Source organism: Crocodylus siamensis, chromosome 5 (genome assembly GCF_052110815.1).
Source record: "Crocodylus siamensis isolate JL-2025a chromosome 5, ASM5211081v1, whole genome shotgun sequence".
In the NCBI taxonomy this organism is placed as follows: Eukaryota; Metazoa; Chordata; order Crocodylia; family Crocodylidae; genus Crocodylus; species Crocodylus siamensis.
The window spans coordinates 14,763,109-15,193,525 of NC_143399.1; the positions used below are offsets into that span (position 1 = coordinate 14,763,109).

The 430,417-nt window shown below is 43.2% G+C and overlaps 3 protein-coding genes across 13 annotated transcripts; 1 reads left to right on the plus strand and 2 right to left on the minus strand.

Moving 5' to 3' along the window:
* Positions 1–52,551: 52,551 nt before the first annotated feature.
* Positions 52,552–92,783, minus strand: TM2D1 (TM2 domain containing 1). 4 transcript variants are annotated; one of them, XM_090047612.1, is made up of 7 exons: positions 92,498–92,779; positions 92,234–92,303; positions 89,382–89,490; positions 81,091–81,182; positions 70,868–70,941; positions 67,784–67,902; positions 52,552–58,021 (listed from the first exon to the last, which is right to left on the minus strand). In XM_090047612.1, exons 1-6 carry the CDS (start codon positions 92,624–92,626, stop codon positions 67,792–67,794), a joined length of 585 nt encoding a protein of 194 aa, XP_089903738.1. In that variant the 5' UTR covers positions 92,627–92,779; the 3' UTR covers positions 52,552–58,021; positions 67,784–67,791. The 4 variants fall into 4 exon arrangements, with proteins under 4 accessions (XP_089903738.1, XP_089903741.1, XP_089903740.1 ...); XM_090047615.1 differs by lacking the exon at positions 52,552–58,021 and adding an exon at positions 61,385–66,106 and having other exon boundaries at positions 92,498–92,783; XM_090047614.1 differs by lacking the exon at positions 52,552–58,021 and adding an exon at positions 66,789–67,142 and having other exon boundaries at positions 92,498–92,783.
* Positions 92,784–97,693: 4,910 nt separating this feature from the next.
* PATJ (PATJ crumbs cell polarity complex component) lies at positions 97,694–335,868 on the plus strand. Of its 5 annotated transcripts, none has more exons than XM_090047198.1 (45): positions 97,694–97,810; positions 112,477–112,532; positions 112,617–112,783; positions 115,362–115,544; positions 117,443–117,582; positions 120,079–120,274; positions 121,810–121,938; positions 124,259–124,471; positions 132,022–132,124; positions 133,604–133,695; positions 135,253–135,394; positions 135,671–135,805; positions 146,536–146,612; positions 151,764–151,820; positions 153,651–153,785; positions 157,217–157,384; positions 160,665–160,796; positions 178,884–179,093; positions 179,669–179,788; positions 183,938–184,318; positions 187,107–187,212; positions 187,835–187,985; positions 188,913–188,984; positions 189,968–190,145; positions 190,991–191,101; positions 195,802–195,879; positions 203,799–203,913; positions 235,532–235,728; positions 250,734–250,825; positions 264,138–264,210; positions 269,034–269,126; positions 274,008–274,082; positions 274,525–274,630; positions 275,442–275,575; positions 299,354–299,437; positions 302,124–302,317; positions 307,297–307,444; positions 309,631–309,717; positions 315,890–316,007; positions 317,539–317,576; positions 318,005–318,127; positions 320,730–320,834; positions 325,522–325,625; positions 327,750–327,873; positions 332,319–335,867. In XM_090047198.1, exons 2-45 carry the CDS (start codon positions 112,511–112,513, stop codon positions 332,463–332,465), a joined length of 5,655 nt encoding a protein of 1,884 aa, XP_089903324.1. In that variant the 5' UTR covers positions 97,694–97,810; positions 112,477–112,510; the 3' UTR covers positions 332,466–335,867. The 5 variants fall into 5 exon arrangements, with proteins under 5 accessions (XP_089903324.1, XP_089903322.1, XP_089903327.1 ...); XM_090047196.1 differs by having other exon boundaries at positions 317,536–317,576; positions 332,319–335,866; XM_090047201.1 differs by lacking the exon at positions 327,750–327,873 and having other exon boundaries at positions 332,319–335,868.
* Positions 335,869–359,622: 23,754 nt separating this feature from the next.
* On the minus strand, positions 359,623–413,552 carry KANK4 (KN motif and ankyrin repeat domains 4). 4 transcript variants are annotated; one of them, XM_090048529.1, is made up of 10 exons: positions 413,347–413,552; positions 389,122–389,206; positions 385,016–387,031; positions 383,836–383,947; positions 381,764–381,994; positions 377,528–377,615; positions 374,827–375,046; positions 371,067–371,209; positions 367,908–368,108; positions 359,623–361,664 (listed from the first exon to the last, which is right to left on the minus strand). In XM_090048529.1, the coding sequence occupies exons 2-10, from the start codon at positions 389,135–389,137 to the stop codon at positions 361,563–361,565; spliced, it is 3,129 nt and encodes a 1,042-aa protein (XP_089904655.1). In that variant the 5' UTR covers positions 389,138–389,206; positions 413,347–413,552; the 3' UTR covers positions 359,623–361,562. The 4 variants fall into 4 exon arrangements, with proteins under 4 accessions (XP_089904655.1, XP_089904653.1, XP_089904656.1 ...); XM_090048527.1 differs by having other exon boundaries at positions 385,016–387,034; XM_090048530.1 differs by lacking the exon at positions 413,347–413,552 and adding an exon at positions 393,795–393,917.
* Between the last annotated feature and the right edge of the window lie 16,865 nt (positions 413,553–430,417).

A 430,417-nucleotide genomic window follows, 5' to 3' on the forward strand; every position in this document is an offset into this window, starting at 1 on the left:
CCCAGTACTCCTAAGCAGCTGCCAGGTCTGGACACAGTCAAGCATGGCTTTGGCTCCAGAACTAATTTTCGTGTATCTCTGTGCACAGAGGAGAGATTTCCATAATGTATTCTGATACTACATCTGTCTGAAACTAAGAAAAGCAATAGAACTTGTTTACAGGAAGATTTATATGATCAGTATCCCATTGAAACATGTACTTTACTTTGCACGGATTAGAAGCCCTTGCATTCTCTCCTTGCTCTGTGACACAGTGTACACGCACACACTCACACACACAGACACACACACCAGTTCCAAAAAAGCACAATACATTGCAGTACAGCACTGAAAAGATCTTGGCTTAAATAGGAACCTGGAAAATCATAAAACCTACTAAACAGTGAAGAACTTCGCTGGAGTCAGGAATATTTTGTCCAAGTTGTTTTGGTTTTTGTTCCATTAAGATCAAACTCACTGACCTCGGCCTGGTTGCACTTTACTCAATAAAGAAAATGACTCCTTTCGAAGCCACGGGGTTTTGAAACGTACACGTTGGGTTTAAGATGCACAAAAAGGCATGCTCTAAGACATATTCCATTTTAGTAAGTTTTCACACACTGCCATCAGATTTTATTCTTGCCAACAGAAGCATAGTCTGACAACCATTCTGCCTGTAAGTACGACAGCCTATATTCAAAAGTAAAAAACACCCCTTTAATAAAGTTGCATTTATAATGCGTTAGCAGATAGTGAAATTTGAAGCAGAATGTTGTTGACAATGTACTTATACTGAATTTCAACATTTGAGACAAACTAGGCTTTTTTTCTAATGCAGACTATGCCAAATTGCTTTTTGTATTGATGATATATAATCTTCAGAAAGTTTCAATCTTCTTTCAGGCTTATTGTTATTACAGTGATATCCTGAAGGGATTACTTATATGTCATGAAACAACAGCCTTTTAAATTCATGTTACGGGCTGATCTAGCTATTTAATCTCTTCCTTAAATGTAAATGTTTCTGATTATATGGAAAGAAAGGGAATGGGAAAGCATTATTAAGGCAGTGGGTTAGCCTAATGTCTTTTATCTGCCAAAGACAAGCCAAGACTGGAAATATTTATTGGTTCAGTACTTCAGCAACATGGTATTAATTGCTTCTGAGTGTTTTGATAGGTAGTTAGCACAAGGGTATTAATGAAAATAGCACCACTTCATTTTAAAATTAACTACTTGGCCATTCAGCAACATGAGCTGATAAATTATGGCAATAAATTTGTGACTGAGATTTATATAATCGTAACTCAAAATCAAGCCTGTAGGCACACTCCGATGAGGCTATATGATAAGTAACACTGCACTGTAGTTATCAAAATGGCTATATTTTTAGGACCGTACTGTATCCTTTTCACCATCTCACTTTCTCTCCTACAGTACAGATAATGGCTCCTCATACAGATTTACAGAGCCAAATATTTTGCAGGCATTTGAAGATAGTAGTTTCCTGGGACAGGCTTACTGTAAAAAAGTTAAAAGGTAGTGAAATCCCATTTGGCCACCGCATGACGTGTAGTAGGTGGAATTTATGTTGGCTCCATTTATCTGGGAAATTTTATTTTTTAGATTTTTTATTTCTTTCCATGATTGCAACATTCACTGTAGAATAAAGGAACATCAGCATAAGGTCACATGTTTGAAAATCAGTGGGAAGCCTCTGATTGAGTTTGGGAATGGGAATGGCCCATATTGGTCACCAGTTCTCGCTACTGCATGCCAGATATAATGGAGTCATTAGACCGAGATGGACGCTCTACATAAGCATAAACATTAGCAGGAATTTTTAGGCTGGACCCCAAATCCATGTTTAGTCAGTTAAGTAACAGATTTTCAAAACAGCACCAGCAACCCCATAGAAATTAATGAGAGTAGCTTGTGGCCATCAGCTTTGAAAATCAGCCCACTGTGAGCTAGGTGTCTACAAAGGCTCTCAGATGTCTATAATTAGGCCTGAAAACATTGGTTATACTTCTTCAAGCTGTGGCCTATCTATAGCAACTTACAACAAACTGGCGCATCTACTTGAGCTATTAATATACTGTCAGCTTATGTCATAGTAGAACACTGCACAGTAAGCTTTCCCTGGGAGAGCATCTACATGTGCGCCTGCTGGGAGCAAATTTGCTCCCAACTGGAACAATTCAGTATAGGACTACTCCGCCCCCTACATCAGCCAGGGGGAGCTCCAGGTTTCCCCAGATGCCAGCCCTGGGCTGGCAAAGGGCACTGGGGTCAAGCCTGGGCTCAGAGGGAAGGAGGGAACTGTCCTGCCTGCAGGGCAGCTGTTTCCCAGCCCCGGCCCCTATTGGCAGATCACGGCACAGGGCTGGAAAAGTGTCCCCTCCCCCACAGCTGTTTCCCAGCCCTGTGCCCTGATCTGGTCTTGGTCATCTGTCTACATGAGCAGTACTGCTCAGCAGTTAATCTACGACCGGCATTTACACCCCTCAAGACTCAAGGCAGTCTTTGGAATATGCCAACCCTTAGCCTTTGCTCATTTTTTTAACTGTGGAAAAATGATAACGCAGCTCTTTTGTTGCAAAGAAGTCAAAAAGGCCACAGCATGTCAGAAATGTCTTTGATGCTCTGGATTCCTATTTGAAAGCTCTGGGTTCATCTTGTGAATCAGGTGTAGGTGTTTGCACGCCTGTCAGTGTTAATATTGAACAGCACCTCCTGGCAACCTTAAAGGGATCTCAAGGCACCCTGAACGATGCAGCACCTTGGTTTGCAATCACTAGAATCGCAAGAACAGCCATGGTGGCAGTTCTCAAATAATTCCTTGGTATTTTTCGTTCCCCTTCCTTATTAGCGTGATGTTTACATGTACACAGGATCTTTGCTTCTTAGCAATCCCTGCTCTCCAGCTGCTCGTTTCCACCCTGCAACCATCACCCTCTGTTACAGTTAGTTGCTATAGAAGTAAATCCTGCCACCCACACCTTTGTTTATATAGAAAGACTTGGATGTAACTGCCCTTAGGTGTTTTCTCTGAGGATGGATTTGGCGGCTTGCACAGGACTTCTGTAGCTTTTGCAGGATTCAGAGCAGGTCAGCACAGCACCACATAGGAGTGTCCAACTTCTAAGCAGCCAGGGGCTGCATGTCCCACAGGCCAAATCAGCGGGGATCACTGGCCTCCAGGCTGCAGGCTACATGGATGCCCCACTCCGTTGCACTGCATGCCTGCAACTCCCCTCCCACCCCCCAGCACCGCTGTATGTGCCTGCTTGAGCACCTCCTTCCACCATGTGGACACTTCCCTCCACTGCTGCGCTGCAAAGCCCCAGCCTCACCTCGAGTGCCCTGTGCTGTGCTGCACTGCTCCCAGAGCCTCTGACTGCTGCTACAGCTGCAGCAAAATGAGGAGTCACAGCTGGCCGGGAGCTGGGAGGACACAGCTTATTTCCCTTCAGGTCACATGCAGCCCGTGGGCCATTCGCCGGACATCCCTAGCAGGGTGCATTCCCACTCAGTGCAATGCTCTGCGCAACTCTCAGGCAAACAAACCAAAGGTAAAGCTTGGTGGGTATGACCCTGCTACAGCTTTTATTAATGGAGCAGAGGCTCATGCTTTAATACCTGGAGGCCCAAGGTATAGTCTTCATGCCCAGCAACCCAGTCACGGATGCAGCGTTTCAAGTACAGGTAATGGTGGGAGTGGGGGTGAGCCAATGAAACTGCAACTGCACAAACTCACCCATGCGGAGGGCAGGCAAGACACCGGCTCTGAGAGCTTCTCCAGTTACAACAGCGGCCCTGGAATAGCTCGACTGTCATTCTCCTTCCTCAGTCCCCCAGTATGACTACATATCCCAGTCGCTGAGTGCTGGGGGCCTGGAATCCCCACCCGGACTGACCGTTTCTGTTGAAGAAAGAAGAAACAAAGCACCCAGGAAACAAAGCCCGAGCCAAGACCATCAAAACACAGCATAAGAAAAACAAGATGACGGAGAATTGTTCACAAAAATTTCCACGAGAAGGCAGCGGCTCTCTGAGCTTCATTAAGGCCTCAAGCTGGAGCCCTAGAGCCTGAAGATGCCTCTCTATACATTTAGCACAGCCTTGGGGTGAACTTGGGATCCTGGTCTCCTGTTACTTAATGGAGCTTTAGCAAACTGCACAGGAGACAAGAAGGGGCCGGGGAGAGGGAGTGACTTCCAGGTTTGCATTCCAGTGAGAGTAAACCATGCACCTCATCATTTTGGATATTGCAAAGCATGCTGCCATGATAAGAAATAGGGGAAGCCTGGGCAACAGCAGAGTTCGAATTACAGGGAAGCTCAAAGGGGCGGGGGGGGCTGAGCCCCCCCATAAGAGACAAGGGCTCCCCCATAAGAAATGAGAGTCCCCCTGGCCCATCCCATGCCTCAAGCAGCACCAACAGCAGCATAACCCAAGAGCAGGAATATAATTCGAACCCTGGGCGACAAGGGAAGAGTACTGTTCCCCTGAACACTACCAGGAGTGACTAGAAATACCGCCTACCAACTATGAAACTATAAGTGGGTGAAGTCAGGTGGTGCCCTAGAAAAAAAAAAGAGAAGACAAGGTAGACCTTATAGACCAAATCAGACAGGTATATGGCCTGGTGCTTAGCAAACTGGGACATCCAGTGAAAAAAAAATCAGCACTCTAGTTTGGGAAAAACTTCATCTAGGTTAGTGCCCCTTAAGGGACTATAATTGACATGGTATACTGTCTGAGTTTGCAGTAAGCCTAAAACATCTGAGAAGTGGGAAGTGCCTCCAGCATTCCCACATTTGCCAGTGTAGTAAAGACTGTAAAGGAACATGGAATAGAAGAGACACAGGGATAAGCTTTTATATAAACATGGTGAGGGAACAGGGGAAGTTGCAATGGTTTAATTTCCCTCAATGAAGGCAGCTTCTAAAAGTCTGGAAGATGTTAAGAATGATTAAGAATAATCAAAGTTCAATGCATTTGTGACAACTTTAAGGGCCATCATTCACACCCGATTGGCCGATCCTATGTTTATTTCCCCCCTGTAAAAGGCCAAAGCAAATCATTGCTCTGGTCCAGTTCAAATCCAAAAACATTCCATCGTTCGGCTTTGCAAACAGAAAATATTTTTCATCTGGCAGCTCCAAAAAATGTTGAATTTTCCAAAGACATCCAGCACGTAGCAACAAATGACAGACCCTCATGAGACTCCAACCATGCTGCATACTTTTTGTAGTTGTTTGCTTTTATTCCAAACACTTAATCTGCTCCCCAGCTTTCTGCTGCCTTGTGATTATATTAAAACTAAGATTCAATATCTAACTCCAACTTCCAGAAATGGCTTCACTGTTAATGCTACAAAATAAATGCACGGTGTCGGCAAGGAAAAGATCTCACTATAGGGCTGTCCTCAGAATTGTATGAATGGAGATGAAGTATGTGGCAAATTATAAAGTATGAATAAGCTAAAAACTCTTTTACAGAATGAGAGAATGATAAACTAGCTATCCGGTATTAAGCCTCAGTTTATTATGGACACGGCGCTGGGCCTGAAGATATTGCCGCTGTCTTATGTTTCTTTTCTGGGGTTCTTTTTTAAATGTAACAAGATTATGGAATAAATATAGATTGTGTGGATTCTGGCTTCTCTTTTCATGATACACCTGTTTTACAGAAGTATTTAGGTAGCTATTATTTGTGGTGTATTGCCATTTATTGCAAGTTGTAAGCTTTTATTTTGTAAAAGTTGTTATGCTGATAATGTTGCAACATTTCTATAGATCCTTTCACCCAGCATTTCTGAATACAAATTATAATACAGATTTTTCTCCCAGGTGCTTTTAACTCAACTCTCACACGCATACAAGTGTGCATGCATGCATACACATGGTAAACACTGCTCTGCTACCAAAGGGAAGTCACTGATCAGATAAAATACAGTACCTGTTAGCTGTGTACAGTAACAGCATTCAACTCTTTAGTACAAGTGATGAATAACTGCTACCATATTCTGATTACATTGAAGCAGAAACATGGCAACCTAGGTTCTTATTCTTTAGAGATGGTTAAAAAAGGGACAGATTTCTACAAAACATTGTGCCTTTATCAACTTCCTAAGTAGGGATCAAAACAGCCACCTCCCTGCTGGGCCCCTCCCCCCAGGCCCCAGGCGAGGCACACCTGGGCCAAAGGTTAGCGTGGAACTAGTTAGGGAGCTTCTGGAACTAGTTAGGGAGCTTCTGGAGGGGCTGGACGTGTTTAAGTCAGCCGGCCCGGACAATCTCCACCCTAGAGTCCTAAAGGAATTGGCCGAGGTCATTGCAGGACCCCTGGCATGGCTCTGCGAGCACTCGTGGTGCTCTGGTGTGGTCCCAGAGGACTGGAAGAGGGCCAGCGTGGTTCCAATCTTCAAAAAGGGGAGGAAGGAGGACCCAGGAAACTATAGGCCAGTCAGTCTTACCTTGATCCTAAGCAAGCTGTTTGAGAAAATTATGCTGGCACACATCCAGGAGGGGCCAGCAGGGGACTGCATGCTTAGGGGCAACCAACACGGGTTCATCAGTGGAAGGTCCTGTCAGACCAACCTGGTGGCCTTCTATGATCAGATCACCAGATCATTAGATACAGGGGTAGCAGTGGACATAGTCTTCCTGGACTTCCGGAAGGCCTTCGACACTGTCTCTCACCCCGTTCTCATTAAGAAACTGGGGGGCTGTGGTGTCGACACCCACACAGTCAAATGGGTCGCCAACTGGCTGGAGGGCCGCACCCAGAGGGTGGTAGTGGATGGGTCCTTCTCAACCTGGAAGGACATGGGCAGTGGGGTTCCTCAGGGCTCAGTCCTCGGGCCCGCACTGTTCAACATCTTCATCAGTGATTTGGATGAGGGGGTAAAAAGCACCCTGTTCAAATGTGCTGATGACACTAAGATGTGGGGGGATGTGGGCACACTAGAAGGAAGCATCAGGCTTCAATCAGCCCTAGACAGGCTACAAGGGTGGGCGGATGTGAATAGGATGGGATTCAACACAGACAAGTGCAAGGTGATGCACCTCGGGAGGAACAAGCAACACCATACCTACCGGTTGGGGAACTCCCCTCTTGTCAGCACGGAGGTGGAAAAGGATCTTGGAGTCATAATTGACCCCAAGATGAACATGGGCCGGCAGTGTGGGGGTGCAGTCAGGAAGGCCAACTGCACCTTGTCATGCATCCACAGATGCATCTCGAGCAGGTCCAAGGAGGTGATCCTCCCCCTCTATGCGGCACTGGTCAGGCCGCAGCTGGAGTACTGTGTCCAGTTCTGGGCGCCGCACTTCAAGAGGGATGTGGACAGCATCGAGAGGGTCCAAAGGAGGGCCACTCGCATGATCAGGGGGCAGCAGGGCAGGCCCTACGAGGAGAGGCTACAGGACCTGAACCTGTTCAGCCTCCACAAGAGAAGGCTGAGGGGGGATCTAGTGGCCTGTTACAAACTAGTCGGGGGGGATCCCCGGGCATTGGGGGAGTCCCTGTTCCCCCGAGCACTACCAGGAGTGACCAGGAATAACGGTCACAAGCTGGCAGAGGGTAGGTTTAGGCTAGATATCAGGAAGCACTACTTCATGGTCAGGGCGGCTAGGATCTGGAACCAACTTCCAAGAGAAGTGGTGCTGGCTCCTACCCTGGGGGTTTTTAAGAGAAGGTTAGAAGCACATCTTGCTGGGGTCGTTTGACCCCAGTATTATTTCGTGCCATGGCAGGGGGTCAGACTAGATGATCTACTCAGGTCCCTTCTGACCCTAGAAACTATGAAACTATGAAACTAGTTAACATGGGGGCAAAGATCCAACTATTAACATAAGAAATGTGGGATTTTCAGTGACCTCAGCACATGCTTAAGTACCTTCCTGAATCAGAGCCATCCTTCTGAAGAAACGTTCATCCTGAATGGTAAAACAATGGACTCTTCTACTCTAACTATCCCAGGGCAGTCTCCCATGCAAGTAATGACCTAGACATATTGTACAGCTGAAGAGCTGATGAGTTGATGAGTTTGTAACATGCAGTCATATGGCAAGTCTAAACTCATTGTCTAGATAAATTTGACAGTATTTTCAAGAGAAGACTTCCTGCTTGACTAACCAGATTGTTACTCCAATTTAAAACTGTTAATTTTAGCACACTTACACTGGCATAAACCTGGAATAGCACTGCAGTGAATCAGGCTCCTAACACATTCTCTGTCATGTGATAATCTGAAGGCTCAATTCTTTGAGGGGAGGCCCATGACGATTATAGGAAACTCGGGGGGGAAAGGAGTTCAGCTCTGAATCACAAGAGCAACCACTTAAGAAGTGCAAACTGGGGGCCTCTGAGGTTGACGAGAGTTAAGAGGACTCCAGACCTTTCAGGATGAATGCATGTAACTTTTAAATCTGTCTCAGGTCTTCTGAACTGGCCCTTAGGTCCTGGTTTTGCAAGGTTCTTCAAGACCCACTTATACTTGCTAGCATTTCAACCAGAGGTGGACATGGTCAAAAGCCCAAATAACAAAAGATACGTGGTTATCCAAAACTCCCAAAGCCAGGTGTAAACTGCCAAAAAGGTGCCAGCCAAATAACCCCATAGAAACCAGAACCCAGAGACCTTTCTAGAAAGAGTTCAGGAGGTATAAATTTCCTGATGTAACTTGCATGAAAAAAATCAGTCTCACATGGGGCATAAAGTCATTCGTGAAAGAGGCCTATAATCTACATCTTTTTGACAAAGAAAGATTAATCTCTCAAGAAATGAATGGCAACTCATTGCCTTGGGCTGTAAAGAAATTGGAAAATGTTCCTATAAATGTGATTCATACCATACAGTACCTGTCCACATATTGCATTATCCAACCCTATTAGAATGAGAGGGACATTGCCAACTACTTTGCTATATAGGGTTTTCTTTCCATCATTTGTTGCTCCCCTCACAGGAGCTTCAAGATACAGTGCATTTTTTCCTCAACTAATTGTGTATTTTTTTCATTTGGCAGCCTTTGTATGTGCTGAATTGATGTTGAAACATATGCTAATGGGCCTCTCTGTTGCTTTACTTCTTCTGCTGCACCAGCTCTAGGAGAAATGCCCCAACCAGGGTAGGATTCTTGCCAGCCCCAGAGCACACCACACTTTAAGCTCTTGCATTCCTCTGAAGAGGAAGGCTAGCACAAGGTGTAGGGATCAAGGATCTTCTTATCCTCTCCCTGCCTCCTTACTCACGAGAGATGAGTAACTCCTGACCTCTTTTGTGCAGCTAGAGTTACAGTCTTAGCAGACTGAGGAAGACAAGAGCCATGAGAAAAAAGAGATCTAAGAGAACAGACTTAACACATGACACATGGTGAACAGGGGAAATCATGAGGCTTTATTGCAGATTTAAAATGCACCCTTGTTACCAACTTACTGGTCACAAGTACACAAGATAGTGACTGCACAGCAGCCTGTTACGATGACACAGTAGTGTTGCATTGCACAAAGCATGGCACAATGCTAGTGCACAGGAGTAACGAGCTACTGAGCAGTAGTAATGAGCTACTGCACAGTCAGCGTCACCAGGAAGCCATGCGGGGACACTACTGCGCAGTAGCTCCGGTCACTGCGCAGTCATCTATACTTGTGTATGCAAGTACTAAATGACTGCATAGTAACAACTGCGCAGTCAGCATCTCATGTAGACACAGCCACAGAGAAAGAAAAACGCACATTAAATTTGTTTTCCTGACTGGGCATCAATTTAAAATGTTGGACCCTTCACTGGAAACAGCAATAATAAATTGTGAATAGTCAACTGATAACTGAGATTATCTTAGTGAAAATTCAATACAATGTAATTCTATTAAAAGTAGTAAATAAGATGTCAGCCTATGGCTTCTTTAAGTGCATGAGAAGCATCTATCCATTTCAGAGCTTCATAGAGGGACTGTTCTGATTATCCACTTGTGCAGTGCTTGGTTTAATAAATCAACAGCAAGATGCAGATTTTAAATCAAATAACTGAGAAGGGAGGATAAATCATAGCTGTCAATGGCTACTTATATTTTACTTATTTGAAGTGGTTAAATTCAAGTAGCAATACTTCTAATGTGTAACAAAACACCACCGGGCTAGGCTGTGAAGTCAGAGTCATGAGCATCTTCCATGTACTTCAGTTCTCTCAGGAGACACAAAAGAAAATGGCTTGAGTTTCAGCGAGAGATATGATATAGTCTAGTGGCACGAAGAGCTACAGAATTCTGTGTAAATAATTCACGGTTTCATTCAATATCGTGTAAGATTTCAGCAGCCTGTGTTGCCAATCCAGTCTTGATAAACTCTAAGAACCTTAGCTACGGTGTACTCTACTGTACATTAAAAAAATATTGGCTTGTGGTGGATTTTGCCCTTTGGCTCTATTAGAAGTAGAAAAAATATGCATTATTTTTAATAGACTGTGCGATCTGTGTAATTCCCCAGCTCGGTAGGTGTATTACTTCTTCGAAAGAGGCTCTTCTTCAAAAACAGTACACTTTGTTATTAGATGAAATATATGCAAGTTTTATATGAAATTCAGCTAAATGTTGCATTCATTTATAAACACAACAAATGTAATAGGGTAGGATAGGTATTTGAATTACTGATTGTTAAATATTTAAGCATAGAGTACCCATCCATCAGTATATGTGAGAAAGCTAGAGACAGATTTATGTTGTTTGAGTTTTTCTGGTTAGCTGGCACTTGGCATTGCTATTAATTATAGCCCAGCACATTATTTTCTACAGAATTTGTTACACGTATTTATAAAAGATGTTCCTATTATACCATTTAAATATTGTTTGTGCAACTGAAACATGTTTTCTATTGGGGATTAATACACTGTTTGATTTAGGGGAAAATTAAATTAGATGGCATAATTCTCAGGAGATGAATGGTTTATTTCCAAAGTGTTTGCACTATTTGGAAACCACAAAATTATTGGTTTGTGTATGAATATCTTGCTCCCAATATTTGCCATAGGCTGTCTGTTGAAAGAAAATATGTGAAGCGTAGAGCCCTTATGAACTGATTGGTGGACTGGCAGGTGGTAGTGTTTTTGGCAAGAAGTCTTGTTTGACTTTTCATCAGTTAAACTTCTACAAAATGCCCAAGAAAGTATAAAAACTCCTTTTTATAGCAGTTATAAAAGTTATGGAGCCCCATAAGGGACCACTATTAGCCCTACGTACAACCCCCAGATGAACCTTTCTGTAAGGGAATACAGGAAGGGGTGTGTGTTATACTGACACATGGAGGCTCTGATAGAAAAATTCACACATTTTATTGTAATTTGTTAATTCTGTTTGGAAATGCCAATATATTTGAACATATGGAGCTCATCACATCAGAATATGAAGTCATCAAAAAGTAAAAGTTTTACCTAGATAGTAAAATACCGTAGCAACACAGATACCTGCATAGATTGCTACACAGCCTGTCTTTGGTTTGATGAATAGGGTCTATGTGCATATAGCACCCATTAATAGTAAAAGGATTTATGCATATACATTCTCCACATGTCAGTGGGATAACAGACATCTAGGTTTGGGACACTGTGCTCTAGTGGACTGACTGCAGGGCTGGGAGGCAGGCCCGGTGAAGTCCCAGTCTTTGCCTCCTGATGACTTATTGTATGGACATAGGGAACTCAGTCTCTCTCTCTTTTGGACGATAAATATACCTGAAACAATGAGGAATAACTGCTATCGATGCAATGTTTTGGCACTGGAAATGCCATTGTTATTGTATGAGAAGACTTGGAAGAGGAATATAGAAAATGTTCTGGAATTCTTGCTCTCTTTTTAAGAGGAGCCATCTGATGTTCTCCTGCCCTATTAGACAATGACCAGGAAATACAGGGCACATCTACACATGGGCATTTACTGCACAGTAACCAAAATTACTGTGCAGTATGGGTGCACGTCTATGTGCACGACCGTACCGTGCTGTAAATATGGTGGCCTACACCGACTTGAGTGTAAATTTGATACCTGCATCATGCATCAAATTTATGCCCAATTTAGTTACTGTGGAGTAACACACATGTAGATGCCTTGCTGCACAGTAGCACTGTATGTGTAGGCTGCCTTAGGACTAACTTTAGTCCCAAGTCAGTTCACACATAGCGTTAATGTGCTTTAATGCCTGCAGATGTAGATGCTGGCCTGTTCCCACTTACCGTACAATAACTTAATGTAAATTTAAGCCGGCGTAAATGCACATATAGACACACCCACAGAGGATAAAGCAAACACAGGCCACAGCAACAGCACAACCTCCTGGGATGTTTAGCCATCAATGAAAACTGATCTTCAACCCTGACCAGGAGATGACCCACTGATCAGATTGGAAGGGTGACTTCTGCTCTGTGCCAGTTTATTCCTGGACTCACTGATGAGACTGCTGACAAAAATTTCCATTAATGCTTATTGGGATGTACATGAGAGGAACTGAGCTGAGACCACAGCCTCATTTCAGATGTGACCTTAAGCAATTATCCTATACTAAAATCTTTTAGTCTCTATGGATATGAGCAGGATTTGAACCAGTAATCTTGAGGTGACATGTTGTATCATTTATTAGTACTCAGCTCTTGAGTCCTGGGATAGTAGTCACTTTTTTTTTAACGTTTTAGAATTACATTCACTTTATCCAAAAAGGTGGAAACAATTGTGCTTAGTAGACTGACATGGAATGCACCTTAGCGGCTGCAAACAATGATCTAATCAGAATGCCTTGCAGATCAGACTTAAATTACCTTACTATTAAAAGCTACTTAGCTTCCACTTCTTAGCCACAGCAAGCTCTAACAAAATGTCTGCAGCCAGTGTCAAATATCAGCTAAAGTTCACAAGGTCACAGATCAATAACTGATCAAAGGACTGTTTCCTTTCCGCAAGCCGTTGCCAGTACAGCAGAGCCAAGTATGATCATGAAAATATATGATTCTTTTTATTCCCAGACTTTATCACTGGCAACAGTAGGATGAATGCCGGCCCTACCTGTACTTAGCTGTGTCTGTTATCATTAGACTGTAACTACATGAGCTACGGGAATGAGTACTAAAGATCTGAGCAAATATATCAGGCGAGGTAAAACATGCCCACACTCATCTGTTGAAAGGTAATGTACTTAGGCTTATTGCAACATAAAGGTTGTGAGTTGTTTCTAGTGAAATTTTGTGGGCCCTTGAATTGCAGGATTTAATAACAGCACCTATCTCCCATACTTTGCCCCCCAGTACAGATTTGACGGGTCAAGTTACTCAGCTCAAGGACCAGTGGTGGCTGAGATTTTAAAATTAGAAGCTTATTCATGTGCCAATGGTAATTTACCCTTTTCTAAGAATTTCCTTGCTTATCTATGTCTATGCACATAGAAGAATATAGCTTTCCTTTTTCCCACTGCTCTTGAACTTGCTCTTTTGCTCTTTAGTGAGCCTTCGCCACTGCCTTCAGAGCATGGGTATTCAGGAAAGGTAAGTATAATGAAAAAGGTTCATGCCTGGAAGAATGCATAAATAACACAGATTCAATAGTAATAATTGAAATGGGGTGGGCGAGTTATTGCAGCCCTGGGACATAAGTAAGTTACATGCCCTTGACTTTTTCAGGTTGTAGTTGTGATTGTTATCCTGTGATTCACTGATCATGAATAATAGCCACATCAGCTCCACTATCATTTCTTGTCCTGCTCTGACAGTATTTCATTCCTTATGAGGGGACCTGCAGTCTTCATTTTCTACTCCTACTCTTTTCACTGTACATGTATATTTTCAGCAAAGGCAAATTCCACGGTCTTCTATCTGATGTTTCCCCACCCCGTAATAAGAGGTCAGCTGTCTCATTAATTATAACCTCTGACTTCGCAATAATATTTTTTTTTCTGAAGCTGCAGAAACCTTAGAAAGAAGCAAGACAGTTACTGGCAAAAGGGACGAGGGTGACACTGTCAGTCATAGCTCAGTGCCTGTCCAGCTGTTGAAACCGAGTCTGAGTCTTCTCCCTCTGTACATAACACCAGCAGGTTTGCATGGTATATCATGTACAAGCTTGTTACAGAACACATTGCAACATGTGTCCCACATTCCTGTGCTTCCAGACAGCACTTCTCATATTTCTTACAACTTCCTGTATTATTTGTTTTTTAAATGATAGTCTAAGTGACTGAGCTGTGATAGCCAAAATGAAATAACTCTTGAAAAATGCACAAACGTGTTATATTATACTTGATAGCAGTGAAAAAAAATAAGGGTTACAATGTTTAAGAGCCTAAAAAAAGTAAATGTGCAAGTTAAGAACTTTATTTTACGACAGCCTGTACTGAAATCACATCTGCAAAATCCCATAGAGATCACAGGAACGAAACACAATCCAAGGTGGGGTGTGTACAACTTGGGCGATAGACTTGGACTTCTAGTGTAAAATTCACTCAAGTCAATGGGAATTTGTTTTATTGTCTTCAGTGGGGAAAGGCTTTCTTCCTTGAGTTTTTCTTTTGTTTTAATAAGCCAAGGGTTGTCAACCAGGAGTACGTGTACCCCTAGGGGTACATGGGATGGCCCAACAGGCATGGGGAATCGGTCCGCCATTCACCACTGTGCACCACTGCTTCACACCCCTGCTATTCACCACTCCGTGCCACTTTCCCGTGCGCCACCGCCTTCACGTCCAGCTGGCTGCCAGCACGCCCCTCCCCTCCCCTGCCATCTGGAAGGGGGTACACTCCAGAAGGGGTACCCACCAGAAGGGGTACACTCCTTAAAAAAGGTTGAAAACCCCTGTAATAAGCTAATCTGTGTCTGTCAAAAAGTTTAATTTAAAAAAAAGCCAGGAAACCTAGCCAGTTTGTTTACTTCACAGCTTTAGCATGCATCCCAGATCAGTCAGGAGAAAGCCTTTGCTTTTGGATACTTAATGACTATGGTACCTGCAAAAATTTCAGCCCAAATTCCACAAGCTGGCTCTTTAGCTGAATTTAGTTTCATGTGGTTCTGCTCTAGCTCTCTCAGAAATGTCTCCCTCAATGTATCTCATAAGGGCAGAGGAGATGGAGAGCAGCTCACACTGGGGAAAGCATGAGCAGAGCTCTCTGGGTTCAACTCTCCGTACTTTCTGCCTGGCTACAAAAAGAGGAGGCTCTGGAACTAGAGGAGGGGTTCCCAATCTTTGGATCCCAGAATTTTTACTCTTGTAACATGGGCTACCACTATGTATAAAAGCAAAGATCAATACCCACCCAGCACTGTAAAGTCTATGCGTATTATTGGGTGCTCTTTTTGTATAAAATTGTTTGACTTCTTTTGGACTCCTGCAAAGATTCTGTGCTAGTAATGGTCACACAGTCAAAGGAAAAAAATGTTGCAATGATTCACTTGGCACTTGAGACAGCCCAAATTCTGTCCTTGGATAGGTATGTGATAGTTCCCTGGATTTCAATAGGAGCTCTGTGCATCCATCCCTGAATAGAGTTTGGCTCCATGTCTATACTTTTCTGCGTATAAACAGACCCTTTTGAAAGACAGATTCCTTAAAAGCACTGGTTTCATCTCCCTTCCCAATCAAGGAGCAGATGGAAGCGATTCTTCCATTTTATTCAGCACTGATGAGGCCTAACCTGGAGTACCATGTCCAGTTTTGGGCCCCACACGTCAAGAAGGACATGGACTGCTTGGAAAAAGTCCAATGCAGAGCAACAAAAATGATTAGAGGCCTCAGAAGCATGGCTTACAAGGAAAAGCTGAAAAAACTAGAGTTGTTAGTCTGGGGAAGAGAAGACTGATGGGGGGATTTGATAAGTCTTCAAATATCTGATTACAGAGAGGATGGAGATGGGCTTTTCTCTGTGGAGGAGGAGCAATGCCTCAAGTTTCAGGAGAGGAAATGTAGGCTGGAGATTAGGAGACACTTTTACACTCTGGCCAAGAGTTGGGACAGGCTACCTGGAGAAACTGTGGAATCTCTATCCTGGGAAGTTTTCAAGAGCAGATTAAACAGTTGGGTGGGATGGTTTAGTCAGCCTTGAGCAGAGGGCTGGACTAGATGACCTTGTGAGGTCCCTTCCACCACTACTTTCCTATGATCCCTGCATCCTTGTTAAGTAACTATTTGATATGTAATAAATACCCAGTACTTCTGGGTGGTGCTGTTTATACACAGATCATGCAGCAGTTTACCAAAAAGACTGGCATACTGATGTGGGAACTAGAGGCCAGAGGCACTTGGCAAAAGTCACCCAGCTCATCACTAACAGAGGTCAGACTAGAACCCAGGTCTTGGTAGCCCTATTTGAGTGTGCACAGCCACTATACCCCACTGACTGCGCTATGGGGAAAGAATTCAGGAAAAGTGAGCTAAAACTAGGTGAAGAAACTGAGGTGAAGAATGTGACAAAGAAAAGACCATTTGGTTTCCACCTGCAAATTCTTGCACTCTAGCTATGGTGTCATTGGAGGGTTAAGGTCCCTGACCTCAGCACACCTAGTATGTTCAGGTTTCTGATATAACTCCTAGGATATCTTCTCCTACATTATTGCACCTGCGATTTCAGTTTAAACAGGATGAAGTTCTGTTCACTTATTTTTTGAGGCTGATAAGATTTTAAGATTAACGATGTGCCTGCCGCTATAAAGGGTTTGAGTTGTTTTGATACACCACTTACCTTGCCTTCAGGATTAGGGTGTTAGCAGAACCATCAGTGAAATTAAAGCCTTGTGTTACTTGACAGGAACTCAGCTACCTTATTATGGATTAGTCTATATAGATAATCTATTTTTCTTATTAACTAGTTGACTCTGCATGATAAGGTTACAGATAATCAGAAGCTGGGAGTACAACAGATTAACATGGAAGGACCTTTGCTCTGAGCCAGCTGCAGTACAGAATTCTGCAATTACATCCGCAACAAATGATCTTCATTCCTGTAGCTCCACATATAACTATTGGAGGAAAAGAAGCTGTGAAACCTTTAGTTCCCATTCACTTCATCCAACCTTAAGCTATTCACCAAGGCCCAGATTCAGCAAAGCACTTGAACCCACATTCAGTATCAAGTCTATAAATAGACTGAAGTCAATGGGAATATTCATAGGCTTAACGTTGAGCACTTGCTGAAGTGCTGTGCTGAATTGGGGCCAGAATAAATTTTCAACAACTAATGAAAGGAAAAAGGGGGGAAAAAAACCTTAAAGGAAACATCTGTGGATAAATAATGTTACCATTTTAGCAACAGCACTAAAACGAGGGAAAAAATCATAGCTTCATCCAAAGTAACTATTAACAACAGAGGCCAATCTTAATCTCACCCCCATGTGACCAGGAATTTCTGATTCAGCTATGGATTTCCTGCTTATGTATGTATTTGTTGAAAGCAGTTGGCTAATTGGAGATCGCAATAGGACATGGTAATGCAATCCATATGCTTTATACTGCAGCATTTAACTTTGTTGGCCCAGAGAAAGGGAAAGAAGCAGTAGGGATGAGAGATGGAGTTTAGATGAAATACACATGTCGACTTCAGACCAAACCTTCTCTGCTAGAAGGGCCCAGAAGCATCCAAAGCTAGAATATGCCAGTTACTGGACATCCTCACCAGCTGAATGACAAGTTTTCATTGTCACCAATCTGCCTGGCAGGTCACACCCAATCACCTACTGACAGCTGAGCCCATCACAGCGTGTGGTGGAGGAAGGTCATAAATACAGAATTAGTGACAGGCCTAGGGCCTTAGAAGTTCATTGATACAGAAGTGAGACATGTGCGCTATGAGAGCTGGTTCTGCTGCCTGTACCACTTTGGACACGGGTGAGCGATAGTCCACTTTTACTTACTAAGGAAGCTCTCGGTTAGAAAAATGTTTGGTCCGCTGCAGTATGTTTTATGGAGAAATGGGGAAACAACATTTGTTACTCCTCGAGGCTGTACCGTCTTTATATCTTATAGTTAGCTGTTTGCTAACTGCTTTAGATTAGGAGCCTGTCTTAAAGACTAAACAGTGACAGAGTTCAGTGAGGTTTGGCAAGTCTTATCACTGGGGGGAACACAGTGCCCTGTGTGACAAGGAATATATATTTTATATATTAGTACCTCCGTCTTCCACTTTGGATACAGGCTGCAGACCTTTGTTTTCACCAGCAATTAAAAGCCAGTCAACTATTAACTTAAGACTGGGATGCTATTGGCTGTGGGCATCTGTAGCAGGGCACTAGGGTGCCTGCTACTGATAGCAGTAAAATGGGCTCAGCTGCCACTCACCAGGGCAGCACAGGTGGGTTGCTAAGACAACCAAGTGGGTCAGCTGACCAGAAGGGGGCAGGACCTGGCCTTTATAAAAAGCAAGGCCGAGGCCAGAGTCAGTTCCCCTCTGGTAGCCTAAGAAGCAAGAGCTCTGCTGGAGCTAGCAGGGCGAGCAGAGCTCCGTGGGCCTAGTAAGGAAGCCGGATGGCTTGAGCAGTGTTGGCGTGGCGATACAGGGTGGAGAGAACCCTGACAGGGATACGGGCGAAGGATAGCCAGGTTGGCTTAGGGTTTATGTTATAGCCAAGGGGCTTTGTGTTTTCTGTTTTGGTTATTGTTACACCAGAGGACCGGGCAAGGCTGTAGGGGTGGAGGAGGCCTCAGGGGAGCTCCCCAGCAGTAGGGGGGTGTTCCTGGTGCTGCAGAAGGTGCTGGGTTTTGGGGTGTCCCGACCCTGGCCCCAGTGTGGGCGGTTATCGGGAGGAGTCCTAGTGGGGCGTAGGACCCGGGAAAGGAGTCTGGGGGCCAGGTAAGGCTGAGGCCGCCTGAGCCCCAATTGGGAGAAGCCCAGTGGGTAGGACCCGAGGAAGGGATCTGGGGCCAGGTAAGGCCGAGGCCGCCTGAGCCCCAATTAAGAGTCCTGGTAGCATGTTACATATTACAGCCATTTCTTTAGAGCTGAGAAATCATCTCTAAAAGATGATCAGAGATGAACATGTCTGTGTGTGTTAAAACATGGGTCTATGTCTATGCCACCTCAACAAAGAACAAAGGAGAAATCTGCATAAGGAATATAAATTGGCCTAAGGACTCTTGTTTGAAAGTTATTCATACTATTCCAAATGTTATTTATACTACGTAGAATATTTTTGTGCATGTTAAATGTTGTTCTGCTAAGATGCTGCCTGCTACTCTGCTTTCAAAAGCTCACTGAGAATGATGAATGCCTACTTGTCATGGTTTTGCAGAATATAGCCCTACAGTTTAAGTGTATAAAGCTTTCTGAAAAATCATGTAAGGCAACTCTGCTCTGTGCCTCAGCCGAATTCAGGGAAGGTGCAAGAAGAAAAGTGTAACAGTGCAGTATTGTCTCAGCCTTTCTTCACCCCGTTATGTTTACAGTAATAAACTACAACAGCAATTCCCAGACTGTATCTGGTTGTGAGACTGACTTCAGTTGTACTTGTAACCAAAAAATATTAGCACAGATGATTTAATTCTTGTTACGTTTACAATCCCACTCTTGTCATGATCTCTCCTTTGTTCTGGTGTAGATGCACCAACATCAAGGAGAAAGAGAAATAAAACGGGATGTTCCACGGAAGTGTTTTTGGAGAAAGAACTGTGTCATGTATTTGGGCTGACTGCCACAATATCTGTTTATACAGCAGTTAGTAAAAATAAGTGCACCCTCTCCAGTTATTTGCTTGCATTTGTATCTCTCGTGCTTGTGTTCACCAGTAATAGAAACTTAACATTGAATGCCATTGTGCCCACCCTACTGTAACAGTGACTATGGTTGTGAGCTATGCTTGCATACTGACCTCCACTTTGAGCAACTATTATGTATGGGGAAGTTGGTCATTTTGAATGTGCAGTAAGATATTTTTCAGCACGTGATTCTAAGGCTCTTTCAGCGTATCTATGTAATGCCTGACTCAGCTTCCATTTACTTATACTCAATCACATCTTCTTCCATGAAACCTGTGGGCTGGATTCTCACCTGGTGTGAATCAGAGTAATTCTACTGAAGTCAGGGGAGCTGTTGTGATTTACATTCGCTGTAGATTTGGCCCAGTGAACCTTGCTGCATTGGAAGGTTTTGCCCAGTATGAGGAAAGACAGTAAAACTAGTCCTCTGTGGTGGAATAGTTACCTTGTAGGCCTGTGTGAAGCAGCTAATATTCACTTTGGATTTGCATTTGGCCGATTTGGGGGACAGTGATTCGATTCGGTGATTCGAATCACTGTCCGGAATCGATTCGGCCACAGGCGAATCTCCAAATTGGCCCCATCCCCCACCCACTCTCAAGGGCTGCCTCACCCACTCTCCCAGCTCTGCCAGGTTCTTTAAAAAAAAATAACAAAAACCCCACTCACCAGTTCCTGCCTGGTGGGGAGCAATTCCTGCTGCCCCATGTCATGTGTGGGGCTCTGCCATGAGCCCCCTGACCCCTGCCCACTCTCCCAGCCCCACCCCATGGCTGCTCCACCCATCCCAGCTTTTTTTAAAAAAAAGCCCTGACTCACCAGCTCCTGCCAGGTGCGGGGGGTGAGTCCCCGCTGCCACCCACTGCCCCGTGCTGCAGGGGGTGCTCAGAGGGGCTGGGGAAGCAGGCAGGGGATGGGGCCTGGCAGGGGTCCCCCCATGGATCCCCTGCCTCACCCTCCACCCCCTACTTACCAGCATGGAGTCTGGGTCCAGCTCCCTGCTGCAGCAAGCAAGGACTGCCTGAATCGCCAAAGCTCTCTGAATCTTTTCTGAATCAATTCAGAGAGCTTCAAATTGATTCAAACCTTTTCATTGGTCTCCTGATTTGGAGATTTGGCCACCGAATCAAACCGAATCTCCTCCGAATTGAATCAGCACCTGAAGCTTCGCACAGTCCTATTAGCTTGTTCAGGAGCTTATCCTGCTCACAGAACAACCGCTGAGCTGCAGTGACAACGTAGCATTAGAGGAGAGAGCAGACATATCTTTAGCATAGATCTAAGAATACATTTGAATCATTTCAATCCATCATGTCAGTGATACAGGAAGCAGAAAGGCTTTGCACAATAGACAGTAACAGCTCTGAAGAAACTGTTAAAGACTATCGGGTCAATAATGCACATTCTAAAAAAATAACTCCCTAAATATATATCTATATGATATATTGTAATTGCTCCAGAAGAACCATTATGGCTTATTAGGTCAATATTCTGCATTTCTAAAGTGCTTTAATTAATACCTATTTACATAAGGTAATTTCAAGAATTTCTATCTGAGCTATGACATCTGGGGGAAAAATATGGGGCCGCTACTTTCATATTACTAAAATGCGGCCTGTTTTCATTCTCTTTGTTAATATATTTTAATTTATAAAAAGCATGTATCAAGACTCTGGGAACCCATTATGTCACTAACAGCAAGAAAATCTCCATATTCATCAAATGGAAGGCCTGTACTTTCTCTTACTTGGGAAAGCAAAGTATACTATTATGTAATGTGCATGAGGGAGTGATGTGCTTAAAGCTTTGCCAACTTGGCCACTGCCACCCCTTGTCTCTTCACTTGCTGTTGTTCTTTCAGAGTCATAAATAAGTTAATGGTGCTATATATTATCATTGCCATTATTTATATAGTGCAGTAAATGCGCAGAGCACTGCACTGTACAGAACACATTAGAAGAAAGGGTGCTGGCCTAAAAAGCTTGTCCTTCACCAATCGATTTAAGTTATCCAATACAGAGTTGACTATACTAGGCTCACATTTTCAAAGGTACTTAAATGCTTCTTTAGGCACTTAAGTCTATCCTGTAAGCATCTCTGCTATGCTTGAAACCATTGCTCAGCTGCTTGCCTGAAATCTGTAGGCCCTTAAGGAATAACTAGGAATAACGGCCATAAGTTGACAGACAGTAGGTTCAGGCTGGACATCAGGAAACCCTACTTCACTGTCAGGGCGGCTAGGATCTGGAACCAACTTCGAAGGGAAGTGGTGCTCACTCCTACCCTCCAAAAGGGGTCTTCAAAAAGAGGCTAGATAATCACCTTGCCGGGGTCTTTTGACTCCAGTACTCTTTCCTGCCCATGGCAGGGGGTCAGACTTGATGATCTGCTCAGGTCCCTTTCAACACTACTTACTATGAAACTAAGTTCTGCTGATGGATACACCCAAAACTGCATAATGTCACTCCATAGCCTGAGAGGTGCTTAGAGCTCTACGTCTAAAGGCCCCAAAGCAACACCCAAGCCCTGAAGTGTGTTCAGGGCTAAGTCGTCTGGGGTTGTAGCCATGACCTTCTTCCTTCAGAAACCTTAGGGGTTAAAGCAGCTAGCAGGGGTGTGAGAGATACAGATTCAACTCTGATCTACAGGGACCCCCATGTTCCAAACCACTAGGCATTTTATTGGCTATTGTGCGTCGGGGAATAAAGGCCCCAAGGTGATGGTGGGCCGAGGGTTCGTATACGGAACAGGTGGGATTAGTGGCGAGGAGTCTGAGCGGTACGTGGAATCGCGCGGTTTAAAAAATAGTTGAATTTTATTTACTTACACTTCTGTAGCGTAGGTAGTAAGTTTGCTTCAGTTACAGTGCTACCAAAACGAACAGCAGAGGGGTCTGTTGGCCCACGGGGTTCCCGAGTGAGCCCTTGCTTCCTACCCCGAAGGATAGGTGTAGCTGCCCACTCGCTAGCCCCAGGGCTGGTCAACAGCTCATTAAAGGGATACGAACAACAAAATTGTAACACGTTGTGACACCAGTCCAAAGTGGAATCAATGTCGGAGTTGATGGAGAACGATGCCGAGGTCAGTGCCGGGTATGATAAGGTAAAGCCGTTATCTCAGTAAGTCGGGTTGATCGAAATCGTGGTCAGGGTCGGTACCAGAATCAGTCCGGTAGCCAAAAGATCACGACAGGAAACGAAGAGGAATCGAATAGCCAAAATCGCAGCGAGGAAGAGACCAGTGGGCTAGAAGCCCTCCTTAGGAGTAGCCCCTGCCACCGCAGCCCCTGCTCTAAAGATCGTTCTCTCCCTGTGAAACAGTCCCTAGCCTCTGCTCACAGGTCGAGCACAGTCTCTCCTCCAAAACACACACACACCACCTCACCTCCCTGGGGGAGGGGGTTTCACAAGCCTTTTATATGAATTTAGTGGCCAATCAGGCTGCTTGCTTCATAGAAATTTCTAGTCGAATTACATCATGCAGTCAGTGAACTGAGCATGTGCGTTAGATCAGATTACCTCATGCTCTGAGTAAACTGAGCATGTGCGTTATGGCAGTCTTGCTTGACAAGCCTTGGGGTCGAGCAGGGGGCGCAGGCTGGGCATGCAGTGGAGTTTTCTGCTTGCTGGGCTTGTCTGCGCCTGTTCAGATCTAACTCTCTGTGTTATCAGCATACATACAAAATTTTGCTCTGACATTGTACAGAAAGGAGCTCTGCCTCTGCCAAATTAGGCACCTTACTACTGAGCAGGGTTAACAACAGAGTATCCTGAGACGAGAGACACTACTCTCTGTATAGTTTAATGTCTAAACCTGTACGCTTCGCTCTTGTTCACGCACCTCTGTGTGCCCTGAGGATCCCACTCTAAGGCAACCTGCTCTTCACAGGCACTGTACAGGGGGGCTGTGCAGTAAGACACCCTGGGGTTGGTTGCTATAATGCCCAAATACCACTGAGGGTCTACACCTGGCTCCTTTGTGGAGCAGTGCAGAACTTTTCAGCACAAAGCCACATGAAACGCAGCTGGAAACGTTAGCTAGTGCTCTCACCTTTGTGTCCTGCTTGCACTCTCATCTTTGTGTGTTTTCTCCTCTCTGGATGTGTACAGAAGTGACACGTGTTGTGCAATGAGGCCACCAAAAGCACTCTGTAGCCATAACATAACAAACATTCAGGACTGCAGAGCACTTAAAAAATGGCAGATTGCATGAAAAATTAACTCTCGTCTTACACAATATCAAATGAAGGCACTCTTGGGCAGAACCCCTTAGTGAACTTGTGTATAGGTTCGCATTGAGGGTTAATTTCAAGCAGTTCCGCCCGCATCCCAGGGGCCTTTTCAGGGCTGAGTCGGTGCTTGAACGTACTAACTATACTGAAGAGGGATTTGGTTAGTACGGGAAGAGACTGTTCCTGCCTTGAGAGCCATGTATTTCAATAACAGTCCTGTTTCTAGGAGCATCAACAGTAGCTGCACATATGAAATGAAAGAACCGAGTAGGGGGCAAATTAACTAGGAAATAACTATTGGTCATTAAATGAAACTGAGGGAAAGAAAATATAGGCTTATATAAGAGGAGGAATGTCTTTATTGAGGTCTATTAAACTCTAATTAGTCTCCCCAAAGGAGTGGTGAAAGCCCCATCGCTAGAGGGATTTGAAATGGTAGACTGTCTCCACTATTAGAACTTACGTATTTATAAAATGCATGCGGCATGTCATGCCTTGAAGAGATTGTGTGAAAGAACCATGAAGCTGAGTTATTGTTGTGCCACAAGTAAAACGGAAACACTATTCTGATTGGACAACTGGCTGAATTTATTAGCTCACTGGGAAGAGGAGAGCAGAGCCAAGTACACGTAAAAATGTGTAGCAACTGCACTTATGTTTTTACACCAAATTATTTTAAGTAAGAGACTTAATCCAGCTGTTAGATTTTAAAAAGAAATAAATGTTTATCGCATAATCACATCCGAAGCCCTCAGTCTCAGTAAATATGGAATGCAAAGCTTCCTCAGCCAGAAGATTGTTGTTATGGCAAGAATATAAATCATCTCAAGAAGCTCTGACAATACAAATAGAGATTTGTTGTATGTAGGATGAACCTTTATTTCAACTACCCTGTCTCGTGCTCGTATGGAAAATAAACAAATATTCCCAGCATGAAGGGCAAGAACAATGTGTTGCCAACTCTCGCCGTTTTATTGCAAGCCTGGTGTATCTGGTACTTTTTCTAAAATCCCCAGCTGCTCGAATTGGATTGTTCTCTGAACCTCTCAGCTTTCATTGTAGAATTAGTAATTTTCTAGCTCTGATGATTGTGGAGAAAAGCTTGGAAACAGGAAGTCTAAATGTGCCAATGTTAAAAGGCAACCCAAAAGAACATGTTGGGTCTTTAAAATCTTGTGAATCTTTAGCAATCTGATGAATGAGACACTGGGCCTCCACTAAGGCCATGATAAGATGTCGCGTGTAGTTGCATTAGTACTACAACTTCCATTGTCAGTGTAGGTGACATCTCCCTCGGGGCTGGAATCTAGACTGATAAACACCTTTGCACCCACACTCTAATCAAAGGGATTGCACTAGAAGTACATCTTAGAAAGAACTGAAGCACACAAGGATTGAGTCTACTTTTGACTGCATTAATTAAAATCAAGAATAATGCCACTGAGTTCACTCGAAACAAGCGTTCTGCACACCCAGCATTCAGTAAGAATCAGTGATGTTATTCATTATAGAGGAGATGGGATTCCTTAGGTACTTTATAGGTCCCCTGTAGGAATGGCTTTTGTCCCAGAGCCAGAAAAAGACTTGAAACAAAGACACAGGGCCAACGCATGCTAATGGATACAGACACTGCAAGCCATTTATTGCAGAAGTCAGTGGAGTTCTGATCAGTGAAGTGAGATCAGCATGTGCTTATTTGTTTGTTATGTTTGCTATTAAGATGCTTAACATTACTGTAAATTAGCATAAGGGGCAAAATGTACTTTAACAATGTTCCCATGTCTGCAACTGATTATGCAGTACTGACAAACCAGCCACTCACAAAAGGGGGTGGAATCACGATCACCAGATTCTTTTTAACTGTGGGGACACTCTTTATTTGCCTGCTGGCTTTGGAACTGGAAATCTATTTAAAAATAAATTAAGCATACATTTACGTTGAATTCAGTGAAAATAATTCAGTGAAAATAAGACATTAGGGCCAGCAACTGCAAGTCCTGGCTTTGTAACATCTCATGGCTCCTACAGGGCACCTTGGGCAGAGAGACATCAAAATAAGTGACCAAATTCTGCCTGGCACTAATCCTTACCCACAAAAGATCCCCAAATGCCTTATTGGCAGATGCTCTGTATGCATGCTGATATTACATCATCTGCTGATGAAATGTAGACCTCTGCAGTGGTGGGTTATGTCCACAAGAGCTGAAGACAATGGTCTTATCCGAGGACTAAGACATAAATGCGAATCCTTCATGTGTTGTCAGATGTTGCTTAGCCCATGAAAAAGGCTTGGCCTTGCACTGTTCTGTGAGTCACCCTTACGTTGGTAAGTCCTATAAGTTTTCCCATATGAATGATGCTTGCCAGAGGACTTCTTTGGGTCGATTCCTTTTGTGTTTCCTCCAGCTGCTAAATGGCACTTCTGCCACGGCAGACACCCTAGCCGTTCTAAATGCATGACTCAAAACTTTTCTTCATCATCATCATCATCATCATCATCATCATCATCATTGAGAGAGAGAGAGAGTTTGCCATTGAACTCCCTGACAAACCTTGGTGCTGTTACAAATGAATAGCTGATATTTTTCCAATGCATTTGCTATTGAAGCCATTTAAACATCTGTCTGTACCAAGAAGGAAGATGGGTAGGCAAGATATTGAAGGATTTAGCCAAGACAAAAGGGTTAAGATCTCTACATTTGTGAAAAATGGCCGTGGAATCTCTCATATCCGGAAGTGGTCAGGCCTTAGTATTAAGCCCTGCCCAAATAGTAAACAGACTTCCTGTTCCTCTTATTCTGATTATCCTTGTACAACAGACACACAGCTTTCCAGAAAATATAGCTGCATTTAGTTTGATCCACAAATATGCTTGAGAAGAATGATTAAGAAATGTTCCCAAGTTATGGCTTCCCCTTTCAAAGGGGTCATGCTGCATAATTTTAGTTCCATTTCCCTGTGTTGCCTCACTCTTTAGAGGGATTGCTATGAAGTAGTTGCTTAAGTGCACATATAATTAAACTTACAAAGTTTATCTTTAATCACAATTTACAATCCTGGAATGAACTGAACATGTTCCTGTTCAAAAACTTGGCATTTGGCATGTTATTTCTAAACAGCCCATGGGTTATATTGGGGGGGAATCAAAGTGCTTACATTATTAAAATTCTAAGCATCCGCTAAGGGTTCAGGCAGGTGTTGTAAAACTTGCAGTACATCAATTTACTTGCTATATTAATTTTAGGCATTTGCCTTGACATGGGAATTGAAGGTGTTACATCTCTCTTAGCTAAAACAGAATGGAAGTGACTCTAAAATATAGGCCCTTTTTGCCTCTTTTAAGATTTATATCAAATGGGTAGCTATTCTCTGAGTTAGAAGGCAGGTGAATGGCAGGTCTGCATTATGAATGCCTGAGGTAACTATAAAAATATAAATTGTATAAGGTTATTGATTTTTTTTTTTTTCTTGAGACCACAAATTAGAAACGGCACTGCTAAAAATCACTGGTCTATCCACAAATTTTAATTAAAACATAAATAAATCATTTTAGTTGCTGCTCTTGCATATAAACAATGAGAGAGATGGCACACTTACAACTACTTGTCAACATTTTGTGACTAATGAGTCACTGTGAAAATACAATCTAAAGCGACTGAATTGAAAACAGATTCTGGAGCTAACTAATATCACATGCAAACCATCCAAAGCTATTATGGCAGAAGGCACTGAAACTACGTATCAGGCTTTTGAGGGGTGGGGGTGGGGGGAGGAATAATTTTGTTAAGTACAGCAGTACTATTTTTTCTTTATTAAATAAAATGAAACACTATAATGAGAGATTACAGCTGCAGCATTTTTGCCACATTATGGAGTAATGTTTTCCTCTGTCCTTGTAGCAAACAATAACCATATGCTGTATTTGTTACCAAATGTTTATTTCATTTCTTCATTAGTATACAACAAGGACTCTGAAAAGAGTTTTTTGTTGTTGTAAGCACTCTAGAGGGGCTTTTAATCAAACCTGCAAGCATCGAAATATTTAATACTGAAGGAATGTTACTGTCAACTATTCACCTGCATTTGCCCAACAGGAAAGAGCTAGACCTATTTTATTTTCCATTTCACCACATATTACTCTGCAACAGTAACGTTCAGTACTTTGTAAAGCACTATACAGGCAATGCTACACTGTCATTATTAGCCTTAGTTTATAGATGGGGAATGTGAAGCACAGAGAGGTGATATGATCTGTTCTAATGCAAATGGAGAGTACCCCATGGATTAAGTGGGCAGACAGTGTACCAGTATAGCTGTGAATTTTCACTAGTCTAACTGGCTAAAGGATGTGCAACTCCCGTACCATTCTGTCAGCAGTAAGTTGGATAAAAGTTTGTGAAACATTATGGATGCTCCCTCAAGGCATTTGCTCCAGATCCCTGAAAAAGAATAGGCGTGAAACAAATGATTCTTACTGTTTTATAAATTCTTCTTATCTGATTTGACATATAAATGCTGAAGATCCTAGGATCTGGAGGAATCTAAAGAATTTCAAAAAAGGATGTAATAGAATTAGAAAAGATGTAGAGAAGGGCAACCAAAATGATCAGGGGCCTGGAGCAGTTACCCTACCATGGGTGATTAAAAAAGCTAGGACTCTTCAGTTTGGAAAGGAGAAAGCTGAACGGAGATATGATAGGGGTCATTAAAACATGAAGGGTATGGACCAGGTGAACAGGGAACTGTTGTTCACCATGTTCCAGAATACTCCAACTAGGAGGAACCTGCTGAAATGAGTAGGTGACAAGTTTAAAACTAACAAGAAAGTTTTAATGCATTTGTAAAATTCATTCCAGAGGAGGTAATGGAGGCAGATTGCAAAGCCAGGTTCAAAAAGGGACTGGGTAAATTAATGAAGGATAGAGCTATTAATGGCTGTTGAACAGAATGGTTGGAGATATTTCCTCTGCCAACTCTAAACCCATAATGATGAAGGCCAGGGAGGGTATTGGATAGGGGATGGATCACTTTAGAGATATCTGGTTCAGTGCTCTCCCTCTAAAGCATCCACTCCTGCAACTGTCAGAGATGGGATACTGGGTTAGATGAGTCATTGGTCTGACCCAGTATGGTTTCAGATGGGTTAGCAACCATTGATCCTTCCAAATCATGGTGTATGCATGAGAGGTCATCCAGATCTTCAACGTCTATGCTTAGGCAGGAGTATGGAGGAGTGGAGGCTGCCCAGACACCCAGTATAGCACTTTTTATATTCTTATTTGGAGATCTTCTGGCAATTATTGGATTTGGTGAGAACCAGTCTTATCTAGTCTTCAAAAGCTGTGCTGCTCAGAGACTTCAGCTGGCTTTGATGAGCTTTGGATTAACAGGTTTTAATAGGAAAATCATGGTTCCATTGAATGCAATAGCAAAGCTACTGCTGAATTTGATAGATCCAGGAGTTAAGTCTTTGGTTTAGAAGCATCCAACTCAAATGCAAACCTAGGTTGCACCCAGAGTTAGGGAGGTTTACATTTGTTACACTCTTACAAGCCAGGTTGTCATGGGGCCAGAAGTGGTAGGAGAAGAAACCTCCAAGGAAATCCAGGTTGGATAGGTTGACTTGGGAACAGTCTTGTCTTCTGAGTTAGTATGAGTCAATGCTTCTGTTTGGTCCAGATCAGTGGTTCCCAAACTGTGGGTTGTGACCCCAAATGGGATTGCAACATCAGCAGATGGGATCATGGGATTGGGGGACTATGGGTTGGGACTGAGGGGCCATCTTGAGGAAATGGGGTCATGCTGAGGAAATGGGACCATAAATGGGGTCACACTGAGGAAAAGTTTGGGAAGCACTGGTGTAGATGCAATAAGACTACGTGGAGATGGCCGCATTTGATTGATAGAGGAATTAGTTGGCTTCTGCATATAACTGCTGTAGTTTGTAAAACAGCTGGTGATCATTTAAGGAGAAGGTGTGATTAAAAAAAATAAAAATGAAGCAATATTCCTGGAACACAAGTGGTGTCTCTGCAGGGGCTTGTGCCATGAACAACAGTCCATGTTTATAGAAATAGTTCAGACTTAAATGGCTCATGGTTTTTTTTTCTCAGACATTTTCATTAGAGGAACAGTTAATAATAGACTTCCCATTTGCACAGAAAGTTGTGTAAGCCTAGTGACATACTATAAGTGTTGCTGTTTGTAGGCTTTCTAATAAAATAGAACATGAGTCTTGGTCTGATTTGGACATCTTATTCTTAGCAGACTCCTGCTAAGGTCCAAGTTCTGTAAGTGGATCTATATAGGTGGACCCCCTGTGTGATCCTGGAGCTTGCAGAATCTTGGGGTAAAATATATAAGAAATAAGGCAATGCATGTCTATACACTGAAGATTGCTACATAAAGTGGGCAAAACTGTGATTTACCCTTAATAAGAAGCTTGTTTGTCATGTAACCTTCTGGGCTAGGGACAGACATTCAAAAAACTTGAGCCTGAATTGATTCAATCTTTGCAGGTTAGTCTAACCTGCTTAGGTTGAACCAGTTTGCAAGTGTACAGACATTCCCTCTGGACTGAGGCTAGAAAGCTGAGTGGCTTCAGGCTAGAAGCTAGGGGGTGCTAAAGCAGCCCTCCCTTCCCTTCTACAGTGCTGAGCTGAGGGGAGGCATGGCCAGGCCCTGGCAGAACACTCTGATTAAGGAGGGTTTTAAACCCCACCCTGCTTACACAGTCCCAGGCTTTTCCCCACTCGCTGCTCAAGTGACGGGAGTGTTGCCAGACCCCAGCCCTGGGCTAGCACTCCGAGGCAAAGGGTGGGGGTGCAGCGCATGCATCTGTGATGATCCTGATCTGTTTCTCCTTCTCTCTGCTTCTTCATACTGTCTGCAACCCTGACAGATGAGGGAGCCATCAGGGAGCTGATAACACAATGTTTAACAGCCCATCAAGAAAACAAAAGCCTTTGTCATTAGTTCAAGCTCTTCTTAAACAGCTTTTTCCAAGGAAGGAATGGAGGGACGTTACCAGCTGACCTGTTGATCAGCTCCAAAAAGCCCTAAGTGGAGCCTGTCCTGTCTGCCTTTGTCATGTCCCAGTGAAACTGGAGACACCTCTCAGCATTAGCTAGCATACCACATGCCAGCGAGGGTCCGTAGGGCTGGGGTCCATGCTGTGGTAGAAGGGAGGGAGGGAAGGAGGGACAGAGGAAGGAGGGGATCCCTGCTTAAGCAGTGAGTGGCAAGGGAAGATGGGGCAGGGGGAAGCCAGGCAGACCCTGCTGTGCCTTCAGTCTCTGCTGGAGCTCTGGCTAGGGAGCAGAAAGGCCCACCCAGCCCAGGTTTAGCAAAGCATCTGGGATGCTGGGGATTCTGGTTTAACTTAAACCAGGAAGGGGTCTGGGACAGACGTTGCATAAACTGGTTCAACCCAAATCAGTTAAGTATGATACTACATTTCAGTCATTTTTAAAACTGGTTTATGTGCGGTGAACTTCTGTTCTGTTCTGTTACAGGTTTAAACTAGTTTCTCATCACTTAAATGGGTTTATGTGTAATGTCTGTCCCTAGCCCAGGTGAGTTTGTTACAGGTCCTCTGGGTGCCCAGTTTCCAGAGGACACAAGTGTGTCACAACCCCAGCCAGAGAGTACTGTCTCAACAGCTACACTGTCATGAGAAACGGATTTAGTTCTTGTGGGCCTTTTTTGTCCCAAGTAGCATCAGTCAGACTGTTGCAGTAGTGCTCTCACAGGAAGAGACCTGAGACCATATTGTGGTCTTTGTTTCCTCCTTACCCTTGCCCATTTTCACCCATCCCATTCCCATGTGTCTGGGAAGAGGAATATTTATGTCTTCTCCCCAGTCTGTACCTTGTGATGCTGCCAGGGAGCAGGGAGGTACCTTACAGTTATTTCCATAATCTTCTTTTTGGGTGCCTACATCAAGTATCTCTTTCTCAGAACCAATCTAAATACAGGAAACATAAAAATGATCTATTCCATTTAATTTACAGATTCACCAAAGTTTAGGGCTGGAAGGAACCTTGTGAGATCATCGGGTCCAGCCTCCCTGCTCTGGCCATGGAAGACTGCTAGGGTCACATAACCTCAGCAAGGTGCGCATCCAACCTCCTTTGAAAGATCTCCAGGGTAGGTGCCTGGGACTCTGTTACAGAGTCTGGTCACACAAACTGTGAAGAAGTTTTTCCTTGTATCAAGTCGGAAACCTTCTTTTTGAAATTTATGAACACTGCTCTTGGTTTTCCCCGGGGCACTTTGGTGAATAGTTGTTCGTCTTGCCCCTGATGCTCACCCTGAGATATTTGTAAGCTGCCACCAAATCCCCCTGATATTGCACACCTGACTGGTTTGACAACGGCACTACCTTTCTCCCTAAACTTCCCTCCTGGCCTTATGATGGGTTCTCCTGGCTGGTAGAAAGGGTGAACACTGGAATTCCAGTCATCTTTACAAGGAACTATCTGTGTCTCTGGTTTTCATAGCCCCAAATGCAGCTACCCATCCCATATGCTGTGACCTGTTTGTCTGGCATATCCCTGTCAGACGAAGCCCAGTAGAAAGATGCCAGAGCTGGTATTGTGCTTATTAACTTGACAGTATATTGATTAATGTATCATAGGAAAACTTCAAGTTAACTCTTTTAGTTAGGTGGCTTGAGTGCAAGATAAAAAATGCAAGCATTCAAAAAGAGTTTGTTCCACACCAATAACGACATTTTCTTAATCTCATTCATTTTATAAAAGACTAGCAAGGAATGTTCTATGATGGGGATTACCAAAACAGCGTTACACATGCTTTACATCTCTGTACCACTGTAGAAGAGCCAAGCTGAGCTATAGATTTGGCTGAAAAATAAGACAAAAATCTTCCTCTCCATTTTAGAATAGCCAGTGATTAGGATGTTCACCTACAATCTGAAAGACCCAAATTCAAGTGCCTTATCTAAACTGGGTACAGATGGGACTTGAACTTTGTACCCTAGATCCCAGGTAAATATCCCAATAACTGCTTCTATCTCTTTCTCTGGTTTCAACCCAAAGCTCCATCCTGGATTTGAGTTTTTCTAGAAAAAAAAAAAAATCAAAATGGGCCTGAAATTTCTATGACGTTTTGCTTGTGATGGGAAAAACAAAACAACAAAGCCCCTATTTTTCTGTACCAGCTTGCACTGCAGACATACAGCTTGAGTTGGATGTTGTTCTGCGGGAGTGCATTAGTCTCTTGCTCACTGTCGTTCTTGGTGTTCAGACTTCCTGGATCTCTGCGTTCTGGGAGGCCAGTGTTGGCAAACAGCCTCCTGGAGACGAGACCAAAAAAAAGACTTAAATTCATATTTAAGTGGCAGAAGGCTAAGAGAAGTTTCTTGTATTTCAGTAGTGCACTACCTGGCCCATTTAACAATCAGCCCAAGTTGGTAGAACTGCCTGGGACAAGGATAGCAAAGCTGTGTGTAAATCGTACACCCCTAGGTTGCTACAAAGAAACGGTCCTTGCGGCACCTATATTTATGCACAAAATACCCAAGTTTTCATGCCAGTATTTATCTGCCCTTTTCTCATAATCCCTTTTTTCACTTGTCTTTTTGCCATGGCCCCCTGTGTTTCTGCTCTGTCTCAACTCCTTTTTTGGTATCAGCCCCCCTGTGTGTGTGTGTGTGTATGTGTGTGTATATATATATGTATATATGTATATATATATATATATATATGTATATATTTTGTGGCACAATATGATCAAGTTAATAATATGCCATAAGTGTTTCCTATATACATTTGGGGGAGGAGGGGAGGAGGAGGCATATTTTGGGTACACACACACACACACACACACACACACACTTGAATATATATAAGAAACATTTATGGCACGCTATTTTGTTTATCACATGCCTCTACGTGTGTGTGTGCGCGCATACGCACACACACATATACACATGCACACACACATCAGGGTCTCTTGTGGAAAGGTGCAGTTTTTAGCTTCTGACCTGTACATTGCCAAGAGGTCTGAGCACCCTGTACTGTCCTTTCAAAATCTACCCCTCCTTGGTACTGGTGTAGGTAGAGGGGCTCCTGATGGCCTTCAATGGGAGTATGACAGGATGCAGCATGCGTGTAGGGAAGCATGAAAATAGTATATCAGTTGAGTCTGCTCTTCCCAGCTCCCACAGATTGATAGGGCCAGAATTACTCCCCCCCCCGCACCTTGCATGGATACTCCTTTGCAATCTGCAGAAGAGCTGGGTGAGTTTAGGGCTACCGAAAAGCCAAGGGCACATCAACTTCCTTTTAATGTCAAGCCTTCAGGCCTATCCCAGCTCCACATGAGCAAGATTAGCGTATTGCCTAATAGACTGACAGATAAGACCTGGAGTTGGTGGGAAGGGGCGACTTGATGGATGTGAGCTAAAAAAAAGGGGAATTAAATAGTATTGGAAGGAGAGTGAGTAGATGATTGTGGGAGTGAATTGACTGGAGGAATTTGAGAGGGGAGAAATGAACTGATGGATTTTGGGAAAGGTGTAATTGAATTAATGGATATCGAAGAGGGAGCAAACTGTATATAAAGTAAGTTCTGGATATGCAGCTTGCATTCAGGATATTGTAGATGGACACTATTTATGAATATCTACTCTCTGTACATGCATTTAATATCCAGCACACATATGCAGAGCATCTACCCAGTAACCTATTGCAGCCCGCTGAAAAACGACTTGTCCAGACTGCTCCTCCCAGTGCCTTTCTTGGTATAATCATATATTGTCACAACTTTATTACATTGCAAAACAATCAGAGCAGGTCAGTCAACATTCCCACCTGTGTATGGAGCAAATTAGAAGCATAGACACAGCCCCTGTGTGATGCTCTGAGGAATCTGTTGATGTGCAAGACTGAAGTCTGGTTGCTCTTGTGACATTGCTGTACTTTTGACTGTCCCAGCATACATGAAGTCAGCCTGATGCCGTTAGGGTTATGCTGTGTACCTCTCTGACCAGGGACCCTGGAGGGTCACGAAATCTCAGTGGTTGCCATTCTAGTGAGAGTGCCTTGGGATAATGCCTGAATCCTAGTCGAACCAGCCTGACCAAGTGTGTCCGTCTGCGAGGGCAGGGGTGCGGTGCAGAGTAATTTCCCCAGGCACTGAAATAAAAGACCAGGCGTTCCCTGTGGCTCGTAAACACTGCCGTACCTGAGAGACTATTGGATTTTAGAGTTGCACGGGATTCTTGGACAGGGGAAAGGAACAGAGCCATCATTTTGTAGCAGAGGGTCTGGGACCAGCTGAGGAAAAAAGGAAACGGATTGCATAGGAGACAGTGAGACAAAGCTGGCCAGAGACTGCAATTCAAATGACAAGCCACAGGAGAGGAGATGTTTAGAGGACTCGGACCTAAGCCTAAAGAAGCTCAAGTGGTAAGGAAACTGAGGCAGGAAATGTCTATATGCCTCTCTTCAGTCTAGGTCTGTGTGTTTCTTGTGCTAGCGAACACAGAGCGATCGGCTTGGAACCCGTACAACGCCGGCGTGCCTGCTTGCTTCAACTGTCGTGTTCCTAAGTGGTGCAATGTAAACTGAGTGCCCACCGCCTGGAAACTCTGGGAAAGCGTGTCCTTCACTTCTGGGGAGCTAGCCGTGGACCTAGCCAGAGAACCGTCTAGGCCATACGGTCTCATTTTGTGATGGGATATCAGACAAAGAGCCCATGCCAGGGAAATGTGCTTAGAGAGGCCAAGGAAACTCCAAATGTGTTGCAAACTATGAAGCCCAAAGGAAGCTTATGAACACATGGGCACAGCATATGAGCCAAAACCACACCAGCCTCATGGTTAGGAAGTTGTACTAGTGCTCTGAATTCCCTGAAAGCGAAGGGATGGGTAAGAAAGATGCTCCAGCTGTTAGGTCACAAATCTGAGATGCAGGAGACCAGTTCAGTTTTCCTGCTGTACCACACACTTCCTCTAGCAAGTAATTTAATTTCTCTATGCTTTAGTTCCCATCTGCAAAATATAGACTTTTTCAGTCTCAGAGCAGTGCAAATAATAGTAAAGATGTGGAAGAGCTCACAGATATACATTCCTAAGACAAGGACATCTTATAGTGCTGTATGTTCCCAGCAGATAACATGAGGCCCATTTTGATCCACTTACAGAAGAGGATACATTAATAGACAATCTCTTGTTTCCCAATCTACCATAATACAATCTTCCACCACGGCTATGGGCACTAGGCACTAGACAATATAAATAATATGACTACCATGAAGTTCTGTATATTTAACTCTGAGGCACAGATCCATCTACTGTTGATGCCTAATTCTCATTTATGCTGTCAGCATGCTGTAACAGGGGGCCTCAATGTAACTGAGAATTGGGTCCAGCTAGTCCTTTGCTGCATAAAGGAGTCTCTTTTTCAAAGAAAGAAAATGCTTATGCATTGTGCATAACTTTAAGATTTCAAGAATGATCATGAAAATGCTGAAGATCCTAACTATAGCACACCCCCACAGAAACAAGATGCATAGCACATGAGAGGGAAGGAGTCTGCTAAAAATAACACATGTGGATGATGTACATAAAATGTCATGAAATATCATCACATAAAACTTGTGGTAGTTCAGGCTGTTGTTGCAATTACAGTTAAAGTATGCCAGATGAACGACAAACAGCATTTGGTACTATCTTCAGTGAAACTTAGGCATTAGGCCAGTTCTTATTTTCAGACTTAGGTCAAAGGCAGTGGTTAGTCAATATATTTGTGATTTGGATCAGATCAGCAGATTCACTTACAAAAAAAAAAGGAATGCAGAATACAAATGAATTTGAAAGAAATAAGGCTTCACAGCTACAAAAAAGCTTGTGGAATGGGGACAGTCATATTTTCTTTGTGACTAGCCAAATTGGAGATGCAGATTTTCCTTAGGCAAATCACGTTTTTGTAATAACAAATTGGCTATGGTTAGAAAACCCTGTGAGTGAATGGTTTAACAAGAGCTTGATAACTGTGTTGATGTACCTTGATGCTTATCAGGCTGCAAACAAGCTTGCCTTGTAGCTGTTTATAAAGACATACCAGCAGAGTCGTGGGCTATATCTGCAGGAGCTTTAATTGCAGGTACTCCTTTGAACGGAAGGGGGAAAAGTCACTGGTCCAAGCTGCAGTTCGTTTGGTCCCACTAAAGAAGGCAGGACAGAGATGCATGTGAGCAAGCAAGAGGAAGAGAGCCACGATTTCAAACGATGATACAGAATTTTAGCTGAGGAGTTGATGTTGGTCAGGGTGGGCAACCTGCAGCAAGTGGCATGGACAGCCTGTGTGTGTGGTGCACTGCAGCCTGGGAGGGGACAGGCAGCACAGTGGCACACAGGGCAGGAGGCAGAGCAGTAGCCAGGCCAGGGGAAAAGAATCAGTGATGGTCAGTAATGGGTAGGACTAATTGGTGGCACACCTGTCCAAAAGGTTGGCTCCCAGGGTTTAAGTTATGAAGACTGCAGTTTTCACTGAGAGTGTTATGATGAGTCACAGAGCAGAAGGAGTAAAGGAAAGCTTACCATCACTCCCATTAGTGGCAATATGGTCCAAAGGGGAAGAGCTGATAACTATTAGATCAGGTCACAGGGAATTATCTGCTTGTGAACATAACCCTCCATGAGACGTCCCAGAGATCAGCTCCTTCCGTAACTCAATGGGCTCAACTTTGACACGGGGTCGGGAGAGAGGAATGCTTGTATCTCAGCATTGCTTCTGCCTTGGAAATAATTGTAGTCTTGCCACTACCTGCTAACCAACAGCAACTTCAGGATAAGAGGCCCTAATGTTTCCCTCCTGCATGGAAGGGAACAGAGTCATATGAAAACCTCACCACTTCATTCGAGTCTCGGGGGCTATGTTATATTTTATCTTCAGGAGTGTGGAGCGGGCAAGAGGAACCGCCTGCAGGAGGTTGGGATTCACAGCTCTTTGGGTTTCTAACCCTGAATTCTCATTTTCCTTCTGTGACTACAAAGCTCTTCTCCCACTGTGGCACCAGAGCAAGAGCAATACTGGGGCTATCACTGGGTGTTGTCTACTCCCTGAGGTTTTTATCTCACTGGGAGGGCATCTTTGTAGGGGGGCTGTCACAGACTATGCAGATGGATCAGGAACATGTTGGAAAACCACATTTCTCTGGTTTTCAGAGGTATGACCATTTTTGTACCACACGAAGACCTAAGGTTGCAAGAAAGGCTAATGCTCCTGCTGGGACTTCAAGCTGGAGCTTCCTGGCTAGAGGGCCTTGCCTCTCCAGTCAGACCGATGGCCGTATTTGGGGTCAGGAAGGAATTTTACCCTGTGGTCAGATCGGTATGGCCTGGGGGGGAGAGCGGGGTTTGCTTTCTTCTGTAGCAGGGGTTGCCGCCCTTTACCTGGCATCTCTTGCAATAGTCTAACAAGCTTTTATAGAAACAGGACACGGGCTGCTGTGGTTCCTCTGCTGGACCTATGGTGGGCTAGGGTGTTATGTCTTGCATTGTGTCAGAGTTGGCAGTAGGTTTATGAAGAGTTTAGATTATGGCTTTGTATAGGATGGTTTGGATAGGGATGACTCTGCCTCAGGCAGGGGGTTGGTCTAGATCAGGGTTTCTCAACCGGTGGAACGTGTCCCACCGGTGGGACATGAAGGTCCTCTAGGTGGGACTTGGGTCATAATGGTGAAACTGGAAGTGCCACGGTGGGACTTCTGTTTTCACTTTTGCACGCTCCAATTGGCCACTGGGGGACACCCCTGCCCGGTCTTCAACTGGCCTCTGTGGGGGGCTCCCCCACACCCGCGCTCATTGACCAATGGGACCAGGACTTTTTGACCTTATGTAGGTGGGACATAAGGTGCAAAAGGTTGCAAACTGCTGGCCTGGATGACCTCTGGAGGCTCCTTCCAGCCTTGCTTCTCTAGGGTTCTGTGAAAGCTGTATATCAAACTGGTCCTCAAAAAGGCAGTTTTTAGTGGCTGGCCTGTGATACATCCAAGGTGGATTGGATTTGTCCCAACTAGTCTCTGATAAAAATGTATTTAGATATTATTTCACAGTTTTGTTTTTCTGATGTATCACAGGATGAATGGTCTGAATACTGAGCTTAACGATTTGTGTGAGGGGCAGTGGTGCTTAGAAATCAATCTGAGCTGAAGTCAAGGGAACAGAATCAGATTCTGAATCCAGATCAAAATGTCACATCTACTACCTCTATAATGAGCAAAATCAAATCCTGGTAGCTGAAGACCCCTGAAATTTGCTGAGTGTGCTCCCATCTCAGTAACTAATTTGCACCTAACATCAAGGGATCTCAAAGCATGTTATATTCATTAATTAAGTCTCAGAAGACCCCTATGGGGTCCTGCATGCAGTACTCTGAGGTTCTTAAGAGCAGAATTATAGGCCATATGAAATTTTCCTAGCTTACTTCCTAGTGTTCTTGTACTATTATAAATTGTGTTGGAGCACTTCTTTTGTTATTTGCATAGATTTAGATTTTGTTTGTTTTACCCAGTGACCTATATAATTCATTTTAATATATACTTAGGAGCTAGGCTGGAATGGGAAGGATGTGTGGAGCAAATGAAGCTTCCCTTGATACAAAAAAAGGTAATTGCTTCTGTATTTATGGAGGGGACAAAAGAGCAGTTGGCTTTCTCTTGCTGATGGTTTCATTTTGGAATTCTACTTACTGCTAGGAAGATTTGCTTGCAATTTGAATAAAGCCATTTTAGGTAATACAAATGAAGCTAGTTCATTAGGCCCATCCTGGAGTGATGAGTGAACTCTTAACTGCCAGTTTTAATAAAATATTAATTTGTAACTGAATTCAACTTTGATGCTTTTGATATTTGTTCTGAACAAAATAACTCCTGCTATAAATCAAAAGATGCATATTATCAAGGGAGACTGGATCCCCAAGACTTAACAAAGTCACTGATAAGTCTATCTAAAGCAAATGATGCTTTATTAACTAAAGTGGTGACCCTCGAAACACCAAGCCCAAAGATAAAGTGAGGGTATGAATATATATGAACACTTTACCCTAGGATAAAAGGTTGGGTGTGGGAAAGGAAGAGAGGGAAGACTTGGCTTGTATTTTCCATGTGCTGTCCATTCTGTGGTATTTTGTCCATGCAGACGCTCTACACTGCAACGGGTGGAAGGTGACCCATAGTAGCTTAGGCATCAGTGGAAGAGGGGAGAATAACCATGGGGTGGGGACGTGCACAAGAGAAGTAAATGCAGAGTAGTAAAGTGCCACCTTTTTAAACCCAGGGTGAACTATATTTTCCATCCACTGGGCCACAACCCTTGCTTATAGGGGAAGATGCACTAAAGATCGAGCTGGCCTACACAATATGGGAGACATCAACAGAAGGATGCACAACAGTCCATAAGTCGCACAGCACTTTGCAGATTTGTCAGAGTACCCTGAGGTTCCTTTGAACAGCTAAATAAGTTATATACAGATCTCATTTTGATTATAAGGTGCTATGTAAACACATCCTTATTATTACGAGCGAAATCCAGAGTGTGCTGAACTCTAGTGGTTCCTTAAGCTTTATTGTGAAATTCTGCAATGTAAAATAGTACTCTTAGTCGTTTTATTTGTCTCATTAAGGCTACTTCAGCTCAGAAAGACCTGAACAGGAACTTACTGCCTTAAAAGGCCCCTCTGCGTCTTTAGTCATGTATTATGTTTTTATTTTGCAAGAAGCTTTCATGAAAAGAATAGAGAGTATTAAATTTGATGCTATCTTAATTACCATATTTTCCCACATACAACATACCCTTGAAAATAATTTGCACCTTGTTTATGAAAAGCAGAATAAAGAAGAAAAGATTTTTCCAGAGCTATGGCTGCATAGAGCAGGGACAGAGCCTAATATTTAGCTGACTCACCTTCCTTTTTCTGCTTAGGCTGTGACATGGGAAACAGACCAGAAGCACCAAGCAGACAGCATATTGCCCCTAGAAAGGCTAGCTTAATTAGTGGAACATCAAGACCATTAAAAAGGACAGATGGAGTAAAGCAGGGTGCTTCTATTCCAGGCAGAAAATCATTCTTCCTTCTTAATATATGTACCCCAATTGGGAGGGGGGAGGAGAGGGCTGATTTTGGGGAAATAGGTATATGTTATATGCAAGAAAAGGTGTATGTTATTATGCAAGAAAATGGTATTTAGGAAAAACAGTTTTTCAAAAAAAAATTGATACGGCTTCTAAATTTGCACGTGTAAATTATGTATAAGGAATTGTTTGCAGGCATGCATCTCGTAGCTGGGATAGGAGATAGCCTCGCTACCTTCTTGGTAAGAAGAAATGCTTGCTCATAAGCAAAATGTTCAGCAATGGCAAGTGCAAATGTTTGCATATGTGGCTTTGTGCAATTAGAACGAGGGCAGGTCTTGAAAACTTGCTAACAAAGCTTCTGCTTAGAAAGGGGGGAAAAAAGAGAGATTTTCTTAGTAAATGTTAAGGAAAATAGTTCTGATTTAGGAAAGTGCAAGTTATGGAATAAAGTCACTGCTGATTCGCACACAATAGAAGTCCAAAGAAATCGCTACGCCTACTCTAGCCCCTTTTGTTTCTGACCGTTCCTGCGGGTGCTTTTGTGCAGATCTGCCTCGTAAAGGACTGTTTAGAGACAATGTTTTTATAAAAGAAAATAGGAAAATTGTTCTCAGCAGGAAGATATGAGGGAGCCCTCGGCTGTCTGTGTTAGGGCTTGGCTTTCTTCTCAGACAAGCCATGAGTACATGACACTTAAATTGCTCTGTGCCTGAGTCTTCCCTTCTGGAAATCATCTTGTGACTGCCTGGGGGAAGAGCAGCATTGCAGGAGGGCAAGGCAGGGACGGACGTTAAGTCAGGAGAAATAAAAAATTTAGTAATTTCCTTGGCTAGGTGATCAAGTCACTCCCATTGTCTCTTTGCACAGCCGCTTCATGTATCAGAAGGGAGGCCTGTCAAATGGTTCCAACTGTGACTTTTTTCCTGTGGCATCTCAGTTGGTTGCATTTAACCTCCCTACCTCCATTACTCCTATTTTATAATATGGATTTAGTGTACTTAGGATCAATTAAATATTATCTGTTGAATCCCTTTAAAAGGCAAGGTGCTAAACATCAACTCTGTGTGACCTTGTGTCTTTATGTTCAAGCCAGTTGAGTTTAGGATCCCGTCACTTTCTCTCTCTCTCTCATTACCTCCATTAACTGCTTTTCTCATGCATGCATAAACAGTGCAATATTACCAAGGAAGCCCCTCAGTGCATCGAGAGGGGCATCCCACATCTACAGGCACTTCACGTGGCCTGTGACCTTCTTGAGACACTTGTGCTAAAAGACCATCCTAGCTCCAGTCAAGCGGAGGCTCTCTCAGCCCTTTCACTCAGAGGGGAAGAGTTGTCTTCACACAGCTCTCTAGCCTTGGAGACCGTGCTCTGCCACACTCGAGCACCAAAGCAACCCGAAGCCCTTGCTCTTGTGTTGTAACGTGATTTGGATGCAGTAGAACCCAGATCGTTTTGTATCTGGGCGGCTCGCAACCCTCTCAATTTGTAGTAAGTCACCAAATAAAAGGACGAGCTGTGCAGCTGTTTGCTAAGGCTTTTTTTGAGCTCAAGGGGTGCTGCTTTTCTGATTACCACGAGTACCTCTGTAGTGCCGTACAACTGTTGGCTGGGACTGTTTAGGACCCTGGCTGGTTTGCAAATCCTCAACTTTGTGGGGGTCACGCAGCCTAACACTGTAGCCTAGCCAAGTTCTACTATACTTTAATTGGAGTCCCCACGTATCTCTCAGTAATGCCATAGTGCCAGTAAGCTCTCTAAGGCAGGGATGGCCTTTATCATTTGTTTATTCAGTTGTCTGGAATAATGAGGGTCTGATCCTATAAGCTGAGCGTATAAATAACACCGATAATAATTAAAGGAAAGGTTACAGTTTCTGAATGATGAGATAACCGTATAGATTCTAATCAAAGAAGTGAATGTTACACTCTCAGGAGCCCCATACGCGGCTTCTGACCATATCAACAATAATACATGTATGTATGTGTCATCCAGAAAGATATCAAAGCGCTGTTTGCTATCAATATGCATAAGGTTCATTTTGTGTGAAAAAATGTAATGAGATATTTAATGACCAGAAAACTAGAAACCAACATGGTAGTTGTATATCTTATGGAAAATATTGTTACTACTACTACTGCTACTACTACTCCCTAGGTCATGCAGTAATATGTTAAAAGTACTTATAGACCAGGCCCTGGCAGTGTGAGGAGTTTTGCAAACCTCCCCAAAAAAGACCAAAGGACCCCCCTCATTCCCCCCTGTGTATAAGACAGGAAACAACAGATTGATAACACCAGCCATACAGATGCAAGAGCCTATGGAAACAATGTTGATTGACATGGTAGGCACAGGTATTGGCACTTGTCATTTTTTGTGGGAAGAGTTGTAAGAATGGATTCAATGAGGCAAGTAGGATGGGAGAAAAAATGTATGCTCATGTTTGGAAAATTTAACAAGTGGATGGTGGAGACTGACATTAGAGATGGGAGTCAGCATCTCCATAGTGAATGAGACCAACCAGGCAGGGTGGGAATAGATTGTGAAAGGTCCCGTAAGTGAAGCCAATGTCTGAAGCACAGGGGAAGGGAGAGCCGGTGGAGGCATGTGCAGTGGTAATGCAGTCAAAAGCACCTAAAAATGATCTTTGCAGCACCATTCTGAGCAGATCGGAGTGGGACGATTGCATTTGGCACCTCACATCACGCTGTGAAGATATAGTAGTTACAGTTTTGACTCTGAAGAAAGAGTGCTTGAATCTTTCTTGAATTCTGACAAGATCCATCCCTTCTTAATCTGTGAGGTGGAATTAAATTAGGACTTTCATGGATGAGAAATTGTCAACGGCACACATTTTGGACCATCATTTGCAAAACAGACTACTGCTTTTTGTTGTTGTTAGTTTGGTCATCCTATTTGTAGTACCCTCCAAAGATCAAACTCCTCTAGGACAGTGGTTCTTGACCTTTTTTGTACCAGGACCCATTTGTAAACATCAGTGGCCAGTGCCCCCTGCCCCCAGGCCGCAGCCCCCCAGTGTGTGGGGCATGGAGAGCCCCAAGCAACCCCTTGCAGACTGGAACTCTTCCAACCTGCAAGGGAAAAGCTACGGTTTCCCATATTTTTCTCTTTTAAAGGTGAATACATTTTTAAAGTTTGTTGATCCATTTTTTAAGTTTGTTCACGACCCTTTCCTATATTCTTGTGACTGATTTTTGGGTCGTGACCCATGGGTTGAGAAACGCTGATCTACGGTGTTTCACATGGAGCTCTCCGAACCACTGTTTTGGTGTGTGTGTGTCTTTTTCCTTTATAAGCAGAAATGCTGTTCAGGCTGAGGTCCTTTTTAATATACGTAGCCTGTTCTGGCATTCAAAGAGTTAATCTGCTGCCATCTAGTGGACTGCAAATAATTTGCAAGATGCTTTCTTAACTGCCCTGTGGAAAGCATCTGATAGTCAGGATAGATAAAATGTTCTTATGCAATGTAATATTCTGTTAAGTTGTCCATGTTACATATTTTAATCAATTTGCTAGGAAATAAAGGTTTTTATCAAGAGAGTGAGCCAGAATTAAATTACTTTTATAACAGATTTCCCCTCCCCCCCAAGATAGTTTTTATTAAATGTAGTAAGTCTGTACTGCTCTTAACAGTTTTCAGAGAGAACAAGGTCTTTTGTACTGCAGTATAGAAAAGTAACATGATTCACTGAATTCTCATTATTTTTCTTGCATTGTATATAGCTTGAGATTTTTTTCCCCCCCCAGTCTCTGAAAGAAGCTAATAGAAGACGAGGAATATTTATTTCCCAAGTTTGCTCGCTCGGTCAGTTCGGTTGTGGAAGCTCTACAAACTTTTATTACGAAAATACTTCTGAGAAGTACAGTCTGTTCTGGAGTTGCTCCACTGCAATGCTTAGCAACCAGATAGCTGAGGACAGTCATGTGAACAATTGCACTGTTTGTTTGCTCCGTGTTGAACTATTTGTCACTGGCCATTTTGTCTGAGAAGCTTTAATATTTAATTAGATCTGGCCAGGCTCTCTGTTGCTGTAGTTTTGCAACCATCTCTGCTCTCCCCAAATGTTGCAGTTTATTTTCCTGCAGTGCAGGGGTAGGCTGTCTGGGGGAGTGAATTGTGTACTGCGGCAGATGTGACTCTTTTTATTTCAATTGATTTTCAGTTAATAACTTTTAACCTCCTGAACCAATGAGTCTGCTGTATGGTTTATGTATCAAGGAGCAGAGCTGCTCTTCAGCAGGATGGAAACTACAGCTGTTGCATGTGTGGAAAGCAAATTGCACCATGGTAACTACTAAAGAACTAATTGGAGACTTGAAAAAATAACTCCTTCTCTACCTGTCTAGAAATACACCACTACCACTGCCAAAGGTTTTTCTGTGTCAGCTGCTAAGGAGATTTGTAACTCACTAAAACTCTCCAGGGAACAGCCGACTTGGACGTTGAGCAACACCCTGTCTATTCGCAGGGCAGTTTATCTAAAGAAGCAAGCAATAACAATGTACAGGTTTATAGCAATACCCACTTGCCTACCTTCTCCTCAGCCAAGGAGTTAAGATGATTTCTTATGTGTGCCCGGAAGCATGCAGGACGCTTGTACACATGACGAGGGTTTAATCCCCAATATTTCATTTTATACCCCCTACACTGAAACAGTGGGTTTTTAATTGAAACCTACTCTTTCAATTTTTCCATCACATTACAGCAAGGGCCTCAAGTTTTTTTTATTTGTTTGGAGCCTACCCACAGCTGAAGGGCCGAGCTGCTGGTGGGCCAAGTGGCTGCAGCCTTCCCTATACAGTGGCAGCAGTCCCTGGGGGTGCCCAGGCAGGCTGCCAGTGGGCTGAGTGCTGCTCCAGCCAGCTTGGGGTCGGGGAAGAGCTGGATCAGCCTGGGAGCTGCCTCTGAGCTGGCACAGCATCCAGCCCACTAGCAGCCTGCCTGGGTGGCCCTGGGGGGTGCCGCTGCCATGGAGCGAAGGACCGGGGCCTCTTACAGGTTGGGGGCTGCTCAGCCTGCCAGCAGCTCGCCCCCCAGCCGTGGTAGAGGTGGGCAGGCTGTGCCAAAAAAAAAAAAGGATCGGGCCCCTCACTGCTTCTGCCTTCAGCAGGGAGCTGCTAAAGGTAGAAGCGGTGAGGGGCCTGATCCTTATTTTTTTGTGGAGCCTGCCCACCCCTCCTGTGGCGGGGGGGGGGAGGGGGGAGGAGCTGATAGCTGCAACGCAACTACATCTGGATGTAGTTTAGTTTGCAACCATGCAAAGTCATTTAACACCCCCAAAACTCTTGAACAGATGACGCCATTAAGCCGCACACATTTTCATCCCGTGTACATGTTAATGGCATCACATGTACAAGCGCCCACAAAGCACAAGTTCAAGGCAGAGACCCTCCAATCTCTCTTGTGGACAGAACGGTCACAATGAAAGTGAGGCCTACAGCTGGACTAGTGACAGTCACAAGATCGTGGGGAAGGCTGAGGTGCATTAATGGATCTACTCTCCCCTAACATCTGAGCAGCTACAAATATCAGTGTTCCCAGCACCTGGGCAGGGCAGGGAAGTGCAACCGTCCCCTTGTTTACAGATGAGGAACAAAGTCAAGTCGGTTTGAATGTGTGTCCAAACCATTGACTCAATCTTCCTCTCCACTGATGCATTGGTTCTGGGGTAAGGGATTAGGGGTATGTAGTGTTTTATTTTGGTTTTAAACAGACCCCTTGAAGGCAACTCCAGAGAAGCAAGGGGAAGAGGATTCTGGAGGGGTTTCAATGGAGAGGGTGGCTCCTTGGCACCCCAGGGTAACCCACTCCTCTCCCTGCAGGCACATGCCGTGGCCCTCCTAGGAAGGGACTGTATTGTGGAAGGAGGTCCCTATCACCCCAGGCCTCAGAAGAAAGAGTTTTGATACTCATGACCCCGTGGTTCACCATCCAAAGCCATTTCAAGTATTTCTGGACAGGAGTTGAATTTTCCTGGGGAGGTTTTAGCAAACCAGCAATGTACGGGCTCTGTGACTGGGAGGGTGGGCGGGGGGGGCTCAGCGAGGCAAGAGGTGCGGGGAATGCATTCAGAGGAGGTTACCAGGGTTGGAGTGACGTCACCTGGGGCTCTTGGGTGACCCAAAGGATGCACGATGGGTAGCCGCAGGAAACGATTCCAAAGCAAGGAGCCAACCTTGCCCCTGCCTGCTGGCCTACCAAAAGCAGGGATGAGGGGCAGCAGTGTCCAAGGCTGCAATATAGGGAGAAGAGGAGTGAAAGGCCACTGATCCCTATGGAAAGTGTGCTCTTGCCTTCTCGAGGCACGGGACGGGACCAGCCCAGCCCTAAGTCCCCACGCAGTAAATCTGTTCCCCTTTGCCTCCACTTCTCCGACCCAGCCATTCAGTCTCCCAACCCTCACCAGACAACTCTGGGGCCCAGAACTACACACCCCTGCTTGGCTGGGATGGTTCAAAAGGCACTGTCCTCTGGTACTGCGAGAATCTCAGGTTTTCGTCAAAGGAAACAAGCTGGTAGCCCTGTGTCCTTCCTGGGAGATACTCTGGTTGTTTCCTAAAGCGTTCTCCTCCTCACCCCGTCCCGCTCTCTTGAGGGCCGCTGGGGCTATGGGGCTATGTCACGGTTTAGGGGTGAAAAGAGGATGTCAGGTGTGTTACAAGAATTAAACCAGAGATGAATTTGGTGTACTTTTTTCTGCTCTGGTGATGTCCTTGCCCTGTCACCCAGCTCAGGTATTTTGTTCCCTTGCTAATTCTTCAGCAAGAATGCTAAGGTAAGCAACTGGTAAGACCACCTATTTCTAAGGAGCCTGTCCTTAACTTGAAGCACTTTTGAGATTTTTTTTTTTCATGCATTCATTTGGGGATAGGCCAATAGAAAAAGGGGAGTTTCTTCAAAATGAGGCTAGTGCTCAGAAATTTAAAGGTTGCTGAGTCACTGTATGACAAGAGAGCATTTGGAGAGCACACGACAGGATCCCCTGCATTAAACTTTCGTTTAGCCCAGAACCAGCAGTATGCCTATGGCACTGGTGGACTCATTGAAGATCTTCATCTCGCTGGTATGGAAGTGAGAAACAGCACAGCTCATAACGGCAGGGGGATGAGGTGTTTTCCACTCCTCAAAGTCAATTTCATAAATAAAAAAGCACTCCAGGGAAACAGCTGTTTGAGATAACTACTATTATTGAGTGCTGGAGGCATTTGGCCTTCAGCCTTCTTCTTTGCTACACATGAGAAGAACTGTTATCTCCCATCCACCATACAGAGCCTGCTTTGTTATTCCCTTTTGACTCAATAGCTTTTAAAGCACAGCCTCATTTTTGCTCACCTAGGAGACAGACCTTGATCAAATTTAATTCAAACCCAGATAAATTATAAAGGCTGGGATATGCAAGAGGCAATGATTTTTAGGGTGATATCTTTTATTGGACCAACTGCATCATTGGGATAGAGTTAGACAAGATATTCTTCAGGCCTGAGGTTGGCCTAGCGAGTTAAGTCACTACCAACCCCTGTAAATTGTGGGTACATGTTTCTTGTTTCCCATGCACTGCTTTAATGTAGGAAATGGCTCATTTGCAAGTTAAAAGTTTAATTAGGAGGGGGGGAAAAAAGGTCACCATAGATCAGATGTGAATTGCAAGTGCTAAAGAAGTTTATTGCAGCAACATATTTATTGAGTCATGTTATAGATCTGCTGCCCATATGCCTAGAATGCTAAACAGCATCACATTGAATTCCTAATATTAACAGAAAGCTTATCTATAATACATGGGTTGTTTTAAAAATATTTGGCACCTACTTTCTATGATAATCAAATGACTTTGCTAAGACCCAGAGTCTTCTTCACTCATCCAGCTAATTGCAGATAATTCTTTCCAGAAAATGTTTCCAGAATGCCACAATTCAGCTTGCCATTTCCATCTCCCTTCCACAACTCTTGTCTCTCTTGCTTTGCACGTACAACATATATTACACCTGCCTCTCAGGTACGTGCTGGTGAAAATAATGTGAGCTGCATCAGGAACACAAACGTGATGACAATTCGTGGCATCTCTGTTTCACTTTACCATATTCTAGATTATTTTTATGGGCATGCCAACTGCAAATGTAAAAGGCTATATAAAAGCTATCTTAAAGTCAATGAGAGCAATGGTAATGTGATTGCAGGAGGTTTAAGCTAGTTCGAAAGATACTGCCAGGCTGGCCCAAGGCGGTATCGCCTGAAGTCAGAAACACTTCAACCTTTGAATGCAGCAATCTGAATCTGACAGCTGTTCAACTCTGAGAGTATTTGTTTTGAGGACCTTTTGGATTCTTTTTCTGTTATAATGAAAAGCTTAGGAAATGTTTCAAGTTGCTACTACAAACCGTGAGCTGCAGAAGGAACAGTAGCATTTTGCATTGCTTAAGATGATGGAAGGTAACAGACTCTACTAGCTGATAATATTCTCTGGGACTCTGCTGCCCTTTGATATTGTACTAGACATGACAGTCCTTCATATGCATTTGTCAGAGACCTGACAAGCTTTTCTCCTGCTTCTCCCTTACTTTAAGATATAATTTGGGGGGATTGCCATCAGTGAGGATTTATATTTATGCTGTTTCTGTAGTTTTGTTATTATCTTCTTTCAGCTGGCTGAAGCCCTTTTGAAAGAAACCAGTACTGTAGAGCAGTGGGACTCAACCTATTTAGCCTCACAAGCCAGGTCCAGCATGTTGGGGTTTAGTGGACAAGGCAGATCCAGTGCACTGGGGTTAGTGCATACTGGCCCAAGTGCACGTCTGGATCCGGCTGTAGTTAAAAGCTACTCCCACGCCCAAGCCAACAGACCTGTGGGGAGACCCATGGACCAGATGACATAGCTCCATGGATCATACTTGGCCCACTAGCCAGAGGCTGAGCACCACAGCTGTAGAGGTCCTAATAGTGGTAAAAATCAGTGTCAGCAGGACGCATTTAGAAAAGCAATAGCATTCATGACACTACTATTAATGCCGCTGCATTGTTGAATCTATTTGTACCAGTGCTAGACAGATCAAGAAAGCAACAAGAGAAAAACCTGAACAACCTGTAGTTTTTGGTGGCTGTTATTAAAACAGGATTGTAACAAGGACAGGTTATGGAGCCAGACTGTCAACCAATGTAAATCACCGTAGCATTGTTCACTTAATGTTTTGCATCTGAAGAGCTAACCATATTCATTGCATTGACTTAACATGAGGCACAGTAATTTTCTTGAAGATAATTAAATACTGTGAGCAACAGGCTGAGGCTAGGAAAGGCTCTTCTGTATTCTTGGGAGCTTAATCTCTTCAGTTTCAGCAATGCAAGATTACTACCTTTAATGCAAAGCCAATACAAGATTTACCACCCTTTAATTTTGGCGGTATGCAGAAGGTAAAGGAATCACAGAACTTGGGAGAAACAAAGAAGGGCTGCAGAAGGTTGTGTTTATTTTCAAAGACTTACTAATGCTCCAGTCTCCCTATATAGAACAATAGCTAGAATGATGTAATGCCAGAGACAAAGGGTGACATGAGGATAAGAGGCTCTTTTATGCTGCTGGGTGTATTCAGCCACTGCTACATCTATATATGGCCTTTCATCACAAATGAGATGATGGATAGACACAGCACCACCAAAAAGCAGAGCCCTGGATTGTGGTGTGATACTTCCCCAGCCCAATAGTGAGAAGATCCAATGACCCTGGTCATGTCCCTATTCTTTTAAAGCATAGTTTCTCAACCTGCGGTATGCAAGACACAGGCAGGGGGTATGTGGGTAACCCAACACACTCTCTCTCACCGTCTTTTCCTTTGTTTCGCCCCTTCCTCCTCTCAAAACTATGGCAAATAATTTGTACTTTCCACACTGCATGGCACTTTAAATTCCCCAATAATAATTTAGTTCAGCCCTCCTAGCTTTGGCCAATGTCACCTCTAGCTCAGGTACATACTCGAGTTGTGCACCTCTGGTGTAAAAGGTGGCAATCCTACCCACACCAGATCAACCATCTGTCGTATCATGGCTCTTCTTCCAACATACGGCACACATTAAGTCTGTAAACATAAAATCCCCTGGAAAATTGAGTGTTGGGGGCACTTATTAAAATTTTAAGAAGTGAGGGGGTACTTGCTATTTAAAAGGTTGAGAAACAGTGTTAAAGCACCAGCTATAACACCTTAAATATTAGTACAGAAGGGATTTTTTTAAAAGATCTCAGCTAAAAAACCTGTAACAAGCTCCCTGGAGCTCAACATAACTACCTTAAAGAGGGGAAGAATTAGGCTCACCACTGCTGAGATTTCAACGTCGGTTCCAAAGCACTCAGCTTAAAGACTTGAATACCCAAACCACAGCCATGACTCCCTGATATGATAAAAGTACATATTTTGGATAAAATACTATTTTTCTAGTTGATTATCTCCATGGAGCCAGTCATACAAGCAAGAAACTTGCTCATCTCCATTAATCTCGAGTCTGTTGGGAAATCATAACAGTTCTGACAAGTATATATCATGTTTGACATCATCCAAAGAAACTTTATATAAAGATGTCAAACTTCCAAACAGAGCAAGAAGTTCACCTGCTGATTTAATTGGCTTATGTTTTGGGGGTTTTTTTAAATCTCTCAATTTTTTTTAAAAAGGGCCCTTAAAAGGTCATTTGGACAAGTAACTTCTGTAGGTCTACCTGTGTAGACTCAGTAATTTTAGCAACACAATCAGTGCAGCTCGTAATGTGATCTGTATAAATGCTGAGACCTATAGCGTATTCATTATTTTAATAGCACTTATTGACGTAAGGTCAGAATTCTTTTTTCCAACTTTTTTTTATTTAGGGAAGAGCCTTATGTCACAATCTCATGCTTCATCTAATTGGATAAGTGTTTCCTTTGTCCTTGAAACAGCAAAGTAGAATGCATACCCAAGAGCTATAGAATGGAAAAGCATCTGCCTTTTCTATTTGGCACGCCTCAATTAAAAACTCACTGCTTCTGCTATAATTTTTTGAATTCTGACCAGAGTACTTCTGCTGAGATTCAAATGGACAGTTTTGAAGGTTAAGCTAGGGGTACTTAAAGAATTTTCTACAAAGTATATTGTTGTCTTGCACATAATAGAATAGGGTTCCTGATCCAGGAAAGTACTTGCGTATATGTTTACAGCATTTAGTGAATAGTCATCTTGAAGTTAATGGAACTACTCAAATATGTGCTTTATTTTAAACTTCAGTACATGTACATGTTTAAGTCCAGTTCTAGCTATGGGCAGAATAAAGCTAATGTTCAATACAAGCATCACCTTCCACCTTAAATGAGGTATCTTGGGTAGATCCCTCAGATTTGCTTTATTTAGAAGCTATTTCATTGTGTCAGAGATGTAATGGGAAGGTTATATGCCCAGCCTTCAGAATGTCAATACATACAAGTGAAATGAAGCAGAACATGGTAAAATACCAAATGATAACATGGCCAAAAAAACCTGTTGAGTTTCTTTTAATCAAATACAAAAACTTTATTATCACACCCATTTTACAGGTACAAGGTAGAGAAATAAAAAGACAAGAATTTCATGAGATTTGGCAACTGTACTCACTACTTTTAGGTGCTCCTGTTCTACTCCAAGAGCTGCACTATGGACTCTAGCTTGCAGTTGTGACCTATTCCCTTTTCCCATTATATCTATTTCTAAGCTCATTCCATAGGTCTAATTTACTTTGGGAATGCATATGTTTATACCCTGGATAATGTTTCCCAGAATACTGCTTGATCAAAATAGGTTAATTTCCTTGCTATTCCCCACTAAACAATTCTTCTTGCATTTATCTCAATCTGCTTTGCAAAAGATTGTGATCTTTGCTCTCAAATACAAACCTTAGCAGTTACTCATGCTGATGATACAAAACTGTGGGGAGAAGTTGACACATCAGAGGGCAGGGCACAATTACAGGCAGACCTGGACAGGTTGGACAAATGGGCAGAAAACAATAGAATCCAATTTAACAAGGAGAAATGCAAAGTGCTGCAACTAGGGAGGAAAAATGTCCAGCACACCTACTGCCTAGGAAATTACCTGCTTGGTAGCATGGATGCGGAAAGGGATTTTGGAGTCCTAGTGGACTCCAAGATAAACATGAGTTGTCAGTGTGACCAAGTCATCAGAAAAGCTAATGGCACTTTATCGTGCATCAGCAGATGCATGACAAACAGAACCAAGGAGGTGATACATCCCCTCTACTGGGCGCTGGTCAGACTACAGTTGGAGTACTGCATCCAATTTTGGGCACCGCACTTCAAGAGGGATGTGGATAACCTGGAGAGGGTCCTGAGAAGGGCCACTCGTATGATTAAGGGCTTGTAGGCCAAGCCCTCCAACAAGAGACTAGGGTACCTGAACCTCTTCAGCCTCCACAAGAGAAGGTTGAGGCAACCTTGTGGCTGCCTATAAATTCATCATGGGATGCAGAAGGGAATAGGTGAGGCTCTACTCACCAAGGCACCCCTGGGGGTCACAAAAAATAATGGCCATAAGCTAGCAGAGAGCAGATTTAGACTGGACATTAGAAGGAACTTCTTCACAGTTAGAGTGGCCAAGGTCTGGAATGGGCTCCCAAGGGAGATGGTGCTCTCCCCTACCCTGGGGGTCTTCAAGAAGAGGTTGGATGGGCATCTGGCTGGGGTCATTTGAACCCAGCACTCTTTCCTGTCTATGCAGGGGGTCAGACTCAATGATCTGTTGAGGTCCCTTCCGACCCTAACATCTATGAAACTCTCGCACCTCCAGTATAGCTTAGTCATCCCTATATCACCTGCAGAATAGCTTACCAGGGTTACAGCTGAAAAGCACTTGGAAACTTCAGTTTGCACAGAGTAGGGCTACACTTTTCACTGCAAAAATGAGACTAATGTACCACAGCTGTTTCTGGATGCAATTTAAGCTGCTGGTTTATACAGAAAATACTGCATTGTTTCTACCTTTGCAGGGGACTGCTCCTGAGCTACCATGTGAAATGAGAGGGAAGTTGGAGCAAGTTATCTGGAACAAGTTATCTATAGTGAAGTTCACTTCCCCAAGCTGGTTCACGAGTCAGCTGATCTTATTGATACGTGGCATAATTTCCCATTTGCACACAGGTTTTTGCCTGATTTGCGGGATTTCTGAATGACACTAAGATCATTCTTTTCTTGTGGCAGTAATTCATAGTTGCTCAATTGATTTTGAGTCAGTATGTTAATTGTTTAAATTTGTCATCATGTAATGATGTGTACTGGTTCAGAATGCTTTTAGATTTTAATACGCAGATCATATATTTCCTCATCACCTATAATTCTCTTCTGCATTGTTTCACTGCATGTCTAAAGTAACCACACTTCAGTAGATACACTTTAAAGAGATTTCTTTATCATTTAACTTTATTACAGTAGGCACAGCCTGGACACTGTTAGAGTGACAAGGACTATTTCCTTAATTACTGTACATTGATAATAGCATTTACTCTGGCAGCTCCAGTGCTATTCAATCAAGTAAGATTCAGTACAAAAAAAGCTGATTTGCCAAAAAAGAGATTAGCATAAGTGCCTACAGTCACATTCTATTTTTGAAGGTAAAGCTACTATATCTTGTGAGCACTTCTTGTGGGATTTTTATGGAAAAAGATAAACTGGATTATTCTCCTCAGAGATTTCAGGAAATTGCATTTAGAGATGATTTTTAAACTAACCATATTTTTAAAGAAGATATAATCAAAAACATGTTAAAATAATTTATAAAAACTGGGTTTCAAAGTGTACAGCAGCAGAAGGAAAGCGTACTTACAGCTTTCTGTGGACATACGTATCTGTTATGGAGCATTCTGCACTGCCCAATTTTGTTTTGCCGCACTTAGTCAATTGACCAAATAGTAACTGAAGCTGCTGCTTTTTAGAATGAAATGCTGTTATTTACAATAGCTCTTGTTCTAGTTAGAAATCCACACTTCAGCACTATATTTATTTGTAAGCATAAGATTAAATAATGGTGAACTGAAATGACTTCAGTTCATATCTTGACTTCAAAAAAGCCTTCGATCTGGTATCCCATGATCACCTCTTGGTGAAACTAGCCAACTGTGGCCTTGGGTCCACCACGATCCGCTGGCTGGGAAATTGGCTCCGTGGTCGGACCCAGAGAGTTGTAATTGATGGCAGTCACTCATCATGGTGTCCTGTGACCAGTGGGGTACTTCAAGGCTCTGTCCTTGGACCCATATTTTTCAACATCTTCATTAATGATGTGGACACTGGAGTCAGGACCGGACTGGCCAAGTTCGCCGATGACACCAAACTTTGGGGCAAAGCATCCACGCCAGGTGAAAGGCGGGTGATCCAGGCTGACCTGGACAAGATCAGCAACTGGGCGGACGAGAACCTGATGGTGTTTAACACCGAAAAATGCAAGGTTCTCCACCTTGGGAAGAAATACCTGCAGCATCCTTATAGGCTCGGCAGTGCTATGCTGGCTAGCACTACAGAAGAAAGAGACTTGGGGGTCATCACTGACCACAAGATGAACATGAGCCTGCAATGCGATGCTGGAGCTAGTAAAGCAACCAAAACACTGGCTTGCATCCATAGATGCTTCTCAGGCAAATCCCAGGACATCATTCTCCCCTTGTACTTGGCCTTGGTGAGGCCACAGCTGGAGTACTGAGTCCAGTTTTGGGCTCCACAATTCAAAAAAGATGTGGAGAAGCTTGAGAGAGTCCAGAGAAGAGCCACGCGCATGATCAGAGGTCAGGAAAACAGATCTTACGACGACAGGCTGAGAGCCATGGGACTCTTTAGCCTGGAAAAGTGTAGGCTCAGGGGTGATCTGATGGCCACCTATAACTTTATCGGGGTGACCACCAGTATCTGGGGGAACGTTTGTTCACCAGAGTGCCCCAAGGGATGACAAAGTCGAACGGTCATAAGCTACTGTGAGACCGTTTCAGGCTGGACATAAGGAAGAATTTCTTTACTGTCTGAGCCCCCAAAGTCTGGAACAGTCTGCCAGCGGAGGTGGTTCAAGCACCTACACTGAACACCTTCAAGAGTAAATTGGATGCTTATCTTTCTGGGATCCTATGACCCCAGCTGACTTCCTGCCCTTTGGGCGGGGGGCTGGACTCGATGATCTTCTGAGGTCCCTTCCAGCCCTAATGCCTATGAAATGTCTATGAAAGCAAATCTTTAAAAAAACTCCAAACCTTAAGAAATGCAGTAAATGGACATTAATCACTAGGCAGGCATAATCAGGTTTTAAGAAGACTTGGCCCTACCGGCACTTTGGCATGTGAATAGCTTTACTCCTGAGAAAAATCCCACTAAAGTTACTTTACTACATGTGCTTACAAGAGCTGGCCTATATTGTGCCGCAGCTAAATGGCCACTGCAGAATTATTTTGCTCTGAAGGGCACTTGAGAATTATGATATTGTTACCTGACGCAAATCATCTTCTTGTATCCCAAAAACATGTAGGTGGCCAAAGATCCATTTTTCAGTCTTCTCACCCTGGCTGCTGTCTATTATGGTGACATCATAAATCACAGACGAGCAGTTATCACCAAAGATGGGCCTGCTAAAACCATGGAGCCAGTATCATCCCATGGGACAAAGCTCATTGGCCGAGTGACACATCTAGCAACCGCAAATCCAGACTCAGAACACTAGTCCATCCCTACTCCTATTTCAGCACTTGCACAATGGGCTTACTTTAAATGAATGCTGCAATAAAAATGCCAAGTAGATAGCGACATATCCATAGATATGCAATTCAGTGTAACAAGGTAATTTAGTTAGCTGCTTGGAACAACTAAAATGTTTCCCCATTTAACTTAATGCACACACAAGCCCCCAAATATAGAGCTAAAGACAAGTTTAACATTCTCCTCAAGCTCATCTTAAACAGGACTGAAAAAGACCTCCAAGAGACATGGTTAATGCAAGATGATTTAACTCTGGAGGTGGGAAGAAAGCAGAACTGGAAAACAGGGTAGATGTCCATGCTGCATTTCACGAAGTAGCAAGAGAGAAGAAATTCTACAAACCTTTCATTCTGAATGTAGAAGAGGGACAGTGATGTAACTGTTCCCAGGGAACAATATTCTTATTTTGTAGAAGGAGGTGAGCCAAGATACTTAAGCTCTAGAGAACCTTTAACACAGGAAGCTATTTATCATAACAAGCTTGGTTGATACTGCCCCCATACTGAACCAATTAGATTAGCCTATTTCGTCATACTTCATAACTTGGGATGATAGGTTTCCAAGCATGGTACAGTGCAGTAATTGAATTTTGATCAAACACACATGGCCCATAACCCAGTATGTGAAACTTTCAGAACAGTTCACAGCTTTTAAATATCCAGTCAACATGTTGCCAAAAGTACAGGATGTACTTGATGCAAGTGGGAGGGGGGAGGAGAGAGGGGGAGACGGAGTCCAAGCCGTAACTTTGTACAGCTGTTAAACAAACATTTTTTTGTTCTTATTCTGTTCCTACTCTAGCTTAAGAGCTAAGGAGGAAGACTGTGAATGTCAAGTAAGCCACTTCTCTCCTCAACTCCCACTTAGCTCCTAACATTTTGAGATTACCAACATGCTTTTAAATTCACAATAGTGTATCAGATACCAGCAAGTGCTCGTTACCATGACATTCACTGCTTTTAATCACGTAACAAAATAACTTGGAAGTGGCACTCATTGTCCTCTTAATACAGCCACAGTGGATGACATGTCATGGAATGGTAGCCCTATAATAAGGACTCCCCCTTTTCCGCAGACAGGTATTGTTTCCCCATGCAGTCCACAGGGTCTAGCAGTCCTGTTCTCTTTGGGCTATAGGACAGTCAGTCAGTTCCTTAGCAGACAGTGGTCTCCCATTACAGGTTTTCAGGACTCTTTCCTCAGTCAACATAGGGGATTTGAAGTGAATTCTATGGAAGGAAAACAGAAAATATTAACAATTTCAATTCCTTGCTTTACATATCCAGTCAGGAGCAAAACGCTTGGCATAAGCCTCCAAAGCCTTCCAAATTTAAACAGCAAAATGGACTTGGTTTGTTAGTTTAAAAAATAACGTCTGATGATGCAAATTAAAGCTGCAATTTGGCCTAAAACTAGCCCAAGCCAGGGTCAAACCCATGCCAGTGTTTAACAGAGCACTATTTCCTCAACCTACTAGTATCAGTAGTACTACATGACCAGAACCTCTTGTTCGGTGTTGCATACTCTGACCTGCAGGACAGCCTGAGCCGCTTCAATTCCCTGCTTCAAACAATTACGTACAACTGAAAAAGGACACCATGTAACTAAAGGAAGGTTTCAACTAGTCCACATACCCCAAAAGGTGGGGACTGCAGTTATGGGCTTCCAAAGAGAATGTGATCTTGTATTTTATTCCAGTACCTCTAACTTCACTCTATGGGTCACCTGCCTTGGAGACTTCTTGCACCTTTTCAGAGCACAGCCGAGTCAAAGAAACAGTTACAGGTTCCAAGGGAACAAATGGTACTTTCCAGATTTAACAAACTCATTTGGGCTTGCTGTTGAGTATATTTAAAAAAATACATCACCATGGAGGAAGATCTACTAAATCCAGAAAGAGGGGATAAGGATTACTGTTGTAATTTGTTTAAGAAAAAAGACTAATATTTGGTTAAGATGAAAAAGACTAATATAAGAGGTTACAGAGAAGATGGGGCAAGAACTTGTCGCGCACGAACTAGGTCCAAGCTTCAGCTCAAGGCAAGGTTAAAAACAGGCCTGTTTATAAGCCTCTTAAAAGCGAGGATTTATATAGCAATTACAGTAATGGAAACTGATCTTTATAATTCTTACAGAGTCTACAAACCTGCTGTGTCATATGTATCTGCAGAGGCTGCTAACTGCAGTGCTCTCTACAAGAAATACAGTCTTGAAAGCCAGCCATTCTAACATATAATGGCCGAATCAACAGTGTGGGCATATCCAAGATCCAGTGAGGCACAAGGGCTAAGGGATCAGAAACCCTTGAAAGAGCTATAAACATTTTTCCTTTTAAGATGGACAGATGTAGTGTAACTATTGTCTTTTAAGAAATTGCGTGGAAAAAATCAGGCTTGCACAGAATGCAGGGAAACTGAATTCAGAAGAAATTTTATCAACTCAGTTCCTTCACTTTGTGACAACCTCAGGTCTAGTTGATAAGTAACAAGAACATCCTGTTCTGGTGTGGAATCACCTACACAGTATGTGTTGTTCAAGAAATAACACGAGTGCTAAGTCTATGCCTACATAGGCCTAGAAATTCAGGTGTGGGGTTTGGCTCCACCTACAGGAAGCAGGAGGCAAAAAAGAGAAATGATGGTCTTCTACTCTAGCTCCTTAACTTTAAACACCTGCAACCAGGCTTGTCTGCAGTCATCTTGCCAAGGCTCCAAGTCTCCTCACCTTATTTATTTAAATACAAAAGGATATCATTAGTAGATGCTAAGTCATCTCTAAGGGTTTTTTTAAATAGTTCTACAAGAGTCCAACTCAACAGCCAAAATTAGAGAACTGGTGGGAGAAGGTCCAAGAGCAGCATAAGTAAGTATTAGCTGTAGCAAATACAAATAAAAGGGTAAAATGTAAGAAAATATTTTAAATGAAAGGTAGCCACCTGCACAGGACACTGGCAGGACTGCACTTGGACTATTATGGACCTTCCAGGTATTCTAATATCTGGCAAAGTTCTCGGACTATTACAGAGGAAAAAAAGGCTGGATTATGTTTTGGAAGAACCAGACAGAAAAGCATAATAAAAACTGGCATAAGACAGGGGCAGAGAGGACTATTTCAGGCTTAAAAAAAAAGCTTCAAGTTGAGCATTTGCTTTGCTGGATCTGGTTCTATAGTATACAGCCATGTCATTAATGACAGTCTTAAGATAACAAAGGTAAGGTTGCACGTGAAACCTTGCCTTTGGCATTTCCCCAACTGGGTGCTTAAAAATGTAACGTTATTGGAAAATGATGTTGAGAACAGTGACAGAAAATGCAGATCAAGTGGCAGGAATGACCACTGATGCAGAAATGGTCTATACACCTAATGAATAATAAAAATTAGAAAATAAAACAAAATCAGAAGAGATGGAACATGTAAAAAGACTGAATACAGAAAACTGGGTGAGCAAATGTAAGCCAATATACTCTGAGGAACAAAGAAAATGGTTGTTGATGGGTTGACAACAGACGTCCTCCAAAAACAACAACAACAACAACAACAAAACCCCTCTAATGGAGCATTTCAAATGCAAAGACCTTCCTGTGGAGCTGAAGAGGTTTATTGGCAGGCCTACAATAATGCATCTTTTGGAAGCTTAATAAAACCAAAGATCTTTAAGGTTTTGTCAGGTACTGAAATCAAGCAGAGGGGATACCTCCATGTATTAAGGGGGAGAGACAAAGAAAAAGCACCGGAAACAAAAAAAAAAAAATGTTGTCAGGGGATATTACTTTTGGTGTTGCTACAATTGAAATGCAAGGAAAATAGGCAGAATTTGTTTTCTAAAATGCTTCTGAAACAGTTTTCCTTAAAAATGTAATATGGGTATAAAATGACGGTGAGACGTACAGGTTGACATGCATAACTAATGTAGCTACCTACTACGTGCACAAGAGAACTCTTAAACACACCACAATGCATTCATATTTTTATATATAAACAATTAAGCTATATACATCTACTCCGTCTTGTACAAGTTAAGATACAGTGTCCCAGTGAGAACCCTTGAGGTTTTTTTATTTTTTATCGTTACGTACTCTAATATTTAAAACAGAGAGCATCAGATAATGGCAGCATTTATGGAAAGTAAATGATCCTGTGGCTAGTGCACTGGACTGGGACCTGGAAGGATCTGGGTTGAGTTCTTTACTGCCACAAACTCCTCTGATATCTTCAGCATATTTGGAAACATTTTTAAGGGTTAGGCCCTAAATACTTTTTAAACACTGACCCTTGCTTGCTATCTCTGCCTAAGTTCCCTATTTTGCAGCTACAAGGGTAATCATATTAATATATCTACAATGGTTCAAACATACACTGATGTGCCAATATAACAGACAAAAAGTATGTTTAGAGAAGGGATCTGGAGCCCAAGAGGGACAATACGGGAATGTGAAAGCGTAAAAGGGGAAAAGTGTGAAGAGGGGAAAAATATCTGAAAAGCTTGTTGGAACAGTGAAGATTGTTTTGTCATCTCATTCTTGGCTGTAACATCAAAACCCCAACTAGGCGAGAGAGCATATGAAATGGGGACAAAAATTATACAATCAATCCACACTTTGTAGCAGATTTATTTAGGGGACAAGGAGCGAGGATTGGAAATACCTGAGGTATAGAGACAAAAAGATTGCTCGTTTACTTTAACTGTCAACACAACGTATACCTATAACAACCAATGCTCTTCTCTGTGAACACTCTCCGTTTGGCGGTGGTGATGCATGTAAAAACATTTTAAAGAAATCAATCACTATCAGATCAAATTTTAATCTAACTTGAGTTTTCACACAAAAAATACTACTTAATCTCTTTGGTTATATCATATCCATAAAATATTTCTCGTTTGCATAGCAGATTTGCAACCTCTAAGTTAAAAAAAAAAATCAGACTAAAGCACAGGATTTAATAATTATGAGACTTTAGAAAAAAAACATAGTTTCTGAGCTCTTATGGGAAAATGCCCAGTTTTGTATATGGACATTTTAGGATACAAATCTGCCATGTACAAAAGAAAGACAAGGTTAGGGGTATGTTTATTAGGTATGTGATTAGATGAATGAAGATTAAACTGACAAGTACTTTTTGGCCTCTTTTGCACTTATGTGAAACAGAAAGTACACTGGACATACCAAGTATTGCAGAACAGCACGGTGTTTTCTTAAAACATATGCAATAAATAAGTAGGAAAACATAAGGAATGAATTTGCCTTATGCATCCAATATACTGGTTACAGCTTGATCAGTTAAAAGTAAGACTGTGTTCCATGGTGTTTTCTGCAAACTTAATTTAGGCTGAAAGGAAACTAAATAGCTTAAATAATACTAATTTTCTATCAGTTTGCGGACACTTCACTAGCACTTCAAGGAAACACTGGTAAAGGAATACTGATGTCATTTTGAAAGTTATATTCAAGAAAACCCTACCTACTTTATTGAACAGTTTAAGAGTTTATGCTAAAGACAAGGTAATGTAGGTTTTAAATTTTAAAAAATCCTAATAGAAAAATTTTAAAGGTGTATAAAAAGTGAAAGGAGTGTTTCAACTGGTTATTTTGGGGGTGCTCAGCCTCCAAGATTGCAGGCCAAATGCAGCCTTCAGAGCCATCACATCTGGCTGTGGGGCTCCCCACAGGTTGGGAAATTTAGTAGCGAGGGAGCAGTGGCCATTTAACATGGCCATCCTCTGCCCATTAAATTCCCAAACCTCAAGCCCCTCACAGCTGATCCACGTTGGGTCATAGCCCCTATGCCCCACCCCTCCCCTCCCCTCCTCAGGGCTGGGCCATATCCCTAACCCCCACCCCCCCGGGGTAGGGGCATACCCCCTCCCCTGCAGGGCAGGGCTGCCCCTGACACTGCTCTGTGCAGCCAGATAGTGCCTGCTGTGTCCACCCCAGGTATGAAATTGGGACCACTGTCTAGATCCAGCCCATAGATGGACCAGGAACTGCTTATCAGGTTCACTAGGGAAAAAGGTTGACCACCACTGGACTAAGTGGTAAGAAGCAGAAGTGCACCGATACATCGGTCCTACATTGGATCGGCACTGATATAGGGAAAAGTATTGGAAATTGACTATTTTTGCCTGACATGGCCAATAATGTGGCTGATAAATGTCCCGTGCATGTGCGCAGCCTGGCAGCTTGGACAGCAGCATTGGCTGGCAAGTCTGTTGTGCGGGAATGGTGGGGAGAGGCATGGGTGGGGGCACAGAGTCAGGCCCCCTGTGGCAAGGGAGTGGGCCAGAGGCAGGCGCTGATCAGCTGGGGCGGGTGCAGAACAGCTGCGAGCAGCTCACCTGGTGGGGGGGGTGTGGTGGGGGCAGCTCCTGCCACTGCACGCACCCTGGAAGAGCATGGGAGGCATATGCCCCAAGATCTGCGTGCAGGGTGGGGCAGGCTGGGACTGGGGGTTGCACCAGGTTCTTCCCAGCAGGGATATTAGATTAGGTTCAGCACTGGGTTTAGCTGCACTCGGAGCATCTGGCAGCAGTTCTGGGATGGGAGCTACAGTGAATTTTGGGGTGGCTGCAGCCCGCGCCTCCTGGAGCCCCCTCCCAATGCCATCGCTACTGCCTGTCCCAAGTGGAGCCCGGCCCAGCCCTCCCACCAGGAAGATCTCTGCATCGTTCCAGACCCAGCCTGCCCTACCCCATGTGCAAATCCAGGGGCACACCCCCGCTTGCCCTACTGCGGTATGTTTAGCATCAGGAGCCCCCTTCCCTGCCCTGTGAATGAGCCACTTGTGGCTCTATCCTGTGCCCACCCCACCCCAGGCTAAGCAGTGCTTGCCCCTGCCCCACTCCCTCCATCACCACAGGGGCCTCAATCTATCCTCCCCCACACTCCTTCCCACCCCAGCACCAGACTTACCCACCTGATGCTGGTCTCCAAGCTGCCCAGCTGCATATTTGAATCAGATAAGTATAAGCTGATACACCTCCTTAAAAATCGGTCATTGGTATCAGCCCCAAAAATGTCTAGCAGTGCACCCCTAGTGAAAAGATACTGTCTATTTAAACATGAACACTATCTCCTGGTGATCCCCAAATATTAACGAAAGTATATACATCTTGGACAGCACAAAATACTTTATCAGGTCTCCATTTTAAAAAAGGACCAAGGATATTATTGAATAGTTTACATAATTTTTACCCTCTAGTAACATAAGTGGTACAAAAAATTCTTACTCCTGACATTCTGTACCATTAAACATAAAGCACCTATGTCTTTTTCAAAGATAATTATAGGGAAGATGGTAAAAAGATGTTTAATTTTAGAATTCATTTCGGAAAAAATGTTTGCTTTGCAAGATTCAAGTCAAGAAAAATATACAGGTTCTAGTCCAATTTCAATGCCCGATGTCACTTTTCACTGTTGAATTCAGGTACTTCATTTATGGTTTGTTTTTTTTAAACAACCCCTTGTCAGCTGCTAATCAGCTGTGCTAAAGAGTGGCCTACATTTTGCAAGCACTACTGAAGATTGTCATTGATCTCTACAGAAAAAGACCTTCATAGTAGCAGGGTTGCAGTACAAAATAAATCAACACAGAATTTGGGCCCATCCTTGTGGTTTTTTTTAAACAAAATGAGAAAAATACAATTTCCAGGTCTTTAAAAAATCCTTATCACTTCATAACTGTTGCAGAGGCCTTGCATCTTGGAAAAGGTGACGCATAATTGACACTTAAGCTACCATGGGTGAAATCCTGGCCCCACTGATGATGTCAAACTTTCAAAATTCAATAGATATAGGCTGTCATCCCAGATGTCTTGTCAACCCCCAAACTCATTTTTATCCCAGTAAAAAATTCTAAATTACACTGACAGACAAAAAACATTGACAGTGCAAATTTTAAGCATCTGTATACCCGAGACGTGGCATAACAAGGCAAACAAAGGCCAGTGATTTTCATAGATGAGGATAGCAAAGAACATGTCCTTAAAGTCTACAGATCCCATCCACTGGGGGCCACCGAATAGTTTCCATCAGTGCAGGCATAGATGGGACCGCAGCCATCAGATGGCTGTTGGCATTCAAAGCCCTAAAATCAACAGTCAATCCCCATTTGGTTTACATACCAGCCACACCAGGTTGTTACACAGGGAAGAAGTTCGAGTGATGGTTCCATCTTCTAGCTGTCGGTTTATAATGTCTTGAATGGATTGCGTTGCCTCGGGGGAGGAAGGGGACAATATTGAGGTCGGTGTACCCCCTTCATGGCTGGCAGGGTGAGCGGGGTCATGGAACATCAGGCTACTGCCATCATCACATCTTTCTGCTCATCTTCCTGAACCGTGGCACATCCAAACTGCCAGGTTTCCTGCTTAAGGATAGATCGCTGCCCCTGAAACACGTTTAGTCCCAGTAGGTTCAGCCCCTCCTGGAGCATGACAGTAGCTGCTGTTACTATGGAGCCGTTAGGCAAGGTGAAAGTGGGCCGGACCAAATGTCCTGGTTGTCTGGCACCTCCAACTCCTACTACCTGGTAGGGAGTTCCCCGTGCCCCTTTCCATTCTGCACAGTCCAAAACACGTAGCTGGGCAACAATGTCTAGCAGCATAATAATTGACTTTTTCCTTCCATTTAGACAAATCTTCATAGGTACTTGAATTAAGGGGCCAATATTATTCTGCGTTACTGGTCCCCGATCCTCTACTGCCCTCATGATGGCCCCTTGCTCGGGGGGGTTGGGTCTCCTACTGCTGGAGGTGGGGAGGGAAGCTCTATCTTCTTCCCTCTCCCGTCCTCGCAGTGTTTGGCCCAGAACCCTTGCAGGACCAGGGTGGGCAGCTCATCAATTTGCCCTTTATTGAACCCTGCTGCCAGTAACTCCCTCCGCATCTGTGCCTGAAGGGTTTTAGATTTTCCATTCCCCACTTTCCTGGACTTGCGGGGCCCTGCTGCGTCATTTTTCTCAGGGGCCACTGCCATGGCCTTGGCAGTTTTTATTAATTTGGGAAGACCCGGCTTCAGCAAGATGGGCAGAAGCTGTACCAACCGCCAGATTGCATTTCTTACTGGATGAGTTACTAACTCTTGTTGCAAGGCCAGCAGAGCTGAAGTGCATTCCGTTGGGGCTCACCGGCAGAACTTCCTCCACATGCCTTCTGTCACTAGCTCTTCATCTAGAGTGTGCCTCCAGTTCCCTGCTTGACTGATTTTAGTTAAGGCTAGTTGATACAGACAGTGGATAGCTTCCTCTAAGTTAGCCCATGCCCGTGGGGGAGGGTTAAGCTCTTCTTCTTCCATGTTACCATAACCCGCAGCAGCCGCCTGTATTGCAGCAGAAAACAGAGTAACAATGTGGTCCTGCCCAACCCACTGACCCAACAGGATTGAGGCGGAGAACCAACTGTGCCATCTCGGTGCGACTTGCAGATACTGCCGAGGCCCCTTCACCATACATTCGAACTAACCAGCCTATTATTTGCTCCCCTGGTTTAGCCTTATGTTGTTTTTGTAATTCTTGGATTTCTGTGCGAGTAAAGGAATGTGTCTCTGTCTGGAGATTGCGCCCTTGTGGCCCTGCACAGGTCACCACTATGGGAAGGTTTGAGCTAACTTGCCTCCTAAATTCTCTTGGGCCAGTGGAGCATAAGGAGGTAGGATCTCACAGGCTTCTTCTGTAAGCCTCACATACTCATCATCTCCTGGCTTAGTTACTGCAATTTCACCATACAGATCCTCACTCTCTGGGTCATCCCACAGCTCAGTTTTTAGAATTAGGCCATAAAGACATGTTGGACCTTTTCAGGGGAAGGTTTGACTGATCGTGCCACTTGCACCTTCTGTTCGAGGGAGGTGATGCCCATGTGACTAGTATCTTTCCCTCCCGACGCTCTAGTATCTTTAGTCAGTCTTGAGCTGCTCTAGCAGCTGCACATGCCATACTACTTTTCTTCCCTTAATTCCCTCAAGCTGGGTCACTTGGTCTTTTAAGGATTGGTTCCCTTGATGGAGTAAAGGCAAATTTATTATAGCTTACACATGCACACAACAGTTAACAGAAAGAAAAATGTGATAAGAAGATAATGCAGTATTAAAGAGCTAATAGTAAATAACAGATAACAACAGATAGATCAATTCTGTCGCAGGCTAGCTGGGCACTGCGAGGGTATTAGCCACTGGGCTGTTCAAAACAACAGACAGACAGACATGGGTTGGCAACTGATCAATAGTCCCTCAATGCCAGGTACGCGTCAAGTGATTCCAGCGAAGTCAGGTGTCCCCGATAGACACTGTCAGAGGGATTACCGGGGAAGGTCCCTTGATCAGGATCCGATCCTCACTCATACTGGGAGTCCAGGGTCTGGGTGTGGAACAGAAATGACTGTTCTGTTCCCTCCTTCCTGTTGGTTACCTGATACACATGCTTTTTATACCTAGTCTTATGCTAATCTGTTGGCTTTAGAGCTACTCACAATGTTACCCTATAGCTGTTACCCTATAGGATTGAAAGGTGTTAAAAAATATCAAAAAAGATTACTACCTACACTCAGGTTTATCCAATAAGCAAATTACAATGCAGCACCTTTAGATTTTAAATTGACATTGCTCCGCCTAAGCCCCAATCCCTTTTAGGTTTCATTTGAATATGATTTCTTGGGATGTGCTTTCCTGGAATGTGTTGGATGTGCCGGGCAGTTGGATCCAGTTTTTATCATCAAAGCTGAACCCTGAGCAGAAACCGTTACGTCAGCTAATCTTGCAGCTACAGCTTTGCCTATTGGCCCAGTCAGTTCCACAAACAGTTAATTTTATCATTTTCGTTAAACTTATGACAGACAAGTTACGTTTGCGGTTTACAAACTTACAAGCTTTATGTTAACTATTATTACCTGTTTAGGCTTAATACCAAATGCCTCTAAGCAGCACATATTTATTGCTTATTAATCCCTCTGGTTCTGGCCGTCACAGTGTGCATATAGAGAGACTGGGAGAGAAACTTACTGCCAGGCTTAGGGATATGTCTGCATTTTTCTGAAGGTTCCATTGGTAATACTCAGCCTGGTAAGCCGTGCTCCATAGTAATCTATAATATAACTAGAGCCATCAGAAGGTCCAACAATCTAGAAAAGAGAAAAGTATTTTCGATATGAATTAAACATAAATACGTTTTTGTGCTACTGTCTTAATGACTGTTAGCTTGTCCATCATAAAATTAGTCATGCTGAATCAGTAAAATATAAAGGGGACTCATCTTAGAGTTATGCCTGCAGATGAACCATTTTAGTAAGCACTTTTTTTTGAAGGAATACTTCCCTAGGATTTCTGCTCAAACAACAAATGGCACCAGGGAACGAGCTGCTAGACTTCAACTGTAGGAGGAACCAGTCAGGATTCAAGTCATAGAAGGTAGTCCTAGAAGATTTTGCTGACAGAAGGTATCTAGACAACTCCATTTCAGTGAAAAGGTAGAGTGGGGATAAGGGAGAGACTGGGAAGATGGTACTAACTTGGAAATGCTACTCTAGTAAGGAATAGGAGGGTTGTTTTCCTGGGACTTCTCTGCTTTTTAAAAAAAAAAGCCAAAAAACTATATGGAAACTGCCCTCAGCCGTGCCTGCAGGTGATGGGAGGAAAGGTTCCTGGTGTAAGGTAGGGATCTGAAAGTATATATATTTTAAGACTAAAATACTACAAAACTATTTGCATGAACATAATATTACATACTTGCACATCCCAAGTTCTATACAACTGTCCCAAAGATTCAAGTTTTTCAACGATCTAGATTGAAGGGTCTCAACTGCAACACTGCTCTGAGACTGGTTCCTTATTGTTCCAAGAATAATAGTGGTACCAAATGATAACTGAATTTCATGTCATGAACCTTTTCAGGAGGGAGGAGGACACCATCTTCCCTTGAACCATAAATGTCTAGAAATAGGAATATTAGTCTACAGGGAGGTGGCATACTCTATTGTATAGGGGGGAAAACTGGGGGTCAAGAGACTATTACAAGAAGTGGTACAATTTAGACAAGCTGTTTCACTTTTCTACGCCTGATGAACTTGGATTCCATGATGCAGGACATTGGATACGAATCGGAATTAAAGTGGAATAGGGCCAGGACTGTCAAGTCCCTTACTGGCTGTCTTCCAGGCATGATGGAAAGCCATTAATTCTACTGCTTTTGTTAAGACTGTTCAGGCATTTTAAAATTTTTGCACCTGCTATTCCCGTTGTCATTTCCCTTCGCTCTTTATTCAGAATAGATCTTCTGCCGAAGAGAAGTTTCCCTGGGTCAGTGGGGGTTAACTTTTTGGGCAGGCATGACACACAGAAGAATGTAAAAATACATGTTCTACAGAATAAAGGCAAGCTATTCGTGTCATAACCATCACTATTAGCAGACTTAGAACAGGCTACGTAACTGGATGAAGATGTATGTCTTTACAGAGTAGCAAAGAAAATTTATGAATTGCACAACAAAAAAAGCTGAAGTCTCTTGTTTGTCCAGGATCAAGAGACAGTAACATCCTTGTTTGCTTCCTTCCTACAGTCCAGGATTTTGTCCTTGAGAGACTGGCAATTTCTTTGCCCTAACAGTTTTTAACAAAATGCAAAACGTTGATGGCCAAGTTAGCAAAATACAAAATTGGAAAAAAAACCAAACAAACACAAAAAGCTGTATTCAAACATTCAGGACATGGATATTATCCCAAAATAGAGGAACTCATCTTTGTGAGGCACAAGCTGTCACTCCAAAATGAAACCATAATTTTTCAGTCACACTTCTTTCCCCCAAGATAAAGTGGCAGCACGCCCTCATCCATGACTCCTCCCACCTTAAATCATGGGGTAAGCTGACAGATGGATCAAGTGTAAACTTAAAAATGGAGAACGGGAATTTTATTAAGTTCAGAATAGTAGATGCAGTACATCATCTGTAAGTGCACCACAATGGAACACACACAAAGCTTGTATGTTATGCCTGACAAGATATTTTAGGAGGGTCAAGAACACTAACTAAGCTGGCTCCCAGACTCAGTTCAAATTGACAGTTGCATTCATAAAGCATTATTTACAAAAGTACAGCTTCTTTTCACTTTGGGGAAATGAAGCAGGAAGCAAAAGTACAGCTGATACAGACACAGAGCAAAGTACCCAGACTAAGATTGTTGAAACATCAAACACTGCTTTGCTCAAAAAACTGCTGGATATTTTAATATATTTTAGTTATAAAATTATGCATGGCATCTGACACTTTCTAGTTTGTGAAGCAAACAAAGTTGGATTACTGAAATTTTACCATATACCTGGAAAATCAGCATCTTCGCTTTCTCCTCTTTTCTGGTTCCCAACACCCTAGTATGTCTACACAAAACAATAGTAACTGGAACCCCTGACTTCTGCAGCACCATTAATCAGCATGTCAGTGACTGATTAACAAAGATAAAATTTTAATTTGTAGCTGTTGGGAGAGAAGTTAAATTTAAAAGTAGCGGAGTGAATTTAGAGCACAGGCTCCACTGTCTTTAAACAGGACTCTGTTCTAAAAGTCATTCAGATACCATCCTAGGCCATCAGGTTCGTCAGTGCAGTCTTTTTGCATGCACTTGCAGATGTTTCCCAAGTGCAGTATTAAGCCAATGACCTTAAATACCAACAGTCATAAAATCCTGGGGTATCTGACACCTCACATGACTAAGCCAAATACTTACATTGGGAAATTAAATTTTGCCTAATGTTCTTCAGCTGGTTGTAAACGTGTTGGTTTTTGTTCCGTGGTTACAAAGTATTGTTTTTGTGGTGAAAAAGCTTCAAACTTATACCTAAAAGGTAGTTGCACTGCAGTAGTTGGAACAAATATCCAGTCCATATTTTTTTTAAACTTCAAATCTGTAAACCTCTACATTCATGTCTTCTTCAATGTAAGATTATAAACATAACTGAGATGTAAGTATATAGATTTTAACGCAAAAAGATTAAGAAAAGTCTTTTTGACTGGTGACTGGCCACCTTTTGGACTAAACTGGACCTTTTCTTATGTAGAAAAGAATGGGTTTTCTCAATTTGAAGGCATCAACTTACCTGCATGGAAATAAGAATGAAATCAATTAGGCTTCCAATTCCACAAAAACCTACAGTGCAAAACTTTAGCAAACCTAAAAAAGAAAAGATTTCATTTCAACCTTGGAAAGTTCTCTATCATTTAGAAGACTTTACAGTTTCTAAACAGTTAGCATTTCCCCGACTCCCACTCCACCCCAAAAAAAGACTTGATTTATCATAACTAAAATTAATTCAAATCTTTAATAATTAGATAGTCTTCGCTTATGCCACCTTTGAAGAAGCTGACTTAATTATATTAGTTAAATTTAGCAGGCATGAATTATTACAATCATCTTAAATTGTTGAGATTTTTTCCTTATGTACTAGTCTGAGTTCACATAAAGAACACAGGAATCTTCATGCAATTAAGCTGCAAGACTTATTAATGTCAAACTTTCTGTTGTTTGAAACCACATTACATATTAATTGCGTTACATGCTGGGTTTGGATACCATTTCTAATCGATACAAAAGTAACCTAGGTGCTCTTTACGTCCTCCTCCTAATTCCTCCCTGCTTCCCTCCAACTAAATTTTTGGATATTTGTCCAAATTCCACTAGGACATGACTAAAGTGACTAACAAACAATTCCTTCATTGAGAGTTTTCCATAGAATATGGGGCAGAAATACATTTTAGATAAAATTTAAGACCAAATGATCTGTTTCAATGCTTTTAAATAAAACAGCTCCAGTTGAAAAGATGACCTAGAAGTTTCAGGCTCCCAAGACACTGGGACATTCAAAGGGAAGTTTACTTAAGAAAAGGGTTGCATAGATGTTTCCTCTCTAACCAGGTCAAGGTAATAGCAGGATATACTGCATAATGCTCTCAACAGGGAGCTTATGTTTATACCTATCCATACAGCACGTGGCATCCTTCTAATGTGATACAAATAAACACTGACAATACACTTCTTTCCATATATTTTACATGGGAAACAACAGAAAAAATGGAGATTTAATAGTAAGTTCATGCCAAGAGAAACAGAAATACCAACTGTAGGATAAGCAATAAGACATGCAGGCTATATTATTTGCAAAAAATATAAAGGTATATAAATATTGTTCCTAATGGCTGATCTGTGAAACTTGTAGCAGCCTGTCATACACAGTTTGACAGCAGCACTGGCTTTGAAGTCACAAACAGCTAATGCAACAAATCTCAGCACCAGGATAAATTCAGAGACAATATTAACATATCACACGCCAACTTCTTTGCTAAATACAAGAGTACCTACTTGTCTCCACATCTAGAAAATTCTCTACACAGATTTTTTATGGCAGATTATTTCACCAGCTCACTAAGTACTAAACACATTTGAGTATTTGAGAGACCCAACAAAAGCCCTTTTACCACACTAACAATATAGTGACCACAGCTGAGATGGTAGCTCTATGTTTGTAAGCATTTTACCTGTGCGACTGGCTGCAGAGCTAATGTGGATTGTACCATTTCAGTTGTGGTACAGGCTGTATAAAACACTGTTACTCAGTCAAAGTTTTGTTTTGGGGGAGTGTAGAGAAAGTTAATGGAAGGAACTGAAATTCAAGAAACTTTGACTAAATAAGTGAAAGAATACAGAGTGAAAAAAATTTTAGTGGTCCTACCCACAGTAAATGGGTTATTTAAATTTAGAGTTAGATTACATTGTGAACCCTGCAAAATAAATCAACTTGTTCACTTGTATTCATTAGTTTGGATGTACCAGTGCTCCCCTTATGAACAGCAGAAGCAAGCAGATGTCTACAAGAGCATTTTTTCACCATGTTTCTGCAAAATTTCTTGATTTCTACTTCTGTCAGGCAATAGATGACCCAAAAATAAATTGCTTACTGACAAGTAAACCATTTTACTGATTTTTTTTTCTCTCTCTTTTTTTATTTTTTTAAAGATAAAAGCTGTTCATAGTTTCATAGATGTTAGGGTCGGAAGGGACCTAAGTAGACCATCAAGTCCGACGCCCTGCCCTGGATAGGAAAGAATACTGGGCTCATGACCCCAGCTAGGTAACTGTCTAGCCTCCTCTTAAAGACCCCCAAGGTAGGAGCCAGCACCACTTCCCTTGGAAGTTGGTTCCAAATCTTAGCTGCCCTGACTGTGAAATAGTGTCTTCTAATGTCCAGCCTGAACCTACTCTCAAACAACTTACGGCCGTTATTCCTTGTTACTCCGGGAGGTGCTCAGGTGTACGGGGTCTCTCCCATTCCCCACTGGTCCCCCCGGTAAGTTTGTAGACGGCCACCAGGTCCCCTCTCAGCCTACTCCTGTGAATAGTGAATAGGTTAAGGTCCAGTAGCCTCTCCTCATAGGGCCTGCCCTGCTGTCCCCGGATTATGCAAGTGGCCCTCCTCTGGATCCTCTCCATGCTGTCCACATCCCTCCTGAAGTGCGGTGCCCAGAACTGGACGCAGTACTCCAGCTGCAGCCTGACCAGTGCCGCATAGAGGGGGAGGAGCACCTCCTTGGCCCAGCTTGTGATCCATCTGTGGATCCATGACAAGGTGCGGTTGACCTTACTAATCGTGTCCTCACATTGGCGGCCCATATTAATTTTGGAATTGATTATGACTCCAAGATCTCTTTCCGCCACTGTGCTTTCAAGAAGGGAGCTCCCCAGCCTGTAGGTATGCTGCTGGTTCTTACTGCCCAAGTGCAGCACCCTGCACTTGTCAGTATTGAATCCCATCCTATTCTCATTCGTCCACCCCTATAACCTTTCCAGGTCCAGCTGTATCCTGTCCCTCCCTTCTAGTGTGCCCACCTCGCCCCAGATCTTGGTGTCATCAGCAAATTTGAACAGGGTGCTTTTCACCCCCTTGTCTAAGTCACTAATAGAGAGATTAAACAGTGTGGGCCCAAGAACCGAGCCCTGGGGGACCCCACTCCCCACATCCCTCCAGGTCGAATATGACCCATCCACCACCACTCTCTGGGTGTGGCCCCTCAGCCAATTTGCAACCCATCTGACTGTAGGCACCAATGCTACAGTCAACTAGCTTTTTAATGAGAATGGGGTGGGAGACAGTGTTGAAGGCCTTCCTGAAGTCCAGAAAGACTACACCCACCGTGACACCTGCATCCAATGATTTTGTCACCTGATCGTAGAAGGCAATCAGGTCGGTCTGACAGGACCTGCCCTTAATGAACCCAAACACAGTAATCTTCAATCTATTCTGAATATCAAAGATGTTTTTGGTAACAATAACAGGAAATCAAAGAATCCAGTTCATTCACTGATCAAACTTGAAATTTTGTACAGAAACAGCTCTAAGTTCCAAAAATATAGAGATCTGAACCTTTATTCATTAAAGCAAAAAACCCCAACCCAGCCTCATAAAAACAAATCCATCTTAAGTAAGGGAAAATATCAGAGTTGGAGTGTGGGCTGTTGCATTGGAGCTCAAAATTTTGAATTAGTGTTCATTTTTAATGCTATATGAAGCATTTGAATGGGATATTTTGGGGATTCTTAGAACTCTGGAAGATTCAAGATACTTGTGGAATAGACATAATGCTATAGTGTCTGACTGTGGTGTTTGTCATAAATTATACCGTTACACCAAAGAAGGGGTAGGGGGGCCAGGGAGAGGAAGGGAAAGGATGTGTGTGCATGTGACTATATGTTATTTTGAACAGCGATCAGCAACCTATGGCCCATGGGCCACATCCAGTCCATGGATGTGGGGGTTCTGGCAGCAGTCACTTCCCCTATGCCAGCAGGGAAAAGTGGCACAGCAGGTAGGTCCTACCACCCAGCCTCCTACCTGCTGACCCAAACTAGGCCCATCTGGTCTGCAGCCTTAAAAGCTGCCAACCACTGTTTCTGAATGTCTTTAAAAGAAAAAAAAAAAAGAGGAAAAGACTGAAATAGCAAATTAGCACACAGTCCTTAACATGAGAAGGAAGGATTACTTATTTGAAGCTGCATGTTAATGTTGTTAGACCAACAAGCTTCCAGAAAAATATGAGCATATGAAAAGGTATCCACAGGTTTAACATTCATAGAAAGTGCCATACTGAGCAGATAAATCAAATACCTTTACTTACAGGCAACCTCCATTTCTAGAGGATGGCTAACTTCCTGAGCAGTAAGGCCTGTATATCCTACATTTTAAAAATCCTCTCTGTGATAACTGTCTCTACTATCCATGTATCAGATTCTTGCCCTCCTGGCCTTAATGGCATTTTGCTGAAAGAAATTCCAGAGCATAACTGTGCATCATATACGTATTTACCAGTTTTAAGTCCGCTGCCTTTCAGTTTCATTGACTGTCCCTTAATCCATGTTTTCAGAGCAGTGGTGCACCAACACCACCATTAGTATGTTTGAAATACTTACTAGGCATGGAACATGTCCCATGTTAAGCATAATTTTTTTCACCTTGCAGAGGGTAACTAAGAGCACTGAGCCTTTAGTGACTCAGAAAAGGCAAGATTATTAATTGGGACTAAAAGTCTGGACTATATGATGTGTCCTTCCTACTACATCATCTTGAGATGGGATGGAGTGTACACTCAGCAAGTCTGCAGATGATGCCAAGCTGGGGGAGGTGGTGGATACAATGGAGGGTAGAGCTACGATTCAGAGAAACCTTGATGAATTAGAGGATTGAACCAAAAGAAATCTCATGAGGTTCAATAACTACAAGGGCAAAGTCCTGCACTTAGAACAGAGCAATTCCACACGCTGGTACAGGCTGACTGGCTAAGCAGCAGCTCTGCAGAAGAGGACCTGGGAGTTACAGTGGACAATCAGCTAAATATGAGGCAACAGGGTAGTCTTGTTGCCAAGAAGGCTAATAGCATACAGAGCTGTATTCATAGGGGCACTGCCAGCAGATCAAGGGAAGTGATTATTCCCCTCTTTTCAACACTACTGAGGCAAAATCTGGAGTACTGTGCCCAGTTTTGGGACCCTCACTACAGAAAGGATATAGACAAATTGGAGAGATTCCAGCGGATGGCAACAAAAGTGGTTCGGGAACTGGGGCACATGACTTTTGAGGAGAGGTGGAGGGAACTGGCCTTATTCAGTCTGGTGAAGAGAAGACAGAGAAGATTTAATAGCATCCCTTAACTACCTGAAGGGTTGTTCCAAAGAGGATGGAGCTGGACTGTTCTCAGTGGAAGCAGACAACAGAACAAGGAGCAACGGTTTCAGGTTGCAGCAAGGGAAGTTTAGGTTAGATATTAGGAAAAGCTTTATCGCTGGGAGGGTAGTAAAGCACTGGAACAGGTTACCCAGAGAGGCTGTGGAATCTCCATCCTTGGAGGTTTTTAAGACCTGCCTAGACATAGCCTTGGCTGGGATGATAATTGGGGCTGGTCCTGCTCTGAGCAGGCTGTTGGACTAGATCTCCTGAGTTTCCTTCCAACCCTTATTTTCTCTGATTCTATCAGGAACTAATAAGTGGTTGTGCAGTCAGTAACTATTTTTTTTTAGACCTAAGTTAGAAGTCTAAATATTGTAGTACTTATGACAATGATTCAGTTTTCAGTAAGTCATGGAAAAAGAGTTTCTGAACTATTAAGGCTTAGGGTGGCTCAAGTTGGTTGGTTATTGTTTGTTTTTTTAAATAGCCAAGTAGATGACTTCCCCATTTCAAACATGGTTCAAACACAAATTGAGACGCCAGTGTGAGAGCGCTTGGTAGTCTCCTCACAGAAAACCTCACAAACTAATATTATTTAGTGCAGTGGGCTCCTCTTGAGAGCAGACAAACCAAGATAAAAATTGCTGAGAAACAAATGGTAAGAAGAGTGGTGCATCAGTGGAGTGGTGTTGGGTGCTTTTTGCAAAGCCTGGCTAAAGTTAGGGCAATTGCTCCTCCACCTTTGAGGATTACATTTACCAAGTGAAAAAGTAGTATTTTAAGTTAAACTTTTACCTACTAACTTAACAACAGGAGACTTATCTTGCAACATCCTATTTTGATAATTTCTTGAAGCAAGAGAAACTGGTTTAAAGTCAAGCCTTTGTACAGTCCAAAGTGCCCTTGTTGAAAAATAGGTATCTGATGACGAGGAGACTACAAGCTCTCTCTCACTGACATCCCAATTTGTGTTTGAACCATGTTTGAAATGGGGAAGTCATCTACTTGTCTATTTAAAAAAAAACAAACAACCAACCAACTTGTGCCAGCCTAAGCCTTAATAGTTCAGAATCTCTTTTTCCATGACTTATTGAAAACTGAATCATTGTCATAAATACAATATTTAGACTTCTAACTTAGGTTTAAAAAATAGTTATTGACTGCACAACCACTTATTAGTTCCTGATAGAATCAGAGAAAATAAGGGTTGGAAGGAAACTCAGGAGATCTAGTATGTAGAAATGATGAATGTGGTAGACTTGCTCCAGCTTTCAAAAAGCAGTGCAAAAATGCCTTTAAGAAACAGTAGGCCAAAACCACATTTATGAAGAAGTAAAAACATTACTCCTTCCTAATGTTAGGTGAGTTGATGAATGAATGTTTTCCACTTTCAAAACATGAACAGGATACACAGGCTGTAAATCAGGGGTGTCAAAGATCTGGCCTGCAGTGTGGCCTCTGTTACGTATCGGACCGGCATGCTGTATGCAACACACATTGACCCAGCTCAGTGCGCTGCATGCAGAGCCCATCTGGCACAGACTTCACACAGCATGGGACCTGGACCCAGTGTACTACACAGTGTGCGAGGCCAGTCTTGGCTACATGCTTTATGATGTACAACCCCTTCACGCTGGATCTAAGTCTGGTCCAGATCAGGCCCAAAAACCAGCCTCGCACACTGGAGCCAGCCCACAGGGCTGAACCAATGCAGGTGCCACATGCAGCATGCCCACCAGACCAGCTTGTACACTGTGCGTGGCACCCGTCCGGAACCAGCCCATGTACCAAGCAAGGGCCAAGGTCAGTGCATGCTACATGCAGTGCACAGGGCTAGAGGCAGCATGTATGCTAAAAGCACAACATGGGGCCAGTCCAAGGCGCACACTGTATGTGGCATCAAACTGGTTCTGCATGCTGGCTCTGGCATGTGAGGTAGGCCTATGGACCTGATCCAGGCCCCAAACCAGTCCATGCTCTTAAAAAAGGGTGATTTCTTTCCACAGTTAAGGAAGCCTGTTGTTTACAAGTCATCTCTTAAAAATAACCTGTGAGGTTTCAGATAGTTCCATTTGTTAGCCATAGTGCAGGTGTGTCAAGCAATAAATTTTTGACAATGAGATACAAAATTAATTTATCCATTTTTCTTTCTGCTTCACTGTTCTCCACCAATTTAAGTGCAAGAAATACAGACGTTAAGCCTTCTGTATGAAAAGCCTTTAACACAAGTGTCTGAAACCTAAAAATATTGCACATTCTTATTCTAAGTCCAACAGATAAAAAGGAAACAACTTGAAGCATTGGTACCATGGAAAATGGACATCTTGAGTTATCAACTGATTCCAAAAAAGGAATCTTAGAGGATTTAATCTTTTTATGCAACAGATGGGAAAATAAGTATGCTAATTATAGAATCTCAGAAAAGAGACCACAGATGTTAACACAGAACTCTCCATAAGGACAGAGAACATTATTAGAAAAACAAGACTTTGCGTTTAAGAGGCAGATGAAGTGGCACTAGTATACTTAGCTTCTCCACCAATTACATCATATTATCTAGAGTTAAACATAAGCGAACAATTCTTTAATATATGAGACAGTAGTTCTAACATAATAGGATGCCTGGATACCTTAGAAACCAAAGTCACCTTCTTCACCCTGTGGATCAAATCCTGAAAATGCTATTTAGCATAGTTATTACCTTGTGTAACTTCATTATAGTCCCGGCTTCAAAAGAATCACCAAAGATAGTGAGCACTGCCCCAGGAAGAACCAGGATTAGATCCCTTGGTACTTATTGTAAAACTTACTTATTTTGTGCTAGAAAAAATTAAGACCTGATCATGTAGATTCACCAATCAACATTTCACTTTCACTATACAAGTGAAGAACAAAAACTTCAAACTGCCTTGAATATTGTAAGAGAAGCTTGAATCAATTGTAAATTAAAAATATAAACTATAAGCTGGGGCATAATAAACTGAAATTACATGAAAGAAACTCTTAAAAGTTAAATTAATCATGACACTAATTTAAGAAAGTCTAGAGTTTTATCCAAAGACAATTATTTAAATTCTTGGTAAAGATAAAAACACAATAAATATTCAGTTGCATATTACAAATCTACACAAAAGAAAATAATTAAGTCAATAATATAGCTTGATAAAAAGCAGTATCTGAAAGTGATTAGAGTTAATATACTAATTAAGAAAATTACATACAAAGAACAGCTAACAAACAGTAGAATCTATCAAGCCTGTTAATTGCAGATTAACAGTTATCATTCAGACATTAAACGCTGTTTTTAAAAAAATTTTAAATAGGTATTTAGATAAGATATTGCTATAGTTACAGATGAACCTCCTTTTGGTATTTGAAGTCAGTTGTCAGGTCCCCCCCACTCAAACCAGGCCCTAGGCTATAATATTCTGGGTTTGAATTGTCCCCATCCACCAGGCTGAACTGGGTTTGGCATCTGTGGTGTTCTTTTTGGGGCTTTGTGACCACTAGTATTCAGACCAAAAGCCATCTTAAAATCAATGCTGTGTTTATTTTAAGAGTAAGAACAAAGGATTTAGCGAAATAAGTATTTTAAAACAGTCTGCATTTATCCGTTACCTAATGACCTGTCCTCTGGGGTGGTGGCTTAAGCATGTTCGAAGTAGTTAAGCAACTCAGCAGGTGCTTTTGTATCGATCTGGCCTCCCCAGATAAGTTTATTTTAAATCAGTCTCTCTTTTCCTACTGCAAGGAAAACCATCCCAAAATTAAACCAATACCTTCACCCAGTAAACATCTCAATAACCACATAGTATTCACTAAATTACAGAACATCACAATTCAGTCAAAAATATCTTCCTACACTGCATATCTTTTAGTTTAAGTATTATATTTTATAAACTATAATGGCAAAATAGTTATTGTACAATGGACTTTATATGGTATACAATTCAACTGTTTACTACAGGAAGTCGGTCAGTTTAGGATCCTATTGGAATGTCTGATTTCACATCTACTTTTTTTTTTTTATATATATATATATATATATATATATATATATATATATATATATATATACACATACATATATACATACATACATACACACACACACACATATACATATATATACATACACACACATATATACACACACACATATATAAAGAGAACATGTAGAATTTTAAAAACTTATTTGAACTATCTGGCCAGAAATCGACAGATATTACCCAAATGAGTGACAAGATTATAATTCAGCGATAGGCTAAACCAGTTCAAATCTTATATTAATATTAAATACAGCTTCTCTTATTAGATCTCAGAGTTTCATAACCATTTGAGGTTCAGAAAAATGAAGCGATTTGCCCAAGGAAATGGTACCAAATCAAATTTGCTGACATGCCCCTCTAGTTAACCACAGTACCTCTTTGTTGCTGCTTGCTTTAGAAGGAGTTATACTCACTTAAAAAGGGGCTGTCCAACTGAGGAACTGAGGGGTTAATAGGCAACCCTTGGACTCCCCTACCCTTATTCCTCTAGCTGTAGTAGCAGCTGGGTCTCAGGGCTCCCCCTTCTTCCCTTGGCTTCTGCTGCATACCCCTGCCCTGGGGGAGAGCACAGTACAAAATGATGTGGAGCAGCCCACAGTGCTGGGGGAGCTAGTAGCTTGGAGCACCCTCATGGTGCAATGCCACGCAGGAGCCCACAGGGAGAGGAAGGGGAGGCAGGGTGCGGTGGAAGGAGCACTCACCCATACAGTGCAACGATGGAGGAGTCTGGGTGTGCAGTCTTGGGGGTCATGGTACATCTTACTGCTGCCCTTGCAGTGTAAGGCCCCTACTGGTGTGGCCTTTAGGACATGTGGTCCCTAGCTGCTTTGAAATTGGAAAGCCCTGACTTAAAATTACAATCTGTTTGACCCTGTGTCCATTTAAATGGCTAACACGCTGACACCAGGAAGCAGATCTATATACTGCTTTGCTTTTGAAGTGAAGTAAAAAATACACTTGTAAGTTTGAATACATTGACAGGCCAGTACTTCAGACATAAGTATATATGTAAATTGCAATTTAAAAATTTAAAAGCAAATCCAGAAAAAACAAGCTTACCTAAAGCAGGATAGCCTAGATAAAATCTGTCTGCTCCCAGCCACCCAAGAAATAAAGACAAAGCAACTGCCACTTTATACGAGTATCCATTTCTGCCAAGAAACAAGAAAGAAAAGCCATAGTTGAAACAAGATATTAATCTGTGTATTTTCTGAGTAATTTAATTAGAAATGATGTACTATTGCCAGTTTCTGTTTATGCAAGATGAAATTTGTGTTGTTTAGTTTAACAATTTTAGTTTACTTCCAAAAGTTAACATAGAAACTTCAACATAGCAATACTATCCATGTACATGTCCACTCCAACACAGAGCCCTTCCTGCCATGAGTACCACCCCACAGCTTGCTGACGGTGGAGGGACGGAGCAGGAAAGGGCCAGGTCCAGGCAACGGGCTCCATTCAGCCCCGCTCCCCGAGTGACCTGGCAGCTGCAGCTTTTTGCTGTGCCAGGAACTGTGGCTGGAGGGAAGGGGGGGGGGGTGAGCCCCCTGCTGCAAGGGCCCTCCCCACAGTTTGCTGGCTTGTGAGGGTCACCCTGAGTCCACACAGGGCTTTCACCTGCCACCCCCTTGGGCCCCAATTCCCAGTGCAGCAAAATGTGAGGCTAAGCTGCTGCTGTAAAGAAACTGGGACAGGGGAAAGAACTCCCCTGCCGCAAGGGCTCTCACAGCTTGCTATCTTTGGGGACGTAGGAGGGGCTGAGCTGGGTCCCTGTGGTGGGGGACCCTTCCCCCCTGCCCAAGCTTCTTGACAGTAGCAGCCAGCAACTGCAGGAGGGGCAGCCTGGACAGGCAATTCCTTGCACTGCAAACGGGGCCAAGTGGAAGGAGCCTCCCCCTCAAGACCCCAGCTAGCAGACTGTAGCAGAGACCCTGCAGTGGGGGGTTCCCTTTCCCCTTGCCCTCTGCCCCTGCCCACTGCTGACCATCACCAGCTGGCGGGGGAGGAGGGATGCAGCACAGTTCTCCTGCAGCCTCCTGGGAGGCATGTGGGAGCACCTCCTGCCTGGTGACCTTGGCCAGTGCAGGCAGGCACTAAGCTCCCTCTGCCGACCAGCACATCTGTTTGGTTGCAACGTGCTCTAACTTACAGCACTTTTAAGTAAAGTATGACTGTGAGAGCACCTTCCGCCAGGGGCTTTCTGTACTTAGCCAGTATTCGCAGTTAGTGCACACAACAGGTCTTTACCCCCTCTTCTGAGGTGGTCAAGAAAGTGCTAATTACTGTTGGGATCTGTGGTATGGACATCCTGATGCTGGCACCTTTCAGGCACTACTGACCTACGCCTAGGGACCTACTGAAATTGTGATTTCATGGATTTTCCAAAACCTGCATTGCCTGCACAATCCAGGGGGAGGAGGAGGGGAGAAGGGGGACAAAAAAAATGTACAGAAAATAAAATGTTAGCTCCCCAGAAGGAGCCAGCAGTCTTAAGGGCGCTGCAGCAGCCCACCAGGGAAGGGGGAGGTTGGGGTGCTGGCAAGATGGCTGCCAACCCCACCTCTTGCTGCTGATTGGCTCTGAGGGCCGTCTGTCATGGGGCCCCACCCACAAAATGGCTGCCAGGCCCTGGGTTCTGCCCCCAAAACTAGAAGTAATCGCCTCAAATTTGGTAGGTCCCTACCTATGCTCAGTGCTAAATCAGTGACCTAATAGCATTTGTAGCCATTTGTCCTTAACAATCCTAAAGCCACTGGTGGATGCACTTGGGAGCAGTTACCCATAGAAAGGAGGAACAGACCAGAGTGAAACTAGAACTGTAAAAGTGTGCACCAATCCACTATTCTGATGTTGACACTTGGCAATGCATCCAATTAGTGAAAATGGCCAAAACAAGCCCTTAGATAACAGCTGAATAAAATGATTTCTCAAAGGCGGCAGACATGTAGGAATCCAAACCCCTGCAATAAAGCATTTCTTATGCCAAACAGAGATTTACAATTTTGCTTATTATCTGGATTTATTGACTTTAAAACCTAATGGCGACATTAAGTGATTAAACTGCGACTGTTACTTCAGTGCTATTCTGTGTATAAATACTATGGAACAAACTGGGCCTTCCTGAGCACAGTGAAAAATAACAAATCATTGTCTTGAAAACAGTTTCCTTTCAGTAGTGAAGAATGCTAATGGTTTCATTTAAAAAGCTAAGATAAAACCTCTAGTTATGTTAATCAATTTGAAGTGTCAACAACCAAACAGACACTAATGCACAAAGGCAATTTCAATATAAAAGTTTGCATGTAGGAACACAAAATTACCTCCATGTTAATACCCATTCCAGATGGGTCCATTGGCCTAATGAATTCGCAGCTTCTATGTAATTTAATATTTTGAAAGAGAGCATAAACCCTTAAGACTACAGGTATATAAGCAGGTAATACCACTAGTACCACATAAGAATGAAATGGGAGGTAAGAGGAGGAGGAATATTTGCTACAAAATGGAAACATGTTAATGCCATAGGAAATGTTACATGTTTCCTTCTTTTAGTCTTACTCATTTCTTCAAGTAAAAAAAATGCAAGACTATAACAGTATTAAGCTGCTCTTCCTAATGGTTTTCTGTAAATATCATATTTACTCAAATCCAAGAGTTTTTCTCCATTCAACACAGGGGGGAAAAGCCCCTTGCCTTGGATTAGTGTGATCTTTTCACAGAAATGGAAAAGTGAAAAATGCCACATAAATATTAAACATCAATACAAACTTAATTTGAGAAAAGGTTATTTCTTAAAAGTTTTTCTCATTTTAAGTTGTATATAATTCTGGTAGACAATGCTTAAGTTCTCTAAAATAACTCAGCAAGGCACTCAAAGAACCACTGAATGATGGGTATGTTTCCTAATATATCACCAAATGGGAGAATACTGTGGTAACAAATTTGAAATGGAATTAGAGAAGGTTACTATATGTCCAGGTTTTCCCTGGACATGCCCTCCTTTTGGATCCTCCGATGTCAGTCCGGGTGGCCTTTTAAAATATGATTAAGTGTCCAGGATTTTGCTCTGCTTAGCATCAATGTTTTTCCTGGCTTGCCCCAACAAGGAGCTGCTTGGGGAGAAGTGGGGGGGGGAGGGTGATGGGAGGCAGTAGCAGCCTTAGGGGAGGGCAAACCGGGCAGCCGCTCGGGGCTCCACACTTTATAAAGTAAAAATTAATTGCAATGAATATTTGTATTAGTAATATTGTATTAAGATACTTTCATTGCAGTTTCATAGGTAGGGCAAAGTGAAATTGAAATTGAAAACGTCCAACTTGCATATAGGTCATCAAAATTAAGCCTCTAAGTAGCCCCAAATGACTCTCTTGCCTAGGGCCCCAACAACCCTAAGGCCACCACTGCTGGAGGCTGAGGGTAGGCAACTGGAGGCAGGAGGTGCCACATGTGTGTGCACACATACCATCTGGCCAGCATGCAGTCAGGCAGGGTGGTGGGAGCAGCCCCAGCAGCTGAATGCAGGTAAGTCTATGGGCAGCAGGGGTTGGAGGGCCAGGGCATGGGGACTGCCAGGGGGGATGGGTGTGTGAGGGGGGCAGGTGCCTGTTGGCGCTGGGGGAAGGTGTCTGGGCACCAAAGCTGCAGCAGGGCAAGGGGGATGGGGGGGAGATGTCTGCCCCTCCAGAGGGGGAAGGGGTCAGGGGGGCCCTTTGGTGGCAGCAACCCAGTGCCCTTGCTTCGGTGGGGCGGCTGGGACAGGAGGAGGCTGCAGGACTGAGGAGGAGGAGCCCGGCAGGTTGGCAGTGAGGGGCACTGGGGGGCAGAATAGACTGCTGGTCAGGAGTGGAGGGCACTGGCAGGGATGGGAGGCTGTCGGTTGGGAATGAGTGGCATTGGCAGGGCTGCGGAGGGGCATATTACTGACCCCCCCAACAAGTGTCCTTTTTTTTGGACACGTGTCCTCTTTTTTGGAACTTAAAATATGGTAACCTTAACTTAGAACCCGTACAAAAGGCCAGTAAAAATTCTGACTATGCATGCATTCATGAGGACTACCTATACACAGACTAACTTATTACATGTTTTTATTACATGTATGAATACGTAAGTATATTAAGCTTAGTTTTTACTTTTTAAAAGGGTAAATAAGTCTGCTAATAGTTTCTCAAGGGAATGATAGCAGAACTTTACTGGTAACCAGTACTGAAATGTACAACAGTTTGCAATGATGCAACTGGAAGCTGTTTATTTTCTTGTAAAGAGACATTGGATTGTAAAGATGGAGCAAGTCTTTTTGAGGTGCCACAGCTTCTCCCTTACCAAGTGAGAGCCAGTTCACAGGGACTGTAAGGCCACATCTGGAGTACTGGGTTCAGTTTTGGGGCCCCCACTACAGAAAGGATGTGAACAAATTGGAGAGTCCAGCGGAGCAGAACAAAATCGGTGAGGGGGCTGGGGAACATGACTTAAGAGGAGAGGCTGAGGGAACTGGGCGTATTTTGTTTGGAGAAGAGAAGACTGAGAGGGGATTTAATACTAGCTTTTACCTACATGGAGGAAGGTTCCAAAGAGGATGGAGCTAAGCCAGTAATGCCAACTGTCACAAAACCATTGCGAGACTCAGGATTTCTAAGCAAAAATAACTCCAACGCTCGATCTTCCAATCAAACCCTCAGATCTCCAGATTTTCCCAGCTAGTAAATCTGTGGAGGGGAATGGGCCAGGAGGTGGAGAAGGGGGAAGACTGAGGCTCCTACTGTAAGGGAGGGAGTGGGGCAGGAGCAGGGGCTGTGGTGAATGTGGCCCCAGTGCTGGGGCAGGTTGTCCAGAGGTGCAGGGGGTACAGCTCCTCACAGCAGCATGCACCTCTAGGGAAGGCATGCAGGCATGTGCTCCTGGCAGGGCAGAGGTGGGCTGCCTGCCAAGGACCTGGGGCTCTGTGCCCTGCTGCTTTTCCCTGGGGAGCTCAGCCATGTGATGCCTGTGTGCTTCCTGCTGCTGGATAGGCAGGGGACACGCTGCACGGCCACCACACCCTGCATCCCCTGCCCACCCAGCAGGCAGCAATGGCATCACAAAGTTGAGCCCCCGGGGCAAAGGCAGGAGGACACAGAGCCCTGACCCCGCAGCAGGTAGCCTGCCTCTGCCCCATGGGGGGCATGTGTCCCCCATGCCTCCCCGGGGTGTGTGTACTGCTGCGGGGAGCTCTCTCCCCCCCCCCCCCCCACTGCACCTCTCGACAACCCGCCCCAGACCTGGGGCCCCATTCATCCCAGCCACTGCTCCTGCCCCACTCCCTCCCTCAGCCTCCCCACCCCCTGGCCCCTTCCTCTCCACTTACCAGCTGGGTGCTGTCTGTGTCTGCTCCTCACTCCCAAGCCACAACCCCCCAGCCCTGCTGCATCTCACTCCTGACCCACATTCTGCCAGGGTGTATGGGCACCCTCCTCCCCCAGGCTCCAAACCCCACATACATGCCCACAGCCCCCCCACACCTTCACAAATAACACCCCCCCCACACACACACTTCAAAAATAGCATCTCATGATTTACATGCCTCTCCTGATTTTTTTAAAAGTTCATCTCATGACTTTTGGCACAGCTGGGCTGGCAATACTGCTAGACTGTTCTCAGTGGTGGCAGATGACAGAACAAGGAGCAACAGTCTCAAGTTGCAGCAAGGGAAGTTTAGGTTAGATTTCAAAAAGAATTTTCTCACTAGGAGGGTAGTAAAACACTGGAACAGGTTACCCAGAGAACTGGTAGAAGCTGCATTTTGGAGGTTTTCAAAACTCAGCTAGACAAAGCTTTGGCTGGGATGATCTAGTTGGGGATGGTCCTGCTTTCACAGATTGTAAGGGGCTGGAAGGGACCTTAAAAGGTCATCGGGTCCAGCCCCCTGTACCAGGCCAGAAAGACAACTGGGGGGTCAGGTGACCCCAGCAAGGTGACTGTCCAGTCTCCTCTTGAAGATCTCCAGGGTAGGTGATTACACCACCTGTGGAGGGAGTTTATCCCACAGTCTGGACACCCTAACTGTGAAGAAGTTAATTCCTAATGCTGAGTCTGAAACAGCCTTCTAAGGAGTTTGTGGCCACTGTGGCTTTGAACAGAAGGTTGGACTAGATGACCTCCAGAGGTCCCTTCCAATCCTAATTTTCTATGATTCTATGACAAATGCATGGTTTTGTTCCTCGAACTTAATCTATAGTCATGAAGCAAATAAAAGTTTAACAAGCAGGCTGCTACATACAATATTAGCCAGAAAAATATAATGAGGTGAAAATAAACCTAGGAATTCTTTGTTACAGTGAGGGAGGAAGGAAGGAAACTTCAGCACATTCAGTTTGATATTTTTCTTGTTCTTGGAAGATGTGGCTGAAAAGCTATACTCTCTAGAGAAAGCAGTGACCAAAATTTGCTTAGCTGGCAGTTAACGCTGGCTATGTTAGCTTTGAGTGTGCTGAGCTTAGACAGTTTGAGATGGTAAGTAAAGAAAAAAAAGACATGAAACTGGTTGAATGATACAGAGCTTGCCGAGGTAAGCAAACTACTGACTACTAAAAGTATTAAGTTAGAGTTAACTGGCTTCCTGATTAGCACAGCAGGTGAGGTTCAGCTAGGATTGCTGGAGCTGTGACTTCACGATTCTATTTTATCTAGACAAGACTTGCAATTTCCCAATAAAGGAGAAAACAGACAGGAATTCCCTTAACTTTACTAGTAGGTTTTTAAGTGCTGCAATTGATTTAATCCACGCTTAATGGTCTGCACTGCCCATGATGTGAATGAAGAACTAAGGCTGGGTCTACTTTGTGAGGCTCTTGCCACTTAAACTAAGGGGGCAGCACTAGGGCAGCAAAACCCTAGATTGAACATTGCTCTGCTTGCAGAACAGCCTCTGTGAACACAGGTGTGCTCACAATGAGATTAAAAAAAGACATCCTACAAGGTACAAACCCATTGTCCCACTTTAATTCTACCTGCAAATTACCAAAATAACCCTCCTTCGCACCTGAAAATGTGTGTGTGGGGGGGGGGGTGACTAATTTGAGTTAACTGCCATTGTATGTATAAATGACTACTCTGTGCCTGTTTTTATGTAAAATCCCAGGAGAAACACACCTGGGGTACACCCAAAGTTTATTTCTAGTCTGAGAGAGCTGCAGATAATGTTGGATACAGGGTATGAGCTTTTCTGCTCCCACCTGACATGCTTCTGCTGAAGGCACTTTCTAATACAGACCAAGTTTCAGCCAATTTAATTTGTTCACATTTAAAAAACACTATTGAGTCCTGTAATAAACGTAACTGTTTTGTAAACATCAGCGCATACAAAAAATAGGAGTGAAAATTGTTCCTCTAAATTCAGGCTAAAAACAGATGACCCTGTACTCCTGAACAAATAATTTTATTTTGGGATCTTGTACATATATACCCTCACTGTCCCACTGTAGGTACCTGTGAAGCATCTGAAATAATACTTTTGTCCCAACATTCCTGGCTAATTCCATTCAATAACTGCCATTCAAGCTGAGTGCTAGGGTGCATGGCTGACAGCCAAGAGGTTGCAAGTTTGAGGCCATGACAGAAGCTAAGGGCAAGGCCTGTCAGATTGCAAGGAATCTGCAAATTCTGCTAAATACCTTCTCACAAAGACTGGAGAAAGGAATGCCATTCAAGCTGCTGTGTAAATAACTGTTTTGATGCAAAACTCAGGACAAACAGCCCTGAATTAAACTACAACAGGGATCATTCATTTTCCATACCTAGGATGCTCTGTCCACACTTATCTGAGTCTAGCAGCAGAAAGCAGCTACACTGACATCACACTGCATGCACAGTCGCCTCCACTGCAGCAGCTGTGCTGCCACAATGTGGAAAAGCAACCAGCTGCTGAAAGGACTGCTGCAGCTGTGGAAGGCAAGATAGTGTCTACACATGCCTTCTGCCAGCTGCCAGGGGGTTCTGCTGCCACACAAGAGCTCTGAGTGGGGAAGCACTCAATTTTTTGTCAACAGACCTTTGCTGACGGTCTCCTGGCACACAGCAACTACTACCAGAACCAAAGACTCACACACAACATCGGGACAGAATACAAGACGTGCAGCTCAAAACCAGCTTTGCTCATAAGATTTATATTTTTACCATTAAGCTATACCAAGTTGTAAGAACATGCTAGTTAATGTGACATTTGTACACAGTGTTTCTGGTGACCAGTTCTTCTAACTTACAGTATTAAATATAAATTCATTTCCCCATTCCCCAGGCAACACACGCTGTACCATTTTAAAAAACTAAGCATGGAAACAGGGACTAATGTATTGCAAAGCACACAATCATTTACTTACACATTACGGCATTCAATAGGCTTGTAAAATCCAACTTCCTTTCCAGTAAAGATTTTTTCTATGCCACTGTGATCCTTACAAGTAATATTTGGTGCTGGAAGACATTGAACTGAGGACAAAAAAATGTATTTAAGCAACAACAGGCCAGGCATTGTAATGTATATTAGCATGTTACAAATGTATAGCTAAGCACACAATCAAGTCAAGTCCTATACACACTAAAATTAAGATAGAGAATATAAAAAAAAAACATAGACGGGTGTGACTAGTCAAGTCTTTTAAATCTGTTATCGATATCAAGTTGTCTTTTTTGTTACGGTAACTATTAAGCCATCAAACTGAGGCCCCACAATTATTATTCCATTGTATTTTTCCGGTTTTTAGGGTTTTGGTTCTACTGAGGGATACCAAACAACCTGAATAATATGTCTCAAAATACACACAATGGTAACACACTCTTAACTGCTCTAGTGTTGTTTATTTGACTAGTGCGTCCTGACACCAGGCAGAGGCACGTTTAGGCTCTTGTTCTCCCACTCACTTTCTCTCTCAAAACACCTTTGGAGAGTAAGCCACAATAATACCAACATCAACCCTTTACTAGGCAACATTTTGTTTTTTTTCTCTTTTAATTCTATATTACATCAGCTAGACAGATACAGGCAAGGAACTATTTCCGTCGCTGATTTTTCAACAGAAATATAGGCACCAGCAGGTAGGTGGTAGAGAAAAAAAAATACACTACACCACATATTTATCCTTTGTTTTTGTTCGTCTTTTAAGACTGTCCACAAATGGCTAGATTTTTTTTTTTTAACACAGTCTGGAATGCCTATCAATAGCAGATTTGTTAGATTCATGCAGCTACTGCTTCAAGAGTTAGTTGAAGTAAAGGTAGATTTCAATATAATTATACCCATTTGAGTTCTGCATGACTGTATAGTGCGAGTGCCCTCCAGTAATGTAGGACAGTTTTTCCAAAATGGCTGTGTGCGCTTGTGCACATGTGTTCGAAATAAAGCACAGAATGTAAAGTGGACTTTTGAGGCACACAGGGAATGTAATCAATAGAAATGTAATAAGATCATAAAAGTCGCAAATTATTATTCAAAGCTCTAGTCCTGCAACTTAAGTGAGAATACCGGTACTCATATGCTTGAAATTAAACGTGTATTTAAGTGTTTGTAGGTTTGGGCCTAAGATGTATTTTACAGCAGTGATTCTCAACCAGGGTGCAGAGAGATCCTTCAAAGGTCAACATAGATGTGAAGAGAGAATCCAGCAATTTTCAACCAGGGTGCTGCAGGGTGCCATAAAATATTAATACAGTTCGGTGTGCAAACATGATTCATAAGACGAACCTAGAATTTCCCAATAGGACTTTATAGTGTTAAAAACATTTTGACTTGTGGTCTTTGAGTTCTTTGCTACAGAAGAATGCTTGCTGGATCTTGATTACAGTATAAAGTTTAATTCCTGGTCAGGGGGTTTTGATAATCCCATTCTTCTGGCTATCTGAGCAACTTATTAAAAAGTAGTACAAGACTGAATATTAGGGTTACAAGGACAGCTACTGTAACCACGTATATTCAGTTTTAACTTTGAATACTCATAGAACATTTTTATATTATCTGCCACATTATTGCTGTCACAGGCTGTTAACGTCACTGTCTGAGAACATCACCCAGGTCTAACACAAGTGAGTTGAAAGACGAAGTTAAGGTTTTACCTTTTGGCAGTTAGGTGAGTAGTGAGGTGAGCGTGTTGAAGTTCAACACAGAAATAACCTAACCTTGCCTGCCTTGGACTTGCAAGAAGTGACCTGCAGAAAGGAAGAAGTCTTCAAAGGCACTCTTCTCTTCCAGTAAACATGCACTAGACATAACAGGGCAGGTGTCACTTATTTTCATCATCGTTATAAAAGGTAAAAGCTGAACCAAAGAAACATGTCTGGATAGGGATGATCCTGCCTCAGGCAGAGGGTTGAAGTAGATCAACAATTTTCAATCTTTTTTGTACCAGGACCCATTTGTAAACAGCAATGGCCAGTCCTGACCCAGCAGCACCATACCTAGACTCCCAGTGGCCCTGGGAGAACTTTTAGCATCCGGCCCCCTTTTGCAGGAGATAATGATGATGGTGATAATATTGTTATTAATAGATAATAATATTATTATTATCACTATCCTATAATAATAGCATCATATTATTATTATTATACGAGAATAAGATGATATTATTATCATTATTATTAGATTATGATAATAATAGTAGTAGTAATAGTAATAATAATCATGTGATGATGATGATGATGATATTGTTATCATCACCACCATTTCTGGGCCCCCTTTCTGTCTGGACCCCCGGCAGCTGCCTAGTTCACCCACACCTGCGTCCAGTCCTGCAACCCAGTCCCCTCTGCACCTGATCCACTGCCCCCACCCCGGCCCCAGGTGTGTGGGGCAGGTGGTGTGCACGTGTGGAGCTCTGCCACCCTGCAAGGGAAAACCCACAATTTCCCTATTTTTTTCTCCTGGAAAGAAAAATACATTTTTAAAGTCTGACAATCCATTTTCAAAGCATATTCACATCTTCTTTCATATACTCTGGCAACGCACAGAGGGGTCACAATCCACAGGCAAAGACGCGCAGTGCTGGGGGACCTCTAGAAGTCCCTTCAACCCCTACATCTCCAGGATCCTCTATAAAAGCAGATCCCGAGAGAGCTCTGATTGACCCGAGGAACCTCGCCTGCCTGTAAAAGCAATGTGTACTCTTGGGGTCTCTGCAACAGTGAAACCAGGGCAGGTACACGACTGCGCAGACGCTCTTGAACCGCTCGCCAGCCTTACCGTAAGCCGTGTGGTTCGTGCAGTTCATGGGCTCCTGCGTGCCACTGTCTATTTTGGGATCTTCGCAGATATATGTGCAAGGCATTAAGGAAAGCCTGGGTTGCTTTTTTTTTGGTTTAGCATCACAGCCCACCACCCCGGCGGCGCCCCCCCCTTCCCTGCCCCTGCCCCTGCCCCTGCCCCTGCCCCTGCCCCTGCCCTGAGGAGGGGCCCTGGGGCCCGAGGAAGGCCGGGGATGATGCCCGCGGGACCAGGCTGCCCAGGATATTGCCCCATCCTCAGCTCGTCGCACTTGGGAGGGGGCGGCTCAGCAGCCCGCGTAGTGACACAAGTCAGCCACAGCAAGCCGAAGAGCCAGCCCGCCGGCCCCCGCCGCCGCTGCCGGGCGGCCATGATGGAAACGCACCGGTCAGCTGACGCTACACTGGGTCAGGATCGAGGCTTTGCCCCTAGCCAAGATGGCCGCCACACCACTATGACCAATGGCGCTGAAGGCGAGTCGGGCGTTTTCTCAAGATGGCTGCCCCCCTGCGCCTAGAAGCCGGGCTGCCCTTAGTAAAGACGGACGCCGTTCTACTACTGGCAGAGCGGCTGCAAGGCTTCGGTGGCAATCCTGGCCCCGCCTGCTCGTCCCGCTGCATTGTGGGAGATGGGGAGGGCGGGGCTGGAGAGGTAGAGGAGGGGCTGGAATAGGAGAGGGTTGGGACGGGGGAGGGGAAAGCCCTTCTCCCTTTAGGATAAAGAGGGGGAAAATGTAGGAGTGTTTTGCCCTTTTTTAGTACATTGCCTTCTGAAATGTGCTTATATGCTCATCACATGCAGAAGATTCACCTGCACTGGGAAAGTGGATCCCCAAAGTGTGGAAAAGACAAGGCAGAAAGGAAAAATGACAAGAAAAAGAAAAACCCAACGCTAATTATGGTGAAAAGTCATTTTTTTAAAGGATTTGAGTAAATCGGTGCCTGCTTTGCAAATTCCTCTAAATCAGTGTTTGCCAGCTTTTCCCAGCCCAAGGCAAGGTTACTTTCATAAAAAATAATTTCCATGGCCTGTTAAGGCATACCCCATCCTCATACCTACTGTAGCTCACTGCCATGGCAAAGATCTGTGGCACACCTGCTCATGTCTGATGGCTCAGCAGTTGCAAAACACTGCTTTAAATCAAACTTGGTTGTCTTGTGGGATGAGGGGTTCATCTGAATCAAAATCCTTATTTTAGCTGGACAAAGAATGTACATTTTAACGCAAGGAGGTCAGGCATTACCCACAAGGTGGACCTTCTTGTTCCTGCAGCCAAGTGTCATGCACAAAGGTGTGACATTCTTTTCAGAACATCAAAGAAATCCTTAGTAGTCTAATTTCTGATCACCATAGCAGACAGACAAATGCATTAACACCAGCCTGGTTTTTCCCGTACAAAGGACTTTTAAAAAGGTGAAGCACACAAACAAATGAGCGAGAGCCTGTCTACATGACAATACACTATTGGCAGAGCGGTGTCGGATAAGGGTGTAAAAGAATCACCCCTTTCACTGACATAGCTCTGCTAGTGCAGACAGCTCTGCTAGCAGCTTCTGCTGTTCAGGGGAGGAGGTGCGACTTGCAGCAGTTAAGGAACTTCTATTAGCGCAGCAGTTCCCAAACTCTGACATTGTGCACCACCAATTTGCAACAATACCTTAAGTATCACCAGCAAATTTTTCAGATCAACCTTCCTTAACTACCAGAAAACTTTGTCATATAAAGTAGCGATATTAAATCTGTTAACTTAATGTGTTCACGGACAGATTGTCTGCATACCACGGTAGTACATGTACCACAGACTGGGTATGCTGTGTTTAAAACAGGGGACCCGTGTTGCCCACCCAAGATACAGCATCGGCAGCGACCCTGCAGTAGAGACTAGGCCTTCAAAATGGTTTCTACAGTGTAATTATGTCCAATCCAGGATGGCAAAAATGCTTTACAGGTTTAACACTTACAAAACTGATTTAAGCTTTTTATAACTACTTGACTGCTAGCGACATTACATTTCTGAAACGACATGTTCCAATTTCCAGGAGGATCAAATCCCAGAAGTTTAGCATTACGTCATCCTGAAGATTCCTAGTAGCTGCCTGTGACTACATTTCCCTAGTCCTGCGGTTTTATAGAAGCTTATTTGTACTGGTTTGGTTTGTTACAATTCTGTTTTCTTACTCACCTGTGCAAAAATACCCACAGTAGATTAGCCCTATATTAACTGTGACCTTGTGATCCTGAACAGAAGTAACTAGAACTGTGATTCTCAACCGAGGTACCATGACATCAGGAGTAGGTCGGGGGGAGCATCAAAATCTAGGGGAGCAACTCTTCAGAAACATACCTCAAGGGCAGATGAGGACCAATGGGCATTAGCTAATAAAGGGTAAATTTAGGCTGGACATAAGAAAAACCTTTTTCTTTGTAAGGGTCACCACAATCTGGAGCACACTCCCAGCAGAGGTGGTGCAGTGGCCATTCTTGGAGGTGTTCAAGAGGCTGGACAAGTGCCTCATTGAGTTCATCTGAGCCCAATTACTTCCTGCCCGCAGCAGGGGACCAGACTTGATGATCTTACAGGTCCCTTCCGGTCCTCCAATTCTATGATTCTATGACCCCCTGGGGTGCCTTGAGATCCATTCAAGGACGCTGTGGGTTGCCACACAATGTTAGCATTGTTAGGTGTGCAAGTATGATTCACAAGATAAAACTAGAGTTTTCACATAGGAATCGATAGTGCTCACAATATTCTGACCTGTTGTCTTTCTGTTCTTGCAACATAAGAATTGTTCTAGTGTTTTTCTGCAGTTAAAAAAAGTGAAAATTAAGATCTGGCATTTTTCAAGGGATGTCTGAAGTCTATGAAGGGGTACCTCGACTCCAAAAAGGTTGAGACCTGTAACATATGTGACTAAATAGTAGCACTGTATGACCTCCCTTGTCCTCTTTCGGGTTTATTTCATGTACATCAAGAGCAAAACTCCAGCTGTTTAAGAGAGTAAATCAGGAATTCTGTTTCACTCGGAGGCTCTGAAAGCTGTTTGGGTGCATAGCCGTTGGTCTCATTTTTCTTTATCCTTTCAGATGAATGTGCCAACTAATATCCCACATCACCCATATCTGACAAGCTAATAATAAAGACATGGGCCTCTGAGAAATGGATGGCTGAAGGGATTGGCACCATGATGTGAAATATTATTCATCCCTGTCATTCTAGTCCAGCTTAGTAATGTCCCCCCGAATGCTGCTCTCTAATGGCCCTTCGGAGGTTCTTGTGAAATAAACTGGAGGTCTACAGCCTAAAGGAGAAAGTGTGCAAGTAAAATTGACAATCCTGTTGGCAGTTGTAAAGGAAAAGCCGAAGGGAGAATACACCTCATAATGCACCTCATATTCCAAGAGTAAGACCGAGGCGCATTAGAATGAAAAGTAACTAACTCAGTTGTGCTCCTGCCCACGCTGCATCTTGGCTGGATAAACAACAGGCCTCAGTATTCACCTCTGTTTAGCTGACTGGCAGTTTTCATAAGCACGACATTAATTCCCAAGCTCAGGCATGGGAGTGGGAAATTAGACACTTGGAACCTGAACCAAGTATCATAAATTGGAAGAGGAGGATATGACATATTTTTATAAGCGTTCAGTACACTTTCCAAAGGTTGAACAAATAAAACAGAAATGTGAGAAAAACAGTTGGAAAAAAAGTGTTGATTCATATTTTTGATGCAGGCATCCATTCTAAAGTCTTCAAAGTCCTCTCTCTCTGCTTGAGAGGATCACATGAGATGCACTACACAATGAACTGGGAAAGCAGAAGCAGCCGACGTAAAACAGGCAGTTTGCTCTCAGGGTATTGACTTGGTATCTGCAACTTAACAATACAACAAAACAGGCTAACATCTACTTTTCAGAAGTGTGGGGAACTGCAGCTCTTGCTGACTTCAACTGGAGTTGTGCATGCTCTGTCCTTCTGAAAACTGGTCACTAAAAAGATGATACAGAAACATCAAGACTTTTGGGGTACATAATTTTTCTTCTCAGCTGCACAGAGAAGGATTATGAAAGCAGAAACTCCCCCACTTCAATAGAGATCAAGTCTTGATAATTTCTGAACCATAAATAACATATCTAGCAGATCTGGGAATCTTGCATTTGGAACAGAATGGAAGTTACCATTGACACTCAGTGGATAGTATTTGTATGCCATGGATACAAATTCCTGGATACAAGTGTTTGTCGGCTACAGATTTAATTAGATGTCAGCATTTTTCAGTTTAAACAGAGTATCGATACTGTCAATACTCCAACAGAAGCCCAGGGAGTTTGTGGGGCACTGCTCACCAATGTGTTTAGAAGCCGTAGTGTCAGGGCTTGCACATTTAAGGCAGGAGAGGACCAGATTTATCCGTGCGGAGATTGTCAAGTTCCAAGCAGCCGTGTGCAGCTCAGCATGGCCATCTCTCATGCTTTCTGGTGTTGTTCTTAAAGTTTATGCCGGGGTTCCTGATGTTTATGTGCCTAAGGGCATATTCAAATTTAAAAGAAAAAGCAGGGGCATAAACATAAATATTAAAGTTTAGACTTTCGGATCCAGGATACGTGTGTGCGCAACGTTCTGTTTGGGGAGGGCGTACTAAGCGCCACTCTATCACAGTGTCAGTCTGAGTGACGCGGTCTCATTCTGGTGGCTGTTGCATACAGCCCGTGAATGTTTCGGAAGCGTTGCTGTTTTGAGTTCAGTCAGCAGCGACAGCATTTTTTGTTGGAATAATGTTTTTACTGATCGTGAAAACGTGCATGGGCACCTGAATAAACCTTGTGGGGTGCCATGGCCCGTTGGGAACCGCTCCCTATGCTTTGGGAATGTGAAAAAATTAGTTCTTGTGTGTGTGTGTGTACATACATGTGCATACATGCATATGTACATGTGTATACATGCATGTGTGCATATATACATATGTGTGTTTGTGTGTATACATGCATGAGTGTGCATCTAAATATATATATGACCCTTATGAAAGCCATATAGGACCCACATACAGCTTATGATCCTTGCTGGTTTGCCTCAGATCTGCGACCACCAATTTCCGACACTTCCTTTAACCCCGCAACAAATCATGTCTTTTTATTGTCGGTTAAAGACTAAACCGGGCGGCCGGAGTCTCGGGGCGCCCGCCGAGAAGCTGCGGCTCCGAGCTGTGCGCGACGCAGAGGCCGGGAGCGCGGGCCCGGGGAGGGCAGGGAGTCCTCCCCCCACGCCGCGCGCTCAGCGTCGCGGCTTCGAGACGAGCCCCGGGCCCGCGGGCGCCGGGCGAAGCGCCGTCCCGTCCCGTCCCGGTGCGCCGGCGGCGGCGCGGCAGGTGGGGCGCGGCCCGGCTCCGGCTCCGACGCCGGCTGCACTTCCGCCCAGGTGCGGCGAGCGGGGCAGCGCCGGGGCCGGGGCCGGGGCCGGGGCCGGGGCCGGGGCCGGGGCCGGGCCGCCACTTCCTGCGGGCTGAGTTTCACCGAAACCGCCTCCCAAGCGCCCACCTCCGGGGCTCGGATCGGCGCCGCCAGGTACCGGGCCCGCAGGGGCAGGGCGGGCTGCCGCTGCTCGGGACGCGGGCACGGGGAGGGGCTGCTTGTGGCAGGCGGAGAAAGTTAGTTTGCGGCTGGAAGAGGGAGGCAGAAAGACCACCGCGCCCTTCTCTGCCCCGCCGCCGCGCTGCCTCCCCAGCCGCTTCCCCGCGCTGGTCCCGCGGGCCGAGGGCCGCACCTGCAGCCACAGCCCCGCGCCTCGCACGGCGGCAGGGAGACGGGCTGAGCCTCCGGTGCAGGGAAGAGGAGAGAGGAAGGGCGCGTGTGTGTGTAGGGGCTGTTTTGTCTTCTGTTGTGGCATGCCAGCTGAGGCTGGGGACTCTTCAGTCTGGACAAGAAGAGACCCAGATAATCCTGTCAAACCCAGGGGAGGACAAGAAATACAGGCAGCCCTCTTGACGTAGTTAGGACACAACTGGTTCTTGAAAACCGCATCTGAAGTCGAAAGGTTGTAACTCAGAACTGATTTTCCTATAAATGGGGGATTGGTTTCAGAGCCAGGGCCCCATACCCTATTTTCACCAAAAATAACCCAGAATGTTGTACTCTATTATAGAGGAGTAATATAACCACATTAATCTATTGTAAATAGCAATCCGATTGCTTTGGAAGGACTTCATTGAGGTGACTTGGCTGGACTTTTTGAAGGGCTTCTGGCTGGACTCTTTGAAGGGGTCTTGGCTGGCGTCTTCACAGGAGTCTTGGCTGCAGTTTTTTCTGGAGTCTTGTCTGCTTTCTTAGAGAAAGTGTCCAAGGAAGTGTGGACAGATGCTTTCCAGGGGGAAGGAAGTGTGGACAGATGCTTTCCAGGGGGATGGGCGCTGCAGCAAACTTGTTTGCTGGCATCGCATTGGATCAAGCATCATAAAGTCGAAACCGATGTCAGAAAGTCGAAGCAGGGTGTCAATTTATACATGTTGTAAGTGCCGTTCGTCGCAATTCAAGACGTCTTAAGTCAAGGACTGCCTGTGATGGGCACAAGCTGCCTGAAGATTGCTTCGGGCTTCATATAAGCACTTCTTCACATAAGTTGAGTGCTGAGGGCTTGCAACAGTCTTCCTCCAGAGTTGGTACAGTCACCTACCCTGGTGATCTTCAGAAAGTGTCTTGACACCCATCTTGCTGGGGTCACTTGATCCCAGTCTTTCCTGCCTGAGTGCAGGGGGACTGGAACCAATGATCTGTAAGGTCCCTTCCAGCTGAAGCTATATCGCTCAATTGTGATGCATGGGGGGTGCACACAGGTTAGCATTGAGATCGGTCGTGCACCCCCTGGAAGCGTCAGCCACGAAACTGGAAGTGCACCCTCTCAGTGATTGGCCTCTCCCCCCCAGGCACCAGTCACCCATGATATCACTGACCTTATCTCCCCACCTAGGGTTTATCTCAACTTGTTACATGAAGGAAAAATGCCTGTTTAGTAGGTTTTTATACTGATGTAATCTCAGTTTAACACCCCTACCCCCACCCCCACCCCTGCAAACAAAACCAAACCCAGCCCTTGTACCCTTGTTGCAGGGAAAACCTAGCCACAGACTTGGGATAGGAACTGTTTTTGTGTTATAGAGTATTAAGTATCGTGTTGCTCTTAAATAATGACCCCAATTAACATCTTTTTAAGGCCACAGCCTTAAATTCCTGAGTCACTGTGGGCTTTCATAGGCTGTGTAAGATGATTCACGATCCTCTCCAATGGCCAGGAGAGGTGCAAGACGGGACAAGGGTATCTTGTGTTCATATAGATATAGCAACTTTCTTCTGAAATATTGCAAAGCAGATCAGAAGATTGCATGTGATGGTCTGATCTACACTAGTTTTATAGCGGGTTAGGTGTGTTGCATGTGAGAAGGTCCCACATCCCCATCTTTTGTATGGCTGATGTAGATGCTATACTGCTACATTTAGGTGGTTGAGCCAGACAGTTGCATCAGGAACAGCAGGGTGTATCGCTGCAATACCTCTTTCATATTTATGCATCTGGCATTGAGTCATGATCTGTTCTGCGTGACCACATCGCACACTGAAGAGTTTTTAAGTTTCCATTTGTGCATCAGGTATCCACATCTCCCATGGTTTGTGCAGGTACAGATTAGAGTTGCCCATGAGTGTCACGGGAGATCAAAGCCAGGGACCTTCTGCATTGGATCTGTCACGAGAAATTTATTTGGGATCTCCTGTGAACCCCATTCGGTTTTCCAAGCTTCGTCAGGTTCAAGTCACACCCCCTTAGTCTGTACAGGTATCCTGACAGGAGCTGAACATCCACCCATTTAACTAATGTCATTTGGGGGCAGTGTAGTTAATTTGGTAGATTCCCGCCCCCCATGCACACACTTTTGCTACATATGCCACATCTCCAGGAAGAGGCTCTTTGAACACAGCTACAGCATTGTCATAGCAACAGGGGCTCTGTAATTTAAGAATTAAAAAAAAAAAAAAAGTGGTGATGCTTCCCACTGCCCAAAGCCCTAGCGTAGCTGCAGCTATACCAGCATAAAAGAACATTAGTCAGGATATTATTATTATTTTGATCTCCCACCTGGTATGAGCTGGAGCTGCAAAAGTATTTTTGTCAATTAGATTACGAAGATTTAGGGATTACCAGAAATACTGGTAAACCTGTACTACTGTAGACCTAGCATCTCCGTCTAGGTGGTGTCTAACAAGTTCCCACAGCTGGAACTAGAGAGCGTCATACTTCGCTATTCTGTAGGCTAAGTGCCTTCCATGCCTTGGGGATTTCCTGCCATCTTCCCGAGCTTGCTGGTGTTTAGTGCAATATTGACTGGTTACATAGTGCTGCCTTGCCTTGTTTCCAGCTGCTAAATTTAATTAAAAGATGCCAAAAAATAATCAACTCCCTTGCTAATATACCATTAAGCAGTTGTTGTTGTCTAAAAGATGATGACTGATTGCACTGGGAGAGGCAGTATCTATGAGGTAAAAGGTGGAAAGATTTGCGAAGCCCTGAACTGGCCACTTTTTGGCTTAAAGAGCAGATACTCCTATAGTATGTGGAATACAAGACCTTTGCATGCCTGGAGATAACAGTAGTAGCCAGGTTTTTTTGGTCATGTGCAGAGGGCCCCTATATGCTAATTACATAACCTTCCTTCCATTTGATTAAGTGCCCCCTTCCCCTCCTTGCTGTGAACTGCCTGTGGACCTTAGTGTTTTTTCTCCATGCCCAGCTTCACATGAACTTTGTAGTGGTTGTTATATATGCCGTGCCCAAAGTGTGCAACTGAATCGACTGCCTTGGTCCAGGAAGCATATAGATCTTCAATGCAGCACGTGCGGTTTCTTTTGACGAGCCCCTGGCCCATTAGATTCCTTTTGCTTTCTAGTTCTTGTCACTGCCATACAATTATGCAAAAACCACTTAGTTTGCACCTGGACCTAAACGATTATAAGCTAAGGGGGAGCTTGGGGGTTGAGCCCCCCCCCACAAGATGAGTGCCCCCCAGTAAGATTTGAAAATCATAACCTGGGGGAGGGGGTCTCCGATTAGGTTGCTCCTTCACTTAGGTGGACTTGTTAATCAATGCACTGGTTTAATTTTTTTTTTTGCAGATCCCGCCACAAGAGTCAGTGTAATTTGAACCCTGTATAGATCAACATTTTTTGAGATGTAGGAATAGGAAGAGTTGTAGGAATAGGAAGGGTTGTCTTATCCCTGGCTTCTGTGTGAAGGTGTGTGGTACAGACTGCAGCATTCCCTCGAGTAATATGCAGCAGTTAACACTAAACCTGCTGTCTGGTGCTTGCTGAAAGGGATATTTTTGTCAAAGGTACTGGTGCAGATCACTATGCTCAGGAAGTGCCTGTGCAGAATAGCCCAGGCCTTTTTAATGATCTCATCTGAAAGTTGTGCAGAGGGTAAACAGTATTTCTTTTTGTTGACTCAGTCTTTCATGCTGCCAACCTAATACCTGGAACACTAAAAATGAGCTTAGTAGCAATGTCAGTCTTGATGCCAAATATCTTACTCTTGGGATTTTTAACTAAATGATTCTTGTTCATACTGCAAGCTACAGGTGCAATGGGTTACGCAGGCTATGATTAAGGCTGCCTGACACTTCCTTTTATAAGATGCTGTTTTCAGGTGCAGAGTGCTGCAGCGTGTTGCTGGTGCCCCCCCTAAATCAGTGCTTGGGGTTGGTGGCCTGCTTGTCATGGCCTTGTTATATTACTGTTATTCAGTCACATGCCCTTTGCCTGCACCCAAGCAGCAAGCAGAAGTCTTTCTGATTCAGATGTATGGGGAGTAAGAGCTGCATCTGTGTGACATGTGGACAGATGAGGTGATGATAATGCAAATAGGGAACGTGTTGGACATGACAGAATGGGTCATGCATGTTGGAGAGGGTAGAAGAGTCTGTGCCCACTGAAGGACAGAGCCTGTATTTCACTATTTCTTTTGCTCTTTGCCAATCCTGTCAAACCCATTGGCAAAATACTTTGTGACTAGAATTAGAGGGAGGATGCAGGTTCATTTTGCTATTCAAAGAACTGTGCGGGGGGGATTCCAGGCCTGGTAGTGACCCAGGTGGGTGTCAAAACAGTGGTACAGGATGGAGTTTTCATTTTTTTTTTTCAGTTTTCTTCTTTAAAAACCTAGAATATTTAATGTGGGTGTGCACTAGTCCTGATAATTAAGGTCACAGCATCAAACACGCTTAGCAGTTTGGAGTAATGTAACACAGATGAACTATAGGAGGGGGTGAGAACTCAAAGGGTAGACTCTAAACCAGGGGTGGGCAAAATGTGGGCAAGATGCGGCTTGCCAGGCCATTCTATCCGGCTTGCGGGGCCCCTAAAAAATTTAGAAAATTCATATTTATGTACCCCTGGCTGCCTGTCATGCAGCCCTCGATTCATTGCCAAAACTCAGTAAGTGGCCCTCCGCCCAAAACAATTGCCCGCCCCACTCTGATTTTGAGGCATACTTCATGATTTTTGGGGGGACGTCTGACATGAGGTTTAAACTTTTGGGGTTGGTAGTACTGCAGAAGAATGAAGCAACAGATGGGTATAGAAACATAAGAATGGAGGTGAGGAAAGAGGAAGACAAGGCTGTGAGTGTGTATGTTTCCCTTCCAGAACAGAACAAGCATTACCATTTTGGGTAAGTCTTCAAAACAACTTTCTTGGCAGGCTTCTCCCACATTAACAATCATTTCTGTTGTCATCACGCTCCTATGCATAGGATTAGCATGTGGATTTGGGGAATGGTTCAGTGAGCATGTATTTGGGCTCCCAATAACTTTACCAACCCAGGAAGGAATTCAAGGGAGCTGTCTTGGTTGGTTTCCCAGGCCCCGCAGGCTAGCCTTTGTTGATGAGGATTGCAGGTAGCTCATGATTTTAGCGGAGGAAAAAATCCTCTATGCAAACTTTCCACTCCCATGAATGATTTATATTTTCAAGGCTCACTTCATAACCAGAAGAACTAGAAGCCTGCTTTAAAACAAATACCTCTTTTCTACTCTCCGCAGAAAACGGGGGAGGGGGGGGATGGAAGAAAAGCTGAGGCTGGTTTGGCTGTATTGTGTAAAAAAATGTTGAGGTATGATGAGAGGTTGCCTTGAATTCCCAAGGATCCCAAAGTGCTTTACAAACTTAAGTTGTTATATAAATTATACATGAGGACCACTTCAGCCGTTGCAAGAGTATAGCGGCCTAAGTAAGAGCTCTTTGGAATAGCAGTCAACAGTATAAGACAGGAAGTAAAAATTTCCTGCCAGATCAGATTTGTTTGCTGGTGTAAATTTATTGGTCTCCAGTGCTGTGTTTTAAGGTGTTTTCAAGTCACACTTTTCCACCGGGACTGTTTTGCAACAGTGCTGATGTTTTCTTTGGAAGGAAATAAGATTTCCATGGATTTTGCCTAGCCTAGAAATATTTAATGAGTTGTATGAGCCTTGTTTCTCTTAGATGGGGAGGGGTTTGGGCTGTAGTAGCAGATGCAGTGGTAGTGCTTCAGTTTGTTTTCTTTCCTTTTGAGTTAGTTCAGATCAGAGTTTAGCAAGGAATCGGGGGACACTTGGGTCATTGGAAGTGCTCTATTTCAAGTGGAAAGTATAACAACAAAACTGTACAGCTCTCAGTCTCCAGCGTGAGAGAATCTTTCGTGGTTTATGGGTCACATGGATTTTGCTTTGAATTTTTGGTTTAAAATGACCTTCCTTATCTGTAAGTTGTCTTAAACTGGGATAAATGTTTGGATGTAGATGGGAACCACGGAAAACCCCTGAGTTCTGCCTGGATTCCATTGGAAACCAGTACTCAAATACATCAACATAGAATCACTGAGTGGGAAGGGACCTAGACAGATCATGGAGTCCGACCCCCTGCCATGGGCAGGAAGGAGCACTGGGGGTGGCAGGGGTCATAAGACCCCATCCAGGTGCCTATCCAGTCTCCTCTTGAAGATCTCCAGGGAAGGTGAGAGCACCACCTCTCTGGGAAGCCTATTCCAGGCTCTGGCCACCCTTACTGTGAAGTAGCTCTTCCTAATATCCAACCTAAACCTATCCTCCCTCAGCTTGTGGCCATTGTTCCTGGTGACTCCAAGGGGGGCCCTGGTGAACAGACTTTCTCCGAGTCTCAGCTGCTGGCCCCTGATAAGGTTGTAGGGAGCCACAAAATCCCCCCTGAATCTCCTCGTGCGGAGACTGAAGAGATTCAGGTCCTTCAGCCTCTCATAGGGCTGGCCGCGGAGGCCCCCAACCATATGAATGGCCTCCTCTGGACCCTCTCCAGGTTCCCCACGTCCTTCCTGAAGTGCGGCGCCCAAAACTGGACGCAGTACTCCAGCTGTGGCCTGACCAGCGCCGCATAGAGGGGGAGCAAGACCTCTCTGGACCTCTTAGTGATGCCCCCGTTGATGCAGGACAGGGTGCGGTTGGCTCTACCTATTGCTTCATCGCATTGGCGACTCATATTCATCCTGGAGTCAATCCTGACTCCAAGATCCCTTTCTGCCTCTCTGCTGCTGAGAGGGGAAGCCCCTAACCTATAACCATAATGCTGGTTCCCTCTCCCCAGGTGCAGCACCTTGCACTTGTCCTTGTTGAACCGCATCCTGTTCAGATCCACCCACTTCTCCAACCTATCCAGGTCTGCCTGGGTGCGGTCCCTGCCTGCCGGTGTATTCACTTTACCCCACAGCTTGGTGTCAGCAGCGAACTTGAACAGGGTGCTCTCCACACCCTCGTCCAGGTCGCTAATGAAGATGTTGAACAGCACCGGCCCCAGGACCGAGCCCTGGGGGACTCCGCTGCGCACACCCTCCCAGGTTGACGTCGACCCATCCACCACCACCCTCAGGTGCGCCCCTGGAGCCAGTTTGCCACCCATGTGACCGTGCATTCGTCAGTGCCACAGCCCCTCAGTTTGCCCACCAGAATTGGGTGGGACACTGTGTTGAAGGCCTTCTGGAAGTCCAAGAAGATGACATCGACTTCCTTCTTCATATCTGAGCTATTTGTTACCTGGTCATACAAAGAGACCAGGTTAGTCAGGCAGGATCGGCCTTGCATGAACCCATGCTGGTTACCCCTCAACATCACTTCCCCTGCAGGCTCTCACAAATGTGGCCCTTGATAATTTTTTCAAAGACCTTCCCCAGGGTAGAAGTGCGGCTGACTGGCCTGTAGTTGCCAGGCTCTTCCTTCCTCCCCTTCTTGAAAATAGGGACCACATTGGCCCTTTTCCAGTCCTCAGGGACTTGGCCCAAGCACCAGGAGTCCTCAAACAGCCGTGCCAATGGCTCTGCAATGACATCAGCCAATTCCCTCAGCACCCGCGGATGAAGGTCATCCGGGCCTGCCGGCTTGGACACATCTAAGCCCTCCAGGTAATCCTTAACTAGGTCTGCACTAACAGTCGGGGGACTTGCATCCTTCCTGGGCCTCTCTACGCTGTCACCCGAGAGCTCCCCATTGTCAACAGTCAGAAACATGGAGGCAAAGAAAGTGTTAAAGAGTTCTGCCTTCTCTCCCGCGTCCATCACCAACTGCCCTGCCCTGCCTTGTAGGGGTCCAATGTTACCCCGAGACTTCTTGCTACCTGTATACTTGAAGAAGGACTTTTTGTTATCCTTAATCCCAGAAGCTAATCTAAGCTCCAGTGCTGCTTTAGCCTCCCTTACCAAATCCCTACAAGCTTGGGTCAGGGAGGTGTACTCCTCCTTTGTCCCTGCCCCCTGCTTCCACTGCCAGTATGCTTTTTTTCTTTGTCCTCAGGCCAGCCTGCATAGCTGCGCTCAGCTATGAAGATTTCTTGGACCCTTTTCCTGCCTTCCTGCACAGAGGAATTGCATCCTGTTGCGTCCCAAGGATAGCCTCCTTTCCTGGACCCCCAGACTAGCTATCCCCTGGGCTCCGAGTGCCTCCCTGACTACTGCCCTGAGCACATCAAAATTGGCTTTCCTAAAGTCAAGCATTTGCGCTGTGCTAGTTCCCCTCCCCACCTTTCTCTGAATAGCAAACTGGATCATTTCATGATCACTGTCCCCTAGCCTCCCTTGTACTAGCACATCCCCCACCAGGTCGTCCCCAGAGGCTAACACCAGATCCAGCATGGCGCTTCCCCTAGTGGGGACGTGTACCTCCTGCACAAGGTGTAGGTCCTGTACACACGTCAGGAACCTTCGTGAGTGGCTAGACCTGGCCGACTGCTCTTCCCAGTTGATGTCAGGGTAATTCATATTACCCATGACCACAACATCCTTTGCATGCATGGCCTTCCCCAGCTGCCTGGAAAATTCCAGATCCAGCTCTTCCTCCTGATGTGGAGGCCTGTAGTAAACCCCTACCACCAGCTTCCTCTCCCCCGCCCTCCTTGAAGTTTGACCCACAGGGTCTCAATTAAGCCTTCCTCTGGTCCCATTTGGAAGGTAGAACTGGTATACTGTTCCCTAACATAGAGCGCAACCTCCCCACCTTTTTTCTCCTTCCTATCTCTTCTAAACAAGCTATAGCCTTCTATGTCTAATGCCCAGTCAAATGTTTTGTCCCACCATGTCTCCACTAGGCCACCCAGGTTGATTTTACTACTTGCAAGCAGGACAGCAAGCTCCTCCTGCTTGTTCCCCATGCTTCTTGCATTAGTGAAGAGACACCTTAATCCCCCCGTGGGAGCCCTGGTCCCTTGGTATATACCTGAGCAGGTCCTACACCTGGTTGAGTTTTTTTTCTTGCTCCTGTGGATCCCCACTCCACAATGAACTTGATTTAAAGCCCGCCAGAGGAGGTCGACTAGACAAACTCTTACCTTTGGGGGAGAGATGGAGACCATCACACCCCATGTTGTATATGAATCTTGTAGGGCTAAAGCAAGGCTTTGTAATACTAAAAGTGAGGCCATTTCATTGTCCTTTCGCCTCCATTTCATAAAAGCGGACACAGCACTTACAAGACGGCTGGGAGGGAAAAGGGGTACTGTGTAAGGGTTACTGATAAGATATGAAACTAGCTGAATCCAGTCAACAAAGGAGTCTCATCAACAGAGAAATCTTGAAGGTGGTACAAGGATTGTTTTTATAAGATAAGATACATCTGGGCAAAAATATATGGGGCATGTAGTCATGAGAGTTAAACTTTGGTGTTCACGCTCACAGTGCCGCTTGATTGGATAGAATAGTGATTTAGTTAATAGATGATTGGGTATTTTTACAAGCACAAGGTAATCATGAACTAACGCTGATGAACTAACAAAGAATAAAATAGTATTATTTCTGGTAGGCGGGGTGCCTCCTCAGAGGCACCCCACTGCAGCGAATAAAGGCTCTGTATCTGACTTTGGATACTTGCTCTGCGTGATCATTGCCCCAGCCTAGAGCAAACTGCACGTGGCTTTAAAAGCATAATTCATAACACCCAGGACGCCCTCTGCTCTGAAGTGCGGGTCATGGTTTAGGAAGCCAAATCTGGTGTGATGACACCAACTCCGGAGGTGCCGGTTCACCTCACGGATGCAGGCGCTCTGCCACTGATGGTGTCCACTAACTGGGAGGAGGGACGAAAAGACCACCTGGGCCACCGACTTTCTAAGCTTGGCCCCCAGAGCCCTGTAGTCATCCATGATCTGGTCTGGACTACTCTGGGCCGCGTCATTGGTTCCCGCATGGATAGGACCATAGGATAGTAGTCAGAAGGCCGGATGAGGTCAGTGATCTTCCCTGTGACGTCCCCAATCTTGGCACCTGGGAGACGGTACACTTCTCACACGTTGGGGTCTGCATGGTGGATGGGTCCCTCGGTTCCTCTGAGGAGGGAGTCCCCTATGACGATGACCCGATGTCTCTTCCTCTGGGTCACTGGATGTTTCTCAGTTGGTATGGATGATGGCTTGCTGGATGAGGGCGTGGCTTCCTCCCGTCCTTCTTCCTCATGCCCAGTCTCCTCCAGCTCTGCCAGGGCCGCATACATGTTCCCCAGTTGGACTGGGATGACAGTTGATGCAGCTATGCACCGCTTGTGACGCTGCCTGGCCCTGGAGGTGACCGTTTTCTATTCGCCTCCTGCAGACTCCTGGGTGGTGACAGCCTGAGGGGACGGGTCCTGCAGAGAGAGAAGGTACCCGTCAAGCTCATCCTCCGCAGCCCGCTCACCTCCGCCTGGAGCTCTCTCACCTGCCCCTCCAGCGCCACAGTCTTGGCACAGGTGGGACAGGTGAGAGAAGCCCCTGCCTCCCTGCCCCCCCCCCCCGCCCCCAGGGACCAAGCCAGGCAGCCCCCACAGGCAGGTGGCCCCATCCGCGTGGAAGTCTCACCGGTCCCCGGGCCAGGAGGCAGCCGTGGGGCAGGAGCCCTGGCTGCACTCCGCGTGACAACTCCTATGCTGTCACCCCCATGTACTTACCTGGAGACTGCTGCTGCTGCTGCCATTGGCTCTTCTGCTGCCTGTGGCCTCTCTCCCGTGCCTCCCTGCGCGACCCCGGTGCAAACTCCGGCGCACCTGTTTGTACTCCCTGTTCGCGCGGCTTCCGCCTGGTGCGACTAAATAGGGTCAGGCGGGGAAAGGGTCCGCTGCCCAATCTCCAACACCTGGCCCCGCTCGCTCCCTTCCCCCGTTGCCGCAGCTGTCTCTTAGCTGCCAATTGCTGCTGCTGCTACCACCGCTGCCTCAAGGGTCGGGGGATACTGGGGACACTGTGTGCTCCCTCCGGCGTCCTCAGCCGACTGCTCTCCTTCCAAAATCAGTGGCCTTTTACCTTCCAGGTTTCATTATGCGTGTTTGACCTGGTTCTAGTGATCATCTATAGGAGAAGAGGGTTTTATCTTTGATATTGACATTTATTTCAAAATCATGTAATTATGTCTGACATAATTACCCAACGTAAGTTACGGTAGTAAAAAGTTGTCTTTGTTCACAGGAGGCTGCAGCACATAAATAGATCTTATTTATTAGTTATATATTGGTCTAAACGAGACAAGCCTGTATAAATCCAAAGTAATACTATGCAAATAAGGGCTTGATCCTATAATGAGACACTACTTGGACTTAATTTTTTGTTATACTACCATCTAGAAGCCTCGGCAATAAGTAGGTCCACATTGCACTAGGCATTGTACATAAATAGGGTAAAAAACGGCCTCTTCTTGAGGAGGTGGTCTAAATAGGTTAGGTAAGGCAAAGTATGGCATGGGGACAGAGGTAGATGTTTGTATAGTAGGTTTGTGGCATGACAGAGAATAGAACTTGGCTCTTCTGGTTCCCAGGCCATTGTCTTATTAACTAGACCAGAGATGTCCACCTTCTGAGTGCCTGGGGCTGCATAGTCCTCGGGCCACAGGACCCCCCTGCATGGTCGGATGTAGAGATTTGAAAAGGGGGTGCACATGACTTGGTGCATCATCACACCTAACACAAATATTTTTCTTCGGTTAAAGAGAAACTAGAAGCTTGACTAATGTGTAGGGATGTACTCAAATTGTGGAGTCTGGGGCCAAATTTTGCAGGCCCATTGGGCTCCAATTTCATGGGCAGATTGCAGCCACCTCCCCTCCCCTATACACGCCCTCTGATCGGCTGGGGTGGCCAGCAGACACATGGGTTGTCACTGTCCCACTTCCTCCTGGCCTGGCCTGGCCTGGCCCTGGCCCCTGCCCAGCCTTGGTCTGTACAGGGGGAAGATAAGCTATCCCTGGCCCCACCTGAGTGCCGGAGAAGGGTTACCGCTGACCCCTTGCCCTGCCCCAGCTCTGCTCCTCCTGGCTCAGCCCTGCTCTCCCCACCCCTCCCTGACCCCATGTGGGAGGGACAGGTTGTCACTGCCCCCCTGCCCCAGCCGGGCCGTGCTGCCCCCCAGCACCCTGCTCTGGCTCCGTTCCCTGTGGCCCTGGCTCCTACTCCCTGCAGTACCCGCATGCTGGGAGAAGCCCAGCTGCACCAGGCTTCAGAGAAAAAATAAAAAACAGGGCTGGACCTGTCCCTGTCTGCCCAGGCTGCAGGACTGAGAGGCTGCATGAGAGCAGCTAGGGGCAGGGGCTGCTGCCCAGGGCGGGAAAAAAGAAACACTTTTTTATTTTTACACAGAGCTCCACTTTTCCCCACTTTTTTGCAGGGCTCCTTTTTTTCAAGGATTTCTCTGATTTTTTCACAGAAAATGCCTGATTTTGCATTTTCCCAAAAAAATGACAAAATCACAATTTCAGTACATCCCTACTAATATGCTAGGGGCCTAATGCTACATTGTTCAGTTTAAGATCAAAGCAAAAACAAATATAATTTTATTGGAAGGTACACTCATGTCTTAGGCTATCTATTACATTTAATAATACACAAATTAGGCAAAAAATAGTCAAAAGTTATGGTTTCATTCATGATGGCTAAATGTATGTCTCTTATTCAGGGTCATAAAACAAAAATCTGGTTTTCTTGAGTGCCTTGATAGTGTTTCCAGTACTTCAGTGTTAGTCATTTCTGTGCCTGAGTTAATATTACCACACCTGAATTAAAGTTTCTAGCTAGAGCTATTAAAAGTCTGCAGGGCTGTGAAACAGAAGAGGACATCACCAGGGATGGTGAACAGCCACACTGAAGAAGGGTAGCTTGAATACCCTTGAAAGACCATTAAAAAGGAGACAAGGTTGTGAAGTGAAGAGAGATTAGCAGCAATCAGGCAGATTGTAATGAGTAATCAGGTAGATTATGATGAGTCATGAAATCCATTGACTCCCTTAGTGCTCCTTGAATAGAAAAGCCACTGCTTCTCCCAAGCAGTTGCTTTTAAAGTTTGGATGGAGCAGGAATGGACCACTGCACCTCCCCTGGATCTGCCCCGTCCCCTGGTGTGGGGGATCTGATCGGGGCTGGAGGAGGGAGGGGGAGCCCAGAGATAGTGGCAGCAGCAGCACAATTTGGGGAGGAGGGGGAAGGGAGCCACGCCTGCAGTTAGGTAGCATGAGTTGCAAGGCTGCAGCTGGCCTGCAGGCCACCAGGGGAAAAGCCCTGAGCTAGACCAGTTTTAGATCTTGATTCTCTAGCGTTTCTCTTGTGGATGAGGCACCACTGATTTCAGAAGCATAACCTGGCATAGCTGCAACTGGCGTAATCAGATTGTAGGGCTGAGCTGCCACTATGAGGAGTCAGCAAGCTCGTCCAGAATCCACGGGGAATAGTAGCTTTCCAGTAACGGCGGTGGAATTTCAACAGTTTTATATATTTGATGGGCCCTTAAACCAAACTGTGGTTTTAGTGGACTACATTTTGGGTTAACACAACTGCCATGTGTTGTTTGGACAAAACTTAGCAAGTTAGGAGGTGGAGTGAGGAGTTATTGCCCATCAGCTGCTCCACAGTAACTGTTCTTCTGCCTGCTCTTACTCCGCATGAATGAGAGCAAAACTGGGGCAAATTAGCCCTGTTTCAGCTCTTGCTTCTTGGGAGGTAAGAGCAGGCAGGGAAACATCATCTGTTCTGCTGTAAGTCCCACCCTTTGTTAACTTGCTTGTTTGCCATTTGTTTACACCCTCAGCCTCCCTGCCAACTTTTAGGTTCTTCATAATAATTTTATTTCATGTTTGAAGGCGTGCTTCTCTCTTCTCCTGGTGTATGGAAGAGCTATAGAAACAATATAAGGCAGCGGTTTTCAACCTTTTTTGGGTCAGTGTAACCCCAGCGGCCAGACACGGAGCAGTGTACCCCTGGTGGCCAGATGTGGCGGGGGTGGGGATCACACAGCCAAAGTGGAGTGGGGGGGGGGCATGGCATGTAGCCGAACATGGGGCCGTGACAGCCCATGTGTCCAAATGGAAGCTGGTCACCATGTGCTGTTGCAAAGATTCAAGGAGATGCATATTAACTTCTGAAGAGCCAACAGCTGGCCACCCCAGTCCTAGGGCCTTCTCAAGTACCCCCAGTTGACAACCCCAGATATAAGGGAAAACAGCCTGACCATAAGAGATAACAGTGAAATGACTATAATGAAAGTCATGTCAAAGGCACAAGTTGAACAAAATGGGGAAAAAATGCTTAAATCAGTTTAAGTTCTGCTTTAACCACAGTGAATTAAAATGAAAGTGAGAGAGCATGCTTTTTCTTAACTGTCCCTTTATTAGCAATTTGTCAAAAGATGTAACTTAGTTGGCACTGGATTTCTTGCTTTATTATATTTTTCTTTTAAACTTCCTCTAGGTTTTCTGTCTAATTCCACGCGTACAATTTCAACATGCCTGAAAATCCTGCAGCAGGTAGGTATTTCAAGAATAATTATTCTGTTAAGTGGCGAGAGACGAAAACAAATTTCTAACCTGTCTTATTTTGGTGGGCATCAGACAAGCAGCAGGTGCTGCAGATCCTGGATCGTCTACAAATGAAATTACGTGAAAAAGGAGACACTTCACAGAGTGAAAAATTGACTATTTTGCATAACACACTCAGGAGCCCCCTCTTTAACCAGATACTGACTCTTCAGCAGTCCATCAAGCAACTGAAGGAACAGGTAAGCTTCAAATGACTGATTTGGTTATGATGTCGAGCTTATTTACCTAAGCTTTTAAAATGTGATATGTAGGCATGTGTCACCGCATATATCATTTATAAACTGGTCTTTGGGTTAGTGACTGCTGTAAAAGGGACAGCAGGGGCTGACAGCCTGTGAGCCACTGGATCCAGCCCATGGATTCTAGGGCTAAGTACAGGCATTCAAAAAGTCTGAGCCTGAATTAGTTCGGTCGTTTTCAGATTAATCTAAACTGCGTAGCTTGAACGTAGAAGCAAGTGAACAGACATTCATGTTTAATTCTGGAAATCCAGCCACATGCCTTCAGTGGCTCAGACTAGGATTTGGAGTGCTAGAGCAGCCTTCCCTTCCCTCTGGCAGTGGAAGGCTGGCGGGAAGCTGGGAGAGAAGGCCTCCAGGCTTTTCCTCCCTCCCTGCCCAAGCTGAGATAGGGGGCATGGCCCGGCCCCAGCAGGCTGCTGAATATGACTGGGGAGGGGTTTAAACCCCCAGTCTGGCCTGTATGGTCCCTAGCTAGGGTTCTGCCTGGAGGAGGAGGGGGGAACCAGCCCCTGCCAGGCTTTTCCCCTACTCACTGATGAAGTGGCAGGGCACTAGCCCCAGGCTGGCAGCCTGAGGTGAAGAGGGAGGGGGTGGGGAAGCCTGGCGGGAGCTGCTGTTAGGAGAGGGAAAGCTGTCAATGGACAGAAGAGAGAGGTGGTGGCGACAGCAGCAGCTGGATCCTGGTACTGGCCCACCTCAGTCCTGAGCCAGGTCATTTTGGCCTGACACCACAAGAAGATTGCTGTCTGCTGGTGTAGAAATAACCAAACTATCTCAGGTATTGGTAAAAGTTCAGAGGCAGAAGCATGGAGCACAAAATAGGCTAATTTATTTTATTTTTCAGTAGAGTCAATTAGCCTTCATTAAGCTCCCTTTTGCTATGGCTAGGCTGCTGCCAGTGTGAGCAGTGTCTGTGCCATCTGGCAGGTAATTGACTGCAGTGTGGACATACCAATTGTATTGAGGCCCTAGAGTGATGAGGGGCTGTGTCACATTCACTTGTACAGCCAATTTGTCATGCAAATAGTTGAACCAGGCCAGAAGACTTAGGGACTCATTTTGTATGCTCTGAGCAGCAGTGATCTCTGTAGGCACACTGTCATTTTTAATTCTGCCTTCAAAACAAAAAATTCTATAGGCATCACTGAAGTAGAAAAATTGTATGTAAATGCCGTAAATGTAAGAACATTGTTTCTGGTAAGTGCATACTGAAATTATTTCTGGGATGTTCCAAACTAGTATTTGATGAATTGATTTTCTTAAGATTCCTTACGAAGTGCACTTCTTGAGCACTCCTGTTTAGGTGAGAATTCTTCTTCCAGCTTAGCTCATCAATATTCATAATTCCCAGCTGAAGTTATCAGCATTTTTAAGTCAACTGGCTTTGCTATAGACTGAAATCCAACCTGTAGCAATGATAGCACGTGCAGTTTGTGGCTTGAGGACCAGATGCAGCCAGGTGCTAAGCATGGACTGTGCACTGGAGACGGCTCAAACAATCTGCGGCTTATTCTGCTTTCCACGTGCTTGAATGGTAATATGCTTTGTTTAAACTCATTGCATAAAGGAAGACTCATGAAATGTGGTAAAAATTTCAAAAGTACCTGGGTGATGTAAGGGTATAAATTATGGATTTTCAATTACTCTATACTAGGGACTTTTGCAAACCTAGCTATCTTAGGGATAGGAGGAGGCAAGATTTGTGACTGCCATAGCTGTGCTTCTTGTGTCCTTGCATTTACAGCAACAGGACTCTTATGGAGCTTTGAATGAGTGCCATCACAAAAGTGCAGTTTTGCCAGAGTAATATACTTACATGGACAAAACTTTCCAAGGGTAGACGTAACCTTTGGTTCCTAAGTGCCAGGGTCAGTCTCAAAATACGACTTGGATGTCTGCATTTTTAATGGAAGTAGATGATTTGACCAAGAGTCTGAACCTAACACCTGCTCCTTCCATGTATGTTACCTTCTGGACTGGAAGGTGAAAATGGGAGAGTAGGAAAAGACAAGAAAGAGGGGTGAAACCAAGAGGAGTAAGTGGGATGAAAATAGGCAGAAAAGTTTGAAAAGGAAAATGCTTTTGCATTTTAAAAACATCTGAAATGTGGTTGGATTGTATTAAAAATAGAAATTCTTAAAAAACTAAAGGGACTGCTCTTGCTACCATACTGTCCCCCCTCCCCCCAACCTTTTTTTTCCCAGATGATGCTGAATTCTCTGCTGTTCTTTTTTTCCTTCCCCCCACCCCCCGGTATCTCTCTCTCTCTCTCTCTCTCTCTTTTAAGGAACATTATGTGAACTCTAAATATATATGTGTACTATTTATCCTTTTATGCAACAGTGAAGTTGAGGCAATCCTGATATGCATTCCAAATTCTAACGTTCTGATTTAAAATGCTAACCTATTTACATGGATGTCTTTGTACTAAATCTTATATCTGGAAATGTTTTTTATGTTTTTATTACTGTTTTGAAGAAGGCATTTGACAAAATCTTTCTGTTTATTTCAACAGCTCAATTACATGCCTTCAGACCGTTCAGTAGACTTTGACTTTACTAGGAAAGGGGTACTAGTGTTTGCCGATAAATCAGTTGCTAATGGAAACTTGTCGAAATCCGCGATACCTAGATTACCTCTTCTAGTTCCAGATTTAGAAGTTAATGAATTTAACGCAATCATCCAGCAGATGGCAAAGGTAAAGCTCATGGCCAATGGACTAAACTTGCTTTTTCATTAGTGTCAAACGGTTGTGTGTATATAATATTACAATAGGTTTACAAATCTAAGTTTCTATAGTATATCTGGGACAGAACAGTCTCAGGAGAGTTGGGACTGATCAAAATCTTCTCTGTAGAAGATTTTGAAAAAATGGAGTTTTAGGTACCCCTCAGGTTTTTCCATCAAACATTCCACAATAGAAAAGAATACATTTTGGTTTCTTAAAACCCCAGTTATTTATTGGTAGTTGAAATGTCATTGTCATGTCCTGCAAACATTTGTTCTGATGAAAAAAAAATTTTTTTGATCTAAAACATTATGAACAAAGACATTTACCAACTTTATAGAAGAAGCTGGGAAATTTCTGTTTATACCTCTCCTATAAATATTATGAACAATGTAGAGCCCTGGGAAAATAAGGCTGGAAGGAACCTCACAGGGTCATCACTGGCCACCTGCTCAAGGCAGGATCATCCCTGACTAAATCATCCCAGCCAAATATCTGTCAAACCTTCTCTTAAACTTCCAAGGACGGAGAGCTCACATTTTTTCTGTTGGACCCTCTATTGGAGGGTCATTTAAAATTTGTCCCTCTCTCCATTGCAATGGTGCAGGGCACGGGGAAAGCAGTGATGAGGAAGAGGTAGTGGGGAGGGAAGTGGAAGGGGGCAGGTAGCCTGACCTGTACCTTGCTCCCTTGCCATTTTGCCTCCCCGGTGCCTACCACCTGTCTTCCTCTTCCCCCAGTGCCTGCCAACCCCTAACAACCTGTCCATCTCTTCCCCTTCCAGCTCTGGCTCTGGCCCTGACCAAGGAGCAGTGGCAGTCGTGATACCAGTTTCAGCCTCAACCCATGGCAGGCAGCAGGTATGGCTCTGGCTCTAGCCCTGGTCCTGGGTCAGGGGTGAAGCTAGAGCCATAGCCGCTGCCTGCCCCAGGCTGATACCTGAATCCAGGACAAGGCTTTTTCCTCCTTATGTTGAATGGGGAAACAACCTCATCTTGGATTTGAATAAATATGGTATGCACTGTATCAGTGCTTCTGTGCAGAGCCCCATTGACTTCGGGTGAATATTATGCAGGTGTAGTGTCCACCCATGTGGAATTGTGCATTTATTCTTGTGCGTTATTTTAAATAATTAAATTACTTAGGCATTTATTTCTATTTTAAGTAACTGTTACTAACTGACTTTTACTGAAGCTGTACTATTTTAAGCATAACTTTTCTCATTAGTGTACCGTTAACCAAGCCAATAAAAGATTTAGGAGTAATGACCACACTTCAGCTTGGCTAAAACTGAAGCAATATTTTCCAACTCTTACAACCCAGTAAATAAGCCCAGAAAATCTGTACAAGAAGTGAAAACTAGAATAATTCAGAAGTAAACTTTTTACTATTAAGTATGAAATTGTGTAGGGTAGAGGAAAACAAATTTATTTCTTTAAAAACGAAAGCATCTGAACATAGAACCAAAAATGCAGTCTTTTTAAAGCAAAAAGCAGTGAAAAGACAAGCAATTTAGTTCAGCTATGCAGTATTTCCAGAAATTCCAAGTATATTGCTCTAGACAGCACTTTATTCATACTTTTCATCCCTTTTGGAATTCATCTCATAATGTGAATGAAGTGTGAAAGCAGCTCTTAAATTCCCCGAGGCTTCAGAACTTCAGGCTGTCTGCATATACTACACTCTGGTATATTAAAAATAATAAATGGTGGAGTTTTTTTTATAGAAATAACATGTTCAGTATTCTGCATTTGTTTAGTTTTAGAAGGAGAATGATAATTCTCTCTGTGTTCATAAATTTAAACAGTCTACTTCCGCAGTTTTGAAAATTAACAATTCACTGGTTTTTGTGTTCGGTTTTTTATTAGGGCCGACAAACAGAGTATATAAATATAGAAAAACCATCTATTGGTGGTCTTGGATTTAGTGTGGTTGCTCTTAAAAATCAAAACTTGGGAGAAGTTGGTATCTTTGTCAAGGAAGTCCAGCCAGGAAGTGTAGCTGACAGGTGAGTGTCTTCATCGTGTTGTTCTACGTTTTTTTTATTTTAAAACATCCCCATCAAAAGTACTATAAAATTATGATTTTGGAGTTTAAACAGACACTAAGTCAAAGATTTTCGGAAGAAACTAAATTTTCAGTGTCTCAATTGTAATTTCTGCAGTATCAGAGACACCTTATATAGGCCTGCCTTTCAGAGCATGTGTGCTCAGGGCTTTTTCAAAGTAACGCCCCTGTAAACTCTTTCTCATTGGAAGCCCCAAAATGAAGGCGTCAAAAATCACTACTCCTTTTACGAAAATCCTGTACGTGGTGAGTAAAAATAAAGACAAAACCATATAGGAACATCAGGAATTTAAAAATCATGCTCTCTGAATTTTTTTTAGCCTTATTAGTATCCATAAAAGAGATTAGGGAGGAAGAAAAGTCCACCTACTTGAACTAAGTGCATTTGGCAATTTACTGTTTTCCATGTGATTTTTTTTTTTTTTTAGGTCTGGATCCTCCTGGCATATGCTTACACACATCTCTTTGCAGAACCAGAAGCTTAGGCAGTTTTTCCTATTCACTTAAGTTGTTTTTTCCCTAATAACAGGAGACAGAGAAACCCTTAAAAAAACCCAGGATTGTAAAATTACAGAGCTGGGTAGGGGCATTTGAGGGCTAATCTAGTACTACTGTGTTTAAAAATCATGTGAATAAATTTCAAGTTGACAATGTTACTTTTAAGTGACATGAGTTGGATATGACAACAGATCATGACAAGGTAGGAAGAGATTTAAATGATGATTGATATTGGGTCACAGGGGACACACCAAGGAACACTTAAGGAAACCCATGCTAAGCTGTTTTGAAATGGAGAGAGCTGTATAAATCTGGACAGGAAGGGGGAATGTTGCATGTTAGGACTTGACTTCATGGAGCAAAGAATGCTGGTGAGGTCTGAATACAGACACCCAAAGCTCAAGTAAAGGCCTTAATGTTGCATACTCCTGAAAAATCAGAAATGTGATGTTTGGGTGTTGGTGTATGTGCACGTGTGATTCATTTTTCTTAGTCTTCTAATTCCAAAACACTTGATGTTTCTTTTGAGGTGGGATCTGCTGAAGATGATTTGGGTTCCTACAAGGTCGAAAAGGCAAAATCTGTCACAGCAGTCCTTGGGTGTAGTAGTCTGAAGGAATAATTCTCTGAGCAAATTAAAGACCTTTCCTTTATTTGCTGTTACAGATCTCAACTCAGCAGGTTAAATACATTCCTTTTGGAGTTGTGCCATCATGCATTAGTAGAAAGTTAGGCCTTCTGTTTCCAAAAGAAGGCCAATTCACTTATTTTTTATGAATTCCCTGCCAGTTAAGGGAGTTGAATGTTGTTATCTGAAATTCAGCATGGCAAATGCTTTTTAAACAGAATGCCATGTGAGTATACCAAGGTGACTTTAAATTTAAAATGACCTGTAATAATTATATTCTATATGTGGAAAATTTACAAATTCTGTTATAATTTCCATGTACAGAATTGTAATTACTACTGGAGGATTCTCTTTATTTTTCCTCTCCACTGCTATGGCGAGGAAAGCAGTGGTGGGGAAGCAGCTGCAGGGGAGCTGACAGTAGGGAGGCAAGCAGTTGGGAGGGCCAGGCAACCTGACCCCTGCCCCTTCTTCCCTGCCTGCTTCCCAGTGCCCGTCTCCTGCCCTTTCCTGTCGCCTCCCCCAAACGCTTGTCCCCCTAACACATCGCCCCACTGTGCAGTCCCCAACCCATGCTGCTGCCTGATCCAAGATCATCTCTGTCACCTGCTTCCAGACTTATGCCACTCCTTGATTTGCAATCCACACTGCTGACCTCAGCCCTGAACTCCATGGCTACTGACTCCAGGCAGCAGCAGCATGGGCTACTCTGACCCCAGCCCTGACCCTGGCTGCAGTCCAGGACAGGCAGGGGTTCTGGCTCTGGCCCAGGGCTCAGCTTAGGTGGAGCCAGAGCCACAGCAGCTGTCTGCCCTTGGTCAATACTTGAGACCAAGACCAGGCTCCCCCCCCCCAGTTGAACTTGGTCTTGGATTCACATCTTAATCTTTAGGCTGAATAATGACATAAAGCTGTGTCAGGCTCTAAGTGTTTGGTACTTAGAGATTATGTCACAGTACTAAAAATAATGAAAAATGCTAGTTTATTCATTATATGATTGGAAAAATTGAACTTTTCTGCTCTTTGGCTCTCCATAATCCATAATGAATTGGTGAACATGTTTTAATTTTCAATAGGAACAGGGTTGCAAAAAATTGATTTGTTTGGGCTGTTAAATAGATTTTGGGATTCTCATTAAAAACTTGTATACTATTGTAGACAATATAATAATTGAATTAATTTAGTTTTGATATCCTTCACAACCTTGCATATCTGCGTGTTTTATATGTTCTCAGTTAGATCACACAATACAGTCATGAGTATACTTATATTGCTTTTTAAAAAATCTTTTTTTTCTTCCTATGAACTAAGGGATCAAAGATTAAAAGAAAATGACCACATACTGGCCATTAATCACACCCCTTTGGATCAGAACATTTCCCATCAGCAGGCGATTGCACTGCTCCAACAGTCTACAGGATCTTTACATCTGGTGGTTGCCAGGGAGCCAGTCCAAAGAAATAGCAGAACCTCTACTGTTTTAAGTGACATAAATCCACCAGAGACTGTGAGTTATAAAAATATCAAAAATCAGATACTGGACTGTTAGAGGGTGTTTTATAGTTGCAGCTATTGATGTTAAAGAATTTAACCTTATGTTTTTTTCCTATCAGGTTATGGATTGCAGAGGGTGTTTCCATTTAAACTAATTGTGTAATAAATATAATGCTTCCATTGCAAAGCTGAATGAATTTATTATAAAGTAGATCTTAGGTTTTATGGGGGAATTGAGGCTTTAGTAGATCAACCTATTTTTTAACCACTGAATTTGTTCAAAGACTGTGTAGGATGCTTTGTCAATTTACCCACTATATACACACTTTTGCTCAACAACTGAAGATGCACTGATTGTGACATACAAAGAAGTTGGCAAAGCCTATCTTATCCAGCCTGAATATGGTGCTCTTCTGAAAGCTTAACACCTCAAAACAAAGTTCTTTTTATGATGAAGATATGCATTTATGTATCATTGAGAAGGAGACCTTTTAAAGATTAGCCAGGGAGCTTTTCATACGAGCTTTCAGGTGTTGCTAGCCTCCTCTGATGAAAAACACTGTAATTTTATTGAGGTGGGAGGCCTTTACCATTCAATGGTATAATCATTTGGGGCCTGATCTTGGATCTATGTTCAAGCATATGGCCCACAGGCTTAATTGATTATATGGTTTGTGATATTGGGACTTTAATTCATTATGCTGATAGGTTTTGATGGAAATCTTAAGAGGAATGCCTTCTCTTTTACTAAGTAATTATTTCTCTCATGATTCTTATGGAACCAGTGAATTTTGAAGGTTTAATGGATAATCAATATTGGTTATTGCTCTGAAAATATTAAGGAATTAAACTTTAACTGCTTTTTTCACTGAAGGATCTGCACTGAACAGACTAACAAAATAAAATCAAAGATATTTCTCTGTAGGGGGTCTTTAAGCAGCTTTTATGATTTTTAACTGGTCTTGGCAAACATTTTTGATGTAATAATAAAGCCTTTATTTGTAGAAGACATACCTGCCTGCTTGCTTCAGTTTGATTTCTACAAGAAACTCTAATAGGAGATCAAAATTATTTGGTCTTGATAGTCTTGTAGAATATAAGGCTACAACTGAAAGTATTTTAGAAACATGGTAGGGTAAAATTTACATTGTGCTTTTAATTCAGAGTACACTGGAGCTCATCAGAGGTGATAAGTGACCTGGCAGAAGTAGGGTATGGAATAAATATTAACCAAAAACTAGATTAATGCTGACTACTCACTATCTTTTTGTAGTTTACAATATTCCTGACTTTTATCAGATTTTAAACGGCTCCATTGTGGTAAAGAAATTGTTTTGGTGTATCCAAAGATGGTGTCCTCTTACGAAACTAAAAAAACTCGATTTTTTCTGTGAAGGTGGGAACTGGTTGACCAAGATTCATTATAGCTGCAGCTGTGGGGGGAAATGGTTCTAAATTAGATTAATAATTCAATTCTGGTAAATGTAAGGTTTGGAAATATTCCCGATTTAAGTGAAATTTAAAATCTCCCTTTTCTATTTATTACAGATTCACTGGGGCTGTGTTGAAGATGTCGAGCTGATTAATGATGGCTCAGGATTAGGTTTTGGAATTGTGGGAGGAAAATCAAATGGTGTAGTTGTAAGGACTATTGTTCCTGGAGGATTAGCAGATCGGGTAATTTGTTGTTTTATGTCGCTCCTTATTCTGTTGTAAAGTAAAACTAACTACTTTTGACAGTCCTTACATCAACTTGATATATCCAAACAAAAGGAGGAAGATAGCATCAAAGACTGAATGCCAATATATATATTATTTGTAAATGAATACATGTTAAAAATATAACGACTGATTTAAAAAAAAAAACAACAACCCTTAAACTGCCTTAGGTTACATCTCCGACATACTTTAGCTTTGATTGCAGTGTAAAACAGTCAGACTAAAAAGTTGCCCAGCATTCTAATTAACATTCAATCCTATTTGAACCATTAGTCATCTATCTTGAACAGCTACTTACAACAGAATTGTAGAGTTATTAGAGAACTTTATATATTTGGCTACATTTAGGAGGAACCAACTTCACAAACTGTTCTCAAATGAATAATTCTTTTTTGTGCAAGATCTCATGCACCTTTGTGTATGCATGTGGATGTTGTGAGTCTCAGCCCATAGATGACTAATAAATATGTTTTGTAAAGATCCTTAGACTCTTGTAAAGATTAGTGCAGAATGAGTGGTACTGCACAAAGTTGAATGGGTAGACCTGCATGGATCAGCTTGCAGTACTGGTGTTTTAATTGGAAAGGCATAAAAGCGAGAGGTGCTGAGCACATCAAAGTCCAGCATAGTCCTTAAGGCTGGGGGCAGAAATTACACATAAACTGGTATAAGTGATTAGAAACTGGTTCAGATCTGTAACGCAACAAAAATTCAGCGCAAATGTACTGCTTTCAAAATGCCCAAAACCTGTTTAATATAAACCTGGATGGATGTAATATCAGACTTAACTAATTTAGGTTAAATTGGTTTATTGAACATCTGACTTGGATCCCCTCCAGATTCAAGTTACCTCAGAGTCTTCCAGCATCCCAGGATGCTCTGCATCACTCCTGCAAACTCCCCCACCCTTGCAGGTTGGGTGGGCTAGCTTTGACTCAAGCTATCTGCTCCAGCTGAGCTTTTGGCATGGGCCACTGCAGACATTGTAGCTGCATTCCTGGAATCAAAAGTCAGTTTGCTTATCAGTTCAATCTATGCAGCTTAGACTAACCTGGGAAGATTGAATCCAGTCAGCCTCATGCTTTTTAACCATCTGTACTTAGCCTAAGTTTGGTTAAGGGCTTGAAGTATTCAATAGGATTTGGACTTAAAAAAACCCAACAGTTGCCAGTGCCCAGTTAGAATAAATGCTGCCCAGGGCCCTAGATGTTCAACAAAGAACTGTTGCATTTTAAAACCTTTGTACAGAAAAAGGCAGTTTATGGGATTTGCTTCAATAAGGAATAAAAGTGACAATTGGCTGTTTCAAGAGCTGGAATGGAAAGTGTCGGCTGTTACTTGAGTACCTCTTCTATGAAACGTTGTATAAATCAGTGCTTTTTCATTTACTGTGAAACACCTGTTTTGCTGCAAGGAACAAAATGTTTTGGTTTCAAATAGCAGATATAAATGTAGATGTTACCAGATCAAGCTCAGTTAAATGGAAGAAAAAATTGAAAATGTATGGAATATTGGGCACATGCATGCTAGCACTGGAAGGCTTTTGAAAATGACCCTTAACTTGTCCAAGAAGTGGCCCCAGAAACAATGTTATGGGCCAGCTCCTCAGCTGGTGTAGAACAGTGAATTTACTTAGTGGAACGATGCTAGAATATGCCAGTTGATGGTTTGAGCCCATGAATGTTTAGCATTACTTTCTCTTGCATTAAGAATGATGACTTAGATCTTGATTTTACTGACTTTTTACAAGAGTAATTATACTCATGTGTGTTGTTCCCTTATGTTCAGTGGAATTACTTGCTTGAGTAAGGACTAGTCATGTGAACGAGAACTGTAAGCCTAACATACAAGTATCATGAGATTGACCAAATAGCACTAAATCTAAATACTATGCTTTCATCCCTAAGCTCCTGTTCTGCTATTTGATCACTTAATTCTCAGAAAATCTCAGACTTCAAGATTATAAAACATTTTTGGTATTTGATTCCCAATAAATAAGATATTTAATCTTTTTTAAAAATAAATGCACTGTTAAAGGCCTATGAGTTTTTAACGGCTTTCTGGAGAATTGTTAAACAGCATTATAAAATACAGTGGCTAATTGTCTTAGCACTTCCTTAAATTAGTTGTTGCAGCGCTGATTGATTTCATGGTATTTTCATGCACTAGTTGCCTCATGAAAACATTTCTATTCCACAGTTGCAATTTTGCAATGTAAAATTTTGTTCCAGTTACTTATAAAATGTTTTAGGGTTTTTGTTTGTTTGTTTGTTTGAAGGATGGGCGACTCAAAACAGGAGATCACATCCTACAGATTGGAGGAACCAATGTACAAGGAATGACCAGTGAACAAGTTGCTCAAGTGTTGAGAAACTGTGGGAATTCTGTAAGGATGGTGGTTGCAAGAGATCCAGTATGTGAAGTTACTGTGACTCCACCAACTCCTGTGAGCTTGCCTGTTGGTGCATTGCCCTCATTTCAGAGCAGAGGTGTAAGTATCTAACGTTTCCTTACAGTTCTTAAACTAAGTTCTGATGTGGGTCATAGCCAGAAACAGAGTGAAGCATTCACAAGTGCTGAAGGGCTCCGGGTAGACTGCAGCGTTCCAACGTTTTGCTGCTCAGTTGGGCTTCTAAGTGTCACATACAAGTATTAAGTGATCGTTACGTTAGCCATCCGCTCTCCCTTCTGTACTTTTTCTTTTCTACAGAATGCTATAAATACCTCTTCTCTTAGGATTGGATTGACCAATGTTGCAGAATTTATTTTAAAGTGAAGGATTTAATTATTAGGACCATAAGCATTGTCAATAAATTTAACTTTTAGATTTCCCCCCCCCCCAGCTTATTAAATTTCTGGTAATCAATCAACTACAAGTGTATTTAAAACCTGATCATTTAATTTTCCCTTGCCTGAAATCCAGCATGCACTATGACCAAAGCAGAGTTATTAAACCCAATGATCTTTTTATGAAACATAAGTGTAATGTCTTGTAGTCTACACTACTGTCTGTGAAAGGAAATGTATCTTAAAAATGTGAAACTTGTTTTAGCAAATTTCATCATGGTCATATCAAAGTCTCTTGTTTTTGAAGTCATTCTCTTCAGTTTTGAGTAATTAAAATCAACAAATGCTACACTTAGTGTACACTAGGTCTTTAAACATAAACAAAGCTGTGCTTGCACGCCATCTGCTACTACTGAGCTTCTTAGCTTGAGGTGTGGAATCTAGTCCGAGTAGCCTTTTCTTTCTTGTCTAGTTCTTAAATAGAACTTGGAATGAGAGAGGAGTTTTGTTAAAACACAAATCGTTGGTTCAGCCTGCCATCCACGTTGCCCCAAGTCTGCTGTCCTGCTGCGAAGGTAGCATGTGGCCATTTGGCTTCTCTTGGGAGGGAACCCCTTACTCCTCCCTGGAGAGCCCCCCGCAGGTTCTCTTCACAAAAGGAGAGCTGAAGAAGTTAATAGACCAGGGGTCAGTAATATTTTCTGGGAGGGAGTCGGAGAGCAGAATGTCTCTGCTTTGATAGGAGCTGGACAGTTATCAGGACCTACTCTCCACCACTTCTCCCTGCCCCTCAGCTGCAGGGTGGTGCAGAGGAAGCTCCCCTCTGCTGGTGCCCGTGCCCCCCCAACTGCACCGTAGCACAGGCAGGTCTCCCCCTCCACCAGAACCCCAGGGCCTGCCTGCAGTGCAGCACAGGTAGAGGTCCTTGCTGCCAAATGCCACCTAAGCCATGGCTCCATGGGCCTCCAAGTTAGTAATTTTAGGCTGCCAACCCCTGTAATAGAGGATCTGAGTGGAGAGCATTGAAGAACGGAGAAAGAGCCTAACATCCAGGTGGGGCAAAACAAAAGTTTTCCCCTTCTCTTGTTTTCTGGCCTGACCCTTGAACTCTACACCCTCAAATCACGGTGATGGAGAGCATGGATTTAAATGCACATTAACTAGCACACTTCAGCTTGATGTCTTGCATAAGCATTCAGCGACAGTTTTTAGAGAATCAGTGCAGCCTTGCAGAACTGCTTTTTGGCTGTATCATATTTTTCAAGACTGTTGTCACGGAGTGGGTGCAGGGGCGGCCGTGATCCCGCTAGCGCCCCCTGCTGTGTCAACTTAGGTGATCCAGCACCCTCATATCCTCGCCCGCCACGTCTTTGATGGTAATTCGTTCAATTAGGGAGGCTGCCTTTATCTCCTAATACACAGCGTAAGTTGAACTGCCCCTGCTCCGTATGGGGTGCCTCAGTGCACCCCCACCTTAAGGGCTAATGCGTGCCTCCAAACCTGCCCTTTAGCACGCCCCAAGCCTTGCAGCTGTACCAGACATTTTCTGGTCATATATTTGCCCCTCCTGGGCTCCTGTTCCCCTCTCGCCCTCTCCTGGGCCTACTCGCCCCACCTGGGCTTCTGTACTGCTCTGCCAAGCTCTTATTGATCTGGCCCCTACCTGGACGTCAGCCCCTCTTCGGGCTTATACTGCGCGCCCGCCCCTCTCCAGGATGCATACTGCGCGCCCGCCCTTCTCTGGGGCTTCGTGCCGGTGGGGGACTAATTGCTCACTCAGGAGCCTCTTGTTCTGCTTGGCCCTCGCTGGAGCCTGTGTCGTGCTGCTCGCGCTTCCCTCGCCCTCTCTGGGACCTATGCCGTGCTTCCCGCGGTCGGGGCTCAGGTGGTCGTAGCCGTGCCTGGCCCCCTGACCTTCCTTTGGGGTCTCACGGCCTACTCGGGCTTTACTCCCGATACTGTCCTGCTGGGCTGGGGTCGGGATCCCCCACTAGCTCCGGGGCTCTTCGCTGCCCCCTTTGGCTCTGGGGCTCTTCGCTGCCACCTTTTTTGCTCCGGGGCTGGGCCAACGCGCCCCCAAACAAAGCTGAGCCCTCACCCTCGCCCTCTCTGGGGCCTATCCCATGCCTCTCACACCCGTTGCCCCCTCTGGGGTCTCGCTCGAGCGTTTCCCGCGCTTGGGGCTCAGGTGGCCGCAGCCGTGCCTGGCCCCTTGACCCTTTCCTGGGTCGCTTGCCCCACTGGGCAAAATACCGCCTTCACGGGCTGGGGTCCGAAACCCCGCACACTGCACCTCTCCGGCGCAAACAGCTGTGCCCCACTGGCACCGCTCACTGTGCCACAACTGGGCACCCGGGACCCCCAGATTATTGGGGAGCTCCCGTGAGGCCTCCTCACACCCCTACAGCCTCACCCGGTCCTCCGGTATTAAACAGTAACCAAACCCAAAGCCAAACGGCTGTAACAAACACAATAAGCCTCCAGGTTTGTAACTCAACTCAACAAATTATATGCCAGCCGGCTATAACCGATCATAAACCACTGAGCTTATAGTACCAACTCCGCTCTCTGCTGGCTCTCTCTCCTACCTCCGTCAGGGTTCCCTTTACCCCTGTATCATTGCAGCCGGTCAGACTGCAACCATCGACCCGAGCTGCTCAGCGCTCCTGCTCCTGCAGCTGTCTGGAGGGAGCTGCTAGCTAGGCTCCGGCCTGGGCTGTTTATAAAGGCCCGGCCTAGCCCTCTTCTAGCCCACTGACCAGCATTAGTTGCCCTGGCAACCCTCACCTGTGTTGCCCTATTAATTGGCAGCTGTCCTTATTACTGTTGCTAGTAGCCAGCACTCTAGTGCTCTGCTACAACTATATTAGCAGAAATAACACAGTCTTAGCTTTGCCTTCTGTAGAATATATTTTCTCACTTTTGTGGTGTTAGGAATTGACCTTGCAAATTGACTTGTTCAGCAGAATAGTTAGTGCCATACATCAGCCTGCAGCGATCCTGAATGCTACAGTTTCTGCAGCTCTCTAAAACGTCCTTCTTTTTGGTGCTATTAGATTTGTACCTTTTTTCTCCACCCCTTTTCAGGGTTCTTCATGTTTTTTATGTGATCCAGAATCATTCATTTGGTTAGTCATGACAGTTATTGAATTTTGCGCTGGAAGAGCCCGAGGGTTTACATGGAAGAAGCATCTTGTCAGGTTGCTGATGGATTATGAGGGACCTTTGCTGAAGCTGAAAGTTGTGGCTAATCTGAATGAATTATGACTAATCTGAATGAATTTATTATGAATTTCATAGCCTGCCTTTTCCTTTACATCTAGCAATCTCCATGAGGAAAAGAACTTCCTCCCCTCTTTCCTTCCCCATAATCTCCTTCTCTGCTTTTGGAAAGGACTTTTAGTAGCTGTGAGTTTTATCATGCCAAGATTAAAAAAAATTTTTTTTGGATTACCTGTCAAACCAGTTAAAATAGATCTCAAATTGTCAGTTAGGACCTGTATTAATTTTATGTTAAAATGCTGTATTTGCTTTAAACTTCCTTGATTCTCTATCTGAATATCCAAAAACAAGCCCCAACCTGTGTGAACACAGTGAAATAGGACAGCAAATACAGTTGTTACTGTACAAAGCTGTGACCCTCCATTTTAGCTCCATTTAGCTGTGCCCTAGCAGCTTGACTGTATTTGGCCCTCCACAGCTGTGTTTTGCAGAAACACCCTCTCAATTCTGCATTTGCTAGTCCATGCAACAAGGGAATATTTTTGCTAAATTCAGATGTACAGGAAACCCTCACTATTTACAGATTTGCAATTCGTGGTTTCAAATATTCATGGTGCGCCATGCCAACCCACGCTCTCTCCCTGCGCAGCGTGATGACACTTTGCTACTGCACTCCGCAAGTAAGTGGTGGTTTGAGAAATGTAAAAAAGAGGCACAGCCTACATAATGTGAATTTGATGGGAGAGTCGGCACTAGCGGACCATAAAGCAGCGCAGGATTATCCCCTACAAGTTTTCAACACAGATGATGCAGTACAGTATTCGCGGATTTCCCCATTTGTGGGGATCTCTAGAACGTATCCCCCGCGAATGGCGAGGGTCTCCTATAGTGTCATTCACTCTGCTAGAGTGCCTCTGAAATGTGCTTCTGAGGCTGCCTTGGAAAGGAAGGCAAGGGAAAAGAAAAAATGGCTTGGTCAGGAGAGAAGGGGCAAGAATCCAATGATGCCTTTTAGGCAAGAGAGATGCTGAGGTGGTGCTGTGGGAAAAGACAGTTGAATTTAGGAGAAGAAAATTGGCTTTGGGGGAGAGAACCATGACCAAAATCAACATACTTAGTAGCTAGGCAACTGCAGGGACTGGGACTGCTTGTTTTTTTTAACCTGGGCTGTTGGGGGTGGTCTCCTCCATCTTAGCAATGTGCTCCATTTTCCTGGTAGCAGTATCAAGTCCCTCTCATGCTTTACTCTTTTTCTTCTCTGAGGATGCATCTATACTGTCCTAATATAGCTCCAGGAAGACTATATTCTACTTACTCCCTGTATACTACCTCCTGAAACAAAAAAGTGTTACTGTCTTGGCATAGCAATGTAACCACAGGGCTTACTGGTGGGTACAGTACTTCATTAAGGTGGCTACACTACTTGCAGTTCCAGGAAATGACATGCACAGAGCAGGCACAGTACCTTAGCAAAGTGCTTCCTGGTATCAGACTGTGCTGATGTGCACAACCTGTAACCATTTATTCCTGGCCTTTCTTTCTTTCTTTTTCTGACTGTCTCCCATTTCTCTTGTTTAAAAAGGGACCAAAAACCAACACATTCTCAGTGGCCCTGACTCCTTTTCTTTTTCTTTTTCTGTTCTGTCCTGTTCTTTTCTTTTCTGTTCTGTTCTTTTTACTCCCTTCTACATAGCTTTAACAGCAACTTTTACAGAGTGGCCTGAAGTGAATTCTGGTATCCTGGACTTTTGATTTTTGCTTTTCAAGGTTGAATAGTTGCATACTGTGGCATAATGAGGATTAGCTGCATATCTATAAATTTCCTCTGGGTATCAGTTCATGTCCCCATACCTTTTTAATTTGTGGCTATTTATATTTATCAAAGATAATAATAAAGAGAATTCAGAGGGTGGAGGATGTGCCACACCTTGTGCTTCTCCCTTCTTTCTTTTTTCCTAGTACTGTCTGTGATGAGGCATCTTCTCTCCAGTTTATAGGTGTGCCTTAAGGGCAGACACGTATCTTATAACCCCAGCCCCATGCCCTTGGTGTTCTAACGAGCAGGGGGAGCTCTGAGGCAAAGCTCAGGCAGGAGGAGGGACCTACGGCCACACCCAGGTGGCAGGAGAAGGCCTGGGGGTGCGAGTGAGACCCTGAGTGAGAGGGGTGAAGATTAGAATGGCCCCATGAGTGTGGGTGAGTGAGAAGGCCCGGTGGGGGAGGGGGCATAATGGCCTGGCGAGGGTCCAGGAGGAAGATAGGCCTGTACTTATAGAATTGGCAATAATAAGGTGAGGGTAGTGGGAGGCACCCAACAGACTGCACCAGGGGTGACTAAGGCATGGCATGGAGAGCTAAGCCCAAAGCCAGGTGAGGCCGGGCGGGATGAGTATGGCCCTGAGAGAGGGTAGTGTAAAAGAGGCTGGGTGAGAGTTGATGGAGAATAGGTTTAGGTTAGAGATCAGAAGGCAATATTTTACAGTTAGGGTGGCCAAAATCTGAAACCAGCTTCCCAGTGTAGTGGTCCTCATCCCTACCTTGGGCAAATTAAAGAGGATTTTGGATGATCACCTGTCTGGGGTCTTGTGAACCCAGCATTCATTCCTGCCTGTGGCAGGGGGTCAGGCTAGATAATCTGTTCAGGTCCCTCCTGACCCTAGCTAGCTACTACTGTGAGAGCCAGCAGAGTAAATGGGACCCTGGTGAGAGAGGGGTGGCATGTAAGTGGCCCTCCAGGGTTGTAGAGAAGAGCTACAACTGTGTGCCCAGTTTGCTCTGTCCATAGGCTGGAGAAGTAACACCCACAGAGTAACATCTGCAAGGCATGGGACCGGTGGAGAGGAGGTTGGAGCAGGTATTAAGGCCCTTGTCAGCAGGGCGAGTAATGGGTAGCCGCCTACATTAGTAATGATGCTCATATTTTTACACCAAGGCATGGCAGGCGAGCGAAGTGGACAGTTACCCCAAGAACAGGGTGGCTGGCAGAGACCTGACAAGGAGGCCACCCTGTTACAATAGGCAACAAAATTCTGGTTTTAAAAAGATTTTCCAGATTCCCTGCCTGCTTCCTAGGTCTTGAATTGTTTCCATTAAATGGAAATCAAAGTAGTTTGGCTTCCGGTTGTCACCAGGTTTGAGATGCATGTTTCAAAGCTTCTGCTGCCCTGTGTTGTCTTCAGTTCATATCAGGATAATAAATTGTATAAAGCTTGTCCTTTGAATGTGATTCAGTATATATGCACATAGGATTAATTTAAGGCACTGTTTCATTATGTTAAACACTTAGTGTAAAAACCTACAACAGCCTTGAGCACCAGATTCAAAATGTGCTATGAGCCACTTATTGTTGGAGTACAGCTTACAAAAACACATGCTTATTTCAGTAGCATCCACAGTGTGTTGGGTGTTTCTTCTAAACACAGAAGTAGCAACCTCTGCTGTGTGTAGCTCACAAATCACATGTATATGATTTTCTTAATTCTAACAGATTAAAAAAGTTTCCACTTAATAGAACCTGGCCTGTCAAGACAGACAGGGACAGGGGAGCCAAATATCTTCTTTGCCTCTGGCATAGTGTCATGATCACATATATCTGAAAGAGTTCTCTGCTTCCTGGGATTGATCAGTCAAGGATGCCAGATCATCACATTGTCAGGGCTACTGTGTGATGGGAACAGAGAAAAGTCTTTATTGTTTCCATGATCTGCCATGAGTATTTTTTTGGCAAGTGTTCTTTTGTTGAGTGGCATTGGAAACTGTGAGAAATATGCCCCCTTGTTTGAAAGACATTGATTTTTCTCCTGGTATCTTCTTGTGATTTAGTATAAATATAGTAGCTGGGAGTTTCAGAAGTGGGTAAGTGGCAACCAAAATCAGTAACTTAAAAAAAAGTAAGCAGCCATCCTTTGCAAATGAGATCCCTTGATGTTATCTGAAATTGGGCAATGAAGAACATTGGATGCTCTAAATGCTACTGAGAAAACTCTTTTCATGTAGACATTCTGTTTTGTAAACTGTATATTTGACTTCTAGGATAATACCACCCTTTTTGACACCTATGATGTGGAGCTTATAAAAAAGAATGGACAAAGCTTGGGTATAACTATTGTTGGGTATGCTGGAGCAGCTGATCTTGGTGAGTTATACTAATAATGAAAGATTGATTTATCAAAACCTGTTTTTTTAAAGGAAAATTGAATAGTATTTTAAAATACTCCTCTGCAACTTCGTACCCCACAAAATGTATGAAATCATAGGATAAATTGTTTGAAGAACGATCTGTTGCTTTTCTCAGTCCTAAGGAGTCCCATGGGTCTAATTTAAAATTTAAAACATTTTTTACAGGATGCTGGATTGCTAATTTTGCAGGTTGGGGTCAGTTAAAGACATGGTCCCTGACTGTCGTATGGTCCGTGTCTGTTGAGGACCTGGCACAAGCTGGGATGTGGATTCTTTAGGTGCCTTCACAAAAAATAAAATACAGTAAAGGCTGTGTTAACTGGCATTTTACTAACCAGAATATTCTATTAACTGGAATTTCCAATATCTCCCAGTACAAATCTTCACTTTAGTAACTGGAATCTTTGCCAAGCCCGTCCAGCATATGCATCAAGTATTTCTATTGTTTACATTGTTTAGTGATGCTGCTGATAGAGTAGCTGCTGGGAGCTCTTCTAGTTAATATCCACATAGGTAGAGGGAGAAATTTGGGGCAGGGAGCTGAGTGCACACACACGCATGTGCGCATGCACCCCCCAGGCAGGAAAGTCTGCGGGGGAAGGTATGGGGGGAGGGGAAAGGGATATGTGCGGGGCAGGGCAGGCTGTCGCTGCAGGCTGGGGCTGGTATAACTCTCAGATAACCAGAATTTTTAGATAACTGGCATCACCCTTACTTATCCCCCTTATGCCAGATAACAACGCTTTTACTGTAACATGTTTAAATTAGTCTCATAAATAAATGCTCAGAATACCCTGTATTGGCTTTGTGTTTTTGATGAAGTCTCCAGCACATAAAATGGAGATGACATACTTTTATGCATGGGCTAGTGTTTGAGCTCTGGTAATGGATCAAAATATCCATGCACAGAGTTCACTTTAAATGTTCAAAAGAAGGAAACCTTTTTGATTTCTGCAACTCCTGTTTGTTAAAAAATTGTCTTTTCACAAGGGATTTCTCTGATTTTTAAATGATTAAATTATTAAAAGATAAGACAAGGATGAGGTTCGGATCCAACAAAGCACTTCAGCACAAGCTTAAGTGCCTTGCCATTTCATAGCCTATATAGTATGGGAGCTGTCTTGTCTCTGAACAGGTTTAAGCATAAATTAAGCAAGTCGGCATCAGAATGCTTGTGCTGTTACTATTTTCTTTAGCTCTGACTCTTGATGTGTAACTTTTTTTGCCCAATTTTGTGATGTGATGTGAAGAGAATGACCATTTGTGAGTAGAATTAGAGGCAAATTCCTTTCATTTGTGGACTCAGTCCTTCAAAGGTACAAGGGTCTTGGGCTCTTAATGTATAGCTGTTTAACAAAAGGACATAATTAATGCTTTAATTTGTTCATTTCTTTGTTTTTTTGTTTGTTTATATGTATGTATGTATTTTTTAAAGCGGATTCCTCTGGGATTTTTGTGAAAAATATAATACCTGGCAGTGCTGCAGATCACAGTGGATGTATACAAGTGCATGACAAAATTGTTGCAGTAAGGAAAAATATTTAATATATTTCTGGTTTTTGGAACTAGCACTATTCTATGTCTGGATTTAAAAAAAAATGAAAAATAGCTTTAATAATTTAAACTTCAGTTCAGAACCCAATTGCATCCAGTTTATAAAACGGAGGAATGTCAGCAATTTATTTTCGTTTTCATAGCTATGTTAATACAAGTTAGTGCTTAAGTTAGCAGCTCTGGTTTGCAGTGGTTAGATTATTAGTTTACTGCAAAATTGAGAACAGAGATTGCAAACAGTAAACTAGGTGGATGTGTGGATTGAAGCATTTCAGAGTGGGATGGGTTAGAAAGCCAAATACTGTCAACACCCACTAAAATCCGTGGAGTTAAAGAAACACTGTATAACTATGTATAAGCTGATAACGTTGCATTGACACTATAGAAATATTCATTCAGAGTTTTAACAAAGCCATGCGTGTATGTAAAAATTAAAATAGTTTGGATAAATGGCAATACTGTATGAACTGAGTAATATCTAATATGCAAACCTAAAACATAAGAAAATAAATAATTTAAAATCTGAAATATTTCTTAACTTGGAGACATTCACTTTCAAAGCGTATAAAATATTTGGGACTAAATGTTCTGCAGACACAATACCTAAATTTTGTCTAACTTTTGTCTTCTCTCCCCATGCATGCACAAGTTGATGCCTGCTTATGCTTGCAGCTACAGTTTTGCAAGTACAGATGCTGATGGATACATGGTCAGAATCTTGTGTGTGTGGAGACATTTGGCTTTGGGGGTGCAAAATAAAATAGTCATTTAAAAGTTAGTGTACTTAAAGTGCACCACATGCACAATATGTGTGTGTGTAAGCTGGGCGGAGATCTGGCAGAAAAGTTGTACTGATGACATCTGAAAGGACTTAGTCTGACGAGTGTATCTAGGAAGTTCCATGAACAGTACATTTCAAACTGCTGTTTGCTTCTAGTAACTATGCTGAGAAAAAATTATTTTATACTAAAAATTAGTACATGGCTGCCTTGTGTGCCCCTCCCCCTCAAGTTCTTTTTTGTATTTTCTTTGAAAATACATTTTGAAGATGGCACTGTATAATTATCCTGATGTAACTGAGGGGCTGGGCACACAAAAACACTGCTGAAAAGTTAATGAGGGTGGAAATTCATAGTGCATCAGCTACTTTGTGGTACCTGCCTTTGTAGTGCTACTTCCTTGTAACAGATGAAAGCTAACCTTTGGTAGTTCACCCCTCCGTCATTAGCCAAGTTTAGCCATCATTGTGAAAGCATGAACATGGGTAGTTCTAATGGAGTGGTTAACAAGCTGTAGAAGCCCACCCTTCCTTACCTTACAGTAGTGCATATAAGTGCCTGTGCCCTGTGTCAGTGCAAGATTTGTGCATGTAGTGATCTGAGGGCTAGCAGTTATAGTTCTTGAAAGATGAGTTTCATTATTTTTTATGTACTACAGTACATGATGGACCTCTCAAAACAAAACATAGGAATCGCATTGAGATTGATTTTTCTCATGTGATTTTTTTTTTTTTTTTTTTTTGTACATTAGGTCGATGGAATTAACATTCAAGATTATACCAACCAACAAGTGGTGGAAGCATTGCGTAATACAGGACAGGTCGTACGCCTTACGTTGCTTCGAAGGAAAACTCCTTCTGCTTCTTCCTTGACGGGAAGGTCTTTAGATGCAGGTAATTCTTTACCCTTCTCTTCCAGTTCTTCGCTATATTTATTTTCTCTTTCAGTTTCTAGTAAGCTATTTCAGCATTTAAAGGTGCTGAGCTTTCTGAGGATGCATTTCACAGCATTGGACTGTTTTGAGACCGGGTGGATAGAAGGAAGGAAAAGAGGAATGCAGTAGAGCAAAGCTCCTGTAGACTGAACAAGGAAGCTGCTGGTGGATGATGATTTTAATATCATAACCTCTGTACCACCCAGCTTACTTGAAGTCTTTTGGATCTTTACAGTGCAACCAAATATGCCAGCCTTAATATTGTCTGGAGCTGTAGAGACTGAAACTAAGTTGGATAGTGATAATGAGGAAGATCAAGAGCAGAAAGATAACTTTGAAAATGAAAAGAAGCAAAGTCTGCATAAAATAGGTAGGTAAAGCACCTTGCAGTGAATCTCCTGCCTAATTACTGGCCTTCTGGAATTTATTTCTATAATCCAATTTTTGTCATGATGGATAGGCAGTCATGGCTTTCTGTTCCTTACACTGTTTTAATTTTCTCTCCAGTCCTTTTCATTTAACTGGCCCCAAATTCTAAAATATGCTTCCATATACTTGTGAATGAATTTCTGTAATAGGAATGAAAGGTTCCAGAATGACAGTCCTGGAGACCTGTGCTTTTTCAATTGCAAAGGGCCTGATCCTGAGTGGAGATGTTGCTTCTCTCAGAATAGGGCTTGGGATAGCCTGTGTGAGCTCTGTCAGCTGTCTTGTCAGTGTACCTCAACCCCTGATCTTGGATGGAACATTTAGTGGGGAGGTTTGAGTCTTGATAGACATTCGGTCCCTAACCCAGTTGCTCCAGACACCAGTTTTGATGATGTGTTTGGGTAGGCAGATACCTGACTCCCATGAATTTGCTGGATACACCTTCTTCATTCTTACAAGTGCATCTGAACAGTTTATATTGCTCAGTACCTTTGTTGCTGTTAGCCTGAGCCAAATTTGAATTAATGATTAAGATTATAATGCTATTTTCAGTTTAATTAAAAAAAAGAGCAAAGAAGGAAATCCATGAGTAGTCACAGGGAAAAGGCATATGAAGACAACATTTAGGGCAGTAGTACTAGGCACAAGATCTAGATACAGGAAGATGTGCATTATTTCAATGAGAAATAAGGCATGCATTTTTAATGGTCTCAGTATATGACTTGGAAGAGAGAGGGCAGATTTTGTATCAACTGAAATATAAAGCACAGTATTCTTTCTATAAGACATGCTTTAATCTGATCGCAAATTAATGGACTTGTCACAGGAATTCCTTGGTGAGTTGTGTACCTGTATTATAGTGAATTCAGACTGACAATTCTTTCTGATCTTACTAGCTATGATTTTATTAAGGATTTTCTAAATCATAGGATTTTCATCCATGAAGTTGTTTCACTGTATTTGGGAAAGTTTAGTCAATTATAAAGACATCTTCTAAATAGAAAAAAAAGACAACTGAGTCATTTAGTTTCATCTTTTCTTCTTCCCAAACCTCTCAGTGAGCCACCCCATTTTCTTTGCTTCTGTGATTTCTTCTTTGTGGCCTCCCATATCTTGATAGAGGAGAAGGTCATGTTAACTGAGACATGAAGTAATCAAGGCATCAAGTTACAGAATGGAAAGACATGGGTAGATTTTTATGGTTCAGGTTTATGAGGAAAAGCAGAAAATCTTAGCTGCAGTGTTTTGTAGGTGGCAGAGAGAGATCAGCCATGAATATGAAGCCTGAGTGATGCTTGGATGTGGGACAACTAATGCAAAGTAAAAGTGGGGAGAGTTTGTGAGGTAAATCTTAAATTGTTAGTATGCTGGTAGCTAATGATAGAAGATGAAAACTGCATAGCCCAACACTGTGTGCAAGTAAAGATTATGTTAGGTAGATCAAATTCAAAGGATGGAGGACTGGAACCGCCACCAAGGAAGATTACTCTGCTTTAGTTTGGACTTGCAGAGAGCAAACCAGGAAAGCCAAGGCTGCGACGGAACTCCAGCTAGCTACAAATATCAAGGAAAATAAAAAGTCCTTTTTTAGATATGTGGGGAGCCGGAGGAAAAGCAAGGGCAACATTGGACCCCTGCTAAACCAGATGGGGCAACTGATGCCCAGGAAAAAATGAACTTGCTAAATGGGTACTTTGCGTCAGTTTTTCACCAGTCCCATGGGACAGCCTTGCCCACTATGGGTCAGGGAGGCCCGGGTGAGGGAGAGTCCTTGCACTCCATCGAAGCTGACCTCATGAAGGAACACCTTGACAGGCTGGATACCTTCAAGTCAGCTGGCCCTGATGGGTTACACCCAAGGGTACTCAGGGAGCTGGTGAGCATCATAACTCAACCCCTGGCATGGATCTATGGGAGCTCTTGGTGCTCTGGTGAAGTGCCTGATGATTGGAAGAAGGCCAATGTTGTGCCTATCTTCAAGAGAGGGAGAAAAGTAGATCCGGCAAACTACAGGCCCATCAGCCTGACCTCTGTCCTGGGAAAGGTCTTGGAAAAAATTATGAAGGAGGCCATCCTTAACAGACTAGCTGAAGGCAGTATCCTGAGGGATACCCAGCATGGGTTTGTTGCGGGTAGGTCTTGCTTGATCAACCTCATTTCCTTTTATGACCAGGTGATGTATCACCTGGACAAGGGGGAAGAGATCAACTTTGTATACCTCGACTTTAAAAGAGCCTTTGATCTGGCATCCCATGATCACCTCTTGGCTAAACTGGTTAACTGAAGCCTTGACATCACCACGATCTGCTGGCTGGGGAACTGGCTCCGCGGTAGGACCCAGAAGGTGGTGGTTGATGGGAGCCAATTGTCTTGGTGCGCTGTGACCAGTGGGGTCCCACGAGGCTCTGTCCTAGGGCCTATACTGTTTAACATCTTCATCAATGATGTGGACATTGGTGTCAGAAGCAGACTGGCCAAGTTCTCTGAGGACACCAAACTCTGGGGCAAAGCATCCACGCCAGAAGATAGGCGGGTGATCCAGGCTGACCTGGACAGGCTCAGCAATGGGCGGACGAGAACCTGATGGTGTTTAACACCGAAAAATGCAAGGTTCTCCACCTTGGGAGGAAAAACCTGCCCCATGCTTATAGGCTTGGTAGTGCTACGCTGGTTAGCACTACAGAAGAAAGGGACTTGGGGTTCATGGTTGACCACAAGATGAACATGAGCCTTCAGTGTGATGCTGCAGCTAGTAAAGTGAGCAAAATGCTGGCTTGCTTCCACAGATGCTTCCCAAGCAGATCCCAGGACATCATTCTCCCGCTGTACTCGGCCTTGGTGAGGCTGCAGCTGGAGTACTGCGTCCAGTTTTGGGCTCCACAATTCAAAAAGGATGTGGAGAAGCTTGAGAGGGTGCAGAGGAGAGCCACACACATGATCAGAGGTCAGGAAAACAGACCTTATGATAAGAGGCTGAGAGCAATGGGGCTCTTTAGCCTGGAAAAGTGCAGGCTCAGGGGTGATCTGATGGCCACCTATAAGTTTATCAGGGGTGTTCACCAGGATCTGGGGGAACGTCTGTTCACCAGAGCCCCCCAAGGGATGACAAGATCAAATGGTCACATGGAATAGACTGCCACTGGACGTGGTTCAAGCACACACTTTGAACGCCTTCAAGACACATTTGGATGCTTGTCTTGCTGGGATCCTATGATCCCTGCTGACTTCCTGCCCGTGGGGTAGGGGGCTGGACTCGATGATCCTCCGGGGTCCCTTCCAGCCCAAATGTCTATGAAATCTATGAAAAACTTTGCATTGAACTGCATGATATGTATTTATAAAGGTGAGATATGTCTACATTGATATTTAGGACTGACCGTGAGGTTGCCCTTAATCAACCTGAACCACCATTTTTTAGCTGTATCCTACTCCATAGCCTGCAGCAGAGGCATCCACATTGTGGGCATTCATTTGCAAGCAAAGTTCTTCTACAGATGGTTTGTAGACTACTTGTCTCTATGGGAAGTAGAGACCAGAAGCAGTTTGCAGAAAGAGGCTCTCCTCCTAAGGTCCCAAAAGTTCTGCCCTTCAGGCCATGAGGCACAGACATAACCCATGAACGTGTGCCCCCGGTGGCAGCGGGGGGCATGGCTGTGCCGGCGGTGGCTGGAGCCCAGGAGCAGGGAGCTCCCGCAGATGCAGCTGGCACTGTTGGCGGCAGCAGGGGGGTGGTGAGAGCTGACCATGGGTCAGCGACCAGCCACAGGCACCACCAGCAGCACCCGTGGTGGCCAGGAGTGATCAGGGACCATCTGTAGGCACCACGAATAATGTCAGGGGCGCCTTTTTGCAAGGGGTGTACCAACACATGTAGGGGGTGCACGTGCACCCGCGTGCACCCCCTACCTGTTGCCCCTGGCACAACCTATCAGGTAGCAAGGGGGTGTAACCCCTCCAACAACCTGTCCCATCACCCTCAACCAGTCCTGAATATTTTTGTCCTGATTTGTGTGTGTTTGAGTAGCATATATAAATGTGATTGCATAATAGCTCAAAATAGTCTTACTCATGTATATTGTGTGGGGAAGTAGGGATGTGTTTGTGGAGGAGTGTGGGGGTTTGTATAGGTATGGTGGGCTGTGTGTTGGGGTGTGAGTGTGTGTGGGGTGGGTTGGGTGTGCATGTGTTGGTGGGCTACCTAAGCGCCAGGTCTGGGGAACTGGCTGGGGGGGACAAGGGGTACATGCAGTAGAGCTCACCTGGTGGTCTGGCCTGTCGCTGCTCTCTGGTGCTCCGCATGGGGCTCACCCCACCTGCTCCCACCTGGGGCAGTCCACCCTGTGCTCTTGCCCTGCAGTCCAGCCTGCAACTGCTCCACCCTCCCACTGGCCTCGGCCCTGGCCAGCACACGCTGCTTCCTGCTGGGGCCACCTTTCACCCACCCAGCCCCCTGCACGTGACTGCTGATCGCACCAGTCAGGCAGAGTGATTGGAAGGTGATCAAAAGCTGGAGCCTCCATGTGCTTGGGCAGGAGCACCCGGTTGCAGTTTCCCCTTTCAAGCTTGTTGCTGCTTCCCTGGGAGCCGTGGGGAGCCCTGCACAATGGAGCTGGGCTGACCATAGTCATTGCTTCTGCCTGGCACAGTTGGAAGGGCTCGGGCATCTCCTGCCGTTTGCTTGCCTCCCCATGCACCGCAGTCCTCCAGTGGGAGTGGGGTTGGCTAAAGCTCATGGCATACGGTCCCAGCTGCAGCAGCATCAGCAGGCAGCACCCTTTCAGTGTTCATGGCCTGCAGCAGGTGGAGCCTGTTGGTGGTGCGTGGCTCTCGACCGAATCCTAGGAGCTGCATGTGCTGGCAGGGAGCGAGGCCCAGCCAGCCCAGCTCCATTGCATGTGGCTTCCAGCTGAGTCCTGGGAGCCACATGTGGTGGCAGGGAGCAGCTCCTGGTACGTGGCCGGGAGCTGCATGCAGTGGTGCCTGGCTGGCTCAATCTCGCTCCCTGCCAACATGCGGTGGCAGCCAGTCAGTAGGGGGCACTTGGGTGCCACCCCACCCGTTTTAAAACGGCATGATCAAGATCATGATTATGCTCGTCCAGTCCACTACATACACATATGCGCAGTAAGGTAGCTATGGAGCAATCTCTTTACCGGCCTAGGGGTGCATGTGCAGTAGAAATACTCAAACTCTTCAAATGGATTGCAATGCACGCTTGTTTAAGTGGGGAGCACCTGTACTGCCGCCCCAGTGTGGCTGGGTATAGGCTGTGTGGAGAGGAGCAGAGTTTCTGGAGCAGCTGCTCTGTGAAGATAGAGCTGCCTGGAGGGGCGCAGGAGGAGACGTGGGGGAGCGAGGCTCTCTCCGAGGCCTGGGATAGCAGACTAGGGAGAAGGAATTCCCAGGAGCTGTCACTGAGCAGAGAGGGGAGCTCGGTGCGACTCTGCTCAGCGGAGCCCAGCCATGGGTGCGCGGACAGCAGGAGTGTGCCGCTGGAGATGGGTACGCTGTGGGAGAAGCAGCTACAGGCAGTGGTTTGAGCCCAGCCATGGACACTGTAGGATGATGCATACATACTACAATACCTAGTCAAAAAATAAAATCTTATGTTGCTGGCACTTATCAGTAGGCCTGTACTAGCAAAGTGGCTAGTATTTGATTCCTCCAGTCCCCCACTTCCCCCAACACCCTATTTACTGGCACGGAATCTGGGTCCAGCTCCCTGTGGCAGTGAGTGGGGACTGCCCGAATCTCCAAAGCTCTCTGGATCTTTTCTGAATCAGCTTGGAGAGCTTTGAATCGATTTGGATCTCTTTATTAATCTCCCAATTTGATTCAGATTTGGAGATTTGGCCGCCGAATTGAGCTAATCTCCTCCAAATCAAATCAGCACCCAAAGCTTCGCACAGCCCTACTGATCAGCATGTAAAAATTTATTTGTTATGCTGCCCTCCTTTGCACTTGCTTTTATTTATGTGGAGCGACTGGCTCGATGTAAAATAATACTGACAAACCAGACCAATAAGAAATTATGAGATCATATGTCAAAAGTCTTGGAAAAAGTATGCTTATGGCAGTTCAGTGAGGATTTCCAGTGCATGTTTCAACTTCGCATAATGGCATAGCAAATCTCAATGGATAAGTCCTACAGCAGCAGGGAAGTCTTCCACTGCCTTCCACTGAAAGGTAAAACATAGTATTTGGCAAAATGTTATAATTTACACACCATAGTTTTGGTAAACATAAAAAATTACATGTTATGTTTTATCACCTTGTTTTCATAAACAAAAACAAATTGAATAAATAAACTAAAATTAAAAAAAAAGATTTGAAACTGGATGATACACTGTGATGCTCCACCCACCTCACGTGTCTCAGAGTTTACCAACCACCAGTGCCGACATGTGCAGCTCCCAGGGCTCACTGGGGAGCTGTGTGCTGCTGGGGGCTCCATCGGCCGCAGGCCATGAGAGCCCCAAAGAGATGCTACCGCTTCCTCTGCTTTCCCCCACCTCCAGTTGCTGCTGCTTCCCCAGCCTTCTCCCCCACTCAGCGCTGCTTCCTTTCCCTGCCCGATGCCCCGAGCACTGCAGCAGGGACAGGAGGACGAGGAGCTACTGGAGGGTGAGGCAGCAGCAGCCTTGCCAGAAAGCTGTGCGAGGGTGAAGGTGGGAGTGCAGTGTGCGTTGCCCTGGGCAGGGCTGGGCAGAGTTTGGCCCCATGCAAAGTGCAGCAGGGGCAGCTGTGGCCAGGCTGGATACAATTAATTGGTGGGCACCCACCTGTGGGCCAGATTCAGTTAGCTGGTGGGCTGGATCTAACCTGTGGGCCGTATTTTGCCCACCCCTGCCTTACACTCCAGCATCCCAAACTGAGGATTTAAACTTGGTTGGGATGATCTAGTTGGGGAAGGTCCTGCTTTGAGCACAGGGTTGGACCAGATGACTTCCTGAGGTCCCTCCCAACTCTCATTTTCTACAATTCTAAGCTGTGTAGGCTCTCTTGCTGTCCAAGACAAAAATATTTGTTGGCTTCAGGCAGTGTTAGGTTTATGGGTACTGGTCCTATCTGGAATTTTACAGGCTAGTAAAATGGGAATGTCTTTAAAATGAAGTAAGGTATCTGCAGCATATAAATGCAGCCAGAAACAAAAACATTTATTTGGTTAAAATTGATTTCCAGATGAAGAAGAGTGTGTTATGTGACAAAGTTATGCAAAAGGTTATTATGCATTTTGCATATGGTAAATGTGTATATTTTTCCTTGCCTAAAACGTACACTAGTTGGTTGCAAACTTTGTTCAGACCAAGCCGTGTATAAAACTTCAGCATTGGACACAATTTAATGGCCAAGTTTAAATTCCAAAAGTAGGTGCTTACTTTGGAAATCCTGAAGAGCACTTAATTATAATGGTGCTAAAGTAAACACTCCTAATTTAAGGCCCTGCATAAACTCTGAAAATGCCCTTAAAAACATTATGTAAAAGGTATGTTTTATAAAATATGGATTACTTCCCTTTAGGTCCAGTTGTGCTAAATTTTTATTAAAGTGTGTTTCCTGAAGAGAGATTATATAGTGATTCTGGCCAGCCAAACCACGTTTAAACAATTCTGTCCTAAAGGAAACATGGTTGAGGATGTAATGTGCATGGGGCCTTAAAACTTTCTGTTTTAAGAGTGGCAATTAGCTTTACAGCTGCATCTGTAAGTTTTTGCAGACGGGGCAGATCTGCTCATTCCTGCCTTTCAGCCATATGTGAAAAGATGCTAGTCAGAAACTAGAGCTGGCTGGAGGAGATCAATAATAGGGAGGTAAAAACCACCAGGAAAACTAAATTACCATGGCAATTAGTTACCATATAGTTGTGTGTCCTTTGCTTTTTTGTGGGGTTTTTTTCTCTTCCTTCCTATCTCTTGATTATTCTTCTGCAAGACAGAAAGGTCCTAAGTTTGAAGATTCCTGGGATTTTGATCAAGAGAGGCATTGTTAACCGGGAAACCAGTATAGCTGAAATATCTGACTAGCAGGTACCGGAAGCTAGGGAAGAAAAGCCCTGTGAAAGGAGAGGATAAGGAGCTGATATTCCGAAGCTGCAGAAGAGTGCTGCTAACATCAACTGTTGCTAGAAAGGAGTTTCGTTTACAAGGCCTCATCCAGTACAGATGGTGTAGTGTGAACGAAAAATCACGTGAAATTAAACTACAAAAAGGACCAAAGAAAAGGAAGCTCTTGGCACTGGTCAAAGAGTAAATACAGGAGGTGATTTAAGTCTCTTCCTTTCTCAGCTGAAATGAGCCAAACCCCAGGTTAGAACCTCAGGAACTTTGCACTTGTTTAATGAAAGCAAAGTTTGCCTCCATCACCTCAAGAGCCTGATCCTAAGCTGTACTGATCATACATAACTCCCAAGGATGCGTTGGTTTTTTTTTTTTTTACTACACAGGCATATGCAGGTGCTAAACATTTCAGTCATCACTTGATAAGAGCGGAAAGGGAGTAGGGACATTAATTGTGTATCTGTGGAAATTGGGGTAGGCTCTTGACTGAAATAGATGCTTATTTGTGCGATGGAGGTTTTGAAGCAGCTGAAAGGTAAGCATGATACAGGACAGTGAAGCAGGACAGCTGGTAACAGAAATCCATGATTAAATTCAAACAAACAAACAAGTCCTTGCCACAAACTCCAAAGGTCATGAATTCAGAGCATTTCAGCATAGCCCTACAAAAACCAATTTGGCATTCTTCTAAAACGTTGTAGTTTTTTGTTTGAAAAAGCTTACCTATTGAGAACATTGCAGCTAGGTACAGACGTTGAAAAAGCCCGAGGTGAACTTGATCCAAATGACGCAGTTTTCTGTAAGCAGCGTAGGGTAGATCAGTAGCAAACAGAACGCACGTGTGTCCTGTGGCGGCGGGGGCAAATTGTAGACAGGGTCTGCCATTTTTAAACCATACGATGTGTGCCGAACTTCAGTTCTCTTACAGGCATAGACCAGTTTTGTGTGTTGAACTTCTGTCCTGTTATGGGTATTAAATCGGTTTCTAATCACTTGTACCAGTAAAAGTGTGATGTCTGTACCTGGCCCGCAGGTTTATTTCTGGATGCTATGGAAGAGAAATAATTATCTGATTAACTTTGGGAGGACTCCTGCTATGGTAGTATTTCCTGAGTCCCGTGCCACGTGAAAGGTACTGCTGAGACGTCACATTGGAATCGGAGCTACGTGGCTATAAGAGGTCTGATTATACAGAGAAATTCTGGTCAGGCAGTTGGGGTAAATCTTGGCTGCTGGTGTGACGGAAAGTGGGGCTCAAAACTGGAAGGAAAAAACGTTAGCTTAGAGACCTAGGCTCTTGGGATATTATGGAGTAATACAGATGAATCCAATCCTTTATTTTTAACTACTGCTATTTGATTCTTCCATTATATTCTGAAATAAAGCGCATCTGAAAACTTCAGGTAATAAAGTAACGTCATGAGGAGTCTACTGCAGTTTTTGTTGATTGTTTGTTTTATAATCCAAAGGAAAAGGTTCCCAGGTATGCTTGCGGGGAAATAGTACTTAATGATTGTTGCTGGGGTTTGGCTCCTAATGCCTCCTGTTACTACAGAAATCTCCCTCTTCTAAGGTATTTTACTTGAAGGTTTCTTAACAAAAACACTTGGCAGGCAAAATGACTTATTTGTAGCTAAAGATCTAAAGGGCTGCTGTTGTGATTTGCACTCAGATATATTGTGAGACGACATGTCAAGGATCCTAAGTGTTCTGTGATTTGTTCAAACTTGTGACAAACTCTTATGGCCATTTTGGATTTATTGCACATTTTTATTTATTTATTTATTTAATTCTTTAGTTGTTTCCCTCGCTAGCTGCTGGAGTTTGACTCTTACTTGCTAAACATTACTTAGGCAAGGAATTTTATATGTGTGTTGAGCTTCTGGAGGAGGTCAAATGCAGGGCAGCCAGTCATTTTATGCTGTCTAGCCCTGTCAAATTGTCTTACATGACTGTAATACTGCCTTGGTTGCATAATAAGAAAGCTGAAAAGATATAAATGTCAAGATAGCCAAGTTCCCACGGAAGACTGGTTTAGAACTGGAGCTTATATTAAAGCTCATGTTACTCACTGGCCTAATTAAACCAGACAAGCCTTTATACCTGCCAAATGTATAAATAAAGTCTATGACTGCATTGTGCTGATGCAGCCCGTTGATAACCATGATGTCTTGTCAGGTGTTTACTTCTCAAAAGGGCTTGGTTTGGGTGGTGGTGGGGGGAAAATTGCGCTGCTCGAAAGTGGAGAATGTTTAAATAGCAACAAATTATAAAGCCATGTGAAATTTGCTTTTCAGCCTGAAAGAATGATTTATTTACAGTATTAAACGGTACAGAACTCACATCTCATCAATGTAACCGTCACCTTGCATGCTTCTCAACTGAATAAATCACACTTCAGCAGTAGCTGACATTTGCATTGTTTTCTTGCAAAAGTCTATTCTCATTTGCACTGCTTGATAGACCCAAGTTAATGCACTTGCCTTCTTTTGATCATTCCCCATACTCTCTCTCTCTCTTTTTTTTTTTTTTTTTTAAGACAGCATTTTATTGAAGTATTTAGAGGTAAATGGACTTGGCAGACAGTAAGTTTAATATTCATTTTTATATTTAGGAAGAATCCCAGACACTTCAGAAAATGAGTTGAAATCCAAGTGGGAAAAACTGTTGGGACCTGATTATGAAGTCGTGGTATGTTATTCTTCAGTAAAGTACACTCATGTATGTTGTTTCTTTAATTTAAAGTGCTGTGAGCTTAACATTACAAGCTGTTTATAGAAATGCTTAATGATTGGAACAGATCAGTTGTGTAGATTTTTCCTCCCAGAACATCAAGGATAAAATACAAGGATGTAATACGTAACAGCTAGTTTTTGTTCAATTTATATAGACACTATCATTTTAAGCATGAGTAGCATTTAAAAGCCCCCGCCCCCCAACAATTTTGCCTTTAAAGTTGCATCCTATCAGTCACTGAAAATATTTGGCATTTTTATGACTGCTTTTTATGATCTGTTTGTTTTACTGTAAAACTTTAAAAAAAAACAGCTCAGGATATTACTAGTGTGTTTCACAACGAATATTACGGTTTTATTAGAAGAATGAAAAAATGGTTATCAAATATATTGGCAAGACAAGGCAGTAATTCAACTTCGGTGTAACTTTATGGTGCCAACTGCTTGTTAGCTTTTTGTTCATATATTACAGAATAGTCAGGCACGAGTTTGTTTATATTTCTAAAGATGAATCAACACAAAGGAAATGCTGGTAGTATTCAGTACTGTTTTTAAGGCAGTGCTAATTGAATAAAACAGACAAACCAGCATCCTTTCTATTTCTTTAAAGACCTGTTTATCCCTGCAATACATGTCCACTTGATTCAGAGAGTTTTTTTTACTGCTTGGCACATATCTGTTGCTAGAGGATTTAAAATAGCATTAAGAAGTAACTTGAGCAGCACCCTCCTTTGCAATCCATTAGTACTTCTTTAAGATATGAAGTCTGTGAAAGATTGAGCTATAATTCAACACAGCTCTGCAGTTGCCCGTCCTAAGAGCTAGGTATCCCCATGCTGGCACAGCCAAAGCTTACTTTTTATTAACACTATCCTATTTGCTGTTGTAGGTATGGGATGTGAAGCTCACTGGGCTGTATTCCAAATTATTCTTTCATTGCAGCCAGTTTGTTTTCATGGGTGAATATTTGGTACATTTAAACAGCAGAAAGCAATGGCCAGAACAGCACTTTTTAAAATGAATGCCCTATGTCCATACAACATCATGCTTTACTAGAACATGCTGTTTGGTATGAGGCTGATAGTACAAACCCCTGACTTCCCTAGGGTGTGTGGACAGAAGTGACATTTATTTTAAATGTTTTAAATGGCTTTGAAACATTTCAGAAGGCTATTGTGTAGACATATGGATGGGATAAAACACTCCCAAGTGTGACAAAAAATGCCTACAGAGAGCAGGTACTATTTTGTACCACTTTGTACCTCCTTATGCCTTGGTAGGTCCATTGATCCTTCAGTATCCCACAGTGCAGTGTTCTTCCCGTGGTCTCCTAGCACTTTGGTTGCTGTCTCCTCCCCCCATTTCCCTGTGTGCTGGCCAGGCCCATTACACTTGCAGATGTTTCAAACGTTACATCTATTTTGACCCGTAGGCGCTGTTTCAATTTGCAGCTCCATTGAATTTAGTGAGATTACTTTTAAAAGTTTGAAAGATGGATCCCTTTTTGATTATGGATTTGGTGACTGATGAAAATATATGAGGAATGGGTTACAGAGCATAGGATTCAGGTTCAGACCCTGCCTGTGTCCTTTTGACAGCTTGCAGTGATAACTCTAAGCCACTACTAGATAAAACCCTTTTGCAAGAGGGTAGAAGACAGCCAGACCTTGCAGACGGCCTCTTGGCTCCTATAAGACATCCTATTATTCAGTTATCTGAATCCTACATCAAGATGCTGTTGAATTATCACAGCAAATGGCTTAGCTTACTTCCAACTGGGACATAAAGTAGATTTCAGCTACTTGGGAGCACAGGGACTGAAGTGGGACAGAGAAAGCACTGCACTGGAAATCTTCAGAAAACCCAAGTTTGGAGAGGATGAAGCTGAGTTTTTTGTTTGATAAATATTGTGTTAAACTGTGATTTTCAAAGGAGGCTAAGGAAAATCCTTACCTGCCTTCAGACATCTATATTCAGTAGGCGAATATCCAAGCAATTTATAATACACGTAGTGCCCCATGCTCATTCCCTAATATACAGAGTGCTGTAGGGTGAAAACATAACAAAACACCATACAAGTGGAAAACAACCTTCATAAAGGTCCTTCCCCCATGGCAGCATAGGGGTTGAGCCAACCGTCAGGGAATGCACTGCAGCCCCCGACTCTTGAAGCAGAGCTGGCTCTCAGTGAGCACTGCCTTGCATGCTCTGCCTCTGCTCTCCCTCTGGTGAGGTGGGAAGAGTGGAGCACTCCAGGATGATGAAACAAGCTCACCCCTCTTGCAGTCTGTAGCATGTGCATAATAAACAGCACTTTATGCTGTTTCTCTCCAGGTTATTTTTGGAGTTCTTCCTCTATACCTCATCAGTCTAGGCCTCTCTTTTCTGCTATTTGGTACTGTGTAAACCAGTACAACCTGTTCCATGGTTGGGTTGTCGGCAATTAAGCCAGTGGCCCCCCCGCCCCGAGCTAGCGTGGGTGAGGAGGGTGTGTAGACACCCAGCAGAACTAAAAATAAGACCTTCCAAAGGGTGCATGAGCTCCCTGTGAGCCAACAGCCATCTGTACCTGGAGAGGAGGTGAGCACTGCCAGGCCACTCTGCTTGAAGAATTATGAATGATGCAAAGCAACTCTAGGAGGGTTGCTACAGCATTTAAGGTGCCCCAACAGTTGCAGTGGCCTTGGGACTGACTTGACTTGACTCCTCTATACCTGCAACACTTCAAAGGGAGTGCATCTCCCTCTGTTTTCTGTTTGAAGGGCTTCAAAGGCGTTTGAAGGGCTTCAAAGGCGTTTGAAGGGCTTCAAATATTATTTCTGTCCACACCCTTGGAAAGAAGTGTTGCCACTATGTATATAAAAATTTAGAATAAAAGCATCTTGTATTAGAGTGACTAATCAATCATGAGCTAAACTAGCCTGTAGTCAAATCAAGGGCCTAATCCTGCAGAGACTTAAACATGTAACTGTACTTCAACAGGACTACTTATGAATATGCAAAAGTTGTTTCAGTACTGATCCAAGTTTGAATATTGCCTATTAGGTAGACACTGATGGCTCAAACCATATTAAAATGTGCTCTGGATGCTTGATAACTTCCATGTGCGTGGTAACTTGAGTAGAAAACATTTCAATTTCTGGCTGGAAATTCATCGTAGAACATGAGTGGGCAATTATTTTGTCTGGAGTGACGCTTGAAGAGTTTTGGTGAGCTGTTGAGGGCTGCAGGGGTAGCCCCATGTCTTGGCGGGTGCCCCACCCCCTGGTTGCCATTTTGGGACCAGGCGTTCCACTTCTAAACCCTGCCTTTGCTACTGAAAGTTCCTCCCCTTGCCGTAGAAGTACTCCTTTTGGAAGGTAGGGTACTGCTATCTTGAAACCGAACAAAAACCCCTAGCTCACATATTAAAAAATAAAACATCTACTGTAACTTATTTTAATTTTATTTTAAAATATTTTTGTCCTGATTTATGCATGCTTGTGTAGTGTATCTGGAGGCAATTGCGTAATAGCTCACAATACAGTCCTACTCATACATTGAGAGTGGGGGGAATATGGGGATGTATGTGAGTGGGTGTATGGTGAGGGGGCACAGGGCATGGATGGTTGTGGGGTATGTGGTTGGAGTGGGGTTGTGAGAGGGTGTGGGGTTATGGTGGGTGGAGTGTGTGCATGTGTGTGTGTGTATGTGTGTGAGAGGGGGGAGGGTCCTCAGAGTCCCTGGAGTGTGTGAGTCCCTGGGTCGCCTGTGGGGGCAACAAGTGAAGCCAGTCCCTCCCAGCCCTGTAGCAAGCAGCTCCCTGCACTCCACCCTAATCTCCAGCTGCAGGTGGTGGTAGCGTGTGGGGCTAGCCCCACTGAGCTCCGTGCGATGAAGCCCGTGGTGCAGGTCATGGGGCTCGGCTAGGGCAGAAGGACAGGGGCTGGCCCAGCTCCATAGCGTGGAGCTCCCTGCCGTTCCCTGTAACCTGCACACAGCAGCAATCAGGGCCAGGCTACCAGCCCTGTTGTGTGTGGCAATCATGGACTGCATGTGAGCCTCGCACAGTGTAGCCAGGCAGACCCTGCATCCAGGCTCCGCACTCTTGCTGCCCCACCCTGAGGTCCCCACTGCCCCCAGGGCACTGGCATAGGCTCCCCACTCCTGCCCACTGCTGCCACTCCCCTGTCACTGCTACTTCCCCCACTGCTTCTTTACTTTCCCTCCACATGCCTGCCCACTCGCCACTGCTGCTCTCCTCCCACCTGCCCCCTGCCACTCCCCCTGCTCACTGCCAATCCCCGCTTGCCCGCCTGCCACTCCGGCTCCAGCCCACCCTAGCCAGGACCACGCGGTTACCAACTGTGTGGCCGAGACTGCGTGGCATGGCATAGAACCAGCCTGGCCTGGCCCAGGCCCTGCCACGTGGGCAAATTGTGGTGGTTTCTGTCCCCGCTTCCTCTTAGCTGGGCCCTGCTGACCGCATGCCACGCCATATTCGGCCTGGCCCCCAGGGGTGGGCTGATCGCGGAGGATTCCTCCTCACCCTCCATCTGATCTTATCTGAGTTTCCCCTCTGACGGAGGGAGGGGAATAGTTGCAGAGTCACCAGGCCAGAAGCCACAGAGACTTCTGGTTAGGGGTTGAGGGCAGCACTGGGCTATTCGGTCCTGCCGCCGCCTTTTCCTGGGTCCTGCTGCTGCTGGCCCCTCAGCATCTTTGATAGGCAGCCATGTGCAGATAATAATTAATTTTTTAAATTATTTTAGGGGCCTGTGAGCTAGATAGAACGGCCTGGTGGTCCAGATCCAGCCTGTGGGCCATATTTTGCCCACCCCTGTCTTACAACCTGTTCCTAATACTACCCTGTATAAACTGTGTTTAAATATGGTAGTTGAACGTGACTAAAACCTATGCATGAGGTTCATGTGCTTGGTAAGATACAAATCTTATTGTTAGGACACTTCTAAATACTAAAACTCTATCTAAGTTGTGATGTGTGCTTAGACTTAGTTTTGTACCAATCGGCATAAGTTTGCCTGAATGATGTTTCATTTTACTGTCCACTATAATGCAGCACTTTCTGCTATTGCTGTTTAAAATTGTTACTATGTACAATTTTTAGGTCGTCAGTGTGGACATGCCAATTACTGATGATGCTGAGCTCCAGAAGTATTCAAAGGTATGGATTCTTAGTTCACTTCTGCCTTGAGATACAATGTCAAAATAAATAGTTTGGCATGATCCAAAACCACAGCTGTGAATACTTGGGATACGACCAGTTTTGTGCTTCTGGCTCATCCCTCACATGTGGCTTATGTTCTAGATGCTGTTTGAATTTCTCAAATTACATTTTATTTTTGAGTTAAGGATTGGGGGGAGAGCCTGGGAAAACAGCAAACAATATGTCCCCAGTGTCCTTAAACTTTGGCTGTCTTGATAAGGTGGGAACAACACGGTTATACAGAATTGAAGCCCATCAGTTCTGAATCTAAGGTTTTTGGCTTTAGTACCTTAGCTGATTGATTGGGGCAGAACTTGAAAAAGAAGTTGTGCATGATGAATGCACCAACCTTTTAGGGGTGTCAGCTGGATGAGTGGAGCTGGGATGATCCATGGACCAAATTGGACCATGCACACTAGGTCCTGTGCTGCTTCCACCTGCCAGGCTCAGACCCTGGGGCCCAGGCCATCCTTCCAGCCCTGCTTGCCAGGATTGGTTCTGGGGCCATATACAGCCTCTGGCCAGCCACGTACACTGGGATCAGGTCCTGTGCTGCCCTGTATGCCTGATCTAGCCTGCCATTATCCCAGCAGACCCATGGGGCGCCCTTGCAGACCAAATGACAGTACCAGAGGCTGGATCTGGCCTGTGGGCTGGGGGGTTGAGCACCCCTGTTTTAGCTGATGCAAAACCCCCTGACTTCATAAAACTCATCAAGTGAAGTTTCAGTCCAGCAAAGGGATCTGCAAGTATGGATTCTTCCTGTACAGCTGGGGAATTTTATTGGCTTCAGTATCGGACCCTAAGTGACATCAGTTTTCTGCAGTAGCTGAAGTTTCAGTGACTGTGCAGCCCAGTACACTGCACAGCTCTGATGCATCCTAGAAGGGATACTGGTATGGCCCACTGTGGCTGTAGAATGAAAAAGAGAAAGCCAGTTATAGACAGGAGGAACAGAACAGTACCTGGCCCTATTGCTACCTGCATGCTCAGAAGCAGTTGGAAAACAAGCAGTACTTGAATAATAAAATACAGGAAAGCTTGGCGAAGTAAGGGAGTTGATACTGTTGCCTCTGTTACCCCCTTTAGTTGTTTCCTTATTTGCATTACTGTTGTCTTGTCTAGATTGCGTCTCCTGGCAAGCTCTCTTTGCACTGAGAAGATTTTTCTAGTGGTAGCAGGTTGACATTTGCAAGTTAGAGATTTACTACAGAGGAATAATGCTGTCCCTTGGGAAACAGCCAGCACAAAATCAGTGGAACTCCACTTGGAAATAAGGATGCAAGTGGTAGAAACTGATGTCAGAATACAGATAGGATGTATTCCCTGTCCCAAAAAGCGTTATAAATGTCCTCAAGGGATGAGGCGCTCATTGCATGATTAGGTTTTATTGGAATCCTGTAAAATAATGATTAGGACATAATCTTCACCTTTTGCTCATATACCTTTAATAAAGAACAGCTCTGGTTTGATCATGATAGACTGTAGATGTTATTTTTTTAATACCTTACTTCTTTTTTCCCCAGTGCAATGATGCAATTGAAAAGACTAGTATGATGCACATTTCTTTCTCCCAAAGGATAGACTATTGCTTTTTCACTACACAGTAAAACTGAATAGAATATGTGTTGGATATAACACTAGGAATGTCAATGTCGGCATGTAGTAATCATAATATACATTTGACTTCATTCGAATTGATTAGCCATTGAACATTAAATGCATTTATGGTGAAACATAAAACTAAATATTTATTGGCAACTTATTCACTGATTATATTTTTGGCAGCTATTGCCTATCCACACTTTAAGATTGGGAGTTGAACTCGATACATTCGATGGACATCATTACATATCATCAGTTGCTTCAGATGGTCCAATTGCTATGCTTGGCCTCCTCCAGCTGGAAGATGAACTTCTAGAGGTAAAATGCGAAGAAAAGGTCTATCTGTTTAGTGTGTTTAATATGATTGTACTACTTTTTATTTTAGCTGATACCATTGCAAATGTGTTACATTAAATCATAGGTGGAGGAAACAGTCCTCTCTCCTTCTGTTCTGCCTTACAAGGGTTGTATAAGACTTATACAGTTGTTTGGGAAATGCTTGATACTAAGGTGATAAAGCAGAGAGAACCTCTGATGGTCGTATTTTATCTGCATTCCCCAAATTAAGAATCTTTTAAACATTTTGGATTTAAGTCTTGCATTTCTGTGGCAGACAGTGTTTTTAGTTCTTTGTGTCCACCTTAGAAAACCCATAACAGCTGGTAACCTTATAGCTGTGGTTTTTGTTGGTCCTTTTCACTCTCTGAGGCTTGGTTGCTGTATATTCAAAGAAAGCTTGTTCACGTGACCAATCACAGTGTGTCAATAGAGTATATACAACGTAGATAGTTGGGCTGCTTTGGTGTGATCAGACTAGGATGGGGACCATTTTACTTTGGGAGGCCAAACATTTTGTTTAAAGTCTGTCTATCCAGCAGAAAACATTGTAACTTAAGTTTCTTCTTTTGAATTCTTGCTCTTTCTTTGTCAAACACTTTTCGAATCAGAATCCATTCTAGTGGAACTTAAAGAACAAGGTCTTATTGACTTCAATAAAAGCAGGATCAGGCCCTTTGCTAGATTAGCTCATTTTTGGCCCAGGGCTCAGATGGCCTGGGTTATGCTTTTCTGTTTACACTTTTAGCACCAAAAATTCATACTTGTGTTGCTAAGGGCTCATGCATTTTCTTTTATTATTGCTTAGGAGAGAAATTCTAGACTCCTAGATGAAAGAGTTAATAAAATGTTGAAAGTGTTATAGTATTTCATAGATTTCTAGGGTTGGAAGGGACCGATTAGATCATCTAGTCCAACCCTCTGGTCTAGGCAGGAAAGAGCACTGGGGTCAAGTAACTCCAGCCAGGTGCTTGTCTAGTCTCCTTTTGAACACCTTCAAGGTAGGGGAAAGCACCACCTCACTTGGAAGCCCACTCCGTATTTCGGCAACTCTCACCATAAAGAATTTCTTCCTGATGTCCAATCTAAATCTATTCTTCTTGAGTTTATGTCCATTATTTCTAGTAATGCTGAGGGGCACACCCTGGTAAATCTCTTAGTTCTTAAACAAAAGGTCAAATACTAAAAGCAATAAACCAAACTATGAGCTAATTGTTCACAAAACTTTGTGGTATAAGTTTGAACAGTTTTGATTGTACAAGTCCAGAAGTATGTCCAGAGCTAGCAAACTTTAAACTTTTTTCCCATCTGTACCTTAAAAAAGTGAAACAAAAATCTGCTGCAGGGCTAAAACTGTATATGTCAAGTTTCAGCCCAGCGCACATCTTTACAGCCAAGTTATAAATCCACTTAAATAGGGGTTTGTAATGAAAAATGTGACAGTCCCTTAACTAAAGCAAATAGTGCTACCCAGGTGCTGATATAACAATTGGAGATGGTTTAGATTTTAAAAGTAATGAGAAAGCAACATTTTTAAATGTATAATGAGATTAAATAAAATTTTAAAATGACTTATTTGATGAATGATAATAGAAATGATAGTACCTTTTTAGTTTCTAATTTTAACTGATTTAACTTCTTGTGTGACCTAATGCTTCCTTGCCACTCACCCAATCAGTTTTGTTCTAAAGCCTCCACTGTGTTCATTCAGTGGAATAGCTAACATGGTCCGATCAATGGATGGGGCATCTGGCACCCTTCCTGCTTTGAGATTGATCTCCAGCAGTTATAAAAGAAGAGAGAGGGAGTCCCCAAGTCTGCTTATGAACATATAGTAGTCCTTCTCCATCAATCAAAGACTGCTGAGAAATGATAGTAACTTCCCACCACACTAGCACTTCAAATGCAATTTAAAAAACCCCCTGTGCAGATATTTCTGTTTAAATTATTAACTAATGGTTGGCCTGATTGTTCAGCAGGCATTACATTTCTGGATTACAGTTTGTAGTCTGTGCTGAAAACACATGGAGTTTGCAGTCTGCCGTTTTAGAGGAAATGACTGCACCTCTCTAGATTTTTCTCCTGAGCTGCTTTGCAATGAGAGGGGTACTAGGTAGTTCCTCAGCAACATGTGCTATTTTTAAACTGCAAAATCATGGATACAGGGAAGAAGATTTGAGAACATGGGGAAAAGTGATGCATGTGTGACAAGGAGGATGTTGATCCTATCTATCCAAGCCAGCCTGAACTTTGTACATAGGGATGGAGATCTAGGAAATAACATGGAGCAGATCCTGACTTCTTTGCTTTTAAGTAGAATGACTCAAAATCTTCCAGTTTTTGTGTTTTTCGGGAAATGTTTCAGAAATTGAGATTTTCTTATGGAAGCATCCGATTCTTTCCTTAGAAAATTTTCAGGTTTTCAGCCAACTCTACTTTTTGTTTTAGTCTGTAATGAGAATTGGAGGGCTCTTTGGCATGGGACCCACACCTCACATGGTGCCCACTTTGCACAAAGTGCTGGCATGCGGCTGGGCACATTCAATCCAGCCTCACAGCCGTTATCTGGCCCATGAGACCAAATTAGTTTAATAAAGTTTAAACAAAGTTTAACACCCATGACGCATGTGATCAAAACCATCACTGAAACTAACTTTAATTGGCACCCTTGGTAATAGACTTGCCAGAGGGACCCTGGATTGAATGAGATATGGAGAGCAAATAACCTTCTGAACAGAACATAGTTCTGACACACAGGTGGGGCAGTGTGTAGAAACTGCAGTTACTTATGGCATTCCTGTTTTGTGGAGGAACAGAGAGCTTCAGTCATGTGAGTTGCCGGACCATCGGTGTGTATGGACCCTGAAAAGCACTCTAAGTAAAACATTCTGACACTAGAATTAATTTCTAAAAGCACTTTCAACTGCAGTCAAGTATTGTAATAATCAGGTTTCTTGTCTGTACCTTAGAAAAGTCTGGCAATAAGTTAGGTAGAAAGAGTGAATAAAAATGGCTATTCCAGTTCAGTAGGTGAGATCAACATACCTAGTACAGGAGGGATTGGGACTAAAAACAGAGAAAATGGTAGTGAACAGGAAATGAGGGAGATGAAACTAAATAGAACAAAAGGCATGTATTTCCATTATGTAGTAATAAAGTCGCCAGAATCAAGGGATAGAATTACGGTCTTACAGTAATTTATGTACATCTTCGAGGGGTACATTAACAAAACCACTCAAGCTTCACTGGAATCCCTAGATGAAATTAGACCTTTATGTACAGTTGAGGAGGACAATTATACCTCCTATTGTAATGGGTCGAAGTAAACAAGAGAATAACTTTTATTGCGGAACCGGATCAATATCCTTTTTAAAGATCTGAATGGTGATGTATATGTTCTCTTTTCTGCCTAGGTAAATGGAGTCCAGCTTTATGGAAAATCCCGCCGCGAGGCAGTTTCTTTTCTTAAAGAAGTGCCTCCTCCATTCACTCTGGTTTGTTGTCGGCGCCTTTTTGATGATGGCAACGAGTCTTTTGTGGATGAGCTCAGCACCATTGAAGTTTCATCTCCAGAACCAAAGGTTGTGATAATGTACTGTGTAGCTTAGTTGCAGAGAAACGCATTTGTTTTCTAAAGACAATGTTGTGGTTTTCCTTTTATTTACCTTAAAGCAAAATTTCTTGAAATACATTGACATGATTATGTAAACCAGCACTTCTCATGTACCTTGGAAATTACTGTGTACTTTTCACCGCTGGTTCATTTGGAAATGTCAAACAAATTTAAAGGCCTGAGAAATAAGGCTGCATGAAGCTTCAGTCGCTGGTTCGATATGGTGGAGATTCAGTGGCCAAATCTCCGAATCTGAATCACATCAGGAGAACCATTAATCTCTGCAAATCGAATTGGAAGCCTCCGATTTTGATTTGGAGAGATTTGATGATTCAGACATTAGACACAGCTTTATATGTTTTTTCTACATACCTCAAGGTACCAGGTGGCTCGTGAACGCTAAGATGCTGGGGCGGATGGAGATCCCACGGGAGCATGGAGGGGTCCCCAGCGCACTCGGCAGCAGACCCGGAAATGGACCAGAAGCACTTCTGGTTCACTTCTGTGTCCACCGGAGAGTATGTGGGAGACCCCCTCCTGCTCCCCAGCTCGGCGACTGGTGCTTCCTGGGTCTGGGGCGACACGCAGGGTCCCCCCCGTGGCTGATTGCCGAACTGGGGTGGGGGGACACAGGGGATGTCTGCCGCATGGTCCTCAGTGGACCTGGAAGTGCACCAGAAGTATTTCTGAGTCCGCTGCTGAGCATGTGGGGGGCCCTCCTGCACACCTGTGGGATGTTCTGTCGGCCGCAGCGTTGCAGCATTCATGAGCCATACCTGGTACCTCGAGGTACATAGAAAAAACATTTAAATCTGTTTAAAGCTGCGTCTATGACCGAATCGCTGATTCTCTAAATCGGAATCGATTCTTCAAATTTGGATTCAGCCGAATTGAATTGGGACAGTAATCTGAATCGAATTACTGTCCCCCCCAAATTGTGCCGAATCCTAATTGAATACGGCCTGCTTCGCACACCCCTTCTGAGAAACCAGCTCAGTCCCAGAGGATTTTACTCTTTACTTGTACGGCATCATTGCCTATAAGTTGCAGCAGGAGCTCATCTTGCTCTTTGCTGAAGCCTGTCAGTGCGGTTGGTGCCATAAAACACTGAAGATAGCACCTAGTTCCCATCCTGTGGTGTTTTCAGTCTTATTAATACAGACACTATAGCTGACACAATGTGCCAGATAATAGGATGTAGCACTGATAGACTGGTTTGCTAGGAAGTGTTGATTTGCTCAGATTGCTTTGTCATGTTCAGTGTTGTCCAGTTGGTCCAGCCTTCTTTTTAAAGCAAAGCACAAGATCATGTGGGAACATTGTGCCACTTAGAGTTGGATAAAAGATGCCATCCAGCTTAGGGTAATAGAAGACCCAGTTTCATTGCCTGAATGAGTGTGTGACTTGGCCTTAATTGGCATGATAGTTCCAGTAGACTGAGTCCTTGAACGGGTTGAAATGGAACATGTTGAGGAGCAGAAATGAAGCAGTACATTTGCATATAAAAAATTGCATTTATACAGTAACAATATTGATTGATTTAGTGACATTTTCTCTGATGCTAACACATGCGTTGTCACTTATGCTTGGTCTAGATTTGAGTGTGTTGCTCTGATCTATTTCAGAGCTGTGACAGCATTTAATTTTTATGATATTTCATGTTTACAACTTTCCTACTTTTACTGTGGTTTACTGAGGTTGGTTACTAGACTCTTCACTGTGCTATACATACAATGTATGTAAATCACAAGATAGCTTGCTGACTGCGTGTCACATTTGTCATTTCTAAGCATAATAGGTGAGCAAGATCTTTGAATTATACTAAATCTTAGCCTCACCCCCATTAGTTGATTACTTCCATCTTGTGGATCAAGGTCATGTAAAACTAGGGAAATAGGAGGATTAGCATTTATTTCTATTGTGAAAGACTTAAAATTCCAAATTTAAAAATTGACTCATAGCATTCTCCCCATTATATAATGCTTGCTTTTTTTTCTCTCTTTTCTGATCTAACTTTTTATTGACAGCCTTCCTGAGAGGATGTTTCAAACTAAAATATGGACATTGTTTTCAACATGAAAACAAAGTGTTTCCATTCACCTTTTATGAAGGGTCCCTGCTATTCCCACCAACAGCATTTTACACCATCGTGTTTACCATTGCGTTTTTCCAAATGTTTTTCACCAAATTAGATCAGTTGTGTACATCTGTCGATGCTGTCCGAGCGAAAAGTTTCCCTTTCCCTCAGAGCTACTTCCATATTATTTCTGTTGCCTACCACAAAGGTCAAACAGCAGTATCTGGAATTAAAACTTAGCTCTGTCTTTGGCCTAATAGTGAGGTTCTTTGCTACCTGAATGCTTGAAAGAACAGCTTTAATTATATGCAGTGGCATGAAGTCCTCAAATTTGCCAATGCCAATTTTCATTTAAATTTTTGAAATATCATTATTCCTGCCAGTAGATCTCTCTTCTTATTTCTTTTTTAAAAAAAGTTCCATTTTCCCCTTCACAGTAGTACATAAATAGAAGAAGAGGAATAAAATTGTAATCTGTTTTGGGTTAGGTAACAAGTGATAACTCTTCAACACTCTTTTTGGAAAAATATGTATGGGAAGCCAGTGTATCAAAGGGGTTTTGTACTTATCAGTCTTCTGGAGTTTTAATATTAAAGCAAAAATATACCATTTGTTTGCATAGCTTTGCAAACTTAATTGCATGCTGAAGTTTTCTTTCTATTTATGTCTAATAACACCAGCACATATTATGATTATAATGAAAATGTTCACAACCTTCCTTCTGTCCTTTCATGGGCTTTCCTCTGTGATGTTTAAAACTTTGTTTTGAGAAATCTTTTTTTCCTTTTAATGCATCTAATGAGGTGGCTGAAGTCTATTAAAGTATGGCAGGTTGGTGACATTATTACAGTTTGTTATATAATAATGTTTTTCAGTATTTGTGTGTACTGTTAAGTCCTAATCTTGTAAGCACGTATGCATGTGCTTAGCTTTGTTATTGTGAGAAACCCAGCTGGGACTGGCAAAGTTCAACGTATACATAAATGAGTTGTTTGCAAAATGGAAATCTTAACTCTGAAGAAAGTTTTTTAATAACATGAAAAATCACATGATAGACAACGGTTCTATTTAGGATAAGTAAATCATTAATAGAAGCAGAAGTGTTGAATAAACAAGTTTTTTAATTAAGAACTGAAAGGATAGCTTTTGAATTGGGTATTTTGTTTTGCAGACGATACCGGAAGTAAACCTTAATCCCGAGGAGGAGGAAGATGGAGAATTAGCATTATGGTCTCCTGATGTGAAAGTCATTGAGCTGGAGAAACACAGTAAAGGCTTAGGATTCAGCATTTTAGATTATCAGGTATACTTTGCTATATTAACAAGTATTGAAAATACCTCGGACCCTATATCCTCTCTTAGTGTTCGTCAGAATTTCCTGAAAATACTCTGAATATAACATTTTGGCAATCTGTTTAACATGTGGACCCAAAATTTTGGAGGAAAAGTAGTTTATTTTGAGGCTGACTCAAGTTGTACTGTAGACTTTCTTTTCATTCTTACTGATAACTGAGTGTAGTAAAGTGTAAACTCTTTAATCGGGCTTCTGATTCTGAGTTTAAAGGCTGGGTATTCTCTTGTTTACTAGGAATTACTTTTCAAGTAACTGAACTACATGGGCATGCTTTCTCATTAATTAAACCTTTTTTGTATTAGTTATTGATTGCTTGATCAGTTCTCTAGCCTCTCTCCTCCCCCCCAGTTTAGTTAAAAATAAATTTATTATAGATCTGCTGTTACTGGTTCTTTAGTGCCCGATCCTGAGCCCACTGCAGTTAACAGAAGGACTCTTGTCCTCTTCAAGAGGCTCTGGTTAGGCTCATAAAATGTAACTCAATTTTCCAAAATATGGATTATCATCTAATTTCAACAGCTATCAACCCTCCCGTGAAGGCAGATGGATTTGGTGTGATACCCAATTTACCTGTGTTAAAAATAAAAATTGGAGATTTATTTGTCTCATAAACGTATAACTGTTAAATTGCTTATGGTCTAAAGAAGGTAAGTACTTTGCTACTTTAAGCTTTTAGGCCAGTGTACCAGAGACTGAGCAAGAATTTCCAATTATTTTCTTTAATACTGAGAAGGAGATGAATCTCGAGACACCAATAATAGCTTGAAGCAAGATTACACTCAAAAATAGCCTCCTTTTTATGTAAAAAAGTTGTGGGAGAGATTACATAGGCTTGATTCTTAAGCTCCTTAGAAATGAAGGACCAAATTCTTTGGTGCAATTGGGTGAAATTCCAAGGGCACAGCTTTGCTAACTTCCTTTACATCAGCAAAGGCTTTGACCTTAAATAAATGTGTAGAAATATCAGAATTTGAGGTCAGGATGGAATGCTTTTAATGTTTTCAGTCAAGATATGTTTTAAACCTTTAGGCATCATAGTTGCAAAGAATTAAGGTTTCTGGATTGCTCTTTGTAATAACATATACAGCTGAACTCTGCCTAAACATTGTGCTTTAATAAAACAAAATGTATTCTCTCATTGTATATACATGTCAAGTGATATAAAATCAATTATATTTTTATATAAGAAGACATGAATCAGGAACAGATTAAAATAAAATACTTGAAGTATTATGCAAAACCATTAATTCCATATTTTACTAGTGTGATTTAAAATTACTGAAAATAGATCTGGTTAGTCATTTTTGCTGACATGTGTTGTGTTGCAGTGCCAGCTTTACTGTAGAGTTGGTAGGACTCTCTACAGAGCTGTAATACAGAGATTTGCTTTTTAATTTCTCATAATTAGAATTAATGAAGGCTTTAATAATGGACTTTTTATTTACTTACTCACAAATGCAAATACATTAGTGATGTTGTGATGCAGCTACATTTAAATACTTTCAAATCAATTTTCAATCAATGGCAAACTGCTTAATCTCATCTCTTTATAATGTCAAGATATTTGTGTAAAAGGAACTGATTTTTTTTTTGTCTATAGGCTTTGCTTTCTTCATCTGTGCTGCTCTTTGTATTGCATGTGGATTGATTATGTATATAAATCTGTAACTGAATGCACAAACCCGTCATTTTCATCTGCATCATCCGGGGGAAAAAGCCTACCCTAGTGCAAAGAACTGCATTAGCTGTTGGGAAACTATCTAAAACTCTTACAGGAGAGGTTTTCAAAAGCACAGACAACAGTTCAGTGCTCTACTCAAAAAGAAAGTCTAACTGAAGGGATCTGAATGCCTAACTGCCATGTCTGCCTTTGAAAATTTACCTCTTGAAACTTAATACTGCTCTAAAAATGTAAGTGCTTAGCCACATGTTCTTAGCTTACTGGAAAGGGTTCAAGCTTAACAGTGGCAAATATATAGCTTACAACACATGAATGCTATTTATAAGCAAAATGTATAAATAGTGTCCATTGTGACATTTAGATGACCAGTAACTTAACTTAAAAATGTGGCAAAGTATGAGATGATTAACAGGTTCTAAAATCTCTTCCTGTGGATGAAATAAATGATAAATACAGATCAATAAATCTAATTTCTCCCAGGTAGAGGGAGGATTGTATGGGGTAGACAAAACTGTGTGAGACAGGTTGCATTTCAAGTTTCTTTAAGCTGTAAACTTATAAGTGGTGGGTATTTTGGGGCAGGGGTTTATGACACTGGTCAGTATCAGATACTTCAGGGGAAGGTCCACAAATGTGCAGTTCTAGAAGGACCTGTTCATATGGTGGAGGGAAATGTTATCCTTCTCTGATTGGTTTGTGTGTATAGTCAGGGGCATGAGAGTTTTCCTCCATTGTAATTGTTATAATCCAATCTGATATAACAAAGGACTAAACATTTGCAGGGATAATGAGAACACCTTTCTTAAAACTGGATTACCCTCCTGGCCTCACAGATAATTTGTGCCTCAGTGTAGGATTTCTAATGCTTCATATTTATTACAAGTCTAGTCATGTTTCTGAAAAAGCAGGACTAATACAAACTCTTGGTAAACTAGGAATTTGAGTACTTAGAGAATTGAGACCTGAGATCATGAAATTATTGCGCTGGAATATTAATTTTTAATGAAATATGTTTCTCTTAATGTTTTATCTGTAAAATAAAAGAGCATATCCCAAATGACTGAAAGGATATTCCCAGAAATGTATAAACATAACTTCAACTAATACATATTGAACAGTTAAACTAATTACAAATTAATTATACTAACACAGAGTAATTGAGACTATAGCTATCTTGTCCCCATATTTGCTCCCTCCCCCCCATTCTTCTGATACCTTAAGCAATTTATATACCTTAAAATAGTGGATTTCTCTGTTTACATGGTAGAAAATGTTACTAAATCTGTGGTGTTATCACAGGAGGTGTGTGACATAGCCTTTTGTTATTTGCCTGTAACGGGTAGGCAACATTTTTTGGCTGGAGTGCCGAAAAACCCATAATGCCTACTTTGGAAGGTGCCACAGTGCTGGCATGCCAGAAAGACAAAATGAAGGCAGGGGGTACAGGGCAGGATGCCCTGCTTGTGCCCCTTGCAACCCACCCAAAGCCCAGGCTCCATGGCTATCAGCAGCTACCCAGAACCTGGACCAGCTGCAGCCAGGAGGTTGCAAACAGCTGCTGCGTCCCTGCTGCAGCCATGGCTGTAGCTGCCTCCCAGACCCGGCCTCTGGGGAAGCAGGAGATACCTTGGGCTCCAGGGAGGCAGCAGATACTGGCAATGCTCCCTGCTGTGCTGCCCTCACACATGCTGCACTCCTGGCCCTGCTGCCCTCCCTTGGGCCCTCCCGAGTGCAGCGTGTGCAACCCAGTGTGGCAGTGCACAGAGGGACTGCACAGGGGAACCGCCTGCTGCTGCAAGCTCCGTGCTGCCTGGGTCACACTTCCCCTGTATGCATGGGAGCACTGTGGGCAGTACACAGGCTTGAGCCCCTTGCTGCTGCCCCCACCTGCAGGGTAAGTGTGGCCAGGGCAGCAGGAAGCTTGGAGTGACAGGCAGTTTTCCGCGCCCCCCGCCCATTGTGCCCTACCACGCTAGGTTTCACACGTTGCTCTGCAGAAGCGGCGGCAAGGGCAGCACAGTGGGGAGCATTGCTGGTGTCTGCTGTCTCCCTGGAGTCCGGGGCTGGGGCCAGGGCTGGGAGGCAGCAGGTGTTTGTAGCCTCCCGGCTGCAGCCGGTACAAGTTCTGGGTAGTTGGTAATAGCCATGGAGCCCGGGCTGCTTGCAGCAGGCCTTCCATCCTCCCAGCCGGCTGCTGGGAGCAGCCCAGGCTCCATGGCTATCAGCAGCTACCACAAACCTGGGCCGGCTACAGCTGGGAGACTGCAAACAACTGCTGCCTCCCTGCCCGGCCCTGGCTGTCTCTCAGCCTTGGACAGCAGGTGCTAGCACTGTGCCCTTTGGGGCCGGTGCCGTGGGCAGCATAGGGCTGGGGCCAGGGCCCACGCCACCAGCAGTGAGGGGCTGAGGCTGTGGGGCCAGGGCCCCTGCTGCAGCCAGGGCCCATGGGCAACAGGGGGCTAGGTTTGGAGCCTGGCCATGGGCAGCATGGGTTGCGGCTGGAGCTGGGGCCAGGGCCCAGTGGCAGCACGGGGCTGGGGCCGGGGCCAGGGCTGGGGCTGGGGTGTCACTAGTGCCGGAATGGGGCTGGCGGCAGCACTGGGCTGAAGCCAGGGCCATGCAGGGGCCATGCAGGGCTGGGACCTGTGGCAATGGTGGTACCAGCTGGTGCTGGGCCCGCGCAGGGCCGGGACCCACTGGCAGCACGTGGCTGGGGCCATCAGCAGCACTGGGATAGGGCTGGGTCCCGCGCAGGTCCACAGCCCCAGCCTCATCCCGATTGTTGCTGACAGTCCCGACCTGGCAGTGGCAATGTGCTGGGGCCCGCAGTGGTGGTGAGGGCTGGGGCCAGGCCTGCCAACAGCTGACACCACTGCCGCTGGCTGTTGGGGCTGTCAGCAGTGCCCAGGCCCCGGCCCCATCCTGATGCTGCCAACAGCCTGGGCCCAGCAGTAGCACTGGGCTGGCGATGGCGATGGCAGTGGTCCGGGCAGCACTTGGATGGGGCCCCAACCCTGGCCTCGGCCCCGGCCTCATCCCAGCACTGCTGATTGCCCCAGCCCAGCAGCAGTGGTGGAGGTGCCGGCCGAGGCCAGGCCCGCTGGCAGTGCCGGGATGGGGCCGGGGCCAGGCCTGCAGTAACGCCGGGATGGGGGCAGGGCCCATGCAGGTCCGCGGCCCCAGCCTCAGCCCCATCCCAGTACTGCTGATGGTCCCCGCCCAGTGCTGGTATTGAGCCGGGGCCTGCAGCAGCAATGGTGCCAGCTGGGGCTGGGCCCGCTGGAAGCATGTGGCTGGGCCCAGGGCCTGCGATGGCAGTGGTGCCAGCTGGGGCCTGCCAACAGCGCGGGGTTGGGGCTGGGGCCCTGGGGGTGGGGGGGTTGGGGCTGGGGCTAGGGTCTCTTACCGGGCCGGGGCTGGGGTCCAGCGGTGGCAAGGGTCAGCAGCAGCACGAGGCTGTTCCCAGGCAGCCACGTGCTGCTCAATCTGGGCACATCTCTTTCTGCCCCTGGGCGGGAAGCGGCCCATGTGCCAATAAAAACCATGCCATGTGCCACGTTGGGCACACGTGCCATCAGTTGCCAACACCTGGCCTATAACTTTGGTTTGGAATTTCAGCTTTGCATCTGCTTTGAACTTCAGAGCTTTGCTATTTCCATTCACCAGATATATTAAGCTTGAAGATTGCACTAGAAAGCCCTAATCTTAATGTTGTAGATAAAGTGCACAAATGCTTCATACATGCTGCAGAAACAGGTGATCCCCTGATGGAGTCCCTCAAATAATGCAGTGTTTTACTAGGTTTTCCTACCAAGGGGCCTCTTTATTGAAAACAACAAAAAATCAAGACCAGAATGGTTAAAATGTTTTTCTTTGTTCTTTTACTGTTACAAGTTCATCACACTGTGGTGAGATCTTGTCAGATGTTCTGTTAGATATCTTCTGTTCAATCTGGTTATTCTGGATGACTCTTTGGATAGAACATGCCTAAGTGGAAAATCCACCAACAGGAGGAAGTGATAGAGATCCTGCAGGCAGCAAGTTTACTCTCTTCAAAGTTAGTAGGCAAGTTAACAGTTGTGATTGTCACTGCTGGTTGACTCTGTAATCTGTAGGTTAGACAACCATTTGTCTGCTGTGGGTTAGGCAAGGATTATTCTTCTGTAAGCAAGGGTCTAAATGACCTCTTAAGGTTCCTTCCAACCCTATTATCTATTTTATATATTTTTTCGGTTCTTTGATGGTTAATTAGTAGTGGAACGTTCAGGTTTATTGGATTCCTGTAGACTTCATCTTGCAACATTAGTTTAATCTAATAATTGGTAGTCAAAAAAGGTGTAGTGAAAAGTTTATTTGATCAGTTCCTAGTTAAATGAATGTACTGTACATCCCTTAGTATTTCCTGTAATTTCTCTTCGGGAAGTTATTCTTTTCTTCATCTCCTAACATTTGTGCAGTGCTGTTGGCACATTAAGCAGTAACTACATTTTGGTGAACTGGGCGGGGGGGTGCCCTAATATGTAGTCAGTAAAGTGTTTTGGGGCTACAGAGGATAGAAGTATACATTGTTCTCTGACAATAGGATGTGAAAATGCAAATCAGAAGTCCAAACCAGCCAGAGAAATAAATGTATGAGGGAAAGCAGGCAGTGCTAATGATGGTAATAACTTTTTCTTTCAAGGAAAAAAAAAGGTAGAGTGGTGCTTCAATACAAGAAAAAAGTGGGGAGGGGGAAGTTACCTAAAAATAATTTTGCTCTTATGTATTATGGAGGGAAGAAAGAAAAGAAAAGCCACGGACGTTTCAAGATGGATAAAATCAAGCAGCATAAAGGTATGTTGTGCCTTGGGTTATGAAATAGTAGCTCTTACCAAGGACCTGATGTGTAGCAGAGAAATTCTGTTCTCAGTCATTGCATTTTATAGAAATGTAGGAAAAACCACAGGTCACTACACTGCAAATTTTATGAGACAGTATTGAACGGAGGATGACTTGAAACATCTGATGAGCTTTTATCAAATTAAACAAAAAGCTGAATGGAGTTTACAAGGAGCTTAATTTACTGCACTTCAAAATATCTGACTTTTGGAGTGACTGCTACTGAATGGGGGAGCGAGGGGATGGAGCAGTGCTGTGCACAGTGAAAGGACGTAATATTGACAGAACAGCAGTTTTACTTTTTTGCGGCACCTATTACCCAAACACAATTTCACGCTACTTCTGTATCTTTTCAGTTATACCTGAAATCCTATTAAAGTTGGGGTTGAATTCATGTAGCTCTGTAGCAGTGTTGAAATACAGGGCTGGAAGTGAACTTAGGAAGCCATTTAGTCCTCTGGGTTCGAGGGAGGATCGAGTGCGTCTAACAGATGTGTTAATCTAACCTGGTCTAAAAATCATCCAGTGACAGGGATTCTGCAACCTCCGTTGGTAACCTGTTTTGGGCTTAACTATCCTTGTAGTTGGCTGATTTTTTTTTTTTTTTTTTCCCCGAATAGCTAACCTAAATCTCCTGAGCTGCCCATTAAGTCAATTATGTCTTGTTCTACCCCTGGTGGATGAGGAGAACAATTGTTCACTGTCCCCTTTATAGCAAAATAACTGTACAATAGTTCACAACAGGAAGTTAACTGAATTGAGCTGGCCTGAATCGAATGGCTTCAAGTATTCCCTTCCTTTGTCTCCAAAATAAATGAAATCCAGATGCAGAAGATTTCCAAAAATAAATGAGTTAAGATAGAGACCTCGAGTATTTTAAAAAGGTGGTATTCATTTATAGGCTATTTGGAGCATTCATCGCTTTGATTTGTACTGGAACATTTTATAACATCTCTTGCTAAACTTTTGTCCTCTTACACCCTTTTGGGTTTAGGGCCACCTTGAGATGAATGTAGTATGGGCAGAGAAGTATATTCATATTCTAGTGAAGCACATTTTCACCTGCTCAAGTGATGGAAACCTGTGGCTTATTGGAAAGGAAAACTGTGCAGCTGTACTAAAAAGCAGTTTTACAATGAGTGTCGGCTTGGTACTGGGAGAACTGATAAAGGCGGCTTTTCTCCCATCTCTACAACCCATCCACATTCATTAACATCAAAGTACTGTAAGCCTCAGTACCAACTGTGATGAAGATCTCATCTCACAGAGGATTTGCTTCTTTCCCTGTATGGGAAAGTTCTGCATCCCTTAAATCATATTAAGCTGCTTCATTTGAAAAATAATTCGTCGTAGTGTGTCCATGAACTGGATTGAATGTAGCTATTGGAAAAATTCTCTCATCGCTCAGCTTAAACACTGCTTTTCAGTCCTGAAAAGTGGGTGAATGGAGAGAGCACATTCCTGGTGGAGTTTCTAGGGTACTCATGACGAGTGACTTCCAAAACCTCAGTACAGCAGTGCTAAAGACATCAGGAAATCAGAAGCCACTTTAATAAGAGATCAAAGAGGCTCTGTATATCAGCATGAGATCCACATAAGATGCACAGAAAAAGCTCCTGGTAGTAAAGAAGCTAAAGAACTGAGATGGGGGAAGTCACTTAAGGACTTGAGTCTGCACTGAGCTTGAGCTTTAGGAATAATAAACCTGACTTCTTACAGAAATAGTTGTTGCATGATCTGTTAAAGCAGTGTGGGGGGGCCAACCTTTTTGGCAAGCATGCCACAAATTAGCCCTATGCCCTCCCTAAGTGCCACTCCAATCCCCTTCTCAGCCTGCTGCTCTGCTTTCTGCTCCCTGCCCCAGGCTCCTGCCAAATCCGTTGCTCTGCTTTCTGCTTTCCGTCCTATCTGCCACTGTGCTACCTACCCCCTCCCTGATTCACAGCAGGACATGCAGAAGCTGCCTGTACTTCTTGTGGCACATGTGCTGCAGGTTGGCCACCCCTGTGTTAGAGAAAGGAGAGGGAGAGAGCAAGCTCACTTGTAATGTGGGATGCCATGTCCTATAAATTGACTCTTGTGTCCAATTTTGTGTTTATTTTGAAACAGACTCTGCATTGTAAGCTGTCTCAACAGTTTTGCAGAAAAGAGAACCTAATTTGCAGAGAACTTTGGGCATTACCCAGTACATAAATTAATCTTATTCACTGGCCATAAAACAAGCAAATAGTAGTAGGATTCAAATTTAGAACCCTGCCCTCCCCCTCTGCTTTGAGTAACTATTACTCTGGTCAATTTGAATTTCTCTTCTTCTGTGAGAGAGAACTTTTATTTTTCCTGTAGAGGAATTCATTAATATTGCAGAGATGTTTTCCACCTTGCAGGACAGGGAGGAAATGTGAAGATTGAGATCAAACTTTTTCTAAACCCTAAGCAAATAAAATTCAATACAATGATAAGCTAATACTGTAGCTGTGAAACTTGGGGAAAACCCCCCCTGTATAATGGATATGACTCAGAGAGAGACTGTACAGTCTTTCTTCGGTCATTTAGGGTATCTTTACACATGCTCCAGAATTAGCAGGGTAGGGTTGGGGAGGGAGTGCTTTAATTAGAGCGGATCCAAGAGCTGCTCTAATTAAAGCACCCTCAACGTCATGTCTGTTCAGCCTCCTGCACTTCAAAATGGTGGCAGGGGTACTTGAACTAGAGCTCATCTAACAACCTTTAGTTAAAGCACCCCCACCCCATTTTGAAGTGCGGGGATGCTGAATACATGTGACATGGCAGCTGCTGTAATGTGCTAATTAGCATGATCCAACAGACTTAGTTAATCAAGTCGCCTCCAACACGTGGTAATTAGCGCATGTCAGAGTGGACATCCAGCATGTGTATAGGTGCCCTTAAAGCCTGTGGAACAATCGTTATGACCTTGAGGGCTGCTTATTGGAGAGACAGGAGATACTGGGTGACCTAGTTTGTTCTAAACCTTCTGTTTTAAAACTATAAACAGTTTGGAAAAGTCCCTCGAAGTTGCCTTATTTATCTGAGCATATCCCTGTTTCTTCATCATCCTCTTAAAAGAAATGCAACTTTTGATCTGACTGAGAATCACAGCTCTGACCATGGCTGATTCTGCATTGACTTCTTTCCCTGCCTGACCTTCACTGCTATCCACATCATTATTTAAACTCTTAAACTACATTCAAGATGCTTGGCAACCTTTTTTTCTGCCTACATCTCTGTTTTCTTAGTTTCTCTTTCCATCCAGGTACCTCTCAGCCTTGTTCCTGGCTCAGGGATGGACAAAATCTAGCTCAGGGGTGGACAAAATGTGGTCAGGGGCCATTCCATATGGCCTGCAGGGCCCCTAAAAATTTAGAAAATTAGTATTTATCTGCCCCGGTTGCCTGTCATGCTGCCCTTGATGGCTTGCCAAAACTCAGTAGGCGGCCCTCCGCCCAAAATAATTGCCCGCCCCGATCTAGCTTCTACCCTCTCTTTTCCTTGCAGAGGTAGGGATTATATCTGGCTGTTTACATTTGCTGACACTCCATCCTAGAATTATTTATCACCCACTTCCTAATCTTGTGTTTCCCTGATATCCAATATATAATGGTAAATGTGAAAGAAAAGGGAGGGGCTTATATCCTCCCACCCTCTTTAAAAAAGGATGAGGCATCATTGCTTATTTTTGATCCATCCTATTCCATGCAATTCAGTGACCCACTTTCTGTTCATAATGCAAGCTCCTTTGGGCAGGGTGCTTTTTTTTCTTAATTTTTGAGGTTTTTCGGTACAATATCTACCATGCTTTTGGATTCTTCAGCAACAAGCATGATGAGATCATGAGGAGGCAGTTTCAGGATGGTGCCAAGGATAGTTTAGGCCAGGCCTTCCTCTTCTGTGGGCTGCTTCTCCTGCCTTGATGCACTTCCCGACGGGATGTTTCTCTTTGGTGACGGGATTGTTCTATGACACCAACATTTTGCTTGAGGGAGGCGAGGTAGTTTTGAGCTTTAAATCTTGGTCCCCTGTACAGACTACTTTCTAACACCGGTTCCGGTCTTCGTGGGTTTTCTTTTTTCTCAGTAAAAACAAACATTGAATTTGCTTCTTTTCTTCAAAGAAAGTGGTAAGAGGGTAAATTATGAACTTGGTCAGAACTAGGCTTGCTTCCTGGAGGCATTGCTGAGAGTGCAACACCCCTCAGACCCAACCAGCTACTGCCTACCATTACTCCTTTTGTGGTTGAACCTCCTCTCAGTAATTATCCTCTCTGCCAACCAGATGGTGGTTTTGGAGTAGATAAATGACTAAAGGCAATGAAGTTTGTTGTGCTTGCAGTAGAAAACAGATTTAATTTCCGATGGAAAGTCAGTGTAGAAAACACATTTTGCCACCTACCCTTACCTTGCAGTTATTTATCTTCCTTGCGTGTGCCCACTTTCTCTATGGATTCCTGTTTCTCTGCTGATGTTTCCCACAACAGAAGTTTTGATTAATGCCAGCTGTGTACTAGAGCTTCTGAAATTCATTGCTTTATTCCCTCAGTGCTGATCAATAAATACCCATTTTATTTCCCAAGTTCTGTTTTCCTCCAGCACCACCAACAAAGTTCAGTCTACGTTCTTGAATGCTCTTCTTTTATGTAGGCTTTCTCTATGTAGGTTTGTATTAGTTTTTTGTATTAGTGGGTAATTTCCCCCAGCTCCCAGAGACAGGCGCTGATTAGTCCACAAATAGTACCCCAGACTTGTTTGGCAAAAGTAAGAGAGGTAAATCACATTTTAAATACCTCGCATTCAAGTCCAGTTGTCTGGAACACCTTCACTTTGCTAGTGATTGACTGTAGCCTGCTCCATGCAAAAGTGGAAATTCAGCTGTTTTCCATGAGTGGCATTTTTTAAAGACAATTTCATATGCGTGAGATTATCCACATCTGTTTGTATGCATTTAATTTTTCCTTAAGTGTTACTGGGAGCAGAGCTATGATCTCTTGGGACTTCAGGCTCAGCTCTGAATTATAGGGTGATACTGGGAAGGTAACAGACCTTCATATTTTTCCTCTGCCTTCCTCTGCTCCAAGTGGAAAGCAATTTACTGCACCTGAAAAGGGCATGCTCACTTCCCTTTCCTCAGCCCTTGCATCCAGCTAGCTTTGCTGGCCTGCATAGTCAGGGAGCTATGTGGAAGGACTACAGGTAACAGTTTGTTACATCCCCCACCATAAGCAGAACTGTTATATGAACAACCCTACGCAGAACTGCACTGAAGATGGCAATGGATATGGGAAGAGAAACTACTTTCTTTCCATGGCCTTAGTGGGGGCAGTCAAAATTAAGCTCTTGGTAAATTATCCATTAGTCCTCACTGTGCTGTTGACTATGATTTGTTCATTCTTTCTTGGGACTTAGTAAGTGTTGTGTTGTTTTGTTTTTTACTACTTAGTGATTAGCTTTTAATGTAAAATTTAAGTTGCAGGAAATGTTAGGTTATTTTCTGTGTGGTGTTCTACATTGTATGAAGAAAGAAAGAGGTTTTAAGTTAGTCACTTTTTGTTAATGCCTCAACATACTGGCAAAAGGGAAAAAAGGTTTTATTGACACTTAGGAGAATGGAGTATATAGCATGTAGAGCCTTTGGAAAATGTCTTGAATATTGAAAACTAATTTCTCAAAACTGAGACTATGGGAAATGATTGACTGTGGGTTATGTTCTGCCGCTTCTGTAAGTTGAAATTTAACACTTACTATTTATCATGCTGCGGTTCAATTATTATTAGTTAAAATTCATACGTCCTCGGTTAACTTTATGCAGTTCGCAGACATGTACGATAACAAACTGAATCTCTTTCATATACAAAGCTATGGTATACAAAGCTACACAATGAAGAGGTAGTTTAAAACCTATACATTAAGCCTGTAAGTGATTTTAGGCCAAATGAAATGAAGTTAGGTTACTCTGACCTCTCAGGTCTAACATGTGCTTGTCTTGGCTCTGTCGTATAAAACCTGCAATATACAAATTGGCACTTGCAAAATTGTTCAGATAACTTAGAATTGGTATGGAAAAAAATGTGTCTTAAACTGTTTCTTTTGGGACCATTTGCCATACTATTCTTGATGTGTGTTTATATAGGAGTGTTTTTGTGGCAGCAGGCAGTTTGCTGCTTGAGAGCTGAAATGTTCAAGGAAGTTGATCCAACCGTAATGCAATCTTAAAAGTGATGCCAAAGCTAATATATTCTGAAACTGTGAGTGAATGTACAGTATATGTCAGTCACCCACAGCAGGTTTTATATATTCTTTTTTTTTTCTACATAGAAACTGGTACTTGCTAGCAGCATTAAATCTATACAATCAGTGTGTTGCATACAACCGACTGCTGCACATCCCCTCTACATAACGTGTTCCACAATCTGGTTGCCAAATAAAATGGGATGCATGTTGCTGTACCAATACACCTCGCTTGTTGAGGGAACTGTTCTTGGTCTGTAGTGCCCTCTGTTGGCTATTACCAAAATTTCAGAGGGTTTGAAATTGTAAAAGCACCAGTCAGGGACCTGAAGAAGGGCACTTTGTGTCCGAAAACTTGTCCGACATCTATACTAACTGTGCAGTTTGTCCAGTAAAAGGTATCACAAAAACAAAAAAACCCTCCCCCTACTTCACCCCCCACAAAAAGTCCCTCATACCTCTCCTGGGTCATCGCAGCTGCAGTGACACTCCAGCCCCTCTGTCAACGAGTATCGCTTGGATTCTCTAGCCTGATGGATTGAGGTTCTGTATACTGAGTGTACTCCAGGAACTTTCTCCTAAATTAACCTGAGAGCTAATTGGCTGAAAACCTTCAGTAAATATGCTACCAATCATTTTTTGACACCTCAACATTGGGTTCTGCTACAGTTATGGGTTGGCAAAACACAGGGTTATGCCATCAGCATAACCTGGAGCACACTCCCAGCAAGGGTGGTGCAGTTGCCATCCCTGGAGGTGTCCAAGATGAGGATGGACAAGCACCTTGTTGAGCCCGTTTGAGCCCAATCACTTCCTGCCCGCAGCAGCGGACCAGACTTGATGATCTTATAGGTCCCTTCCGGTTTTTCTGTTCTATGATTCTAACACGCATGGCTCTGCCGACCTGGTATTCATGAGGCTTGTAACGTTTGAATGGGGCTGGTTTTCTTAAGAGCTTTCTTACAGCTCAGAACCCAGGTTCACAGAGGCAGAAATTGAAGTGGCCCCTTCTTGACTCTTTGCATTGCTAAATGAATCCAGAACGAATGAGGCTGTGAGAATGAAGAGGCAAATCTGACCCTCGTACTCCAGGAAACATTTGTGGTTTTTGTTTGGGGATTAAAGGGGGTACTATGGTTCAATATAATAAAAAATATACTATGTGTTAAATATGAATAAAATGTGACCCCCTGATATCAGTTTAGGCAGGCTTGGAACAAAAGTTGAAAACAAGCTAATTCCTAACTTTGCTATTTTTTTTCTTTCTTATGAGGTATTTGACTGTACAAGTGCATTCACCTTAAACATCTCAAGCCGAAGTCATGCCAGATCCAGATATAAGACAGTGAGCTTGCTATTTGATTTAACTGATTAGCTTCTCCCTTAGGGGAATGTTCTAACCCTAATGTGTTAGGATTATAACTCTTAGCCTATCATCCCTATCTAAACAAGCCTCTTATCTGGGAGTCACCAGCTGAAATCCAGACCAAAAGTCATTATCATCTTGTGGTGTCATATATGAAATGAATCAAGAGCATCAGGATGCATAAAGCCCACCATCATAATTAGCACTCTTTGTCCAGTAGAAGGACAGAGGAGGTGATTCCTACAGTGCCCCAAGACACCTACTCGGAGCAGGATGAGGAAACCTACCATGGCCATTGCCTGATCCTCCTCTGGCTAACTACAAGGCTTCGGCATGCACCACCCATAACCTACCTTTAGCCATATATATGTAAAAATATATATTTTTTTTATTCACAGCCTACTAAGGCACAAATGTGAATTAAAGTGCCTTACTATATGCTATTGGCAAGCATTGTTATTCCTTCTGGATTTGTTTGGCATTTACTTTAGAGTTAACTCATGCATAACAGGGCTTCATTAGTAAATACTGGTTTTTGTTGTTAAAAAAAGTTAGATGCAAACCTAGGATTTTGGACAAAATCTGGCCTTTCACATTTTAAAACATTTATTTTTATTTAAATCTTAAAGTAGTAGTATATCAGGAAACAATGTTGGGGGCAAGCCTTATGGCATTTATGCTGTGATTCATGGTTATTGGTGGCAAACTATTCAGCTTCTCTGCAGGACTTTGGTTTCCAACTGATACATCTCTGTCATTGTGTAGTTTTAGATTTCTCTTCTCTTCCTATACAATAGCTCCCTCTGCTTGAAAACATCAGCGTAATTGTAACATATGGCAGAACAAGACCCTGTTTTGTATTTGCCTGATTGGTGATTTTTATATTATTATTATTATTTCTGTTTTGTTCCCTGCTGTTTCCTGTACTGAATGATACACTTACTTGGTTTGTATAAGGGCAAGTCAGACATCTCAAAATAGTGCTATTAATGCTGTCTTGGAAACACTGTCCTGAGTCAGTGTCAAGTATCCTGTGGGTCTCCTGGCTATTTCCATGGTAACTATGGGACTAATTGTACTTGGAATATTTTTGACTAAATGAAATTTCTTCAAGAAACACAGTTTTATCACAGCAAAATTGTCATGGGTTCAATAAAAACTTAAGTGAAACTCTAATGAGAGACTCTTTCTCTCTAACTTAATGGTTAGGATGCTGGCCAGAGGTGTGGGGCACAAGCGATTAAAGTCTTGTGCAGTCTGAAACTGAGTGATCTTCTAGGAAAGTTTTTTCTTTTGAGTCAAACTTTTCTCTGTGTCCACATCCTAGGCCAGTGCCCCAGTCACCTGGCCCCTCACTCACTCGCACCCAACGATGTGGGCAAACTTGCATCAGTTAAGTGTGGGGGGTTTTTGTTAAAAAAGCAAACACGCAAAACCTGGCAGAGCTGTTCTGTAAATGCAGTGACGACCGTAAAACGGTTCTGATGGTGACAACAATTCTCGCTTCAGGAAACCAGAATATATGCAGTTTTGGATGGCATAAGCTGCGCCTCAAGACCAGGAATGCATGCTGGTGCAATTATACCTACAAAGCCTTTTTAACATAGACGATGATTCGGTGCCTCGCTTCAGAACTGGACATTTCCACACAATTCCTTTTTCACAAAGCCAGCCCCAAGGTTTTGTTTTTGTTTCAAGGCAGAGTGAAAAGAAATGGAGAAACATCAAAGCAAATGTGAAAAGGGGTTTCTGTGTTCTAGTTGGCTGCAATCAGGATTGTTAAATGTGGATCTGTTTTAAACCTGGGTTTTCTAGTTGGGATGGGCCAAGGCTGCAGCGTTTTGTTTACAAGCAGCAGGCGCAATCTCTGCAGGGTCCCCACACACCAAATCTTCAAAAACATATACAGCCTTTCAGTACTCTGAAACCTTTCTAAATTTGCCTTTTCATTATTTTTACAGAGACTGTTGAGCCCCCCTGGGCCCCTTCTCTAGTATCGTAGGTAGTTTATTTGGGGTGTTTTTATTTGGGGCGTCTTTCCATGGTGGGAGTAGTTTGGCATTTAAAACAAGTGAAATCTACCGGTGGTTTTCTACCCTGAAGCTTTTTGCCAGAGCTGCAGTGTGAGTGGAAGTCTCAGGCATGCTGGCAGACTTAAGTGAACAGTGCCTCAGGGCCCGCAGAAGAGACCTGATTACGCGTCCCTTATTCATGCAGGAAAAGACTTGTGTAGGACAAGGGTGGCTAGTATATGGGAAGCATCTGAAATGGGGTCGGAAGTGGAGCGTGGAGGAATTAGTTTAATTTATCTTAGCCCGGTCCTGCTTCAGGCTGGTTCTTAAACTGATTGACTTATCTCTAATTTCTGTCTTTTCCTGACCTTATTACCTTCCTCCCCACTTGCCCCCCTCCATTTTTCATAAAGTTAATTGTTCCTTTTAGAAGCATAGCATGTGCGCAGTTGCATACAAATAAAACAGATTTAGAAGAATGTAGTTTAGCTTGAAGACTTGAAGATTCAGATGTTAGGAAGTGCCATATTTATGATGGCCTGTGCAATCTTTGCTCTACCCCTTTGTGCATCCCTCATGTGCACTGAATTGGATAGAAGTCTGAAGGGAAAAAATACAAGCTTATGCAGCTGGTATATACCTAACATACCTGTAGACATGCACACAAGGACAATTATAGAGCTCTGTGGGTTCTAGAGAGAGAGAGCATGCATCACAATCTTAAAATAAAATTGCTCCTGAATTTGCAATTAGCTTTTATAATAATTAGTATATGACTTTTTTTCTATAGATATTTTGTTACCTTGTAATGATTAAAATCTTGACCACTATATTGGGCTGAGGATGGATTTTTAAATAGTTGGTACATAATACATAAATTCATGGCGAAAAGTATTGAAAAATACTCCTAAATTGGAATAAGCATCTTCCAAATTACTTTAAGTATCATTTACCCTCCAAAATCTGTCTGCCTGTCTCGGTTCCCATCTTTGCAGTTCTACCACAATTTGTTATCGTTACTAGTAATTGTTGCATTTTCCTTTCCTGAGTTGTGGTCTTGCCTCCCCCCCACCTTTTTTTTTACATTGATGGTATGGACAGATGAACAAATTATACTGAATTAAAGGAAGATGAGTGGAAATCACTGTGCATCAGCTGTTTCACAGTAACAGTTTTTGTCCAATTCTGTCCTGTCATAGGATTGTAGCCCTGTGTCATTCAGAATCGAGCTGCCTCAATTTAGCATCTACTTACTTTGGGATAGCAGCAGATACACAAAATAATTACTGTGGAACAGCTGGTACACAGCAATCCCCCTCTTAACTCAGTTAACCCCCCTCTTTATATGTTGTTCTGTCCATATCCGCAAAGCTTTTAGGGAGAAGGGACTTAGTCATTTTAGATGAATGTCCAGGTAAAATAATAGTTCCATACTTTCTGGTACATTAATTTCTACAAATGCACATGACTAATATAAAGAAGGATGTTTTTAAAATACATTTTAATTGACCTGAAAAGCAGAATGTTATTTCTGTAGATTTACATCAGAATTGGGTGGAATGTAGGACTGTGAAAGAGCCAAGAGTCACTGCTGCTTTTCCATCTGCAGCTTGGCTTGGCCTCTCCTTCACTTGAAAGAACTGCTTTGGGAAGGCACAAATCAACCAGCTCAGGATCTGGATTTATTAACCTGTTGGCATGCTACAGAATCCCTTTTCAGGTTGTTAAGGTGGTTTGTCTTAGAGGACAAATCCACTGAACTGTCTGGTGTGTGTGAGCTCCTGAGTGTATGACAGATGACCACTGAAAATAAATAACATACCATATGTGTGCCTTTTTTTCATGTGGTTGTCTTTTCAGGATCCCTTAGATCCAACACGAACTGCCATTGTGATCAGCTCTCTGGTAGCGGGTGGTGTAGCTGAACGTGGGGGTGAATTGCTACCAGGAGACCGCCTGGTTTTTGTAAATGAGAAATATTTGGACAACAGTACGCTAGCAGAGGCAGTAGAAGTGTTGAAATCTGTGCCCCTGGGTATGGTTCGCCTTGGCATCTGCAAACCTTTGATGGTAAGATTGATTTTAACTTGTTCTGTGTAATGCTGATGGTGACATGAATAAATGGAATCTGTGTGCAAAGCAGTTGAACATTTGCTTAAGTCCATCACCGAAGAGTGCACTAAAGTTCAAATGTTGAAGTGGGTGAGACATAGGCGTATGCTTGAAGGTAAGTACAAGGATTCTTTCTGGAATTGAGGTCGTAGAACAACTATGACTGCTCATTTGAGACTGCCGCTCCATTCTTCAGCAGTTTGACTGTATATTCCTGTAAAGTAAAGCAGCACCTGCTAGGATGCAGATAAAGGAGTGGTGAAAGGTGAAAGTAACCAGGTTCTTAAATACAATCTGGCCTTTCTATAAACGTATCATTGTACATATTCTGAGCCAATCCCTTCTTTTCTTGTTTTCTGTATTTTTATGAAGGCCTGTCTTTATCTTTTCAGTTTCTTTTTCCTTCCCTGTCTCCTTGGCCTCTGTGGTTATTTTCTGCCACTTCTCAACACATCCCTACTTTTTATTTTAAGAATCCTTTTTGCTTTCCTTAAAATATTTTAATGCTAATGTAAATTTGATGGCCTTTCTAGGGAGAGAGCAATGAAAAACAGAACACTTGCACTGTGGATCCCAGCACTGTCAAAGGCAGCTATGGCTCTCCAGCACCCATGGATGATTTTCATTCATCAGTAATACTTGAGGCACCACAGGTATTTGGCTGTTGCCCTTCATTCTACTTACTTTTATGTAAGCAGAAATCAAGTTTCTAAAATAATTATTAAAAAAAATGATGCGTCCTTCAGACATGATGGCAATTAGAAGGTTTCCCTCTGCAGTATTGGGGCGGAAATAAGTCTTGGATAAAACATGTTCTGTGGCTAATGTTCTCCCTCTACAATAGACCCTAATGGCTGAGTCTTCTTGTGGGCCAATGCATACATAATACCTGCTTATGTGGTTACTGAACTATCATGCTGTCTCACTTATTATATTAAAATGCTTTGTGTTCCCTTGAATAATGCCTTGAAATACTAGCTCTACTATTAACAGGGAAAGAGGCTAAGAGAGAGAGGGAAGGATGTGGAAGGATGAGGACTTTTTTAAAGTAAAAATAGATTGGTGGTTAAGGCAGTAGCAGAGGAGTCACTGCTCTGTCAGAATTTCTGTACAGCCTTGGGCTAGTCTTCTAATTTTTCCATGCCTCAGTTCTTTTTAAGGAGATGCTCTTCTCCCTGTTTTATATTCTCACATTGGTGTAGTAAGTGCCAATCCATGAATGACTGGAGGAGCTCAGTTATAGTGGTAAAAGGGACCATAAAGTACCTGAAAATGAGAGAGATTGATATTGTGCTGCTTTTGCCTGAAGATTTCAAAATGCCTAACAACCATGAATGAATGAACCTTAGCAACACTGCACTAAGAAACATGGCATTATAAGGATTATTCTTAAAGATTGTGAAGTCAAGGGTAAGGACTGTCACATACAGAATTCTTCAGAGGCAAATTAAATCCTAGATTTCCTGGTTCCTAATCTTGCCTTTAACTACAACCAGATAATAAAGGAAACAGTATAGTGTATACCACTTAAGAGGTGGATATATATACTGTATAAAAAAAATATGGACTGAGTGCTGCAACTAATGGGTCTTGAAATGCAACATGGTGATGCGATTCCATTTATTTGTAGTTGTTGGGTGTAGTAGGGCAGTCGTTGGAGGATCTGATAGACCAGCCTGTTTCTCTGTTTTCCCTTTGGTTAAAATATTATTAGTTAAGCCTCCTAAATAAAAGTATTTCAACTGAAACTGCTGTTGCGTCAGTAGCAAAATAGTCAGTTTGTTTAAAATACTGCTAAGTGTATTTGCTGCATCTTATTTATGATGACTTAATAATAGCTCACAGATGCACTGTAAAATTTCCATACTCTTAATATGCTATATCTTCAAGTTCAAGGAAGGAGTAAAATGTAGTTGGATTTTGTACTGTGTTTTATGAGGCAATATAGTAATGGCAGGAGGTTATTAGCTTTAAAAAAACTCAACATTTTGAACATTATGCTAGTGCACTTTACCAGCATGGTTTCAATATTTCCTATTCCATTCGTAGTCAGTTGCTGCAGTAACTTCTAAGAAAAAAAAATTATATGCAAAAGGTTGAGTTTGTTTGTATATATATATGCATGCATTACTGAGTTTGGTCTGCCACCGTATATAACAATGCAGTTGATGCCTTTCAACAAAGTATAGCGCTCTGCCCAAATCGAACAGTCCATTGGACTAGTGAGGTTAAGGCTGTACCAGTTCCTATAACCAATGAGCACACAAGGTAATTAGTAACTATTAGGGGTGTGCGAAGCAGGCCCTATTTGATTTGGATTCAGATTCGGCCCAAATCAGGGACAGTGTTTTAATTCATTGATTCGGATCACTGTCCCTGATTTGATTTGGCCGAATCTGAGGATTTGATACTGATTAGGAGAATCAACAATTTGGACATAGACACAGCTTTTAATGTTTTTTCTGCGTACCTCAAGGTGTGGCAGGCACGGCTCGTGATCACTGCGATGGTGGTGCGCAAGGAGCGAACCTGGAAGTGGACCAAAAGTACTCCTCCCTTCCCCTCCAGCCCCCCCAGTTCAGGGACCGGGAGACACCAGTCACCGAATTATGGGGTGTGGGGGGATCCCCCGCGTGCTCCCCAGCGGACCCGGAAGTAGACCAGCAGTGCTTCTGGTCCGCTTCTGGGTCTGCTGCCGAGTGCCCTGGGGAGCCCCCTGTGTTTCTGCGGGATACTCCATGTGCGCCAGCAACACAGCACTCATGAGCCCCTGCTACCTAGAGGTATGTAGAAAAGACGGTTAAAGCTGTCTGTATGTCTGAATCTCCGAATCTTTCTGAATCTCTCCGAATCAATTCGGAGGGTTCTGATTCAATTTGGAAAAATTAAAGGGTCCTCTGATTCGATTCGGATTTGGAGTCTCGGCCACCAAATCGGGTCAAATCTCCACTGAATCCAATTGGGAACCAAAGCTTCACACAGTCCTAGTAACTGTCATTATATCTGGCTGCCTGAATGGGACCAGCTACTCATTTATGGCTGAGTTGCCTAGGGTTGCCTTCAGTGCATAACCTGAGCTGGATTCCAATTAGTGCCTTTGGAGCTTCAGCCAGATGTCTTTAGTAGTATTTTGCCACTGTGTCCTGCACAGTGTCCTGTGTCCTGTGCCAATGCCTACAAAAAAAATTCGTCCCTACATGTGCTGTTGACCAGTATTGTCTCATTGTTCCACCATTTATCTGCATGTATTTGTTGTCTTTTGATTAGATTGCTTTGGGATGGGGACTAATGTCTTATGTTATTCCGGTTGTATAGTGCCAGATTCTGTTCTACTTAGAATATGTATCCAAGTGTGATCTATTTCCAGTCTCTTTGAGTTCTTGAAATCCATTAATGCAAAGCATAGCTGGCTCCTCTTGTTGTCTAGGCGTTATGACTTAATCCTGAGGCTAACGTGGTAGATGTGTTAGTGTTTTTTGGGGGGACTTGAGCAGTCTGGAGTTGGATCACATTTAGATGCACGATAGATGTAGAATAGTACCCGCAGTACCTTGTCCGATGGGATCTTGGTTCTACAAGTTTTCTCGGTAATATAATAATACAAAAATTAAATATTCACAATGAATTTGGGAGGAGAAAGGAAGAATAGTGTACCAATTCATTGTTTTTAGCTCAGTGTTTAGGGAAGAGCTGTCTTGAGTACTGTAGGAGAGGCTACACACTGGTGCTCTTACTGAGACAGAGAAAAAGGCAGGGTTTCATTGTGAGCGAGCTTTGCTAGCGGTTGTAGACTCATCTATACAAAACAATTAAAATAGGTGCTGGCAGGCCCCTGCCTTGAGCTCAGTTATTTTTTTAATTAAATGTTTCTCCTTCCTCTCATTTCTGTGATGTCCTTTCATTAAAAATCAACATCCCATCCACCAGAGTCAGTTATGTCTGCCCCACTGAGTCACTGACGTGTACTTTACTGGGTAAGATATGATCGCAGTGTGCGCAGGCATGCCTGAGAACTTTTGAGCTAGCTAGCATGGTTAACAAAGAAGACGGGGGTTGAACAGACTTCTGTATTGGCTTACCAAGCCTGTTGGTGAGGACACCAAATATGTATCCCAGCTCCTGGAGCCTGTGTTGCTGTATGTTTACTGCTCTCATTCCCTGTGTTACCTTCGGTACAGCTGTCCACCCTGCTGCTAACCCTTCCCTTGCATGGCAGATATACTTTAGTGGTTCAGAATCAAGGTAAGAGGTTTGATATGTTTCAGAACTTTGGGATTGATTCATTTTATTAATTGAATGACTGTAAAGAATAAGAGTGACAGAGAGAGTATTTGAGTGCCCTCACTGTTTCATATGGAGGCTTTCTGAATGCATCCCTGTTTGACTGATTTTTACTTTGAAAAGTGTTCATGTTTGGATGGCAGATTAAGTTGAGAGTAGAGCGCTACTTCCATTAGATTTACTTAGATTTTTTTCCTGTAGTTCTTTAAAAATATTGTCTCACGGTTCCCATTCTCCAACTTTAACTCATATTTGCTTTTTGTGCAGATGCAGCAATAGCTGAGCTGCTTCAAATTTCACTTCTTTCTTTAAAAAGAAAAAAACTTCTGTGTCTATTTTCTGTATAAAGCCAATAATTCAGAGCAAGTTTTAGGGGTCTAGTATTGCTTCTTTTAGTAAAGTGTGAAAGCTAGAAGGTACTGTTTTAAAAACCAGAGTGGTAATTTAAATGTGCCTAGCATAAAACAACCCAAAGAGCTAGCAGGATATATGGTGTGAAATCTATATTATGTTTTATGCAGGGTTTTAGAGATGAAACACCCTTTAAAGAAGAAGTTGTTGATGAAGCAGTTCTGGATTTGAGGAGGTCCTTTCAGCTACCTCAGAATGAACCGGACAGTGAGAGAGAGTCCTGGGAAATGCATGAATTTCTGAAGCCTGTAATAGAAGAAATTGGTGAAGAACAGGAAATGTTAGTGGATGATGAGTATGATGAGGACTTGAACATTTTTAGATACAACTCATCATATGTAAAGGAAACAACTCCACCTGTAGAGGAGAATCTCAGCCCTACAGGACAGTGGGTAAAGCTACTTGAGCCAACTGAAATACAAGAATTAAGATCCACACTTACCACAAGTGCTAATCAGACCCCACAGTATCCATATGATGATGAGCAAATGGTAAGAAATGGTATCTTACATCTCAATCATGCCTCAGGGTCAACTTTATATGTACACTGTCCTGCTGAAGTCCAGCTCTGCATTGACACAGGACTTGCTAGCCGATACCAAAGGTGGATCCTGGCTTGATTCTTGTAACCCTGGACAGATCCTGGATTTTGAAAAGGGGGTGCATCAGCACTTAGAAGACCTTTCCCCTCAAAACCCTTCCCAAACAGCTCCCTCTGCCCTTCATGGCCCCTGACTGTGGGGCAGGAGGGGGCAGGGCTGTAATTTCTCCTGTTACCTACTGTCCTCCCTCCCCACAGCATGCCTGTAGTTGGCCTTTTTTGCCCTCCACTCTCAACAAATAGAAACAAGCAGTTGGGAAGAGGGGGTGGGGACAGGGGACTTGCTTCAGGCACCTGCAGTACCCCTGGGGAGACCAACCTTTCTGGATGCACCCATGCCTGTCTTTATGCCCCCCTGATCGTGCCACTGGTTCAGGTTCCCGCAGGTTCCATCATCTGCTGCAATGAAAGAGAGATCGCAGTAACCTGACTTCTTTGCCTCATCTTTGCAACTGCCTCTTCCCTCCAGCCTCTGCACAGCTGGGCTTGCCTTCAACTCTGCGCTTCCTCTTCACTCCCCTTTCTGTGCTGATTTGTCATGGGTTTGAATCCCCTAGGAACAAAGTCATGCAAAAATACTCAGCTTGAGTGAAGGAGCAGGGATCTAAACCAGAAGTAGCTGGCCTGTTGAAACCCAAAAGGCTCTGACCCTGGGGCTAGCAATGCAGTGAGGATGCAGTTTCTCAAACTGCAAATCTTCTGTGAAACTCAAGTATTGATTTGCAGTGCAACTGCTCTTGTTCAAGGTCTGGCTGACTCAGGAGGAGATCACTGCTCAGTGTTGACTTGAACTGGCATGTCAAATTATGCAAAACTAACTTGCTTTTCTCCTTTGACAGGCTAACTTGTTTAATGGATAAGGGCAATTCAATGGACATAATATCCCTGGACTCTATTAAATTTTGATGCAGTCCCACATGCCATTTTCATAAGACAGAGAAATACGGGCTAGATAGAACCATCGTGAGGTGGATATGTAACCGGCTGAATATCTGCAGGCAAAAATTATCTGTTAATGGACTGATATCAAATTGGCAGGAGGTCTCAAGTGGTTCTACTGGGGTCTTCTCCGAGTCATTGTTTTAACATTTGTATTAATAACTTGGGTGCAGGAATACACAAAATAATAATCATATTTGCAGACACAAGACTGTTGCAAACACTTTGAAGGATAGAATAAAAATTGAAAGGAACCTTAATAAGTTGGAGAACTGAATAGTAGGTAACAGATGCTACACAAAAACAGGTGGGGAAAACTGAACGCACAAATACAGAATAGGGATAATTGGCTTGGCAACATCACTAGGGATTGTATGGTGGGTCACATGAGTCAGCAGTGTGTTGTTAGGGAAAAAAGCAAATGCAATTTTGGGTTGCAGTCACAGAAGCACTGTATGCAAAATGATTGTTCCGTTTTATTGGGTGGTGATTATGCCTCAGCTGGAGTACTATGTCCATTTTTTGGCACTGAATATTAAGGAGGATTTAGAGAAATTGCAAAGGATCCAGAGGCAAGTGCTAATGACAACAAAGGACTTGAACAAAAGCCGTAAGAGGAGCTAGATGTATTTAATGTGGTGAAAAAAAAGATGAAAGAGGAAAATAATAGCAGTTTTCAGATATCTGAAAATCAGCCATACATTTCAAGGAAGAGAAAGGCAGAAAAAATACTCTGCTTTAGACAGAGGGCCGGAAAAGAGGCCTTGGGTTTAAACTGCAGCAGAGCAAATTTAGATTCATTTTTGGGAAAAAAAATATGACTGGAAAAGCAGTACGATGGTTAAACCAGCTGCTTAGGAAAGCAATGAAAGTTCACTTGGGGGTTTTCAAGGAGAAGCTGGAAAAGCATCTGTTTGGCCTGGTTTAGGAACATCAAATAAAATCTTGCATTTACACAGGGGACTGATGATAACCCTTGATCCCTTCAAAGCCTGTCATGCTGTGAGTGAAGTGAAGACAAGTCCATAGAGATCTAAATGGTAGTTCTTCTCAGGGCAGTTGCTTTCTCTAGGATGAAGTAGACCAATGGTTCAGGAAATTATGAGGGAAAAGATACAGTGACAGACAAATGATAACATGTAGGGGAAGAGAGGCAGTGAGACAGCATAGGAAACAACACAGCATCCTCAGATTTGCTGAGGTCTTCTTCAAGGATTTTTTTTCTTCCTCTTTCTGGTGCACCAGATAGGAGGAGAAAACTTGGTTTGTCATGCATCTTTTCCCAATACAAGTCCATTTTCAGATGAAGAAATTGAACAAGAGAAGAATTTAATATTGGAGCTAGGAACAGAACCTTGGAGCTTGCCTTTCTTGTGGTCCTGCACTGTCTTTTGCATAAAAAGATGCCAACTTCCCATGAACATCCTATTGGGTCTAAAGTATCTTCATTTCCCATAAATTTACATGAAAAAGAACCTCCCCCGCTTCCCCCATTTTCTGTCTAAATTGCAACCAGGTGGAAAGGCACAAAGTTCAATCTAAATTTTAATTTTTCGCAGATCTTGTTGATGTTATTTCCTAAATGAGCAATTACTGTTTCTTAATTGCCTGAAACAATAAATATGAAGGTAATTGAAAAAATATGTATGTTTGCTATAAAGCCACTGTTACTTAAACACTTTTCTAGGTGTCAAAACCAGGATTTTCTCATTGCAATATTTTTTTTCTCCTCCATGAAGTATGAAGAAAATCTCAGTAGACATTCACTGACTTTTGGAGGCGCAGCAGAAAGCAGCAGTCCAAAAGGCACGTTTGATATTGAAATGACCAAGTCAGTAACAAAAGGTAAACTGGATTTAGATTTGTAAATGTTTTATGCTTCAATCTCACGTTCATGTTTATTCCACACTACAGTTTTTGCATGCATCTTTCCATTGCAGCAATATTCAAATTAACAGTTAGACAGGGTTAGGATGATGATTTAGCATTGTGGACACCAGGGGTAGGCCCCCGCTCCCCCCCCCGGTGACTTCAGCAGGTTCCAAACAGGTGCAAGGGGTTTGTTTTCCAAGTTCTGTCTTCAAGCTTGCAGTGTCTTATTTTGTTTCTAAGCCCTTCTCTCCATTTGTGTCCTATTGTGAAGAGCATTCTACTCCATAAAGTTTACCTAAGCTTCACACAGATTTTGCAGCTCTGAAAAATATTTCCACTGAAAAATATGTTTGTCCAAAACATAGAGCTGGACATAGAGAAAATGATTTGTGTAACAGGAGGGAGGCCCCACTGACATCTAATTTGTCTGCATAAATGATTGTTTTGGGCCTTAGTCACTTGTTGCAGCCTGCATATGGGCCTTGGCAGATTAGAGAGATATACTTCCGAGTATTTTAGTTAGTAGAAAGTATTGTTGGCAAATGGCAACACTACAGAGACACTTACATCAAGATGCTTTACTGTTTGGATACAGGGCTTCATAATGACTCAAAAAGAGCTGGGTTAGTTGAAGAGTTTGAAGCTGCTGACAGGGATGAGCTGAAGGTGGAGAGTTATACTCTTACCAGGAACCAGGAACGTGGGAAAGCTGCCATTGCTGCTCAGCTTAGAGCAGTGTTGTCCAGGTATGGGGGAATTGCATGATTTACAGTTAATTCTTTTAATTCTGTCCTCTTGCTTTGAGTTAGTTAACTGGGAGAGCACAGTGCACTGTGGACTGTGTATACCTGGAATGCATCAAAGCCAAACCTTTGCCCCTGCATAGACCAAACTTTAGAGTAAACTAAACCAAATTTTAGAGTAAACTGAACTTTATAGATGGTCCTGCAGTCGTCAGATGTACTGAACCTTCACCTGCCAGGCTGCAGGACACCAATGGAGCTATATCATGTGAGCTAATGATCCTGCAGTTCTCCTTGGTAAGGGTTTGGCTACTGGATCTGTATTGAGAAAGTTGACTACACGGATGTTAAATCCTTACCTCTAAACTTCTCTTTGAGGTGTTGCAGTGAAAGCTGTTACAGTGCAGAGGGTGATAGCCGTTCAAAAAACTAGAACTCTTGGTTCCAGAGTGATACCTTTTATTAGACCAACTGGGAAATCGCAAGAAAATTGTCCTTTTCTGCAAGCTTTTGGGATCGAAGTCCCAGTGATATCCTGCTTTTGGGGACTGCATTCAATGCTCCCAATAAGCCCCTCCAGTTCCACTGTAGGTAGACTTGTCTTCCATTATTGACTTTCAGTGCAACATCCATATCATTTATAGCATATTCTCAGTAAGTAAAACTTTCTGTATGCCTAAATAGGCATGCAGAATGAGTGATAACACACAATACGAACAGACACACCAATTTAAGCCACTGCATAAAGGCATTTAAATTTGATTTCACGATCTTATTTTGACTTGTACGACAACTTATGATCTTGCATACAAGGGAAAAAACTAGTCTTATGAATGTGTCAGAATGGCTTTTGTAAATGTCTTGTGCTATGACAGTAGTCTGGGGGAGTTGTGATGTGGAACTGGTGGTTTTGTTTGCTCTTTCTATTAGTGAATTACCTGAGCGAGAAGAAGGAGAAGGAGAAGAAACCCCAAATTTCAGTCACTGGGGACCAGCCCGAACGTAGGTTGACATTTTTATATTATTTTTTCCTGCTTTGGGAATATTTGATGCCTGGGGATTTGAAATCATGGGGGGTGGGGGGGTTATTTTCAAGGACTTTTTATTTTAGAATGCTCTAGAATTGTATTAAGGTAGTTAAACTCCAGGCTTCATTAAATATTATGTATTCTTAAAAGATATTTGGTGGAAAAGGATTATATATTTTGTTTATACAGTTGATTTTTAAGGAGCTTTCCAGCTTCCATGTTGCAGATGAGTTGAAAGTTACTATTCATCTGTACTGCTCTCTGATATACAAGTTACTCTGCTAATCTAAACGGGATAATTCTGAACTGGCAGAATTTGGCTAGGTCAATAGTGTGTTGAATTTAATATAATTCCCATCTATTTGCATAATGTTTAAATTGTTGGATTAATACTGTTCTATAGCCGGAATAGCTTTTTTATTTCTGGCATTGAAATAGAATAGAAATTGTGTGAATATTTACACTATGAAAGTTGACTCCCTTCAGTAAACTTATCTGACATTTAATCAGTGAGGTTTCTGTTTCAGAATTGGTTACTTAAGTTTCATTTTACATCTCCACAAATACAATGGCTACCTGCAGTATTTCCTAAGAACCATGTAAAAACCACTGGCTTAAGTATAATCCGTTAATAAAATTTCAGCACAGGTAATTGCCCAATACACATCAGCTTTTGCTATGAAGTAATCACCTTTAGGAGACTTTCATGAGTCCTTTCTGACCTCTGCCTGGTATACTTGAGTAACAGTGGCTCGATGAGAGACTTTTTACTACTGATATGAATTCAGCTAGAGGGTCGTGATGGGTCCAAGTTCTAAATGTGAAAAATAAACATTTCTGAATACATTATTCTAATACATCGGTAAAATACAGAAGTCGAATTTGTCTGTTTGGCATATTAAGTAATCATGTATATTTAAAGCTTTTGAATTATCCGGTGCTGTTTACTTTTTACAGTGTTGAAATCTGTAGAGATCCTCATGTGTCTCTTGGAATCAGTATTGTTGGTGGTCAAACTGTCATAAAGCGTCTAAGGAATGGCGAGGAACTTAAAGGCATCTTTATCAAACAAGTCCTGGAAGACAGTCCAGCCGGAAGAACAAAGGCCCTTAAAACAGGAGATAAAATACTTGAGGTAAAAGCCTATACACCTGTTTTCCTGCTTAAGAGTAGAACATACCTGAAAAGAACTTTCTAGGGAGAAGAGTGGTTTGGCATTGAATACATCAGACTCTGAGGAGTGCAGTCAAATCCTGTTGTTTTTTTTAAGTTCTTGAATATAAATTGCTTGTTTTAACATCCTGTCTTGGCGCAGTTAATTACTGGATATTTAAAGTTAGAATCAAACAAAGAAAATTTCCTTGGCTTACATTATGTCTTCATAAACTGTTTCATTCATTAATAAGTTATTCCTATAACAGTTGCATGATTTCAGCGATTCCCCCATCAGATGAATTTTAGGTTACATGTACAATGGGTACTCTACTACATGTAGAATCCTTCAGGTGTTAATAGTTTCCTTTGGCAGGGAGAGAGGGGATTTCATTTTCATATATGCTACTTTCAGGGGATAGTATGCTGTTTTATGGTTCTCCCCAAAATCTAGAAAACTGGTCATTCATGTATGTGCTCTCTTGCCAGATATAGTCTTGGAAATTACTTCAACATACAAATTAGCTTATGCTTTGGTAAAGTAAAAGATTTTAGTGATACCAGATATTCTCTAACTTTATTTCTGATGCTTGTACATGAAAATATGGTTCTGAGTTAAGATATTAATGTGCTTTTAATGATCAGCACTGAAAATTATACCCTTAATATGCCTGCTTCTTTAAAAAAGTATTAATATTGTGTGCTTCTGTAGAGCAAACGATTTGCTGACTCCTTCTGTTGTGCTAACTTCACTATGTTATGAACTTCACAGTGTATAAATGCATATGTTCTTTTTGGTAATTTATGAAAATGAATTCTGTTTATTAGGTGTCGGGAGTAGATTTACAAAATGCCACGCATGAGGAGGCAGTTGAAGCTATCAAGAATTCTGGGAATCCTGTTGTTTTTGTTGTTCAGAGTTTGTGTAGCACTCCAAGAGTGAGTTATCCTTTTTATTCTTCTCTCAAAACTTAATACCTCGGCAGTGTGTCTTGTTTGAAACCTAGCCAGATTTCTTTCAGCTAGATCTGGCCATGACTGCAGTTCTCTTTGTACGCCCTGTATGTCAGAATTTCCATTCCGTTAATGTAATTACTACTTTGGATTGATTCTGGTCTTGGATACTGTAGTGTAAGTCCAAAGAGCTCTATTGATGAGCAGGACCAGACCACTTGGCGCTTATGCCAATGTTGTGGAATCTGGCCCCTTGTGTTTTATTTCATTTGTACCGATGGTCTAAAGATACTTCCTATTAATCAACTTTTTTAATACTGTGTAATGTAACTTGATTTTAAAATACCATCCTCCATATGAACTGCATCCCAGAAGGCTTAAAATGTAATTATGAGGATCAGTAATAATTATCTGACAGAAAGAAAAAGCTAAGAGATTCAAGCACCACTGCATTTTCCAGGCAGAGACAAGAAACCGCTCAGTCTCCTAGTAAGGAACAACAGCTATTATAATCAGCCCTCTCAGACTGTCATGCAGTGCAACCCATTAACCACAACCTTGAAAGATCTGGCCCCAAAATGTCCACTGTTTTTCCAGGGACTAGAGTCTCTCATGCTGAGTGCTCACAGCTCCCATTGACCATCAGGGAATTATGGACATTCAGGTCATGTTTTCTGTGGTGAGATTCTCAAAAATAGAGGTCATGGTACACATTCAAGAGAATCATGTAAGGGGTTGATGTCTAAATCTTTTAAGGGCTTCCAGCAAGTCAGTGGCCAAGGTTGGACTGGAATCCAGAATGCCTGTCTTCAGTATTGATGACTGATCTTGCAGTTAATTCATGGAAAAAGAAGTTGATGAAAATTGGCTTAGTCAACATTAAGTGCTTCTAATAGCTAGATGTTTACCATCAGCAGTAGTTAAATTGTGGCCTTAGCACTATTTCTGTATCTAACGCAAGGAACACTGCAAAAAAGCTATATGTGCATACCTTGGTGCTTAAACTTCTCTTCGTTGAAACAATACTTACTGCACCAATCATAAATTTCTCTGTTATCTCCTTTGATCAATAATAAAAGACTCAGGTATTGGTTTAGAATAGGAATCATTGTGTTTATGCATTGGGGATTCATCCAAAATGCAGTTTTCAGAATACTTGGAGTGTCATTTCCACAGCTTTTGGTTTTATTAATAATTGCTGTTGCTTGCTCTGGGGTGGTATATATGTGTTTCAAACCAATAACTTGCATAGTATCTGTATTCCCCTCTGAGTCTTAACTATATTGTCACAGTAAAATACCATTCCTATATTTTGAAAAACACAGCATTTTTATGTACCTTACTGGGCACTTCTACATGCCACCCTATGGCAACATAGCAATGTGCTGTTGCTGTACGGCGCGCTGTGGCAACATAGTGATTAAGTGGGTCTACATGGCAGTAATATTACTGTAGTTCCGCGCTTCCCCGTTGTAGCGTACCATTATGGCAATGTAGCAGCAAAATCTAATCATTCACTGCGTGCATGGCACAGTAGGGGCAGTCACTGCACCACGCCTTAGTTAGTGCTTCCTTTTGGAGGGCAGGAAGTACTAAAAGAAAGTACAGTACTAAAACACAGTGCTGTAGCAATGTTGCTGTACAGCGATGTATAGACACACCCACTAACAAAAATGTTCTGAATTATTTTAATTGACAAATATAATATATTAAAGAATTATACATTCTTGCTTATTATGAAACATTCAAAAACACTGATCAACTTTAAGCAATTCAAGAAGCTCAGGCCCTTATTTAATCAGGAGTCAATAAGGTATGTGCGAGTGAATGTTAAAAAAAGTATTGGATAGACTGGTAACACTTAATATTATTGGATTGTGTTTTCAGTTGCTTACAACTTTGTCAGTCCTTATCCATTTGTGTTGAAATTTTCCATTTTGGGGGCCAGGCGTGGATTGAATATTTTGGAAAATGTCATGCAAAATGTCTCAGCCAGTTCCAAGAATTAGACTAGAGGAAATATGCATCCTTTAGCCTATGTTACAATCTCTCAATCTCTCTTTTGAGCAACTTGAACACCTCCACAGAGCAGGGACTTGGCATTTGTCAATGTATCCACCTTGTCATGTATCCACAGGTGCATATCGAGCAGGTCCAAGGAGGTGATCCTCCCCCTCTATGAGGCACTGGTCAGGCCGCAGTTGGAGTACTGTGTCCAGTTCTGGGCGCCGCACTTCAAGAGAGATGTGGACAACATGGAGAGGGTCCAGAGGAGGCCACCCACATGATCATGGGGCAGTAGGGCAGGCCCTATGAGGAGAGGCTACGGGACCTGAACCTGTTCAGCCTCCACAAGAGAAGGCTGAGGGGGGATCTAGTGGCCTGTTTCAAACTAGTCAGAGGGGACCAGCAGGCATTGGGGGAGTCCCTGTTCCCCCGAGCATGACCAGGAATGACCAGGAATAACGGTCACAAGCTGGCAGAGGCTAGATTTAGGCTAGATATCAGGAGGCGCGACTTCATGGTCAGGGCGGCTAGGATCTGGAACCAGTTTCCAAGAGAAGTGGTGCAGGCTCCTACCCTGGCGGTCTTTAAGAGGAGGTTAGAGGAACATCTTGCTGGGGTCATTTGACTCCAGTACTCTTTCCAGTACACCACAGTCTCCGAGTTTTTTAATGAGAACGGGGTGAGGGAGAGTGTCGAAGACCTTCCTAAAGTCCAGAAAGACTATGTCCACCATGACACCTGTGTCTACGGATTTTGTGACCTGGTCATAGAAGCCCACCAGGTTGGTCTGACAAGACATGCCTCTAATGAACCCATGTTGGTTGCCCCTAAGCATAATCTTCCCTGCTGGCCCCTCGTGGACATGTGCCAGGATAATTCTCTCAAAAAGCTTACCTAGGACCGAGGTAAGACTGATTGGCCTGTAGTTACCTGGGTCCTCCTCCTTCCGTTTTTGAAAATGGGAACCACACTGGCCCTTTTCCAGTCCTCTGGCACCTCACCAGAGCACCACGAGTGCTCGTAAAGCCAAGCCAGGGGTCCCACAATGACCTCAGGCAATTCCCTCAGTACTTGAGGGTGGAGATCGTCCAGACCAGCTGATTTGAATACATCCAGTCCCTCCAGAAGTTCCCTAACTAGTTCCTCACTAACCCTTGGCCTAGGTGCGCCTCCCCTGGGATATAAGGGGGGCCTAGAGGGGGGTGGCTGTTCTGGCCCCTGCTCAGGAAAATGGAGGCAGAGAAATCGTTAAATATATTAGCGATGGTCGTCTGGTGTGATGACCAAATTTCGACCCTACCAACTATGAAACTGTGAAAAGAGGCAAGACACAGGTGTCGAGCCCAGACTTTTATGATTTACATCTCAAAGCACTTTATTTTAGGGCATTTATACATGTGCTTTGGGAGTGGGGGAGGTAGGGGGCTTCAGTTACAGCAGCTTTGTGAGCCACTCTAATTAAAGCACCTGGAGCATCACGTGCATCAGTGTCCCCATGCTCAAAAATGGCAGCAGTGGCTCTTGTTGAATCTGTAGTTAAAGTGCCCTTGCCATCATTTTTCAGCACAGGGATGCTGATATGTGTGATAGTGGAGTCTGTTGGAGCACAGTAATTACCACGCTGCAGCAGACTCAAGTAATCGAGTCTGCTCTGATGCTGTAACTGCAGCATGTAAAGCAGCCTCGTTGCACCTGTCTATCTGGTTGCTCGCAATAGTGCAATATAGAGTCGCACCTATACTGCTCGAGGAGATGCAGAAGGGAGGAGGATGGGACATGGACTGGCAATAGGTCATCTTGGATTTTCTGACTTCTTCGATTTTCCCTTCAGTCTGTATCTCATGTTTACATGGCTTGCTCTACTGCACATTCTCATTCATTTCTTTGTTTCACTGAGGCTTTGGGAGCTGGACTGAACTGGCTTTCCTATGGTTTTGGAAAGTGTTAATTTGATGGGATTTATGGCCTTATGAACCTTACTGTTTTAGAAAGGCGGCTTCCTTATTTCCTTGCTTTGTCATTTTGGAATATTGCTGCCACTGTCCTTTTTTCATTTCATCTTGGTTTATGCTTTTCACTAACGAGGCTGCTTTGTTTTTACATCTTAACTAAGAAAATTAACACAAATATATTTATTGCAGCAAAACTACATCTAATACATTCAACTACAACAGTCATTGCTATATAGCGAAAGCTATACATACTGTGTTTGGATGATCTATTTTAAGGCCTCTTGTATAATGCCTCCTTTCAGGCCTTTTGCTTTGTTTGGTTTGATCTCTCTGATGGTTTAGCTGGATGCATTAATTGCTTTCTTTACCCTGCTGACCAGGCTGTCTTCAAAAGTTCACTCTGCGGTCACTCAGAACAGGCTTGGGTGCCTTTAGCTTTAGCCATACATCTGCAGCTTTGCGTAGGCCTCTCGAACAAGGCCAGAGTTGGCAACAGCTCTATGTAATGCAGAGGTTTTGTGTGGGGAAAAAATGGTGCGAGTCCATGTAATTATGGAAGATATCAGAATGCATATGCACATGACTTATGTATTAACATTGAACAGCCAACCTCAATTTTGGCATTTCCTAGCTTTTGAGTGTTTTGCAGACTTCGTATTCTTTTAACGTAGGTCTGTTTATTGTTTTTTCTGATTATAAAACATGAACAACTGTTATGTTTTGCAGATGGTTTCTTCGGTGCAACCTAAGAAAAATAAAGTCCACAAAGACCAGGAACCAGAAGGGGAAAACCAGAATGAAAAGGTATTCTTTCTATTTGGAGTCATGTTATGAATATTACCACCCCCCACACACACACCACTTATTTTTAAAAAAAATTTTTTAGTAAAAGGGGTAAAGTAAAATGTTTACAAAAACACAATGATACATTTTGTAACAAAATTGGATAATACTCACTGAAAGTAATATTTACTGGTTTTATATAGCTCTTTTATAATAAAGATCAGAATTTTTTTATGGAAGCAAATAAGCTGAAGATTGTGAAGATTAGCTGCTCCTTCTTCCAGAGTTGATAGGAAAATTTGGGAAAAAATACTGTTCACCAATTCCAAAATATTCTTTTCTGAAATAACTTGGGTTTGGTGAAGATCCCTTCCTGGATTCTTGGTGGGTGTGGTGCAGAGCTAAGCACTTTGGGAACTTATGGGCTCTATTTTGAGGCTTGCATTGGAACTGCTTTGTAGATTTTCCTGAGGGTCCCAGATAACGAGAGTTCCCTGGAGGAACCGAGGGAAATCAGCAGAGAGGGGCCAAGGAGCTTCGGTTTGCTGGACATTGGAAAAAAGTTTGGTTTCGTTTCAGATTACCTTTGACTCTCCTCTTTGCGGTAGATTTGCCATTAAGTAAAAACACTGGAGAAGTAGTTGTTGTTTCTTTACAGTTGCAAGATTACAAGACAATTCTTTATATTAATGGATTGATTGGTCAGTGCACTAGTTTGAGGTTGCTAGGCAGGGTAAGTCTCTATTCAAACAAAATAGTTGCTGACATGGTCTCACTGTTAAGACTGCTTACAGAGTTTCATCTATTTCCTGACTTTCAATTAAGAGACTTTTAAAAATAAACCCCCCAAATTTTATGCTTGGTTACCTAACTTTCAACACCTGAATAAGGTCCTGATCAAGTGCATGCTGAAATTCAGACAGCTGAATTAATCCCATCTTTATTTGATGTAGCACTTAAACAAGTGCTTAAGTTGCACTGAACTCAGCAGGATGTAGATATCTGAATGGTCTTAGTATTTCGAGTCCAGTCTTACTGATCTGGATTATTTTGCTTTCAGTGGGAGCTGTGGGTGTCCAGCATCTCCGAAAATCACTGATTTGGATACCTAAGCTTTGGCACAAATATCAAACTCGGATGCCTTGTAGTTTTTATTAATGAGCTAAAGAGAGAGGTAGTTTCATAGATTTCATAGACATTAGGGCTAGAAGGGACATCGGAATATCATCGAATCCAGCCCCCCGCCCAAAGGGCAGGAAGTCAGCTGGGGTCATAGGATAAGCATCCAATTTGCTCTTGAAGGTGTTCAGTGTAGGTGCTTGAACCACTTCTGATGGCAGACTGTTCCAGACCTTGGGGCCGTGGACAGTAAAGAAATTCTTCCTTACATCTAGCCTGAATCGGTGCTGCAGCAGTTTATGACCGTTCGACCTCGTCATCCCTTGGGGCGCTCTGGTGAAGAAACGTTCCCCCAGATACCGGTGGTCACCCCGGTAAACTTGTAGGTGGCCATCAGATCACCCCTGAGCCTGTGCTTTTCCAGGCTAAAGAGCCCCATGGCTCTCAGCCTGTCGTTGTAAGGTCTGTTTTCCTGACCTCTGATCATGTGTGTGGCTCTTTTCTGGACTCTCTCAAGCTTCTCCACATCCTTTTTGAATTGTGGAGCCCAAAACTGGACGCGGTACTCCAGCTGCAGCCTCACCAAGGCTGAGTACAAGGGAGTTAGCCATATTAGTTTGAAGTCAGGTAGATGGCAGGGCAAAGTGGCACCATATTTGGTGGGGATCACCCTTTTTGGTGGGAATCACCCTCCCCAAGTGCCACTCTGACCCCCTTCTCCTGCCTGATCTACTGCTCTGCTTGCTGCTTGCTGCCTTATCAGCTACTGTGCTGCCTGTCCCTTCCCTGATGTGCTGCATGCCACGTTCAGAAGCTGCCCATGCCCAGTGCCACAGGTTGGCCACTGCTAGACTAATTAATTCAGAGAGGAGTAAACTTTCATGAGCAACAGCTTGCTTTGTCAGAGGCTATGAAAGAAGCATCTGACAAAGTGAGCTTTCACTCATGAAAGCTTATGTGTGCCTGAATTAGTTCAGGGGTGTCAAAGATCTGGCTCATGGAGCCCTGTGATCCAGACTGTTGGGCAGTCTACCAGAAGTTGGTGGGGGGCGCCAGGAGGCAGGGACCCTGAGGCCTGATGGACTCGGTGATCGGTGGCAGGGACGAAAACAAGGGTGTGCAGATACAGCTGCGCTCACCCTTTGTCTGCTGGGCTCTTGCTGTTGCTCCCAGACCTGCTGCAGCTGTTACCGGCCCTGCAGATCTGGCTCAGGAAGAGCCCTACCATCTGGCTCCAGCCAGGCATGGGTTTGATACTGAGCTGATGTTTAAGTTGCCATTCTGCCCTGCTTTTTATCTGTTTTATTAATATCTTAGAGTAGAAATCTGCTTTGGGGACCTGAGGTAGGGATTGTGGCTTGGTACCCACAGGGCTGTGCAACAGAGTTTAGGATCGTGTTGCTGTATGTGTTGGACTAAAGTGAAATCAATTTAGCTTGGCTTCTTGGGATATGCTGAACCATTTGTGTGTGAACTAACTCAGTACTCTGATGTTGACAGGCATACTCAAAGGCCCTTAGAAAGTGTTTGGCAGACTGCTTTCGAATGATTCAGAATCTGTGGGTTTTCATGTTATCGAGCGAAACGAGGAAGGTATTTATATTAAAGCTTCCCTGGCAGTGAGTAATATTCGTAATAAAGCAGTTACAGTACTCCTTTCTTGGTTGTGTTATCTATTTTTCTAATCTAAAAAGCACATCCACTTGCAGTATGCTGCTTTTAATCTTTAGGACTCCAGTGTGTTGCATTTTATAGCCTCAGAAGGTCAAGGAGTGAGCTTAAGCTTCTTCAAAGCTGGTAAGGTACCCCTTCTATTGGTGTTGTAACTTGCTGGGTGGAATACAGAACAGCGCCAGTGAATAAATATGTAGCCCCTTTTTAGCTTTGAGCATTAATTCACAAAGCAGGCATACTGTGCTTCAGCAGGGCAGCTCTCAGTAAAAAAAAGATGTTGCTATTAGTTGATGATTGCCTTGCATTCCTGTGGGAAATTGCTGGTATTTCTACTCTAGTCTTCAAAGTGTCACAGAAGAGCTAGCTTTGAAAGCAATCATATCAGCTAGAAAAGCTGCTGTTCTTCTGGTGTAATATCTGTTAATTACTAGGGACTTCTTCTGTTACACCTTGGAGCATGTTCTGGTATAATGACATATGTACTAAATAATTTTATTTTTTTTTAAACAGAAGACTCTATGTGACCTGTTTTTAATGGTTGGAGATCTTATGGCAAACTAAATATAAAAGCTTGCGTTATTTTACAACTGTAGCAGCAAAGCTTTTCCTTTGGAAAAAATGGGTCAGTTGAAATGCGTGTGGTCAGGTGCTCTGCAAATGGATGAGGCCAAGAGGTAGCTATGCAGTTTTGTGAATTTCCACCTTAAGTTTCTCTTTTGGGATAGATTCTGTAGCTTCTCTAAGTCAAATCCAAAACCTATTGCTGTCAATGAGAGGGCTTGGGAGAGCAGAGCAAGGAGAGTATTCTGCAGTTTTGGTGACTGTGCATAGTTTCATAGTTCATAGTTTCATAGTAGCTAGAGTCGGAAGGGACCTAGGTAGATCATCTAGTCCGACCCCCTGCCTTGGCAGAAAAGAGCACCAGGGTCAGATGACCCCGGCAAGGTGCTCATCTAACTTCCTTTTAAAAATCCCCAGGCTAGGAGCCTGCACCACTTCCCCTGGAAGCCGGTTCCAGGCCCTAGCCGCCCTGACTGTGAAGTAGCGCCTCCTAATATCTAATCTAAACCTACCCTCCGCCAGCTTGTGACCGTTATTCCTGGTCACTCCTGGCAGCACACGGGGGAACAGGGACTCCCCCAATACCTGCTGATCCCCCCTGACCAGTTTGTAGCAGGCCACAAGGTCCCCCCTTAACCTTCTCTTGTGGAGGCTAAATAGGTTCAGGTCCCGTAGCCTCTCCTCATAAGGCCTGCCCTGCTGACCCCTGATCATACGAGTGGCCCTCCTCTGGACTCTTTCCATATCGTCCACGTCCCTCTTGAAGTGTGGCGCCCAGAACTGGACGCAGTACTCCAGCTGCGGCCTGACCAGTGCCGCATAGAGGGGGAGGATCACCTCCCTGGACCTGCTCGAGATGCATCTGTGGATGCATGACAGGGTACGGTTGGCCTTCTTGACTGCCTCCCCACACTGCCGGCCCATGTTCATCGTGGAGTCAATGACGACTCCAAGATCCTCTTCCGTCTCCGTGCTGGCAAGAGAGGAGTTCCCCAACCTGTAAGTGTGGTGTAGGTTCTTCCTCCCCATGTGCAACACCTTGCAGACGCACACTTTCATAAAAAATCCAGATTACTATGCATTTTTGGCAAGTGGTTGTGGAAACTGCACTCATTTTAGTTGCTTATGATGTTATTCCAAAAGAAATATTTATTTTCCTTTTTAAATTCTTATACTGTATTGGTACTTTTTGATTTAAAAAATGTAATGGCAGCTCACTGGATATTATATCTGTAGAAAGATTTTGATTTTGTGTGTGTGTTCTTCTTTGTAATAACCTCAAGAAGCAAGTAACCCAATACTTTGAACCTTTTTCATTGTTTTAGTTTACTGTGAGGTGTCGTCTGATATTACCTCCTTACATTTCTTTTTAGCAGGTCCCAAACGGTATTTCCAGCCTTTTATGCACTCCTTCCATTGAATCAACAGAGAGACATTTTTAGATTCCTTTTCTTTTGCTTTTCCCTGATCTTACATATTTTAAAATTAAATTCCACCCTAATTCAGCTGTACCAGGTTTGTTGGTCAGAGTAACTTAAAACAATATAGCAAAATACATATTTCAGTGTTTTGTCAAACTCAAGAAAAACTGTCCTCTTGGAAATCTGTTGTGTGGTATGTTTTAGACATGGCCATGAAATGAAACTTGTCTTTAAAAATCAGACTGAAGAAACATTTATAACTTAATAAGAAATACTTGGCACATCAGCACAAACCTTTGAAGTGAGTTCTGCTTGTTCATGAAGCATCCATGGATTTGGTGCATTGACTGTACATTGGAATTAAGTTGAGCTTCCTGCAAAAAGTGCTACCTGTTGCCTTAATTCTCCCAGATGTTGTGTGGTCCAAGGTTCTACTTGGATTTCTGAAGATAAGTTACTAGTGTTCCCAAGCTGAAAACAAATTTCACACCCCTAATTTCCATGTGGTGGGTAGGTGCATGCGTGTGCTTGAAAGACTAGAAAAATAGATGGAACTTAAGTGCACTGAATGGAGTTGCTCACGGTTGTTAGATTTCATGTTTTCCTTTATTTTACCTGATGCCAAATCTTCCTCTGGGGCAAGAATATTGTTTCAGAGAAACGTATACAATTCAGGGGCATATTTAAGGTCTCCATACAAGTAATCTACTTCCTTTGTGTGGTGCAGGGTTGCTGCACTAAGGTTTTTGTCGTGTAAAGGTGCATGGTGTCTTGAGACAATGCAGTTTAGCCACAAGTGCAGGGATCAGTAAGTGGATCTTTATCAGATAGGAGGGTACAGATTGTGTGGGTGTTACTGTAGTCATGAAGGTAGCAGCCAGACGTATGGTTCTGCTGCTTGGTTGTTTCTGTAGAAAAGATTCCCTTCCTGTAGGATGAAAGGAGTAGGAAAGATTCCTCTTGAATGTTTTCAGTTGACATAGCATGTTTTGGTTCAGACCCTACGTGATATTTTTTTTTTTTTAAACAAAAAATCAAATGATGGAGAAGACTTGCACTAGCCTCATGGAGCCCGTAGTGTCATTCCCTCTCCCCTTGCAGCTAAAGTTTTAACTGTCACAGCCACTGCCCATTTGGTGGCAGCTTTTGGCTGAGCAGTGGCTGTGACATTGTTTAAGCTTTAGCTGCAAGGAAAGAGTGAGGGACACCAAGGAGTAGACTGTGTCCCTGCTCCGTGAGGCTTGTCTTTAGCCATGACTCTTTTTTCATTTTGCCCTCTCAAAGCAAGGTATGTATTATTTGGGGGCATGTGGTATGCAAGACAATATAGTATACCTCTCTTTAAAAGGATCCTGATGGGAACAAAGAGAATGACTTGCTTACCTGGACCTTCAACAGGCTTTAAGTGTTGAGTTTTAAATGGGTTCATGACTGGATATCTGAACATGTGTCTACACTATGTCAGCAGCATGTCCTGGCTGGGATAATCCAGAGCATTTCCCAAATGCCTCGCAGTCTCCCAACCTGGCCACTGTTCAGCAGACCAGGGATGGATGTCTCAGGAGCGGCTTGTGGGCAAATGGCCCTGCATGCCACATTTTTAAGTTAGAAACATTCAAATAGGAGCAGATGGGCAAGGGCATGCCTGGGACATGCTGGGAATGCAAAGTAGATGACATCTAAGTTATTTAACAAAATTACAGTGGTACTGATATGTCAGAGACAATTGAAGATGTTTTTGCAAATTCTCCATCTCTAGCTACAGAAATCTGAGCAGCACTTTCTGAATCTTTTGGCTCTGTGTGTGTGTGTGTGTGTGTGTTTGTGTGTACACACGTACCTACACACATTCCTTTTTTGCACACACACATACCTACATACACACACACATACCTACATGCATTCCTTTTTTGCAGGGTGGGGAGGAAGGCTTTTATTTTATTTTGTGAAGGCTTTTGGGAAACAGATGTTGCTGTTTTGAGGGGCTCTTATTTAAGCACCTTTATTGCAAATTGGATGGAATTCATTTGATTTATGCTGTTCTCAGTGGAGCACTTCCCTGTAATAATTTTGAAATGGGCAGGATAATGTTAATTCTAGTATCCTACAATTTTATAGATAGTTTGCATTCCAATTGCTGGCTGGAACTTTTGAATAAAAATTTAGACTTAAAAATATTTGACAAATCTAAGTGCAGATAGATCCTGCTTTCATTGTACACATTGGAAAGTATTATGCCTAATTTAATGTTTGGGCTATAAATGGCATTTCTCAGCTACAGAAGAAATTCATTACTGGCATTCTTGTTGCTCTAATGGCACACTGTACTCACTGTTCGCTTGCTAAAGTGCATCCTGCTATTAGTGGTGTGGTTGTATGGGATGTAATTGAATATAATTTAGTGAAATCATGTAGCTAACTATGGCATGATCCAGTTACTTTGAGCTATAAAAACAGTAGCTTGGATGTACAAGCTTGTGTTTTCATTAGATTCCACAGCCTGCTCTTTATATCTGATATGCGCCGCTACATGTATCCTTATAGGTACTGTCTTTATTTATGTGAGGTAATACCATTTTATTACAAGTTGCAGTTCAAATTAATTTTTTAATCAAACCAACGTTTAGATTAAATATTCCATGCTAAGAGTATGGAAGCCATAAGAGGCTGAGTTCTTATTTTGTGTACCCTAAGTATGTTGTTTTTAAGTTGCACCAGGGAATAATGATGGCAGAGGCACAAAGGATTTGAATCCAAGATAAGGAATAGAATATCATTTTAATGTTTTGTTTTAACCCCTCAGTTCATTGTCAAATGTTTGCTAAGCTGTAGTTAAGTATGCTTACAGTGAAATGCCAATATTTTTGTAGCAAATAGATATGCAGTGAATTTCATACCAGTATTATCTTTTTTTTTTTCAGCCTTCAAACCATTTGTAAAATGTTTCTTTAAAAAAAAAAAATGTAATGGCTGAAGAGGAAATGAACTATGGGGTTTTAAGGAAATGTTTTAAACTAAACAATATGAGCATGGTTAGATATTTTAGCTGAGTGGAAAGATGCAAGTAATTTTGAAGATTGTTAGCACAGCTGAGTGGAAAGATGCAAGTAATTTTGAAGATTGTTAGCACAGTGCATTATATCCTTTTTATTTTTAATCCATCAGAGGAATTGTGGGGCACCACCACCAATGAAATTGCCACCTCCATATAAAGCACCCAAAACATTCCAAGCAGAGGAGGAGGGGGTGGATGAGGACGAGGACGATGCTTTTACAGAGCGTAAGTAGTACCATATTTTACTAAGAAGGATGACTGTGTTTATGGAGAGCGGTTTGTCTGTGTGCCAGTACTAAACAGCAGATACATAGGTTGTTATGAGTACTGTACGCAAGAGGATTGCTATCTCTAGTGTTCTACATTACACTGAATTGGGCTTACTACTTATCGTTGACTGCAATTCCACAGCTGCTTCTCTGAAAAAAATGTTGAAAAGTGCTGGAATTGGTTTTAGATCAGTTGGGCAGACACTGCTTTGTAAGATCTAGGCTGATCCGTGCTTACAGACAAACAGGATACTTCACCCTTGTGATGGCAAGAACTGGGCAAACCACAGCTTGATGGCTATCAATGGAAGAAACCCTGCCCCAAAGAGCTTGTGTTGTCAGACAATGCCCATGGTAAATCGTGGCTAAAAAATCTTTGGTGACAAAGTATTTTGTTAAGTGATTCTCTTTCGTGGAGCACTTTCAATTAAAATGCTGCAGGTGTCTACAGACTTTATATACCATAGTTTATACCTGGCTCTGCATGGAAGTCAGACAGCTGTAGGATGCAGCCTGTGTCTGTTCCACAATGTGCAGGACAAGACAAAATCACACTAACTGCTGGAATATCTGTGAAATTGGTGAAAATTAGTCATTCTGTGGATTTCCTCTCTTCTTGTTCCTCTCTCTCTTGCTAGGGATAGATAATTATAGCATGTGTGTTTGGGGATTTTTTCTTTGTTTTGTTTTTTTAACTTTTGTGGGTTTGTGGTTGTCATGTGTTTGTGTCTTTCCCACAAAATAGGCTGAAGCAGGGAGATGCATTTTATTTATAGCCAGGTTTGTGGTCACATCTAGCTTTTGTGGGTGCAAGTTCCAAAGCTGCGTGTCTGATGAGAGAGCTGTCATTTGTTCTTGTTGATGGTATTTTTGTTGCTGCCAATTGCCAGCGTGCCTACCAATCAGTAGTGGTATCCCCTGGTCACGGAAGTGGAGATGATTTGGGTCAGTTCAATTCAGGAGTGATAGGAATCTTGATCAGCTATTTTCTGGCATAAAGGGGCTGTATATTTCAATGGGTTTCTGGCTTCAAAGGTCAGCTGCTGTCAAATGGAGTTTCTTTAAAGCTCCAGCATCTGGTGTCAAGTACAGTGTTTTATACAAATTTTGTTTAGAAATGTCCATGCTTTAGATCCTCTTCAGTCAGGTTGGAAGCCGCATCTTGACCAACTAAAGAGAAGGTATTTCTGGTTGTGATAGGTATTTGGGTGTCCATTAGTAGGGAGGAGAAACGTGTGTCGTATTTAACTTGTAATTCTCTGGATTTGGGAAAAGTAGATTTTGTATTTTTTTGACCAAACTTTTCAGTCCTCAATCTACCTGATGACCTATCTTGCCAAGGCTGGTGGTGTTGGTTATAAATGACAGCAGAGGAATTTGCTCCAGGTTTACATTGCCTGATGAGGACATGCTTCAACCCAAGCGTTCCATGGCAGCTGGCAGAGTTAGGCCTCTGCCACGTGTTACACTTAAGGCATGTAAGTGTAACTAGTTAATCATGTTTTTTGTTGTAACCCAGCCACATGTTAAAGCAATTAATACATCATAAAACAAGGAATAAATCACAGAGTTATTCCCTAAATTGTGTAATAACTTTGTGGCTTGCTCCCATGACACCATTAATGAATGTGTGGATCACGCATCAGATCCCATCTCGTCTTTACCTGCGTGTCTGGAGGGGCCCTTAATTTTGCATCTTACACAAGGATGCTTCATACCACAGCCATGAAGCAACTCCCAGTGGTCTGAGATCTACTCTATGAAAAGCTAAAGAGTTTTTTTTGGTTAAATCAATCTTGCCTTGTTTGGCTGCAGAGAGCAATTTATGTAATTCTCTTCTCCCCTGTGCAAAGCAGGGGTGGGCAATTATTTTGGGTGGAGGGCCACTTACTGAGTTTTGGCAAGCCATTGAGGGCCACATGACAGGCAGCCAGCGGCAGAAAAATATTAATGTTCTAAATTTTTAGAGGCCCTAATTTTTAGGGCCACATTGTGCCTACCCCTGCTCCAACGCCGAGCTGTCTCTTCTGCCTTAAACCTTGGTCTAGATAACCAGTTACCAAGCCAGTGTTGAATAAATGTGTCTTTGAATTTTATTCCACTTTCTGCTCATCTCCATGTCTTTAATTCTCCACTCCCCCACAGATTTGTTCCAACTGCTCATATGCTCTTGAGATCAAACTAACATGGCCTGCAGGCTGGATCTGGCCTACCAGGCAATACCATCCAGCTCACGGGGCCCCTCTGTAAGACCTCTGTAAACCTTGGCCCTGGGTTGCCTCTTTGCAAACCGGCACCTTCATGCAGGAGGGATGGCTGTGGTTGCTAAGCAAACCCGCCCCCCTTCCCCCACTCCCTCCAGCCTGGTCTGACCTGCCCCAGCCCCAAGCCAGGGGGTGCTAGAAACGAGAAGCCTTGGCTTTTGCCTGGCCACCCCATGGCTGTTCCCAGCCTGCCTGTGAAACTGGAAATGGGGTCTGGGGCCAGAGACTTGTGCTGGGGGAAAGGAGGCGGGAGCTGCATGCTATTGGGCTGGGTTGGGCTGGCCCCACATGCTGCAGGAACTGCACACTATGCGGCCAGGTGGGGCTGGCTCTGCACACTGCCGTCATGTGCAGCGAGGGACTACGGTGGGAGTGTGGGAGCCGCATGCTGCCACCATGTGCAGCTGGGGACTTGGGTGGGAGTGCAGGGACCTGTGGCTATGGAGCTGGGTGGGACTGGCTCTGCACCCTGCCACCACATGTGGCCAGAGACTTGGGCAGGAGTGCTATTGTGCTATATGGGGCTGGCCTTACACGCTGCCATCACCTGCAGTTGGGGTCTGGGGTGGGAGCATGGAGAGACGTGCTCTATGGGGCTGGGCAGAGCTGGCCCCGCTGGCTGCCACCACATGTAGATCCAGGGACTTGCACACTTTGGGGACTCCGAGGACTTGCCACCTAACGCACGTGTTTGTGTGTCCGCGCACGTGCGCGCATGTTCGGTGGCAGGTCCTTGCAGTCCCCAAACCGTGCATGTCCCTGGATCTGCATGTGGTGGCAGCCAGTGGGGCCAGCTCCTCCCCACATGTATTCCCAATCCCTACCAAACCCACAAATATAACCAACCACATGACCCCACAGCCTTCCCCACACACCCCACCCACCATACCCACACCCCACACACACATACCCGCACACGCACACACTCCCCAATCCCCCCCATAATATACAAGAGTAAAGACTGTATTTTGAGCTGTTTTACAGTCACCTCTAAATATACATTAATGCACATACATAAGTAATAAAATAGGTTTTTAAATAAAATTACAGGACGTTATAGCTGATGTTTATTTTTTTTTTGTATACAATTTGGTTTTTTCCAGCTTCAAGATGGCAACCCCCCACCAAAAGGAATACTTTGGGGGGTAAGGGGAGGGACTTCTGGTGGCAAAGGTCAGGGGTTAGGGGTGGGACATTGGATCCCAAGGTGGCAACCAGGGCTGGGGCATAGTGTTGTCAACTCTGACTGAAGCTATTTCAGGAGATTTTTTTCCCCAACATGACGTATTGTTTTTAATTGTACTGCTCAACCCGTTCACAATATCAGTCTCCTGGACTGCTTTCAATAGTCACCAGGAGACCCAGACTAATTCTAGTAGACTCCTGGCCAATCCAAGAGGCTTGGCAAAGTGTGGGGCTATCCTTGCAGCCCTCAACAGCTCACCAAAACTCATTAAGCAGCCCTCTAGCCAAAATAATTGCCCACCCCTGAACTTATTTTGACAACTTTTTTCCCACTTCTTGAATATAGGTATTCAATTTGCTTTTCTTCACAAAATATTCTGTTGTCTCTGATTTCATGGATTTATATCACATTTCTACCACCATACCTGTAGTTGCATGCGTCAGTTCTTTCAGAATCCCAGAGCGGGTTATCTAGTCCCCCTGCCTTGAACACTTTGTGTTGTTTGAGTGGTGTTTTGCTGTGGTGAGTTCATTTCAATTTCCATGTTGTCGGGGGTGATTACACCTCTTGCCTTTCCCTTTGTGTTAGCATCATCCTTATTGACAGCTGAAACAAAGCATTCATTCAGTTTTTGGGATATGTCTAGATTATTTGTAATCTCTACCCCATTCTCATTTCATAGCAGCCCTTTCTCTTCCTTCCTTGCCTTATTTATGTAGCTGAAAAATGTTGGCTGTTGCGAGGTCTAAATCAGCATGAATTTTGGCAATCTCACTTTATCCCTATCCTTCCTGATCTCCAAAATGCAGCTTTCTTTGCCGAACAGTTCTTTATCCCCTTTTCTCTGCCAGCACTCTGCTGATTTCTTCTCAATATATTCATCCTGTTACATCTTGAGCACTTCCCTGCAAGTTTTTCTTTTTGCTTGGGATGCAAGTTCCAGATAGATTTTGCACCTTTGACTTAAAGAAATTCTAAACCTTCTTCTCATTCAAGTCCCTGAACTCTTTGGTCCAGGTGATTTCACTACCTAGTTCCTTCATTTTCCAAATGCTGTCCTTTTGAAATAAAGAATCTTACCTATAGGCCTACTTCGGTTTGCTCTGCTCCATTTAAATTAAAAAATAACCTTGGATAAAGTGATTTACAAATTGCTTTTCTATAGCTTGTCAATAATTACCAAAACCTTACCAAAACCAAATATAGAATATCATTTCTTGTTGGTTCAGTAACTATTTGATAAATATGTCAGCCGGTCTCATTCAGGAGTGTCTAGGGCCCACCCTTACCAGCATTTGTTCTGCAGTCTATATCTAGAAAGTTTTCAGTCCCCAGTAACATTGTGATTATTGATAATATTTCCTTCTCCAGTTATATTACAGCAACATCTAATCTACATCTCACTCTGACAGTTTATAAACTGTTCCTAACCCCAGTTTTCACTTTGACTTAGCTGCTTATAAGACTTCCAATTACTTTCATAAATAATGGTGTAGCTTTAAACCAAAGTACCACAGGACAGGGGTCAGCGATTACCTTGTAGGGTAGAAAAAGTTGAGAAGTAGTAGATTTGAGGGTAAGAAGTAGATGGAGGAGATCAGTGTAGCTGTTCAAAAAAGGAAAGAAAAAAAAAGGGCCTCTCTCTCCATGAGGCCTGGAGGCCCAAATTGTTTGCCCCAGTGACTATTCTCCTCACTTTTTATCACAATATTTAAGCTGGGATCAATTTAGTGTTTCTGCAATCTGCCTCCAGGTTTGCGCAGGACAAGATAGCCCTTGAGTCTGGGGGAAAAAACCTAAAAACCTTTAAAATAGTTTGTTTTAATGACTAATTTTCTAAGTATTTTCTACTGGGAACTATTTTTTTCCGTGGTGGAAGAATAAGTTGCATAGCATTCCCATGCCCTTAAACAGCAGGTTTCAAATAAGAGTTCTTAAAAACAACTCTAAAAAAGGAGTCATTTGCATTAGCAATAAGCCAAGCCAGGCTGTACAATTAGTAGGCACTAGCGTTTCTTTGGTGCTTGACTGCTGGGGTGTGTACTAAGAATTTGCTAATAGCCTCCTTATGCACATCCTGTTGTGGCTTATTACTATAACAAGGGGTTGGGAGTTAGGAAAAAACTGAAATGGACAGGCAGAGTAGTTTGTAAGTGGAATGTTTCTTAAGGTTTTCTGGGAGGAATTAGTAGCTATATAATTTTGCTGAAGTTATTATAATTGAATTACACGCACACTGAGAATGATCACATTTTTTGCTGCTAACAAACACATAACAATCTTTTAAAAAAATTAAAATAAAAAAATGCATAAGTGAGTAGAGTAAATCAGACAAATTAATTTTGCCAAAGACTTAGAATCCTGTTATTTTAACAGTTGCTTTTCAGCAAACCCAATGTCTTTCCCAGCCTTCCTCATTAGGAAAATGAAATTGATCCAATTGATTCATTTTCCATTTAACTCAATGGGTACAAAGATTTGTAACCTGTTTCAGGTACTGGGTTCCATTGTTGGCTCTGCCACAGATTTCTTTGTGACCTTGGGCAAGGTACTTAACTTTTCTGTGCCTTAGTTCCCCATCTGTTAAAAAGAGGATGAGTATTTTCTCTCTTCCATTTGTGCAGTCTCTTTAGAGAATCTGAAAGTCAGTGAAGCATATGAAGGCAGAGGGGGATATCTTTATCTAGCTGCTCACAGAGTTGGTTTATTAGTTATTAAGCATTTGGGGGCAGGGATTGCCTCTGAGTATTTGTTTCTAAAGAAGCAAGTATAAGGGAGGTTTGGTGTGTGCATTAGAATTTCTAGACACTTTTGCAACGCTGATATTAAAGCACATGATGATTTTTTTTCTTTTTATTTAAATCCAACTATATACAGTGCAAAAACGTTTAAGAACAGGCTGTGCATTCAAGTGCGAAGTATTAAACTATAAAAGGAGCCAGAAATACTGTAAATATCATAAATTAATGATGGCACAAAAATATAGGAATCATCAGATTGCTAAATAACTGTAAATGTTTCTGGAAAAAATACCAGCAGTGCTGAGAAGTAGCTTAGCCAGATCCACTGATTGATCTGTATTACTTAAATTCTTAAGCCCCTTTGGGTGAGACTGCCTCATAAAACAAGAGATGGCACAGCAATGCAATTTCATTGCTGCAAGAAGTAGAAGGCTTTGCACAGATCTTAAGGTGAGGAAGCTTCTGTAGTGAAACGCTGGCTTTCCAATAGATGTCACTACAATCAACAGCAAATAGTGATGAGGAGGAGTAGAAAGACAGGGCCGGGCAGAATGTATGAAGCTGTATGAAAATAAAATAGAGAGATGCATATTCTAATATGAATTCAATGTGTTCTGTATTATTACCATGTGTTAATTTTTGCTAAATGTACTAACAAATGTGCTTAGCTTGGTGCTTCTTTACAGATAATGCAGAAAAGGCCAGGATTACACAAATAGAGCTCTGACTTTCATTTTTGAGCTGTATGTTAATCCTTACTTAATGTGTCTCTACATGGTTAATCTTCTTTTTCTGTTCTTATTCTGATTTGTAATTAGCTAAATATATAGGTTTTCAACCGATCCCTATAAAAGGACCAGAGGGCTGATGCTTTGTAATTCAGAGCACTTGGAAGCTCTTATACCACAGGAGGGTAGAGACTCTGATGTCAGTGCCCTTATGTTGTTTTTTGTATTATTATTTTTTTATTTATGTTAATTGTATGCACAAATTTTTTGTAATCTGATGCAATGCTGTAGTACAAAATTATATTTTCAATGAATTACTCATAAACTGGGAATGTTTGTGTCTGGATTTTTACTGTGAACATGTATATAATGCATTGGACAGATGGCTCTGTGTGTTGTGATATGTACTGTATTATAAAGAAAGGTCAGAATGTTAAAAATGAGTGGATCAATGGTAATAACAAAGTAGCTGAGCATTTTTAAATTGTTTAAACTCTTTGAAAAACAGTGTTTGGAATAGAGAATTAATAAGGAGTTCTCAGCATGACTATCTAAATTAGTAAACATATTAGGCTTCAACATTATTTTTTAATTACCAAAATGAGAAATTTAAAATCTCTTCATTGTTTCAGTTCAGCACTTGCATAGCAATAAAATTAATGCTGCTTGTTCAGAGTTGGTAGTAAAATATAAGCAGGAACAAAGTGAAATACAAGTAGCAGTGAAGTTTAAACTCTCTTTATGCTAATAGGGCTTTTTTCTGGCATGTAAAAATGATCCAAGAAGAACACATCTTAATAATGAGAAAATGGTAAAATGACATATTGGTTCAAATCATTTGGGTTAGCAAAAATGCCCTGAACTCCTGTAATTTGCACTAGAAGGATGCACATAAAAGTAATTGTTATTAACTGTTTCTCTTCTGCATTAGTGGATCATTAAACACAATATTAACTGCAGCAGACTTGAAAATAAATAAATGGCTTATGTTTCGGGATAGAGATGTCATTCTAATAGTAGCAGGGTAAGCCAATGCAACAAACAGCAGCCGTAGAGCATCAGTGGGTCATATGTGGGAAACCAGAGATTTGCTTCTCCCTGTCTACTTTTATAGGTAGCTTTCATCTGCTGACAGATGTAACTGGTAGCTTGTGGGTAGCCTGAAATTAGTGTAATTGATTGCATCTCATAATAGAAATAGACTGACAGTTTGCCCTTAAGGAGAGAAAAATCTCAGGAAAATAGGCCCAAGGTCGTCAGAAGAAAGACGAGCACTGAGGCTGTGTATGATGAGGATTTGAGCTGCTTACAGCATTGAATGTTTGTCAGGAATGCAGATATCTTGAGGTACACGCTGGTACAGCAATGGTACAAGGGGGTTTCCCAGGTAAGGATTCAGATATCTGTGTGTATTGTATTTGTTTCAAGCAAGTTATTTTTCAGTGTTTTAGTAATAATTCAGAACTAGTGGAGTGCTAGAGGTAAGAGAATAGTAGCACAAACCATTTTCCTCAGCTTAGAGCATGTACATATGCTGTGGTTAGAATGTTAGATGAATTCAGTATCTTTAAAATATTTTGCCTTATGTTTCATTATAAATCACTGTTGTTGCAATACACTTGAATGCATGATGCCAGCATATAAAATTGTCAAGAGTGTGTCAGTGCTTAAAGTATCAGAATTCCTAACACTAAATTTCTTGTTACATAGAATAATATACTCTTCCATAACTGTTATTGCAGTGTAGAGCCAGATGGTTGGTTTTTCTTCACTTTGCTTGGTAAGAATGTGTTAGGTAAATGTTTTTGGAGCAGAATAAAAAGCTGTTGGAAAAATCTAAACTGAATATTCAGCATTCTCATTGTATAAGGAGGCAGGATGCGAGTAAAGCAACATGGTAGTAAACAAACAAGTGCTATTTGCATTGAAGTGTAATCTAATCTTTAAATATTGCCTTATCTCTTTTGCTGTTAGGTATGCTTGTTTCTTCTGACAAAAGTCAGGTATCCAGAGAATAATATTAAAATATTTGGCATGAAGTATATTTGTTATCTCTGTATTTACAGATTTTAACATTTTAAAACACGGTAAAGATGGCTTGTGTTCTGTGGCATTCCTAACTAGATTTTACTCAGATGTTGCAGATACTTCATTTCTTATAACTTATTTGTGCAGCGAGTAAGGTTTGTTTTGTAAATTTGCATAGAGACATTGCTATGCAAACTTACTCAGAGGCGATGCAAATAGTTGATCATTATTATTCCATCATTGAAGAATACTTAATATCACTGCAGTGTCTTGCAATTAAAAATGTGACAAGATGGGGAAAAGGATACAAATCTTGACACGTATAATAAGGATAACTAATGATCCATAGGAGGTGGTTGGATTCTTATATTGTGAACCCCTGTTTGTTAGATAGCATGTCAACAGTACCCATCACAAATGATACTATTCTGCTGCAAAAAAACCCAACAACCCAAAAAACCAACAACACGGTTCAGTATGTCTGCTCCAGACCAGCAAAGCCTTAATTTTAGAATTGTAGTTAGAATACAAAACAGATTGCTTGCCTAATAACTCTGTCAGTTCTAAAATGCAACTTCCTGGTATGCTTGTTTTAAACAGTAACTCCTAGGAATACAAAGTACAAATATTCCTCTAGCAGAAGGGAAGCAAAAATGTTAGATGTCAATTACTGTTTTGGGTTGTTTTAGCAGACATCAGTTATTACGTTCCCCATAATATGGCACAGTAATTGAGACAGCTGCCCAGCCTAATTTCTTTAACTGTTCTAGAAAGTCAAAATTATTTTTCTTGTGCATCACTAATGATAGTTGTTTCTCTTTTATCTTGCATACTAATTTTTAATGACAAGTCATCAATTTGCTTTCAACTTTTATGGATTCATGTACGATCACTATTAAAATAGCTGACACTTAAAGGATGAATGGGAATTATTAGGTACATATATACTGGAGATGCATAACACAGTGATTAACTCTTTAACTGCCTGGCACTGTGCTATCTAAGGATTAGAAGAAACAGTTGGGAACCAACCGAAGGCTAGGTACTTCTTCGTGTCCTACTCTGAAAACAATGTTGAGCCTCAAAATATTGGTGTAGTGGCTTCAGCAGGGTCACAAAAACTGAAGCCATCCCTTACCTGTGCCAAAAGTAAAGTATGGTTAAGATGTGAAGTCATCAAAACCTTGAACTTTTGGGGACACTAACAAGGAAATAACAATTTTTGTTGTCATTGTGGTGAATTCGAAAGCAATATATATTAACTGCTCCATGGGATGGAATGGGGAAGGTTTGACTATTGTGACTTAAGTGGTTGCATTACTGTTGTGTAGCAAAGCCATGAATTTTGCAATCATCTCAGATCAGCACCAATAACATTTATAATCCCAAAGCCATGTACCATTTGTGTTCTGTAACTGCTACATGTGTTTTAGAACAATATTTTTGTAAAGCTTTGGAGAGCTCTTGAAATCTGTATTGAAAATATTTTTGGTAACCTTCTACCTGTCAGATTGGACACGCTAGTTATCATGCATCCAAGCATACAGTCACGTAAAGCATACATTGCTAAAAATGTCATTGCATTAGGTTGCTGATATCAGGGTCTTCTATAAAAGAAATGAAGCGTAGAATTTCTCTTTCCCTTTGTTGTAGCAGTTGAATGCCAGACCATGAGATTAACATCTAAGGTGAAAGGAGTGTGATCAACTCTTTGCATTTGTTTTATGTTCTTATAATATCTAGAAGAGCAGTGTCCTGGTCTGATCAGAGATCTTAGGCATTATGATAACACAAACCATAATAATGTGTGTATTTAGTTATGCCTCCTTTTATATTGTGCTTGTGAGGAAGAGCAGGATTATAGAAGCCAAGCAGCTCTTGAAAGCATTACATCCAAAGGATTACATCCTAGGATATTAAATCCTAATTCTTTCAGATGATCTAATAGCTGTGTACCCCACTGTAGCCTAGCTACACCTTTAAAAAAAAGTATAGTCTCTGCTCTTATGCTGTAACCATCATGGAGCTGTCTGAATTATTGGAGTTGTAACCTTTTTTTTTTTTAATGCAATACTTCAAGACCATTCAATGTTATCAAGTGTCTTGAGTGAGTGAAAGTAGGGTAGATGTTCCTCCCTGGTCACTTGAATTGCTTCTGCACACCTCTGCCAGGTCATCTTGGACTTAAACTTTTAAATCTGGAAAGTTTCCCTGATTAGTGTAGAGAGAAGCCATATTCTGAATCCACATTGTCCTCTTAAATGTTAGAAACAAAACTTGATTATAAACCAGCTGTAAAGTTTAACTGTATCCTTAACCTCTTCCTCACGTTCTGATAGGTTATCCTAGCATGTGTATTACAAAGCTGGTGGTCAGAGAAAAATACTGTATAATTTAATTATATATCATTAATGCATTTATGTTGGGGGATACAGCAGTTTCATAAAGAGATAAGTCCTGGACTAAAACACAGTGGACTAAGTAGTCTGCATTAGACAAGGAGATGCATGAAGGATCCATGAGATATAATGAGCTTGTTGATGGGGAAGATGGCATGGGTTTTAAACACTTTGAAAAGGGAGAAATCTATAGTGAGCGATTTGGACAATCTTGAAAGGTAGCTGGTGAAAACTGAGAAAGAACTGTGATGGGGGAGAAATGGGATCAGACTGAATTAGCACCAAAAAGGAATGCATATGCAGTGATGAGCTTTGAGATATATGAGAGCCAGAAAGTACCTACAGGAAGATGGAAGTCATTTGATGGTTTGAGGGCTTTCAGGAACGGGATTGTGTAATCATTCCTGGGTGGGGGTGAGAAGATGGTTCATTCTAAATGGCACGTGTAATGGAAGGAAATAGCTCCTGCAGCAAAGAGAAGCATGAACAGGACCATCCCTGACTGTTGACAGGGAAAGGATATGACCAGGAAGTCATGTTCTTAATGGGCCTTATAGGAGCCAGTCAGATGGGCTACGTACAGATCATCAAAAAACCTGAAGCTGAATTGAGACAGCCTTTGCAGGTTAGTCTGAGCTGCAAAGATTGAACCATTAAGCAGATGAACAGATGTTCACTTTTGATTCAGGAAATGCAGCCACGTGCTTGCAGTGGCTCAGGCCAGAAGCCGGTGGGGGAGGAGGGTGCTAGAGCATGGCTCTCTGGCACGTAGCCAGCATTGGCTGTGTGTTCACTTCCTCTTCCTGCTGCTCCCAAGGTCTGTGGGATTTTCAGTCCAAAATCACAGCAGCAGAACTCTGCAGGGTTGCTTATCAGTTCCTCTTCCTGCTTCCAGGTGCCTCTGGGATCTGTAGTCCACAGTCACAGCCAGCACTAAGTAAACAGGGCAGGGCAGCTCCATACTCAGGGGAAGGGAAGTTTAAATCCTCTCCCTGGTCCTAGACCCCAGCAGGGGTCTCCCAGGGGAGGTGAGGGGCAGTGATCCAGCCAGTGAGCCAGCTCTCACTGCTCCAGCTAGGGAGCAGAGGAGTGGGGCCAGCCGTGATCTCTGGAGCAGACGGTACAGCCCAGCTTGTGGCTGGAAAGCATGCTGGTATACTGGGGGACTCTGATTTAACTTGAACTAGAAAGAGATCTGAGACAGAAGTTTCATAAACTGGTTTGACCTGAATTAGTAAAGTCTGCTACTTCATTCAACCGGGTTTATCTTAAACCAATTTCTACCATTTTGAAACTGGTTTGTGTTCATTAAACTTCTGTTCCATTACAGTTTTAAGCCAGTTTCTGATCACTTAAACCAGTGTATGTGTAACTTCTATACCAGGCCAAGATGCACCCCTCTTTGGCTGGCTAGTAGGGCTGTGCAAAGCTTTGGTCACTGATTTAATTTGGAGGAGATTTGGCTGGCTCATAAATGCTGAGATGGTGACGTGGATGGAGCACCTACAGGAGCACAGGGGGTCCCCAGTGTGCTTGGCAGTGGACCTGAAGCACTTCTGGTCCACTTCTGGGTCTGCCACGGAGTGCCTCCAGCTCAGCGACTGGTGCATCCTGAGTCTGGTGGGGAGGGGCACCGAGGTTCCCCCAGCAGCTGGTTGCCAACCTGGAGGATGCGGTGGGGGAGGTCTCCTGCACACCCAGCAGCAGACCCAGAAGTGGACCAGAACTACTTCTGGTCCACTTCCAGGTCCTTTGCTGAGCATGCAGGGAGCCCTCCCATGCTCCTGGGGGACACTCCATCCACCCGACCAACTCAGCATTCATGAGCTGTGCCTGGTAGCTCAAGGTATGTAGAAAAAACATTTAAACCTGTCTCTATGGCCGAATTGCTGATTCTCTGAGTCGGCATCAAATCTTCAGATTCAGATTCGGCCGAATCAAATTGAGACAGTAATCCAAATCAGTGAATTGAATCTCTGTCCCCTGAATTGGGCCGAATCCGAATCGAATATGACCTGCTTCACATACCCCTATTGGCTAGCCTCATGAACTCCTCTCTGGCCAGCTCGCCTCTGTTCTTTACTATCCTACCATCTACCATGTAACATCCTGTCAAGTTTCTTGGACTTTAAACAAGATCTGGTGCATTAGCAGAGGCATGAAGTGAAGTTTTCAGAGTTACCTGTCTTGCACTGTGTTTCAGTTTGATCCAAGGCCCTTTGCTTTTGAAGACTAAATTACCTATCACTTAAAATAAAAAAAATCTCAAAATGACTTTAAAATTGAATATCACCTTAAAAAAAATCAAAATAAGCTGAGTTCCTCAGTCAAATGCAGAGGGAATTATAAAAAGATATGCAATAATATGACAAACCTTTTCTTTTTCTCCAGGAACATTGCTTTGCAGCTTTCTCCAAGGACTCTTTCCTCCTTCAGTCAAGAGTTAAGGAATAGACCTATTTCATGTGGTGATGTTTATTCACTTAGCTATTCCTACTTGGATAAGCCTCTTGAGATGCTGTATTTCTTTTTCCAGGAGGCAGGCAAAAAGAATGCTAAAGAACACTTGACATACTGCATATCTATTCAAACACACCGTCAGTTTGCTGATTTATAATTGTCATCGTCCAGTTACTGAAGGCCCAAAGCTTAATCCATTAATAGCTCTTAACTTAATTAAATGCATTAATGAAGAGAATGTATTCATTATTGACTAACATCTTGTGTGTCCTAATGTTTGTTAAAAGTATTCATCTCCCTTGTTTTGGATAGTTGTTTATCTGCAGATGAATTAAAGCCCTGCTTGTCACTGCCAATGTGAGATGCTGTGAAGGTGCTTGACCTTAGCGCTTGATTTTATTTTTCTCAGTGAGGTTGTAAAATGAGCTTTTCACTACTTGCCCTTTGCAGCAATTTGAAATAAAATAATAAAACCCTCAATATTGAATTTCTCTTGGCAAAACTTTGCCATTTTGTTTAATTAAATCTACTGTATTTTATCATAAAATAAAGGCAGTATAAACTTGATTAACTTGTCACGTAGGCTTTGGAGGTAGCTGATTAAATAAGATGCGTGGACTTCTATTTTGTGAGGGTGGAGAAAGGCTGCTGTTTACCATTTTATAAGTGAAACATGGTACTTTTTTGTGAGGGTGCTTTTTCAGCTATTGTCCACATGTACAGCCTCTTGTTTTCTCTTCTTGCAGGAGAAAAAACTGAAAGGGCTGTGTAGATAATACAGGGCAACAAGTGTGTATCAATATCAAAGGTTGCTCTTATAAATCATCCCTACTGACTAGATTACCGTCTGATAGTTTTAGTGGCAATATGATCTGTCTGGTCCTGTTAGCAAACTTCAGAAAATAGTGCATCCATTTTTTGTCTCTGTCACACTTGACTGTTTAAATATTTTCATGGTTTAGTAGATCCATTGTTTCATCTTGTTAGATTAAGGTAATTTACAGTTAGTGATTTTTTTTTTGTGCATTCGTTTCAGTATACTTCGAAATAGCAGCATTGATCAAAAATGGATTTTCATCTTGCAAGTTAACAGTTTTAATTGCTCAATTTCATTCAGGTCATTTTAACGTGTCATTTCTTTTCAATATACAGTTATTTCTAGAGGATTAGACTGAGCACTTCTGCAGGGCTCTGTAGTGGAGGGGAGCCCTCCATCTTGTCCTCATCATGTGGGGTAGAGAAAGTGTAGTCAGGTTTGATTTGGAGCACACCTGACCTTATGAGCAAGTGGGTGGGAAAAAGGTGGAGAGCATCAGGAAATGATGGCCATGGAGAACTGGTCCTTCGGACAGGCCTTATATGAAGGGAAGTAAAACTTGTTCTCAAGGCTCTTTTCCTGGTAGAGTGCAGCAAAATGCTGTCACTTGCTCTGGACTGAGTCTAGGTGGTTAGTTGCAGAGCAGGATTTTGTGGAGTAATATAGCTGTAGCCTGCTTGTAGTGCAGAGATTGGTTTTGTATGGAAAACCATGTTTGTATTTGTGAGAGCAGATGTCATCTTTTAAATTGAATATCAGAGTTTAGACTTTGGGCTTAGGGGCTAGGGACAGACATTACACACAAACCAGTTGAAGTGATCAGAGACTGGTCTAAACCTGTAACAGAGCAGATGTTCAGTGCACATAAACCAGTTTCAAAATATCCAAAACCAGTCTGAGATGAACCTGGTTGAATGTAGTATCAGATTTGATACTACAGACTTGATGAGACTGCTGCCCTCATCATGGTCGCTCTCCCCTTGCTGCTCCAGCGGCTGGGTGGGGGTGGGGCCAGATGCTGGCCGGCACGGCCTCTTGGAGGAATGGCGGCAGGGAACAGAGTTATTTCCCTGCTCTGCCCCTGTGGTACCAGCCATCACTGCTCACTCTGTGCCTGGGGCAAGCCAGAATAAACCCCTTTCCGCCCCCCCTCCCTCCAGCATCCAGAAGGGGGGAACCTTATTCTGCCATTGCCCCAAGCTGGAAGTGAGCGATGGGCAGGTCCAACTGCGGTCCACTGGGGGCAGTGGGGGTAGAAGGGAGAATAACCCCTGTCCCTGACCCCTCTACCTTGGGGAACATGGTGGCCTGCCACTGCAGCAGTGGAGATGGTGGGGGAGGGAGGGGGAGGTGCTCAGCAGATCTGGCTCCAGTCCCTGCCGCTGGGACAGGGAGGGACAAATTAAACCCCTCTCTGGCCAGTTCAGCCCAAGCTGGACATGCCCCCGTCCAGCACAGCTTCCTTGCAGGCGAGGGCATGCTCTAGCAGCCCCCAGCTCCTGGCCTGAAAAACTGCAGGCATATGCCTGCATTTCCTCAGTCCAGAGGGAATGTCTGTACTGTTAGACTAACCTGCAAAGGTTGAATCAGTTCAGGCTCCAGTTTTTTGATCGTCTGTCCCTAGCCATGGTGTTAGGTGTGCATCACCTTGTGTGTATACTTCCGTATACAAGTAGAACTTGTGAATAATAGTTTGTCTTGGGAAGCTTAGTGAAAAATACTTGCTACTGCTTCCTTTGTGGGGGAGTAAGAAAAAAATATTTCTGAATATTTGTTTTGTGTCAACAGCATGTTTTGCTCTATCTAGGACACAGGCACTCTAAAATAAGTATTTTCTTAAAACCCTAGTACAGAAGTCAAATTATTTAATTAGGAGTTGTTATGTTTTGGAAAGGAAATTTCTAGTATTTCTGGTTATGAATAATAGAGGTACAACCTTGAAAGGGTCAAAACTCAAAAGGCACAGAAAGAGACCTATGATGTTTTTTAATTGCCTGATTTTTCAAATCATCTCATGACATTTTGCTGAGGCTTGGTGGGAGGGCAGGAGGGTGCTAGAATTCACATTTTTTTGACATTAGATTAGCCCAGAGGATTTTACAATATCATAGACAGATGCTTAGAAATACTGGGAAATAAGATATCTGGTGGGCCTTGCAAAAGTAATAGGGGACCAAGAAGGCTTGATTTTAAAAATATAACCTAGAAAACAGTAATAGAATGGATCCTAAAGAAAAAATGGTCTGAACTGAGCTGTTAGTGAGTTTGATCACTGAATCGGCCTCTCTAGAAGCAGGCTAGGGATGAAGACAACAAAATCTGACCCTGAGTGGTCAGTTGAGTTCAGAAATCAGGAGACACACTTGCTTTAAAGTAAAATGTCCATAAAGTCCATTCCCAAGGTTTATGCTCAAGTCTGTAGTGTTCATCGTGATACTAATAGCATCAAATCTTAACACAGCAGAAAACTTCCAGAATGAGAGTCATCAAGAAGTCTGTTTGCTTATTGTTATATCACTAGAGTTCCTGTTTCAGTTAGCTGCATCACCTGTCTTTTCCCCAGGGGGTAACAATGTATTTAAAAACAAAATCAAAATCATACTTTTCTTTAGGTGAGATTTTGTATTCAGATTAAATTAGGGTTAGCATATTTCCCAATCTAAAAAAGAGGACACCTGTCACAGACAGTGGGGAGGGCAGGGGGCAGGGGAAATATGACGGTGGAGAGGGGCAGTGACATGCTGGTGCCTTGCCCCTGCCCATTCTGTTGCCCCTCACTGATAAGCCACCCCACCCACAGCCCTGCAGCTTCCCCTCACTCTGGATCCGCTGACCCTAGCCCTACCAGTGCCCTTCACTCCCAAATAGCAGGACCCTGCGCCCTTATTCCCAACCTGCAGGCCCCTGGCACTGCCAGGGGCCTGCGCACCCAACCTACAGTCACTCAGCCTGTGCCCCGAGCTTCTGATCTGCAGCCCCCTGCTAGCCCTCCTGGTCCCCCTCACTCCAGCCCCTTGCCCCCCAGCCCTGCTGGTGCCTCTCACTCCTGACTCGCAGGCCCCTGGTGCTGCCAGTGGAAACCCAACCCGCAGTCACCCATTGCATCCCTCATGCCCCTCACTCCTGATCTGCAGCCCCCTGCCCCCCTCCCAGCCCTGGCGGTACCCCTCACCCCATACCCACAGCCCCTGCCCCACCCCCAGCCCTGCCTGTGCCCCTCACTCCCAACCTGCAGCTCCTGGCCCCCCAGCCCTGCCGGTGTCCCACATTCTGGATCTGCAGCCTCTGCCCCCCCAGCCCTGTCCCACCCCCGCACACATACACTCACACTCACACTCACACACACTGTCTCTGTCTCTTACCTGGAAGCTTGCCAGAGCCCGCATGGGGAGCACATGACCCCTAACAGCCAACCATGTTGCCCGCTGCTGCCACCCCTAGGCAGCCAGCCCCGGAGAGCAGAAAACTTGGACATTTGCTCTTATTTTAAAAACCCAACCAGACATAGCACAGGGGGCCAAAAAAGGGTGATGTCTGGGAAAACCCAGATGTATGGTAACCCTAATTAAATATACATTTTTCTGTTTAAAAATAAAATTTGAAATTCACAGCCTATGTTAACACCTAAACTTACTATAATAATTTAAATCTGTAATATAGAAGTAAGGTTCAGGAAGGACACCTTTGATGCCAGTGTTTTCTTTTTGTTTTTTAAAAAATGAATTCTCTGTCCCCTGGAAGTCATCTGGAACGAGAGTTTGTTGAAAGTGATAAACCAGCTTTTGACAACCGCACTCTTTTTTTTTTTTTGCCCCCTGCCCTGCCGGCACAGAGAGAATATTTTCTTTGTTTCCATTTATTCACTTGAATTCAGTTCAATGTCTGCTTCATCAAGAGTTGAAAAATCAAGTGGAGGCTGGACAAGTAGGAAAGCATGTTTTCCTCTTCCAGTACATGAATAAAAACTTGCTGGAAAGCCCAAGATATGGTTGTTCTAAAATCTTGAACAACATGCTAAGAAGAAAAGAAAGACTTAGTTAGGTTTAGTGATTACAGTTGATACATTCTCTATTTAATAAACTTGGTTTAAATATCAATTTGTTTCAGTAAACCTTTTTTTCTTGCATATGCAGCATATGCATTTAGATTTAATTAATTAATTAATTAAACAATTTTAAATGCTAGTTTTCTGCATTGTAACTGAATCTAATTTCCATCCAAAAGGAGCTCAACACAAATCACAAGTAAAAAAAAAAAAAAAAATGAATAAGAAATATCATTTGCCATTTTCTAGTAGAATAAAACATAAAAAATTAATGAGTTGAGTAAATGTAAGTTAGAATACATGCTTGCTTAAATATGTATGAAGTGTATTCTGGTTATCAAGATGTAGCTCCAAGCTTTGTGTCAAGTCTTACATTTTGTTATAATGGTAACCATTTTTTGATGGTTGCCAACCAGTGAGAGTAAATCCTTTTTTAGGAAAATAACCAACAAAAAAATTACAAGAACCAAATAAGACTAAATTTAATTAAACCGGGGTTTCTTGGGTGCTGATTTAAGTCACGCTTGATATAAGTGAGTAAATGACGCTCTTAACTAGGAGCTAAATTTAAAATGTGAAATGCGCACTTAAAATTTTACCACATGGGTGGTCAGATTTTGAAATACATTCAGCTCTTAAATTATCCTTTGCCTAGCAACCTAAATATGGACTTAAGAACTAAATTTTAGATATTGTTGTTGGAAAGTCTTGGCCCAGGTTCTTAGTTAAAACAAAAGAAAAATTGTCTTGTATTGGACTTGTGGTATTTTGAGAATAATGCTACATAGTGAGAGGTTAGGAAAAGTCAAAAAGCATATGTTGCTGTTATTCTTTCCATTAGATTTCTAAATTCTGGCCTCTTCTTCAGTTCAAGAAAAATGCATTATATATATCTTCCTCCATAGAGGGAAGATGTTATATTCATGTGTTATGTAGATCTTCCTGCAAAACTATCTTTTCCACAAGACTGTTGGGTTTGATCATGTGCTTTCCTCCTGCACTCCTGATTTTCTTGCAAGTGGTGGCACAGGCAATAGCAGTTAAATCCTTTTGCTTTATCTATTTTAATCTGAGGGAATATGAAGAAAAGGAATCGGAGCAGGGAGGAGGGGAGGGAATATGATTTTCCTTATTCCTTGATGTCTCCTACTAGGCTAACATCTCTGGTTTGGGGATCAGCTGCCAAGTCCCTTCCTTTTGCACTCCTCTCCTGCCACCTTCCTCTTCCATCATGGGTGAGCAAAGAGAGACTGAAAAATGATCCACCTGGGAGGAAGCCGCCTTAGGGTCACTGAAATGGAAACTCTGCCATGGTTGCTCCTCTGCTGTGGACATTTGCTCTTCCCTGGAAAAGGGGCTCAGCGTATAACCACCCTTATTGGGATCTTCACTTTCTTCACCACCCACAGCCCAGACTCCTTAGGAGTTGTCTTTGCAAAGAGTTTTCTTCAGCTCAACTTGACTAATCAAGCTTTTCAGGGTGAAGTCTAAAAGTCTTTCTGAGTTCCTCGTCCAGTTCACTTCTGCGGGTGAAGCTCCAAGATCTTGTGTTTTCATAAATTGGGATTTGAGTCACTTGGCAAAGAGTCCCATACCCACTTGGTCTCTCTGAGGGGTGTTCCTCTCTGGTTCATCTTCATTTATGTATCTTGTGGCAAGGACTGCTGATATTTAGTCCCAAAAAATAAACAATCAGGTTGCAAGCTTAGTTTTCAGCAAATGTAACATTCCCTTTTGAGATACTAACTCCAGTTAAATTCCAAGGTAATCATTCAGTAAACGCTGAACATTATTCTGTGGGTTGTCAAATAAGTTATACTTTGTTACCATTTAAAAGCTGACTGTTGTTTTTTTTAGGTTGTTAATGCTGAACCCATGCAGAAAAGCCAAGCATTATGCCCTCACAGCAGCCATCCTTCTGTTGCACAACCCAACTGTTCTGTCCCACAAATGAACAGTGTTTGATTGCCAATTCAGAGACTACATCTTGGCTCCTGATAGGGCACTGAACAGGTGAGAGCCAGAAAACCCGCAGGTAGCAGGAGGAGCTTGAAATCAAGGTTTCTTCCTCAACTCTGTGTCTGTTCTAAAATCAGTGGGAACAGGCAATTGTGGGAAGAGAGCTGTAGAGAGGCATTTAGTATCAGTGCTCCTGGGGCCTATTGGAGAATTGCCTGTTTCTTAGTATTAGAGCTTGTGTGCTCGCTGTCGCTCTCGCTCTAACTCAAACGCGCACCAAGCCAAACTGATTAAGTAATGTCATGGCTGCCGTGAAACCTTTCGAATGGTAGATGATCAACCACTTATATAATGGTGTCAAGATTGTGGATCCAATTAGTAGCTTGATGAATGTCAGAAATTCTGCTGTTTGAATGACCAAATTGTCAGAGTTGAAATGAAACCACAACGCTGAACGGAGGGGTTTGGTGGTTAACGTGCTGCATACTCAAGTTTGCATGTGCATGCACCCTGGCCTAACTGTGGATCCTACAGATGTACATCTGTACAGATCATCCCTGCACCTTTGTGAGCAGGGCTGCTGCTAGCTTGAATACAAGTGCTCATTAATCCATCTCTTGGAATGTGTGCTTGCTAGTGTTTTCAATTTGCCTGAGAATTTACAGATAGGAATGAATAGGATTATTTTGGAGCATCTTGTACTTTAATGTTGTTCTAGCTTTCTCAAGATTCATTCCAGATACATAAGACTGCCAAATGATCTGGGAATCCTTGAGGCCTATGCTTACATGTAGACAAACGTGTTGTACCACATCACACCCTTCTAAATATACAAACAAGTAGAGTTTTCTTCATCTTATCCCTGGATAGTTTAGGATTGACCTGTGAAGTGAATTTCCTGTAGTTTTGTTCTGTTGTCTTTTAAAAAACTGAAAGTTAGAGCCTAGCTCCCTTGGGAACCTGCTTCATGCTTAAACATAAAAAAAATTTATGTACAGTGACTGCTGCAACGTTAGTTCAAATGCTAATGCTTCCTATATGCTCAACCTTATAGTTTCAGTATTGCTGTTTGTTTTTTCATTTAAGATTTTACCAAAGGAAAAACATCATTAGCACGATTCAGCTATTTCTAATTAATTAATGCCAGCATGATGTCCTCACAAAGAACGAGCCTGTCTTTTTTTCCCCCCTCTTCGTAATCCAACTAAAACCTCTTGTTTTATCGGCAGCTATGCAGCAGGGAAGAAACCTACAGCCAGTCTTTTGGGCCAGAGAATACAGCATTGCAGGATTCTCAGCTGCTCCTGAGGCTCTCTCTAAACTCAGCAGTCAATGCTCTACATGAGCAACTGATTGGTAGATCATAGTACCCAAAGGAGAGGTCACTTCCATTTAACAGCAAGTGCAGTGGTGCTGGTGAATATGCAGTCTGGAAGGCAAATAAGTAGATAGACATATACTTTAAGGAGGAATGTCTCCTGAATGGCACTTCAGCCTACACAGCTTGAAATGAAGGGATGATGCAGTGATACTTTTACAAACTGCGTTATAAAACTAACTGCACTCATCCGAGATGCCAAAATGGGGTGTGCAAAAATTGGAACTATGACCTGCCTTCTCCAGTTGTCTTCTCATCCTTGACTCTTTTTTTAGTGGGTATCACACTGCCATATTTTTATTTTTTTTTTACTTTGGGTATTGTACCTTAAACAGTAGTGGCACTGTCTTAAACATCATCCACTCATGGGCCCCAAATTAAATGTTGTTTGCAGTGGAATTTGGAGACCCTCACTATGACCTACTCTTTACCTTCTTTTATGCTTGGACCAGCAGTGAAATGCTTAGATGGCAACGCTTATTAGCATCAGGCCCCTCAGTTAGCTTTTTGCTGAGGGGCAGAGAAGCAGCTCTTCCCATTTAGAGCATGTGCTTCAGGTTCTTTGGACTTCAGGCAGTCATTGTTATATTTATCTAAATTCCATTTGTATTTAGCAGGGTTAGAGACCAACTTGAAAAAAAATAACAGATGCTGAAGCACGTGACTGTAGTTTTCAGGGAGAGAGAATGTCATACCCCTGGGTTACTCCCTCACCTCAAACCCATATTTCTCTTCTGAAGCCCTATATGTGTTGAAATTGCAGTCAGGAACCATTCTGAAAAGCTGAGCGAATAATTTGTGATAAATAACATACCACATGATTGCAAATCATTTGTTTTGACAAGCTGCCTGAAAACATATCTTGACACTTCTAATACAATTTACTCTACGGCTTCCTGTTTCAAATGCTTACTTCTCAGAATTTACTTAGTCTTATCCTAAATCAGGTGGTGTTGTTTCTGTTCATTGATTGGATTGATGTCACTGCTATAACCAGGTTTATAATGGTTAAGGTCCAGAAAATGCAGTTAAAACTAGCTTATGTGAATACTTGCTGTAATAGAATTCTAATGTTTGAGAGAGGCAATAGCCAAAAAGAGAGCAAGTATCATTGTGACAGGTGAGCTGGAAAATTAAAATAATTTTGCTTTCTGCTGTAGGAAGGCGCTGCAGAAGAGAAGCAGGAATTAGGGCAAGATTTGAAGGAAAGGGGAGGTACCTATCATATGAAACTTAGGAACTGTTTCAAGCATTTTACATGAAAAAGAAAGTGACCCAACAGGGCATCCAGTCCAACCACCAAATACAGAGGCTGGTTTCCAAATCCATCAGTTTCTGGCTTAAGGGCCAGGAGAGGTAGTTAGCCATGTTAGTCTGAAGTCAGGCAGAAGGCAGAGTAGATATGCACCTTTATAGACTAACTAAATCAGTGATTTATAGCATATGTTATCAGATGCTGTGAAGGGACTTCAGGAAGCAGAGCTGCTAGATAGAAAGCAGTGATTGGAATACAGAGGCTAGAGAAGGGGGACGAAAAAGCAGAGCACTGCTGAGAGAGGCAAGGTGGTTGAGGGGGAAAAATGCCTTTCATCTGTGCCGCTCTGTTGAACAAAGTCATTGTTCATCTGGCCCCATGATTCTTCCATGCCTTTCCACCATTGTGCTTCAGTGGGTGGGATGGAGGATGCCCTTAGCCTTGCCTAGCCTATAGCGTGGTGATCAGGGCTATTTCTCTTGGGACTGGGCCACTTTTTTTTGCATTTCATATATATATGAAATGATGCCATAAAGTCTGACCTCCCATATGATTATATATAAAGATTTTCTTTATAATCATAGGTTTAAAAAAAAATTCCTTGCATCTGATAGACTTGTGTTGGGGAAGTGAGTGGCGGTTTTTGGCATACGTTTCAACTAATAGAACTGCTGATGTTCTTAGCATAGATGCCAACTATTAGAAATGTTCTGTGAGTACTGTGTTACTTCACTTTTAAGGTACATAGTTACTTCTGTATTGTATCAGCAAAGAAGAGCCATAACTAAACGATGGTGGAGAGCCCCAGAGGAATCACAAGAGGCATTGCATTTGAGTTACATGCAGTCCTTTGGAGGAATAAACTGTTTTTCCCTTCTCAGTCAGCTAGGGCTTCGTCCTTGGTCTATAAAGTTGCCACGGTCTGTGGGGAAGCTAGTTTGAGCAGCCCTTGTGTTGAGACATGACTACTATGTCCTTTTTCATTTTCCAGGGGTTCTGAATATAGCTAAGTATGCTTTTTTCTTGAATCCCTTACCTTCAGACAAGAAAATGTATGGTTTTGTGATAACAAAAAAAAAAAAATAATAATGAAATTGTCTTTTGTCTATTGATAAGTTCAGTGGGTTTTTAACACAAAGGGCTGCCTTATTTTTGAGGTAAGGTTCTGCTTCCCTGGAGTTGAACATGCAGCTCCTGGAAAGGTTATTAGTATAATATGCTTATTGTTTTAATTGCAAATGAATTTTAAGCCCCAGTTTGTTAAATCATGGCCTTTTAAAGTCACTCATTTAGATTCTTGTAAATTGTAATCACTAAATTAGAAGTGCTGCCCTCAAAGCTCTAGGGTTAGCTTTCAAAGGACTCCCTGGTCTCTCTTTTAATATTTCAAGTGAAATGAAGACGGGAAGTAGTTGTTTGATATGCAAGAGTTGTTCTATATTGTGGATGCTAGCTGCATTCTGATATCTATCAATAGTGATGAAGAACAATGAATGCAACACTGCGGTATTGCTGTTCAAGCAGAGCAGTCTGTAAAAAGGTGATGGTTGTGACAATGGCTGGTACAGTTTACCAGAGCTGGTAGCCAACAGCCATTAAAACAAGCACAGAGCAATAAATAAGGTCTTGGTTCAGTCTCCGAAGAAGAGAATTTGAAATGTAATGTGTCAGCTTCTCACATATGCCCCCTTCTCCTTCATATTCCTTGACATTTTAAATATTCACTATCAAATAAAACTGTTCCATCATTCAGAACTTCTTTTTTATCACCACTGTCTTTCCTGAAAGACTCTGTTTAATATAGGCAAGTGTACCTTTTTCTTTTTCTTCCTTTAAAGCACCCTCCTTTTTTATTGTTTTATTTGAACACAGTTAGTGGGAGGTGTTGGTCCAGCTAGCTCAGGTGTTTCAGCTATGAAGCAGCTCTTTGGACTTGCATGTGGGATGTTCATCTATTTTTTGTAATTCAATGCTTTCAAACAGTCTGTTGGCTTCCTGTGGGGCGGTGATTATTTTTAAACAACAGCACACTATGTATTTATTGAAATAGTACAGCAAAAATACCAGAGTATGCCATCATATTCTGGGTTCTGATTGGCTGGTCATATCTTCCACTATTTATCTCTTATTTCTATTCATGTCATATAATAGGAGTAGTCACTGGAGCAGGACAACATTGTGGCAGCATAGTGGCATATTGTTTGAAAGCAGTTGGAAATGGAAGACAAGGCTTCCTTTTGAATTGTGGCAATTATCTGCTAATAAAAATGGGAAGCACTGCAAGAATGAGCACTAAAGAACTTACTAGTGCTTTAATCCTATTTTATTATATGTACGTGTATTTTTTTTAAGAAACTGTACAGATTTTGCATTATCTGGCTAAATACTGTTTTTAAGATACGTCTGCTGAAGTTTTGATAAATATATTGTTCACTGAGTATGGAAACAACTCTATGTAGTGCCAAAACAAAAAAATACTCAATACCCGATGTATAATGCAATAACAACAGAATTACAATTGCCTTGTATAAAGTATCTGGTAATGAAGGCAAATAATGGAGTTCTTTACAAAAGCAGATGCTAACTGGCTCCCCGATGCTAGGCAAAGAACTGAAAAGTGATACCAGCTGGAGGAAAAAAAGACAGCTGAAAAATACATTACAAAGAAGATGCTGTAGATGCATGTTTGCTTAAGCAGTAAATACTTGTATAAAATAATCCTATGCAATTCTTATTAAGAGGCAAACTGAGAATATCGTTAGAATGTTCTAGGAAATCGGCTGGAAACTCAAAGGATGTTTCTAGGCAGATTGGAAGAGTAACATAATGACAGCACTGGGAATAGTGCATTAGCATTTACACTGCAGTCGTCTACCAGTGGGGACAACCCTTGGAAGACTGTTTTAAGTAATAGTAAGAGGTAGGGCTTGCCATTAAAATCAATAGTTCGTATTATCCAAAGTAGTAATAACGTACTCTGCTGAGCTCAGCATTGCTTTTAAAAAATAAAACAAAAGAATACGTGCGTGTGTGCATGCGCATATGCGCACACATGCGCACGTGTAGACACACAGACGCAAACTGCATCGACTGCAGCAGCACATGATGAATGTACACTCGCCCTGAGCTAGGGAGGGGCATTTAGCACATGAATTGCGCTCTGTATTTCCTCCCAGTTTTTGTAATCTTTCATCATTTTACTCCTCTAGTCTCCTCAGCAGGGACACTGTTTCAAATGATTGCTTCCTAAATGGGCATGGTAATTTCATGAAGAGCACATTCTCTGCAGAGGAGGTTTCTCTGTGTACACAGGCTTTTTGCACAGCAACAGAGGAGAGAAAAGAAATGGTCCCTTTACTGCATCAACTTTTTAACACTTTTTCCTCTTTAACATTGGTCTGTTGACAGTTCCAGTCTTTCTTACCTTGTGAATATGTAATTTTTTAATCAAACAGCTCTAGCAAGGAAGCCTAAGACTCTAAAACAGCCAGTTGACTACTGTCAAGGGATCTCACTGAATTAGGCAGATCAGAGGCTTGACATGGGAGTTCCTATATCCCAGATGAATGCCACCAGAAACGGACTGTTAGGCTGCCTTGGGGTGTTACATGTGCTCCTCGCCTTCCTTTCTGCACCCTGCATCCTAGCTGCGTGCCTTAACTGCTGAACGGTTGACTATTCAGGTTGGGAGCCCTTCCTTCCTTACAAGAACATCAGAAGTCTTGGTTTCAGCCCAGTGAGGAACAGGGACATTTTTGGAATCTAAAGTTTTCATGGGACAGCAAAACCCTCCCCCCCAGATCAGAGTAAAATACAAGGCTGCACATGGAATTGATTGTCCCTAATGCTATACTCTGGATATTGGTTTGATCAAACAGTCATCATGCTTCCTGTAACAGTGCCTCGTCTAATATCAGGCTTGAAAAAGAAAGTTTTGCTGGATCTTCCTGACAAGAAGTGAGTTTTGATGCGGTCCCTAAAGAGATGGTGTACAGTGTTCTCTGCATGTGTGTGTGTGTGCTCTCATTGTCCCTTAGCTGCCACTCTAGGCGACTGATTGGGAGTAGCTTAAGAAGTATGCTTGTAGAGTTCTGTTTTGCTTTTAGCAAATGAAAAGCAGATGTGTTTGGCATACAAAACGAGTAGTAAAATGAACTGTAGCAGAGAGCAGTAACGGGTCAAGAACACCTTTCCAGAGCACTGAGTTTTCCCTTTACCTGGATGACTGGAATCTATGAGAGGCCTCTGGGGGCAGACCTATATTTAAGGGGTGTAGGTTGTAGCCGTGTTGGTCTAAGGACATAAGTAGGAAAGGTTCTTTGGGTGAATCTGATATCTTTCATAGACATTAGGGCTGGAAGGGACCTCGGGAGATCAAATAATTGGAAAACAATTATTAAGCAAGCTTTTGGGTTCAAAAACCCTTCGTCACGCTGAATTGTTTTCCAGCTATTTAAGTTCGTCTAATAAAAGATGTCAGATTCACCCAAAGAACCTTGTCGACCTATATTTAAGATTGTTGTGGCATGTATGCGCCATGTAGCTTCAAGATGAGTCATCAATGTTTCCGCAGTGGGGAACTGATTTAGCTGTGGCAGAGGTAAGGTTTCCCAGCAGAACTGGAACTTGGGGGTAGGAATCAAATTTTGAGTGCTAGACTTCTGCAGTATGAATAAAGCATCCTAGCTTGCATGTGTGCAAGCCACGCTTTCACATGCAGCACTTCTTAAACCCCAGCCATTTGCTTCTGCTTCAGGGCATCTTGCATATTAAAAAGAAAGATTACCAGTTCCCAATGGCGACTAGCAAAGCACATCCCAAGTCACTCATAAATGTACTGCATCAGTTGATATTAAAACTAAAAATATAGCTTGATGCTGTGTTACTGCTCAGTGCAACTATGCAAATCTAGAAGTATGACTTGTAATAAAAAATGTGTTCATATTGTTTATGGTATTTTGGCTTTTATAGAGAAGAGAAGCTTTGTGGAGTTCTGCTATCTTTCTTTTACATTAAGAGCCAAAACCTGACTATTTGATCTGTCCCCCTATTCAAACTGACCTGACAAGCAATCAAATGTTACACAGAGGTTGGGGGTTCACTGGGTGAGCTACAGCTGGCATAACTAGCTCTATTTGTGCATTGATTTGTCTGTTGTGAGATGATGGAAAGTTCAGCATGTGTGCCTGCAGTTCCCAGCTAGCAGAGTAGTCCTGAGAGGGCCACACTGGAGCAGACCTTTTGCTGATTCAGCCCATGCTAGGGTGTCTTTTGACACTTTCAGAAGATCTGGGAAACTGAAAATTGCTGTAGCGCATTTGACTTTTTTCTGAGTCCTCACAGATTGTAGCTCAACCAGACTGGAATCTGATCTGGTCTGTGGGCTGTCTTTTATTCTTCTGTCTGGAAAACGGGTTTTCAGCATTGTAATTCCATAGATGGAGATAATTTATAGAAATCTGAATTGCCAGTTTCTGTTTGTTGGTTGGTTGGTTGTTGTTTTTTTTGGGGGGGGGAGTTAATCTGAGACCAGTACAACGAGATGAAGTGGATTTGTCTGTCCTGTTACCACCTAGTTTTGGTACTGAATCCACAATGAAATTTGGAGTGATGTAGTGGTCACAGGCATGATGAACCTAGATCTTGAAACCTAGTTTGTGTTTTTGAGAGAACCCATATCTAACTGAGCAGGATCCAGTGAATCTGAACAAGAAAGAATGAGTTTCAGAATCTGAGAAGTTATTTGGAGAGGTTACTGTGGAGGAGAGCATGGCTCACCCTGTCAGTGTTGGTAGTCCTGACTAGATGCAACAGAAAAGGCTCACAATGTGCTAGGCTACTAAATTGAAAAAGGTTGGGGGGAAATGCTATAATGTGGGTGCAGAACTGAGTGTAGCACAGCAGGATTTAGAACCCTTTTGCCTCTAGAAACCAGGGCTTTGCTAAGTTTCCCATTTAAACTCAGGTTTTTGAGGCAGGGTTAACACTGAAACCTACAGAACCGTTTAAACATAGTGATAGTCATATGATACCTTTTCCCCCGGTTTCATATTGATGATGATTTGGTCAACCACATATCCAGAGCAGGAGCTGCCCACCAGTTGTCCATATTCAAGTTAAGTTATTTTGACCATTTAGGCATTGAAAAATCCAAACATTTCACCCTTTAGTTCAAATTTACTTCGTAGGCTTGAAGGGAGATTGAGTTGGCTAAAGTCAGCAAGAGTTCAGTGAAGCTTCTTAAGGTCTACAGAGCTAAATACTGAAGTCAGGTCATTAGTGTAATATCCTTTGTGGTCTAGGTGGTGGAGTCAGAGGGAACTTGGACCCGGATGAGTTGGATGGTTCCTTGCTGAACCCAATACACCTGACACTGTGATCTCCTTTTAAGGGCAATCTGCTAAAGAGAACTGGCAGTAGCCAATGCCATCTAACCTCTTCTCTGAGTTTTTAGTTGTCTCTTGTTTTCATATTTACTTAACTACCTGCAGTATCCCAAAGACAGCATTTTTCATGCTTCAAATGCATTACAGAAAATCAGCTGAACAGATCTGAATAATAGATGTAAACAGAAGGAAGCATTTGCTTAACTCCAGGTCTGCCACCTAATAACTGAAGTACTGAGCTATTTTTTCCAAAGTTAACTCCTACTGGTTCTCACCCTCTCTCTCTAGGAAAGCAGACAATGGGTTTAGACAGCTCGGTCACCAGCACTTAACTGACATTTACAGCTCTTTGAAGTTTTGCTAATTTTGTAATGGTGGTTAAAGTGCACTAATTTCAATCTGTAAATATAGGTGGGTAATAATTATGCATTTTTTGTATGATTGGACATGGGGCTAGGGAATGTTTCAGTGAAGCTACTGGAAGCTGAGTGTTAATTGCAGGGATCAAGCTCTTGCAGCTCTATGCTAAATGCTTTTTCAGCTATTTTTATTCACTTTTTTATTTTGTAGTCTCTCACCTGTCTCAGATTTTCCCCCTCCCTGTTGCCTTGGAAACATCCACTAGTAGCAGTTAAATTGTACTCCTAACATACATTTTCCTGTAGTAGAATGGTAATAGCTAATATTGACCTAGCTGCTAGTGCTGACTCAGGGATACAGCTGTACATATAATATCTTTCCTTGCTCCTCTTAATGCATAATGCATCAGTCTTTCACCTTGGGTTGCTTGGTAAAGGTGATATCTAGTCACAGTTAAGTATTTCTATTTGCTTTTTAATGCCTTTCCCTACTGAAATGTTAGATTTGGCTGATATGAGAAACTATCTTTTGAACACTGGATCTAGTTTGGAACCCAATACCGAGGGACAGCAAGGAACATGAAACTTTTGGTGACTGACCTTTATGTGTAGGAACTGGAAATTTGTTTCCTGGAGTGAGAAGACCTGTACATAAATAGAAATGTTTGCTCTCAGCACATTTGTTTATTCAAATCTATCTAGAGATCCCATAACTTTAAAAAACTATAGCATTCTGCACTATCAATGAGAAAGCAGTTGATGCAAAAGAAATAACTGTGTTAATTTAAAGATTTTAAAAAGGGATTTAGTTCAAATGCACCTGTAATGAATATCTGCCTTGGGAATGCCACATGGTAATGTCGTCTCCTGGAGTGTACTATAGCTGTATGCCTGAAACATTAGCACAGAAACAGGAATCATAACTGCAGAAAGATAAGGATTGAAAGTCATCCCTCAAGGCATTACAGTAGGGGTATTTACTTTGAAAGCATTTTCCCTTCTATTTTTCTACAATGCCTAATAATTCAAGTCTGTTTATTTCAGTTTTCTGAATCTGACGAGATGACATCCAGATCTATACCTCTACTGTTGAACTGTTCTTTTTAAAAAAAACCCCTTAGTATTAGAAGGAATGCAATGTATACAAGTATGCTGGGATCTCAGCCATTTAATATAATCAATGTTGTTTCTGAATCCACATGGTATATAAATAATACCTCATTTCAGAAGCAGTATCATAATGCCTGCACAATATGAGGACTCCGGATGGATCATTTACATTAAGGATTGAACCTAGGATATTTATATGTAACAGGCCAGGCATGTTCTATAGCTCAGAGACTATAGCATACTCATCACTTTCTAGATATAGATTATCCATAGGAGGGGGTGGAGGGGAAGAAGAGAATATAATCCTGGATCTCATGGCAAACTTTATTTATGACCTATTCTGGGATTACCCCAGATGTCATAGATTAAATGAGTCAATGATTTTGAGAAGTGATGATGTGTAGCATATCTCTGTGTATTCTTAGATAATTTATTTTGTATCTATTTACCCTTCTGTAGAGAAAATCAGGCAAAGATATGCTGATCTGCCAGGAGAATTGCACATTATCGAGCTTGAAAAAGATAAGAATGGGCTTGGACTCAGCCTTGCTGGTAACAAGGACAGGTCTCGTATGAGCATCTTTGTGGTTGGCATCAATCCCAGTGGCCCAGCAGGGAGAGATGGAAGAATGCATATTGGTGATGAACTTTTAGAGGTAAGTATTCTTTCTGACTGTATAATGGGTTGGTATGGAGAGAGGGGAGCCCAGGATCCTGTGGGTTAGACCTTAAATGAACATTTGGGGCCAGTGCCTAGAATTTTATTAGCTCATGACAAGTGAAGAGAACTGCCCTTTGAGTGGGCAAGTATGTTTCCAAAGAAACAAAAATCACCGACTACTGAAAATTGGGTGTCTGGTCAGGGAGGTCTGTGCTGATAACTCTGTTCATAAACTGTGCTTAGCAAGACACCCCTGAAAGAGGAGGAAGAAATAGAAACTTCCTCTTTATGCTGTTTCCCAGGAAAATGTATGCTTTACACGTAAAATAAGGTCCATTTTGCTTTTCGTGGTTGACAACCATTCCCCCAGTTCTCTGGCTAAAAACAAAATACAGTGCTATGTTGTTGTCCATTTTGATCAGTTATCATTTAAAATTGCCACTTTTTTCCATAGTCATATTGAACACCAGTTATTCCACAAAACAGGAACTTTTACCAAAAATGCACTATTTCATCTCTGCGCTCTCCTCTTCGCCAACACTTTTTTTTCCATTTTGCACCATCCCATTTGATGTTTGACTGCCGAAGAGCAGCATTGATTGCCAAAGTGTTCTGTTCTTCCTGCAGCATTTCCCACATCATGGCTGCTCCACAGGTTTGAAAAATCATTCAACCTTGTGGATTTTTCCCTTGTCGCTGAAGAGTAGGTGTGGGTTGACCTCATGAACTCAGTGAGAGGTCATTTTATACTTTCAACAAGTTTCTGTGGTGCTTGGGTACTAAGTAGTGTATTTTCTAATGTTTCTTAGCCTGAAAAAGAGGACTAACTTCTAGGGAATGTCTTGAGCCCATGGATTATCTAAAGCTAAATTGTATCTCTGTCCCTTATGAAAGTGTAGCAGATAAATTGCCCCTTTCTCTACATTAATGTTGTTTTACTTGCTAAGAATGAAAGATCAGTTGAACTAGATTGGTATATCTTAAGCATGTACCACTTCAAACATAGGGACACAGAAATAGATCAGGTATTTGACTGGTGATATGTGGTGAAGATAACTTTGGGTATAATCAGAATGAATCTTATAGGACCTTTGTTCAATCAGCAAGAGGTAGAGAGATTCCAGTATCTTCCAAATTATTCCCTGAATCACATAATGTCTTTAATCAGTGGTAGGGCTGCCCATGAGGGATGAAAGAAGTCTGGTTAATTTTGTAAATATTTTTTACTTTTAAACTTTCATGTGTGTTTTTTTTCTTTTTTGGGGAAGGACGGGGTGAGGGGAGAATCTGTATGTCAATGACTGCATGTATGAGAGGTTTAAAATACTCAGGGTAGCCCTAATTCTACACCCAATGAAGTCAGAGAGAACTCCCATTTCCTACAGTACAAGAAAGCCATTATTTGCAGTTTCTGAAATGTCACCCTACAAATGAACAAACTGTGTCTACTGAGCAGTAAGTGATTGCCACCTTTCATTTATCTTTAGGATCAAATGAAACATAAGCCACTATTGGCCAAAATTTACGCTCTGAATTACTTGTGTGAAATGATATAGTTGTCTTATTCTAGTTCCGGATGAGCCAATAGTCATTGCACCAATGCATCTTGAATAACAAAAGGAGCCAATCGTGCATTGATCTGTTCGTGTTCATACAGACTCCCAATTATTCAAAGCAGTTGATGAGGCTTAACTTATTGGCCTTTTTTAAAAGACCCCCATGTTGTGTATATGTACTTGAAGTAAACATGCATTGAAATGGCACTAACAGACCATGTTATTAAAAGTTTCAGGAGCATAAAAATTAGAGGTCCTCATGCTATGAGGTGTAAACTGATGACTACCACGCATGGCATGGACCTTCGTAGTTGATATGGTGTGACTTTTGTTGTGCACCACAAAACCCTATGTTTAAAAAAACCAACAACCTTAAGTTTGTAAACTTAAGGACTACAAATTCCAGGAACACAAATTAAAATGGCCTTTGTAACAGCAGTGTAGCTTCCTTGTGTATATGCGTTAGACAGTCTTTAATTAAATGTTCTCTCACTATTTTTTCCTGAAGGATCTCTGTCTCATTCAGTGGGCATAATAGACAGTGCTTAATTAATGAACAGGTTATTCAGTATTTTGTCTTATCCTTATGATGTGTGTGTGGTTTAGGCCTACTTACTACCTGCTGTTCCAAATTTCTTCTGATGATAGAATTTCCTCATGGTGGTACTTATCATTGTCATATCCAAGGGCTTCACAAACATAATTGAGGCATAGACTGTCTGTGATTTCCCACACTGGGTATTTATTTGCAGCAACTCTCTACTTTTAAGTAACTCGTGACCATTATCTCCATTCCATTATACAAAAGTGTACAGGACTAAGGAAGCGCACTTAAAACATGTACATCATCCTTCATCTTGCCTGCCCGTGATAACATCTCAACTGCAAACTTACATGATAAATACAACTTCCTAAATAATTTCAAACTTCTGCAAATAGCCATTTTGTGTCCTTAAAACAAAAATAAAATGAAAACAAAACTGTGAGAGCACAGACAAGATGTAGCATTTTGTGTCTTTTCACTGTCAAGTTCATGGAAATTCAAACTGAAGAAAACAGGGAAGCAGACTTAAGTTGTTTTCCTCCCGTAGCTCTTACTCTTTCTCCTTTGAGCAACGTTGCAGTATTCCCAAAGCACACACTCACTCGTTCACCTTTTGAATTATACTGAGTGGGATCTACCTTCACTTGTCCTGCAGTCACGTATTTGGCTTGCTGTTCTAAAACATCATCATATTTCCCAAATTTTACAACCTTTTAACCTTTAAGCACCAAATGTAATTTAAGGGTGTGGACAGATATAACACTTAAACCTCTATTGTCCAGACTTACAAATCAGTTTAGAATGGTTTAAACTGGTTCTCTGCGAACTAGGTCGTTGTTATGTGCAGACACCCAACTTTCCATGACTAGTGTGGGTTAGTCCTCCAGGCATCCTATACCGCGGTACTCCTCAACCCAACCTTTACAAGGCTACTGGCTCCTCTGATAGCTCTCAACCTCTGTTGCTGGCACTTGATTGCAGAAATCCCTGGCTTGGGCCACTGGGAGCAGTTGCCTGCCACTTTTAAAGAACTGGTCAAATTCTTTCCTTTGGTGGCATTGGGACAGGGTTTTATGTATGCCAGGCTCATTTGGAGTGGAAGGTGGCCTTGGGGATGGGGGTGTGCCTGGGAGACTGGGGGCTTGGGGGGCGCTGCCCAAGGATTCCACTGCCATCAATGGAAGGAAACTGGCCAGCTTTTTTAAAGCAGCAGAGCCCCCAGCTACCAGGCACACAGAAGCAGGCATCCAGGCAGCTTCCCCAACCTGGCTACGCCCTCCACCCTTGCTCCTACCCTACCTGCCTGGTATACAGTTTCCATTAATTGCAGTAAATTAATGAGTGGCTTGGAGGAAAGCGCTTTTTAAAACCACAAAAGCTCTGGAACTTCTGGAGCCCCCAGCTCCTGGGAACCCAGATGCAGGGTCTAGGTAGACCCCCAGCCCTATACACACATCTAGGCACTCCCAGTCAGTGAACTACCACCCAGATTTTAGCAAAGTGCAGGAATGGGTCTTTATTGAACTTGGAGAAGGGGGAGCAGAAAATTACAATTGGACTGCCTCTACTTAAAACTCTTAACTGTGTACACACAGACAATTGTGAGCCAGTTTCCAATCAGTGACTTTATTGAAATGGTTCACATGTTATATCTGTCCACGCCTTAATGCTGTTCTTTTATTTATCTGCCATTAAACCTAGAGACCATACTTGCTTCCCACCTAACTGTTGACAGTCCCAAGACTCTGGGATGCAATACATGCTATAAGCCTGAAATGAGATATAGTGGATTTTGTGAGGTATATCACATTCACCTCCATTATATGATCACATGCAGCTCAGGTAGAATTTGCAACTTTTGCCAGAGGCCCTTCCAGATTGCTTCATATCACAGTCACATGCCTATCAAGCTGCTTTAGCTTACTCCCTCCACCTCTTATTACAACTGTGCTAACACACTGAATGCAGATAGCGTAGAATGGTGCTGCAGCTATTCCCATCGGATATTGCCAGCTTTTAGGGTGGCAGAGTTCAGGTTGTCGGGGTGTGTAAGTTAATGCTTTGATTCCTTGTTTTCCTGTGGTTTGAATTTTACTGATTGGGTGTTCTGAACAGGCATAGGATACCACTGGGCATCTTCAACCCTGCCTTCTCAAAGGGTTTTATTATTGAACTCATTACTCATCTTCCAGCTACTAACTTCTGCCACAAAGGAAGAAGGGATCTATAGAGTAGTCTCCTTTCCTGCAAGTTCCTGATTCATCCCCAGAGTAGATCCAGTCAGTTCACTAAAACAGGGATCCTATGAAGGGGGAAAGGTAATGACATTTTTTCCCCTCAGAGTATCTTTGGACTTGCGTGTCCATGTACATTGTTGAGAAAACATAAATGCCGGTGGAGTGGCTTTATTCCTCTCCTCTTACTGTCCATGAAGGAAAATTATTTAGACAATGTTCTCTTTACATAAGAAAGATCTCTTGTTCTCTTTGCATAAGAAAGATGCCTGAATTACTTGAGTAGAATTATTGTTAGAAAAAGCAATTGGGATTCGACTGTTTGCTGTACTGTTAATTATTGGCTTCCAGATTCTCGAATATTCTTGCCTTCCCTTGTTGTCCTTGGAATGTTATTGATTACTGAAAATGGCCTAGAAGGTTAGATGATTGCTTTTCTTGAGGGCCATGCCATATAGCTACTTCATACTAGAAACCTGCACTCCTTGTGGAAAAGGGTAATTGCTAATTTCCATAGTCAGTACATAGAATGTGAATTTCCCTAAAGTACATCTGGACGGCTGCTCCTGATGACAATAAATTTATTTTTATGCCATGTTGTCATAGTTCAGAAGCCACACGGGCAGCTTTTATGGTATATTGAATTAATATAATTACAATTATATTAATTACTTTAATTACAATTTAATATTAAGAACAAGATGCAAATAAACATGAATTATGCTGCATCAATGCATCAGGTGTATGAGCCACTTGTTAATTTAAACACTTTCTTATAAATGAACCACCCAGTCAAAAGAGTGATGTCAGTTCTGTCTTAACAGCTGTCTTTTCTTTTGTTTTGGATATTCTGTTCTCAGTTTGTTCACTCACTGTACTGTGTGTGTGTGTGTGTGTGTGTGTGTGTGTGTGTGTGTGTGTGTGTGTGTGTGTGTGTGTGTGTGCGCGCACGCGTGTGTGTGTGAAGATCCATACTTAAAGTTAGTCAGGGTTCTGCCAGCAGCAGTAGCCCACTAGGGAGATAATGGTTTCCAGACATGAAAATTGAAGGACCTTAACCAGGACAGAATGTTGTCTTGGTTGGGTGATCCCAAGGGTGTGATTTCCTTTGCCTATAATTCTACATTGACAGGCTGGTCATATTCTCAGTGCCATTTGCTGAAGGAAGTGGTAGAAGAGTAAGGGCTAAGAGTTTAAAAAAAAAAAAAAGGTAATTTCATTAACTTTTTAGGTGTATGCAAGGCAATATGATTTTAATCTAGCGGTTTGCAAAGCGGTTGTTGCAGCAGGTGTATACAGTGTGCACTCTTCTACACTCCATGCCACCCGCAAAACAAAGTATGACACCTCAGTATACAAGATGTGGTTGTAGATATTTTTGCTGTCTCTGGAACTTATGTTCTTTATTCACAAATGTGACAAACACCACAGATGCCACATGCATGATTTAGAAGAATATTCTGACAAAGGATACAATGAGGTGGGAAGACTTCAGTTAAGTTACTTTTCTCTTTCCTTTTCCCATTTTATTTCTTCCTTCATGTATTTTCCTTTATCTTGTGAATCATGGTGCTATGTATTTTGTACAGACCAATTTTTCAAACCTCTGCAAGGAGAGTTTCTGTTCCATTATGAAAGATCTAGCTAATTAGCAAAACATTATACTTCCTTGGTCACACAGGACCTACCACAAATAGATTTGAAGGATAAAGACCACAGAAAGGCATTTCACCATATGACTCAGTGTTTTCTAACTTTAACTTTAGATCCTTTAACAAGTACCAAACTTTTCTTGTATTTAATAATATATATAGATAGATATGGCTATAGATATATATCTATCTGTTGAACATTGCCTATGGCAGAACATGGTCCCTCCTCCAAAGGAATGACAGAACTTGGAAGGGGTTTGGGGTCAGCAGCATTCCCCCTGACCCCAGAACTCAACAAACACAAAACCTTGAAGGGGAGGCACAGGGTAGGGAGCTTTTGACCTGGCACCCTACTTGTAGAGGTCCAGTGTCAAAACCAGAGGGTTCTCCATATAGGAACTGGACAGCTGAGTGATCCTGGACCCAGCATCTGTCTGATAGAGCTGTGGGCCAGGAGGCAGCTGCTGTGCTGTGAGGAAAGGAGAGCCAGTTTGCCGTTTGGGGGGAGATTCAGGTCGGGAGGCATTGCTGCAGTGGGTGTCAAAGATACCCTTGGGCCCCAGGGCCATGATTCCTCCCTCAAGGCCCATGGGGCCAACACTTGGGGTCATGTCAGGCAGCTGACCCAAGTTTGGGGGCTGCCTATCTCTGCCAAGGCTACCTCTCAGGGTAGCCCCAAACCCCGCCTGAAATCACAGTTCCAGGGCAGCCCCAGACCTGCTCCATCCCACCTCAAGGTCAGTCCCCCACAGTAGGAGCTGGGGCCTCTGGGCTCTGCTGCCAGAAGCTGCCCCAGTGACCCTTTGGCCCAGTGGGCTGGTGGGCTGCATTTCCCCGCTGTTTTGAGCACTCCTGCACTGTTCAGGACTGACTTAGAGCTGCTTGAGGGGGCGGGGGGATCAAGACACATGGGGGTAGTGAACTGGGCCTGGAAGAGGTATGGTGTCCCTGTCAGCCCTAATATTAGGTCTCATGCAGCCCAGAACTGCTCCACTTCCCCACTGCTGCTCCCCAGAGTGGGCACCACCAGATGATTTCTAGCCTGCTCAGACCAGGAAGGTTGGAAGGGTTTGGTGGCTCCTACCCACCATCTCCTGTCCTGGCACCCCTTTCCTCCCAGCATCCCACATTCAGGGCACAGTAGGGGAATGTTCTCCCACAGCTGGCATCCTGGGCACCCCCTTGGGTTCCCCTGTGGTACCCCCATTCCTTTTCCCCCCAGGAAAGAGTCCCCAGAGTGGGGCTTGCCATGCTGTATGAGGCTGGGTGCAGTCTGCCCCACCGCTCCTTCCCAGGAGGGCTATATGTTCCCTGCGGGAGCCAATGCTGATACCTGTCAGGGGTGTCATAGGTGGACCCCATGTAGGGTCATTAACTAGGGTTGCCATATTTCCAGTTTCAAAAAAGAGGGCACCAGTTTTGGGAAGAGGAGGGGTATGTGACTGGCAGGGCAGTGATAGGTCTATGCCCTACCTCTGCCCCTCTCTCCCAAGCCACAGCACCCCCAGCCCTGCTGTTGCCCCTCACTCCTGACCCATAGTACCCTGCTCCCCAGATCATGCTGATATCCCTTACTCCCAACCTGTAGCCCCCTGTGCCCTCCAGCCCTGTTGCCCACATAGCCCCCTGCTGCCCCTGAAGAATCCCGCCTCCCCACCCTGCTGCAGATGCACACACACATGCACGCACCTCTGCCTGCATCTGCCGTTGCCTGTGCACAGCGTATGATGCCCCGTGCCCCCTCCCCCAAGCCCCAAGCAGCTCCTTGCTAGGGTAAGCCAGGAAGTGCCGGGAAAGCAGAGGCAGAGAAAAATCCTGGACGTTTCCTAATATTTTGAAAAACCTCCCGGATGGAGATGGGAGGACCCAAAAAGAGAACATGTCTGGGAAAACCTGGGCATATGGTAACCCTACATTAACTCCCTATCCTGCCGTTTCCACTCTCGCAGCTTTACTGTGCTGTGTGGTGTCTCCTCCAAACAGCAGGTGGCTATCTGGAGCCCCCGGTCATGTGGCTCACAAGCCCAGATGTAAGCACCCCCTGGCCTGTCCCTTTCCCTTATATGTCACAATTCGTTCCTCATCCTGGTTTTGTAGCCCCTAGCACCAGGAGTCCACCATGTGTGGCCTGAGCTCAGAGGGTGTAACCTGAGTTTCTTCTCTTCTTCTCTTCATTTTGCCAGTGCCTTGTATGCACATCTCTCATGGTTTTTGCTTCCCCGCCGGTCAGCAGCATGCAGTGGGGCCACCAGGGCCCCTTTGCCAATCAGTGGCCGGGAAGCAAAAAACAGTTTTTGCTTCCCCGGCAATCAGTGGTAAATGACCTGGCCAACAGGGCCCTTCCGCCAGTCAGGGCTGGGTGGGGTAAGCAGTAAAATGAAAAAAATGTAAGGAGCTGCTGCAGGGGGGAATTCCTCTGTGATTTACAGAGATCCCTGCTCATGTACTCTGCAGGTGTTCAGCTTCCTGTCCTGGATCTGCCATGCTGGCCACTGCGTGCTGGCCTTCCACACACAGATGTGGAGCCTGCAGACAAAGGTGGGGGTTGCTTAGCTTTCAGGAGTTGAGGTGGGATGGAGCAGGTCTGGGGCTGCCCTGGAACTGATTTCAGGCGGGGGTTTGGGGCTACCCTGAGAGGTTGTCTGTGGTGTGAAAATCAGAGTCACCAAGCACCCACTGGACTTCATCCATGGATTGGATCAGAGGGGTGGGGAAAAGCACTGTTGGGGTGCTTGCTAGCCTATCCATGTGTGCAACCCAAGAGTCACCCTGGCAGGGAAAGTTGAGCAGCTGAGACAAGGGATCGATCCCATGCAGGAATCTTTCCATTACATGTGTCCCTTTCCTGGACAGGGAGGAAGGTCTGGGGGTTTTTTTTGCAAAGGACTGTTTTTTTGTCTCATTCCTGCTCCACTGTAACTCCAGCAGTTATTGGACGTACCTGTGTGCTATCTTCTGTCCCTGATCTGGGGGCACTCTGTCAAAACTGCTGTTTACCCTTTAGCCTGAGGGGCTCAATAAATGTTAGCGATGCCTTTCCACTGCTCTGTGGGGAGGAGGAGCTGTTTACGCATAAGTGCTTGAGGTATCTGTGCTTAAACTCCGCTCTGCCCTGAAGTACTGAGAGCAAATAGCAAGAATGGGTCAATTGCCTGGCTTTATAATCCCATTAAATAGGAAATGCTATTTAGGGGGGGAGGAGGGGAGGAAGACCTGGTGCCTTGGGTGGGATCCAGGCTTCAGCAGGGGAGGGTGGGGATGCGGGGGGAAGCAGGCGATTCATTCGCCTGAGAGAAGGTGATGACCACAGGGAGTGGCCTGTGGCGGTTTCAGCGTTTCTTTTGCCGCTCTTTGTCCTCCCTTCCCTGCTCTGGGGGCTCCACGTTTTCCCCAGGGCCTATGGGCTGCATGAAACTGGGGCAGACCTTACCATCATGGATTGCATGGCATCTGACTTGTCAGGAGAAGTATAGGGAAGACTGGCTGCGGGTTGTATTAGTGACCGCTGCCCTGCTGTTGAAGAGTTGGTACGGTGCATTGGCATGTGAGAGCACTTGCTCCAGAACAGCCGTGGCCCCTGTGTAGGGAGTGGTGTCCCACAGCCTCCTACTTTTCCAGCGGAGTCCCTGTGGGTGACTTCTCCAGAACAGTCCTGGTCCTATGGATATATGGGAAGTGTCGACTGCCCTGTTCATGGTGAGGAAGTGGGACGACAGATCCATTTAAATAGCATCTTTGGTCTGCAGCCCATCAACAGCTTTGTAGCATCAGGCACGCGGTAATAATGCCTCTTCATCAGTATGGTCTTGGCAAGACACTGTGACCAGTTTCTATTGTGCCCTGCATGCCCATCTGCTGAGTGATGCATTTGAAGACGTCTCTTATTTGATGTCCTATCTGGAGCTGGTGCTAGGTGTCCTTCTCACCCCAGATGGCAGTGAGATCCTGCAGATTCAAATTATCTCCTACTCATCAAAATGGAAATGGAATATTTAAGGCTTTATCCTTTCTCTAGGTGAAAGTAATTTTTGAATGCGTTAGGCAAAACCAGAAAAATTTTTGGTTCAACGTTCAGATCTAACCAAAATCTCAAGCAATCGCTTTGGAGAATGGAAGATGAAGAGAGTTGATATTATGGATTGTAGATACCCAAAACACGAAATACAGTTTTCTTTTATTTTTATTTTATTCCACACAAAAGCCTTTGGATGTAGTAAGAAAGTGGAGTGCTGTTAAAATATTTCAGGCAAGCTTTTTGTTAATTTTCACCCACCTACATATGTGGCTGTTATTCTTATTTTCTTTACAGCTGTATAGAGCTCAGCAGCCTCACCTGATAAGCCTTAGTTGGCTTCATTCACCCTTGAATCTGATGTCGTCTCTCCCTCTTCCCCCAAATCGTAGAATGTTTTAATATTTGTAACTGTGCTTCATGATTACCTAGCCAGGGATGTGATTTTCCCCAACTCAGGCAATTTCTCTAATTCATTACTAGGAGACGAAACAAAGACTGGCTTGAGATGCACCTCATAGACTAAACAGTAAAGTACAAAGACCCTGCTGAAATTCAGGGAAAATTACCCTTGACTTCAGTAAATTCTGGATAAGGCCATAAATCCATAAAAACAAGAAGACCAATTTCAGATTTAAATATTACTACATTTCAACAGCTTGCCTGTGACTGAAGGACTATATGATAAACTTTTAAAAAATTAAAAACACCACCTCTCCCCACCCCACCCCCAAGTTCACTGCACTGTTAGACCACTTCAGAAAGCACACTATGGGGTGTTACTGCTGAGTGCAAACAAGCATGGGTTGCTGACGCAATATGACCCAACGTGAGCCTGATGGGATCTGGTAATGTTTATTATGACATTGTAACCTACAACACTGCAATCCGATGCTGTATCCGTCCAGGGTTACCTTCGAGTGCTCTTTGTGCCCTGATTGTCTGTTTGGTTACATCTGTAGAGCATTTTCTGCAGTTAATGTAACTTCTAAACTGGCCTATATTAATATCTATTTAGACTCTTTTTTCTTTTAAAGAGGAATCTTTCTGTAGTAATACTTGAGCCCTGCATTAAAAGAAAATAATCAATCTTTAATCTGGAAAACCATGAATGACTGGTGCCTCTCAAGACTGGGGGGCACTGTGGTGGTGGGTAGGGGGCCGCCTGCAGCCACCACTGGCAGCAATAGCAGTGAGCGGTGGGTGTGGGCGGGTGGTAACTGCCCACAGAAGCCGGTGGCGGCTTTGGCAGCAGCCAGTCTCGGGGGGCGAGGGGGGCACATGCCCTCCCCATGTTTTCCCTATGCCTCGCCTATGTGGAAAACCAACCCGTTACTTTGGGGTTTGATTCCCACAACATAGAGTAAACAACCTGCTGATTTTTGTGGCTCTGATGTGGTCCCTGATTTAAGTGGTAGTCTTTGGAAATCTAGATGTATACCGTGGTATCCGAGGAGCTGTGGAAAAAAAACAAAACTGAAATTTTCTTTTAAGAAGAGGCTCTGATCTTTAAAAAAAAAAAAAAAAAAAAAAAGAAGAAGAAGAAGAAAAGCAAAGAAAAGTAAAAGTGTAATATGGTCTGTAATGGTAGAATAACTATGCAGGACAACAAAAAAGCTTTAAGGCAATGCATTACTGTAATCAAATTTTCATTTTTCTGTAATTACTTAATTATAACTTATAGCCCAACTCACAGCTAATTACATTTTAGACTATTTGATACATTTGTTGAATAGGATTAATTTAGCCAGTGTAAAGACTATAAATTCTGATCTAAGTAGGCAGCTGTTTAGAAAAATTGATGGCAATTTAACTAAATCTAAACGATTTGAAAAACATGTAATATTCCTAGTGAATAGGTTATTTTTACATTAAGAGAAATAAAGCCAGCAAATATAGTGCAAATTTAGTTTGAATTCTGTATTTTGTCTAAGTGTTCACTTTTTGCCAAATTCCTATCTAGTACTTTTTGATTAAAGAAGTATGCTGTAGCTTACCACCTCCAGAACTATAAACCCTGAAAGCTGACAATGACAAACAGTAGGTTACAGCTTTCAACTTTGGGTAGTGTCCTCAGTGCCTGATCTTTTCACATTCTCACCAAGGCTGTTCCTGGTTCTCTGTCTTGACAGGAGTGTACAGATTGATAGGCCATGTTAGATGAATTGACCTCATTTTGAGCTTTCTAATGAGTATGTGTAACCAGTTTGTTGCCTTTTTTGATGTTCTTGTATTGGTGAACTACTCCTGCGAGGAATTACTGTTGGTGTTAAAAATGTGAATTTTATTTCGAGTGTGAATTTAAGTGTTATGTAACATCAGTTGGGGGGGAAAAAAGGGAAAACGAGAGAGCAGAGTACATATGAAGTATTCAGTTTTTTCAGGATTTTCAGTTTTGGAAAGGCACATACCTGTTAGAGGAGGAAAATGTAAGCCAATCTGATTTAGAAGCATTTATAATGAAAACTTTGGAAGGAAGAGGGAAGAAGACCAGATTGTATTTTATCTAGCACCTTGTTTGAAGCTGGACATCTACAGGATCATATCATCCATCTCCTGGTTGTCAGTACATGATGGGTCCTTGCAGTACATTATCAAGTGCTTTGTCCAGAATAGTTTTAAATGTGCAAAGGAATGGGACTGCCATTGGAGTCTTCCACAGCCTAGTACATCTCCTTGCCCATAAGCTAGACCTAATCTTCATTGCATATTTTTTCTTCCTTAAATTCATTACGGCAGTTTTTGCTATCTTCTCTAATTTCCACAGTATCTGATCAGCTCAGTGCTCTGACACACTTATCCTCTCTGAGTAGGGAAGCAGTACAGAGAGAGCACTGAGGCACAAAGGATGGAAACATATCGCCTGACATCTCATTGGTGCTGCCATTTTTTTCTATGGTGCTGCCATTTTTTTTTCACCCAGTGAAGCAGATCAGCTATGTCATGATGCATCGCAGCACAGCTGATTTGCTTCATTTGGCAGTTTCTGTTTCCAGCCATAGAGACCAAGTCACTTGTTCAAGTCAGTACAGGAAATCTGTAGCAGAACAGGAAATGGCATTGAGATCTTGTGCTCAACACTAGTACCATAAGCACTGTGCCAGCCTGTCTGTAGTTGCATGCCTTCTACCATTACAAAGAATTCCTCTCCATCTCTGAAATACCTGTAGACAGTTTATTATGTTGCTTCAGAGCCCCAGCTGTCACATAACCAAGACCCATCTATTTAGCTCCTGTAATCTTTCTTCATAACTTGGTCTCTCCAGTCCTTTAAATCAGTTTTGTTGTGTTCCTTGGCCTCTGTTTTTTTTAGGGTGCATATATACTTGTGTGCACTAATACTGCTGCAGTCTCACTGGAGTGCATGTATGTCTGAATACTAAACTTGCCTGTTAAATAAATGGGTCAGCAGAATCTTTTAAATATTTCATGAAGAAGAGAAAACATTTCAAGTATTGTCATTATTCTGGCATTTTGTATTAGGTAACATTCCCTTCATCTTGATTACCATGAAAACAGCCAGACAGCTATATTGTCCTCAGTAAAGACGAGGTAGCTAAGTGTGACTCTGCTGGGTAGAAGCATCTTTTTGTGAAACTTGCTTGACTTGTCATATTCCTACAAATAGGAAAGGAATTCAGATGCTTTAGAAAAAATAACTCGACCTGGTAATGGTAATGGCATTTGGGTGGCTTTTGTCAAAGAAAACCTTTAAATAGAAAGTGTTTGTCTCTCGATTTTCAAAGGCTCTTGTCATATTGGGATTTGTAATTGTACAGGATAGCCTTTATGTACATTTGAGCATACTGCGTTTCCTTAGCAAAGGGATACCCTGTTTTCCATAACTACAGAGAAGAGTAAAACTGAGAAAATAAGCAATGTGCCTGTGCCTCTCATTCTGCTGTTTTGTCTTCCTTCAAAAAAATTAAAACAAAGTTGGCCCTTTTCCTGTTCATTTTTGTCATCCTTTCCCATCACTTTTGTCTCTTTCTGCTGGAGAAAGAGATGTGGCTAGCAAGTGCTCTAGGGACTAAGTGTGGCCTTGAGGCACAGTTAAGGAGCAGCTCTCTTCACAAAATTGAACAAAGAATTAAAAGCTGTCATAGGTGCCATGTTTAGATAATTTCTCTTTAGATTGTTCTTTTTTTAGAATGAGCAAAAAATGATCCTTTAAACCATACTCATTATTTTCCTTAAACATATGAGAGGCGAATAAACATTTTCTCTCTCAAATTGACAGTGATGGAAATAGACACTTGTGTAGGGCATACAGACAAAGCTAAGTTAAATCTGAGGCTGTTTTTTCCTTGCACAAAGCAAACCTTAAAGTTAATTGTCAGAGAGCATTACACTATTAATAGAATATCCTTTTTTCTTTGAAAATAGCATAGTGACTAACATGTTGAAAATTTAATTTTTAGTGAGCTTTAAAGCTGCAATTTTGTGGTCTGTCTTGAAGCCATAATGAAAAATAGAGTAGTCTTCAAATTAATTCAGTTTTTTTGTCTTTTCTTTCCATAAAGGAAATAAAAAAGCTAAATTAGCACTAAAGTGTTACTTCTGAATTCAGGGTCACATCTTGTCCTCCTTTTGTGCATGAACTGATGACAGGATAATAGCCTTGACTGTCCAAAACAAAATTGAATTTTGAGAGAGAGAGCACTGAGAGGTTAGCATTGCTTATTTTCTCCTGTGCACTTTTTCATACACTGTCTTAGTACAGCACACTTGTGCCTGAAATAGACTTGCGTGGAATACCAATACATCTCACTGAAAGGATGGTGATAATATAATGCTCAATTCTGATACAGCTAAGGTCCTTGTAACTGATGGGATTTATATTTCATATGCCCCATGCTTTTTTTCTATCACTTAATCATCATTCAGCTGTAGTTTTCTTTGAAGTGCTGGATAACACAGTGTAAGTACCAAACAATGCATATTTATTCTGTTTTAAATTGATTTTTGTATGAACTGGTTGTCTTCATTTTTCTTTAAACAGATAAACAATCAGATATTGTATGGAAGAAGCCATCAGAATGCCTCTGCAATAATTAAGACCTCCCCATCAAAGGTCAAGTTGGTTTTCATTCGGTAAGAACAGTCCTCATCAACTTATTTCATTGTATTTGGGTTTATCCATGAATAGTCTCATTTGTAACGGTGCTGAGCTTCTTTATTTCTCTCAATATAATATTTACAGAGATTACTTGTAGGTAGAAATAGGGAGGCACCTGCACAGAATACAGAATTGCAGTACTGAAGAGACAGTCGTTTGAGGAATGACAAGCAAGTGAGGAGTTGCAAAGCTTCTTGATGGACATGAGAAGGATAGTTTCTAAAAAGGGTTTTGGGATGATAGTAAACTCAATGCTTTTCAGCAGGAAGAGCAGAAAATTGCAATTGTGGACAACGACGTCTTCCTCCTCAGCATATAGTCATTCTGGTTTCCGATTCCATTCAGCCCAATATGAATCTGAAGATTCGATGCTGATTTGGAGAATCAGTGATTCAGCCATAGACACAGCTTTAAATGTTTTTTCTGCATACCTCAAGGTACCAGGCGTGTCTTGTGAGCACTGAGATAGTAGGGTGGATGGAACATCCCACAGGAGCGCAGGAGAGCCGCTGCACACTCGGCAGTGGACCTGGAAGTGGGCACTTCCGGGTCCACCACCAAGCATGTAGGGGACCCCCCCCAGCTACAGGGGGACCCCAGGTGCTCCCCCAGACCTAGGAGGCAACAGTTGCCAAGCTGGGGGAAGGGGGAAGAGTCCCCCACGTGCTCCACGGTAGACCCGGAAGTGGACTGGAATTGCTGTTGGTCCACTTCTGAGTCCGCCTCTGAGCATGCTGAGAACCACCCCCTCCCCCCCACGCTTTTGTGGGATGCTTCATCCTCCCCACCATGTCAGTGTTCACAAGTCACCTGGTACCTTAAGATATGTAGAAAAAACATTTAAAGCTGTGTCTATATCCAAATATCCACATCTTTCTGAACTGATTTCGAGGGTTTTGATTAAATTTGGAGAGACTAAAGGGTCTCCTGATTCAATTTGGATTTGGAGATTCCGCTGCCAAATTGGGCCGAATCTTTGCTGAATCGAATCGGTGACCTAAGCTTCGCACAGCCCTAATGGAAAGCATTAGGGTCTGGGTACTCTACCACTCCCTGGTGGCATTTTAGCAGCACTGCAGTCCTTAAAACGAAGTGGGAAATTATTTTGGGTGGAGGGCCGCTTAATTAGTTTTGGTGAGCTGTCAAGGGCGGTATGGGTAGCCTCTCCCCTTGATGGTTGCCCCACCCTCTTGTTGACATCTTGGGACTCCAAGTCCCACCCCTAACCCCTGACCTTTGCCACTGGAAGTCCCTCTCCTTGCCCCCCTTGGGAGGGGAATGCCTGAAGCTGTGTGCTGGCCAGGCTGTGCCCTTCTGCCCGCAAGAGTGAGAGTGAGGCACAGTAGGTTATGTTTGGGGTACAGGGGTGTACACATGGGTGCCTCATTCCCACCCTCATGGGTAGAAGGGCTGGGCAGGGCACAACTTGTTGGTGGGAGCCACAGGCCAGATGAAAGTGCTTGACAGGCTGGATCTACCCCACGGACCATATTTTGTCTGCCCCTGCCCTAAAAGGTGAGGCTTCTACATAAACCCTTTAGCAGTGCATGTGCAGTCACCTCTGTCCAGAGACCATTGAACCAGTTCCCAATCAGTGACATTCTTGAAATGGCTGTTATGTCTGTCCACACCCTGAGGAGGAAATGTATTGAGACGCCTTCATTTCCTCCACCACAGCTGCAAGGCTAATATACTAGAGCTGCCTTCTTACAACACTGGGGGGAAGGTGTCTGCTTTTATATTTAGAGTAAAGTCTTCCCCTTGCACACAGTTCTGTCCATATGTACTTGAATATTCTAGAGTGATCAACTCAGGACAAATAGATCTGGTCTGCTGTAGCTTGCTTTGTTCACATGTCCTTGCCAGGTAATTTTGAGCTCTTGAAGCCCAGGCATGTTGTATGTAATTTTGCATTCTTAGCTTAATATTCAGCTTATTCATGAGCACTGTAGTAATCTAGATATGAACATACAACATAAGTGTGTACATATGCTCATGTACCTGTATCAGGTACAGTATACACAAATATGATGGAAGAGCTAGACTAGCGCAATGAAGAATGAGTTGCTATACTTGGCAGCGCAGAGTATACAAGAGAGATTAATGATCTTGCCTGCAGCTCCTGTGTTACTTTCTCCAGCTATTGAAAATTAAATGTCATGTACAACAACTCACTCTCCATTACTTAATTGCATGTGGAAAATGTCTGGTGTGAAAGCTCCAGAGGCTAAAGCAGAATATATGAGACAAACCCGGAACTAGATTTAGTTCTGACTGTCAGACCACACCATAGGAGAGTGGATTGCTTGTGCCACATTGCATTGATCAGATACATTTGTCTTTTGAGTTCTGTAATTAAAAATATAGCAAAGCTTATAATGAAGGCAGCTCACTTGCTGCAGAGTCATTTTAGATATGAATATCTGTACCACATGGTTTGGATCACACCTGAGAAATTTCATCTATTAAAGGTAATGTAAATTCTTGCCTAAATCTCCTTTTTTTTCTAGTTCTAGTCATCTGTGATTAAACCCATCGGATTAGGAAGAAGGTGTTTTTTATAAGTAATAGTTTATTTACTATGTGTACTAGATAGGGAAGATTGTAGCCATTGAATTTGCTCCATCAAAGTCTCTTGGGCTGGAAAAAGTGTTGTTGTAAAATGTTGTTTTTCAAGTTGAAAAGGCGTGTGATTTCAGAAGAACATGGGTTTTGTCAGTGCTCCATGCTTTGTACTATTGTATATTGACAAACAACGTATCTGTCCACTTGACCTGAACACCCTTTCAAATATTAATGAAGACAGGTGTTCTCCAGCGGTGAAGTGCTATAAGCAACCAAAGCACCATCTGCTGTGACCGGGGCTGTAATAGAAGGGAAAAATGAATCCTGGACCAAACCTATATCTAGATAGGCAGCTGTCCTGCTAGTAAACCATTTCCTTTCCTCATCAAAAGGAAATGGTTGAAACTTGAAGCCTTCTTAAATGCTAGTTCACACATGAAAATGTAAAAGTTTTTAAACAAAATGTTAGGAGCCCAATGCACTATCAGAGTGGTGCATCTTTCTTTAAAACCCGCCTCTTCAAAAAACAAACTAACCAATCTGCCTCCTTAGAAATAATCCCACAAACCTTTTTTCCAGTTTAGTGCTTACCTTTTCTTATTTAGTCTCTAAATTCTTTGACTGTGTAGCATATCTGATATGATTAGTCAACCCTAAATTGTGACAGGCTGTACAATTTACAAAACTTGTGGGGCTAACAGAGTTTTAAAAGTGCGGGTTTTGATCACTTCCTTTGAAAAATGTATTTAAAACTGTAATATTGAAATGGAAGCATTGAAATACAATGGATCTCTCTGGTGTGATGCTAGCTATAACAACATTGAGTTATAGGAGTAGTGCTAGTTATTGAGTGGTGCTATAGCAACGTTCTTAAACCTTCAAACAGCTTTCCAGTCTGCCTACATAAGGGCTTTTCCAGCTGAAAAAATTAGTGGTGACAGTGTTAGTGATTGTGAACTGTGCTGATGGGTTTGCTGCTTGGATGATTTCAGATATGTACACTCACCTCCAAGGAGCAAGAGGGAATAGAATATCATAACATTTATTATGTTTTGAAAGCTGGGAAGAGTGAGTCGTTAAAAGAGAAGAATTTTACCCATAAAGTTTCTCCTGCAAAGAGTTTCTGGATCTGTCTTTATTAGAGGAGAAAGTTAGGACCAAGGATTAGGAAAGATCCACTAGAATACTGACTTAAAAGCAAATCTCTTACTGGAAGAGCAGATGAAAACATTGCATGATTTCCTGTGGATAGATTCCTGTGATCTGATACTGTATAATATATCTGCATCCCCAGGAGTGATGATCCATAGCAAGGGAATAAATTCAAGTGGAACCAGCTGAAGGAGTGGCTAGTGTTAGACAGCCCTCCAAGCATGAGCCCCAGCTAGTTCTTCCCTTTACTGTGGCCCCAGATTTGATGTAGGCAGTTCTTTCCTGAAGCTGACTTTTTTTTATCTCAGTGGGCTATTTAGTATAACCAGTGCTAAATTGTCTACTGCTTTCTGACTCTTGGAGCCATCTCTGGTAGTGAAGCCATGCTAGCTGCTCAGTTCTCAGTTTGAATCCTTACCTTTCTCTTTGTATCTTAGGGCAGGGCTGTCCAGTTGGTGACTCAAGGGCACGTACCGTTCCCACCCAGTTGCTGTTCCTCCTGTTGCTCTGGGTCTCTGGGCTTTCCTTTCAGCTTTGCCTCCTGTGCCTGCCCCAAGCGGCACAGCACATGGGAGCCCGCAGCTGGTGAGCTGTAGGGGTGCCCTGGTGGAGCAGCTCCCTGAGGGTCTGGTGCAGCAGTGGGGGAAGGGGGGGTTGCAGACCTGGATATATAGCATTTAGCAGCAGCCCATTTTTAAAGTGCTTGAAGGAGTCCAGCATGAAAAACAAATGAAAAGCAGAAAATATAGTTACCAGTTAAAATAAATTCAATTATACAAAATGCAGTAAAAATGGCACTTACTCCTGATGCCCACTTTTATTGTGCCCTGTTGTAAATACTCCCTCTTGTCCGTCTTACCCAGGTAACGTGCTGAAAAAAGAAAACAAGAGTTGTCTTGCCTATCTTCAGTGTTTTTAGCAATCTTGGCTCTTGGCATCTTAGCGGCCTTCCCTTCTCAATGAAGGATGGTGTTTAGTAAAAACCCTTTCTCCCTTTGCAGCAGGAAACAGCAGCAAGGAAAGTTGCTATTACCTATTATCACGGGTAGGGCAGAAGTGCACCATATACGCTTTTGCTAGAGAAAAATACAAGTATCTCTTGTACAAGCCTCACCCACTTCCTCCAATGCATATCACTGAAAGGATGGTGTTAGCTGAAACAATCTGGATGCTGGGGAAATTGTGATGTTGTCAACCTCTTGACTTTCACTGAGAAACTAATCCCAGTTTCAAATTTAAAATGTACTATAAAAATCTTGTTATACCTTCTAACATCCAGATAGTCTTAAAAATTGCCTTCCTACCCTTTCCTGAAATTTTTCATTGATGAAACACACTGCTGCAAATGCGTTGAAGATCATAGAAGTGCTGTTCTTTTAGAAAGTTTCTCACTCCAGTTTATGAACAGCTCTTCCACAGTAAAATTGACAATAGTCTTTTTAAAACGGTTTTCTGGCCAAACCCCAAAGTATAGGCCTTAATGTAGCACTGTTTCCCAGTGGCCTTGTTAGTTAGTTACATAAGCTTGTAATAGTGTATAAAAAGTTCAGAGTTATAATGTTACTGTATTTTTATTTCACATTCAGCACATGTTGCTGCTGCTTGGCTTTTCCTAATAACAAATCGGAAGACATTCAGCTTGTATGCAAAACTTGGAAAAAAAATCACCTGAGCATTGTAAATGGTGCGTGATCTTTCTGGGAAGCAGTGACTCAGTTCGTGCTTCCTCTGGTTTGTTTTAAATAACATTTTACCTGGATGAACATTAGCAACATGGTATTTTCTATCTGGCATGGCAGATAGGGGGTTGTCTTTTTTATTTCCATGTACCAGAGACTGTGATTGATGTTTTGACTGTGATTTTTCAAAGGAGTCCGAGGGAACAAGAACGCAAGCCTCAATGGGAAGTCAGTGGCAGTAAGGTTCCTTTGAAAGTCCCAGCCCGCGTCCTCAGTGCTAACAGTTTGTCAGGCAAACTCTTACATGTCGTTTGACAGTAGTCTTGGGAGAGAAGAGGAAATCTTACTATGATGAGTAGCTAAATATTTAATGGCGCGGGTATGAGTGGGGAAGAATGCTCTGTAGACCTTGATTCTTCAGAATGGTTTGTGCAGGCATCATTGTTTTCGTGCCTGCAGTATAAATTTAATCCTGTTAAGGATTGTAATGAAATTATATAATTAAATGTCATATTTGTATTAATAAATCCGAGTTACTTTGTTGCGAACTGTTGTTTTATGAAGATAACGTTATGATATGGCAAGTTTGACACTTTGTCTATGCTGAATTAACCTTATATAATGCACGGTCAGTGCTTTGGTGTCAGGATAATGAGATCCCAACAAATCAAAAGTGATGTGAGAGCTTGGCATCACTGCTAATTTATTAAGATTCAAACTGCCCTTTATTTTTTAAATTCTATTTTAGTATCATATTACATGATTAACTCTTAGGTCCAAAGTTTTTCTTTCATTGAAAAATGGTGTCTTATCAGGCCTTGAAACATGATGAATGCTTTAAGAATGAAGTGTTAGAGGATGTTACATATTTAAATTTCATCTGTTACAGTCTGACGTCCATCTTCCATACTGTAGTTCTTAAGGCACAGAGTCATTGTTATCTTGATGATGGAATTGGAGATTCACATGGAAGCCCACTTACCTTAGTTTCCATTTCTAAGAGATTTTGCAGAAATTATTTATGGTGATATTCAAAGGAGAGGTTCTTGCACTCTGCCTGCATGGCAGTGGGGTTAGATTGTTCAGCCATGGAGAGCTCACAGTTTTACTTACCACTTAGGTTATTATGACTGAATATTGTTAGCTCTTCACTCCCCTCCAAAAGGCCCAGTGAAAAGCACTAAATACTAAGTACTAGAAGGTCATGAATGTTTAAATGCTTTGTACTTGATTTTGTTTTAAATTACTTTTCTTTACCATTTTTATTGTGTTCTACCAAATCGATTGTATTTTAATTGGGGAATTATATTTTCTGTTTTTAATTTGTTTTTCATGCTGTACTCCTTCAGGCACTTTAAAAATGGGCTGTTGCCAAATGCTATACATCCAGGTCTGCAAGTCTCCCATGACCCCTTTCTCCTTATTCCCTTTTGTTTTAAAAACCTCTGCCTTGCCACCTCCTAGTTGTTATACCTACTTGTGAACAAGTCCATATGTTCAGGAAGCTAGAGTATTCAGTGTCTTTCCAGACTTTTGTGAAGCACTCTGCAGGATGGATTAAATGTTAATTTTAAATAGTTGTCAAAAATCCATTCACAGCTAGTTAAGGATAGACTGGAAAAGGGGGAAGTAAAATAACATTTCCAACATCAACAGAAGCTTTCTCCGTAGTTACCATACCGAGTTGAGGTATAGGAAATCCCGGGCCTTCTGAATTAAACGTTCTCCTGGGGTTCACGCAAAATGTTCTGTGTACCTCTGCAATATTTACTGTTGCTTCTGCTGTTTTCTTCCCAAGGAACTAGAGTAAGAAAATGAAGGTAGGGAAAGGGGAGATCTAGGCTCTACTTTTTATACATTGTGAACATGCCGGCAGACCCAGGATCTGGATTTGTTTGTCAGCAATCTGCGCAACTTCCTCAACCCATTACCAATGACTGAAATCCTTGTGAGGCGATACTTCTCTGGGCAGGAACTATTTAGTTATCTGCCTCTAGATCAGTGAGGATCAACCTTTTCGGTGAGTGGCCACAACTTAAGGCACACACCCCTTCCCAAGTACCAGTCCTATCCCCTTCCTTTGACCAATCCACTACTCTGCTTTCTTCTCCCTGGCCTATCTACCACTGTTACATGCTTCCTCCTGGATCTGCTACGTGCTTCATCAGGGGTGGACAATTATTTGGACGGAGGGCCGCTTACTGAGTTTTGGCAAGCCATCGAGAGCTGCATGACAGGCAGCCAGGGGCAGATGAATATTAATTTTCTAAATTTTTTTAGGAGCCCCATGGGCCAGATAGAATGGCCTGGTGGGCTGCATTTTGCCTACCCCTGTACTACACAGAGACTACCCATGCATGTCACTTGTGGCTCATGGGCTGCAGGTTAACAGTCTCTGCTCTACATCTTAACCTACTTTGAGAGATACCATGAGACTACTTATTAGTTTATTGTTCATAGTTCTTGGTGCCTTTTTTATTCCCAAAAGGGAAAAGCACTTCTATGAAATGGGTCTTTTAGGTGTTCAAGTGAGTAGCATAGTCTAAATGTCCAAAATGCTATCATTTTGCCTAGAATTGCAATTGGGTTTTAACCACTACGGAGTTAAGAGAGATTCCTTGGCTACTTAAGAGGGAACTTGAAAATACCCATAAAGGAAGACAGATCTGAAGGCAAGACCTTAAAAATATGTAAGGTCAGTGGGTAAAAGCCCCTAGCTGAGGCTGGCTCATGTTTTCATGTCCAAAAAGTAACTTTCTAGAAAGCTTTCAAAGTTGCCTGGAAAATTCCTCCAGAATATCACTACAGCATTCTGATAGGGAGAGCCACAGCATCTTCTTCTTGTGCTTATATTCTTTTCCGCTCCCATGTAATACATATTTTACCTGAGCTAATTACAATACTTACTAATAATAGTAATATTATATACAAGGAATCTGTCTGATACAGAAGCAAAACCTAAATCACTGAGGATAAAGGGAGGGGAAGAGGCAATGGTGGAGTGTCTGGGGGGGAAGCCTGGTGAGGCTCCAACTGCATTCAGACTGGTGTGAGGGTCCGAGCTGGGTGTAGGCCGTTCAGGACTTATCAGGTCTCTGCTGCTTCTCTTGTCTTGCCTCCTGCTTCCCTTGATCTTCTACACTAAATGAGGCTCTGATTTTCGCAGTCTTGTGAGTGCAGTACGATACTGGCTTCAACTAGCATAATCAGTCAGTACTCTTATTTCTAACTAAAGTGAAAATGTTAGTTTTGAAATTCAGCCCGGAGAGTAGAAACAATAAACATGTTAATGGGAATCCTTCCACCCAAAAGTGATTCATGCCATGTGGGTCCATCACATCACTGAAATGCAGCCATCTTTAGGATACAAGCTCAAGCTCAAGAATCAGGTAGACAGTTTCCTCACAGTTTTGTACCCAAGTTATTTAGGATAAGTTGGATGTGACTATAGAGCAAAATGATGAGATGGTAACCATTTTTGCATAATGAAAAGAAACTCAGGACAGATGTAACCAAATACACTTAAAGGCAGGGAGGAGATTTATGACTCAGGAACTAACATAACATTCATATGTCTGCTCCTTTACTGGTGAATGGAGTTGAACCTCTGTAACTTTAAGCCTATGTCATTCAGGTTACTGTGATTTTACTTCACTTATACTAGTAGAGGAATGGACATATGAAACAGCTGTGTCAGTTCATGGTGACCCCACAGTAAATCAGTATAGGTATTTCACCTGTCCACACACACTCTTAGTTTTTGAAGTCTTATCTGAAGGACTAGCACCATGTGTAAATTGCATGCAAGTTACTTTGACTTTGAAAAAACAGAAGCCTGTTTTGACCTTGAAAAGATTTGACCATGTGCTTCTAAGGGGTATTTGTACTAGTCTCTACTGCTGGGGTGGGCAAAATATAGCCAGTGGGATAGATCTGGTCTTCCAAATGATTCTGCTTCTCTGAACGAGAATTATATCCTGCCCTCAGCTGCCCTGGCTTTTGGGGCCCCTTGCCCTTCTCCTTTCCTCATGCCAGCGGCAGCAGCCACTCGCCTTCCCTCCCCAGCCTGTCTGCCCTGCTCTGCTCCTCAGTCCCAGTGTATGCTCAGAAGTAAGGGGCTCTGAGTTCCTGGCCAGGCTTTTGCCTGGTGAGACTTGTCTGCACACCCCTCCGACCCTGCACCTGGTGAGTTAAAGCTCAGGTAAGGTTCTCCCCGCTGGCAGAGGAGCGGGTACCGGGAGCCACAGGTTATCTGGGCTGTACTGGGCGCGGGCACTGGTGCAGCACTGTGTTCCCACATGCTGCTTCAGGCTGCACCAGTGTGGCAGCTGGCACGGCTCCTGCCTGATCCCGAGTCCCCAGCACATGGCTGGATTGGGCAGAAGCCACAGCAGCTGCACCCATGTGGCCTGAGCCAGCTCATGGAAACACAGTGCATCGCTGACCTGGCTGCATGCCGGGGACTCGAGGCACAGGAGGGGCCTCAGGGAGAAGGGGGGAACAAAGGTTAGGATCTCCTGACCCTTGTTCTCTCTGCCCAGAGGTGGGCAGTTATTTGGCTGGGGGGCCACTTGGGGAGTTGCGGTGAGCTGTTGCGGGGGGGGTGTTGACCAGCCAGCGACAGCTCACCCAGACTCCTTAAATGGCCCTCCGGCCCAAATAATTACCCGTCTCTGCACTACTGAGTGGTATTAAGGGTGGACACATGGGGCTGTGGCCACCCTGTGGCTTCAGTTCTCCCCTCATTTAAAGTGTCAAACTAACCTCCCACATGTCGCTTCCCTGGCATCAGCTTCAGATGTTACAGCTCTCTCGTGACTCAGGGTGACCCAGTCAGAGGCTGAGCACTGTGCTTAGGAGAAAAATATTCATTGTGTTACATGTGTTGAGGCACCGTGCCATATGTACCCCCTTTCAAAATTGTAGAGCCACTGTTGAGTGGTATTCAATGGCAACAGTGGGGGTAATTATGGGAATACGTGTTAAATGTTCTTCTGCAGCCACTGGAACTTGAAAATGATGGTGCGACTGCTGAGCTGTCGGCTTCAACATCAAAAGCAAACAACTGTTTCTTTTAATTTTAAATAAATTCATGTTTAATCGAGGACATTTCTGGGAGTGAAGAGCAAAGAGAGCATTTATTATTATATCTGTCACTTTAAAATATGTTCCCACTTTGATTCTGCTTTGAAGCAGTCTCCTTTGAAGTGGTATTAATGTGTTTGAATGTGTGCTAGTAGAGGTAGATTACAAGTTGGGATTTTTAAGTTTTTTTTTTGCAACCTTGGTTCTTTTGCTGGGGAATGACTAAAAAAATTATAACATAGAATGAAAATTACAATCTATTCAAAATGACATACAAATTTAAAGCTGGTGATGTGGGAATAAATCCTGGTGTTTGTATATATTTAGTGCATTTATATATGTTGGTAATTAAGAACAGAGCAATTTGTAATGTAGATATTAAAAATAACGTCCAGCTGTCTCTTAGAAGCAAAATAGTTCTCACAAACTAAACATTAAGAACAATTCTTTATTACAATCAAGTTTACTTCTAATTGTGGACTGTTCAGCTTTGTGCTAATTTTTATGCCATTCATGTTTTATGAAGACATTTTCCAATGCTTGAGGGAGATGAGGAAAAACCTGTACAATCAGACAAAATTGCTACAGATCTTAGGCATCTTAGATTTTCTGATGAATCCTCTCAGGTGAGAACTGCAGTGTAATTGGATTGTATCCACTTGAAAACAAAAGGAGGAAGTAATATCCTTGCCTAATATGCTGTACTAGGGAAACGACAGACATTTGGAAGTCGTGAGGTGCAAACGCAGAAAATGCTGTGCATTAGGATTTCTGTCATGCCCTCCTGCATGCCTGATTTTGTAACACTGGTCATTGTCGCAGGGACATTAGCATATTTTCTAACTGCTGCAAAGCTTTGAAGAGGGCCAAAAAGGAGAGGCTGCGAGAGAGTACAAAAGTGAGGGATTATGATCAATCCTAAAACAGTTTCTTTGAACTGCATGGCTGTTCTGTTGAAGATAAAGGAAATGAATTCACCAACCTTTACATGTAGGATTCGTCATTTGAAATGCTTGCAGTTTCATTTGCCATCTTCGGCTGTACTGGGGGGTATTGATTTATAGTGTTGTCTTTTTCAGAGTAACTGCAACATCCTGGTTTTACGAAATTAACCCTTTGAAGGAGAAACAAAAGTGAAACCATATACATATATTTTTTCCCTCCTGACATTTATAGTCTGTTTTTAAATTTATTGCCAGCTGAACAAATCATTTTTTTTCTAGAAAATAAAGGAAAGACAAGCATGTGCTTAAAATGCTGGAACTTGAAATATCTGGGTTCAGTTGCTGACCTGCCCACAGATTCCATATGACCTTGGTCAAGTCACTTAATCCCAGTTCCCCAGAAGATGCTTCCTTAAAGCTCTTTGGAGTGTGGACTATCTCTCTTTATTGAGTTCTTAGCAAAATGGAGGCCTGACTTTTCTTGTAGTCTTTGTGCAGTTTTTATGCACCATTTTATATGGTTCATTCATGCAGTTTTTAAAAAAAATCTTGAGCTTTTTTCTGTAAATCAGATGCTTTTTTTTAACAGTGTTGCATAATATGTTATTTCTTTGACTATGCTCTATAGAGGCCAGAAAGGTGTGTAATTTGACATGTCCAATAGTTTTGAGTATCACTGGAAAAAAACGACCTCCAGAAAGGCAAAATTAATATGTATTGTCATCTGATAAAAATGTTTTTGATAGTTAGAAATTGGCAAAATAATAACTTGCCTGTTTATGAGCAAAAAAGAAAAATATGCTTTAAATTACCATCATTATTTTTGAGATGCTGTTCATCGATATTTAGTATTAATTGCTTCCTTTTACCCTCTTGATATACTTGCTAAGTGTATGTATAAGATTTTCAGAAATGTATGCAACCAAGATATACTGAAAAGAAAAAGGGTTTTTGTGCTTAATGGCAGAAGGAATCTAGTAGTCAAAACAGGAAGTAGGTACAGTCATGAAGCATGCTTTGGGAAGAGAGCACAGTAGACAAGAACAAATGGGTATATTCTTGCCATAAATACATTTAGGCGTCAACCTGGAAGGTAGTTCCTAACCGTGAGTGCAAACAAATCATAGGACTGCTGCTTTATTCTTCATTCCATCCAGGAAGAGCCCCTACCAACTGCAGATGCTTCCTCAGCCTGATGAAGAGCATTTATACTCAAAAGCTTGCTGAGAAGAATTTTTCCAGCTATTTGAATTGATCTAATAAAAGTTATCAGACTTACCCAAAGAACCTTGTCTCTCTTTGTCCTTAGACCAACACAGCTACTACCTATCCCTTTAAGAAATTATAGGAGTCTTCCAATCAGAGTAGCAGGGCAAACCATCCTAATGATATGTAAGATGCAGCTCAGTTTATGAAAAGGATCTTTTGGTGTGTGGTAGCAGAGGGCTGGTCATGATTACCTAAAAGGTCCCATCCAGCCCTGTGTTCCTGTCTGTGATAAAAGTAGCTATTGGGCTCTTTCTTTTAAAGCAATTGAAATAGAGTCTGTTAATAGGAAAAGAAATCTCTATGCAGAATGTCTCTTAGCTATTGTATTGTCATTTCCTGTTTACTATTCCTCCGCTGCTGTCAAATTGTTTAAACCCTGTTTTCATTTCTGTTCAATATCCACATGTTCAAGTGCTGTGATCATAGAGGAACTAGCAAGGAATGCAAGCAGAAGTTACTGTTTATAATATTATATAAGAAATAGGTTTTTGTACCTAAAACCAATAAATAAAACAATGACCACCTTAAAGAAAAGTTTAGGCATGTGCTTTCAGCATAGCGTACTGATTTTTGTCTCTCTTGATGTCTCATAGAAACGAAGATGCACTCAACCAGATGGCTGTTACTCCTTTCCCATTACAATCCAGCTCCCAATCTTCTTTTGAGGTAAGATGCCTTTTAATCGGGGCTTGCTAAATTAGATAGCAGTGTGACCAAACACCTTGTCTAATTAAACTTGAATCATAAAATGCTGTAGGTAGGAACTTGACCAAATGGGTGTTTCGTCTGGGGGTGGGGGGGTGTTCTTTAATGAAACATTTGCCATGGTACTTAGTGACAAGTATCACTCTGATTATTGGCTACAACAAGAAAATAAGTCACTTGACAGTTCTACTGTCTCTTCCCCTGCCTTTCTTTCCTAGAGGGTTGAAATCTCTGTTGGGGGGCTTTATTGCCTGGAACATAACTAGAATCTGGAGTTCCCCTTAGAGTAAAGACCTTGTTTATCTGGGACCTCCATCTTCTCCACCAATATACAACTCTTTCAGAGGTATCAGGAGTGTATCTTCTTACCTGGATTTAGAAAATAAAAGTGAGCCTGCTGCAGTGCCCCCTGAAGGCAATAAAAAGGTTACTGTTTTTATATGCATGGCGGGGCCCCAAATGTAATTGCAGCCCCCTTGTGTTACACGCAGTGCAGACAAATAGCAAGGAGCTGTCTGAGCCCCTGACAGCTTTCACTCTGTAGGTAGACAGATAAATGGTGGAAGGGGAAGCCTGGTAAAATTACTTGCTCATTTGACAGAGCCAGCAATAGATCCCAGTTCTCTTGATTCCTAGTACTATGCCATGCTTATTGGAGAGTCAGACTTATACTTATCTTAGTTCAACTTACTAAATTTTTATAGTACTTTAATAAATGTTTTACCATCAAGTCCTGTGCGTCACATCATACATAGCATGGTTCTTGCCATTGAAAAATAATTGATGTTTTTGCTTGCAAGACGACAAGACTAAAGAGACGTTTTTAGTCTTGTTGTCTTGCAAACAAAAACATCCCATGTGTGACAGTGTTTCCAGTACTATTCTTTATTACTGCTGTAGGCTCATTAGTCTCTTGAGTATTGTGAATCCAATGTTTATACTGCACAGTGTAATCTGTAATGTCGCCACTTCGTTATAAAGTTGATGTCCCTATATGGTAGTATAACTAAGAGAGAGAATACATTTTATTTGTAGTTAAAGTGCATAGCTAGCTCTGCTGCTACTTTTTAATTCAATCTATTTGAGCTAATAAAGCAAAGCATATTTTATGATTCAGCTGAGGCTTGGTCTAGCCTTCAATGGCTAAATTCTGGTACATTTGTGTTTGATATTTCAATAAACATTATTACAGTAATGCAGCATTAGCTCACTCTGTGCAGTGCCAGATGGAACCTCTGGAGGCATGCGTTTTGTCATTTTCAAGATTATAGTAACATTTAAGGCCACTTAGCAGACATTGCTAATGTAGTTCAAGTGTTTTGCTGTACAAAACCCCCCCCCCATATTGTTTGTTTCTGGGTAATGTTTTAATCAAAGCCCTGGGCTTTCTTTGCCTGTTTTGCTAAGGAAAAATATTGATTTTGAAATGGTGCTTCATGCTCTGTTAGGAGCCTTTTAGCTGCTGGAGTCCACATGGGTTATTCTGCAGTTTATGTGGTCTAAGCTTCTAAGCACATTTTAAAGATTTTTGTTGTTGATCTTGTGGCCACCTTCTTGCATGCTCTAGTCCCCTTTCCTTCACACACCAGCGATGGTGAGACAAACAGTACTGTCAACTCTTCCTGATCTCATAGTATTACCTGTCACTCTATCCTCAAAGACTTCTGCTTTTCCCTGTGCAACTGCATCTTTCAAAGTATTATTACAATGAAGACAACTTTCTGTGGGACTTTTATTTATAAATACATATTTGTTGTCATTGGATCTGAGTAATAAAATAGTGCGGTGGTTAATATTAGGGAAGAGTCTTTTCCCTCAAGATCACTGATTCCAATATATTCTGGGTCAGTGGACAGAAGTCATGGCAGTTGTTTGGTGTCTCGTGAGACGTTTTCATGATTGCCAGGTCAAGTATCCACATCACCAAGATCCACCGTTATATGGAGGCCAAAGAATTTAGTTCCATTTCTTGTAGACTTCCTTAGTATGTCATCTTTTATGTGGCAAAGGGAGCTTTTACTACTTATGCTGTTCCTATTTTGTATTTAAACATAGGCCTTTGACCTCCAGGGCTGCCAGGTAACGGTTTCACACCATTTTAAAATATAACAAATGAGACTGTCATGACAAACAATTACACCAAGCTTTATCCCACTTTTTGGTATTAAAGTAATTGTTCACATTCTGAAAATATCAGCCATGTTTTACAAAAAGACACTGAATGCATGTTTAACAATGAATGTTGCTTATAATTTGCATAACAATTGGTATGTTTTGTAAAATGGGCCTGGGTAATTTAACAGTATATCATGATGACAGCATAACTGCAAGGTACAATTACATTAATTCTCTTTAGTTTATTTTCTTATCTTGATTGGAGCAGTTTAATAAGAAAAGGGTTGAACAATAAACTTTCCTGTACCTGTGGTCAGTTTTTATGAACCACAGGGTAGAACAGGGCCATGATAATTGTGTCCCAATACTGTAGCTAGCTGGCAAAACCAAAATAAAATACATTAATCTAAAATAAGCTCTACTGCAAGAAGCTTAATTCATCATAAAACCACCTCTTACATAATAAGTTTTGTTAACAGAGTGAGGTATTGTGTTTGAACACTGAATGGAGTGAATCTTCTAAAGACTGGAGCAGTAGATTACCTCTTGAGGGGGTGATAAGACTATTTGCATAATTTCTATTTTACCTCTAATTGTACAGTGCCTAGCAAGAATTGTGAATAGACTGGTAAATAAGTCTGGTAGTGACGATCCTTACAGGAAATTGGATTTGTTACACAAAGTCATAGTTTCATAGTTGGTCAGGTCAGAAGGGACCTGAGCAGATCCTCAAGTCTGACCCCCTGCCATGGGCAGGAAAGAGTACTGGGGTCAAACAATCCCAGCAAGGTGTTCATCCAGCCTCCTTTTAAAGACCCCCAGGGTAAGAGCCAGCACAATTTCACTTGGAAGTTGGTTCCAAATCCTAGCCGCCCTGACCATGAAGTCGCGCCTCCTGATATCTAGCCTGTATCTACCCTCTGCCAGCTTGTGACCATTATTTCTAGTCACTCCTGGCAGTGCTCGGGGGAACAGGGACTCCCCCAATGCCTGCTGGTCCCCCCTGACTACTTTGTAAACAGTTTGTAAGTCAGTGTTACTGTGCAAGGAAAAATGGCTCTGGATTTAGAGCAATAACTTGAGTTGATTTAAACCACTAACTTCGTCCTCAACCCCCCAAAAAGACTCAAAGTTTATTTACAACAACATTTTCTGGTTCAGGGGCTGGGTAAAAGAAGATAATCAGGGCTATATTAAATGGTTTTAATTTGTTAAAGAATAATGGTAAGGGGCTTTACCCATGGTGCACCATGTCAGGGCAGTAGGGAACTTTGCCCATGCCATATATAAGAGCATTGCTCAGACATGCAGGGCTGAAGTCAGGAAGGCCAAAGCGCAATTGAAGTTGCAGCGAGCAAGGAATGTGAAGGGTAACAAGAAGTGTTTCTACAAGTATGTTGGAGGGCAACAAAAATGGTTTAGGGGCTGGATCACATGACTTACAAGGACAGGTTGAGGGAACCAGGCTTATTTAGTCTACAGAAAAGAAGCCTGAGGGGGTCTTAATAGCAGCCTTCAATTGTCTGAAGTGGGTTTCAAAAGAGGATGGAGCTGGTCTGTTTTCAGTGGTGGCAGATGACAGAACAAGGAGCAATGGGCTCAGCTTGCAGCAAGGGAAGTTTAGGCTAAATAGGAAGACTTTTTCTCACTAGGAGGGTAGTAAACACTGGAGCAGGTTACCCAGAGGTGGTGGACTCTCCATCGTTGTAGGTTTTCAAGATCCAGCCAGACAAAGCTTTAGCTGGGATGATCTAGTTGGGGATGGTCTTGCTTTGAACTGAGGGTTGGACTAGGTCGGTGTTTCCCAGCTAGTGAACTGTGGCACAAAAGTGTGCCGTCAGAAATGAACAGGTGTGCCGTGGAATTTTGCCATGGCGGTGAGCCACAACAGGTATAAGGATGGGGAATGCTTTAACAGGTGTGCCACGGAAAAGTTTTATTAATGTAAGTATGCCTTGGGCTGGAAAAGGTTGGGAAACACTGGACTAGATGACCTCCAGAGGTCCCTTCCAACCCTAATATTTCTATGACTCTATGGGAGGGTGACATGGAGAAGCAGTGGCAACAGCCAAGTCCTGGCACTGGCTTGCCTCAGACCTGAGCCATGTCATCGTGGCCCACTGCTTTAAAAAGCCTGCCGTCTGCTGCTGTATCCGATCAACTTCTCAGCTCTGGCTGCAGTAGAGTTGTTTGTTTCGTAAGCCCTTTTCATTAGGAGACCTGTACAGAAAGAAGAAAACTTTTTTGCTCCTCTTTTGTCTAAGCAAAGGGGATTTGTTGCATACGCCCTAAATGAGCTCATCAGAACAGAATTCTGCAGCACTGTTCAGCGGCAGCACCTTCCCTCCCAGTTCCTGAACTTCACCCTCATTGTTGTCATAGTAATTGTCCCTGGATATCAGTTGCAGTATTCCTAGTGATGCATAAAAAGGGGCAGACCCTGTAATACTTGACACCAGTCTACTGAAGCCCGAGACATATATTAAGTTTTACCTTTGCTTTGATCTTTTCTCTTCAGCAGTGCAGATTTATGGTTGAATATTTTGTTTGTTTCATCCCATCACATAAGACTTACATGAAGTATACATTGCAAATGGTTTAATCTTTTTTTTTCTTGAGCTGTTTAGAGGAAATGTAGTCATGCTAAAACAAAAACCATTCTATGACAGGATCACAGTGGCACTGAACCTGCAAGCAGCGAGGAAGATACCAGCTCGGAAGTTGTCGTAAAAAGCTTGGCTGAAGATAAATGCATCAAAGTAGTAAGTGCTGTTTAAAGAAATGTTTAGCTGCCCACAAAACTGAAAGCTGAGAAGGTGTTAACATGTTCACCAGATTTTCTTTTCCTGCTGGGGGAACTGCAGCTGACTTTTATGGAATAATTCCTAATGAATATAGTTGAGAAGCTGCAATTCCATGTATTTGTTTGGTTTTTTACATATATTTTCCTATCTTTGATCCATAAATTGTTGAGGTAGAATAATTAGATACATCCTGATCACTGGTCTCCCTTCCTGTTTTGTTTTTGCCAAGAGGGTCATGTCTATGTTTGTTAAAAATATGTGACAGATCTTGGAAACAAGCTTGTGTATATAAATCATGTTCATATTTGTATTCATAGCTTCATAGATTTTAAGGCCAAAAGAGCCATTATCATAAACTAGTCTGACCTCTCCTATATAACATAGTATATAGAATTTGTCTCAGTAATTTCTGTGTCAAGTCCATAACTTACAGTTCAGCATGGTACAGTAATAAATACCAGATGTTTCACTGACACATACCGAGGGTTTGTGTTGTTGTTATGTAATGTGTCAGTATTATACACTGTCCGAACCTCCCAAGGCTTGTACCTTGACTTCTCTAACACTGCGTTAGAATTTTAAAACAGAAGTATTAAATATGCTGAGGAGTGACTAACCCAGAGGAGCATCATATTTGCTGAGACAATCTTCCTTTCTCTGCCCCTCCTCTCAACAGCTTACTGTAGTTTCCTCAGGGAGTTTATTAGCTCAGACATGCTGTGTATGCAGTCATCAATTAAAAATATTGTGTTTTTGTTTTGGATTTATTTTCTTCCTGCTTCATAACATTTTTGTGAACCAGCCTTGATTTTTTGGAACTACTTGATGAATATTACAAGTAAACACTTCATGGACTGCCAAGAATCAGAAGTTAGCATGGTGTTTAAGAATTGAAATATCTGTTCTGATTGAGTGATAAAACACTTGTAGGTTGACAATATGCATTTATCTGAGTTATCCAGAACATTGAGTCAACAGTATTAATGGGTTGGAATATAAATTAATTGGAGGCTTAATTCATGGATACCAGCTGTAAATGCATTATTTCAGTTCTTTGCCAGCTCTCTTTGGAGTGCATTAGTTAAGGAGTTGTTCAAGGGATACAGATAATTATGACAAAATATACAATTCTTGATATGAGTGACAGAGACAAGGGACACGAGAGAACCTTGGGCAAAAAGTCAGGAGTGAGGTACAGTAAAAAATGTGGGCAAGAGTTGTATTTGGGCATGGCATTGTACAGCTCTTTGAGTAGGCAAATTTTTAATTCAGAAGAGATGAAAGCGCTGCAAAGATCCCAGACTGGGTTATGAGGAAGCTGTGTCTAGGAAAACAAAAAAGAGAATGTGTCCAGTCATTTGCTGTCTCAAAAAAAAAAAACCAAAAACCTCTCTTAGGAGTAATTCAGCTCTGGTTGTTTCCAGGTTATTTTTCTCCTGGAGCAGCCATTTTTGCTCTGGGAGAAAAATCCTGAAGCAGCTCTCCCAGGAGAAACTGTATGTCTGTCCTTGTTAACACTGCAGTGCAGCACAAGGTAACTATTCTTTGGACAAGAAGATAAATAAAGATTTCTGTTGGTCTCTTGGTGGATGTCTAGGAAAAAGATGCCTCAGTGCCTAGATCATAAAAGTTGTCCCTGTTTGTTGCCCTGCAGTCACATCACTGTTAGTTAGCACTTAACTTCTTCTATGCTCTGAGAAATCCAGAATCACAAAGTCAGTACATACATCTATAATGTGTATGTGTTTATTCTTGTCTGCAAAAATCCCTCTCAAATGAGTACAACTCAAAGCAGCAACCTAACTTTACATGTTCTGGATCATACAAGCATGCAGAGATACTGTTTTTCATTTGAGTTTTGAAGTTGATAGCAGTGATAAACTGATCTCAGCTCATTCTGCATCCATTTATTGATGGTAAATTTGCCAGGCTGGCCCAGGATGTTTTGCGTTTCCAGTTCATTGCTTTCAAAAGTATTAAGTTATATAACTGACATGTCCATGGACCTGTGTGAGTAGAAGGGGAAAAGAAGATTGTTTATATTGCACTTAGTATCATTGAACCTGAGGTCAAATAGCTACAATACTAGCAGGTGGTACCTGAAGTGATCTGATAGAGCACTTTGGTTTGCTAAGGACCTGGCTATCTTGATTTTATGAACATTTGAAGAGTATTTTAAAACCCATTATGTGATTCTTTTAGAACTTGGATCTTGACAGAAATGATGGTTTGTATAAGAACTGAGGATATTCCTTAAACTACTGATGCTCATGATGTCTGCATGTTGCATGGGTATATTACATATTTAGAAAGAGTAAATAACATATTTACTCAGTTCTAAGACAGGGTTTTCCCCCATTTTAACATGGAAAGGGGAAAGCCCCTCATCTTAGAATCAAGTATGAGGGTAGTTAGTTGCGGGGGGGACAGGTGGCTACTGTGGCTTGGGCTTCAGTCCCTACCCAGCAACAGCTGTCTGCTCCTTCCTTGCCCCACTCCTGCAGGCTCAGTCCACAGTGCAGTCTTGGGCACTGAGCATGACCCCAGCCCAGCCCAGTAATAGTCGCACACAGCCTACACAGCTGCTATGGGCATTAGGCTGGGCTGGGGCCATGCTCTGCCCCAGGCAAGAATGGGGATAGAGCCTGCCAGTGCAGAGCAAGGTTAAGGAGGCTGGAGTGTGGAGAGGGGGGTGGAGACTGGGAGAGGGGGAGCAGAGGTAGAGGGGGAAGGAGGAGGCTGAGGCTGCAGGGGGGGCAGGCACAAGCTGGAATTGAGCTGCTTGATCGTCCCATACTACCTGCCCCCCTGTAAGCAGTGGGAGACATGAATTAAAGATGTCTTTAAAAATTTATAAAAATTTATAAATGTATTATAATTTTGCCATGTATAGAATCTAATTATTGGGGGTCATCTTAAATTCAAGATTGTCTTAGATTTGAGTAAATACAGTAAATTTAGGTTTGGTGTTGGGGTGTTATTTGGACTTGCAATATTGATCTGTTTTTATATAGTTTGAAAGATGTGCCCCTGAATCCTTTTACCTTGAAACACTAAAGCTAATAAAAGAATTTAAACAAAGTAAGGCTGGAAGGGACCTCCATAGGTCATCTTGTCTCACACCTGCCTGAGGCAGCGGCATCCCTATAGAAACCATCCTATACAAATCCATTGTCTAACCTCTTAGCAAAACTACACCGTCAAGCTTTACACAAACCCCAAGACATAATGCTCTAACACAGGTAAAGTAGGGGGACCACAGTGGCCAACATCCTACTGATGTAAAGGCTGTTAATACATGTTCAGGAGATTCCAGGAAGAGGGCTACCACTTCCATTACAGAGGAAGGCAATCCCCCCCACAGTCTGTACTATCTGACCCTAGATATGGTGATCCATCTGATCCTGAGCAGAGGGGCAAGACTCTCTAGCCAGGAACCTGTGACTTTAAGTCCCAGCAGGATCATTTTCTCCATACTATGCCTTCTTCCCCATCAAAATCCTCAGGCTTGGCTGCAGCCAACACTCAATTCGTCTGAGGAAGGCTTAGAGAAACCCTGAAGCATGTAGCTGCAGGGGTGGGGAGAAAATTCTTTCCCAGCCCCATGCAGCAACCAGCAGGGCCCAGAAGCATATGAAGTACCCGAAGTAGAACGTAGACACAGCAATACCTCGACCAGTGGCTGTCCAGCCTCTTCTTGGACATCTCCAGTGATGATGAGTCCACATCTTCCCTAGGCAGTCTGTTCCACTGCCTCGCTGTTCTAACAGTGAAGTTTTTCCTGATTTCTGATCTAAACTTACTTTGCTGAAACTTCAAGCCAGTGGTCCCCGTTCTACTCTCTGAGAAAAGGCGTTTTCCTTCTTTACGGCAGCCCATCAAATATTTGAAGACTGCTGCCATTCAGATTTAGAGTTTTGTGAGACTTGAGGAAGCAGGGCCACTTTTTTTCACATTTCGGTACCCAAAATTAGTCACCCATGTCTGAAAACACTGGTTTAAACAGCTTAAAATTGGCTACGTGACAGTGAAGGAGATACATTTTAAGTGTCTGAAAACATTTGAAGAACATATGATCTGGGAAGGAAAGGAATTTTTTTACAGAATCATAGGGAGTTGTAACTCCGAGTATACGCTAAAATTTAGGGGGGAAAAATGTCTAGAAAGAGATGGGAGCATTCTTGTTTGCAGGGCACATAACGAGACTGGATGAAGTTCTATAATTCTTTATTTTGTTTAAATTGCTTTCCTTTTGCCAGTAATTGCCAGTGTGCTTTCCTTTCTTGAGTGGAAGAGGTGGAATAGGTACCTTCTAGTTGTCTCCTCTTTGTAGGCCCTGGTTCATTGAGGTCCCATTGAACTACCAGTTTTGCAAATCAGACCCAGTGGCTTTCTTTAAGTTTCTGTATGCCTTAAAAAAATCAGAAATCGCTGAAATAAAACTTTTGTCATCTAATCCAGTAACCTTTATTCCCAAACACTAGCAATCAGTTCTTGTGGGGAATATGCAGGATGTATGAGAGCAGCAGGCAGATGCAGCATAATCTCCTAAGAGGGACTTGCCTCCTAATAGTCTTGTTTCTTTAAAAACTTATTTAAGAGTATTTGTTTACAATTGTGGATATTCTTGTTAGCTGCATAAATGTCTAATACTTCTATAAATCCTTCTAAATTCTTTGCTTCATCTGGACATGATATTGCATTCTGAAGGCTGTTAAGTGGGAAAGAATATGACCTTATTGAAGCTTTAATTTCTGTTGTTTTGAAGAGATTTTATTAAATGAAGATTGAAGTTGCTGTGACACTCAGTATAGTAAACAATTTCCCCCCTTATTTTAGGATGTCAAAAACAAGGCTGACAAACAGCTGTTGATGGTGGATCAACAGGAGGTAGAAGAACAGCTTCCAGGAAATGTATGTATAGCTCTCTTCTTTTTGATTTACCCTATTGGGGTCCTTCTATTAATGAAGGAAGGAAATATTTTTAGGTTTTATTTTTATACATTCGGTGTTTAAATATAAAAGTACCTTCTCTTCAAACACCTGGAAGCAATCATATGGGACAGTGCTAAGAATATATTCTTCTCTTCTCAAAAACTAAGAATTCGTTTGGTCTGACCTGATGAAGATAAGAGTTCCATCAACACTTTCTGTGCAGGTTTCCCTGGAATCACAGTATTTAATATACCTAATTTATTTATAATGTTTTTAAATTGAATTGTAGCCTTGCCATTTCAGTTAATAGCTTTAATTAATAACTTTAGCATTTGATTAAACATTTTTCAATTAGAAGTAATATGCTGCCTTTGTGTTTTTATTGTCAATAATTGAATAATTTTAATTTCTCCTCAACCAGTTAAAACAATCCAAGACTTCAGTAAAAGTGCCTGTTGGTTTACATGAGATATCTCTGGTGCCAGCGCCTATTTATCTTCCTCCAGAAACGGAGCTCACCAGCCGAAGTAAGAACCCATTATTTCTTTCAGCAAGATAGCTAATATTAATGGCAAACTTACACTGCTAATATAAAAGCAAGTACTGTCAAATTGGGCTAAAGTACCTGAGCGCAGTTGACATTGTTTTATACCTTCTTAGACATGTTTTGCTTAGCTCTGTATTTTGAGTTTTGAAAAGGGCACTGTAATATATTTACTTTTTTTTATATATATATTGATTTCATTTTTTTCTTACTTAGCAAACTTAGGATTCTTTCTACTCTTTACAACCTAGAGAAAAAGCCAGCCTAGCAATAGACTGTTTACATCCTTTTCCTCAATTGCATCAGATCCATTTGGGGGAAAAAAGGTATAACAAATAATTTGTTTTCATTTTTGCCTTTGGAGAGTTTTTGCAGCTTCAAAACAAAAAAATATTTTGACAGCATACATCAACTCTGGGTAGTTTTTAAATGTCATTGTGACAAGATGTTTTACAAAATGCTGAATTTTAATGTAAATTTGGAAGATTCCCTATCTGAATCATTGTGTTGCGGTTATAGCTTCATTTTATCTAAATGTAATGTCCTTTGTCATCATGATCAAAATCACACAAGGCATATCTGACATAATTGTCATATCAGATTGTAGTAGTTTTGAAATGGCTCAGATTTTTAGATGTCTTTAAGGTATTCTTTTAACTTAAGAGTATAAGGACATACAGAGCAAGTTTCAGCCATTTAGTTACTCCAGTGCCATCACCTTAGATCTTTATTTTCCCATGAAATATTTCTGACTACTTTCTTTATTTCTTAACATTTTCCTTTTTTTCTTTCAGGGAACCTGTCTCCTCCATTGCCAGTGGATCCAGCAACATGTCCCATTGTTCCCGGGCAGGAGATGACTATAGAGATATCCAAGGGGCGATCAGGCCTTGGTCTCAGCATTGTGGGAGGAAAAGATACTCCACTTGTGAGTTTGTTCAACTGTTGTTCATTACCTTTATTAAGAAGTAGATAAAATACTGAAAAGATGATTTAAAAATTAGCAGCCCTGTTGATGTAGTAACTTTGCCAAATTATACAATGTTGGAAGCAACATCTAGCTGCTTTCAGAATAAACCTGGTAAATTTGTCTTATACAAAATGAAGCATTTCGTATTACCTTTTAAATTGCATATATTTATATGTTTTTCTAGTTTCTTCCTTTTTGATTAAAGTAGACAATTGGGCACCCCTCTACAGTTTATGCTTTGTCAATTAAAGCTTTTCAACCAGCTTTTCCATCAGGATGACTAGGCCATAAGAGGAATATCAAGGAGGCAGCATGATTCAACATTACTTTCTGTAAATGCCTATATGCTTTTAAAATATTGATGATTTTGTTGTGCACTAGTAGTTTGTTTTTGCTCCATGCCTATTAAAACTGTGCCAGAGACACCCCCAGCTGAACAAAAATCAGCACAGATAATCTTATTAGTGTTGCCTGTGATCCTTTGTTTAGTCTTTCCTTCCAGCCATGCTGCTTAAAAATGTGATTTATCTTCAATGCAACCCTAATTCATGTGGTAATCACCACTGTTAGTGTATGCCGTCAATATGTAAGTTTAGAAGGTTAGCTCCACTAAATCTTTTTTCTTATTTTGTGCTGTGGATAGCTATTGCCAGGTAAATTGCTATATTAGCCCTTCAGTCTTTCTCTCAGAGATGCAATGCAGCAATTTAGTAAAATTTCTATATGCAGCTCTTCTGTCATCAAGTCAGAAGCTTTCAGTATACAATTGTAGTGTGCATCCTTCCATTCAGTCTCACCATTAAAAAGGTTAAAAATGCTCTGTAATCTCTTTACGTATGATTATTCCTGGAAATATGGAATCATTAAACAAGAATGTTCAGTTACTGTCAGCAATAGAAAACTTAAAACAGCTGTGAGGAATTCATCCATTTTAAGCAAAAGAAAAAAAAATTAGAGCAATGGGCCTAAATGAGTGGTTTTGCTTTGCAAAATATAAGCCATATCTTCAATTTAAAATTTCACAGCATGTATCTAGAGAGGTTCAGATTTTTGGTCCCATTGATCTACCTTGTCAAATGTCTGTAGGGTTCAGATAAATGGTTCTGTTTCACATGAAGGTGGGCAAAACTCAGTTAATTTCGTTTGTTCTCAAAATATCACTGTTTTGGTACTGTGAAACCCTGGAATGTTTTAGGTTCAAGTCCGTCTATATCAGAGGCTTTCTCCTTCTTTCATGTAAAAAGAGTATGAAAATTACAAGTAGCATCCCGTTGCACATAATCTGAAATGTAGTTGTGAAGATTTCTTATTGTATACAAAACATTTCACTGGGAAAGCCAAACAAGAAAAACGTAAATGACACTGTGATTTAGCTACAAACCGTGAACTGTATTTCTCTTATTTATTAAAATGTCCAGTGAAGAATTTCTAAAGAAAACAATTGTTGCACTTAACAACTTACTTCCAGTCCTATAGGTGTTCATCTGTACGCAGCAAGTTCTTAAACATGTCTGACTTTCTGGAATTACAAGACCTGGTAAAATAAATTGTAGCTTGTCTTCACGGTACTCATTTTGAGCATTCAAAATCATGTAATACTATTTAGCAATAAATAAGTTGCAGTTAACCACAGTGTGACTTCCTAATTTACTGTATGAAACCCAAGACTTTATTTTTTTCTTAAGTTCTGGACTCACAACCTCCTTTGGTTTCAGTGAGACTTGCATTTAAATAACCAGAAGCAAAGTCTCTCACCTTACAAGCTGAAATTCAAGGCTATATCTTCACATGGCATCATCAGGCTTGTACAACTGATTTCAGCAGAGCTTCTTTACTCCAGCTGTTGACCTGCTCCCCAGTGATGCCATGTTTTGGTTTTTTTTATGAAGGCAAAGTTATGAATGTCTATATTGAAAAATGAATGACATAAAACCAGAAGTGGGAAGAAGGGAAACACCACATGGACTTGCTAGAAAAACCTTTTCTCTAAGATAGAAGATGCAAAGAAAGTGCAAAATACCCACTTGTACTTTACATAGCCCTTGCTGCTTCATCTTTGTCTTTCAACTGAATGAAAGTTACTTTGCCTTTTTTTTAAATATACTCCGTGAATTTACTGCTTATGAGTTACTTGACACTCAAAACCATATAAATCTGCCACCGTTTCAGCCCTAGTCAAATGCCAAGAAATTGTAGTGTCCATGGCCCATTGCTTTTCTTAGCAAGTGAAATAAATTTGAAGACTGTAAACAGCTTCAACATTTTTGCTACAATTCTTTGTTAAAATTAGCTTAAGGGGAGCAGAAGAATGAGAGTACTCTCCTACTTACCAGGCATATAATCAAGGCCTGCTAGCTTGCACTAATGTGATATAATGCTGCAGAAGAAGATAGGAATGAGGTTTTCCTGACCGTGCCACGGAAAGATTCTCTCTAGGGACGGGAAAGCAAGTGGCCAGCTAAGAGCAAAGCTGACACTTCCTTCCAGATTTGTTGTCTGCCCTGTTGAGCTGTTCTCTGTCCTGAAAGCCCCTTCAGTGGTATAGTTTACCTCAGGATAATTGATCATTATAATTTCATATCTTGAGTAATCCAGAGGTCTATTCCCCTTCCCCTTTGCCTCCCCCACTCCAGCCCACTAGGATGTGTTACCAGGAAGAAATGACAGTAGCGCAGAGACCTTGTCCAATATGTTTTCAGATGCACTTACAGCAAAAGGTGCTCTGATTTTTTTCAGTTAACACTATTGATGCACAAAAGCATTGTGCTTTCAGTAGAAATGTCCATGTTAAAGTTACTTTGGAGCTTTTAAGTTCAAAATATATAGCTCTAACTTTACAAATGGTTGATCTAGCAGCCCTGCCAAATATGGGCTCAGTTTTAAAAATGAAATATACTGTGTGACTTTGAAATCATAATCTTTGATAGCTAATCAAAAATCACAAAATAGGGTCACAAAACATGAATTGTAGTTGCAGAAAGGTTAATTTGCTGAGGCGGTCATAAATGAGTATCCTAGCTCCTAAAGATGGTGTTAGCTGGAAAGATGATGTTAATATTAAATTGAAAAACTTGTCTCTCCAGAGAGGCTGAGAGATCTTAGATGGAAACAATGTCATAGTACAGTGATTTTTCAACCTATGGTCTGTGGACCCCTGAAGGTCCTGTGACTGTCTGAGGTCCACTGACTATGTCTAAGGGGTCCACACTTCCATTCAAATGTTTTAGGGGGCCGCAAATGAAAAAAGGTTAAAACAACGATAGCTTTGGGGAGGTCGGGTCTGTCCTTGAAAATCATCAACATTTATACTGGGCCTTTTCTCTCCTGTTGGCACTGCCCCAGCATTTAAGCAGGAGCAGCTACTCCTTTTCATTCTGTGGACTGGTTCTCCTGCTCGTGCCCTCTCAGGGCACGGGCAAATGTATCTGCTTCAAAAGGGGAGGTGGAGCTACTGTTCTGGACAGCACCTGGTACCCCATAACCCTTAATTCTGCACAAGCCTATGGAAATACAATTGTGGGAAGACCACTGCAGCTGTAACTCTGCTTCATCCAGGGTTAAAGCTGGGGCAACTTAATGCATTTGTATTGCTGCGGGCTTATGCGGAAGTAATGGTTAGAGCAGCAGCAGCTTCCCCTTCCCCTTTTTGAAGCCTCTCCAGATGTATGTTTGTCCATGCCCTCAACTCAGCAGAGAGGTGCAATGAACCATCCAGCACGTTACTCTTTTTTAAAGCCAGGGGATGCTGGAACTTAGTTGGTTGAAAAGCAGGGCTCCAAATTAGCATGAAGTTCTTAAATGTTGTTTTAGGTGAAAATGAGGTCAAAACCTTTTCAGTAGCTCATGAACTGCAAATTCCAAGAAGAAAAAAACACCAAAACATGGTGTTTTTGAAACAAAACAAGTTCTCCAAGACCTTTCGGTTGCTGAATGAAATTAAGTGCCACTGCCAGTGCCAATCATAAAACTGGCAAGAATATCCTTTTTCACTTGGTAGTCCCAAGATTGCCACATTTGGCAGAATGTCTCTGGCATATGATATGCACCCCATCCTACCACCCAGGCTTTCAGAGTCCCCAGCCAGCTCTGCAGACTCTGCGTTATACTGGAATGAATGAAAAAGCAACAGACAAATCTCAAAATGGCTGAGATTTATGTCTTTAATCACTCTTCAATTATCCAAAAAAGCAGTTTCTGTATGTAGGGTAATACATTTAATATCTGATCCATGTTTTGTAGCAAACTGATGTGTGTAACTGCAGTGATACACTTGCAGTTTGAAAACTGAAGTTGGAAACATTCATTTTAATCACCATTAGTTCAAGTGCCCACGCTGCCATTTTGAAGCGTGGGGACACTAATACATAAGATGTGGGAGGCTGCTGCAATGCGGTAATTACGGGCTCCATACTGATGTACAGGCACCCTACATGCCTGAAAGATGTCTGGCAGGGGGAACAAGCCACTGAGAAGCAGTTTTTCATAGAAGTGACTGAAAATCACTTTCAGGAACATGCGTCAACTGTAAATTTAAGCAAAAAACTATTCAAAACCAGCAGACCATCTCAGAAGTTGATTTCAGAAGCAGCCCTGCTTTCTAAGTGGTTGAAGTCATTGGCTTTTTTCTTCTGGTCTCATCCACTTTAAAACTTTTGCGCATCTGTTCTAACTTGTGCAACGCATGGCATACTATAAACCTTCACAATTTTAATTTAATAAAAAGAGAGTGAGAGAGTTAATTTTACATATAGTCCTCGTTTTATTATTCCCCTAAAATGAGCATGTATACTTTTTGAAAAATGTTGGTTTGCTTTGGCATGCAATTCATAGAAACATAGCTCTTTCTATCACTCTAACTTAAGTCATATATTTTTACACTAAACATCTTATTACCTTAGTTTTATTATTTCAAAATCAAAGGAGAGCTTGCAAATGTCTATGACTGCAGACTGAAGGAATGTTAATGAATAGTGCCATTGAATTTTCAGGTTGGGGCTTTTCTGATCTTAAAGAGTATAACTGTAAGCACAAATATTATGCAAGCTGAATAAAATTTAAATAAATAAGGACCAGATGTAACTATAGAGGCCTATAAAAAGTAATACAAATATTATCCATTTCCTTAAAATAAATCTATATTTTAATATGAAAAATTATATTCATATTCATGTTATGGATTAATCTTTTTTTTAAAGGAAACTTGGCAAGTGAACACAATCTCATGCAAGGGTTTGTACTTAAATGGGAAACAGATTCTTTTTTGACCTTTTGGAGAGAAGTTTTTCAGTATCATGAAATATAAAACATTTTTACATTAACACAGTAATACACTTCTACATTATATTGCCTGTTTTATTACAGTAGTGTTTGGCTTTGCGTTTTGGATACCTGTTAATATTTTGTGAATGCTAGCAATTGCAGGGTATTTGGGTCCTAGAGAGGAATCTGTACATTCCATGGGACATTAAATGCACTTTTTACATAAGGTAGGCATTTTCTTCAGCAGCTGTTGCTTGAACTGTAGTCTTCTGGGTTAGATTTAGATCAGTGAATTAGAAAACAAATACTTCTATATAGTACAATTTATTTGGTGTAATTTCCTTTGCCTGTAAATATTCAGCAGTTGGCTTTGTTTTAAACATTGGAAAAATCCTTATATTGGGCCAGATTCTGTAGCAACACACTGAATACAACCAGTTGACTTCCACTGTTATCCAGGAACTACCTTTAAAAGTGCAAAGACAATGTTACAAGGCCAGACACAATCTGGTTTTTTTTCCATTGTTGTGATGATTGATAATGAAACAACTAAAGGTATTTTGTACTGCACTGGACAAGCAAATTAGTCTGTAATCCTCCAGTTGTTATGTGAAAACCCCTCTCTTATTCAGCTCTTAACAGCTGCATTTATTGGATATTATACACTTAAAACATATTGCCAATTTGTTTGAAATGTGTTGTTCTGCATTAGACAGACAATGTGGTTAATCAACCAAATCAGAATACAGTTTTTTCCCCAGGAGACGGTGAGTATTACAAAAGATTTCTCACATTATCATGTCTGTAGGTTACTGTTCATAGTTTTCCTTGGGGAAATACTGTAGTTCATATAGAACATTTAACTCATTAGGTATTCTAAACAAGTAACATCTACTTGCAACTAAGTAACGAGATTATATAGAAGGCAAATAAGTGACAAAAACACTATCTTTGAGAGCCTCTGGGAATTAGTTTCTTTTTAAAAACACTTTATGAGTTAAATTTTGAAATGCCGTGCTTAATGCATTACGTCTTTAGTCTAATGTTTTAGGCATTTGTTTTTTTCCAGTTCACTTGCCAAAAAGTTGCCTTTGTTCTACAGTCTTTCTCCTATTGTTTGTATGCAGACAGTCAATGAACAGTGCTAACAATTCAGTGGTATCTGTCAAGAAGCAAGGAGCTAAGATTTTATAAGCCATACGTGTTATACTGATACTATCTTACCTACTTTCTTACTGTTTCCTTTGCCTCTTGGTGGTATCTCAGCAATCTTGGTGGTATCTAACCCATGACCCTTTTCCCTCTCAGCGGTAGGGCAGAAGGAGATGTAGTATTGGACAAATAAGCCTTGCAGAAAAAGGATTGTTCTTTAAAGTGGTCAGAACTTCTTACCTCTGTGGTTGCTACCTTTGACAGTGCCAGTGTGGTAGCTAGGTGTCATGGAGGTTTGTTCTGGTGAGCCCATAATCATATCCGGTGTAAAGACTGGAGCAGCTCAATGGAGATAAGCATGAAGTCAGACTTAACTGATATCCATTCTGAGGGGATTAAGGTTTTGGGGGACAGTGCGTGTAGATACCAAGGAATATGACGTGACATAAGAGTTTCTTTTCGTGAACTCCTGTTTAGGCCTTCTCCCTTGTCTAGACGAAAGCACAGGATATGTCTGGTCTTTATTTTTGTCAGTATGCTACACTGCTTCTCTTGTATGCTGTTCTTATTCAGAGAATCCAAGTTGGTCCCCCCTACCCCCTGCCAGCTTTTTGCTTCCATTCCTGCAGGTAGGAGGCCTTGTATTTCTTCTCCCTGTCTTACTTCTTTCAAACTTCTACCCTGCTCTTGGAGTAATCATGCCTACAGAAATCAGACACCCTCCTCCACCATCTTAATCTGCAAAACACCGGTAAGGGAGGTCACATGAACCAGCTGGGATTGGTATTTTACTTCCAATCTTGGTGGTGGCTGAAACTGAATCTTTTGCAACATCCTGGAACTGTAGTTTTGTGCAGACCCCCAAAATCCATTCTTATCTCCATGCTTCCCAGGTGGATACTTCTTTTGTGTGTGTACAGAGGATGACTATCAGTTATTAACAAAATGCCATTTTAGTTTACTAAGCTTTCCTGACTTTGGTTTTCCTGCCCCAGTGTTTGCAATACTTTCCATGGGGGTTTTTGCCAACTTGAGAGAGAAGCTCTTGTTCTGAAACACTACTTTTACATCTCAGGAATAGGTCTCCAGAAGCAAAGAACCCAAAAACAGAGAGCTAGATCTGTCCCATACAGCATATGCCAGTATGATATACATTTAAGACTGCTAGTGAAACTTTCATTTGTATTTTTTTTCTTCAGTGCAGAATTCACCAGATCGGTGATTTTAATGGCTCAGAAGCTGGTGTTGTCAACTTTCCATGGTTGTGAAATCTCAGCCAAAACAACATGAAGATATTTTGTTTGTTTCCTGTGGATTGCGTGTGGTTTGGACCTCAGACCCCTGGGACTCATGACCATTTTGCTTTCATGAGGGAGCCAGCTGCTTTCAGAGCCCCTCAGACAGACTCAAGAGAGATGTTGCATTTAGAGTGGATGGCTTCTGAGAAGGTCAAACGAGAAAGCTATCAGCTTCCTTGACCTTACTTTCTCAGTAGCCATCTCAGAGTTCACATCTCAGCCATATTGTCTGGCTGGCCCTTGTAATGGGAAGGACAGTGGTCACCAACTATTTGTGAAGTCCTTTTACTCAATGTCACTGTTCTTCTTTATGAAGAGCCCTCTCATTGGCTACTGTTTACATCATGATTTGTTTCCAGTTTCACACGTTTTATTAAACTATTATCTGGAGTCACTGGGAGATTATTGCTTAAATTATTATAATCAGTGGTGAGATGTTTAGGACTACTCATGGTTACTTGTAAGGTTAGGGGGCACAGGCTAATTTTGAAAATTCTGATCTAAAATTCAACTCTTCTATACACAGTTATACACCTAAAGAAACAGGGAGATAGATTTTCAAAGTGCTGGGTTTCCAATAACTCCCATTTAATTCCACTGATTCTTTTTCCTCGTGACATAGCAGAAGAAAATCAAAATAGTTCCATTAAGTAATTTTTTTTTTTTTTTTTTACACAAAGGGGAAGGGACAGTAATTTCCTTACTCACCTTGTCTACAGAATAGCTTTATATAGTTTCTTGATATCCCCCAGAAAGGCTAGGTCTTAAGATTTAAGAGTGAAATGTTTTGCATTTAAAGAATATCTGAAATATGCCTATAGAAATTTGTCCCTTGGAAATGTTCGTGTTGGTCAAGTATCAGCTCATATTTGTCATGATAATGTTTTAATCACTGTCCCGGGACGCAAAGATACTTACTGGCAATTCCTGAGCCAGGAAGGGAGACCACGAGGCGAAACCCGCGTGGCTCGTCAGCCGCTTGTTTATACAGCTGTGGCCGGCCAGTGACGCAAGCGCAGAGTGCCGGCCGGCACGAATAAAAATGGCGGCACACGCCGCGGGAGGCAGGGAGAAGAGGGAGACACTGCTCCCAATGCCCTTGCCGTTCGGACCAGCAAGAACAGCAGAGCACAAGGGGAGAAGCACCCAGACGGGGAAAAGAAGAGTCAGGGACGCCGCGGGAGCATCGCCGCAGAGGCAACTAGCAGGGAGACCAGGGATCGCTCCTGCAGTACTACAGAGGATATCCCCGATGATGGCAGACAGCCTACGGGGAAGCCCCAGAGAGACGTGCCTCCGGAGGACACGCCGCCGCTGGACCGGGAGGTGCTGGGGAATGGGGCTGGAACTGAACGCCTAGGCATGGAGCAGACGGGGCTTCTGTAAGGTGTGTGGGGGGGCAATTAAAGGGGCGGTACGCCCAGTTTGTGTTGAGCCTTTTTCATGTTTTGTGTTATGCTTATCTATTCCCTGAGTTCTAAGGGAGACCAGGGGGCATCAGACCGATAGTAGGTATAGTCTCGGTCGCAGAAGGGAAGCTGGCCCCTATTTCAGTAATAAACCTAGAGCAAGACAACTAACAGCTTGACAGCACCATAAGGAGGTGTGAGACTGGGGTGCAGGAGTGGCGGAGCCCCGAGTGTGACCGCCGGGGAACCCTGGGCCACGGGCATGCACGACAATTGACCCCTAACACTGGTAACATCAAGTCGTGGCAGACAGGAACGAGGTCAAGGAGTCAGGCAGAGAACATTCGCTCGGGCAGTGGCGGGAGCGCCAACAAGGGATAACACCTGCCCCATGGGGAAGAGCAGCCCGAGAACAGCTAGTTACATCCCAGCGGCGACAGAGTGGTGCATTGGCTGGGAAACTGTCAGGGGATTACCTAAAGAAAATGCAGCCGATGGAGATGGCGACGACTGACCTGTCGGGGCAGAACCTCCAGGTTCTGACACGGCTTGCTGGGACCCAGCAGAGGATGCTGGAACGGCAACAAGACTGGATGCAGCAGAGCTCGTCCACTTCACGGATGCCAAAGATGACGTCAGAGGACGATCCCGAGGCTTACATTGAGGCCTTTGAATGACACACGGTTAGCACTGGCCCCGACAGGCAATTATGGGCAAATCAGTTAGGGGCTCTGGTGGTAGGCAGAGCCCAGGCCACGTATAGGGCTCTCACACATGAGGAAGCCCTGGATTATGAGGCTGTCAAGGCAGCCATTCTCTACCGATTAGAGATCAGTCCAGAACATTATCGACGGCTTTTTAGGGCCAAGAAAGGGGCAGAAGAGAGACGGCCGAGACTCCTGCAATGGTTACGAGATCTCTTTGGGAAATGGGTTAGTTTGCCTTCATGTACGGTTGCTATGATAGTCGATAAGGTTATATTAGAACAGTTCTTAATTGACTTGGAGGAAAGGACCCAGAGATGGGTCCATCAGCACTCACCCGCCTCTTGTGATGAAGCATTAAAACTAGCCGAGGCCTTCACAGCTGCGGAGGCATGCTACCCACGCAAGAGTCGTGGGACCACACCTCCAGCACCAGCTGCCAGGGAAGCCGAGCGGTGGAAAACCGGCCCGAAGAATCAAGGCAGAGACATGGTCTGCTATCACTGCGGACGAGGGGGGCATTTTGCACGAGAGTGTCCAGAAAGGGCTGCAGAAAGGTGGTGGCCACGTAGTTCCCCGAGGGGAGGAATAGAACTAGGAAGGGAGCCCGCCCAAGGCGAGCCGATGGATTGCAGTTATGGGGTTGGAGGCGAGGGCCTAGTGTGGCAGCGCCCAGTAGTAAAGGCTTGGATTTGAGGGCCGCCCGGTAAAAGCTGTGTTAGACTCCGGGTGTGCCCAATCGATGGTAAAAGCCAGTCTGGTGAAGGAACATTGGAACCGCTGGGCTGAGCCAGTGAACATTGCGTGTCTCCATGGGGAGTCCCAAACTATGCATCGAGCGTGGCTTCATCTCCGGGTTATGGAATACCAGGGAGACTTATTAGTGGGCTTAGCCCCACGTCTGGCCTGCGACATGCTGTTGGGCTGAGACTGGGCCCCTCTATATGACGTCATGGACAGGGTGCGGGATGTGGAGACCACCCGGAGAGCCCGGAGAACCTGGGAAGGCTGGCTTGGCGACGCCAGAGAGGGGACAACCCTGTGGATGAGACGGAAGAGCCTTTTGTCGATCTACGTGACCTTGCTCGGGCAGCGGCGGGAGCACCGACAAGGGATAACACCTACCCCACGGGGAAGAGCGGCCTGAGAACAGCTAGTCACGTCCCGGCAGCGACAATCAGAGAAATCAAATAATGAATAATCAAAGGGATAAGCATCTAAAATGATGGGGATATATAAATACTACTGAAAGTTGGTTCTATTTTGTATGTATGGAGGTAATATATTTTGGTAATATTTTGTATGTATGGAGGTAATCGGTCATAAAATTGGATGCACCTTCAAGTGATTGTCTGCATAGATTCTGCTGTCAGTGTGCAGGATCTCTTGTATTTGACATTGGACTTCTTTGGCAAGCAGTGTGTGTTGGATCTGTGTCTTCACTATAGGTGTCCTCATGTCCTGGCTACATATGTTATGAATTAGCTGGGAAAGAGCCCAAGTCCTGTTAGAGCTCAGGCAGTGTCCATGTCCTGGTTAGTACATTCCCATACTGTAGATACATGGGGTAATTAAGTGCATCTTGCAACTCGTTTCTCATTGGCCACATCCCCACAAGCATGGACATTTGATTCCCTGGGGACATCTAGCAGTGACACACTTTGTGCTGCCGCCAGTTGTTCCCAAGGAACTCTTGTGCTATGTGCCCTCTGACACATGGCAGGTTACCTTGGGTGGGGTAGGAGAGGCTGGGGCCAGCACTGGGCTGGGGCTAGCGGCCTTACCTGCAGTCCTGGGGGCCTCCTGGGGCTGCAGCAGTAGCGTTCCTCCTGCATGGAGCCTGGCTGGCATCTGGAGCGTGGCTTTGGCCAGCCAGGCTGTTTTTGAGCAGTGCATACTGCCCTCACATGCACTGTTCCACATTTTTTTTTTTTGGGGGGGGGGGGGGGATGTTGTTTTTTGCACAGGTTTTTTTGACCCCAGGATATCCAGGGGCAAAAAAATACCACAAAAAACAACACATGCTGCTCCATTGCAGCGTGGAGAGCAGCTAAATGTGTGATATATGGCACCACAAATGTGACTGCAGTGTCACTTACTGCACAGCTGTGCTTATCTGGATGCACCTAAGCAGGCTGTCAGATTAGATACCAGTTTTGCTAGAGCTGTCTTGAGGGCATTTTTCAAGTAGGAGTCGGTAACTGTTCTTTGACAGGTATTGTCCATACAATCTTTGTGAACTGCCTTCCTTCCCCACTCTTATTGGAGCCCTGATCTTACGAGATTCCCTACTGACAAAGGAGCTGAAAGCAGTTGAGTCCGCACATGGGTCCAACAGGCACCGATAGCCAGAAAGAATCCGTCTCACTCATCTGGCCGTATGCAGTACAGTAGTGGTGGGCAATTATTTCAGCTGGAAGGTCACTAAAAAAGTTTTGGAAGCTGTTGAGGGCTGCACGCACAAAATGAATGGTAAAGATATTTTAACAAATTATAGATAAAAAATATCTATACTAAAATCAAACATTACTATACAATATTTTAATTTTATTTTAAAAAATCATTTTGTGTTGATTTGTTTCTTTGAGTAGTGCATATAGAGGTGATTGCATAATAGCTCAAAATAGTCTCTCTCACAAGGAAATCAAAACCACCCAGCAGGACATTCAGCCAAGGGAGGATGCTCCCCCACCCCCTCCGCTCCCCACCCAGCAGAGCTCTCTTACTACCCAGCCACCCTCCAAATCACAAGGGAGCTCCTGCCTCAGCTCACCCCTGACATGTACCCCAAACCTGCCAGCCCCCCACCCCTTCCCACCCACGTTTGCCTTCCACAAAGCCTGGGGAGGCCCAGCAGCCCCCTCGAGCCTGCCTCAGCTCCCTGTGAGGGCCATGCAGGCTGCACCCACCTACATCCTGGAGGAGCCCCTTCCCCCAGAGGGAGTCCCATCTCCAGGGTGCTGGGGGCAGCCTCACCTGGGTGGATGGGACAGGAGGCAGGGCCAGAGCCGGGGTTGGGACTGGGACTTCACCTTGCCAAGAGGTGCTGGGGAAGCTGTGCCACCTCTGGGCACAGGTGTAATCCAGCCACTGCACGGTCCTAATGCTTGAAGTGACTCCTGTCAACTCTGAGCTGTGGGCAGGTAGGGCACTGCCAGGGCCTGAGTGCGGCTCACTCAGAAACTGCATCACAAAGCCTGGCAGGGCTGCTTCTGTCCAAAGATTCATAGACTGAGAGGCTGGAAGGGAGCTCAGAAGATCATCAGGTCCAGCCCCCCTACGCCAAGCAGGAAAGACAGCTGGGGTCAAGTGACCCCAACAGGGTGATCATCCAGTCTCCTCTTGAAGATCTCCAGGTCCAGCTTCCTCTGCGGCACCAGCAGAGGCTGGAGCTGCCACCCATGCTGCCTGGATAGAGTCAGTTGGTGGGCCAGATACGGCCCACAGGCAGTATTTTGCCCACCCCTGCAGAACAGGAATCTATAAAAATGTATGTTAAGGAATCACTGTTAAGATAGGGTAAGTAAATGTTCTTTTGCTGTAATTTCCCTTTGGCTTCAGGACATTCCCATTATCTTTTATTCTGGATCTAATACCTTGGACCCTTTGAGATTGTAGAAATCAAAAAACATCCTGTTTAACATGGAGCAGTGCTATTTGTGTATCATAGCATATACTCTGGGTCTTTCTGTCACACATGAAAACTATTAAATGGTACTTTACTTCCTGATTTGTGCAGTGTTCCCAGATTAATGTAGCATACGTTGTCAAAATATTCAGTGATTAAAGCAACTGCTTTCTGGCACTTAATTGGTGGGGGAAAAGGACAGTATTTTCTAGCAACTTCATACTTTTATACTATGACTTTAAAGAACCACTCGCTTGATATTTTGGAATCCTTTTTTTTTTTTTTGCACTCATGATATTTGTGATTTTTTGCTAAACTATATAGTGGGTTATTATACTGCTTAAAATAAGAGCAGCAAGAAAATGGTAGTCAATGAATACAAAAAGCAAATGGGGAATGATACTATTAAGGACATGACTTTTCAGTAGACCTTAAAGTTTTTCTCCTTAAATAAAATAACTTAAAGAATTTGAGAAGTATGAAACATCCTCAACTTTCTTTGAAGTCAGTGGGAAATTCAGATGATCATTAGGTCAGAAAATTGTACTATATATACAGTGTTTGTGTTCAGACTCTGGAGTAATATTTTTCTGACTGCATGATTTTAGAAAATGGAGAACAGCGCAGCCAAAAAAATGCTTATATTATGTATTTATATGTATTATGTGTACATGGGCATATATCTACACACTCTCTAAATCTCAGGGCATATATCTACACACTCTCTAAATCTCAGGGCATGTGCACATGAACAAATTACCTTGAGGTTAAAGGAAGTGAGTCCTTATTGTGGGCCAGCTGCTGCATGGGAGCTGCCTTTGGAGTAGCTGTCTCCCCAAAAGAGATTTTAATGGGTTTGCTTTCATTTTTCATGGTGTAAAACTATACACTAACAGACAGTTGCTACAGACCAGCTGATGCACAGAAAAGCCCCTCACTCTTTTATCGCTCAGTAACAAAAATAGACCAAAAGAAAATCATTGTTACAATATCCTGTCTTCTGGTGGCCGGCCTATGGAAGTTGAAAACTCTGAACTCTGTTTCTGCTGACTATAGTTTGACATCCTTCATGGTAGAAGTGTGTTGTGTTTCAGTAGCTATAGATCAAAGCTTTTGTCCCTGAGTCCTAAGATGTGTTATGGCATATATTTATGATACTTTTATCCATTAACAGATCATTACAGATGGACACACAGTTGTTGGAATGAGAGAGTGCGTAAGACATCTGTATAGTATTTTTGGAAAGTCTAAGTTTCTTTTAAAATATTAGCTACAATAGTGATACTAAAAATCCCTAATTAATGTAAGTGCTTTTCACAATTTGACATGGTTGGGCAAAATATTATTAAGTAACATCCTGAGCAGGGAAGCCTGATCAAAGTGCAGGTCAATGAAAATAATACCATTGGATTCAATATGCTTTACACCAAGCTCAGAAATGAGAACAGCGCTTTCTGTTTATCTTAAAACTGTGAGTTACGTAAGTCTCATCTCATGTATTTATACTTATGTGCTATTTTAAAATATTTTAGTCTGCTTGAAGGATCCATTGACTCCAATTGTTTTAGATCTGCTTGACAAGCCTGATGAAAATCATGCCACTAAATTAATAATGAATGCTAGTTAAGAAAAACAAGATTTTGGCAGGTTAGTCTAGACATTTCCTTTATCAGTATAAGTAGTTAACTGACCATGTTCTTTCTTATTGCAGTATGTATTGTGAATGTAGCCCACTCAGGTTTTTAACACATGCAAGTTTAATAGTAAACCAAGCACTTTTTACAAATAATTGACATTGGTGATTCATACTGATAGTGTTTGATGCTTTCTGGACATGCTTCAGAGAATGAAGTTCATCTTGGTATTATATAGCTCTTTAGAAATTTCTGTATACTAAATGTTCATTTGGAAACCTGGTAACTATGACTTGGTTGTACTGTTTTAGGAAGTCATGAATGCTATCTTTGGATAGATGTTCTCTGATCATGTTTTAATTTAACTACATTAAAGGAAACCTAAGGTTGGCAAAATTGAGAAATGTGAAAATTAAGACTATGCAGCCTTAATTGGACCTCCTTTGCATGTACATTACAGTTTTGTTTAATTACATAATCCTCTCTCCCCTTCCATTAAATTCATGTTATTCAAGACCCAGGATAGATGCTGTTCACTTAATGAGGAGCTAATACTTTGTTTTATCCTCCTGGTTCAGTGTGTGGCTTTAGGCATTATTTACTGCGTATTACCCTGCAGCAAAATCAGAGCTTTTAATTTCCCCAAGGGCGCTCCTGTAGTCCTCATCACTGCAGCATCTGAATTCTTCACAAAAATTATTGAATTTATCTTCACAATATCTCTCTGACACAAGATAGTTTATTCCCCCTGCTTTGCAGATGAGTATCTGAGGTACAGAGAGCACAAAGTCAAAGTTGTTCACTGATTTGGAGTGGCTGCTTTGGGATGCATACAGTCTATTACAGTTTCTTTTTGGGGAGAACTTAGCATTATTATATCACTTTATATGTTCAAAGCACAACTTCCATTGTTTTTGGTCACTGTTGCAAGTCCTCAGCACTTCTGCAAACTGGACTTCAGGTGTCTAAGTTAGATAGCTAGAAGATAAGCAAGACAAAATTAATGACAGCTGTGAAAAATGGGGTTTAAGTGACTTAGAATCCAGTTCTGTGGGGCTACAAGCCATTGCTTAGCTGCAAGCATGTCCTTTTACATATTCGATGTCTTCCATTTTGTGGATATAGTAAAAGCAGTCTTTCTGCTTTCATTTTCTGTGCTTGCTGTTTCTAGAAGCTGGGAATGGCAACTAGAGGGGGAAAAATTCATCTTGGTCCCTGCAAACTTCAGTGGGATGCAGAGAGATTCTTTGGACAATATAGCTGTTAGATATAACATCTCTCCAGAGCATGTGCAAAATAAGATTTTTTCAAAAGCCTAGAATTTGACTTTGGGTCGTTTTCTATGAGAACAGCAAAAGTAGCGTTCCTGACATGAAGGCCAGATTTCAAGTTCCTCCTCTGAAGTTGCTTTTGCAAAATGATTTTGCAAACTTTTATTTTAATTTGGACAAAATAGCACATTTTTTCTACCATCATTTTTAGAAATAATGGAACCATATCTGCTGAAGCCTTCCCAAAGAAATCAGCCTGAAACAGACTTCCAACATGGAAAAAGTCTGCATAAATACTTAAATTTTATAAGCACTGAACACTGTGTTTTATAATGGACAGTAGTAGGCAAAGTTAGCTGTACACAGTGCTACCATCTGTCTTGATGAAAGTGTATAGCTGGGTAATAGCTGTACCACATAGGTGTGGTGAAGGTAATATTAACTCCAGAGCAGACCCCTTCAAATTAAATGTTACCACAGCCGCATATTGCCTGTAGCAGGTTAGGAGTTAGCTCAGCACAGTTCCTTATTTTCCTGCGTACCCTTGCCTCACAGGAAACACCATAAATATAAATCACCAAGTCAGCAAAAAAATAACGTAACCCGTAAGGTATTAACTCATGCTCTAGGGACTTTTCCCAGATCCTGAGAAGGTGACTGCAGCTTCGTGCTGCTTCTTCAGTCCCATAGCCGTCCTTCTCTCTTTCTAGAGCAAGTTCCATGTCTCACTGGGGTCTTCTCCCAGAAACTGAAAGAGTCCCTGACTTGTTGTTGCAGCCAATAGCCACGAATCTCTCTTTCTCTGACTCTCACAGTCTTTCACTCTCCATTCCCCTAGCTCTTTTCTCCCCTGGAACTTTTTACTTTCTCGGGGCTAGCCAGTTATCCTTATCAGTTGGACCAGTCCTCCTGGGCAGGCCAGCAATTAGATTTTCACTGCCTGCAGCTGCGTTGTAGCCTTTGCAAGCCAACAGCCTACTACACCCAGCAAGCATGTAGCCTACTACACATCCTCCCCTCCCAGGGGGGAACCCTCTTCCGTTTTTTGTTTTTTTTTCCCCGCCTCCCTTCTTGGGAGAAGGAGTCCAACCTCACTAATTGTAACCCCGGGCAGTAGGGTATTGTTCCCAGTCTCTGTCCATCCTCCCGGTGTTTCCAGCCCAGGTCTTTCAGCTCTACCCACTGAGCCCTTGGCTCTCATTTCTGTCCCTCTTGGACGCTGGGCTGTTTGGCCCCGGTTTCTCCTCTCATGAACACTAGCCTGAGCTTTTCTGGCTTCAGGCCATAGCTATCACCTTCCTGGATCCAGCTGCTCAATCTCACTTTCTCTGGCTTAACCTTAGTTAGCCCTCAAGCAGTACTCCCCCAGGGTACTTACTGCCTCAGAACTATTCACAGCTAAACCTGATGTGCTCTCTGGCACCAAGCAACCTTTTCACCCCCTATTAATCATGGCTAGTCCTCTGGTGTAAAACTTAACGGTAAACACTAGCCCTCTGGCTATATACCAAAATCCCCACTCTGGGTCTCCTACTAGACCATATCTCCCTGGAAGCCCTCATCTCCTTTCTTGCAGTTCCCCAGGGCCACTTGGTCTTAGTCAGTCGGTCAGTCCCTCTGCTGCAGCCTTCTTACCCAACTGCTTTTCTCCTTGCTGCCTTTCCTGTGAGGCAATTCTTTAGTCCCCCACAGGGTTGCCATGGATCAGTCTGAGGATAAGTCTGCCCTTCCTTGTTGAGGTTTCTTCTTGAAGCCATAGAAGCCCTCTTGTTCCCTGTTATAATCCCCACCCCCCTTTTTACAACTCATGGGGGGGGGGGTTGTTTTAGAGTTTCGTGTTCCTCTGGCCCCTCTTACTAACAACATAGACACAGGTTATCAGTTTTACCAGCCTGGAGTCTCCCAGTGACCTGCTTCCATGAGTGTCTCCTCTAATTCGGGACCAGCCTCCCACCTGTACTCTGTATTGCAATAACAGTCCGTCACCTCTCCCCGGGTGCAGGCCTCCAATCTGGAGTCTTCTCTTTTGGAAGATTGAGATGGGTTCCCCACCGGGCCCAGACCCCACTGGAAATTACTTTGGTCCCAAGGCTGTTATGACCCCACACTGGCCACAGCCTGGCAGTCTCCATGTGTAGTCTCTATCCATCGTTACCCACATAGGCCTGCCTTATAATATCAGCCCATCAAACATTGCCACCATGTGAGTGGCTTCACTGGGGTGTTCAGCGCTAGCTGTCCCTGTGCCTTTGGCTCTTCTGTCTTGTACCTTCAACTGACTGCATACCTTACTGTCCCAGCTGTCTGGAATACTTGTTTTAGTTTCTTCCAGACTACCCTGAAGCAGAGCACTGCCAGTCTTCCCACTTGTCTTCCCTGTGAGCAGGATATTTATCTCCTTTTTTTCATGGCTGTAGCAGGTGTTGTTACTGTTTCCTCATCTGGCTTCAGCTCTTTCTCAATAATCTCTGGGGACTTCCCTGGGGGTCTTGACTTTTGTTGTCCTTCACGGTGCGGGTGGGGGTTCTATCTGTAGTCTCTGGCATTGGTTCCTGTTGGGGTCCACCTATTTCCCATAGTGACCCACAGGACCCCTTCTTTGCCTGGCAGCTTCCACACCCCTGTGCTTACCCATTGAGGTTTACTGTCCACTTCTGGAAACTTAGTCTTTCTCGGGGTCTTCTCCCCCTCCCTACCTCCTCATCTCCCTTTCTGGGTCTCTACAACCTGCCTCATGGGTGTGGTAGTTCCTAGATCTGTCTGTCTGTCTTTCTCTGGGTTCACTTTTGGGTTGTGGTCCTCTACCTGGTCAATCTCTGTCCCCTCTGCCTTCCCCCTCCCAGAGGGCTCTGTATCTCTTTTTGTGGCTGTGGCACAGTGGCAGACCTCCCTTGGTCCTCTTCCCACTTTGGCTTCCAGCTGTAGGATTTGCCATTTTATAGCCACCACCTCTGCCTCTCTCTATTCCTGGTGGTGGTGTTCAGCCTCCATCTGCTCTAGGAGCCTTTTGCCTCTCTTTCCAAAAGGCCACGGACTAACTGCTGAGTTTGGTCAATTCCTTTCTCAGCCCTTCTATGTCCTGTATATGCCTACCCTCCAGTTTCCGTTGTAGATTGTCTGCCTGCTCATCTGCAAAGAGCTGTGGCTTTAACAGTTCACACTCCAGCTTCTCTGTGTGATCAACAACCCCACACTTCTTCTGGGAACTCAGCCATTTCTCCAGGATTTCTAATGTCCCTTCCTGCATGCACTGCTGCTGTTCTCTCTGGAACTGCTGCATCTGATCTGTCATGAACTGCTGCTGCTGCTGCTTCAGTCCCTTCAGCAGAGCTCCTGTCTCTCATTCTGCCCACATTCTTCACCACCTGTAGCTGGTTTGGAGTTAGAACAGTTCTTTATTTTCCAAATAAAACAGACAGAGCCAATAAAGGGTTCCCAAAACTTAGGATCTTTTTCCAGATCCTGAGAGGGCAACTCTGGCTCCGTACTGCTTCCTCAGCACTACAGTTTTCCCTCTCTCTTTCTAAAACGAGTTCCCTGTCGTAGTGGAGTCTTGTCCCAGAACCTGAGAGTTCCTGGCTCCATCTTACCCTTAGCCATGAAGCTCTCTCCAGCTCTCATAGTCTTTCACTCTCCCTTCCCTGGGAGCTTTTTACTTCTTCTGGGCCAGCCAGTTATCTTTACCAGCTGCCCCAGTCCTCCTGGCCAGGCCTGCAATTAGATTCTTGCTGCCTTCAGCCGAGCTGTAGCTCCTGCATGCCAGCAGCCTGCTATACCCAGCAAGTATGCGGCCTGTTACATGGCTCCTCATGATTTGGCCATAGACTATCTCTTTATTCCAGTACACGTTTATCTCCACTACTGCAGTCCTTAAAATATAACCTCCAACAGGGAGGAGGGACTGTCTTGCTGTGTGTTTGTATGATGCCTAGTACATTGGGGTCTAAACTTTATTGGGGCGTGAGAATACAACTTAAATAGAAAAAGTATTAACCTGGCCTCAGTTTCACAGTCAGCAAAGATAGCAGATACCAGACCTCCTCTGTTGAGACCTGTTTTGCTGTCTGTGCCCTGTCTTCTTTCTTTTGTTTCTCTGCCTTCCACGTTATGCTGATGTTTGCAGAACTTTCTGCTTTCCCATACTTGTACCTTATTGTGATTGCAGTCTTGAGGCTTTTGTTCATACCTGCTGGGATTCTTGTGCTCATATTATATCATTGCCCAGTAACAGTATGAGAAACTGCATTCAGTACTCTGGAGTTGAAACTTTTTGCCCAGATGGTCTGTTGTGTGCATCTGGTGCATTTCCTCATTTCTGTTGGTGTCATGAGTATAATTTCTGGGCAGAAAAATTTGTCTCACAAGGTTGTTCACAATTTTTCCATCGTAAATCTCATTTTCACAAACCAAAAATATGCAAAACTTCCAAGTGATTGAAATGCTTCTTTTGTGTGATTTCAAAATATGATTTCAAAATGTTAGTTTCAGTTGCAGCTGTCTTTACTGGGTTTTTTAATGGTAATTCATGTTTTGAAGTAAAGGTAATTTTTAAAACAATTTTTTTTTGTCAAAACATGTTATTCCACCAATTTTGAAATGCATGTAAAATAAGAAATTCCTCAGAAGTGACTCTTCCTCCTCAAAACTTCCAGTTTTGATAGTTTGGCATTGTCTGGTGAGTTTTATTGAAGAATTCCTGGCCAGCTCTACAAGTCGGGTGCTGATATGGACTGGAGACTCACAGGACTCGCTGTCCTCACACTGTTTCTTGATGACTACATGCTTTGGCTGCATGCTGAATCCACAGGTGCAAACAGAACTGATTGAAATAAGCAGAGCTGTGCTAGTCTCAAATCTCTCTGGATTCTAGAATCCGCAGCTGCAGTGAACCTGCTGGTGTCTAACTGTACAATTTTAAACTGTAATTAACATTTTGGTTGGTTTCAACACAGGCTGGATTATCAGAGGGGTAGATGAAGGAATGGGAGAAAATTATTCTCATTATTAAAGCAGACTGCTGGGAGGTAGCACAGTCCCGCTGGCCAGTGTCAGAAGTTTTGCGTTCTATTTGTGACTGTTACACTGATCTATTCTGTGGCTTTGGGCAAGTTATCTCACAGCCATTCATCCACTAGTAAAACTGGAAGTCTGATACTGCTCTTACTTTACTAAGTGTTTTGAAACCTTCAAGTATAAAGAACTTTAACAGCAGTAATGCGTAAGGGGACAGGGCTCCTACTACTACGTGGTTTTCAGCCTCCTCTCAGAACGTACTGCTGAGATCTGCGACCTCTTTCAGATTAGAAAATGTTTGTCAGCATTATCCCACTAGTTTTCCTCCAAGATGAAAGGCACATTTGATCATTTTTTTCAGCAGATATAAAACCTGGAAAGAAAAAAAAAGATTAAATCGGAGGTTTTGAGGCAGTGACTGCTGAAATGTAAATGAACATGTTGTCTCTTAGTTCCTAGGGTGGTAGCTGGTTCATTTCCTCAAAACCCTACAGTTGCCATTGGTATTGTTCCTTTCAATCAAAGTATTCTTTTGATTTTTTAATTATCTTGGTAACTTGATTACAGAGCTCAGTGTGCTTTTTCCTTCCTTGATGCAGATTAAAATCTCTTTTGCATCAGGGATACTTGTATCAACTGTAATCCATTTGTGATTAAAACCCTTCAAAGTTTGTTTTTTTTTTTTCCTGGATTAATGGTGTAAGTGTATCAAAGACTAGGGCTTGACAATGACGCTGTGCTTCAGTAACAGCAGAGTGGTTGTAAATTTGAGTCCATATCATCAAAGCAAAGTGTAGTGGGATTGAAACAGAGGAAAGTTCTGAATGGTTGTCTTGATCACAGGATTAGCTTCAGGGCATATGATTTTTCTTTCTGTTCAGGTTATACACCATGTATGCCAATAAAGACTCATGAAGTTAGCTCTTGTCACGTCCCCTTGTGTTAAGTCATGTAGTTACACAGCATCTAAAAACACGTATAAAATACAAACACACTTTAAGTTCTCTCATCTGCACGACCAGTCAGGGTCTTGACTTTTGCTGTTCTCAAGCCTTTTTCTTCAAGGGATTTCATTTGGTTGTGTTTTGGAATGGCAGTGTATTGGAAGTGGAAGGACTTTGGGAAAGATATTGCTTTGGTATACTTGAGTGTCATCTGATATATGCATATCAAACTGTGGTTCGCCACATGTGATTACCAACTACAGACTTTAAATTTCCATTGTAGTGGATGATTCTTTGAGGTTCAGTGTTTGGAAAGGAGAGAAGCACATTTTACACTATGAAGTGGCATGCGTTTCTGAAGACGGGGGCCAGTTGTCAGCAGTAGCATATCTATAAGTGGGCGAGTGGGGCATCAGCCCTAAGTTCCAAATTCGGGGGCGAACCACAGTGGCAGTGCCTGGGGGAGTCTGTACCATGGCGCTGGTGCAGCCAGTGTGCAGTGTGCCTGTGCCATCCTGCCACGGCAGCAACAGTGGGAGAACCCAAGACCTGGCAGATAAGACTCCCCCAACCACCTGGTCTCCAGCGGTTGGAATAATATATCTATCCCCATCTGTCTGTCTGGCTCTCTGCTTCCCCCTCCTCCCTGCACAGGGCATCAAAGGAGCTCACTAGGCCTCTGGTTATCGGTATCAGAAATGCCTTCTGTTGAGCATTCACCTATATGCTTCAGGGGAAAAAATAAAACAATGCAAAAGCAAAATGCTAGGAAAAAGAGAACAGTATGTTCTCTGTAATGCTTTTTCTTTAGAGACATCTACTGCTGGCAATAAGATTATATCACTGAAACCTTCCCTGCAGCTACATCTGCCACTGCCTACATTTTCCAACCTCAGTAATAAACTAATACTTGCCAGTGTTCATTTCTTCTGGCTTTCATTTCTCACAGATTGAACCAGCGCTATTTACCACAAAGCATCAAGTTTGCACTTAACATTGAGCATCTATGCCAAGCCCTTAAAACTATTCATAACTCTGAAGAATCTGGTTTTAAATTATATCGTAAAAAGTAAATGAGATTAATATACTAGTTCACACAGAGTTCATATATTGCTGACGCCAGCATATAAACATGATAGAAGTCGCATAAGAAGTTCTAGGCAAGACTACTCTGAAGTGGTGAATAAAATCTTTTTAACCAAAATATAGATTGTTGATAAAAGGTTATGACAGAAATTTTCTTACACGCAAATATTGAAGACCTATGTCATATTCTTTTTGTCTTCACATCAACTAGCACTTGAAATGCTGTGTCTTCTTAATATATTGGCACTAAATTATGAGCTGCATGCAGTGGGTCAATAGCCATCACTTCTAAGAAATGTTTGCAATGCCGAAGTAATGCAGATATGTAATTCCCACAGGATGCTATAGTTATTCACGAAGTTTATGAAGAAGGCGCAGCAGCTAGAGATGGCCGACTTTGGGCTGGTGATCAAATTCTTGAGGTAAATCTGCAAATTTTATTTAAATGTCTTAATGTTTAATTTAAAGTTGTTTTCTGAAAAAGCCCTTAACTACTTGGAAGATGCCGGTGTGTTATATATCAGTTACCGTATGATCTTGAGGATTATTTTCTCCAAAAAAAGAACAGCAATAAGAAATGCCCAACAAATCATATTTTGTTACAATTGGTGACTGTATTAAATTTGATCAGACAAGATGTGTCTTGAATTACATGATTCAGCTTCCATGTACAGTAATTCATAAGCATGCATCTGGTAAATCTTTTATTTAGAAGTCCCTACTGATACAGTGTTACTTTCTTATGTTCATGTCTTCCTTAATGTTGTTGTAATACCCTTCAGCATTAGTACATCTTGACAATTAGTAATATAAATAATCAAAGGCGTAATATTTTTTTTCTTACACTTCATGCAGTCTTCGTGTCTAGCCTAAAACCTCAGAAACATTTAAGGGGAATGCTGAAAAAAAAAGGAAGCATCTATTTGCCTGTCCTCAAACGTAGGAATCAATCCTTTAAATTTAAAGTGCTCTACATTACAGAAAACAATACAAATAAGTCCATGCTTGAAGAGTCAGTTCAGAATATTCATAGATGGTCTGTGATGGGTAGGTAGTGTGTGATGTAAAACCTTTTTGGCTGTATTTGTTTCTTTAACTAAAGGGATTTGATTAACTAGATGTTAAAAGAAACAAGTTATGGTGAACGTATGAATTTCTTTCTGTAACCTTGTGCAAGAAATAGGCCAACAACAGAACTGTTTTTCTTCCCCCCGCCTCCCTCGGAGATGAATATAAATCCAAGAATAGAATACAGATGGCAAAGAGTTAAGAAAGGGAGGCTGTTGATTGCAAAATTAAGCTAAAGTCAGCCTATGGTGGTTCTAGTGCAGCTGTTTACAGTGCCTCTCTGTCAAATCAGGACAAATTCCCAGCACACCCATTACAGCGCTAGTGCATGGGGTTAGAAAAATAGCGAGGGGTACCTAGGGAGTTGTCTTTACAGCTCTTTCACAGAAAATATTTTTTTAGTATTCAGACTATATATTTTTTTCATTTTAAAACAAGTGTGTATTCACAAAATGAGACCACGAAGCACGTAAAAAAAAAAAATGGACAAGGTTAATGAATTCTATAGCAGCTAATCAGGAAGCTGCAGATCTTTTGATGTCATAATCTTTGTGTGAATTGTTTCTTTTAAAGCTCACCTGGTGAGGCAAATGTACAACAGTGCTGACTTCAGATAAGCCTAATTCAATCTGTTTCATACAGACACATGAAAAGAAAAATACAGTGATGTAGCATATACATAATATATTCATCCTATCTAAAATTCATGCGTTTCAAATAATTGATGACTAAATTGTTTTTATATGGTTAGAAATATCAAGAAATTGTTTTTTTTCTTTTTTTTTAAATTTATTGCATTGTATTTTTGTATTTATAGTTTTATATTATTAAATATTTTCTGATCCCTATGAAATCTTTGGTTTTTGATGTCCGAGCTTTTTTTTTATACAGTTGATGGTAAACTAAGGCACAGAACAGAAGACACATTCAGGCTATAGATGCTAGATTTGGCTATAACTGGAATCTGACCTTTAAGTTGCAAGAGTTTGTTAATACTTCCAAATTTGATCATAACTATTGCAGCCTTGACTTTTGGCCTGATTATTAATAGAATGCTCTCATGCTGCTTTCAGAGAAGTTTAACTGAAAACTCTAGTAGTGGTCTTGTGTGCCATCTATTGGAACAAAATAAAATAATCATCTCATAACAGCCTCTTTTAGCTTCGAGATCATCATTTTTCTGTAAATTTACATTTGAAAATACTGAAATCTGCTAGTAAGAGTTGGAGAAAATTATGCTCACCACAGAAATGGTCCAGTTCCCAGCCAACTTAGGTGGGATATTTTTTGTTTGTCACTGTTGTGATCTTGGAAGGAAATTCAACTTAAGCATTACTTACAACAAAGAAAAAGCTGGAGAAAAGTGTGTACAGAGGATCAGGCATTATTTCCACCTCTAAAATGAAGGATGAGAGTGGTTTTATAGTTCAAAGTGAATGCACTTTAATTGTGGCTACAGTAGGCAAGAGTGAATGCTACAAAATCAGCATTTTGCACAATTGGTAGCATTTTTAATCATGAGGACCCAGGACAGAGCTGCCTCATAAAGAATGCCTCCCCCTCAAGCTGGGGAGAAGGCAGGGCAGCGTGGCACCTTGGACACTAACTTGTTCAGAGAGGCCTAAGCTTAAGGTACCCAGCTTTCAGCTTGACTTCAGACTAACACAGCTAACTACCTCTCTCCACACGTTGACGGGACTGGCACAGAACACTGTGGCAATGTTAACTCTTGCAAATGCCATTGAGATGCTAAGGAAATAATTTAGGCCAAAATTTTCTTATTAGAGCACTTAAAATTGGGTAGTGGATGTTGGTAGGATCTTTTTTAGAGAGGTTAATCAACAAAAAATATAAGTGCTCAGCACAGCTGATAATCAGCCCACTGAAGCATGGTGCTGAAGCACCCAAGTTTGAGAATTTTGGCCTGCCACATAGAAGCATTATAAAGATAAGTATGTTGTTTATGAGGTGCTCAGATTCTGAGGTGACAAAAAGCCAACTATTATGTGCCTTAGAAAACTGATTATTTGGTTATTTCAGGTGAATGGAATGGATTTGAGGAATGCTAGTCATGAAGAAGCTATCACAGCCTTGAGACAGACGCCTCAGAAGGTACAACTGGTTGTTTATAGGGATGAAGCTCAGTATAAGGACGAAGAGAATTTGGAGATTTTCTATATAGATCTACAAAAGAAAACCGGCCGAGGACTAGGCTTAAGCATTGTTGGAAAACGGTAAGATTTGCTCTTTATAGTCAGATCTGCATTTGAGTTGTATTTTTGCCACGTGAACAATTGTAAGCCACTAATTTGAATGTGAAGTAAGAAAGAGTGTCTTAAGCCACAAATGTTGGGATTTGAACTTCTCCAGCATTATGCTGGAGGATTCAGATCTCTGGGTTTCATACACATTCCTCTCTAAAATGAACAGTGTCATGGTGTAACTAAAGTTGTGGTTTCCTTTGGAAAAATGGCGTTTTGCAGCATAACGTAATAATAGGTACCTTGATTTTATGAATCTTATGGTCCTGTCACGGACCACAAAACTAGGAGCCCTACAAGCTCGAGTGATTTTCACAGGCTCCATAGGGTTGCAGGCAAGTCTTAACTTAGCTGACTTGGTTTTCCCATCTTTCATAGACTTTCATAGACGTTAGGGCTGGAAGGGACCTTGGAAAATCGAGTCCAGCCCCCTGCTACAAGGGCAGGAAGTCAGCAGGGATCATAGGATCCCAGCAAGATAAACATCCAGTTGTCTCTTGAAGGCATTCAAAGTAGGTGCTGGAACCACCTCCAGTGACAGTCTATTCCAAACCTTGTGGGCTTGGACAGTAAAGAAGTTCTTCCTTATGTCCAGCCTGAAATGATCATGAAGGAGTTTGTGACCATTTGACTTTGTCATCCATTGGGGTGCTTTGGTAAACAGACGTTCCCCCAGATCCTGGTGAGCACCCCTGATAAACTTATAGGTGGCCATCAGATCACCCCTGAGCCTGTGCTTTTGCAGGCTGAAGAGTCCCATGGCTTTCAGCCTGTCATCATAAGGTTTGTTTTCCTGACCCTTGATCATGCGTGTGGCTCTTCTCTGCACACTCTCAGGCTTCTCCACATCCTTTTTTGAATTGTGGAGCCCAAAACTGGATGCAGTTGTTTTGGTTGTACTTTAAAATAGTACAGCCACCTGGTGCCTGGAGGTCTATTGGAGGATGAATTAGGTAGGCACAAATCTTCAACAGCAGATATTTAAGTGTCTAACTCCCTTCGGTGTTACTGAAACTTAGAAGCTTAGGCACAAAATAGGCACCTAGGCTGCTTGCAGACTGTGGCAGGGGGCCAACTTAGGGCTGAGCCTACCTGTCTCTTTAGGGCAGTCTGCCCAGTCTCATCTACCATGACTTGTTCCAAAAACTGGTGTAAAATTCAGGAGGCTGCCCAATTTACTGCCCCAATGCCAGGGAGCACTGTATACAACTCCAACCTTCCCTCATCATGTCCCATGCATTACAGATGGCATCCAAAACAAGTTCATAGATTCACAGATGCTAGGGTCAGAAGTGACCTCAACAGATCATTCAGTCCAACCCCCAGCCTAAACGGGAAAGTGCTGGGGTTAGATGACCCCAGCCAGATGCCTATCCAGTCTTCTCTTAAAGACCCCCAAGGTAGGGGAGAGCACCACCTCCCTTGGAAGCCCATTCTAAGTTTTGGCCATCCTTACCGTGACGAACTTTTTCCTGGTACCTAGCCTAAATCTACTCTGTCAGTTTGTGACCATTGTTCCATGTTAACCCAAGAGGCACCCTGGTGAACAGCATCTCTGACCCCTTGTTGCATCCCACTAATGAATTTGTAGGCAGCCACAATATCATCTCTCAACCTTCTCTTGTGGGGGCTGAAGAGGTCCCAGTCCCTCAGTCTCTTCTCATAGGGTTTGTCCTGTAAGCCCCTAAGTGGCCTCCTTTGGACCCTCTCGAGTCTATCAACATCTTTCTTGAAGTATGACACCCAGAACTGGATGCAATACTCCAACTGCGGTCTGACCAATGCCGCATAGCAGGGAAGTATCACCTTGTTGGTGGTATTTGTCATGCATCTGCTGATGCATGATAAAGTGTGGTTAGCTTTCTGATGATTTTGTCACACTGACAACTCTTGTTCATCTTGGAGTCCACTATGACTCCAAGATTCCTTTCTGCTTCTGTGCTACTGAGAGGGTCACTTCCCAGCCAGTAGGTGTGCTGGATATTTTTGCATCCTAGGTGCAGCACTGTGTACTTGTCCTTGTTGTACTGCATCTTGTTGTGTACTTCCCACTTTTCTACCCTGTCAGTGTTTGCCTGCAATCGTTCCCTACCCTCTAAAGTGTGCACTTCACCCCACAATTTAGTATTATCCACAAACTTGGACAGAGTACACTTCACACCCACATCCAAGTCGGTGATGAAGATATTGAAGAGTACAGGTCCAAGGACTGAACCCTGCAGTACCCCAGTATCTACATCCTTCCAGGTCGATACCGACCCATCTACTACCACTCTCTAGGTGCAACTGCTAAGCCAATTTGCCACGCACTGTGGCAAATGTAAACATCTATGTCACAGCCTCTTAATTTATTATGAGAATGGGATAAGATACCGTATTAAAGGCCTTGCTAAAATCCAAGAAAACAACATCCACCTCTACTCCTGTGTCTAAGCACTTTGTGATCCTGTCATAAAGCAAAACCAGATTGGTCAGGCATGATCTATCTGCTGCGAATCCATGCTGGTTTCCCTGCTGCATTATTTTTCCTGCTGGACTCCCACAAATGTGATCCTTCATAATCTTTTCAAAGACCTTTCCAAGGATGGAGGTGAGACTGAGTGGCCTATAATTATTCAGATCCTGCTTCCTCCCAGTCTTGAAAATAGGGACCACATTGGCCCTTTTCCAGTCCTCTGGGACCTGACCCAAGTGCCCAAAAGTTCTTAACCTTTGACCCAAATTCAGCCTCACCACATCTGAGGACTTACCAGGGTCTAGGCCTCTGGCCCAACTGTGGCCTCGGGCATCTGTAGGCTTACTTTGGCCTAACTGCCCTCTTCATGGGGCTTCCTACATATGCCCCCTCACTGGGGCCTCCCTCGCTGGGAGCCTCTTGGGTCTTGTACCTCATGGCTTTCAGGTGTCCGTAGATGTGCCTAGCTCCCATGCCTGTCCCTAGGTCTGGGTAACCCACCAGGATGTGGGAGCTGGGGTTTTAAGGCACCCCTCCCTGCCTTTCACTGGGGAGGCAACTGGCCTGGCATTTCTGGGGTGCTCCCCTGCCACAGGTAGCCCCACGAGACCATCCTTCCCCAGCAGGGTGCAGTTTTCAGTCATACCCAGGAGCAGTGCAGGCTTGTTTGCCTTGGTCTTATCCCTACTGGGCTATATGTTGTTTCTGGGCTGCTCTCTCTTCTGGACCTTCTGTTTCAGCCTCCTACAGCTGTCTGTCTCTCACTGGCCCAACTCTCCGAACCCCACATTGGGTGCCTCCCCTCCAGAGTCTGCATTTTAGCCTCCTTCATTTCAACCTACTGTCTCACTGAGCCTTTCTTCCCCTTGACAGTGATGTCCCCCACATTGAGGGGAATTTCAGCCCCCTTAAGCTCTGGCCCCACCTCCAGGCCAGTCAGGGTGCAAGATAGCTCATCATGGCCCTGGCCTGCCCCTCACATTAGGCTTAATTGCCCTTTGGCCTTCCTGCCCTGGCCCTCTTGCATTGACCAGTTGGTTTGTTGGTCTCAGCCCTGCAGCAGCTGACCTCCTTAGACAACAGGGGTCCCCTTTTGGGCCCTACCATACAGCCATCTCACACTAGGCTTGCTCTAGTCACAGAGATCTTAATAACACCACTCTCCTCTCAACTGGACTCACCCCTGCCTGTTCTAAATCAGGGGCTTGCCTAGCCCATATGTAGGCCCGCAAGTTGTGAGCCCCTATTCTGGCCTGGACCTTATTTTCTCTAGGCCCAAGCCTTCTTTGTGGGACTTGGGGCCTCACTGGGCCCCCAGGAACCTCCTGCCATCCCCGTAGTTCCACCTTTACTGCTGAGGTGTTGCGAGCAGTGGCTCAGCCAGGTGGTGTTGTTCTGGCTTCAGCAGCAGACTGAAGGCTGCTAAGCCCTCTCCTCCAATCCCAGGACCCTCCTGGGGTCATCTAACTGCCTCATTAGGGCTAGCCCACACCTGCAGGCTGCCCGTTCTCAAATCTTTAAGTCATGGGCACCCAAAGTGCTCTCCCACACAGGCATTAAAAAACCCAAACAAACATTGCTTTACTTTAAACTCTGTGTGCACCCACGACAAGCCCAGGTCATGGGCAACTGGTGTCACTTTAGTCAGGGGGGGCATGTGTGCCCCCCCCCCAGCAATTAGTCAGTGATTGAGGGGAGTGTGTGTGTCCCTGCCTCCATGGCCAGTCTTGCCAACTGGGGGTGATTCCCCACACGGCCAATTGCGCCAACCAGGAAGCAGCTGTGGCACTCCCAGAAGTGGCCCCGGGGCTTCATCCAGGTGCTCCCACTCCCCAGCCAGTGCTCGCAGGGGGACACCAGTGCTTCTGCCTGCCCCGCTTCACCCCCCATGCTAATTGCCTAAGCAGGGAGCGCAGCTTGTCAGGGGTGCAACAGCACTCTGAGGGGGTGCAAGTGCACCCTCTATGCATCGCCACTGGATGAGGTGCTTTAATGGGGCTTTTTTGCCTCTTAAATCTAATTGCTGATTGAATCTAATTGCTGATTGGTAAAAGTGCCAAAAAACCTCACGGAAGCACCTGGTGTATACAGGCACTGCAGAGCCAGGTCAAAGTAACATGCTACTTCTTCCTGTAAAACATGGTTTGTGGGGGTGGGGCATTTAAATGTCTGCAAGCAGCCCTATATGCCTTTGAGGATCTGGGCCAAAGTGACTGTGGAGCTTTATAAATGGCACTTGTCAGAATGCAGTGCAGTCAGAAATGTTACTTTTGTTGTATAAGTAAAAAGTAGCTTTTTACTAATGTATTTTCAGAATATTTCCTGGTTAAAATGAGTAGCTCGTGAGTAGCTTCCAAAGGTCAAGTGGGTCCAAAATTAGTTTGTTCCTTCTGCTCCCAAGTTTTTTTTTAAATGTCTTTTAAATGCAAGTAATCTGAATTGCACTCACAGAGAATATTGGATTGTATAATTAGCCATATGCTTCTTGCATTGTCAGAAATGGAAGTGGAGTGTTTATCTCTGACATTGTTAAAGGAGGCGCTGCAGACCTTGATGGGAGATTAATTCAAGGAGATCAGATCTTATCTGTTAATGGAGAGGATATGAGAAATGCCTCACAAGAGATTGTTGCTACTATACTCAAGGTGAGTACATAATACATTCTTAGATATTAAATTGCAGTTACTGACATTGTGCAAGGTAATTATCTTGGAGAGCTATTTGTGCACAGACAGGACAACCTGAAACTGATTATGAAGACAGAAATGTGATCTAAAATTACATTGGGAGGTTCATTTAGATATAGCTCTACATGTGTATTTATGTAGTGTGCAGTGGCAAAAATGGAGATACATATATTGTTTAGACATTTATTTCAGAACCCAACCATATATTTCAAGAGTTAGAAAAATGTTATGAAAGTTGAAAGGCATATAACTGAAACTGAGTTGGATTGAAGCTATCCCTAGCAGCCACCAAACTGAAGCATAAACCTGGCTTTCCTTGCGAGTTAGTGCTTTTGACTGAATGATTTGGAACTAGTTCCTGACTAGAAATACCAGGTCAAGAACAGGCCTACTTAAGGAGAGACTGCTACTCCAGAACTATGTGGAAATACTTTCTTAATGGGTTTGCAGGAAAAGGGTGTTGTAGGTGGGGAAAGAATGCAGGTTACTAGCAGGTCCATAAGATCCATAGGGCCCTATACTCTCGATTGAGAATAACCATTACCTACAGCCTCCTACCTCTGTTGTCTACCTCAAACTGTGTTGAAGAGACAGGGCTATGTTCACTGATATTCTCATGAAGAAGTAGAGTATTTATTCAGGGTAGGGACTTGGCCCAAAGTTTCCCCATGTAGAGGTCAGTCTTTAATAGCACGAGACGTTCTTATTAAACAGTGTCTATATGTTTTATGTTCAGATCTGCTCTGTTGAGCAGTATCTTTCCTGCTGACTTGTTTTTCACAGGTCTGGTTTGCTGCTGCTGCCTGTTATTGTATAACTGTGCTGGTTTATTGTGTTGATCCCAATCCCAAAGTGGCAGTATAGAGACACCTGCTCAATGTAGTGGGCTTTGAATTGGGCCCCAAGAACTTGTTATGTGGTTCAAATCAAAACAAAAGAAATAGAAAATTTAAAGTTTTGTGTGTTGAACCTTGATGGTTTCTTCAAGAAGTTACCAAATAGTAGGCCTGTGCGAAGCGGCTAGTATTTGCTTTGGATTTGGATTGGGCCAGTCTGGGGGACAATGATTAGATTTGGTGATTCGAATCACTGTCCCGATTCGATTTGGCTAAATCACCGACTATTCCAGGCCCATCCCCCGCTCACTCTCCCAGCCCAACAATGGCTGCCCTGCCTGCCCCAGCTCCTGGAACTTGGGGAACCCCGCCCCCGCTCTGACTCAACAGGTGCTGCTGGGCAGGGGGGTGATCCCTGCTGTCCCCTACTGCCCCACGCTGCATGGGGGGCTATGTGTGAACTCCCCGACCCCCCCCCCCCCACTCATGCTCCCCCAGCCACACCCTGGGTGCCCCACCCGGACCAGCTCTAACCCTTTAAGGAAAAAAAAAAGAGAAAATCCCCAGACTCACCAATCCTGCTGGCTGTGTGGTGATCCCTGCTGCCATGCGCCACATGGGGGGCTCTGCACAAGCCCCCTCAAGCCGCAAGGCCGCTGCAGGAGCGGTGAGTCTCGGTGCTTTTCTTGGCTTTTTTTTTCTTAAAGGGCCAGAGCTGGCTTGGGCAGGGCACCTGTGGCAGGGCTGGGGGAGCGGGGGGCTCATGCAGAGCACTCCATGCACCGTGGGCCAGTGGGGGCAGCAGGGATCACCCCCCTGCCCGGCAGCACCCGATGAGCACCAGGGCTTGTTTTTAAAGTGCTGGGAGCTGGAGACACAGGAGGAATGGGCAGGGGTGGGGGCTGGGGGTGTGGGGGGCTTGGGGAGACTGGCTGGGATCCCCCCATGGTCCCCTCCCCCAGTCTCCCCTCTCCTGCCCCTAGTACTTACCAGTTCGGAGTCAGCTGCAGCTCCCTGCTGCAGCCACCGGGGACTGCCTGAATCATCAAAGCTCTCCGAATCTTTTCCAAAGATTCAGAGAGCTTTGAATCAATTTGGACCTTTAAATTGGTCCCCTGATTTGATTTGGATTCAGAGATTCGGTCACTGAATTGGGCCAGATCTCCTCTGAATTGAATCGCCACCTAAAGCTTCACAGAGCCTTACCGAACAGATGTGGCATAGATGTTGGAAATCGGGTGTGAATATCAGGGAGAACAGAAATACGATGTCCCAATTTAAATATTGTATATTGTATTTTATTCCAAGTGTGCCCAAGGGCTGGTGCATCTAGAGATTGGAAGACTGAGAGCCGGTTCTTGGATATCATCGCGAAAAACAGCACAAAGCAATCAGGTTAGTGAGGGTTTTTTTCACAGATGATAAAGCTGCTGCAGAGCTGTAAAGGTTGTGGGTAAGGATCCCTCCATCTGAGCAAGCTTACTGGATCAGGGACGTGGACAGGAGTATTTTATCACCGTGATATTCTTTTTTAGGAGATTGAAATAATATGAATTGATCTGTCAGATGCTTAGAACAGGTGCTGTATACTTAATATTGGCTAAGTAGAGAAATGGCTCTTTTCTCAGTATCTTTGGCTGAAACCTATCATAAACCTTTAGTCACTTCCCATCCAATAACCATGTTCAAAAAAACCTTGCAAACCCCAAAACACATTAATGTATTTTTCTGTAGCTATTTTTATAAACCAAATTGACTTAATAGTACTAAAGCATATCTTTGGGTACCCTGTAATAGCACAGCTAAGTGAAAAATATTGCACTCAAAGAAAAAAGAGAGCATTTTACTGCTTCACTTATTTCCCCCAAAAGATGAAAATGGTCAATATTTCAACCAGTGCTCTTTTATGCCAGTTCTAAGATGGCCCTTAAGCTGTTGGTGTCATCAAAACTGATGTTTTGTGCTGAGCCTTGGAGACTGGTTTTGTAGGATGTTGTCCTCCATGAATTGAGATTTAGGTTTCTTCAGTCCCAGTGTCAAAATCCCAATGGCAGAAAAAAGCAGGGCAGCGCACATGGTAGTACCATGCACTGCACAAAACCGGAGCCTGGCTGGCCGGAGCCACACTCTGCCTGCCAGCCAGGCTGTCCATGCACCTGGATCACTGCCCTGGAGCCCCGGGAGGCCCCCAGGACCCCAAGTAAGGCTGCTGTGACTAGCCCAGATGCTATCTCCAGTCTCCCCCACCCCACCCAAGACAACTTGCCTTGAGCCACAGCTCATATGGACGGGCATTTCCTGGAGACAGTAGCAGTGGCCAAAATGTGCTCTGCTTCTATTTGTTCCCTGGGAAGCGCACATGTGCACTCATTTGAATGTGCCCTAAGCATCTTTTCCTTTTTGCTGTTCTTCAGAACTTTAAAAGGATATAGTTAAAAACTAGAAAAAAATACTGATGCAGAATGAGTCAGGGCAAGAGGGCAGGTGCTGGATATTGGGATTGTTGGAGTGGAGGTGGAGAGGAGAGAGGAGTATACAAAATAACAAGACAATTCCATAATCAGTGGGGGGCCAGCCTTTTTCGCAGGCATGCCACAAGCTAGCCCCACCCCGTCTGAGTACCGTTCCAATCCCATTCCCCTGCTTGATCTGCTGCTCTGCTTTCTGCTCCTTCCCTTACCTGCCAATCCTGCCTGCCCCCTTCCCAATTTGCCATATGCCACATTACATAGGTTACCCATGCCACTTGTGGCATGCATGCCACAGGTTGGCCATCCTGCTATAAGTGCAGATTCAGAGAGAATGTGGAAGTAGTGAACCTGCAAGGTGTTGCCCATAAATTTAAAAGGCCAAGTCTCCACTTTAAATAGGGTGGAGTATTGATATGACAGTGGGTTCCATTTTTTACTTTCTCCCCTCCAGATCAAAATAGGGATCTGGGATGGAGAAAGCTGCTGCACTTTATCATTCTCTGGTTGCAGTGTGGATGCACCTTTGAGAGAGGAAAATGAAGCAACAATACTAACTAAATGTAAGGGTGAATAGTAGAGATCTAGGCAGGGGCAACAGGAGCTATTAAAAACATGCTGAAGTACAATGAGAATCAAAAATAAGTTGACGTTTCTTGCTGAAACATGCTCATTTTTGTCAGATCACTGTCTTTTGCATCTGTGTCTAGCATTAGAAATCGTATGCGATTAAGAAAACAATAAATAAAAGAAGGTTCTTGTCATTTCATTTTTCTTGGAATGTCTGAGGCCGCAGTCACTGGACATAGTAGCGCCATTAAAACAAGCATTTGGTTCATAGAAAGGTAATAATGTTGGTAGATTAAAATGTGGCAGACATTGAGAAAAGCAAGTTCAAAACAAGAGTAAACATATTTCTTTTTTGGAAAAGAAAAATCAGCATTAAAGAGAAGGGCAGCAGAGAGATGAAATTACCATATATGTCATGCATGAATGCTGGAGGAGAGAGCCAAAAACAGTATTAGTATGGGATGTTTTTTTAACTTTAGATTGTAAAGGACAGCAGCAATCCAATCTGTTGTTTGTGTAGATGAAATGTCAGTAGGAAGGAAGGAGCCATACCCACTTGGGAACATCTGCTCTAAGCCCCCCACTTTAAAAATAATCATTAAATATCATTGGAGAAACATCTGCACTGTGTGCGGAAGACCAGCAAAAGTACAATAAAAGAAAAGGATACATGTGAGACGGCGCATGCCCAATGAGCAGTGCTATCCTGTCAATTATATGTCAGGTTGTTGTGCCAACAGCTCATGTAAGCAGAGACAGTGCAGGTAGAAAGAGATGTAGAAAAAGTGTGTATCAGTTGCTGAAAAAAATGTTTGAAAGGATGAAAAAACATCAGAAGATCTATCAAGATTTTGTATGTAAAATTGGCTCAAAAAAGCTTTAATCCCTTTTTGTTTGCTAAGAATGTTTTCAAGAACTCAAGGTAAAATTCTTCCAAATAATCTCATTTTCAACAGTGACTCAACAAGCTTGAGAATGTATCCTTCAGTGGATAGGTGTGTACCTAGAAAAAAAAAAGGCAGATAGTTATAGAAATCTCATCAAAAAACAGCACATCAGCTTTGATTATCTGCACCAAAATCTGTAGTATTTTGGAAACTGCTGGACAAGACTGCTCAAAGGTTTGCCCCTCACGTATTTTTGGCCTACTGCATTCCTTTCTAAGTTTTGTAGTATAAGACAGTGACTGCTCATGTTAATTTTAAGCTATGTTCAAATACCCACATTTTCATCAGTGTTGTTACTGACACCGTGAGACTGGGGACAAGGAGGAAACATTTGCCTGAGTCCTGAAAATTGCCAGAGTAGATTCTTGAAATTCAAGACCAAAACTTTAACGGTAGAATTTAAATGTAAACATTTCGGTATCTACAATTTGAAAAGCCTCGATCAATTGCAAATACTTAGAAAACTTAGATAACATTTGAAAACAGGGTTGTTTTCTCCACATGCTTTCCTATATAAATGTGTTTGACTTCAGTGGATCTGTCATTTTATATCTCTGTAACTTTAAGATATACTGTAGATGAATTTTTAAAATTTTTCCATGCCAAACAATTTATACCCCAGTTTTCTAAACATTTAACTTTGCTGACTGTGCAAACAGATCTTAAATTACCCCAAGTCATCTGTTTTCAAAGAAAGAATTTCAGATGCCATAACTTTATAAAATTATCTGGTGATGGATGTGTTTTGTAGATAAATAGAGATTTTGTGACAATCCATTTATAGAAATCCTTCATTTCCCCTGCACGGCACTCTTCACTGCATACAAACATTTGCCTTCCTCTAGTTCACATCTTGGCTCAACCTGAACTATTCCAGAGAAACAGGGCTGGTCTATATGCATTTACTTCTCAGCTTCATTCAGGCTGGTCTGCTGAGTTCTCCAGAGCTCATGGTAACGAGTTCTCCATATACCCAAAGCAGCACTAAACTCAATTCCCCTTGAAATTTTTCAGTATTGTGTGGACTGAAAAATCTATTTGACTAGATAATTTTTTTCAGCGCAGTACATAATAGATTTGGATAGAAATGAATAGTACACTGAATGATTTCTCACTTGCTTTAGCTCCAGTTGTCCGAATAACAAGAGGCCCTTTGTTTCACTTGCTTTTCTAGCCCAACATATGCTTACTATGGAATTTTAGAATATAATATAGTATAACCCACGGACTGGACTCAAGTTAAAAATGTCCCTTCACAGTTTTTCTGCTTCTTTTCATAATCTCCAAAGTCAGCTTTCCAGTATTGACTAGATCATGCCCTCATGTCTCACTTTTAATCCCATTGCCCTCTGCTCTCACTGTCTGATCCTTTAATATAAGGTGTATGTTTAGGAATATGTCTCAGATATCCGGGATGTACCATCAGCTAGAGAGGAACTCCTAGCCAGTAGTGATAGTAGAAGACAAGATCTGAGACCTAACAAAGTATAGAAAATACATTTAAGAACTCTTTCTATCTTTTGTCCTTGGGGTAGCTTTATCTTGGTCCTAGCTAACAAATCCCTCCTGGGGTTGTCAGTTATGAAAGGGCGTTTTGAGTGGGTCTGCAAAGTACCAAAATACCCCCTGCCTCCTCAAATGTGTGACAGATTCCTGTCCCATGCCACTTCTGGACAGGGCCCACCAGACAATTTTGGAGGAGATGATCAAGATTATAGTCATAGAAAATTAGGGTTGGAAAGGAACTTGGGAGGTCATCTAATCTGATTCCCTGCTCAAAGCAGAACCGTCCCCAGCTGTATCAACCCAGCCACAAAAACCATAGATCTTCTGAGATCCCTCTGAATTCTGGGGGTTTGCTGAGGTCACAGGGTCATCTCTCCACAAGCCCTGTGCCTCTGCAGTGACTGTCACTGCCTCCAGGTCCCAGACAGTATGATCCTGTTGCTCCCCCAACTTGGAACTCCTTTCAGTGGATAATTCACAGGCATGGAAAGGGCTCTGTAGGCCAACTAATACATATCCTGGCTGTATTAAATCACCCGTAGCAACCTCACAAGATGTGGATGAACAGTATAACCTCCTTGTCATCATCGGCAATCCCTCATAGTCAACAATAATTGTCTTCCATGATTGCTTTACCTCCAAGATGGTTGACAAGGCCAATCCAAGATCAACAGACTGTTGCAACTTGGGCACTTGTTTTCATGTGGGGTGGGTGGCTCTGGATTTTTTATTCAGTCCGCAGGACACTGTTCCTTCTGTTTCCGCATCTCTGTCTCCTGTTGTTGTTGTGAGGTTTCAAAGTATGAGATCCTTGGAGCAGGCTCTTATTCCATTTGGGGCAGTCTTGAGTGATAGTCTCCTATGAGTTGATGTTACATTTTTTCAAGGTGCCCTTGAGGACATCCTTGACATGCTTTCTCCACCCTCCTCTTACGCATACACCTTGATAGAGCTGAGAGAATAAAACTTGCTTTTGGAGCCTGGTGTCAGACATCTGGATGATGTGTCTGGTCCAGCAAAGTTGATAGATGATCATTACCTTAATGCTTATGGTGTTTGCTTGCAAAAGGATGCTAGTGTTGGTATGGCTATCTTCCCATGGGATTTGAAGGATCTTCTGCAGGCAGCATTGATGGTACTTCTCCAGTGACTTGAGGAGTCTCTTGTACATTGTCCATGTCTCAGCTCTGTACAGTAAAGCGGGGATCACAGCTGCTTGATAAACTATGAGTTTGGTTTCGGATCGTATGTCACAATCTTCAAATCTCCATTGCCTCAGGCATCCGAAGGCTACACTTGCACTTTTGAAGTGATGTGATGTTGCATTGCTTAGTCAATGCCAGCCTTCTGTGAGAGAGAGTTTCCGAAGTACAGGAAATATTCAGTGTTCTCCAGAGTCTCACCATAAACCTGAATTAGTGGAGCTGGGACTGCTCATTAAGAGCTTGTTGATGAAGGACCTTAGTCTTCTGAAAGTTAAGTGTCAGTCCCACTTCCTTGCGTGCCTTGGTGAAGACATTGACAGTTGCCTGAGGTCTGTCTGTAAGTCAGCACTCACTACAGCATCATCAGCGAACTGGAGCTCAGTGATTGAAATTGGGGTGGTCTTGGTTTTGGTTCAGAGTCAGCTGAGACTAAACAGCTTATGATCTGTTCAGTGGTTTACCTCCAGTCTGAGCTAAACTGGTTGACTGAGTTGAAGGCTTTCATGTCATACCACCATCACAAGTGCAAATCCAGAGACACGTAGGACCAGGCCAGGGCGGTAGCTAATCATGCATCCATGTGGCCTGGAGCAGATCTGTATATGGATGGTTCCTACCATAAGGCTCAGAGTACATTTCTTTATTCCTAAAGCAGCACTGCATTTGTGTCCATGTTTAATAACCCTATAGCTTCTGCTTTGACAGTGAATGTGGAATGGATACCAGAGGTTCTAGGATTTTCCAGTTTGAAAGGAAGGAAACTTATCTTTCATTTGCTTTTTTTGACACAGTCGGGCAGTTAGTTCTAAAACAAAAAACCCCTGCAATATAATATCTGGTTTGCCTACAGATTCTGATCTTTTAATTTCAGGTGAACCAGCAGAGCGTATATAGCCACTTTCATCCTGCACTTGCTCCAGTCATCTCCACCTTGCAGAATTTTGTGAGCACCAAGAGGTCGTCATCAGATGCTTCTCAGAGAAATTCAGGTATAGCCTAAAATAGGTCTATCCATCTGGCGGTCCTGGGGCTGCATGTGGCCTGCAAGGTGTTAATTTGCTACCCTGGGCTTTCCACCTAGCTGTCACTATTGCCTCTGTTGTTCTGGCTTCCCTGTCTGGAAGCCAGGCTTCCCGTCTGCTTTCACTTCCTGCTCCTGCCCCAGGGGATGGCAGGGGGCACCACAGCCACAAGTGGCCCAGCCCAGCCCATGGTGTTGGGGGAGCCCGCAACCAGGGAGCTGAAAGTGAGGCCTGGGTGCCACCTGCATGTGTGGTGTAGTGGGTGCAGAGGGGGACATACACATATGCTGGGTGGAGGGGAAGGGGAATATCTGTAGATCATGTGGTGCAGGGGGCATGTGGCTTGCACTGATGCAGCTCACATAACATGCAGCCCCCAGCTACTTTGAAGTTAGACATCTCTGCTGTCAAAATAATGTGTTATTCTGCAAAGACTAACTCTAAACTCCAATATGCTGGCTTTAAAAAAAATCCTATGATAGTTGAATCTGTCTTCCTAATTCATCTCCCATGAGATTTATCCTGATATTCCAAACCCATGAGCAGCTTCCAACAGATGTCATTATTTTTAAAAGTCTGCCAAAGAAGTGCTGCTTCCTTCTCAATATGTAGAGTTCCTGTTCCCCTCCTAGATCTGCATTAGGCAAGAAGCTCTTCTGGGTTAGAGACTGCTTTTCCATAAATTAACCTATTCTCACTTTAATGTTTTCTACCTATGATGTCCTGTACATTTTGATTAACACATACAAAAGTGTATGTGTTAATCAAAATATTTCAGTCTTGAAATAATTAAATCATGAAAGAGACTGAGACTATCCTTCAGTAATGTACTTGAAATTATTGTAATTAAAGTTAATTTTTGCTAGCTACAAGCCTAAACCAAACCTTTACAACCAAACACTTAGACTTTTCGTTTCCATTCCAAATGCTTTCCTCTAAACCGTCTCCATTCTTTCATATAATTGTAATGCTTTTAAATATTGTAGCATCATAATTGCAGTCCACAAAGTATCTATGCCAGTTAGCCTGATTAACTAGATGTCTATTATTTACTAATACAGCACAAATTGGTAAAAAAGGAAATCTATAAAATTTCACCAGACACAAATTAGATGTATATAGTGCCTTTTGTGATGGGGACACTGATTTATGAATAATACACTGATTTGTAATTGAGTGAAACGTACAATAGGTCTGTTTCATTGGCCAACAAAATGCTGCTATTCAGTAGATTATGGTGAGCAACTACTGTGCTACAATGGCCATCACCGTGACATCCATCAAACAGAGTGATTGCATCCACATTTATCACTTGGTACAACAGAAATCCTATCCTTGTCACGTGACCTGTGTTTTCCTGTTTTGGTGTGGGAGGACTCTGTTTCTGCTTAATGATAACTGGCTAGGCAGCAAGAGGCCATTGTCACCTGACAGTGTTATCTCTTAATTATATTATCTCTTAATTACAGCAGCTAATTGTTTGTTTCTTTATTAGTAGGAGCAGATATGGGCCCAAGGACTGTAGAGATAACAAGGGTCAGTGAGTTATTTTCTGTGATTTCAAAAGGCTGGTGTGTCTAATGTTAATTTTGCAGAGTTTGACATGCACAACTGCATTATTATTTAATTGGTGTCTGTACTTTCTGTTTTTATTCATGCCTACATATTGGGACTCTCATATCCATCAGAAATTACTGGATGTATACTTCAGACCTCCCTGGGTATCCATCCATTTCTTCTCCAGGTTTAGGGTCCAATCTTGCAAACACTCAGTGTTCTTCATTCTGAGTGTGTCGTGTAATTATTGTTATACCTCAGCTTGTTGCCTGTTATATTCAGTCACTGAGTAGAGACCTGTGCTTTTGGGGGGGAAAGCCATATGCATTAATTACTGATAGATTCTGCATGAATACAGCTATTGATTGTTACAGTGTGAATAGTCATGATCTCTGTCTTTCTTTTAGGGACCAAATGATGCCCTTGGTATCAGTATAGCAGGAGGGAAGGGGAGCCCTTTAGGAGATACACCAATCTTTATTGCCATGATTCAAGCAAGTGGAGTAGCAGCACGTACACAAAAGCTCAAAGTAAGTAGGAAAAATGTGTCCTCTCAGCACTTGCTGTTTTATTTAGGAAAGGAGCTGGAAAACCCTTCCCAAACATAGGTCACCTTCTGACAGAGATATTGTCTTCTGAACTTCTTTTCTTTCGTTAGTCAAAAATCTTCCTTCCCTTTTATATCTTTCTGTACCTAAAGAGGTTGTGGAATCTCTCTCTCACTGTAATATTTGAAGTGCAGGTTAGACCTGTGGTTCTCAAATGTCTTAAACTCAACATGCTTCCTCAGAAAATGTTAGCTCTTAGTTTTTACTTTTTTTTTTTCACTGAGGGAGAATAGCAGAAAGTTGTTTTTGTTGTAAAGAGACCAAGCCCACAACAGGTCAGAATGATTTTGACATGACAGTTCCTATTTGAAAACTCTATGTTTATGTTGTGAATCACATGTATGCGTTTGCACAGCTATCAGTGCCAATATTGAGAACCACTCCACATCACCCTTAAAAGAATCTTATAGCTCTCTGGTTGAGAATTACTGGATTAAGCAAGCATTTGTCCATCATGGTTTAGATAAGAGATGGTTCTGCATTGAATAGCCAGTTGGACAGGAAGATATCTTGGGGTAGGGACAGACATTCACAAAGCCTGAGCCTAAACTGATTCAATCTTTGCAGATTAATCTAACCTACCTAGGTTGAATCAGTTTGTAACTGTACAGACATTCCCTCTGGACTGAGGAAATGCAGGCACATGCCTGCAGTGGATCAGGCTAGAAGTCAGGGGGCATTAGAGCAGCCCTTCCTTCACTTCTACAGTGCTGAGCTGTGGTGGGGCATGGCCAGGACCCCAGCTCCGGGCTAGCACTCTGAGGCAAGGTGGGGGAGGTGCAGTGCATGCATCTCTTGTTGATACTTAACTTTTCAATCTCCCTCTCCTTGCTTCTTCATACTGTTTGCAAACTGGACAGGTGAGGGAGCCAGCAAGGGGCTGATAACGCAGTGTTTATCAGCCCATCAACAAAACAAAAGCCTCTCTCGTTAGTTCAGGCTCTTTTTAAACAGCTTTTTCGAAAAAAGGAGCTGAGGGACACCAGCTGACTTGTTGATTAGCTCCAAAAAGCCCTAAGTGGACACTGTTCTGTCTGCCTGTTCCAGTGAAATTAGAGACACACACACACCCCAGTATTAGCTAGCATACCACGTTCCTAGGGTCCATGGGGCTGGGGTCTGTTCTGTGGGAGATGAGAGGGAGGGAGGGAGGGGGGAATCCCTGCTTAAGCAGCAAGCGGGGTGGGGCTGGTGCAGGGAGAAGCCAGGCAGATCCAGCTGTGCTTGCAGTCTTTGCAGGAGCTCTAGGTAGGGAACAGAGAGGAGGGACCAGCTCTGGTCTCTGGAGCAGAGAGCACAGCGCAGAGCATCTGAGATGCTGGGGGACTCTGGTTTAACTTAAACCAGGAAGGGGATTGGGACAGACATTGCATAAACTGGTTTGACCTAAATCAGTTAAGTCTGATACTACATTCAACCAGGTTTATCTTAAACTAATTTCAGCCATTTTGAAACCAGTTTATGTACACTGAACTTATGTTCTGTTACAGGTTTAAACAAGTTTCTGATCACTTAAACTGGTTTATGTGTAATGTCTGTTCTTAGCCTTGAGGTCCCTCTTAAACCTCTTTTTCTGAGTGTGATAATCAGAGTGATTACCTATGTGAAAAAAAATCCAGAAGAATTTAAAAGTATTTGCCACTGTCTAATAATAGTTTGATAGATGGAAAGGAAGGCAGTCAGCCACCTTTGACCCACCAGCTCTTCAAGATCAGCAGCAGGTGCTTTATAGACCCCAAGTAGAGCATCTCTTAGAGATTATACACAGTCAGCATGTAACTGCTTTTACATTGAAAATTATCATTTGACATTTTCTGCCTTTAAAGTTTCAAAGCAAAATATTGATTACACTTTTCCTTTTACTATTTTGCTTTGTGTACACACAGTAACAGACAAATTCCAGAAAGCTATTATGTTTTTATATGGATCACCTTAAGATCTACTTAGAAGAAAAATATGTACAGTTTGCATGGGATAGCTTTGGTCCTGATTCCATAGTCAAATCCCCTGGCACAGACTCATATACCCATGCAAAGTCCAAATAATATTTTTTTAAAATTTTCAAGATACAAAGCCTCATCATCTGCATCAATAGTATTTTTTGCAGACTGAAGTAAAAAAAACTTGTGTTTGCTCATCATGAACTAAGCTAAAAAGTACTCGTCTTCCTAAGTGTCTGTCAGTATGTGCCTACACTTAGGAGTATGTGCATACAGACTTGTAAGACTTTTTTCCATGTGGAATGTGAACCAAGTTGCTAATGATATTCTCCCCTCTTGAAAATTTAAGTAGTAGAATCTGCCCCTTCTTTTTCTTTGATTGTCCTGTTATTTTTTTTAAACATGTATTATCATTGCTGCTCTGAAGAACACTGACTGATCAATGGAAATGGAGAACTCTGACAAAAGGCATACTGTAAAAGAGAAGCATGACTGTTCAGTGCCAAGCTGACAAGGAATTTTAAGCATTCTTAATTTTAATTTTCATTAATGCTAGTAATTTTCCATTACTCTTGTACTTTTAGGTTGGAGATCGGATTGTAAGTATTAATGGGCAACCTTTGGATGGGCTGTCTCACGCAGATGCTGTTAATCTACTAAAGAATGCTTACGGGAGCATTATCCTGCAGGTATGATGATAAATTGAACATGCAGCTGCATTAGGGTAGATAAGTGGTGTTCAAAAAAAAAAAAAACCTACCCTAAGCATCACTGGCACAAGACATCACAGCACAGCGGGGTGCTTGCTGATGGGAATTGTGCAGGATGAAAGCAAGAAATTATTATTTTCATTCAGAAATTCTTTATTGCCACCCATACAGGCTGTGAGCATGATTGTATAAAAGCATAACAAGGGGAACAAATGACTTGTTGCTACACATGATAAATCAACAAGGCATTTAGCTTCCAATGCTTTTTTTTTTTTAATCCAAGTTAACTAGAAACATAAAATGACTCCTTTTCGCACACTGCTAGGCTGTGACTGAGCTGGCCAAAGTGTTAATTTCCTTGTTCTTGAAAGGGAGGGAAAATAACTCTAGTCTTGCTTTGTATTTCGCATTCACAAGTACAACAAAAAAGTGCTTGTCATCCAAACTCCAGTTTGTAAATGCTACAGTTGTTAAATGCCAGTTAATCTGGAGGAGCCTGAAGCAGAGGTGGGGAGTGCTCACTAGCTGCAAGGTGGAAAGATGCTGCTAATTATCCCTTATTAATACAGTGACTTCTGGCTTCCTGGGATTTTTTTATGGCATCAGAAAATGGTTGGTTTTTACACAATAAAATGGAAGAAATACACTCCCCAAAGTGGTAAAAATACTGTTGATTTGTTAAATTTCTATAATAATTAGGAACCAAGATTAAAACCTCTCCCCACTGAGGACAGAGATGGTTAGCCAAAAGTTGACTGGATCACAATAGATTTTTTAGGCTTCTTACTTTGCACTATAACATTAATGTGGGTAAGAAAAGAGTAGAAAGAGATGGAATTATCCTAGACTTAGTTTTAGACCAGCTGCCCCTCTCTCATATTTGTTCATGACACAGTGACAAGGTACATGCTGAGCCAGTTTTGTACCTGGTGTATATTTGCACAGCTTCAGTGATGTCAGTGGCCCTACATGGACTTGGAAAGACTGAGGATCTTGAAATTGGTTACGTCATTGCTAACATTCAGGGATATTGCTTTGATATCCATTGTGTAGAAAATGTGAAATGATCTGAGACTAAATGTTGCTGATGTTGAACATAAATTCTATCCTGGTATGTATTTAAAAATGTGTTTCTAATGCTGCCTACTGTCATTAGAAGTGAGCCTTTTGTTTAAATAAATGGTCAGGCACGTAACAGCTGGGGTGTTTTCCTTCCACATTTACCGCTGCCTCGTACTTGAGCACTTGTTTAATTTCTCTTGAATATTTTGTATTTTTATCCATGATAGACTATAATCTGCTTTTCACAGTCAACATAACCTGTTTTAGGAAACTAGAATGTTATATTTTAATATAGTTAAGTGAGTAAAGCATTCATATATATCAGTGAAGACTGTAAGAATGATGAGCAGGATATAACTACATTACATGCTAAGTACTGGCACTTTTTCAATGAGTGGGTTACATTTTTATTAAAACTATGTAAGTGGAAACATTCTATCAGTCTGATAATCATGACTGACATATCATTAAGTAATTGTATTTATTATCAGGTTAGACCACCTCATGGCAAACTGCTCTGAAAGGTCAGATAATTGTGTTCAGTGGTGTGGAAAGGCTTATTATCAGGATGTTCTGGGAAGGATGTTAAAGGAGTTTGCAAATGCTGTTTGCAAATGGGAGATTAGGGTCTCAGGGGAACAATCATCCCTTCCGGCTGTTTTGATGCTTCTGTTTAATTTAATCTTCTTTCTGCAGGTGTAGTAATGAGATAAGGAGAAGCTTTTTACAAGGTTGTTGAACTCCGATATATGTTCTTACTGCCAACTACAGATTTGCGAATATAGATTTATTTTGCCACATTTTATTTAACAAGGAAGTAAGACATATATTGCAACTTTTCCCCCTACTGAAATATTGGGGTAGAATTGTTGACGATAACTTTGACTTTTACTCCCACAGCAGCCTAAGGTTCCACTTAACCCTTAGCCCCAAGTAAGGGTAGCTTGTGAGACTGAAACCTTGACTCTGAAACTTATAAAGAAGATATGGCCTTCTGGTTTATCCTTGATGGTGCTACTGTGAGCCACTGTCTCATAGTTCAGGAGACCCAAATGAGACTCTCACTTGCTTTTTCCTGAGCCCTCAGGTGCCAGCTGAGTCTTGGTGGTAGGATGTTAACTCTTGGAGAGGGAAGAGCAAAATCTTTTCAGCATGGCCTTGGTTAAAAAAGGACACTTGTGAGCTTTGTGTTACGTTTCCTCTGTCCCATGCAGAGAGTAGAAAATGGTTCAGACAGTATCTAGGAAGAAGGGGAGGGTAAGTCATCTTTGCTGGAGAAAAATAATATGAGGGTTGGCACGAATGGGTTGTATTGAGCCCTGTGGCCTTTTATTTCCTTTGAGAAATTAGCCAACGCTCTAAATTAGCCAACACTGAATAATTGCTGCACCATATGTTTCAATTTTCATGTCTTGGGACTCACCTAAAATAAACAAATTCCTACAAGTTTGCCACAGCACCGTTTCATTTTTATTTCTGTTTAAAAACCAGGTTTAATCCGGTCATTTGTAGATTTTTGTATTTTATTAGTCTTTCCCTGTACCACCCCTGGACCATGCACTGCCTTGCGCTGCATGCCTTGGGGTGGAGAAAGTGAAAGTTAGCTGTGGCCAAATGAGGCTTTGCATGGGGATGGAGCTGCTTGGCCTCATCCCGTTATCATCCTGTAACTGCTAACCTCCTCTCACCAGCACTCCTTGTGCTGTAAAGAGAAAAAAAAGCCCTGAAAAGAAGCAGTGGCTAACATTGAGTGGCCACTCTGCACGGTTATTATAGGTGACTTTTTACGTATTTGCTAAACATTCCCAGTAGAAGAACCCAGACCATTCATCACAGTTGTATGGATACAAAAACAATTCCCAAGTGCAGGCTGTCACTTTTTCCTTTATTAATCAAAGTGTGCTTAGATGGAGCAGGAATTTTCTCAGCATGGATGGGCCCGTGTGATTTGTGAAACAAGGAGACAGTATTCAGTAGTACAGGGGTGGGCAAAATATGGCCTGCGGGCCATATCCAGCCCATCAACTGATCCTATCTGCCCTTCCGGCCACTGCCAGGAGCCTGAGGAGGGAGAGCTGCGCCCCATGCCGCTCTGCTCTGGGCCAAGCTGGGGCACATAGTACATGACATGCAGACTCTTCTGAGCGCACACACGCACACACACTCACTCTCTCTCTCTCTCTCTCTTTCTATTGGCGCTGTGGCTGCCAGCAGCTGGGCCCACATGAGACAAGGTGCGATGCAGTGTGCCTAGTAGCTGTCCTGCCTGCCCGCTGGCCACGATGAGCCATTGCCACCCTGGCACTGCTAGGAGGTGAGTCTGTGCCAGACACAGAGAGAGTGGGGCTCAGCCTGGGGCAACCACCCCCAACTTTCCCAGTGTGGCATGGTGGCAGCGGCTCATTGCGGCAGGTGAGTGGGAAGGCTACTCGGTATACTGCATTGCACCTCATCCTGTGCAAGCCCAGCTGCCAGTAGTTGTGGTGCCAGGACTGCACAGTGCCAGTAGGAAGCCAGGTGGGCATGTGGTGGATGCAGAGGGTTGGAGGAGTCTGCATGCTGCAGCAGAACGGAGTGGCGTGCGGTGCAGCCCTCCTGTCCTCATTCTCCCAGCAGTCGCCAGCAGGCTGGATAGGATCAATAGGCATCTTCCCCGCCCCGCCCCTCCGACCTAAACAGCTCACCAAAGCTCATTAAATGGCCCTCCAGCCCAAATAATGGCCCACCCCTGCAGTACTAGATAGCTGTCAAATGACTGCAGGGAGTATACTTTTTAACTAACTTATAAAATACATTGGTGGAGATATGTTTCAACAAGCCCACATGAATTCACTGCCTTGTTGCCTGTCATAATATTGTTAAACTGTACTAATTAGTTCGTAGCAATAGTGAATGATGGCACCAATATAATTCACTGGTTTCTAAACTGGAGGGTATAAAGAATCAGTCTGTTGTCATGAGCAAATGTGATGAGAAATCAAGGAGGTAGAAACATTAAAATGAGGGTCAGATTTGTTACCCTCTAGCCAATAAAAGTCTAGGATTGCAAGGGAGAATGGTGAAGAAAAACTGAGGTTCCCATTGCATGCCATCAGATCAGTCCTTTTGGGAGACTTAGCCCCCAAAGGCAGGACCTAATTTTAGTCCTACAAGTCTCCAGAGCTTTCACTAGAAGCAAAGCAAGGCCTTCTTTGTGGGATACTTGTGTTTTCATAGTAGCTTTCTTGACCCATTTTGTCCTTGTCCCAGCCCTGGGGCACCAGTGGTCTCTCCTCCATGTTCTGTTGTCCTTGCCTCCCTCCACCCCACAGTGTAGGGTCTGTGCAAACGTTAACATTGTCTGAAGTCTCCAGGCAAAATCTACCCTCAGATTTGGATAAATATAGTACTGTCACCTGACTGAAAGGTGGCTGCTATATTCATTTTTCTTTGTGAATCAATTATTTGCATTTGATTCAAGTTTACCATAGGAAGAATTTTTTTTTTTCATCTGTAGTTTTGATTCTTAAAAATACCTTTTTCCCATATGGTAGTTCACATTTGCTGCTTCTGTGTTTTACCAGTGAGGCCTATAACTAATATTTTTTTGCATCTGTATTTTCAGGTTGTAGCAGATACCAATATCAGTGCCATAGCCAGTCAGCTGGAGAGTATGTCTGCTGGATGTAACCTTAACACCCCTTCTGACCACCACTCAGAAGATTCGGAGTAAGTATAGACCAACTGCTTTTGGAGTATCTGTTTGTGGGACATAGATTCTGCTCAAAGGATAGTCAAACACTTCCCTTCCCCTAACCAAGTATAGGATCGTGGGCTGAGTCTCTTCACCTGTCATTTCCTTCTCACTTAATTTACAACTTTACGTGCTCACTGTCATCTTCTTTAGGATAGTAATGGAATCATATTGGTCTTCAATGGGTAACATAAACTGGTAATGATGAGCACAAAATATCGTGGTGTGGTTTTTCCAAGCACTTAATAGATTTCTTAAAAAAACAAAACAAAACACATCTCTTTTTTTTCCCCCAGTTGATGTGTTGTCATGATTCTGGTTTTATCTCACAACTTGCTTACTTGAAATGTACCGTGGTCATTGCAATCCAAAATTACAGTATCTGTCATCTGTAGAATTGAACAAGTAGCTTCAGAAAATTAGCATTTTAAATGAACATTGCAAAACATGCAGCAAAACTTTGTGTTCCTTTGTCCCTGGAATCTTTTCCCTTAACAATGGAAAAGATTATAGAGAGAGGTCTGACCACCTATTTCATGGACATATAGTCATCAGAGGTGAAAGACCTGTATATGTCATGACATGGCATGATATAACCATGCCTAGTCATGCAGTATTGTGCTTTGCCATACCCTTCTTTTTAGTGCTTTCTCTAGTTTTGCTGTAAGTGTTTCAAGTGACTGGATTCTACCACTTTCCTTTGGGGATTATTCTGCAGTGGATCTCACTATACTGGTATTTTTTTTTCTTGATAGATTCATTTATTCTCACCTAATTTAATTTTACCTCCAAAATAATTTCTTTCCATTCCTGGCATTTACTCCTTTCAGATATCTAAAAGCTATGGTGGTTAGTTTGTTGTCATTTCGCCATGCCCTTCATGTATTCAGCTCTTTAATATTTCTTCAGCCCTTCCAAACTCTTCATGTCCCTTTTGACTTTTTGCTATTTGTTTTTCATTTTATTTATTTTACATAATTGAAATCCAGTTTGGGGTCTTTTGAAGCTTTGTAAACACAAAAAAAAGCCTTCTGAGTTCTTAGCTGTTTAGTTTTATCCCTCTTCCTTGAAAGCAGTGTCCTTTAATGCTGTACCTAGTAGTACTTTTGTTGGCTTTTTCTACACTAAAGTTACAAGGACACATAACTTTGAAAGTGTGATAAAGAATTAGATAGATAAGCACAAATGTTAGCTATTTTATTAAAGAAATGGTGACCTGAAAAAATCCATCTATAGATTATGATTTTATATTTTAAGCAGAGATGCCCCAAACTATTCTGCCCAGAGTGGTTATTGCTAGGCACATGCAACTGCCTTCCTTATGTTTAAACTATGATTCTGAAGTAGTACTGACATGTATAACATGCGTGCCCCTAGTTTCTAGGTTTTGTGCTCTGTCCGTGGCATGTTGGGACAGATCCTATTCCAGCTACTAGACTTCTAATTGGCACTTAGGCATCCTGGGAAAACCATTACTTTTATAGTATAACTTCCTTTTATAGTATAACTTAGCCTTAAACCTTAGGTGCAAAAGTGCCCCAACAGAGAATGGCCCATTTACCCTTTTGTATTATTAGTTTCTCATGGTTTTGAATAGGGTGATATACAGTCACACTTGTAAGTCTAAGAGGTGGAATAGGATCTAGCCACTAGATGCCTAATTACTAATTAAATGCCTAAAATAGAGTAGGATGTAATCCATTACCTCTAAAATCATATGATGAAATTCTGGTGCCATGAAATAATACTACAAGTTCACTACCCACATAAACTGGAGATGACAAAGATGAACCTGTGCAACACATGTAGTATCCATAAACTAGTAAAAGTGGGTCTCATCCAGAATCAGGATCTGCTATTGCAGAACAACATACTCTTCCTGAGTTCTAGTAACGTAATTATAGACAGCTGAAGCCAAAGCGACATTGCCTGGGTAGCGGGGTGCACAGAAGTGCATTTCAACATAGGGTCAGAGGTGTGGTTTGTGAAAATATAGAAAACAGTTTACAAGATAAACATCTATTTGAAATTGCTCCTTCTACAGAAAGTCCCCTGTACATCTGTACTGCTCTTCTAAGTGGTATTCATTGTGTTTTCAGAGCACCTCAGCCTAAGATTATTACTTTGGAGAAAGGCTCAGACGGACTGGGTTTTAGTATTGTAGGGGGGTATGGAAGTCCCCATGGAGACCTGCCCATTTATGTCAAGACTATATTTGCCAAGGTATCTTTTTTTTTCTTCCTTCATATATAATCTTTTTTAAGAAAATCCCATTATGTTAGGCATAGATAACAGATCCAGAACAAACACATTTTCCCAAAAGCATGTTGTCTGGGTATATGTGCATTAAGAGTCATTGACTGGACCCAGAGCCTTCGTGTTTCTTGAGGTGGTGCTATTTATACACTTCTGTTTTGTGAGATCTGGGATATACACTAAAACCTATTTCCTAGGGTTTCCTCTCTAGGAAAGCTGGGCCTCATCAAGCCCTCTCTTCCTGCATCAATATTGGAGGTTTGTGAAATACCATAGGCCAGTGGCTGCGTAAATTGTTCTGTATTCTCATGGCACCAAGAACTGCTTCCCCGTGCAAAACAAGAAAAGACTCTGGAACGGGTCCTCAAATTTCAGAGCCCCCTTCAAGTAACCTCTTGTGTAGGCTCTGCAAGAGCATTTTTAGTCGCTCACTTTCTGTGTGATGACTCCAAAATCTATCAGAGACAGCCCAGATGGAGAGTATGCTGTTGTTATCATCTTTTGGCTCAATGCCTGGAGATTAATGTAGCTCTCTGGTCCTAATGCCATCAGTACATTCACAACCTTGGTATCACAGCTGCATGCAGCTGCAGCAATACAGCCTACATATGAGGTCACTGGTTACCTTAAGACTTTAGCCATTGAAGCAGTAAATGTATTATTTTCAGTGGAACACCTTATGGTGTGTTGCTGTGTTTTACATAGCTGTGCCTACAATTTCCTTGAGAAATTGGGAGGAAGAATAGTCCTCCTTTAACATTACGGAGAAAAATAATAACATTTAAAGCTTCCTATTTTGTATAAATATATTCCTTTTTAATGGTCTCTCCCAGTATGAATGGCTGGGGTAGAGTCTTTCCCAACCAGTAGACAAAGACAGAAAACTAGAGACCTGGTTTTCAGGCACATCGTGGCCATATACCATTGAGGCAGCAGCAAGGAGCCTTAGAGTGAGTGTGCCAGGGTGGTGTAGTATCCCCCCATCTCTCAACCTTCAGCTAGGTTTCTCTCCAGGCTGCTATTAAAGGGGAACAAGCCTTTGAGGCCCCAAAGATGCTTTGTGACATTCTGAGCACTTCTACACATGTTCTGGGGGCAGGAATGGAGGTAAGGCAGCACTTTAATTAGAGTGGCTCTCTAATTAAAACGCTACAGTGTCTCGTGTATCAGCATCCCTGAACTTAAAAATGGCGATGGGGGCACTTGAACTAAAGCTCATTTAATGCCATTTTTAAGTGCAGGGATGCTGATATATGAGATGTAGGAGCCTGCCGGAGCACAGTATCTGCCACGCTCTAGCAGACTCGATTAATTAACCAGCCATGCTACAGGCTGAGATTATCTTTATGTAGTACCTTCGTTGAGCAGGTTTGTGTCAGGGCTGACCCCAGAAAGGAAACCAGGTGCAGGATGTCACCCAGCCAAGATTTACTTAAACCTTTAGAAATGAATGCAAGGATGGGTCACATTTAGAAGAGGAATATGGGGAGCGCTGACAAAGACAAAACCTTCCACTCTCTTTCAAAAGGTTATGCCCAGTAAAGCCAGAGGGGATCTAGAAGTCCCCAGCCAAATGACTACCTCTTACACAGTAATGGTGCTTAATTTCTAGAATAAGAGGATAAAGGAAATACAGCCCTGCCACTGCTTTGCAGACTTAACCACTGCCTGAGGAGAGACAGACTCCCAAGGGATGGCACAGCAGAAGTGCTCCCAACATCCCCATGCAGCATGCCTCTGCCAACACCCTTGGCACTGGCCAGCATGGTATCGTAGCCTTGGCTGCAGAAAAAAGAGTTCTGAATCTTAAAATCAGTAACACATTGAATTAATGTTAGTGAACAGGGCAGGGTAATGTTTTATTAAGTAAGGGACACAAAAACAGTCCATAATAAATTGGTCATGATAGTAAGTAAAATGGAGTGGCTGTAAAGACGATGGATGGACGAATGGAAGAGGATGCCAGCACTAGAAGCCCCACCTTTAACAGCAAATGACAGCACTGGAAATGATAATATGTAGGAATTAAGATGTAGCAGAACCTGGGAGCAGGCAGAGAGCTGAGAAAACTATTGGTACCACCAGAGAGCTGTGTGGTAGACTGGGATGTGAGCCTGTTTACTCCTAATGATAGGTTTCCTCCACTCTGGGCATGTCTGCACATTGCCCTATGGCAACATAGTGACATGCTACATTACTGTATGGCACACCATGGCAACATAGCGATCACGCGGGTCTACATGTGATCGCCAGCTACGTTGCTGTAGCAGCGCACTCCCTGGATATAGCACACTGCTATGGTGATGTAGCGGGGAAATCTAAGGGTGAACTGCCCACACAGCGCAGTAATCTCATGCTCTGCGCCATGCTTTAGTATTTCCAGTAGTGCCATAGCAACGTCACGATACGACAACGTGTAGATGCACCCCTTCTCTAACAAATTCTTTCTGCTGCAGCTTTTAATTTTAGTACTTGAAATTGTAGATGTACATTGGAAGCGTTTCCTCTATTCATTATTACAGGAGGTTATAAATATGAAAATGCACACATAGAGAGTAGCAGCATGGTTTTACTTTAAAAATAAATATTACTTAAATAAGAAACATGATGCAAAATTGTTTCAGGGCCTGTGTCTCATAGCCGCAGAGCAGGGAACATGGCCTGCTTTCTTGAAATTACCATGTGCATATACTTGAATAGAATTAGCTTTGGAATTGCCTCTGCAGAGGCAGAACAGAAAGACTCCAGATAAATATATTGACTTGCTGTACGTATTAGACCATCAGTTGAGGAACGGAGGTCCAAGCAGTATGAAGTACAGCTTGTACAAAAACTAGATCCAGACATCCTAGGGCTCAGAACCTGAATGTGTCAGCTCTAATGTGTTGTGTTTTGTGTTTGCTCCCCCTCAATTAATGCTTATATTAAATTACTTCAACATAAAATGTCATAATGTAGCAAAATTCATGTTAAAAATACTCATTGCAGACTATTGTGAGGTATCTTATACCACAGCCTCTTACAGTTCTCTCCTCAATTACACATGTGGAAATCTGAAACATATTGGGAGTTTTAATTAACATTTAGATTTATAAGCATCCATTTGCTTCCCTTTCCCAGTCTCTGCAGGTATTTTGTAACATGTACCCTCTTTACATTCTTGCTTTTCACAGATCTCCAGTTACAGGTCTTTCTCTTTCCCCTAGGCAGTGCTATCTAGATACTGTTGGTTTGGGAAAAACTGTTGGTTTTCCTCCCTAGGAAAGGTGGCCATGTGGAAGTGTCATGGCGTTTGGAGCAGACCTTCTCCAGTAATACATATGGAAGTTCTGTAGTTAAAACAGGCATTAGGAAATGAAAATGTTATTTTAACAGGCATTTTCAAACACATATTTTCAACCTGTCTCTTTTTCTCTGTGTTTCTACATTTTAGTTCTTATGTGTTTAGCTGTCTTTTCTTTACCATTTATTTGGTTGGTGCAACCAGGGGTAGATGCAGGTGGGGGGTGCAATGGTGCCGATACACCTCCTCTTTCAGTTGATGTCACATGAGTAGGAGTTGGGGAGGTCCCTGAAGCAAGTAAGGATTCTTCCCCTCCCCTCTCCTCAGAGGCATGTCCCCACTTCTCCCATCACCGCCCCCACTCACCATTGTTGCTGTCCTCAGCTGTGTCAGGATTTGGAGCTCCAGAGTTACTTCTATCCTGCCACAACAGGTCCTATGGGGAGCCAGGCTCAGCCAGGGACGGTGGCAGTGGTGGCAGCAGGCAGGTTTGTCCTCCCTTCCTGGTCCCCTGGGTGTTTCTTGTCAGCCCAGGAGCAGGCTCAGAGAGAGGGAACCTGCCTGCTGCTGTTGCTGTCCCCTGCTGAGCCTGACCAGCTATGCAGTCCAGGTGGAGCAGGGCAAGAGCAGCTCTGGGGCCTCCTCCCCATAGCCCTAGGGCAGCCAGGGCACACAGGAACAGCAAGAGCAGCAGCACCAGGTTGGGTAGGTGAGTAAGGGGAGGGGAGGGGAAGGGACCAAGAGGTGTAAGGGAAGATTATTACCTGATTGGGGGACTTTAAAAAGTCCCTGCCTGATGCTCCTGCAGGGTAGTCTGCCTGCCCCAGTGGTGGGGTGGAGGTGGTAGGAAGCTAGGAGCAGGGGTACAGCCACCCCTGCAGCAGTCATTACTTCTACACCTCCATTAACAAAATCCTGGATCTACCCCTGGGTATGATGGCAACCCTCTCTATACAAGGGTTTAATGTATAAAGTAGTTTCCTCCATATCATCATTTCTGGTGCTGTCACTTTACATTAAGGCGAGACTTCCGGTGCCATCCTTCTCCTCATCTCATCCATGAGTCTTTTTAACAGAAGGCAGGGCTGACTTTCTGCTGGCCTCTAACATAATGTTTTGTTGTTTGCAGGGAGCAGCTGCAGATGATGGCAGATTGAAGCGTGGCGATCAAATTTTAGCAGTTAATGGAGAAGCTCTGGAAGGTGTTACTCATGAACAAGCTGTAGCTATTCTGAAACGCCAAAAAGGAACTGTAACATTAACAGTGTTATCATGAATCTCATTGAACTTGCAGAGATGAATGCAATTATTTTAGAACATTGGTAGAGCTGCTGTAATAATGTACAGTCCTGAGTGAGATGAAAAGCAAACTTCAGCTAAGATTATCATATTTGTATCCCATTGCCTGAGTGGGTTGTATATATCTATGGTTTCATTTAGTCTTATAAATGAAGCTTACTGCTCAGTAATTTTTTTTCCTATTACTTCTCAGATATCTTGTCACTTCTGTTTTCTCTCAACAAGGTTAACTTAGAAAACTTTAATAAGTACCGTACTTGCAAAAATATCAGTCTACCCCAGACCAATCCCTAGTATAACTGCAGAAGCTGGAATTAACAACCAACACACAAAAGAGAATTTAGAATATTGTTTGATCTCATCTGATGAGCAGAAATAAATGCTAAGTGACTTGTCATCTCGCTCATGATTTACTTATGCTAATTGTCCCTTCAAGTATGCCAGAAAACATTAGCAATGTAATTAAATTACCACTGTTCCAAATGATGAAATATCAAATTCTCCTCTGGGAAATTATTTGTGCTCTGCACAGTAAGTCTGGTAGTCAAATGCTAACTTCTCATAGCTATCTCTCTGGATAGGTCTAGGGAAGTTAGTCAGTGATAATTAAGATGATATGTCAATTTGAAGCCTTTAACTTTGGGGGAAAACTGGAGGAAAACTGTCTTTTTTTCCATCTTTTAGAATCTCTCTCCAAGTTTTTTAATATATTGATGCAAAGTGAGCAACATGTTTTATTCTGTTCTAATTAAATGTTTATAGAACAAGAACTGTTTGGGCTGAGATGTTCTGTCAGTGCAGCTGTAATTGTGCTGGGTTGCAGCACTAGTGTCCATAATTTTAATTGTACAGAGGCCAAAGTTTGACTCAATAATGTGATATTCTAATTCAGCGGGCATAAAAGCTAGTGAGTTATCATCCCCCTGCACTGTGATTCCCAGCAGCACTGAGGACTAAATGAAGGCAGCCTGAACCAATGAACCATTTGCAAGCTTCCAGCAGCCCGCCTGGTGTCAGCTTGTGTGAGAAGGAACCTTTGCTTTATCCTAAAGGACAGTTCTTCATCCAGCAGCCTGTACTTCAAATTGCTAAAGTCTGTTTTTGTACAATGCCACTTAGTGATTTAGCAAGTGAACTGGGCAAGCAGATTAGTGGTAATTCAAGCTGTTGTAGTTTAATTGCTCTAACTGCATGAATACTGATGACATGCAGAAAGCAACTCAGTGTAATATAGATATAATTTATGATGAAGCAGCAAGGAAAATGAATCTGGAAAAAAGAGGGAAACTATTGAAATCAGCCAGTTTTGTGGGAAATAATTTCTCTATGAATGGAATTCTGCTGGCACGCAGCGTTTTAAGTAACACTAGTAAAAGGCTTGTGTTATAAGTATGGTTTAACTGGAACGTGTATTCTTGTGATTGTATAAAGAAAAGTAGAAGGAATAGATAAAGTAAGCAAGATGTGATCAGTTGTCATTGAAAATATTTTCCTTATTTCCTTTAAAATGATATCTAACTATTAGGTAATCACTAAGTGCATTAACCTGTTGGAATATTTTGTGGGTATTCCATAAATAGTGCCTGAAAGAGATCTATGTTTTGAAATGGATTTTCATTGTGCTGGTTGATTTGTTAATGTGAAATGTTAGTGAAATCTTATTTATAAAACGCACAAAAATTTATCCAGCTATACCAATTAGGGGAATTTTTAACAAGTTGTCTTTGATTTCCATAGTATATAAAAGTTAAACATACTTAGATGAATCTTGAAGAGGCATCTTGATAATATATTACTTAAGTTGTAACCTAAATCTAAAGAATATTCTGTCTATCGTCAAAAATCCATTAAATGCGTTCTTTTTAAATAGTGCAACACACAATTAAATTTTACATGGCCATTTTTCATGCTTTTATGCACACACTTGTTGATATAAAAATTTAGAATTTATGGGCTGAGATATTTGCACTTCTCATTGCTCAGATTGGAGATGACATTATTGCTTCATGTAATTTGCACTTTTTCTCTGTGTTAAGTATACTACTGCCAAAAATTGCATTGCATTGCAACTAATTGATAAACCAGTGACCATGTGGAAAAGCAAGTGCTGTATATAAAGGACCAAGTTACATAATCGAATCTGCATTGCGCTTGTCTGGGTCTAGGTGTTCTGGTTTGTTTAAAACTTTATCTGTCTCTGTGCAAGGGCAAAAAGCAATTAAACAAATTGACTGTATGTTTATGTATATCAGTAAAATAAGATGTTTTATGACTTCCAAAGATTCCAATTAAAGTTCAATTACATAAGCGGCTGTTCAGCTTTTTTACTTGAGGAGAATCCACAGTGAGTCCACATATAATTTGATTGTACCATGTCTAATGTTCCCTGTTGTAAGCAGGGCTCATTACCATACTTCCAGTAGGAGCATGAACTGCTCTAAGGAGGGGACTGAACAGAAAGGTAGTGACAGGCAGCCGAGTCCCTTCATCTCCGTAAACAAATTGCTCTTGGAGTGCAGCTGTCAGAGGGACCAGCTTGTGCACATGCCATTAAAACACAATTTTCTGATTCAAACGATACTGGAGTATTAAGCAGTTCGTTCTAGCCAAGGAAATCCCACAAAAGGTCGGGAATACAGGGTTCCAGAATGGGCAGCAGAGAAGGAAGAAACGAGCGAATGGAGATGAGGACTCAAAGGGTCAGAGGTCCAAGGGACCGTTCAGCAGAGGAGCAAGCTACACCACAGAGGAAATCTGCATGGGCTCCCACAGCCACAAGCTGATCGGAGGTCCGCTTAAAGGAGCCTCAGCTGTAGGGTCACAAAATTCAGTTGTCACTGTTGTTTACTTCCATAAAGAAGTGAATAAGCTGTGATCAGCAGGATGCAGTAAATGACAAGCTCAGCGTCCCAACTTGTCAGCTCCGATCTGTTTGCATTTTCTAGGCTATCACCACAAAGAAGAGGGCAGGAGACTCATTAAAAAAAAAAAAGGAAAAGGGAAAAAAAAGAGCCTGTCCCTTGCATTTCTGCCTCCCCATTACAGGCTGTTTCACCTGTAGTTTTACTAGGTCCCAGAGGAGCAAATTATCTTGTGCTCTGTCCCTGCTGACAACGACTAGCCTCTGTGACTAGCCAGCACGGCATGAAAGGATGTTCATGCAGACGCACCATCGTGGCACTGGAGGGTAGTCAGCTTCCAGACAGTAAGTTTAACCTGGAATAATAAGAGGATTGTGTCAAATTAGACTTCTGTTTGAGGAATAGCTGTAATGCCACTAAATTCCTGTAATTAATCAAATGGTGATTACCACCAAGGAAATGTGACATAGAGGGTCTATTGAGGTAATATGATTATGTTGAGATGGAGCAGTTAATGTACCTTTGCCTGAAAGGACTGAAATGAATTAATTTAACATTACACATGTATAAAACATTAGTTTTTACTGTCGTACAGAGAGCATTGATGTATAATTCCATTATCATCTTCCTCCACAGTTTCACACTTCTGTATCCATAATTTAGGTGTATTTACACTGTTTAAAACACTGTCAGAGTCATTGTTTTCCTTCTCAGCTGCAAAGAACATCTTGTTAGTATGGACAATCCTGGGATATCTAGGTTCTTTCCAAAGGAATAAAATTAAACCTTTTGCTGTTCATGTATCTGAAAAAGAAAAGATCTTTTTCATTTTATCCCAGATCTTGTTCTCCCTGCCCCCACTCCCCCACCCCACCCCATACACGCAACTGCTTAAACCAGGTTTGTCCAACATACGGCCCGCAGGCCGCCATGCAGCCTGCCAAGGCATTTTCTGTGGCCCACGGTGCTGCGATGGGAAACGAAAGTAAACACGGTTTACTTTCGTTCCCACCCCTTGTCCCTCCCCCAGCCCCTCAGCAGCTTCCTAAGGGCTGCTGAAGAGCTGGGGAAGGGACAAGGTTCCCACATGCACCGCGTCAGATTGACGTTGCTGGGCTCATCCTGAGGTTCATTTCGTGTCTGTAAAATGCTTGGAGAGCCCCATATAGATGCACTGCATAGAAATGCAAAATATATTTTGACGTATTTGGTTGGCACCTTGGGCTGAGATTTTTTTCAAACCTGAGTCAAAAGGCCAACTTCCATTAAAACAAATGGGATTTAGAGGGCTCCAAATCTTTTATGACAACTTTGTAACATGCCTATTTACCCGGTTTCGCAAATCTCAGCCATAGTTGGGAAGCTCGGCCAAAGAACATAAGAGCATAAAAAGTGCCATGCTTGGTCAGCCCCATGGTCCATCTAACTCAGTATCCTATCCTGAACAATGGCAGAGGTGGATGCTATAGAGGGAGAGTTTTGAACAGGTTAGACCCATTTCATTGTTACTTCCTGCAACTTCATTGGTGTCAAAGGTCATGTGACATCACTTCCTGATGTGATACCACTTCCTGTGACATCTTTGAATATGGCTCGCCGGCCTGCTGGGTGATAAAAAGTTCGTGATCCGGCCCTACATTCAAAAAGGTTGGACACCCCTGGCTTAAACAATACCAATACAGCCGGAGCAATGCTTATATCTGAAGAGTTTATTTCTGTACAGGAATTAGAAATCAGTTTTTCCTGTACGAGGCACCTTCATTGCTGGTGCAATGGTATTTGGATTATGAATTGTACCTTAATATATTTGTTAAAATGCAGCCCCTAATCAAAACAGTTTTGCCAATAAAAATCTCTGTGTAGGTCAGGTTATTTTCCTGTGCTCCTCACATTGGGTAGATAGGGTGGTATTACATTTCCATGTGCACATGCTGTGCAAAGTTCCTACATTACATTTCATATAACCACTGTTTTCTCCCAGTAAAGAAGAAACTCGGGCTCCTTGCATAGCCTCTGCTCACTGCCACAAACTGGAGTTGGAGAACAAGAGCCTCGCGTTTTTGTGGGCTTCTTTTCGCCTAAGGAGCGTTTACTCTCTCCCTCCTTCTTTGCTCCAGGAAAAAGTCATTTTTCAAAACAAGCAAACCTGTCTCTTGATATCTTACCTTTCCTTTATAGCAGTTTGAGAGAGACTGTATAAATGGCGTGGGAGTGTTGGAAGTAGATGAAAGCATGGGAAGACAAAGTCCTGGTGTCCTGAGCACGTGCTGCTGGAGAAATGCCGGTTTGCTTGCTTATTTTATGTGACATTAGATGAGCAGCAAATATTAAAATCCATCTACCAAATGACAGAAATCACAAACCACATGCTCACCTTTCTGCCCACCACATGGAGATGCCTGGGCCTGGCAGGTTTGTTTCCATCAGGAAAATCAAAGAGATGCAATTCTGAGCATCTTCCCTCCTCCCTCCCTCCCTCCCTTGCCCTCCTCTTTTTCCTTGCACAGAGCTGATCACAACTCCCACGGGCAAGCCCTGCTTCTGGATATCTGTCCAAAGGCCAGTACCAGTGCCCAGAAAGAAGCTCTGCTCCAAGAATTCATTCTCACTACAGATACCAAGCAGACAGCAGCTTGCAGCTGTTTGCAATGGCCCATACTTGTTTTCAGAAAAAAAATCACAATACAGCAATTCTTGAAAGACTACACTGCCCACTCACTCGAAATGGCATGTAAAGGTTGTCATAGCACCATCTGGTGGCTTCCACCATTCCAGTCCCGAACAGACCCGCAGCCGTGCACGTTCCAAAGGATGCATGTAAACACCCGTAGCTCGCGGCTTGTGGTCTAGATAGAGACGCCTTAGTGAGCAACCGAGTTTCCCCACAGCCGTTGTTGGTAATGAGGTCTTTGCTTTAGCTAAGCAGGTAACATGAACACTCGCGTACCTGGCTGGTCAAGTCTGATGTGACACCTACCCGGGTGCAGAGCAGGTTCGTATCTATTAGCCATGCTGAAAATTTTGGGACCAGCCACTCCTCTCTCACTGGTCCCACCCAAGGGATGCCTTTACCTTTGGGCGAGTTGTTTCTGATTTATATGGAGGTAACAGGGTCGTGCCCCAAGAGCTGGACCTTTGCAAGGTGAGTGCAGGCCAGTGGAGGGTTATTGTGTGTGGCTCCCCTCCTAGTTAAGCCTGCAGGAAGGAAGAAGCCTTTTGTCAGATCATTGCAATGTTTACAACAGACCGTGGGGCTATTCCCATACACCAATGTGCAGCCAGGCCCTGTGGTTGTAGATCTCTGCCCTCCTGTTGGGAAGGGGCTCTGTGTGATCAAAGCCTGGCTGGCAGGAGAGATGCATCCCCTGCCAGCCAGCAGGAAAACTTCCTGAAACCTTTTTCAAGGCACTATGGGCTGAGCTGAGGGAAGTCCATAGCAGTGGCAGCCAAGAGTATGCCTCAAGACACTAGTGCAAATAACCCCACATGCTGCATCTCCCATACGGGGAGGGTTTGCTGGAGTTTGCTTTCATGTGTCAAATTCCAGTGCTGCCCTCTGGCAATGCCAACTCTGCTTTCCCCTCCGAACCCTCCCATGAGTAGCTGACTTCTCTATGCCATCCTTATAGATCAGGGTCCAATCTGCAGCATGCAAGGGGTTAAGTTGCAGCCTCCATCACTCCTGCTGAAACAGCAGCCAGTCTGGGCTCCCCTCCCTCCTCCAGCTTCCCTGCCTGCTGCCTTCGGGGGGGGGGGGGGGGGGGGTGCAGCACAGCCTGGGAAGTGGAGGGGGCGGTTGGGACCACATGAGCACACGGTGTAGCCATCTGAGTGTGATGCAGTGGGGGGTGCCCACACTGCTTGCCTAACCTGGTGTGTCCCGTCCCTCCCCCACGGTTGCAGCCTGCAAGGAGGGCAGCCCCAGGTCACTTAGAAGTTCAACAGTGCAAATGGAGCAAAACCTGCCCCTGCTGTGGGTGCAGGGCCTCCTGCAGGGTCAAGGGCAGGACTGGGTGAACAGCAAGCAGTTCACATCCTATGTGGCTCCTCCCACCCTCCCCTTAGCAAAGGGCAGGCCAAAAACTGCTGCTGTCTGGCCTTAAGGGAAAACCTTGCTTTTCCCTTCTCTGTGCATTTTCCCAGCAACAGGCCCAGCTCCTATGACTGTGAGCAAGGGCGAAGGATTTGCCCCTTAGTGACCGGCCCATGGAAGTCCAGGTGGCAGAGGCGGGAATCAGAATCCCTGTGTCTTGGCTTTGCCCTCCAATTTTAGGTGCGTCTACCATATTATTCAGAGCATCTTGTACTCGGTGGATTAAGCCATTCCTGTCTTCACATTTCCCGTTTTCATACCACTCTGCGCTAGAGGCCGGGATGGAAGTTCAACCCCCTTCCCGATGGATGCTCACTTACAGCATTGCACAGGTGAGCCCGCACCGTGAAGGAAGAACTAGGCCCCTGTTTCCCCTTCTGAACCACTGGAGACAGGCTAGCAAACAGGGTGGAGCAATGCACTGGTGAGGCATATTCTCAAAAAGCAGCAGACTGCAGTTTCCAAGTGGTTTCCCTTGCATTAGCAGCTGTGATTGGAAAGTTATAGTTCAGATGCTGAGTCTGCAGTACGCAGCAGCAACATGCCAAAGACACTGGCTTTTCTCAACAGGCGCGTCAGACTCCAGACCCGTGTTCACGTTCGGAAATATCCCCCCTGAATAGCGTTCTCTGCCATGACCTTCTCAGTTGCTCCCCACTCCCGCCCTCAGTTCGTCTAGTCAAACTTCTTCTTGATATCACATTGGCCCATTATCTCTGCTGCTTATTGAAAAGCAATTTTATTCTGTGAAGTTTAGTCATGAGATCGAGCCCATGTGAGACGGTTTTATCTGTCTTCCTAGTTACGCATTTTAGTATTGCTGCCAGATAAGCAGAGGAACAGCACATAACTCTCCTGCTCTAAGCCATTTATGTTGTCAGAAGTCAATTATCTCCTTGCAGCTTGGGAAGTGGCAAAAACTGGACAAATTACGATTTTGTGGCCAAATGGACTTTAAATTACTGCTCTTTCTTAAGCAGAAAATGGTTTATTGAGCGAAGTTTTTCCTTCCCTTACAAAAAAGAAAATTAACCTTTTCTGGCAGGGAATCAGGAGTCCTGCTAAAAGTACCACGAGCTTCCAGCAGGATTTGGGGTCTTAACATCTTCCTGGTTTCTCAAAGGCATTTAAAGGGTAATCACTGTCTGGCTATTTCTTCCGTGGTACATGGAGGTCAAAATGTTTCTGTGTCATGTTCAGGAAAAGCTGGGTAGATTTTGGGAAGCCTTTTTAGTATACAAGGGTTAGTCTATATGGGGTAACTCCTAATGTTCTTCTGTGGGACAGCAGAACCCGTGAGGGCCAAATGCCAGGCAAGGCATCAAATGTTACTTACAGGAAAGTGGGACCACATGAGGTCATCTAGTACAGCCCCTGCCCACGGCAGGATCCACCCTAAGCAAATCATTGCAATGATGTGTCTAACCTCAATCAAGTGTCAGCCATCAAATGTCCTTGTATATCAGGGGCATTTATGAAAATGACTCCCCTTAGTTGCATGTAGCATGGAGTTTGTACTTTGAACCTGGAGCTGGCTGCCAACGTTGTACCTGGTCTTCCTCTCCCGAGCAGATCAAGCCATTGCTGAAGTGTGGAGTGGGCTGAACTTTGAAATCTTGGTCTAAATCAATGATTCTCAACAAGGGTGCCACAAAATCCTGTCAAGAGCATCATGGGGGCACACTGTTAGGTGCGCACACATAATTCGCCAGAGAGTTCAAATAGGAGTTCCGACCTGTCGTGATCTTTCCAAGTTCTGTACAACAGAATTATTACTTGACTATTTTTCTGTAGTCTAAAAACTGTCGAAAACTAAGAGCTGACATTTTTCGAGGGGTGCCTATAGTCTGAAAAAATTGAGAACCGTTGATCTAGAGCCACCTGCACCACTGGCTATTGACAATTCCTCCAGTCATTATATTTAGCTTGTCTTTTTTTTTTAACAAGACACTAATTCCAGACACTCTGTGCTAAGATTTACCTCTTGGCAGTGTGTAGCAATTCTCTAGGACTCTGAAATGGCTCAATAGTTTACTTACCAGATCTAATTTCCATCTCATTTAACATAGCATGTAAGCTAGGAATTGTTCTCTGAATTCAGAGATGACAAATCACTGTGAAAGTGGACTAAGGAAAAATGGAATCAGGCCAAAGACATCTTGCAAAATGATAGCTGAATTTTTGCAGGAACAGCAATTTTTTGTCAAAATCCAGACTCAATTGTGCAAAGCTTTGGCCAGAAAAGCTGCATGTGCTTGTAGCTACAGGGGGTTTGTCCGTACCAATGCTATGGTCTGTCCCGTGGCTGCTTCCACAGAAGTGTCACTAGGTGGAGCAATTGACAAAATATTCTAGTTTTACCCTCCACTTAAAGCTAATTCTTTCTGCTAGGTTGCTGTCTCTGTAGTTGTGTGTTATACATTTGCCTTTAATGCTCACTGCTCCTTTAGTTCTGCATCCCCTAGTTGTATGAAAAGAGATTGCCGCCTGCTTAACCCTTGAGGGGAAAGCTACAGTCCAGGTGGGAAGCAGTCAGGATCTGGCTGACTCCCTACAGCGAAGAGGCAGCTAGCAGGGAAGCGGGCTCCTGTGCCCTGGGAAGGTAAGCATGGCTGGCTGTTCGGAGGTGAGATAAAAAGGAAATCTTCAGAAAAGGTAGTCCAGGCCAGCTATCCACTGCTGGAAACTTGCATCAAGCCCTTGCTAGGGGAGAATACTGAAGAAGGCAGCTACATGAAGGGTTAGATTTATAGCTGGCACAGAAGCCAGATATCAGGAGACAGGCTTATGAGATATGAGGAGCACAGGCTGGTAGGAGGGGCACAGGGCAGGGGGGGCACATGTCCCCTGAGATTGGCCCCCAAAAGTGCTGGGGGCGGCCCAGGGGAGAGTGCTGTGCTTGCCCCCCCCAGCCCTGAAGCAGTTTTTTTGCAGCGTGGGCTGGTGACATGTTGGGGCGGGGGGGCACTAAGCCAGGCCAGCCCCTGAAACAGCGCTTGGGCCACGCGTGGATATGCGGCTTTTGGCCCACCCACAAATTGTGCCCCCCCCAGATTCAGGAGGCACCAGTTGCCCATGGTGAAGAAGCAAGTAGGATGGGGTGGAGGTATCTGGGTGCTCTGGGGAGATGCTGGGAGGCAGATGGAGGGGATTCCTGTTGAGTGAGAAGGCCAAATTAAATAAGACTTGGCCCGAGTGTTTTTTAGGGTGAAGCTGCTGGGCGCTAACTCAACAGATCTATCTGTGCCCATTGCCTGCACGCCACGGAAAGGGCAGCCTTGAAATGTCATTTGGCTTCGCTGAATGAGTGCGTTTAGCCTGCCGTGTGATGCTATTGATCTCCGTGGCGTTCTAGCTGAGGCACTTGTTAAATTTCATCTCTCAGGCAGATGATAAATGATAAATCTAGCCTTGCCACTGACAGCCTAATCTGATTTTTAAAAATTAAGTTCCATTGACAACCACAGAGTCAACAAAACCCAGAACAGCTGATTGGGCCACTTCTGCATTATAAACCAATAGGTATTGATTTCCCTGCTGCATCTCAGAGGGAGGGAAACAGTGGGAATGATTTTTTTTTTGCACATGGCACTGTGACAGATACCTGGACAAGCCCCTAGAAATCATTTTCACTCCTCTCTCTCAGCACTTTCATTTTGTTTAAGCCTCTAGAGCAATGCTTCAAATCCCTTGGTGTCATCACCTATGGAGCGCTGCTCACTGAAAGCAATGGAAAGTTTCCCATTGTTGGGAATGAGCTCTGCATCTAGCCCTTAACTCCATAATACGCAGGCCTCTGTCAGCAGGATTCTTCACAAGGCAAGATTGGGCTCTGGTTGTTTTACTCTTCCTACCCTTGAGCCATCAGGAGACTTTTTTTAATGAATGTAACAGGGCCCTGACTCAGACCCTGTTACTAAAGGAACAGGGGCAGCTGAAGACAATTACAACATGGGGGTGGGCCCCGCCCACAGAGAACCAATGAGGCCCAGACCTGAAGGATAAGAGGGAGAGAAGGTGAAGGAGAAATTGCCTTTGGGCACAAGAGGACAAGCTCGGGGTTAATCGAGACCCCAAGAAAGGAAAAGTGGAAAAGGATTCTGACCTGGGATACCAGAGAAAGCCGTGAGGTTGGGACTCCAGAAGACAGGTCAGATATGAGACAGATGACTGCCCGGGTAATTGAGCTGCATTTTGGTGAGTGCGGAGAGAAGCAGAGCCGTGCCGCGGGCTGGAACCGCAGCCATCATTAAGGATCGGGGAGGCTACACCGATCTGAAAAGACAGCGGGGAGGGACTACCCCTGCCCAGACCCCTAAAAAGTCCGGGGAAGCCAAAACCCATCCCGAGTAGGGAGAGACACTGAGAGTCGAGAGGGCAAGCCCTGACCGTGGGAGAGCTGTGGAGCCTGCACACCAACTGCCGGGGAAAGACACAGGTGGCGGCTGTAATAAGCCGCTAATGAGATAATTAGCGGCGCATACCAGGACTTTGTGCAGTACTTACCGATTGTATTAGTGGACTGGGATCAGCCCAGAGACTTGGAGGGGGCCCGAGATCGGTCTGTCGAACTGCTTCCTCCTCCAAAGGGGGTTCCTGTAAATAACAGAAGAGAAAAGAGCTGAATAAAAGCACCTGCATTATACCCGATCCAGCGTGGTACTTCCCGTGGGTACTCTCTCAAATATCTCCCCCTTCCTCCCTATTTCTATTAAGATCCAAGTCGTGGCAAGCGAGAATCAAGAGGCTTGGTGGGGTTACTCTGCGCAGACCCACTGACAATGAGCATCATCTCCGATCCATGCTTTCTCCCTCCTAACATGTTGCATCTCTGCCTGGTTCTCACTTATCACAATGTGGGAGTTTATTCCAGGATAGAAATTGCCTGTACAAAGTTCCTACCTACAACTACAGTAACTCTTGTAACTTTTGGTGAATGCCCACAGGTCAGATGTATTGTGCATGTTTTTTCTTGAAAGTTTATGGAAGCAGTATGGGGCAGGAAGGGAGTCAGATCACCCTGGAGAGGGGAACCAACTGGGTCATAAAACTAGAAACAAGAAACTGGAGCAAGAAGTGTGGGGCTGGGTCTAGCCTGGCAGGAAAAGCCAGTGGGGTGTCTGAAGAAATGAGGAAAGGGACTGGGACTAGGAAAGTAAACTAAGAGACTAGGGCCATTTGGCCTAAGAGACTAGGACAGGGAACCGGAGGTGGAAAAGATATGACGGGGACAGGTTAGAAGTCAAGTCCAGAGAGAACAGAAGTTTAGGCCCACTATAGCACTGCCTGCTGTAGCCTGGAAGGAAACGCAAGATCCCCGTGTCTCATTCTTCCCCTGCTGTAAACATCTGTGAAAATCCTGGGTAAAGTGGGTGTCTTGCACCCTGCTCAATCTGGTCCACACTAAGTATTACAACCTACTACTTCTTTAGAAGATGCAGACCTCTTCCAAGGTCTATATAGTGGATCTAATCACCCTGCTAATGAACCATGTGGGTGTCAATTTGACTGGCTAATCATCTCCTCCTCTGCTTTCTCCCTTGACCTCTATTATTAGTAAGTTCTTCAGGGTAGCACTGTTTCTTATTATATGTTTCTATAACACTTCATACAGTGGAGCCATTTTAGCTGGGGCTTCTCAGCAAAACTAATGATAAATTTCACCAAATGGAAGAATGGGAAGTCTCTTTCAGTCTCGCTGAGCAATTCTGGTTCTTATTTACCCAACAAAGACATCTACAAAGAAATTAGTTAAATGCTAACAGAAGGAAAGTGAAGCATTTGGAGTAGCCTGGACAATGTTCACAAATTAGTACAATTATTCCTTTTCCTTTTCTACAATATATGATTTCTAATTGTACTGAGGAATGCTTTTTGGTGCCATGAAAAGTGAGGCCAGTTTTTGTTGTTTCTTTGTATGTCAGAGACCCATCATTCCTCACATAACTTTCCCCATGTTTTAATATCCCGTGCAACTGGTTGGTGAGCATAATGCCTTCTCCGATTCACGGAGACTGCACAGTTAGCCGTGGCCTGGAACTTTTCATTCTTTACATATCTCAAAGATTGTATCATGACAGCTCTGTGGAACATGACTTTTTAACCAGGGCCCTCCTGCCTTTCCCTCTCCTCCTACGCCCCTTCCAAATAGCCTCCTCGGCTGTTAGAGAAGGTGCCTGTTGTGTTCATATTCCTCTTTATTTAATCAACCAAGAACAAATACAGGGTTATGAAGAGTGTTTCCTGAATTGCAGGTTTTGCTTGAATAGTAAAACATGAATACCAGTACTTGCAACTCCAGTTTTTCGATGTGTTCACTATGTTTGCAACTTGCAAGCAGTGCAAGAAACAATTTATGGCTGTTTGTGTTTCTTCAGTGAAAAAAGGGAGGGTCGAAAGCATGGACCAATTCTTCTTTGCCCTGTGCTGCTATTTACACTACAAGACAGTGTATATGAAATGCAGCTGGATAATCATAGAAGCCTATGGTGGACTATACAGGTGTAAATGACTCCTTGCAAGGAGCGGGCAATCAGGATCTGTATGCAAAAATGCAAAGGCCACATGTCGCTGTGCTTCCTCCAGATGCCGTTATTCATTGCAGAAGAGGGTTGTTTAGGGCTCCCTCCCCTGGCGCTACAACATCTAGGAGCACCGCCACCTCCCGAATTTCCGGGTGCTGTGAGCTGTCTTGTGACTAGCAGGTAAAAGAGGTGTGAGAAAGAAAGCTAACAGGGTAAGGGGTCAGAAAATGGACTAGCCTTGATGTCACTGCCACAGCCCTGGACAACAGAGGCAGTGGAGTATATTATGCTCCAAAACGGACCGTCGTCTTCTGTGCTCTCTTTCCCTTGCTGAGCTTTTGGTGCCCTTTGAACAGCAGCAGGGAGTGGAGGAGAGCCCTGGCTCTTGTCCTGATACAGACCCTTTCTGGGAGGGCCAGGGCTTGCTGAGCGCTGGGAGCGGTGAGGATAGCTTGTCTATAAGAGCTAGCAGGGTTATTATACTGAGTGCATTTTGTTCAGCCAGTTGGGCAGCTACCATATGGTGATGTCCATCATACTTCCCTGGCTCGCTTACGAGAACGTTAAGCAGGACAGTGTCAAAACCTGACTACCGTCTGGATAAATCAGCTACTGCGCCCCCCCTTATCCACTAGGTGGGTTAGCATGTCAACGAAGGAAATTAGATTTGTTGACACACTTTATGAGATAACGAGAAGAGACACCTGTCTGCATCCCCCAGACACCTCTGACAGCCAGGGAGGTATAAAAGAAAAGAGAAATCCGGTAATACTAATAATGATTGTAGTGACAGCAGACATTCAGTGCAAAAATGAAGACATTTTCCTTTTTTTTCTTTGCACATTCACCCTATAATGAGGTAAATACCCCTCACAGCAGCAGCCAGGAAAAGATTATCGAGGGGAGCTAATTATCTCCAGCAGCTGTGGCCCGACTGCCACTCGAAACAGCGCTGCTACAAGCGAAGGCGGGAGAGGTTACAGGCTGCGAGATGCTGTGCTAAGAGCGCTTCCTGCACCGGAAAGAGGCAGCTCGGGGCAGCGGTGAGGGTTGGGAAGGCATGCCCCTCAGCGGGGCAGCATGATGCACTTGGGCCCTGGCCTGGGGAAGTAAAGCCATGCATGCTCGGAGAGCAAGGCCTGGGCTACGGTCCCAAGTGCCACCCTGACTTCCAGAGCCAGACGCAGCCGGGACTGCCGCTGGCGTGGTGGAGTGGACTGGACCGGCGCGCTAGCTCTGCCTCCCACTGCGGGGCACCACGCTTAAGATAATTAGCCGTGCCTGGGTGGAGCTGATTGATATGGGCACACTCGCTTGGTGCTTGAGGGAGCGTGCGCTGGTTGGCCTCTGTCCAGGGCTACGCAGGGAAAGCTCTGGTCCGGTTCTGGAGGTAGCCCACGGCCTCTGACTTGGAAGCAGGACCGCTGTGTCCATGCCACCGGGCAGCACTGTCCTCTCGGCAGGTGCTGTGGGAGCAAGTTTTCGAATATGGGCTGAAAGCCCTGTTTCAAGTATCCCTGGAGGGCACAGTGACATGGCCAGGGTGCCCTTATGCCCCTTTCCCCTCAGTGCTCTTACCGTAGGTAAAGCAACCCTGAGCTAGTGGACCCCAGGTGGGGGGAGCGCTAGGCTCGCAGACAACCCCCTGGCCTATGAGGTTTGTGTCTACTTTGCTCTCCGATGCAAGCACAGTATCCCACCTCCCCAAATCCACAGACCCCGTGAAATCTGTTGTAGGCTCTGGCCATCCAGAGAGTCCCAGCTTCTCTCCCGCGCCCTTGCTCTTGCAGCCCCGACCTAACGAGATGACCTTGAACTGCCTATTAACCTCAAGGCTATAAGCACATAGTTCAATTACTTGGAAGGGCTGTGGGTGGCAAAAAGCCTGCGATGCCAGGATTGGCCACAGGGGAGCTCTCTGGACCCGGTGAGTCCTTGATGAATCCCAGCGATGCTCCCCTGATTAGCAGCCCTCTTTAAGACGCACGCTACTTCATTTCAGAGAGAGGGGTTTTGTGTGCAGTGTGAAAAGTTTTTACAGTCAGGCCTGTAAATGTACAAACGTGGAGCTTCAGGCTGTAGAGTCCAAAGGCCTGATTCAATACAGAGCTGTACTTAATTCTGCAGCTGCTTATATCGATTTTTTTGGTGTGACTAGGGGTGTCCAAATCTGGCCCCCAATTTATTAGATTTGCTACTGTCTAGTTGCACAAAGTGACTGGCTGTGCCGAATGCTAATAGATGTTGGAAAGGTCAAGTTAATTCTGCACACACGGCTATGCCCAGACGCTTCTGGTGCTGCATTGGAAAAAAAAGCAGTGCAATCGCAAGCTAAATATTTTATGAGAAGCAGCTTGGCTTTATTAGTCCAGAGAGTAGCTGTGCTGGGTGAGGTGGCCATGGGCCTAGATGGTGCAGTGAGGCATCACAGCAGCTCTAAACATGAGAATGGACTGAATCCCAGTCAAGTTTTTGGTTTTGTCTCTAAAATACTTCAGAGTTTGATACAGTTCAGCATGGCTGGTAATCTAGCCCTTACGGTGAGGGTATGGGGCTACCATTTGGCCTGCACAGTAGAGGGAAATATAAAAACATGGGCAGAGCTGGCTAGGCTCAAATCAATAATTCCATTAGCTCGTCCCATGGGTCCTAAATTTACCCAGAGGTGTGTGCATGTGTGGTCTTTTAAAAGGTAATAGGCAAGATAGAATAATCATTGTATAGGCTGTTGTTGCAAGATGAAGATTATGACAGGTAATCCTGAGTAGACAAGACAGCCTGACTCCATACGGTAGTGAGGGGCACCTGACTTTGGAAACCAAAAGAAGAGATCTGCAATCAGGCACTGCAGATACATTAGCTTCCGAGTCACTTCTGTACCTTACCCTCTGGGGAAAATCAACTCTTATATGATGGGGCTAGAACTCTCCTTTGATTTAATTCTCTTAGGGTGCGTCTACATGTTCATTAGTGCGTCTTCTACATGTTCACTTGCTTAATGAAGTACTAACTAAATGCACAGTAACTACAGTCACTGTGCAGTAGCACCAGTGCACGGTTTTTTGTAACATTTACTGTGCAGTAGCCTAACAACACTGCGCATTAGCACGGTCTTTGACTGGCACGCTACTGTGCAGTGTTATTGTGCAGTAAGCATCTCATGCAGATGCACCCTTAGTGTGTTGATGGTCTCCATTTGTATTCAGCATTTGTATTCTGGGTAAATTCTGTCTGTCTATATTTAATGTGGCCTATGCCCTCATCACCAGCGCTATGCAAACACAACATATCTGAATACATAAAGTAATACTCTGTCGAATTCAGATGTTTGTAGGTGACTTTCTTTCCAGTTTGAAGTTCTGCCCATCCCCATAGCATCAACGTATTACTGGATAAATCACTGTCGATAGTGCTGCAAACCCACTTATCTGGGGTATGTGGCAGAAAATGGAGACTGTGGCTTGGTGTTTATTAGGGTTCAGTAGATTTTTGTGCTGAGGTTCTTTAGCATATTATGGACATGGCAATTAAATGTTATTGGTATGGTTTAATCTGTGCATTTCTAAGGTACACATTACCATGACTGCTAGACACTGAATGTTGGGGTCTATAAATCTGTGTGTGTCGAAGTCTGCTGTTGCTGTGGAGGTGCTCGACTCTTTCAGCTGCTTGTCCTGTCTCGGGACTTGTGTCAAGCCACATATCATAGAAGAGGAAAACAAAGTGTACGTACGCCATTATATGGCAACACATCATTTGCAGACTTCATTTTTATATAGAGCAATTAAATGATCAAGGAGTGTATCTAATGTATATGTTATCTCAGCTTGCTACCCACATTCAGCCTGGTTGTACCTATAGGGAGAACACGTTCAGACTAAAGGAAGGTTCAGTATTTCCAAAAATTAGTCCTAAAGGATGGGTAGTTTGTGCCCAAAACCTTGCCAAGCTTCTTTCCCAGTGATCCAGTTGCTGTGATGATAGCCCCAGAAAAGACTCTCAAGTATAGTCCTGTGTCTGCCTTGTCCCTTCTCTGCCTCAGTCCTATAGGCTCCCCAGTACTGAGGAGAGCAGCTGGACTGAACTGAGCATGCCTAGCCTGCTGATATTTGCTTTAAGTAAAGGGCTCTCTAACGATGCCTCGTTAGATTACATGATGGACTAGCCTGTCTGACTTTGGTACTGCTAGGTTTGCTTAAATGCGTCTGCCATGGTGTCGATGTAGCCAGTGTACTGCAACTCTAAAGGAGAATTCAACCTCGTGTCGCAGCAAGTTATTGCAGTAGCCTTGAAGAGAAGGCAGCTTTGCCTGCGATATAGCACCAATTAAATGTTAAACAAAATTAGTCTGCTTTTGGGTGCCAGTGACCAGCTGACTGCTTGGTTCAGGAGGTCATCAATACCTGGTTTATTATGTAACAATTTAATAGTCTTGGCAGAAATTCTGAATCTTCCTTGCTTCAGGGTGAATGTCAGCTTCAACATCTGATTAACACTGCTGGTAAAAGGTTAACTAGAGAAGACCAACTTTTCTTTGGCAAGTCAGGGCCACCCTCCAAATGTATCTTTCTAAGCTAAGGGTTTAAACCGAAGCCACTGAAGTCAACACGTGCCCTTCCTTTGACTCATAGCTTGGGTAGGTGTTGACTTGGGCCCTTAGTGAATTAGGGGGGTGACCCCTACATTCCTGTATCTGGGATGCTCTTCTGTTGTCCTGCCAAGTCCTCTACTGTGCACACAGGAAGAATAATATGCCCCAGTATTGGGACGTGAGGACTGCCTACCTGCTTACAACGTACTGCAAGACAAATGTTTCAGCTGGGCAGCTGATAAACCGTGGTGACAGCCATGTCAGGCTGCCTTGCATCAGTCGCAAGTTGATGCAGTTCAGCATGATTTATCACCATATGACATAACCGGATTGAATTGATGGAAGAGCAGAGCTTGTCTCCAAGGTATGGCTGGCTTCATTAACTTGCCTTTCAAATGTGCTTTTCTAAGGATTGTTTTAAATCAATATGGATGATAATGAACCCCAGTCCTGCATGAGAGAGCAAAATCCACAGTGTTTATGTAGTGAGTTAGTGCAGCCAGTATCAAAATGTCAGCACGCTCCTTGGGACAGAGGTACGGGACTGGGTAACCTCCTCCCCCAGCCTCATCTTTCTATCGTGCAGCAAAGCACCAATTGATTTCAGCAGAAATTCATGCCTAGATCTAGATTGCAGGATCAAGCCTGTTGAGGTCTTTCATTAGCTGCTCCTAGGTCACGGCCTAAACACTTTATGACTCTATTCTGAGGCCCTCCGGTGTAAAGAGGATTTAATATGGGTGTTTCAATGACATACAGGGCTTGATCTAGTATACATTAAAGTCAGTCGGGAAAATTCCCACTGGTTTGGGCATTGAACTGAGTAATATACCATAGATGACAAAGGGTTTTATTTTTAGATACTAAAGCAACGAACACCACAGCTTCAGGACAATCCTAAAAACTACTGCCAAGCCCAAGCTTGGACTTGGTTTCTCTTGGCCATCCAACAACCTACCTGTGTTTGCAGAAGGGGGATCAAGAAGCGAAAGCCACAGGGTGATATCCCTGTTCAGAGACACCACTGACTTTCCTGGAGAACATTTCCTCATACTGACAATTGAACAAGCTACTCTGTAGCTTACAACTGTGGGCTAATGGCATAAGTTACACAGGCAGAAGAACTCTTTTGCCAGCGTGACTCCATCTCACTAGGGCTTTTGTTAGTATAGCTATGTTGATTAGGGGCGTGATTCCTCCCCTTCCCTCCCTCTCACCCTGCCACTCCCATTACTGTGTTGGCAAAACTTCCAAATATCAATCAAGCCTAAATTTTTCAGGGAAAGCATTCTTGCTGCACCCAAGTGAGGTGAAACTACAGACTTCTCTGGGTTTTTGAGGCAGTGCCCTGATACCCAGACAGGAGCTCTTCATTTCGAGGTCCCTTGCTGCAGCAGGGAAATCGGTGAAATAGTGCTCAGCCCTCTCGCTCTTCCCATGAGAGGAAGGGAAAGCAGGAAACAGTTGGAGGGAAGAGAAAAACCATAAGGTAGAAGAATGAAAATAAACATGCAGAAACATCCATATCCAAAGAGCTAAACGGCAAGTCAAGAAAGTAGAAAGGGCAGTGAGGGGAAGAGCAGGAAGAGAGCAACAAAAAGAAATTGGAAACCCAAGAGAAAACAGATTCCTAAATGAGAAAAAGTAGCCCTGAGTGGGAAAGAAATGAGATCAGAAATGGGAACGTAGGAACCACTGTGGTGGGTCAGAACAATTCTGCTATTCTTTGTGCGTGCTGCAAAGGGGCGAAGGACCAGAGTGCCTCGCTCCATCTAGCCCCGCTTCCAGTCTCTGAGTAGCACCAGATGGCTCGGGGAAGGTGCAAGGCAGGGGATCTTTGCACTGCCCGCTCCCAGAAGACAAAGGGCTGATCCTGTAGAAGGCCTGTCCTGTTTCAGATAGTACGAAGAAAAGTGTTTATTGCAGGACAAAGTAACTTCATTAGGAAATACATCTCAACTAAATCAAAGTGTAGGAGCAGAGCCGAATAATCTTTTATTTTTAGGCTTCAAAACACTTCAGCAGCCTTTCTAGGCTTGTCATGAAAACCCTACATAAATTTTAAAAAATGGGTTTGAAGAGTCCTGCCCTTGCCAACCTTGCAAATGTTTCCACTTCTGAAGGACTACTTCATGAGGGGGTCTTGGAAGATGTTTGTGCCCTAAGAGTAGGGGAAATTCCCCTGGTGAGGAACATTTGAGCTCAGTCTCCTCACTATACAAGACCAATTCTGGGACACAAAGGAGCTTTGCGGACCGGGAGCTGGGTCAGGATGGAGTGCAACTCGGTATAAAGTCAGTGTAAAGCAACTGTTGCCCCTGCTAGGTGACAGCAGGTACACTGAGAGTCAGAGGAAGGAGTTCAGATAATATGGTGGCTGGGAGCCAGCCGAAGTCGGAGAGGTAGGAGTGGGGTGGTGAGAGTGGAAAAAAAATGCAGGGACGCTTCACACAGGAGGAGACATGAATGAAAGGAGGAAAGATGAGGAATGGGGGAAGAGAGACAGAAAATGGTCTGTTTCTTAAACTTGGACCCATGGCTCCCACCTGCCTTAATGGGCCCTCCTGTAGGATCGCATGGATGCCCAGGTACGTGCGAGACGGTGCTTTTCACAAAATGAGCCATATGTTTTCCAAGGTGACCTTGCATCCTGCTGGGAAGAACATCAGACATTTATTATGTCTAGAGCAAAGTCTTTAAAATCCAAATGCATCACACAAAAATAACAGTGCTGCTCCCGTCTCGGAGATGCTGCAATAGTTTCATTCAAATGCCAGCTCTGCAATCCTGGTTTTGGACTTCCTGATGCTCGGCAGTTAGTGGAGTACATCTGCCCACCCCTGGGGTCCCATGGTGGGTGGGGTGGGGTGGGGGCAGCATTTGTGACTGCTGAGTGCTCCAGTGAGCATATGTGATATTGAGCCAGTAAAAAAAAAACAACCTGGAAGAAATGGGGCCGGGGTGGGGGATGGGATGTGGGGACAGGACTTCCCTCTTGTCAGCATTTCAAATGTCCTGGTATTTTTAGCAGTGTAGTATTGATCTGGAAAAATTTAACACCAGCTCTGGAGCCAGTTGGGGTGAAAAGGAAACATTTCTTGTGAATACTCATATGGGAACAACAGTTACAAATCCGCAGCACCAGGGAGGCCAGATTTTGGTATTGCAAACTCTCATTTTAAGGCTATCAACTGCGTGAGTGCCAGGGCTTGAAAGTCTCCCCGATGCTGCTGCCCAGGCTTCACTGCACCCAGTGGTATTGTTGGTGGGGAAGCTGGGCCATGGGAAGGGGACGGGGCGGCAAGTTAAAGGGATTTAGGGACTAGAGTCCCCTCTTTCCCTGCAGCCCAGCTCTACCCTGGTTTACTGCTGGTTTCCCTAAAGCAGTCCCCCACATACTCCTGCTCTTCCTTGTCCCCTTTTTATCCCTACACACTTCCTCTCTCTTCCTGCCTTCCCCGGCACCTTTGTGCTACCTTCTCCAGAGGTTTAAACCAGTCAGCATGAGCTGATGAATCTGCCCCTATAAACTAAAATATGCCTATTATTTTAGATTATTTAAGACCTTAGAAATAGCATATGGCAACAGCATGTGTGTGTGGGAGAGAAATAGAGATCTGAGATTGAGATCAAGAAATGTAAACAGTTGTTTTAAAAAAAGAGAGGTGGGGACTTCCTGGACAAATCCCATTAGGAAGGAGTTAAGACAGAGAGTACACATATCCCTAACTTCCAGCGAACACAAGACAGGCAGGAAGCAAACATTAGAAAGAGGAGAAAAAAATAATTAAAGTTAAAACATTTGGATTTATTTTTAATTTAAGATATGGGAATGTGAAGGCGGGGTAAGCAACCTCAACATTGTTCTGCAAAGCAAACCAGGCAGAAGATTCCCAAACCCCAACATGTCTCTAGAAATCAATATAATTATATCTGGAAGCATCAACTCTAAAATCCATTAATCACAGTTGTATGGCTTTTGCAGGATGTCAGAGATTATATACTAAATTCATAGAGAGCAATACTCCATCACTTCTGAAATAATTGAGCCTACCAACAGTATGGCCCCACCCTCCTCTTCCTGCCTGGAAATGATGCTCTGTAAGATGGTAGCTCTCGCATTCATCCACCAGGTCTTGGCAATCCTGATCATGGTGCTGCTGTAGTCTGATTGTGCTTGTGCTCTGGTTAGTATCTAGCATGCAGGAGTTGAAGTTGATTGAAGTACCAGCTCATCTGTTTTCTCATCTGTTTTTTTTTTCCCCAGACGATGGTCCCATTCAACAGCTGGATCCAAGCTTATTTCCTTCTTCAGAACTAGAAGTCCCTTTCACAGTTCACTCTCACAGCTCTTCCTTCCCAGCCTACAACACATTATCAACATGGCACAGCCCACACTTTCCTCCCAGTGAAACTCTTTCTTTCTCCAATGAGCTGTTCATTTAGCCTTTTTTCCTATTGGTTTCTCTGTTCCTTTGGGTTGACCCTTCTGCCTTGTGTGGAGGTCTAGGTATGTCTGATTGCAGTTTCTTCCCTATGTCAGCGCAGCTGTGGTCTGCTCCGAATTTCTGACAATTCTGTCATTCTGCTCTTCTGTGGAAACAATACTGGCTCGACATCTCATCCATACGGGCCCGGCATGTGTGAAAAGAGGTTTTCTGCTTCAAACAACACTGACTTCCATCCGGCCTTCCCTCCCCCAGCAGCTCCCCACCCTCATGGTGGGGTGATGCAAGGGGAAAATGCAAGGCTTCTTAGGCAGAGTTTTCCTTAGATCGTCCTTGCTGAGAGGTTTAGGTTTGTGTTTACTTTGCTGTCCTCCCTCGCATGCACCTCCCAAAATCCACAGATGCCAGGAAATCTGTTGTGGGCTCTGGCCATCCAAAGAGGTCCCAGCTTCTCTCCTGCATCATTGCTCCTGCAGCCCCAACTTAACAAGATGAGTGGCTCGTGGTTCCCTTAGCTCAGATAAGGGGCTTTACACAAAAGTAGAATCAATTCAACAAGTTTATGGTGAACTATCTGCTGGTTCCCAAGATGTAGGAGAAGTGGGCATTGCAAGATGTAGGAGAAGTGCCTCTTCTTCACATGTGGATGCTTGGATCTCCTACGCCTGCTCCCTCCCTGAGGCCTTCCAATGAGCCGGTTCGAAATACAGGCGGGGGGGAGGGACTGAGCCCCCCCATAACAGATGAGAGTCCCTCCATAAGAGATGAGAACCCTCTAATCCCCCCCAATAAGAGATGAGAGTCCCCAGCCCACCCCACGCCTTTCTAAGTAGCTCAGGTGGCAGCAGCGGTGGTGGCTCCTTCTGGCTTCCAGCTGCCACCACTGTAGACCCCCACAAGAGTCCCAGTGTAATTCAAACCCTGCCCATGAGGGAGATGGTGCCACAGAGACAGCCTTGCTCATAAACAGCAAGGCCCTACCAGGGGAAATGATGACAACTCAACATGGACCTCTGACTGTAAAGATGTAGGATAGAAGAATTAGAGTGTGAAACCCGAAAGGAAAGAACGCCGGGAATTGTAGAGAAAAAGTAAGAAAGAAGAGCAAACCAGCTAGGGAATGACTGGAATATCATGAAAAGTATAGTGCAAGGGGAAGCCGATGAGGCAAGACGAGAAAAGGGAAGATGAAATGGAAAGCAACAGTGATGGGATGTAGAAGTGGAAAAGGTAAGAAGAAGAAAAATGAGGCATTTTGGAAGGAAGAAGGCTAGAGGTGCTAGCAAATGGATGAAGAGCTTAACAAAGTCGTATGAAAAACTTAGAAAATCAAAAAATGATGCATGGAAAGAATGGCATGATGTACTAAATGGTGAAGGATATGGAAAAAAACAACTTAGAGTAAGGGAAGCAGAAGGAAGAGGTTGGGGGAATATAGCATTGACACTATCATGAAACAATTAGGTATGAAGAATATTGTTGGGAAAATTGAGAAGGCCTGACCAGGACAGTACAGTGTAGAAGGAAGTATTGTGACAAGAGTGATGGCGATGACTACAGAGGGAAGAAGAATGGTGTAGTCAGGAAAGATGTGAACAAACTGAGCATAAGACCAGGAGACCCCACTAATCAGGCCAAAGGTGGGGGAAAAACTGTCCTAATGGCTCACACCACAGTTGAATAGACCTAAAGGCTGAAATGGGAGGAAGTAAGATTTGGTAAGAACTATTAATAATATACAGGAAACCCTGGTTTGGCATTCACGGTTTCAAATATTTGCGAATGCCGAACCCGCATTTTAAATACACTTCATGCATTTCCAGGAGCTCCTTGGGAGCTCTGCACTTGCTGCTGCCAGGCTCCCACCACCACTACCAGGCTCTCGGTACCGCTGCTGCGCTCCCGCCATCACCGCTGGAGCCATGGCCCACCCCCCACAGCCGCCGGGGGCACTGTGTTCATGAATGCAGTGCCTTATTCATGGATTTCACCCTTCGCGGGGGATATGAGAATGTATTCCCCCGTGAATGACGAAGGTCACCTGTAGATTGGAGCCCAAGTCCATTCTCAAATAGCAAGTAACTAATTTGCACAAACTCCAGAGAGGGAAGTATCATGAAATGGATATCTCTGTTTAACACAGAGAGGGAACTTGACCGGAGGTTGACATGGACTTGCCCAAGGCCTCAGTGAGAATTAGTATCAAAATATAATGGATCAAATTCCATTATTCCCTAATTTCAGTTACCTGAGGGGAGTCATGACTGTTTTTACCAGGGCTGACTTTGATCACAGAGATGCTTGGTTCTTTATAATGGACTGGGGCCATTAGACCATTTTTTAAACTACTTTGATAAATCTAACAGCTGCTCAATGACATAATTTTCACTGTCTATTTCAAAGAAACATCTAAAGCAATGAATTATTTTATGTAGCATATGCCCTGGCTCCTATAGATGCAGTAGAGTGAGTGAAGAAATTTGGCAGCCTTCCCTCTGAATTCTTGTACTTTTATAGGTAAGTACCTCAGTGAATCAGTGCAGAGGCAGAAAAGGATCATGGAGTGCTGCACCTGGGAAGAACCAGCACCACCCCTACAGGCTGGGGAACTCCCTTCTCGTCAGTGCGGAGGCAGAAATGATCTTGGAGTCATCACTGATGCCGAGATGAACATGGGCCGGCAGTGTGGGGATGCGGTCAGGAAGGCCAACAGCACCTTGTCATGCATCCACAGATGCATCTCGAGCAGCTCCAAGGAGGTGATCCTCCCCCTCTATGCGGCACTGGTCAGGCTGCAGCTGGAGTACTGTGTCCAGTTCTGGGCACTGCACTTCAGGGGGGATGTGGACAGCATGGAGAGGGTCCAGAGGAGCTACCCGCATGATCCGGGGGCAGCAGGGCAGGCCCTACGAGGAGAGGCGACGGGACCTGAACCTGTTCAGCCTCCACAAGAGAAGGCTGAGGGGGGATCTAGTTGCCTGTTACAACTAGTCAGGGGGGAGCAGCAGGCACTGGGGGAGTCCCTGTTCCCCCGAGCACCGCCAGGAGTGACCAGGAATAACGGTCACAAGCTGGCAGAGGGTAGATTCAGACTAGACACCAGGAGGCGCGACTTCACGGTCAGGGCAGCTAGGATCTGGAACCAACTTCCAAGAGAAGTGGTGCAGGCTCCTACCCTGGGGGTCTTTAAGAGGAGGTTAGATGAACACCTTGCTGGGGTCATTTGACCCCAGTACTCTTTCCTGCCACGGCAGGGGGTCGGACTAGATGATCTTCTCAGGCCCCCTCCGACACAACCAACTATGAAACTATGAATCCTCTCCTCATCCAAACAAGATTCACAGATGGACATCGTGATGATGTATTGGCAAAAGAAGAACTCCAGAATCCTGACTAAGCAGGTCAAATACTGAAGAACTAAGTGCCTGATACAATGCAAGTCATTTACCGTATTTTATAGGCCAATTCATCTTTGTGCATTAGTAAGCTGCAAAGTGGATTGAGGCTGCCTGCCACTTTCCTTGGGTTTCTTTCATATAGGCCTGATCCACAAGGCTTTGATCTAAATCCAAGCATTCAACTTTTTTTTTCAATCTAGTCTTTTGTTCGAAGTCTGATCATGGCAGATTGATGTAGGTTGAGTCCTATATAAATGATTAGACTATCAATAAAACTATTTATCTGTCTTCAGAGGTCTATCATTACCACTTCTGAAATTCTGTCTTTTTGGGGCCTTTCTAGTTACTCTCATGAGTTTGAGGTCCTACTACAAGCAGGGATGTTTCTGTAACCTTCAGTCCCAAAAACTTCTTCATTTTGCTTTGTCTTGTATTTCCCTCATGGAGCGGAAAGGACAGTAACATTTGGACAACTTAGGTTGTTTTTTAAATTGATTTTGTGCTTGTTTTAACCTTGGACAGCTGGTCTAATGCATTGATTACCTCTCAAATTCCATGGCTTGTTTTAGTAATCCTGATTGTTTAATCGCTTTAAAAAATTTCCTGTCAATGCATTTGTGGAGACCTACTTGCATGCAGACAGGGATTTGTTCTCCCACTATAATGTGTTGGGGTTTGTAGAGGTGTATCTACTATCCTGTAGTTATATGCAATTCAATTACCGAATAGCATCTAATAACAAAACTCATCTGCGTGCAGAGTTTACAAAATACCCCTATGACTTGACTCATACTCCATGTTAAACACTGCTCTCTTTCATTTCGCTCCAAAGTCAAGAGACATTTTTTCACTAACTTTGATAACAATGAAGTGAGATTTAGTGGGTGCATGGACATGAGACACCCTAATGCGCAGCGGACTTTTCTATTGCACGTTAGTGCATCATGGCAAAAACTGTGCTAATGCACAGTAGAATTAGTATACTGTGGCTTAATCATCACAAAAAAAGTTTGCCTTTGTTACTGCACATTAGTGCAGCTACTGTGCTTTTATCAGGTACCTTGTATTAGAGGTATTAAACTTAATGTGCACTAGCGAAGGCAAATTTATGAACATGTAGATGTGCCCAGTGAGGGATGGTCCCATGTCAAAGAAAACTAGTTCACTTGTAAAATGTGTTATCTATCCCAATAGGTATGAAAATAAATGCACTTGTTTTCCAAGTAAAATCAAATCAGACCTTTATTCAGGCATGAAGGAGCTAAATTCATTTGGATATACAGTTAAAAATGGAAGATGCTTCAGATGCGGTGATTGTTAAGAATGCTTTGGATTAAAAAAAAAGCGATTACTATTGTACCATAGATTTCAGCATGAAAACACCAGAATGGTGCATCTGCTATCAGTCTCGCAAATGGATCATGCTATCAGTCTTGCAAACGGTTTTCATGTACATTGTAAATACCACGGAAGGAGATAAGGTCCCAAATGGGTTTTAGTCTGTTAATGGCTAACTTTCTCTTGTTGTTTGTCAGTCAAGGATTAGGTTCTGTTTAGTAAGAAAAGTGAGGAAGTTGGCAAAAGAGCACATCTTATTTTTTTGTAAATTCTACTGACTCCATTTTCAATGGCTTTGCGCCGCACACAACTTTGAAGATCAAGCACGATCAAGTGTATGATTTTTCCAGACTGAAGTGAGTGCAAAGGCTCTTATGACTTCACTGGGCATTAGACTGGGTCCTAAATGAAAGAGATCTAACACTGTTAATCTGATCTCAACACACAAGAAACTGTGAGAATGGAAGATGGACTTATGGCTTGGTCGTGCAAAGCAGTAAGTAATTCTTGTGAGATGCTGAGTTCAGTGGGAACTGAGGATGCTCGGTGTTTCGCAGGAGGTTCTCATCACTCTGCAGGACTGGACCCGTAGAGGAACAGTCCGGGGGCATGCCTAACCTACCGTGGAAGGGGAAGGCTTGTGCCATTGGAACTGAGGAAAGATCAGCCTTCTGTACGTGCTGTAGACAGCGCTGGAATAGTGCCAGGCCCCAAAGGGGTATAGCTTTCAGGGAGGAACCCAAACTTCCCTGAAATTGGGAATTCATTTGCATTAAAGGGGGGGAAGATCTGCAGGTTAAATTACAATACAGATTTAAATCTGCCCAGTTAGGGGGATTCCAAAAGATTAGCATGATGGAAACTGAAGACCAGATGTTTGCCCAAAAGGCACTCATCAGAAATGGCTCTATGGAAAATAATCAAGAAACCCTCTCCTAATCATGAGGCTATATTAACCTATCCTTGAAGGGAAGTTTGTTATGGTCAAGTCATTTGTTTCCTGTGCAATGTTTAGGATAATTTGATATATCACAATTGTGCCTGCACATCCTCTAAGTGATATATAGTGTGTATCAATGGACCATGTTTCCTGGTTAATTTAAACCTGATTAAAAAAAATAAGAGCCATATGGTACTTTCAAATACAAGAAAAAACCATGTCTGTGTATTTGGATCTGGTACATTCAAATGTTTTCCTAGAGCATTAATTTTAATTCTTACATCTGAGCCGCATAACCAAACATAAATAGGATTTGATATTTTTACATAATCTGTCCAATTTGTATTTGTTGTTACATATACTAAACAATCATGGACTGCTAACACATACAGAAGGCTAACAATAAATAGTAAGACACAATCTTGCAAGTTAAATGAGATGTATTTTAAATAGTTGGTTAAAAAGAACACGATCATCTAAAGTTATTAAAAAAGTAAGTATTGCTTTTCGGATGTGCTTTGAGGGAGGGAGTGTTTTGTTCACCAATCTGGCAAAACTAGACTATGAGGGGGACATAGGAGAATTCAGCTTTAACATCAACCATGTTAATAAAAGACAGTACAATAATCTAACTCTTTGGAACAGTATTGGAGTAATGTATAGCAATATGCATAGGTTAAGGCTTTAAAAGCGGGCTTAATGAGGAAAAGTATACATTAGGAATGTATGCAAATAGCTGACGTGGTTCATTCCATCAATAAGTATAGAAACCAACAGGATGGTCACAATCGTAGCCATCTAAATTGGAAGCGGAGCGGTTAAAAGAATAAGCCTTTTGTTACCCATTCCTCATTCCAATGAATGTGAGTTTTTGATTTCCCTTATTTGGACAAAGACGAGCTCTGCTCTATGTGGGCTTGGAGCAGCTCAGCAATTTCCACGTGGGCAGACTTCAGAGCAACAGACAGAGCAGAATTGCCATCCTACATGGGGAAGGGAAACAGAAAGAAAAAAAACCCCAAACACATGAACTTTACAGATCTTTACAAATCTTACAGCACAGCTGAGGTTAATTAGCAATTTTGAATGTGCAGGCTTCTGTGTGGCTCTTCAGTTGAAGGAGCTGCAAACACTGCAGTGACAAAATATCCCCCAAAGTCAAAATTATTGCCTTCATTATTCCTTACAGAGCAAAATGGCATTTGAATGTCAGAAGTTTCTACCTTTCGTGTCTGCTCCTGATAATGGCATCAAGTGTAAGAAGATGCGAATAATCCAGGCAGTCTGTGCTCATGTAAATTAGCAAACTCTGCCACTCACACCCTTAGCTATCAGAGCAGCTGCTTTACCTCAATAGCAGGGCACCAACCTCCTGACATTCAAAGTTAATGAGTTTCTGTTGAGGGAGATGATGACGGTCTCCACTTGCACATGTTTAAATCAGATAATTATATTTGCTTGCAACCCAGGATCATAACTCTGGGCTCTCTGCCCTGAGGTTGGATGACTTGATTCACTATAAGACAATCTTGGCAGCCTTGTTTCTTGACCTTATCATAGGACACAGATAAACAGAACTTCCTGGGTCACTGCATCCCATATCCTGAAGTTTCAACAAGCATATCATATAATCTCTTCCATAAATTTATCTATCTCCATCATAAAATCAATTAGGTCCCTTGCTCTCCTCCCACTGACAAACTCTCCTAAAACTTGACTCTTCTGAGAGTTAGCAACCTTTTAATTTCTAGTCTGCATTTCATCATGGTGTTTGCACCTACCTATTCTTGCGATAAGATTATCCTTCCCTTGAAAAAGTCTCCTCTCACATGCTAAGCCCCAGATGTATTTACAGAAAACAACCATGTTCCCCCTCAGCCTTCATTTTGCTAGGTTAAGCAATCCAAGCTCTTTCACACTCCTGCACATTCCCATGATCATCCTACGAGCTGTTCCAGTTTGAATTCAAATTCTTTGAACATATGCAATCATCCATTTTATTTATATATATCAGTATTATCTTCACCTACTTTTGGTGCCCTCAGCAGTGGCTCTTCCCAATTAGGAACTGCATAGTTAAGACATAGTGCTGTTTATTTAGACTAGACTGGTCTTCATGAGCATGTCTGTGTACCTGTTGCCACTGACCAAACACTTGTGAATTGAATAGTTGGATCAGCCTATTGTATTAGGTTCAGATACCTTGGCTTGTTCTCTCACCCTCACCTGGCATCAGAGAAGAGTTGCTCTTTTTTTGAAGTCTACTAAATTCGCCCTGGAAAGGTGAGAGTGGTGGTTTCAGAGACACTGAAACTAAACCCATACTGTGCATGGAAGGGCCACACTTCCAACCATTGCATGTGATCCCTCAGAAACTCACCTCTGTGCAGTGCTGCCAGCCTGCAGCTGGTCTGGCAATTAGACGTGCCTATTGTGCTTATGCAAATGGCATTGTTCAGTCCTTGTCACAATCCTGAAAACAGCTTGTCAGTAAACTTAGAAGCAAGACTTCTTTGTGCTGCACAAGGGAAATCTGATAGCAAGGCACAAGCTACAAAAGAGCAGCTTTGAGATGGATTTGGATTAAGCGGGGGGGGGGGGGGGGGCTTCAGTACATGACTAGTTTTGTATCAGCAGCTGTCATCATTCAAATAAGATCCTTCACATAATGTTACACTGTGGCATAGCTCCATCCTATACTAGCCTAACTTCTTTACTGATATTAATCATGTAAAACAGAGAAAAAGACTTTGATATAATCTTCCAGATTCCACAGACACCCAAGAAGCTGAATTACTGCCTCAAATTGTCATCTTTATCCTAAGAAATGTTCCCTCTTCTGCTGCTTCAGTAGTATTCACATTACATCATAATCTCAGGTAGACACCTGACAGACGGGCTGTAAGAAACAGTTTCTATTCAGGAATTAATGGCCAGTTATTTCCACCATTTCAAATCTCCTTTAAATAAATCTTCAGTAAGACTGTGATAGTCTCTCTCTTGTTACTGAAGATGATCCTTCCAGGACTGAAATTAGGGGGTTTTGTCTGTTTGTTCATTTTGTTGAAAAGTGACAGTGTGAACTTCTCTGAGCCCATACTTTCCATGCACCAAAGTAATCTGTCTAACCTAAGTGTAGTGGAGGAAGAGGACAGAAATTTGTGATACGTGTCAGTGATAGGGTATTTGTTGCAACACTCACTCTTGATAGTATCTGAACTGCTCATTTCTTCTGTTCAGGTGCACTCGTGAAATTTGGAGCAATTTAAACATCTCTGAACAGCAGAAGTTGATCTGAGCTACTCGTGTTAAATGATGTGCTGAGCTATTTTCAAGGATTATTGGAAAAAACCCATTTGACGTCAGTGAAGCCAGGATTTTATCTTGTACGTTCTCAGCAGGATTTAATAGACTTTGGGCAAGCTTTTCAAAAAACCTGGGTTAGTTTTGTGGGAGCAATGCATCTCTAATGGCCTGACCGATGCTGCCAAATTTGAAACCTCAAACTAGACATATTCTGCACCTACAGTGCCATTTGTAGTGGAAGGCTGCAGCTATAGCCCACATCTCTAGAAAAGATGTGGCCTCTTCTCAATGGTATCTATCCCTTTCTGCCTGTACATGTATAGAGCAATTTTTTTTCCCTGTTGTGAATCTCTGATATCTCTGATATATCTGATCCAGCTCCGAAAGATCTTTCCGAAGTGACTACTGGAGCTGGGATTATCAGAGGAACTGTGAATGTTTGATTACAAAGACAGTCAAGTCATTAACATGAGTGTCTAAATATTAAAGCTCCTTTAAACAATTACTAGAATTGTTCTGGACTGAACAGGAGAGTCATCCAGAATGGCTTGAAAAGATGTTGACTATATCCAGAAGGGCTCTTACAATCATATGGAGTTTGTGGAGGTCTCTTACAGGTTTTATAGGGCTTTTTCCCTGGGAACCATATACTTCTGATATTGTCAGCGAGTAATGTGGGTGCTTTTACAGCCTCACTGAATTGCTTTCCTTGTGGTAGTTCACAAAGAGAGAACTAGTAACTCAGAAGGACCACGACTTCCGTGGCTCTCCAAGCCACGCACAGCTAGGGGGTGCTGGGGTTGGGATGGCTGTCACTAGTTTTAGGACCTAGGCAATTGGGTCTCACTGTCAAGAGGGCGTCTGCACCTGAAGAGTGTACTAAGGGAGCCAGAAAGGCGGCACCCAAGTTCTGCTCAGCCCCAGCAAACTAAGAGGCTTGGATCCAGCAAACAAGGTTTGTGTGCAGTAAAACAGTCTGGGGATTAGTCCCTGTGGAAATTTGTCCAGGGTTGGAACAGAAATGTAGTCCAGCCAGAAAATAAAGCCCATTAAGGAAGATGGGGACATAAGATCACTAAACTACAGCTCTCAGAAACCAACTTGCAGTAACTACAAGTAGAAATATTTTAATGTAAGGGTATCAGGAGGTTTTTTAATTGAAAAGCCAAAGATAATGTGTAAAGCAGATACTTTTTATCCCCCTCCCCAACCAAAAAAAAAGGTTAGTTGAAACATGAATTTTCTAACAAAACTAGTTTTAATGGAGGAAAAAATTGACCATCCTTACTAAACATGAGTACAATAAATATACTCACAGTACCAAATACGAGTATAGTTCATCACTTTTCAGGTTTTTAACTTCTTAGACATCTAAGTGACTTGTCCAAAGTTGCACAGCAAGTCTGAGCCTCTTGACTCTCAGGCCTATATCTGACCCATTATACCAGCGTTGCCCAACAAATTATTGAATATTTTGGTTGGATAAACATACTAACATTTTAAATATCTTTTTCTTAACTGGAAAAGGAGTGGAGCTGGGACAGTATAACTGAGTGGGATTTTTCCCATGGGAAAAATGCTTTCAATGTCATAAAACAAAAAAAAAAAGGGAATATTGAAAAATGGGGAATTTAGAAGGAATCCAAATATTTCCATAAAACATTTTGATTTTTGTCCAAATAGCATGTTTTGTTTGTTTTACAAACTCCCTGCCCTTTCTGTGTCATTCTCTTTTTCTGTTTTGTAAAACACAGCGCACACTTTCTGTCTGTAGCTCACAGAGCCATAAGAGTGTTTTTGGATATGCTTATACGGCACAGTGCGGTGGATGATATAAAGCCACATACAGCTTTGTATAGCAGTGTTCTGTGCAGATTAATTATCCCTGGTGAGGACAGTAGTCTGGACAGGAAGCCATGCTGATGTTAACTTGGATATCTATACATGGTGGTATTTTGTATATGTAGAGTTTTATATAGAGCTTAGAACAATGCAGTCTTGGCTTGTGACTGAGGCTTGTAGGTGCGTCTATAATACAAATAAAAATAATGATGATATTGCTCATAATGGCTGTAAGTCATCTTCCTAGGTTTCCATCACAATATAATGTAAAAAGAGGGCTGCCTGGAGATAGTTTGGCTGTACAGTCTGCTTTGAATTAGCCCTGATGAGATGCTGGGATTTCGCTACTCGATGGAAAGATGAAACAGAACTGGTTCATGTTCTAGTTTAGGCAGCTGCAACTCTTAGACTAGGAAGAGCTTAATTACTAGCTGTCAAGGGCAAGGTGGTTTCTCCCCCCCTTCTCCCCTCCCCTCCCACCTTTTTTCCTGTAATTTTTGAGGAAAGAATTACCATAATTGCTTAGGGTAGCTTGAAAGTTCAGCCTGGTTGGCTCCAGATGTTAAAAATTCAGACACATCCTGTTAGGTTTTGCTAAAATTTCTCCTGTTTGCCCCCCTGTTACAGCTGTTCTCAAGTTTTTTAGATGCAAGACATCTCTCAAAAATGCCAGCTCTTTATTTGCACTTGTTGTTTGACTGCAGAAACGTAATAAAATTATTCTTCTATTGCAAAGAAGTCAGAAAGACCACAACAGATCAAAATGTTTTTAAAGCTATGGATTTCTAGTTGAAATCTCTGAGTTAATCTTGTGAACCATGTTTGCATACCTAACAATGCTAACACTTGCGTGCTGCCCTGGGACACCCTTAAAAAAACTCAAGACACTCCAGGATATTGCAGCGCCATGGTTGAGAATCAGTGCTCTTTTACCTTAGTGTTTGGGTGCATGTCTATAATTAGGCAGCATTGTGCAGAGACACCTTCCCTCTCTAGGCATTTATGGAGTCCTATCACCATGGGTCTCAAATGACTGCATCTCTTGGGTGCACGCATAAAGCAGCCTGGAGTTCCTATACTGAGCATTGGCCGTAGTCCGAACACGGTAGCTATTGTCTACTGCCAGCATTATGCAATTTTAAGTTGCCCTTGGTTTGGTTCATACAAACATATGGGTCTTAACTTAACGTAATGCTCTATGGTTTAAATGAAGCATCAGTCTGTTCACACAGGATATAGCTATAGTTTAGGTGCGGTGCATCATAAAGGTGGATTAAAGCTGAGTTAGTAGACCATCATTATTTTCAAGAAGCTTTAACTCTAATTATATAGTAAATATCAATGGAACATGTGCTATCATTTGTAAACTACTTGTCATCTCTAATCCACACTAACAAAAGCAAAGGGCTTTTTCTGGTCACTGCAAACATCTAAAAAAGGAAATATCATGAGTGCCTGAGTGCATCTGTGCAAGCCAGGTGTTACTAGTTATTAGTATTTTAAAGGGACAAAGCCTACACTAAAACCTATCTCTTTCGTTTGCTCTTTCATATGCTGAAACTCCAAGTTAGGAGGCCCCTGTGGTCTGGGACTGGAGCCACTTATGAGTTTACCTTAGTGTGCTCTGAACCCTGTCCTAAATGAATGCTCAATGGACTGAAAAATCATTGGCTGCTTAATGGAGTAGAACTGTACCTGGTACATTTGGGGGTGCTTTGCGGAGGACTCTCAAGATAGCAAGTTGCCTACAGAAGGTGCTAATCTCATTGTTTTTGTTCCATCTCTCTACATGCAGTTATGCATCCTGGCTTAGAATCAATAATGGAGCTAATTCTCTTCCAAGTCCCTCCACTGCTCCGCTTCTCATTCTTGCTGAGACGGGAGGCGCAGAGCCAGAGTCCACTTGCTGAAATGTTGATAAGAGGGATGCTTCCTTGGAGGTACCTAGTTTACACTCCAGTGCTAAGGTAGGAAGGCCACCTGATTCCTATATATGTTCATGGCCTGCCTCCTGGGATTCAATTACTGAGCTCGTTCACCTCTTTAAAGTTCATGCTGCAACTACCTCTCTCTCTTACCTTGTCAGTTAAGGTGGCATTGCACTCCGGGTGAGCCAGAAGAAGTTTCACAATCTCGGCATTTCCTTGCTGACAGGCAACCATCAGCGCTGAGACTCCATTATCATCCTTCAGGTTTATGTCAGCCTCGCAGGACAACAATGCTTTCACCATATCTTCCCGGTCATGGCTGACCCCTAGCATGAGCGCTGTCTGGCCTCCCTAGGAACAGGGCAGTGACAAACCAAATACAATGACTCAACAAGGGAATACAATTTTTTTTTATACAATCTAGGAATTTGCACAAACAAAGGACCCTTGACTGCCTATACAGGGGCTGGTGGGTGGGGGTGGGCTCACTGTCACATGTATAGTCCCAGAGGCTGTAATAAAGCTTTGGTCATTTGGAATTTGTCTCTCTTCTGTGTATCCTGGCCACTCAAAATTTCACTTCAAGAATGAGCCTAAAATACACTTGGACTGCTCCAAGCATGCAGGTTTTGCAGGGGGGGGTTTCCATTAGCTGCTGGCAGCTAGCAACTGTCCGCAGCTGAGCACTTCCAACACAGTGCTCTAGATTAAGGGAGTATGCTTTTCAAATAGCCTCCTCAATGCTGCCCTGCCTCAGGTATGAACTTCGGAAGCAAAATACATCTGCCAGGGTGCCTCAAAGATAGGGTAGCCATCGAGGTACCTCAAGAATAAAGGAGAGTTGAATTTAGCGCAACTGTCCCCACCACCACGACCGTCGCATGTCTCCCGAGGCTGGGGGGCACGGCGAGCTCCCACAGGCGGCACCAGCAGTATTGGTGGCAGGGTTCAGGGTGCCGAGTGGTGAAACATAGAGGACATGAAGGCATCTGGTTTCATATCGATAGAGGACAGAGGACCAGAAACCCAGGCTGTCCTCTATAAAACCGGACGAATGGCCACCCTATTCAAAGACCTGCCTGTGATGGCCAGAAGCAAAGAAACGCATAAGCAATAAAGATGTGCTTCTTGGAGGCATCTGGAACTTCTGTCTAATACGAAGCTTGTATTTTTATAACCCGCAAATGTAACTTGTAACTGGTTGTGGAACTGACTGGGCCTCAAAGACAAAGCCCTGGCCGTGAAATTAGCTGACCTTGTAGTTCTTTCTTGCTCAGAATTTAGCCTGGATGATGATAAAAACTGGATGCAACAGCCCAGCTTATCCAGTATGTTTCAAGAAAGGACATCTCAAAAGAGCACCGTCAGAGCGTTCTGAAGGGGCTGGACTGAGGCGGGGTAATGTGAATTTCAGACCTGAAGATGCTGTGTTGCAATTTGCTTCTTGGATAAACCCAAGCTTGGGCAGTAACTTATTATAATGATTTCTAACACCTTTTAACCCCATAAGATAACAGCTATAAAGTCATATTATGAATGGCTATATAACTAAAAATTAGCACAATTAGAATATAAAAGAACACAGACGTCATAGTAACCCTGGGGAAGGACAGAAGAGAAGGGTCATTGCTGCCCCGTAGCCCACGGCTCTCTCTTACTCCGTGTGAGAGCGAGGACCAGATCCTGACTGAGGGGCTTCCACCGGTTCTGCTTCGGGCAGCCCAGTTCAGAGACGTCTGACTTCGCTGATACAACTTGCCGTGCATCTTCTAACCGAGGGTCTATCCATAAGTTACTAACCAAGTGGAAACTCTTGGTTAATTTCTTTATCTGTTTTATTATCACTGTCCATTTTAATCTATATTGTTATGTCGTCTGCTTATTAGCTTAACCTTTTTATTAACTATTATATATGCAAACTATGTCTTTTGTTGTCATCAGTAAAATTCATTCCTTTTTGTAAGTGACACTTGTCATTTTTTTCCTTTCCATCATCATCTCCTCAATCCCGAAACAAAAAGCCCAGTGGCTAATAAAGCTGCAGTGCTCAGTCAGTCTGCAACTAAATTGATATACTCACAGTGCTCAGCTGGCCTGTGACACCCGCCTCACAGTCCTGACTGAACTGGGCTGGCCAAAGTGGTCATTTCTTTGTCTGTCAATTAATATAAAGCTATTGTTGCTCACTGCTGAGATAAGGGAAGTACATGCAGCTTTAAGCATCAAGTACCCTATTTGCACTACTTACATTTTATACCTACTTTAAGACATCTTTTAGACTGCCCAGTTGTCATAAGGGAAATTCAGTGTATAATGTCCAACTAATTGCTTGCAGTTTCACAAATACCTATGTGGGAGGGCCCTGAGAGTGCACAGGCCCATATTAGTTCACTTTCTGGCTGTTTAGCTTAATTTTTTCACCCTAACTCCTCAGATTTATTTCAGATGTTATGTCTTTTTTTTAAGAAAGCTGCCAGGAGTCCCAAAAGATTGGTAAAAGGTTACTATGCCATCTTACCAGGCTCCAAGTGCCTCCCTTAACACCCAGCAAGTGGGAGCTGAGAGCACTTAGCAAAGTACTGAGCCCATTGCAGGATGAGGCCTCAGCATTAATTTTCCTTCAAGTGCTTTAATCAGCACCTGATTGCTACATATTTACCAGTACTTGGATTGAGAAGCATCATTGTGATTGGCTGGCAAAGTGCAGAGGGTTTAATTAAGCACCGTGGACTGCAGTTTGGCTGGATCTGCTGCTTTAACTTTCTAAACTAGCAACTTCCAACATAAACACATCTTGCTTCTGAGTTTCATACGGTATATAAAGCACAAAGAATGTAATTGTCTTCTCTATCAACATCTTTAAGAGTGATTATGAAGGAAATTAATTATGAGCGCGGAGTGTTAATAAGTTAGTTACACTTTGTTGATGTAGCATCAAAAAGGTTGCACAATGGAGCACCTGCAGCTCTTGATAAGAGTAGTCACTATGTTCATTCAGACTCCATTTAACCATGTAATAATTGGATCCCAACATTGGATTATTTGACCAACCATTTCCATCCTTATTCAAGCCAACCTCACATTGGGAGTGGTAACAGGAACCAAGTCATTTTGACTATAGTTTGACTGTTGTGTCTGCAGGGTTTGATTTGTGAATTATTTTTGCCAAGTGAATCCTGTAGACTGCCTCACAGTGGTTGGAAGACAACTAGTCCCTGTAGGCTATAGGCAATTTAGGCATCATCTAGGATCCAGCTGGATGAGTTTAGCTGTACAAAAAAACCCACAGACAATTGATTACTTGCTTACCTGGCTTGCCCGTATGTTAACATTCCCAAATTTCAACAGCTTTAGCACCACTTCCATGTCTTCATCAGTCTCTGCTGAGGCCAGTGGTGTGATCATCACTGCAGTGTAACCAGCTTTGTTCTGATGGTCCACGTCACATACACCTAAAGCCAAGAGTATTTTTTTTCATATATATTTACATAGGCTCAGGAAGGAATTTTTTTCCATCCTGTTACTACGTGTGTCAGGGCTATTTTTGTCTACTACAGAAGCACTTGGTATTGGCAGGTTAGGGTGCTGTGCCTTGTAGTTGTGAGACAGGCTTGAGTTGTGTAGTTTTAGTAATAGGTTAGACACAGTATGGGATGCTTGGGAAAGGGCTGGTCCTGCTTCAGGAAGGGGGTTGGATGGATTGACCTGCATATGTACCTTCCAGTCCTACTTTTCTATGATTCTACATAGACAGAATAAGATTTATTTATATAACACACCATCTTTCTAAATCAATGTAACACTTCATTGTGGAAACTTTACTTCATTGATAGTCAAAAAGGACTGGCCAATTTTAATACTGAATTCTTTGAACTTGTGTCTCGTTAACTTTGAGAACTGAAAATGGCAACTCTAGACAAAGCTAATGGTGACACTCAGTACCTGAGATACTGCTTTTCAGTAGTAGCTATTTTCAGAGGTATACACAAGCTAGGTAAACTGAACAGTAAGGACTGTCTGTGGTAGTTCAGGTTATCTCAGGGACACTGCCAAGGATCATCTCTCCAAAAAATAGAAAAAAGGAAAAGATTTGAAGGAGAGGGCAAAAGGTGAAGGACGTGAAAGGGGGGAAATGGAAAGGAAAAAAAAAAGGTCTTGGGCTATGGGCTAAGGAGGGAGAGGAAGATCCAGGTAGTGAACCAAAGACTGCGGCGCTGGTGTCATCGAGAAGTTTGGCTTCCATGACCACAGCCCGCGCTTTGGAGAGAGAGGCAGCGAGCTGCTGGGAAGGGACGGCCTCCACCTCTCTCTGCTGGGGAGGAGGCTCTTCTCAGCCAGACGGGCTGACCTGCTCCACCGGCCTTTAAACAAAACCCACCGGGGGATGGGGGGACTACCGCCACTGCTGGCCCGCTGAGCAACCCCTGCAAAGCCAGCAGGCCAAGGCACTTAAGGGAGCCCACCCCTGCCCCAGCCCTGGAACGAACTATAGGCAAGGCAGGAGCCCCTAAGGGGACACTTGCGTGTCTATACACAAATGCCAGGAGCCTGGGGAATAAACAGGAGGAACTTGTCCTCCTGCTAAATGCAAATAACTACGATGTCATAGGGATAACGGAGACCTGGTGGGACTTCACCCATGACTGGACCACAGGAATAGACAGCTATACCGCGTACAGGAGGGACCGAGTGAACAAAAGGGGTGGGAGCGTAGCTCTCTATGTCAAGGAAAGCTATGCGTCCCTGCAAGCCGACATTGGCACCTACGGTGGACAACTTGAGACCCTCTGGGTTAAAATCCATGGGGAACACGGCACAGGGAATACTATGGTGGGAATTTACTACAACCCCGCTACCCAGGGTCAAGACCTTGACCAGGAGTTTGCCAGGGAATTGGCTGAGGCCGCATGACCCTGGTGCATGGCTGTCATGGGAGACATGACTTGATGATCCTCCAGGGTCCCTTCCAGTCTGAACATCTATGAATCTATAAGGACAGGAGGTTTCTAAGGAGGGGCACTGCAGAGAAAAAGTTGCAACAGAAATAAAAAAGCTGAGTAGAGGAGGAAGTTGTACTATAATTAATTAAAGTAAATGTGTTCAAGGTAGAAGGGAAGGAGACGGAAGAAAGAAATTGGAAGGAAATTGGTGAAATGAACAGAAACTGTTCTACTGACTTCTGAGAGAACAGAAATAGCTCTCCCTTTGCCCTCCCACCTGGAAGATTTATACACCAAAAAAGAGTCAGTAGAAGGGGGTTTGGAGAGAAACATTCAAATGTAAAGTTAGAGAACAAGAAGGTAGAGACCTTGCATAAGAAATTATGTATAAGAAAACTGAGCAAATAAAAAGGAGTGCAGGGAAGACAAGTATAAAAGGATATGGGTTAAACTTGTTGCTATCATTTAAGAGATGCAATGACTCTTGTTCAGGCAAAATGATTAGTTGCAAGGTCAAGGCCATGGCAAAAGAGTTGTGTCCTCAGACAAGTCTGTAAGTGAGCTAAACTACATCCTTCTCCCAGTGAAGAATGATGAAACTCCTATTGACCTCAGGTGTTCAGGATTGGGCTCCTCCTTACTTGACATGTCAGTGCATTCAATGACTTACAAACACCAAGCAATAATGAAAGCCCTAGTGTCTGTTTACATCATACTGTGCTCAGAGCTAGAATGTTTATTTCTAAGCAGTTAAAGTCTGGTCGTGGTCATCAGCATTATTCTGATGAACCATGGCACTCCACTAACGGCATGACTCCTCGAGAGGTGTAAAATTCAGTCCTACCCTCACTCATGACGTACTTATGTACCACTTGTTTAAACTCTCACAATAAGGTCATGGGGTGCAACAAAAAAGGTGAATTTCACCCAATGCACAGCCTAAATCTGTTCCAGTGAACTTGCTTCCATAACCAAGTTTTATTCAAGTCCACACTGCAGAGCTGATGTAGCTATTGAACCACTATGTAGATTCTGATTTTCCTTTGCTTGTTGCCATTGGGACACTTGCCAGATATGCTGCCCTAATCTAGGTTGGTTGTAGCGATGTATCAATCTAAAAGATCAGAGTCTCAGATGATTTCTAGGCTGAAGTTTCAGGTGCTATGGCAGATTTGTAGCGTGATTTCACTTCCAACCAGGCCCTTTTAGGCCTCCTTAAATTGCTTCATCAGTAGGGGTTAGGCATGAATTCAAGATTAATTTGTTTCAAAATGTGTGATTTTCACAGCAGACATATTGACTCTTAAATCAGATGAAGCAAGCAATTAGTGCTAGTCAAACTATGCTTTTATTGACTTAAAGTGCTTACATTCATTTCAGAAACAGCAAATCGGCAAATTCCCTTAAGAAATCCATCACTCCTAGTGTTCCAGTGTGTGCTTTTATGCTTTTGGTGGTGTAGATTAGAAATGAACTGTGTCTAAACCAAAGAACATTTAACTCCAGTATTCCCCTTTGAACTTAGTTGCCTTGGGGCATATAACAAGAGAAGAGAACAAACTTCTCTCCATATTCTGGGGTTACTTGGAAGTCTATTATAACAATTGGTTTATAGATGTGTATGATAATATGCCATTTCCCTAACATTTAACAGATTGTCTTGCCAACCAAGAAAGGGCAAAAGCTTCTTTATTCAGTCTGAAAGCACTTGCTTTTTTATCTGATAAAATCTCAGCTGGAAGTTTCATTCTTTACAGCATGAGCTAAAAGTTCAGTAGTTTACAATGCAGTTTTTTTTTTCTGCTGAGCTGTTTCTGTTCTAATTGCAGGGCCTGATCTTGTGAACACGAACAATTAAGTGAAATGCTTACTACTATAATTAGTCCCAGTTGAGTCAATAGGGACTGCTCACAGCAGTAAGAGTCCTATCCAATCTTTCCCAAAGCTATTGGATAGACCCTCCATTTGATTCAATGAACTGGGGGCTTGCTGCACCTTAGAATTATGCTCAGATCTTTTTTTTTTTAATCTGAGCAAGGCATTAAACATTGTGATCCAAAATAATTTGTGTACACACACACACACACACACACACACACACACACACACACGAACACCGCAATTCCTACCTGTATCTAGCAGAAGCTTCACAATCAGAAAGTTGGAGTGGGAAACACTGTAATGAAGAGCAGTGTTCCCATTTCCATCAGCCAGGTTTACAATCTTCTTCAGTAACTGGGGATCAATCGCCTGGAATTCCCTGAGATACACTGCAACAATCTCTGGGCTGGAGGATTTCCTGCTTGACACCCTGAACCACTCTTGACAGACAGAATTGAAGACATGTCTCTAAAACACAAACAATTCACAGTTACTTATAGGACTTTACTTCTCATTTAGTTGTAGCAAGGGTGCAGGGGCCTGACTGCGGGACTGGTTGGTCTCCTACTGATAGTTCACTGCCAGAGCTGAGATTTTTACTCTGTGGCTAGTAAACAAAACTTTGCATTTACTGATAAATGTGTAGGTGGTTTGTGTTGGTAAAGAAAATATAAAAATATGCTGTAAAAGCAGCAGTAGTTGCTTGTTGGATAACATTTTTCTTTTAATTAAAAATGACATCCATAAAGGGAATGACTGTAAATAGCGCTAAACATTATTAGAGTGAGGTTTGCTACATGGAAAATTTGCTTCTGATGAGCCAGTTATCCGTCTACTTTAATTCAATCAGCAATTATATTTATTGAGGTAACAGTAGACACAAATCTGAGCTCAACACCTGTACACTGGTTTTATGTACCACAGCAGCTGTGCTCTTTTTTATAATGACAGGAGTTAGTCTATGCTGATCCAACATCTCTTCCCAAATAGTTGGGCAAACCGGTTGGTTTTCAAAATAAAATAGCGTCCCCAAAGGCTCTACAAACTCGGTGCTAAACTGTGACTTTCCACCACCTTTATGCAGGAGGTAGTGCATTGCCCAAAAGTTGCCTGGGCTCTACACAGTATAATTCAGTCATAGTCTGACTCCTGGACACCTCCACATCCCAATGTAGAGCAATGAATCTTCTTTGCCAGTATATCTGCATTGCTTGCTATTTAGGGGTGCTCTCTACTCTGCCATGATTCTGCCTATTCCCAGTTCCTGCCTGAATGGGGCAGAGAGCTGCATCTGTGGGGAGGGTGTTTTCTTCCAGGTGCTGCTACCCAGCATATGGGTAACTGGCACAGGGGAATAAGGAAGTGCCTTATTCCAACTCAGGGCAAGCCAGGAGGGAAGTCATATAGACCTCAGGTTCACCTTCAACAAAATAGGCCCCGTCCACCCACTCCTATAGGTTCACACCAGAGACTGCAATTAGGCTGAGCAGGCAGGCTGGAGTAGCCCCAAGCACATGCTACAGGGCTACCCTCAAGGACCTCAGGTGGAAATGGACACTCAGGTTTGTCCCAAACCACTGGAGCTGCTCCTGAACTACCCATTTGCCCTTCTCTCCAGTTTTGGTGTATCCCAGCAGAAGCAAGTGAGCAGGGCTCCTTTTGTCTTATGGTGGTAGCCAGATCCAGTCTGCAAACAGCCCCATAGTCTAGATCCAGGCCAGGGTCCCAAATGAGCTTGACCCCCCCCCCCCCGGATATAGACCTATCTTTACTAACAGTGCAGTCCCAAAGGAGAAGAGAAAATAGAGCCTGCCGCTATGTGTCTGTGGAACAATAAATAATACCTTGGTTACACAGACACATAGCAGAAGGCTAGTGAAACTTTTTTCCCTTCTCTAAATGTGATGAAGCCCTCCTGTGTGAAAAGAAGGGTTCGGTGTGCACTCTGCTCATTAGGCACTTCCTGGTGCAACTTTTCTCCACTCGATGAGTAAAAACTTCCAAATAAGCAAAAACTAATGATGCATAGGCTTCTTCTTCCCAGCTAGTCAGCATAAAATCAATTAGTCAATTTTAGACTCTCTTGCACTATATACGAAGACTGAGCGGCCACGGTTTTTACAAGGATTGTGTGCCTTCCCCACTTTAGCCTTGCCTAGAGAGAGAGTCTATATGAAACCCAGGCCCCTGCTAAACCATCAGTTGTTTAGTTAGGGAGGGAAGATAGATCCCATTTAGCCTCTTTATTCTTTCCCAGCATTGCAGTTCTTGAAGTCAGACCTAGAGTCTCTCTTGCAACGAGAGCTGCTTGACACAGTGCAGTGAGGAAATCGTCCTAAATCCTCCTATCCACTGCCTTGCCGTTACCTATTTAACATGCAGGATGGGGTTTGCATGGGTGGGTGCTACTTTGGTTTCCTTATGGTTTAGAACAGGGCAACATTTTCCAATGACAACCCAAAATGACCCAGGTCAGGTTGGGTCTGAGATGAGCTGGTGCTAGGACCAAGCCACCTATGCTCCTTCTCCTTGCTATGGTGCATCTTGGGCACAGCCCCTTTCCCTTCTCTGACTCCCACCCCTCCCTGAGCTGAAGCCACATCTCTGTGGACTGGGTCCAAAGACTCTGGAGCCAGATCTGTCCCATAAGCCATAAGTTGTGAACCCCTGATTTAAAACAAGGAAAAGATTTTTTAAGTGGGGCAGGGAAGGAGTTCATTAGGTTTTAGACTGACATGAGTGAACAGAAACATAGAAAAAGAGAGAGAGAGCACTTTCTAGAGGCCATGAATCTAAAACCAAAATCCTGGGAGCCAGCTTGGCCCATTTCTCCTTATGAAGCCACCCAACGTGTGGTATAATAACCGTGCACTGCACCATCCAGATAGTGAGCTATAGGACCAGCAGGGGAGGATTAGAGTTAGAATCCAATTGGAAAAATACCAGTACCAAATGTTTGTCACCAGTGGTCCTTATTTCAGAAAGGTGCTTCCTCAGTAACTGGCAGCCATTAAGAAAATCTTCTGATGGCTTGTATCTAAAAAAGGAAAATATTTTTGTAAATGAATTGTAAGAGAGAGCTCTGAACAAAGACGATGAGCACATGCCTAAATGTTGATAGGATCAGTTGTAAATTTGGATGGATTTCCTTTATATTTTAAAAAAATAAACTTAAAAAAGGTTAAAAAAATCAATTCTGTTCCTGGATCTGATAGGAAACCCACTTTATCAACAACTAAATGCCCACAAAAGTCACTGGATCCAGCCCTCAACCTGTAAGGCCCATCGGCTGTGGGGAGAGCCTGGATAGCTGCATCTCAAAGCTCTTTGTGGCCCCCCCCTATGCTTACAGGTGTTGCACAATAAACTGGTTAATTTGTGCAATTAACTAACACCAGCTACACATGCAAAGTACCTAGTCATAGAAATCATAAAGAAGTATGGCTGGAAGCAACCTCCAGAGGTCATCTAGCCCAACCTCCTGCCTGAGGCAGGATCATCCTTATCCAAACCATCTCATGCAAGCATAATCTAAACACTACGTAAGACTACCCTCAACCCTGACAAAACATAGACCTAAACACCCGAACTTGCCACAAGGGAAGCAGGGGAACCACGACAGCCAATGCCCTGCTTCTATAAAATGTTGTCAATATATTCTTAAGAAGTCCCGGGTAGAGGACCATGCTCTCTCTCCCCCTACCCCGCTGCAGAGAAAGGCAACCCCACCACAGCTCATACCAATCTGAGCATGGGTAAAATTCCTTCCTGACCACAAATATGATGATCAGTCTGACCCTGAGTGGAGAGGCAAGACCCTCGAGCCAGGAACCTCCAACTTTTCTCCTAGCAGAAGAATTGGCACATCCAATTGGCCTTAGCTATAGCCAACACCCAGTGCCTTTGGGGAAGATTAAAAACACCCTGACACATATAGCAGAAAAAAAGGGAGGGGGGGTTGGAGCAACCAGCAAAGCCTAGAAGCATAGGAAATGCCCATGGTAGAAAATAGACATAACGATGCCTAAACCATCCCCAACCAGTGGTTGTCCAACCTCTTCTTGGACACCTCCAGTGAGAGGGAGTCCACAACTTGCCTAGGCCGTCTATTCCACTGCCTTACTGTTCTCACAGTGAAGACATTTTTCTGGATGTCCAATCTAAACTTTCCTGAAACTTCAAGCCATTGGTCTTCACCCTCTTCTCTGCAGCAAGAGAGAAAATGTACTTTCCCTCTTCTTTATGGCAGCCCTTCAAGCATTTGAAGACTGCTATCATGTCCCCACTTAAGCACCTTTTCCACCAGCTGACCACGCGTACCTCCTTCAGCTCCTCCTCGTATGACTTGCCTTCCAAGCCCCTCATTATTTTTGTTTCCTGCCTCTGGACCCTCTCTAGCTTCTCCATGTCCTTTTTAAAATGTGGAGCCCAGAACTGCTAGAAAGTACGCCAGCTGAGTACTTTCAGAGCCAAGTAGAGAGGTGCTATCACCTCCTGGGTCTTGCACCTAATGCTTCTGTTGATGCAGCCCAAAACCACATTGGCCTTTTCTGCGGCTCCATCACACTGCATGCTCATACTGAGTCTGGTCTACCAAGATGCGCAAGTCCTTTTCCAAAGAGCTGCCATCCAGCCAGGTGTCTTTCATTTTGTATTTGCATTTTTTATTATTCCTCCTGAAGTACAGCACCTTGCATTTATCTGCACTGAACTTCTGATATGGACCCTTTGCTTATGGCTATTGAGCAAGTTATCAACCCATCTTATAGCAGCTATATCCAGCCCACTTTTCTCCAATTTGTTTATGAAAAGGTCATGTGGGACCTTGTCAAAAGCCTTGCTGAAGTCCAGATAGAAAAGTAAATGTTTTCGATCCAAGCCTTCAAGAGGCCGAGAAGCAATCCACAACATTCCCTTCATCCACCCAAGTAGTTGCTTTGTCAAAGAAGTAGATTAGATTTGTCTGACACTATTTGTTTTTCATAAGTCCATGTTGGCTGCTTGCAATCGGCCTTTTATCCTCCAGATGCTTGCAAATAGCCTTCCTTAGGATATGTTCCAGTAACTTGCCAGGTATCGGGGTGAGGTTAAGAGGCTGTGGTTTCCCAGCTGCTCCTTCTTGCCTTTTTCAAAGAGGGGCACTACTCTGGCCCTTTTCCAATCCTCTGGTACCTGGCCCATCTCCCACGGCTTCATGAAGATCTTTGCCAAGGGCTCTGAGATCTCCTCTACCAGTTTCTTCAGGGACTTGGGAATGAAGCTTATCTGGCCCTGCTGACTTGAATTCATTCAGACCCAACAAAAGCTCTCTGACCATCTCTCATTATCTCCTCCCTCAACTAGCCCCCTTCCTTATCCAGCAAATCCCTATTACGTGTCTGGCAGCTTCATTTATTTGGTGAAGACTGAGGCAAAGTAGCTGTTGAGTAGCTCTGCCTTCTTTGCATCTTTGGTTAGGAGTTCCCCCTGGCTTAACAGAGGATGCACAGCTTCCTTGGTCCTTTTTTTCTGGCCAACATACTTAAAAAACTTCTTGCTGCCCTTAACTTCTTTGCCAGGTGCAGCTCCTTCTTTATCCTTGCCTTCCTGATTTTGTCCCTGCACGCTTTTGCTATTTCCTGGTATGCATCCTTGGTACCAATGGGCTTCCAATACTGTGCTCCTTAGAAGCTCCCAGCCCTTCCGGGTGCCTTGATCCTTCAATCTATCATCCCATGACACCAAGCCTATTATAATGCTCCTCATCACATCATAAAAAGGTCCACCCAGCTATAAAGTTAAACCCTGAAAATGTGCAATAATATTACAGCTGGTGTGTCCAGCTTCAGTTTGCATGTGTAGCAGGGTCCCCCCTGTGGCCAGGAGCCCCCTCGGCTACCTGGGCTCCCAGCCACAGGGGTGCACCATGCCCAGCCAGGGCTGGGAGTCCCACAGCTGAGCAGACTTTCAGCCCTGGCAGTGCTCAGCAGCTGCAGACTGTGGGTGCCAACAGCACTCCATGGCTGCCAGGACCCAGAGCCTCACAGCTGCGGAAGTGGGATCCTGGCAGCACCCTGTGGTACCAGTGACTCACCATCCCGCAGCTGTGGATGCTGGGTCCTGGCAGCCACGTGGCACAGCTGCTATCTCCCAGGTGCGGGGGTGTGTGAAACACTTCTGAAGCTGGGAGACTGCAGCAACTGGGGGGTGTGGGAGGCTTCACGAATCCCTGTGGCTGGATGACCAAAGTAGGTGCAATCTCCCACCCGTCAGGGGAGGGCTGGCTCCACAGCTGGGAGATCACAGCAGTTGCAGGATCAGGCTCCACCTGCACCAGCAATAAGGCACATGGGATCTAATGCGCGATCCCACACACATGCCTCCTGCCATGCACATGTGGCATGGCAGGATGTGCAATTGTGTGGATCATGCATTGGATCCCATCGCACCTTCACCTGCACAGGTAGAGGGGCCCTGTGAAACATAATAAACAGGGCACGGGACAGGAGATCAATAGTGATTTTTACAGTCTAGATCTAATGTTTAAATGCACAGTTTTGAAAAGCAGCATGTAGGAGACATTTGACTGTAACATGCATTTTGCCAGGGCATTCTGAAAAATGCCATAATGATTGAAAGCACTGTTTACATAATTTTATTTTGAGTTATTTTTCTTCACCCCCGCACCCACAAAAGCCTCTACCCCACAGATAGCAACAGCACTATGAGATCCTAAAATGAAGCCATAAGTCTATTAACTTGCTCTATGTATATAATTATGGTAACCTGGCCCAGGGATGGCCAACCTGCAGCGCTGGTGCCACAAGTGGCACAGGCAGTCTCTCTGTGTGGCACATGGCAGACTGGGGAGGGAGCTGGGAGCAGAAAGCAAAGTAGCAGCTTGGGCAGGGAACACAGGGAAAGAAACAGACTAGCAGACTCAGGAAGGACAAGGGATGACAGCGGCACTTGGGGATGGTGTGGGGTTAATTTGTGGCACACCTGCCAAAAAGGTTGGCTCCCGCTGACCTCATCAGACAAGCACTGGATGTCTCATAATCGGGCAATAGCAGCGTTTCTCTCTTTCCACACACATTATTACTTCTGCTGACAGCAGACAGGCTGGCCTTTTCACTTAAACTCAGAACAAAAATCACTGTTGTTCAAAGGCAGCAAACTAGAGCATTAGCTTGTTTGTCTGGTTACCTGTCAGTCTTGTGCTGAGTGCTGGCCATTGTTGGGTTTTCTCTTTCCTGCAGCTCTTCACCTTCATGTCTCGTGCACTGGGGGATTCCAGGTGACGCGCAGTCACGGTCGTCGGCAGCTCTCACCTGTCTGTGCGCTACACTCTCGTATTTTCTCTCTGTCTCGCAGTCAGAATTTCCTTCTGATGAGCTGTCTTCGCAGCTTGTGTCTTCACTTGAAGTCGTTTCATAACTAATTGAGGACACCATATATTACTCACATTTCCTTCCCCCTTAATGATTATAAGGTCATAGCCAATACCCAGTGAACCCACACCTTGACTCCAATGGGCTTTGGATAAGACCCATAGTGACTTCTATGTTGGACGCCTTAGACGAGCGGCACCAAGCCCACCTGAGCTCCTGCCAGAATTTGGGGGTGCATTGCCACTCTCATTTCCCAAGTATCGCTCTATATGAGCAAGAGTTTCAGGATCTCATTTATTGAACAGCAACAATTTCAGAGGATGGGGGAGGACTATTTTTGTTTTTAGCCAATTATTATTTAATGCAAAATGTACAAATGGTTCAGAGATCATGGACCAGGTTCTACACTCAGGCTCCTCTTTGCTTGCTTTCTTGCTGGCCCATGACATCTTGGGCCACACTGAGGCAAAGTTTCTCAGGAGGTCTAGAGAGCAGCTACTGGGGAGGGCACTCTCCCGGGAAGCAGAGGGCTTGGGCTTGAATCCTCTCATGCTCAGGATGGACTTGAACCCGTCTCCCACACCCTGGGCATGTGATCTAATCACAAGGCTAAGGTGTAAAAGGTCGGCATCACTATCTCCATCACCAGCAGATACGTTTTTAAAAAATCAACTATGACTGCTGAAGATCCCAATGCTGTTGGTGTGTATAAGATGTGCTCAGAGTGCATGCACCTAATCTAGCAACCCAAGGGGTTTAGACATCACTCTACCAGTTTCTAAATCCCAGTCAGGCTTAGATGGGCATTAGATGCCTGGTAGGTGCTCAGACTGAGGCTATTTTGGACACGTGAACAACTCAGAACTGCAGCCGCTTAAGGATCCTTTTGGGCCAAAAGGAAGGCACTTGCAGGGTTAGGCAGCCATCAAACGGGGGTTGGATTGCAGAAATATTCCAAATCCTGGAATGGGATTTCAGCAGATTTTAGCTACCTAGGTCCCTTCTGGATCTGGCGTTGGGGCTCCAAGGGGATGATAATGAAAAGATGGGGTCTCGGTCCTGTTCTTAGAGAACAAGTGTTTGTACAACACTCAACATCATAGTTAGCACTTTTAGGTGTCCATACATGTGCTCTGGGGTGAGGGGGCGCTTTAATTAGAGCGGCTCTCTGGGAGCCACTCTAATTAAAGCACCTGCAGTATCGTGTGTATTCAGCAGTGGGGGTGCTTTAACTAAAGCTTGTTCGATGAGATTTAGTTAAAGTGCCCCCACTGCCATTTTACAATGCGGGGATGCTGAATACATGTGAAGCGGAGTCTGCCGGAGTGCACTAATTAGCACAGTCCAGCAGACTTGCAGCAGACTATTAATGAAGTCTGCTCTGATGCACGCCAATTAGCATGTGTTGGAGCAGAGGTCCGTCATGCGTATAGGTCCGTCTCTGTTATTTGTCTTGAATGAGCTGACATAAATTTAAGTTCCTCCAGCCCAATATTGAGGAACTTTAGATGGCAGGACGTGGAAGTTTGTGATGCAGATGTCCATGCAGTACAGGACTGATCCAAAACCAGTTGACGTTAATGAAAAAACTAAACTGGGCTTTGTATTAGGCCCTGAGGGATTTGTGTGAAGAGGACCTCAGTCTTCAGGGATGTTACGTCAGTGCCACTCATTATCGTTGTAACAGTACTGATGTCCCAGGCTCTCTGATCAGCATTTACTGGAAAATTATTGATGTTAAACTGAAGAAGGGATAAAAGAGGCTCTATTTTGAATGAGCTTTTAATCAAAGATTTGAAAAAGAAAAATCTTATCTCCTGAGTGATACAGCTGGTGATGACAACGTATAAGCTAATATGCAGTTTTATTTTCTTAAATGATGCTTACCCACCATTAACCCCAACAAACTGCAGGTTCTTTTTGGTTCCATTACCTCCTGCATGGAAACCGTGACCTTTCTTTTTCATGATAGATTTAAGACTTGTGGTTGGAGAGAGATCTAGCAAAATATAAAATCACAGATTAAGAAAGTATAGAACGATTATTCTCTACCTTATTAATATGCCTGTAACAAGCTATAGCTCGTAAGCAGAACCATGTTAATTGCCCATTTTATAGAACTGCGGATGTATCTGCATGTAGGCTCAAGCTGGGCCATTAAAAAAACCCACAAAAAACAAAACAAAAAAAGATCTAACAGGCACCAGGAATATTAACATATGGAAGCAACTGACACCTATACATGTTCTCCCAGTGTAGCTAGACTTTACTGCTGTAGTGCTGCTCTGCTCTGACTCCTTAGAAATAGGTCTTTTTGTACTTTTGATACTGATAATATTAAAATCCATGTGTAGTGCCCTCAGGAACACCCTACTTCGATCTCTTGTGGGGCTGTGTAGGAATGGGGTCACTGCGGCACAATCCACCTTCCCTCCTGTTGTACTCCTTGGAAAAGGGGGGCCAGGTTTTCACCTACAAAGCCTCCTTATATCGCTCTGACTGAACAGTGGTCACTTTCCTGATCCCAGAAGAATAAAATCACTTCACTTCCCCTTCTTTATTTATTGCTTCTAAATGGGACAACCTTTTTATAAAGACCGTGGGCCGGGTAAATGCAGATTTGTCATGGGTTGTATACATTTACGTAGCTGCACTGAGTTTGTGCTGATTTGCATCAGAGGACCTACCACTTAAACGTTCACCAATGAAGTAAAGAATCATGAGCGCCAATTAAGAAAACTGGTTATCAAGTTTACATGACAGAATAGCCCCTCTCAGTAGTACAGTGGGACTTCCACACAGTCTGAGCTTGTGGAATAAAGCTACATGTTTATTAGCCCTTAAGTATTTTTGTTTGAATTTTGTTTTTATGGCATGCTCATATATAGATGCCTTCCTTATCTATAGTTAAGAAAACACACTGGGTCTGTTTTTGATCTCACTGACATTAGTTTTTACACTGGTATAACACCATCGACTTCAATGGCATGCCTCGTGTTTTGCTCTAGAGTAAATGAGAAGAGAATCAGCCCTGACGCTTTTTTAGACCTTTGCTGATATTATTTACCCAACTGTTGATACTGTGCATTTGAATTCTCTTTCTCTGGTGATGCTTGGGTAGAGTATGCGGATAGCAACAAGTTTAAGGAATTAACAAGTTGATTCTGGATGGAACTAAGCTTTGATGCCGGCTGCTTTATAGCACTTGCTAACTCTGGATATCCGTGCTCCAAACACATCCACTGCTCTTGCAAAAGCTCCTGGATTTTTTTAACGTATTGGCTTATAGGATCAGCGTCAGATGAATCCTGTTGGTCAGTGTGCCTTTCCTCTTCCATCAGGACTTGCTTTATGTCCTCAGCAGGACCCTTCTTCAAATCAGGCCCTGAATAGCTCTCTCCAGTTGGAGCAGCAGCAACACGGGACTCTGTATCGTAGCTGCTTCTTTGGCTTTGACAGTCATCATGGATATGTTCATTTATTTGCAGCTCAGTGAAGCATGATGTATGAACAGCAGGCTCAATATCTGTCCCAGTTCTTTTCTGTTTGTCCAAAAATGCAGTCCCTTTCTTTCTGATGCCAGCATGAACATCTGCCAACCCCTGATCTGTATGAATTGGCATTTTACTTAGCTTCTCTACTTCCAGATTCATGTTGTCCACACCGCATCCTACAGATTTTGTAGAAACTGAGATATTTACGTTGACACCTTTGTCTTGGGACTCCTTCAATCTGTCCATTCCTATGAGCTCAGTATTCACTGCAGCATCGTGGTAAGGCAGGGCATTTCCATCCTGCTCACATGGCTTGGTCTCTTGGGTATTTTCCCGACAGAATTTCTCCTCTAGTTGAGCTTTGGAGCTTGCCAGTGTTTTAATGTTTCTCTCTTTTTCCTTGATCTCATCATCTTGCTGCTTTAGCACGAGTCTGATATGTTCAAGTTCCTGTGTCTTGGTGCTCAGTTGCTCCTCCAGAACAGCAATGTGTTGTTTCAGTGCTGTGACTGTGCTGGGTTCTACCATGTGGCAAACTGAAGATTCAAGACCCAAAAATTCCCCATTCTCCCTAGCCCAAACATTTCTATCTTCATTCTCCTCTGATATGCTTGGCATAACCTCATTTATGTTTAATTCTATTTCTTCATGGTTCTCATTTTCATCCAAAAGCTTGGGCGAGGATGATACATCCTTTACTAATTGTGCAAAGGTTTCCATTGTTGGCGTTTCACATTCTTCCCCTCCACTCTCCGTAACCATGAGCAGCTCCTGAACGGTGGCAGGCTGACTTGGCTGTGGAGACTGGACTTCCTTTCCCTCCTGAGGATGAGCTTCTGGCTGGTGATCCAGCTCAGGAGTAGTTTTTGCTTGTTCCCCAAGCTGCCTGCTTTGCGGCACAGCCTCTTTCATTTGCTGCTGTGCAATTCTTGTGTCTTTGGGGAGATTTAATGAAAGACTATCAGGACGGTTTGAATCCAGTGATTCTTTTGCAGGGCTAAAGGGGATTTCTGTAAAGCTCTTTCCATCACAAGGCTGAGGAAGTGACACCAACTGAGAAGGCTCAGAGCACTGGCTTTCTTCCTCTACATTTTTAGTTGGTGGGAGTGTGGCTGGCATGCTGGAAGCCCTCAACAGCTGGGGCCTCCCTCTACAGCTGGCAAGATCTTCTTCAGGACGCATGACCTCAGCTTGTCTGATTGTCTCAGCTAAAAGGGCCTTTCTTCTATAACTCTGCTCATCTGCGGGTGTTACAAATGGTGGCGATTCATTAGTTGTGACGAGGTGAATGGTTTCTTCTGCCCCTAATGATGTCTTCCTGTGGGCAAAGGCAGCCCAGCTCTTATTGGAAGAGGCAGCATATGCTCGGGACCCGTTCTCAGGCAGGCTGAAATTTCGAGGCAGTGTGCTGAATTTTGGCTGCTTGGCCTTCCTGTGAATATGGACCCTTCGGATAGTGTTCCCTTTCTCAATGTCATCCACATATTTCAGGAAATCAAGGTCCAAGTGAAAGCCATATGGCGTTTCTACTGAATATGGGAGGCTTCTGGGTTGATCTGTATCCCCATCGGGCTTGGATGGCTGATCACCTGCTGAGGATAACAGAAGACGGTAAATTGAAAACATAATAATGTAAATAAATCCTGATATGTTCTCAGCAGGAAAGGAAAAATGCTTGGAACGAATCTACTTCCCTGTCCAAAGTCATCTCTCCCACATCAGCCCCAAGCCTGGGCTGGAGCTGAGGGGCGCAGTGCTGCCTGGGGTGTCTGTGCAATGAAAGAGCCGGTTGTTCGTTTGCCCTCTTGGATGAGTTAAAATAGCCTGAAGGGTAATTGTGAATTACACTCTCTGCCAGTGGCTCGATGGTGCCATTACAGAAGTGAAAGATCACCAGGAAGCCCCCCTTCTTCTGGTAATGCCCTCTATACTGGCCCGGGGAGGTGGGGAGGTATAGGAGCTGTCAATCCAACCCTTTGGTGTTGGAGGATAGCCGGGTCACTAGTACTCCCCTCCGCTTCCCCACCCCCATGCTGTGGTGATCCTTTGGAGCTGCTCTGTGCAGGTGGCTTAGCACAAGACGGCTGCAGTGCAGCTGAGAATCACGGCCCTCATCAGTATGCATGTTGCTGAAATGCTGGAAGTCACTTCAGGCAACACTGTAAGGCTGCCATACTAAATCACTGTGCTATTAGTTTGCATCTACAAGGGAAGGAGAGAAGGAAGGGTTTGCCGTTTGTCATCTGAGATGCTAATGTTGAATCTGCTCAGAGACAGAGCCACAGAGGAATGCATACCAAACATATAATCTTGTTTTCTACAGCTGAATCATGTAATTGTTGCACTGAAGAAGCCAAAAATTGGCTAAACTCATGATTCTAATTGGCAATTATGCAAATAGCTGGTTTTGTAAGCTAAGCTACAAATTTGTCTAAGTATAAAAAGCTGCCTAATGCATGATAAATTCAGCTAAAACTACATGATGGAAACTAGCCAGGTTAGTTATATATATTTAGTGGTTTTAGCCTCCTCGGCACCTTGAGGTCCACTACAGGTTGGACAAAGAGATTTCTGTGAACCTATAGACGAACATTATCACACATATTATAAGGAATAGTGCTAAAAGAAAAAGCATTTGGCATGGACAGGGTTAAATGGTGTAACTTAACTCTGTGCAGAACAAGAAAACTTTTTCTAAAGTCAAACTTCAGAAGAACATGTGTTTTAATTCTTCAGTTCAGGAAAGCCACGGTGCCATGAGATGTGTTCAGGCTGCAATAGCCACTTGTTTCCTTGCATTACCTTAGAGATACAGATGCAGCGGCACAATCTTCCATTGAATATAAGTGGCTCTCATTAAAGTGGACACTTAACCCAGACTACTCAGTGGTCTTCTCTTGATAAAGAACATTCTGCACTGTATACTCAAACTTTCATCTCTCCTATAGATCTCTGCATGCTCTTATTTTCATGGGTACAAGTTATTAACATCAGAAAGGCAAACTGGTGAGCCTGAGCTTATACTACATGTTTTCTCCTAAAACATACTATATTGATTAAAGCATACTGTACTGATAGGCATCCAAGGGTGAAAGGGTTTGACCGCTCTTCCCCTTTGCCATCTGCCTTGTGTGTGGGCAGCCAGGTCTAGCATTTTTAGACTCTTTTGTCTCGAAGATTTCCTAAGCCCTTTTCCAATACCACTACTGAAATGCAGACAGTCTACGGTGGAAGCCAGCACACTAAAAACAGGGGAATGAGGAAGGGAAATACAACAGTGTAATGTGAAGCCAAAGACCTACTGGTTTGAAAAGCAGAAGAGGATCCTTATTGTCGACAGAGAAGAGACAAGACGTTGGTCTCTTGAGTCGTATCCGACAGCCCCAGCTACTGTGTGGTGCTCCGTCGTAAGCAATAAGACTATCATGCTTTCCCCCGTTCCAGCTATCACAAACAGTCAAACCAACATGAGTGCAGCACATGCTGAACTGTACACAACCTACCCTTTTGTTCTTGAAATGGGTGTCCTTAATACATTTTGCTTACATTTTGAATAAATGTATACATTGGCCCCAGTACATACCTACACTATTTCTGGTAAGCAAACTATTTCACATTGTTTTAAACGAGAAAATACTTCCATTTAACAGCTTTTGAGGAAAAAACGCTGCCTCCATACCATTTGTTTCTTCCATATTGTGGAAGTTGATCCAACTGGGTTGTCAGTTAAACATTGTTAGATGAGTCAATAGGCCTTACTGCATCTAAAAAACAGAAGAGACATTTAGACAAAGGCTTAGCACTTATTGCGAAGTTCAAGTATCCTTATGCCTCCACTTCCTGTCTGCCCTTGAGGCCCTCCATCTATCCGCAGGAAGTCTGACAATGACAGCAGTTTTTTCGTGGCTTAATAAAAGTCAGGTCTTCAGGCAGTGAAGCTGATATTAGTTACTGTACCTGGACTCTTACTTCAAGCATTCTGTGGCCTGGCTATAATCAGAAAACACGTTCAAGCATATTTAAATAAGTACTTCCCCTCCTAATGGTAACTGTTTCTGTTTTATAAGTACATTACAATGAAATCTTTCTTAAGTATTATAAAATGAGGCCTAACGTTTCGGATCATTTCAAATGGAGTAGAAGGAAAAGAGATGTCAAGGAAATTTGCTGTTAGATCCATGATCAATAGCATATGAACTCTTTATCCAAAATACATTGATTACTATGAGCTATAGTATGTAATGTATATGCTGCATAATATGTCATGTCCCGGTGAGAACTGCAAGGGGTTTAAACTATGCATAAAGGTGGCTGGTTTGTCATTTCTTTATGTGGAGTGACCAAAGATTGAAAATTCACACTAAATGTCTGTAAGAGAAATCCCACTGCAGCTACTCCTCGCTTAACGTCGTAGTTCTGTTCTTGAGGAATGTGACTTTAAGCAAAATGATGTTAAGCGAATCCAAATACGTCACAGTAGTTACCTACTAGCAGGCAGCGGCCAAACAATGTTATAAGCGAACGCCACGCCACTTTAAATGAGTGCGTCCTCTAATAGATCAGCAACATAATAATAATACAACGTTAACCGGGACAACGTTAAGTGAGAAGTACCTGTATTTTAGTGTATGACTGTATAGTAACTCTTTTCAAAATGGCTACAACACTGCTATATTTCTCCTGGAAAAAACACAACTCATAGCTATGCTCAGCTCTGACACTGTAACATGAATAGTATGATTCCCCATCCCAATTACTCCCCACTTTCTCGTAGCCCAGGGCTGAGGGCAAGGGTGCAGGGTCCCGGAAATCTCAAGAGAAGTCTGGATGTTGGGGCTGGAGACAGGTAAGAAGAGTCCGATAGGAAACCGCTGCTTTTCCTACGCTTGTCAGGTGGATCCAGGGCCCAGGCAGGGAAGGGTTGAGGAGGCTGAGGCAACTGGAGATCGTCAGGCGACCCAGCCAGCTATTTGATAAATCGAACAGGAAAAGGAAGGTGAGGAACAGACTGGGGGGATTTCCCAGATCACCCAGTAAGGAGGCTGTGTCCCATGTTTGGAGTTAAAACGCTCCTTTCTCTTTCTGAGCTGCATTCGTATCCTCTAAGAGGAAAAAAATATTCTTTATAGCCTGAGTTTGTCAGTGAGAAAAAAAAGGTACGGTAGCAGGCTAGAAATCTACTGCGGGCTAATTCCAGTGCCAGGACTTGCTGGGGTTCAACCCTGCCCCCAGATGACTGAATCTCTAATGGGACATGGCTACGTAAGGGCTCCAGTCCCCACCTCCTGCTCATTGTAGGGAGAAGTACAGCAAAGCCTAGCCATTCAGTGCAGGATTCGGTTCAAATTGTTCCTTAATTGCTTTTTTTCCCCTTAATGTTTTGCCTGTGTGAGGCCTTAAGCATCTGACCCAGATTTTTAAGTCTGTTAATAGACAGGCACCAGCCAGCTTCACTGGCTTATGACCCACACTGTGCCAATCGCTCCGCTCGTGCTAGCACCGTCCTCCTCTCGCTGTGCCACTGTTCATGCAAAAGGTTTCTCCTGTGCAGCATCCAGAACAACCTTCCTGTGTTTTCCTCCCTCATTTAAATTCTCGGTGGACTTCCTATCTAGTTTTCCTGCTCTACTTGGTATCTATTAAACTTCTCTTCCTCTGGGATTACTTTTGAGTGCAACTATATTATTTATTCTAGGTTGAATGTAATAGGCCATTCAGAGAATGGGCTGGGTGCTGCTGGTATCCCTGTTTTAAAAAGAGTTTAAATGAAGTTGCCCAGATACACAGCCCTCAGCTGAGTGACCAGAGAAAGAGCTCTACATGTGCGGTAATATCCTAGCAGGGAAGTTTTAAAAGATCTAAATGTTTGTACGAAACCACTATTAACTGGCACCAAAATTAGCACCGTAGTACACAGGCAAGATAGCCTGCTCTGAGGATGGTAATATAAAGGCAACATGAGTAGTCTTAAAAATTAGTCTGACATTACTATCTTATTGATTTGTAACTGAATAGCAACACTGACAACTGATAGACAAGTAATTTATGGACCCTTTTTTAGTGCTGCAAAACTAGCTCACAACAGCATGTTTTTGCTGCATGTCAACCAATATACTCCTGATGTATTCCCTAATTAACTCAACTTTTTTTTATGAAAGGCAATGACTGCTGTTTCTCCCTGCCAATACAAGCACGTGGCAAAATGAACATTAAACTCTTTCTCAAATGTTTTTATTTTACTTCCCAATTACAGGCAATTATGTAGTGATTATGGATCCTACCCACACTCAAACCAGTTCCGTTTCACTTTTTTGGATCATTTATTTAAAAAAAAAAATCCAATCAATAGGACGCTTTTAATATTTAGATAATTACAGCTAATTGGCTCATTTATTGGCTTAGTTCCACTTTGCTAGTCAAAGCTGATATTATTACTTTTCTCTTTTGACCAATCTATTTCAAAATCACCTCATAAAACAGCATTGAATGTACCCTACCAGATTGCTGATGGACTTCCATTCCCTCCAGTGTCATTTGTATGTGGTCCTGATGGCTAACAGCCAACAATGTGGGTCCTATTACCCCGCTATCCAAACCAGTGCTCTCCTATGACTAGCTAGAATAAACACTAAAAAAAGAAAAGAAAGTTGTCATAATAAAAGGGGCAAATTATGCAACTGGCTTTCACAATAGCCTCCAAACGGTCTCAAATCTAATTCTACCACATATTTTTTTTGGCAATAGACCAATTAGGCGAAAACAAAATGCTATTTAATTTCCACTGAAATCTCAGGCAGGCTGATAAAAGTCCAACTGGTTTTAACATGCTGTCTAATAAGGGGGAGAAACAGCCCTCACATAACACTTCAATCTCTGCCCCATAGAAAACTTGAGGGAAGTCAGATCCTGAGAAGAAAAATCTGGTAGCTGAAAAGGTCAGAAAAGGACAAATTCCAGCTGCGAATACGAGCGCCGGACACAATGCTGAGGCTGTGCAAGAGCCCAGCTGTGGGCCGTGCCGTGCACCCTAAGACCGCGGCCATCCCTTGGTATGTCTGGCTTCGCTTTGCCCTTACAGCAGCGCAACCCAAACCTGCTCCTCGAGTATCGTGGCGCAAGCCTGCTGAGGAGCAGCTCCGGGGATTATAGATTAAGACGCCTCATGCCACAGTAACGGTGTGCTTGGCCACTAATCTGGGGACTAATCCACCATCCTAAAGAAAGATTCCCACCCCACTGACTTCGGATCAGGTCCCTAGAGAAGCCATTCTGGGGCCTGAGAGACTATCTCGACCCAGTCCTTGTTTGCTAGCATAAGTAAGAAACTCATTTAAAGTGCATCCTTGTTCCTGAGAGGCAGGACTAAACTCAACAACTCACTGCACATATGCTACTGAACAGCCTCCAGCTTGGTAATGCCCTTCGGTTACTGCCAGCCTGGGTCAGACTTGGACTAATGACCTGGTTCTGCGCCCTGTTCTCTCGAAATAATCTCGCCCCTCTATCATGGATTTCAGAGGTTCAGTAAAGCTGGTTCCCCCCGTTAGTAAATACTGTATCCAGGCACCGTCAATATGATCGATGAATATACAATGACAAAAAGAACATTATGTCTAAACTTGTTAAACTGACCCTGTCTCAGGTTTTTGTATTTGCAGACTTTTCCTGTGTTGTACAAGAGGGAGGAACACTGTATTTTAATCTCCAGGCAGACAGCACATCAGCATAAATAGCATCTTTGATTTTCAGTTTTACTACAAAGAACAGCCCCGGGGAGGATGAAGCCATATTTATATTAAAATACTTTTCACGAGGCAAGAATATGTGGAGAAATGGAAATAAAAAAGTCAGATATTTGACAGGTAATAGTGTAGATTGAAGTACTTTCATTCCCTCGAGCAACCCATTTGGAATGACTATGTACTGTCTTTTTAAAAAGCCAAGTCGCAAAGAGTATTTCTTTACAGTCTCATTTAACCCTTCATCTACTCTGCATCCCTTTGCATGACACAGTAAGACCCCCCGCCGTCCCCATCAGCAATAACAAAAGCAGTACCTTCTCTCCGCCTCCAGAAGATTACCGCTGCAAATTAACTGAATCACAGAGACTAGTAGAGGTAATAGTCACTCTAGAAAAGGTTTCTGCTAATAGTTTTACATATTAGAAACATTTAACCCTGTGACTGTAAACAGAGTTCATTCCCAGTAAATCACACATTAACAAAATCTCATCAACTATATCACAACATTTTTGTCCTTGCCTGTCATTTTCTCCTGCATTGCAGTAGCTGGATTTTTAGCACTTCGTTATGAAAGGAAAACTATCATTAAAAGAGTACGTTGCCATGTTACCTTCTCATCCTCCCATCTACAAAAAGCCAGAGTACAGAAGAGCTTTCCCCTTTTCACAAAGGTATCTTTTTCAGTGCTGAGAGGTAACAGTTATGGGTTCAGAGCAGCAAATGTGTGTTTTCCAGCTGTTAAAAAAGTTGGTCAGCTGATCAGTGACCTTGCTTGAAAAGCAAATACAAGTTTAACTAAAACAGAAGGAGGGAGACAAAAGGTTCATTTTCTAGTAAGCTAAGCACAGTTCTTACTCTGAACCAAGCTTTTGAAGAAAGTTAAAGTCGGATCCAAAAAATTAGTTGCTTTCTATCAGCAGCACATACAGTCTCCCAAAGCACTAAAGGCAAAATGCTGTCTAATCAACAACAGAGTACATTTATCTTCTTTATCAAAAGGAGGATTATTTAAAAATCAGTCAATAATTAACTATGCAGGTCTCATTATATCTAATGCTTTGCATTGAAGTTCTTCCTAGATGACACAGACCTTTCTACTGAGCTTTGCTTTGCATTCTGTAGCTCGGCTATTTCAGATGCATCATTTACTCTACTTAGCGCTTCTCCCAACAAACATAAAAACAGTCGTCGTGATTAAAGGACAGAAGCTTTATTAGAAATTACAGGATGCCTCCACCTTAATAATTCATTTGCCTGAAATCCTGCCCCCACCCCCAATAACTTAATGAGTTATCTCAGAAAGATCTTATTAAGAATTCACTATTTTGTCTATGGTTTCATATTCCTCTAGTTACACCCATCAGTCTGCTGTTCTGAGGAGCTGATGAAAAGGCAGTGAATCTATTTAACAGGACAGGAAAATCAGCAAAGCATCTGCTGTAATTACTGAACATACCACTCTATTGATTCAACACCCCAGTGAACTGCAGGTCATCATGTGGCAGCTGATAACTGCAGCAGAGACAGAGGACTTCTGGAGGAGCAAGCAAGAACCTCTTAAAATGCCCAGTAATTGAATGGAGGCACATTTAAAACTCTGATCATCCATCTCTTGTTGTCGCAGTTATTGTTAGCAGCAGCAGGATACAGTGGTAACCAAGGAGTGTCGTAGCATTGCTGTTCCCAGCGCTTAAGAAAAACTGTGCTGTGCTACCCAAAGGAAGGAAAGGTAAGGGAGGATCAATAAAGGCAGAAGAAAAGCAGTTAGTCTAAGTCATGCAGGCAAAATAAAATACTCAAACATTTTACCTTGGATTTATCAGTGCAGAAATCACAGTCAAAGCAGCATAAAACACTGAGGAAAGCAAAAGGTTTCAGAGATAAAAAGAAAGAGCCAGTGAGTAACTCTCCGGTCCTGAGATGCCATTGCAAGCATGTTAAAGGGAAAGGTTCTTTTTCTAACCAACATTTGCAATAAAAAAATACAACTCCCCAAGTTCTGGGTAAGACATAGTTTGTAAATTGGGAAAGCACTGCAGTATGCATTATTCAGTGGGACATATTTTGCATCAACTGCTACTACAGCATCTGTTGAGATGAAACCAGAAAAACATTTTCTAGTGAAAATTGGATCTCTTGGATCTTGAGCTGTAACATAATTTTGGTTTTCAAATGGTCAGTTTTCATTTCCTAACACGCCTTTCAATATAGGCATGGTTCCTGTAACAGAAGCCCTACATATCGCTTTTTGTACGGCTGAAAAAATTCCACGTCCCAAGAATGAGAGGAAGACAAAGCCCTCTTGGTTTGCAATGATTGAATTAAAAATGAATCAGAGAAATAAAGGACTAGAGTGAGATTTAGCAACCTGTGCAGAGGAAAAGGTGGTTATGGTATGTAATTCATTACACTGTATTACCCCACAGTGATAATCACAGGTCATATATTTTGATTCTTTGTGCTCATTTTTTAGTGACCCATGCTGGTTTAGCTGTGCTGGCCCAGAAGGGAGTTCACTCAAAGTTTCCCTACGCTTGCTTCTACCTGTCCAGTCCTTGCTCACCTGAGTTAGTAGCAACCTTGCAGAGTCTGCTCTCCATAGTACTGTAAAGTAGAAGGTGTGTAACCCACACAAACGAGTTAAGGGTACTGTTCTTGCTTGCCCATATGGACACAGAAGGCGAGTGATGTGCTTTAAGCTAACTAGTAGGAGTGTGTGAAGCGGGCCCTATTCGATTTGTATTCAGCCCAAATCAAGGACAGTGATTCGATTAGTTGTTTCGGATCACTGTCCCTGATTCAATTTGGCTGAATCCAAACCTGAAGATTCGGTGCCAATTTGAAGAATCAGTGATTCAGACATAGACACAGCTCTAAAAGTTTTTCCTGTGTAGCTTGAGGTTTGTGGACGCTGTGATGCTGGGGTGGATGAAGCATCCCACAGGAGTGCGGGGGGACCCCAGCATGCTCAGTAGCAAACCTGGAAGTGGACTGGAAGCACTTCCGGTCCACTTCTGGGTCCGCCAGGGAGCGTGCAGGGCCCCCCCACCCCATGCCCCTGCTGCTCACCAATTGGCCATGGGGGGATGCCGGGTGCCCCCTAGACCCAGGAGGCACCAGTTGCTGAGCCGGGAAGGCTGGGGGGGGCCCGCGCACTCCTCGGCAGACCCAGAAGTGGACCAGAAGTGCTTCCGGTCCACTTCTAGGTCCACTGCCGAGCATGTGGAGGTTCCCCCACACTCCTGTGAGACGCGTCATGTGCCGAATCTTTCCGAATCTCTCCAACTTGATTTAGAGGGTCCCGATTAGATTCGAAGAGATTAAAGGGTCCTCTGATTCAATTCGGATTTGGAGATTCAGCCACCAAATTGGGCCGAATCGCCGCCAAATCGAATCTGGGTCCAAAGCTTCGCACAACCCTACTAACTAGGAAGGTGGGTCTGGCTATGGAGACTGGGAATGAAGTATGAAGGCTTTTTTGCAATCTGTCCTGAGTCAGAATGAACAAATTGTAAGAGTTTCGATCAATACTTAGGGGCTTCTGTAAACCAAGTGGCCCCAAGTCAAGTATTCATTCGTATCACAAAGCAGGCACCAGAGTGAATATTAATAGGTCTTCTCAGCAGGTTGACTGACGACTGCCTAGCACTGGAGCCTTTGGAGGAACGCGATCACCTTGTGGAAGAGTCTCACCTTGCCGGGCCTAGATTGTGCATTCCTACAGGGCTACTTTTTCTCAGAACTGTGAATCCAGCCCCTCGTAACCACCGTGTTAACTAAGGCACACGGGTAAAACAGTGGGCACTGCAAGTAAAATGTTGGGAATGTAATCAGCAGAAAGACAGACATGTCTGATCATAGCCTTCTCCTGCAAACCAAGCTACTTATGCTTCTTAAATCCTGTTGGAGCTCATGGAATATTTATGTTACTTCTGAAGGCGACATGGATTGTGCTCACATCCTACAGGCACAGCCAGGACAGTCGGCTTAAAGGTTATGTTTTGTGCAAATCAGGTTTTGCAAAACCTAAGAATGAAACATTCATATAAGATCATAGTGAAATGACTGCATTACCTTTAAAAATAATATTGATGGGTACAAACAGCAGTGGCAACTCAAACATGGCAACACTGTGCGCTGGCACATGAACAGAAAGTGAAATGACTAATGAACAATGAGCCAGTCATTTTAGTAGCTCTGAAAACCCCACCTATTCTCTCCATTGCTTTGTTAAATCCACAGGCACCCTCCAGCGCTGCTGTGACAAACTTGTGTTGTCTTATTCCTCTTCTTGCAGTCCGTTCAAATCCAACTTCCAGCATGCTTTATTGTGTTGCTACGGCCTGCATATTTTGTCAAAATGCATTGGTATGCTCTATCAATTTATTCTGTTTGAGGATATTCATAGGTGTTTGTCCTTTCTTATGTGGTTGTATGTTCAATATTCAGTATAGATAATTAAAATAATACATCATAGACATCCCAATACAGTTGGGTGGAATTTTTCAGTTATTTTTTTTCCTTTTAAAACACTCAGAAGTCTGGTCTTATTCTGAGCATTTCTTCCTCAGATTCTCTTAGCTAAAACCTTCTGTTGGCAAAACCTTGGCAAAACTTGGCAGCAGATCCTTCAAGGGCTAGATTCACAAAAAAACGTAAGCCTTTATGATGTAGCTAACCTGTAAGTGCTGGGCTCTCGGAGTGCAACCCACAGCCCTGAGATAAGTAACTAAATAATGCACGGGTTATCTAATGCATGGGGAAGGTCAGGTACTAGGAATGGGATTCACTCCAGCTATTTCACTCAGCAAGGGGCCATTTACACAAGCAACAAAAGGGGTGTGTTTTAAATTCTACTGCTCTTGCAGGCTTAAGATGGACTCTTTTGTCCAATATGATTTCACAGCCTGAGCATGCTCTTGGAGTGAGGTACCTAAGTTGCCCAAATTGTCATTCTTTTCTTTCACAGTGCAAGAAAGGGGGCATGGCGGTGCTGTTGGGGACAGTGGTCCCATCTTTAGATGGCTGTTTAGTGGTTAGACCACTCACCCAGAAGTGAGACCTCCTTGGCTAAAGAGGGTTCAAACCCAGGACTCCCACATTACACCACCAGGCCAGAGCTCACTGCCCATCCTTCCTGATGAAGCAGACCTACTGTACAAGAAGAATTCAAGACTTTTTGGGACATTCATCAGTTCTGTGGACTTTGCATCAACTAAAAGGTCAAGGATTTAACTGCCTAAATTCTGTCATAAGTCCTTGGGTCCTTTTGTGGATCTAGACCCAACTCCCTAAGGCCCCACTGCAGCTACTCACTTCAGCATAGATCCAAGTCTGCTCCTATTGAGCACATGAGGGTCTAGAAAAATCTTCCAGCAGGAGGGCAGCTAACATTGCATGAGTTGCATGGTGCTTGATAAATTTGTGAAAGATATTAAATGACATGGTCAACTGCTATAGCAGGGAATTAGACTCAACAGACTCAGGACCAGAAAGAACCACTATCTCTTAGGTTTCTATGTACTGTGTCCCATTGAAGCCAATGGGATATAGGCATGTCTAAAGCTGATATATTCAGAAGTGCTGTGCTGATGAGGCTTGCCAGTTGGGGCCTGTGGCAGGATTTCATCCAGATAGGGGATTTACCTGGGAAGGGAGTGAAGGATTTGGTCAAGTGTCTGCTGTAGATGCGGAGGTCTCGGGGAAGTGTCAGTGTCATGTGCAGTAAAATTCCACCATCCGCTTGCAGACAGATGTAAAAACCGAACTGCAGGAAAAACAGAGTTTAACCCCAAACCTTTGTGCCGTATTTGTGCTGTGTGTTGCAGTTCTTTGAAGAGAAGCAGCTACGTTAGTCTGAAGCTAGGAGAAGGCAGGATAGATATTGCACCTTACGGACGTGCTAAGATGTTTACAGAGCAGAAGCTTTTGTGAACTCAAGCTCACCTCATTAGCTGCTGTGAAAGGAAAGCACTTTGACCAGTTGTTCTCTTGTGTGTCACTCCTTAAGAGCATGGAGTTTGTTACCTGATGGTTAAGATGCTCTGACAATTGTATTCAGTTGTCTGCCTCTTGCTCTCGGCTTGGCTGCCAGCACTGATACTCATCTCAATTGTTTATAAGGAGCACTTGTCAGTGAAAACACTCAGAATATTGTTGCTTAAAGAGAGCGGGGTCATGCAATATATTACAGAGTTGACGGTAAAGAGCAGCTTTGGCCAGACTGAATTTGTTGCACAGTGGTGATTTTCAATCTGTGTATTTAGCCCAAATGCTGCCATGCAGTACAGTAAAGTCTTAGATCATTTGCCATGTATGGAGCAGCTATGTAAGTTAAAATGGCTCAGGAAGGAATTTCACTCTCATTTCTGGATTCCTGTTTTTCTATTTGTGAACTTGCATAGCATGTTGGTTTAAATCCCCTGGTCTTGGCTTTTCTTATCGCACACCAAAAAAGGGAAAAGTCAGCAAAGGAAAAAAGAGAAAGAAAATAGTAGATTCAAGTACTTCAAGGCCTGAATATAGCTGACGAGATATTAAAGCTGAAATTGAGCTACAGGCTGCCCATGAAAAAGTCGGTGTAGAAGGAAGATGAAAGAAGAAAGCTATTGTGATCTTTCTTGTGTCCTCATGTGTCCAGCAAAGCCTAAGAAACAGCATTTAACACAACTCTTGGGTAGTCTCCATGGGTGGGTTCCAGGTGCCGCTGAAGACAACTGCTTCAAGCTGCTTTCCCCCATCTGCTGGAAACCCAGCGGGAGAGCATGGAGGGCCCACACCACCTGCTCTGCCTTATGATGAATCTGCTGCCGGGAAAAGAGGCCAGTCTGACGCAGAGAGATGTCATCTAAACCATCCTGTGCCAACTATCTACGAGGAATCCAGTCCTTAGCGTTTCGAGTGCTACCAAAAATTGCTCTATCTAGGCGGTCTGCTTGATTACACAATAAACCAGCAGAGCTATTGTTGCAAGCAGACACACCAAGAATATGTATGGCCTCTCAGGGAATATTTGTTACACATATTTTCAATTCTATTTAGATATGCGGAGAAAAAAAATAATGCATTTCCAATCTGTTGAGTTCAGCAGCACAGGAGGGAAGTCAACTGTGCAGTAAACTCAGATGAGCTGAAGTACAGAACAATGCGCAGCCAGGGAGAGGCAAGAACAGGAATTTCACTTCAGGGAGGAAGAAGACAAAAGCTTGAAACGTAGTGTTGTTATGTAAAACACAGTCTGGTTAGAAACAGCCCTTCATTTTGACTGTAGGTTTTAAAAACTGGAAATACCTTAGCGTTTCTGCCTGAAAGTCATCTTTATCAATGTTGCTACTACGTACCATGTTCCAAAACATACAAACAACCCAGGTTCCTTCTCCAGGACACTTCCAACCTAAGGCCCGGAGCCAACAAATACTTACCCACATGCTTAAGATTACTTAAGAGACCATTACTTATGCTTAAGAGAATACCGTCAATAGCAGCACAAAATCAGTGAAATTACTCCTGGTAGGAAAGTTAAGCAGGCATGTACGTGTCTGCAGGGCACATATGAAGATTATAAAGGGATGCAAGAAGATAACAAAATGAGATTCAACTTGGAAAAGCTCAAGCTGAAGAATATTAATCCATACATTTAGTGGGAGATAGAAACTCATTATCAGAAAAACAGTGGCCAACTGGAAGAAGGTCAAAGAAGAGTGACAAAAATATTTAGGAGGTTGAAGGAAAGTGCTTTCAAGGAAAGATTAAAAGTGTTATATTTAGCTAGGTATGACAAAGTGAGGGGATGTATATTTGGAAACTATTTGGAAACTATAGCTATGGCATGATTAAGCTACTCTGTTTCAGAAGTTGCATCCTATCAGTCACATAGATGCCCTATTTTGAGGAGTGGTACCTCTCTTGAAGGGTGAATTTCAGTCTTAAAGAATGCGATTTCCCAATGCCAGTACGTAACAGCAATGCACCAGGAGTTTCTGGTCACCTGTGAACATACAGTGGAGTTCAGGACAGTAGTTTTAACCATTGTGTTCTGCGCGCCTGGCAGGCGACCACTCTGCAATCCCAATATCCACCACTGTGACTCGGGTGGCAGCCTCAGAGTAGAAGACATTCAGCTTGTACTTTTGGTACACTAGGTCCCAGAACTATTTACTTTCTGTAGATGTTGTAATCTTATCTTTTCTCCATTTTCACTGCACTTTTAGGGATGGGATTATCTAGGGATATTTTTTTGCTGAAGTAGTGGCATAAGTTGGGTATATATGGATGTGCACCACGCTGTCGTCCTGCAATCTTGATATTGTAAACCAGGAGTGGCTAACTGGCAGCATGGGTGTCACAAGTGGCATAGGAAGCCTCTGTGTCATGGCAGATTGGTGAGTGGACAAGGTAAATGGAGCAGGAAGCAGAAAGAAGAGCAGTATCTTGGGCAGGGAGCACAGGGCAGGGAGCAGAAAGTTGAGCACCAGTTCAGGTAAAGAAAAGAGACTGGGTGCGGGGCCAATTTGTGGCATGTCTGCCAGAAACATTGACTCCTACTGCTGTAAGCCATCACCACCACCAAATCATGGGGCAGGGCAACTGAATAATCTTCCCATATGGGAAAAAGACCCAGGGAATGTGCAACATGGAAGAGAAACCTAAGGGGTCAGGGAGGTTAGGGGCTGGACCACATAGGCCAAATAATCATACCCAGATTAAGAGAGCACTCTTCATTAGGGGGAATTAGGGAAAATAAAATTAGGGATTAGGGAGAATAAAGAGAGACTTAGGCAGAATAAAAGTGCTTTTAAAAGCTTTCCAAAAACCTGAATCAGGTGCAGAGCCAAGAGCTTAGAGCCGAGGGCTAACAGAACCAAGACTTGGTAGCCAGCATATTGAACATCAGATGTTTGCTAAAACCAAGTATCACTTTACTTGGGTCTATGCATAAAAAAAAGAAATGTAGTTGCCAAGTACTTAACTGAAATAAAGCTGGCTGCTAAATAATAAATCCCAATTTAATTAATCAATCAAACACAATTGTTTTCAGAATCATTTGTGACACCCAAAGAGTCTTTGGGCATTTAAATGACCATTTAAAAGGATGGCAATAATAAAGTTACACCGCTATCAGTTTTACTAAAACTGCTCACTCCTGTTTCATAAATATAGTTCCTTGTCAGCATTTCTATTAAAAAGACAAATACAAGGCAAGACACAGGGGCATAATAAATCCACAGTCCTCCCTTTTGCATAGCTTACCAGGACAGGGGAAAACATCAGATTCACATCCTTCCCCCCACAAATTCCTTGCTAATTGGCTTAGTTTTTTTCTGACAAAAAGTGATCTTATAAAAAACTGTGGCCAATGCTTGCAATTTCATTGTGAGTCTTGTAATATTTAGTGTTTTACTTGCAAGTCACGTGGCTGCAGAGAAAGAACTAGGAAATGGAAATGCTAAATGCATCACATACAGGCAGCAAACTAAAGAACGTAACACTTTTATTATTCATATTTTAGTATTTTAAGTGGGGGCTGGGCTGGCATGGGTGCTGAAGCCCACAGTTGGCAGTCCAGAGGTTGCACGTTTGAGGTCATAGCAGAAGTGCTCGTGGCACGGCCCTGTCAGCTTTGAATTCTGCTAAATACCTTCTCACAAGGAAGAATTTCAAGCCATCCTCTTGAATGTGGAAGGGGACCAATGATTCTTAAATATTTGTGCCTGTCGACATAGTAAATCTAGACATGCCAAACTCATCTTCTCCTTTGGAAAAGTTTTTGCTTTACTGGAATAGAGGGATCTCATCAGACAAATCTCTGAGACAGGGCCCAGCACCAGCTCACTGCAGCCAACCACTGGTGATGACCCACCATCAGCATCTCAAAGTAACCCACAAGGCATCCCCTCTAAGTCAGTGACCGTGTCCCCACATGCAGGCACGTGCAGCTAGTGGATCCCAAGCCACATACGCAGAACATTAAAATGTGGCCTGTGCTGCAAATCTGCAGCATAGGGGCAAAATTTACTACTGGGATTTCCTGGCAGAAACCCCCACCCCCCTCCAAAAAAAATGCCACATGGCACATGCTATAATAGGAGGCTTGGTCCAAGTGGAGGCTTGGTCTTCCAGGGAGATGATCTGGCTGGTGGCCAAAGCATCTCCACTCTTCCATTTGTGCCCCGGCTGCTCTAGCATGATGGGAGCCAGGCGGAGCTGGGCAAGGGCAGTTTCTCCAAAGCAGGACAGCATGTCCTGTAACAAAGTGCATGCACAGAGGCACGCACTGCATTACAAAGCAGCAGCACATATTTGTACCACTAATATTTGTCCCCACACAAGCACAGACATTTGTTTCCCTGGCATACCTTGTGCCACTGCTACTTGTCCCCCAGGGAACACCTGTGCCACGTGCCCTCTGGCGTGCAGCAGGTTACCCCAGGTGGCATAGGGGAGGCTGGGGCCAGCAACTGTGCTGGCCCCAGCAGCCTTACCTGGGGGTCTTGGGGAGCTGTAGCCATGGCACTGCTGCAGCTGGGAGCTTGGCCGGCCAGGCTCCAGTTTTGGGCAATACATGCTGCCATTGCATGCGTCACCCCAGAATTTTCTGGGTCAAAACCACCCAGCCATGCTGCAAGGTAGCAGTGCGGGGAATGCCCGCATGTGCACTGCGTGCCAGGTCTGCAGTGCCACAAACTGCACGCTCGCCCTCATCTGGACACGGCCTGTGAGTTCAGGTATAACTGTAGCTACTGGAGGCCTTACATCAGCACATATAACAGCAAGATTTAACCACAAGCAGTCAAGCCTCTGATTGTTCTCAGCCTCCTATCTGATTGACAGGACAAGGGAAGAGAAAAGTTTTTAAAATCATAACCACAGCAATCCTAGCTCCATGGCTTAGTGACCCGTGGGTCCTCAGCTTGGTCCTGGGATTTTACGCTGGGGTGGGTGAAAACATCTGGCTTAGCAGTCCCTGCTGGCAGCTCAACAGATGCCTCTCAGGGGACCCCCGATGTTTTAAGCCTCTGTTGGCTGCACAGAAGCCAGGCTCCAGCCCTATCACTGGGGTCTCTTGGTTTATTCTAAGGGCATGCACCCTCCTTTCTAGCATCCTCCCATGAGCACTGGCCCTTCCAATGCAGTGTCAAATACATCCACTCCCGAGAATCCCAGTGAAGATATTGCAGTCCTGTTTACAATTTACTTTTTGGGAGTCACATGATAGACATCAGCAACAGACATGGAGAGGCTCTGAGCACAGTTTCTGATCCCTTAAGCACTTAAAGGAAAAGCACAAGAGTTTATAGATCTTTATTAGCACAACCCTCCCTCCCCCCAAACATGCCCCCACTCTCCCCAAATGCAATGCCCCTGGCAGGCCCGGCGGGGCTATCCGCATTTAGGAAGGAAGGCGGGTTGGTAGCTTATGCTTTGACTTATCTAACCTTGAGCTGTCCTGAAGCCAAAACCAGCTCTCCCCAGTTAGAAAAGCAGGCCTGGCTTCCAGTATGTTTCTCCAAGTCTTTCCCCAGTTCGGCTTTGTGAAAACTCCCCTTCATCACCTCCGTCTCTCTTTTTTTTAGCTGGCACGTTTCTGTTAGGAGGAAGTCCACTCCTGGCTGGAATAATCCTTGGGGGATTCACTTTGATGGGGTGATCACTGAGTTCTGCTGCTTCTCAGCTGACAGAGGCGACCTAACCACACCGCACCGTGGTGGGTCCACAGGGGCGTTCAGTGCAACGCCAGTCTTCACGGTGACCACAATTTCAAAATATTATCCAGGATGTGAGTCATTCCTTAAATCAATACAGGATGTTATACTGTCTCCATATTAGGAGGATATTTTTTACTTTACGTTCAGTAGTGGGAGCAAATGGTGTGAACATACCACCTGTGAACAACCACAGAGGCTCACTAGTCTTTCTTTCTCCTTCATGTGGAGGAAGGGACAGGAACAAATGTGTGCTGCAGCAAACACAAATTACAACAGGCTTTGCCACCTGTGCCCAAACAGCCTGCCATAGAGCAGAGAGAAAAGGGAGGGCAATCTGGTACCGCAGATTTGCCGCCAGCCAGGTGAGCCACATGAACAAAGAGGAGCTATACAGAAGTAAGTTCTGGGGTCGTGTTGGAGTGAATTAGATAACGAGTTTGGTCATGTAAACTCATGAGAAATTGTGAAGGAAGTCAGTTTGCTTGTACATCACAGCCTTCAGCACGGATGCTGGGCTTTTGTGAAGCTGCCAGTCTAGAAACAGAAAGCAAGCTAGGATGGAGCAGCCAACCAGTGTGGTCTAACCACCTGAGAGCTGGCATATGGAGTAGGAGCTCCTAATTCTCACCCCACTTGCAACACTGAGCTGTGGGCACCCGGTCTGCTTCAGTTACCCTGTTTAGGGGAGTTAGTGGAGGTGGCCAGCATGTTGAACCTCAGATGTTTGCTAAAACCAAGTAAGTATCACTTTACTTGGGTCTATGCATTAAAAAAAAGAAACGTAGTTGCCAAGTACTTAACTGAAATAAATCTGGCTGCTAAATAATAAACCCCAATTTAATTAATCAAACAAACACAATTGTTTTCAAAATCATTCGTGACACCCGAAGAGTGTCACTCTACCATGCTTCACAGACCAACTGTTTAGACAGAATAGACATCCAAATATTAACTAATCAAAGTATCCCTTGGTAGCAACTGTTAAGTAGCAGTTTCTAAAAGCTGATAGTGTCCCTCCCACCAAAATCCCCATTTCCCCTTGATTGCATAGTGGAGTGTCTGCAATCAGCAATTCTGCACTGGCTGCTGGTTTTAAGTTTTCCAACACAATTCTTTTCCAGAACAACAGAAGTTACCAGGAAGTTCACACAATTATTTTTTGTTTCCTCTTTTTTGCCCTTTAACATCCTTTAGATCTGGATGTTACTAAAAACAGGACAGCCACTGAAGGGACTAAGGTTTGGCAGGTTTTCCTTCCCCTGAGCTGCCTTGCAGCCTCTCAGATTGAAAGTTGACATGCCAACTATTTTGCTTTTCTTCCCCCCTGGAAAGTTATTTCTCTCCTTGCACTGGTGATAAGTTTTGCACAGCTGGACTTGCAGGGTGCGCGCTGGACATGCGCTGAACCACGTGCCGCACAGACTAACATTCCACCGGCCACAGCAATTCCTTCGTGGACACCTCCCAGCACAACCACTTGGCATGGGGAAGGAGAAGGAATCTTTTAAGAAATGCAGGCTAGTTTTTTAGGAATTCATGACTATTCACCTTGTCATAATAGCAGGAATAATTTGGAGTTTAGCGTGCCTCCCATGAAGACATCTGTCCCAAGTTTGACATGACTGACCTGGTGTTCAGTGTCATTCAGTAACTGGTAATAGCTGTATTCCTTTACATCCTTCTCATCATTGTATGGGTTATATTATGTTACGTTATGCTGTCTGTATATATGCTTATGATTTGGAGTTGTAGTTTAATGAAAAGTTGCAACTAGGCCTTTATTTAAAAGCTGTTTCTATGGCAAAGGAACAGAGGGAAGGTGAAACTAATAAGGATCACTGGCTTATAGCAAGAACGATTGCCACTCCTAAATACAGGCAGAATGGGCTATTCCTGGCATGGGTACCCCAGGTATTGTGTCTGCCTGTAATGGGAAAAATCAGCCCCACAATAATGAAGACAATTAGCTAGGGGAACTTTAGGTGTCCCAGGAAGGAAAGGATTTCTAGAGAATTTCATCAAAAGAAGGTGAACAAAACTGGCTTGGAGGGTTTTGGGAGCTTTCTGTGAGCAGTGGTGGTCTCTGGATCAACCCACCCTCCTGGTGAGTCTGTATGTCTCCAGCCACTGGGGACTGGCAGACTCAGCAGGAAGGCTAAAGTTTAGAAATGGATAAGACACTCCGAAGGTGGTGCTGTAGTCAGGAAAGAGGGTAAGAAATTTTATCTGGTTTTGTGTACACTGCATTCAAAGTATATGGTCAGTTTTTCTTGTGTCATTCTTTTCTCCTATAGAATAAAGCCTTTCATTTGTTGTTACCTTACTGTTTGCCTGTAGTAAAGCATGATCTCAGGGCAAGTGATATTCCAAACCACCCCTTCTCTGGAGGAAGGGGACCCAGAGTTTGTTAACAGCTCAAGGGGAAACTAGCTGGAGCTAGCAAAGATTCACTGTCCGCAGCTCGCTGTGGGGTCCAGTATAAGTGCGGTGGAGTTGAAGCTTGCGGGAGTAAGGCGTTATCCCAAGGCAAACCTTGGTCTGCTCCTTGGGACAGCAGGGCGAAACTTGGGGCACTGGGGAGACCCCCGCATATGGCATTGTGACACACCTCATCCCTCATTTAGAGCTATTATGACTTGGTCCTGCTCATACAGCAGCGTAAGCAGAATTAAACTAGTTTTAAATTGTATTGAATCAGAATCAGGCTTATGAACTAGTTTGTCCTGCACATTATTACTTTGAGTAATGGTCCAAAACATATAAGTAAGTCATTAAAAGATGCAGGCAACGTTAACTTGGAACTGCTAAATTCCGATTACCTTTTCAGGGAACGCGTGCCCTTCTCTGATTCAGGCTAATGCACAAGGGCGCGCACATCTCCATCCTGTAACTAAATTCAGTCCCTCAAAAGGTAGGAGTCATGGGAGCAAATAAAAGGATACACAGGCACTGTCTAGAGTAGTGTAACTAGGGGTGGGCAAGCAGAGCCCCAAGGGCTGACTTAGAAGAGCTGCCACAATGGAGGCCTCTGGGAGTCTTTGCTGCAGGAGCAGCTGGGGCAGCAAAGGGGCAGCAGCAGCTGGGTTTCTTCAGTTCCCAAGGTGGGCAAGGCTGACTACCTTGACCTCTCCACACATACACACATCCTCTGTCATTTGGCAATCTTCCCCCTCCCCAGCAGGGTTGTGCCCAGCGTGCAAAAATTGGTTAGTTAGGCCTCTGTCTCTGTTCTGCATACTGCTCATGCTACACAAACTGGACAGGTTGGAAGGGCTACACCAACAACTCTAAAAAATACCTTTCACTTCCAAAGAATCAGGGATTAAATGTGCTGCAGCCGACCACAAAATGTCCAGGAAGCAAAATATAGTTACCTGGCCACGTTCATAGGATCATCAGAAAGTAGGGTTGGAAGGGACCTCACAAGGTCATCTAGTCCAGCCCTTGCTCAAGGCTGGATCATCCCAGATCGTCTCAGTCAAGTGTCTGTCCAACCATAATGGTGTCTAGTCATACTGATGATTAAAACTCGCTAACCATGCTAAGGGTTCTGCTTTATTTAGCAATATATTGTGCTCAGTGGCTACACAGGTAGACATGGTACTCTTGCCTGGCACACAATGGTTTGCCCTTTTCCTAGGCCTTGCCTTTTAGCTTGGGCTGAAGAGCACAGCTCAGACTAATGAAGGGATCTCAGTGCCCAGAGTGACCCAAGTGCAGGAGCTCCAATGCTGGAGCTCACAGGAGTACAGGGAGCAGCAACACCCCAACTGCTGGGGCCCCACCACCATGACTTGTCGGGGTGCCAGTGCTCCCTGCACCCAGTATGACAGTCTGCTCAGGACCCATGGCTAAGAAGGAGCAGAGGGGATGGGCCCTGTTCCCATCCCCTGTTGCACCCCTGGCTGGAGACCTGGCTGCAATATCCAGCCATGGCAATTTTGAAGTGCTCCAGTGCGGAGGGAGGGGCGCAACAGGGGCTGAATGTGTCTTGCAGCTGAAGCACTATGTGTTTTAAATGTTTCTAAGCTGGAGACATTTCAAATGGTACATCCGTTTCCACCCTAAGGGACATTCTTGTTTTCTCCAAGGGCTACTCAAAACATTTAGCATTTATCTTGCATTAAAATTACCTAAAGATCACCAGGCTGGACTCAGATTCATGGTCAACAATAGCCTAAAAAAGAATAAGCAAGAATTTTGAACATAAATTAAACAAGTTAAAAAGCCCAGCCACTGAGTGCATGTCAGTGATGTGCCAAAGAGAGAGACAATGATGTTATTTATGACACATTTAATTGTGCCTTGTAATTTGAGTAAAATGGCTGTTTTGCTGGGGGTTTTGTTATGATACACTATCTAAGCACCTGAGATGCTTGAAAAGGAAGTTATAATTGAAGTCTTTCAGGTTTCCTTAGGCATTGTATTTTGCTAGAGAGTCTGGAAATACTTAAGTTAAGCCTCTTAAAGACTAAAGTAAATGTATACAAAAAGGAGAATTTTTCATGCGGTACGTTGAACATGAGGGCTCCCAGAAGGACCTGTGTGACTCAAACAAAGTTTGGGTTTGCAAGTCTGTGTTAAAGATACCAGTTGATATGTTTAACTCACAGTCAAAAAACATTATCTAGTATTTGTGGAAATATGTTGCTTGCTGTTCAAGAACAATGAAGTGTCAGTAACTGAGCTAGCATGTGGAGAGCTTAATGGAAAAAACAGCTCAAAAATATCCTTTTTTGATATGTGGGGCCAAATTTGGAATTCCAAAGACCTCTCCGCAGTCTTATTAAGGATGGATTTGGCACATAAAACTTTGTAGTAAAAATGTTGTTTTGAAACTGTTTGACAGGCATATCGTAGGAGGGCAACCTGAACTCCTAGTTTAGGGTAACAGTTTTTTTAATAAGCTCTTGTAAGTATGACACCATTGTTGCAAAGGATCCTATAATGCATTGTAGTTTACTGGAATACAGGGGCTGTGGACAGGTGTTATATTTGTACTACTATACGTACTCCATGTGTACAGGATGTACGGAGGTGCACCCTGCCTGTGGTGCTACAAAAATTGTGAAAGTGCTATAAAAATGTTCTTGAATGTAGAACTTCTCTGTAGCTCTGTGTATTGTACTGCCACAAGTAATGTGTGCAAAGTTACCTGCGGTGCGGGGGGGTTCCCTACTCCCCCACCACCCCTGGGCAGGGAGGGAGGAAGAGCAGCTGCACAGGGCTCAACGACAGCTTGATGCTCCCACGTGCAGCAGTTAGTGATGAGAAGCAGAGCTACAGCCCAGCCAGGAGTAGGGGTTGCAGCTTTGTTCATCACAGCAGTATGGAGCCATGCGCTGCGGTGGCACTGGCAGCCTGCCTGTTCCCTTGGCAGGGGAGAGAGCAGGCTGTCACTCTCTAGGCTCCCTTCCCTGGGGGGCTGGTAGGGGAACCTGCTATTGCCCCAGTGCTGGAGAGCATGCCTTTGCAACAACTTTGTAGCACTCCAGCTTGGAAGGCCATCAATGAGTGTGTACACCCCCCTGTAGCAGTGTATATTTGTAGCACTATACGGTACTGCATCATTTGCAGCACTACAAATACATGTCTGTCCATGGTCAGGGTTGAAACCAGCCACGACCAAAATTAGCCATCTCTGAACAGCAGACATCCTAATAGCACAAAACAAGATGATCATTTTGGGAATGAGAAAAGAAGAATATCTCTTTTATCATTTAAATTTTTGGGAGGACTGGAATATAACATTATTATAATGGACCAAAACACCAGCATTAACAGTCCTTCATTCCCAGGTGACAGGGAAAGCTGTACCTACTATCATTTGCTATCTCCTCTAAGAAATAAGATGAAGCGTTTGTTTTTGTCAAGCAAATTTCATAGGTTTCATAGATTTCATAGACATTAGGGCTGGAAGGGACCTTGGAAGACCATTGAGTCCAGCCCCCCGCCCAAAGGGCAGGGACTCAGCTGGGGTCATAGGATCCCGGCAAGATAAGCATCCAATCTACTCTTGAAGGTGTTCAGTGTAGGTGCTTTAACCACCTCCACTGGCAGACTGTTCCAGACCTTGGGGGCTCGGACAGTAAAGAAATTCTTCCTTATGTCCAGCCTGAAACGGTCTTGCAGTAGCTTATGACCGTTCGACCTCGTCATCCCTTGGGGTGCTTTGGTGAACAGACGTTCCCCCAGATCCTTGTGGTCACCCCTGATAAACTTATAGGTGGCCATCAGATCACCCCTGAGCCAAATTCTTGATGCTGTCTGCAATGCTGGCCCACAAGATTGGGAAATGTAAAATGTGAATCGCAGCTAAAAACGTCAGACAAGCTTAGAAGACTTAGGTACCAAAGTCCTGTTGGCTTTGGGTATCTAAAGGTCATAGGCTCCTCTGAAGATCCCAGCCTTTGCCTTTCTGTTTGTGGCTTATCTGATCTTCTGCACACGCTGAGTCCACAGTCCGATCCGAGCGTCCCCCTGGAAGTTCACAGTCACTGGACAGAGCCACCTAAGAAGCAGCCTCTTCCCCTGCAAGAGCTGCCTTCTGCCAACCCAGCACAGTGAAACAGTGAGCGAAGAAGGAGGATCTTGTTAATGCAGGAGACAAAGCTGTCACGGTAACTGAGGCTTCATGAGAGAAGAGACTAAATGACCTCAGCTTTTACATCTTCCAAAACTCTTTTTTTGGACTTCACTTTTCCTCCTGTAGGAAGGAACATGTAGATCCACGCCACCCATTCATTCAAATAAATAGTCATAAACAACCTACTTTGGCTAAATCAAGTTACTTCTCCCATAGGCTTGAAAAGAAGAGGGAGATTAACATTGATGTTTCTATTCGTAAATATTTGGGAGTGCTCAGGTACTGGAGTGATGGGAGCAATGTAAGCACCCGGACAGACAGAAATAAGCTTGGTTTTTATCCACCATTCTTCACATGCAATTATTTGACAAATACTTTATGTGGACATTTTTCAGGCCATGGAGTTGTTGCAAATTAGCGGTTAATCTTCCCGATTGTCATCTCTGCCTGGAAAATATTTTTTGAAATATCGCTGCCACTACTACTAACAATCCATCATAAATTTGAGGTCATGACTGCTTTCATTGGTAAGTAGTTTTAGAAACTCCATTTTCAGTAGGTTTATTCCACATGCAGCTCACAGCGGAGAAAAGATTAAACGTACGTGGGCACATAGCTCTTTCTCCTTATGTCTTATTCATTTGCCCTCAAATGCATATAGTTTGGGCCTGACGTCTGAAGTGCTTGTTGCCTATAAGGGCTAGATTTTCTCCAGGGTTGGCACCTACCAGCTAATACACTGAAGGTTTCATTCTTTTGAAAATCTAAATCTCTGTGTTTGCTGAAAGGAAGAATACACAGGGAAAAACAACTACTCTTACACCGTATGTGCTTGATTGCTGTTATTTCTTGTATCTGTAAGACTTAAAGACTCCCCATCAGATCAGAGTCCCATAGTGCTAGACACCAAAAAGTAAAAATACAACCCTTATTCTAAAAATCTTCCGGTGCCAAGGTACCCCTTCCTCTCCGGGGCAGTGAACGCAGTCTCAGATGTTCAGAGTAACTGGACTGCAACTCTCATCCCACCTTCTGTCATCACCATTTCACCCAGCACAAGCTCACCTACGCTTTTTTGACGCCCCGGTTATTCTCCGTTTCCAGAGGTCTCGCAACAGACGGGATAGCCCAAACAGGGTTTGTTATGAGACCTTTTTAATCATAGTTTTTATTTCCAAAGCGCAGCTGTTTTATGCACTGGACTTGCGATCCCCAATGTGTGGCAAGAGGGAGGGAAGTGTCACAAAGTAGATGACTCACAATCATTCAAGTCTGCTCTAAACACATTGGTCTGACATCAGCCTGGCTCAGGAATACTGATTTATGTAAGACTCGGATCTGTGCGTTTTCTTTTATCTCGGTGCAGTAACAGGTCACAAGCGAGTAAGTCCTGCTTGCAGGGGGGTAACTTGTTGGCAGGGCGGCAACACTGGAATTCCCATGCCATCATTACTTGTAAGAAAATATAGTCAACTTTCTGCTGGAGACACGTTTCCCGACCTGCTGTTTACTACAAAAGAAACAGGGAATAACTTTTGCATAAGAGTCAATTATTTCTTCGGCCCTTAGACTGTGGGGGTAAGCGGACGCTGCCAAGTAACCCCAGACCGGCATCCAGGTTATCTTTGCAAAGCAAATAAAAGGTGTATTTAACTGTTTTTAAATTCTAGACCCTCGCAGAAATAACTCCGTTTTCAAGAAGTTGCTCGCAACCCAGACGCTGCAGCAGGGGAAGGGGATAGCAAAGCTGACACAAAAACACCCGGGGCGGTTTCTGTCCCTAGCCAGCAACAACTGAAAACAATGACCCGGGCGAAGGGAAAAGGAAGCACGCTCGCAGAAGCGGTGGCATTGCTCTTGCCTGGGCTCACCTCTCCGCACCTCCGTCCAGCGCCCCACGACCGGTGCGTGGCACGGGGCAGGCGCGCAACAAGCCCCCGACCAGGGACGGAGCCAGGCGGCGCGACGATGTGAACGCGCGCCTCGTGCAGGCGGCGCTCGCCGCTCTGCCGCCACCCGCGCCGCGGCGGGGAGACGCAGTGCCAGCACCGTGACGTCTGCGCGAGGTGCTGTGACGCCATGAACGCGCCGCCAAGCCAGGCCCCTGCCCCACCTGAGCGCGGCGCGGCCCCCCCCCCGGCCCGCCCGGGAGCCCGCGGCCGCCCCGGGCTCAGAGTAGGGGCGGGTGCAGAGCAAGAAATGGAAAGGTGCGCTGCCGTCCCCATTTTACAGCTAGGGCAACTGAGGCACGGCACGACAGCCTGACTCCTGCCCCGCGCACACAGCGCGGGGGGGACCAGCAAGTGGGGCTGGGGGGAGGCCCAGCCGGACCGCTGGCGACCCCGGGGAAACGTCTCCGGATCATGATAATAATAACCGGAGAATAGTGGGGGAATTAGCCCCTTTCTGTCTCGCCCGGCCCTGCTCGGCAGTGACTTCAGCAAGAGAAATGCGCCTGGATGAACCTGGCCAGAGGTGACACATCGGGGGCACGCGCTGAAGCTGCTGCAGGCTGTTGCCACCTGCCCCCCCCACTTGCCGCCAAAGCCACCACCGGGGACTCAGCGCCCGCCCCCACCCCGCTATGCCCGTGTCCCCGCTTGCCGCCCACTACAAATGGTGCCCACCCCCCACGCCCGGTCTCAGGAGGCACCAGTCATTCATGAACCTGGCGCAGGTTTTGAAACCATCTGAGAGGGGAAAAACGGGTTTGCCCTCAACCAACGAATGCACCTCGTTGTCCAAGCGGCTCTTTAAAGTCATGCACTGCAGGGCTGCATCACGTAGTAGAGGGGTCTAGCTATGGTTTCATTTTGTATTTTATTAGGATTAATGAGATGTAATTATGATAGGAGATAACCCAAAGCTAATGTGGCAGGGAAGGAAGATGAGGCAATTTGCTCTTCAGAAATAAAGTGTTTTGCTACGTTTTTCTAGAAAACACATCTTGTCTGGTAGGCACAGTTAAAATCAAGGTGCCCCTGGGAATAAGGTTTCAAGCCCAAGCTGGTTACTGAGTGCTATTTGGCATCCCTGAGCTTCTGCTCTTATATTCATCTGGGAGAAACCAGGCTAACACTTTCAGATCTAAAAATTACCTAAGGACGCTTCATTGTGGCTTTGACCTGAGTCATCACTTGGCCTTGACGTGTATTTTGTCATTTTGAAACCCGCGGTAAACCACCTTCTTGCCTCTGAAACAGCATCAGGCTAAGATTAGCATCATTTTCCATGCTTAGTGCAAGCCCCTTCCCCTGCCTGGTTATGGCTCAGCACCACGTGCACTGTACAACCCCGGGTATGGTCTTGGTTTTCACACTGTGTCTAGTACCCGTGGCGTATGAAACTCACCCAGCAGAGGAGGGAGAAGAAGCTGTGTGTGAGGACTGCATAAGGCTTGAGACTAAACACTACGCGTAGTTCTCTGCATCAAACAGAAGTTTGTCCCTTGCATGTCCACTCTTGTATTCTCCCAGGGGCCAGGTAATACAAAGGAAAAATGTTGCTGAAGCATGGACATGCCTGAGAAGACCTGGTCTGAAGTGCCATTCTCAGCATGCCAATGAGGCATTTAGCTACGCCGACCCCTTTTTAGCCTTACTTCAGCTCCCAGGCAGAGGTCCCATTAATGTGAGATCAGGTTCCCCTCCATTTCCAGCCCAGCTTGTCAATCTGAGCTTGCACTAAGACACACATTACTTTTGCCCTTGCATTGTGCAAGACAGAGCCCTGTGGGGGTAACTTGGTTTCTGAGCAATTCGTTGTTTGTGGACCAAGAAGAAAGGACCCGTTTCTGGTCGCCGTGTTATCTCAGGTAGTGTTGCACAAATGTTTGCTTCAGTAGTCAGTACCTACAGTTCCTGCATCACTTTAGGTCAGTGATGTCTCATGTACGATGCAGCATGAATTGTTAACAGATAAGGAGATCGGTAGCTGTTATATGAAGGTAGCATGTTTGAATGAAAAACCAGTGAGACCAACCCCTTAGTAAATTTTCAGAGAAAAGAACCAACTTATTGACAGGAGAAATATTGGTTTTCCTCTTTCTATTACCGTAATTTGAGCTAAGAAAGCCCAGATTGGGTCCTTAAACTGGCTCCTGAGCCCCGTGTCATCCCCACCCAGTCCCACGTGCTGGAATTGGCCCCGGGGCCCCACCTGGCCTCACATGCCAGGATTGGCCCTGGCCCCCATGCTGCCCCCTTTCTGGTGCTGAGTTTGGGCCCCAAAGCCCTGCCTGGACCTGCATGAGTCAGGCCCTGAGCACTGGGATCATTGCCTTTGTAGACACCAGAGATATAAAGAACTTAGCGGGATTTGGTGATCATCTGCATCGTAGCTTCATCTTTTGGCCATGAAATTAAGACAAGAAGAGTCAGATTGAGATGCTTGGTCTTAAGTATCTGAGAAACTCAACAGCAGAAGATGTGAGGATGTAAGCTCTTGTAACATTAGTAACGGCAGCATAACTAGAAAGTGATGGGACTGTGAATTCAGCTTGTTGAGTAATATTGAAGACACTTTGAGTCTGAACATCTTTGAAAGAGTTTGAGTATATCAAATTCTTGGCTGTTCCCTTTTACAGTCAAATGATGAAAGTCCATGTTTATAATGATGTCAAACGATGAAAGTCCATGTTTATAATACTAGCTTGGCTAGTATGGGTGTAAAATAATACCTTGGCTAATTACCAGAGAAGGCAGAGTTGCATATCTTTCACCACATCTCCTTGGGCAGGTGTTGGTCAACTGTAGTGTTGGACCAACTTAGGTCTTGAAAGAGATACTAAGGGTGGTGGTGATGATTCAATGGGTGGATCTCCTTCACTTGAATTTGTGTCGAATAGGGAGCCCTAGGAATTAGTGTTCCAACTCATACTAAAGATCCCACCTCACTTTTCAGGCCAAGCAATTTTGATGGTCAATTATGAATAAATTCCAGCTAGATTTGCCTAAATTGTCCCCCTCACTACTCTGTGGGGTTCCACCACATTGGAGGCTGCATTTCAGAAGTGATGTGAACCTGGTATAAATCATCTGTAGATTTTTTTTAGGAATGAAAGAACCTGAATAAATTAAATATATCATTATACTCTGATTCGGACTCGCATGAACGTATATGCCACTTTAAAGATTGAAAGGAAAAATGCAGCGTGTGGAATGAAGACTGGATTTTTTATTGCAATTAGGCACCTTTATATCTTTAAAAGTCTGGTCTTGAGAGACTAAACTAAGAATACAGCCTTGAGTCTCTACTAATCACATGGCAGAGTTTGTTGCTTTTAGTCTTTGATCACCAGGCAGAAAGGCTGTGGGGTCGGGATATGAAGGGGTGCAGACAGACTTCCATTATTCAGCATGCATCCATTATTTCTCAGGAATGAAGAAGAGGCAGCAATTATCATCAGTCCATGAGGTAAGTCAGGAAGGTATCAGGAAAGAGGCTTCTCTGCGGGAGCCATCGAAGGTGTCAGTAGCTGGTGGGTTGTCAGGTCAGCTCTACCAGAACGGCTGGTTGGGTTAGGATGGTGTGTGTAATGTGTGTAATGCACACACAAGGAGGGTCAAGATGTGGCTGTCATGAGCCGCTGAAGGAACATGTTCAGTGAGGATATTTGCAGATCGGGAGCCTAACTCTTCACAGATTTCATAGATTTGATAGACGTTAGGGCTGGAAGGGACCTTGCGAGATCACTGGGTCCAGCCCCCTGCCCAAGGAGCAGGAAGTCAGCTGGGGTCAGATGACCCCGGCAAGGTGAGTGTTCACGCCTGGCCCCAGCTCTCAAAGACTTGTTACCCTACAGAAGAGTACTTCTGACAACACTTTCAAAATCTATGTGACAAAGAAGAATGGCTGATTTCTATTCTGGCTGACCCAGAGGCTAGCAGGAAAACACTGGCTGCAAGATGGATATCTGAATTCCTTTCCCTCCCAGAGCTAAATTGTAATGTGAGCATCTGCAACCACAGGAGAGTAAAGGAGTGAGAGCTCTCATTATCGCTGTGGTATTAGGTTGTGCCTGGATGCAAGCCTTAAAGGGTAGCGATTTGCCTGCTGGAAGAGGTGAGGCTGGGAGGGCTAGGGAGTGTGCTGAGTCTCGGCCATACTCCGGTTACTGGCCAAGAGTAGCAGAGCTAATGAGAGAGGAGAAGGAAATTTACTGATGGTTTAGAAGGGGAGCAAGAAAACAGGAAATGAATTTGTCTCTAAGGAGGAGTCTTTGGGCTTGCTTATATTTGAAGAGCCTTTGCTGCTACAGCCATGCTGGCCTTGTGATGTTGGGATTGCTGCCCAGGGAAGATGCAGCATATGCCAGTAGAAAGGACTTTCCTGCTAGAGCAGCTACACCATCTGCCCAAATGACATCAGCTCAGCTGATGCAAGCACTCATTAGCCCAGGTGCACGTGCAGCTCAGGCTTCGCTGCCATAACTGTCTGCCAGGAGGTGTGATTCTTTTACTTTTCCCTCACAATGTTCCTAGCAAACATAGCTATTCTGACCTGGTCCTTGAGTCACACTGGGAAGGCTAATTACTCTGCTGAGGGACAGTGCTAGTTCGCCCAGGGAACAGCAGGGTGTGAGTGCAGCTGTACAGCTTCCTGTCTGGGCCATAGTAAGGGTGGAGCATGAGCCACCTGGCATGGCAAATTAGCAGTACAGACATGGCCCATGTTTCCTCTGGCTGCTCATGGAATAGAGCAGTTTAAGGACCATCTGTTGCTCAGCCACAGTGGGACACTAAATATCTTTAATGAGGCATTGCAACAAACTCACAGGGCACCCCAAGCTGGTTTGACAATCATCTGTGGTTTGACAATCAGCTGGTTTGACGATCACTGGAACATTAGTTTGTCTTTGGGATTAGTTTACGATTCCAGATATGTGTATGCCTGCAATATGTGTATGCCCTTGTGTGTTCAATCTGAGGAACTGGGAGGTGAGATCTTCTCTCTATACAATTCCCACGCACTTGTCTGTCAAGTGTTACTCAGATAGTAAGGTAGCTTACCACAAACAAACACAATCCAAGCTTCAGACAATCCAAGTAAAATCCATTTCCCTTTTCAGTTATTTTGATTTTACCTGCATGCTATTTGTCACACAGTAAATAATAAAGGATATGTCCCTAGTTTGACTTTTACCAACATCAGAGATGTAATCTTCCAATGAATAAAGGTCTTCCTCTGTCCCTCTTAATCCAAGAGAGTTACAAAAGCCCACTGCGCTTAGAGCTGATTACACTAACACAGGGGCACCTTTTCTACATGGTCTATTTTCTAAATGGAAAATTATGTTTAAGAGCTTTATCACCCAGGGAGAAGTATTTATTTACTAAGTCACTGCTGCTTGAAACTACTCTTGAACCAGACAGACTACTTGAACAAATTCCCTCCACTGCAGAAATTACTGGGTGGAATTTTGTGACCTGTTTTATGTCAGGTCAGACTTGATGATCATAACGGTTCCTCCTGGCTTTAAAAGCTATGAATCAGACTCTTGCTTTAGATTTGGCACCAAAAAAGTCATTGCAATTTTAAAGTAAGTTCATTATTTGAGGTAGCTGAATGAGGTAGGAAATATATCATGTTTCATTTGATTGAATCAGTTTGGGTTCATCTTTTAATTGAATTGCTGATGAGGCCAGCAGAGAAGCAAACCTTCTGGTGGTGGTAGGGTGGGACCAGTCTCATTGCCCCTGTGGAGTGGTTCTGGAGCTGTTCTGTGGCTTTAAAGAGGAAGGAAGGATTTGCTCCCTGATTATGAGCATGGACTGTATGATCTGTCCATGGATAGCAGCTGATAGTTAAGCAGATGTTAGGAGTGTGGAAATCTGGTGGTTGGCACCAATTCCAAACAGGGGGTTACAAACCAGAGTTGTGCATTTGATGACAGTCACTGAAAAGTTTTGGCTAAATTCCTCTCTCAGTTATACGAGGGTGAGCTTGCCTGCTGGGCTTGGGACTTCAGTTTGAGCAGCTTACTTCAAATTTATGTCAGTGCCACTGGAAGCAGAGTTTAGCCCACATACTTCACAAACAATACAACACTTAAAAAATTAAATTTAGTCTCCTTCCTGCATTTCTTTGGTAACGAGGGGTGCAGGGCTTTTGGCTGTGTGTTTCCCATGCAACTTGCTGTGTGTTAATACTCCCATAAGTAAGTGGGCCTTGCTTTATGAAAGCCAGTGTCCTCGCTCAAGAAGGGAAGAACTCATTAGATCTGTAATAAATAAAAGCAATTTCTTTGTTTTTGTGTTCTCTTTGGGCACGCCTACATAAGACACTTCACTGTGCAGGACAGCTAATTACTGTGCAGTAAGTGCCACGTCTACACATGCAGATACTTGCTGCAAAGTATTTGGCTCTAATCATGAGTACGTTTGCTACCTGCAAATGCAAGTAGCAAATTTACTTGTAATTAGCAACTGTGCAGCAGTGCACATGTACACTTGACTGGGAGCAAATGTATTCCTGGTCAGCTGGGCAGCAGGGGCCTGGGACATTGCTCTCTGCCCCTGAAAGCTGCCTGCTGCCAGGTTGGGCTCTGCCACTGGAGCCCAAGCAGGAACAATGTTCCTCTGCCCCAGCAGCAGGGAGCTCCCAGCCCCAACTCCACAATCGTTAGGCCACAGCTGGGAGATCCTTGAGCTGGTGCTGGCATTAAATATCCCCCAGCCTAGGTCCCATGACTGCAGGGCTCAGGCTCCCAGCACAGGTCCCACAACCATGGGGCGTAGGCTGGAAGATAAGGTTTTCCCAGCCTGGGTCCTGTGACTCCTGGCCTCTGGGCTAGCACCCAGGGGAAGAGGTTGGTTGCAGGACCGCAGGTACCAGGAGCAGTCTGCTGCTAGGAGCAGCAAATCAGCTCCCGCAACCCTGCACATATAGACATGTGCCTGAAAGTGTTTGCTCTCAAGTAATTTACTTGACAGTAAATTGCTCCCAGATCTTTTGTGCATGTAGATGTGCCCTCTGTGTACTTAATGAGAGATGGAAGAGGAAGGGTTTGCGAAGTCTAGCAGACTCTACCCATCTTCCTTACAAATTCCCAAGTTAGCTTTTTGCCCTTTGAGAGGATGGGAGAGAATGTGGGATCTAAAAGTGGCAAACAATGATAGCCTGTGATAGCTGGTTTTCCTTTTCTCAAGGTATTTTAAAGAAGTGAGGAGGACAGGGAAAGGGAGGGCATGTGGGTTATACTCTAGGAGCCACATTCTGTTACCTTTCCTCATATGGTGTAGTTAATCTAGATGGGTGCTACTGAAACCAAAGCCCAAACAAGTCTTGCTGGAGATTCAGCAAGTAAGGAGATTCTGGTTGCTAGTACAGTGTTTGGGTAGTTGTAGCAGCTGTAGGGACTCATAGGTACTATGGTGCCATAAATCACATAGTTATATATGTATGTATCCCCATCATACAGTGTGGTTCATGATTGCCATGATTTTGCCAACCACCTCAGTATGACTGCCATGACTTAGGCATGATTCTATATCTCAATTAGCCTGTCCACAACATGAGCAAAAGAAGCTCAGGTTAGAATATGGGCAACTGGCTGTGGATTGCATAAGAGACTGAAAGAAGCAGAAGGAAGCAGATGTTGAAGCTTTCAGATACCAAACCCCATACCACAGAGCACTGAATGTTCCATGCCACAATTTGTGCTATGTGCATCTTGTGATCCCCAAGCAGTCATTTCAAGTGCTTATTTTTATCTCTGTTAACATGGAACCCTTTTTAAACATTAAAAACTAAACCTGGGAACTTGCTGCCAAATCAATTTGTCCAATTTGCCTAGGGCAGCTCTGCCTAAAAAGTCACTGCGGCTTTGCAAACATAAACAAACAATGCTATCGCTTACAGTGCAGTGAAACTAGTGCAGAGATAACTGCAACTCAGGTGCTAATTTATAGGTCCCAAATCTACAGTAAAAAGACCAATGAAAATTCTTATTTTAGTACAAAATAGTAGCCCTGTAAAGAAGAGTTGTTATTTTTCATTCAATTCCCTTTGTCTTCCATTCTGCTTCCATCCTTTTCCATCTGTGACTTCGTTGGCACACCAAAGGTCAAGATTATTATGGTTGCACATGTGCCCAGGCTGAAAATAGGAAAAATGAATATGCCTTGCACGATAAAGACAGGCTTCTCCAGGAACCGGTGAACATCTCCATCCTTGGAGGTTTATAAAGGCCTGGTTTGACAAAGCCCTGGCTGGGATGATTTAGCTGGAGATGGTCCTGCTTTGAGCAGGGGGTGGACTAGACTAGATGACCTCCTGATTTCCCTTCCAACTCTAATTTTCTATGATTCTATGAAATGGCAACTGAGGTACATCTATATTAGTACAGAATAGGAGAGTAGACAGTACAGAGCTAGGTCAGATACTGGGAGCAGAGACCATGATGGGCTAAGACGGTAAAATACCCTGTACTGGACTCCATATTGCTGTGACCAGATTGCTACTAGCACCCAAGCTTGCTTGTTTTTAGCTGCACCCAGTAGGTTGCAGTCTAAACAAAAGTATACTGCAAAAGTTCTGCACCTTCACTTGCTTTTTAACGAACAGCTGTTTTCCATAGCCCACTCCTTGAAACTCACATGTAGTCACAACAAAAAATCATACTTCCTGTTTCAGAAACACATGATGGGCGGAATCGCTTTGCTGTCAGTGGTGTAGGGAAACAAACCAACAATAAGGCATTTATTTCTCCATGTAGATGACTTTCGTTTCAGAGGAAGGAGAGCAACACATAGAGAAGAAATACTTTTAAAGGCCTGGATCTTCAGTCCTCTCTCCAGCCACTTTGGGCAACTTGGTTATAGGAATTCTCAGCTGATCTGGGTGCCTAAAATTAGGCATCTAAATCCATATTTAAACACTTAATATGTGGCTTGACTTCAAGAGATGCTGAGTACCTACAAGTGAAGGTACTGAAGCCCACACACACTTCACAGATTTGCATAATTAACAATATAAATGGAAAAAAACTCTGAAGCGTTTTCAGTGATCACCTGAATAGGCTCCCTCTATGCATTTATAGTGACTGGACATGTGTGTATGATTCTGAGCTTAAGTATGATCAAGCATCAATCCAGTCTTTTGTTTTTATTGGAAGGACCTCTTTAACATGGCTTTAATACATCATTATGGCAGAAAACCACAGACCATGATATTAAAATTAACATCATATGCAGGAACACACAATGCTACATGTACACCATCAAGATGAATTATAGGCACCCGGGGACCCCCAGGTTTGTTTCCTGAAAATATATTTTTAGTTTTTTTACTGTAACATAGGATTTACCATGCTGGTCCAAGACATGATTGTTGAGCCATGATGCCTGGTAACCTGCTGCCAAAAATGATTAATACCTGATGTATCAGAGTGAGGTGAAGAACTTCCATCATGCAACCAGTCTACTGAGCTATGGCATACATAGAAAGTAAATGTTTTTCCTGACTCTTGTGGTTATCGGTTTACACCCTGAAGCATGAAACTTGACTCCCTTAGTGTTATTGGAGCTTCTACTGGTACAAATGGTGCTGGTTATAAACCTGTCAAGCCTTTTTTTTAAATCTAGCAGGAGCATTTGACATTATGACTCCCTGCAGCATGAATTTCACTGGGTGACTACACACTATTTAAAGGGGTATTTGCTTTCCTTGACTAAAATGTAAAATGCCATCCATTTTATTCCCCCCACCCCACCACTTTCTTCTTGTACTAAGGACAAAAAGGAGGAATGCATCCATTCCTGTACATTTTTCACTCATAAGTACCTACAACAAGTCTTTTCCTTTACCAGGTTCTTGCATAAAATAAAATGTTCTGCTAATATTTTGGTGTTTTTGATAGGGGGGATAACAGAAAGGAGTCCAGCAACTTGCAAAATCAGGTCCTCTGAGGACCACTGGTTCTATTGATCCTTGCTCATTCCAGAGACTAAATATATGAAAATTATACATTTAATTTTCATATATTTGGTCTCTGGAATGGGCAAGGTTCCATAGAACCAGTGGTCGTCAGTGGACCTGATTTTGCAAGTTGCTGGACACTTGAAAGGGAGTTCTTCTCATAGGGCTGGATCCACTGTTCTTGTGGAAAACCTCTCAGCCCATTCACAAAATTATGATGAACGAAAGTGGGTTTTTTTCCAAATCTGCCTGGAAATTTTAGAGTTACTAGTTAGTGGTGGACCTAAGTCCTTATGTTTGATGTTAGCCCTGACAGAGTTAAGTGTTCCAAAGGTTAGCTATTCCATACATACAGACATCTAGGTTATAGATAATGTGTCAGCAGAAGGTGATCAAGAATATCTAACATAGTTCGTGAGCTTTATACATTTTAGTTTGGTCCCACTTCCCTACTTCCTCAATTGAGATGTTACTTGAACAGAAGTGATTTCATACTATGGGGTTACTGGCAGTGACAGAGAGGAAGCTTTGTCATTTATTTTTACCCCAAATATGAATTCTAACACATTATGGATCACTACACTTCCTGTGCTAATGGGAACACATTGGGACCATATGTTCCGCTGAACTGAGTAGACAACATCCAATTAGGAAGGAAAATACACAGAATTGGAAGGAGAGAAAAAGCAAGCACAACACCAACAGACCACTTACATTTGGTCCCCTTTTCTGCAGCAGTTTCTTAGGGGTTCAGGAGAACTCAAAGAAAAACTTTCTGTTTGGATCCAATGGCAGGATCCAGTCTATGTTTGGCATAGATTTCCCAGGGTACAGAAGTATGTGTATTTATGATCTTATCTATCTAGCTGCCCATTATGTGTGCAATTACAGTACAACTATCCCTGTATCTGGGCAATTTTCCTGTGTGTAATAGATATGCAGGCAATTATGGGAAATTCATATATCACATCCAACTGGGCTTCCCTGTTAAAAGAGAATTTAGAGCCAAGGATTTTGTACCCCCTGTGGTACCAGAAGCTGTAGATTGCAATCTTAAAAACAATAAACTCTCCAGTATGGCAGGGGCACATTTCAAAACCTTACTCTGTTACTGAGAGACCCAGTTGAAGTAGGCCAGGCCTCAGTTCTAAGTTTGCTTTTTTGATAGTAAAACAAAACGGAGTTTGTTGTAACATTCACAATGAAGCCTGGGTTACTGTAGTAATGATTTTCAATTTATTCATTAGACGTTTCCTGTTTTCCTGAAATCTGACTTTTTTTTAATGGTCTAACTAAAGCTTTGAAAACAATGAAATGATTTGAACTGGTGAAACTCAAGCCAGGACTTTGAATGAATTTTAATAAAGACATAAAAGGCCTTGTGTAATTTTTTTTACTTCATTTGGCCAAGCATGACTGAAACAAGCAACATTGTGTGATATTTATTCCCTCTGGCATGCTCCACAAAGTTGCTGCACAGAGTTAGCAGGCCCTATGTTTTTCTAGGAGGAAGAATCTAAAACCTGACATGAGACAATGCCACATTATTATATTTTATTGCTGCTGTGAACAATTGCACATGATCAGAAGTTAAGGACCTGAAATAAATGACAAGTAGATCTGACATTCACATGAGACATTCAGTGCACAGTTGACTAATTAGCTGCACAGTAAACACCATGGCATCTACATGTGCACCCCTATTAGACCAGAGCAAACTAATTTATTTTGCAACAGGATAGTAGTTGTAAATACAAGTACTATCCTGATGTGAGTAAAAAAACTCTGCAGCAGTGCATGTGTAGACACTGCCTGGGGCATGAGGGGGCTTCAGTATGGGGCACTGCCTGCCAGCTAGCCTCACACTGAAGCTCCCTCATGCACCAGCCAGCGCCTCTGCAGAACTGCAGTCCTGATTTGGCAGGCTGTGGCCTTGGGGGCTGCAGCCCAGAGTTGGCAGGCTGACCCCTGGTGTCCCCTGCCAGCCTGGGCTGCTCCTACTTGGTTCAAAGTGCTGTGCATGAATAAACTCCAGAGTTTATTGCTGTGGAGTTTATTGCTCCCGGGTGCACATACAAATGGCACACCCAGAAGCAATAAATTCCACACCAATAAGCTCCAGAGTTTATTCATGCACAGTAATAGTACATGTAGATGTGTCCACTATGTGCATTTTATCTGAAGGAGGATGTGTTTCAGTGATGGCTAAAATGACCCTACATATATCTTCACTGAGACAATGATATAAAAAATTAGATGAAGTGTTAAAAAGTGCTTTGAGGTTTTAGGAATATGAAAGTGGACATACCAGTGTAAGCATAAAGTGCAGCATCTCCAAATGTCAGTCTTTGAGCAGGGATAATTTTAGGGTTTGTGAAGGTCTCAAGCTGAGGAAAGTCCGTTTTCTTTTCTGCTCTACTCACTGGATGTAGTAAGTGGATCAGGCAGTATAGTGTGTTTCTTCTCCTGTCAGGTTGCTCATCAGTGGCAGAGCTTAAGAGGTCTTAAAAAATTGAGACATAAGCATTTACTTATTCAGCTTAATCTTCAAGATGGGACTGACTGAAGTTCATCTTTCATCTTCTCCCCTTGTGCACTTCACCTCTCTTGATAGAAGGTATTTGATCAATAATCCTCAAAAGTGAAATTGGTTTTGCCAATTTAAAAGGCTCAGAAATACAAGAGTGTTTCAAATTCTCCTGCTGGGAGGTCTGTATTTCTGCTGCTTGGGTAGGGGTGGGGAGATTAATGAAAGACCAATTCCCACAATATGGACAAAACCCACAGAATACTTCTGCCAATGTAGGAAATAGAATTGCTCCAGAGGCAAAATGTTAGGTCCAAAGGCTGAATGAAAACTGTAAATTTGTTGGTGTTTTCCCAAATTTATGCAGCTGAGCAACAGCTAAAGGTTGTCTAGCTCCTTCCTGCAGAGGATTAACGCTTTGTAATGGAGCCCTATTTTAGCACTCAACAAATCCTGCCCTCCTGGAAAGCTGCACTTTTCAGACACTGTATAAGGTTATTTTGACTGTGTCTGCTGAGGCTTTGTGTCTTAGTGCAGCTATTTTTATAGTGCATGGCTATAGAGCTTACAGCATGAGGAATGGTTTAATCCCGCAAGTCTGAGCATCTCTGTATTATGTGTGCACTCCTTGCATCTGCTCCTTGCTTGAACCCCTGTATATAACCATTGCTGCTGTTGTACTGCAGCCAAGCCTGCAGGAGGCTTCTAAATACATCACCATAACTTGCTTATTAAACTTCAGTAAAGATGATAAGCGGATTCATTTTTATTTGGGGAAAAAACAGAAAAATGATAACATGTAAATGGAAGTTTCCACTGCAGGAAAGGACAGATGCTGCAGCTTCAGTGGCAGCCAGCAGCATTTTCAAAGGCTATACTGGTGTATGAAAGGGGCTAGGGTGGTGAACAACAAGTTTAAAGTATGCTCAGCTTCCTCTCCTATGACACATGTTGTCAGAAGAGCTTTAAACTGGCTGTTTGAGAGAGAGAAAAAGGGGGGATGTCTTTGGGAAGGTTCAGGCTTAACATCCAGAAGTTGCAAGTTGGAGTCTTCTGTTTCTTTAAGTGCTTATAACAACTTTAAAATGTTTTCTTTCTTTTGACTGTTGAAGGAAACACATTACTGACTGCCACTATCTATATTTTTATTATTGGATCATTAGAAGTTCACTAAGTGTTGCTAGTGGTGGTCTGAACCTGGAGTGTATGAATGGGTATCTGGGAACATGTATTTGGATGGTCTTAACTACTCAAGAGGCTCCAAGAAAAACTTAGGTTGGGAATGTTGTCTAGAGCCTGTCACAAAGTGTACTATTGGATAAATGGTGCCTGATGGTCTCTATTAAAGAAGAGTAGTTACATTCTGCTAACATTGTACAGTAGCTGGGAGGTGCTGGGCTAGAATTGTCATTAGTATTTCTAATATTTTATGTGTGAGACAAAATGAAGGCAGGTGGAATGGTTCTTTATGTACAGGCTCACTTCTAACAAAGTTTCCTTTAAAGGGGTTTATTATACCTCAGTCGGTGTAAAATTCCATTGTATATCCTTAACTACTACTGGCCTGGTTTGAATTTACATCCAAAAATGCCAAGTGAACCCAGGCAATGACTCCTGACTTTTCTCTTTGGTTTATAAATAACATGCACAAATGCAAACAACAATTGTAGTCTTATCTGCCTCTCTGCTATCTCCGGCTATGACTCAGTGGGCGCGCCTAAACAAGATGCTACTGCACAATCATTATTGAGCATTTATTTAGTGCTTGTATTAACAATTACTAAATAAATTTGCAGTAACCAGAGTTACTGTGCAGTAGCTTTACTAAATGTCTTTTAGGTGATGCTGCTGCACAGTAGCCTAATCATACTGGGCAGTAGCATATTAACACTGTCCATGCTATGATGCTCTATTGCACAGTTTGTTTTTTGGCTACTGAGCAGTCAGTGTGGATGCACTTGTGTAGATGCGCTGAATATGTCTGTGCACATTTGGGTAGTTCTCGGTGCTCCCGTTTGTGCTGTACCTAAAACAGTGGAATGCTTTGATTCTGTGCTGTGTAAGTTTCCACTCATCCAATTCACAGCTCCATTTTCATCACCTGTCTTTTCAGATCAGTAGTTTACTGAAGAGCCTGGGTTCATGAACAAATTTTTACATCTTTAGAAATAAAAAAGGACAGATCCTCTCCATTGTCTACACAGGAGCTATACCAATTTTATCCAGAGGGTGGAGCCCAAAAGTTCAATACAATGAAACAGCAACAGTAACTGATGCACCAATAAATATAATATTCATTAAAAAGTATCACATTATCCCTGTTTTCCTGTGCAGATAATACAAGGAAAGCATATTGTTATTTCAGCCAGAATGTCTTTTTATAATTGCATTGACCTTGTCTTTGAGAGCCGGTGGAGACTAAGTTATGAGGAAAGATTAAAAAGTATTAAATATGTATGGCTTGGTCAGAATAATGACTAAGGGGAATTGCATAACAATTTGCAAGTATTTGAAGGGAGAGAAATTATTTAGGACAGTGCAAGGGTTATAAATAATTAGACGAAATTGCAAGTGGAAAATTTGAAGATGCATTTCAAGAAGTTCTGGGCACTGTGTTCTATTAGACTGCATCTCAAGGGAGGATGGCAGGTAGAGCATTAGAGAACAAACTGGAAGGAACAATCTTGTCCTAGCGGAGACAAGTGTCCCATTGACTAGATATTTTGATTAGTATTTTTCTATCTTCAACTTTTTTGTTTTGTCATTGTATTAGAACTGAGAATGTAGATAATAAATATTTCCCTTGTGATGGTATTACTACACACTATCTCCAGTAAGCAAATAAATCATAAGACACAAAAGGCAATACCAAACTGTAATTGCAAACAATTTATACATGCACACTTCTGGTCTATGCAAAATGACCTTGTAGTATTTTCTCCCTTTCCTGTTCATTTCACATAACAACTTCAACTTAAACTAAGGCTTAACTTTAACAAAAGGAGTATTTGGATGATCAGGCCTATCTAGGACTGTAAACTCTTGACGGCATAAACTATCTTTTATCATATAACTGTACAGCACCCAGCACAATTGTGACCTGCTTGACTAATCAACAGTGTAATGTAATCAAATGATACAAACAAATAATCATCAAAATCAGTCCTTGCATCAGAACCTTTCATATCCATATCATTAAATTTCTTTGCATCACTGTTACCAACATCATCCATATAAAGACTTTTATTCAGAGCTGCAAAACTTGAATGCCCTATTGATAAATTCAAAGGTATCTCCCCTCACTTCACTTAATAAAGTATTGGTTACTATAGACACAAGCCATCTTTCATTGCAACTTCTTTGCTCTTTAAAGATTTGATCAAGGCTCAGGTGCTGCAATCCATCAATTCTGAGGATGTAAGGAAGAGATTGTGCTCCAGGTTATCAGCTCCTGCTTCCCTGCTACAGTATCTTTTCCTTTGGGGTCTCAAAGGATCATGATGTTGATAAAAAACCTGGAAAACATTATGAACTTTTCACAGAAGCTGCTTTAAAGAAAAACACAAATCCTATAAATCTTTTGCATGTGTTGCAGCTAGCATTAATTGTAAGATATAAGGCAGCAAGTTTTTCCTAATCTTAAGAGATGTGACAGAGCCACAACTCCTCCCACAGACTACAACAGGAATACCAGGTACTCAGCAGGGACATATACACGTGCTTTTAAGGTGAAGCAATAAACTCTGGAACTTATTATGCTGGAGTTTATTGCCTCCAGGTGCTCCATTTACATGTGCCCAGGACCACAGCACATTTAGCCTGATCGGAGCAGCCTTGCCTGACAGGGGGCCCAGGGCACCAGCCTGCCAAGTTAGGACTTCTGATTTGGCTCAATGTGGTGCAGAGGGGCTGGCTGGGGCAGGAGGGTGCTTCAGTGCGGGGCTAGCCAGCAGACAGCCCATGCAGTGAAGCACCCTCAGTGTCCCAGCCAGCCCTGTCAGTGTCTACACATGTGTTGCTGTAGAGTAAAGAACTCTACAGCAGGATAGTACTTGTATTTACAAGCACTAACCTGCAGCAGAGTTAATTAGTTCACTCTGTTCTGACAGCATTGCAGGTATAGATGTTGATGTTTTATTGCAGAGCTCCACAGTAAATGACTCCTACGGACATAACCAGCACCTGAGATTGCAGGGTAAAATTCACCCCAGTGCCAAGGGACAAAAGATGACCTGAGTAGTGCATAGGCCTCGTTCCAACCTCCTACACATGGGAGAACTTGCACTCATGCAAACTAAAATGTACTCCTTGCACTTTCAATAGATTACAGTTACTTCATTATAGTCTTCAATGAGGTGGGAGAATGCATTGCTTTACCTCTCAGTACTGGTAACCCATTTCATTCTTTCCAGTGGGCACAAGTTTGTTTTAAACCAAAAGCTTATTTCACCTTCTCCTGAAGCATTCCCCTGTACAAGTGGAGCATCAAAAAATGC

Coding starts and splice junctions, on each gene's coding strand:
- TM2D1 (XM_090047612.1), bottom strand. CDS start 92,626: ATGGCCGCCCGGCAGCGGCGGCGGGGGCCGGCGGGCTGGCTCTTCGGC. Junction 92,304..92,497: donor AGCTGAGGATGGGGCAATAT/CCTGGGCAGCCT, acceptor CCTTGCACATAT/ATCTGCGAAGATCCCAAAAT. Junction 67,903..70,867: donor TCATTCTTATTTCCATGCAG/GTAAGTTGATGC, acceptor TCTCTTTTCTAG/ATTGTTGGACCTTCTGATGG.
- PATJ (XM_090047196.1), top strand. CDS start 112,511: ATGCCTGAAAATCCTGCAGCAG. Junction 117,583..120,078: donor CCAGGAAGTGTAGCTGACAG/GTGAGTGTCTTC, acceptor CTATGAACTAAG/GGATCAAAGATTAAAAGAAA. Junction 124,472..132,021: donor CCTCATTTCAGAGCAGAGGT/GTAAGTATCTAA, acceptor TTTGACTTCTAG/GATAATACCACCCTTTTTGA.
- KANK4 (XM_090048527.1), bottom strand. Junction 375,047..377,527: donor CCACTGGTGACAAACATTTG/GTACTGGTATTT, acceptor TTTGTGTTTTAG/AGACATGTCTTCAATTCTGT. Junction 368,109..371,066: donor TTAACATACGGGCAAGCCAG/GTAAGCAAGTAA, acceptor CCCTGTTCCTAG/GGAGGCCAGACAGCGCTCAT.